This window comes from Hypanus sabinus, chromosome 11 (genome assembly GCF_030144855.1).
Source record: "Hypanus sabinus isolate sHypSab1 chromosome 11, sHypSab1.hap1, whole genome shotgun sequence".
NCBI classification, from domain to species: Eukaryota; Metazoa; Chordata; class Chondrichthyes; order Myliobatiformes; family Dasyatidae; genus Hypanus; species Hypanus sabinus.
Window position 1 is genome coordinate 13,530,561 of NC_082716.1, and position 426,630 is coordinate 13,957,190.

The 426,630-nt window shown below is 42.6% G+C and overlaps 2 protein-coding genes and 1 pseudogene across 4 annotated transcripts; 1 reads left to right on the forward strand and 2 right to left on the reverse strand.

The window, feature by feature from the left end:
* Positions 1-131,515: 131,515 nt before the first annotated feature.
* On the reverse strand, positions 131,516-389,378 carry st6galnac3 (ST6 (alpha-N-acetyl-neuraminyl-2,3-beta-galactosyl-1,3)-N-acetylgalactosaminide alpha-2,6-sialyltransferase 3). Of its 3 annotated transcripts, XM_059983813.1 has the most exons (5): positions 389,093-389,378; positions 365,040-365,246; positions 259,959-260,368; positions 156,796-156,903; positions 131,516-134,426 (listed from the first exon to the last, which is right to left on the reverse strand). In XM_059983813.1, the coding sequence occupies exons 1-5, from the start codon at positions 389,108-389,110 to the stop codon at positions 134,198-134,200; spliced, it is 972 nt and encodes a 323-aa protein (XP_059839796.1). In that variant the 5' UTR covers positions 389,111-389,378; the 3' UTR covers positions 131,516-134,197. The 3 variants fall into 3 exon arrangements, with proteins under 3 accessions (XP_059839796.1, XP_059839797.1, XP_059839798.1); XM_059983814.1 differs by lacking the exon at positions 156,796-156,903; XM_059983815.1 differs by lacking the exons at positions 365,040-365,246; positions 389,093-389,378 and adding an exon at positions 336,368-338,207.
* LOC132401537 (uncharacterized) lies at positions 152,280-156,280 on the forward strand. Its single transcript, XM_059983558.1, has 2 exons — positions 152,280-152,953; positions 153,059-156,280. The coding sequence occupies exon 2, from the start codon at positions 154,404-154,406 to the stop codon at positions 155,295-155,297; it is 894 nt and encodes a 297-aa protein (XP_059839541.1). The 5' UTR covers positions 152,280-152,953; positions 153,059-154,403; the 3' UTR covers positions 155,298-156,280.
* Positions 302,696-305,958, reverse strand: LOC132401538 (sin3 histone deacetylase corepressor complex component SDS3-like; annotated as a pseudogene).
* Positions 389,379-426,630: the final 37,252 nt, after the last annotated feature.

Genomic DNA, 426,630 nt, shown 5'->3' on the forward strand with positions numbered 1-426,630 from the left:
CTACCCATAAGTTATATCGCATGATTTGACATACTTGCGATAAACAAATGAATGTAAATCTGACAGTGCTACTCAAGAGGGAGATGCGGCAGACAGATTTGGTAGCATGGAGGTAGGGATTGGTGGATCCAAGATGGCGCTGAGCTACAACCTTCTTTGAGTTGTGGCTCATGTTATTTTTTTTCAGTTTGTAAAGATGTTTGGGGGGACAGAGAGGGGAGTTAGGTGTCAGATTAGGACTTAGTGACAGGGGTGTGGTGGATTTAGAGTTCAGACCTGAATCTAAGTTTCTCATTGAAAGATCGTGGACGTGGACGTGCGATATCAGTGGTCTGATGTTGGAAGTGGGACGAACAGAAAGCAGAGGTGGCCGCCCATCCCCTGCCCCCCCAGCAAGGTAAGCAAGTTGTCAATGGGTTCCAGAGTTGGAGTTCCAAGTGGGCAGGAGGAATGAGTTGCGATGAGCTGCTGGCTTCATGAGGCCTCATGTTCAGTATCCCATCACTGGCAAGTCTAGAGTTTGAGGCCGAGTACTCAGCGATTGGCTTGTCCTGGGATTGAATTGGAAGCCCAGAAGTCAAGACCCATTGGCTGGAGCCAAGTCTGCTAGAGGCTGGAGGCCTGTCCTTGAGTTAAAGAACTGTGTATGTGCATGGGTGGGGAGTAGGAATGGGGCTTGGTTGGCTATTGTTGTTTCGTTGCTTGTTGTGTTCTGTGTTGTTCTGTTTAGAATTGTGGGCATGCCATGTTGGCACCAGAATATGTGGCGACATTCATGAGCTGCCCCCAGCACTCCCTCAGAATGTTCCGGATTGTTAAAGCAAACAATGCATTTCACTGTATGTTTCGATGTACACGTGATAAATGAACTCAAATATTGAATCTTGAATCTAAGAATCTGAAGGATTACTTATGTCTGAAGAAAATTATAGAGACTGAATGTGCCTGAATTTGAAGAGACCGGAGATTCTGGAGAGAGGCAGTGCTGAGGGAGTTTACTGAATTCACGTTGGTTGTTGTTTTGAGGGGATTCACAATAAGAATGAGGACTTGTGTATTTGATACACAATGAACTGGGAACCAAAGAGGGTAATTGTGAAGGGAACATGAAATCACCACTACAGAGGACCAGTTGTCCTCTGTAGTGGTGATTTAAGTGTGCCTGAGGCCACACTTAACACACATTGGTTCCGAATGTTAAATCAGAAACAGTTGGCATGTAGCGGTGTGCTACACGCAGCGCTAAAATAACGACACGGAGTCGGTAAACTGCAGTCAAAGTTGAGTTTATTCGAACTTCACAACCTTGCTTTTAAAGCCTCCCTCAATCCGCCCTCCCCCACGCGGATGCTTCGAGAGTCATGTACTGACACCCCCTCAGGCTTTCTCCCTTTGTTGGGGACCTAGCCTTTGTGCCTGTACGCTGGCTAATTGTGAGCCAGTTCGAGTGTGCTAGTAAGTGGGTCGCCACAAGCACATAAAACCACCCACTACTGACCATGTTCAAAAGTTCAAAGTTCAAAGTACATATATGTCACCATACACAACCCTGGGATTTATTTTCTTGAGGGCACACACAGTAAATCCAAGCAACACAACAGAACCGATGAAGGACTGCACCCAACAGGACCGATAGCAACCAATACACAAAAGACAACAAACTGTGTAAACGCAAGAGAAATTTTTTTTAAAATAAGCAATAAATATTGAGAACATGAGATGAAGGGTATTTGAAAGTAGGTCCATAGGTTGTGGGAACTGTTCAGTGAAGGGGGTGAGTGAAGCTGAGTGAAATTATCCCCTCTGAGCCTAATGGTTGAGGGGTAATAACAGTTCCTGAACCTGGTGGTGTGGGCCCTGAGAATCCTGTACCTCCTTCCTGATGGCAGCAGTGAAGGCAAAGCATAGTGTGGGTGGTGGGGTGTCCTTGGTGATGGATACTGCTTTCCTGTGACAGCGCTCCATATAGATGAGCTCAAGGGTGGGGAGGGCTTTACCCGTGATGTACTTATATCCCACAGCCAAGAATGCTTACCAACACCTCGAATTCCTCAAGAGACTAAAGAAATTTGTCATTTCCCTGTTGACCCTCACCAGTTTTTATCAATGCACCAAAGAATGCGATTCTATCTGGATGGTATGGCAACTTCTCTACGTGTAACCTCAACAATCTACAGAGAGATGTGCACATCACTGAAGCCACTCTCCCTCTGTCTATGCTTCTTGCTGCCTCAGTAAGGCAGCTGACATAATCAAAGACTCCACCCATGCTTGACATTCTCTCTTCTCCCCTTTTCCACTGTGCAGAAGCCTGAACACATGTACCACGTAGCTCAGGGACAGGTTATGTCCCATTGTTATATAACTCTTAAGTGATTCCTTAGTGTGATAAGGTTCTCTAAGAGGACAACAACCTTATTGTCGTGTTTGGAGCTTTGTGTGTCTCAATGACTCAGAGAACTATGTTGGTTGAAGTCAGGGCCTTGTGCTTTGGCTCTTGGTAGGGTCACTCATGCCAAACAGGGCAAAGGGTAGAGGCCAGACTAAGAGGGGTCCACTGGTCCTCCAGGTTCTGGAGTTTAGGTCAGGGCTAACAACTCTGACTGGTAAAAAAATTGTTACAGAAACAGCAATAATGAATCATTCGATAAATGTGTTCGACTGTATGGACAGACAGAGACAGAGGGCTTGCATTGCAGCCCTAAGTACCAGCCGCATAATGAGCAGTGAGTAAAATAAGGAAGTACTATAAGATGGACTCTTGGCCTCACAGTTTTCCTTGCTATGATCTTGCACTTTTATTGTTTACCTGTACTGCACTCTCTCTGTTGCTGTCACACTTTATTCCGCATTCTGTTATTGTTTTATCTTGTTCTATCCCAAAGCACCGTGTAATGATCTATATGAATATTGTGCAAGGGAAGCTTTTTACTGCATCTCTGTACATATGACAATAATAAACCAATACCAATTCCATTGACCAGGGAAGTGTTTGCATGACCCTGACAATATAACACTTTAAATCAAGTCAAGTGCATTTTATCCAGCCCTTATGCTTAAAATATTCAGTTCTGTTACACATTATTGTATGTTTAGAATATGCATCATCACTTGACTCAGGGAAATTCTTTCAGAGTGCACTGGCTGTTATAAGTGAATTAGTCCAATGCAGAGTAAGAGCTGGACAGTAATTGTGTAGATACAGATAAATAACACAGATTACATATATGTGTGGTCTATCTGCAGTCTCTTTAATATCTCCAAACCTCCCACAGTTTGGAATTGAGTACATTTCAAAAGAGGAACTAATTACCTTTCTATTATTTATAATGAAATCATTGCCAGCAATTAAATCTGTGTGGCAGAATGACAAAGCCTTGCGGAAAGAAAGGCCAGGAGTATTTCACTAAAGAGTCCTTTCTGTTGGGTGGTAATGCAGATTAGAATTACACATGCAGTGTTCTGATCTTATTGGCAGTACTGCTGAGGTTCAGTCACACCAGAGCACAATGGAAGTTGGAGCCGACTCAAAATACTGTGAATATCAGAAATCTAGAATAAAAGTGGGTTTTTTTTGCAGAAATTCTGAATTTTGACCATCTTCTGCAAGCAGGACTATTTTCTATTTTAGATTGACTAAAAGCATTAACTGTGTTTCTCATTTAGTTTCAGACTCATATTTATTTATTACATGTTCTATGTCCTAGGCTTCTTTCTCATGTTTGCTAATCTCGGCTTTCTAAATACAGCAGTTGCCTCTTGTAAGATCAAATAGTTGTAAGTAAAATTACAATTTCTTTGGCTTCAGTTCTTAAAATGGAAATGGAAAGTCGTAATCAGCTTAAAGTTAAAAACACAGCTTTGCAAGCATCTCTGTTTATACCATAGAACCTCTGTCTGTGAGAAGTAAGATGTTAATTCATAATGTCTTCCCTTGCTGCTGGAGAGATACAGTATAAGACAATGGGTTGTTGAATTTGGGTTGCTTCAAACAGACAGACTGATTAAGTTCACACGAGTGAATCTGCAGATGCTGGAAATAAATAAAAACACAAAATGCTGACAGAACTCAGCAGGCCAGACAGCATCTATGGGAGGAGGTAGTGACGTTTCGAGCCAAAACCCTTCATCAGGAGTGATGAAGGGTTTCAGCCTGAAACATCGTCACTACCTCCTCCCATAGATGCTGTCTGGCCTGCTGAGTGCTGCCAGCATTTTGTGCTTTTAAACTGATTAAGTTGCTTAGTTCAAGGAAACTCGCTGAACAGATAGATAATATTTTTAGCGTAACAATAACCGATGTGTTTAGAGTTGTGAGTTTTATGTACTCAAGGAAGTTGGCTTCACAGCAATAATTGTGAACTGTGTACGTTAAGCTGAGGCTTAAAGGATGCTTTTAGATTGTGTTAAAAAGATATCTGAGGAAATATCACATGCTTGTGAAGTAGCACAAGTGGTAAAGAAGGGCAGAAATGTAGAGACCAACTTAGACTTTTAGAAATGCGGAGGAATCTCTTTAGCCAGAGAATGGTGAATTCAATGCCACAGATGGCTGCGGAGGCCAAGTCATTGGGTATATTTAAAATGTGGGTTGATAGGTTTTTGATTAGTAAGGGCATTAAAAGTTATGGAGAGAAGGCAGGAGAATGGGGTTGAGAGGGATAAAAAGTCAGACATGATGACTTATTATCATGGAGAGCTGAATTCTGCTCCTATGTCTTATGGTCTTAAAAAGTCAAGCATTTCTATTTTCAAAGGTGCTGCCTGACCTTCTGAGTTTTATGTTGGATTCCAGCATCTGGAATTTTTTAGAATTCAAATCTCTGTTTTATGCTGGATTATTGAATACTTTATGTTTAGGGTTGATCCCAGTACAGACCCAGTGCATTTTATGCAACCCCTTAGGAATAACTTACTTCAGTCCAGGCCTCAGAACACCTCCATTACAGCACACCTGGTGATGTGGTCTGATTATTAGAAATATTTTAGCATCCGGCAGTTGATAAAAGTTGCTGAACTGCAACGTGAACGGAAGCATGGTTGGTTGATGTGGTGAGGACTTAGCTTGAGAGCTGTGGACTTCATATTGCATCTCCCTGGGCACTGAGTTTGAAGGAATGGATGAGAAGCAAAGACATTACAGTGGGCAGCACAGTGGAGTGGCGTGCAGAGCACAGTTTCTAGCGCAGAGCACCAGAAACTCCAGTTCAGTCCTGACCTCTGCTACTGACTGTGTGGTGCTTGCATGTTCTCCCTGTGACTATGTGGGTTTTCTCTGCATACACCGTTTGTCCTCCCCCATTCTGGGTTGGTTTTTATTTAGAAGTATAGCGCGGGACAGGCCCTTCCAGCCCAATGAGCATGCACCCCAGCAACCCATTAATTTAACCTTAGCCTAATCACAGGACAATTTACAATGACTGATTAACCTACTAACCAGACCCTTCTCAGCCCGAGACGTCGACAGTGCTCTTTTCCATAGATGATGCCTGGCCTGCTGAGTTCCTCCACCATTTTGTGTGTGTCACTTGGATTTCCAGCATCTGCAGATTTTCTTTTCCTTGTGAACCTCCTAACCAGTATGTCTTTGGAATGTGGGAGGAAACTCATGCAGTCCTGAGGAGAACGTTCAAATACCTTACAGATGACAAGGGAATTGAACGCTGAACTCTGACGCTCTGAGCTGTAGTAGTGTCGTGCTAACTGCTATGTTACGGTGGTGCTCAGGTTGGTTTTGTAGCTGCTAGGTTTAGTTACTAGGTACTTTGGTTATTAGCTCCTAAGCCTGGCAGAAATGTTTCTACTGACAGGAGAAGGAGCAAAGTTAGGTTATTGGCACCTTCAAGCCAGTCCCTTCAGGCAGATGGGGATTGTCAAGCTGTGATTGCCAGCTCATCTAGGAGAAGGATAACTCTGACCTCAAACCTCTACTGCCTTATGGCTGTTACCACTCATGGAGAAAGCATCAGGAGTAAGGTCCAAGGATAAAATCTGGTGCTGGAGTCTCTACGGCAGTCCTATGTTGTGTTCGACATTGGCAACTCATGCGATGCTGCTGGTGTCGAACTGTATCGGTCTCTGCAGTTCTTTTGGGTTCATCAGATGTGTAGAGAGTCGAGGTTGCTACAATGGGCAACAGCTTGCTCTCCATATTGTACTACTTAGACTTTGTGTATCTAGAGAATTATGGTCAACAATGATCAACGGAGGCCTACATCAGGCTGGTGAGTGATGGAATCTGGAGGAATTCATGAAAATGTAGGGAGAATTATAAAACTTGGGAGTAACGTAAAGGCTGATGGTCAGTGCAGACTGCTGGTTCTGTGGGCTCAATGGTTTTGAAGAAGGTTAACTAGAAGCAGGGGTAGATATAAAAGATTGGACTAAGAGAAAGTGAAAAGAGACTGCAATTAAAAATAAAATTGATGTAAACAATTACTATTATTCAGTGGTCACTTTATTAGGTACATCTGCACACCTACTCTTTAATGCAAATATCTAATCAGCCATTCATCTGGCAGCAACTCATTGTAAAAAATGAAACAGACATGGTCAAGAGGTTCAGTTGTTGTTCAGATCAATCATCAGAATGGGGAAGAAATGTTACTTAAGTGATTCTGGCTTTGGTTGGTGCCAGAGAGGGTGGTTTGAGTATCTCAGAAACAGCTGATCACCTGGGATTTTCACATACAACATAAGAACATAGGACATAGGGACAGAATTAGGCCATTCAGCCCATTGAGTCTGCCCCACCATTCCATCATGGCTGATTCTGGATCCCACTCAACCCCATTCATCTGCCTTCTCGCCAAATCCTTTGATGCCCTGACTGATCAGGAGATGATCAACTTTTGCCTTAAATATACGCACGGACTTGGCCTCCACCGCAGTTTGTGGCAGAGCATTCCACCGATTTACTACACTCTGGCTAAAAAAAAAATCCTCCTTATCTGTGTTCTAAAAGGTCGCCCCTGAATTCTGAGGCTGTGTCCTGTAGTTCTGGACACCCCCACCATAGGAAATATCCTCTCCACATCCACCGGATATAGTTCTTTCACCATTCTCTGGAGCTTACAGAGAATGGCGCAAGAAACAAAAAAACATCCAGCGAGTGGCAGTTCTGTGGGTGAAAACACCTTGTTAATGAGAGAGATCAGGGGAGAAGGGCCAGACAGTTTTAAGCTGACAGGAAGTTGATAGTAACTCAAATACGGTGGTGTGCAGAAGAGCATCTCTGAACGCACAACATGACAAACCTTGAAGTGGTTGGGCTACAGCAAGAGAAGACCACAAGCTCACAGTCAGAGGCCACTTTATTAGGTACAGGAGGCGTTCCCCTGAGTGTATAAATACTTTAAGGTAAAATCGCTCACTTCTGGAAAGAGATTGAGCTACTTAAGACTCTCGACCAGTTTTGCACTGCTTTCTGGTTAAAGGAGGCACTTGTGAGGCTAATACCTGACTTAACATACTGCAGCATGCTTTAATGGGCAATCAATATGCAAATCCAGCAAGCTGTTAAGAATGACAGGAAAGCTGAGGGAACTATACTGTCAGTGCAAGGCAAGTGGCCGGGTGGCATAAATTGACCAGTAAATTCTGTGGCCATGCTCCTCTTGAAAAGAATCCCCTAATCCTTTCTGCTTGTTAGTTGGCTTGCACAGCATGTATCACTAACACCCTGTTACGTCTGCAGGAAGATTGAGTCCAACATGTTTCTGCAGATTCCTTTTCATTCCTGTAAAATATCAACTTCATAGCAAAAGTGAGGTGGTTTAATCCCTCTTGTTCAAAAATGAGTGCATTTTAAATTTATAGAATAAAAGACATCTCGTATTTCTGTGTGTTTTTAAGATAATTAATCATGAGAGTTATTAAGTATTTTTCTCTCTGTGTATAGTTTTATCTTCCACTGCTGTGCTCAGCCATAGGCCTGCCTTAGGTCATTCTTATTAATATGCAAAGCTATGCAAGTTAAATAAAACAGAAGTCAAATATTGTGGATATAGGGGAATCTGGGAAACAAGCAGAAACCACTGGGATGATTAAGTGGATTGGGCAATATCTCTGGAGACATAAATAGAATGTAATGTTTCAGTTTACAAGGGATTTGAAGATACACTCAGTGGTGACTTTATTAGGTTCCCCTGTACTTCTGCTGGTTAATGCAAATATCACCATTCGCGATGTGATTCTCTCCACTGTCTGTAAGGAGTTTGCACATGCTTCCTGTTAATGTCTGAGTTTCTTCCTGGTGCTCTGGTTTCTTCCCATGTTTCAAAAATGTATAGTTATGGCCAGTGAGTTGTGGGCATGTTACACTGATACTGGGAGCTTGCCCAGCACAATCCTGGCTGATTTAATTTGATTTGATTCAGACGACACATTTCACTGTATATTTTGATGTACATGTGACAAATAAAGCTAATCTTTCTTTCTATCCTTCTTTCATTCCTACTTTTCTAGCTGAAATTATCTCCTTGGTTGGGAGAGGATCTGACTGCTTGATTACTGATACCTAATCTCTTTTCAGAAAAGAATTTAAAGTTGTTAAATAAGTTAGTCTTTGAAATATAAATTGATATAGTATAATCTCTCTAAAGTGAGGGTTCTAGAGACACGTAATTGATAAGACTTAAGGTCTTGAGTTAAAATTAGGACTCTAGACCTGTGCTCACCAACTGGCTGGAGTGTTCACTGAGATCTTTACCCTTTTGTCTCAGCAGCCTGAGATACCTGCCTGCTTCAAGATTATATCAGTGCCTAAGAAGAACATGATAACTTGACACAATGACTGTCGTCCAGCAGCACTTATATCCACTGTGATGAAGTGTTTTGAGAGGTTGGTGATGAAATGTATCAACTCCTGTCTGAGAAGCAATTTGCTTCTGCTCCAATTTGCCTACCATTAACAGCAGATGCCATTTCATTGGCTCTTCACTCAATCCTGGAACGTCTGGACAGTGAAGGTGCATCGAAGTATGCACCTCGAAGTATGCATCTTTATTGACTATAGCTCAGCATTCAATACTATCATCCTCTTAAAGCAAATCAATTAGCTTCAAGATCTTGGCCTCAGTACCTCCTTGTGCAATTGAATCCTTGATTTCCTCATTTGTAGACCCCAGTCAGTTTGGATTGGCAACAATATCTTCTCCACAGTCACCGTGAGCATGTGCACCACAAGGATGTGTGCTTAGCCCTCTGCTCGACTTGCTTTACACTTGAGATTGTGAGGCTAAGTATAGCCTCAATGCCATATTCAAGTTTGCTGATGACACCACCGTCATTGGCGTAATCAAAGAAGGCATTGAATCAGCATATAGGCTGGAGACTGAAAATCTGGCTGAGTGGTGGCTCAACAACAACCTCTTAATGCCAGCAAGACCAATGGCTGCTTATTGACTGCAGGAGGAGGAAACCAGAGGTCCATGAGCCGGTCCTCATCGAGGGATCAGAGGTGGAGAGAGTCAGCAACTTTAAATTCCTCAGTGTTATCGTTTCAGAAGACATATCATGAGTCAAGTACGCAAGTGCCATTACAAAGAAAGAATGGCAGTGCCCTTACTTTCTTAGAAGTTTGTGAAGATCCAGCATGACATCTAACACTTTGATAAACCTCTATAGATGTGTGGTGGAGAGTATATTGACTGGTTGCAACACAGGCCAGTATGGAAATACCAATGCCCTTGAATGGAAAAGCCTACCAAAAGTAGTGGATACAGCCCAATCCATCAACAGTAAAGCCCTCCCCACTATTGAGCACATCTACAAGGAGACTTTCAGTGGAAAGCAGCATCCAGCGTCAAGACCCCCCACAATCCTGATCATGCTCACATCTTGCTGCTGCCACCAGGAAGAAGGTATAAGTGCTCAGGACTCACATCACCTGGTTCAGGAAAATTCATTACCTCTCAGCCATCAGGTTCTTGAGCCAGAGGGGATAACTTCACTCAGCTTCACTCATCCCAACCTATGGGCTCACTTTCATCTCATGTTTTCAGTACTTATTGCTTCTTTATCATTATTATTATTATTATTATTATTATTATTATTATTATATTTTTTGTACCTGCATGGTTCGTCATCCTTTGCACTTTGGTTGTTTGTCCATCCTGTTGAGAAGAGTATTTCATTGATTTGATTGGGTTTCTTTGCATTTACTGTCAATGCCCACAAGAAAATGAATCTCGGGGTTGCATACGGTGACGTACAGTTTCTGTACTTTGATAATGAATTTACTTTGAACATTGAATGGGCAATCGTGCGATCCCTGCGGTGGAGTACGATTTTTTCCTGAGGGGTTGTCCTCCGGTGGCTGGAAAGGACAATCATGGACAGGCCTCAAAATTCTGCCCCCTTCACCAGTTGATGATCACCATAGGACTTAATTTGGGATGACAGGATGGACTCCCTTAATGGAAAATGCCCATGCATGGTTTTGTTAATGAGGGGAAGCTGATGTACAGGCAGCCACCACATGGTCCTTGACAGGTCAGGGTCAGGGTCCAGTGGTATGGCATGCAAGATGACCCTTCACTGCTGCAGCCTTCTTCTAGCTTCACTACCTACAGTACGTGCCATCGTATTCTGCCAGTTCCAATGTTTCAGCACCCATCACTGAATTATTTGAGGTAATCGTTGAATACGAAATCACTGAAAGAAGCCTTATCCATCGTACTATGGACACATTGCTAGTGCTGGAATCTGGAACAACAGGCAAGCTGCAGGAGGAACTCAACGGGTCTACGGGATGAAAGGAATTGTCGAAGTTTTGGGTACAATCCTGATGCCGTGCTTTGACCCGCAAGGTCAACAATTCCTCCCCGCCCCCCCCCACCCCCCAACAAATTCCGCTTGATCCACTGAGTTCCTCCAGCAGATTGTTGCAGCACCTCCAGAATCAAAATATATTTTCAGTAAGCCTGTAACATGGAGGAGGGCAGGAGAGTGGTGATACTGATAATAAATGTAAATGGATGCTGAAGAGTTCTGAGTGGAGACAGACATTCCAATTGAGATACTGAGTGATGATTGTGATCCTAAATTGCTCTTACTGTTAAACCCAGGAGGCTGTAAAGTGCCTTCTGCAAATTCAGTTAAGTTACTAACCCAGCTGTGAACCTCTCAATCTACAAGTACAATAATATGTGGATATCATATTTCAGCTCTAAAACCACAGAGATACATGAACAAAAGGCTGGAGAGTATAGAAAAAGGAAGTATGGAAACTAAAGAATACGAGGGCATTGGTCAGATCGCACTTGGAGTATTGTGAGCAGTTTTGGGACCCATTATCTAAGAGAGGATGTGATGGCTTTAGAGAGTTTCCAGAGAAGGTTTATGAGAACAATTCTGAGAATTAAAGAGTGAACGTATGTGGAGCATTCGATGGCTCTGGGCCTGTGCTCACTGGAGTTTAAAAGAATGAGGGTGGATCTCATTGAAACCTATTGAATAGTGAAAGGTCTAGATAGAGTGGATGTGGAAAGGTTGTTTCCTACAGTGGGGGAGTCTAGGACCAGAAGACATAGCCTCAGAATACAGGGATGACCTTTTCGAACAGGAATGAGGAGGAATTTCATTAGTCAGAGGGTGGTAAACTAGTAGGATTCATTACTACAGATGACCGTGGAGTCCAAGTTATTGGGTATATTTAAAGCAGAAGTTCATAGGTCCTTGAGGCTTCAAATGTTACAGGGAGAAGGCACAGTAGTGAAATGGTTAGTACAACACTTTACAGTATCAGGAAGTTAAAGTCTGTCCTGAGCCTTATAGGCTCATCACACCGGTGCTGATGCCGGTTTCTGTGGTGTTAAGTGACTGAGAGTATGAGACTCTCCCCCTCCCCCTTGGATAGGATGCCAGTCTATTGCGAGGTTAACCCCCAGCATTTTTCTGGTACCCATTTTCAGCTGGTGGAGCAATGTGTAGTTAAGTGCCTTGCTCAAGGACACAACACGCTGCCTCGGCTGGGGCTTGAACTCATGACCTTCAGATCACTAGTCCAACGCCTTAACCACTTGGCCATGCACCACACACAGTATCAGGAACCTGGGTTCAATTCCTGCCACTGTCTGTAAGGAGTTTGTATGTTCTCCCTGTGACCACATGGGTTTCTTACAGGTGCTCTGGCTCTGGTTTCCACCCACAGTCCAAAGACCTACCGCTTGGTAGGTTAATTGGTCATTGTAAATTGTCCTGTGATTGGGCATTCAAGAACGCATTCAAAAATGTCTCCTAACTGAAGCACAACTTACATTTAAAAGAACAGTTGAAATGACTATTTCAATGGAAGCTGCAGACAGAGACAGTAATTGAGTTACAGTCCAGAACGAAAGTGAGCATGAGCAGAATTGCAACGTCTAAACAGAAATCGGTCTGGCTGAATAAATTGTGTTACCGTTGTGGCTCACATACACCAGATTGATGCAGAATTAAGGGCAAAACTTGCAGAAAATGCAACAAAATAGGTCACATACAAACAGCATATAGAGCAGACAAAAATAAATGGACTGCAAAGGGAAGAGAAAAAGCTAAAATGTCAGTTGCAGCTTCATAGAGAGTACCAATCTGCATGCTTTCAATGAAAAATCTGAGTATGATAAGACTAACACTGGACTGTGTAGCTGTGAGATTTACAATGTGAGAACTAACAATAAACAAGCCATATGGCTTAGACCAGAAGTGTATGCAAATTAATTAAACTGCAATTAGACACTGTGTAACACTTACCCAACAGGCTGGTATATGTCTAGGGGAAAAGGAGATCCAGCCACACACCAATCCCACCTCCCGTACACGCAGGTGCTGTGAGAATCGAGTTTATGCCTCGTGCCCACCCACAGTATCAAACCCACAACAAATACCGTTATGAAATACACTTTAAAGAGTTTACTAAAATTAACAGAGTATTAGGCAATACAATATATATGCAAGGGAAAAAAACAAAAAGGCGCCAACTTATCAAAGTTCAGTCAGTTTAGTGCACATCGTTGGAGCTCAACCATCAACCATCCGACCCCTCGTCGCTTGCCTCCGACCTCCACGTCTTCGCACCTAGGACCACGCCCAGTGGTCTTCCGAGCAGTGCAGCGCGCATCCACCTTCCTCGGCATCGTCCTCCCGGCTCTCCACCAAAAGCCTGCGAAAAACCCCTCCCCCGAGTTCCCAGCCTCACAAGACAAAATAACATTCCCCATTGGTTAACAAATGAATACAATTACCATATCAACAAGTATAAAGCAAAACAACTGTGAGCGAAACACTTATCAGACAAAGAAGTATTCCCACTCTTAACAAACCAAAAAAAAACATTTTGAGTAACATACACAGGACATGGTACAACTGCTTCACTTGTTTCAATCATTCCACAAAATGAGTTTGAGCAGCATTTCAAAGATACTAAACCGAAGCCAGCAGGTATCCAAATAAGAACTTGTACTGGAGAAAAGATATCTCCTATGGGAATGACATTCATAACAGTGAAATACAACGACCAAAGAGCATCAAGTGCTCTTCATATGTGGTAAAAACAGATGGAACAGCATTGCGGAGATCTGAATGGCTAAGACAAATACAACTTGATTGGAAATGAATACAATTGCTTGGCACATTCCCTGCAATGAAGTCATAAGAGCATAAGACCATAAGATCATAAGATACAGGAGCAGAATTAGGTCATTTGAACCATCGAGCCTGTTCTGCCATTCCAGCATGGTTAATTTATTTTCCAATCAGCCCAAGTCTCATGCCTTCTCCTCATATCCCTTCATGCCCTGACTAATCAAGAAACTGTAGCGGTGTGCTACACGCAGCGCTGCAATAATGACACAGAGTCGGTGAGCTGCAGTTACAAAAGAGATTTATTCAAACTTCGCGGCTTCGCTTTAAAGCCTTCCTGATTCCGCCCTCCCCGGGCGGGAATGCTATAAGGGGCGCGTAGTCACAGTCCCGTCCCACGCGTAGGCTTTTCCCCTTGCTGGTGAAGCAGGCTTGGCGCCCTCTTTGGGACCTGCCTCAATGCTGGTGCGTGCCACTTTGTGAGCCGGTTCGAGTGCTCTGGGAAGTGGGTTGCCACAAAACTGTCAAATTCAGTCTTAAATATACCCAGTGATTTGGGCACCAAAGTTGCCTGTGACAATGAATTCTACAGATTCACTACTCTGGCTAAAGAAATTCCTCTTCATCTCTGTTCTAGATGGATGTCCTTCTATTCAGAAGCTGTGTCCTCTGGTCTTAGACTAACCCTCCATAGGAAACATCTCCTCCACGTCCACGCTATAGAGCCCATTCAATATTCGATAGGTTTCAATGAGATCATCCATCATCTTCTGAATTCTGGTGAATATAGGCCAGAGCATTAAATGCTCCTCATATGATAAGCCTTTTAAGCCCGGAATTGTGAAACACGTTTGAATCCTCTCCAATGTCAACACATCCATTCTTAGATAAGGGGACCAAAACTACCCACAATACTCCAAATAAGGCCTCGCTAGTGTCTTATAACGGCTCAGCATTACATCCTTGTCTCTCAAAATGAATGCTAACATAGTATTTGCCTTCCTCACCACTGACACAACCTGCAAATGAACCTTTAGAGAATCCTGCACAAGTCCTTTTACACCTTATGGTGGCGGAGTTAAGATGGGCTAAACAGCGACTCCTTTGCTTACATCTTTGGAAACAGCTCTATTTCCATCTTTAATATCTTTATTTTTCCCTTTCAGAGTTCTTTTGAGGACCCTGACCTGGAGTTACACGCAGACTTCAGTTCTTTGTGGGAATGGGACTCGTTCTCGGGCTTTCAAGACCGGCCATTGTTGTTCAGCACGCCAAGGGTTCGGCCTGAGAGGCGGCCTAGTGTTTGGAAGTAAGACCTCGGGGCTCTGGAGATGGGTGGACTGAGGGTGATGCACCATCAATAACTCTCGGAGACATGAGGCGAGGGATAGGCTTTTAATAGCTGGAAGAAAGCACTGTCAGCAGCAAGAGACCATCACACAACATCCTGGAGACTGAGGGAGGAGCAGTGCCTCCAATCGCCTTTATACCGGGGTCTGTGGGAGGACCCACAGGAGCAGTCAGCAGGGGGCGTGTCCAGACAGGTATATGTAGTTCACCACAGAGGGTCAATGTAACAGCAGGAGACTCATGTGTCATCGAGGAGGTTGGAAAATCTTTTGCTGTGGGCCCAAAGACCCGAGATCTTTGCAATCTTTGAGCACAGAGCTCGTAAAAAGTGATGAAACAGACCTTTTATCATCATAAACCAATGGGTTGTTATGTCGCCTGTTCGCAGTGAAAAAGGGGATACCTCCCTCTCCTTTATTAGGGAGAGAGAGAACCTGTGGGTTGCTGAATGCTGGATGAATTGCAATAGTCTTTGGGGTAACTGCAAGGTCTGTGTCTTTGCACAGACCTTAGCTCACACTTAGCTCACACTTGTGCTCAGTAGCAGGTGCACTTTTTTGCCGGAGGTGGGGAAAGGGAGGTATCATTGCCTTGCTGCCGCTTACGCTTGGGAGGGGAGAGCTGGGGGGAGGCCTTTGGGGTTCTCACGTTTAACTGTCATTTATTCTTTGGGGCACTTCTCTGTTTTCATGGATGTTTTGCGAAGAAAAAGCATTTCAAGATGTATATCGTATTCATTTCTCTGACATTAAATTGGACCTTAAAACCTTAAATGTTTAAACTTTCTCTCCATTTCAAAAATACTCTATGGTATTATTTATTCTTCCAAAGTGCATGACCATACACTTCCCAACACTGTATTCCATCTGCCACTTCTTTGCCCATCTGTCTATGTGCTTTCTTGCCTTTCTACTTCCTCAACACAACCCGCCCTTTCACATATCTTTGTATCATCTGCAAACTTGACTAGAGAGCCATCAATTCCATCATATGAATCATTGACATAAAATGTAAAAAGAAGCAGTCCCAACATGGATCCACGTGGAAAACCACAAGTCACCGGCAGCCAACTAGAAGAGGTTATTCCAGCTCTTTGTCTCCTGCCAATCAGTCAAATTTCTATCCATGCCAATATCTTTCTTGTAATATCATGGGCTGTCAGCTTGTTAATCAGCTTCATGTGTGGTACCTTGTCAAAGGCCTTCTGAAATTTCAAACACACAACATCCACCAATTCTCCTTTGTCTATTAAGCACAATAAACAAAATTATTTCTTCAAAGGATTCCAACAGATTGTTCCTTGATGAAACCACGCTAACTTTGGCCTATTTTATCATGTGCTTCCAAGTACCCTGAAACCTCATCCTCAAGAATCGACTCCAACATCTTTCCAACCACTGAGGTCAGACTAACTGGCCTATAATTTCCTTTCTTTGCCTCTCTCCCTTCTTGAAGAGTGGAGAGACATTTGCAATTTTCCATTCTCCAGAACCATGCCAGAATCTAATGATTCTTAAAAATTATTACAAATGCCTTCACAATCTGTTCAGTTACCTCCTTCAGAACCCTGGGGTGTACACCATCCGGTCCAGGTGACTTATCTACCTTCAGACTTTTCAGCTTCCCAAGCACCTTCTCCTTAGTAATAGCAACAACATTCAATTATGCCCCTTGACACTCGGGCATTTCTGCACACCAGTTTTGTCTTCTACAGTGAAGTCTGATGCAAAATACTTTATAAATCCATCAACCATTTCTTTGAATCCATTACTACCTCCCTAGCATCACTTTCCAAATTCCCTTTCTTTCCCAATCTACTCGCACAAAGAAATCCCCCATATTTATCACAACATTGCCCTTTTGATGAGATTTTTCTCTTTCCCGTTGTACCCCACATCCTTGTTACTGTTTGGAGGCCTGTATATAACTCCCATCAGGATCTTTTTACTCTTGCAGCTTCTTAGCTCGATCTGTAAGGATTCTATATTCTCTGATCCTATGCACCTCTTTCTAAGGATTTAATTTACTACTTTACCAACAGACCAACCCCACCCCTACTGCCTACCCATTTGTCCTTTCGATACAATGTGTATCCTTGGATGTGAAGCTTCCAACAACGATCTTTTCTCAGCCATGATTCAGTGATGCCCACAATGTCGTAACCTGCCAATCTCTAACTGTGCCACAAGTTCATTTACCTTATTCCATATACTGTATGCATTCAAATATAACACCTTCTGTCCTGTATTCATCACCCTTTTTGATTTTGGCCCCTTGTTACATTCATCCCACTAACTGCAATTTTTCCCTATCATCTACCTGTCCTTCCTGACAGTCTCACGGCACACTGCCTCCAGCTGTATACCAACCACCCCATCTTCAGCCCTATCAAACCGCTGTCCATCCCCTTGCGAAGTTAGGTTAAACTCTTCCCAACAGTTTTGGCAAACTTGCCGACAAGAATATTGATCCCCCTTGGTTCAGGTGTAACCTGTCCCTTTTGTACAGGTTGTATCTTCCCCAGAAGTGATCCCAATGATCCATAAATCTGAAGCCCTGCACTCTGAAGCAGTTCGTCAGGCACCTTCAGCCATCAGCCAAATGATCCTATTCTTACCCTCACTCACACGTGGCACAGGCAGAAATCCAGAGATACTACCCTTGAAGTCCTGCTTTTCAGATTTCTACCTACCTCCCTAAATCTTCCCTTCAGGACCTTCCCCCTTTTCCAGCCTTCATTAATTGGTGCAAATATGTACCATGAGTTCTGGCTGTTCACCCTCCCCCTTTAGAATGTAATGGATATGATCTGAGCTGTCCCTGACCCTGACAGCAAGGGAGAATTGAACACTGATCACTGGCACTATAAAGAGATATGCTACCCGGTATGCTATCGTGCTGCCCCAGTAGTGCCTCTAGTATGACTTGTTCATCTCCTTTTGCTCAGTTTTCCCATTCCCCCTTCCCCAAACTAGATCTATCTTCCTATTATCCCCTCCCTCTATCCTATCCTCCCACCTACCTCTGTCTACTATCCAGCCACCTCATACTGTTGTATACTGGCAATCCTCCCACTTTCCTCTCAGTCCTGATGTAGAGTCTCGCCCCAAAATGTTGTTTCCATGGATGCTGACTGACGTACCCAGTACTTTCAGCATTCTGTATTTTGTCCCAAATTCCAGCCTCTGCAGTCTCTTTTGTGTTCATGCCTGAATATCATCTCCAGCGATAGACTGCTTTAGCTGGGAAGGATTTGCCAATGGAAGTGAACATTGTACAATGCTAGAACATGGAACATTTCAGCACAGTACAGGCCCTTTACCCTGCTATGTTGTGCTGAACTTTTAACTTACTCTAAGATCAATTTAACCCTTCCTTCCTACAGAGTCCTCCATTTTTCAATCATCCATATGCCTATCTAAGAGTTTCTTAAATGTCCCTAACATTGTCTATCACGCCCCCTGGTAGGGCATTCCACACTCCCACCACTCTGTGTAAAGAATTCACCTCTGACATCGCCCTTATATTTTCCTCCAGTCACCTTAAAATTATGCCCCCTTGTATTAGCTACTTCCACCTAAGGGAAAAAAGTCTCTGGTTCTCCACTCTTATCATTGACATCCCCACTTCTGGCCTTATCAATGGATTTCAGTTTTCTTGTGATTTCAGCTAATTACTGCTCCCACTATATCAGGAAATTGCAATGTCTCCACATTGCTTGAAACATCCACTGTGCAGTTACCATCTTTGCTCCAGTCTGCATTCATTCTCGTTGTCCTTGATCTCCAGCCTTTCATTCAGCCAGAGGCATGGCTCTGCACTCTCTCCTTAGCTTGCCACTTTCCTCAACTCTGAATCAGAATGCCATTGCAGCACAGGAGACCTTTCAGCCCATTGAGCCCATGTTCACCCCTGGTAGATGGACCCAGTCGTTTAAGCCTCAAAGTACTGAATTCTTTTTTCAAGGATCAAGGATCAACTTTATTCACCATATACATTTTCATGTACTAGGAATTTGCTGTGATGTGTTGGACTAGGTGGAACATGCAACAAAAACAATTCAACATTTATAAAGAATAAAGAATTATATAAAAATAAGTTAGAATTTAAACTACAGATATGGAATAACATGTGTATAAATACATAAATACCAGCATGTATTTACAATGCAAATAGCATTATAAAACATGGTTTAAAGTGTTCACTGTAACTGAGGTAATGGAAGGGGTGTGGGGATGGCTAACCAGAAGAAACTTTTAAAGACGGTGTGAACTTTTTGCCTTAGTAGCTCTGTTGCACTTTCAAGAATGGAGCTTTTGGAAAAGGCAGTTTGGAGGGTTGCAGTGACCAAAATGATTTGTCCTGCCTGTTTTTTGTCCCGGACACACACAAGCCCCATAGTGATGGTGCCTGCTGAAGGGTTTTGCCCCGAAACATTGACTGTACTCTTTTCCTAGATGCTGCCTGTCCCTCTGAGTTCCTCTAGAGTTTTGTGTGTGTTGCTCGGATTTCCAGCATCTGCAGATTTGCTCTTGTTTGTCAGTAGACTGCAGCCATTGACTTTTTTCTGCAGAGTGTGACAGTTCACTGTAGTTTTTATACATTGTGAGGGGCTACTGCACCAAGCCAGACAGTAATGGCGGATGTGAGGATGCTCTTGATGATAGCAGTGTAGAATTGCACCAGTTTCATCATTGCCTTGAGGCATTAATTTTCTTTCCCTTTCTTTAAGTGCTCCTTGAGTATTTCCAGTGTTCACTGATTATAACTTGCTGCACAGTCAGGGTCAATATCAGTCTTTGGAGATTACTTGGATTGGATTGTGAAGGGGGAATATGTGAAATTCTCGGCAAGGAGTGCTGTCCTTACATATCTGACAATTCTGAAGACATAGCTGACTTGGCTGATCACATTCATGCAGTAGCAGCTAAGCTACATCAGTCAGATGGATGGGATTTCTTTGAGTGGATTAAATCAAAGCTGGAAAGATGGAGTTATTCAATATTATGAGTTATAATATTTGCCCTGCTGTGCCTTATCACAACTTACATCATATTTACTTGTATAAGGACCATCATTAATAGAGCTGCTCAAATGTATGTGAGTGTACCTACTCTGGGAATACCTATTCATAGTGTACTTACTCATGAGATCATTAAACATAGGACAGAATTAGGCCACTTGGCCCATCAAGTCTGCTTTGCCTTTTTATCAGGGCTGATTTATTATCTCTTTCAACTGCTTTCTCCTGCCTTCTCCCCATTACTTTTGACGCCCTGACTAACAATGAACCTCTGCTTTAAATATACTCAATAACCTGCTTCCACTGCCATCTGTGGCAATGAATTTCACAGGTTCACCACCCTCTTGCTAAAGATATTCCTCCTCATCTCTGTTCTAAATGGGCGCCCTTCTGTTCTGAGGCTGTGCCCTCTGGTCCTCGAATCACCCACTATAGGAAACATCCTCTCTACATCCACTCTGACCAGTCCTTTCAATATGCAATAGATTTCATTGAGATCCCCCTCATTCTTCTAATCTTCAGTGAGGCACCAAGCGGTCCTCATATGTTAACCCTTTCAGTCCTGGAATCATTCTCTTGAACCTCCTCTGCTCCCTCTCCAATACCTGCACATCTTTTCTTAGATAAAGGACCCAAACCTGCTCACTACACTACAAGTGCAGTCTGACCAATGGTTTAATGCAATGTTAGCATTCATTTTGAGAGGACTAGAAAACAAAAGTAAGGATGTAATGCTGAGGCTTTATAGGGAATACCCTTTGAAGTTTTCATATCTCGGGATGAATTTTACTCAATACAGGTACAGCAAGTTTTTCTACCTCTGAAATTTCGGAAGTAATGATTCTAGATGTGGTGATATCGCAGGTCACGTGTAAGAACGTGATTGGACAGACTATGAGCATGCGCAGAACTGACAATGATCTAGAAGCTTGTATGTTAAACATGGTTGCTGTTTGCTGTTTTAAATAAAAGTTCTCATTAAGTTCTTCTAGAATATGGTTTGTTCTTAGTAATCAACAGTACGTATAAAGAACGCAACATGGTGTCAGAAGTCAGTCTAGAAGAATAATTCATTTCGCTAACATGGGAGAAGTGAAGATAATCGAAAAAAAGTGCAAACTTTTTTGTTGTTTGCAAACAGCTTTAAGAATGGAAGTTTTGCAACCTCCAAAAACACTTTAGCTGACTGGGAAAGTAGCTAAAAACTGGAAAAGATTTAAACAGTGTTTTGAAATTTATTTATCGGTGATCGGAGCAGAAAATAAATCGGAAAAAATGAGAGCTGCGATTCTCCTCCATGTGATTGGTGATGATGCAATTGAGGTATATAACCATTTACTTTTGAGCATGGAGATAATTTGAATCTAAAAGCAATAATTGACAAGTTTGACGCATTTTGTATACCAAATCGTAATATGATGTTAGGAATGGTACAAATTCTTTACATGCAAGCAGAAAACTGGTCAAACAATCAATCAGTTTGTTATGGAATTGAAAAACCACAGTAAAACATGCGAGATTGCAGAGCTGATGGACTCGCTCATGAAAGACTGAATTGTTTGCGGCATTCTGGATAATGCTCTGAGAACCAGACGTAAATTTGGAAAAAGCTTTGATTCTCTGCAAAGCTTTGAAGTCCGTAAAGTTGCAGGCAAAAGAGCTTTTTATGGAGAACTGCAGCGTACACGCTGTGAATAGCTGCGAACATGTTTGAAAAAATAATGAAACGGCAACAAAACCGACAGAGAGCGGGACGTCATCTGAAAGAAAAAACCTTTGTGATCACTGTGGGTGGAAGCACCGACCTAAAATGTGTCCAGCGTATTGGAAAGTGTGCGACAACTGTGGTAAGAGTAATCATTTTTCATGCTGCTGCAGAAGTAGAAAGGAAATAAACCACTTAAATGCAGTGCTTGAAAATGAATGTGAAGAGTTTTATATAGATGTGCTTTGTGAAAAACAAAGTAAGAATGACTGGACTATTCCATTGCAAGTGAACCACAATATTATTCTGTTTAAATTGGATACTGGAGTACAAGTAAATGTTCTTCCAGAATCTGAGTTTAATGGATTAAAGCCAAGACCAAAGTTACATCAGACAAATATAAAAGTGACTGGATATTCAGGTGCAGACATTCCAGTCAAAGAAACATGTATGGCAAAAGTATCACACGGAAATATTGAGCACATGCTTTCATTTGCGGCCGTGCCAAAGAATGTACAGTCAGTACTGGGTCTATCTGCCTGTGAGAGACTGAATTTGGTGAAAAGAGTCTTAGTCCTACACAGTGACACAGAGTCAGAATACAGTGACTTGATGAAAGAATGAGAGAGAACAGAATTTGATTCCAATGTGGCAAAAGTAAAAGAAGTCATAAAGAAAAATCCCGGACCCATCCATTTGTTACCAGCCTCTGACAAAGCATTGCCACCGAAACCAAACTTGCCAGTACAGTGCAATACGGATCTGAAGCCAAAGAGTGACAAGAATCAGGATCCAATTGAAGAAGTGAAGCACAAGTGAAGGAATTGAGGAGTTTTATTGAAATGATTGAAGTCTCAGCATAAAAAAGAGATTGCACAATTAATGAATGAACTGCAATTTCTTCACAAAGACCTCAAGAACAGCCAACGTCAGAGTTTCAGTTAACTGATGCAGACCTGACCAAACATTTGTTTTGATTAATGTTGCTAGTTGTTTTTCTTTTTAAGGAAAGGAAGATGTGGTGATATCACATGTCACATGTAAGAATGCGATTGGATAGAGCTATAAGCATGCGCAGAACTGACAGAATGATCTAGAAGCTTGCATGTTAAATGTGGTTGCTGTTTGCCGTTGTAAATAAAAGTTCTAGTTATGTTCTTTTCAGAATATGGTTTGTTCTTAGTAACACACAGTACGTATAAAGAGCACAACACTAGATGTGTGAGTTAAGGGATGGTGCAGTTGTATTAGAGTGTAAAATTGTTATTTTTCTCATAGTTTAACTTTTCCTATGCTTGCTTATGTTTTTATGTAATCACTTATATATGTGTAATTGTTCAGTGAATTTTCAGTAATTGTAGTATAGCTGATGCACTTGACTGGGAAATCCTATAAAAAGTCATGTGTATGGCCCAGTCCATCACAGGTAAAGTCCTCTCCACCACTGAGCACATCTACACGGAGTGTTGTCACAGGAAAACAGCATCTATCATCAGGGGCCCCCTCCATCCAGATCATTCTCTCCTCTCACTGCTGCCATCATGTAGAAGGTACAGGAGCCTTAGGACTCACTCCACCAGGTTCAGGAACAGTTGTTACCCCTCACCCATCAGGCTCTTTAACCAAAGGGGATAACATCAGTCAACTTCACTAGCCCTCGTCACTTAACCATTCCCACAACCTATGGACTCTTTATCTCAAGTTTATGATATTTATTGCTTATTTATTGTTATTCTTATTTCTTTCTTTTTGTACTTGCACAGATTGCTGTCATTTGCAGACTGGTTGAACATTTGAGTTGCTGCGGTCTTTCATTGATTCTATTATGATTATTATTATTATATTATGATTGTGGAATGAGCCTGTAGAAGTAGTTCAGTTGTGTCATTTAAGGTAAAATTGGATAGGTATATGGACAGGAAAGGAGTGGAGGGTTATGGGCTGAGTGCGGGTAGGTGGGACTAGGTGAGATTAAGAGTTCGGCACGGACTAGGAGGGCCGAGATGGCCTGTTTCTGTGCTGTGATTGTTATATGGTTATACTATTATGGATTTATAGACAATAGACAGTAGGTGCAGGAGTAGGCCCTTCCACCCTTCTAGCCAGCACCACCATTCACTGTGATCATGGCCGATCATACACAATCAGTACACCATTCCTACCCTCTCCCCATATCCCTTGACCCCGCTATCTATAAGAGCTCTATCTAACTCTCTCTTGAATGCATCCAGAGACTTGGCCTCCACTGCCTTCTGGGGCAGAGAATTTATTGAGAAACCCTGCAAGAAAATGGACTCAGAGATGTATATGGTGACATATATGTACTTTGATAATAAATTTACTTTCAACTTTGAACTTTGGTTCTCTTTTTTTCTCGAAGTTTCCTTACAGCCAGTATCAGGCTACTGAACCTGACTATTTCATGGGCTGCCTCTTATCACAGGGATGTGCTTTATTTCTCTAGACAGCAAATTTTTGGTATAGGATGACCTCAATTACTTGCTTCTTTGTCTTTGTACTCTTCCTTCACTTTCTGTCTCCCCCCTGACAGTAGAGTGTGTTGATTACCATTCTATTCTATTTAGGAGCAAAGCAATGCCTGTGATGGGGTGAAGGGCTGGAGACTGAAAACAAAAGAAATGAATGCAGGCCGGAACGAGAATGGTAATTGCAAGAGTATGCTGTAATTACAAGATCTGCACCTCGTTCCTGTTTTTTGAATAACCTCTGGATTGACATCACCAGATTCAACAACAGCTCATGCATACAGCGAACACAGAGTGTGTGATGGAGGGGTGGGTGAGTTGGGGGGGCCATTTGATCTCATTCATAGTGGGAAGTGGATCAAAAGGTGGACAAGAGAAGAAGAAAACCTTCTCAATTTAAAAGAAAGTGTTTTCACTTCCAACCAATTTGCTTATCATGTATGCAGGCTGATTGCCTGCTGTTTCTCATAAATGCTGGAACAAAAAGACACGATCACAATATGCGTCTTCTCTGACATGTCAATATTTTTCAAAAAGCTTGTTTTTCAATTGCAGCTTCAAACTGAGTCTATAAGCTTGCTGATGACGCCACTGTTGCTGGTAGAATCTCAGGTGGCAACAAGGAAGCGTACAGGCATAATTGTCTGGTTAAGAGGTGTCATAATTAAGTCAAAGGAACTTATTGTGGACTTCAGAAAGGGGAATTTGAGAGAATGCAAGCCAGTCACCATTGAGAGGTCAGCTGTGGAAAGGGTGAGTAGCTTCAAATTCCTGGGCATCAATATCTCAGAGGATTTGTCTGAGCTCAACAGAATGATGCAATCACAAAGAAGGCACTCCAGCGGTAGATCACCAAAGACTCTTGCAAATTTCTATAGATGGATGGAGGAGGGTATTCTGACTGCTTGCACCACAGCCTGGTATGGAATCTCCAATGCACAGGATCACAAGAGGCAGCAAAGGGCTATGGGATTAGCCAGGTCTATCACGGGCACTAACCTATCCATCATAGAGAACAAAGAGTCATAGAAAACCACAGCACAGAAACAGGCCCTTCAACCCATCTAGTCCATGCTGAACCATTTAAACAGTCTAATTCCATCAACATGCACCTGGACATAGACATCCTTACCCTTCCCATCCACGTATCTATCTAAACTTCCCTTAAGTGTTTAAGTTGAAATTGTATCCACCGCTTGTGCTGGCAGCTCATTCCACACTCTCACCACCTTCTGAGTGAAGAAGTTTCCCCTCATGTTCCCTTTAAACATTTCACCTTTCACCTTTAACCCATGACCTCTAGTTGTAGTCTCAGTGGAAAAAAACGGATTGCATTTACCTTATCTATACCCTTCATAATTTTCTATACCTCTATCACCTCTCCCCTCAATTTTCCACATTGTGGGGAATGAAGTTATAACCTTATCAGTCTTTCCTTATAACTCAGGTTCTCCAGTACCATCAATATCCTTATAAAGTTTCTCTCCACTCCTTCAATCTTATTTACATCTTTCCTGTAGATAGATGACCAAAACTGCACACAATTAGGCCTCACCAATGTCTTATACAACTTCAGCATAATACCCCAATAGTCAGTGCCTCAAGAAGTAAGCATCTATCATTAAGGACCTTCTGGGACATGCCCTCTTCTCATTATTACCATCAGGGAGGAGGTACAGGAGCCTAAATATCCACACTCACGATTTTAGCAACAGCTTCTTTCCCTCCGTTGTCAGATTTCTGAATGACTCCTGAACCCATGAACTCTACCTCTTCTTTTTTCTTTTTTTTGCACTTTTTGTAACTTGTAAGAGTTTTATACCTTTGCATTGTACTGCTGCCACCAAACGCAAATTTTACATCATGTAAGTCAATGGTAATGCATCTGATTCCGATCACCCAAACTAATGGAATGCTTCTTGTTTAGAGTACTCCATTATTGTAATTTATAGTGGACGTCTCAATCACAACAAGATCCTCAAAATGGCAGTGAGAGTGATCATTTTGTTGGTTGAGGAAGAAACCTGAGCTGGGACCTCAAGCAGATCTCTAATTTTTCAGATATAGTAAAGGAATCTTCTCAGAGAGCAGATGAGACTTTGGCTCGAAACTTCATCTCGAGGATGCAGTGGGATGCTCCCTAGGTACTTGATAGACTATTCTCCAGAATTTTGCCTTCAAGCCTCCAGAGTTGGGTTAATTACATTAGCTTCTGGTTTAGCAGCAAGTCTGCTCCCAATTAAACCACAGTTGACACCGAGATTGCAGGTTAATTAAATGATTACATTTACAGTTTTTTGATAGAGAACTTTTATCAGTGCTGATTGCTGGCTCATTGCATGCCTATTATCTCATTCTGCACAGCTTTAATATTCGCATCCTTGTTCTCAAATGACACATTTCATCTTTATAACATCTGTCCTACAAAAATATAGCCTTTTCTCCTTTCCAGTCTTCCTTTGCCCCATCAATGAAGCTCCTATCTTCAAAAGTCTTAGTTATATAGAGTCATAGAGCACTATAGCATAGAAACAGGTTTTTCAGCCCATCTAGTCCATTCCAAAGTATTATTCTGCCTAGTCCCATCAACCTATACCTAGAATGTACATATGTTATGTTATGGAATTACCTCCCTGAACCTCTCATCTCTAATTCCTTCTTTTATTCACATCTCTAAGTTTCAAGTTCATGTTTAATTGTCATTCAACCATACACGTTTAAAGCCAAACAAAACCATGTTCTTCCGGGACCATGTTGCAAAACGTAGTACCAGCAGTTGCACACAGCACATAGCACATAATGCATATAGCATGCATAGCTATGGTGCAGAAAAATATACAGTCACAGAAAAAATGTCGCCCAAGTCCCCAAGTGACATGGCCTGAAGACTGGCAGTGTATGGGATGCTATAATGGAGCCACGCTTCTCCAAGAACAAGCATGCAGCAGGTGTCCTTCATACACTAGTGCAGCTGCAGACAAACACAATTTAGCTTGATTTCTACTGAGCAAACTCTGGAGAGCAGCATTGAAGGGAAAGGCCAGTCCCCAGCCCGGCATGACTCCAGCGTGCCCACTGTGTCTCTGCTCTCTCGCACACAACCTCAGAGTATTTCCTCCTATACAGGGCTGCAACAGGGCCTGGTGTATGCAACAACTAGGATACGCAGGTAACCTGCCGTTGGACTTGCCAATGAAATGGACTTGCAGTATACCATATTACTTTTTTAACCAAGTCTTCAAATGTGCACTCTAATTCTCCCTGTTTTTTGAGTAGATGCCAAATATTGCCTGATTTAAGCGGCAATATAAATGCAAATACTTTTCATTTTTCTTTCGGTTCAAGCCTGACAAAAAAAAATCTGTGTATGGTATTTGAAATCGTCTAGAATGTTCAGCAGTGATCACACAGCTTCAGTCAATCTGTCTGCATCCATCTGAGTACGATCAGTACTCAGGTCTCAGCATTGAATTATTGTTGTCCTGAATTTATGTTTTCTTCTTTCAGAGTGATTTTTTACATATGCCGACGGCAGTCATGCATTTTTTGTTTGCTGCCATACAGTCCCTCAAAGTCAACGCTGCAAATACCAGCAACTAAAGGACTATTGATGAGCTGTGCTCTATCTGGGTAGGCTCCAATCTGATGGCAGGAGCTTTGATTTTTGTAACTTTTTAACTGGTGCATCCTCTTTCCGTTTTCCCATGGTCTGCTGCTTCTCTCCTATCAGATTCCTTCTTTTTCAGCCCTTTACTTCTTCTACCTATCACCTCCTAGCTTCTCACTTCAAACCTCTCTCCTCCACCCCACATCCCCCACCATACATTTTCTCCTTCACCTGGTTTCATCCATCATCTGCCGGCTTGTAGTCATTCCCCCCACCCCCACCTTGTCTTCTTCCCCTATCCTTTCCAGTCCTGATGAAGAAGGTTTGCCTAAAACATCAACTGTTCATTCCCCTCCATAAATACTGCTTGAGCTGATGAGTTCCTCCAGCACTTTGTGTGTGTTCCTCAAGATACCCAGCATCTGCAAACTCTTTCAGGCTTATGATTGGAGGCTTGTTGTGACTGTGCAGGTAGCTCTGCTTTCTGAAGGAGAAAGTCACGCAATCAAAAATCCAAGTTACAATTTGGGAAGAACTGTGCTTTTAAAATTAACATCAGATCCAAGTGAAAGATCCTGTAATAATACAAGAAGAAAGGGAAAAGAGATTTCAGTGTTAGACCATAAGACCATGCGACTTAGGAGCAGAATTAGGCCAGACAACCCATTGAATCTGCTCTGCTATTCCATCATGGCTGATTTATTAACCCACTCACCACCCTTCTCCTGACTTCTCCCTGTAACCTCTGACACCTGGATTAATCAAGAACCTGTCAACTTCTGCCTTAAAAATATCTAATGACCTGGCCTCCATAGCTGCCTGTGGCAATGATTCCACAGATTCACCATACTCTGACAAAATAAAATTTTCCTCTTCTCTGTTCTAAATGGATGTCCCTCAATTCTGAGGCTGTGCCCTCTGGTCTTAGACTCCCCTACCATAGGAAACATCTTCCCCACATCCACTCTATCCAGACCTTTCAATATTTGATAGGTTTCAATGAGATCCTTCCCTCATTCTTCTAAACTCTAATGAGTACAGGCCCAGACCCATCAAATGTTAACCCTTGCATACCTGGGATAATTCCCATGAGCCCTCTCTGAACTCTCTCCAAAGTCAGCACATCTTTTCTTAGATAAGGGGCCCAAAGCTGCTCACAATACTCTAAGTGTGGTCTGACTGATATCTTATAAAGCCTCAGCATTACATCCTTGCTTTGGCTGTCTAGTCCTCTTGAAATAAGTGCTAACATTGCATTTTCCTTCCTTATCACTGACTCAACCTGCAAGTTAACCTTCACGGAATCCTGCACAAGGACGCCTAAGTCCCTTTGCATCTCTGATTTCTGAATTTTCTCCTCATTTAGGAAATACTCCATATCTTTATTCCTTCTGCCAAAGTGAATGTCCACACACTTCCCTACATTATATTCCATCTGCCACTGCATTGCCCATTGACCCTGCTTCCTCAACACCACCTGCCCCTCCACCTATCTTCGTATTATCATGTGTTCCGGTCAATATTTATGCCTCAAGCATTAAAGCTAAAAAACAAATCTATCATATTGTTGATTGGGAAGAGCTTGCTTTGTATTATTTTAACTGTTGCGTTTCCTATATCACAATAGCGATTACATTTCAAATTCTAATCAATGGATTAGGATTTTCTGAAGTGATCTATAAATACAAAGTATTGAATAAAATAATAAACACAAGAGATTCTGCAAATGTTGAAAATTCACAGTAACACATACAAAATGTAGGAGGAACTCTGCAGATCAGGCTGCATCACAAGGGTGTTTGGGGGATATGAGGTCCTCAGTTATAAGGAAAGGTTTGAAAGGTTAGGACATTTTGCCTTGGAGCATCAGAGAAGGAGGGGAGATTTGAAAGCGATTTACAATGTCATCGGGGTATAAATACATGTAGGCTTTTCCACTGGGGTTGGATGGGACTAGAACTAAAGGGCATAGGTTATAGGTGAAAGGTGAAATAAACTCAGCATGTATCATGTATCTATATCTATAGACAGAGTCAAAAGGTTTGAATTGCTGAGCTGTATCCACAACTTTCTGTCTGTAGTTCCCGCTGCTACGGAAAAGCAGGCAGCGTAATCAAACATACCTTCCACCCTGGTCATTCTTTATTCTCCCCCTACCATCAGGCAGAAGATAAAAAGCTTGAGAACATGTGCCACTGGGCTCATTGTCAGCTGCTGTCCTGCTGTTATCAGAATCTTCAGACGACCTCTTATCTGCCAAAGTGAACACGACCTCTCAATCTATCTTGTCATGGCCCTTGCACTGAATTTGTCTATCTGGACTGTTCTTTTCCTGTACCTCTAACTCTATATTCTGCATTATGTTTTTCCTTTCTGCACTACTTAGATGTGCTAATGTATGGATGATCTGACAGGATGGTTTTTCTCTGCATCTTATTACATACGACAATAATAATCCAATATTTTAAGGAAAGATAAAGATTAAAGATTTTTGAAGACAGTGGACATCAATTTTTTCTGAAAGTGCTGCTTCCTCATAATTTTTTTTTGTTTATGATGGATTGCTTGAAGCTGAATACAAATATAATTTCAGACTACTTGTATCACAAAGGAATTCAGAGAAATAAGAAATTAAATTTTATTGAATATAATGGCTTTAATTGCATAACTATGCTGATGCTTTGCAACAGCTCAAATAAGCTAAAAATGTTCTGTGAATGATTTTCATTTGTATTCAGTGTCTGAGGCTTCTTGCTTAAGCCAGCGTTGATCATTTCTGGGAATAATGCAGAAGGTGCAGGATCGGTTCACTCCAAAGAGGAAGAAAGATCCTAAGGGGAGTAAAGGGTGGCCGTGGCTGAAGAGGGAAGTAAAGTGCTGTCTAAAAATAAAAGAGAAGAAGTATAACATAGCAAAGATGAGCAGGAAACCAGAGGACTGGGAAGCTTTTAACGAGCAACAGAAGATAACAAAAAAGGCAATATGCCAAGAAAAAATTAGGTACAAAGGTAAACTAGCCAAGAATATAAAGGAGGATAGTAAAAGCTTCTTTAGGTATGTGAATAGCAAAAAAATAGTTAAGACCAAAATTGGACCATTGAAGACAGAAACGGGTGAATTTATTATGGGGAACAAGGAAATGGCAGATGAGTTGAACAAGTACTTTGGATCTGTCTTCACTAGGGAAGACACAAACAATCTCCCAGATGTAATCGTGGTCAAAGGAACTAGGCTAAAGGATGAACTGAAGGAAGTTTATATCAGGCAAGAAATGGTGTTGGATAGGCTGTTGAGTCTGAAGGCTGATAAGTCCCCGGGACCTGATGGTCTGCATCCCAGAGTACTTAAAGAGATGGCTCTAGAAATCGTGGACACATTGGTAATAATTTTCCAATGTTCTATAGATTCAGGAACAGTTCCTGCTGACTGGAGGGTGGTTAATGTTGTCCCACTTTTCAAGAAAGGAGAGAGAGAGAAAACAGGGAATTATAGACTGGTTAGCCTGATGTCAGTGGTGGGAAAGATGCTGGAGTCAATTATAAAAAAGGAAATTACGACATATTTGGATAGCAGTAGAAGGATCAGTCTGAGTCAGCATGGATTTATGAAGGGAAAATCATCCTTGACTAATCTTCTGGAGTTTTTTGAGGATGTAACTATGAAAATGGACAAGGGAGAGCCAGTGGATGTAATGTACCTGGACTTCCAGAAATCTTTTGATAAAGTCCCACATAGGAGATTAGTGGGCAAAATTAGGGCACATGGTATTGGGGGCAGAGTACTGACATGGATTGAAAATTAGCTGGCTGACAGGAAACAAAGTGTAGCGATTAACGGGTCCCTTTCGGAATGGCAGGCTGTGAACAGTGGGGTACCGCAAGGTTCAGTGCTGGGACCGCAGCTGTTTACAATATACATTAATGATTTAGATGAAGGGATTAAAAGTAACATTAGCAAATTTACTGATGACAGAAAGCTGGGTGGCAGTGTGAAATGTCAGGAAGATGTTATGAGAATGCAGGGTGACTTGGACAGGCTGGGTGAATGGGCAAATGTATGGCAGATGCAGTTTAATATGGATAAATGTGAGGTTATCCACTTTGGTGGCAAGAACAGGAAGGCAGATTACTATCTAAATGGAGTCAAGTTAGGAAAAGGGGAAGTACAATGAGATCTAAGTGTTCTTGTACATCAGTCAATGAAAGCAAGCCTGCAGGTACAGCAGCCAGTGAAGAAAGCTAATGGCATGCTGGCCTTTATAACAAGAGGAATTGAGTATAGGAGTAAAGAGGTCCTTCTGCAGCTGTACAGGGCCCTGGTGAGACCATACCTGGAGTATTGTGTGCAGTTTTGGTCTCCAGATTTGAGGAAGGACATTCTTGCTATTGAGGGAGTGCAGCGTAGGTTCACAAGGTTAATTCCCGGAATGGCGGGACTGTCATATGTTGAAAGATTGGAGCGACTGGGCTTGTATACACTGGAATTTAGAAGGATGAGAGGGGATCTGACTGAGACATATAAGATTATTAAGGGATTGGACATGCTGGAGGCAGGAAGCACGTTCCCGCTGATGGGTGAGTCCAGAACTAGAGGCCACAGTTTAAGAATAAGGGGTAGGCCATTTAAAACTGAGATGCCAAAAATCTTTTTCATCCAGAGAGTGGTGGATATGTGGAATGCTCTGCCCCAGAAGGCAGTGGAGGTCAAGTCTCTGGATGCATTCAAGAGAGTGTTAGATAGAGCTCTTATAGATAGCGGGGTCAAGGGATATGAGGCGAGGGCAGGAACAGGGTACTGATTGTGTATGATCAGCCATGATCACAGTGAATGGTGGTGCTGGCTAGAAGGGCCGAATGGCCCACTCCTGCACCTATTGTCTATTGTCTATTGATGTATCGCAGTTGGCCTGATACTGTTTCTCTTTGACCACAATGTCCAGTGGAACATTTCACAAAACAACACATACACAATGCTGGACTCCGCAGAGCAGGCAGCATCTATGGAATAGAGTACAGGTGATGCTTTGTGCCGAGATCCGTCATCAGGACTGGAGTAAAGATGAGCTGTCAGAGTAAGAGGGTGGGGGGAGGGGAGGAAGAAACACCGAGTGATGGGTGAAACCAGGAGGCGGGGTGGGGTGAAGTAAAGAGCTGGAAAGTTGATTGGTGTGATACAGGGCTGGAGAAGGAGGAATCTGATAGGAGAGGACTGAAAGCCACGGAAGAAAGAAAAGGGAGTGGAGTACTGGGGGGAGGTATTGGGCAGATAAGGAGATAAAGTGAGGGAGGGATCCCTCCCTCACCATGGGAATGGGGAATGGTGAAGGAAGGGGGAATTACCAGAAGTTTGAGAAATAGATGTTCATGCATTGCTCTTCCAACCTGAGTGTGGCCTCATTGCAACAGTAGAGGAGGCCCTGGACTGACATGCTGGAATGGGAATGGGAGACAGAATTAAAATGGGTGGCCACTGGGAGTTCCATTTTTCCTGGTGAACAGAGCATAAGTGGTCAGGGAAGTTGTCTTCCAATCAATGTTGAGTCTCACCGATATACAGGAGGGAAGAAGGGGCTCTGTAATTGCCAAGAAATTTTTCAACACCATCCTAGAATGCCTTCCATGTGATTTTCTCCGTCCCACTAGAAGTTCTTCAAATTGCTTGTCATTGATGACCTGTTTGATTTGTGGACTAACAAAAATGCCTTCCTTAATCTTGGCATCTAATATTCTGACTTGGATTATGAATTCGAATAGCAAACATAGGTGATTTCAAAAAAATGGTTCATGATAGGGAAATTTCATGGTGAGTTTCATGACCAGCCACCCAAAATCCATAAGATACACTTGAAAATATTCAGGAAGCACAATCTTTGCTGTCCAGTGAGATTACCTTTATTAATCACATGTACATCAAAACGTTGAAAAAGCGGGTACTTCCCATCCCCATACAAGCAATTTTGGCTGATAACAACCTGCTAAGGTACATAAATACTATTGATAACCCATGGGTGAAATTGACACTTAAAATATGGAAAACTACTATAAAAGAATATAATCTAGAGGGAGATATTGCAATTCTTAAATGGTGTGCATATGACTCGGATTTTACACCAAATAAATTGGATGCTTGATTTAAGGACTGGACAGCTAAAGGAATAACAGTTCTTTGCAACATAATGAAAGAAAGAACACTGTTCAATTTTGAAATGCTTAAAGAGAAACACTTATTAGAAAAACAAGATTTTTATCGATATTTACAGATGAGACAATATGTTAAAAAGACGCTTAAAATGTAACCAAGGCAAGTACATGCTTGATAGAGCTATTTAGAAAAGCTTATAATTCAGATAACGGTAGTAGAATCATTTCAAGCATGTATAATAGGTTGTCAAATCTTAAAACACTTTCGACTTCATACATTAAAACAAAATGGGAGAAGGAAGGAGGGATAATTATATCTGAGGAAGAATGGACAATAATATGGAGGTATCAATGGAAGTGTACCAGTTCACAGAAATGGAGGGAGTTTGGATGGAAAAACTTGATAAGATATTTTATTACACCCTCTCAGAGATCCCATTATGATGGTAACCTCCCTGTTTGCTGGAGAAATTGTGGAAATCAAAATGCAAATCATTATCATATTTTTTGGGACTGCCCTGTTATCAAAGACTATTGGAGGGGGATACACAATGCCCTACAAGAAACCTTTAAATGTGAAATACCCTTGGAGAGTAAGACCATATATTTTGGATATATACCTCAAGAATGGTTGAAAAGAGATAAATATTTAATGAATATACTGTTGCTGGCTGGTAAAAAGACTCTTACTAGGAAATGGTTATCACAGGAGAGCCCAACTTTAAATACATGGATGGAAATTACAATGGATGTTTACAAAATGGAGAAGCTAACAGCATTTGTTAATCATAAGCTGGAACAATTTGATTCATACTGGGAAAATGGTTTAACTACATAATGCCTCATAGGCCTGATTTTATTCTCACAAATCAATGAATATGTTGTAAAAAAAGATCACTCCCTACTTGTACATCGTTTTTTCCTTTTGCTTGTTTTTTCTCTCCACTCTTTTCTATGAGTGTATACCCCAGATAAATACTTTGTGGAGATTTTGTGATATATATGATTATATGATATATATGTATCTTGTCTGAAATACATCTTATGGAAATGTTTGTTTGATGATGAACTTCAATAAAGAAAAATTATTAAAAAAGAAAAATATAATGAAAAGTATTGTTTACGTCAATGTCCACCACAAGTTAGTGGGGAGAGATGGAAAATAAACAGTGTCCTTGCCTGCAGGACCCACATGTAATGCAGGAATGAAAGAAAATTGGGACAGGGCACCAAAAGCAATCCACTTAAATCTTCAGATGGTGATTTGGCTTGGTAATTAGTATTTGCCATCTGAATGGATTTTGCCGGTCCTCTCTGGGCTTCCTCCAGGAGCCCCATTTCCCACCCATATCCACAAAGTTGATTGGTTAATTAGCTACTTTAAAGTGCTCTTAGAATATAGGTGAATGATCAGATCTGGGAGGGCTGAGCGGGGAGAATGAATTGGAATTAATTTAGCACTAACGCTAATAGGTAATTGATTGCCAGCATGGACTTGATGAATTAAATAGTCTGTTTCCATACTGTGTGGTCCTATGACTTACACTACTCACTTGATATTTCCATCCTGGTTCACTGCACAGTAATAGGTTTTAATATTTATTGGTACAGGGTGGAACGGATCCTACCAGATCAACGTGCCATGCTGTCCTGCAACTCGCCCATTTAACATGTCTAATCACAGGACAATTTACAACAGTCAATTAACCTTCTAACTGATACATCTTTAGACAGTGGGAGGAAACTGGAGCACCCAGAGGAAACCACGTGGTTCACAAGGAGAAGATACAAACTCCTTCCAGATGGCGCCGGAATTGAACTCTGAATTCTGGAATGCTTGACCTGTAATAGAGTTGCGCTAACTGACACCCATAATGGGTTTTTATTGCCAACTGTCCCAAGATACAGTGAAAATATTTTGTTTTGTGTGTCATCCAGACAGATCAATATCGTCATCATCATCATCATGTGCCATGTCATGTGACATGGATGATCATGGTCTATCCATGACTAAGATTGTTCTTGACAAATTTTTCTACTGAAGTGGTTTGCCATTACCTTCTTCTGGGCTGTGTCTTTATAAATACTCTTCAGAGTTTGTCTGCCTGGCATCGGTGGTTGCATAACCAGGACTTGTGATAATGTACCGGCTGCTCATACAATCATCCAGCACCTGCTCCCATGGCTTCACCTGACCCTGATCAAAGGGGGGGGGGGGGTGGTCTAAGCAGGCGCTTCACCTTGCCTAAGGCTGACCTCAGGCTAGCGGAGGGAAGGTGCACATTACACCTCCCTTGGTAGGGATGTATCTCCACCCTACCACCCAAAGATCATGCCATACCTAATTACATCAAGGTAGTAGAAAGAAAGCATAATGCAGTATATAATATTCCCGGTGCTGAGAAAGTGTAGTGCAGATAGACAAATAAAGTGCAAGGGCTATGGCAAAGTAGATTGGGAGATCAAGCGTTCAAGAGTTAACCTGTAGCATATGAGAGGTCTATTCAGGAGTTTAATGACAGTGGGTGGGATGGAAGCTATCCTTGAGTCATGCTTTCAGGCTTTTGCATGTTCTGCTCAATGGAATTTGGGGTGTGTAGGGTGGGGAAGAGAGAATATCTGGAATTGGAGGACTCCTTGATTAAACAGGCTGTTTTTCAGACAGAGTCAATGGGGGTGGGGGGGGGGGGGTTAGTCTGCGTGATGGACTGGGCTGTGATCACAAGTCTGCAACTTCTTCCAGATTTGGGGCAAAAAAAAGAAGAAACATCCAAACTTTCAACACATAAGATCTCAGCACATAAACAGAAGAGTTTTGTGTTCCTGTGGAGACTGGGAAATAACGGAAGTAAGGATAGAACTTATGTACCACAAATTTAAGAATTTTTTCAGAACCTGGAAATCCAAAGCAACACACAAAAGATGCTGGAGGAACTGAGCAGGTCAGGCAGCGTCCATGTAAAAGAGTAAATAGTTGACATTTTGGGTTACTCTTTTCTGCAGTAAATTCAGTATTTTTCAAGAGCTGCTCAATTGTACTGTAGGAGTAATAGAAGTGAGTTTGCACACAGCAGACTTCCAAAAATAGCTGACTAACAATATGTTTGACCATATGACATAGGAGCAGATCTAGGCCATTCTGCCCATCGAGTCTGCTCCACCATTTGATCATGGCTCTTTTATTTTCTCACTCATCACCATTCTCCTGCATTCTTCCTATAAACTTTGATATCCTCACTAATTCAAAAAATACCAATTTCTATTTTAAACATACCCAATGGCTTGGCCTTCACAGTTATCTGTGACAATGAATTCGACAGATTCACCACCCACTGACTAAAGAAGTTCCTCTGGATCTCGGTTCTGAAGAGGCTATACCATCTGGTCCTAGACTTCCCCACTATAGGAAAGATCCTCTCCACTTCCACTCTATCTAGGCCTTTTAATATTCAGTAAGTTTCAATGAGATTCCCCCCCCCCACCACCACTACCCCATTCTTCTAAACTCCAGTGTATTTAGGTCCTGAGCTGTCAAAGCCTCCTCATATATTAACCCTTTCATTCCCAGGATCATTCCCGTAAACCTCCTCTGGACTCTCTCCAACGCCAGCACATTCCCTCTAAGATGAAGGGTCTAAAATTGTTTAATATACTTGAAGTGCAACCAATACCTTGTTAAGCCTCAGCATTTTTTGAAGGGTAAAACAAAATGTCTTGGACAGCAGAATCATCACAGAGAAATGTCACGAAATTTGTATTTTTGCAGCAGTACTACAGAGCATTGGCCTTTCTCAAAGTGTACCCTGGCATCTCTTGTGAGCAGATTCTGTGTGGCATGTCCCACCCAGAAGGTGGCATTTCTAATATCACTGTAGTATCTATGTATCATACTGTGTGACAATCTTTTGTCACCGTAGGTGAGAACAGTACAATTTACAAAGTGTAGTTTTAAATTGTTTAAAATGCATTACAGTCTAGTCATGGTATTACTGAATGCAAGAACTCCTCACAGACTGCAGCCTCTGGAATCAAAGATTAAAATAGGCTGGAATGCACAGATATGACATTTTGTACTAACACAACAAATTAACTTCATTGCCAGTCTGTCCAGCTTAATACAATACGTCGAAGTATAATATTTTGCATGTTGGTCACAAATACAATCAGCAATGAAGCTTGTAATATTGCATCAGGGAAAGTAACAGATGAATGTGAAAAGGCTGATCACGCTCAAAGCTGTTAGAAGTTAAGGCTTCGTTAGTCGACCATGGAGTGTGTCTCCTTCACCCTCAGCAGTGCATTGCTAAGCAAATACACTGGGGCCAAGTTGGCAGCCATTCCGCTCAGTCGCTAATAAGGCCATTCTCATCGGAGAACCTTGTGCTTCCCAGTCCTAGCTTTAACATGTTGGCTGTGATGGGATGCTTTCCAGCAAGCCTTCAGGTGTGATCCTAGACTGCTCCAGGCTCGATGAATCTAGTTATGTGATAGTGTGGCTGGTGTGAGAGTTCCATCTCTGTCCCAAGAGAGATGGAACAGATATTGACTGGACCAAAGATCTGAACATTTGTCTCTTTAGAACTTACACATGCAGATAAGTGTGTTGTCTTGAAGTTTGGAGGACAAACCAGGGTAGGACTTACACAGTGAGTGAAAGAGCACTGAGGAGTGTGGTAGTCTTCCCAATACTGATCCATAATTCATTGTAAGTGGCGTTAGAGAGGGTTATAAAAAGAACTTCTTGCACTTTGCAAATTAAAGTACAGGAATTGGGATGCTATGTTGAAAAGACATTGGTGAGGCCTAATTTGGAGTATTGTGTTCAGTTTTGGAAGATCTTGTAGAGGTATATAAAATTATGACAGGTAGAAACAGGGTGAATGCAAATAGTCTCTTTCCCCTCAGGTTGGGTGAGACTAGAACAAGAGGTCATAGATTTAAGGGGGATGTGGTGAACTACATAGTCTGGACACGCCCCCTGCTGACTGCTCCTGTGGCTCCTCCCACAGACCCCGGTATAAAGGCGATTGGAGGCACTGCTCCTCCCTCAGTCTCCAGGATGTCATGTGGTGGTCTCTTGCAGCTAATTAAAGCCTATCGTTCGCCTCCCAACTCCCAGAGTTATTGCTGGTGCATCAGGGGAAAGGTGAAGTATTCAAGGGGAATCTGAGGGGGAGCTTCTTCACTCAAATGGTGGTGAGAATACGGAACAAGCTGCCAACAGAAGTGCTGGATGTTGGTGTAATTACAACATTTAAGAGAAGCCTGGATTGGTGGGGTATGGAAAACTATGGTCCAGGTTAGGGTTGATATAACCATATAACCATATAACAATTATAGCATGCAAACAGGCCACCTCAGCTCTTCTAGTCTATGCTGACCTCTTACTCTCACCTAGTCCCGCTGACCCTCACTCAGCCCATAACCCTCCACTCCTTTCCTGTCCATATACCTATCCAATTTTACTTTAAATGACAATATCGAACCTGCCTCTACCATTTCTACTGGAAGCTTGTTCCACACGGCTGCCACTCTCTGAGTAAAGAAATTCCCCCTCATGTCACCCTTAACATGATGGGACTAGAATAACAGTTCGGTATGGACAGATGGGGAAAAGGTCCTGTTTCTGTGCAGTGCTGATATAATGAAGCGATCTGTATCGATGGCACGCAAAACAAAGTTTTTCAGTGTACCTCAATATGTGTGATAATAATGAACCACTTTACTAATTTAATGGTCTTTGCTTCACACTCATGGGAATCTGTTCTATCTCATCCACGCTTGAGAAGTAACACTATAAGACGTAGGAGCAGAATTAATCTATTCGGCCCATCGAGTCTGATTTGCCATTTCATCATGGATGATTTATTAACCCTCTCAACCCCATTCTCCTGCCTTCTCCCAGTAAACTTTGACGTCCCGACTAATCAAGGAACTATTAAACTCCACTTGAAATATATTCAATAACTTAGCCACTACAGCATGTGTGCCAATGAATTCCACAGTTTCAGCATCCTCTGACTAAAGAAATCCAACCTCATCTCTGTTCTAAATGCACATCCCTCTCTTCTGAGGCTGTGCCCTCTGGTTCTAGACTTTCTCACTACAGGAAACATCCTCTCCACATCCCCACTCTCTAGGTCTTTCAATATTCAACAGGGTTTCAATGAGATCCCCCATTATTTTGCTAAAATCCAGCAAGTACAGGCCCAATGCTCCTCATATGTTAACTATTTCATTCCTATGAACCTCCAGTGAACCCTCTCGAATGCCAGCACATCCTTTCTTTGATAAGGGGCCCAAATCTGCTTACAATTCTCTAGGTGTAGTCTGACCAATGTCTTATAAAGACTCAGAAATACATCCTTGCTTGTTGCTCTAGTCCTCTCAAAATGACTGCTAACATAGTTTTTGCCTTCCTCACCACTTGACTCAACTTGCAAGTTAACCAGGCAGCAACCATAGGAGAAGCACAGTCCACGTTTCGGGCCGAGGCCCTTCGTTCTCCTATAGATGCTGCCTGGCCTGCTGTGTTCCACCAGCATTTTGTGTGTGTTGTTTGGATTTCCAGCATCTGCAAATCTCCTCGTGTTTGCAAGTTAACCTGTAGGGAATCTAGTACAGGGTCTCCTAAGTATGTTTGCATCTCTGATTTTTGAATTTTGAATTTTCTCCCCACTTACGTCCTTATTCCTTCTATCAAATTGCATGACCATCTGTCTAAGTCCTTCTGCAGACTCCCTGCTTCCTCAACACTACCTTCTCCTCCATCTATCTTTGTATCGACCACAAACTTGGCCACAAACCTATCAATTTCCTCATCTATGTCATTGACATACAATGTGAAAAGAAGTGATCCCAATACCGACTCCTGTGGAAAAACACTAGAAAATGGCAGCCAACCAGAATAAGCCCCCTTTATTCCCATTCTTTGCCTCCTGCCATTCAGCCAATCATCTATCCATGCTAGTATCTTTCCTGTGTTACCATGGGCTCTTATCTTGTGTTATGAATGCCCCACAGCTCTGAGGGGCCGAAGGGGCGGGGGAACCCCCTCCTTTGTGAGAATTGCTAGAGCATTATTGGGTTGGCTCAGAGGACACAGGAAATGAGAGCGACCTGGCCATTGTCTCTTGGAGACCACGTTTGTGGATTGGGGACTATGCTACGTGCAAGCCCTCAGGCAAAGGGGGCTGGTTGAGAGAGGGATTGCATCATCCCAACCTGATTGACATCTGAGACCCCATGAGGAAATATAAAAGAGGGTCTGGGGGAACAACCCCTTCAGACACACCAGAAGAAACGCTAACGATCCCGTAGTAGCGGGAAGCCATTTGAAGGAAGCCACATGCGTTGGATTCCGTGGCTGGAATCACGGAAAACTGCTTTTAGCTAACAACGGGGAAGCCCGCTCCCCTGATTCAACGGATTTGCTTCATAAAGACCCGGGCAAGTTTCTTTTCTCACCAATCTCTCTCTCTCTCCAACAAGTGAAAACCCAGCGGTCCCCCCCCCCGCCCCCCCCGAAGGCCAGAAGTCTGCAGGAATTGAGTGACTTTTATATTTCCATCGGACAATATATTATCCCCTAGACAAACGATCGAGTTGTTTCGTATTGATGGTTATTATTAGACCCGCGCTTTTAGATTGAGTAGTGACTACGTATATTATCTGAATGTTTGTATTAATCATATTTTTGTGCCCCTTTCATAAATAAAGACTTTTAAAAATAGTACCATCAGACTTCAACGGACCTCTCTATCTTTGCTGGTAAGTGATCCAGTTACGGGATTTCGTAACACTTGTTAAGCAGCCTCATGTGCAGCAACTAGTCAAAGGCCTTCGGAAAATATTAGTAAACAACATCCACTTTTTCTTCTTCTACCCTGTCTACTACTACCTTAAAGGATTCCAATAGATTTGTCAGGCAAGGTTTCCCCTGAAAGAAACCATGCTGACTTTGGCCTACTTTTACTGCCTCCAAGTACCATGATACGTCATTCTTAATAATGGACTGCAACATCTTCCAAACAACTTAGTTCAGACTAACTGGCCAATAATTTACTTTCTTTTGCTTCCCTCCCTTCTTGAAAGTGGATTGATGTGGTGAACTACATATACGCCCCCTGCTGACTGCTCCTGTGGTTCCTCCCACAGACCCCTGTATAAAGGCGATCAAGGCCTGAGCCCGGCCTCTCAGTCTCCAGGATGTAGTATGGTGGTCACTCACTGTTTGTTCCTTCTTCCAGTCAATAAAAGCCGATATCTCGCCTTATGTCTCAGAGTGAGTTATTGATGGTGTATCAAATGACATTTTCAATTTTCCAGTTCTAGAGAACCATTTCAGAATCAAATGATTCTTGAAAGATTGTTACTAATGACTTTGCAATCTCTTCAGCTACCTCTTTCAGAGCCCTGGGGTGTAGTCTACCTTATCCACATGACTATCTACATTCAGACCTCTCAGCTTTGCAAAGCACCTCCTCCTTAGTAATTGCAACAACACTACTTCTATCCCATCACTCTTAAATTTCTGGCATACTACTTGATGCACCATCAATAACTTTTGGAGACGTGAGGCGAGATATCGGCTTTTATTGGCTGGAAGAAAGAACAAGCAGCAATTGACCACCACACTGCATCCTGGAGACTGAGGCCGGGGCGGAGTCTCCAATCGCCTTTATACCGGGGTCCGTGGGAGGAACCACGGTCAGTGGGAGGAGCCACAGGAGCAGTCAGTTGGGGGGGGGGGGGGGGCGTGTCCAGACAAATATATGTAGTTTACCACACTGCTATAGTGTCTTCCACAGTGCAGACTAGTACTAAATACTTATAAAGTTCAACGGCATATCTTAGTACCCCATTGTTACCTCTCCAGCATCATTTTCTGATATCGACCCTCACCTCTCGTTTACTCTTTATATATCTGAAAAATCTTTTAGTATCCTCTTCTATTTTATTGGCTAGCTAACCTTCATATTTGACTATATGCTGTTGCAGCAACAACCTGGCACTCAAAGTCTGTAAGACAAAAGAGCTGATTGTGGGCTTCAGGAAGGGTAAGACCAGAGAACATGAACTAATCCTCATGGAGGGATCAGAAGTGGAGAGAGTGAGCAGTTTCAAGTTTCTGGGTATCAAGATCTCTGAGGATCCAACCTGGTTCCAACATATTGATGCAGCTCTAAAAAAGACAGAATGGCAGCTATATTTCATGAGGGGTTTGAAGAGATCTGGCTTCTCACCTATGACACTCGAAAACTTCTATAGATGTACTGTGGAGAGCATTCTGACAGGCTGCGTCACTGTCTGGTATGGAGGGGCTGGGGGCTACTGCACAGGACTGAAAGAAGCTAAAGAAAATCGTAAAATTTGTCAGCTCCATCTTGGGTACTAGTCTCCATAGTATCCAAGACATCTTCAAGGAGCGGTACCTCAGAAAGGTAGCATCCATTATTAAGGAACCCCAAAACCCAGGACATGCCCTCTTCTCATTGTTACTGTCAGGAAGGAGGTACAGAAGCCTGAAGGTACACACTCAGCGATTCAGAAACAGCTTCTTCCCCTCTGCCATCTGATTTCTGAATGGACATTGAATCCATGAACACTACTTCACTTTTTTAAAATATATATTATTTATGTTCTGCAATATTTTTAATCTAACTATTTAATATAGAATCTACTTATTAATTAATTTTTTCTTTCTACATTATGTATTGCATTGAACTGCTGCTGCTAAGTTAACAAATCTCACGACGCATGCTGATTCTGATTCCGATTTATTTATTTAGATACAGCACAGAATAGGCCCTTCTGGCCCTTTGAACAGCGTCACCCAGCAACACCTGATTTAACCCCTGTCAATCACAGAACAATTTACAATGACTAATTCCTCTCTTTGGACTGTGGTAGGAAGCCGTAGCACCAGAGAAAATCCACATATTCCACAGAGAGGACATAGAGCTTCTTTATTTGTAGCCCACGTCCTAGCTACTGTCCAGAGGCCTGTATATTACTCCCAACAGGGTCTTTTTATCTTTGCAATTTCTTCATTCTTTCCATAATCCCACGTCACCTCTTTCGAAAGACGATTTCATTTTAAACCAACCAAGCCACACCACTCCCTCTGCCTACCTGTCTGTCCTTTTGATGCAAAGTGATTCCCAGGATGTTTTCTCGTAGAGATACAACAGAGAACAGGCTTTTCCAGCCCAACAACCCACCAATTTAACACCAGCCTAATCACAGCACAATGTTCAATGACCAATTAGCCTACTAACCAGTATGTCTTTGGTCTGTGGAGGAAACTGGATCACCCAGATGAAACTCATGTGGTCACGGTGAGAACGTCCAAGCAGCGGTGGAACTGAACTGCAAACTCCAGAATGCCTCGAGTTGTAATAGTGTTGTACTGACCGCTACACTCCCATAGCTCCTGACTATGACCTTCTTTCAGCTTTGACTCAGTGATGCCCAGAGCATCATACCCGCCAATTTCTAACCGCACTTCATGATCATCTACCTTATTCCGTATACTGTGTGCATTCATATATAACACCTTCAGTACTGTATTCATCACCCTTTTTGATTTTTCGTCAGATGTTACATTCCTACTGACTACAATTTTGCCCTTTCATCTGCCTGTCCTTCCACACAGTGTCACTACACACTGCATCTAGTTGTATATTATCAGTCCCATCCTTACCCCTATGACTTTGCTTCCCATCCCCCTGCTAAATTCACTTAAATCCTCCCTAACAGCTCCAGAAAACCTGCCGGCAAGGTTATTGGTCCCCTCTGGCTCAGGTGCAACCTTTCCCAGAAGAGATCTCAATGGGTCATACCTTTCCCAGAAGAGATCTCAATGACCAGAAATCTGAAACCCTGCCCCCTGCACCCAGATCCTCAGCCACTCATTCATCTGTACTATCATCCCATTCCTGCCCTAACTGGCATGTGGAACTGGGAGTAATCTAGTGATGACTTCCTTGGAGGTCTTGCTCTTCATCTTCTTCCCTAAATCCCTATCCTCACTATACCGGACCACTTTCCCTTTTCCAGTGGGTACATTGGAACCACATTTCAATACTCCAAGCCTGAAGTTCTGAAATCTCCCTGCCACAATACCCCTCCTTCCACCAAAATTTTCTTTAAAAATTATTGCTTTGTATAAATTGTTGACCATCTGCATTACTATCGCCTTATGCAGCTTGGAACCAATTTTTTTTTCACATGGCTCCTGGACCTTGGACCAATCCTTTTTTGCTCTTCTTCAGAAGAATGTTGAAGAATGTCAGATAATATAGAAAACCATAACATTGGCGAGTGCCATTTAAATAATTCCACATTCCCCCTTCATGATCCGACTCCTCCAATTCTTTCACTTGGTTCTGCAATATTTTAGTTCTCTTTATGAATTAAAATCCCTTTCAATGAATATATTTCTACCATCCTTGCAAGAAATGTAGTCCAGATCAGGGAAGATTGGAAAAAACCCATAATTGCAGTGAGAAGCTCCATTAAACAAATCAGATTGTGATTATTTGTCTTATTTCACTTTAGCACCTGAGACCTGCCTCCATACATCACTGCACCTGAAGCTAGTTCAATGAACAAGACAAGCTTTGAAGTGTATGGGAGGCATGATAGATTATGCATCTGCTTGATGGGACGGGGAGAAGACAGAATGTCTGGAGTGAGTGGGATCTTTGATCATGCTGGCTGCTTCACTGAGGTGGTGAGAAGTGCGGACAGAGTGCATGGAAGAGAGGAATCACTCCTGAACTGACAAGTGAGGCTTTGGGTCTCCTCCGGGCGGCCCCAGGGTTCAGCTCTGAGAACTCAGCTTTGGTTCAGAATGCTGTTGCTTGCTTTAATTGTTTGCATTTTTTTCTTCTTTCTCTTGCACATCCAATGTTGGTCTTTTATTTTTATTTATATTCTTTTTTTTCTTCAATTGCATTCTTTTGGGTTTCTTGCTTTGTGGCTACCTGTGAGCAAGCAAATCTCAAGGTTGTATAATCTATGCATTCTTTGATAATAAATGCACTTAAATACACAACAATAGGTCCTCATTGACACAGCACGTGGAGTACTATGTACAAACCTGGTGGCACGGTAGTACAGTGGCTAGCAGAGTGCTTTACAGCACCTGGGTTCAATTGCCTCCACTACCCGTAAGGAGTTTGCACATTCTCCCCGTGACTGTATGGGTTTCCTCCTGCATTCCTAAAACCTACAGGTTAGTGTTAGTAAGTTGTGGTGCCGGAAGCATGGCGACCGCTGCCAGACTGCCCCACCCAGGACATCCTCAGATTATGTAAGTCATTGACACAGTTAATTTCATTGTATGCTTTGATGTAGTGTGACAAACAAAGCTGATCTTTGATCTCTCACCCTTAAAATGCAAAGTAAATGTAACCTAAAAACCCATTGCTGTCTCTATCGACACTTGAAGGTACTCTATCCACTTTTAATGGAGAGGAATAACGAGCCGATGTGTAGGGCCAAGACCCTTTGTTGGGACTTGTCCAGAACATTGACTTCTCCATAGATACTGCCTGACCTGCTGAGTTTCTCCAGCACTTTTTGTGTGTTACTGTGGATTTCCAGCATCTGCAGAACCTCTTGTGTTTATTGTATACTATTCACTAGGCATTCTCCAGAACTTCTCTTTCAATACAAATCTCACTTGCCCTTTTGACAGTGCAGTCAGAACTGTCCTCTGTCTTCTCCAACTGCCTTGCCAACATTCAATGAACCCTTCGTAGCTTCTCGGAAGAGATGTCACTGGTTGACAGTTTGAGGACGAGGATAAAGAGGTTAAAGTTAATTATTCATTGGACATGAAACTATTCAGCCCTTCAAGTCCCTTCTGACCCTTCAAAAAACATTGTAGGAGAAGGCAAGAAGTAATGGAGTAAGGATGGGTTAAGGTCAGGAGGTCTTTCAGAGAAGTTTAATTATTACTCTAATATGTTTAATAACTTTCCCTTTCCATCATTAAGCGTATCTACAAAGAGCACAGCCACAAGAAAGCAACACCCATCACCGTGGACTCTCACCATCCGGGCCATGCTCTTTTCTTGCTCCTGCCATCAAGAAGGAGGTACAGGAGTCTTAGGTACCACACCACTGGTTTCAGGAACAGTTACAGTATTACTCTTAAACCATCAGGCTTTTGAACCAGTGCAGATAATTTCACTCGCCTCAACTCCAAAGTGATTCCATAACCTGTGGACTCACTTTCAAGGACTCTACAACTCATGTTCTCAATATTATTTTTTTATATTTACACAGTTTGTCTTCTAAAGCAAATTGGTTGTTGTCAGTCTTTGTGTGTAGTTTTTCATTGAATCTGTTGTATTTCTTTGTTCTATTGTGAATGCCTGCAAGAAAATGAGCCTCAGGGTAGTACATTGGGGAGCATGCCTTATGAGAATAGGTTGAGTGAACTCGGCCTCTTCTCCTTGGAGCTGCGGAGGATGAGAGGTGACCTGTTAGAGGTGTATAGGATAATGAGAGGCATTGATCGTGTGGATAGTCAGAGGCTTTTTTCCCAGGGCTGAAATAGCTAACATGAGAGGGCACAGTTTTAAGGTACAGAGGAGATGTCGGTGGTAAGTTCTTTATGCAGGGAGTGCTGAGTGCATGGAATGGGCTGCTGGCGACGGTGGTGGAGGTGGATACGATAGGGTCTTTTAAGAGACTCCTGGACAGGTACATAGAGCTTAGAAAAATAGAGGGCTATGGGTAACCCTAGGTAATTTCTAAAGTAAGGACATGTTCAGCACATCATTGTGGGCCGAAGGGCCTGTATTATGCTGTAGGTTTTCTGTGTTTCTATGTTTCTATATGGTGACATATACGTACTTTGATAATAAATTTGCTTTGAAACTTTGATGCATTGACAATGTGGTCAAGACTTAAGACTCCAGTTTATTTATCCTACGTACATCAAAACATACAGTGAACAACCAACATACCTGAGGATGTGCTGGGGTCAGCCTGCAAATGTTGGCACACATTCCAGTGCCAACATATGATGCGTAAAATGTTTGGCAGAACAGCACATAACACAACAAGCAACAAACCAACAACAGGAAAACAAGCCCATTTCTTCCCTCCCAGCCATCTCACACACACACTCACACACACACACACACACACACACATATACACACACACACACACACACACACACACACACACACACACACACACACACACACACACGCACACACACACACACACACACACACACACACACACACACACACACACCCACCGCCCAAGACAGGCTGCTTTCTGCTGCCTCCAGCCTCCAGCAGACCTGCATTCACACAATTTTGACAGATGCATCACAGAAAGCATCCTTTCGAGATGCATCACAGCTTGGAACGTCAGTGGCTCTGCCCAAGATGGCAAGAAATTCCAGAAAGTTCAAAAGGCAGCCCAGTCCATCACGCAAGCCAGCCTCTCCTCCGGTGACTCCGTCTACACTTCCCACTGACTCAGGAAAGCAGCCAATCTAATCAAGTGCCCCCTCCCACTCTGCTCATTCTCTCATCTACCCTCTCCTATTGGGCAGATGATATAAAAGTTTAATATCACAAACCACCAGATTCAAGAACGGCTTCAATCCTGCTATTATCATACTCTTGAATGGACATCTCCTACGATAAAGAAGAACTCTTGTTTCTCCCAATCTACCTCATTACTGGCGTGTTGACAGTTCCTTTCCCACCACTGATGCTAATTGACCCACTGAGAATTGCTCCAGCAGTTTGCTTTCCACTTATTTTAGTACCTGTCTAAATGCCTTTTAATCATAGTAATTGCATCTGGCTCCACCACCTTCTCTGGCAACACGTTCCATGTCTGGGAAAAGCAGCAGAGTGTAGATTGCTGTTGCGTCAGACTTAACCCAATTGCTAACATGGTCATCACTAAATTCACGAATGCACGCACAAGCTCCTTCACGCTAACAACCACTGCTTGTCCCTTTTCCTACACCACCCCTTCTGATACTTGAATGCATCGTCCTAGAGCAGGAATTTCGAAACCTGGAATCCACAGACTCCTTCCTTGGTCCATGGCATAAAAAAATCTGGGAACCTAGATGCTTGAAGGTTGCAATGTTATTTGTCAATAGTTCGACTCCCTTGACTGAAGTTCTCATTATCATTTTCTATGGTTCCTGATGAGGCATGTTACAAGATTTTTTCTGAGTTATTCAGAATCCTTTGAAGTACTTGGTATCTGTCTCAGGAACACCCTTTGACCTGGAAGTACTTGGTGCTCATAACTGCTGCATTACCAGCCCAGTCTTTCACAAGCAAAGCCCTCCCCACCATACAGCACATCTACAAGGAGCACTGCCACAAGAAAGCAGCATCCATCGTCAAGGACCCCCACCATCCCGTCGAGAAGGTAGTACAGGAGCCTAAAGTCCCACACCACTAGCTTCAGGAACAGCTATTACCCTTCAACCATCAGGCTCCTGAATTATTGTGGATGACTTCACTCACCTCAACTCTGAACTGATTCCACAACCTATGCATTCAAGGACTCTATAGCTCTTGTCCTCAGTATTATTTATTTATTTATTTGTTTGTTTATTATTATTTGTATTTTTTTGTATTTGCTCAGTTTGTCAGCTGTTGTATATTGGTTTTTTATCTGACTTTGTGCGTTTAGATTCTATTGTAATTCTTAGTTCTACTCTGAGTGCCTGCAAGAAAATGAATCTCAGATAGTATATGGTGAAATATATGTACTTTGATAAATTTATTTTGAACTTTTGCAAGTTTCCAGTGAATGCCCATTTTCTGCCTAAATTTTTTACACTTTATCTTTTTTATTGATCTGATATTCTTCATTCTATATTGAACTAGAGGAAAAGCACCTTATATTCCACCTGGGCAATCTATACTATGGCAGTGCGAACACTGTATTCTCCACCTTTTGCAGTAGCTGCTCTCCCTCTGTCCCTTTCCTCTTTCCCGATCTGCCCAATTCCTCCTGCACCCAGCCACATCATGCCACCTCTTTCCCCTCCCCCATTCTCTCCACTTGCCTATCATCCATAAACCGCCCCCCACTGTGTCCCCACCACCCCCACTATTCCCACCTATCCCATCTCCCTCACTTTAATCCATGCTTCATATTCCTTCCCTATCAGATTCCATCATCCTCAGCCTTTTTTGTCACTTCCACCAATCACTTCCCAGATTCTGGCACTATTCCCACTCTCTTCTCTTCCATCTGCCTACAACTCCTTCCTCACTTCCACCTATCACTTGATAGCTCATGCTCCAACCCTTCACTCCACCATTTTGGCTCTCTCCCTCCATCTATCACTTTACACCTAGGGTCTCAAAAAGTCAGCTGTCCATTTCCCTCATTAGATGTTGCCTGAATTCCTCCAGCAGCTTGTGTGTTGCTCCAGATTCCAACATCTGCTGCCTCATGTCTCAATTCTACTGTCCTTGTCTTGCACGTTCACATAGTTTTGTAAAAGTTCATCCCAAACCTTTGTATTACAGTTACAAAATACAATTTGGATCCACGATGATTTCTTAATACAACTTTAGCTACTGTATAACCGTGACCTCGTTTCATAGCAACAAACTCTCTCCAATCTTCTGCTAATGAAGTTGACCTCTCAGTAATCCTTCCCTGCCCTGACATGCGGTGTGGTTAGGATTATATTTCTGCTGATGCTCTGCACTCAATTTCTGAACAAGATTTACATCATCATTTGCCCCTGCAGCCGTCAAGGAATAATTTGTTGCCTGATCCAAACTATTAAAATGTAATTTGTTCAAAATATGTCATCCAAGTGTGGTTGCTTTTGAGGACAATTTGAGAAAAATTGGATCAGTATTTTAAATGGTTTTGTGGAGATTTTTCCAAGATAATGCTCTCTTGTGTAAGTGTAACATTATGCAGTATTTTATAGAGCTTTTCCAACCTAATACCATTTTCTCCTCTTCTGCCTCTTCCTATTAATGGATCAAAAGCAATTGCAAGCAATCAGCTAAACCAAGTTGATTGCATATCCAGTCTGGCTTGACCCCAGGCTGACCCTTCATCCCTGTATTCCCTGTATGAGCCAGCGATAAATCACTCTGCAGTGGTAGAAATGTAGCTCATTTCTCCAGCTATAACATGCATGACTTAAAACATCAGTCTTTCTTTCAGTTAGAGATATATGGATAAAGTAAAAGGTTCAAAGGAACACTGGTAGGCAACCTTGTGTGTTTTCCAGACTGAGTCTTTAGGCTGCGATGGGATACCATGCACAGTCTATGAAAGCCAGATTCAAAGTCCAAAGAAAATGTATTATCAAAGTACACATACGTTCACATTTGCAACACTGAGATTAATTTTCCTGTGGGCATACTCAGCAAACCTATAAAATAGTGACTATAACAGGATCAATGAAAGATCAACCAGAGTGCAGAAGACAGCAAACTCTGCAAATGCAAGTATAACTAAATAGCAATAAATAACAAGAACATGAGATAATGAGATTCCTTAATGTGAGATTATCGGTTGTGGAAACATTTCAATGACGGGGCAAGTGAATGTAGTTATCCCCTTTTATTCAAGAGCCTGATTATTGAGGGGTAGTAACTGATCTTGAACCTGGTGGTGTGCAAGTCCTGAGGTTCTTGTACCCTCTACCTGATGGCAGCAGCGAGAAGAGACCACGAGGAGCGAGGTGGGGAATCTCCAATGATGGATGCTGCTTTCCTATGACAGTATTTCATGTTGATCAACGTTTGGGAGGGCCTTACTCATGATGTGCTGGGTTGAATCCACTACCTTTTGTAGGATTTTCCATTCAAAGGCATTAGTGTTTCCATACCAGGCTGTGATGCAGCCAGTCAAAATACTCTCCACCACAGATCTATAGAAGTTTATCAAAGTATTAGATGTCATGCCAAATCTCTGCGGACTCCTAAGCAAGTAGTGGCACTGCCGTGCTTCCTTCACAACTTAGGTCCCCTTTAATTTTTTCCCTTCTGACTTTCGACTCTCCTGGGGAAAAGCCTGATCAGTCACAAGGTATAAGATATGGGTTGGCAGGTTGGAGATATGGTCTCTACCAAAGGAGGTGTAAGGCTCTCCTTCCCTCTGTTCACCTGCAGGTCACTCTTGGTGTAGCACCTTCTTAGACTCCCAATCAGGGTCACGTGAAGCCATGGGTGCAGGTGGTGGATGGTCGAATGAGCAGCCAGTGCATTTCACAAGACCTGGTTATGCAACCATTGACGCCAGGCAGACAAGCTCTGAAGAGGCCACCTACCTTGTAAAGACACTGCCTAGAAGAAGGCAATGGCAAACCACCTCTGTAAAACAAAAATGCCAAGAGATTTGTCATGTGACCATGAAAGCCTACCTCATATGACACGGCACACAATGATGATGATAAGATCACCCCTAGATTTCAAGATGTCAATCCAGTGTCTTCTTATAATTCAAGCTTTCCAGTTTCCATAATATTCCATGGGCCCACATTGCTGACGAGCACTGGACATTGAACACAGAACGCTATAGCACAATACAGGCCCTTCAGCCCACAACATTGTGCCAACCTTTTAGCCTACTCCAAGATCAATTTAACCCTTCCCTCTTACATCATCCTCCATTTTCCTATCATCCATCTGTCTATCTGAGAACTTCTTAAATGTCCCTAATATATCTGGCTCTACCACCATCCCATGCTCTTACCACTCTGTGTTAAGAACCTATCTCTGACATTCACCTTGCACTTCCCTCCAATCACTTTCAAATCATGCCCTCTGGTAGAAGCCATTTCCGCTTTAGGAAACATTATTTGGCTATCCACTCGTTCAATGCCTCTTAATATCCTATAAACTTCTGCCAAATCACGCCTCATCCTCGCTCAACTTATCCTCATATGATAACTTGGTTGACCTTGGAATTATACTGCCCACGACTGTCATGAACCCCGCAGGCCTCTGCACTTGCCATAGAGCATTGGGCTTCCAGGTTTCTTGAGCGCCTGTATTTACTAATTGTTGTCTTAACTAGAGTTGTTAAACCCTTGAGCTTTCTGTTTAATCTTCTCAAGTTAATTGTTTACTGGTATGGATTTACTACTTTCTATGATTATTTAGTTCAGACTCTGGATTAGCACTGCTTGTAGAATCCTTGGGTGTTTAGAATGATTTGTCTCATGGTCGGTCGTGTCACGGATGCTCTGTTGGAATCCCAATGAATAACCTTTTGTTTCCTTCTCTGCATGAGGAGTCTGCTGTTCCTCCGCACCTGGTTTGAGTCCTTGTCAGTGCTCACCGTGACAGAGTGTACCATTCCTCCACAGCTGAGTTGAGTCGTAGCCGGTGCTCACTGTGACAGAGTCTACCGTTCCTGTGCACTTGGGTTCAGTTGTTGCCAGCAAGCACTGTGACAACAACGTCTATCATTTCTTTTGTGTTCCTATTTGCTGCAGCAAATAACAATAGGATTCAGCATATCTCTGATGACTCTTATTAATTTTCATGGATGTGCCATAACAGGCATCCTACCCACATGGGTCACAGATCTCAAGAAAGAAGAGTTGTAAATGCAGTCCAGTTACATCACAATGACTCCATCTATACTTCATGCTGCCTCGGGAAAGCGGCAAACACAATCAAGGACCTCCTCCAACCCCAGTCATTCTCTCTTCTCCCCACTTCTCTTGAGCAGAAGATACCAAAGCTTGAGACCATCTACCACCAGACTCATAGAACCTAGAATACTACAGCACAGTACAGGCCCTTCGGCCCACAATATTGTGCCAGTCTTGTAACCTACTCTAAGATCAATCCAACCTTTCTCTCCAACATAACCCTCCATTTTCCTATCATCCATATATCTATCTAAGAGTTCCTTCAATGCCCTTAACGAGTCTGCCTCTATCACCATCCCTGGCAAGGCGTTCCATGCACCCACCACTTTCTGCATGAAAAAGCTACTTCTGACATCCCCCCCCTATACTTTCCTCCAATCACTTTCAAATTATGCCCCTCATATTAGCCATTTCTGCACTGGGAAAAGTCGCCGGCTGTCCACTCGATCTAAGCTTTTATCATCTTGTACATCTTTATCAAGTCACCTCTCATCCTCCTTCTCTCAAAGGAGAAAAACCCTACCTTGCTCAACCTATCCTCACAAGACATGCTCTCTAATCCAGACAGCATCCTGGTAAATCTCCTCTGTGCCCTCCCTAAAGCTTCCACATTTTTCATCTAATAAGGGCCTCTATATCCCACTGTTATTAAATGTTTGAAGGGACCTCTCATATACAAAAAGATGAACTCTTTGGTGTTTTAATCTCTTGGTTTACATCAATGTAGCCCTTGTACCTTAGTTATCTACCTGCTCTGCACATCCTCTCAAACAGTAATATTATATTCTGCATTCTATTTTCTTCTACCACTGAAATATACTTGCGTTCTTATTTACTTTATTTAGAGATACAGCTCAGTAACAGGCCCTTACAGCCCATGACTCTGTGCTGCCCAATCACACCCATGTGACTAGTTAGCTACTAACCAGTACTTCTTTAGAATGTGGGAGGAAACTGGAAAAAAAGATCACTGAAATTCATATGCAGCCTATGTTACTGAGAGAGGTTTATTTGACGTAATAGCTATGTGAAAGTCAAAGCCGGCAGGATGGTTTCTGTACAGTACATGCACAACATATACTCACTGTGCCCTGGAGATTAGGCCTCTGTGTTCGAGCAGTGTCTCTCTTTTGATGATGTTGGAGGATGTTACCAAGGTCCTGCGTTTATGGATTTGGACTACGGACTATGGACTTTTTTAGTCTTATGGTTTTGATATTCTGTGTCTTTGCCTATTCTTTCTCAATTTTTTGTGCAGGGGGTGGGGCATTTTGGGGACGATGTGCTTGTCATATTTTTATGGGGGGAGGAGGGAAGAGGATTGGGGATTGTGTTGCTGTGTTTTTTGTGTGGGGTGATGCTGGGTTTGTTCTTTCTCTTTGAACTGACTTCCATGGTTTTCTATGTTTTGTGGCTACCTGATAACAAATGAACTTTTGAACCATATACACAACATAAAATATTATATATATAATTTTATGTTATTTAGAGATACAGCATAATAACAGGCTCTTCTGGCCCAATGAGCTCATGTAGCCCAATTACACCCATGTGACCAATTACCTACTAACTTTTCTGTCTTTGGAATGTGGGAGGAAACTGGAGCACCCAGAGGAAACCCATGTGGTCACAGAGAGAACATATAAACTTTTTCACAGACAGCGATGGGAAGTGAACCCAGGACCCTAGAGTTATAATAGCATTACACTAACCGCGACGCTATCATGTTATGTATGGCATGATCATGTAAAACAAAACCATTTCACTGTATCTTGGTACATGTGACAATAATAAACAATTAGGCAAACCTGCTTCAGAAGGGCTCCACTCGTACTCCAGTATCCAAGCCCAGGTGAAGCTGCCTCACATTCCTCAATATTGTTTCCACAGCAAAGGCATTTCTGAAGTCATTGGAACACCAGTCAAAATGGTCTTACAGTTGTACTTCCTTGCTAATGCCGTTAATCTGACCACATGCAATGCCTTTAAGTGGCACAGTCGCATCGCACAATGCTTTGGAGCACCAGAAATTCAGGTTGAGGTCTGCTACTGTCTGAAGGGAGTTTTGTACATTTTCCCTGTGAATGCATGTGTTTCCTCCGGATGATCCTGTTTCCTTCCACATTCCAAAGATGTACAGGTTAGGGTTAGTGAGTTTTGGCTGTGCTTTGTTGGTGCTGTAATATATTAGCATTGCTCTGCAGTTAGGTCTTGATTTCACTTCAGTCTAGACAAATTCGCTCCACTTGCCTGAATGAATTCAGTTCCAACAGCAGGACAACACAACCTATTAAATGGCATCTCATCAATCAAATTTTATTTACTTCATCCTCCACTGATGCATGATGGTTGCAGTATATATCATTAGCAAAGTACACAGTAGAACTCATTACCTACAGTATATTCTGACAGCATCTCCCAAACCCTTCCCAGAGGAAGGTGTCTGCGTGCGACTGTCTTGCCCTCCCCCTCGCTCGCTGCTGCGGAAGGAAGGTTCCTGCGTTTGAATGGTCTCTCCCTCTCCCTTGATGCTGTCGGAGAAAGGTGGTGGAGTTCTTGTGCAACGTTTAATCGCCACAATTTGTGCATTGGACTCTGTAGTTCATGTTATGATGTGTTTCTGGTTTCAGGTCACAACTTTTTTTTGTTGCTATTTTGGGCAACCTTGAATCAGATAGGCCCGCTGATAATGAGCACTGGGCTGAACTGAATATGCCAACACCCTCTTGGTATTGTGCTTCATATTCTGTGTTTCTCGCTCATTTTCTTTTGGTTGCTGGTTGTGTGGTTTTTTTTTTTTAGCGCGTGTGGAGTTGATGTTTCTCTTTTATCAGGTTTCATGGTTTTCTTTCATGGCTGTCTACAGGACGATGAATTTCAGGGTTGTGTACTTCATACGTACTATGATAATAAATGTTCTTGAATGTTTGAATCTTTGAACTCTCAACCTCCATCAACTACAATAACCAGGGCAGTAAGTGCATGGAATCCATCACGTTTGAGTTTTCATCCAAGTCAAAAGTTCCTCAAGGGACTCAATAGATTTGGATTCAGGTTCAGATTTATTAATCACACATATATCAAAACATACAGTGAAATTTATTATTTGCGTTAACAGCCAACACTTCCAATGATGTGCTGAGGGCAACCTTCAAGTGTCGCCACACATTCCTGCGCTAACATAACGTGCCACCATGCAACACACAGCACAACAAAACAGAACTCAACAAGCAACAGGACAACAACAGCAAAACAAGCCCCGTTCCTCCCTCCCACCCACACATCCATGCACATACAAGTCCTCTAATCCTACGACAGGCACCCTCCTTCAGCCTTCAGCGTCCCGCAGACTCATGGATTTACAGACATTGGGCCTTCAACTTCCCCAGACTTAGAGCCATCAGGTCTTGATTTCTGGACTTCTGATTGACCTTTGGGCTTTGGGTTTCGATCTTCATTATTGACCCAGTTCCTTTTGCACTTGGATCCTTGACTTTTGACCAATCAGTAAGGATAATCAGTAACAAATCTGCAACAAATATGCTAAACGCTGTTGTCCCACATGAGATTCACATTATCTACACATCTCAGCCCCCTACTCTACTCACGATATGCTCACAAGTATTTGGTCAGATCCTGCTGTACCTCCATCTATAAGTTTGCAGATCATACCACCGTAGTGGGTGATATCTCAAATAACAACAAGTTGGAGTACAGGAAAGAGATAGAGAACTTAGAGACATGCTGTCATGACAAAAACCTTTCCCTCAATGTTAACAAAACAAAAGCGCTGGTCATTGACTTCAGGAAGGGGTCAGTGCACCTGCTCCTGTCTTCATCAACAGTGCTGAAGTTGAGAGGGTGAAACTTCAAGCTCAGAGGAGTGAACATCACGAGTAGCCCGTCCTCATCCAATGATGTTAACACCCTGGCTAAGAAAGATCACCTCAGGAGGCGAAATAAGTTCAGCAGGTCCCCTTTGGGCTCCACCAGCTGTGTTGATACACCATAGAAATCACTGTGACTCGGAATGGCAACTGCTCTGCCTGTGATCGCAGGAAACACTGTGTACACAGCTCGGCACATCACAGAAACCGGACTCTGTGACATCGTGTAACTCCAAAACGCTAAACTAATTGGAAGCAAAATGATGGGAGCCCAGGAGAACTTGTCTTAGTTTTGTTTTTACTTTTAGTGAAATGCACAAATCTGATGTTGTGGTATGTCACTCATGTACTTCGTACATATAACCGCAATGAATTATGTAAGTAAACAAAGAATACTGAACCAAACAATCTATTTATAATATTACTCAAATATTACTGAAAAATTAAATACACAACATTCCTCCCTACTTAGTTATAAGCTCCAAAAATATACAGGGCATTGCAACTTATATACTGTTCACATACTATATAAACAGTGTACTATATAATGCAACTATTATATAGACATCCACAGCAAAGTAAATTTTAAAATGTCCCATTCAGGTCTAAAGATTTAATTGCTGTGGAAGATTTCTTACTCTCGTTGGATAATGTCTTTCCTGACGAGGGAAGTCATTCTGCTTGGCAGGTGGGGCTGTAGATACATGTTCAGGTTCTGGGGCCTCTGTGGTGGTTGTGGGAGTTGAGCCTGAGACCGCAGGAAGTGGTTCCGACAGCTCTGGACAGCTTTCTTCTTCTTTTCTCTCTCTCTCTGGATCTACTTTGATCCTTGCTTCTCTCCTGGTCCTAGCTTCTTTCTTTCTCTTAATCCCACTCTTTCTTTCTCACATTCCTTCTCTCTTTCTCACTCATGTTCTTTCTCTCTTTCTCTTCTCTTTCATTTTCCTGCCTTCCATTCTCTTCTTTCTAGTTTGTGCATCTTGATCTTGGGAGGGTGCATTTAGTTCACTGGAGTATTCTCTTATTAATCCTTCTATTGCTGCCTTTATGATCTTCTCTTGGTTTCCAAACACACAACATCATCTGATGAATCATCTATTTTTGTATCTCCATTGACTCCTTTCTTTTTGGCCTTCCATTCATCCATCTGGGCTTTGGTCTTTGCATCTACCCTCACAAGCAGTTTTTTGACACCCACCTGAAGTTCATGCAATAACCTTAATACATGCATAGTTATTCTGGTTCTTTATACTCACAAAAGATGAATTCTTGCAACTTTCCTGAAGCTCCTTGAATTCTCTTCCAGCTTAAAACCAAGCCACATTTTGCAAGTAATTGCCTGCTTAACATATCAGAAGCTTTCTCAGAAATGTTGCCTGCGAAAACTGTTGGAGTCAGACCACTGCTTTGATCACTTTCACAGTTCCTCTGAGCAGGTATGGTCCTTCCAGCAATAGTTCATGGTCTACAGCATGGAGATAGTTGTGGCATCACCCAGTATCTTTCTTAACTCATTTTCAGTTGATTAAATTGTAGATGATGTGGCATGCAAATTGAGGATGGATTTCCAATCAAGTTGTTGTTGTCTCAACTAATTATGCCCCCACAATGCTGGCCCTCCTGCTTTTACCACATACAAGCCTGATGTAGCTTGTTGGTTGATATATTTCACTGATACAAATGTCATTCTCACAGGAGTTTTTCTTTTCAGAATAAGTTCTTGGCTGGATATCTGCAGGCTTCAATTTAGTATCTTTGAAATGCCATTCAAACTCATTTTGTGGAATGACTAAAACACCCAAGCAGTGTCCAATTCTATTTTAATTAATTTACTGTACTGTTCTGCTGTAAGCTGTATTGCTTGTCTATTGTCAATTTTCACAGTGTAAGTCTCAAAATTCCACAATCCTGTGTCACTCTCATCATAATCAGATTTTTCACCAACAGCTTGCAGATTAGTGCTCTTTTAGAAACTGCAATTTGACGTTTTACCTTTTCCTCTTCCCTTTACTGTTAACTTACTTTTGTCTTCCTGACATACTCTTCATATGTGTCCTACTTTGTTGCCTTTTCTGCAAGTTTTACCTTTGAACCTGCATTTGTTTGATGTATGTGAGCCTCTGCCACAACGGTAACTCAGTTTGTTTGGCAAGGACAGTTTCGGTTTAGACTATGTAATTTTGTTCATGCTCACTGTCATTCCTGACTGCAACTCAATTGTGTTTCTGTTTGCTGTTTCCATTGATGCAGCTATTTCAACTGCTCTTTTAAATGTAAGCTGTGCTTCAGTTAGGAGTCGTATTTGAATGCTTTCTTGTAAAATTTCACAAACTAAATGATCTCTCAGTGTATCATTAAGCCCATCACTGACTGAGAATGCTCAATCTCTTCAATTCAGCCATGTACTCTGAATTGGACTTTTGATTCTGCTTATGAAACCTAAAGCGTTCTGCATACAGTAATAGTTTCATTTCTAGATGTTCCTGCATTACTTTCATATAACTAGCAAAGCTCAATTCAGCTGGTTTGGTTGGAGAGGTCAAACTTCTAAGCAAAGTGTATACCTTTAAATTCAATACACTTAGCAAAATTGGCACGCGCTTCCAATTGGCTATTTCATTTGCTTCAAAATACTGCTCAATTCGCTCAGTATACAAAATACTGTTATCTTTTGTACAATCAAATGCAGCAATCTTTCCAATGTAGCCAGCCATTACTACTCTTTTTTTAAATCTATGGTTATTACCACCCAGTACTCACTGTTCATGAACCCATGAACTTTTCCATTTTCTGCCTTTTTTTAAACTTGACGGTATCTACCCCTTTAGAAAAACGTGCCACACTGTTAGTTTTACTCAACCATTTCTCGCTACACTTTTTAACAACTGAAGCATCTCTCTGTGCTTCAGCAAATAGGTTGTCATCTCAGGTTTGCTGCGAACTTCCTTGAAGCCACTGTTGTGTTTTGTAACTCCAAAACTTTAAATGAACTGAAACCAATAAGACAGGAGCCCAGAAGAACTTCTTAGTTTCTTTTTAACTTGTTGCGAGACGCACATGTATGACACAGCGGTGTGACGACATATGCCATTCACTTACTTCGTGCATATAACCATAATGAATTACTTAAACAAAGAATCCTTAATCAAACAATATATTTGCAATATTACTCAAATATTACTGATATATTAAATATACAACAGACTGCCTACTTTTCATTTCCTTGATAAAGCTACCAGCATAATCTCATCCATCCCAAAGTTTCCCTTCTTCCCTCTTCTGTTGGGCAGATGATACAAAAGCCTGAAAGCATATACCACCAGGCTCAAGAACATCTCATTTCCTGCTGTTATAGGACTATTAAATATCTCCCTAATATGAAAAGATGGACTCTTGATCTCACAATCTACCCATTGTGACCTTGCGCCTTACTGTCAAACTTTACAGCACTTTCTCTGTAGCTGTTACACTTTATCCTGCACTCTGTCATTATTTTACCTTGTACTGCCTCGATACACTGTGTAATGAATCAATCTACATGGATGGCAAGCAAGACAAGTTTTTCACTGTACAAATTAATTAAGTAATTAAATTAAAAAGCATCTGATGGAAATGTAAAGCTGTTTCTCCATCTCCTTACAGTTGAAATCCTGGGATGTCCTACCAACAACAGTGTAGGTTCACCAACACCTGGAGGACAACACCTACATCATTTTCTGGAGTAGGAATACAAAGGAGGTGTGAGGTGGAGAAGTACATGCTCTGTGATCTCTGCTGCCAACTTGTACTCCTTCCTCTCCTCTCACCATTTCATTCTGGCTTCTGCCCTCCTCCTTTCCAGTCCCGTCTTCAGCCCACTCTTTATTTTCCTCCACAGATGCTGCCTGAGTTGCTGAGTGTGTGTGTGTGCTGCTCTGGATTTCCAGCATCTGCAGAATCTCTTGTGCGTCTGATAATTAAGGGCATCTGTAGAAGCAAAAACTGAATTAAAAACAGGTTAATGACTTTTCACTGGAATTATGTTACACGCTAGCAACTAGGGATGCTAATGTGGTAACAAAGAATTGCAGATAAAGCAACACACACAAAGTGCTGGAGGAACTCAACAGGTCAGGCCGCAACTATGAAAGTGAATAAACGAAAGGTCTCAGCCTGAAATGTCAACTGTTTATTCATTTCCATAGATGCTGCCTGACTTGCTGAGTCCCTCCAACATTTTGTATGTGAATCAGAATCGGAATCAGATTTAATATCACTGGCATATGTTGTGAAATTTGTCGACTTTGTGGTAGCAGTAAAATTCAATACATAACAATAGAGAAAGAAACTGCATATTGCAGGAAAACTGAATCTGAGGCCTCTGGGTCAGTCAGAGTCAACCATGGATATTGCATCCTAGCTGTCTAGGTAAGCAAGCCTGGACAGTATGATTACAGAGATCAAGCTGTTGCCCATGTAGCAGGCTCCCCCTCTCCACACAACTGATGAACCTAAAAGAACTGCAGAGGCTGATACAGTTTGGTAACAGCAGCATTGCAGGAGTTGCCAGTCAGAGTTGAACTCAACATAGGATAGCCTTTAGAACTCCAGCAGCAGTAAGTACAATGAAACAGCTAAATTAAGTAAGTAGTGCAACACTTTTTTTAAAAAAGTAGTGAAGTAGTGTTCAGGGGTTCAATGCCCATTCAGAAATCAGATGGCAGAGTGGAAGAAACTGTTTGTGAAACACTAAGTATGTGTCTTCAGACTCCTGTACCTCCTTCCTGATGGTAGCAATGAGAACAGGGCATGTCCTGGGAGATTGGGTCCTTAATGATGGATGATGCCTTTTTGAGACACCACTCCTTGAAGATGTCCTGGATACTATGTAGGCTAGTGCCCATGATGAAGCTGTCTAAATTTACAACTCTGCAGCTTGTTTCAATCCTGTGCAGGAGTCCCCAGACAGTGATACAGCAAGTTAGAATGCTCGCCACAGTATATCTGTAGAAATTTGCTTTAGCCTTTGGTGACAGATCTCCTCAAATTTCTAATGAAATATAACTGCTGCTATACATTCTTTGTAGCTGTACCAATAGGTTGGGCCCAGAGATAGATCCTCTAAGCTGTTGACATTCAGAACTTGAAATTACTCATTTCTGATCCCTCTGCGAGGATTCGTGTGTGTTCCCTCGTCTTACTCTTTCTGAAATCCACAATTAGCGTTTTGGTCTTACTCACATTGTGTGCAAGGTTGTTGCTGTGACACCACTCAACTAGCTGATAAATCTCACTCCTGTATGCCCTCTCATCACTGTTTGAAAGTCTGCCAATAATAGTTGTGCCATCAGCAAACTTGTAGATGGTGTTTGAATTGCGCCTAGCCGCACAGTCATGGGTATAGAGAGAGTAGAGCAGTGGGCTAAGCACACATCCCTGAGGTGCATCAGTGTTGATTGCCAGCAAGGTGGAGATGTTATTTTTGATCTGCACAGAATTCCAGCATTTGCAGAGTCTCTCATGTTTGTGATTAACTGCAGATAAAGCCTAGAAGTAGAGACACGGACTGCTGCAGTGAGGACAGTTAAGTTTCAGAAACTTCATTAATTATGTTATAGTGTGCACCCATTGTGGGAAATAGAAAATTGGATTGACTCTTAACTAAGTTAGATTTGTGGATAATCATTTTATTCTGTAATTAAAACCTAGTTACACTGTTAATCAAGTTTCTGTGTAATCTCATCAGGTGAGGATGTAAAAGCTGTACAAAATTCATGAACAGGTAGATCAGCAATGCCTGGTCTCCTGTTGCACACCAGTTTTAACAATACCGTAAGACCATAATTTCAAACTACAACTCCGCTGTTTCTTCTGACATATTCCAAACACAGGCCATGTTTAATAGAAAGGTGTTCAACGTTATGAGATATTTTGTACTGGTAAATAGTAGAAAGCTTTTCCCTTGGGCTGGTTATGGAAATCATGACTGGAAGGATGCATTAATGGTGATTTACAAATTAGTTTTTGTATCATTTGTGTTTCACAAGCAGTTGTTGATCTTGAATACTGATTAAATCTCAGATGGATTAGGCAATCACATAAAAAAATAAAGTTTTAAGTATACAGGGATAGGTTAGGTAGCATCTATGGAGAGGAATAAACATTCAATGTTTCAAGCCAACTCCATTCATTAGGACTTGAGTGACCCTGGCCCGAGATATTGACTGTTTATTCTTATATCCTTATAGATGCTGTCTGACCTGCTGAGTTCCTCCAGCTGTGCGTGCGACTCTGAATTTTGAGCACCTGCAGAATCTACTGGTTTATAATATATAGGGATGTGCCGGGGAAATAGCTCTAAGAATGTAATTGGCTTGCAGAGCCAACATCATCACGAAGAGCTGAATGGCCTCATTCCACTCTGATTATATGAAATCTGTTTAAATCGAACATTGCTGAACCCCTCTATTTCTCATAACAACATCAAGCCTTTTATAGATTTCAATGGACTAATTTTCCACCTGATATTTGGCAGTCTATCAGTATATTTTAATCATTGTTCGGCTAAAACTTATCTATATTTAATGGCAATAATTTTATTAATGATATAGCTAAAATGTGCTCATATTTGGAATCAAATTGTAAATTAGAATTTGGTCACTTGGGATATGTTTAAAGCACACTTCAGTTGCCTCATACCATCTTTGTTTAATGAACCCATGGGATCTGACTTAAATATTAAATGAACTGCTTTTGTGACCATTGGGTTCATTCAGTCTAAAGTCATTAATCTGAAATTGGAGAAGGCCATCAGCAGGCAGAGAACACTTTGAAAAAGTATCTTAGAAGAAATAAAAAAATGTAAACATAGTCTATGACTGCCTGAAATATTCATGTTTGTATTATGACTGACCTTCAATGTCAGCCAATGTGATATGACTCCCAAAAGGCTTCATTACAGAAACTGCACACAAAACAGGAAACTGAACCATTTCAGCAGATTCTTTGCAGAGCTACTAAAATCCTCCAAATTCTCGAAATTGAGATTCAGATTGACCAATCGCTGATCTGCATACTATTGTGGCCTGAAAATTGCACGCTTTTTAATAATGTGGACCCTGTTTAAATAACGTCACCAAAAATTAAGCAGAATGGGACTGATAGAAGCATAGGGGCAGGAGTTGGCTAACTAGCCCTTGAGTTCTTCCATTGTTTGAGGAGATCATGGTCGAACTTTGACCCCAACAGCCATTACTTCATTTGATTAATAAAAATCTTTTATTCTTGGACTTAAGCTAGCTAACAGGTGTATTGTCAATTGTTATTAATGGAAAGATTTCAAAGAAGTTTTATATGAAGGATGTAATTGTATGCAAAATTATGAGTGGAATATAGATAGGGTAAATGGGTGGCAGGGTGAAGATATACCTCTACCAAAGGAGGAGTAAGGCACTCCTTTCCTCCGCTAGCCCTTAGGCAAGATTTAGCATTTGCTTAGACCCCCCGATCAGGGTCACGTGAAGCCATGGGACAGGTGGTGGTTGGTCGTATGAGCAGCTGATGCGTATCACAGGTCCTGGTTATGTGACCACTGGCACCAAGCAGACAATCTCTGAAGAGTGTTGATCATGGGTGGAGTCACCTGACTTGTAAAGCCACTACCCTGAAGAAGGCAATGGCAAACCACTTACCCAGAAAAATTTGCAAAGAACAATCATCTTCTAGAGACCATGTCATACGACACAGCGCATAATGATGACATAGGGCTTTTTCCATTAAAGTTGGGTGAGACAAGAACTAGAGGTCATAGGTTAAGGGTGAAATTATTTAAGGAGAAACTTCACTCAGTGAGGAACGAGCTGGCGGCAGATGTGGTGGATGCAGGTTCAATTGAATTGTCATATAAGACACTAAGAGAAGTTTGGATAAGTACTTGATGGAAGTGTTATAGTGGGCTATGGTAGAGGTGTGACTGGTGTTCAGTAGAATAACAGTTTGGCATAGACTAGATGGGCCGATGGATCTATTTCTCTGTGGTTGTGCTCTATAACTCTATGATTGGATCCTAATTTCACTGTAGAAAAATCTGGCTGTACAGATCTGAAAGGCCTGTTCCTCTCTTCTGTGTTTTATTCCTAAGTACGCAAGGACAGCTGCTGTCCCACTGTTATAAGGCTCTTGAATGGACCTCTTATATGTAGTTATAGTCATACAGCGCACAAATAGGCCCTTCTGTGCTAACCACAGCATTCTCCCTAATAGTGCCATTCACTTCCCTCTATGTACATATCTAAATGTCTCTTTAATGTTGTAAACGTACTTGCCTCAACCACATCCTCTTGCAGCTCAGTCCAATTACTCACTATGTTCAATGTAATGAGGTTAGCTCTTAGATCTCCTCTCCTATCTCATAACTGTGTCTTCTAATTTTGGACTCTATGACTGACTACCATATCCATCTCCTCATAATTTTATAGACTTCTGTAAAGTCACCTCTCATTTTTCTACACTCCAAGGAATAAAGATCCAGTGTGGCCCTATAAATTAGACCTTCTACCCGTACAGCATCCTTGAAAAACTGTGCTCGCTCTCCAGCTTGACAATGTCTTCCCTATAAGAGGGTGTACACAATACTCCAAGTACAGTGTCAAAGATGACAAAGGTGAACCCTAAATCTACTTCATCATGGCTTTGCATTTCAGAGGTCTACCAGCACTGCACTTTCTCTGTAACTGCAGCTCAACGTCTTGTATTATGTTTTCACGGTTCCATTTGTACGACTTCAATGTTTAAAGTTCAAAGTAAATTTATTATCTACGTGCATACAGTGCCTAGAAAAAGTATTCACCCCCTTGTAAATTTTCTTGTTTTATTGTTTTGCAACATTGTATCACAATGGATTTAATTTGGCTTCTTTTTTAACATTAATCAACAGAAAAAGACTCTTTCATATCAAAGTGAAAACAGATCTCTACACAATGATATAAATTAATTACAAACATAAAGTACAAAATAATTGATTGCTTAAGTATTCACCCCTTTCAAGTCAATATTTTGTAGATACATCTTTGGCAGCAATTACAGCCTTGAGTCAGTGTGGTTAGGTCTCTATCAGCTTTGCACATCTGGACACTTCAATTTTTCCCCATTCTTCTTTACAAAACTGCTCAAGCTCTATCAGATTGCACGGGGATTGTGAGTGAACAGCCTTTTTCAAGTCCAGCCACAAATTTTCAATTGGATTGAGGTCTGGATTCTGACTTGGCCACTCCAGGACATTAACTTTGTTGCTTTTAAGCTATTCCTGTGTAGCTTTGGCTTTATGCTTGGGATCATTGTCTTGCTGGAAAACAAATCTTCTCCCAAGTCGCCAAGTTGCAGTTCTCTTGAAGACTGCATCAAGTTTTCCTCCAGGATTTCCCTGTATTTTGCTACAGTCATTTTACCCTCTACCTTCACAAGCCTTCCAGGGCCTGCCACAGTGAAGCATCTCCAAAGCATGATGTAGTCATCACCATGCTTCAGGGTAGGGATGGCGTGTTTTTGATGATGTGCTGTGTTTGGCTTATGCCAGTCACAGCATTTAGTCTGATGGCAAAAAAGCTCAATTTTGGTTTCATCAGACCATAGAATCTTTTCCCAGCTGACTTCAGTCTTTCACATGCCTTCTGGCAAACTCTATCTGAGATTTTATGTCAGTTTTTATCCAGCAGCGGTTTTCTCTTTCCACAATCCCTCAAAGCTGTGGCTGGTGAAGCACCCGGACAACAGTTGTTGTGTGCACAGTTTCTCTCATTTCAGCCAGTGAAGCTTGTAACCAGTCCAGAATTGTCATAGGTCTCTTAGTGGCCTTCCTCACTAGTTCCCTTCTTGCATGGTCACACAGTTTTTGAGAACAACCTGCTCTAGGCAGATTTACAGTTGTGTCATATTCTTTCCATTTCTTGATGATTGACTTAACTGTACTCTAAGGGATATTCAGTGACTTGGAAATTTTCTAGTATCCATCTCCTGACTTGTGTTTTTCAATAACCTTTTTCACAGAGATGCTTAGAGTGTTCTTTTGTCTTCATGGTGTAGTTTTTGCCAGGATCCTGACTCACCAGCAGCTGGATCATCTAGATACAGGTGTATTTTTACTGTAATCAATTGAAACACCTTGACTGCACACAGGTCTCCAAAAACAGATCTCCATTTACCCAATTAACTTATTTCTAAAACCAGTTGGCTGCACCAGTGATGATTTGGTGTGCCACGATAAAGGAGGTGAATACTTCTATTATCAATTATTTTGTGTTTTATATTTGTAATTAATTTAGATCACTTTGTACAGATCTGTTTTCACTTTGACACTAAAGAGTCTTTTTCTGTTGATCAGTGTCAAAAAAAGCCAAATTAAATCCACCGTGATTCAATGTTATAAAACAATAAAACATGAAAACTTCCGAGGGGGGTGAATACTTTTTATAGGCATTGTATACAGTATGTCACCATTTACAACCCTAAGATTCATTTTCTTGCGTGTACACTAGGTAAATCTATAATAGAATAATAACCATCACAGTATCAATGAAAGACCACATCAACTTGGATGTTCATCCAGTGTGCAAAAGACACAAACTGTACAAGCACAAAGAGAAAGAATTAACAATAATAACTAAATAGAATCATAGAACATTACAGCATGGAAACAGACCTTTTGGCCCTTCTTGGCTGTGCTGAACCATTTTTCTGCCTAGTCCCACTGACCTGCACCTGGCCCATATCCCTCCATACACCTCTCATCCATGTACCGGTCCAAGTTTTTCTTAAATGTTAAGAGTGAGCCTGCAATTACCACTTCATCTGGCAGCTCATTCCACACTCCCACCACTCTTTGTGTGAAGAAGCCCCCCCTAATGTTCCTTTTAAACTTTTCCCCCTTCACCCTTAATCCATGTCCTCTGGTTTTTTTTTTCTCCCCTAGCCTCAGTGGAAAAAACCTGCTTTCATTCATTCTATCTATATCCATCATAATTTTATTTACCTCTATCAAATCTCCCCTCATTCTTCTATGCTTCAGGGAATAAAGTCCTAACCTATTCAACCTTTCTCGGTAACTCAGTTTCTCAAGTCCCAGTAACATCCTTGTACACCTTCTCTGTACTCTTTCAACCTTATTAACATCCTTCCTGTAATTTGGTGACCAAAACTGCACACAATACTCCAAATTCAGCCTCACCAATGCCTTATGCAAACTCACCATAACATTCCAACTCTTATACTCTTGATTTATAAAGGCCAATATTCCAAAAGCTCTCTTTACTACCCTATCTACCTGTGACGCCACTTTTAGGGAAGTTTGTATCTGTATTCCCAGATCCCTCTGTTCTACTGCAGTCCTCAGTGCCATACCATTTATCTTGTATGTTCTACCTTGGTTTTTCCTACCAAAGAGCAATACCTCACACTTGTCTGTATTAAGCTCCATCTGCCATTTTTCAGCCCATTTTTCCAGCTGGTCCAGATCCCTCTTCAAACTTTGAAAACCTTCCTCACTATCCACTACACCTCCAATCTTTGTATCATCAGCAAATTTGCTGATCAATTTACCACATTATCATCCAGATCATTGATATAGATGACAAATAACAATGGACCCAGCACTGATCCCTGTGGTACACCACTAGTCACAGGCCTCCACTCAGAGAAGCAATCCTCCACTACCACTCTCTGTCTTCTCCCATTGAGACCAATAAGCAATAAATATTGAGAACATGAGATGAAGAGTCCTTGAAAGTGATTCCAAAGTTGATGAGGCAAGTGAGGATGCATGAAGTTATCCCCACTGGTTCAAAAGCCTGATTGTAGAGGGTTAGTAATTATTCCTGAACCTGGTGATGTGAGTCCTGAGGCTCCTGTGCTTTCTTCCCTGATGGCAGTTGTGAGAAGGGAGCATGGCCTGGTCAGTGGGTGTCCCTGATGATGGATGCAGCTTTCCTGAGACAGAGTTCTGTGTAGATGTGCTCAATGGTGGGGAGGGCTTTACTTGTGATAGACTGAGCTGTATCTACTACTTTTAGCAGAATTTTTCATTCAGTGTTTCCATCCCAGGCTGTAGCGTAGCCAGTCAATATATTCTCCATCACTCATCGATAGGTGTTTATCAAAGTTGTAGATGGCATGTGGAACCTTAGCAAACTCCTAAGGAAGTAGAGGCATGTCGTTATGCTTTCTTCATAATTGCACTTAAGTACTGGGCCCAGGGCTGGTCCTCCAAAATGGTAACACCAAGGAATTTAAAGTTGCTGACCCTCTCCACCTCTGATCCTTCGATGAGAACTGGCTCATGGACCTCTGGTTTCCTTCTCCTAGTCAGTAATGTTAGTCTTGTCGACATTGAGTAAGAGGCTGCTGTTGTGGCACCACTCAACCAGATTTTCAATCTCCCTCCTATGGGCTGATTCATTACTACTTTTGCTTCAGCTTATGACAGTGGTGTTGTCAGCAAATTTGAATATGGCCTTGGAGCTATGCTTAGCCACACAGTCATAAATGTAAAGCAAGTAGAGCAGGGGGCTAAGGCACAGCCTTGTGGTGCATCCGTGCTGGTGGAGATCGTGTCCTTATGTTCTGAATGATTTGTCTGGATGGCATGCAAAACAAAGTTTTTCTCTATACTTTGGTATGTGTGTGAATGATAAACCAATTACCAGATACCAGATGAGGCAGAATTTCTTTAGGAGATGGTGGTGAATCTCTGGAATTCATTGCCACAGATGACTGGGGAGACCAAGACTTTGGGTATACTTAAAATGGAGATTGATAGATTGTTGATTAGTAAGGGCATCAAAGGCTACAGGGAGAAGGCAGGGGGATGACACTAAGAGGGGAAATAATTCAGCTATGTTAAATAGCAGTGCAGACTCAATGGGCTGAATGGCCTAATTCTGCTCTTATGTTTTATGATCTTACCAATTGTTTTTTTGTCTACATCAACCAGATTTCCTTGACAGGTCTCGACCTGAAGGGTTGACTGTCCATTTCGTTCCAAAGACACTGCCTGACCTGCCGAAGCCCTCCAGCACCTTGTTTCTGTTTGGGCTGCAGATTCCAGAATCAGCAGTCTCTCAGGTCAGCAATTATAATTTGGTGATGTACTTCATTGGTTCCTCTTGACATATTAAAATCTTCAAAGAATAAAGAACGTCAGTTTCTACATGGCAGGGAAATGGCATTAGTTTCTGTAATCTTTTTGTTCTAATTTAATCCATGGAACCTGTGCATTATTCCACTAATCTGCACCTCCTTCAAGAATGGCCTTTCAGAATCTGAATCGCAATCAGAGTCAGATTTATTTATTTATTAGATGATGCAAAGGCTGCTGTTTTGCAGCTGCAGTGCATCACAAAGATTTAAAGCTACTGTTTATGTACAAGAATAAGTTCATTCGTTCATTATATGCCGTGTCCTATGATGCGGGCGATCATGGTCTTTCTATGACTATGATTGTCTGTGGCAAATTTTTCTACTGAAGTGGTTTGCCATTGCCTTCTTCTGGGCAGTGTGTTTACATGAATGGTGACCCCAGCCATTATCAATACTCTTCAGAGATTGTCTGCCTGGCGTCAGTGGTCGCATAGCCAGGACTTGTGATAGTTGCTTGTACGACCATCCACCACCTGCTCCCTTGGCTTCGCGTGACCCTGATCGGGGGCTAATTAGGTGCTACACCTTGTCCAAGAGTAAGCAGAGGGAAGGAGTTATTTACACTTCCTTTGGTAGAGACATACCTCCACCCTGGTACTGCACAAGAATAAGTGAAGAGTTTAAAAAAAGGAATAACAACGTTCATTAGTGTTCATGGATTCATAGATCCGATGGCGGAGGAGAAGAAGCTGTTTCTAAATCACTTAATGTGGGTGCTCAGGGTCCTTTAGCTCCTCCTCGATGGTGGGAATGAGAATAGAGTATGTCCTGGTTGGTGGGAGTCCTTAATGATAGACATCTTGTTCTTGAGGCACCACCTCTTGAAGAAGTCTTCGATGTTGGGGAGAGTTATGCCTGTATTGGAGCTGGCTGAGTCCACAACATTCTGCAGACTCTTATAATCTAAAGTTCAAAGTTCTAAGTACATATGTTATGATCGCAGCCCCCTCCTTCTTGAGACTCGCAAGATCGCTATTAACTCGGGTCTGGGACTCAGGAAATGAGAGAGAAGCCTCAAGGTTTAAGGAATGTGGCCTGGCCCCTCAGCAAGACAAAGCCATGGAAAACCGCCATTGTCTCTTGGAGACACCTTTGTGGAATGGGGACTGGACTACGTGCAAGCCCTCAGGGCAACGTGGGCTGAGTGACGGGGAGAGATTGTATCATCCCAACCTGACTGACATCTGAGACCCCGTGAGTAAGGATAAAAGGAGGGCTGCAGTGGGCAGTTCCCCAGCAACGCACCAGAAGGACACACCATCGCTCATTGCTCCCGTGCTAGCGGGAAGCCATTCAAAGCCACGTGCGTTCCGTTCTCCTTTGCCTGGGGAGCGGGTGGCTGATAACACCGTAAAGGACTTCGAACTAACAATGGGGAACCAACGTTCCCGATTTGCTTCATAAACGACTGGGCAAGTTTCTTTTCTCACAAATCTCTCTTTCCAACAAGTGAAACCCAGCGGTCCCCAAAAGGTTGAAGCCTGCAGACTTCTGAGTGACTTTTATATTTCCAGCGGACAATATATTATCCCCTAGACCGGGGGTCGGCAACCCGCGGCTCCGGAGCCACATGTGGCTCTTTTACGTCTGTGCTGCGGCTCCCTGTTGCTTTGGGAAATAATTGGTTGTGGCGACCCTTTTCCTGGCACATCCGAACCGACTCACTATTAGATAGCCTACGGGGGTTTGCGAGCACAGAGCTTTGGAGCCTCTGCGCCATGGGGGGCAGGTTGAGGGAGGCTTAAAAGTGAGGCTGAAGATTTCGAATAAAGTTTTTTCCTTCGACTGCAGTTACCGACTCCGTGTCATAATTTTAGCGCTGCGTGTAGCACACCGCTACATGGTCAGTATTTAATTAAAATGTATTTTATGTTAGTTTGTTAGTTTTTGAAATGTAATTCTAAATTTGAAGATTATGGTGATCTTGTACAATCTAAATAAGACGTTGTGGTGACCCATTTCCTGACACAACCGAACCGGCTCACAATTAGCCAGCGTTCAGGCTAAGGGAGATAGCCTACGGGGGTTTGTGAGTACGTGCCTTTTGCAGCATCCGCGCCCATGGGGGGCGGGTTGAGGGAGGCTTAAAAGCAAGGCTGTTTAGTTCGAATAAAGCTATCTTTGACTGCAGTTTACTGACTGCGTGTAGCAACCGCTACAACGTGTTTTTATCGCTGGCTGTCCAGAGGGGAGGTGCTGAAACGCTTTGTCGCGTGTCTGGAAGAAGAGAAAACTTTCCTGGGCAGCAAAGGGCTCACCTTTCCTGAGCTGGAACAGCCAGAGTGGCTGGAAAAGCTACACTTCATGGTAGACATGACAGCGCACCTGAACACGCTGAACACAGCTCTTCAACGGGGTAAGGACGTACAGCCCTGCACATGTTGGAGGATGTTTTGGCATTCGAGTCATTTGACGTTGCTTGCCAGAGATTTACAGAAAGGCACATTGTCTCACTTCCCCAATTTGAGAGAGTTCAAACAAGGTCACGACATGATAAATTCGGAGTATTTACATTCTGCAATCATTGCAATGCAAACATCTTTTGGGAAACGCTTCTGTGAGTTCAGAGAGGAAAAAAACACATTATCCTTCCCGGTCACTCCCCTAAGCATCGATCCATCCCTACTGAATGCGACTGCATTGTCAGGTTTGAGTCAACCTGACCAAGTATGATAAATGTTTTAATTGCCTATTATTTTACGTATATTCATATGTTTTCATTGTTCAGTGAAATAGTCCTTTTATTTTTCAGGTTGACAGCTGGCTGACGTTATTTTTGGTTTGCTGCTGGCGGCAAATTTAAGTTTGGCGTTTTTCATAAATACAAGAAGGACTCAAATAGACGTTGAGTATTTTACTTAAAAGTAACCTTCAACCCAACGTCTTTTTTTCGGAGTTCAAAATGTTTTTGTTGCATGCAGAAATGTAATTTCGTTTTCTCTGCAGGAGTTCATCAATTTCATAAATGCAACACATTATAGTTTGTTTATACATAGCATAAAGGCAAAACAAAACGTTGTATGCAGTGTTATTTCATTTTAAATGTCAAACGGGTTTTGCGGCTCCCAGTGTTTTCTTTTCTGTGGGAAACGGGTCCAAGTGGCTCTTTCAGTGGTAAAGGTTGCTGACCCCTGCGCCTAGACAAATGATAGAATGATTTCTTAATGATGATTATTACTATATCCGTGCTTTAGATTGAGTATTGACGATGTATATTATCTGAATGTTTGTATTAACCTTACTTTTGTGCCTCTTTATAAATAAAGACTTTTAAAAATAGTACCATCAGACTTCATCGGACCTCTCTATCTTTGCTGGTAAGTGATCCAGTTACGGGATACGTAACACATATATGTCACCATATACTACCCTAAGGTTCCTTAAGGCTGTTATATAGCTGGGGGAGTTGTAATGGGGACAAGCACCCACTACCTGTTAAATGCTTCCAATGGCATGCGCCTCAGATAGCCTCTGACAACCAAGTCCAGCTCTTGGCCTTCACATGTGCCTTAGCTAAGTTCAGTGGAACCATTTCTAATGATAGGAGAAGGGGCAAAGGCCGATTTTCGGCACCTTGAAACTAGTCGCTTCAGGCAGATGGGGCTCGTCAGCCATGGTTGGCAGCTAATTAAGGAGTAGGAAAATTCTGACCTAACACCTCCGCTGCCTTGCTCATACCCACTGATGAGGAAGGCTTCAGGAGTAAATCCTGAGGGAAAAGTCCTGAGCTGGAGTCCCTAAGGCAGTCCTACATTGAGTTGAAACCTGACTAACAACTCCTGCGATGCAGCTGGTGCCAAACTGTATCAGTCTCTGCCGTTCCTTTGGGTTCATTAGATGTGTGGAGAGGGGGAGCTTGTTAGAGGGTGAGATTATTAGATGGCAGCAGCTTGCTTTCCATATTGTACTGGCCAGGCTTGCATATCTAGATAGCCAGGACTCAACATCCATGGTTGACCCTGACCTACAGAGGCCTCATTGACTCATATGTCTCTGAGATTCATTTTCTTTCAGGTATTCACAGCTGAACAAAGAAATACAATAGATCCAACTCTATTCATGGATAGAGCCAATTCTGTGGAGGCTCCAATGATCCTGTGCAATTGGAACCTCCATGCCAAGTCAGAATGCTCTCCACTGAATATCTATAGAAATGTGATGGTACACTGAATTTCCTGAAACTTCTAACAAAGTTGACCCTTCCTAGGGTTCTGTGACTGGACTGTGCACATCATTCCTGTTGTGGTCTAATCAGGATTTCATATGTCTACCTTTTCTTTCTATCCCTTGAGGTCTCAAGATATATAAAATAATGTCGGTTCCCCTCCTTGTTTATTCTTTGCACAAAATCCGACTGATGGATGTATGTGAGCTCCTGAGTCTCTTTGAACTTGCCCACCAAAAGTCAGCTGACAACTTTTTGTCAGGACCTATGTTGATGAGAGGCTGCAAAATCTACATCAAAGGGAGAACAATCTTGTGTTTGTATAACATAGGGACATCCTTCCAGACAGTCAATTACATGTAAAGTGTTGTAATGCAGGGGATGTAGCAGCCAATTTGTGCACTGTTAATCTCCTCAAGTAAAAAGGAGGTAATTGGCAGGAGTTCAGAGCAGAGCCGCACTGTTCTTTAATGATCACTTCAGAGGATAGGACACTGCTTTGGTTAGCAACACGTTCAGAAGATGGCACCTCCAACTGAGATCACTCCACAGAGAAGCTGGACTAACTAGAATCACACTTAAATAAGCCCTTTGAAGGTAAGTACATTGAGACAGAGAAGCACATAAAGAAGACCCAGCCAATTAGGCCAGCAAGATATCCTAGCCCTTAGCATAATGCTATTATAATGTCAGTGACCTGGCTTCATTTCCATCGCTGCCTATAAGGAGTTTATACAATTTTGCACTATTTACTTTATATATATATATTTCTTATTGTAAGTTATAGTATATTTTCTGTATTGTACTGCTGCCCCACAACAAAAAATATCATGCTATATGTCAATGATAATAAACCTAATACTGATGCTCCCTGTGACTATGTGGCTTTCCTCTGGGTTTTCTGGTTTCCTCCCACATTCCCAAATGCACACAGGTTAGTAGTCTAATTGATGAACAGTTGTAATTGAGCGGCACAGGCTTGTTGTGCCAGAATGGCCTGTTATCGTGCTGTACCTGCAAGTAAAAAATAACAATAAATCAGTTCTGTCACACCTTAGCAAACCTTAGACCTGACTCCATAGAACAGCTCTGCTTTGTAAAAATCAATGAAAACCTCTTATCTTAGTAATGGACCTAGTGTTGAATGTCATTTATGACAGCAAGTTCCAAAGACTTTCATAGGAAAACCAAGTAGCTTGTCCTAATCTCAACCATGAAAGGCCTCACTCTCACTTTCTCTCGATGCTCTGGTCTCAGGTTTCTCCACCATTGAAGATAGTTTGTGTGTAGCAGAGTGGAGATACATTTCTACCAAAGGATGTATGAAACACTTCTTCCCTCTACTAGCCTGCAAGCCACCCCGGGCAAGGTAAAGCACCTGTTTAGCACCCCCCCCACCCCACAATCAGGTTCACATGAAGCCATGGGAGCAAGTGATGAGGTATATTACAAGTGCATAAGACTGTAAGACCTTAGGAGCAGAATTAGGCCATTCAGACCATTAAGTCTGCTCCATCATTTCATCATGGTTAATCCTGGATCCCACTGAACTTTATACACCTGGCTTCCCACTGTATCCTTTCACACCCTGCCCGATCAGGAAATAATCTCCTCCGCCTTAAATATACCCACGGACTTGGTGTCCACCGCAATCTGTGGTAGAACATTCCACAGATTCACTACTCTTTCGCTCAAAAAAATCCCTTTGTTACCTCTGTTCTAAAATGTTGCCTGTCAATTTTGATGCTGTACCCTCTAGTTTAGGATACATCCACCACAGGAAACATCCTTTCCATATCCACCCTATCTAGTTCTTTCAACATTCAGTAGGCTTCAATGAGATCCCCTGCATACTTATAAGTTCCAGTCAATACAGGCCCAAAACTGCTAAATGCTTCTCATACATTAACCCATTCATTCCTGGAATCATCCTCGTGAACCTCCTCTGGACTATTTCCAAGGACAGCACACCTTTTCTGAGCTATGGGGCTCAAAACTGTTAACAATACTCCAAGTGCAGCCTGACTGCTACCTGTGTTATCTCCTTGCTTTTATAGTCTATTCCCCTTGAAATAAAGGGCCACAGACTCAACCTGTAAATCAACCTTCTGGGAGTCTTGCACAAGGACTCCTAAGTTCCTCTGCATTGCTGATGTTTGAACCTTCTCCCCATTTCAATACTAGTCCACATTATTGTTCCTTTTACCAAAATGCATTATCATACATTTCCCAACACTGTATTCCATTAGTCTCCAATTATCCTGAAACCTCATCCTTAATAAAGGACTCCAAAACTTTCCCAACCACTGAGGTTAGGCTAACTGGCCTATGATTTCCTTTCCTTTGCCTTCCTCCCTTCTTAAAGAGTGGAGTGACATTTATAATCTTCCAGTCCTCCAGGACCATGTCAGAATCAAGTGATTCTTGAACAATCACGTCCAAAGTGTCCATTATCTCTTCACCAACCTCTCTCAGCACTCTGGGATATAATCCATCTGGTGCAAGTGACTTATCCATCCTAAGAACTTACAGTTTTCTAGCACTTTTTCCTTTGTAATAGCAATGGTATTCACTCTTGCTCCCTGACACTCACAGACCTCTAGCACATTGTTAATGTCTTCCACAGTGAAGACTGATGCAAAGTACCCATTAGGTTCATCTGCCATTTCTTTGTCCCCCATTACTAACTCACCAGCAGCATTTTCCAATGGTCCCATATGAGCTCTCATCTCACTCTTTAAATAACTGAAAAAACTTTTGGTATTCTGCTTTATATTATTGGCTAGTTTGCCCTCATATTTCATCTTTTCCTTTCTTATAGCTTTTTTTAATTAGCCACCATTGCCTACCCCTGCCATTTGAGAACTTCTTCTTCTGTGGGAGATATCTATCCTGCACATTATGAACTGTTCCCAGAAACTTCAGCCGTCTCTGCTTTGCCATCATCCCCACCTGTATCCTCCTCCAATCCTCCTGGGCAAGCTCCTCTCTCATTCCTCTGTAATTCCCTTTATTCCATTGCGATACTGATTGCTTCTTCCTCTGCAAATGCAGTATGAATTCAATCATATTATGATCACTGTCTCCTAAGGGTTCCTTTACATTAAGCTCCCTAATAAGATCTGGGTTATTATACAACAGACAATCTATGATTGCTGAAGGATCTTAGTCTGAATCTTCGACTGTACTCTTTTCCATAGATGCTGCCTGGTCTTCTGAGTTCCTCCAGCATTTTGTGTGTGTTATCCAATCTAAGATTGCTTTTTCCTGAGTAGGCTCAAGCACAAGCTGCTCTATAAAGCCACCTCGTAGGCACTCAACAAATTCCCTCTCTTGCGATTCAACACCAATCTGATTTTCCCAATCCCCTTGGATATTGAAGCCCCCATTACAGTTGTGTCATTGCCCTTATTACATGCTTTTTCTAGGTCCCTTTGCAATCTCAACCCCATATCTTGGCTATTTGAAGGTCTATATATGATTCCATAATGGATGTTTTACTCTTTCAGTTTCTTAACTCCATCCACAAAGATTCAACATTCTCTTTCTAAAGAAGTAACTCCATCTCTTACCACTAGAGCCACACCACCGCCTACGCCTTCCTGCCTATACTCTTGATACAAAGTATATCCTTTGATGTTAAGCTCCCAACTATGGCCTTCTTTCAGCCTCGACTCAGTGGATGCATGGCTATGCATCCATTGATGCCAGGCAGACAGTCTCTGAAGAGTGTTGATAATGGCTGGGGTCACCCATCTTGAAATGTCTGCCGAGAAGAAGGCAATAGCAAACGACTGCAAAAGAAAAATATGTTAAGTATAATCATGAATTCGTACTGCGTCAAATGAGGCAGCACATAGTCATGATGATGATGATGATGATGATGTCAATCCTCCCAGTTTCATTGACACAAAATGATGAACAGTTGTTTGTGCTCAGACCTCTGGATGGATCTTCAACCCACAATATTTTGATTCAGAGGCCAGTTTGCTATACTGATAAGGAACATTTTTTACCATAGATTTGATTGAACAGTACAGGCCCTTTGGCCTACGATGTTCTGCCGACCCTTAACCTACACAAGATCTCTCTAACTCTTCCCTCCCACATAGCCCTTCATTCTTTTTTCATTCATGTGCCTGTCTAGGAGTCCCTTAAATGTCTCCATTTTTTTCTGTCTCTATCACCACCCCTAGCAGTGCATTCCATGCACCTACAGTAGCACTCTGTGTAAAAAGTCTACCTATGATATCGTCCCTATACTTTCCTTCCAACCCCTTGAAGTTATGTTCCTTTGTATTAGCCATTTCCACCCTGGGGGAAAATCTCTGGCTTTTCCCTTGATCCATGTCTCTTATCGTGCTTCTAATCTTCCTTCTCTCAAAAGAGAAAAGCCCTAGCCTATACATCCAATCATCATAGGGCATCCTTTCTAATCTACGCATCATCATGGCAAATGCCTGCACTCTGTCTAAAGATTCCACATTCTGCCTGTAATAAAGTGACCAGAACTGAACCCTCTGAGTATCATTGAGGAAGGTCTGGCAAATCTAATAACAACGTCATGCAACTGACAAAGACGTGAGCACACACATCTCCTCTGGTCCTGACACGGTTCCATCTGTCACAGATTGCACCTTCCTTCAGGCCAGATCTTGACATGAAATCTGTGAGCAAATCTTATTACATTTCAAAGAGAGTAATGTCTCTCTTACAACCCGTTATTAACTTTGAGCCAATGCCTCCAATATAAGGGCACAGTAACTTAATTTCAGAAGTAACTTGTACTTCATTGCTAGATTAATTTGATTTTTAAGGAAAAATACTTGAGGAAGAAAAATGAATTACAGTGGCATCAATCATTTCTGAAATCAGTATTTGAATTCATTGAAAGGCAATGCCAGAAAGCACTCAGGGAAGAAAGTTGGCTGTCCAAAGCTTTAAAGTCATCTTCTCAGTGAACACCATCAGCTTCTTGATGGATCAAGAGAGTAAATGTCAAAGCAAGAAAAGAGAGGAGACGGCTTAATGTTTGATTGAAAAGTTAGGTTACAAAATTCAAAGTGCCAAGAGGACCACGACCTTGTCTTTGGGTTTGGAGGCCTGCATGCCTCAAAGACCTGGAGAGCTGTGCTGGCTGGAGTCAGGGCTTTATGCTTTGGCTCTTGGTAGGGTCCCCCATGTCAAACAGGGTTGAGGCTAGACCAGGAGTGGTTCTTTGGTGCTCCAGGTTTGGGGGTTCATCTCAGAGCTAACAATCCTGACTAGTAAAACAAAACTGTTACAGAAACAGCAATGAAGAATGCATCTACATCTGTGTGTGACAGTATGGGCAGACAGAGATGGAGGATATTCAGTGCTGCCCTAAACACCAGCAGTGTAACAGACAATAAGTAAGTTTCAAATATTCAAAAGTTCAAAGTAAATTTGTTATTGAAGTACATGTATGTCACTGCATCCTACCCTGAGATGCATTTCCAGCAGGCATTCACAGCGGGTCAAATAAATGTAATAGAGTTAGTGAAAAACTACACACAACAAGACTGATAAACAACCAATATGCAAAAGAAGACATAATCTGAAAATGTCTGTGTGTGTGTGAGAGAGAGAGAGATGTAAAGATAAAGCTACATCTCATATTATATTAACCATTGATGTTACAGGCTCCATGTTGTATAGGATGGCAACAGCATCAGATGTCCAATGTTATCATTGCAGAACGTAGTTAATACATGATGGAGGAATAACAACCATCACAGAATCGAGAATAATGAGAAATGGGAAGTTAAAGAGGGGAAGCTACTTATTTTCAATTTATCATGGTGCAATTGTCAAGCAATTCAGGATTGTTCAATGTCATTTCCTGTATACGAGTGTAAAGGAGAACAAAATAATTGTAACTTCAGATCTTTTGCAGCACAAAAAAGAACACAATAATAAATAAAAACACAAGAACTAGAGAGCAACCCCAGATCCATTGATGTCAATAGGGGTTAGCCCATCTCCATTCCTCTTGTAATCCACAACCAGTTCCTTTGTTTTTGTGACATTAAGGGAGAGGTTTTCTATCTCAAGGTTATGGCTGTGTGGGAGGGAGCTGTTAAATCATGGAGTAGATTTATATAGCCTACATGTCATGGACCAAAATGGCTGTACTGTGTTTTGCTGTTCTGTGTTCTATCCTATAATCCTGTCCCCGCGTTTACATTCCTGTGACCTCAGAAAAGTCCATTAACAACCTCTCCAATTTTCCCACCAGCTGCTGACACTGGGGATTATTTATTTCCAAATAAACTGGTAACCAGCACGTCTTTGAAAGTGGGATGAAATCGGAGCCAGAGGATCATGGGGAGACCATGTAGTTGCCATCGTCACCTTACTGTGGTAGAGAGGCTAGTGAGTTCCTGAGATCTTGGGAGTGATGCCGACTGGAGATTAAGCTATCTGACTCTTTGCTCCTGGTAAGGTCACCCATGGCAGTAAGGTCAAGAGGGAGGTTCCAAACAAAGAGAAGCCCATCTCAGACCTCAACAGTGGAGCTGGCAGAAGATGATGACATATCACAATGGCAGTGAAGGTGGAGGAAGGCTTCAGCAGTGAAGGATCATCTTGCATTCCATGCCACTGGACCCTGACCTCAATCTGTCAAGGACCATGTGGTGGCTGCCCATGTATCAGCCTCCCCACGTTAAGCAAAGTCACAAAACAGGCGTCCTTCATTAAGGGAATCCACCCTAAAATCCTGGTTATGTGGACTCCTAATTAGTCGAGGAGTCACCAATAGCCAACCCCTTTGGAGAACATCACACTCGAGTGTTTGCACTATTACTACCACTGAGAGTATCCCGCCATGAAAAATTCCCACTGTCTTTCTTATGCACCTGGCAGGGTCTCAAATCATGCATCAGCAAAAAGCCTCTGGCAGTGCAGCACCCCCAACGCACAACACTAGAGCCAACTCAGATTATGTGCTTGAGTCTCTCTCACCTTTGATCCCTCTCGTGTTTTACCTTCACCTTTCTGATAATCATTTATGTCATTTAGTTGCAAGCTATTAAGCAATTTGCAGGTCATACAACACATTAACTCTCTCTCTCTCTCCCTCTCTCTCTCTTTCTCCCAGTGCATTTTAAATCTTATCATGGCCATTTATAATTAATTTTCTCCAATCAACAATTTGGACGAAGCCTTCAGAAATGATGTGTTCTGCATATTGCAAGGATATGTAAATTTGTTGTAGACTGAACAAATATTCACGGGATGTTGAAGCAAAGACGAAACAATGCATTAGATGACATATATTTTTTTAAATATTTAATTCATTTTATGCATATATTACCTGAGGGCAAATACATTACAAATGTTCCAGTGCCTTATCTTGAAGTGAAGTGAAGTGATAAAAAAAGGTTAATGGAATGGTCGTAAGTAGAATACAAATCATGCTGTTAGTATTTAAAGCAGAAATTTTAGACAGAAATGAGCAGGCATTTGTATCGATTGTCCCTGCAGTGAACTAGGGCACCTCTTTCAGCTTGATTCATATGCTCTTCTCAGACTAATCTCTCTTCCTCTCCTTGTTTATGGCTTTGAGTGAATATCCCGGATCCCTTGTTATGACAGTGTTTCTATGCCTCCTGCTTCCCCTCTGTTAGTTGATGGTCAACATCAGATCATAACGTACTTTTGGATTAATCCTCTGGTGGATGAATTGATATTATCAATCAACCAATAGGCAGTTGGAATACAGTGCCCAACTCTTGGCATTGCATTTAAGGATATCAAAAGCTTGGAGAGGATGCAAGTGAGAGATGTTAATATTCATTAATGTGTTACTGGCAAGGCTAGACTTGGCAATTTCAATCATACTTGAATTCAGTAGAATGGGGGGGGATTGCTGTAACGTTCTCCTTCGGGTGTAACGAAACGCCGAATTTAACGTCCGGATAAACCACAGCCAATGCAAACCAGATCGCAGTAAGATTAACCATTTACTGTTCACTCTTCACATTAACATATGGTGAAAACTGTTGATAAAACAATACAAGATTGATACAGTATTTGTTCCTTCCTTAATATCACATTTCAAGTGTAAATACTTGCAAAGGTGACTATAACTACATTACACTAAGGTGCAGTATACAGGGAGAGTTTACCTGCTCCATTGACTACTTTAAATACACTTCCATGCAAACTATCCGCGACTCTTTAACTAACAAAAGCATAAACATTATCTACCGTCGTTACCTCTAACAGGATCAGCATTAACATCTTAGTTCAATATATCGATTATCTATTAACTTACAGCGTTGCTCTCACTGTGATTTCTCATGCCTGCAAAACTGCTTCTGCTCAGGTGAGCCTCGTGGAAAGCCCCCACCCTCGCGCTAATTTCAAACCGGTGTTTTCCCACAAGACGCGGCGAAACCGGATGTGACGTCATCGCATGCCGATATATTTTACATGCAATGAATATACTTTAAACACTTCTAATTCTAACTAGAAAATACTATTGAATGAATTACTAAGCGAAAATATTATAAACTAAATAACTGTCGTAAAGACAGCACACTCCCCGCTTGACCTTCGTAAGGTCACAATGAGCAGAGTACAAAACTTAGTCTCTTAATCAGTCATTGGGTAGAAGTAGAATAACTTCTGTAACTGGCCTTTGGTAAATTTTCACATCGCCTTGGTCGGTAGTCTTCAATTCGATCTTCCTGACATGTCCATCCCCGCTAGGGAATGTAGCAGTGATTCTGGCCGTCGGCCAGATTCCTGTGGGGTCCTGTCCACTTTTGTCTCTGTTGCAACAAAGGTAGATATTTTTGTCTCCAGCGAGGCCAGAACTGATTTGCCAGAGCCTGGACTTGTCTCCATTGCTTTGTGTACAAATCCTTGTCTGAGAAGTCTCCTGGTGGAGGAGGTGCTCCTGCCTTCTGTGTAAGGAGCGTTGATGGCGAAAGTATAAAGGGGTTTTCTGGGTCAGAAGACACAGGTAGGAATGATTGTGCGTTTATAATGGCTGTGACCTCTGCCATTAGGGTGCACAGTACCTCGTGAGCCAATCGGGTGTGTTGCTGCATCTCAGGTTTCCTTTTCTGGGTTTTCCGTAAGGACGTGAACCGTTTGACTGCCTGCTCTTTGTTATCTGGTGAGCGCTGGCGTGGTTCTCTGAAGGGTAATGGGGCAACCCCATTATTTGCTTCATCTCTGAAGACCTTGGTGTCTTTGGGTTTTAAAGAAATGGTATCTTGAGCTGATTGTGCAAGTTTGTTTCCGTCCTCGGTTTGAACGAAAACTGACTGACCTAGCGTCTCGTCGGTTACTTTACGCTTGGTAATGTCTTGTTGTGCTTCTTTAGGGTACACCTCAGTGAGGCAGATCTCGGAACAAGAACGGCTTGACTGAGTTTGACCGCAAACTTCTGTACAGTTCGAGCTGACAATTGTTGTCCTGGAGTGAACCTCTCCCTCCCCGCCGTCCTGTTGTGGGGGTGAAGGAGCGTTGTCGGTTCTTTCATTCTTGACTTCATCACGGAGCCGTGAGGGTAAATTTCCTTCCTCGTATGGATGTGATGCAATCGTGACTCTCTGAGGTTCCTCGTAGCTGGGGAAGTTATCGAATACGTATGGAGAGGGGAGACGAGCCTGCCTGTCTGTTTGATATTGTACATAGTCGCTCGTGCGTTCCAGTCTGGTCCTTTCTAAAGTAGATCTTACTTCGGTCAGATCACGTGACCCTTCAGCTTCTTCTATGTACTTTGCTTCTGCCATGGCAGCTTCTCCTTCTCTTTCTAGCTGCAGCACTTGCAACTCTGTCGATATTTTTGCCATTTCCAACTGGATTTCGGCTTCTCGGGCGGCCGCTTCGGCTTCTCTGGCAGCCTTTTCTTTCTGGATTTCGGCTTCTCGGGCGGCCTGTTTCATTTTCAAAACTGCTTCTTGTTTGGCGTAATGCAGTCGCACCTTGGCGGCTTCTGCCTTGGCTCTTGCCTGGGTGGACTTACTTGATGTCGGTTTACCGCCCTTGTCGCTGGGCGGCGTCGACTTGATGCTGGATTGAGCTGACATTGCAGCACTTGAAACACCTGATAATGCCGCTTTTTCACTGTAACGTTCTCCTTCGGGTGTAACGAAACGCCGAATTTAACATCCGGATAAACCACAGCCAATGCAAACCAGATCGCAGTAAGATTAACCATTTACTGTTCACTCTTCACATTAACATATGGTGAAAACTGTTGATAAAACAATACAAGATTGATACAGTATTTGTTCCTTCCTTAATATCACATTTCAAGTGTAAATACTTGCAAAGGTGACTATAACTACATTACACTAAGGTGCAGTATACAGGGAGAGTTTACCTGCTCCATTGACTACTTTAAATACACTTCCATGCAAACTATCCGCGACTCTTTAACTAACAAAAGCATAAACATTATCTACCGTCGTTACCTCTAACAGGATCAGCATTAACATCTTAGTTCAATATATCGATTATCTATTAACTTACAGCGTTGCTCTCACTGTGATTTCTCATGCCTGCAAAACTGCTTCTGCTCAGGTGAGCCTCGTGGAAAGCCCCCACCCTCGCGCTAATTTCAAACCGGTGTTTTCCCACAAGACGCGGCGAAACCGGATGTGACGTCATCGCATGCCGATATATTTTACATGCAATGAATATACTTTAAACACTTCTAATTCTAACTAGAAAATACTATTGAATGAATTACTAAGCGAAAATATTATAAACTAAATAACTGTCGTAAAGACAGCACAATTGCATTAAAACACATTGAATGTTGAAAGGCCTCAATAGAGTAGATTTGGAGAGGATGTTTCCTATGGTGGGGGAGTCTAACACCAGAGGGCACAGCCTCAGAATAGAGGGATGTCCATTTTGAATGGAGGTAGTATATGGTGACATATATGTATGTACTTCAGGAATTAAGTAGATCCTGAAAAGAGAATTTAGAGAGCTAAATGGAAAGCTGAGGAGCAGGACTTCCTGGGTAGTAATTTGTGGATTGCTGCCTGTGCCACACGTCAGTGAGGGTAGAAAGAGGATGCTTTGGTGATAAATGTGTGGCTGAGAAGTTGGTGCAGGGGGCAGGGCTTTAGGTTCTTGGATCATTTTGATCTTTTCTGTGGAAAGGTTGCCCTGTTCAAAAGTGATGGGTTGCACCTGAACCTGAGGGGGACCAATATTCTCGTGGGCAGGTTTGTTAGTGCTGTTAGGGAGGGTTTAAACTAACTTGGCAGGAGGGTGGGAACCGGATTGAAGGGACTCGGGAAAGGACAGATGGTAAAAAAGTAAAAATAGCGTGCAGTCAGATTGTCGGCGTGGGTTTGGCAGGTGATGGGACTTAGTTGCAGCCAACAGCTGAGTATCAAATCATTAGGGATGCAGAGTCAGAAAGGACAGCAAATACGGTATTCAAGGTGTTATATCTAAATGCACATAGCATACGAGATAAGGTGGATGATCTTGTTGCAATATTTCAGGTTGCCAGGTATGATGTTGTGACCATCACTGAATCGTGGCTGAAAGATGGTTGTAGTTGGGAGCTGAATGTCTAAGGTTACACATTATATTGGAGGGATAGGAAGGTATAATGTGTAACCTTAGACATTCAGCTCCCAACTGATGTGGCTCTACTGGTAAAGAATGGCTTCAAATCAGTAGAAAGATGTGACATAGGATCAGAAGATATTGAATCCTTGTGGGTTGAGTTAAGAAACTGCAAGGGTAAAAGGACATTGATGGTGGTTATATACATGCCTCCCAACAGGTGGACCACAGGTTACAACAGGAAATAGAAGAGGCGAGTCAAAAGGGTAATATTATGGTAGTTATGGGGGATTTTAATATGCAGGTCAGTGGAAAAAATGAGGTTCGTAGTGGATCTCAAGGAAGTGAGTTTGTTGAATGCCTAAGAGATACCTTTTTAGAGCAGTTTGTCGTTGAGCCTACTAGGGGATCAGATATACTGGCTTGTGTGCTAGGTAATGAACCAGAGGCAATAAGGGATCTTAAGGTAAAAGAACCCTTCAGAACCAGTGATCACAATATGATTGTGTTCAACTTGAAATGTGATAGGGAGAAAGTAAAGTCTGACGTAGCAGTATTTCAGTGGAGTAAGGGAAATTACAGTTGTATGTGAGAGGAGTTGGCCAAAGTAAATCAGAAGGAGCTACTGGCAGGAATGTCAGCAGAGCAGAAATGTTGTGTGTTTCTGGGGAAAATGAGGAAGGTCTAGGACATGTGAATGCCAAAAATGAAGAACTACTCAAATGGCAAAATAGTACAACAGAGGCCGACCAGGGAAGTCAAAGCTATTGTAAAAGCAAAAGAAAGGGCATACAACAAAACAAAAATTAGTGGGAAGATAGAGGATTGGGAAGTTTTTAAAAACCTACAGAGAACAACTAAAACATCATTAGAAAGGAAAAGATTAAATATAAAAACAAGCTAGCAAATAATATCAAAGTGGATAGTAAAAGTTTTTTCAAGTACTGTATGTTAAAAATAAAAGAGAAATGAGAGTGGTTATAGGACCGCTAGAAAATGAGGCAGGAGAAATAATAATGGGGGACAAGGAGATGGCAGATGAACTACATAAGTATTTTGTGTCAACCTTCACTGTAGAAGACACTAGCAGTAAGACTGATGTTGTAGCGTGTGAAGGAAGAGAAGTGGGTGTAGTTACTGTTCCAAGAGAGAAGGTGCTCAAAAAGCTGAAAGAACTAAAGGTACATAAGTCACCCAGACTAGATGAACTGCACCCTAGGTTTCTGAAAGAGGTAGCATTAGAGATTGTGGTGTCATTAGAAATGATCTTTCAAAAATCATTGGACTCCGGCATGGTGCCAGAGGACTAGAAAATTGCAAACATTACTCCACTCTTTAAGAAAGGAGGAAGGCAGCAGAAAGGAAATTATAGACCAGTTACCTTGACCTCAGTGGTTGAGAACTTGTTGGAGTCAATTGTTAAGGATGAGGTGATGGAGTACTTGGTGAAACAGGACAAGATAGTACAAAGTCAGCATGGTTTCCTTCAGGGAAAATCCTGCTTGATGAATTCTTTGGAAAACTTTGAGGAGATTACAAATAGGAAAGATAAAGGGGATGCAGTGGATGTTGTATATCCGGACTTTCAGAAGAGTTTTGACAAAGTGTCGCACATGAGGCTGCTTACCAAGTTAAGAGCCTATGGTATTATAAGAAAGTTACTAACATGGTTAGAGCATTGGCTGATTGGTAGAAGGTGGCAACTGGGAGTAAAAGGATGCTTTTCTGGTTGGCTTCCAGTGACTAGTGGTGTTTCGCAGGGGTCAGTGTTGGGACCGCTTCTTTTTATGCTGTATATAAATGATTTAGATGATGGAATAGATGGCTTTGTTGCCAAGATTGGTGGAAGGGCAGATAGTGTTGAGGAAACAACTAGGATGCAGAAGGGCTTATTAGGAGAATGGGCAAGAAAGTGTCAAATGAAATACAATGTTGTAAAATGCATGGTCATGCACTTTGGTAGTAGAAATAACCATGCAAACGATTTTTTTAAAGAGGGTGAAAATCCAGGAATTTGAGATGCAGAGGGACTTGGGAGTCCTTGTGCAGAACACTCTGAAGGTTAACTTGCAGGATGGGTCAGTGGTGAGAAAGGCAAATGCCATGTTAGCATTCATTTCAAGAGGTTGAGAATACAAGAGCAAGGATGTGATACTGAGGCTTTATAAGACACTGGTGAGGACTCATCTTGAGTATTGTGAACAGTTTTGGGCCCCTCATCTTAAAAATGATGTCCTGGCATTGGAGAGAGTTCAGAGGAGGTTCACAAGGACAATTCCAGGAATGAAAGGGTTATCATACGAAGTAGGTTTGATGGCTCTGGGCCTGTACTTGCTGGAATTCAGAAGGATGAGGGGGGATCTCATTGAAACCTTTTGAATGTTGAAAGGCCTAACAGATGTGGAAAGGATGTTTCCCATGGTGGGAGAGTCTAGGACAAGAGGGCACAACCTCAGGATTGAAGGGTTCCCTTTCAAAATAGAGATGCGGAAAAATTTCTTTAGCCAAAGGGTGGCGAATTTGTGGAATTTGTTGCCATGTGCAGCTGTGGAGGCCAGATCATTGGGTGCATTTAAGGCAGAGATTGATAGTTTCTTGATTGGACATGGTGTGGTGAACTACATATACCTGTCTGGACACGCCCCTCTGCTGACTGCTCCTGTGGCTTCTCCCACAGACCCCGGTATAAAGGCGATTGAGGCCTGAGCCCGGCCTCTCAGTCTCCAGGATGTAGCATGGTGGTCAATTGCTGCTTGTTCTTTCTTCCAGCCAATAAAAGCCGATATCTTGCCTCACGTCTCAGAGAGTTATTGATGGTGCATCACATGCCATCAAAGGTTACGGGGAGAAGGCCAGGAACTGGGATTGAGGAGGAGATAGAAGAAAGGATCAGCCATGATTGAATGGCAGAGCAGACTCAATGGGCCAGAGCAGACTCAATAATTCTGCTTCTATGTCTTATGGTCTACGATATAATAAATCTAATTTAAACTCCCTTCCAACTTGAAATTACGGCTATCCACAGGCAGCACTGTTGTTCAGCAGGTAGTGTAATACTTTGCAGCTCCAGCTGTAAGATTGGGATTCAGTTCCCACCACTGTCTGTAAGGAGTTTGTACGTTCTCTCCGTGACCTCCTGGATTTCCTTTGCATGCTGCTGTTTCCTCCACAGTCCAAAGATGTACTGGTTGGTAGGTTAATTGGTCACATGGCCACAATAGAGCAATGTAGGCTCATTGTGCCAGAAGGGCCTGTTACCATCCTGTATCTCTAAATAAATAAATAAGATTATGTGCTACAAGTGACTGTAGATGCTGGAATCTGGAACAACAGAAAGTCAGCTGGAGGAACTCGATGGGTTGAGCGGCATCTGTGGGAGGAAGGAAAGGAACTGTTGACGTTTCAAGTCAAAACCCTAAATCATAAGGAATACTCTATTTAATGAATTGTTGACATCAACAATTCTTTACCCGCTCCCCCACCCCAAATTGACGCTGCTTGACACATTTTAGCAAAATTTCTTTTTAATTCTATTTAGAAACAGAATGCAGTAACAAGCTCTTCCAACAATGAGCCCATTCCCATGTTCAAAGCTCAAAGTATATTTGTTTTCAAAGTATGTATACTCTATTCTGTTATGTTTTGTAACTTCAAAGCACTAAATTAATTCAGGTGAAATATGGGTGTAGTTCAAGTTTACTTTAAGCATATCACATCGTAGTGTGATGACGTCTATAATTAACATGTAACCCATAGTTAATTATTTAAACGAACTAAAACACTTATTCAAGCACAGACTTTAACGGCAGAGTTTTGCAGCAATTTATGAAAAAGAGCTTTGACCGATGATCAATTGGTGTTCAGGATTGATTAGTAACAACAAATTAAAGACAGGCAGTGGCAAGCACAGGGCCATCTTCTGAGTAACAGAGATAGAGTGGGCATCTTGAGGCTTTAGCTCTTCGAGGTTTCAATAAGGAGAAGCTTCAGTCAGAGAAAGCAAAAGAAAAGCTCGAGGTTAAGTTTTTTTCCTTCCCTTCTTTCTATCTGTTCCTCTAGTACAGTAGAGATAACAGACGGGATAGCTGAATGCTCCTCTTGCTGGATGTGGGAAGGCAGGGAGACCTCCAGCGTCCCTGACTATTACAACTGCAAGAAGTGCATCTAGCTGCAGCTTCTAACAACTTCTAACAAACCATGTTAAGGAGTTGGAGCTGGAACTGGATTAACTCCAGATCATTTGGGGGGTTGAAGGGATGTATAGAGAGGTAGTTACACCAAAGGTGGAGGACACAGGAAGCCAGGTGACAGTCAGGAAGGAGAAAAGGGTTAAGGAACCAGTGTAGAGTACCCCTGTGGCCATCCCTCTCACAACAGGTATATCACTTTGGATACCATTTAGGGGGGTGGGGGTTGACCTGAATGGAAAGTCACAGTGGTGAGACCTCTAGCACTGAATCCGTGTCTGTGACTCAAAAGGGAAAGGGGGAGAAGGGGCACATTGTAATGATAGGGGATACGTTAGTTAGTTAGGAGAATGGATAGGAGGTTCTGTGGGCAAGAACGAGATTCTTGGATGCTATGTTGTCTCCTGGGTGCTAGGGATTGGGATATCTCGGATCGGATCCTCAGCATTCTTAAGTGGGAGGGTGGAGAGCCAGAAGTCATGGTCCATGTAGGTACCAATGACATGGGTAAGATGAATGATGAGGTTCTTGATAAACAGTTCAGGGAATTAGGTGCTAAGTTAAAGGACAGGACCTCCAGGGTTGTGATCTCAGGATTGCTACCCATGCCATGTGCCAGAGAAGCCATAACTAGGAAGATTACACAGTTTAAATCATGGCTAAGGAGTCGGTGTAGAGGAGAGGGCATAAGATTTTTGGATCATTTGGCTTGCTTCCGGGTAAGTTGGGACCTGTACAAAATGGACAGTTTGCACCTAAACTAGAGAGGCACTAATATCCTAGTGGGAAGTCTTGTTAATGCTCAGTTATGGGGTTTAAACTAGAGTTGCAGGGGGATGGGAACCAGAGTGCCAGAGCAGTCAGAGGAGAGGTTGTGGGGACAAATGGTGGTAAGACCTCAGACAAAATTAGGAATCGAAAGGTTAAGCATGGTGTGACTACTGTCCTGAGATGCCTATATTTCAATGCAACAAGTGTCGTAGGAAAGGCGGATAATATTGCTGAAGGTGAGGTAGCTGGTTTACAGGCAGCAGAAATGTGTAATGAGGAGAGGCCATTACTAGGGCAAAATTGCAGTCAACAGGATGAGTTGGAATGCAAAAGTTGGACAAAATTGAAAAGGGTGAATATAGGACTGAAGGTGTTATATTTGAATGTGTGCAGCATATGGAATAAGTTGATGAACTTGCAACACATTTGCAGATTGGCAGGTATGATGTTGTAGGCATCATTGAATCATGGCTGAAAGAAGATTATAGCTGGGAGCTTAATGTCCAAGGATACACATTGTATCGAAAGGACAGGCAGGAAGTCAGTGGGGGCGGCATTGCAGTTTTAGTAAAAAATGAAATCAAAAAAGAGGTGATATAGGGTTGAAAGGTGTTGAATCATTGTGGATAAAGCAAAGAAACTGAAGGGTAAAAAGACCCTGATGGGAGTTGTATACAGACTCCTAAATAGTAGTAAGGATGTGTACTACAAATTACAATGCAAGACAGAAAATGCATGGCAAAAGGTTAATGTTATAATTAAGTCTTGGGGAAATTCAATATGCAGTTGGATTGGGAAAATCAGTTTGGTGCTGGTTCATAGGAGGGGGATTTCTAGAGTGCCGATGAGGTGGCTTTTTAGAGCAGCTTGTGGTTGAGCCCACCAAAGGTTCAGCTATTCTGGACTGGGTGTTGTGTAATGAACCAAAATTCATTAGGGAGCTTAAGGTAAAAGAACCCTTTGGGGAAAGTGATCATAATATGGTTGAATTTACCCCGAAATTTGAGAAGGAGAAGCAAAAATCAGATGTATCAGTATTACAGTGGAGTAAAGAGAATTACAGAACCATGAGAGAGGAGTTGATCAGAATTGATTGGAAAACAACACAGGAGCAATTTGGAAGACACAGGATATATATATATCCCAAAGAGGAAGAAGTATTCTAAAGAAACTATGACACAACTGTGGATAACAAGGGAAGTCAAAGCCAACATAAAAGCCAAAGAGAGAGCATGTAATAGAGCCAAGTGTGAAGTTACCATTACTAGGGAAACTGAAAGGTCTGAAGGTTGTTAAGTCACTTGGACCAGATAACGTGCACCCTAGGGTTCTGAAAGAGCTGGCTGAGGAGATTGTGGAGGCATTAGTAATGATCTTTCAAGAATCACTAGATTCTGGAATGGTTCCAGAAGACTGGAAAGGTGCATATGTCACTCCACTCATCAAGAACGGAGAGAGGCAGAAGAAAGGGGCCTATAGGCCAGTTAGTCTGACTTCAGCGGTTGGGAAGATGTTGGAGTTGATTGTCAAGGATGTGGTTTTGCGGTACTTGGAGGCACATAATAGAATAGGCTATAGTCAGCATGGTTTCCTCAAGGGAAAATCTTACCTGACAAATCTGTTGGAAATCTTTGAAGAAACAGCAAGCAGGATAGACAAAGGAGAATCGGTTGATGTTGATTACTTGGATTGTTAGAATGCCTTTGACAAGGTGCCATACATGAGGCTGCTTAACAAGCTATAAGCCTGTAGTCTTACAGGAAAGATTCTAGCATGGATAAAGCAGTAGTTGATTGGCAGGGGGACAAAGATTGTGAATAAAGGTTGGCTGCTGGAGACTAGTAGTGATCCACAAGGGTATAGGTTGGGATCAATTTTTTTATGTTATCTGTCAATGATTTGGATGATGGAATTGATGGCTTTGTTGCAAGGTTTGCAGAAGATATGAAAGTAGGTGGAGGGGCAAGTTGTTTTGAGGAAGCAGCTGAGGCTACAGAAGGACTGAGACAGATTAGGAGAACGGGCAAAGAAATGGCAGGTGGAAAACAGAGTAAAGAAGTGTATGAAAATGTACTTCGGTAGAAGAAATGAAATCGTTGTCTATTTTTTAAATGGCATACCTTTAGAACAAAAATCAGGAGGAATTTCTTTAGCCAGTGAGTAGTGAAGCTGAGGAATTCTCAGCTGTGAATACCAAGTCTTTTTGTCTTAAGGCAGATCTTGATTGGTCAAGGCATGAAGAGATACGGGGAGAAGGCAGGAGATAGGGACTGAGAGGACAATTGAGTGAGCCATGATGAAATGACGGAGCAGACTCAATGGGCCAAATGGCTTAATTCTGCTCCTATATCTTACAGTCTTATAGTCTTAAATTATCATGCTGCCCCATCCGGACATGCTATTGTCTCCAGTCTCAAAAGCAAACTCAACAATTCCAGGTAACTCACTTTTCCTGTTTGTGTCAGAACTGAGCATCTCTGGTGCATTTTATCCATCTGTTTCTCCCCCTGAACTAATATCTTCCAAAATGGGTGGCATGTTAGTATAACAGTTAGCGTGATGGACGTCCAGTTAAGATGGCGCTACCGAATGTGTGTGACAGCTTCTGGTGGTCTAAAATGTATGAAATCTGACTAAAAAATCACTAAAAATACCTTTTCTGGGGTAAATTGGGTTAAATTATTTCCACAAGCAGTGAAAGAGCAAGCGATGGTGATGCGAGCTTGAGGAACGAGCTGAGATAGTGTGTTGCAGAATTGCTGCAGGTGGAGTTCTGAAGCCTGTACAGTTGGCCTTTGGGCAAGCTTAGATTGCTCTGGGTGCTAAAAGGAGTATTTGGGGCCTTTTGCAGAGATGTTCCAATGCTTGTTCAACTGGCCTGGGTGTGGGGTTAGTTTGCTCTGGGTCCCGAAAGGAGAAGTCAGGGCAGAGGAGATTCGATGATTGTACAACTGGCCCAGGTGCGAAGAAGGATCGCTTTGGACGCCAAGCTAATTTGAAGAGCTTGAGATTGGCTTTGGGCTGGGCAATAGAATCTGGGCTCAGAGGAAGTCACTGGGTGGCGTGGTCAAGTCCTGAGTCCTTCACAATAGCTGGGTCCTTTTGCGAGGTACGGTACGCTGCTTAGGTAATTTAAATGCTGGCTCAGTTTGGAGGAGATAGCCAATTTCACTCACTCTTTGCAATGGTCATCTCCATGGTGTTGAAGCTATGAAGACTACCCCAGCTGCTGTGCTTCATGCCCACTAATACGATGAGCTGAAAAGTGAGGCTTTGGGCCTACTCTAGCTGCTCCAGGGGTCAGATATGAGAACTCAACTTTGTTTTAGAATGTTGTTGTTGTTTGCTTCAATTGCTTGCGTGGTTTGAAATTTTTTTCTTTCTCTTGTGCAGCTTTTATTTTATTTTCAATCTTTCTTTCTGTAACCAGATTCTTTAGGGATTCTGGCTTTGTGCCTACTGTGAGCAAGCCAATCTCAGGGTAGTATAATTTATACATTCTGTGATAATAAATGTATTTTGAATCTTGAATTTTACAGTGCTAGTGACCAACGTTCATTTCCTGTTGCTGTCGGTAAGAAGATTGTTTATTCTCCGCATGACCATTTTGGTTTCCTACAGGTGCTCTGGTCTCGCGCCACATTCCAAGGTCATATGGATTTGTAGGTTAATTGGTTCAATTATTATTAAATTAATTGCCTGCTGTACTGCTGATGTTTAGGGCAGCAATGAAGGTCCTCCATCTTTCTCTGTCCTTGGCCACATAGAAGCAAGTTTCCGTAGCAAGTTTTTTGACCATTCAGAGTTGTTAGCCCTGAGCTGAATTCCTGAACCTGGAAGGACAGTGGACCACTCTTTGGGTTCTATCCTTTGACTTGTTTAGCCTGTGTGACCCGACAAAGAGCCAAAAGTGCAAGGCCCTAACTCCAGCCAAAATAGCTCTCTGGATCTTGAGGCTTGCAAGCCTTCAAACCACAACACGGTTGTTGTCCTCTTGGAGGTGGATAATTGGTCATATGGGAGTAATTGGGGGGTGCAGGGTCCTTTGGCTGCTAGGGCCATTTTCAGAGCAGTACCTCCAAATCTATATCTAAAATCAAACTGATGACTATTTTCAATAGTGTATACATTATTTTTTTGCCTTCAGTAACCCAATAACAGCTAGCTCCATCAATAGCTTAACACCATGGAAATCCTACCAGAGATTTCACCTTTATACTACCTGTGCAAAGAACTGCAGAGTTGTGAACATAGATCAGCTCATCAAGAAAACCAGGCTCCCCTCCCTAGACTCTGTCTAGACTTCTCTCTGCCCAGGTAAAGTAGTCAACATAATTAAATACCCCACGCACCCGAGACATTTTCTCTTCTCCTCCTCCCTTCAGGCAGAAGATATAAAAGCCTGAAAGCACATACCACCAAGCTTAGGGGCAGCTCCTCTGCTACCATTATAAGATGGTTAAATGTCCTTTAGTGTGATAAGATGGACTCTTGACCTCACTATCTACCTCATTGTGGCCCTTGCCTTTTGTCTCCTGCACTGCATATTGTTTGTAACTGCAATGCTTTATTCTGCATTCTGAATTTGCTATAGCCTTCTACTGCCGCATTGTACTGATGTGGTGAAATGATCTCTGTGCATGGTACCCTAAGCAAAGCTTTCCACTGTACCTCAGCATATGTGGCAAATCATAAATCATTCTATTGTGACACCACCACACTCTCTGCAAGATAGACAAGTTTGCTTTCCTTCCTTCCCAGATTGTACCTGACCCGCTAAACTTTTCTTGATTTTCTATCAATCTTTCACTGAGGTTTCAGCAAACTTCCAGTTCTACCCCAATGTTTTTCATCATAATCTTTCTGATTATGATTCATAACTCTGCTGTCAAGAACTAGTTATCTGCCGAAATCTCCCAAGCTCCCTCTTTTTTTTAAAGTTGTGTTTCCTCCACTAGCCTGCTGGTCACCCTTGGGCAAAGTGCAGCATATGCTTAGCACCATTGCGCCCCCCTCCACCGATCAGGGCCACATGAAGCCATGGGAGCAGGTGCTGGACGATTGTATGAGCAGCCGGTGCATATCACAGTCCTGCTTATGCAACCACTGACGCCAGGCAGACCATCTCTGATAATGGCTTGGATCTTGTAAAAACACAGCGCAGAAGAAGGCAATGGTAAACTACTTCTGTGGAAAAATTTGCCAAGCACAATCACGGTCACAGAAAGACCATGATCATCCACGTCATATGACATGGCACATAATGAACTGACCTAAAAAAAGTGCTCGTTTTTTGTTGCGGCTTGTGCAATTTTAATTGCGCACGGGGGGGGGGGGGGTGGTGGAGGTTGGGGCTCAATGTTTGATGTTTTTCTTTGAACAGGTTAGCTCCATGGTTCTTCTATGTTTGGTAACTGGCTGTGGAGAAGACAAATTTCAAGGTTGCATACTGCATACATACTTGGATAATAAATGTACATTGAATCTTTAAATCAAGTTCTTTAACCAGTCTTCTCCCATTTCCCCTAAAATCTCTTTATTTAGCTTAGTGTGAAATTTTGGCCAGTTGTGAACTAACTTTGAATGTTTGACTCCTTGAGAGGGGTGGTTGCTCTTGCTTGAGGATCAGACACTGATAGGCATGCTTTGTAATCTTCACACTGTAAATGCTGCTTTAGCAACAAGGCTTCCGTGACTGGTAATATGGAAAAAGTAGATAAATAGAGGAGGCTTATAACATTTAGCTTAAAGAGTTACTGGATAATATCCTTCCATGATGATACAGTATTTCAATCAAAAATGAGATAGGAGGAAGAAATTTGTTCCTTGTGGCAATTGTGCTTAAGCCAGCCCATCTCAAAAGCGCTCCTTTGAATTATAGCCTGTCTGTTTACAGAACATCAACTCAAAGCCAAGCCATTCTCATTACTTTATGAAGTGACTATTGTACAGATATTGCAGATATAGCCAGGCACTGAGGTTCCAGTATGTTCACTCATCAAAGATCAGCAATGGCAGGCAACACACACAAAATAGTGGAACTTTTCCGCTTGTACTCTTACCCTTGCCTCTCACCATCTTCTTATTATGGCTTCTCTCCCCTTCTTTTCCAATCCTGATGAAGGGTCTTATTGTTTGTTCCTCTTCATAAATGCTGTCTGACCAGATGAGTTCCTTTAGCATTTTGTGTGTGTTGCTCTGGGTTTCCAAAGAACCTCTAGTGTCAACAATGGAAGATGTTGCAAATCTAATGTAACATCAGAAAATACTGGAAACACTCAGAATCTGGCAGACAGAAAAACAGAGTAAAAATTCAGGTCAAGGATCCTTGTTGGAATTAGAAGCAAATGTGCTTTAAAGAGAGGAGAGGGATGGAGAGGACAGCGATTGTGATTGGGTGATCGTGCTTTCCTCCCACTCCCCAAAGATGTGCTGTTTGTTATGTTCATTAACTGCTGTAATTTACCCACGCTGTGTAGGTGGTTGACAGGAGAACTGACGTAGGTTTTAATGGGTTTGTGAGAGCAAATGGTAAACATAGAAATAAGTGGAGGAAAGGGATTTATGTATTTATTAATTTGTTGATACGAAGCGCAGAGTAGGCTCTTTTGGCTGTACCGCCCATCAACCCCTGATTTAACCCTAACCTAATCACGGGACAATTTACAATGTCCAACTAACCTCCCAGCTGGTACATCTTTGGGCTGTGAGAGGAAACCGGAGCACGTGAAGGAGACCCATGTGGTCACGGGAAGAGCATACAAACTCCTTACTGACAACAGTGGGAATTGAACCTGGGTCGCTGTTACTATAAAGCATTGTGCTAATCACTACGCTACCTTACTGGGTCATGTAGGGGGAGTGGAATTGATGGTTGCTTCTCTGGTATGGTTTAAACAGGCTAAATATCCTCCTATATAGAACATAGAACAGTATAACACAGAATGGATCTTCAGCTTATGATGTTGAAATGACCTATATAAACCCACTCCACAATCAATTGAACCCTTCCCTCCTATGGGACCCATAAACCCCCTACAGTATATGGGCCTCTCTAAGAGTGTCTTAAATGTCCACAATATATTTGCCTCAACCACCACCCTTGGCAGTTTTCTCCACACACCAACCACACTTTGTGTAAAAATAAAACTAACTCTCACATTTCCCCTAATCATTCCTGCACTCATGTTAAAGGGATGTCCTCTGGTATTGGTTATTGCCACCCTGAGGAGAAAGGTGCTGGCTGTCCACTCTATCTATGCCTCTTACCATCTTATGCATCTCCATCAAGTTACTTCACATCCTCTAGATGAGAGAGTTTGAAGAAATCCTTTTGTGGTCGCCACTCCTAGACATACACTAAGTGACCAATTTATTAAGTGCATCTGCACACCTGTTCGTTAATGCAAGTACCTAAACAGCCAGCCAAGTGGCAGCACCTCAATGCATAAAAGCATGGTCCAGAGGTTCAGTTGTTATTCAGTCCAGACATCAGAATGGGGAATAATATATGATTCAATAACTGGTGCCAGTTGGGGTGATTTAAGTATTTTAGAAACTGCTGATCCCCTGGGATCTTCACACACAACAATCTCTAGAGGTTACGGGGTTATAGTGCAAAAAACAAAAAAAAAAGCATCCAGTGAGACACAGTTCTGTGGGTGAAAACGCCTTGTTAATGAGAGAAATCAGAGGAGAGTGGCTGGGCTGGTTCAAGCTGACAGGAAGGCAACAGCAACTCAAGTAATCACGTGTTACAGCAGTGATGTGAAGAGCATCTCTGAATGTGTAACATGTTGAACTTTGAAGTGGATGGGCTACAGCAGTCAAAGATCATGAAGAGGCACTTAGTGAACACTTTATTAGGTACAGGAGGTACCTAATAAAGTTACCACTGAGTGTAGCAAACACAACTAACACACAGAGGGTTCCCACAAATAGCATTCTGTCATCAACCTGTGAGTCAGGTTCAGAAAGATCATCTTCACCAAAGACTACTACATTTCTACAAATGTGTGGTGGAGAACGTTCTGACAGGTTGCATTGCGTCTTGTAATGGAGACTTCAATGTGGAGGATTGAAAAGGGCTGCAGAGGGTTGTAGACTCAGCCAACTCCATCACAGGAACAGCTCTCCCCAGTATTGAGGACATCTTCAAGAGATACTGCTTTAAGAAGGTGACATCCATCACTCAGGATTCTCACCATACAGGACATGCCCCTATCACTGCTATCACTGTGGAGCTGAAGACACACACTCAATGTTTTGAGAACATGCCTTCAGATTTCTGAATGATCAATTAACCCATGAACATGACTATCAAGTTAGTTATCATTCATATATTATCATACATGAATCAGAATCAGGTTTAATATCAGAATCAGATTCAGGTTTAATTGCAGCAAAATGTTGGGCCCAGGATAGATCCTCAGAGATGTTGACACCCAGAAACCTGAAACTGCTCACTCTTTCCACTGCTGATCCCTCAATGAGAACTGCTGTGTGTTCCCTCAATTTACCCCTTCCTGAAGTCCACAATCAATTCCTTGGTCTTACTGACATTGAGTGCAAGGATTTTGCTGTGACACCACTCAACCAGCTAATCTATTTCGCTCCTGTATGCCTCCTCATCACCATCTGAAATTCTGCCAACAATAGTTGTGTCATTGGCAAATTTATGGATGCTGTTTGGGCTGGTACTAGCCACACAGTCATAGGTGTAGAGAGAGTAGAGCAGTGAGCTAAGCACATATCCTTAAGATGTATCAATGTTAATTGTCAGTGAGGAGGAGATGGTATTTCTGATCTGCACAGACAGTGGTCTCCAGGTGAGGAAGTCAAGGATACAGTTGCAGAGTGAGGTACAGAGGCCAGGTTTTGGAAATTGTTGCTTGGAACTGTGGGTATGATTGTGTTGACTGCTGATCAACAGTCTGTATTGCTATTGTCTAGGTCATCCAAGGCCGAGTGGAGAGCCAGTGAGATTGCACCCACTGAAGACATAATGTGGTAAAAGGCAAATTGCAATGGGACCAGGTTCTTGCTTGGGCAGGAGTCGATTTTGGCTGTGACCAATCTCTCCAAATGTGAGTGCCACTGGTGATAGTCATTGAGGCAACTCACCTTTCTTTTCATGGGCACTGGTATGATTGTTGCCCTTTTGAAGTAGGTGGGAACCTCTGACAGCAACAGTGAGAGTTTCAGTATGTCTTTGTACACTCCTGCCAGTTGGTTTTCAGAGCCCTACCAGGCACACCATCAGGGCCTGACTTTTGCGAGAGTTCACTCCCTTGAAAGACGTTCTGATGAAACAACACTCCTCCAGGACAAAAGCGCAAATCACAAATACCAGCAGCACATAGCACAGATAGCACATGTGGTTCTGATTTCAGATTAAAAAAATGTATAGTCACAAAGAGAAAAAAATAATATAGCCCAAATCCCTGAGGTATACAAGATGATAAGATCATAAGACAGGAGCAGAATTAGGCCATTTGGACCATCGAGTTTGTTCTGTCATTCAATCATGACTGATCTTTTTTACCCCTCCTCAGCCCCATTCCTGGTCCTGCTTGTTCTTCCACTGAGCAAACACTGGAGGGCAGTACCGAGCAAGCACCAGAGGCTAGCACCGAGCAAACACTGGAGAGCAGCACCGCCGAGAGTTGTCAGTCCCCAGTCTACTATGAAATCCAGTGGCAGCCAGCTCTGGCATACCCTTCACCAGTGACCACCAGCAGGTGACTCTGAAGTATGTGGGCCTTATCTGCACAACAACCTTTGAAATTTTTGAACAGAGGCAACACAGCTCCCCTGTCATCAGTCTTTCCATAGAACCAGTGAACCGGGCTTGCAGTATTCCATATTACTAATGTCCAACAGGGTATTACGATCACAATAAAAACATCCAAGAGAATTGTTTTCCTTTTAAATTTGCACTATTTATTTAGTTCCGTAATTTAGAGTAAATTTTATGTCAATGATAACACGTAACAAATTATGCATCATATAAGTCAATGTAGTCTCTGTCCCTACACGCCCGTGATGCTGCTGTAAGCAATTTTTCCATTGTACCTGTACCTCACTGTACACACATGACAATAAACTCAGCATGACTTCACATGGCTACCACCTTGTTCAGTGAGCTAGATTGAAAAATATCGAAATGTATCAGTATTTCCCCGGAAAGATTGTTTGAGTCCCTGAACAGTGGAAGATGAGGCAAAAGTGCAGGAATCCCACATTTTCATATTTATTAGGGCTCGTTAAGAAGGCATATGAAAGGGCCTTTATTAGACGAGGATTGAGTTCAAGAACCATAACATAATGCTGCAGCTCTATAAAACACCTGGTTAGACCACATTTGGAATATTTTGCTCAGTTCTGGTCGATTCATTATAGGAAGGATGTAAATGCCTTAGAGAGATTTACCAGGATGCTACCTGGATTAGAGAGTATGTTTTATGAGGGAATATTGAGCGACCTAGGGCTTTTATCTTTGGAGCGAAGGAGATGAGAGGTGCCTTGATACAGGTGTACAAGATGATGAGATTATAAGACATAGGAGCAGAATTAGGCCATTTGGACCATTGGGTCTGCTCTGCCATTCATCAAGGCTGATCCTTTTTACCCCTCCTCAGCTCCATTCCTTGGCCTTCTCCCTGTAACCTTTGATTCCATGTCCAATCAGAACTTAACAAGCTCAGCCTTTAATACACCCAATTACCTGGCCTCCACAGCTGCCCATGGTAATAAATTCCACAATTTCACCACCCTCTGGCTAAAGAAATTTCTCTGCATCTTTGTTTTAAATTGACGTCCCTCTATCCTGAGATTATGCCCTGTTGTACTAGACTCCCCCACCATAGGAAGCATCCTTTCCACATCTCCTCTGTTTACGCTTTTCAATATTCAAAAGGTTTCAATGAGATTGCCCCTCATTCTTCTAAATTCCAGTGAATACAGATCCAGTTCCTCACATGATAACCCTTTCATTCCCGGAATCATCCTTGTGAACCTCCTTTGAACCCTCTCCAATGCAATCACATCTTTTCTAAGATGAGGAGCCCAAAACTATTCACAATACTCAAGGCGAGGCCTCAGTAATGCCTTATAAAGCACATCCCTGCTTTTGTATTGTAGACTTCTTGAAATGAATGCTAACATTACATTTGCCTTCCTCCCCACCGACTCTACCTGCAAGATAACCTTTAGGTTGTTCTGGACAAGGACTCTCAAGTCCCTTTTTGGATTTTCTCCCCCTTTAGAAAATATTCTGCACATTTATTTCTAATAACAAAGTGCATGACTATGCATTTTTCAACATTGTATTTGATTTGCCACTCCTTGGCCTACTCTCCTAATCTGTCAAAGTCCTTCTGCAGCTTACCTGTTTCCACAACACTGCCTGCCCCTCCACGAATCTTCGTATCATCTGCAAACTTGGCAACAAAAACAAGATAAGAGGCATTGATCAAGTGGACAGGCAGAAACTTTCTCCCAGCGTGGAAATGGCTAATACCAAGGGGCATAATTTGGAGGTAATTGGGAGAAAGTACAGGGAGATGTCCTCTGTGACACCAGAAATGCACGTGGCTAGAAAATGATGTTCATTGGCTCCAACTCAGTGTTTAACACAATGGCTCCTCAGAGGCTGGTGTGTAAGCCATCTTCATTGGGACTCAACACCCTTCTCTGTAACTAGATCTTGGACTTACTGATGGAAAGACCTCAGTCAGTCTGAGTTGGCAGCAACATTTTGAGCTCCATTGTGCTGAGCACATGTGCCCCTCAGAGCTGTGTGCTCAGCTTGCTATTGTTCATGCAGCTGACTCACGACTGCACCACCAGAACCAGCTCAAACTGCATCGAGTTCGCTGATGATACAACAGTAGTTGGCCTCATTAGCAACAATGATAAGTTGGCATACAGAGAGGAGATAGGCTTGTCAAATGCTGTGAGAACAACAACCTGACTCTCACATGGACAAGACAAGAGAGATGATTGTGGAATTCTGGAAGGTGCAGGTCGACCACTCTCCATTGCAGATCAAAGCTCCTTGGTGTGCATTTAACGAATGATTCAACCTGGACCCACAACACTTCCTTGTTAGTCAAGAAGCAACAGCAGCATATTCACTTTCTGAGGATATTGAGGCATGCAAGGCACCCCACCCCATTCAAACAACTTTCTACAGTAGCACCATCGAGAGTGTCCTGTCTGGCTGATCATTGCGTGCTGTAGATGCTGGAGGGCATTGGACCGCAGGGCCCTACAGAGGGTAGTAAAAACCACTGTTGTAGATAAAGGGCCTGAAACACTGTTCAAAGTAAATTTACTATCAAAGTACATTCTATATATGTCACCATATACAACTCTGAGAATCGTTTTCTTGCAGGCATTCACAGTAAGTACAAGGAAACACAATAGAATCAATGAAACACTATACCTAACACAAATTTGCAAAGGACAAAAAACTACATAAATACAAAAAAAGAAAAAAATGATAATAAATAAGCAATAAATATTAAGAACTTGAGATCAAGAGTCCTTGAAAGTGAGATCATAGGTTGTGGGAAGAGTTCAGTGATGGGGTGAATGAAGTTGAATGAACCCTCTGGTTCATGAGACTATTGAGAGGTAATAGCTGTTTCTGAACTTGCTGATGTGGGGCTTGAGGCTCCTGTACCTCCATCCTGATTGCGACAGCTAGAAGAGAGCATGGCCTGGATGGTGAGAGTCATTGATGATGGGTGCTACTTTCCTGTCAAAGTGCCCCACATAGATGTGCTTAATGGTGCGGAGGGCTTTACCCGTGATGCACTGGGCTGTATCCATTACTTGTTGTAGGCTTTTTCATTCAAAGGCAATGGTGCAAACAGTCAATATAGCCTCCACCGCACATCTATAGAAGTTGTCAAAGTTTTAGATAACATGCCGAATTTTCCCAAACTTCTAAGAAAGGAAGTGGTTTCTTTGTAATAGTAGTTATGCATCGGACCCAGGACAGGTCCTCTGAAATGAAAACACTGAAAAATCTAAACTTGATGACCTTCTCTGCCTCTGATCCTCCATGAGGACTGGGTCATGAAACTTCAGTTTCCTCCTCCTGCAGTCAACAATCAGCTTCCTGGTCTTGCTGACATTGATTAAGAGTTTGTTTTTGTGGCAGCACTCAGCCAGATTTTCAATCTCCCTCCCATATACTTATTCATCACCACCTTTGATTTGGCTGACAACAGCGGTGTTGTCAGAAAAGCTAAATATGGCATTGGAGCTGTGCTTATCCTCACAGTCACAAGAGAGTGTAGCAGGGGACTAAGCACACAGCCTTGTGGTTCACCTGTGCTAATGGACTGTGCAATTGACCAGGATCTGCAAGTGAGGAAATCAAGGATCCAGTAGCATAAGGAGCTACTGAGGCCTGCCTCTTTTAAATTTATTGATTAGGTTTGAGGGGATGATAGTATTGAATGACGAGCTGTAGTTAATGAAGAGCATCCTGATGTATGCATCTGCACTGTCTGGATGTTCCAGGGTTGAGTGAAGAGCCAATGAAATGGTATCTGCTGTTGACCCATGGTGACAGTAGGCAAATTGGAGTGGATCCATGTCACTTCTCAGGTAAGAGTTGATGTTTCACCACCAGCTTCTCAAAGAATTTCATCACAGTCGATGCTGAGGATCCCTGCCACCCATCCCACAATCTCATTTACACACTACTGTCAGGAAGGAGGTACTGGAGCATCAGGACTAGGACTGCCTGACTGGGTAACAGCTTTTTCCCTCAAGCCCTGCCACCATTGAGGTTTCGACACTAGGTCAGCAGGCTGTTTACTGTTTACCTGTGCTGTGCACTACATACATTATGAATTATATTTTATTAACTTATTTATGGTAATACTTTGTTTTATGTGCTGTGTGTGATATATGTTTTGTGGATGCACCATGGTCCAGAGAAACATTGTTTTATTTGGTTGTATATACAGTATATACAGTCAGATAACAATTAAGCTTGAACTTGAACTTTACACAGAAAGTGGTGGATGCATGGTATGCCCTGCCAAGGATGGTGGTAGAGGCAGATACATTAGGGAAATTTAAGAGACTCTTAGATAGGCACGTGGATGATAGAAATATGGAGGGCTATGTAGGAGGGAAGGGTTACATTGAACTTAGATTAATTTGGCACAAAACTGTGCACTGTAGGGCAAGTACTGCGCTGTACTGTTCTATATTCTATGTTCAACTCTGGCCTTGGCCACACATCTACTACTGATCTATCAGTGCACATCAGCACAAGACATCAAGATATGTCACAATATCTAGATAAGCCTACAAGAGGAAGGACTGTACTAGATTTGGTGTTAGGAAATGAACCTGGTCATGTGTCAAATCTCTCAGTGAGAGAGCATTTTGGAGATGGTGATCATAATTCTATCTCCTTTACAATAGCATTGGAGAGAGATAGGAACAGACAAGTTAGAAAAGCGTTTAATTGGAGTAAGAGGAATTATGATGCTATCAGGCAGGAAACTGGAAGCTTAAATTGGGAACAGATGTTCTCAGGAAAAAGTACGGAAGAAGTGCGGCAAATGTTCAAAGGATATTTGTGTGGAGTTCTGCATAGGTACATTCCAATGAGACAGGGAAGTTATGGTAGGGTACAGGAACTGTGGTGTACAAAGGCTTTAATAAATCTAGTCAAGAAGAAAAGAAAAGCTTACAAAAAGTTCAGTGAGTTAGGTAATGTTAGAGATCTAGAAGATTATAAGGCTAACAGAAAGGAGCTTTAAAAGGAAATTAGGAGAGCCAGAAGGGGCCATGAGAAGGCCTTGGCGGACAGAATTAAGGAAAACCCCAAGTATGTGAAGAACAAGAGGATAAGGCATGAAAGAATAGTGTGACACATTGATAAAGGAAGAGCAGTAGATGTAGTGTATATGGATTTCAGCAAGGCATTTGATAAGGTACCCCATGCAAGGCTTACTGAGAAAGTAAAGAGGCATGAGATGCAAGGGGACATTGCTTTGTGGACCGAGAACTGGCTTGACCACAGAAGGCAAAGATTGGTTGTAGATGGGTCATATTTTGCATGGAGCTTGGAGACCAGTGGTATGCCTCAGGGATCTGTTCTGGTACCCTTACTCTTCAGGATTTTTATAAATGACCTGGATGAGAATGTGGAGGGTTGGGTTAGTAAGTTTGCTAATGACACAAAGGTTGGAGGTGTTGTGGATAGTGTGGAGGGCTGTCAGAGGTTACAGAGGGACATTGATAGGATGCAAAAATGGGCAGAGAAGTGACAGATGGAGTTCAACCCAGATAAGTGTGAAGTGGTTCATTTTGCTAGGTCAAATATGATGGCAGAATATAGAATTAATGGTAAGGCTCTTGGCAATGTGAAGGATCAGAGGGATCTTGGGGTCTGAGTCCATAGGATGCTCAAAGGTTGACTCTGTGGTTAAGAAGGCATATGGTGTATTCAACAATTGTGGAATTGAATTTAGGAGCCGAGAGATAATGTTGCAGCTATATAGGACCCTGGTCAGACCCCACTTGGAGTACTGTGCTCAGTTCTGGTCGCCTCACTACAGGAAGGATGTGGAAGCCATAGAAAGGGTGCAGAGGAGATTTACAAGGATGTTGCCTGGATTGGGGAGCATGTGTTATGAAAACAGGTTGAGTGAACTCGGCCTTTTCTCCTTGGAGCGACAGAGGATGAGAGGTGACCTGATAGAGCTGTATAAGATGATGAGACGCATTGATCATGTGTATAGTCAGAGGCTTTTTCCCAGGGCTGAAATGGTTGCCACAAGAGGACAAAGGTTTAAGGTGCTGGGGAGTAGGTACAGTGGAGACGTCAAAGGTAAGTATTTACTCAGAGAGTGGTGAGTGCGTGGAATGGGCTGCTGGCAACCGTGACGGAGGCAGATATAATAGGGTCTTTTAAGAGATTTTGAATAGGTACATGGAGCTTAGAAAAACAGAGGGCTATGGGTAAGCCTAGTAATTTCTAAGGTAGGGACAAGTTTGACACAACTTTGTGGGTTGAAGGGCCTTTATTGTGGTGTAGGTTTTCTTTGTTTCTTTGTAAGAGTAATAACCTCCCATGGAACAAAGGATTCCCAGACACCACTGGAGGCAGTTCTAGAGAAATGGAGAACTCTCCAATTTATGCACAGCTGACCTCAGGTATTGACCATAAGAAAAAGGAGCAGAATAAGGGCATTTGGTCTATCAAGTCTGCTCCGCCATTTCATCATGGCTGATCCAATTTTCCTCTCAGCCTCAGTATCTTTCTACAGATGGTAAGTCAACCAACCACAAAGTCTAAGTGCACTGAAAAGCTGAAAGCATAGCTAGGTTCAGCAAACTTTGATATTTTCAACTCAAGGTGAATATGAAGTAACAGCAAGAATGCACGTGAGGAAATTATGTCTTTATGACTCATTTTATTAATTCAATGGAAATTGTCAAGTGCAGATTTTAGCACCCAGGTACAAAATAATGAACATGGATTAGAAGGGAATATATGGAGTGTGAAAACAGAATTCAATTATGTACAAAATTAAAGATATATCAACATGAATGTTATGTTAAAATTCAAACACTTATCTTTTGGTTACTCTGTAAAGGAAAGCTGCAGGTTTAAGGCAGCGGAGAATTGCCAAGCAGTGTAATGTAGATAATATATCAAAAGGTACAATGTGTAAAGTTTACATTAACAAAGTGCAGCTTATAATAGAATGTGAATTCCAGAAAAAGATATGATTTTATATGGGCCTTTCTGGAGACAACTATGGGGCTTGGTTATTGTTGTAAGGCAAAATTAAGCAAATGGACATTGATCCCAGGAACACTACCTCACTACTTTAATTTCTGTTTTTGCACTACTTATTTAATTTAACTATTATATATATATATAATTTTATTTTTAAAAATATATACTTACTGCAATTCACAGTTTTATTCTATATTATCATATGTTGCATTGCACTGCTGCCCCAGGGTTAACAAATTGAATGACGTATGTGCATGATATTAAACCTGATTCTGATTAATGGTATGTGATGTGATATCAGGTTCAGGCATAAGTGACGATTGCTACACTTCTTCAGTGTTGAAAGCTTCAACATACACACTGCAGGCAGAATGGTGTCCTTGGCAGTAACAGCTACTGTATGTCCTAAAAATTTGGTTTTATTAAAAGTAGGCTGTTCAGTCCTTGAAGGCTAGATCATTCTGATATTTGTAATAAGACATAGGAACAGAACAAAGTCATTCGGCCCATCGAGTCTGCTCTGTCATTCCATCATGGCTGATTTATTATCCTCCTTAACCCCATTCTCCTATCTCCTTCTTGCAACCTTTGATGACCTTGCTAATTAAGAATTTATCAAACTCTGCTTTATTATTATTATTATTATTTTATTTTGTGTTTTTTCTTCTATATAATATATTGCATTGAACTGCTGCTGCTAAGTTAACAAATTTCACGTCACTTGCCGGTGATAATAAACCTGATTCTGATTCTGACAATGTTGGCCTCCATTGCTGTCTGTGGTAATCCACAGATTCATCTCCCTCTGGCTAAAGAAATTCCTCTTCATTCCTGTTGTAAAGGAATGCTCTTGTATTCTGAGGCTGTGCCCTCTGGTCTGAGATATTCCCACTGTAGGAAACATACTTTCCATTTCCACTCTAGCTAGGCCTTTCAGTGTTTGATAGGTTTCAATGAGATTCCCTCTCATTCTTCTAAATTTCAGACAGTACAGGCCCAGAACCATCAAACAGTCCTCATATATTAACCCTTTTATTCCTGGGATAATTCCTGTGAACCTCTGGACACTCTCCAATGCCAGCACAATCTTTCTTAGAACAAGTGCCCAAAACTGCTCACCATCTTCCAATTGCTGTTGACCAATTATATTTTGGTATCCTGGCTCTGTGTTTTCCCCTTGCCTCCCCCAAAGCATTCACTGTTCTTAGTCATTTAACTGGTCACAAACTTCAAACTTCAATTAAGTACACTTTACCTTCATTTGCTTTTTCATTTCTCCTTACGTGGATTCCCCACAAGAAACAACATCCCCCACAGTGACTCACTTTGTATGTTAGACGTTAATCACAGCCCCAACCTCTTCCTCCCGAGAGAACAAAATGGTATTTATTGTGAGGCTGGGAAGCAGTAACGTCTTTGGCTGTCACATTGTTCAAATGTTGTACAACTGTAGCAGAGGGCAAGGTAACTAACCACCACCACCCTCACCATCCAGGACATGGCCTCTTCTCATTGTTATTATCAGGGGGGAGGTGCATAAATTCGAAGATGCACACTCGATGTTTTAGGAACATGCTGTATGACTCAATTCTGTTTATACTAAAAGGCTGTGGAAGCTAAGATGATCTGTACATTTAAAACAGAGACAGATAATTTTATTTTTTATTTTAATTTACTGAGATACAACGAGGAAAAGGCCCTTCCAGCTGTGCTGTCTAGAAACCCTTAATTTAACCCTAGCCTTAACACAGGATAATTTACAATGACCAATTAACCTACTAACTGGTACATCTTTGGATGGTGGGAAGAAACCGGAGCATCCGGAGGAAACCCACGTGGTTAAACTCGTTACAGGCAGCAGTGGGAAATGAACCCGGGATGCTGGTACTGTATAGCACTGTGGTAACCATTACACCATTGTGTTACCCTATTACACTTAAATGTTAAAATACTTTTATTATCTATCTGTCTTGGAATATACCAATCAACTGAATATATTTGACTGCTGTGTGCATACACCTACTGATGCTTCTGGGCACATCATCAGTGATGTTCCTGGAATCATCGGGTGTTTCAGGTCTTTCAACATCATACACCTTTCTCCAGGTGACCCGGCCGGGGCTGATCAGACCCCAGCTTGTGTCCAGATGGCTAGCTACACATGACTCCATGGCTCCCCTCTCTTGAGCCACAGCCACCTTGAGGCCCTCTCTGCCGCATTGGTGGTACTGCAGATGGCTGTCCTCTTCCTCTCTCCATCGATGCCCAAATTGCTGTAGGCTCTGGCTAAGGAACAGGCTGCAACCCCTACAACCAACTTCCACAGGGAGACACCTCGCTCTCCATCCAACCTGCTGGCAGTCGCTGACCAGTCCTGCATACTTAGATAGCTTCCTTCCAAAGGCCTCTTCCAAGTGATCTTCCCATGGGACTGTCAGCTCCAGCATCACCAAAATAAATAAACAATGGATTATATTGTTAACTTTAGAATCAGAATCAGGTTTATTGTCCCTGACAGGATTCGTTTGAATATCTCACAAACTGCTGATTTCCTGAGATTTTCACGTGTGACAGACTCTAGAGTTTACAGAGAATGGTACAAAAAGTAACCAACAACAAAAAAATCCAGTGAGCAGCAGTTCTGTGGGCAAAAACGCCTTGTTAATGAGACTACAGAGGAGAATGGCCAGACTGGTTCAAGCTGACAGGAAGGCGACAGTAGCTCAATAACCACTTGTAACAACAGTGGTATGCAGTAGAGCATCTCTGAAAGCATGACATGTTGAACCTTGAAGTGGATGGGCTACAGCGGCAGAAGACCAGACAGGGTTCCACACCGGTACCTAATAAAGTGGTCACTGAGTGTATGTTATGAATTATACATTCTATTATCTATTAAAATACCTTTTCGCATGCCCCATCGGATTTCTGAATAGTCCATGAACCTCTGAACAGTTACGCAGTGTATTTCTATATTGGTGTTGGGACTGGAAGTGAAGGACAGGTTGGTGGAGCTAGCTGCTCTGTGAGGTTTAATCATCTCTGTGCTGAACTGAGGCTGTGACCTGCAACCAACTTGCTCCTAGGTCAGCTGCAGTTGTTTCCACAAATTGTGTTTTTTTCCTGCACATTGGGTGTCTGACAGTCTTTTTTTTAATGGGTTTCTTAGCTTTGTGACTGCTTGTAGAGGAGATGAATCTCAAGGTTATATAATGTATACACGCTTTGATAATAAATGTACTTTGAAATTTCAATTCTTTTTGCACAACTTATTTGTTCATTTTCATATATCTTGTTTTAAACTGAATAATACATCTTGTGATGCACTCAGACACATCAGTGATGTAACACGTGGTCACATGGTACACTGGGCCTTTCAACATCAGACACCTTCACCTGGATGACACAATCGGGGTTGATCAGGCCCTGACTTGTGCCTGAGTAGCATTCTGCCACGGACCACCCCTCCCGATCCACAGCCATCTCGAAGCTCGCTCTGCTGCCTCTATGGCGTTCCTAATGGCTTTCCTTTTCTGGGCTCCTGAGATGCCTATCCGGCTGTAGCTTGGCAGAAAGATTGACCAGCAAAACCCCTGCAGCCCACCTTTGGGTGGCACAGTGTCCCTGCCAGCCCTTGCTGCAGCACTTCATCTTTTTCCTTTCATAGGCTTCTCCTATCTTGTCTTCCCAGGGAATGGTCAGCTCCAACATGACTGCTGTCACCTATCTTGTAATTATTCATGCCCTGCGCTAAAATGCTACTGCTAAAATAGTTTTTATGACTATGTTGGTTAATACAGACCTGACTCTGATTCTGATTTATATACAGCAAGATTCCACAAAGAGCCATGCCAATTTGTGTTGTATGGAGGTGTCGCAACAGTAGCATAACTGTTAGTAAAATACTTTACAGTGCCTGCAATCACTGATCAGGGCTCAGTTCCCACCACTGTCATTAAAGAGTTTGTGCATTCTCACCGTGATTTTCCTGTGGGGTTTCTCTAGATGCTCCAGTTTCCTCCTACGTTCCAAAGACAGTTAGGTTCATATAGTTAGAATGAGGGTTAGTGAGTTGCGGGCATTCTATTCTGGTGCTAGAAGAGTGGCGATGTGTGTGGGCTGTCCCCAGCGCAATCCTCAGACTGTGATGGTTGTAGAATCAAACGGTGCATTTCACTGTATGTTTCGATATTTTGATGCACAACGTTCAAAGTAAATTTATTATCTAAGTACATATATGTGATCATTTACAACCTTGAGATTCATTTTCTTGTGGGCAATTCTCAATAAATTTAATAACCATAATAAAATCAATGAGAGACTGCACCAACATGTGAAAAACAGAGGTAACATCCTTATCCCCCTCTCTCTATACGACAAGTTAGAATGTTAAAAATTTCCATTAATAATGTACAACTTACAATAGAACATGAATTTTTAAGTAGAGTGCAACAGCCTGGTCTGGATACAATTATTAGAAGCCAATTTAATGTTCAGTTTGGAATCTGGGTGGTTAATGTTTGCAAGGTGATTAACAGAATGAATTAGCTGTTCTTTTATTGATCTAAAAGAAAACTCCCCCAAAAGGACTACAACCTTGTCATTGGGTTTGGAGGCTAGTGTTCCTCAATGACCCAGAGAGCTGTGTTGGCTGTAATCACGGCTTTATGTTTCAGCTTGTGGTAGGTCACCCATGTCACACAGGTCATAGGGTAGAGACCAGACTAAGAGTGGTCCACTGGTCCTCCAGGTTCAGCGATTCACCTCAGGGCTAACCACCCTGACCAGTAAAACAAAATTGTTGCAGAAAGAGCAATGAAAAATCCTTCTACATCTGAGTGTGGCAGTATTCCCGAGTCTCCACCTGGGACTTGCATGACTGGCAGTAGTGAAAACCAAGAAGAAGCTACTGACATGACGACAGAATCCCTGAACACTGCCAGAGATGGAGGACCTCCATTGCTGATCTAAACACCAGCAGTGTATCTGGCAGTAAGTAAGTAAAAGAAAGCTGCTGAAGGTGTTCAGTGAGTCGGGATGCGTCAGTGGAGGCAGAGGGATGTTTGTTTCAGGTCGAGTTCGTCGCAGTTTGTCTTCGACTTCAAATTTCAGCATCTGCAGTCTTTGAAAGGAAAATCCTACAAAAGGTAGTGGATTCAACCTAGAATCTCATGGGTAAAGCCCTCCCAACCGTTGAACACGTCTACAAGAAAAGCCGCCATAAGAAAGCAACACCCATCATCAAAGATCCTCAGCACCCAGGCCATGCTCTCTTCTCACTGCTGCCATCAGGTAGAAGGTACAAGAGTCTCAGGACTTATGCCACCATGTTCAAGAACAGTTACTACCCTTTAACCATCAGGCTCTTGAACAAATCAGGTTAACTACACTCACTTACCCCATCTTGAAATGTTCCCACAACCAATGATTTCACTTTAAGGACTCTTTACCTTGTTATTTCATGTCCTCTTTATTTATGTTTGTATTTGCATAATTTGTTGTCTTCTACACTATAGTTTTCGTTGATCCTGTTATAGTTACTGTACTATAGATTTGCTGAGTTGCCTGCTGGAAAATGAACCTCAGAGTTGGATGTGGTGACATATGTGTACTTTGTTAATAAAATTCACTTTGAACATTGAGCTTTGAACTCCTGTGTCTCCAGTTTGTTTGTTGCTATTAGGTTGAATTAGGAGCGCAGATGGGATGTTACTGTAATTGGCTGGAAGTTCCATCACATAGAGTACCACTAGCAGAAGGAGGAGTGAGCAGGAGAAAACGTACGATATGATAAGATGGAAGGCCAAGGAAAATAAATGACAAAAGGAACTGTAGGAGCCATGATTCTGTTCTCTATCTGCCTTGTATTCTCTGTTGCACATTCATTATATTTATTATGGTAACTAGTCACTTGAGTGGGAGCATGGTAAAAGCGAAAGGAAATAAGTTACGTATTCTTGCTTATTTTGTAGCAGTTTGTTGCTTGGGACTGGCGGATGTTGTATATTTTGCTGACTGCTAAGTAGTGCTAATCTTACACTAGAGTATGCTTAAGTTTCATCGCCACAAGATTAGATGTTTGCTAATTGCTTAAGAGGATAGAAGAAAGGATTCGACCTTTGGAGCAACCTTTGGAAAAAAAACAAAATAAAATAATAATAAATAAGTAAGTAAATCAAATTACAGTATACGTATATTGACTAGATTAAAAATCATGCAAAAACAGAAATAATATATATTAAAAAAGTGAGGTAGTGTCCAAGAGCTCAATGTCCATTTAGGAATTGGATGGCAAAGGAGACGAAGCTGTTTCTGAACCACTGAGTGTGTGTCTTCAGGCTTCTGTACCCCGTACCTGATGGTAACAGTGAGAAAAGGGCATACCTTGGGTGCTGGAGGTCCTTAATAATGGATGCTGCCTTTCTGAGACACCGCTCCCTGAAGATGTCCTGGGTACTTTGTAGGCTAGTGCACAAGATGGAGCCGACTAAATTTACAACCCTCTGCAGCTTCTTTTGGTCCCATGTAGTTGGACTCCCCCCCACCCCACCCCCCCATACCAGACAGTGATGCAGCCTGTCAGAATGCTCTCTGTGGTACACCTATAGTTTTTGAGTGTATTTGTTGACATAGCAAATATCTTCAAACTGCTACTGAGTATAGTCGCTGTCTTGCCTTCTTTATAATTGCACGATATGTTGGGACCAGGTTAGATCCTCAGAGATCCTGATGCTTGGGAACTTGAAACTGCTCACTCTCTCTACTTCTATGGGGAATGGTGTGTGTTCCTTCGTCTTCCCCTTCCGGAAGTCCACAATCAGCTGTTTCGTCTTACTGACGTTGAGTGCCAGGTTGTCGCTGCGGCACCACTCCTCTAGTAGGTACGTCTCACTCCTGTATGCCCCCTCGTCACTATCTGGGATTCTACCAACAATGGTTGTATCATCAGCAAATTTATAGATGGTATTTGAGCTATGCCTAGCCATAGAGTCATGGGTATACAGAGAGAAGAGAAATGGGTCAAGCACACACCCCTGAGGTGCACCAGTGTTGATCGCTAGTGAGGAGGAGGTGCTATCACCAATCCGCACAGATTGTGGTTGAGGATCCAATTGCAGAGGAAGGTACAGAGGCCCAGGTTCTCAATCAGGATTGTGGGAATGACGACATTAAGTGCTGAGCTATAGTCGATGAATGGCATCCTGGCATAGGTGTTGGTGTTGTCCAGGTGGTCTAAAGCCGTGTGAAGAGCTATTGACCTATTGTCATACAGTATTGCCTTATTATTGTTCTATGTCCTGAGATACAGTAAAAAAAATTTTGCTTTGCATTGTAGGCAGCTGTCAATCCCAGGGGATCATGGGTGCCTCTAGTGGACTGTGTCCTCTCCAGGGCGCAAGCCTGGTTGGGAAGATTTGAAGAACCGGCTGTGGCCGATGTAGTGGGCTCCCCCTCAGCATGTCACTGATGTAGACCGAGGGAAGGGCAAGCGCCAATACAGCTTGGCACCCGTGTCATTGCAGAGGCTGCCAGAGTGAAATTGTAAACAACATCAAACTGCCTTAGGGACCCTGGCTCCAGATTTCTTCCTCGGGGTTTACTCCCGAAGCCTTTCCTGTGGCAGGGTATGGCCGCAGGGCAGTGGAGGTTTAAAATCAGAGTTTTCATTCTCCTAGGCAGGCTGCCGAACAAGGTTGATGAGCCCCACCTGACCAAAGCAGCTGGTTTTGAGGTGCCAGTGGTCGGCCCTTGCTCCTTCTCTTGTCAGTAGAAACAGTTCCGCCGGGCCTTGTAGCTAAGCCACACATGAAGGCCAAGAGTTGGATTTGGTTGTCAGAGACTGTTAGTGACGCACACAATTTGGAGCACTTTATAGGTGGTGGGTGATTATCGCCACTACCATCCCCATGACAACCTTAGACACCTTGTTTTGGATAAACACAAGAGATTCTACAGATGCTGAAAATCCAGAGCAACACCTACAAAATGCTGGAGGAGCTCAACAGGTCAGGGAGGATCTATGGAGGGGAATAAACAGTCAGTCTTATGAGCCGAGACCCTTCTTCAGGATGGTTCACAGACAATAAACTCCTGCAGTGATTCCCCTGGGGCTGAGATAACTGAATCACAACAAGTCTTGATGAATGATGTCAGCTTGAAACATTGACTATTTATTTCCCTCCATAGAAGCTGCTTAACTGCTGAGTTCCTCTAGCATTTTGCATGCATTGCTCAAGATTTCCAGCATTTTCAGAATCTCTTGTGTTAATGATATATTGTATTGCAGTTATGGAGAAAACATTGCAGACTTTCAGAGAATATCACTATTTCTGGTCCACAAAGGCAAAAAGAGCTGCAGGTGCTGGAATCTGGAATGAAAAGCATAATATTGTAAGAACTCAAAGGGTCTGATAGCATCTGCGCAGACAAAATACGTAAGTCAACATTTCGGGTCAAGACCTTTCATCAGGACTGATGCAGGGTCTCGGTTTGGAGCACCAACACACACCTTCTGCTTCCATTGAGGCTGCGTGAGCTGCTGAGTTCTTCCAGTGTTCAGTTTTTCAATGCTACTCATATGTACATCTGATAATAACTTGCTGGACAATGCAGCAACCTTGTAACTGAACTGACTGTTTCTTCACAGTGTGGACAGACCTGGGGTGGTGTGGGTAACACTAACATATTCTGTTTTTATTTTGGTTTTCAATCATCTGCAGGATTTTGATTTTGTTGGAGTTTAGTTATCCAGGAACCAGCAAGGGATTGGAGCATCTATGCAGGAGCTTATGTGCATCAGAGCAAATGAGTTTGTCAGGGGGAGAAGTGAACCTCATTAATTCCACCTACAGAGGCTTTTGTATCACACTAACTCACATTTGGCCAGGTCTAAGGTGGTGTTTATAGCCAGCCAAATGGTTCCAGTGACATTTACCCCTTTTATTCTGGAAATGATCTGCCAGAGGAGGCGGTGGAAATAGAAACAGGAACAACATTTAAGAGGTATCTTGACAGGCATGTGAATGAGCAAGACATGGAGGGATATGGAATTAATGCATGCAAATAGGATTGAAAAGGCAGGCAATACAGTCAGCATAGACGAAACAGACCAAAGTGCCAATTTCAGCGCTGTACAACTAGAGGAAGAAATTCAATATTGCATGTAAAAACTAGGAGGAACATTGCACACTTAACGGATACACCTGGAGGAATCTGTTCAAGAGGGCTCAGTGATACATGAGAACAACCTCTTCTGTGCCACAGAGTACAAGTGGCAGCTGAGAAAGGAAAGATCGGACAACCAAAAGATACAACCACTAACCACAGCCACGACTTGCTCTTGCCCACACTGAACCAGAATATGTGGGTCCTGGATCAGCCTCTACAGCCTCTTGAGGACCCACCAGTAGACAACTCCTTAGCAGAACATCATACTCGACTCAAGTGATCACACTACTACAACTCTATGATTTTAATCTAAATCTCTTTAAACCATTCTTGTTCTTCCACCACCAAAGTTCCCTCTAATTTTTCTTACAGCTGTGTGGACCAACCATTGAGCTGAGCAGGACATTTTTACATGGTCTTAAAACTTTAAATGCTTCCTTGTAATAGGCACTGTGAATATTTAGAATGAAAAGTTTAAAAAAAACAGATACTTTAGATTACTCATCAAAAAAAGAATATAGAATTTTTCTCATCAAACAAACACAAACCATAACTTATAACACAAATAAATGATGTCAGGCAGTCAAACACCCGACAGGCACAATGGCAAAAGTAAAATGTTTTGACTAGATGGCATCGGCGATCAGTGGCTGGGGATTTATTAGCAATGAGCTATCGTCTTCCATTCTGTGTCTATTGTTACAATTTGTAACAGTGCTGTAGCTTGAAATGCTGACAATATAGATATATTGAAGATCTAAAATATAAAGATTGGGGTATGTTTATTATTTAGAAAATTTATGCATTACTTTCTTTAACGCATAATTAATTATAGGGTGTTCACAATAATATTAACATAGATTTCAAAGTTATATTAACATTATACAAAATAAAATTCTAGCTGCATGGTAACAAAGGCTATGAGCACAAGAGCATTTTAGTTACTGCATGGCCACAAACCTACGCAACTGAGAAGGAACAGTATCCACCACTCACCTTACTCTCCAATGGCAATGGAGATATCCTTCCGTTATGAACATGAATTCCACAGCCATTTCACTGTGGAATTCCAATTCCAGTAAAGTGTTCCCCTCTCTGCCAATTCCTCCAACCATAGCATCACAGAGAGTCATAAAGCTTACAGCACAGAAATGGCTCCCCATGACCGTATTGACACTGTAACCATTTAACCAGTCCTATTGACATTTACTATTCAGTCACTTGTAAAATCTGGCTGAGTGAAGAAGGCATCATGGTGTACCTTGCAAAGAATCCTAGTTAATAAACATCTTTCATAATGGTTTTTATAGTTGGCATGTTAAGAAAGAAAGAAAGATTAGCTTATTTGTCGCTTGTGCTTCAACATCTTGAAACATACAGTGAAATGCATTGTTTTGCATCAATGGCCAACAGTGCAAGGATTGTGCTGGGCAGCCCATGAGTGTCACCTTGCTTCTAGCACCAACATAGCATGCCCACAGCTTACTCACCCTATCCCAAGCCATGCATCTTTGCAAAGTGGGAGGAAAGACAAATGGAAAGCAAAACAAATTGCAGACACTGGCCCCCAAACTTCCCTTCCCTTCAGACATCAACCGTCTCAACTTCATCACTCCTCTCTCCAATTCCAACCTCACTCCTTCCAAATGCTCTGCTCTCCACTCCCTCAGTACTAATCCTAACCTCACCATCAAACTCACAGATAAGGGGGGTGCTGTAGTAGTCTGGTGTACTGAACTCTATCTAGCTGAGGCCCAGCAACAACTGTCAGTCACCACCTTTTGCTTACCCCTTGAACAGGACCCCACTATGGATGACCAGGCCACTGTCTCCCATCCACTGCCACCAACTTCATAGTTCCTGCACCTCTCATTTCTACCTCCTACCCAAGATCCACAAACCCATTTGTCCAGGTAGACTTAACGTTTCAGCTTGTTCCTGCCCCACTGAACTCATATTTGCATACCTCGACTCTGTTTTATCCCCCCTAGTTCAGTCCCTTTCTACTTAACATCTGTGACACTTTATACACTCTAGATCTTTTCAATGATTTCAAGTTCCTTGGCCCCCATCATCTTATTTTTACTATGGATGTTGAGTCCCTATACACCTCCATCCCTTATCAGGAAGGCCTCAAAGCTCTCCATTTCTTTCTGGACACCGGATGAAACCAGTTCCCCTCCATCACCACTCTGCTCTGTCTAGCAGAACTTGTCTTCACTCTTAGAAATTTCTCCTTTGGCTCCTCCCACTTCCTTCGAACTAAAGGTGTCCTCACCTACCACCCCACCAGCCTCTGCATCCAATGCATAATTCTCTGCAACTTTCGCCATCTCTGACAGGTTCCCACTACCAAGCAGATCTTTCCCTCTCCCCTCCTCCCCCCACCACTTCCTGCTTTCCACAGGGATCTCTGTCTATGCAACTCCTTTGTCCATTCGTCCCTCCTGGCACTTTTCCTTGCAAGCGGAACAAGTCCTATACTTGATCCTACACCTCCTCCCTACTACCATTCAGGGCCCCAACAGTCCTTCCAGGAGAGGCGACAATTCATCTTTGAGTCTGTTGGGGTCATATACTTTGTAGGGTGCCCCAGTATGGCCTCCTGTATATTGATGAGACTTGACGTAGATCAGGAGACCATTTTGCTGATCACCTATGTTCCATCCAACAGAAAAAGCGGGATCTCCCAGTGGCCTTCCATTTTAATTCCACTTCCCATCCTCATTCCAATATGTCTATCCATGGCCTCCTCCACTGTCATAATGAGGCCACACTCAGGTTCAAGCTTATATTCCATCTGTGTAGCCTACAAACTGATGGCATGAATGCCAATTTCTCAAACTTCAGGTTCGTCCCCCCCCACCCCTCCTTCACCATTCCCCACTCTCACTTTATCTCCTTGACTGCCCATTGCCTCCCTCCGGTGCTTCTTCCTTCTTTTCCTTCTTTCATGGCCTTCTGTCCTCTCCTATCAGACTCCTCCCTTCTCCAGCCCTGCATCTTTTTTCACCAATCAACTTTCCAGCTCTTTACTTCATCCCTCCCCCTCCCAGTTTCACCTATAACCTTGTATTTCTCCCCCCCCACCCCCACATTTTAACTGTACTCCATATTTTTTTCCCCAGTCCTGCTGAAGGGTCTTGGCTTGAAATGTTGACTGTACTCTTTTCTATAGATGCTGCCTGGCCTGCTGAGTTCCTGCAGCATTCTGTGCGTGTTGCTTGGATTTCCAGCATCTGCAGATTTTCTCTTGTTTACAGACACTGGAAACAGCTTATAATTTGATTTCTGTTACCCATTGCTCTCCTACCCCCCCTCCCCCGCAACTTAAAGCCAATTTTTTTACTCTTTCCCAGTTCTGATGAAGAGAAACATCAACACTTTTTTTTTCTCACCACAGATGCTGCCTGACCCACTGAGTATATCCAGTACTTTGTTTACATATCACACCATATGTTGAGCAGCTTAAAATTAACTGGTAGAAAACAAAGCAGTTTTATTTAACAGCACTTTCTACAACATTCAATTCTGGCAAGACAGTAAAGGGTTTGTGTTATAAAAGACTTTGAGAATAATGAGAATATGATTTGGTCAACACAACATGAACTTCAAGAATTCATCTTGGGATATATTCGCAGGCCAGCATTTATTGCTAAACCCGAATTCAGGGGTTCCCAACCTTTTTTTGCCATAGACCCCTACCATTAACTGAGGGAACCCTTGCCCTAAGAGCTTTTGAAGTAGTGATTTGCCTTAAGCTGATCTAATGAACACAGTGAAAGTTCCCCCACAGTGCTACCAAAAAGACCCAGGTTTAATTCCTGCAGCTGCCTATAAGGAATGTTGTATGTTCTCCCCGTAACTGTGTGGGTTTCCTTTGGGTGCTATGGTTTTCTTCCACATGGGTTAATAGGTTAATTGGTCGCAGGGGTCATTGGGCTGGAAGGGTGTGTTACTGTGCTGTATCTCTAAATAAAATATAAACCATGGATTCTAAGATTTTAACCTGTAGCAATGAAGGACCAGAGAGAATTGGCCAAGCTGGGACAGTGCATGATTTCCCCAGTGCCTGCAGCTTTGAGAGAGTTGGTGATTGGCTGCTGTGTACTCAGCAGAAGATGCACATTATCATTATCACAGGCTGATGGAACGAAGAGTTCTTTAAAGTGCTGGAATGAGGTGTCAATCAAGTTGGCTTGCCTTATGCTGCAAGTTGCTGAGCTTGTTAGGAGTTGTCGGAACTTCATTTATCTAAAATGTGGTGTGAAGTGTATTCTTTCAGATGCTCCTGCATGTTAGATGGTGAAGAGGCTTTAGGGAGTCAGGAATTGAGACACTACAAGATAACCTATTCTAGACCACATTTCATCCAAACTCTTCTGTAACCAAATATGCTGTTAGAGTCAAGAGTTTATCATGGTGCATGTGAATATCCCCATTTAATAAATCAGCCATCGTGGTTGTGTGGAGTCAAATTGCAGGACATAGTGTATGGAAAAAGTACAAGGAGAGATTATCTGAATTCATGGATGCTTAAGATTCAGTTAGCTTTGCTGGAGGAATGTTTTGAGTTTAACTAAAAAAAAGAGAATAAACACATTAACATAGTCATAAGCCAAACATAAGTCAACTCAAATATCACAAAACTTATTGTTTAAAATATTCTCCATCATTCTGTTGGAGGTGTCCTGTCAAAATTTTAGATCTGGCTGATAGTGGTTTAGAATCCCGTGTTTAATGAGACCCGTCAATCAACAGCACTTACAAGGGAAATGACCAGCATATCAAAATGTTAAATGGGTTTAAAAAATTCACATGCTTGTCAAATTAATCCCTAAATCGGAATGTGTTCTGCAGTAAGGAGCTAACCTGAATTTCTATGATACCACACATAAGCTTCTCACGGTATCAGAAAGAAGCTTTTCACTAAATAAACCTAGTCACTGTGGAAACATGAGAGCAAATTTTTGTACTAGAATCCATGTGATAATGGTTTGACTTGTTTTGGCTGTCGATTCAGGTAATAATTTTGATCAGAAACCCTCATACTATTTATAGAGAGCACAGTAACAGGTTCTTTGGCATATCTAATCCATTCCAGTCTGGTCTTCTATCAGTCTCATCTACTTGTACCCAGACCATAAGACAGAGGAGCATTCAGCCCATCAAGACTGCTCTGCCATTCCATCATGTCTGATTCTGGATCCAACTCAACCCCTAACACCTGCCTTATTGCCATATCCTTTGATTCCCTGACTGATCAAGTAACTATCAACTTCTGCCTCAAATATACCCACGGACTTGGCCTCCACTGCAGTCTGTGGCAGAGCATTCCACAGATTCACTACTCTTTGGCTAAAAAAATTCCACCTTACCTCTGTTCTGAAAGGTTGCCCATCAGTTCTGAGGCTGTGCCCTCTTGCTCTGGATACCCCCACCATAATAAGCATCCCCTCCACATCCACCCTATCCAGTCCTTTCAACATTTGGTAGGTTTCACTGAGATTCCTCCCACATTCTTCTAAATTCCAGTGAGTAGAGATCCAAAGCTGCCAAATGGTCCTTATATGTTAACCCCTTCATTCCCAGAATAATCTTGTGAACCTCCTTTGGACTCTCTCCAATGACCATAGCTTTCCATACACCTCAGATCCACGTACATACCTATCAAAACTTCTCTTAAGTGTTGCAATTCAAACTGCACCTATCTGCTGGCAGCTTGATTCACACACGTTACCTTCTGACTCAGTGTCCCTATGCGCACGCACACACATGCACACACATCTATCCACTTCAATGTTTAACATGTTGTGTGCTCAGAGATGTCTTTCTGCACACCACCGTTGTAATGCATGGTTATTTGAATTACTGTTGCCTTCCGTCAGTGTGAACCTGTCATGCCATTCTCCTCTGACTCCCCCCCCCCCCATTAACAGGGTGTTTTCACCCACAGAACTACTGCTCACTGGGTGTTTTTTGTTTATCGCACCATTCTCTGTAAACTCTTGAGGCTGTTGTGCATAAAAATTCCAGGATATCAGCAGTTTCTGAGAAACTCAAACTACCACAACTGGCACCAACAATCATTCCACAGTGAAAGTCACTACGGTCACATTTCTCTCCTATTCTGACGTTTGGTTAAACAATGACGGAACCTCTTGACCATATCTGTATGCTTTTACGCATTGAGTTGGCTGATTACCCGTAGATAGGGACCTAGGCAGAAACTGGCGATGTCTTGTTTCCCCTGAACAGGTTGCTTTGCTAGGCTGTTTCAGAGTGCATTTAGGATTCCACCACCAGGGGTGGATCTGGAGTGGGTGAAAATGGCAGGTTTGCTTCTTTGAAAGACAGGTTGCTGGCAAAGTGGAGCAGCAGTTTTTGTTGCTGCCACACGGCTCCAGGTACCAGCTTTAATGCTGACCTTAGGTTTTGTCTCTGTGGAGTTTGCAAGTTATTATTCATGAGTTTTGCTTGGGTGCTCTGGGTTCTTACCACATGCCAAAATCACGTCGATAAGTTAAGTGACTACTGTAAGTCAGTTCTGGTGTAAGTGGGTAGCAGAGGAAACAGTGTGGAGTTCATGGACATGTGAGTGAGAATGGCTTATTGAAGGGTATTTGGACTGGTGGGAGTGTTTTGAGTGCTGGCAAAGATTTCATGGGACAAATGGACCCAGGAAATGGGGTGTGTACGAAAATCTGGTAGGTTTTTCATTTCTCACTGCTATTGGGTCTTTCACAACTGAGGCAGGGAAGGGAGATGGAGTCTCGGTTTAACTTCACATCAGAAAGATAAGCGCCTGGGATAGTGCAGCATTCCCTCTGCACTTATTCACATTCCCAGAGCCACAAAATGCTGGAGGAGCTCAGCAGCTTCAATATAGGGGAACAAAGAGTCCATGTTTTGGGTCTCAGTTGAAACATCAACTGTTCATTTCCCTCCATAAATGCTGAGTACCTCCAGCTGTTTGTGTGTGTGTGTGTGTGTGTGTGTGTGTGTGTGTGTGTGTGTGTGTGTGTGTGTGTGTGTGTGTGGGTGTTGCGTGAGATTTCCAGCATTTCAAGAATCTCTTGTGTTTATTGCATTCCCAACATGGATTTTATATCCAAATTTTTGCACTGCCATTGAATACCATAACCACCTGAGGCAGAGGTGAGAAAGACACCCCAGATTTAGATTCAGATTTAGTTATCACATGTATATTGAAACATACTGACCTGCTGAGTTCCTCCAGCATTCTGTGTGAGTTCCTCCAGTATCTGCAGAATTTCTTGTGTTTATGAAATGTGTTGTTTATTTTAATGGCCAACAAACCCAAAGATGTGGTGGGGGCATCCCACAAGTGCTGACACACATTCCAGCACCGAGATAGCACGCTCACAATGTTCAGTAGAACAACGAAAGCAACAACAGAACAACAATCGCAAATCAAGCCCCTTTATCATCCCCGTTCCACACACACACACACACATCCCCCTCCCTCCCCACCCCGCCCCAAGGACTGGCCACCTTCAGGCCTCCAGTCCTGGTCCCCAGACTCTCAGACTCAGAGACATTGGACCTCCAAATTTGGGACACACAGGTCATTTACTGGGACGACCTTATTTTGCATGCTTGGGAATTTTTGCTGCTTTGTTAAAGTGTGTATACTTTACAGAAGGTTGAAATTTGTCTCCTTACAGGGATGAACAAAGCAGCCCAATGGAATCGATTAAAACAAAAGTGAGACTGTCACAAACACCCAATGTGCGGAGCAAAAAATACAAATTGTGCAAGGAATGGAAGTGAGAAAATAGCATTCAGAACTGAAGTTCAGGAAAATGAGTCCACAGAAGCCCGTTAGTTGCAGGTCACAGCCTTAGTTCAGTGCAGAGAAAGCATTTTCAGAGAGGTTTAAATTGCTGATACAGCACTGGTTAAATGTTGATCTGACAGGCATGGATTCTTTAGCCGCCCCTCCACACCCCAAGACAGTGAACTATTTCAAATTCATTAACAGAAGTTGATAACTGTTAAATACAGCACACCCGTGGGAAGCCCCTAATCCTGAGTGTTTGGCAAGGGCAGTCTGGTATAATCCCTCTCACAGGAAGAGAAAAACATCAAGAATAAAAATACTGTTTGGCATTTAGATTCTGCTGTGAAAGCAGGTTTAGGAATACAGAATGCTGGAGAGTGCTTCAAAGTTATTTTGTTAAAGTCAAATGGTTTTGTATGATACCTGCCAGTCACGTTGAGCTGATTGGTCTCACTTCAGTCTCAGGTGCCTTCATTAGTACGTTGATTTGTGCATTAAGTTAGTTTTAACTGTTTATTCATGGCTTAAGTCTATTGCCTTCCTTTTGAAATGTTGAAAAGGTGATCTCCGCGGCACGTAGAGTTCCTACCATCGGAAGCATACTTGTTGCACTTACATATATGACTGTTTGGGTACATGATGATCATTTGATATTCAAACCTGTTACAGAGTGGATGCCACCAAGAGAGTACCTAAGGCAAAACCTAAATCAATGACACATTTGTAGAAGTATATGGGCCATCTTAAGACAAAGGAGTGGAGTTAGGCCATTCAGCCCATTGACTCTGCTGCGCCATTCCATCATGGCTGGTTCATTATCCCGCTTAATCTTATTCTCCTGCCTCTCCCCATAACCTTTGACATCCTGAGTTATCAAGAACCTATCACCTCAACTTTAAATATACCCAATTATCTGTCCTCCTCCACGGCCATCTGTGGCAATGAATTCCACAGATTTACCACCCTCTGGCAAAAGAAATTCCTCCTCATCTCTGTTCTAAAGGGACGTCCTTATAATCTATTCTATTCATTAAAAGTATCCTTTTATCACTGACAGAATTAATTATCTGATTATTCATCCTCACTAGCAAGTTAATTAGACTTTTTGAAAACTTCAGTGATTACATATAATGCAACAGATTAAGGAAGTGAGAGGTTCTGCTTCACTTAAGACATTAAATGGTTTTGTTAATTGCCATTTGATATTGATTGTAAACTTGGAGGATTGATTGAAGACATTACTTTCAGTATTTCTTAGTTTTGATTTTCCCCTTAATGAATTGTGGTGTTATGCTTATCAATTCAGGGACTGTCGATGCAGGAGAATGACACACTTTCCACTGAAGGCAGTCAATCCCAAAATAATGGTGCCTCTTCCCATAGCAAGGTTGAAGGAGAGGTAAAGATCCCTCCATTCTACCACCTGGTAAAGCAGTCTGTGCTTAACCTCAACACAAGAGATTCTCCAGATGAGGCAACAATTCACCCGTGAGTGTTGGGGTCATCTACTGTATCCCAACATCCTGATCTGGATCTCCGGCACATTGATGAGACCCAACGTTGATTGGGACACCACTTCGTCAAGCACCTACATTCCGTCTGCCACGAAAAGTGGGTTTTCCTGCTGGCCACCCATCTCAATTCTACTTCCTATTCCCGTTACAACATGTCAGTTCATGGCCTCCTCTCCTGCCTTGATGAGGCCACATTCAGGTTAGCAGAGCAACACCTTACATTTCGTCTGGGCAGCCTCCAACCTGACGGCATGAATGTCGCTTTCTTGAACTTCCAGTAATTACCCTCCCAATCCGCTCCGTCACCATTCCTGCTTCCCTCTCACATCTTCCCTCTGGTGTTCCACCCCTTTCCCTTTCTTCTATGGTCCTTTGTCCTCTCCCATCAGATTCCCATTTTTCCAGTCCTTTATCTCTTTCGCCAGTTAACTTCCCAGCACTTTACTTCACCCTCACCCGCCTCTCCTGGTTTCACCTATCACCTGCCACCTTGTACTTCTTCCTCTCCTCCCCACCTTCTTAGTCTGACTCCTTCCCCCTCCCTTTCCAGTCCTGATTGAAAGGTCTCAGCATGAAATGTCCACTGTTTACCCTTTGTTCATGGATGCTGCCAGGCCTGCAGAGTTCTTCCGGCATTTTGTATGTGTTGCTTTGGATTTCCAGCATCTGCTGATTTTCTCATGTTTGAGATTCTGCCGTTGCTGGAAATCTTGAGCAGCACACAGAAAATGTTAGAGAAACTCAGCAGGTCAGGCAGCATCTATCAAGCCAAAACCTTTCATCAGGACTCAGCACTTAACCTAAATCCTTTACACTTTGCTGGGATATTTCTCCATTTCCCATAGAGGTCTCTATTCAAAATTCACTACGGAATTAATTATGAGGGGTATAGATGGGGGTGGGTGGTGGAGGGGGATGCATCGCTACCAAAGTAGGTGTAAGGTGCACCTTCCCTCTGCTAACCTGCTGATCATCCTTGGGCAAGGTGTAGTACCTACTTATCCCCACCACCACCCATCAGGGTCACATGAAGCCATGAAATCAGGTGGTGGATGGTGGTACGAGCAGCTGGTGCATATCACAAGTCCACTGACACCAGGCAGACAATCTCTGAAGGGTATTGACAATGGCTGGGATCATCTGTCTTGTAAAGACACTGTCCAGAAAAAGCAATGGCAAACAACTTCTGTAGAAAAATTTTCCAAGAACTATCATGATGATGATGGTGAGGAGGTAGGGTAAATTTAAGCAGACTTTTCCATTGAGCTTGGGTGAGGCTGGAATTAGAGGTCATGAGTTAAGGGTGAAAGGTGAAATGTTTAAGGGGAACGTGAGAGGGACCGTCTTCACTCAGAGAGTGGTGAGAGTGTGGAATGAGTTGCCAGTGCAAGTAGTGGATCTGGGTTTGATTTCAACATTTAAGAGAAATTTAGATAGGTATGTGGGTATGGAGTGTTGTGGTTCAGGTGAAAGTTGAAGGGACTTGGCAGAATAATAGCTCGGCATGGACTAGATGGGCTGTGAGGCCTGTTTCTGTGCTGTCCATGGAGTCATTCTGTATAGGCTGAGAAATCTCCTGCAGACTGTTTTGTGCAGGGGTTGTCACGGTGCTGTTCTGAAGAGATCTCAAAGATTGGAACCAGGGATGACCAGGGATGAACCAAGGAATGATTTGGACTTACTTCGATAATGACCAATTATGCTGTAGTGATTTGCTGCATATTGCACCCACTGTGTGCCAGCTGAGGAGATTATAGAACATTGAACAGGCTCTTTGGCCCACAATGTTCTGCAACCTATATAAACCTGCTCTGCAATCAATCTAATCCTTCCCTCCTGCACAGTCCATAACCCTCCATTTTATATCTTCCATGTGCCTATCTAAGAGACCATTAAATGGCTCTGTTGTATCAGCTTCTACCACCAAACCTGCAAGTGGGCTCCAAGCACATATCACTGTCTGTGTAAATTCCTACCTCTGACATCTCCTTTAGACTCACCTTAAACTTAATGTCCTATGGTTGTGTCAAAGGTTGAGATGGCAGAGTTGTCTATAGGCCCCTTTACAGCAATATAGTACAGAGGACAGCATTAACTTAGAGACATGTGTTTCAAGAGTACTGCAGTAAATACCAGTGACTTCAATCTATAGATAGAACATAGAATATTGAACATAGTACAAGCCCTTTGGCCCACGAGGTGGTACTGACGTTTTAACCTACTCTAAGATTGATTGAACCTTTCCCTCCCACATAGCCTTCCATTTTTCTTTCAATGGTTACCACAATGTTTTACAGTACCAGAAACCTGGGCTCAATTCCCTCAGCTGCTTTAAAGAGTTTGTATGTTCTCCCCTGAAACTGTGTGGTTTTCCTCTGGCTTTCCTAGTCTCTTCCCACAGTCCTAAGATGTACATCCCTGTAGGTTAATTGGTCCCATGATTAGGCAAGGATTGCTGGGCAACATGGTTTGAAGGGCTGGAAGGGCCTATTCTGTGCTGTATCTCAATAAGTAATAAATAAAATCTACGTGCCTATTTAACAATCTCTTCAATGTTCCTAATCTATCTGCCTCCACCACTAGCCCTGGTAGCTCATTCAAATCAAAGAGGCAATGATACTGTGAAGAATGAACTCTTGTGGTGTGTATGAAAGTACATTTGTACATTGAGGAGCCAGCTGGGAACATGCTGTCCTAGAGTGGGTACTGAACAAGGAGAATGGGCAAGTTAATAATCTTATTATGCAAATCCTTTAGTTAAGAGATACTACAACATGATGGAAGTGAAAATGAGGTAGCTTAAACCTAAACAAAGGTCCTAGATGTAATCAAAAGAGTGTGTTGGCAATGACAGATAGGAAAATTTCATTAAAATACAAGATTGATCAAAATAGTTCTTACCTTTCAACCAGCTCCTGAACCAGCATGGATAACTTCACACGCCTCAACACTGAAGTGATCACTGATCACAACCTACGGACTGACATTCAAGGACTCCACAACTCGTTCTCAGTATACTTTATTTATTGCTTTGGTTTGTTTGTTTATTTATTTTTGTATTTGCACAATTTGTCTAGCACATTGGTTGTTTGCCAGTGTGTAGCTTTTCATAGATTCTGTTGTATTTCTTTGTTCTACTGAGAATGCTTCTGAGGAGATGAAACTCAGGGCAGTAAATGGTGACATATGCATACTTTGGTAATAAATTTACCTCTAACTTTCAGACAGCTTGGTCAGCATTGAGTTGGACAGGTGACGAAGGACATCTGGAATCCAAGCCTCTACTCTGTGCTGGAAGGCCAGCAATGTGTACGGATGACAAAGGACATTTGTCCCAGGAAAGGACATCTATGTGAGAAGGAGGCATTAGAGCTGGCGAGCCGGTGAGCCCGAGGTTTGGGGTCCAAACTTGCATGCTTCCCCCAGCACATCCTTGGTAGTGTTGGTTGTTAATGTAAATGGTGCATTTCACTTTGTGTTAACATGGACATATGATAAATAAATCTGAATCTGCGTGGGGCTGAGGGGCCATTTTCCAAGCTGTAGAATCAGAACACTCTGACACCAAAGAATAAACACCAGAACTGTAACATTTAAATATACTTTTCTGAAGCAAACATACAAAGGATGAAGCAAGGCAGTCATAGTTTCTAAAACTGTTGATTGTATTAGATATAAAGAGGCATCATACAAATGGGCCAGAAAACAGTAGCTGGCATTGAGCAAAAAGTAGCATTGAGATCAGTTTAAACTTCAATAAAAAAAAGTCCACGAGTTTGATTAAGTGAGGAGAAACTGAGCATGAAAGGAAACTTACAAGGCACATGAAAATGGATTGTCAAAGCTTCTACAAGGAAGTAAAAAGGAAAAGATTAGTGAAGACAAATGTCAGTCCCTTACAGTTATAAAAAGGGAAAGTTCCACTGGGGAACAAAGAAAGATCAGAGCAATTAAACACTTGTTCTGTCTTCAATGGAAGGGAACACAAATAGCATCTCAGATACGCGGGGAATGCTGGAATCTAATGAAAAGGAAGATTTAAAGGAAATTTGTATTAGTATAAAAATAGTGCTAAAAAAGTTAATGGCACTGAAAATTCCCAGGGCCTGATCATCTTTATCCTTGAGTACTACAAGAAGCAGCCATTGAAATCATGGAATAGTGAACCGTTGAAATAGTGAATGCATTCATCGTCATCTACTCCACAGAATATGGGATCATTCCTGCAAATTAGGTGGTGGAAAGTGTAAAAGGAGGGAAAGAGAAAACAGGGAACTATTTACCTAACAACAGCTGTAGGGAAAATGCTAGGTCTATTAAAAAAAGATGTGATAATAGGACACTTAGAAAATATCAGTCCTGATAAAGGGTCTTGGCCCAAAATGTTGGCAGTTTATTCCTCTTCATAGAGCTGCCTGATCTGCTGAGTTCTTCCAGCATGTTGTATGTGTTGCTCTGGAATTTCAGCATCTGTAGAATCACTTGTGTTTATGAAAGGAATATTATGTTTGATAAACCTGGTGGTGTTAAGAGGTAACTCATAGAATAGTTCTGGAAGGCTTTGGATAAAATTCCACAAAATGAGGTTAGTGCACAAAACTAAAACACGAAGTATTGGATGTAATATGGATTGAAAACAGCAGCATGGCATGAACAAGGTCATTCTTTGGTAACCAGTGCAGTAACACATGGATCAGTGTTTGGGAGCCAGCTGGAAAACAATATAAAAGACTAGAGACAAGGCAGGGATCATGAACAATTCCTTGAAGCTGCAAGGAAGATTGAAGCATTGAGATGAATGCCGATGGGGTCAGCAAAAGCTCTCAACAGAGGCAGTCAGCAGCTGGATTGGTGCATGTTGCCCTGGATCGGCAGCATTAGGAACTGAGTCAGCGATCACTCTTGATGGAAAGACTGAGTTCGTGCAGCTGCTCTCCTCATATGCAGACAAAAAGATGTTTCCCATATTCGAAGTTTTGTGTGATTGTTGGACTGTACAATCGCTTTTTTTGGTGTTTTCTTTCTTTTGAACAATTGGCGGGTGGGTGATGTGTTAATTTTTGTGTGTAAGGGGGGGGTTGGGAGTTTGGTGCTGCTGTTGCTTTTATCTGCTGCAAGTGGGGATTGTTTTGTGTAGGAGCTCGGTGATTGATGTTATGGATCTTTTTTTGCTGCAGGTGAGGGTGGGATTTTTGGGTCTGCAAGTTTTATTTCTTTTCGTTTTCCTGCCGGTTGGGGGGGAGTTGATGTCTTTTTTTTTCATCAGCATCCATGGTATTTCTGTATTTAATGGCTATCTGGAGAAGACAAATATCAGAGTTGTATTGTACGTGCATATTTTGACAATAAAATGAAACTATGAAATATACCTTAATGTTCTCAGTGAGGAACCAAATAAAACAATTCTAAAATAGATGACGGGCATAAATCTGGATGGGATTGCATGTGAGGAGAGGTTTCAAGATGAATGAGTTGCCAATTCTATGGCAGAAACAGTATAACACAGAGAAATGTGAAGTTCCACTTTGGTAGAAAAACACTGAAAGGCAGGCATATTATTTAAATAGTGAGAGATTGGGAAATGTTGATGTAAACAAAAGATTTTCTGGGTCTTCATATACCCATTATCAAAAGTAAATTTGACCAAAAGATCATAAGACACAGTGGCAGAATTGGGATATTCAGCCGATCAGGTACTCTCCACACTCAATCATGGCTGATTTATTATCCTTCTCAATCCATTCTTCTGCCTTGTCCCTGCAATCTTTGATGGTAAACGGCGTGTTGGATTTATTGCAAGCTCTGGGTACAGGAACAAGGATGTCTTTCTACATTTATAGAGGGTCATGGTGAGAATGTACTTGGAGTATTGTGTGCTGCTTTGGTCCAAGGAAAGGAGTGAATGGGGTCTCCAGGGAGGGGTAGCACCTCTGGTGAGGGGGCTTGTGTTCATTTTGGGGCAGTTCACTCACCTTTAGTTTCCACTGGACACTCAGCTCTCACCTATGGCTCCAAGAGGCCGCTTGCCTGCAACAGGGGCACCAGTACAGGCAGGCTAAAGCAGCTGAGGGTTGCCAGCAGGCCTCACACCCCAGTGAGATGGGGGCTGATCTGTGGCAGCATATGTAGTCACCTCTGGTGGACTGGGCAGGTAAGACCAAAAGATAGCTCCAATGTCCAGGAAGCCCGTTCTGCAATGCCTCATAGAGAGAAAAGGGCATGACAAGGCACATGGTCATCTACTGTAACCAAGTCAGACCCCAGTTATGGGGCCATTGGACCTAGACTGCCAAGGTCAAAAGAGTACAGCTGCCTCGGTGCAAAGGCTTTCCCACTTTATTTCTCCTGCGCTGTCACCAACATGACGGACATCCAACCAACCAGTTAATGAAGGTAAAGAGCCAAGTGCAGTTTCACCAGAGCGATTGCTGGAGGGATGATTGTATAAAGAGACATTGAGTTGACCAGAGTGTAACCTGATTAGACAGAGTGGATACAAGGAGAATGTTTCTCTGGCTGTGTAGAACAGTGGTGAATAGTGGTTCTGAAATGAGATATCAGAGTCTCAGGATAACTTGGATGGAGATGAGGAGAGATTCCTTCATTCAGCAGATGGTGAATCTGTGGTGCAGGATAAGACACAATATATTTAAGGAGTAGATCATAAGACCATAAAACATCAGAGAAGAATTAGGCCATTTGGCCCATCGAGTCTGCTCTGCCATTCGATCATGGCTGACGTAATGTCCGTCTCAACTCCATTCTCTTGCCTTCTCCCCATAATCATTGACACCCTTACTAATTAAGAACCTATCAACCTCTGCTTTAAATATACTTAATGACTTGACCTCTACAGCTGTCCATGGCAATGAATTTCAGAGTAGGTAGATTTCTCAACAAAAAGAGCATCAAGGGATACTGGGAAAGAGTGTGAGCACGTTATTGAGACAGCAGATTGGGCAATGATTGCTTTGAATTGCAGAGCAGACTGGATGGGCCAAATGGCTGATTGGCCTACTCCACTCTTATTTACTACATTTTAGACGGTAGATGGATTGTCAATCAAGCTTCTTCCTGAGAGCTTGGTTACTTCTCTCTAATGACACATACATTTTCCTAACTTGTGATTTGTCAGTGCTGGAGAGGGCTTAGCACGTCAGGAAGTGAGCAACTCTTCATTGACAACATTATCAATGGCCTGTTACATGAAGATATTGCCAGATTAACTGCTGTTTCTTTTCTGATTTTGATGCATGCTACTACTTTCTACGATTGAACTCCAACAAATCTTTTGGTATTTCTTGTCAGACCACCTGATCTTCCTGAATGAGCAGTGGATGAAGGGGTGGACTCACAAGGCCTGGTAATGCTCCACTTAAAATCCAGAACACTGGTTAAAAATTGTAGAGTCTTCCATTGTCAAAGAGTTAAAGTGCTGCTTTTCAGTACACAGTGCCAGATTAATTTGTACATTTGTGAAACACTTAATGCATTAAATACTTAACTATTTGCTCTTTCTTCCTTCCGGGATGGTGCAGAAGTTTGTGTTAAATCCATATGCATTCACTACACATTCAAAGAGTGGAGAAGCAACGTTTTCCACAGTAAACTTAGAGTAGTGGCAATGTCTTCCTTCTAAACGCGTCTTGGAACATTCAGTCCTCCCTCGGCGTTTGTGCGCCTGTGTCAGAGAATTCCCTAGATGGGTGCGAGAAGGTTATATTATGATGTTTGGCCCACTTGGCAAAGATGGCTTTCTCAGTAATGAATCTGTGACCTCCATGGTGGGCTTTTTCGTGCCTGACATACTCTGCGCATTCGTCTCGACTCCCAGGTTCATAGTAATGATAAGGAATTTTTTTGCGTTTTTCATTCCTGTGAAGACTGAAAGAAAAGCATCAATGACATTTTATCCTTGGCATATCCAGACTAAATACTACATCTAAAAAGTATCAAGGAACAAAAATTCTAAGGATGTTCTGTGTGTCCATTATCTGGATAGTTAATTATTTGTGATATCAATGTTCATAGGGAAATCAATAACAGGACAGCAATATCATGAAAGATCACATCCACACAGCTCATGGACTGTTTGTTCCTCTTCCTTCGGGAGAGAGGTAATGCAGCATCCACACCAGTACCATTAGACTCAAAAACAGTTCCTTCCCACAAGCCATCTGGCTGATCAACACCTCCACCCGTTAACCTACCCCACCACCATAAGAGATAGGAATAGAACTATGCCATTCAGCCCATCGACTCTTCTCCATCGTTCCATCATGGCTGATTTATTATCCCCCTCAACCCCATTCTCCAGCCTTCTTCTGTAACCTTTGACACCCTTACTAATCAAGATCCCATTAACCTCTACTTTAGATATACCTAATGATTTGGCCTTCACAGCCATCTGTGGCAACGAATTCCACAGATTCACCACCCACTGGCTAAACAAATTCCTCCTCAGCTCTGTCCTAAAGGGACATTCATCTATTCAGAGGGTGTGGCTTCTAATCCCAGACTCCCCCACTACATCAGAATCAGTATCAGGCTTAACATCACTGGCATCTGTCGTGAAATTTTTGTACTTTATTTGTTAATTATATGAAACATCCCCTCCGTGTTCACTCTATGCCTTTCAATGTTCAATAGGTTTCAATGAGATCCCCCCCCCCTTCTAAAATCCAGCAAGTACCATCAAATGCTCCTCAAATGTTAACCCTTTAATTCCTGGGATCCTCCTCGGACTGTTCAGTACCAGGACATCCTTTTCGAGATAAGGGGTTCAAAACTGCTCACAATTATCCAAGTGTGACGTGACCAATGCCTTATAAAGCTTCAGCCCTGAGAAACAACTCTCTAAGGTGGACTCAGGCTGTCCATTATCCAGGTGGAATGGTTAACTATTTGTGAGATCTATACTCACAGGGAAATCCACATTAATATTACATTTTTCTCAGCTTTAGGATACGTCTTTTCTGATAATGACGGCGTCATGGCAGTAACATGGAAATTGCACCAATCATTTGGTGTGCGACAAGATGGCACAACCAGCAACAGGGGACGTGATCAGATCATCTGTTTAGCTGAGACAAAAGAGACAGCAAATGAAAGAATCCAGAGCAACAGATAATCTGCTGGAGGAGCTTGGCTGGCCGAGGTGCATCTGTGGGGCTAAAGGAATAGCTGATGCCTTGCAACAGAACTGAAAGAATGATATGTGAAAATGGATTGATTTTTGCATAGGAGGGGAATTAAGGGTTATGGGGAAAGGCAGATCAGTGGAGATGATTCCATGGCCAGATCAGTCTAGGATTAGAAGCCACACCCTCTGAATAGATGAATGTCCCTTTAGGACAGAGCTGAGGAGGAATTTGTTTAGCCAGTGGGTGGTGATTCAATTCAGTCTTATTGAATGGCAGAGCAGGATCGATGGGCCGGAGATGGCTGACACCTGCTCCTATTTCTTATGTTCTTACGTAGATGTCAATCAAATATCCTGAAGTGCTCTGTATTAACAGCGCAAACCTGGTTAATGATGGGACCTTCACAGCCACGGTGTACACCACTTATTTTAGAAAGGTGTCGGGTTCAAAGTTCAACTCCAGTGATATCAGTATAAAATGTTAACCTGAAATGTTAAAGGCATTCTAATACAGCAGCTGCTCTGTCAAGGTAATACCTCATTGATAAAAATGTCACAGGGCAACAACCCATGAAATGGTGTTAGAAAGATAAACACAAAAATTCTCCAGATGCTGGAGATCAAGAACAACACACACAGAGGGTCTGACAAGGAGAAGAGAAGGGGTAAGAGGAGAACCGGAATGAGGAATGGAGAAAGAGGGAAAGAGGAGGGGAAGAAATTACCATAGGTTAGAGAAACTGAAGTTCATGCCACCAGGTTGGAGGCACCTGAACCTAATAAAATTTTAACAAAGCGGCAGGACTGCCTTTAGAGAAGCCTGTCTTCACATCTTTGGTTAATAATTTTGGAAAAATTTTCAGTATTGTGGCACCTTTCAACAATTAAATAGGCTGGGCATTGAATGATTGTTTAAATACTGATAATGGATGTGGAGAGGATGATTTCATTAGAGTCATAAAGCACTACAGCACAGAAACAAGCCCCTAGTCCATCTCACCAGGTTGATCTGTTTTCCTGCCTAGTCCCATCATTAGGAGTTTGAGGAGATCTTGTTTGTCACCAAAGACTCTAGCAATTTTTTAGAAAAGATACGTGGACAGCATTCTGACTGGTTGCATCACCATTTCATCTGGAAGCACGAATACACAGGATCAGAGAAAACTGCACAGGATTGCAAACCCAGCCAGTTCTATCATGGGCCTCCCACCAGCGAGGACATCTTCTAAAGGCAATTCCTTGAAAAGGTGGCATCCATCATTAATAACCCCCACCACCCAGAACATGCTCACTACTACCACCAGGGAGAAGATACTGGAGCCTAAAGACACAATGTTTTAGGAACAGCTTCTTCCCCTCCACCATCAGATTTCTGAATGAACCATGAACCCATGAACACTGTCTCACTTTTGATCTCTTTTTGCACTATTTATTTTTCATATTTGGGCAGAACTACGATAGCGCTTGACAGTGACCTCTTCGAGCTCATCTGTGGAAGCAACTTAATTTCTACCTTTAATGTCTCTCTTTTTCCTTTTCAAAGTGGATGGGGTTCTGTCGAAGATCCTGACCAAGAGCTACAGTTTAGTTCTTCGCGGCAATAAGATCCACTGCCGGGGCTGATTGACTGGTCATTTTTCAATATCCCAAGGACATGGCCTAGAAGGCAAGAGCGCCTTTGAGGTTTCGAGACTTCATGGCCCTAGGTTATGAGCTGATTCTATGCCGGTGACACCGAATGAAGAAAATGGAACATCGGGAACAGCTGATCAGCTGTCGGGTGCTCTATACTCGGCAAATCGCACGCTCTCTTTCTTTCTCTTGTTGGTGGGGGAAGAGTTTGTTGCTGGTTCTCAGGAAAAAAAAGTGACACAGCAGACTTTTAATCATCAGGTTGTTTGTTTTTGTTGGTCTCCCCTCTCGCTGTGAAAAGGTAACATCTCTCTGACCCTTTATTAGGGAAAGCGAGAGAGCCTGTGGCATGTGGAATTGTTGGGTGAACGATTAGTTTTTGTTGTACTGCAGATCAGGGTCTTTCTTGGGGGCTTGGCTATTGCTTGCTTGGTGGGTGGGGGGTGCTGACTTTTTTTTTGCTGAAGTAAGTGGGGAGGGGGAGCACTATTGCTTTGCTGCTGCTTGTGTGTAGGAGAGGGGAGTGGGGGGGCTTTGGGGCTGTAATGTTTTTACTGTCGCTCATGGTTTGGGGCACTCTTCTGTTTTTGTGGATGTCTGCAAGGAACAAGAATTTCAAGTTGTATATTCTATACATCCTCCGATATTTTATTAAACTATTGAACTATTTCTTATTGTAACTTATAGCATTTTTTATGTATTGCACTGTACTGCTGCCACAAAACAAGAAATTTTTCATAATGTATTAGTGATAATAACCTGATTCGGGTATCTTCTGCTGTTATGAATATGGTCCAAAGGTAGTAAAAGGAGATTGGCAAGGATCGGAGATAAAAGTCAGTTAGGACATGTAGATATAAAGGCGCTGTTTCTGTTCTGCACAACTCCATAACTCTAATTGAAAATGTTCATATTAATTCATATGGCCACAGGACCAAGCTCTGCTAGTGGCTTTTTGCTGATCTCAAGAACAAATAAGTGTGACAGATAGTTTCATTAAGTACTGTACATAATGTTCTTTAGAGTCAAGAGACTCTACAGTTAAAAGTAATATCCTAACCAATAATAAAATTGATTAGAATGAGCAGTTTAATTACAATTCACATCAAAGTGCAAAAATATATTTCTGAGGTTCATGAGCTGTTCTGTTTGTCTCTGCAATAATGCAGTTGACAATAACAACAGTTTGGATTCATATAGAGACTTTCAACCGGCTGGCGGCGTAATGGCATCAGCGCCAGACTTGTTTGCTCCGAAGTTCAAACCCAGCTGGTTCCCTTGCACGCTTTCCATCTGTGCTTGGCCTTGTAAACATAAGAAAGCCTGTTAAAAAAAAATGCCACCACGACGGCGTCCCGATGACTCCACTTGGAGTTAAGGGCCTTCTTCTTTCTTTATGTAGAGACTTTAACTTTGCAACTTCGCACAAAAGAATGATGAGACAAAATCTGGCGGTGAGCTAAATAAGAAGGTATCAGACAGTAAGCTAAGGTGTGAGTTTTCCATTAGAAATTAGAATTTCTAATGGAAAAACAAAAGAATACCTATATGTGGAAATCAGAAGTGAAAGCAAACCTGATGGAAATGCTCAGCAGGTCAGCCAGCATATGTGAAGGAATATCAGTTAAAGCTTTAGGCTGAGGATCTTTCAATGCTTAATGTATATCTTAAAAGTGAAATGAGAGTTATAAGAATAGCCTGTTATTTGGAATGTATTCCCAACCTTTGGACCCAATAGTGCAGAAATGGAGCCCAGCAGGCATTGTGAAGTGTGCTTAAAGTGCCGGAGCTGATTATAGAATAAACAAGAGCTCGGAAATAAAACAAAAACATGCATAGAAATGCTGAGTAGATCAGGCAGTAACTTTGGAGAGAACGGCATCAGCACAAAGTATTTTGGATGAGAATTATGAGATTAAAAAATGAGGAGGTCCATTTTAGGATTCATTTTCATTTTAGGTTCAATTAATATCAGAAAATGTGTACTGTGTACAACCTGAAATTCTTACTCTTCACAGATATCCGTGAAACAAGAGACCCCACAGAATGAATGACAGAACATCGAAGGCTCAAAACTGGCCCCACCCTTTGCAGAAGCAGCAGCAAAAGCATCAACCCCTCCACTCGTGTCAGCAGAAGCAGCAAGCCCACCCACACCCACCCACACCATCAAGCAATAACAAAAGCCCCCCCCCGAGAGAGACCTTGATCCAGAGTCCAGCAGAACTATAACCAGCACAGGCTCCCTTCTTCCAACAAGGGAGATAGAACTTGTGAGTCAAAATGGGTAAATGGGCAGTGGAACTCCAGAATCCAAATCAGAATCAGGTTTATCATCACCGACATGTGACATGAAATTTGTTAACTTAGCAGCAGCAGTTCAATGCAATACATAATATGGAAGAAAAGAAAAAAAAGTAAAAATAAATAAATAAGTAAACCAATTACAGTATGGGTATATTGAATAAATTAAGAATCGTGCAAAAACAGAAGTAATATATATTGAAAAAGTGAGCAGTGTTCATGGGTTCAATGTCAATTTAGGAATCGATGGCAGAGGGGAAGAAGCTGTTCCTGAATTGCAGAGTGTGTGCCTTCAGGCTTCTGTACCTCCTGCCTGACGATAACAGTGAGAAGAGGGCAGGCCCTGGGTGCTGGGGGTCCTTAATAATAGATGCTGCCTTTCTGAGACACCACTCCTTGAAGATGTCCTAGATACTTTGTAGGCTAGTACACAAGATGGAGCTGACTAAATTTACGAGCCTCTGCAGCTTCTTTCTGTCCTCTGCTGTAGCCTCCTCCCCCATACCAGACAGTGATGCAGCCTGTCAGAATGCTCTCCATGTCAAATCTATAGAATTTTTGAGTGTCAAACTCCTAATGAAGTATAGTTGCTGTCTTGCTTTATAGCTGCGTCAATTTGTTGGGACCAGGTTAGATCCTCAGAGATCTTGACATCCAGGAACTTAAAAGTTTGTGTGACTTGAAGCTTCTGAAGGAAGGCAAGTCAGTGAAAAATCAAGTCCAGAGATAACAAAAGTTTTAATGAGGTTTTCAGAAGATGATTTCGGTCAGAATCATTTAGTGCAGTAATATACCTCAGCTCATTACACAAAAGAGTAATCAGACAATTTCTGATTGAATTGCACAAGGTAACATTAAATCAAAAGCCCAGACAAAGAGCTAGATGAAAAGGAGTGTTTTAAAGAAGAGATGTGGAAATGGGGAAGCTTAGATTGTTGTGTCTGTGCACAATTACGTATCAATTAAATAAAAGCATGCGCATAGGAGATGGTATATTGACTGGCAGCAAGAGAGAGAGAGACAGACAGAGAGAGAGAACAATGCCCATGAACAGACAACAGGTTAATGCGTAGAGTGCTAAGGTGGGGGTCATTGCTCTAAAAGAAATAGATCCATACATTACACTTCCTCCTTCTTTAGATTAATGCAATATAAAATGGTATATGTACAAAACAATCAATTTCCCTTTCATAAACCCATATTCAAAATAAACCTGCTTTCACAACAACAGTCCATAACTAACTTCCCAGTTTTAAAGATTTAGTCTTTTGGGTGTCACTCTGTTTCTTTCAGGATAGGACCTCTGGACCTGCAGTGTGGCATCAGGTTTGGTAGGTGTCTTGTCAACAATAATGTTCTTATCGTGCCTCCTGACCTGTGGAGTGGCATCAGCTTTGGTAGGTGTCTTATCTAAGACAATGTTCTTGGTTTCCAATGGCATGTTGCCGTCAGTGACATCGTCATTGGTTGGTAAGTCCGGTGACTGTAACGTGTCCATCTTATTGGATGCAGTCAACTCAGGTGTGTTCTTCGGTTGAGCATCCAGTATCTGGTCCACATGACGTCTCCATGTATGATCTCCAACATCCACTGTGTACATCAGTGGTCCAGTTCTTGTAGCTCTCCTATAGGGTGTCCATTTGTCTTCTTGGTGATCACATGCTAGGACTTCCTGTTCAATCTTGAAGTTCCTTGCTGCTTCCCATGGTAACTGGCTGAACTGGTTATTCTGTATTTCCCTCCGTAGATCTACTTTCAGGAGGGCTATGTGAGATCTCAGATTCCTGTTCATGGACAGCATTGCATATATTTGATTGTTGTTGCATGAACAGAGTTCCGATACATAAAAAGGAAGTTGTTCACCTTATGCTTTAGAGAAATGTCCTCCTTGTCCATCACCTTAATAGACTTCTTGAATGTTGGGATAAACCTTTCAGGTAGCCCATTTGTTGATGAGGAGCTGACTTGAAATGTCTGATGCCATTTTTCTTCATGAAGAGTCGGAATCCTTCTGACACGTATTGTGGTCCATTGTCACTCACAATTTGTTCAGCTAAGCCATTTCTGGTGAAGATGGTCCTCAGAGGGGAGACAGTCTTTGCTAAAGTGGTTGACGTCTTTGGTCACCTTGAATGAGCATCCACAGAAATCAGAAACATGGAGTCCATGATAGCCTAGCAAAGTCAATACGTACTCTTTGCCACTGTGACGACGGCCACACCCGTAATGGTGCCTAAGGGGTGCATTTTGTATCTTTTGGCATCCTGAACAACTTTTGGCCAAGCCTGTCAACTATTCTCTTCTCAAACACCTTCTCTTGGTAATGCTACCATTTGGGCTGCTGTGCCTGTTGATGCCACACTGAGAGCTCTGATTGAGTGCCAGTCTAGTTGGAATTTTCGTAACCATTCATGTCCGAAAAGTGTTGGCCCTCCACTTTTCAACACATAATGGTCTAACTACTGTGTTTGGCCTCCATATGCCACATTCACTTTCAGTTTGCCCTTGGGAGACACTTTTCACCTGTGTAGGTCTTTAGCATCATTGATGGTAATCAATTCTCTAATCAATTCTTTAGCATCATTCTCTAACGGTATCTCAGAAAAGTCTATTATAGTCAGCCTCCAAAATTATAGTCAAAGTTGATCCATTTTCAGTTTTACACCAGACACATCTATTGTGATCCAGATTATTTTGTGATCTGCTTCAGTTATACTATGCAGTTCCAGGTATGACAGTTCACCTTTGTCAGACTCTATGTTGTCTGATTCTGTTTTACATTTGGTAACTATGTATTTGCTTTGTTTTGTGTTTGAGATTTCTCACTTTGTTATGCTTTTTGTCTGATTTCCACATTCTCTCTATGTGACCTTGTCTGTGACACTTCTGCAGATTTTTTCTGTGAACCAACTGCCATTTTCATCATGGGAGGATTTGCCACACCGATAATGTTTTTGGTTTTTTGTGCCATTCAGGGATAGTTTGTGCATTTCCCATTCTAACCTCTTTTTCTGTAGTTCTGCTGCATCCTTTGCTGTGGTCTCTAATGATATTGCAATGATCAATTCCTGTTCTAAGGTTAGGTCTCTTTCTGACAGTAGTGCATGCCTCATACAAGCTTGTCCCTTAGAAAGTTCACCTCTAAAGTCATAGTACTGGGAAAGTTTGTGCAGTTCTGTGAGGTATTCAGAAAAGCTTTCATTTTTGTCAGGTTCCTTTTGTAAAATCTAAACCTTTCAGCTATTGTCAGTGGTTTAAGACTCCAGTGATTTTGCTTGCTGGCCTTTCAGGAGTTACTAAGCTGCATAAGCGACTGTATGTTCTTAGGCCCATTAAGCTAAGAAGTGTAAGGGCTTTCTTTTGCTCTTCCACACTGTTCGCCTTAAAATACAGTTCAACCCTCTAGATATATGGCTTGCTATCAACTTTGTCAACATTCCCAACTGAAGCCATCGTCATGTTATTTTCACTTCAAGTTCAACACGTCTTTCACTGTTATGTATTTGTTGGCACCTGTGACTGCTGTCTCGTGCTGTTTCGTCTCGTAACTGTTGGTGCAGTTTGTGATATTCTCTAACATTCAGACGCCATCATCGTCACCAATTTGTTGTAACTGTGTACAACTACATATCAATTAAGTAAAAGCACTCACACTTTAACTGGTGCATACACATTGCAGAGGGAGAGAGAACAATGTGCATACGTAGTCCAACAGTGCATGCGCAAACAGATGAATATGCAGTGCTATGGGGCAGGGCGTAATTGCTCTAAAAGAGATAGGTCTAAACACGTTAATTGCAGAAATTGCTCTAAATACATTACAGAGAGAACCAACTACAGGGCTTGGCCACCAGGTGTGAAACAAATTAAATTGGGAGTGAACTGTCCCAGGAAGAAGTTATGGAGGTAGAGAGAGGTGAGAAAATGAAGTTAAAAATAATAAGCTGAAGCTCATTTATGACTAGAGTTGCATCTCTGTTCCTCAGTTGCCAAGGTAGGTTCAAAACTCCCCAACAACAGAAACTTGACTGAAATCCTTTCCTGCAATGAAACAACACTTCAAAAGTACTGGCAACTGATACTGGGAATCTCAGAATATGCAGATAATCCTCTCCCTGAGGCAAAATTTCCCACATTTCCTAGAACAGACCACATAATCAAAAGCGGTCTTTACTTAATTGGATATTGTTACAGATTCTGCTTTACTACCCATCAAAACTTTACACTTAGTTCCTCATTAAGGTTTTTATATCTTGAGGGGGGTGGGTGGCATGTAGCATAGTGGTTAGTGTCACAGCATTACAGTGCCAGTGATCGGAGTTCAAATTCACTGCTGACTGTAAAGAGTTTGCATGTTCTCCCTGTGACCATGTGGGTTTCCTCCGGGTTCCATTTTCCTCCTACATTCTAAAGGCATACAGGTTAGTAAAGATTAGCTTTATTTATCATGTGTACATCCAAGTACAGGAGTGAGATATGCCAACTAGTGGAGTGCTGCTGCAGCAACAACCTGGCACTCAACGTCAATAAGACGAAAGAGCTGATTGTGCACTTCAGGAAGGGTAAGACAAAGGGACACATACCAATCATCATAGAGGGATCAGAAGTGGAGAGAGTGAGCGGCTTCAAGTTTCTGGGTGTCAAGATCTCTGAGGATCTAATCTGTTCCCAACATATCAATGTATTTATAAAGAAGGCAAGACAGCGGCTATACTTTATTAGGAGTTTGAAGAGACTTGGCATGTCAACAAATACACTCAAAAACTTCTATAGTTTTACTGTGGGGAGCATTCTGACAGGCTGCATCACTGTCTGGTGTGTGTGGGCGGGGGGGGGGGGGGGGGCTACTGCACAGGACTGAAAGAAGCTGCAGAAGGTTGTAAATTTAGTCAGCTCCATCTTGGGTACTAGCCTACTAAGTACCCAGGAAATCCTCAAAGAGCGGTGTCTCAGAAAGGCAGTGTCCATTATTAAGGATCTCCAGCACCGAGGGTATGCCCTTTTCTCACTGTTACCATCAGGTAGGAGGTACAGAAGCCTGAAGGCACACATTCAGTGATTCAGGAACAGCTTCTTCCCCTCTGCCATCTGATTCCTAAATGGACATTGAATCTTTGGACACTACCTCACTTCTTTTTAATATACAGTATTTCTGTTTTTGCATGTTTTTTAAATCTATTCTATATACGTAATTGGTTTACTAGTTTGTTTATTATTTAATTTTATTTATTATTATTATTTTCTCTCTGCTGGATTACGTATTGCATTGAACCGCTGCTGCTCAGTTAACATATTTCACGTCACATGCTGGTGATAATAAACCTGATTCTGATTCTGCGATTGTGACGCCCGTCTCCCCTTCCCCCACCACCACTATGCAATCCCCTCTCCTTCAGATCCCATCGTCAGCTTCAGGGCCCTCAGAGGCTCCATCTTCCTCTCACCCCAACCCTTCCCTCTCCACTGACACTACCAGCCTTCCTCCCCCCTCTGATCCCATCTCTCATCTGTGCCAGGTCTTTACCATTCCCTCCGACCTTCAACTCTCTGAGACAGAGCGCTCTGTCCTCATTAAGGGCCTCACCTTTGTCCCCCTTCGCCCACACCTCAGTGAGTTCCGCGTACACCATGACACTGAACTCTTCTTCCGCTGGCTCCGTCTCCGAGCTTACTTCTTTGACAAGGATTCTCCTACCCCCACCGATGACACCTTCTCCCATCTTCAACCCTCCTCCTCTTTATGGACACCCCGCTCTGGTCTTCTGCCTGCTCTGGATCTCTTTATTGCTAATTGCCAACGGGACATCAACTGTCTTGACTTCACCACACCCTGTTCCAATTCCAACCTCACTCCTTCCGAACGCTCTGCTCTCCTCTCCCTCTGCACCAATCCCAACCTCACTATAAAACCCACAGATAGGGGGGAGCTGCTGTAGTCTGGCCAGGTAGTACCTCTACCTGGCTGAGGCACAGCAGCAACTCACTGATACCTCCTCTTATTTACCCTTGATCATGACCCCACTAAGGAGCACCAGGCCATTGTCTCCTATACCATCACCAACCTTATCAGCTCTGGGGATCTCCCATCCACTGCCACCAACCTCATAGTTCCCACACCCCGCACTTCCCGTTTCTACCTCCTACCCAAGATCCACAAACCTGCCTGTCCAGGTAGGCCTATTGTCTCAGCTTGCTCCTGCCCAACTGAACTCATTTCTGCATACCTCGACACTGTCTTATCCCCCCTAGTTCAATCTCTTCCCATTTATGTTCGTGACACTTCTCATGCTTTGAATTTTTTCGATGAATTTAAGTTCCCTGGCCCCCACCGTCTTATTTTCACCATGGACGTCCAGTCCCTATATACCTCCATCCCCCACCGAGATGGTCTCGAAGCTCTTCGCTTTTTTTTGGATCCCAGACCTAACCAATTCCCCTCTGCTACCACTCTCCTCTGTCCAGCGGAATTAGTTCTTACTCTCAATAATTTCTCCTTTGGCTCCTCCCACTTCCTCCAAACCAAGGGTGTAGCCATGGGCACCCGTTAGGGTCCCAGTTATGCCTGCCTTTTTGTTGGCTTTGTGGAACAGTCCATGTTCCAAGTCTATACAGGTATCCATCCCCCTCTTTTCCTTCGCTACATCGATGACTGCATTGGCGCTGCCTCTTGCACGTATGCTGAGCTCGTCGACTTCATTAACTTTGCCTCCAACTTTCACCCTGCCCTCAAGTTTACCTGGTCCATCTCCGACACCTCCCTCCCCTTTCTTGATCTTTCTGTCTCCATCTCTGGAGACGGCCTATCTACTGATATCTACTATAAGCCTACAGACTCTCTCACCCTGTCTCTTGCAAAAAGGCTATCGCCTTCTCACAATTCCTCCGTCTCCGCTGCATCTGCTCTCAGGATGAGGCTTTTCATTCCAGGATGAAGGAGATGTCTTCCTTTTTTAAACAAAGGGGCTTCCCTTCGTCCACCATCAATTTTGCTCTCAAACGCATCTCTCCCATTTCCCGCACATCTGCCCTCACCCCATCCACCCGCCACCCCACTCGGGAAAGCGTTTCCCTTGTCCTTACCTACCACCTCACCAGCCTCCAGGTCCAATGTATAATTCTCCGTAACTTCCGCCATCTCCAACGGGAACCCACTACCAAACACATTTTTGCCTCCCCCCCCTTTCTGCTTTCCGCAGGGATTGCTCCCTACGCGACACCCTTGTCCACTCGTCCCCCCCATCCCTTCCCACTGATCTCCCTCCTGGCACTTATCCTTGTAAATGGAACAAGTGCTACACCTGCCCTTACACTTCCTCCCTCACCATCATTCAGGGCCCCAGTCAGTCCTTCCAGGTGAGGCGACACTTCACCTGTGAGTCGGCTGGTGTGGTATACTGCGTCCGGTGCTCCCAGTGTGGCCTTTTATATATTGGTGAGACCCGACGCAGACTGGGAGACCGTTTCGCTGAACACTTACGCTCGGTCCGCCAAATAAAGCAGGATCTCCCAGTGGCCACATATTTTAATTCCACATCCCATTCCCATTCTGCTATGTCTATCCATGGTCTCCTCTATTGTCAAAATGAATCCAAACTCAGGTTGGAGGAACAACACCTTATATACCGGCTGGGTAGCCTCCAAACATTGACTTCTCTAACTTCCGTTAATGCCCCTCCTCCCCTTCTTACCCCATCCATGACATATTTAGTTGTTTGCCTGTTCTCCATCTCCCTCTGGTGCTCACCTCCCCCCCCCCACCTCCTTTCTTTCTCCCGAGGCCTCCCGTCCCATGATCCTTTCCCTTCTCTAGCTCTGTATCACTTTCACCAATCACCTTTCCAGCTCTTAGCTTCACCCCACCCCCTCCGGTCTTCTCCTATCATTTCGCAATTCCCACTCCCCCCACTACTTTCAAATCTTTTACTATCTTTCCTTTCGGTTAGTCCTGACGAAGGGTCTCGGCCCGAAACGTCAACAGCACTTCTCCCTGTAGATGCTGCCTGGCCTGCTGTGTTCCACCAGCATTTTGTGTGTGTTGTTGTTTGAATTTCCGGCATTGCAGATTTCCTCGTGTTTGCTCTGATTCTGATTTATTGGCTAGCTAACCTTCATATTTCATCATACTGTGTTGCAGCGACAACCTCGCACTCAATGTCAGTAAAACGAAAGAGCTGATTGTGAACTTCAGGAAGGGTAAAACAAGGGAACATGAACCAATCCTCATGGAGCGGTCAGAAGTGGAGAGAGTGAGCAGTTTCAGGTTTTTGGGTATCAAGATCTCTGAGGATCCAACCTGGTCCCAACATATTGATGTAGCTACAAAGAAGACAGAACGGCAGCTATATTTCATGAGGGGTTTGAAGGGATCTGGCTTCTCACCTAAGGTATTCTAAAACTTCTATAGACGTACCGTGGAGAGCATTCTGACAGGCTGGACCACTGTTTGGTGGCGGGGTGGGGGGGGGGGGGTCGCTACTGCACAGGACTGAAAGAAGCTACAGAAAGTTGTAAAATTAGTCAGCTCCATCTTGGGTACTAGTCTCCGTAGTATCCAAGATATCTTCATGGAGCAATACCTCTGAAAGGCTGCATCCTTTATTAAGGAACCCAAACACCCAATGCTCTCTGATGCCGCTCACAGGCCAAAAGTGCTCATTACACCTTTACATCACATAGATAGAAATTACAACAATGGTTGGTCAGCAAGTACTACATTTTATTGTACCTTCTGAGCATCAAGTGATACGTTGACATCCTAGGGAAAAATCAACACCTTAGTGAAAGGGGTAAATAGAGATTTTCTCTCTTTACAGAAGAGTAGGAAGTTCACACCTGTGGATGCTAAGCTTGATTGCCTGGGGCGTGTGAAAAACCAGATTTTGACTTGATTACCTAGGCCAGTATATATTGTGTTGGATGGCTCTGGGTCTGTACTTGCTGGAGTTTAGAAGAATTAAGGGGTATCTTATTGAAACCTTTTGAATACTGAAAGGCCTGGATAGAGTTCACATGGAGGGTATTTCCATGAGTAGGATCTGAGAGCACAGCCTCAAAATAAAGGGATGTCCCTTTAAAACTGAGTTGAGGAGCAATTTCTTCAGCCAGAGGGTGGTGAATCTTTGGAATTCATTGCCACAGAGGGCTGTGGAGGACAAGTCATTGGGTATACTTAAGCCAAAGCTTGATGGGTTCTTAATTGGTAAAGGTATTAAGGGTTATGGGGAAAAGGCAGGAGAATGGTGTTGATAAACTCAGCCATGATTGAATGGTGGAGCAGACACAAGGGGCGGAATGTCCAAATTCTTCTCTATATCTTATGGTTTTATGTTCATCCCTACTGCCCTTGAAAGTTACTGATAAGCTGCCTTCTTAAAACACTGCACTCCCACTGGGTTGCATTGGGCCCTGTGCTGAGGAAGGACCAGTGACATATTACCAAGTCAGGACAATGTGTGACTTGGGGAGGAACTGGCCAGTGCCGGTGGTCCCATGCACCTGCTGCCTTTGTCTTACTTGGTGTAAGCTTTTCGCTAAAAAAGAATACCCCCCGTTATGCCTTCCTCCCACTTGTGTCCAAAATATCACATGATGGTGCCATCGGAGAAGCCTAGGTGGGTAATTGCAGAGATATACACTGCGACCATCTTGCATCAGTTGCAGGGTACGGTGTATGGGTGTGCTCTGTCAATAAATTATACTGCTTAAGTAGTCTGTTGCGTAGGCCACACAACACAGTGAAAGATGAGAAGGTGTCCTTGGTGAGAAAGTAGCTCTAGTTCACTGCACAACAATAGAAATATTTAAAGGGAACATGAGGGGTAAGTTCTTCACTCAGAGGGTTGTGCAAGTGGTAGATGCAGATTCAATTTCAATATTTAAGAGAAGCCTGGTAAGTACATGGATAGGAAGGGTATGGAGGGCTGATGAGAGAAATGATTCTTAAGGAGTCCATTTAGAATGTGCTGACACAGAAAGAACGTGCAAAGCAACTTGCAGGGCAACGTATAAACCAATTTGCAAAATCAGGATGAAACAATAGCTTGCTGATTAAAGAAGCGATACGGGTAACGGGAAGACATGCTTAACGGTTGAACAATAACGGTGTTAATGCGCTGAGGCTGATAAGTGGGCCAAAGGGTTATCACATTTGTAATTTTGTAATGAGATTAAGGAAGAATGTCTGCACCTCACATGGGTGCAACTCACAAAGTCGTAAACAAGTAGGGTATAAAAAACTGTGCAAAGTGTAATTCGGCACTCAATCTAGCAGGAGCTGGTTGGGTCCGACTCTGCAGACTCGAAAAATAAAGTTTACCGTTCTGCAAATTGCTGAGACTCAGTGTGTTTCTGACAACGTGGGGGCTCGTCCGGGATCCACACTCTGGCCGCGGTGGACACGAGGAAGGACATCGGAGACGGTGCACCCCGCCGAGTTTGGCGGTCCCTGACTCCTTGCTCGTCGCTCCAACGCGGCTTGAGCGAGTGATATCCGGACAGCGCAGAGCGGTAAACGGGGAGAAGGGGACAGTACCTGGTACTGGAAGTCCCCAGGACGCACCGGGTAAGTGCCTACTATTATAGTAGAAGGGTGCGGGAATAAGTAAGGACGGAGAAGACCGGGATCGCTACCCGGGGGTCCTCCTGATAAAAGTCCTTGGGACGCACCGGGTAAAGTGCCTACTGTTGCAGTAGAAGGGTGCGGGATTAAGTAAGAGCGGAATAAGATGGGAGGGGGTGGCTCTAAAAAGAAAGAGGAAACGGAAAGACCGGGACCATACCCGGGAGTTCCTCCTGATAGCTCCCTCGGTAGAATGTTTGAGAATTGGGGATGTGGAAGACTAAAAGGGAAACAAAAGAAAAAAAATGATACAGTACTGTTTAATTTGGTCGAAACAGCCGATAGAAAAACCTGCGGTCTGGTGGCCGCGGCTTGGGTCTGAGGAGGATTGGGTACGACAAGCCTTAAACATTTACGTTAATTCAAAACCAAATGTAAAACCGGAAGAAATTGCTTATGCTTTTTGTTGGGCTCCATGGCCAGGAGTAACAACAAAGAGTTTTAAATTGGGCATTAAAGGGGAGCGGAAGTGGGACCCACTCGATCATTTACCCCCTCCCTATGTCCAGCCTTCTGCGCCCCTTGCGGGAGCAGAGGGAGGACGTGAAGAAAGTGAAAAAACAGAAGAAATAGACCCGGAGAGGGAAGAGAGGGATGTTAGGGAAAAAGCAAAAGCAAGGATCGAAACAAGGAGTGTGACAGGAGCAGATAAGAAAAAGAAAGACGAATTAAAAAAGGAAGAGGTACAGCTGTGTCCCCTTCGAGAGGTTCCAATGGGAGGAGAACGGGGAGGAACAGGATTTGTAAACGTCCCTCTGACAAGTACCGAAGTACGAGGATTTAAGAAAGATATGAAAACTTTATTAGAAGATCCAACTGGACTGGCAGAACAGTTGGATCAATTCTTAGGACCTAATGTTTACACTTGGGAAGAAATGCATGCGATTATAGGAACGCTATTTTCTGCACAAGAGAGGCAAATGATACGACAAGCTGCAATGTCAATTTGGGGAAGGGAACAGCCGAATGAGTTACCGGGGGACCAGAAATTTCCAGCAAACGACCCACAGTGGGACAAACAAGCAGAAGAGAGAAGACGGCAATATCCCATTGCCATGGAAGGGAGGAGGGGATTACAACCTGTAATTGAGACATTAGTATCAGATGGACTCCTGGAAGAATGTATGTTACCCTTTAATACCCCCATCCTACCGGTCCGAAAGCCCGACGGCACGTATCGAATGGTTCAAGATCTGAGAGGCTTAAATGCGGTAGTCCAAACACGATACCCGGTAGTGCCTAACCCCTATACATTAATGAGCAAAATACCTCCTGAACATGAATGGTTCAGAGTGATAGATCTAAAAGATGCCTTTTGGAGTTGCCCGTTGGAGGAAGGTAGCCGAGATATGTTCGCATTTGAATGGGAAAATCCCTTCACTGGGCGGAAGAAGCAACTCCGGTGGACCGTCTTGCCCCAAGGGTTCACGGAGTCCCCAAACCTATTCGAACAGGTACTGGAGCAAGTATTGGCTGGATTCCATTGTACCGAAAAGAACCAACTATTACAGTATGTCGATGACCTACTACTATCGGGACCAGCAGAGGAGGTAGTGCGAGACGATACTATAAGACTCCTGAATTACATAGGACGGGGGTCGGCAACCCGCGGCTCCGGAGCCACATGTGGCTCTTTTAGGTCTGTGCTGCGGCTCCCTGTTGCTTTGGGAAATAATTGGTTGTGGCGACCCTTTTCCTGGCACATCCGAACCGACTCACAATAAGATAGCCTACGGGGGTTTGCGAGCACAGAGCTTTGGAGCCTCTGCGCCATGGGGGGGGGGGGGCAGGTTGAGGGAGGCTTAAAAGTGAGGCTGAAGATTTCGAATAAAGTTTTTTTCCTTCGACTGCAGTTACCGACTCCGTGTCGTAATTTTAGCGCTGCGTGTAGCACACCGCTACATGGTCAGTATTTAATTAATATGTTTTTTATGTTAGTTTGTTAGTTTTTGAAATGTAAATCTAAATTTGAAGATTATGGTGATCTTGTACAATCTAAATAAGACGTTGTGGCGGGCGACCCATTTCCTGACACATCCGAACCGGCTCACAATTAGCCAGCGTTCAGGCTAAGGGAGATAGCCTACGGGGGGTTTGTGAGTACGTGTCTTTTGCAGCATCCGCGCCCATGGGGGGCGGGTTGAGGGAGGCTTAAAAGCAAGGCTGTTTAGTTCGAATAAAGCTATCTTTGACTGCAGTTTACTGACTGCGTGTAGCAACCGCTACAACGTGTTTTTATCGCTGGCTGTCCAGAGGGGAGGTGCTGAAACGCTTTGTCGCGCGTCTGGAAGAAGTGAAAACTTTCCTGGGCAGCAAAGGGCTCAACTTTCCTGAGCTGGAACAGCCAGAGTGGCTGGAAAAGCTACACTTCATGGTAGACATGACAGCGCACCTGAACACGCTGAACACAGCTCTTCAACGGGGTAAGGACGTACAGCCCTGCACATGTTGGGGGATGTTTTGCATTCGAGCGCAAGTTGACGTTGCTTGCCAGAGATTTACAGAAAGGCACATTGTCTCACTTCCCCAATTTGAGAGAGTTCAAACAATGTCACGACATGATAAATTCGGAGTATTTACATTCTGCAATCATCGCAATGCAAACATCGTTTGGGAAACGCTTCTGTGAGTTCAGAGAGGAAAAAAACACATTATCCTTCCCGGTCACTCCCCTAAGCATCGATCCATCCCTACTGAATACGACTGCATTGTCAGGTGTGAGTCAACCTGAAGAAGTATGATAAATATTTTAATTGCGTATTATTTTACGTATATTCATATGTTTTCATTGTTCAGTGAAATAGTCCTTTTATTTTTCAGGTTGACAGCTGGCTGACGTTATTTTTGGTTTGCTGCTGGCGGCAAATTTAAGTTTGGCGTTTTTCATAAATACAAGAAGGACTCAAATAGACGTTGAGTATTTTACTTAAAAGTAACCTTCAACCCAACGTCTTTTTTTCGGAGTTCAAAATGTTTTTGTTGCATGCAGAAATGTAATTTCGTTTTCTCTGCAGGAGTTCATCAATTTCATAAATGCAACACATTATAGTTTATTTATACATAGCATAAAGGCAAAACAAAACGTTGTATGCAGTGTTATTTCATTTTAAATGTCAAACGGGTTTTGCGGCTCCCAGTGTTTTCTTTTCTGTGGGAAACGGGTCCAAGTGGCTCTTTCAGTGGTAAAGGTTGCTGACCCCTGACCTAGGAGAAAAAGGATTGCGGGTGTCCAAGAAGAAACTGCAATTTGTCGAGAAGGAAATAACATATCTCGGACACAGAGTCAGTAAAGGGCACCGCCAAATAACCCCAGAAAGAATAGCGGGAATAACTAAAAATACCGCTTCCCAGGACAAAGAAGGAAATAAGACAATTTCTGGGCTTAGTGGGCTATTGCCGGATTTGGATAGAGAGTTATACCCCCCTGGTGAAGTTTATGTACGACAAATTGGCAAAGGAAGACCGGGGAATAATCAGCTGGACCGAAGAAGAAGAACAGAAGTTCAGGAAAATAAAAGGGCAACTAATTCGGGCCCCGGTATTAACACTGCCAGCACTGGAAAAGCCCTTTCAGCTGTATGCAACAAACAATGAAGGAACTGCGTTAGGAGTACTAACCCAAGAAAAAGGAGGAAAGCGGCAACCTGTGGCCTTTTTATCAAAAATGTTAGACCCGGTATCCCGGGGATGGCCGACGTGCATACAAGCCGTAGCGGCAGCAGCCGTACTAGTAGAAGAAGCACGGAAATTAACCTTTGGGGGAAGAATGACAGTGTATACCCAGCACTCCGTTAGCACCCTCTTAGCCCAAAAAGCTCAGCGGTGGTTGACGGACTCTCGCATACTGAAATACGAAACCATTCTGATGGTCGGGGATGATGTAAGCTTTGAAAGGAACAATAGTTGTAACCCGGCACAGTTCTTATACGGGGAATCAACAGGGGAGCCCGACAAACATCAGAAGGCGAGTGGAAGACCCCCGACGGACGGCAAGTACTGAATAAGGAAGTAACTCGTCATATACTGCAACAACTACACCAACAAAGCCATTGGGGAGTGCAAGCTATGTGCGACACTATCCTAAGGGACTATGTTTGTAAAGGGATATTCACACTAGCTCAACAGGAGGTGTGGGGCTGTTACCTGCCAAAAGGTAAACAAGAAAATGATGCGTGCCACCCATAAGGGGGGACAAACACTAGCCGTCCGACCGTTCCATCGGATCCAAATAGACTTTACGGAACTACCACAAGTTCAGAGATGGAAGTACCTGTTAGTAATTGTGGATCACTTCACTCGGTGGGTGGAAGCATTCCCAACCACTAAAGCGGACGCCCCTACAGTGGCACGGATCCTATTAGAAAATATAGTCCCGAGATATGGAATAATGGGGTCTATTGATTCAGATAGGGGAACACACTTTGCCTCAAAAACACACCAGCTAATCTATGACGCCTTAGGAATCCAGTGGAAGCTGCACACCCCCTGGCACCCTCAGAGCTCAGGAAGAGTTGAGAGGATGAACAGTACTTTGAAGACGCAATTGACAAAACTAATGATGGAAACCAAGCTACCCTGGACCAAGTGTCTACCCCTGGCCCTACTAAGAATCCGCACGGCTCCTCGAAAAGATATAGGAGTATCCCCTTATGAAATGTTGTTTGGCCTTCCATATTGGAACAAGGTGGAGGGCTATCCTTCCCTGCAAGGGAGAGATGTCTTTGTAAGGGACTATTTACAGGCACTGTCTCGTTCTTTTGCAGAATTGCGCAGGAAGGGGTTACTCGCACAAACCCCACCTCTGGACTTCGCACTCCACCGAACTCAGCCCGGTGACTGGGTCCTGATTAAGACTTGGAAGCCAGAGAAGTTACAGCCGCAGTGGGAAGGCCCATTCCAGGTGCTACTGACCACCGAAGCCGCAGTAAGGACAAAAGAAAAAGGGTGGACCCACGCCGCGAGAATCAAGGGACCCGTAAAGCCCGAAGAAGGTGCAGAATGGACTTGCGTCCAGGGAGAAGACCCGATGGTGCTAAAGCTCAAAAGACGGACAGAATGAACTTTGGGACTGTAATGTATATACTGCTATTGTTGAGAAGCGCTGAAGGGGGATGTGATAAGTGCAGGACGACGGTAAGGGTGGGCATGACGGTTTTTCCAGGGTCCTTTGTGTCACACTCGCATGTAAACGAGAAATGTTATGACTACAACAAAAAGGAGGAGTATGTGGAAAGTTTAATCTAACCAACTGCTGCTTAAAGATAGATGACAACGGAAAGGTGGTTCAAAAAAAATATCAGATAAAATAAGGAAACTGGCCCACGTGCCGGTACAGACCTGGAAGCCGCTGGGGTATTGGGACTGGCTGGACGGATGGTTGAAAGGAGGCTGGTGGCGAACCGCTTTAGGGGTTATAGGAGGGGGATTGATGGTCCTCCTTCTGCTACCATGTCTGATCCCCTGCTTGCGGGAGCTAGTAGCTCGGGTGGCAAGACAAGTCATGCAACCAGGGGCCCCAGCTGATCCTGTTCAGGTACTCCTACAAAGGGAAATAGAGCTAGAGGAAGAAGCCTATGTAAACCCGTGGCAAAAGCCCAACTGATAGCACATTCTAAAAAGAAAAAGGGTGGATTGAGAGAAATGATTCTTAAGGAGTCCATTTAGAATGTGCTGACACAGAAAGAACGTGCAAAGCAACTTGCAGGGCAACGTATAAACCAATTTGCAAAATCAGGATGAAACAATAGCTTGCTGATTAAAGAAGCGATACGGGTAACGGGAAGACATGCTTAACGGTTGAACAATAACGGTGTTAATGCGCTGAGGCTGATAAGTGGGCCAAAGGGTTATCACATTTGTAATTTTGTAATGAGATTAAGGAAGAATGTCTGCACCTCACATGGGTGCAACTCACAAAGTCGTAAACAAGTAGGGTATAAAAAACTGTGCAAAGTGTAATTCGGCACTCAATCTAGCAGGAGCTGGTTGGGTCCGACTCTGCAGACTCGAAAAATAAAGTTTACCGTTCTGCAAATTGCTGAGACTCAGTGTGTTTCTGACAGCTGAGGTCTAGTGTGGGTCAATAGGACTGGGCAGAATAACGGTACAGTAGAGTCCAGATGGAGCGAAGGACCACTGTAGTGCTTGATGATGCTATAACAGCTAATCCTTTTTTGAGTTTGTGTAATAAACTAGCAGTTGGACAAAAACCTGAACCATGAGAAACTACTTTATAATGTTAAAAGACAATATCTTAAAATTACATTGACAGTGATGCAGGCCTTCTAACATCTTGCACACCTCACCCTTTCATTATAATCTTCTAGTCCTTTCATCCTTCAATGCAGCTTTGAAATTTGCCTCAAATACTCCCTGTGGTAGTGAATTCTATATTCCAACCATCCTCTTGAAATTTCCTGTCCATTTATTTGTCACTATCCAATCAAAACATCCTCCTAGATTTAAGGAGGCACAGAGAAACATTGTCAATCCAACTGAACCCTTTCACATTTTCAGGGTTGCTCAGTGAAGAAAGAAAATCCCATCAGTGACCTTACCTACAATAAGCATCATTAACCATTCCAAAGATATGAATTTTAGGGCAGACTTCCATCGCAAGCACGAGTGTGAACCAGCCAGTACTTAGGTATGTACCTGACAATAACCTGCCAGAAAGAAAACAGAAAACATTGGAAAATGATCAAGTATTAGCACTTTGTCAAAACCGCATCACAAGGCAGGGAGACAAAAAATGCCACAGCTGGCGTCAGGCAGTGTGAATTATTTATCTCAAGCTTGTGATTCATGTCAGTTTGCAGCCTGCAGTATCTGTGGAAAGCAATTCACAAAGCAAGGTGCAAAATGCTGTTCAAACTAAATGACAAATGGGATATCTTGAGCTTGGAGCTGTGCAAGTTGTTTTTCAGCTGTTCACAGATCTGGCTATACTAGATCTGCAGTACTATCATTAGTCCTGTGCACTATATCTTGTGAAGGAGATATTGGCCCAAACTTTCCACAGAGGCGGCCTGGAGCTCAGAAGCCTGGGTAAAGCCAACAGCTCACAATGAAATACGCACACACACAGAAGTCCAAAATTTCCTTAGTATCCTAACCACTCCCCTTTGGATTTTATCAGTGGAGTGCAAATTTCCCCAGAATCCCAACCATTACTTTGGAAAATCTGTCTTCTAAACCTGCAGCAGTCTGACATGTGCCAACCTTGGCAACTCTATTCATTTTGGTGGAGAAGAAGAGGGGTAAGTTTCAGGTAATTTACATAAACCATACTTGCATCATACACCAGGGTGCTCTCTTTAGTTACCTGATGAGGTCACTTCGGCCAGGTGTGGATGTTGTCAGGTGGTGTCCAGCCTTCAGAGAGTGCTTCAACCCTTAACCACTACACTCTCCTCCAGCTGGGGGTGGGGGGGGGGGTCCAGCTCCAAGTCACTGCCCATCTGCTCCTGACTTCCAGCTCAACTCCTGCACCATTACTGCTGCACACATGGGGGCAAGAGAGGACCAGCAAGAGCGCATTCTGCTTCCTCTCCTATTCTGTGAGCTTCTTGGTTCTTGCTTTTGTTCATCAAGGCCCAGTGCAGACAGTAACCTCCACACAGACCTTTCCGGGAACCCTCTATAGCCGAGCTCCACGGGGAATAGCTTCATCTGCCATCCTTTGTCCCTGCACTCCTGGACTAAGGACTGGTACTTCAGGGCCTTCTTCTCGTGAGCCTCCTCACATCCTCCCTCCTGTGGTACTGTGAGCTCCACCAGGATGATTTTCTTGTCTTTGGTGGACCACAGTATGATGTCTGGTCGAAGTGTGGTTTGCACCACCTCCGGGAACTTCAGCTACCTCCCCCCATCGACCCTCATCTCCCACGATTTGGCAGTTTGCATCAGACTGGATTTAGGCCTCTTTGATATGACGGGCATGACCCTCTCCTTGATGAAAATGACTGCCCTGTACGTCTCTCTGCCAGCTGGTCTCTTTTTACACCTCTCCCGCTCCAGTGTGTCAGCAAGGGACAGCAGTATGCTGTCATGGCACCACTTATATCGTCCTTCTGTTAAAACGGTTTTGTATCCTAACAGTATGTGTTCCAGTGAACTTTGCTGACCACAAAGCTTGCAGTTAGGGTCCTCTCTTGCCCCCATGTGTGTACAGTCATGGTGTAGGGAGAATGTCATACTCAGAGCTGGAGGAAAGAAATGCAGAAGGGCTCCAGTCTTTAAAGCTCTGCCCAAGTGATTTTGTGCTTGGGAAGACCCCAGTTCATACAGGCACCCTGTGACTCTCACTGCCTTCGATACCTGCCTTTTATCCTCAGAGCTTCTGTACCTCTGTCAGTATAACATAGAACAATACAGCACTTCAGCCCATGTTGTTGTGCCAACATTTTAATCTGCTCTCACCATTCCCTCCTATACTATCCTCCATTTCCAATCATCCATGTATCTAGCTAAGAGTTTCTTAAATACCCTCTGTGTATCTGCCTCTGCTACCACTCCTGGTAGTGCATTCAACACACCACCACTCTCTGTGTAAAGGACTGAACTCTGACATCCCCACTATACTTTTCTCCAATCCCCTTAAAATTATGCCCCCTTGTATTAGCCATTTTTGTCCTGGAAAAAAGGCTTTGACAGACTATCTTTGTCCCCTTTCATCTTGTACACCTCTGTCAGGTCACTTCTCATCCTCCTTGCTCCAAAGAGAAAAGCCCAAGCTCATTCAACCTATCCTCACCTATCCAGTCGAGGCAATATCCTCTCCACTCTTTCTAAAGCTTCCATATTCTTCCTTTACTGAGGTGACCAGGGATGAACACAATATTCCTTGTGCTGTCTAACCAGAGTTATAAAGAGCTGCTTCACTACCTTGCAGTTCTTGAGCTCAATTCCGTAACTAATGAAGGCCAACATACCATACGCCTTCTTAACAACCCTATCAACTTGTTAAATATTAAACTTATTACATATTAAAATTTAATCAGAATCAAAGACAGGTTTAATAGCACTGACACATGTCATGAAATCTGTTGTTTTGCAGCAGCAGCGGTACATTGCATACAGAAAAAATTACTGTAAGTTACAATAAGAATTATTAAATAAATGCATAAAAAAAATTCCAAGAGGACCACAAACTTGCTGTGGCTTGGAGGCTTGTGTGCCTCAATGACCCAGAGGGCTATGCTGGCTGGAATCAGGACTTTATGCTTTGCCTCTTGATAGGGTCACTTGTGCCAACCAGGGTAGAGGCCAGACTAAGACTGATCCACCGGTCCTCCAGGTTTGGGGATTCAGCTCAGGACTAACAACCCTGACTGGTAAAACAAAATTGTTACGAAAACAGCAATGAAGGATCCTTCTGCATCTGAGTGTGACGGCATTCCCAGGACTTGCATGACTGACAGTAGTGAAAACTGAGAGGAAGCTACTGACATGATGAAGGAAGTTGTAACCACTGTCTGACATGGAGGACTTTCATTGGCGCCCTAGATGCCAGCGGCATAATGGACAAGAGAGAGATAAATACACAAACAAGTATATAAGTAACACAAAAAGAGAACAAAATAGTGAGGTATTGTTCAAAGATTGAACACTTTAAAACATTACCACTTTTAAAAATGATTTGAAGCGCATCAATTTTACTTTTGTTTGACAAGTAATGAACACAATATGTAAGTTTTATTCACGCCTGAATGTTGTTTTATGTGAGTGACGTTTAAGATATTTGACAATTTTGTCTGTCGGTTCAGCACAGTGACAAAAGTTTCACCAGGTGGTAATGCATCTCTAACTGTGTATTGGTTAGAATATTGCTGATCATCTTGGAGGAAGTTCATATAATCAAATCTGCATGGGAGAGGAGGGGGGATGACCATGGATATTATGACCTAGCTGTCTAGATACACAAGCCAGGGCAGTACCTTATGGAAGAGAAAGCTGTTGCCCATGTAGCAAGCTCTCCCTCTCCACACAACTGATGAACCCAAAGGAACAGCAGAGACCGATATAGTTTGGCACCAGCTGAGTTTCAGGAGTTGCCAGTCAGCATTGAACTCAATGTAGGATTGCCTTTGTGACTCCAGCTCCGGATTTTTCCCTTAGGGGTTTACTATCAAAGCTTTCCCCATGAGTGGTTAGAGCTGCAAGGCAGTAGAGATTTGAGATTGGAGTCATCCTTCTCTTAAATGAGCCGCCAACCGCAACTGATAAGCTCCATCTTATCCGAAGCTAAAGGTGGACCAAACAGTAAGGTTAATGGCGTGTGTGGTTACCCAAGTTCAATGTAGATAATTATGCGGTGATCCAGTTGCGGTATAAAAGATGTCCTTATATATTTATCCTTATACAGTGTCTGTGGTTCAATGTGTCTGCTGGAGGCCGAAGGAGATGACCTATCCTGGGGTTAGAGGAAAGTGTATGTGGGTGAGTGAGTTGATGGGAAGAGTGAGCAACTGGAGTTATTTTGCTCATGTTGCTTGGTATTTTCTAGTTTGTTGTGTTCAGTTTTGTTCTGCTGAACACTGTGGCACTGGAATGTGTAGTGACACCTGTGAGCATCCCCCTGCACATCTCGGTTGTGTTGGTGGTTAATGCAAATGACACATTTCACTGTGAGTTTCTATGTACACATGACAAATAAATCCAAATTTAAATCTGAATCTGAATCTGAGTAAGAGGATCAATAGGATAGATAGAGGAGAGAAAGGAAAGAGAGAGAAAGGGAGAGAGAGAGAGGATAGCTGATTTTCATGAGACTGTAAGATATAGGAGCAGAATTAGGCCATTTGGCCCTGTGAGTCTTCTCCACCATTCCATCATGGCTGATCCTTTTCCCTCTCAACCTCATTCTTCTGCCTTCTCCCTATAATCTTTGACATTCTTACTAATCAAGAACCTACCAACCTCACTTTGAATATACCCAATAACTTTGCCTCCACAGTCACCTGTGGCAATGAATTCCATAGATTCGTCATTCTCTGGCTAAAGAAATTCCTTCTCATCTCTGTTCCAAATGGACATCCCTCTATTCTGAGGCTGTGCCCTCTGGTCCTAGAATTCCCCACCAAAGGAAACACCTTCTCCACATCCACTCTACTGAGGCATTTCAACACTCAACATGTTGCAATGAGGTCCTCACACATTCTTCAAAATTCCATTGAGTATAGGCCCAGAGCCATTAAACGCTCCACATATGACAAGCCTTTCAATCCCAGAATGATTTTTGTGAATCTCCTTTGAACACTCTCCAATGCCAGCACATCCTTACTTAGATAAGGAACCCAAAACTGCTTGTAACACTCCAAGTGAGGCCTTAGCAGTGCCTTACAAAACCTCAACATTAAATTTTTGCTTTTATATTCTAGTCTTCTCAAAATGAATGCTAACATTGCATTTGCCTTCCTTACCACTGACTCAACTTGCAAATTAATCTTTAGGGAATCCTGCATGAGGACTCCCAAGTCCCTTTGTACCTCGGATTTTTGAATTTTCTCACCATTTAGGAAAATGTCTTGGCTTTATATGGGTAGTTATGGGAGATTTTAACATGCAGGTCGATTGGGAAAATCAGGTTGGTAATGGATCTCCAGAGAGTAAGTTTGTTGAATGTCTAAGAGATAGCTTTTTAGAGCAGTTTGTCGTTAAGCCTACTAGGGGATCAGCTATAATGGATTAGGTGTTATGTAATGAACCAGAGGTGATTAGGGAGCTTAAGGTAAAAGAACCCTTAGGAACCAGTGATCACAACTTGAAATTTGATAGGGAGAAAGTAAAATCTGATGTAGCAGTATTTTAGTGGAGTAAGGGAAATTACAGTGGCATGAGAGAGGATTTGGCCAAAGTAATTTGGAAGGAGCTGCTGGCGGGGATGTCAGCAGAGAAGCAATGGCATGGGTTTGTAGGAAAGATGAGGAAGGTGCAGGACATATGTATTCCAAAAATGAAGAAATACTCAAATGGTAAAATAGTGCAACTATGTTAGACAAGGGAAGTCAAAGCTATTGTAAAATCAAAAGAAAGGGCATACAACAAAGCAAAAATTAGTGGGAAGATAGGGGATTGGGTAGTATTTAAAATCCTACAGAGAGCACTAAAAAACTCTTTAGAAGGGAAAAGACGAAATATGAAAGCAAGCTAGCAAATAATACTAAAGTAGATAGTAAACGTTTTTTCAAGCATGTTAAAAATTAAAGAGAAACGAGAGTGGATACAGGACTGCTAGTTAATGAGTCAGGAGAAATTATAATTGGAGACAAGGAGATGGCTGAGGAACTAAATGAGTAATTTGCATCAGTCTTCACTGTGGAAGACACTAGCAGTATGCCTGATGTTGTAGTATGTGAAAGAAGTGAAGTGGATGCAGTTACTGCTACAAGAGAGAAGCGGAAAAACCTTTACCTTTACCTTTAGTACATAAGTTACCCAGACCAGAGGAACTACACCCTAGGGTTCTGAAAGAGGCAGCAATCGAGATTATGGTGGCATTAGAAATGATCTTTCAAAAATCAGTGGACTCTGGCATGGTGCCAGAGGACTGGAACATTGCAAATGTTACTCCAATCTTTAAGAAAGGAGGAAAGCAGCAGAAAGGAAATTATAGACCAGTTAGCCTGACCTCAGTGGTTGGGAAGATGTTAGAGTCAATTGTTAAGGATGAGATGATGGAGTACTTGGTGACACAGGACAAGATAGTACAAAGTCAGCATGGTTTCCTTCAGGGAAAATCCTGCTTGATGAATTCTTTGGAATACTTTGAGGAGATTACAAGTAGGATAGATAAAGGGGATGCAGTGGATGTTGTATACTTGGACTTTCATAAGAGCTTTGCCAGGGTGCCACACATGAGGCTGCTTACCAAGTTAACAGCCCATGGTATTACAGGAAAGTTACTAACATGGTTAGAGCATTGGCTGATTGGTAGGAGGCAGTGAGTGGGAATAAAAGGATCCCTTGCTGGTTGGCTGCCAGTGATTTCTTTTTATGCTGTATATAAATGATTTAGATGATGGAATAGATGGCTTTGTTGCCAAGTTTGCAGATGATACATAGATTGGTGGAGGAGCAGGTGGTGTTGAGGAAACAGGTAGGATGCAGAAGGACTTAGACAGATTAGGAGAATGGTCAAGAAAGTGGCAAATGAAATACAATGTTGTAGAATGCATGGTCATGCACTTTGGTAGTAGGAATAAATGTGTGGACTATTATCTAAACGGGGAGAAAATCCAAAAATCTGAGATGCAAAGGGACTTGGGAGTCCTTCTGCAAAACACCCTAAAATTAACTTGCAGGTTGAGTCAGTGGTGAGGAAGGCAAATGCCATGTTAACATCATTTCAAGAAGTCTAGAATACAAGAGTGAGGATGTGATGCTGAGGCTTTCTAAGGCATTGGTGAGGCCTCATCTTGAGTATTGTGAACAATTTTGGACCTCTCATCTTAGAAAAGATGTGCTGGCATTGGAGACAGTCCAGAGGAAGTTCACAAGGATGATTCCAGGAATGACAGGATTATCATATGAGGAATGTTTGATAGCTCTGGGCCTGTACTCACTGGAATTTCGAAGTATGGGGGGGGGGGGGGGTGGAGAACTCATTGAAACCTTTCGAATGTTGAAAGGCCTAGACAGAGTAGATGTGGAAAGGATGTTTCCCATGTTGGGCGAGCCTAGGACAAAAGGACACTGCCTCAGGATAGAGGGGCGCCCTTTCAAAATGGTTCTCTAGCCAAAGGGTGGTGACTTTGTGGAATTTGTTGCCACATGCAACTGTGGGGTCCAGGTTGTTGAATGTATTTAAGGCAGAGATTGACAGGTTCTTGATTGGACATGGCATCAAAGGATAAGGGGAGAATGCTGGGAACTGGGGTTGAGAAGGAGAAAAAAAAGATCACCCATGATTGAAAGGTAGAGCAGACTCAATGGCCAGATGGCCTAATTCTGTTCCTTTGTCTAATGGTCTTATAGTCTTTATTTCTTCTACCAAAGTGCACGGCCATACACTTCCCAACACTGTATTCCATCTGCCACTTTGCCCATTCTTCTAATATGTATAAGTCCTCCTGTAGCCTCCCTGCTTCCTCGACACTACCTGCCCCTCCACCTATCTTTGTATCATCCCTGACGATAAAAACAGGAAGCTTAAGTTCAGCTCAGCTTATTGCCATGTGCACAGTACAGTGAATTACAGGTACAGTGAAAAACTTATTTACAGCAGTATCTCAGATAGACCAATTCAGACAACACACAGAATATAAAATACACATAAATTATACAATACTGTAAACCAAAATTTAAAAAAAAGTTCTGGAAATACTCAGTGGGTCAAACACAATCTATGCAGACAGAAAAGAAGCCGTTCATCAACCTGTATCATTAACTCTGTATCTCTCTCTCTCTCTACAGAAACTGCCTGACCTGCTAAGAATTGCTGGTTCCTAGACCAACTGCACCAATCCCATTAGCCACATTCCCATAAAACCTCTCACATTCCACATATCCTCTTTATTCTCTATCACAAAGCTGAGGGGACACCTCATAGAAGTTTATTAAATGATGAGAGGCACAGATGGAGTTTGTTTGTAATGTGCTGTGTCATATGACATGTCTTATCCATGACTATGATTGTTCTTGGCAAATTGTTCTGCAGGAGTCGTTTGCTATTGCCTTCTTCTGGGTAGTGTCTTTATAAGACAAGTGACCCCCCCCCCCCCCCCACCATCATCAATACTCTTCAGAGATTGTCTGCCTGACGTCAGCGATCGCATAGCCAGGACTTGTGATGTGAGCAGCTCATATGACCATCCACCACCTGATCCCATGGCTTCACATGACACTGATCGGGGGGGGGGAGGGGAGGTGTTATGCAGTTGCTACACCTTGCCCAAGGGTGATCTGCAGGATAGCAGAGGGTAAAAGCACCATACTCTTCCTTTGGTAGAGACGTATCTCCACCCCACCACCCAAAGAGATAGTGTAGTTAGTAAGAATCTTCTTTTTCCCAGGTAGGTTATGAGGGGACAAAGATTTATGGTTTTAGATTTACTGAGTATGCCCAGAAGAAAATTAATCTCAGGGTGGAATGGTGACTTACAGGGTATATGTACTTTGGTAATAAATTTACTTTGAACTTTGAATCTGAGGAACAACCTCTTCCCCTCCACTATCAGATAGCTGAATGGACAATGAACCAACTCATAAACACTACCTCACTATTTTTGCTTTCTTTTGAACTATTTATTAAATTTTAAAAATATATATTTCATATTATAATTTATAGTATTTTGACATATTGCATTGTTTTGCTACCGCAAAACAGCACATTACGCAACATATGTCAGTGACAATAAACATGATTCTGATATCCAAAGGGTCAATTTGTCTTGATATTAGGTGGCCATTTGGTCTGGTCCCACTCTGTTGTCAAAGTACACAACCTGGACTCACTCCGGTGTGTGGGGGGAGTGCTGGACAGTTGGAAAAACCATCTTTAGAACAGAGGCTCTGCCTGCCATCTCAGATTCATCCAGAACATCCTGTATTGACAAAGAGCAGGGGTGTTTGCATGAAAGTTGATACTTACCTTTCCTGGTTTAAAAAAAAATCCAGTTGCTATCCCATTGTTTTTTGTGGATGCTTGTCATGAACAAATTAGCTGTCATGTCTTCTAATTTACTGCAGCTTGTTGTCTGTGAAATGTTTTAGGAAATCCTGAGGATGGACAAGGTGCTATTTAAATGCAAGTCACTTATTGCCTTTGAACTGAGCAACTTGTGCTGTCAGAGAAAATTGAGAGATTCTATGACATGAGGTCGAGTTTGTTGCATCGATCAGTGCTAACTGTCACCGCCCTTCTCAGTGCAAACCACCAGGGTTATTACAAGGGTCCCATTATCACACTCTGTGTCTCTCCACAGAACATCTGTCAGCACAAATGCAGCACATACCTTACACCAGGGAAGCAGGATTGAAAACATTTTTATAAATGCTTAATACATGCTGTCTCGCATTGCTTGATGTGTCACATTCACCGTGACACACTAATTGTGATTGAGTGGGAAATTCAATGTAAAATTTTGATTATATTTGAATCACTAAATCAACTGGAATTTTGCTCAGTGAATTGAGCATTGAACTCACCACTTCCAACAGTGGCTCATTTAACATGAACAAGGAGCAGCCATTCAATGGAAGGGGATGGTCCAAGTAAACAATTAATCTGTTGAAGGCTCTTCAAACTTTTGTTTTATGAGTTGAATGCCTGACAAAGTGTGGGATAGTATAGACTCAATTGCCCTTTGTTCTCTAACAATTCTGTGATTCATTCTAATTGCAAGCACAAACCCATTGTGCCATGAGCAAATATGAAGACAATTCTTTAGCACAAAGGTTAAAACCTACCCTATTCTCTCTGACATCTCCAAGACAGTTGAACTTCTTGTTTCCTTCAGGCTACATCCACACTACACCGGATAAATCCATAACAGAAGCTTTTTCTCTTTGTTTTTACCCTTTGTCCACACTAAAATGGGCATTTTCGTCCCCTAAAACTGGGACTTTTCAGAAACGTTCTCCAAAGGGTGTATTTTTGAAAACACCAGATTGGCCGGATCAGTGTGGACGGGGTAACCAGAGAAATCTGAAAATGCTGTCAGATGGCAGCGCGCTATTTCATTGTTTTCTTGAATGCAACCTGACAATTTCAGAACAGATGGCAATGAAACTGAAGCCAGAAGAGTTAGAAATGTAGTCACCAAATACTTTGACCCATAACTTACTGAATAAATAAGTATACTCACTTTGCCCTGTTTTCTGTCCTTGCTCGTATGAAGGTAATTTACCTATTTATGCAAGTACTCTAACAATAGATGTGTAACAGCTTAATGTAACATTGTATGGAAATACAAGATAACACTGATGCAGACATGTTTTATACATTTAATAAGGTGCTTTATTAATGCAACAGAATTAGTCAGTTTTTCAATGTTCGTCGTCAGCCAGGTCAATCTGTCTGTGAACTCCCTGTCGGTTGCCTCCGTACACTCCAGTATTTGTTTTTTTTTACTTTTAAGTTCCCCTGCGCGAAAGCCAACACCTGTCCATCGTTTTAAGTTTTTCTAGTCTGTAACTACACAAATGCGTACTTTTATGGCGAGATTCGACACCAAGCATGTCGTTTGTTTTCGGTAGATGTGTCCTGTGCATGCGCAGAAGGAGGAAATTCTCTGAAATCTCCGTTTCAATGTGGATAGAGATATTTTTAAAAACGCATAGTGTGGACGCCTATCGTTTTTACATGAAACTGGTGTTTTCAAAATTATCTGGTCTAGTGTGGACGTAACCTCAGTCTATCTGCTCTAGTTAGAATTATAGAACACTACAGACCTGTGTGTCAAACTGTTAATCTTCCTAGTCAGAGAGTCATAGAAAAGTAGATCACAGAAATAGGCCTTTTGGTCCCTCTAATCTGTGCCTAGCCATTCAAACTGCCTATTCCCATTAACCTGCACCAGAACCAGAGCCCTCCATATCCCTACCGTCGAGGTACCTATCTAAACTTCTCTTAAATATTAAAACTGAGCTTACATGCACCACTTATGCTGGCAGTTTATTCCACACTCTCACAAACCTCTGAGTGAAGAAGTTTCACCTTTCACCCTTAACCCATCTATACCCCTCACAATTGTACTTCTATCAAATCTCCTCTCAGTCTTCTACGGGCATACAATCCTAACCTTTCCATATAACTCAGGTTCCCCAGACCCGGCAACATCCTTGTAGGTTTTCTCTGTACTCTTTCAACCTTATTTACATCTTTCCTGTAGGTAGGTGACTAAAATTGCATACAATACTATGGCCTCACCCAGACCATAGCCCTTCATACCCCTCCCAACCCCTCCCATCCTTTCCAAATTTCTCTGGTATGTTGAAATCAAACAATATCAATAACTTGCTACAACAGTGTCTTTGAACATCCAAATATGCACCATAGAATTGTCACCTGCTGAAAATGCATCAACATCAAGTGACAGAAATACGGGACCAGACAATCAAAATAACTCATTTGTTAAAGACAAATTATCTTTGTTTAATGGGGTGGTTTTTGGATCGAGTGCTCCACATTGTGTGTGTTCTGTAGGACAATGGCTGCACATAATACCCAAAGGACATAAAAGCATGAATACAAAGGTAGCCAAAGGAAGCCAAAGGAAGTGGAGAGTTGGCAGATTGTCCCTAGCAATGAATAGGGTCCATTTTAAAGTTGGAAAATACACAAAAATCATTTGATATGCCACAGAGCTGCAGTAAGTATCATCAGAACTACAAAAGAACCATCACTAAAGGTGGAGAGAGAGCAAACTAGCTGTGCTGTTTGTAGAAATTCTTATGTTTTGTAACTTCAAAACATTAAAGTAATACAAAGGAAGATGTGGGGAGTCCAAATATACAGATGCAACTTCAAATTTATTAAGCAAGTCATGCATGTATCCCGTGGTAGTGTGATGACATATTTAATTTACGTATTTTTACCTACAACCCGTAATTAATTATTTAAATAAACAAGAATGATTAACCAATATTTATACAAGAATACGCAAAGGTAGCTTAAATATTAAATACAGAACAGAAATGATCATATGTCTGTTGGACTTTTGAATCAGAATCTGGTTTATTATCATAGAAACATAGAAAGCCTACAGCACAATACGGGCCCTTCAGCCCACAATGCTGTACCAAACATATACTTTCTTCAGATAATACTTACCCTTAGCCCTTTATTTTTCTAAGCTCTATGTACTATCCAAGAGTCTTTTACAAGACCCTATTAAATCCGCCTCCACCACCATCACTGGCAACCCATTCCATGCACTCACCACACTCTGCATAAAAAACTTATCCCTGACATCTCCTCTGTACCTACTTCCAAGCACCTTAAAACTGTGCCCTCTTGTGTTAGCCATTTCAGCCCTGGGAAAAAACCTCTGACTATCCACACAATCAATACCTTTCATTGTCTTTTACACCTCTATCAGGTCACCTCTCATCCTCTGTCATTCCAAGGAGAAAAGGCCAAGTTCACTCAACCTATTCCCAAGGTAACATCCTTGTAAATCTCCCCTGCACCCTTTCTATAGTTTCCACATCCTTCCTGTAGTGAGGTGACCAGAACTGAGCACAGTAATCCAAGTGGGGTCTGACCAGGGTCCTATATAGCTGTAACATTACCTATCAGCTCTTGAACTCAATCCCATGAAATATCACTGAAATATATCAGGAGCTTGTTTTTGGCAGCAGTACAGTACATGACATTAAAAAGTATTACAAGTCACATATAAATAAATACGTTTGTACATTGACTGATAGATAGATAGACAGACAGACAGATGGCTGGATAGATAGGTAGTCCAAAGGAGGAATAGTGAGGTAGTTTTCATGGGTTCATGGACCATTCAGGCATCTGATAGCCAAGGGGAAGAAATTATTCCTAAAGCATTAAGTATGAGTCTTCAGGCTCCTGTACCTCCTCACTGATGGTAGCAATGAGAACAGGACATGTCCCAGATTGTGAAGGTCCTTAATGATGGATACAGCCTTCTTGCTTATTAGTTTTTGAGGAACTATTGTTATCGTAGGAGCTCATATGTCTGTAAGTTGGATATTCTTAACTTGTAGTAAATAGCCTATAGTGGATGTTTCTCTTAAATAGGTAAGTTCATAAATTGGTTTATTATTGGGACATGTACCAATGTACAATGAAGAACATTGTTTTGCGTGCCACCCATATGGATCATTTCATCCTATCAGTTCACTGAGGTAGTATAAGGGAAAAGCAATCACTGAGTGCAGAATAAAGTGTTACAGTTACAGAGAGTATGCAGTGCTGGCAGAAAAAAAATGTAAGGCCAGAACGAGATAGATTGTGAGGTCCAGAGTAAATCCTATCATACTAGGGCTCTGTTCAGTGGTCCTCTAACAGCTGGAAGGAAGCTGTTCTTGAGCCTAGAGGTATGTGCTGTTTCAGCCTTTTGTATAATCCATTTGTACAAACAAATTAAAGGACAGCAAAGGGATGAGCAGTGGCCATAGTCAAAGTGGGCAGAGTTAGTGAAATTGAGGCTTTAGTTCGTCAAGGCTTCAGTCAGGGGAGGCAAAAAAGAAAAGTTCTAGGTTAAGTTTATTTTCCTTCCCTTCTTTATATCTGCTCAGCTAGGACAGTAGAGATACCAGGCAGGAAAGTTCGATGCTCCTCTTGCAGGATGCAGAAAGGCAGGGAGACCTCCAGTGCTATGGACAGGACAGGTGACAGAAGGTTGTATAGGGGAACAGTTTGCTGTACTTCTCCTTTAATCTATGACTCTAATCTGTTTGATAGGAACAGAAGAAAGAAACATCTGGGGTAGGATGACTGCTGAATCTGGGTGCTTCATTGAAGCAGTGGGAAGTTTAGGGAAGTCCATGGGAAGGAAGGTTGGTTTCTGCAGAATGCTGAGCTCTGTCCTCGACTCTCAACTTGAGAGAACAGAGAATGTTCAGGGTGCGTGGGATCTTTGATTATGTTACACTACCTCAATGCACTGATGCACTGAAATGATCTGGGTGGATCACATGCCCAACAAAGATTTTTACTGATGGCATGAACATCAATTCCTCTGACTCCCAGTAGTTTTCCCCTCCCCCCCCTTTTCTCTTCTTCCATCCCCTACTCTGGCTCACCTCTTATCTCTCCTCCTCTCCACAAATGCCTATCAATACCCTGTGCCCCTTCTCCTTCCCTTTCTCCCGTGATCCACTCCCCTCTTCTATCAAATTCCTTCTGTTCCAGCCCCTTTGCCTCTTCCAACTATCACCTCCCTGATTCTTATTCCTCCCCCACCCACCTAGCTTCACCTATCACCTTCTAACTTGTACTCCTTTCCCCCTTCACCCCACCTTCTAATTCTGGTTTCTTCTCTCTTCCTGTCCAGCCCTGATGATGGGTCTCGGCCTGAAACATTGAGCGCTGCCTGACCTGCTGAGTTTCTCCAACATTTTGTGCATATTTTGCTCTGGAGTTCCAGCATCTCTTGTATATTTTGTTTTTCATTGTACCACAGCATACACAATCATAATAAATGAATTTACCAGTATCTCTGAGCTCTCAAAATGGAGCATTGAGAATAACAAATCCTTTCTTCTGGAATTACACAAACCCCAGTGTAAACAGAAGGGGAGCATCACTTCTCAAACAACCTTCTGCCCCACCTGCGGCAGAATTTGTGGGTCTCATATTGGCCTCTTCAGCCACCCCAGGACACAAGAAGATGGACTGGAAGCAGGTTATCCTTGACACCAAGGGAAGTGCCTAAGAAAAGGCAGGAGGTTCCAAGACAAGGCACCCCAGGAGGGACCCAAGAGAGCGTCCAACACTGAACATCAAAGATCTAAGCAGTCAAAAACTTCAGCAAACATTTAAAAATAAACTGTTAATAACCATAGGAAGGAAGCTGTCTTCTTATAAAGCTGAAGATTAAATATTTACTTTAAATATTACCTTAAAAATCTCTCAGCTGCAAACATGGGTAGCGCATTAGAATGTGATGAATATTCACAATCCAGGGTTGGAAGGCATTTTGCTAAACTCAGCTTTTTCACTATAGAAGAAATTCTTCAAGCCTCAAGATTTTTATTATAAATTTTTAACTAGTATTATTTAGATGGTAAGACCATAAGACATAGGGATAAGTTAGGCCATTTGGCCCATCGAGCCTGCTGTGCTACTCCATCATGGCTGATATATTATTCCTCCATAAAACAGAGGAGCAGAAATTGGCTATTAGGCCCCCAGCTATCTTCTTGAGGAACAATACACTCCAGACTCAGAAAGCCTATTTTCGACTTAACTGAGAATAATCAGAAAGAACAATATTGTTTGTTAATTTAAGGATTCTGTCATCGGACTTGCCCAAAGCAGTCAGGAAAACATCACATGCTGGTTATGTCATCACTGGATGACTGGGTAATTAAAGATACAAGTATTAGAAGGCAATAAGGTGGGGAGGGGTTACATAGCCTTTACCACAGAAGGAAATCTTACTCCAGTCATCTTTTTGTCTTCATCTGCAACTCAGTGGTATCATTTTTCTGGTTGTAAGAATTGTACTTGTGTTTGAAAATCAGAATCAGATTTAATATCACCAGCATATGTTGTGAAATTGGTTAACTTTGCAGCAGCAGTACAAAAACAACATTACTATAAGTATATATGTACATTAAATAGTGAGATTAAGATAAGTAGTCCAAAAACAGAAATTTTAAAAAATGTGAGGTAGTATTCATGGGTTCAATGTCCATTTAGAAATCAGATGGCAGAGGAGAAGAAGCTGCTCCTGAATAATTCCTTTATAGATGTATAATCTCTGTTAGAATTATTCTTCAAAATAAATGTGTTCTACTTAAAGTAAAATAAATCTTTAATCCACCAGTCTCCATCAGGGGATTGGAGGTGGAGAGGGTCAGTAGCATTAATTTCCTTGGTGTTATCATATCAGAAGATCTATCCGGAACTTTTACAAAGATGTGACGAAGCCTCTACTTAGAGAGCATGCTAACTGGTTTCATCAGAGGCTGGCCTGGAAACACCAATGTCCAGGAACGGAAAAGGCTGTAGAATGCGGTGCACAAAATTCTCCCCACTGCTGAGCACGTTTACAAAGAGCATTGCCCTTATAAACAAGCATCCACCATCAAGTCATGCTCTCCTCTTATTACTACCATCAGGAAGGAGATACAGGAGCTCTTGCTCCCACATCACTAGATTCAGGAACAGTTATTACCCTACAACCATCAGGCTTCTGAACCAGTGTGGATAACTTCACTCACCTCAACTCTGAACTGACCCACAGATTCACTTCCAAGGACTCACTTGTTCTCAAAACTTTTTAAAATTTAGTCTGTCTCCTTTTGCACACTGGAGGTTTATATATAGTTTTTGCAATGTATGGATCTATTTCCTTCAGCGCAATGAGCACCCACCCCCACTTAGCACTATGTATTAATCTGTTGTCTGTGCATGCACAATGTTCACAGACACAACAAATTGGTGACAAGTACGAACTTGAATGTCAGAAATTATCACGAACTGCACCAACAGTTAGCAACGAAAGTTAAACAGCATGAGAAGGCCGAAGGACCCGTGAGTAACAGTGAAAGACACGCTGAATTTAAACTGAAATTACATGGTGATTGCTTCAGTTGGGAATGTTGAAGAATTTGATTATGCTAATGAAGGCTGGAAGCCGTATATTGGGAGGGTGGAACTGTATTGTAATGCAAACAACATAGAGGAGCAAAAAAAACCCATGCACTTCTTAGATTAATGGATGCAAGGGCATACAGTTTCTTATGCAACCCTGCAAAACCAGCAAGCAAAACAGTCAGCAAAATTGTTACAATTTAACAAAATCACTTGAGCCCTAAACCACTGGCAATAGCTGGATGATACAGGTTTTACAAAAGGAACCAGTCAAAAAATGAAAGCCTTTCTGAATATATTACAAAACTACGCAAACTTTCCCAGTACTGTGACTTTAGAGATGGACTTTCTGATGCATTAAGGGACAGGCGTGGATGTGGCATGCACAGTCAAAGCACTCAAAAGAGGCTACTGTTCGAAAGAGACCTAGCCTTAGAATGGGCATTGACCATTGCAATATCATTACTGCAGCAGATCTACAGAAGAAGGGGTTAGAATGTAAAATGCATGAAGTGTCCCTGAACTGTGCTAAAAGCCAAAAACATTATCGATGTGGCAAATCCTGCCATGATGCAAATGACTGTTAGTTCAAAGAAAAAATCTGCAGAAGTGTCACAGAAAAGGTCACATAGAGTGTGGAAAATAGACAAGATGCACAACCGAGTGAGAACCCTCAAACACAAAACTAAGCAAATGCATGAAGTTACCGAACGTAAAACAGGATCAGACGACATACAATCTGTCAAAGATGAACTGTCATGCCTGGAACTGCATTGTATAAATGAAGCAGACTGCAATTTAATATGGATTGTAATAGATGTGTCTTGTGTAAAAGTGAAAATCGGATCTGTTTTCTAAGATACCATTAGAGAAGACCTCACTGATGTTAAAAATCTACACAGGTGAAAAAGTGGCCCCCAAAGGCAAACTGAAAGAGAAGATGACTTATGAAGGCTAATTACAGCAGTTAGAGCTTTATGTATGGAAAAGTGGAGGGCCAGCACTTTTCGGATGTGAATGGTTGAGGAAAAATCCAACTGGCACTCAATCAAAGCTCTCAGTGTGGCATCAACAGGAAATGGCAGCCCAAATGGAAACACTAACCAGAGACTGGCACAGCTGCTTAATGCTAATGAGAAGGTGTTTGAGAAGAAACTCAAAGGCATGCAGGCCTGAATTGAATTGAATGAAGCAGCAACACCAAATTCCATAATGTGTGCCCGGTGCCTTACACACTATCTCCTAAAGTTGATGCTGAACTACAGAGTTTGGAGGCATCTAGAATTCTCCTCAAGGTTGAATGAGCAATTGGGCTGCACCCATTGTCCCTGTGATCACGAAAGGGAAGGCCGGAGTCATTCACATAAGTGGGGCTTTCAGGGTGAGCATTAACCCGGTGCTGCGTACCGTGCAGTATCCTCTGCCATGAATAGAAGACATTTTGCATCTTTGGCAGGCGGGGAGAGGTTTTCAAAGACTAACTTGTCACAAGCCTATCTGCAAGTGGAGATTGAGGAGTCTAGCAGGAAGTTCCTCATAATTAACACTCACAAGGGAATGGTCCGGTATAATCATCTCATATTTGACATTGCACCAGCAATTTGGCAAAGAGCAATGGACCAAGTGCTGGAACTTAATTTTAACTTGATGGCATCATCCTGACTGGAAAATGATGAAGAGCATCTTGAGAACCTTGGTAAAGTGCTTATCAGGCTGGGTGAATATAGTCCGCGTGCAAAGAGAGAGAAATGTGATTTTTTTCAAGAATGAAATCTCATATTGCGGAGATGTCATTGACAAGCATGGCTTCCATAAGTCACAAGTGAAGAATGAAGCAATGCTACAGGCACCCAAACCCGAAAAAGTGATACAACTCAGGCCATGCTTGAGCCTTGTAAACTAGTACCACCGACTTCTCCTAACCATTTCTACAGTGCTGCATCCATTGAATGGCACTGCTACAGACAGGAGCTGGTAACAAATTCTGAAATACAAAGGGAAACAAAGAATGACCCGATATTGCCAGAAATCTATGAAATCACCATGCAAGGATGGCCAGCTCATGGTAATCCTATGGTTCCAGAATTCTCAGGAAGACAAGACCAACTGTTGGTATGTAAAAGAATGCTGATGTGTGGATCTTGTGTTGTGGTTCCCTCTGAACTGCATACCGGAGTGTTAAAAACTCTGCACGAAGGACACATGGGTACAGTCAAGACGAAGAGTCTCACCTGGTGGCCGGAATAGAAAAATAGATTGAAAATTTGGCCAAAAGCTGGTCAGGATGCCAAGAAGTTCAAAATGCTTCCCCACAGGTACCGCTACACCCATGGGAGTGGCCATCTTCACCATGGCAGAGAGTAAATATTGACTTTGCTAGGCATTTAATGAACTCCATGTTTCTGATTGCTGTGGATGCTCATTCAAAGTAGCTGGAGGTTATACCAATGACCAGCTTGGCAACTACTGGTCTTTCATACAAAAAAAACCTTGCCCAGGCTTGCGCCCTGGAAACTTTCTAAGGTGCAAATCCATGGTCAATTGAGACTAACGGAGGCCTACAATACAAGTGCCTGCAGGAAAATGAATCCTATGGTAGTATATGGTAACATATATGTAGTGTGTCAGTACATTTAATTTGAACTTTGACTATCGAAATGGTGATTATTGACAGTTAAACATATTCAAGAAAGAGACTAAATTAGTCTTTCAATTATAGATTGATATAGAATAAACTCTCTAGAATGAGGCCATTTATGGATACCTATTACCATAGGACTTTAACCCTTGACTAAGGTATGGATCCAGTCAATATCATCTCAAAAAAATTGCAAGTACAGAGGATTCTGGTTAATTGGGCTATCAGTTGATTAGGGCAGCCAATTATTTGGGATAATGCTTAAAGAACAAAAACTAATTGAGAAAATAGCCAGGATTTCATTTGTTTATTTGGGACACAATGCAACTTAATTGGTTCAGAAGACTGTTGCAAAACAGCTTCTAACGAGCATCAGTCCTATACTTGTGTGTATAGGACACAAATAGCATCAGTTTCCTGTCTTGTGTTAAGTTGTTTATTTGGGCCGATGAACGCTGAGTTAAAAAGCAATGATTTTTGACAGTACTTCATGCAGGAAGGCAGTGAAGGTACTCTGCTATCTGCACTAGGTGACTGCTCTGATTTTCTTCATTTATTGTCAATCTAAAGAATATGGCAGCTTACATGGAATGGTCTTGAAAATTTCTCGATTATTATTTTGGTCAAACTGCTGAGTTGAAGCTGGATTCAGATGAATGTGTAAATTTAAACTGGGAGTTCTGCTGGTGTCCTGGCATCATGCGTGAAAATGCAGGAAATTAGGATGGAAGGCAAAGGAAGCAACTGATGTTGGAATCTGGAGAAACAGACAAAACACTGGAAGAATTCAGTAGGTCAAGAAATATCTATGGAGATTAAAGGAGTTAACAGCATTTTGTTTGTCAATATTTCTTTGTGTGTAGTTTTTCATTAATTCTATTCTATTTCTTTGTTCTACTGACAATGCCAGAAAGAAAAAGAATCTCAGGATATTTGGTGACATACATGTATATTGATAATAAATTTACTTCGAACTTTTGATCTTTGAGATATTGCTAATATGTACCAGTACAAGAGAGGTGGAATAGAAGCTGATAGGTGGTAGGTGCAGCGAGATGAGGAGAGCAACGTGTGTGGGAGAGAGAATGGTAAGTGCTGCATGGAACTAAATGAGATGATTGGCAGATGGAACCAGCTGGAGGAGGCAAGTATAGGACAGGGGCAGAGAAGTGATAAGTGGAACCAGATGAAGAGGGCATTATTAGCAGATGGAACCAGATGGAGAAGGGATGATTGGCAGATGGAACCAGATGGAGAAGGGATGATTGGCAGATGGAACCAGATGGAGAGGGGATGATTGGCAGATGGAACCAGATGGAGAAGGGATGATTGGCAGATGGAACCAGATGGAGAGAGGATGATTGGCAGATAGAGTCAGATGAGGGAGGACTGGATATATAGGACGGGGCATAGAGGTAATAGATGGAACTAAAAAGAGACTGAATAAATGGCAGGTGAAACCACATGGAGGATGGAGGGGGAGGGAAGGAAGGAGGAGGGGAGATGAAGGATGGATATCTTTTGGGGACAGAAACTGGATGCATCTCAAATGTACGCCAAGCTTATCAACGTAGGGGCCACATCGCAGGCTCTGAATGTATTACATCAAGTTGGTGGAGGAGCAAGTTAACTTCTTTCTCACCTGGAATGACTGTTTCGGCCCCTAGATGATGGTGAGGAAGGAGCTGGAGGTACAGCTGTTACACCCATTTCAGTTGGTATAAGGGGGAAGTTAATTGTAAATGCCAATAGGAGGAGGACTGATGTTAGGAATATTGATGTAGAAAGAAATCTTGGTGTGCAAGTTCTTATCTACCACCTGCCCATCTATCCACAACATGAGTGGGTGGGGTGGTAAAAAAGGCATATGGGTTCAATTCATCGATTTGGAATAAAAGTTGGAGAATTATGTTACAGCTGCATAAAATTTTGATTGGGCCATGTTTGGAATACTGTGTGCATTTCTGGTCCATTTCATTACAGGAAGGACGTGAGGGCTTTGAGAGGGCGAAGTAAAGAATCTTCAGGATGTTGTCTGGATTAGAGAGTAGAATTACCTATAAGTAGAATTTGAACAGACATTGTTTGTTTTCTCTGGAGCATTGGGGGCTGAGGAAAGACTTGAGAGAAATTTATAAAGTTATGAGAGACTCAGAAAGGTAGATAAAATCTTCTTCCCGACAGGCAAACACCTAATACTAGAGAACAAAGACTCAAGGTGAGGCTGGAATCTTCAAAAAAGTTTGAGGTAAGTTATTTTTAATACAGATAATGTTGGGGGTCTTGAAAGCAAGACCAGGGAAGGTAGTGAAAGCAGATTCAATAGTGATGTTTAAGAATCATTTAGGCAGATTTGTGACCAGGCAGAGAATGAAAGGATATGGATCACAGGCAGGTTGATATAATACCGTAAGACGACAAAGTATAGTATATTAGTTTAATTTGGCATTGTGGTTGACATTGACTTTGTGAGTTCCTGTGCAATACTGATCTATGTTATATATGACAGGAATTCCACTGCCTACTCCTGTGCAGTACTATGTGACAGGCATTCACAGAGTCCAGGTTGCAACTGGTTGGAGAGACTCGTGATCAGCATCTCGGTATACTCACACGTCAAGCAGCCCAGTTTAGAGGAGTTAGGGGTGGGCTGGGGAAGGAAATTAATGAGTGGTCGGGGCACTGACTCGATGTGATGTGCAGCCATTAAGCTGCCAGGAGCCAGCCAATGCAGCAGTTTGGGTGGTAACCAGTGGTGTGTCTGAATGCTGCCCGCAGCCACTCTGAGCAAGTCAATGGTCTGTAGCGCCACAGAATGGAGCTGAGTAAAGGCCCAAGACAACCATCAGAAGCAAGATTTATGGCCGAAAGAATAATTTAGAATTCATAAGGCATATCCTCGTCACTCTATGAAGATACTGTTACTGGAAGCAGAGGCAGTGCTGTGTTAATAACAAGGAATAGTGTTTTTGCAGAATCTAAAGGTTGAACGAAGGCTCGGCCGACTGTGACAACCTAGCTATCGCTTCTGCATTCATTTCATTCTCATTTCACTGTGCAGTGATTTACTCCACACTCGGCTGGCTTTATGATTCTGTTTTCCTTCATAAATGATTTAACTGGCCTGTCTAACAAAAAGGACGTGATCCATTGACAAAAAGGAACTTCCCAGCTTTCGCTGTTCAGCAGAGCTGGGGAGAAACTGAGCAGGTCTTGTAAACGGATTTGCTGACTCTGCCTTGCTTGTGGCATGGGACACTGTGCTTGCTCTTTATGGTCTCTCTTTCAACCAAAAAAGAGTGGCAGTGAGACCAGACATAGAGTAATTTATTTTACTAAATATGGTTTTGGCTTTTAGTTGCACCTAGGATGCCTCAAAGGAGGTTCACTACCTGATGAGGAAGGATTGAGGGGGTTGAGTTGGCTCTACCTCTACTTTCTTGGAAGCTTTACACAAGTGACCACTTTATTAGGTGCACCTGCTCACTAATACAAATATCTAATCAGCCAATCATGTGGCAGCAACTCAATGCATAAAAGCATGCAAACATGGTCAAGAGGTTCAGTTGTTGTTCAGACCAAACATCAGAATGAAGAACGCAAACACGAGGAAATCTGCAGATGCTGGAAATTCAAGCAACACATGCAAAATACTGGTGGAACACAGCAGGCCAAGCAGCAACTATAGGAAGAAGCACTGTCGACGTTTCGGGCTGAGACCCTTCATCAGGATGGAGGGTCTCGTCCCGAAATGTCGACAGTACTTCCTATAGATGCTGCCTGGCCTGCTGCGTTCCACTAGCATTTTGTGTGTGTTATCAGAATGAAGAAGATATGTGATTGAAGTGACTTTGACTGTGGAATGATTGTTGGTGCCAGATGGCGTGGTTTCAGTATTTCAGAAACTGCTGATTTCCTGTGATTTTCACACACTACTGTCTGTGGAGTTTACAAAGAATGGTGCAGAAAACATTTTTTTTTAAAATCCAGTGAGCAGCAGTTTTGTGGGCAAAAACGCCTTCTTAATGAGAAGCCAGAGGAAAGTGGCAGGACTGATTCAACCTGACAGGAAGGTGACAGTAGCTCAAATAACCATGCATTTGCAACCGTAGTTTGAGTAGAGCATCTCTAAACGCAAAACATGTCGAACCTTGAAATGCTTGGCCTACAGTAGTAGAGCACCATGAACATAAACTAAGTGACCACTTTACTAGGTACAGGACGCACCTAATAGCATGGCCACTGTGTGTGTAGCTCTATCATGACACAAAATGCTCTAACAAGCCCTGGTAAAAATATCCTGACCCACTGAATCACAGGCTGGTATGTACATGATTGCAAGAATAGTGGAAGAAAGGCATTTTATCATTGGCACAGTCCTCCCCACAACTGACAGCATCTACAGATGAGAGGTGAATTGGTAGACCTATTGCTGCCCGTGCCTTGTTTCTTCCTTTACAGTTGAATGGCTTGCAAGGCATTTTTAGAGAACAACTGCAATTCAGTCATGCTTAGGATGTGGCTGAGAGATTACGAGTAGCTTAGGGTGACTGGTTTCCTATCTAAACAGGATTTAAACTCATTTTTTAAAATCACAGGTTCATGGTAAATACAAAACTGTTGACAATTTAAAAATGTTGGCAATGGTAGTGTAGCAGTTGTTGTAATGCCTGACAGTGTCGGCAATTAGGGTTCAAATTCTACTGCTGTCTGTAAGGACACAAACACGAGAAAATCTGCAGAAGCTGGAAATCCAAAGCAATACATGTAAAATGGTGGAGGAACTCAGCAGGCTAAGCAGCATCAATGGAAAAGAGTAAATAGTCAAAATTTTGGACTGACCCTTCATCAGAACTGATCCGTTGGACCGGAGCTGTGACAGCGACTGCACAGTCCTGTTAAAGGATCTCGGCCCAAAATGTTGACTGTTTGCTTTTTTCCACAGATACTGCCTGGCCAGCTAAGTTCCTCCAGCATTATGTGTTTGCTGCGGTCTGTAAGGAGTTGGTACATTCACCCGGTGGGTTTCCTTGGGCTGCTGTGGTTTCTTACTACATTCCAAAGACATACAAGTTCGGGTTGGGGTAAGTAAGTAATGCACATGCTGTGTTGGCGCTGGAAGTATGCTGACACTTGCAGGCTGCCCCCAACACAATTCTCGGACTGTATTGCTTGTTGATACAAGCACTGCAGTTCACTGTAGATTATGATGTACATGTGACAAATAAAAGTAATATTTTTCCAGTTACTTTTATACTAGATTTAAGAAATTGAAATTCACAAATTGCGGCAGTGGGAGTAGAACTCATATTTTAAACAGATTACTGGTGCAGTCATCTGGATTACTAGCCTGGTGTCATAACACAGCAGTCACGTGGACATGTTCTTTCTGTTTTAACTGAAGTCATTAGACAATCAAAGCTGGACTTCAGCAAAATTTATAACTCAGCTCTCACCATCAGGAGAGCTGTAGTGCAACCATTAATAATACAATCACATCTTATTAAGGAAATGTACAACCTACTAATACATCAATCCATTACAATCCATCTCGCTTTCACTGCATAATTTTTGAAATGGAAATGTGACAAAAGCTTCCAATACAGTTTGTGTTCCAGGAAGAAATGATTAATTGCAAATAATGACCAGTAGTTAAAAACCTGCATTGGTGATTTCTGAGCCACATTAGCATTAACAAGACCAATGCATTCAAATAAATTAGATTGTCCCAGAAAGTCAATGGACCCAATTGTATGGGCAAGAATGACTTTGGGCAAAAATCCATGCTGATTTATTTGATTGAAGGAGATGAATGAGCCAATCTTTATTCAGCTTTGGGAGGAAACTAGCTTTCATTGCTGGCAAGTAATATTGATTGTGCAGTATTTAAATTATTAGTTACTTTTCTAAATATGTCTACAGTATTTCATAATTCATTTATTTATTGTGATACTGCATGGAAAAGGCCTTTCCAGCCTTTCGAGCCATGCCGCCCAGCAATCCCCTGATTTAATCCCAACCTAACCATGGGACAATTTACAATGACCAGTCAACCAACCAACCAGTATGTCTTTAGAATGCGTGAGGAAACCGGAAACCGGATCACCGGGAGGATACTCACGCGGTCACAGGGAGAATATACAAACTCCTCACAGGCAGCGAAGGGAATTGAACCCAGGTCGCCTGTAATGTAAAGCGCTACGTTAATCACTACGCTACTGTGCTGCCCCGATAAAATGAGTCAAAATATGAGTTCTAATCTCACTGCAGCAGTTTGAGAATAACACAGCTAATCCAAGGTGCAGGTTTGAACAGCGACTTGCTGAGCCAGAAGGTAGCGTTCAAACACCCCAAAAAAAGACTTGAGCCTAAACGTTCTAATTCACTGTACAGTGGAGACTTTTTGAGACATTAACCTGAATCCATATGTCTTCTATGGTGCTGTGGTGGATGTAAAGGATTCCACAATATTATTTGAAAGACAAGCAGTGGAGTGATCTTAGGCTTTCTGGTTTACATATAGGGCAGCACTGTAGTGGTCAACACAGTGCTTCACAGCGCCAGTGATCTGCAGTTGATTTCCTCCCACAGTCCAAAGACTCATGAGTTGGTAGATGAACTGGTCACTCTAAATTATCCCGTGATTAGGCTGGATGAAATCAGTGGTTGCTGGGTAGTGAAAGTCGAAGGCCCGGACGGGGCTATTCTGCAGTGTATCTCAATAAAATAATTAACAATTCCTGCTGCTGACTATAAGGAATTTGTACGTTCTCCCTCTGACAGTCTGCGTTTCCTACTGGTAATCTGGTTTAGACCCACATTTCAAAGATGCACGGATAGACTTAGTATTAATGAGTCGTGGGCAAGCTACGTTGGCACCTGAAGCACGACATTTGTGGGCTGCCTACAACGCAATCCTTGCAATGTGTTGGTATTGACACAAATGACACATGTTTCGATGTCTTCATGTACATGCAAGAAATGAAAAGATAACCTAATGTAATCCAACCTAACCTTTATATTTATCCCTCTACCACCAGATAATCCTATCCTAGACAATCTTGCAACTCCGTGCTCATAGTAGTTCAAGAAGGCAGATCACGGCCACCTTCTTGCACCGTATTGTTTACCTGCACTGCACTTTCTCTGTGGCTGTTACACTTTATCCTGCGCTGTTATTGTTTTACCTTGTTCTAGTTCAATGCACTGTGTAATGATCTGATCTGCATGAACAGTCTGCAAGACAAGATTTTCCCTGTATCACAGTGCATGTGACAATAAAAAACCAATTCCAATTCCAATTAGAGATGGGAAATTAAGTTAATTTAATTTTATTTAGAGATGCAGTGTGGAATAGGCCCTTCTGGCCCTTCAATCTGTATGGCCCAACAATCCCCGATTTAACCCAACAGTGAGTCAGTTTACAATGACCAATTAACCTACTAACCAATATGTCTTTGGACCACGGGGGGAACTGGAGGACCTGGAGAAAAACCATGCATTTCATGGGGAGAACGCACAAACTCCTTTAAGGTGATGTTGGAATAGTACTCCAAACTTTGACGCTGTGAGCTGCTGGAGTGTTGCACTACACGACGCTACCATGGTGCCCAGATTAATTTGGCCAGAGGCATCTAGATCTGGAAAATAAATTAAAGAAATACTGCCTAAGCTCTGGCTTTCCTTCTGCAGTTGTCTTTACTTTTCTTTAATCTTTTCTCAAAGCCAACCTCGAACCAATATTATGGTTAACTTTCCTCATAGCTTTTTACACAGCCAAGCATCAAATGGTGTCCCATTATGTTGTGCAAGCCATCCCATAAAAAAGATCTTGTTATTATTGTGCATCAGAGACAGACAGACATACTTTATTGATCCCGAGGGAAACTGGTCACATACAAAATGCTGGAGGAACTCAGCAGGGCAGGCAGCATCTATGGAAAAGAGTACAGTCGATGTTTCAGGCTGAGACCCTCCAGCATTTTGTGTGTGTTGCTTGGATTTTCAGCATCTGCAGATTTTCTCGCATTTGTTATTGTTGTGGGTTAGCTTGTGGAGTGATGTCACAGCAACAACCTGGCACTCGATGTCAGTAAAACAAAAGAGCTGACTTCAGGAAGGGTAAGACAAAGGAACACATACCAATCCTCATAGAGGGATCAGAAGTAGAGAGGGTGAGCAGTTTCAAGTCCCTGAGTGTCAAGTTCTCTGAGGATCTAATCTGGTCCCAACACGTCAATGAAAGAAGTCAAGACAGTGGTTATACTTCATTAGGAGTTTGAAGAGATTTGGTATGTCAACAAGTATACTCAAAACTTCTATAGATGTACAGTGGAGAGCATTCTGATAGGCTGCATCATTGTCTGGTATTGTGGAGGGGGGGGGGGGCTACTGCACAGGACTGAAAGAAGCTACATCTTGACACTCATCGGCGTGATTGATAAGTTTGTGGCCTAAGGTAGAAGGAGCTGAGTTATTAACTTCAAACTTTCTGCATAATCACTCAAAGAGTTGACCTGCATGTGCATGTAAGGAGAGCTGTATAACTCATCTCCTTTTGCCTTAGGCCACGAATTTATCAATCATCCCTCGTAAGCCTGATTATTGTATTATTATATACAACCTTGAGATTTATTTTCCTGTGGCCCCATTCAGCAAAATATAGAATAGTATCAAAAGCAAGACCAATAAAAGAGCAACCAGAGTGCAGAAGACAATAAACTCTGCAATAAATAATGAGTACATAATATAATGAGATAAAAGAGTCTTGAAAGTGAGTTCATTGGTTGTGGGGCTATTTCAGAACTTGAGGTTGGCTCCAGCTGCTCATGCCACCATATACCACCTGTTCCCATGGCTTCACATCACTCAGATCGGGGGGGGGGGGGGGTGCTAAGCAGGTGCTCCACCTTGCCCAAAGTGACCTGTAGGTGAGCAGAAGGAAGTAGCATCTTACACTTCCTTTGGTAGAGACCCTAAAAGGAGGTAAAATTAAAGAAGATATTTGACGTAAGTTTTTTTTACACAGTAAGTTGAATGTACCTGGAATCATGAGAAATGGAAGTAGGTACAATAGCAAAGTTTAAGAAGCATTTAGACAGACACATGAAAAGGGAGAGAATAGGGAGATGTAGACCATGTTCAGATAGATATGCAGTTTCAATTGTTGTAAAGGTCAGCAAAGTTATTGTGGGCTGAATGGCCTGCTCCTGATCTGCACTGTTTTGAGCATCAACAGCTCACAGTGAGTCAATTCTGGCCATGCTGGTGACACTGACATCTCCAGAAAGAATTAAAATAAACTGAAATATGAACTTTATTAAATCCTTCAATGGTCCGTTAACTTCTTTGGATTCCCAGAGGAGTAATTTTCCACTTGATTTACCAACATTTCCGTGCCAAATTTTTATTATTGGTGTTTTCATCACCTTTGACTTCACCAGATGTCCTTCAGATTCATGATAAGTCGAGGGGAGTTGTGTTCAGACCCCAAATAAAATACTGAGTACTTCACTGTGAATAATTAATCTCTTGAAATAGTTTCCTGAGGAGACTTTGAAAATACTTTTCAGAACCTTTTTTATTTTTAATCAGATTGGAACAAAATTATTCAATGTGCTTCTTTACTGATTGTGTGATTGTCCAAAGCTGAATCAAAGGCTGTTTCATGAAATTCTGAAGGAACAGGAAATCTGAAATAAATTGCTGTAAGTACTTTGTTAATGAGGCAGTGATTTTAGAGGGAGAAGCAAAGTCAGAGACTAGATCAGATGTAACTCAGCTTGCTGTCTGCTCCTCCCCCTCATACCAGACTTCCTGCTGTAGGCTTCTTTCGCTCTCCATGGCTATCTATGGAGCAGTATCAACATCTAAAGTCAATTTATAACCGAGTTTACTTTATTTGCTTAGTGATACAGCACAAAGTAGGCCCTTCTGGCCCTTCAAACCGCATCAGCCAGCAAACCCTGACGACCCCGAATTAACCCCAATCCAATCATGGGACAATTTAAAATGACCAATTAACCAACTGGCTTGTCTTTGGACTGTGGGAGGAAACTGGAGCACCCAGGGAAAACTAATGCATTCCACGGGAAGGATGCATAAACTGCTTACAGAGGACGCCAGATCGGACTCTGAACTCTGACTCCCAGTGCGTGGTAGTGTCGCACTAACTACCACACCACTGGGGCGCCCATGTATTACTATATACTACCCTGAGATTCTGCTTCTTGCAGGCATTCACAGTAGAACAAGAAAATCAATAAAAAAACTACACACAAAGACCGACAAGCAACCAATGTGCAAAAGAATCCAAACTGTGCAGATATCCCCCCCCAAAAAACACAAATAATACATAAATAAATAATGCTTTATTATTTATTTATAAATAATAAATATATTATTATAATTATATATATATATTATAAGTTGAGTTATAATATATATATTATAAGTGAGTTGTCGAATCCATAGGTTGCGGAGTCAGGCATTGTGGTGACTGAAGTTATCCACACTGGTTCAGGAGCCTGATGTTTGACAGATCCCTGAACCTGGTGGTTTGGGACCTGAGGCTCCCGTACCTCCTTCTGCAAGGCAGCAGTGAGAAAAGAGCTTGGCCTGGATGGTGGGGGTTCCTGATGATGGATGCTGCATTCTTGTACCAGCGCTCCTGCAGATGTGCTCAGTGGTGGTGAGACTGAGGCCAGTGAGGCCCCCATCTTTATTTTAACCAATTTTTACATCAGCAACATTGAGAATGTCCAAACTAGCTGCGTCGACATCTGGTAGGGGAATTGTAAGGCATTTGACAGCAAGTCCCTACAAAGGATTGCGAGTGCTGTTGAGAGAATTATCGGGGTCTCCCTTTCACCCATTGGAGATATTTCTCAGGGCCTTTAGAACTGTCAGTGATCTCCCCATCTTTCCAACAATCACTTTGATCCCCTACCATCAGGCAGGAGGTATTGAAGCATTAGGACAAAAATTACTAGGATGGGAAAGAACTTCTTCCCCGACTGTGAGGCTACTGAACTCCATGTTCAGACCGTTAGGCAACTGAACATCCACTGAAGAGTCGACATTTTGGGCTGAGGACCTTCATCAGGATGATGATGAAAGGTTTTGGACCAAAATGTTGACTCTTTATTCTTTTCCATAGATGCTGCCTGACCTGCTGAGTTCCTCCAGCATCTTGTGTGTGTTACTCAATTTAACAATTCCTCCAAAGCCCAACACCTCTGGTAGTGTGGCACTCTCACAGCTCTGGGCAAAGGAGCTTCAGTCTCCACCTGGCACTCTAGTGCCTGCAGTGTAACTTGGACCCAATACTTCCCAAATCAGATCCATATACAGCCACAGGCTACACCTGTAATAACTGGACCTCCATCCACAACCAGACTGAAGAATCAAGCTTGAGCAGTGTGCCTGGACAGCAGTGGAATTCCTCTCTCAGTATGTTCAGCCACTAAGAGCTGTCTGAGAAGACAAATTACCTGTAATTTATGGCTGGCTAAATCAATTTCTCTTCAGATGTCTAGCGAATTAGTTCTGAATTCTCCTCCTGATTGTTATGGTTTGCCCAGGGGTACAACAGTCTAGCTGCTTAGTGTATATTTGTTCCTTATTAGTCGCAATAACGAGTCAAGAAATCCAGGCCAAAATGCAGAGCTACTTGGTGTCACTCGCAATTCAGCGTCTGCATAAAATGAAGTATAAAAACTGCCTTGTTCCTTGTTTCGAGCAAAGCATTAGCAGGTGGAATACAGCATTGGGAAATATGTGTTCATGCACTTTGGTAGAAGGAATAAAAACACAGACTATTTTCTAAATAGAGAGAAAATTCAAAAAATCTGAGGTGCAAAAGGACTTGGGAGTCCTCATGTAGAATTCCCTGCAAGTTAATTTGCAGGTTGAGGTGCTGGTGAGGAATACAAATGCAATGTTAGCATTCATTTTGAGAAGACTAGAATATAAAGGTAAGGATGTAATGTTGAGGCTTTATGACTATTGTGAGCAGGGTGTGGGCCCCTTATCTAAGAAGGGATGTGCTGACACTGGAGAGGGCTCAAAGGAGGCTCACAAAAATGATTCCAGGAACGAAACATTGATTGTCTGAAGTGCATCTGATGGCTCTAGGGCAGTATTTATTGAAATTTCAAAGTATGAGTCGGGACCTCTTTGAAACATTTTGAATGTTGAAAGGCCTTGATAGAGTGGATGTAGAGAGATTACTTCCTAAGGCAGGGGAGTCTAAGACCAAAGGACACAGCCTCAGAATAGAGGGACATCCATTTAGAACGGGGATGAGGAGGAATTTCTTTAGCAAGAGAGTGGTGAATCTGTGGAATTCATTGCCACAGGCAGCTGTGGAGGTCAGGTCACTGGGTATATTTAAGGGAGAGTTGATAGATTCTTGATTGGTCAGGGAATAGGCAGGAGATTGGGGATGAGAGGGAAATAGATCATCCATGATGAAATGGCAGAGTAGACTCGATGGGCCAAAGGGCCTTATTCCACTCCTATAGCTTATGGTCTTATGAACTAAAATATACCTACATCGATAGAAGAAAATGGAGCGTACTTTTGCCCCTTTTCTCCTCTGTTTTAAATTGTTCCATAGTTTTTGATGGTAATGATTGATACAAGATACCAGAATACAGAAGGACAGCTAATGTTGTTCCTTTATTCAAGAAGGGCAGCAAGGATAAACCTGGTGACCTCAGGCCATTGATCCCCTTCCTCACTGTCAGGAAAATTATTGGAGAAAGATCTGAGCTACAGGATCTATTTTCATTTTGAAAGGCTGTGTCTGATTAGGGATTGTCAGTATGGCTTTTTGAGGGGAAAGTCCTGTCTCGCTAATTTATTGAAGGCATAGAGGGAAACACAGTCTATAAGATATTTGACAAACTCAAAATGGTAGGCTGGTCCAGAAGGTTAAAGCCAATAAAAAGCAATCAGATCCAAAACTGGTTTGGGGATAAGAGGCAGAGAGTAGTGGTGATAGGCTGATATCCTAATTAGCGTCAGTTTTAGCATGCTAGTATAGTGGCGAGCGTCACGCTTTACGGGGCTATTAAGGATGGCTGATAGCCTCCAGAGTCTGAAAAATGAAGAGATTAATTAAAAAACAAAACATGCACAAGATAAATACAGGAGATTCTGCAGATGCTGGAAATCTTGAGCAACAAACATAGAATGTTAGAGAAATTCAACAAGTCAGCAAGGAGGAGAATAAATAGTTGATGTTCAGGCCAAGACCCTTTATCAGGACACAGAATGCCTGAATGCACTTCACATTCAATGAAATGATTTCAAAATGCAATCATTGTTGAATTCTAGGGGAGGACAGCAGGCAGTTTGTTCACTGTATGCTCCCACAACCTGCAATGAGATATTAAGTTGACAAGCTATTGCTTTCCAATTCCCTTGTGGTAACTTAGTGCAGGAGCTAATTGCTTTTCATATTGCTTCAGGTTAGTGCACATCCAGAGATCCTGAGAGGCTTTATTTAAATTTGAGCACTTTCCTTAGTGCACCTTCTGTGCCTTACGGCAAAGTCACAACACAGTATTCCTGTTGTGGCTTGATGACACTACTGAATGTCATACCGGGGCGGTCAAACAAAGCAACATGAAGACAACAGAGAGGAAAACAAGTGTATTGATCTGGTTGTGAATCTTCATACATTCATCCCAAGCCTACCTTGATTTTTGTCAAATTACTGGCTTATTGAACTGTGTGGCATTTTAAAAAGAAATAAAGTTAAGGCCCTCATAAATAGCAAGCTATTATATGCTAGCCTCCAAGAAGTCCACAACCTTGGTCGCAGGGCTTGGAGGCTTGTGTGCTTCAAGGTCCCAGAGAGCTCTGTTGACTGGAGTCAGAGCCTTGGTAGGGTCTCATCATGCCAAACAGGTCAAAAGGTAGAGGCCAGACTCAGAGTGGTCCACTGGTCCTCCAGGTTCAGGGGTTCAGCTCTGGGCTAACAACACTGATGGGTCTAAAAACAATTATAGAAACAACAATGAAGAAGCTTTCTATACAAACAGAGATGAATGACCTTCATTGTTGCCCTAAACACCAGTGGCACAACGGACAGTAAGTAAGTAATATGCCAAGATCCCTCCTTCAGTTAAACCAACATAATACAGAATCTCACACATCCATAACTAACTCACTTTACTTCAAAAAGGGTGTGTTTTTAATCATATGCTATGATGAAGTAATTAATATAATTTTAATCAGTCAGAACAAATGCGTAAAAATTAGATTAATTAATTAGTTATAGAGTAATTCCGTTTTCAATGCCTTTGCTGTCACTTTACATTCAAATCCATCCAGAGTTTATATTCCATTGTGGAACCTTACTGCACAAGATGAGGTCATTTGGCTGTTTGAGAGGGCTCTCTATTTATTAGAAATTAAGAAAAAAAACAATGCAAATCTAAAATAAAAAATACTCAGTAGATTAGGCCACATCCATGGGAAGAGAATTAGCATTATCAAATCAGGACTGAGAAAACTGGGAACGTGGCACATTTCACACAAAATGCTAGAGGAACTTAGCAGGCCAAGCAGCATCCATGTGAAAGAGTAAACAGTCAACTTTTCAGGCCAAGACCCCTCATCTGTTTGGGGCCCTGAATGGTAGTCAGGGAGGAGACGTAGGGGGCAGGTGTGGCACTTGTTCCGCTTGCGAGGTTAAGTACCAGGAGAGTGATCACTGGGGAGGGATCAATGGACGGAAGAGTTCCAAGGGAACCCTGCGGAAAACAGAAAGTGGAGGAGGAGGGAAAGATGAGCTTGGTGGCGGGATCCAATTGGAGGTGGTGGAGGTTACAGAGAATTCTGTGCTGCAAGTGGAGGCAGGTGGGAGTGGTCCTTCTAGGTAAGGCGACACTGCAGCTGTGAGTCTGTTGGGGTTACCTACTGTATCCGGTGCTCCTGATGTGGTCTCCTGTATATCAGTAAGACTGCTTTGCTGAGCACCTACGCACCATCCACTAGAAAACACACGATAATCCAGCAGACACCCATTTCTATTCTACTTCCCATTTCCATTCCAACATGTCAGTCCATGACCTCCTCTACTGCCATAATGAGGTCACACTCAGGTTGGAGGAGCAACACCTTATATTCCATCTGGGTAGCCTCGAACCTGATGACATGCACATCAGTTTCTTGAACTTCTGGTAATTGCCGCTCCCCCTCCTCTCCTTCGCCATTCCCCATTCCCATTTCCCTCTCTCACCTTATCTCCTTACCAGCCTGTCACCTCCCACTGGAGCTCCTCCTCTTTCCCTTTCTTCCATGGTCTTCTGTCCTCCCCCATCAGATTCCCCCTTTAACTCTTTCACCAATCAACTTCTCAGGTTTTTTTCACCTCCTCCCACTCACCTGATTTCACCTATCACCTACCACCTTGTAATTCTTCTTCCCCTTCCATCCCCCACCTTCTTGCTCTGACTTCCCATATTTTTTCCAGTCCTGATGCAGGGTCTCGGCCCAAAACATCGACTGTTTACTCTTTTCCATAGATGCTGCCTGGCCTGCTGAGTTCCTCTAGCATTTTGTCTGTGTTGCTTTGGATTTCCAGCATCTGCAGATTTTCTCATGTTGGAGAACATGGAGCACTTTATTCATATCTTTTCTACAGGAAATATATCAATAAGATTGGAAGAGTGCAGAGAAAATTTACAAGAAAGTTGCTGAGACTTGAAGACCTGAATTCTTCAAGTTATAATGAAAGACTGAATAGGTCAGGAGTTTATTCCTAGTTGAATGAAGGGTGATTTGATTGAGCTATACATAATTATGAGGGATATAGACTGGGTTAATGCGAACAGGCTTTTTCCACTGAGGTTGGGTGAGACTAGAACTAGAAATCATGGGCTAAGGATGAAGTGTGACATGTTTAAAGGGAACCTGAGGGGGATGTTCTTCTTTCAGAGGGTGGTGAGAGTGTCAAGAGAGCTGCAATGGTAAGTGGTCGATGTAGGTTTGATTACAACATTTTACGGAAATATGGATAAGTACATAGATTGGAGGGGTATGGAGGGCTATGGTCCAGATGGAGGTCAATGGGACTAGGCAAAATAATAGTTTACCATGGGTTAGATGGGTCAAAGTGCCTGCTTCTGTGCTGTATTGCTCTTTGACTATGATTCTATCACATAGAACAGTACTGTGTAGTACAGGTCTTTTAGCCCATGATGTTGCGATGACCTCTTAATCTACACTAAGATCAATCTAACCCTTCCCCCCACATGACCATTTTACTTTTATTCACGTACTTATCTAAGAGTCTCATAAATGTGGGAGGGAGTGAAAAAAGAGCATTAGGTAAAGGGGTGTGGGTGTGTGGGAAAAGGTGATGGTGTTGGGGGATCGTTTCTACTAGGGCAACAGCAGGGTGAAGATGGAGATAGACTGTAAGCCTGTCTCCATGGTAACCCAGGTTTTACCCTGTCTTTTATCCTATCCTCACTGTCGCTTAACAGCCTTCTCTCCTACTTTGATGAAGGGTCTTCCAGCTGAAAAGTTAGCTCACTCTCTTTTCACAGAATCGGCCTGATCTGATGAGTATTTCCAGCACTTTCTAAAATTATTCTTTGTTTACTGGCTCTGCCCCTTCCTCAGGGCCCCAAATGGTTTCCCCTTTCAAGTGCTTGTCCAGTTTTCTTTTTGAAAGTTATGTTCAGCAATGCTCTTTCAGATAACTACAACTTCCTGGATTAAAAATAATTTCTCCACTTCTTGGCTCTGGCTCTCTCACTAATTATGTTAAACCTCTGTCCTTCAGCAGCAGACCTATCTATCCAAAGGAACAATTCTCTTCACTCAGATCCAACCTTTCATCACTCAGCATGCACAATCAAATCAGAGTCTATTTGATACCAGTTTCTTCTGAGGTTGTTGGTTGGGGTACAACCTTGGGATTATGTTAAATTTGTTTTCAAAGACAGAAGATGATGAGCAGAATCTCAGTGGATGGTTTCTGCGGTGATATGCCTGAAGATGAGATTTGTCTGATCCATTATGTTAGTCAAGCAGGCGAGCAAAGCTTGGAATTGGAATTGGTTTATTATTGTCACATATACCAAGATACAATGAAAAGCTTGTCTTACATCCTGTTCATATAGATCAGATCATTACACAATGCATCGAGCAGGAATAAGGTAAAACAATAACCATAAGACATAGGACGGGAATTAGGCCATTCAACCCATCAAGTCTGTTCTGCCATTCCATTATGGCTGATCCCGGATCCCACTCAGCCCCATACACCTGCCTTCTCGCCATATCCTTTGATGCTCTGACTGATCAGGAAATGATCAACTTCTGCCTTAAATATATGCACGGACTTAGCCTCCAACATAGTCTGCGGCAGAGCATTCTACAGATTTACTACTCTCTGGCTAAAAAAAACTTACTCCTTACCTCTGTTCTAAAGGGTCTCCCCTCAACTTTAAGGCTGTGCCTTCAGATTCTGGATGCCCCCACCATAGGGAACATCCTCTCCACATCCACCTTATCTAGTCCTTTCAACATTCGGTAGGTTTCAATGAGATCCCCCTACATTCTTCTAAATTCCAGTGAGTACAGGCTCAAAGCTGCCAAACGCTCCTCATATGTTAATCTCTTCATTCCTGGAATCATCCTCGTGAACCTCCTCTGAACTCCCTCCAATGACAACACATCCTTTCCAAGATCTGGGGCACAATTTCAGCACGGACTAGAAGGGCCGAGATGGCCTGTTTCCGTGCTGTAATTGTTATATGGTTATATGGTTAAAACTGTTGACAATACTCTAAGTATGGCCTGACTAGAGTCTTATAAAGGCTCAGCATTATCTCCTTGCTTTTATATTCTATTCCCTTTGAAATAAGTGCCTTCTTTACCACAGACCCAACCTGTAAAGTAACCTTCTGGGAGTCTTGCATGAGGACTCCTAAAACCCTCTGCCCCTCCGATGTTTGAACCTTGCAGAATAAAGTGTAAAGCCTACCACAAAGAGTACAATACAGATAAAGAATAAAATATAAGATAAAAACAATGTAGATTGTAAGGCCAAGAGACCATCTTACTGTAAAAGAGATCCATTCAAGAGTCTGATAAAAGTGGGATAGAAGCTGTCCTTGAGCCTTGTGATACATGCTTTCAGGATTTTATATCTTCTGCCCAATGGAGAAAGGGAGAAGAGAAAATGTCCAGGGTGGGTGGCATCTTTGATTAGGCTGGCATTGAGAAGTATAGACAGAGTCAATACAGGGAAGGCTGCTTTCCTTGATGTGCTAAGATGTGTCCATAACTCTCTCCACCCCATCTCCTGGTCAAGAAGCCTTTTGGTTGCTTAGCCATTTTTTCAACACAATTTGGACACGTCTGACAAAGCCAATCCTTCTTGTCCATTACTTAGTGCCATTGAACCATTGATGATGAACATCTGCAGACTGTGTTGAAAGTACTCATGATGTTCTGTTGGGTAGGAAGTTCTGAGACTTTAACAGTAGCAACAATGGAATGCAAACCTCAGAGTGGTGCCTAGCCTGGAGGGAAACATACATACTCCATTGTACCGGCTGCCCTTACCTTTACCGGTGGTACAGGTGGTGGGTTGCGAGGTGGTATCAAATTGAATATTAACACGTTGTCAGGAATTCAATCATGAAAAATGTGAGGAGATGCATTTTGGGAGTCAAATACGGAGAGGATATACATTATAAATAGTAGGGCACTAAAACATATTGATGAACAGAGACCTTGGCATCTAAGTCCATAGTTCCTTGGAAGTAGCAACATGGACCAAAAGGATTGTGAAGAAAGCATATGGCAATACCACCAATGTGCAGGATTGAAAGGCTGCAAAGGGTTCTTGGCCCTGCAAACTCAATCATGGACCATCAAGGACATGTTTAAAAGGTTGTGCTTTAAGAAGGTGGCAGTGAGATAAAACACATGGAGCTGGCTGAGTCTACAATGCTCTACAGCCTCTTTCAACCCTACGCAATAGAGCATCCATACCAGGTGGTGATGCAAACAGTTAGAGTGCTCACCTTCCTAGCAGTCTCTGCCTTCACCCTCCCTTCTTTTCTCCTAGTTCCAACAGATTGTTTCTTGGCTGCTTCCACCTATCATCCACTGCCTCTGTCTCCCAATTCTTGAATATCGGGGATATACCCTCTTCTCATTGCTATCATCAGGGAGGAGGTACAGAAGCCTGAAGACCCAAACTCTTAAGTTTTAGGAACAGCTTCTTCCCCCTTGCCACCAGATTTCCCATGAACAGTACCAGCTTATTCCTCTTTTACACTGTTTATTTATTTTTAACTTACAGTAATTTTTATTTATTGCACTATTTTGCTGCCAGAAACACCAGATTTCAGTGATAATAAACTTGATTCTGATTCTGATAAAGGATACCAGTGTTGAGATTTGCATATAGAGGGGAAGAAGCTAAGGATAGTGGTGAATATTGGTCGCTTGAGTTCAGGCGCTTGATGTTGAGGTGTTTGCCGAGCTTGGCAATTAGCTTTATATCGAAACAGACGCCATCTTCGAGCCCCCAAGGATCAAAGAAATGTGAGCCAATAGAATTAAAAGGTCAACTGAAGGGGTAGCCAGTCAGGGCTGAGGCAAGTGAGGCAAGGGGGGGCTATATAAACACAACTACTCCCAGAGAGAAACACCATCAACTGTGAACTGAGGATGTCACCTCGACTGGGGATGAAATGTCTGCAAGCTAATTGCTAAGCTCGGTGAACACTGCAACATCAAACAGAGAAGCCCTTGATACTGTATCATTCTGTCAGTCTGGATTACATGCTCATGAGTCTGGAATGTGTATAAAACTTGTAACTCTTTCATTCTCAGGGATATGTACCTAGCCCCATTTTTCTACTCAGTCTATACTCTCGAATCAGTGCCTAGACACAGCTGAACTGGCAACTATAAATTCATCAGTGACACATCTGTTGCTGACTGAATCTCAGATGGTGGCAAGGAATTGTACAGGTGTCAGATGAATTGGCTGCTTGAGTGGTGTTGCAACAACGACCTCGCACTCAACATTAATAAGACCAAAGGACTGATTGTGGATTTCAGGAAGGGGAAGTCCGGAGAACACACACCTTCCCTCATCGGGGGGGGGGGGTCAACAGTGGAAAGGGTAAGCAGCTTCAGGTTCCTGAGTGTCAATATCTCTAAAGATCTATCAGTGGTCCAACATATTGATGCACTTACGAAGAAGGTACACTAGTGGCTAGTTTGAGGAGATTTGGTATGTTACCGAGCAAATTTCTACAGATAGACCATATAGAGCGTTCTGACTGGTTGCATCACCATCTGGTTGGGAAGTGCAAATGCATCCATCATTAAGGACCCTCACCATCCAGGACATGCCCGCTTCTCATTACTACCAACAGGAAGAAGGTGAAGGAGCCTGAAGACTCACACTGAACATTTCAGGAACAGCTTCTTCCTCTACACCATCATATTTCTGAATAATACTTGAACCCATGAGCATTACCTGAATATTCACCTCTCTTTCTGTACTATTTATTTAGTTTTTTACATTTCTTATTGTAATTTATCGTAATTTTTATGTATTGCATGGCACTGCTGCATATGCCAGTGATACTAAGCTTTATTCTGATTGTAATTGTTGAGCGTGTCATAAGAGATCAATGCAACACTGAGGGAGTGAGACACTGTCAAGAAGCTCACTCAGCTGATGCACGTCTCAATGTATACTAGGTGGTGATGACATTATAATGACATTAGAAAAAGATCAAGGGGAGGCTTTGTAGAACACTCAGTTTAGCTTACTGTCAAAATGGGTTAACTCACCGTGCATTAATACGTAGGCACATGGATAACAGAAAAATTGAGGGCTATGTAAAAGGGAAGGGACAAATTGATCTTAAAGTAGGTATAAGGTCAGCACAACATTGTGAGCTGAACAGCCTGTTCTGTACTGTAACGTTCTATGTCTTACTGACCTCTTAACAGTTGCATTCTTTCCTTGATGTGAACAATTATTTGTCCATAAGTCACTGCTGTCTCCTTCTCGGGGTTTGAGAGGATGCTGTACAAATACAGATTATTCCTTCCTTTGGCAAGGTGCTGAGCTGATCAAAGACTTTTCAACATAAATAAAACTGACAGCTTAAAAAATAAGGTACTTAATGAAGTTGTTCTTGTTGTGAAATGTGTATAACTAGAACAGATTGCTTTGGAGAGGCTAAGTCTTATTTGGATTCGTGAATCACTTTTAGAATGGGGACAGTGGTGGGGGGGGAATGATTCTGTAAATGTCAAGGGGTGGTGTTGAAGTTCTCACTTGGTAAAGATGGTCATTTCTAGATATTGGCCTATATGTTGGCCAGGAATAGCTGTACTTCTCTAAAGGACATGACTGAACAGACTGAGTCTGGCACATCAGAACACCAGAAATGGAAAGAGGACGAAGCCAATCAGCTAGACTACTCAGCGCTTGCTGACTCAGCATCTGGGATCACTGACCTTTGACACATGGTCCGCACAGGGCGCTTCAATTTAGACTCTGAACATTGGCTCATGCAGTTGACTGTTCATTCTCCTTCACCCCGTCCCTAAATCCTAATCTGTCCTCTAAGTTTGAGCCATGACATCAATGGCCATTGCAGCTTGGCACCATGTTGATCTTAGTGTTTTTAAATTTTTATGCAGATTTTGTCAGCCATAAGACTATAAGATATAGGAGCAGAATTAAGCCATTTGACCCATAGAGTCTGCTCTGCCATTTCATCTTGACTTATTTGTTATCCCTCTCAACCCAGCAATCTCCCATAACCCTTTGACTTCCTTACTAATCAAGAACTTATCAACCTCTGTTTTAAACATACCCAATGACTTGGCCTCCTCGGCTGTCTGTGGCAATGAATATTACAGATTCATCATTTGGACATGCATTTAACTGGAGAGGAAGTAAATGCACACGAGTTGTGAGGGGTAGGTTTTTCACACATCCAATTGGTGCAAGGAATACACAGCCTGGAGTGGTGGTAGAAGCAGATAAATCAGTTAGGTTGCCAATTTGTATATTAATTTAATTGGATTAGCACAACATTGTGGCTGAAGGGCCTGTTCCTGTGCAGTACTGTACTGTTCTATGTCCAATCTACTTCCGGCTAACAAAACTCCTCATCTCTGTTCTAAGGTGAAGTCCTTCTATTCTGGAGCTGTGTCCTTAAGTCCTAGACTCCCCCAATATTAGAAACATGCTCTTAATGTCTACTCTACTGAGGCCTTTCAATACTTGATAGGTTTCAATAAGATTCCCCCCATCCCACTCTTGTAAACTCCAGTGAATACAGGCCCTGAGCGATTAAACTCTCCTCATATGTTAATCTTTTAATTCCTGTGATCATTCTTGTCAACCTCCTCTAACACATCAAGGCCAACACATCCTTTCTTTGATATGGTGCTCAAATCCTCCAAACAACTTATAAAGCCTCAGTATTAGATCCTTGCTTTTATATTCGTCTTTTCAAAATAAAAGCCAATGTTGCATTTGCCTTCCTTACCATTGACTCAACCTGCAAGTTAATCTTTAGGGAATCCTGGATGAGGACATCCAAGTCCCTTTGGACTTCTGATTTCTGAATTTTCTCTTCTTTTATTAAATGATCATCAGCTTTATACCTTCTAGCAAAGTGCATGACCATACACTTCCCAGCACTGTATTCTATCTGCCTTCTCTTTCCCCATTTTCTTAATCTAAGTCCTTCTGCAGACTCCCTGATTCCTCAAGACTACCTGGTCTTCCACCTATCTTTGTATTGTCTGCAAACCTGGTCCCAATGCCATCACTTTGATCATCAAAATCATTGACACAGAACATAGAACATTACAGCTCAGTCCGGGCTCTTCACCTCACAATGTTGTGCCACCTTTTAACCTACTCTGAGATCAATCTAACATATTAATCTTACATATAATGTGAAAAGAAGCAATCCCGATATCAACCTTTGCAGAACACCCTAGTCACTGGCTGCCAACCAGAAAAGGCTCCCTTTATTCCCACTCTTTGCCTCTTGGCAGTCAGCCAATTTCCTATCCATGCTGGTATCCTTCCTGTAATACCATACGCTCTTATCTTGTTAGGCGGCCTCATGTGCAGCAGCTTGTCAAAGGCCTTTTGAAAATCCAAGTAAACCACAGCTATTGACTCTCCTTTGTCTATCCTATCAGTTTTCCCTCAAAGATTTCCAACAGACTTGTCAAGTAAGATTTCCGCTTAAGGAAACCATGCTGACATTAGTCTACTTTATCATGAGTGTCCAGTTAACCAAAAACTTATCACTTGTGATTGTATTGGGTTTGCTGATAGTGAAATTCTAAACTCAAATGAAGAGCTTAAGTCCTATTGGACAGACAGACAGACATACTTTATTGATCTCGAGGGAAATTGGGTTTCATTACAGCCGCACCAACCAAAAATAGTGAAAAAATATAGCAATATAAAACCATAAATAATTAAATAATAAGTTAATCATGCCAAGTGGAAATAAGTCCAGGACCAGCCTATTGGCAAGGGTGTCTGACACTCCGAGGGAGGAATTGTAAAGTTTGATGGCCACAGGTAGGAATGACTTCCTATGACGCTCATTGTTACATCTCGGTGGAATGAGTGGATATATCCGATGTATATATCCACAAGTACTCTCGCTAAAGGGTGATTATTCTATAACTACCAAATCTTCAAAGGTTCATACACTTCCCTATTTATTCTCCATGGCGAGTTTACCTGCCAATACCCACTATTCAAGTAGAGTGATCCCTATCCCTACCAAGGAGAAGATTCTTCCAGCTAACAAAGCAGTTTGAAACACAGTTCATTTATTTTCAGTGATACACATTTAAATTCAAACAACACTCTTATTACATATATAAAACTCAGAGGATTTCTTTCTCACACATTTCCAAATTACAAAGCAATTCTAAAACACAAATGATTTCTAAAAAAAACAGGTATAATTCCTATAAACTAAAAAGCCATACCAAATATGCAGACTATTAAATCATCCATTGCTGAAGTCAAAGCCAGGGGATTGGATCTTGTTCAAGTCATTTCTTTCATGCCTCTTCATGTTCTTTACCCATTCCCAATAAGCATCAACTATATTATAATTTTTTTCTTTGACATTTGGGTGACTTCACACATATCCATTATTTATTCAGGCACACCTTTCACATAATTGGTCTAAAAGCTTTTTGAAGATGCAGACCTCAGCTATCCAGCACTAATGCTGTGAACCTAACTACCTTGAGTCAATAAAACTCTCAACACTAATAGATAACTTACTAATGTCGGGAGTGATTGTGCATGAATCACAGAAGGTTGGTTTGCTGGTGCAGCAGGCTATCAAGAAGGCAAATGGAATGTTTCCCTTCATTGCTAGAGGATTGAATTTAAGAGCAGGGAGGTTATGTTGCAACTACACAGGGTACTGGTGAGGCCGCACCAGGAGTACTGTGTGCATTTCTGGTCCCCTTACTTGAGGAAGGATACATTGACTTTGGAGGTGGTACATTCACCAGGCTGATTCCAGAGATGAGCGGGTTAAACAATGATGAGAGATTGAGTCGCCTGGGACTGCATTCACTGGAATTCAGAAGAATGAGAGGAGATCTTATAGAAACATATAAAATTATGAAAGGGATAGATAAGATAGAGGCAAGTAAGTTGTTTGTATTGATAAGTGAGATTAGAACTAGGGGACATAGCAAGATTTGAGCGAGTAGAGTTAGGATGGAGATGAGGAGGAACTGCTTTTCCCAGAGAGTGGTGAATCTGTGGAATTCTCTGCCCAATGAAGCAGTGGAGGCTACCTAAGTAAGTATAGTTAAGACAAGGTTGGATAGATTCTTGCATAGTAGGGGAATTAAGGGTAATGGAAAAAAGGCAGGTAGAGGTGAGTCCATAGTCAGATCAGTCATGATCTTATTGAATGGTGGAGCAAGCTTGATGGGCCAGGTGGCCTACTCCTGCTCCTATTTCTTATGCTCTTATATATAATAAATAATATTAACTATCTGGTGTGATGCCTTCCTTGAACTTAACAAATTATCCAAGATGCTAAGAGCCAGGAAGTCTGTGCTATTAACAAAATTTGTTTGTAAAGCTGTGCTTTTAACTTCAAGCAGATACTGCTTGCCATTTATATTTTAAGAACTGAAGACTGGCTCCCATTTACGGCCGGAGCTAAACAATGTTATTAGTTGGCAGTTTATTTATACTGTATCTATTTGATCTTACAAGAAGAAACTGCTGTGTTTAGAAAGCAAGCTTTGCAAAAAAACCAAAATGCCCACTGGCCCAGGAAGTGAATATCTATCACACTCTAATAATGGACTCCACTATACTTCCACCACTGAGTCAGGCTAACTGGTTTATAATTTCCTATCTTTTACCTCCTTCCCTTCTTAAAGAGTGGAGCGACACTTGCAATTTTCCAGTCTTCCAGAACCATCTCAGAATCTAGTGATTCTTGAAAGATCACTACTAATGCCTCCAAAATATCTTCAGCTACCTCTTTCAGAACCTAGTCTAGGTTCTACCTTCAAGTCTTTCAAGCACCTTCTGTTTAGCAATAGCAAGTACACTCACTTCGGCCCTCTGCCACTCTCGAATTTCTGGCAAACTGCTGCTGTCTTCTGACTGATGCAAAATAATTCTTAAGATTTTCTACCATTTCTTTGTCACCCATTACTACCTCTCCAGCGTCATCTCCCAGCATTCAGATATTCACCCTTACTTCTCTTTTACTCGGATGTTCCAAAGGCTTTCCAAGGCAAATTAATCAATTATGAGGAACCTCCCTATTGCATGGCCAGGTTACATGCACAGAAAACTGGGTAAATCACCAGTTAAGCTTAGTCAATCTAAGGTTTTAAGGTCTGGCCAACTGATTGGTTAGGAGGTTAAGGGAAACATGGTTGAGGAAAGAAAAATCAGCTATGATTGATACAGCAGCCAATGCCCTAATTCTACTTCCTGATGTCTCATAGTAACACTGTGCAGTCCCAACCCTGACAATCGGGTAGAAGATACAAAAGTATGTACTACCAGGCCGAGTGGTAGCTCCTACCCCACTGTCATAAGACTATTATACAGTTCTCTAGAACAATAATTGGACTCTTGACCTCACAAATCTATCTCATTATGGCACTGCACCTTATTGTTTACCTTAATTGCACCTTCTCTGTAACTGTTACACTTAATTTGTACTGTTACTGCTTTACCTTGTTCCACCTCAATGCACAGTGTAACGAATTGCATGAACAGTATGCAAGACAAGTTGTTCACTGAATCTCAGTACATGTGACAATAATATACTAATTCCACTTCCAATCCCAATCCTCTGTGCAGTTGGAATAACCTGGGAGTGAAAAGGTTGATGTAATAGGATAGTCGATTGCTCCGGGCCTGTACTTGCTGGAGTTTAAAAGAATGAGGAGGGAGTCTCATTGAAACCTACTGAATATTAAAAGGACTAGACAGAGCGGATGGGGAGAGGATGTTTCCAATAGTGAGAGAGTCTTGGACTAGAGAGCACAGCCTCAGAATAGAAGGAGGTCATGTTAGACAGAGATAGATGAGGAAGAATTTATTTAGGCAGAGGGTGATGAATCTGTAGAACACTTTGTCACAGACAGCTGTGGAGGCCAAGTCATTAGGAATATTTAAAAGTGAAAATCAATAGGCTCTTGATTAGTAAGGGTGTCCAAAATTATGGGGAGAGGGCAAGAGAATGGGGCAGAGAGGGAAAATAAATCAGCTATGATCAAATAGTGGCTGATGGGCTGAATTACCTAATTCTGCTCCTATACCTTAAGGACTTATGGTTTAAGACAGATCTTTTCCCTGGGACAACGGCAAATAAGTGGTGTTTTAGTGCTGTGCTTTCTGCCTTCCCATTCATCATTATTAGGCTTGGAAAAACATAGAAACATAGAAAACCTACAGACCACTATAGGCCCTTTGGCCCACAAAGCTCTGCCAAACATGTCCTTCCCGTAGAAATTATCTAGGGTTACCCATAGCCCTCTATTTTTCTGAGCTCTATATACCTGTCCAGGAGCTCATTCCACGCACTTACCACTCTCTGATTAAAAAACTTACCCCCTTACCTCTGTATCTACTTCCAAGCACTTGAAAACTGTGCCCTCTCATGTTAGCCATTTCAGCCCTGGGAAAAAGCCTCTGACTATCCACACAATCAATGCCTCTCATCATCTTATACACTTCTATCAGGTCACTCCAAGGAAAAAAGGCCGAGTTCACTCAACAAATCTAATCTTAAATCACTATGGTGAGCTTTGAACTCATGCGTCCAGATCATTCAGCAAGGACTGAAAGTTAACACATGTTGGTGATCATAAACCTGATTCTGAGGGCCAAGAATTATGTTCAAAAATACAACTACTATATCACAGAATAGAGAGCTGGGCCTACATGAAAATGGGCACCCGTACAACTCCTTTGTAGTGGTAGAATGTCTCAAGTTGATTCAAGTGAAATTTGACAATGAAACTTGTGTCAGGACAAACCTGGCTTTTAAAAAGCACCTAAAAAGACTGAGAAATGGAAAAAGAAGCAGAGCTTTAAGGAGAAAATTAAGGGTCTCAGGGACATGGCAGAGCAACAATGGAGCAATGGACAATGGGACTGCACAAGAGGTCGCAATCAAAAATGATGTGAGATATTGGAGAGTAGTGGGACTGCAGAAGGCACCTGAGTAAGAAAAGGGTGAACAAGGAAGAGAATTTAACCTGAAGACAGTGCCAGACCTGGAGTAAATGTGGCCTACCAATCACAGGTATGATGGCCTTTCCACAGTGTATCCGATTCAGAATCAGAATCTGGTTTATTATCACTGACATAGGCCAGAAAACATACTGTTTTGTGGCAGCAGTACAGTGCAAGGCATAAAAAATTACTATGTTGCAATAAGAAATAAAATATAATTAAATAGTGCAAAAAGTAATTGTGAGATAGTGATTTGAGAGAGGAGTACAAGATGATTAGAAGCATAGATAGAATGGATAGCAGAAGCTTTTCCCAAAGTGGAAATGGCTAACATAAGGGGCCATAATTTTACAGCGTTTGGTGGAAAGCATAGAGGGAAGGTCAGAGATAGGTTTTTTACAGTGCTAAGTGATGAATGCATGGAATGGTACTGCCAGGGATGATGGTAGAGGTAAATATATTAGGGGCATTTAAGAAACTCTTAGGTAGGCACATGGATGATAGAAAAATGGAGGGCTGTGTTGGAGGGAAGGGTCAGATTGATCTTAGAGTAGTTTAAAAGGTCAGCAAACATTGTGGGATGAACAGCCTGTATTGTGCTGTAATTTTCTATGATCTGGTGATTATGGGTTTATGGATTGTTCAGAAATCTGATCCTGGGGGGGTAAAAAGCTTTTCCTGAAAAAGTTCAGGCTCCTGAACATCCTACCCAATGGTACTAATGAGAAGAGGGCATGCTCCGGAATGTGAAGGTCCTTAGTGATGGATGCTACCTTCTAGAGGAACCGTCTTTGGATATTGTCCTCTGTGGTGGGAGGATTGTGTTCCTGATGGAGCTGGCTGAGTCTACAGCCCTCTACACACACTGTAAATCCCACAACTCAATTATTCAAGTCAGTATAAACCACAGTATATAGAGTGTGCCTCAGTGCATTACAATATATACTGCAGTAAGCCATAGTAAGCAACAGTCTAACACAATATGTAGTATACCAACCTCTCTATCTTATCATGCCTATACAGCACAGTGAATTACAACATATATCATAGTATGTACTATAAAATACCTCAGTACACATCATGGTATATCATATTATTCCAATATATACACTGCAGCATACCATCATATATATATGCAGCATTCAATATACTATATTATATACACAGTATACAAGAATATATTCTGCAGTGTACCTCAGTAAATACCACAAAATACTCTATGTGTACAATAGAATGCCTCAATATAATTCAGTAAATACTGGAGGATCTTGTAGTCTGTACGTTGTACCACAGCTTATGCAGCAGTATGGCGTAGCATAACACTCAGTATATCATAGTTTACCACAGGGGAATAGTGAGACCCTTCATCAGGTGAGACCAGGTAAGAGAGAAGGAAGGTGGGTGGGGAGGGGGAAATGAAGAAAGTAGCCAGTCAGAGACTGGGGGAGCACCTTTGCTCTGCCTGCTGTGAAAGGCAGGATTGCTTTGTGGCCACCCATCTCAATTAAACTTCCCATTCCCATTCTGTTGTGTCTGTCCACAGCCTGATGAGGCCAAGCTCAGGCTGGAGGAGCAGCACCTCATTTTCTGTCTGGGTAGCTTCCAATCTCATAGCATGACCATCGATTTCTCCAATTTCCAATTTCCAATTTCTTCTACCTCCCTCCTTCTCTCTATTTCCATTCCCCATTCTGCTAGCCCTCTCACTCCTTCACTTCTCAGCTGCCCATTACCTCCCTATGGTACTCCTCCTCCTTCTTTTCTTGCATTGTCCTCTCCTTGTAGAGCCTTTCTTCTCCAGCCCTTTGCCGCTTCCATCGATTCCCTCCCAGCTTCTCACTTCATCCCCCCTCTCCCATCCACCCACATTGCTTCTCACCTATCACCTGCCACCTTGCACTCCTCCCGACCCCCTGGCTTCTGGCCCCTTTCTTTCCAGTCCCGATGAAGGGTCTCGTCCGGAAACATCGACTATTTATTCTCCTCCATAGATGCTGCCTGACATACCACAGTATACCAGGGAAGACAGCAGGGAAATAATACATTCCCTGTGGTGTGTGACTGATACTGAAGAGGTCTCTAGTTATTTCAATGATACTTCATTGGGTGTGAAGCATTTTAGGGCATCACTGAGATTTGATCAGGCACTACTCTAGTATGCCTATTTCTCTTTAGTTGACTGAACCAGCTGTGCATTTCCAGCAGTTTCCATATTCAATTGCGTAATTATGTTGTTTGTATGATTTCCCTCCTGCTCATGTGAAGCAGGACTCAAAACACTTTAGAATATAACTGCAATATTGTTTCCTGGAGCCACTGATCTCTCAGCAATTGCAGAACTTATAGCACAGACACAAGCCATTTGGCTCAATGGAAACCTCATTGTTATTCACTGCATCTCATCCCATGATTGGATCCATTCATATCTCCCTCGGGTATTTACTCAGCCTTCCCTGAAGGACATCTACACTCGTTGCCTCAAACACTGAGAAGCTCCATATGCGATAAGGAATTCCTCTTTGGACTTTTAACTTTTAAGTTTTTTACTGAGATACAGTGTGGACGGAACAGGCCCTGATTTAATCCCAGCCTAGTCACGAGATGATTTACAATAACCAATTAACCTACCAACTGGTACACCTTTGGACTATGTGAGGAAACCAGAGCACCCAGAGGAAACCACGTAGTCACGGGGAGACTGTACAATCTCCTTACAGGCAACAGGGGGAATTGAATATGAGAAAATTGCTCTGTAAAGTGATGCGCTAACCGCTACGCTACTGTGCTTATCTGTGAATGGTTTAAATGTATGCAGCCTAATCTGGTCTTCTTTAGCAGTGGGGTCAAGGAAAAGGTTGAATAGGTTAAGGAGAAGTACAGGAGAACGAGGGGATATTTGATACAGGTATACAAAATTACAAGAGGCTTAGATAGGGTAACTGCAAGAGGCTTCTTCCACTGAGGTTGAGTGAGACTAGAACTGGAGGTCATCGGTTAAGGGTGCAAGGTGAAATATTTAAGTGGAACGTGAGAAGGAATTTCTTCACTCAATGGTCAGAGTGTGGAATGAGCTGCCAGAGGACTTGAAGACCCACATATTGACATTATTGTCCAGATGACCTCTGCCCATGCTGCATCACTCTGGGATGCTATGGTTCTCTGATTCCTCAATGATCACCTTCAAAGGGGTCCACACAATGACCTAATAGGAATCCGAATCACAGTCAGGTTTATTGTCATTGACAGGTATTGTGAAATTTGTTGTTTTGTTGCAGTAGCAGTAGAGTGCAAGACAAATAAATAATAAACGAATAAATAGTGCAAAAGAGGAATAGTGAGGTAATGTTATGGGTTCGCAGACCATTCAGAAATCTGATGGCGGAGGGGAAGAAGCTGTTCCTAAAATGTTAAGGGTGGGTCTTCAGGCTACTGTACCTCCTCATTGAAGGTAGTAATAGAGGGCATGTTGTAGGTGGTGAGAGTCCTTAATGATTGATGTCACCTTCTTAAGGCTCCACCTTACTCATTTATTTATTGATTTATTGCCTAATAGAGGTACAGCACAGAAAAAGCCCTTCTGGTCCTTTGAGCTGCACCACCAGCAAGCCCGCGATTTAATCCTAACCTATTCGCAGGAGAATTACAATGATCAATTAACCTACCAACCAGTATATCTTTGTACTGTGGGAGGAAACAGGAGCATCCTGGAGGAAATCCACACAGTCATGGGGAGAATGTACAAGCTTCTTACAGGCAGCAGCAGGAAATGTACCTGGTCGCCCGTACTGCAAAGCATTGTGCTGACCACTATGCTACCACACCACATCCTTTTGAAGATGTCTTTGAGGGTGGGGAGGCTAGTACCCATGTTGGAGCTGGCTGGGACTACAACCCTCCGCGCCCTCTTTTAATCCTGCAAGTTTGAGCCCCCATACCAGGCGGTGATGCAGCTCGTCGGAATGCTCTTGACAATACCTCTGTAGAAGTTTGCTGGAGTCTTTGTACTAAGTCTGCTCAAACTCCAAATGAAAAGAAAGCCCTGAGGGTCTTGGCTCAACCACACCACAAAGGGTTTCACTTCTGCTAGCCTACTCATGCAGAGCAAGATCAAAACAGAGGAATATGGGAAAAATCCATTTGCAGGTTGAAGGACAGACTTTTACCAGGCAGAGGACTGAGAGTTGAATTCACAACCTTCTGACTTCAAGGTGAGAGAGCTTCCAGCTGAGATACAGAACAAATATTGGCAAGTAGCCACACACTGTATTAATGCAATGAGATCATTCACGGACACGAGAGAGGGCAGACAAGCCTCAGTATAATACCTCATCTCAAAGACATTAAACTCTGTCAGTGCAGAACACTCTCCATTCTGCTCTGATGTGCTGGCCTAGATTTTTGAGCTCAAGGCTCAGGAGAGATGTTTGACATTAATAGCAATGATGTACTTTAGAGGCCGATGGATGCTCGTTTAGAGAGAAAATACGATCATGCCTGAAGGAAGTTGTTGGACTATGAGGAAGGGCCCTTAGATATAACATCTGGGCCACTTGGGCTGTTTCTGAAATATTCTACAATTGTTTCAGACTGCAAAGCAAAATAAATAGATAAACGATTTGGGACCCGTTGTCTGGTATCATTCCAAGGCCATTCATTGCCTGTGTTCCTTTGTTCATCTATTTCTGAATCAAATCACCTTACATCCAATTATCATCTCATTAATGTGACCCCATCAGTGGAAATGTAGAGCATATTATAAAGCCTCTGGACCTTCATATAATTTATAAACTGTCATAATTATTTAATGCCTTTCAAGAATTCTTGCCGTTTCTGTTTTTAAAGAAAGCATGTCTGCCAAGTATAATTGATGAGGTTGGTGCGATGTGTAATGGGGGTGGAGACAAGTTTGAGGTGGGCATCAGCTGCTCTGTCTGTCTGTCTCTCTCTTTCTAGTTCAATGTTGTTTGGAATATTGTGATTATCTTATTCATCATGCTGCAATGTCCCATTTTCTGTTCCGACCACAGAAAGGCAAACAATCACAATCGCCTCTGTGTTACATCCTGACTTAAAGTATCAGTAGATTAACCAACCTGTAATGTCTGTAAGTAAGACACCTGCATACATGCTCGTTAAAGCAAATATCTAATCAGCCAATCATGTAGCACCAACTCAATGTATAAAAGCATGCACACATGGTCAAGAGGTTCAGTTGTCGCTCAGACCAAATATGAGAATGGGGAAGTCTAAGTGACTTTGACTGTGGAATGATTGTTAGTGCCAGACTGGGTGGTTTGAGCATGTTAGAAACCATTAATGCCCTGGGATTTTCAGCCACAAGTCTCTAGAGTTTATAGAGACTGATGCAAAAAATAACATCCAGTGGGCAGTAGTTCTGTGAACAAAAATGCCTTGTTAATGAGAGAGATCAGTGAAGAATGGCCAGAGTGGTTCAAGCTGACAGGAAGGCGACAGTAACTCAATTAACCATCCGTTACAACAGCGGTGTGCAGAAGAGCATCTCTGAATGCACAACACGTTGAACCTTGAAGTGGATGGGCTACAGCGGCAGAAGACCATGAACATACACTCAGTGGCTACTTTGTAGGGTACAGGAGGTACCTACTAAAGTGGCTGCTGAGTGTGAATGTCAAATGTAATGCAAACCAAAAGAACAAGGAAAAGGCTGGAGTCTTTACCTGTGGTTCATTTTAATAAGTCACCTGGACCTGATGGACTACCCCCAGCATTCTGAAAGAGGTAACTGAAGAGATTGAAGGGGCATTAGTAATGATCTTTCACAAATCACTAGATTTGGAATGGTTCTGGAGGACTGGAAAATTGCAAATGTCACTCCACTCTTCAAGTAGTGAGGGAGGCAAAAGACAAGACATTATAGGCCAGTTAGTTTGACTTCAATGGTTAGGAAGATATTGATCCATTAAAAAGGATGAGGATTCAGGGTACTTAGAGTCACATGATAAAATAGGCCAAAGTAGCCTGGATTCCTCAAAGGGCAATCTTCCCTGACAAACCTGTTGGAATCCTTTGAGGAAATAACAAGCAGGATAGACAAAGGGGTCAGTAGGTTGTTTACTTGGATTTTCAGAAGGCTTTTGACAAGGTGCTGCACATCAGGCTGTTCAACAACAGGCAACGGTATTACAGGAAAGATGCTAACATGGAAGAAGATGGCTGACTGGCAGGAAGCAAGAGTGGGAATAAAGAGGGCCTTTTCTAGTTGGCTGCTGGTGACTACCACAGGAGTTAGTGTTGGGACCGTTTTTATTCCACATTGCATGCAAAGATTTGGATAGCGGAATTGATGGCTTTGTGGCCAAGCTTGTGGGCAATACAAGGATAGATGAAGGGGCAGGTAGCTTTGAGGAAGCAGAGAGTCTGCAGAAGGACTTGGACAGATTAGGAGAACGGGCAAAGAAGTGGCAGATGAAATGTAATGTAGGGAGGTGAATGGTCATGCACGTTGGTAAGAAGAATAAAGGCATAGATTATTTTCTAAATGGGAAGACATCTGAGGAGTCCCAGTCCAGTATTCACTAAAGGTTATCTTGCAGGTTGTGTTGCAGCAAGGAAGGCAAATGCAATTTTGTATTCATTTCAAAAGGACTAAAGTATAGGAGAAAGGATGTAACGCTGAGGCTTTATAAAGCATTGGGGAGGATAGTGTTATGATGTGGGGAGGAAATCTGTGCTGATTGTCTGTGTAGTGAACTTCGTGTATTGTGGTCTGGAATTTTGCCTGCATCGGCTCATAAATAGGATGCAGGTTGACGTGTTTGTAGACCTCGAAAGATTTCCTGCCACATCACAAAATGACAACAAATCAGTTGATTGAAAAGTATAGAAAGGCCAAGTATTCGGAGGACACACCACAATCAATGGTGCATTAATGATGTTTCCTTGCATGGTGACGAAACACTTGAAAGTAAATTGCCAAGATTGGCAAACAACTCAGCCCAACCATCAACCAACCAAGCTACACATCTTCCAAATTACTTCCATTAAGACACATTTTTGTCAAATCACTATTCTCATGAAGCAGTCTGCTGACTTGAGTTTAATCATTGTAATGAAAATTTTGGTTGTCAAATTATACTTTAAATGAGCTCTTGCACATTAATGGTTGCCGCTGTGACCTCCACCCTACCTTCTCTTCAGCATAAATCACATTAATTGAAATATATGTGAAACATTAAAAATAGGCTATAGAATTAACTGCAATCTCGGCACAGTTCCACACATTATCCCTTCATTCCTTGGTCCAAACTGGATGGGAAAAGCTTATGCATGCAATGTACTCTTGGACTGACATCATAATTAAGGCACAAACTGTTAGCAAGGCATATTGCTTTATCCAATTATGATGATGAATTACTGATGTGTCAGGGTTTTTTTTTTGCAGGTCACATTAAAATATAATCAATCCTGAAATCAATACAATCTCTGTCAATCAACAGAGTTTGTTCTGTAAGTCATTCAGGCTTCAAGACAGACCAGGCCCTAACCCTTTTAAGATTTCCAGACACATTTCACAAACCCAGCTTATACATTTTTTTAACCCACAGGAGGAAGCCACCAGGCCCATTGAGTTAAGTTCTGACTTCTGTAACAATTCTGTTAATTTTACCTCAAACACGATGTCCTCTGCACCTTTTTGAAATCGTGAAACAGGATCTTTTACGTTCACTTGTGCCCTGGTGCATGTTTCACCTGCAAAATGGCACCTTCAAATGTACATCCCCAGTACTGCATACTTATTAGTTCATGTAGAGAGTCACTTAATTCAAAGTTCAAAGTAAATTTATTATCAAATTACAGTATGTGTACAGCATGTTACCAGATATTACCATGAGATTCATTTTCCTGCAGGCATTTACAGAGGAAAATACAATAGAATTTAGGAAAAACGACACAGAAACAGACACAGCCAAACAAGCAATATGCAAAAGAAGAAAACCTGTGCAAATAAAAATAAATACGGAGAAGAATTTCTCAATGAATAATGCTCAGTGGACTGGTAACAGTTGCAAAAGGCAGCACTTCTCTTCCAAAGTCCAAAGTAAAATTATTATCAAGGTCTATACTGTATGTCAAGTCAAGTCAAGTCTATTGGCATTTTTTATATATATGTATACCAATAAACGAGATTATGTTTCTCCAGACCAGGGTATAAAGCACAGTAATACACATAACACACAATAACTTACGAAAGTAAGAATGAAACCTACAAATGAATTATGCATAAGTAAACAAAGTAAAGTGCATAAATTAAATATTGTAGGGTACAGAACAAATTAACCAGTGATACTTCGAAAGCGATGTGGCAGGGAGTTCAGAAGCCTAGAAAGTTAAAGAGGACGCTGGATGGATGGGTGGGATCCTTGATAATAGTAAGAACCCAGCTCAGGGTAGTACAAGAAACCATTTAATATCCTCAGATTCATGTTCTTGCAGGCATTCACAGTAAACAAAGAAATGCAATAGAATCACTGAAAACTGAAAATACAAACCTGCAAACATCTCTGTTCTAGGAAGATGGCAGCGTGGTCGGACATAGTGGCTTGTATGGGGTCAACAAATGATATTATTGTCCTTTATAAAATATTTTTGTTATGATCCCAATACTCTGCTGGTCATTAAGAACTTAAAGTACTGCAAGTCTACTCCATCAACCAGTTGCTTGTTGCTAGAGGAACTGAAGGAGACTTTTTCTCCAGTACTGATGAAGGGTCTTGGTCTGAAACATTGACTGTTTACTCTTTTCCATAGATGCTGCCTGGCCTGCTGAGTTCCTCCAGCATTTGGTGGGGGTTCCTATGCCTTATGGTCTTTTCAGCTCATATTGCTTACTGGGGTGCTAATGGGTCGTTCGAGTCATCGTTCTTGACATTTGTTCCAACCTGATCAAGCGAGAGTTTTACCAGCTCATTTCCCCATTCTCTCATTCCTCAAGTTCTGTCTCAACTTACCAAGCTAAGTAAAACCTATTGACCTAAATGATAATGACAGGAGATCCTGCAGATGCTGGAAATCCAGGGTAACACACACACACACAAAATGGATGAGGAACTCAGCAGGTCAGGCAGTGCCTATGGAAAAGCATATACAGTTAATGTTTCAGGCCAAGAGCACTGAAACTTTGATTATTTATTAGCCAGTCCAATGAAGGATCTCAGCCCGAAACATTGTCTGCCTATTTCTTTCTATAGATGCTGCCTGATCCATTGACCTCCTCCAAGATTTTGTGCGTATTGTCCTAAAAGACTCTTATCTGGAAAATAAGATACTATACTGTTGAAGGATACATCACACTTGTTAATACAATAACCTGACTGCATCAAAATACAAAGGTCCAATTCTGATCCAGTAAGCTATCAATCAAACACAGGCATGAGCTCATGTGAGAAAACCTATTTGTTGAATTTATTTTTGATGTCCCTGAAAGCTAATGTGTCAACTCTGTTGTCCATTATTAATGGCTGTGCCTCTAGGCTTCATTGCTGCATGGCTCAGGAACTCAGCACACAATGGGGATGTAAATCAAGGGCCCATGTTACCAGGTGGGTGTAAAATTTCCCATTACCATATTTCAAAAGCAGGGCAGGAGAATTCTGCCAAGAATTGTGTGCTATTTATTCCTCAAATAATGCTAAGTAGATAAACTTTCTGGTTGTTCACCACTTTCCTGTGCAGGAGACCGGCCTGAGTGCAAATGAGGATTGTATTTCCTATCTTACTGTGCCAATATGTTTACATGGGGAAGCACAGTAGCACAGTGGTGAGTGTGAAGCTTTATAGCATTGCTGGTAAAATTAGCTTTCTGCAGTAACAGCACAGTTCATTATAAAATATATTCAAATAATGTAAATGACTTGTGCACGAAAACAACCAAGAAAATAAATATGACACTAGTGTAATTGAGACCTCCAAGAGGACCGCATCCTTGTTGTGGTTTGGAGGCTTGTGTGCCTCAATGACCCGGAGAGCTATGTTGGCTGCAGTCAGGGCATTACGCTTTGGCCCTTGGTAGGGTCACCTATTCCAAACAGTTCAAAGGGGAGAGGCCAGACTAAGAGTGGTCCACTGGTTCTCTGGGTTCGGGGGAGGGGGGCTAACAACCCTGACTGGTAAACCAAAACTGTTGAGGAAACAGCAATGAAGAATCCTTCTATATCTGAGTGTGACGGCATTCCTGAGACTCCACCCGACAGACAGTAGTGAAAATCAAGCTACTGACATAATGAAGGAAGCCCTGAACACCGCCTGAGATGGAGGATCTTCATTGCTATCCTAAATGCCACAGGCATAGTGGGCAGTAGAATATAACTGAGAGAGAGAGAGAGAGAGAGAGAGAGAGAGAGAGAGAGAGAGAGAGAGAGAGAGAGAGAGAGAGAGAGAGAGAGAGAGAGAGAGAAAAATAGGGTCTGAGATAGTGGGTGGAAGAGCAGTAGTGGTTAGCACAGTGCTTTACAACACCAATTGTAAGATCGAGGCTTGATCCCATTGTTGTCTGTAAGGAGTTTGTACCTTCTCCCTGTGGGTTTCCTCCGGGTGCTCCAGTTTCCTCTCACAGTCCATAAACACGCAGGCTAGTGTTTGGCATACTATGTTAGCGCTGGACGCATGGCGACACTTGTGGGCTGTCCAGCACATTTCCCACTGATTGGATTAGAAGTAAACAATGCATTTCACTGTATGTCTTGATGTACATGTGACAAATAAAGTTTTTTTATCTTTATCTTTAACATTGATCAATAAAGCTGTTAGGAAATGTGTACTGGGAAAATCCTTGTGTCTATTGTACATGAGGAAGTATGATTAAATATTTATTAATAGCTTTATCAAGAAAGAAAACTAATATCAATCCATAAAAGATGTTAAGAAATGTGTATCTTGGAAGTCCCTCTGCTGGTGTGAGTCATAGCCTCACTCTAAAGAGATCGATCTTGCTGGGATTCAGTTATCCCAATGCCAGGGGTATCACTGGAACCACTGGACGAGTTTATCAGTGCATTATCTGTGATCCAAGCATCTTCATTACCGTGTTCTCACCATGAGGTGAGAGATGGGGGATGTTTGCTCTTGATGGCTTAATGCTCAGTTTCACACCCAGTTCCTCAAATTAGAAAGCCAGTCAATGTCTGTATGCAGCAACATTTGACAAGTTACGAGCCAGCCAACATTCAGGAAAGCAGCATCCATCATCAAGGACGCCCACCATCCAGGACATGTTCTGTCCTCACTGCTGCCATCAGGAAGAAGGTACAAGAGCCTCAGGCCTCACATCACCAGCTTCAGGGACACTTATTACCCCTCAACCATAAGGCTCTTGAACCAGAGGGGATAACTTCACTCAACTTCACTTGTTCCATCACTGAATTATTTCCACACCCTATGGACTCACTTCAAAGACTTTTCATCTCATGTCCTTGATATTTATTGCTTATTTATTATTATTATTTCATTTTTTATCCTTGTTGTACTTGCACAGTTTGGTGTCTTTTCCATATTGGTTGCGTGTCTCTCCCTGTTGGGTGGTGTTTTTTTTAAATTGAATCCATTATATTTACTGTGAATTCCCATAAGAAAATTAATCTTTGGTTTGCATATGGTAACATATATGATAATAAATTTACTTTGGACTGTGAATGTAAGCGGTGTTCCTGCCAATTGAATATCTTCGCCAAGAGGTCATCTATCATGATCTTAGCATGGAAGGAGGACTTGCAGACCATAAAGCAAATGCCAGCTCTATGCAAACGTCCAGCAAGTACAACTCCCTTGCCCTTTCCCTATAGCCAAACAGATTTTTGTTTCTTTAATCTCTTCTTGGCAATCAATGAATTCTCCATTTGATATTCTGATAGCCATTCTGCACCAGAAACAACAATGGTCCACGTGGAGTCAGCCTTTCTGGCCCTTTGAGCCCCGTTACCCAGCAACCCTCAGAAAAATCCGATTAACCCTAACCTAAAGATGGGACAATTTACAATGGCCAATTAACCTACCTGCTACATCTTTGGACTGTGGGAGGAAACCAGGGAACCCAGAGAAAACACACGCATTCCAAGGGAAGGACATCCAGAGACACCTTACAAAATGGTGCTGGAATTGAACTTTGAACTCCAGAATGCTCCAAGCTGTAATAATGTCACGCTACAGGAGTGGAATCCAGTGTGGTCTTCTGCCCCTGTAGCCCATCCACTTCAAGGGTCCATGCGTTGTGCATTCAGGCGTGAGTTAGTCATCTTCCTGTCAGTTGAATTAGTCTGGCCATTCTCCTCTGACCTCTCTCATTAACAAGAATCAGAATCAGATATAACATATACACTGAATATATAATTAAATGAAATAAGTGCAGAAAGATGGGAGAAATAGTGAGGTTGTAGCGCCTCATTTCCTAGCGTATCCGAACCGACTCACAATTAGATAGCCTACGGGGGTTTGCGAGCACAGAGCTTTGGAGCCTCTTCGCCATGGGGGGCCGGTTGACAGAGGCTTAAAAGTAAGGCTGAAGTTTTCGAAAAAAGCTTTTCCTTCGACTGCAGCTACCGACTCCGTGTCGTAATTTTAGCGCTGCTTGTAGCACACCGCTACAATTGGTGACCCCGACGGTCCAAACGATTTTTGGACCAGAAATGACCGACGCCGCCTCTGTTCATGCGGTTTCGTTGAAACTGCCGGGTTTCTGGACACAGCGCCCGGACCTATGGTTCCAGCAAGCCGAAGCCCAATTCCACGTTCGCCGGATCACCTCAGAAGACACCCGCTACTACTACGTGGTGGGCTCCCTCGACCAGGACACAGCTGCCCAGGTCGCGGAGTTCGTACAGTCGCCCCCGGCAGACGGCAAGTACACGGAATTCAAAGCCCTGCTCCTCAGGACTTTCGGACTCTCACGGCGCGAGCGGGCTGCCCGTTTACTGCACCTGGATGGCTTGGGCGACAGACCTCCATCGGCTTTAATGAATGAGATGTTGTCTCTGGCCGAGGGACACACAGGCCTCATGTTTGAGCAGGCATTCCTGGAGCAGCTGCCCGAGGACATACGCCTGCTGCTGTCCGACGCGGATTTCAGTGACCCCCGGAAGGTGGCAGCCCGGGCGGACTTGCTGTGGAACGCCAAAAAGGTGAGCGGGGCGTCCATCGCACAGATCTCCCAGCCACGCTCCCGGCAGCAAACCAGTCCAGGCCCGGCCGCAGAGCCCACTAACCCCCGGCCCAATGACCACTGGTGCTTCTACCACCGGCGGTGGGGCGCAGAAGCCCGCCGTTGCCGCCCGCCCTGCAAGTTCCCGGGAAACGCCAGGGCCAGCCGCCGCTGATGGCTACGGCGGCTGGCCATCGGGATAGCCTCCTGTATGTGTGGGATAGAAGGTCGGGACGCCGGTTTTTGGTCGATACTGGGGCTGAGATCAGCGTTTTACCTCCGACGAGTTACGACACCCGCAGCAGGGCACCGGGTCCCCCCCTGAGGGCCGTGAATGGCAGCACAGTAAGGACCTATGGCACCCGTCAGGTGCAGCTACTGTTCGGCCCCAGCCAGTTCACGTGGGACTTCACACTGGCCGCCGTAGCCCAACCGCTTCTGGGTGCGGATTTTTTGCGAGCTCACAGCCTGCTGGTTGACCTGCCCAGGAAGAGACTGGTACACGCCGAGACCTTTCAGACGTTCTCCCTGGGCGCGGCCCAGTTGCCAGCCCCTCACCTCGGCTCCATCACGCTGTCCGACAACGATTTCACCAGGGTCCTGGCGGAGTTCCCATCGGTTCTGGCACCGCAGTTCACAGCAGCCATGCCCAGGCACGGCGTACAGCACCACATCCCGACACAGGGACCACCCCTCCATGCCCGTGCTCGGCGGCTTCCCCCGGACAAGCTCCGACTGGCGAAGGAGGAGTTCCAGAGAATGGAGGAATTGGGGATCATCCGGCGGTCCAACAGCCCCTGGGCTTCCCCCCTGCACATGGTGCCCAAAGCGACGGGGGGCTGGAGACCGTGCGGCGACTACCGCAGGCTGAACGAGGCTACCACACCGGACCGCTACCCAGTGCCGCACATTCAGGACTTTGCGGCAAACCTGCACGGCGCCCGGATCTTCTCCAAGGTCGACCTTGTCCGAGGGTACCATCAAATCCCGATGCATCCTGACGACGTCCCCAAAACGGCTCTCATCACCCCGTTTGGCCTCTTCGAGTTCCTCCGCATGCCGTTCAGCCTGAAGAATGCCGCACAGACGTTCCAGCGGTTAATGGACGCGGTGGGACGGGACCTGGACTTCGCGTTCATCTATTTGGATGACATCCTCATAGCCAGCAGCAGTCGTCAGGAGCATCTGTCCCACCTCCGTCAACTCTGCGCCCGACTGAGTGAGTACGGTCTTACAATCAACCCTGCCAAATGCCAGTTCGGACTTGATACCATTGACTTCCTGGGCCACAGGATTACTAAAGACGGGGCAACCCCTCTGCCCGCTAAGGTAGATGCGGTCCGCCACTTCCCCCGACCCACCACGATCAAAGGCCTTCAGGAATTCGTAGGTATGGTCAATTTCTACCGCCGCTTCCTCCCTTCAGCTGCCCGGATCATGCGCCCCCTGTTCGCCCTGATGTCGGGTCCGAGCAAGAACATTACCTGGGACGAGGAGTCCGCCGCCACTTTCGTTCAAACGAAGGAAGCTTTGGCTGACGCCGCAATGCTAGTACATCCCAGAATGGACACCCCTACCGCCCTCACAGTGGACGCATCAAACACGGCAGTCGGTGGGGTGCTGGAGCAGCTCATCGCAGGTCGCTGGCAACCCCTGGCGTTTTTCAGCAAACACCTGCGGCCACCCGAGCTCAAGTACAGTGCTTTTGACCGGGAACTGTTGGCGCTCTACCTGGCAATCCGGCATTTCAGGTACTTCCTAGAAGGTCGGCCCTTCACCGCGTTCACGGACCACAAACCGCTTACCTTTGCGTTTACGAAAGCATCCGACCCCTGGTCATCCCGCCAGCAACGCCACCTGTCCTACATCTCTGAATACACAACGGATGTCCGGCACGTCTCGGGTAAGGACAATGTCGTGGCGGATGCGCTCTCTCGCCCTACCGTTCATGCCCTTTCCCAAGGGGTAGACTTTGAGGCACTGGCAGAGGCACAGCAGGTAGATGAGGAGATTCCGAGTTACAGGACTGCGGTCTCTGGTTTGCAGCTCCAGGACTTCCCCGTGGGCCCAGGTGAGAGGACCCTACTCTGTGACGTCGCCACCGGCCGGCCCCGTCCGGTCGTCCCCGCAGCCTGGCGGCGACGTGTTTTCGACTCCATTCATAACTTGGCGCATCCCTCCATCCGGACAACTGTCCGGCTGGTTTCCAGCAGGTTCGTTTGGCACGGTCTCCGCAAACAGGTCAGTGAATGGGCCAGAACGTGCATGCACTGCCAGACGGCCAAGGTTCAGCGGCACACCAAAGCCCCACCGCAGCAGTTCCATCCCGCCCACCGGCGTTTCGACCACATTCATGTGGATATCGTGGGCCCCCTGCCAGTGTCGCGCGGAGCGCGTTACCTCCTGACTATCGTGGACCGGTTCACAAGATGGCCAGAGGCGGTCCCGCTCACCGACACCACCTCCGAATCTTGCGCCCGAGCCCTGCTCGCCACCTGGATATCCCGCTTTGGTGTACCAGCCCACATTACCTCCGACAGAGGCGCCCAGTTCACCTCCAGCCTGTGGTCAGCTATGGCCAGCCTTTTGGGGACTCAGCTGCACCACACCACTGCCTACCACCCACAGTCGAACGGGCTAGTGGAGCGTTTCCACCGTCACCTGAAGTCGGCCCTCATGGCCCGCCTGCGGGGAGCCAACTGGGCGGACGAGCTTCCCTGGGTCCTTCTCGGCATCCGCACAGCGCCCAAGGACGACCTGCACGCCTCGTCGGCCGAGTTGGTATACGGCGCGCCCCTGGCCGTCCCCGGGGAGTTCCTACCAGCCCCGAGGGGGCAAGAGGAAGAACCCACTGCAGTCCTGGGCAGACTTCGCGAGAAGCTCGGTAACCTGGCCCCCATACCCACTTCACAGCATGGGCGGCACCCGACCTGCGTACCCAAAGACCTACGGAACTGTAAGTTTGTGTTTGTACGAAGGGGCGGGCATCGGCCACCGCTGCAGCGGCCATACGAGGGGCCGTTTACGGTGCTCCGGAACAACGGGTCCACGTTCGTGCTGGACGTTGGGGGGAAGGAGGAGGTTTTTACGGTGGACCGCCTCAAGCCGGCCCATGTGGACCTGGCGCAACCGGCCGAGTTTCCGGAGCCTCGGCGCAGAGGCCGACCTCCCAAGCAGGTTCTGGCCCAGGCTGTGGACATTGGGGGGTGTATCGCCGGTTCTGGGGGGGGGGGGTTATGTAGCGCCTCATTTCCTAGCGTATCCGAACCGACTCACAATTAGATAGCCTACGGGGGTTTGCGAGCACAGAGCTTTGGAGCCTCTTCGCCATGGGGGGCCGGTTGACAGAGGCTTAAAAGTGAGGCTGAAGTTTTCGAATAAAGCTTTTCCTTCGACTGCAGCTACCGACTCCGTGTCGTAATTTTAGCGCTGCTTGTAGCACACCGCTACAAGGTAGTATTTATTGGTTCATTGTCCATTCAGAAATCTGATGGCAGAGAGAGGAAGAAGTTGTTCCTGAAATGTGTCCCTGTGGCCCCTGTACCTCCTCTTTGAGAGTTTCAATGAGAAGAGGGCATATTCTAGGTGACAGGATCCTTTATGATGGACGCCACCTTTTTGAGGCATCGCTTTTGAAGGTGTTCTTGATGTTGAGGAGGTTCGTGTTCATGATGGAGCTGACTGAGCTTACTACTTTCTACAGCTTGTTCCGATCTTGTGCAATGGTGCCTCCATACAGATGGTCAAGTGACCAGTTAGAACGTTCTGGATGATACACTTGTACAATTTGAGATTGTTTTGGTGACGTACCAATTCTTCTTAAACTCCTAATGAAATTTAGCTACTCACTGGATGTTTTTGTTTTTTGCACCATTCTCTGTGCACCATTGCCTTACACTCATACACAGTGGTGTGTGAAAATCCCAAGAGATCAACAGTTTCCGAGATACTCAAACCACCCCGTCTGGCACCAACAATCATTCCACGGTCAAAGTCACATGGATCACATTTTTTCTCCATTCTGGTGTTTGGTCTGAACAGCAACTAAACCTCTTGATCATGTCTGCATGCTTTTATGCATTGAGTTGCTGCCACATAATTGGCTGATTAGATACTTGTAATAGTAAGCAGTGGTATAGGTCTATCTAATAAAGTGGCCACTATGTCTATACAGTGTGGTTACAAGAGCAGGAAGGAAGCTGGGGAAATTATTTATTTCTGGGCTCCCAATGTTCTGAAGCATCTGCAAGATAGAGGTGAGGTGTGATGGATACTCCACCATAATAATTGGCATCCAGTGTCATGTTTACCACCTTAATCATACTCTCATTCCATTGTTGATGCATCTCACACCAACCACTAATTATTCTGCAGAAACATTAAGAGACATCAACAACTGACCCTGCCAAACCTGCTTTCTCCATTGCCTGGCAGGACAAGGTATAAAAATGTAAAAGCATTAAGAAAAAATGCAAAACTATAAGACTGTAAGACCTTGCAGCAGAATTAAGCCATTCAGCCCATTGAGTCTACCCCACCATTTGATCATGGCTGATTCATTTTCCTTTTCAACACCATTCTCCTGCCTTCTTCCCACAATCTTTGACACCCATTTTAATTAACCTCCACTTTAAATATACCCAATGACCTGGCCACCACAGCTGTCTATGGCAATGAATTCCACAGACTCACAGTCCTCTGGCCAGAGAAATTCCTTCTCATCCCTGTTCTAAAGGAACGTCCTTCTATTCTGAGGCTGTGCCATCTGGTCCTAGACTCTCCCATATTTGTAAACATCTTCTCCATGTCCAATAGGCCTTTCAATATTTAGTAGGTTTCAATGAGATCCTTCTTCAATCTTCCAAACTCCTATGAATAGTCATCAAACGCTTCTCATGCATTAACCCTTTCATTCCAGGGATCATTCTCGTAAATCTCCTCTGGGCATTCCTCTAGATCAGGCTTTTCCAACCTGGAGGCCATTGTCCCCTTAGTTAATGGTAGGGGTCCATGGCATAAAAAAGGTTGAGAATCCCTGATCTAGACAAAGGCTGCCCTGCCATTGATTAAGATCATGGCTTGTTTGATCTTGGTTACGTTTTTGCTTCTTCCCCACACTATTTCACTTCCCTCAAGCCCAATAATTCATCTGTCACATTAGCGTAGTGGTTAGCGCTATCACTTTGAAGCACCAGCTATCACTGATTGGAGTTTGATTACCATCAGTGTCTGTGAGTTCATCCTGTGACTGTGTGGGTTTCCCCCAGAGAGCTCCACTTTTCCCCTAAATTCCAAATCTTTACTGTTAGGGTTGTGAAGCTGACAGCATGCTATGTTGGTGCTGGACATGTGGTCACACTTGCACATTGTTCCCTGTACGATCCTCGCTGATTTGATCTGACGCAAAATTACACACTTCACTGTATCTTCCAATGTTTCAACATACATGTGGCAAATAAGGTTAATCTCTCTCTCACACAATATCTCTCTGGGGTACAGAATTCCAATAATTAATTATTCTCTGCGAGAAGAAATTCCTTCTGATCGCCATGTTAAATGGACAACTTCATCATAAAGGAAAACATCCCCTCAGATTCTGTTGTGCTAAGTCTCTTCATCATCTTATAGAATTCGCTGACTTCACCTCTCATCTTCCGAATTCCAATGAGTGTGGGCCTTATCTTCTTCATGAGCCAGGCACAGTATCCTATGGACCAACTTTGTGAAGCTTCTCTGACCTGCTCCACTACAGGTAAATATTCCTTAAATAAGGATACCAATCCTGAACGCAGTACTCAGACATAGTTACCCCATTGAGGCAACCATCAGGGCAGGGTCCAGGCACCAGAGTGTATTGTAGTGACAGAACCTGATGCTTGGATGATGACTTAAGCACTGGGCCAGACTGAAAAGGTCAGGGTGTTACGACCCGAGGCAAGGGAGAGTCTGGTTCATCTTGCTGCTCTGTGCTGAACTGAGGATCTATGGCTTCATGTCTGGGAACAGTCTTTTTATCTTGGACTTCAGTTCTGAATGCTATTTGCTTGCACTAAATGTTTACACAGTCTGTTGTTTTCTCTCTCTGCGCATTGGGTGTTTGAAGGTCTTTCCTTTTTGAGTTATTTTGTTGTTTTTTAGCTGCCTGTTAGGAAGCGACCCTCAAGGTTGTATACTGTATACATACATGGTTAATAAATGTACTCTGGACTTTGACTTGTACAGATGTAGCAAGGCACAGGTTCCATCCTCTTTGTAATAAAGACAAACATAAGGAAAACACCTCAGTGGAGTGTATTTGTATAAGGTGCCTCATATATAGTTAGTGACAAGGTAAGAGTGCATGGGATTGGGAGTAATAAATTGGGATGAGTAGTGCAATGTGTAGTAAACAGAAACTACCTGGGATAAATGAGTCATTTTTGTGCTGGCTGACAGTGTTTGTGTCTCAACTATTTACAATCTATATTAATGATTTGGATGAAGGGAACCAACTATCCTACTGCCTGATTTAATGATGATAATGTTGAACATCTGGACATGCTATGTAGGCACCAGAATGTGTGGTAATGCTTGCGAGCCGTCACCACTCAGCACATAGAGTCATTGAGTTATCATCATAGAAAAGTACTTCACAGAAACAGGCTCTTCAGCTCATCCAGAACCATTGGATAGAAAATCCTGCAAAAGGTAGTGGATTCAGCCTAGTCCATCATGAGTAAAGCCCTCCCAACCATAGAGCACATCTACATGAAATGTAGATGAACTTCTTTACTCAGAGAGTGGTAGCTGTGTGGAATGAGCTTCCAGTTGAAATGGTAGAGGCAGGTTCAATTTTGTCATTTAAAAAAAATTGGATAGGTATATGAACAGGAAAGGAATGGAGGGTTATGGGCTGAGTGCAGGTAGGTGGGTCTAGGTGAGAGTAAGCGATCGGCATGGACTAGAAGGGCTGAGATGGCCTGTTTCCGTGCTGTAATTGTTATATGGTTATATGTCAAATCAGTGAGGATTGAGCATACCCAAAACACATTCATCCTAACCATACATCTTTGGATTGTGGGAGGAAACTGGAGCAACAGGAGGAAACTCACACAGTCATGGGATGAGCATAAAAACTCCATACCGACAGCAGTGGGAATCAAACCTGAATCTTACAGCTTGTGCTGTAAAGTGTAGTGCTAACCACTATGCCACTGAGCCAACCAACTAATCCCAGCTTAATAATGCATTTGGCACTTATCCCGCGAATATGGGACAACGGTGGGTAAATGGGATTAATAAATGGATCATGCGCAGACAGCTCCAAGGATTACATTGTCTACCACTGTGTTCCTCACTTTGCCTTTCTTTTTTCACATAATACCATTCAGTGATGATTCTGGGAATCAAGCCAAGGTTTGGAATAAATGAATAATTGTGTTTGATGACTATATCTGTAAATTATTACCCAATGACTTATAATAGAGGACAAGAGTTTATTATTTTTGTACAAATTAAGTTATAATGAGGAAATTACTGGAGGAGGACAAGTAAAACTCAAGAATTTTTCTTGGAATGAGGAAGAGGAATAGGGTTAAGGGGCCAATGATGAAGCTAGTCCGAGCAATGAAAGGTTCTGATGAGATAATTATTTCCAAAAACCTGTCAGCCAACAACTGTCAGATATGAAGACACACAAAGAGAAATTTCAATGGGTGAACAAAGGTTTTGTTAAAGAGCTTAGTTACAAGGATAATCTTAATGGAAGAGAGAGATGTGGAGGAAGCATTTAGTGTCATGAGCCTTGTGGGTCTCTGTGGCTTGCCATAGAGCATTGGGCTCTGGCTTTCTCGAGTACCTGTATTTACTAATTGTTGTCTTAACTAGAATTGTTAAACCCTTGTGCTTACTGTTTAACCATGCTCAAGTTAGTTGTGACTAACACAGATTTTCAGCCTACTGAAGGTTGAAAGGACTAGATAGGGTGGATGTGGAGAGGATGTTTCCTATGGGTGGGGTATCCAGAAATAAGGGGCACAGCATCAAAATTAAAGGGTGATCTTTTCGAACAGAGGTAAGGAGGAATTTTTTGAGCCCGCGAGTAGTGAATCTGTGGAATGCTCTGACACAGACTGCGGTGGAGGCCATGTCCGTGGGCATATTTAAGGCGGAAGTTGATCGTTTCCTGATCGGTCAGGGCATCAAAGGAAATGGTGAGAGGGCAGGCGTATGGGGTTGAGTGGGATCCGGGATCAGCCATGATGGAATGGCAGAGCAGACTTGATGATCTGAATGGCCTCATTCTGCTCTTTCTGTGATTATTTAGAGTGGGAGCACAATTAGAACATCGTTGTGTGTGTGTGTGTGTGTGTGTGTGTTTGAGAAGGATTCTGCTCGCAGTGATGCTCAGTCAAGGCACCAAAGTGCTTATAAAATTCCAATGAATAAACTCTTGTGTCTATCTCTTCAGGGGAGTTTGTTGTTCCTCTGCACCCAGATTCAGTTGCCAGTCAGCACTCACTGTGACAATTTAGCATTTTCAACTTCAAGTAGATTCTGGAAAGTTGGAAGTGATTTTGATGGAGAGGGGAGAGGCCTGAAAGGGATCTGAAAACAAGCACGTGGTAGAACAAGTGGGAGAAAAGGAGAATGAGGGTGTGTGATTCTTTCTCAGAGTGGGGGATAGTATAGTTCAGCAAATATAGGAGTCACTGGAATTCATCAAGGAGGTTCATTGATGAATATTTCCACTACTGATGCTTGTGGGGAATTCACGTATGCATCAAGGTGTTCCATAAATCCATGAATCTTGTTATTCATTTTTTTACACCTTTATTTATGTTTGCAATTTATGGTAAGATTTTTGTCTTTGCACTATCATCAGAATCCAAATTAGAATCAGGCTCAACCCGGTGTTTTCATGGGTGTGGTAAGTATGACTGCTGAGACCCAGAGGAGGGCTGAACCCATAACCATTTCCCACAGACAGCAAATGTGATGAGCCAGGCTGATCTGTCACTCTTTGTTGGCATATGTTCTTAATGAAGAAGAAGCATAAACTAATAGAGCAAAAGAAGGCCTCTCAGCCCATTGGCTTATCTTGGGCTCTCCTGGAATGCAATTCAGTTACTCCCCCTCCTTTCTGAAATCCCTAGTGTTTCAACTCCATCCCCTTTTAAACTCCATTCTTCAGTCTGTGACCATTCCTAAACTTAATGATTCTTTATAAAAATCTTATTCTCATGTTGTGTCTGCTTCTTTTGCCAATCACCCTCAATTCCACTTCTTGGTTCAAAGATACAGGATTCAAAGTACGTTTATTATCAAAGTATGTATAAGTTATACAACCTTGAAATTTGTCTGCTTACAGGCAGTTGCAAAGCAAGAAACCAGAAACCTAAAAGAACACAATTAAAAATAAAGACCAACACCCAACGCGCAGAGGAAGAGAAAGGTCTCCATTCGTCATATTAGCGGGACAAATCGAGGCAGAACTCACAGACACAAAGCGTGAAGCACTTTCTACTTATGGAAACAGATTTTCCTTTACTTTCTAGATTTAAAACCATCAGTGTTTTCAAACAGCTCTCTCGGTTTTTCCAGTCTGTCCACTGATCATAATCCCTCAGCTCTGGAATTGTTTGGCTGCATTTCCTTCACCCTCTCTCCAAAGTTTCCAGGATCTCTAATGCATCTGACCAGAAGTGGATTTAAACTCCTGCCAGAGCCAAGCAAAGGTTTTATACAGGATTAGCAAAACTCACAGCCTTTTGTACTCTCTGCCCTTATTTAGAAAGCTCAGCATCCCATATTTTTTTATTAATTACCTTGATAAGCAGTCATGCCATGTTCAAGGACTTATTACAAACAACCTGAGGTCTCTATGTTCATATACTCCCTTAAGTTCACATGAAATCAATTTTCTGCAAGCTAACAACAATTCATATGCACTAAGCAACACACAACAGAATACCGGAGGAATTTAGCAGGTCAGGCAACATCTATGGAAAGGAGTAAACAGTCAATATTTCTTCAGGCTGAGAAGGAAGGGGGGAAGATGCCTGAATAAAAAGGTCGGAGGAGGGAAAAGAGGCTAGCTGGAAGGTGATAGGTGAAGTCAGATGGGTGGGAAAGGTCAAGGGCTGGAGAAGAAAGAATCTGATAGGAGAGGAGAGTGGACAAAAGGAGAAAGGGAAAGAGGAGGGGACCCAGGGAGAAAGGATAGGCATGTGAAAAGAAGTGAAAGGTCAGAGTGGGGAATAGATGAGGTGGGGGGAGGGGAATTTTGTTCAACGTTAGTATTCATTTCAAGAGGTCTAGAATACAAGGGCAGGGATGTGGTGCTGAGGCTTTATAAGGCACTGGTGATGCCTCGCCTTGAGTATTGTGAACTCCTTGTGAACGTTTGATAGCTCTGGATCTGAACTCACTTGAATTTAAAAAGATAAGGGAGGATATCATTGAAACCTTCTGAATGTCAAAAGCCTAGACATGGTAGATATGGGCAGGATGTTTCCCATGCTGGGGGTGTCTAGGACAAGAGGGCATAACCTCAGGATAGAACGACGCCCATTTAAAACAGAGATGCAGAGAAATTTCTTTAGCTAGAGGGTGGTGAATATGTGGAATTTATTACCACAAGCAGCAGTGGAGGCTAGGTTGTTGGGTGTATTTAAGGCAGAGCATGATAGGTTCTTGATTGGACATGGCATCAAAAATTACATGGAGAAGGCCAAGGAGTGGGGCTGAGAAGGGGGTAAAAAGGATCAGCCATGATTGAATGACCTAGTTCTGCTCCTATGTCTTATGGTCTAATTATGTGGCAGCAACTCAACACATAAAGCATGCAGACGTGGTCAAGAGTTTCAGTTGTTGTTCAGACCAAACATCAGAACGGGGAAGAAATGCGTGCTAAGTGACTACGACTCTGGAATGATTGTTGGTGCCAGACGGAGTGGTTTGAGTATCTCAGAAACTGCCGATCTCCTGGAATTTTCACGTACAAGTCTCTACACAGAATGATGCAAAAAGCAAACAACATCAAGTGAGCAGTCATTCTGTGGGTGAAAACACTTTGTTAATAACAGAGGTCAGAGGAGAATGGCTAGACCGGTTCAAGCTGACGCGAAGGTGACAGTAACTCAAATAACCATGTGTTACAATAGTGGTGTGCAGAAGAGCACCTCTGAATGCACAACACATCAAATCTTGAAGTGGATAGGCTACAGCAGTAGAAGACCACAAACTTGCACGAGTGGACACTTGATCAGCTACAGCAGGTACCTAATAACGTGGCCACTGTGTAGATTTCCATGCATTAGGAATTTGCTGTGGTGTGTTGATCAAGGGAAGACATGTAACAACATTCAACAATTATAAATGACAACGAATTAATAAAAAGCTAAGATGGAGGTTAACGGATGAATATGGAATAAAATGTGCATAAATAAATAAATACCAGCATTTAAGGTGGTGGTGAATATCGGTAGCTTGGGTTGAAGCGCTCAATGTTGCAGTGTTTGCCAAGCCTGGCAATTAGCTTGACAACGAAAAACGAGCCAACAGAATTCAAAGGTTAACTGAAGGGGTAGTCAATCAGGACCAAGGCAAGTGAATGGGGGTGGGGGGTGGGGGGGGGGGTGCTATATAAATGCAAGTAGTCCCAGAGGGAAACACCAACAACTGCGCACTGAGGGTGTCACCTCGACTGGTGATGAAACATTTGCAAGCTAAATGCCAACTATGAGAACACTGCAGCAGCAAATACAAGCATTATATACAATGTAAACAGCTTTATAAATAGAGGTTTAAAGTGTTTATAATGCAGTGCAGTGAGGGGGTGATAGAAAGAGATGAGTGGGTGGGTGGGGGGGGGGGGTGGGTCACTGTGCCAAGGCCATGTTGTGGTGAATCTACCACAATATTAAGCCCAGCTCCTAAAACATTGCACATTTGTGTAGCATCTTTGAATTACCTCAGGATGTTTTAGTGGGACCGGAGTCAGCCTGTTGGGAAGATTGGGAAGATGTTAGAATGTTTAAGCAAAAAATGTGGTCAATAAGGAAAGCAGTTAGGTGCAGCTTTGAGGAGGAAAGGGAGAGATGGGGAAAGACAGAAAGGGAGAGATGGGGAAAGACAGAAAGAGAGAGATGGGGAGTGACAAAGGGAGGAAAGTCTGGAGTTTGCGGTCAGCATAATTAAAACCTGTTTGCCAGTGATGGAACAACTAAATCTGGAGATGGGCAAGATTTGGAAGAACTTGAGCTTATGGATGTCTGTGGGGTTGTCTTCACAGGGCAAGAAATGGTGTGCAAGTTGCAACAAAGCAAGGTTAAAATTGTGTGCTGACAGAACAGAGTGCAAGTCTGTCTAGCATTTTCTGAGTGTGGAAGTTCAGTAAGGCAAGAGTCAAAATGATAAAACGAGAGAGATAAGCTGCAGACATAGTGCAGTCACCCAGACTGAACAGGGCTCTTGAAAGCTTAACTCTCCTTTGTACAGCCTTTCTGTTCAAGCCTAGGAACCAAAACCAATTGGCATACCAGTACAAGATAAGGATACAAACGAAGGATGCAAGACAGACACTATTGGACAATTAGGTTACTAACAGTGGGGTTCTATTGTCCATTAAACTGTATTTGAATTGGTTATTAACACCTGGAGTATGCATTATAATTGGCACTTAAATATGCAAATTAAGAGATTCAAAAGTGCATAAAATTTCTATTGGATCAATATTTGAATTCAACTAATCAATTTCTGTATAATAATGGTATTTCTTTTTCCATCTTCAGAGCAGTTCAGTGGCAGGTTGAGCTGTTCTCCTTGTGCACAAGTAAATAATTGAGTGTGAATCGTCAGAATCTGCTTAATCAGTAAAGATAATGGAACAATAGAGATTTAAGCTGGAGGATGAACTACTGAAATTTAACGCACTGCGAAACTGGGTGGGTTATAAGACTAATAAATGGTCCTCTTGGATGATAAGATGGACTCTTGGCCTCTCAATTTACTTCACCATGGCTTTATGCCTTATTGTCTGACTGTACGCCATCTTTTTCTGCAACTGTAACACTTCACACTGCATTCTATTCTGCCATCAGGAAGAGGGTACAGGAGCCTGAAGACTCACACCTTCAGGTTCAGGACAATTATAACCCCTCAAACATTTGGCTCTTGAACCAAAGGGGATAACTTCAACGTGCCCTATCACTGAACTGTTTCCACAACCTATGGACTCACTTTCAAGGACTCTTCATCTCATGTTCTCAATATTTATTGCTTATTTAATATTATTATTATTATTATCTTTATGTATTTGCACAGTTTTTTGACTTTTACACACTGGTTGAATGCCCAGTTGGTGTGGTCTTCCTTTGATTCAATTAAGGTTATTATCCTTTTAAGGATTTATTAAGTATGCCCACTGGGAAATAAATCTCAGGGTTATATATGGTGACTTACATGCACTTTGATAATAAATTTACTTTGAACTTTGAACTGTTACTGTTTTTGCTTGTACTACCTCAATATCCATACTGCACTGCAATTTACTTTGTGTTTTAGGTTCTAAATGAATTCTTACTTGTAAAAAGTTTGTATGTTTTTATCGTGCCTGTTGAGTCTCCAATGCCACATGACTGTGATGCTGCAGCAAGTACGTTTTTCATTGCACGCGCATATGGCAATAACTTTGACAAAATAAAGCTTTGCATGCTATATGTACAGCTCATTTCATCTCATTAGTACATGTGACAATCACCGGACAACAATTTTTTCAAAAGTGTTGCTTCCTCAGAATTTTGTTTTCTTTATGATAGAACGCTTGAAGCTTAACACAAATATAATTTTAGACTTGGTGTATCACAGGAATTTGGAGGAACAAAAAATTAACATTTATTAAATATAATGCATTTAATTGCATAACAATGCTGATGCTTTGCACTAGTTCAATTAAGCTAAAAATGTTTTGTTGATAATTTTCATTTGTACTCAGTGTCTGAGGCTTCTCGTTTAATTGTTCAACACTAATCAGCCTATACTGACAGATTCCAGCTGCTTTGATATGACTGCAATATCCTGGTGAAAACTTTCACCATGATCGTCACTGACAGTGCCAAGATTTGCAGGGAAGAAGTCTAAATAGGAATGCAGGAAATGAATATTTAGTGACATGTTGCACCTCATGGTTTTGTATGCTCGAAACATGTTGTCAACCAGCTGCACTTGTGTCTCAAATATCAAAACCCTTCACAGAAATTTATAATCTTTCTACAACCTGTCCTGCAATGCTGCCTCCACCCTGCTTAAGGATGCACAGGCATGGCTGAATGTCATCTTCCAGCACATCTTTCCCTCCCCCCACTTTCTGCTTTCCGCAGGGATCACTCTCTACACGATTCCCTTGACCATTCATCCCTCCCCACTGATCTCCCTCCTGGCACTTAGCAGAACAACTGCTACACCTGCCTCTATACCTCCTCCCTCACTGCCATTCAGGGTCCTAAACAGTCCTTCCAGGTGATGTGACACTTCACCTTTGAGTCTGTTGGGGTTATATACTGTGCTCAGTGCTCCCAGTGTGGCCTCCTGTATATCGGTGAGACCTGATGGTGATTGAGAGACCATTTTGCCAAGCAACTACACTCTGTCTGCCAGAACAAGTGGGATATCCCCGTGGCCACCCATTTTAATCCCACTTCCCATTCCCATTCCGATATGTCCATTCATGGCCTCCTCCACTGTTGTGATGAGGGCATACTTATATTCTGCTTGGGTAGCCTCCAGCCTGATGGTATGAATATCGATTTCTCAAACTTCCAGTAATGTCCCCCATCCCCCTCTCCTTCAATTCCCATCCCTTTTTCCCTCCCTCACCTTATCTCCTTGCCCCCTCATTTCTCTCTATGGTGCTCCTCCCCCTTTTCTTTCTTCCACGGTCTTCTGTCTCTTTTACCAATCAACTTCCCAACACTATACTTCATCCCTCCCCCTCCCAGTTTCACCTATCATCTTGTGTTTCTCTCTTCCCTCCCCCCACCTTGCAAATCTACTCCACAGCCTTTCTTCTCCAGTCCTGCCAAAGGGTATCAGTCTGAAACATTGTCTATACTCTTTTCCATAGATGCTGCCTGACCTGTAGAGTTCCTCTAGAATTTGGTGTGTGTTGCTCAGATTCCCAGCACCTGCAGATTTTCTCTTGTTTGAAGATAGAAAACTCCTCAGCTTACACTGTGGACAACAATTTAATTGACTTGAATTATGAATTGAAATAACAAATATAGGCAATATCAAAAAATGGTGCATGATAGGAAAACGACATGGTAATTTTCATCAGATCATGATCAGAGCCAAAATCCATAAGATACTGCTAAAAGTATTCAGGAAGCATAATTTTTGTTGTCCAGTGTAATCAACCAAGTTACCAATTTATCAACAAGCAAAAATAATGGATAAATTTGAACTGGTATGAATAACAGACCCCAATCTGTTAAGTTAGAAAACCCCTCCTCCTCCACCCTGAACACCGGCGTGCCTCAAGGCTGTGTGCTGAGCCCTCTTCTGTACTCCCTTTTCACATACGACTGCGTTCCAGTACATGGCTCTAACTCCATAATCAAGTTCGCAGACAACACCATGATGGTTGGCCTGATCAGAGGGGATGATGAGACGGCCTACAGGGATGAGGTCCAGCACCTGGCAGCATGGTGTGCCAATAACAACCTGGCCCTTAATACCCAGAAGACCAAGGAGATTATTGTGGACCATGCATGCTAGGAGCCACACTCACAGCCCCATCTACATCAATGGAGCTGTAGTGGAGCATGTATCAAGTTTCAAATTCCTTGGTGTCCGAATTTCCAGTGATCTTACCTGGTCCCTGAACTCCTCCATCCTGATCAAAAAGGCACAACAGCACCTTTATTTCCTGCAGAGCATCAAGAAAGCTCTCCTCTGTCTCAGGATACTGACGGACTTTTACCGCTGTACCATTGAGAGCATAACTGCATCTCAGTGTGGTATGGCAATTGTCCCATATCGGACCGCAAAGCACTCCAGGGTGTGGTGAAAACTGCCCAGCAGATTATCAGCGCCCAATTGCCCACCATTGAGAACATCTACCATAAATGCTGCCTGGGCAGGTTTGGAAGCATTATCAAGGACACATCTCACCCTAACCATGGACTTTTTACTCTCCTCCCATCCAGTAGGTGCTACAGAAGCATCTATTCCTGTACCAGCAGGCACAGGAAGAGCTTCTTCCCTGAGGCTGTGACCCTGCTGAACCTCACATCACAACGCTAAGCAGTATTGCACCCATATCGTACTGTCTCAGTCCTTTTATATTCGTGTGCTGTAGCACTTACTTTTTATTCACAGTTATTTTATAAATAATACTATTCTTTTGCACTTCTGGTTAGATGATAACTGCATTTCACTGGCTTTGTATCTGTACTCAGCACAATGACAATAAAGTTGAATCTGATCTAATAAGGACACTAGCCAAAAGGCTTAAAACTAGCGGAAGAGAATAGAGCATGGAGCTCTGGTTTCTAGTACTGGCAGCTCTTTTAGATGCCTCCTGGGTGAGATGAGGGAAGAGTGTGGTTGGTTGGGGCATGGCAATCTTAGCCTCAGACAATCTGACAATCTGCACTGGACAGGTGAATAATCCAGTAGGCAAGATCTCCAACCATGTTCAGTACCTGTCTGTTAACCTTCCAACACGTATTTGAGGCCATGTGTGCCTCATTCGGTTGGAGTAAACCAGAGCACTGGAGAAAATGCACATGGTCACAGGGCAAATGTCCAACTTCCCCACAGAGGTCAGGAGGTCAGGATCAACCTTAGATCACTGGAGCCATGGGGCAGCAATGCTGTGCTACCCTTATTTATTCTATAAGGTGTGCACCACCAGGGTGTTACTGCAGAAACTTGTAATCACAAAAATACATCATTCCATCAAAAACTTATGCCAATGTGTAGAGGAAAATCCTGTTTATCCCTTGTTGCTTCCCCAGAGTTCTGCACATTATTCTGCCTCACATATCTATCTAGTTCCTTTCATAGAGCCCTGACTGACTGTTTCTATAATCTTTACAGGCAGCCAGCATGATGTCATAATCAATCTCTGGGTAAAAACCCTTAAGAGGTTTTCATTGGAGTTCTAAGGGCTAAATTATGAAGAGTGATTGCATACACTGAACTGATACTCCCTGCACAGAAAGGTATTCCAAGCAGCGTTTTTCCACTGAGGTGGGGTGAAGCTAAAACTAATGGTCATGGGTTAAGAATGAAAGGTGAAATATTTAAAGAGAACTTCTTCACTCAGAAGATGGTGCAAATGTGGAATGAGCTGCCAGCAGAAGAGGTGGAGCAGGTTCAATTGCAACATTTCAGGGAGGTTTGGACAAGTACACAGATGGGAGGGGTATGGTAGGCTATGGTCTAGGTGCAGGTCAATGGGGCTAGGCAGAATAATAGTTCAGCATGGGTGAGATGGGCTGAAGGGCCTGTTACTGTGCCATAGTGTTCTATGACTGAATGACTCTAAAAATAAATGGTAATTTAAATGATTGGTTTATTAGTGAGACCGATGCAGGGGAATTGTGTGGCCTTGGTTGCTCTGCAAACTAGACCCCCATGCCATGGTGTTGCCTGTTGCAGTTACAAAGGGAGGAGATGCTGGAGGTGATGTGGGAGAGAACAGAGACAAGATGGGCATTCTGGTGTCTGCACTAGGCTATGGGCTGGCTGCTCTCATCGGTGCTGCCCTCCAGTTTACACTCCATAGAAAACAAGATAGATTGTATTCATTTTCAACTGCATTAATACATCATGAGGACTGCTGTGTGCTTGTTCTTGCAGAAACGTGACTCCAAGACAATATGTGCCATCAATCTGTAGGCCATGACACTCAAAGACTTGGGCTATATTATTTTTGTTAGTAATCTTATATTTTCCTGCTGTCATAATTGCATGTGCTTTACATGCCTTGTGCTGTGTGTAACTGTTACTATTGTGGTTTGAACAGGACATTCTGCAGATGCTGGAAATCCAGGGCAACACATAGAAAATTCTGGAGGAACTCAGCAGCCCAGGCAGCATTTATGAGATTGAATAAACCGTTGACATTTTGGGCTGGGACTCATCATCAGAATTGGAAAAGAAGGGGGAAGGGATGGGATAGAGGACAAGCGATAGGTAAAGCCAGATGGGTGGGAAAGATATAGGGTTGGAGAAGATGGAATCTGATAGGAGAGGAGAGTGGACTATGGGAGAAAGGCAAGAAGGCGGGGCAAAAGAGGGAGGTGATAGGCAGGTGAAGACAAGAGTGAGGAACAGAAGGAAATGGAAGGGGAGGGAAAAAGAAAAGAAATTACAGGAAGGAGAAACTTAGGAGGCCAGGCAGCATCTATGGAAAAAGTACAGTCGACGTTTCGGGCCGGAACCCTCCGGCAAGCCCTAAGTATCAACTGTACTTTTTTCCATAGATGTTGCTTAGCCTGCTGAGTTCCTCCAGCATTTAGTGTGTGTTGCTCAGATTTCCAGAGTCCGCAGATTTCCTCTTGTTACGGGAAGGAGAAATCACTGAAAAACTTTGGCCACCAAGGAATACTGTTTCATTTGGCTCTATTCATATGTAAGGTTGAATGACAATTGAACTTGAATTTGATTTTTTTAATATCTTGAAAATAGTTTGGATAAATAACTAAGTCAACAGATAAATAAAAAGATAGGGTGTATAAAGGTAACAACTGATAGGAAATAATGGACATAAAACATAACAAAAGGTCAGACACAGGCCATTCAGGAAAGATACTGGGAAAAATCAAGGGTGGTCATATTTAATGGATGAAATGAAATAGATGTTGCATGAAGTAATAGTTTAAAACCTGAAGTCAGTAGGCTTTTATTGGCCTGGAAAGGTCAGAGGAGATTGGCCGCAGATTCACAAGATCCGCTTGAGAGACTAAATGGCCTTTCCTTTGCCCCAATTCCAAATGTCATGACACCTCAAGAGCAAATCAGATATATTGCTGGATAATCTACTTTGCTTGATGCAGGTTGAGGAATAAATGATGAACAGGGTGCTGGGGAGATCTGATTGTTGACTAGAAGATAGAACAGTTCAACACAGGAGCAGGCCCTTCAACCCACCATGGCTGTATGACCATGATGTCAAATTAAATTTGCATCTAGAAATTAGATCTATATCAAACAACAGTACAATTGTTCTATGTTCTATGGGGTATAAATAGGGTAAAAGGAAGCAAGCTTTTTCCTCTGAGGTGGCTGGGACTATAATTAGAGGTAATGGGTTAAGGGTGAAAGGTGAAAAGTTTAAGGGGAACATGAGCGGAAACTGCTTCACTCCGAGGGTTGTGAGAGTATGGAATGAGCTGCCTACGCAAGTGGTGCATACAAGCTCGATTTCAACATTACAGAGAAGTTTGGATAGGTACACAGACAGAAGGGGTACGGAGGGCTATGATTCCTGTGCAGGTCAATGGGAATAGTCAGTTTAAATGGTTTCAGCACAGGCTAGATGGGCCAAAGGGCCTGTTTCTGTGCTGCACGCAAGAACAGGTCCTTCAGCCCACTATTTCTGTGCTGACCATGATGCCAGATTAAACTAAAGCAAGAACTTAGACCACCAGTACAACACAGGAACAGGCCTGTTGGCATACAATATCTGCGCCTATCATGACACCAGGGAAAACTAAAGCTATCTGCCTGCTCATCATCCATATCCCTTCGTTCCCCGCTCATGCTCATGCACCTGTCTAAATACCACTTAAGCAGCACTATCATACAATGGAATTTAGATAGCAGTTTAAATTAATTGAAAATGGAACCATAAAGAGTGAAGTTAAACATAAGCCTCAAAGGACAAGATGGTTCAATGCAATATGTATTACAAGCAGAATTATTCATTTGATTCTGGGTTTCCTCTGTTTAAATAGCATGTTCACACCACAGTGTTACAGAAGCCACATCCCTTGATACAGGAGGTGGAAATGGGCTGAACTAAACATTATGAAATAGCAGCAAGCCATGAGGGATAGAATCACAGCCTGTGCAACTCACTCGCACCCCCCCAGCGCTTAACTCTACTGAAGTCCTCAGTACAGAAAACGAGGGAGGTGAGTATAATTTGCGACTGATACTCAGATTTAACATTATTGGTCACAAGTAAAGTTCTTCCCTCACCTCTGCCCCCACCCCCCACAGGATGGAGAATTTAATTTATTTACTAGATAAAGATGACAGCAAAATGATCAGTTGGTACCAAAGAGGTTGTACAGTTTACCAGTGAGTTCTAAGGATCCCTTAGTCTCTCTGCTGTAATAATATGATTTTCTGCTTTGGTTATACAGCCATTCATTCTGCATAAAAGCTTGATGACAACGTGCTTGGCAGATAGCAGCAGGATGAGTAATAAAAGAAGAAAGAAGGGACACTTGTGCCTAGTCTAGCTATCAAGCTGTCTCAAATCACTTCGCCCACGATGTGTTGCATGTTGCTGTCCCATTTAATGGTCTAGTAATATCTCACAAATTGTAGTCAGATGAATTACTTTTTTTTGCAATACTGCAGGGAGATATTGCTTCACGATAGCATAGTGGTTAGCATATCGCCTTCCAGTGGCAGGATCATTTCCCAGGTTCATTTCCTGCTGCTGCTTATGAGGGATTTGTACATTCTCCCGTGACAGTGTGGCTTTCCTCTGGGCGCTCTGTTTCCCTCCCACATTCCATAGATGTGCAGATGAACTACTCACATGAGTGAAATTGGGCCGCGTGGGGTGCTGGGATAGAACAGACAGACAGACATACTTTATTGATCCTGAGGGGAATTGGGTTTCGTTACAGCAGCACCAACCAAGAATAGTGAAGTAATATAGCAATATAAAACCATAAATAATTAACTAATAATAAGTTAATCACCAAGTGGAAATAAGTCCAGGACCAGCCTATTGGCTCAGGGTGTCTGACACTCCGAGGGAGGAGTTGTAAAGTTTGATGGCCACAGGTAGGAATGACGTCCTATGACGCTCAGTGTTACATCTTGGTGGAATGAGTCTCTGGCTGAATGTACTCCTATGCCTAACCAGTACATTATGGAGTGGATGGGAGTCATTGTCCAAGATGGCATGCAACTTGGACAGCATCCTCTTTTCAGACACCACCGTCAAAGAGTCCAGTTCCACCCCCACAACATCACTGGCCTGTTACTGTGTTGTATCTCTAAAAATACAGTAAAAATCTACAAACCAGTATCCTGAGGGAATGCTCCCTTTCTTTCATCAGTGTTGTACAGACAGGTCCATCTAAGAAAACCTTTTGACCTGATGTGGCAGGGCTAGTTTCTGGATAATCTGAATGTCTAGCACAGTGCACGTCCTTCGGCCCATGACATTAAGCTGATTGTTTTACCTACTCTAAGATCATTTTAATCCTTACCTCCCTAAAAATCCACCATTTTTCTTTCACTCAAGAGCTTATCTGAGATTCTCTTAAATGTCCCTAATGTATCTGTCCCTACCACCACCCCGGCAGTGCGTTCCACGCACTCACCACTCTCTGTGTAAAAAAACCTGCTTCTGACAACACCCCCCTCCCAACATACTGTCCTCAAAACAACTTAAAGTTATGCCCCCTTGTAATATCCATTTCTGCCCTGGCAACAACTCTCTGACTGAGAACTCAGTCTGTGCCTCTTATCATCTTATACACGTCTATCAAGTCACCTCTCATCTTCCTTCGCTCCAAAGAGAAAAGCTCTCGGTTGCTCAATATATCCAATTTACATAGAACATTACAGCACAGTACAGGCCCTTTGGCCCAGGATGTTCTGCTGATCTTTTAACCTTCTGTAAGATCAATCAAATCCTTCTCTCTTACAAAATCTCAACTTTTCTATTATCCACATACCTATCTAAGGGTGTCTTAAATGTATTTCAACTTAATATTTGTTACTTCCAAATGCAGAAGCCTATGATTGGCAACTCAACACTCTTGGCTTTAGCCCAGTGTAAGCTTACTCACTGTGGCCTGTTGGGGTTGGAATGCTGACCTGTGCCCGGACTGGCTGTCAAGTAGGTGGCGCTGGGGAAAGGTAGGCTTTTATCAGGTGATCCAACACTGCAAGGCTTTATCACAAAGTTCCCAAAACTGCATCATATTTAGGTTCCAAAAAGAGAAAGTCTGTAGGTAATGGAAATCCGAGCAACACTCACAAAATGCTGAAGGAACTCAGCAGGTCGGGCAGCATCTATGGAAAAGAGTACAGTCGATGTTTTGGGCCAAAACCTTTCGTCAGGCCCGAAAAGTCAACTGTACTCTTTTCCATAGGTGCTGCCCGACCTGCTGAGTTCCTTCAGCATTTTGTGTGTGTTGCTCATATGTAAGTTTGAATCGTTTCCAAGAAACTTGCAGATTGAGTTGATAGTAAGTGAGGAAAATGTAATGGTAGCTTTCACTTATTAGAACATAACAGCGAGGATGTACTGCTAAGGCTTCACAAGGTTTTGGCCAGACCACACTTGGAATATTGTAAGCAATTTTTGCCCTGTAGCTAAGGAAAGATGCGCTGGCCCAAAAAAAGGTCCGGCAGAGTTTCACAGGAATTATCCAGGAATGAAATGCATAATGTATGAGATGCATTTGAACACTCTTGGCCTGTACTTGCTGGAATCCAGAAATTTCAAAGCTGAAATGCCTGGTTAGAATGTACATGGACAGGATATTTGCATTAGTAGGAGAACAAAGGTTCTTAAAGCATAGTCTCAGTATAGCGGGATGTCTATTTAAAACTGAAATAAGGAAGAACTTTTTCAACTGAGAGGTCATAAATCTGCAGTATTCATAGGTCACAGAGGGTTGTGGAGGCTAAGTTATTAGGTGTATTTAAGGCAGAGATTGAAAGGTTCTTGAATGATAAATAGGGTTAAGGATTATGGGAAAAGATGGGAGAATAGGTTTGAAGATATAAACAGCCATGATTGAAAGGCAAAGTGAACTCGATGGGCCAAATGGCATAATTTTGCATATATCTCTCATGGACTTGTTGTTTTGAAAAAAAATGTTCATGCTGAAGGAATGCATCACTATGGGCAAGATGTTGTAGGCAATCATGAAGGTGTTTGATGAAGGTAGAGCTGTGGATATTGTCTACATGGATTTTAGCGAAGTGTTTGACAAAGTCCTTCATAATATGCTCATTTAGAAGATTAAGAAGCATGGGATCCTCAGTGGGTTGGCTGAATTCAGAAATGGCTTGCCAACAGAGGACAAAAGGGAGTGGTCAGTAGGACTTATTTTGGCTGGTGTTTCCCACCTACTAGTGTTCCGTAGGGATCCACACTAGGACCACTGCTGTTGTGATATATAGAAATGACCTGAATTAAAATGTGGATAGGTGGGTTAGGAAGTTCACAGATGCAAAGAGTGTAGAAGCCTGCCAAAGAATACAGTAGAATTGGTTGCAGATATGAGCACAGAAATGGTAGATGTAACGTAATCCACCCACGTACGAGGTATTGCACTTTGGGGCATCGAATATAAAGGGAAAGTACACTGTTAATGGCAAGACCTTTAACAGTGTTGATGGGGAGAGGGACTTTGGGCTCCAAGTCCATAGTTCTTTGAAAGTGGTTGCACAAGTTGATAGGGTGGTAAAGAAGGCATAAGGCATGTTGTCTTAGTTAATTGATGCATCTAGTGCAGGAGTCAAGAAGTTATAAGGCAGCTTTGCAAAACTTTAGTTAGGCCACATCTGGAGTACAGATCGAAATCCAGGTCACCCCACTATAGGAATGATTTGGAGGTTTTGGAGAAGATGCAGATGGGTTTGCCAGGATGCTGCTTGGATTGGAGTTATGAGGAGAATTTGGACAGACTTGTCTTTTCTGTAGTGACAGAGGTTCATGGGAGATTGGATAGAACTTTATAAGATTATGAAGGCCAGTGTCTATTTCAGGGTTGAAATAACTAATATTGGAAGGCATACAGTTAAGGTGAGAGGTGGTAAATTCAGAGGAAATGTACAGGGTAAAGATTTTACACAGAAAGTGGAGGGTGCCTAGAATGAGCTACCAAGGGTGGTGGTGGTGGAGGCCAGTATGATAGAGGTATTTAAGAGCCTCTTAGGTAGGCACATGAATATGCAGGAAATGGAAGGCTATCAACATAAGGATATAATAGAAATGATTACTTTAGTTAGGCATTTAATTAGTTCAGCATAACATTGTGGCCCAAAGGGAGGTTCCTATGCTGTATTGTTCTGTGTATGTTAAAGCAAAGTTTCATCTTCCATTTCAGATTGATGCAAAAGGTTCCATAGAGATTTTCCAAATAGATTTCACTGCCCTGACCAACACTACCTAACTGCAAAGTATATATTCTAGCCATTATCAAAGAAAGAATCTGCCAACATCAGAAATTGGAATAAATAGGCCTGATAGAATTCTTTTGCTCAGAGCAGTGTAGAACTAGAGGGAACAAGTTTAAGGTGAGAGAGGAGAAATTTAAATGTTAACAGCTTCTTGAGAGTGTCTGCAGAAGTCAATAGGATGGTAAAGAAGATGTATGGCATGTGTATGTTAAATTGTAAAAGCACTGAGTTCAAGAGTCAGGAAGTTATGCTGCAATTGTATAAAACTCTGGTTCGGCTGCTTCAGGAGTATTGCATTCAATTTTTGTTGCCCCAATTATAGGAAACACATGGAAGATATGGAGTAGGTGCAGAAGAGGTTTACCAAGATGAGATGCATTGACAAATTAGATAAGCAGTACCTTTTACCCAGGACTGAAATGCCTAATACTAGAAGGCCATGCATTTAAGATAAGAGGGAGAAAGTTTGAAGATTTAAGACCATGCATTTAAGGTGAGAGGGAGAAAGTTTTAAGGTGAGATATGTGGGGCAACTTTTTACTCAAAGAGTAGTGGATGCCTGGAGTACACTGGCAGGGGTGGCACTGGAGAGAGATATGATAGAAACATTTAAGAGGCTCTTAGATAGCCAAATGAATATACAGAGATGTGAGGGATATGGACCATTGCAGGCAGAAGGAATTAGGAGCAATTAGCTTAATTAGTTTGGTAGAACATCCTCAGTTGAAGAGCCTGTTTCTGTGCTGTACTGTTCTACACTGAATTGACCACTTTATTAGGTACATCTGCTCGTTAATGCAAATATCTAATCAGTCAATCATGTGGCAGCAATTCAGTGCATAAAAGCATGCAGACATGATCAAGAGGTTCACTTGTTTGTACCAAATATCAGATTGGGGAAGCAATGAGATCTAAGTGACTTTGACCTTGGAGCAATTGTTGGTGCCATATGGGATAGCTTGACTGTCTCAAAAAACTGCTAATCCCTGGGATTTTCATGTACAACAGTCTCTAGAGTTTACAGAGAATAGTGTGAAAAACAAAATACTTCCTCTGAGTGGCAGTTCTGTGGGTGAAAACACCTTACTAAGAAGAGGGAGGTCAGAGGAGAATGGCCAAACACGTTCAAGCTGACAGAAGGTGACAGTAACTCAAATAACCACGAGTTACAACAGTGTATACCCAGAGTTCTGAAAGAGCTGGCTGAAGAGATCATGGAGGCATTAGTAATGATCTTTCAAGAATCACTTCATTCTGGAATGGTTCTGGAAAATTGCAAATGTCACTCCACTCTTTAAGAAGGGAGGGAAGCAGAAGAAAGTAACCTATAGGCCAGTAGTCTGACCTCAGTGGTTGGGAAGATGTTGGAGTTGATTATTAATGATGAGGTCTCAGGTAACTGTCGCAGTCTGACGGATGCCATTAGATATTGCTAAGATTGTCACTTGCCTGTGGCAATAAAATGATGCAAAGCGAAGAGGCAAACTGTCTCTATTAAATGCCTTGACTGTGGCTTACTCTTGTCAGCTCTGATGATGGGATTAACTAAACAGCACTCATGTCAGTATTTTGAAGACATATACGTGGCATTGGATAACTGTAGCAAGGGGTATGAAAACAAAATGGTAATTTGAAGTCAGGTGCATTGTGGCTCAGTTCTGTTTGAAAGGCAATGTAAAAACAATTTGCACTTGGGAATACTTGCATTTTAACCATCTTCAGCACTGTGCCAATGTTCAAATGTGTATGCAGTACTGGACCATGTTCCAGTGATTTGGCTCAGGGCCAATACAATTAATAAGATTATTCAACATTCGTTGATTAGAACAGTGAACCAATTAATCATGAGTAACTCTCCCGACTCTCAAACAGCAGGGCCATGCTAACAGCTAAGGAGATGGAAGCTATCAGCTTTCTGGATGGATGTTCCCCTCATGCATTCGGGGGAAATAAAGAAAATAAAAGACAATGAAGTTTATTCTAAGCAAAAGAGATTCTGAAGATGCAGGAAATCTTCAGTAACACCGACAAAGTGCTGGAGGAATTCAGCAAGTCAAGCAGCATCTACGGAGGGGAGAAAAGTCGACATTTTGGGCCAAGACAATTAATCAGCTACTTAATTTCTCACTGAAAGTTCAAAGTTCAAAGTGAAATTTAATATCAGAGTACATACATGTCACCACACACAACCCTGAAATTCTTTTTCTGCAGGCATACTTAGCAAATTTATAGAACAGTAAACGTAAACAGGATCAATGGACAACAGAGTGTGCAAATGCAAATATAAATAAATAGCAATAAGTAATGAGCATGAAATAATAAGATAAAGAATCCTCAAAGTGAGACTATCGGTTGTGGGAACACCATAAGTACAATGAGTGTAGTTATCCCCTTTTGTTTAAGAGCCTGATGGTTGAGAGGTATTAACTGTTCTTGAATCTGGTGGTGTGAGTCCTGAGGTACTTGTACCTTCTACTAGATGGCAGCAGCGAGAAGAGAACACGGCCCGTGTGGTGAGGATTTTTGATGATGGATGCTGCTTTTCTATGGCAACGTCTTCTGTAGATGTGCCCAATAGTTGGGAGGGTTTAAACCCGTGATGTACTGGGTCAAATCCAGTACCTTTTGTACGATTTTCCACTCAAAGGCATTGGTGTTCAGGCAGCGCACTTTCCACCACACATCTATAGAGATTTGCCAAGTTTTTTGATGACATGCCAAATCTCTACAGACTCTTGAGGAAGCAGCGTCATTGTGCTTTCTTTGCAATTATATTTATTATATATATTATATATATATCTCAGAGGCCAGGTCCTCTGAGATAGTGACACCCTGGAATTTAAAGTTACTGATCCTCTCGACCTCTGATCCTCCAATGATCCTGATTGGGAAGTTGCTGAACCTGGGCCTCTGTACCTCCCTCTGAAATTGGATCCTTGACTTCCTAACCGGAAGACCACAATCTGTGCGGATTTGTGATAATATCTCCTCCTCACTGACGATCAACATTGGCGCACCTCAGGGGTGTGTGATTAGCTCACTGCTCTACTCTCTATCTACACATCACTGTGTGGCTAAGCATAGCTCAAATACCATCTATAAATTTGCTGATGACACAATCATTGTTGGTAGAATCTCAGGTGGTGATGAGAGGGTGTACAGAAGTGAGATATGCCAACTAGTGGAGTGTTGCCGCAGCAACAACCTGGCACTCAACAGAAGAAAGACAAAAGAGCTGGTTGTGGACTTCAGGAAGGGTAAGATGAAGGAACACATACCAATCCTCATAGAGGGATCAGAGGTGGAGAGAGTGAGCAGCTTCAAGTTCCTGGGTGTCAAGATCTCTGAGGATCTAACCTGGTCCCAACATATCGATGTAGTTATAAAGAAGGGAAACGGCTATTCTTCTTTAGGAATTTGAAGAGATTTGGCTTGTCAACAAGTACACTGAGAAACTTCTATAGATATACCACAGAGAGCATTCTGACAGGCTGCATCACTGTTTGGAATGGAGGGGCTACTGCACAGGACTGAAAGAAACTGCAGAGGGTTGTAAATCTAGTCAGCTCCATCTTGGGTACTAGCCTACAAAGTGCACAGGACATCTTCAGGGAGCAGTGCCTCAGAAAGGCAACATCCATTAGTAAGGGCCTCCAGCACCCAGGGCATGCCCTTTTCTCACTGTTACCATCAGGCAGGAAGTACAGAAGTCTGAAGGCACAAACTCAGTGATTCAGGAACAGCTTCTTCCCTTCTGCCATCCGACTCCTAAATGGACATTGAATCATTGGACACTACCTCAGCTTTTTTAATATACAGTATTTCTATTTTTTGCACATTTTTAGTCTATTCAATATACATATACAGTAATCTATCTATCTAACTATCCATTTATATATATATATATATTTATTATTTTAATTTTATTTATTATTATTTTTTATCTTCTGTATTTTGTATTGCATTGAGCTGCTGGTGCTAAGTTAACAAATTTCACGTCACATGCCAGTGATAATAAACCGGATTCTGATTATTCCAGCTTGCTATAGGGTGCCACGTGTGCCAAGAAAGGCTAGAATTTATACACTATGCCTCCTGTCTGAAAATGGACAGACAAATGTTAGAGTTCAGCCGTAGGATGGAAATTCAAAAAAGGAGAGCTCTTCCCCTCTGCCATCCGATTTCTGAAAGGACTTTGAACCCATGAAAACCACCTCACTAATTCTTTATTTCAATTTTGGCACTACATATATAATTTAACTATTTAATATATGTATTGTATATACATTATAATTCATAGTATTTTTCTCTATTATTATTTATTGCATTGTACTGCTATTTTACGACATGTGGCATTGATATAAAACCTGATTGTGATTCTGATTCTGAAATTAGGCCCACTGATTCACAAATGGTTTCCATCCTATACTTACACAAATAGATTTTAAGGCAATTTGACAACTTTGTGGTTACTTCTACATGGATCACAAATTTTTATCCACAGATTTCTATAAAATAAAAGTTTATGAGAACTATGCACTGACTGGAATAGTCTAGGTTTCTAGCTTATTGGTTGGGTACCACAGCAAATACTATTGTTAAAGATGGGCATGAAAATTACTGTAGTGTTGCCTTTCTGTAGACAAAGAATCACTCAAAACAGATCTCTCCTTTTATGGAAGACCTGTGTACAAAATTGCTGTTCTATTTTCCTACTGATTTCTGCATATACTGCAGCCAAAGTAAATAGTTGAACAGTGCATTAAGACATAAATGCAAAGCTTTTGATGAATATTAATAACTGCAATACCGATATTGGGTTGGACTGCAATTACAGAAGCTGTTCCATACTATTCAATGATCACATGTAATGTCACAGTTATTTTTATTCCCTAATCAACCAGGATATTTCACACTGATTGATGCTCTCCCACAGGTAAAGAATTCCATAAAGGTTATCAGCTCCAAATTTCAAACCAAGAAATGTTCCAACGATTTCTTATAACAGTATTGTCTAAAAATGGACATCTCCTAATAAAAGTTGACAAGACACTCCATCAAATACACTCAGTGACCTCCTGTACCCAACTGTCACAACCACGGATTCAGCAGTGCAGCAGATACAGCAATTGCGCTAGTGAATGTGCATGTGTCAGCTAATTATTATTTCATTGTGATGGTATTTAACTCCATTCTTTTCACCGCAGGTGCTTGTCGAGACTTGGACACAGAACAGCAATGTTTTGCTGCCTGCTTGTGTTCGGCCTTGCCTGATAAATTGGACTGTCGAGCCAACTGACTCTGAAAACTAGCGGTATTCGTTTAATACTTAGTTATTCCTTCCAGCCACAGTGTTGGCTGTGTTTTCCATTTGACAGTTTTAGTGAACGGCCCTGTTTGGTCCAGCGTTTATTGTTTTCTTTTCCCTCTAACCCCGTTCGCAATAAAGTCTATGAACTATCGACCCACTTTAGTGTCTCTTGCTCTGCACTTGGACCATATCTGAATGTCATGACACCAATAAAGTGACCACTGAGTGTATGTTCATGGTCTTCTGCTGCTGTAGCCCATCTATTTCAAAGTTCACTGTGCTGTGCTTTCAGACATGCTCTACTGCACACTGCTGCTATAATGTATACTTACTTGAGCTAGGGCGCATTTTTGTCAGGTTGAACCAGTCTGGCCATTCTCCTCTGATCTTTCTCATTAACAAGGCACTTTCGACAACAGAACTACCACTCACTAGACGATTTTTATTTTTTGTACTATTCATTATAAACTCAAGAGACTGCTATATGTAAAAATCCCAGTAGATCAGCAGTTTTTGAGATGCTCACACCCATACACAGTGTTGGTCTGGCACCAACAATCATTTCATAGTCTATTTCACTTAGATCACTTCTCTTCCCCATTCTGATGTTTGGTCTGAATAACAAAGGAACTTCTTGACCATGTCTGCATGCTTTTATGTATTGAGTTGCTGCCACATGATTGGCTGATTAGATATTTGCATTAATGAGCAGGTGTACAAGTTTACCTAATAAAATCACACTGAGTGTACAGGAAAATGTGCTTTGTAATCTGCCTGTGACCCACGATAAGAAAGCAAAGGAAAGTATTTTCAGAGAATCACAAAGTACGGATGAAAGACCTTCAGCCTATTGTGCCTCTTCTGGACATTTGGAAATTCTGTTCAGTTATGACAAAAAGTTACTGCCCTGCACAGTCACTCCCTAGGCATGTTCGAGGCTTAGTTTTCAGGGTCCTGTCATCAATTAGCCTGTTGTTTGTAGCCTGGAGTTTGGGCCTTCATCCAAGGTCCTCATTCATTGCTATCTGCAAGTCCTGGGACCATGCTAAAGATCAAAGCCTGAATTTTGTTTGGAAGTCCAGAAGTCAAGGTCCAATGTGTTGTGCGGTTAATATTTCAGTAATACCAGAATCAAAATTGGAATCAGGTTTACTGTTGTCAGCATATATTGTGAAATTTGTTAACTTTGCAGCAGCAGTACAATGCAATACATAATAATAAAGAAAAAACTGTGAATTACAGTAAATATATATATTAAATAAGTCGAGCAAAAAAAAGAAATAAAAAAAGTAGTGAGGTTCATGGGTTCAATATCCATTCAGAAATTGGATGTCTGAAGGGAAGAAGCTGTTCCTGAATCATTGAGTGCGTGCCTTCAGGCTACTGTACCTCCTTCCTGATGGTAGAAATGAGAAGAGGGCATGTCCTGGGTGATGTGGTGTCCTTAATGAAGGACGCTGCCACTTTTGAGGCTCCGCTTCTTGAAGTTGTTTAAGTAATATTGTAAATATATTGTTTGATTAAGCATTCTTTGTTGCTTACATAATGCATTGCAGGTTATATGTAAAAATACACTTTGTACATAAATGGCATATGTTCATCATGCCACCACACGATATATGAGTGTCGTGATTAAAATAAAACTGAATGTACACATGTTTATGATGGTTGGAGCCTGGGTCTGGGAATCCCTGTGAGTCCGCTGGGGAAGTCGGGACCCAGTATCTGTGAATTCGTGTGTCTGCTGGAGGCTGGAGGCTGGAGGGTGAAAGAGATAGCCTGTCCTAGGTTGGAGAACTGTATTTGAGCTGGAAAGAAGGTGCAACAGGGCCTGTTTCACTGTTGTTGCAATGTTGCATGGTGTGTTCTCCAGTATTCTGCTGAACATTGAGGCAATGCTATGTTGGCACTGGAATGTGTGACGATACTTGTGGGGCGCCCTTGGCACATTCTTGGGTGTGTTTTGTGTTAATGCAAATGGCAAATTTCATTCACAAAATGCTGGTGGAACACAGCAGGCCAGGCAGCATCTATAGGGAGAAGCGCTGTCGACATTTTGGGCCAAGACCCTTCGTCAGGATTTTCGTCAGGGTCTCGGCCCAAAATGTCGAAAGCGCTTCTCCCTATAGATGCTGCCTGGCCTGCTGCGTTCCACCAGCATTTTGTGTGTGTTGCTTGAATTTCCAGCATCTGCAGATTTCCTCATGTTTGGCGAATTTCATTGTATGTTTTGATGGATATGTGATAAATAAATCTGAATCTGAACCTAAATCTAACTCCTCCTCAGGTTAACACCGCTTCTCTCTGGCCACAGGCGCTGGCAGAACCACTGACTAGCTGCAGCATCTTCTTTTACTTTGGATTTCTGGAACCTGTCACGTTTTGTTCCTGATCAGTTCTGCTCTTTCTCCTTAGAAGGATTTGGACAGATTAGGATAATGGGCAAAAGAGTGGCAGATGGAATGCAGCGTAGAGAAGTGTATGGTTATGCAGCTTGGTAAGAGGAATAAAGGCATAGAACTAGTTTCTAAATGGGAAGTGAATTCAAAAATTGGAGGTGCAAAAGGACTTGGCAGTCCTAGTAGAGGAGTCCCTAAAGGTTAACTTGTGGGTTGAGTCAGGAATGGTAATGCAATGTGTGTATTCATTTCCGGAGTTTTAGAATATAAAAGCAAGAATGTAATGCTGAAGGCTTATAAAGCATTGCTCCCCAACCCCCAGGGCTGTGGACCGATACTGGGCCGCGGAGCATGCAGGGGTGCAGCAGTAGGCAGAACGCACCCCACGCATCTTTAAGAAAAAAGCCGAAATAAACAAGCTAGTTAATTAGGTGTTGCCCGGAACGTAAATGTCGGTGCAGATTTCACTTGCTCTACCCAATCAGCAATCGCCTCTGATCTGGGCTGAGATTTACGTGCCGGGCGGCACCTAATTAATTAGCTTGTTTATTTCATCTTTTTTCTGGGTGCGTTCTGGCTACCGCTGCGCCCCCGCATGTTATCAGTCCGTGGCCCGGTTGTTGGGGTCCACTGTTATAAAGCATTGATCATACCACATTTGGAGTATTCTGGGCACTTTTGGATCCTTATGTGTTGGCAGAACCATTTCTACTGACAGTAGAAGCGACAAAGGTGGGCTACTGGTGCCTTAAAACCAGTTGCCTCGGGCAGATGGGGCTTGTCAGCTGTGGCTGGCAGCTTATCTAGGAGAAGGAAAACTCTGATCTCAAATCTTCACTGCCTTGCGGCTATACCCACTCATGGGAAAGGCTTTGGGAGTAAACCCCAAGGGAAGATCTGGAGCTGGAGTCCTTAAGCAGTTCCAGATTGAGTTCAATGCAGTCTGGCAGCTCCTGCGACGCTGTATCAGAATCTGCCGTTCCTTTGGGTTCATCAGATGTGTTGAGAGGGGGCGCTTGCTACATGGGCAACAGCTTGCTCTCCTATCATATGCCCAGGCTTGCGTACCTAGACAGCTAGGATGCAATATCCATGGTCAACTCCGACTGACGGAGACCCTCACCTCAGATTAGGTGGACATAGAGACGATGCTTCCAATAGTGAGAGAGTCTAGAACCAGAGAGCACAGCCTCAGAATACAATGACGTCCCTTTAGAACACACATAAGGAGAAATTTCTACAGCTAGAGAGTGGTGAACCTGTGGAACTCATTGATATAGATGGCTGTAGAGGCCAAGTCATTGGATGTATTTAAAGTGGCAGTTGATAAATGCTTGATTAGTATAGGTGTCAAAGGTTTTGGGGAGAAGGCATAAGAATGGGGTTGAGAGGGAAAATAAATCAGCTATGATGGAATGGCGGAGCAGTCTCGATGGGTCGAATGACATAGTTCTGCGTATGATCTTACTGCTGCTACAGCTTAAGTCAAGCTGCAAGATTCAAGATTCAAATACTGTGTATTTATCATGTAAACATCGTAACATTCAGTGAAATGTGTCACTTGTGTTAACAACCAAAACACTTATGTTGCATGCGTCTGAATGACCTTTGAAAGCTTCCAATAAATCAGCTTCAGCAAACCACGCAGGTAATGCATTACAGATCAAAACAGCACACAGCTCACAAAATTTCTCATCTTCCCCTCCAGTTGTTTTTTAATATACAATGGTATTCTTTGGTCCTGACCCATGTACTAGTGAAAGAGTTTCCTATTTATTCTAATAAATCCTCTCTATTGACACCTTCATTTACCCCTATCCTAAGGTGATACTTCTCCAGCCTCTTTCCGCATTATTAATCCCCTAGAAAAAAACTTTGTAGCTTTTCAACAAAAATCCTCTCCAAATCTTAGATACTGCTCCTCCCCCTGCCAATGGCAGAGAACTTCTTTTAAAGTTGTAAAGATATAAAGGTGAAGAGGGTTAAAAGTTTAACCCTCCACCATGCAGCTATAGAAGATTGTCAAAGTTTTAGATGACATGCCGAATCTGTATAAGCTTCAAAGAAAGTAAAGGCACTGCTGTGCTTTCTTCATAATGGCACTTACGAGCCGGCCCCAAGACGTATCTTCCAAAATGACATCGCCAAGGAATTTTTAAGGCCAACAAAAGACAGAAAATAAAGTTGTTGCATGAGACATTTTTAAAATCTATAACTATGATTTTATTTTAATAACGTTATTAAGGGTGAATGGTAAAGTATTTAAGGAGAACCTGAGGAGAAACTTCCCTAAGAGGATGGTGGAAATACGGAATGAGCTGCCAGCAGAAGTGGCTCAATTTCAACATTTAAAGGAAATTTGGATCCATTCATGGATGAAAGAGAGAGTCACGCTCCATGTATGGGATCATAGTTGTAGGCAGACGAATAGTCAGCACAGACTGGAGGGATTGCTTCTGTGCTTCAGAGCTCTAGCAGAGGTGCGGGGATAGTGTGGGTTTTCGTAAGTAAAACGGTAATGTTTTAAGCTTAAGAAAAAGCATGACAACATTATTGCACTCTAAACACAGAACATAAAGCACGGTAAAAACCTTCATATAATTACATTATCATGTCAGACAAGCTTCTTATAGTGAACCCCAACTCAATATTGGTGGTTGTGAATTATACACTTCCACCCATTAGAACATAAAACATTACAGGCACTTCGGACTACAATGTTGTGCCAATCACGTAACCTATTCTAGAAACTGCCTAGAATTTCCCTAATGCATAGCCCTCTATTTTCTAAGCTCCATGTACCTATCTAAGAGGCTTTTAAAAGACCCTATTGTATCTGCCCCCACCACCACCAATGGCAGTGCATTCCATGCACCCACCACTCTGCACTATGCCCTCTCATGTTAGCCATTTCAGCCCTGGGAAAAGCTTCTGACTACCAACACGATCAATGTCTCTCATTGTCTTATACACCTCTAATGGGTCACCTCTGATCCTCTTGCTGCAAGGAGAAAAGGCCAGGTTCACTCATCCTATTCTCATAAGGCATGCTCCCCAATCCAGGCAACATCCTTGTAAATCTCCTCTGCACTCTCCCTATAGCATCCACATAGTCTGGTAGTGGGCTGACCAGAAATGCCATGATGTTCCGATTAAAGGAATCTCGATTCGTGTGAATGCTGTGTAAATACTGCCCATACACAGTTAATCCAGTCCAATGTGCACATGAAGTTGGAGCTCAACCTGGAGCTGTCTTCACTCACGTGCTGGGCCCACGGCCTGCATGAAAGCACACATTACATTACAAACTTTGCTCGAAATCCATCTCAAATGAACAGGTTTCTCTCTCAGGAGTACTGGCCCTTTCTCCTTGGAGCCATTTATCCCCACAAAGCACTTTGTGCAACGGGACTTGCCTTCCACTGGCATTCTGCAGCATCTTCCCTTCTTGCCACTCCCGCCAAATGCACTGAACCAGACTATTGTCCGTCACAAATCTCTCTCGGCCCTGCTCTTTCTCCTGATTCCACCAGCCTGACTGGCTGACATGACTTTCCCAAGTTGAGCAGCAGGGCTTCTTACCTTCAGCTGAAACCAAAACATTCTACCAGCAGGACACACTACTTTTGCAGAAACTGCTAAAACATAGTAGAAATCTTAACCAGGGCATTAAATAGGTTTTAAATATAAAATGCTACACACATAACAGAAGTAAAATATATGTTATAAATGTAAAATAGAGCAGATGTCAGACCATGCATCTATAATGTTGGAAATACTCAATGGGTTAGGCAGTGTCTATAGATGGAGAAATAGTTTTAGTGCTTCTGGCAAACAATTGACTGGTCATGTCTATTTAACCTTAATGTTTACAGAAGAGAATGACATCAAATTTAACAGGGCACACAAGGAATGAGTAGATAACACAAATCAATAGCAAGAAGGATCTACAACAGGTAGTCAAAACTGCCCAGTGCATCTCCAGCACCAGCCCACCCGCTATCAAAGACACATATAAACAGAAAGCAATCAGAATCAGGTTTATTATCACCGGCATGTGACGTGAAATTTGTTAACTTAGCAACAGCACTTCAATGCAATACATAATCTAGAAGAGAAAAAAATAATAAATAATAATAATAAGTAAATCAATTACAGTATATGTATTTTGAATAGATTTTTTAAAATGTGCAAAAAACAGAAATACTGTATATTAAAAAAGTAAGCTAGTGTCCAAGGGTTCAATGTCCATTTAGGAATCACATGGCAGAGGGGAAGAAGCTGTTCCTGAATCGCTGAGTGTGTGCCTTCAGGCTTCTGTACCTCCTACCTGATGGTAACAGTGAGAAAAGGGCATGCCCTGGGTGCTGGACGTCCTTAATAATGGATGCTGCCTTTCTGAGACACCACGCCCACAAGATGTCCTGGGTACTTTGTAGACTAGTAACCAAGATGGAGCTGTCTAGATTTACAACCCTCTGCAGCTTCTTTCGGTCCTGTTCAGTAGCACCACACCCCCCATACCAGACAGTGATGGAGCCTTGTCAGAATGCTCTCCATGGTACATCTATAGAATGTATTGAATTTTTGAATGTATTTGTTGACATGCCAAAGCTCTTCAAACACCTGATGAAGTATAACCACTGTCTTGCCTTCTTTATAACTAAATTGATATGTTGGGACCAGGTTAGATCCTCAGAGATCTTGACACCAGGAACTTGAAACTGCTCACTCTCTCTACTTCTGATCCCTCTATGAGTTCCTTCATCTTACCCTTCCTGAAGTCCACTATCAGCTCTTTCATCTTACTGAAGTTGAGTACCAGGTAGTTGTTGCGGCACCACTCCACTAGTTGGCATATCTCACTCCTGTATGCCCTCTCGTCACTACCTGAGATTCTATCAACAATGGTTGTATCGTCAGCAAATTTATAGATGGCATTTGAGCTATGCCTAGCCACATAGTCATGTGTATACAGAGAGTAGAGCAGTGGGCTAAGCACACACCCCTAAGATGCGCCAGTGTTGATCGTCAGCAAGGAAGATACGTTATCACCAATCTGCAGGGACTGTCATTTTCCGGTTAGGAAGTCGATGATCCAATTACAGAGGGAGGTACAGAGGCCCAGGGTCTGCAACTTCTCAATCAGGATAGTGGGACTGATGGTATTAAATGCTGAGCTATAGTCGATGAGCAGCATCCTGACGTAGGTGTTTGTATTGTACAGGTGGTCTAAAGCCATGTGGAGAGCCATTGAGATTGTGATAGGCAAATTGCAATGGGTTCAGGTCCTTGCTGAGGCAGGAGTTCAGTCTAGTCATGACCAACCTCTCAAAGCATTTCATCACTGTTGATGTGAGTGCTACCGAGCAATATTGATTAAGTCAGCCCACATTATTCTTCTTAGGCACTGGTATAATTGTTGCCTTTTTGAAGCAAGTGGGAACTTCCATCTTTAGGGTGGAAAAAAGCAAATAACATCACGAAGGATCCCACTCACCCTGCTCAAGGACTGTTTGACCCACTCCCATCAGGGAGGAGGCCATGCAGCATCCACAATGGGACCACCAGACACAAGAACAGAATCAGAATCAGGTTTAATATCACCGGCATATGTTGTAAAATTTGTTAACTTAGCAGCAGCAGTTCAATGCAACACATGATAATATAGGGGGAAAATAAGTTAGTCAATAACAGTAAGTATATATGTGCATATTAAATAGTTAAATTAAAAATAGTACAAAACAGAAATAATAAAAGTGAGGTAGTGTTCACGGGTTCAATGTCTTTAGGAATCGGATCGCAGAGGGGAAGAAACTGTTCCTGAATCACTGACAGTGTACCTTCAGGCTTCTGTATCTCTTCCTGACAGTACTAATGAGAAGAGGGCATATCCTGGGTGATGGGGGTCCTGAATGGTGGACACCACCTTTCTCAGACACAGCTCCTTGGAGGTGTCTTGGATACTATGGAGACTAGTACCCAAGATGGAGCTGGATAATTCTGTAGCTTCTTTTGATTCTGTGCATTAGCACCCCCCCCCCCCATACCAGACAGTGATGCAGCCTGTTAGTATGTTCTCCATCGTACACCTATAATAGTTTTCGACTGTGACAGGTGACAAACCAAATCTCCTCAAACTCCTGACAAAATATCGCTGCTGCCTTGCCTTCTTTATAGCTGCATCGATATGTTGGGGCCAATTTAGATCCTCAGAGATCGTGACACCCAGACACTTGAAATTGCTCATTCTCTCCACTTCTGATCCCTCCATGAGGATTCATTCTTGATCACTCATTTGACCCTTTCTGAAGTTCACAATCAACTCTTTGGTCTTACTGATGTTGAGTGCAAGGTTGTTGCTGCTATACCACTCAACTAGTTGCTATATCTCGCTCCTGTACGCCCTCTCATCTCCCTTTGAGATTCTGCCTACAATGGTTGTACCATCAGCAAATTTATAGATAGTATTTGGGCTTTGCTTAGCCACACAGTCATGGGTATAGAGAGAGGAGAGCAGTGGGCTGAGCACACACGGCTGAGGTGCACCAATGTTGATCATCAGCAAGGAGGATTTATTATCACCAAATCGCACAGATTGTGGTCTTCCAGTTAGGAAGTCGGGGATCCAATTACAGAAGCCCAGGTTCCGTAGCTTATCGATCAAGAGCAGTTACTTTAAAATAGTTACTTTCCTCAAGTAGAAAGGCAGATCAACACCTCCAGCCATTAACCCATTCTTCCACCACCCCACCCTCTGCCACCATTAATCATTTCCTGTCAGTCACCTTACATACAGACACTCCTGTGTCTACATCTTTTTATGGACATACAAACAGTCTATATCTCAAGTATTTATATTTATTGTGATTTTTTGTTGCTATGTTCTTTATTTTATTGTTTTTTTGTGCTGCATTGGAGCCAGAGTAACAATCACTTTATTCTCCTTCACACTTTTGTACTGGAAATGATATTAAACAATCTTGAATCTTTTAATAATTTTGAAACTGAAATAAAGAAAGGAAATAGTGTAAGTCAGATGGCAGAGATAGTCTTTGATGTATGGATCTGTGTTTGGCAACTCGAACTGGATGGGCACCTGAAAGTTCATCACCTTCGGCAACCCATTGACTCCATGACACCTCCATTTTTGAGATGATATTGGTTTTACACTGTAGGGTTGAGTAACACCTCGTCTGATTGACAGATTCTTCACCACCATTCAAACATCCCATTGCCCCTCTGTTTTGATGGCGTTACATGTTTCCGAAAACAAAACAGACGAAACAACACAACTTTGTTATGTAATTCCCGTATGTATTTGCTGCCAGAGTTGCTGCAGCAGTGTCCTGAAGATTAAGCTTTAATTCTAGGCAAGTCCTGACAATCTGAGTGGTTTGACAATATTGAAGAGATCAGGTAACAGAAATGCTGCACTGCTTGTGCCAACCCACAAAATATTCCTAGTATTGAACGACTCAGGCTTCTTCAGTCTATACAGATAATTGATTTTTTTTTTCAGTTCCCGCCCCCAACCCCTGAGTCATTCTAATAAATCAGCTTCCCCAAGGCTGGTATACAGCTAAATCAGCTGTATAAAAACATAAATATACTAGATTGCAAATAAAAGATAGGATAGGTGCCTTTTTATAGAAGGTGAAGGAATATTGTAGACTGCTTCATTACTTACAGGAGAAGAATAGCAGCATAGATTTAAGCAATGTCCTCAGAGAAGTCTGATAATTGAGTAGGTCCCCTGGTGTGCTACAGGAGCAGGTAATGGAAAACCTCCTTTACCCAAAGGAGAATAACTGCAGCAACTCCTTCTGTCCACATTTCCCAGCATGGTTTTCATTACAGGAAAAGCTCTCCTCATCAGTGAGCACATCTACAAGGACTGCTGCCACAAGAAAGGAGCATCCATCATCGAGGACTTCCACCATCCAGGTCCCATCTTTCCTTGCTGCTACCATTGGGAAGGAGGTACACAATGCTTGGCCCCATGCCACCAGGTTCAGGAACAGTTATTACTCTTCAAGCATCAGGACCCTGAACCAGAATGCATAACTTCACTAACTTCAACACTGAACTGATTCCACAATTTTCTAACTGGACTAACTTTAAAAGATTCTGCAACTCATGCAGTTAGTTTAATTTATCTTTCTTTCTTCCTTCCCTCCCTCCCTCCCTCCCTTCCTTCCTTCCTTCCTTCCTTCCTTCCTTCCTTTCTTCCTTCCTTCACAGTTTGGCTTCTTTTGCAAATTGGTTGTTTGTCAGTGCTGCTTCAAGCACTCATGCTGAGCTCATCAGTTTCATCAACTTTGCCTCCAACATCCACCCTGCCTTTAAATTCACTCAGTCCATTTCTGACATCTCTCTCTTTTCTTGATCTCTCTGTTTCCATCTCTAGAGACAAACTGTCTGCCGTCATCTTTCCAGGGGAATCTTGACTATACCTGTTTACACACTGTTTCCTACAGAAATATTATTCCCTTTCTTCAGTTCCTTTGTCCCCGATGCATCTATTCTCAACCTGAGGCTTTCCTACGTCCTCCTTCTGCAAAGAATGGGGTTTCCCTTCTTCCACTATTAATGCAGCCTTCACCTGGCACTTCCTCTACTTCCAGGACACCTGCGCTCACCCCATCTTCCCGCTGCTTTAACGGAGATAGAGTTCCATTTGTCCTCACCTACCAACCCATAAGCCTCCGTATCCAACAAATCATTCTCCACAACCTCCGCCATCTTCAATGAAATCCTATCTTTACTTCACCCCCCATTCTTCATTTTCCATAGGGATTGCACCCTCCATGGTTCCCTTGTCCATTCACCTCCTCCTTAATCTCCATTCAGTGCTCCAAATAGTCCTGTCAGGTGAGGCACCACTTCAAGTGTGAATCTACTGGGGTTGTCTATTGTATCTGTGGCCCCTGATGTGGCCTCCTCTACACTGGGGAGACCTGACGTAAACTGAGGGGACCATATTGTCAAGCACCTTCTCTCCATCTTCCAAAAGTGGAATTTCCTGGTGGCCAACCATTTAAATTCCTATCCCCATTCCCGGTCTGACATGCCGGTCCATGGCCTCCTCTTCTGCCATAATGAGGCTACTCTTAGCGTCGAGGAGCAACAACTCATATTCCGTCTAGGTAGCCTCCAACCTGATGGCTAGAACGTCAATTTTTCCTCTTTCCCTCTTCTTTTATTCCCCATTCTGGTCTCTTAACTCTTCTTCTCATCTACCTATCACCTCCTTAGTGGCCCCCCTTCTTCCCTTTACCCCCTACCAGATTCTTTCTTCTCCATCCCTTTACCTTTCCTACCCACCTGGCTTCACTGATCATCATTCAGCCAGTCCTCCTTCTCCTCCCCCCACTACTTTATTCGGGCTTCTTCCCCCTTCCTTCCCACTCCCAAGGAAGGGTCTCGGCCCAAAATGTCAACTGGTTATTAATTTCCATAGATCCTGCCTGATCTGTTGAGTTTCTATTGCTTTGGATTTCCAGCATCTGCAGAATCTCTTGTATTTTTGTTTGTGTGTAGTTTTTCATTGACTCTATTGTATTTCTTTGTTCTACTGTGAATGTCTGCAAGGAATTGAATCTCATGGTAGCATGCAGTTATATATATGTATTTTGATAATAAATTTAATTTGAACTTTGAATCTTTGTACCCATTCAGGAAGATGGGACTGAATCCTCTGCAATTAATCAAACCCTTTAACAATTAATCAAAGCTTTGCAAACCAGAGGTACAACTACAATAAAAACAAGAGGTTTTGCAGAGGCTGTAAAGACTACCATGCCATTTCCCTGATTAAACATGTATTGGCCATTATTGGTGGCAGTGCTGGCTATTTATGTTTGTTTGCTTACTTGTTTACTTATTGAGCTACAGTACGGAATAGGCCCTTCCGGCTCATTGAGCCATGCCACCTCACAATACTCTGATTTAATCCTAGCCTGATCACAGGACAATTCACAATGACCAACTAACCTACCAACCGAGCCTTTGGACTGTGGGAAGAAAGTAGAGCATCCAGAGGGAACACATGCAGTCACGGGGAGAACGTACAAACTCCTTACAGGCAGTGGTGGGAATTGAACCTGGGTTGCTAGTACTGTAAAGCATTGTGCAGCGAGAGGTAATGTGGCAGCTATATAGGACCCTGGTCAGACCCCACTTGGAGCACTGTGCTCATTTCTGGTTACCTCACTATGGCGAGGATGTGGAAACCATAGAAAGGGTGCAGAGGAGATTTACAAGGATGTTGCCTGGATTGGAGAGCATGCCTCATTGGAATAGGTTGAGTCCTTGGAGCAATGGAGGATGAGAGGTAGCCTGATAGAGGTGTATAAGATGATGAGAGGCATTGATCATGTGAATAGTCAGAGGCTTTTCCCCAGAGCTGAAATGGTTAGCAAGAGAGGGCATAGTTTTAAGGTGCTTGGAAGAAGGTAGAGAGGAGATGTCAGGGGTAAGTTTTTTTCACAGAGAGTGGTAAGTGCGTGGAATGGGTTGCCAGTGGCGGTGTTAGAGGCGGAAATGATAGGAAATGATAAGAGACTCCTGGATGGCTACATGGAGCTTCGAAAAATAGAGGGCTATGGGTAAAGCCTAGGTAGTTCTAAGGTAAGGACATGTTTAGCACAGCTTTGTGATCCGAGGGGCCTGTATTGTGCTATAGGTTTACTATGTTTCTATGTAACCCCTATACTCTAGTCTGCTCTAGCTATTTTACAAATAGACCTGGGGTTCTCTGGATGAAGCAGCAAGAATGCCTACCTGTCCCTTCCTGTTTCCTGCTTGAAGATGTTGTCGCAGTACTTCATTCGTTCCTGTGTGGTCATGTAGATCTTGGCGTGGGGGTACTTTCTGGCCAGCTTCTGTAATTCGTTGTATGTGGGCCCTTGACCGTCCTGCCGCATGTTCCGATAGGGACCCCAGATCACGTAGATGGTCTCATTGGCTTCTGCAAAGTAATTCTGTTGCTTCTGTAGTAGGAGTGGTAAGCTGGTGTGGGACACCACCCTGACAGTTGTCCTGGTGCCAACGTCGGACTCAAACCCCAGCGTGGGTGCATTGTTCATTCTCCATACGCAGGGTGACTGGTCAATCAGCTTGCCGGCCTGCTGGCCAAGCATCTGTCCAGAGCTGGACACGATGCTGCAAAGGTCACAGTGCAGGCGGAGAGGCTGTGAGTGGGAAAAAAAAAGACCTAAATTAATACAGCACATTTCACAATCTCACATTGCCCCAAAGTGCTTCACAACCAATAAAAGTACATTTTGTTCTCTGTTATAAAGCAGCAATCAATTTGTGCGCTGCAAGGTTTTGTAAAGAGTAATGTAATTAGAAGCAGATAAGCTATTTCTGAGCTTTTGATGAGATTGGATTAGCTTACTGTCATTTACACCAAGCTGCAATGAAATTCCCTGTTCACATGAAGCACAACGTAATAATAAATACACTAAATGAGCACAAAACTACAGAATGTTGCAAAGACTAGTGCAGATTGGCTTTGAGATAAATAATGGTGAGGAGAATTCTCCTGCTCTTCATCAAGAGTGCCATGGAATCCTTTATGTCCACCTTTGAGAATTCAGTTTAGCACCTCATCCGAAAGATGAACAATCTTTTCCCTTAACATCTGCCCCAAGGAGGACAATTCAAGCTTCTCTCATCTCTCTCAAAGCCTATCATAATTATACAACACAATGAACTGAAACAGAAACAGAAGCCGCCCACTTTGTCCCCTGTGCCTTCCCCACTATTCAGTAAGATTGACAGTTTAACACTATGCTTCTGTATTCACATCACATGATTCCCTTTGGAATCATACAGCATGGAAACAGATCTTCGGCCATACTTGTTTATGCTGATCATGAGCTAATCCCACTTGCCTTTGTTTGGCCAGTTAGGAATGATAGCAGGAATAACTTTTTTCACATAAAGTGAAATGAAAATTTGAAGCATTCTCACTTAAAAGCTGGGAGCCATTTTACCTGCAGTTAGACCCTCATGCAGCAATGAAGCCAATCATATAAATCACAGGCCACAACATATGGATTAGGAGCAGGATAGGCCACTGAGTCTATGCTGCCATACTAGAAGATAATGGGAGATCTGTAGCCCTGGATCTGATTTCTTGACCTGTGATTCTCTACTATCTAAGAAGCTATTGACTTCATTCCGTGGGTTTCTGGGGTAGAGAGCTCAGGAAAGGGGAAGAAGCCAAGATAAGGAGGGGGGAAGCTATACAAGCTGACAGATGATAGGTGAAACAAGATGAGGGGAAAGGTGGATGGGTCAGTGGGGGGGGGGGAGAAGTAAAAAGCTGGGAATTTATTGGTGGTGAAGGGCTGAAGATATGGGAGGAGAGTGGAGCAAGGGAGAAAGAGAAGGATCAGTGGAAGGTGATAGGAAGCTGAGGAGAAGGAGCAAGATGGGAGACAGAATAGGGAATGGAAAATGAGAGAGGAGGGATAGGGGAGAAGTTTATAATCATCATCATTATGTACCTTGCCATGTGATGTGGGCGATCATGGTCTACGGTTGTTCTTGGCAAATTCTACTCAAGGATTGTTCAATATAACAGTGGGATAGAAGCCGTTAGAAGCCCCCCTAGATAACAGGGAGCACTTTCCAGGACTTAGTGGTGATGAGGGACACACAGCATATTACTAAACTGGGTTGTTGTGAAAACTGGAGAATTGGTTTGCCATTGCCTTCTTCTGTAAGTGTCTTTACAAGATGGGTGACCCCAGCCATTATCAATACTCTTCAGAGATTGTCTGGCTGATGTCAGAGGTTGCATAACTAGGATTTTTGATAAGCACTAGCTGCTCATACGATCATCCAGAACCTGGTCTCATGTGACTGATATCCGGAGGGGTGGGGAGGATGGGTGTAAGCAGGTGTTACATCTTGCCCAAGGGTGATCTGCAGGCTGGCGGAGGGAAGACATATTTCCATACTGCCACCCATAATTAGATGTTAGGATCGGCGATATTCATGTTGTCAGGTTGGAAGCTACCCAGATGGGATATGAGGCATTGCTCCTCCACCTTAACCGTGGCCTCACTTCAAAGTTCGTGTAAACCTCCTCAACGGAAATGGTCGCTTTAATCTCAATCCCTCTCTCATAAACACTTTTCATTTTTTAAATCCTTATGTTTATTAGTTGGTGTTACAATCCAAGGCACTATTTGACAGCGCTTCCCAAACCTTCAGATTGTATCATCCAGAAGCTCAAGTGTTTGGGAGTACCACCACCAACTGGTTCCTGCACAACATCCCAATTTAGTAATATGCTGTGTGTCCCTCATCACCACTAAGTCCTGGAAAGTGCTCCCTGTTATCTAGAGGGGCTTCTAACAGCTTCTATCCCACTGTTATATTGAACAATCCTTGAGTATGATAAGAACAGATGCTTCGTCTCACTATTTACCAATCATTACCTTGCACTTTATTTTCTGCCTGCACTGCCCTTTCTCTGTAACGCTTTATATTTGAACTGTATGGATCAATTGCAAAAATATGGCAAGTGTGCATGCAGAAAACTGATCGTGTAGTAGATCAATTGAGTTTCCTACGCACAGAAGACTCTCTTTGCACAGGCTTTCAATTGTACGTGGTTCATCCATCATGAGGGACCCCCAGCACCCAGGATGTACTCTCTTCTCACTGCTGCCATCAGGAGGAAGGTATGGGAACCGCAGGACTCACTCCACCAGGTTCAGGAAGTTACTACCCCTCAACAATCAGGTTCTTGAACCAAAGGGGATAATTTCACTTATCTTCACTTGCCTCATTATTGAATTATTCCCACAATCTATGACTCATGTTCAAGGATTTTTCATGTCATGTTTTAATATTTATTGCTTATTTATTATTATTATTTCTTTCTTTTTGTATTTGCACAGTTTGTGTCTTTTGTCCATTGGGTGAATGTCCAAGTTGGTGTGGTCTTTCATTGATTCTATTATGGTTATTATCATTGGAACTCTGTTGGAATTCTTTGAAGAAGTAACATGCAGGATAGTCAAAGGAGAATCAGTTGATGTTGTGTACTTGGATTTTCAGAAGGTCTTTGACAAAGTGCAACACGAGGCGGCTGAACAAGCTACAAGCCCATGGTATTACGGAAAAGAATCTAACATGGATAAAGTGGCTGATTGGCAGGAGGCAAAGAGTGGGAATGAAGGGAGTCTTTTCTAGCTGGCTGCTTATGTTCCATAGGGGTTTGTGTTGGGACCGATTCTTCTTACCTTATGATGGAATTGATGGTTTTGTTGCAAAGTTTTCAGATTATATGAAGGTAGGTGGGAGGCAGGTAGTTTTGAGGAAGTAGAGAGGCTACAGTTGGACTTAGACAGATCAGGAGAATGGGCAAAGAAATGGCATTTGGAATACGGTGTTGGGAAGTGTATGGTCATGTACTTTGGTGGAGAAATGAAAGGGTTGACTATTTTCTAAATGGAGAGAAAATACAAAAAATCTGAAGTGCAAATGAACTTGGGTATCACAGGCTGAGCCTGTGATGAGAAAGGCAAATGCAATGTTAGCATTCACTTCAAGAGACTTCACTTCAAGAGTACTGTTGAGACTTCATAAAGCACTGGTGAGGCTTCACTTGTGAGCAGGATGTGGGCTCCTTTTCAGGTCCCACGGGATGTGCTGAAACTGGAGAGGGTTTAAAGGTTTCCAACAACAATTCCAGGATTGCAGGGCTTGTCATGTGAAGAGCATTTGATGACTTCAGGCTTGTATTTGCTGGAATTCAGAAAGAGAGTGGTGACCTCATTGAAACCTATTGAACGATGAATGGCCTTGATAGAGTGAATGTGGAGAGGATGTTTCCTGTGGTGGGAGAGTCTAAGACCAGAGGACACAGCCTCAGAATAGAGGGGTGTCCTTTTAGAACAGAAGTGAGGAGGAACCTCTTTAGCCAGAGAGTGGTGGATCCGTGGAATTCTATGCCATAGGCAGCTGTGGAGGCCACCTTTATGTATATTTAAGGCAGAGGCTGATAGACTCTTGATTGCTCAGAGCATGAAGGGATACGGGGAGAAAGCAGGAGATTGAGGCTGAGAGGAAAATTGGATCAGCCATGATGAAATGGCGGAGTAGGCTCAATGGGCCAAATGGCCTAATTCTGCTCCTATATCTCATGGTCTTATTCTATTATGGATTTACTGAGAATGCCCACAAGAAAATGAATCTCAGGGTTGTATATGGTACTTTGATAATAAGTTTACTTTGAATAGAACTCAGTGGGCCCAGTTTACCATTCCGCATGCATTTCGTGGCTAACATGACTCAGTAAAAGCATTTCATCTGACTTCTACCATTGTCATTCTTGCTCCCGCATACGTAACAATTTTATATTCTCTTATTGTTTTTTCTATGTACTAGCTCAATGCATTGCCATAATGAAATGATTATGATAGATGACATAAAAAACAAAGTTTTTCACCCTACCTTGATATGTGGGACAATAACTACCCAATTTACCAATTTACTATTAGCACTGTGAGAGGACTTTTCCCAGAAGAAATATGGAATTATGGAATTAGCGTGACTGATTGTCTCAGTTGCTTTTCTTGTGATCAGAAGACCGTGTTGGATATTGTTAGGGTGGTTTGCTACAAGTCTGATTCATTGGTTTATTGGTGAGGGGCAGGGGAGCTCGTGGCCACATTCTTCATGCGGACTTGGTCTCGAGCCATGGTGTCATGTGTTTACAGTCTCCCGGGAGAGAGGCGTCAAAAGTCAGTGCATTCCACTGGAGCGCCGGAGGTGTTGTGGTGCAGTGTTCAAGCTGGAGTCGGTGCTGCTCCCTAGTGCTAGCTTGTAGAAGATAAGTGTATTGTGTTCAACTATAGACTGCTGCAGCATTCATGGATTCAGGGTCTTGGCCTCTGTTTTTTTGTAAGTGTGCCTATATTTTACTGTTATCTTATATGTGCTTGCTATCTTATGTGCACAATATGTGCCTTATGCTGTGTGTGACTGGTATAGACAATAGACAATAGGTGCAGAAGTAGACCATTTGGTCCTTCGAGCCTGCACCGCCATTCTGAGATCTTGGCTGATCTGTGATCTGATCTGTTGGTACTGTGTTTTGAACCTTGGCCCTGGAGTAATGCTGTTTTGTTTGGTTTCATTTGCGGTATTCATGTATCATTGAATGACAATTGAACTTGAAGTTGAACCTGAATTTTAAGAAGGCAGCACACCACCACCTTCTCAATGGCAATTAAGGATGAAGAGCAGCCTTGTAGATTTAGAAAATTAATAAAGTTTTAAAAAATTTGCCACAGGAAATAAGTTCTTTCAACTTTTTTTCTTTGAACTATTTGAACACATTCCTCAGTCTGCACTCTCCTGCTCATATTTTAATGTACAATTAGAAGCAATCATTCACTTCTACCCTCATGAATTTATTTTAACAATTTCAGTCAAATGTACAATTTAAATACAGAAAGCTAGAGAAAAGGTTTGATGAAAGAGTAAAGATGGCAGGTAAGTATTTGAGGATGATACAATGTGCAGCTGCTGCCTTAGGCCTCCAGAGACCCAGGTTCAATTCTGCCCTTGGTGCTGTCTGCCCTTGGTGCTGCAAGTTCCTATCATAAATGTATGTTCTCTCTATGACCCTCTGGCTTTCCAAATGGTGTTCCAATGCCTTCCCACACCCAAAGATGTGCTGGTTACCAGTTTATTTGGAAATAAATAATCCCCAGTGTCAGCAAATGATGGGAGAATTGCAGAGGGTCTTAATGGACATTGTGAGATCACAGGATTTTAAGTGTGGGGACAGGGTTATAGAATAGAACATAGAGTAATACAACACAGTACAGGCTCTTTGGCCCATCAGAGTCAGATTTAATATCACTGGCATATATCGTGAAACTTATTAATTTTGGCAGCAGTACATAATAATCAAAAAAACCTTCTGAATTACAGTAAGCATATATACATTAGTGAAATTTAATAAGTAGTGCAAAAAATAGAAATAAAAGAAGTAGAAAGGCAGTGTACATGGGTTCATTGACCACTCAGAAATTGGGTGGCAGAGGAGAAAAAGCTGATCCTGAATCGTTGATTACCTTTGGACTCCTGTACCTCCCTGATGGTAGCAATGAGAAGAGGGCATGACCTGGGTGATGGGGGTCCTTAATGATAGATTCCGCCTTTTTGAGGCATTGCTCCTTGAAGATGTCCTGGATAGTACAGAAGCTAGTGCTCATGATGAAGCTGACTAAATTTACAAATCTCTGAAGCTTATTTGAATCCTGTGCAGCAGACCTGCCGAACATACCAGATGAGATTCAGCCACAAACAAGGGGGTTTATAGGTGAATTGGCCTTTATTATCCTTTGTGGTAGAATTGGGAGGGAGTTGATGGGAAATAAGGGGTAGAGTAAAATAGGTTAGGATAGGATTGGTGCTAAAATTGGTGTTCCTAAATCATTGAGTGTGTACATCTTCCCTGATCGGGGTAGCAAGAAGAGGGCACGTCCTAGATGGTGAGGATCCTTAATGATGGATGCCACCTCTTTGAGGCACTGCCTCTTGAAGATGTTCTCGAAGGTGGGGATGGTTGTGCCTGTAATGGAGCCGGCTACATCCCAAGAGTAGCCCTCTTGGGGTCCTGTGCATTGGAGTCTCAGTATTTCAGTCAACCAGTCAGAATGATGATAAGAAGGTATATTACAGGATGGAGATAGATGAGCTGGTTCAGTGGTGCCACTACAGCAACTTCACACTCAACATTAGCAAGACTAATTAAATGTGGACTTCAGGAAGGGGAAGTTAGGAGATCACAAATCAGTCCTCTTTGAGGGGTCAGTGGTGGATAGGATAAGCACCTTAAAGTACCTGGTTGTCAACATCTCACAGAATCTATTCTGGGCACGACTCATTGACGCAATCATGAAGGAATGGTTGGCTCTACTTGGCAACCGGCTTCAATGACTATTGTTCAGTAGTACTTACATCCACAGTGATGAAGTGCTTTGAGAGGTTGACAATGAAACACATCAACTCCTGCCTAAGGAGTGAGTTGGATCCACTGCAATTTGTCTACAGACACAATAGGTCAACAGCAGATGCCATTTTGTTGGATACTCATTCAACCCTGAAACATCTGTACAGCAAAGATGAATACATGAGGATGTTCTTCATTGAATACAGCTTGGCATTTTACACTATAACTTCCTCAAAACTAACACCTCCAAGTCTTAGGCCTCAATACCTCCTTGTGCACTGGATCCTCGATTTCCTCACTTGCAGACCCCAGATAGTTAGTATTGGCAACAACATCTCTTATATAGTCTCCATCAGCACAGGGATATGTGCTTAGCCTCCTGCTCTACTTGCTCTACACGTATGACTGTGAGGCTAAGCACAACTCCAATGGCCAATTTAAGTTTGCTGACAACACCACTGTTGCTGGCTGAATCAAAGATGGTGATTGTAAATCTGGCTGAGTGATCAGCAAGATCAAGGATCTGATTATTGATTAAGCTCTTCGGTATTGTCATTTCAGAGGATCAGTCCTAGGTCCAGGACTAGGTGTCATTATGAAGAAAGCATGGCAGTGCCTCTACCTCCTTAGAAATTTGTGAAGATTTAGCATGACATGTAAAACTTTGACAAAATTCTATTGATTTGTGTTGGAGAGTATACCAACTGCTTACATCATGGCCTGGAATGCAAACACCAATTCTCTTGAATAGAAAAGCTTACAAAAAGTAGTAAATATGGCCCAGTGCATCACGGGTGAAGCTCTTCCCACCAGTGCACACATCTACACAGAGCACTCGTGCAGGAAAACAGCATCCATCATCAAGGAATCCCACCCTCCAGGCCATGCTCTCTTCTCACTGCTGCCATCAGGAAGGAGTTATGGGAGCCTCAGGAAGCCCATCAGGTTCAGGAACAATTATTTCTCCTCAACCATCAGGTTCTTGAATCAAAGGAGATGACTCAATTTCACTTGCCCCAATCATTGCACTGTTCCCACAACTTATGGATTCACTTTGAAGGACTTTTCATCTCATTTTCTTGATATATATTGCTTATTTATTATTATTATTATTATTATTTATTTTTCTCTCTTTTTCTATTTGCACAGTTTGTTGTTTTTTGCCCAGTATTTACTATGAATGCCTGCAAGAAAATGAAGCTCTATGTGTCAATGTACATGTGATAAATCTGAATCTTTGAATTAAAGGTGGGTGACCTACTTCTTGTTTTTCTTTTAAATATGCTTCTTCTCCTGAATTGCAATCGATTGCAATCTGTAATTTCCATTTTGATGCATCTTTGGGCCAACTAAGTGATCTGGTGCTTTTGCTGTCTCCTGGGGAAATCAGCGAGGTGGAGAGTGGAGTGTGCGGCCATTTCTTCCTGATTGTGGAACACGTACCCATGGTCATCTCCATTACTTCTTGCCAATTAAAGTGTCATGTAAGGCTGAAATTAACGAAGACGAGACTGGAAGACGAATGGGTGCTCAGCACCTTCTGCCTCTGTTTGACTAGGTTCCCTCTCTCCCACTGCTGCTGGAGGCAGGCGCAGGTTTGATCATCCTGGCGCTGCTTGTGGCTGTGGGACTTGGAGTTTGGGGGACTCTGCAGTTTCAAGTTTGATGTCCCCAGTGCTGAACATGCTCTGTGGTTGTGGATTTGTTGTTAGAGGATGCTGTGGTTCATGTTCCATACATTTCTAGTTACTCTCCTTTTGCTATTTGCGTGATTTGATCGGGGTGGAACTGTGGAACTGGCTCTGTGGCTGAGGACTGCAGCCATCAACTCAGCACTGAAGTGAACTGCCTCGAATGCTGTGGCTTCTGGGCTGTCTTGGTGACTCTGTAGTTTTAATGTTTAATATTCTCGGTGTTATTTGCACAATTTCTACTGTTTTCACATGTTGGGTGTTCGATGTTTTCTTTAAATGGGTTCCATGGTGTTTCTTTGTTTCATAGCTGCCTGTGGGAGGATGAATCTCAGGGTTGTACACTATATAGATACTTTGAAACTTTGATACTGAGCACATTGACAGCTTATGACAGGGTAGCCTCCATCCTGATGGCACAAACAATTTCTTGAACTTCTGGTAATTACCTCCCTCCTCTACTTCGCCATTCCCCATTCTTGTTTCCCTCTCACACCTTCTCTTCTTACCAGCCCATCACCTCCCCCTGGTGCTCCATCCCCTTCCCTTTTTCCATGGACTTCTGTCCACTCCTATTAGATTCTCCCTTCTCCAGTCCTTCACCTCTTTCACCAATCAACTTCTCAGCTCTTCACTCTCCCGGTTTCACCTGTCACCTGCCACCTTGTACTTCTTCCTCTCCTTCCCCCACCTTCTTAGTCTGACTCCTTCCCCCTCCCTTTCCAGTCCTGATGAAAGGTCTCAGCCTGTAACATTGACTGTCTACTCTTTTTCATAAATGCTACCTGACCTGCTGAGTTCCTACATTTTGTTTGTGTTGCTTTGGATTTCCAGCATCTGCAGATTTTCTTGTGTTTGAGCTTATGACAGAAGTATATCATATGCTACACAAATAGGTCAAGTATTCTTCATTGTTATATCACAGTTGTATTATGTCTGGGTAAAGATACTTCATATTCAGGGCATTGAGTACAGGATTTGGGAAGCAATGCTGCATGTGGACATGCTGTTGACTTGGAATATTGTATACTGTACATTTTTGGTAGAAAGACATTATTAGTCTGGAAAGAGTGTAGAAGATTTATGAGGATGCTGCCAGGACTCGACAGCCTGAGTTATAGGGAGAGGTTACAGGCTATGGGGAGAGGTTGAAATGTAGGAGATCAAGGAGTCTCCTCTTAGAGTTAAAAATTCATGACAGGTTTAGATAGGAAGAATGTACACAGCCTTTTTCCCAGGGAAGGAGGAATTTAAAAAAAAACTAGAGAGCATAAGTTTAAGTTGATAGGTGAAAGATATTAAAAAGGGCCTGAGGTGGCAACTTCTTCACACAGAGGGTGGTGAGTATATGGAATGAACTGCCAGAGGAAGTGGCTGAGGTGGGTACAATAACAGCATTTCAAAGACACTTGGATGGTTATGGATAATAAGGGTTTAGAGCAGGTGTTCCCAACTGGGGGTCCATGGACTTCTTGCTAATGTTAGGGGTCTGTGGCATAAAAAAGATTGGGAACCCATGGTTTCGAGGAACATGGGACTAATGGGGGCCAATGGGACTATCTTGATAAGAACTACGTTTGGCATGGAAGAGTTGGGCCAAGAGAACCTGCTTCCATGCTGTATAACTCTATAACTCAAAATTAATATGGTCTGTCCCTAGGCTGCCTACTATTCTTTGCAGTTCAATTAGTATCCAAATACAGATTCAATGCTTTGTTCTCCATCCTTTGATCTCAGTTCACAGGTTTGAATTATTTCTGAAGTGTGTATAGCCGCTCTTCCTAACCAGACATCAATGTTCATTTGTTTGGAATGAAATGGATTCATTTCAGTATAACCTTAAACTGTTCATCCTCATCTTCAACCCCTTTTATTATGTTATTCTGCAGATGAAGCTATTTAGTTGCCAAGATTTTTCCAGGATATTGCCAGAACTGGAAAGCTTTTATCTCTGAAGAAACATCAGATAGGCTAAGGTTATTTTCTTTGCATTAGAAGAGGTTCAGAATGACTTAACTGATGTGTCTGATATTATAAAAAGACTAGATACAGTCAAAACAAACACAAGGGATTCTGCAGATGATTGATATCCAAAGCAACACACACAAAATGCTGGAGGAATTCAGCAGGTTAAGCAGTATCTATTGAGGGGTATAAATAGTTTACATTTTGGTCTGAGACTCTTCATCAAGCAGGCTTTTTCCACTGAGGTTGAGTAAGATTAGAACTAGAGGTCAAGGGTTAAGGGTGAAAGCTGAAATGTTTAAGGGGAACATGAGGAGGGTCTTCAGCACTCAGAGCGTGGAGAGAGTGTGCTTGAGTTGCCAGTGGAAGTGGTGGATGTGGGTTCAATTCCAACATCTGAGAGCAAATGGATAGGTACATGGAGGGAAGGGCTACAGTCCCAGTACAAGGTTTCTGCCCAGTGAAACTAGGCAGGATAATAGTTTGGCACAGTCTCGGTCTTATCATAAGAGCAGCCTTTGACAGTTCTGGGCCTTTACTCACTTAAGTTTAGGAGAATGAGTGGGAGATATCATTGGATCCTATTGAATGTTAAAAGGTCTCTATAGAGTGGATGTGGAGAGGATGTTTTTTATAGTGAGGGAGTCTAGGACTGGAGGAAATAGCCGCAGAATAGAAGAACATCCCTTTAGAACAGAGATGATGAGGAATTTCTTTATCCAGAAAGTGGTGAATCTGTGGAATTCGTTACCACAGGTGGTTGTGGAAGCCACATCTTTGGGTATATTTAAGACAGAGATCGATAGATACTTGATTAGTCAGGGCATGAAGGGTTACAGGGAGAAGGCAGGAGATTGGGGCTGAGAGAGAAAAGGGATCAGCCATGAAGAAATGGCACAGCAGATTTGATGGGCCAAATGGGCTAATTCTGCCTCTACATCTTATGGTCCTAGATGAGTTGAAGTGCCTGTTTCTGTGCTGTAGTGCTCTATGATTATATCAGGACAAAGAAGTCAAAAGGAAGGTCTAATTTTCTTCAGTACAGGGGGAGCTAACCAGAATCAGAATCAGGTTTATTATCCCTGTTCTGTGGCAGAATAACAGTGTAAAGCCATAATATTACTATAAATTACAAATAAGTAAATAGTACAAATAAAGAATAATGAAGTAGGATTCATGGGTTCATGAATCATTCAAACATCTGAAGTTGCTCAGGCTCCTGTATCTCCTCGCTGATGGATGCCAGCTTCTTGAGGTACTACCTCCTGAAAATGCACCCAACGGCAGAGAGGGTTGTGTCCGTGATGGAGCTGGCTGAGTCTACAACCCTCAGCAGCCTCTTGTGATCCTGCACATTAGAGCCTCCACACCAGGCTGTGATGCAAACTGTTAAAATGATCTCCACCATGCATATGTAGAGAGGAGGATGAGTCTTTGGTGGCATGCCAAATCTTTGCAAATGCCGAATGGAGTAGGGCCACTGGTATGCATTCTTCAGGACTGCATCAATGTGTTGGGCTCAGGATAGACCGTCCGGCATGCTGATGACCAGGAACTTGAAGCTGTTCACGTAGGGGACACGGCACGTATCCATAAGCATGTGAATGACTGGAGGTTAATTTAGGTTTCCAGTATCTCCCATGATGGCTTTCCGTAGGTTGTACCTGGACATCTTGTAGAATTCTGGATTGCCAGTCTTAAATGCCACAGATCCAGCCCTCAGCAGACTGTCAGTCTCCTAGCTTCTGGCTTGGTAAAATCTTGGTATCCTCTCAAAGGCATACTCTCATCCATGCAGGTTTAAATGAAGTCCAAAAGGTGGAGGTTTAAGGTAATTGATAGAAGAGTAAGAGGTAGATACTTTCACCCAACGATGATGGGTCTGGATCTCAGTATGGGAAGGTGAGAAACTATGATTTGACTGGCAAATGGTTCAAATGTACCATAAGTACTGAACAGATAGATCAGGAGTTGCAGGATTGACTTAGTGATGAAGGGAAGGTGTGGCAGAACGCAGAACACACAACTGAACATTAAAGAATAGCACATGCCCTTCAGCCTACAATATTGTGCTGACCTTTTAACCTACTCAATCTATCCCTTCCCTCCTGCATATTCTTCCATTTTTCTATCATCCATGTCATATCTAAGAAGATAGAACATAGAACAGTACAGAACAAGAACAGGCTCTTTGGCCCATAATGCGGTGCCAAACTAGTTTAAAAAAAATTAATTGTCGACTAAACTAAACCCCTCTGCCTTCACATTGTCCATATCTCTCCATTTTCCTCAGATTCATGTGTCTATCTGAACATCTCTGAAAAGTCCCTTATGCTTTTGCTTCCACCACCAGCCTACACAACATATTCCAGTCATCCACCACTTCCTGTGTAAAAAAAAACCTTCCCCTCACATCACCTTAGATATGACCTCCTCTCACCTTAAGTGCATGCCCTCCGGTCATTATCAGGATGGGAGGCTGTCACTGGTGGGTGGCCACAGGCTGGTCTCTACTCCAGATAATTTAAATTGGGAGTAGCTATTGATATAAAAACAGCTACCCCACCTTCAAGAGAATGCTGATTCCCAAAAATACTAACCTCATCTTCTCCAAGAGCCATTGATGACCAGCCCCATGAAATAATGATTAGCTTTATTTGTCACATATCTGCCAAAACACCGAAACATCTGGTCAAATGTGTTGTTTACAAAAATAACCAACATCGCCAGAGGAACACGTTGTTGTTTCGCTTCAAATCAGATCAGCCAGGATTGTGCTGATTTTGTAAGTGTTGTTCGGATTTCCAGCATTTTCAGGTTCTTTAGGATTGTGCTGAGCAACTCACGAGTGTTGTCACGCTTTTGGCGTCACGTAACGTGCACACAACTCACTAACTCTGACCCGTATGTCTTTGGAACGTGGGATAAAACCAAAGCTCTTGGAGGAAACCCAAAGCGAGAACATACAAATTCCTTATGGACACCGCCGGGAATCGAACCACAGTCTTACAGAGGGACCTGCAATGCTTTGCAATAACTACTGCACCACTGAGCCACCCGATCTGATCTCAACTTGACCTTGATATCACCCATAGCTGCGTCTACTTCCCCACTATGACCTCATCTAAATCTAATCCAAATCTCCCTGATCTCACTGCTTTTCAATCCCTCCACACTTCCGACCACCATTACTTTATCATTTCCTGTCAGTCACCTTACCTACAGACACTCCAGTGCCTAGCATCACTTCATGGACATGCCATCGATCTACGTATATAAGCTATCTTATGTATTTATATTTTATTGGCTTTTTTATTATTATTGTGTTCTTTATCTTATTTTGTGTTTTTTGTGCTATATAGCCGCAGACTAACAATGATTTTACACTGCGTACACTGTGGTCTCTCTCTTTCCATCTCACTCAATGCTTGCGGAGGGTGGTGCCAGAGTCTTGGGCCTTCGGCAAGGTTTAATTGATGCAGTTTGTGGATTGGACTTTGAAGTTCATGTTATATGTGTCTCTGGTTTCTGGTTCCTCCTTGTTCATTGCTATTTTGTGCGATTTTGACAAGGGCGGAATGACTGCAGCCTGCTGTAAACAAAGGACGCAACACTAAATTGAACTGAACTGAACTAAACTGAACATTCCTGGACTGTTTCAATGACTCTGTGGTTTGATGTTTTATATTTTCTGGTTTTTCATTTGCTTTTTGACTTTTGCGCAATTTGTTCTTTTCTTTTATGCTTTGGGTGTTTGTTGTTTTCTTTGAACGGATTCCACCGTGTTTCATTGTCCTGTGGCTGGCTGTGGAGAAGACAAATCTCAAAGTTGCATACTGCATACATACTTCGATAATAAATGTACTTTGACTTTAATTTTGTTTACTGGAAATAACATTAAATAACCTTGAATCTTGCATCTTGAATTATCTTTTCTGAAATGACTTGTTCCAGCTCTCACATTGAGCCTCAAGCTTCTTTCCCCTGTCTGTAGCTTGCAACCTTGTTTTTAACTGGTTGATGGGTAAGAGCCAACAAATAGTCTGGCAAGGATCACCAGTCCCAGTGAGAAAAGTTAAGGATGACTGGCTGTTAATTTCTGGGACTTCAGATCCAGAACTCCTCCTCGCCATCCCTGTTCCCTCTCTATCTGCCTAGAAACATTGCTGGCTTTCAATCAATGAGAACAACTTCTAACATTTGTGTGAAAATTGGTTTTAATTCCAAATCAATCAAGTATGAATGCACGGTCATTAATTTTCAAAGTGTGCAGAATTATTTGGTTTCCTCATTGAAGTGAAATGCCAAAGAAAAGCAGATGTTCGATATAAGCAGTTCAATAGAGTTGTGCAATTAAAGCATTTATACATTAATGACAGCTGTAAAAATTCCATTTGAGAAAGTTCAGACAACTTCAAGCAGGACAAGTGTTACACATGCCCCTTCAGCTACTGTCTCACCACCATTCAAGGCCCCAAACAGTCCTTCCTTGTGAGGCAATACATCGCCTACCAGTCCGTTGCAGTCATCTTCTGTACTTGTGCTCCCGGTGAGGACTCCGCTACATCAGTGAGATCTGATGTAGTTAGAGGGATTGCTTCATTGAGTATCGCTCCAGCCACTACAATGAGCAGGATTTCCTGGTGGCATCCACCAAATTCACTCTCTTGAGATCCATTACCAAACTGATTTCTCCAATCTATCTACATGTTAAAATCTCCCATAACATTGCCCTCTTGACACACCTTTTCTATTTCCCATTGTAATCTGCAGTCCATATCACAGCTACTGTTGGGATATCAGGATCCTTTAACCCTTGCAGTTCCTTTCCTCAACCCACAAAGATTCAACATCTTCCGATCCAATGTCACATCTTGCTAATGATTTGATGCCACTCTTTACCAGCAGAGCCCTGCCACCCCCCTCTGCCTACCTTCCTATCCCTCTGATATAATGTGTGTAAAGGGGGTTTCTTCTTTTTTCTTTGTTACTGTTGGGAAAGGGTTTCTTTTTGTTAACTAGCAGGAATGCTAATTTACTGATACCGAGAATGGTATTCCTTTGTAAACCAAATGGGGATTAATGTTCTTTCTTCTGAGTCTGTAAGCTTTTGTTGACGGGCTTTTGGGCAGATCGGCGCGAGGGGGTCGAGAGAGAGGACGCAATGCTCTAAGCTGGGCGAGGATCGGACCCCAAAGGGGGGTCCGAGGCCGGGAGATTCTCCGAGGGGGGGGGGGATGAAGCTAGATGTGCTTGGTTGACCACTCGGAGGGTCCTGAGCTGTTTGGAGAGTCCGAGGAATTTGGAGGGTCCTGAGCTGCGAGTCGAGGAGTTCGGAGGGGATCGAATGGTGGCCAGAAGACTTCAGAAATTGAGCTCCAACGGCTGTGCACGAAGTGGTTTGGACTTTGATAAGTTTGGCGCCTTTTCTTTAATTTTCTCTTCATATATACTGTATCGTTATTAATCACTTAGTTGTAGTAACCTTTATAAATTGTACTCATTTAATCGCATATGGTGTACTGTCTGTTTTTGGGTGAGGCGGGGACATCACACAGCATCCACACCAGCTGATTACCCAGTTTGGCGGGGCCGAAGGCTGCTCCCCCTAGACAAGAACGAGCTGAGCCAGCCTGAGGCGACCCAGGGGGTTACATGTGTAACCTTGGACATTCAGCTCCCAACTACAACCATCCTTCAACCATGATTCAGAGATGGCCACAACATCATACCCAACAATTTGTATTGGTGCAACAAGATCATCCACCTTATTTCTTATACATCATGCACCGATATAACACTTTGAGTACTGTATTTGATACCCTTTTTGATTCTACATTCACGTCAAGAACAACACCGCTGTCATAAACCAAATCAGAGATGATAACAAATCAGTACATAGGACGGAAATTGAAAATCTGGCTGAGTGGCGCCACAACTTCTTACTCAATCAGCAAGCCGAAGCAGCTAATTATTGACTTCAGGAGGAGGAAACTGGGGATCTGTCAGCCTGTCCTCAGTGGGAGATCAGAGCTGGAGAGGGCAATTCCACAGTGCTATCATTTCTGAGGACCCGTCCTGGGCCCAGCAGTTCAGTGCAATTACGAAGAAAATGTGCCACTGCTTCTACTTCCTTAAGGGTTTGTGAAGATTTAGCATGACATCTAAAACTTTGACAAACTTCTATACATTGTGCTGGAAAGTATATTGATTGCCTGGTATGGAAACAGCAATGTCTTTGAATGGAAAATCCTGCAGAAAGTAGGGGATACAGCCCAGTCCATCACAGGTAAAGCTCTCCTCATCATTGAGCATATCTAAATTGTCACAGGAAAGCAGCATCCATCATCCCAGACCCCTACCACCCAGGCATGCTCTCTTTTCATTGCTGCCATCAGAAAGGAGGTACAGGAGCCTCAGAACTCACAATACCAGTTTCAGGAACAGTTATTACCCTTCAACCATCAGGCTCTTGAACCAGAGGGGTTAACTCTACTTGCCCCATCACTGAGTTAGTCCCTATGGACTTACCTTCAAATTCTTTTCAACTTGTGTTCTGGATAATTATTGCTTATTTATTATTATTTTTTCTTTCTTTTTGTGCTTGTACAGTTTATTGCCTCTTGCCCACTGGTTGTCTATCCAGTTGGTGCAGTCTTTCATTGATTATATTATGGCTATTGGATTTGTGAGTATGCCCGCAAAAAATGAATCTCATTCAGGGTTGTATATGGTGACAAATGTATACTTTGATAACAAATTTACTTTGAACTTTGAATTAAATGATATTCCCCTTGCTCTGGATTCCCACACTGGAGCAAAACTTTCTCCTGTATCTCGCCTCTCAAATCCTTTCACTGTGTGATAATTTATTTTCCCTTCTGTTAACAGTCAGCTGTGTAAAAAGTGCAGAAACACAGAAGCTTCATCAGCATGGAGTGATTTTTCATGTAGGGTTCTTTGGCAGAAAAAGAAGTTTTAACCTGCCTTTCTCTGATTGACCAGAATTTTGGCAGGAATAAATATGAAATTTCCAAGGGTATGCTCTAAGCTCATTGCAAAGTACCGTTTGAAATTGTATTTTACAGTGAGATTTCTCTCCATCCCCAGACTAATACATGAAAAACTTCTCTCAGAGCACAGATCCACGCAGAATGTGACATGTCATACATCATTCCATTTACCTGCAGCTCTTCCATAGTCCCTGATGTGTGAGCGCAAATATCTCTATGCTTAATAAAAATCCTGATGGAAATAAGCATTACAGAACATCGCGTCCTCCCACAGCTGTGGGAAAGCTTAGTTCCTGTGTCCAATTATGATGAATGACTAACCAAAATTAGAACCCAATGCGATGAACTCTCTGACCTTGTTGTTACAGATGTACTGCATTGATTAACAATCTGGCTCAACTTTGAATATTGCTATGGCTGGAAATATATACACAACTCTGTGAAATACCGCTCCACAATTTCCTGCTCACATGAACGGGGCAAATCCAATCAGTCTACTTACCACTCAGTGTCCACGTTATTAGGCACCTCCTGTACCTAATAAAGTGGCCACTGAGAGTATATGTTTGTGATCTTTTGCTGTTGTAGACTATCCACTTCAAGGTTGGACGTGTTGTGCATTCAGAGATGCTCCTGTGCACACCACCGTTTTAACACATGATTATTTGAGTTACTGTTGCCTTCCTGTCAGCTTGAACCAGTCTGGCCATTCTCCTCAGACCCCTGTCATTAACAAGACATTTTTGCCACTCACACCATTCTCAGTGAGCTCTAGAGACTGCTGTGCGTGAAAGTATCAGGAAATCAACAGTTTCTAAGATACTCAAACCACCCCAACTTGCACTAATAATTATTCCATAGTTAAGATCACTTTGATCACATTTCTTTCCCATTCTGATATTTGCTCTGAACAACACCTGAACCTCTTGACCATGTCAGCATGCATTTATGCATTGAGTTGATCAGAAATTTACATTAATGAGCTGTTGTCATTATGAGGAACACTTCAGCAGTATACTGCTCTCACGAACAGGCCAAATTCCATCAGGCTAATGGGCCTACTTACAAACATTGGCAAAAGGAGCCCTTCCAGGTGAGGTAACGCTTTACCTAAAAGTGTTGGGGTCATCTACTGTATCTCTTCTAAGTCAGTGAGGCCCAGTACAATTAGAGGACTGCTTCATGAAGCAACTTTGCTCTGATGAGAGGCAAGTGCCTAGCTCACTGGGGCATGAGGCCGCTGGTTTAGCCCAGCTGTCGAAGCAGTGTATCGGGGGTGGCCACTGTCACGTGTATACAGCTACTTGGAGCCACAGGTGAGAACTGAGTGCCCAGTGGGGACCAAAGGTGAGTGAGCTGCCCCAGAATAAACACAACAAGCTCCTTCACCAGAGATGCTACCACTCCCTGGACACTAATTGTAATAATACAAAAAATTATGCTGATGTAGGGATTGGAATTGGCTATGCTGACCGCACATGTTACTATCCACAAGGATCAAGGATCAAGGATCAAGGATCAAGGAACAACTTTATTCCCTGTGTACATTTACTTGTATTAGGAATTATTAGGAACAGCATTATAAAAAGTGGTTTAAAGTATTTACAGTGCAGTGACTGAGGCAACAGATAGCGGGGGTGGGTGGTAAATAGAATGGGCGGTAAATAGCTTCTTTGTTGTGGACCCATACAAGTCCTGTAGTGATGCAGACTGCAGCCAATGATCTTTCCTGCTGACCTGACAGTTTGCTGTAGCTTTCTTCTTTGAGAAAATGGTGTAAAAGTTTACTAGCAGAATGAGGAGTCAACTGCAGTGGTGTGTGACTGGAGTCCCTAAATCAACAAGTTGATAAGGGCATGGCTGGGTTCTATTTCCGGGTGCAGAAATTCTTTGTCACTTTAGTTCAGAATGACTGACATCTTATTCTGAGGCTGTGACACTGACTCTAGGCATTACAGCCTTTAGAACCTTCATCCCTTGTATTTACCCTGTCAAGTCCAGTAAAAATTTTGAATGTATTAATGGATTATCTTGAACCTGATGGTGAGGGACTTCAAGTTCCTGTACCTGCTGCCCAGTCATAGCTATGGGAAGATGGCAAAGGAATTGCATCTGCTGTTGACCCATTGTGGTGCTAGGCGAACCAAAGCAGATCCAGGTCATCCCTGAGCCAAGAGTTGAGTTGTGCCACCACCAACCTTTCGAAGCACTTCATTATGGCTGATGTAAGTGCTAACTGACGGTAATCATTGAGGCAGGTTACCATATTCTTCCTGGGCATGTAAAATAGATACCTTTCTGAATTATTCCTGATCTCTCCTTCACTTACGTGACGCCATTTCTCCCCTAAATGGTCATGCTCCACAATGGAGCTTTGTTCTTAATTCCCTTGTCAAAGGAAATAGTTCTGTTGTATCTAAAGTCGAGTCTTTTTACCAGCTTAAATACCTTGATCAGACTATTCAATCGTCAATACTCACAACTGCAGCAGTGTGAATTTCAAAGTACATATCACATCTTTGCTTGTAGGTTTATTGAAAGCTTTGTCAAGATGTGTTTGCTTTCATGCTTTTAAAATAATGCAAGTGATTGCTTTGATGGGACACCAATACTACTGCAGGGAAAAGCCAGGGTGGTTGAAAACTGGGAGCTATAGACTGGGTGTATGTTAATGGGTGATCATCGAGAATGGCCCATTACGTCCACTTATCCAAACACTGAACAGACACTATAAAGTGGTATTGAGGGTGCACTGCATTCCTTCAGCTCTCTGGTGGCTTCAAATGCACCAGTGATCACAGTAAATCAGCAAGATGAAAAGTGGATTGCTAGATGGGAAAGTCACCTATAAAATAAAGTTTTGAAGGATCACAGATGATTTCTGTAGAATGAAGTATGCCAATACTGCTGTCATCTTTGGCTGAGGAATACATTAAGCTGGATGGTAAAACAAATCACATGCTTTGGAACGACAAGCTACAGAACTTCCCTGCAAAGAAGAGGCCATTTAGCCTAAAAGATTCATGCCAGCATATGTACATCATCACTAACTCTGTAACCTGACCCTGCCACACCCGAACAGACTCTATGAAAGACCTTTCCACTCAATCCCATTACCTGTTCTGTTAAATATTTCAAGTGGTATTTTCCTTTCAAGAGCATCTAGTGGGTTCTGTTTTCAATGAAGGAGTCAGGAAAGAGCAGGAGAACAGGCCCTATGGCAGGCATGGGCAAACTCCGGCCCAGGGGCCATATGCGACCCGTTAAGCTTTTTAATCCGGCCCGCAGAACTTGATGAAATTATATTAATAAATCTTGTTAACGTTTTTTCCCCGCAATTCTGGCGTTTTCCCAATAGATGACACACTCTATATACATTGACCTTTGTTGAGGTGCAGCGTATTACTCCACATTTGCACTTTACTCTTTGTTCGGCTCGACCTATTTGTGTGAACAGGCGTTCAGCGTCATGAACATCAACAAAGCCAGCCACAGATCCAAGTTAACTGACCAACACCTCAGATCCATCTTGAGAATCGCCACAACAAAACTAAATCCAGACTTTGATGCGCTGGCTAAAAAGGGAGACCAACAACACTGTTCCCACTGAAATTAAAAATAAGTTTCTTCATTGTGTTATGTAAAAAATGCATTTGAAAATATTTTTTTCAATAAGCCTTACATGTTACATGTCATTTCTGTTAAGTGATGGGCATGAGTAGTGCGCAGGTGCACGTACGATCTCAAAATAAAAAACGCACTCCAGATCAAATAACGCGCTCCGCATACTGGCGCGCTGTCACTGTTCTGTCCTTGTGCTGGTCGTTGTTGAGTTTTGGCACAGGGGACAATTGAATAAGAAGGAGCAGGACAAGTAGACCTGCATCTCCTACCGTTTTTGAAATAAAGACAGTCAGGAGGAGAGTGATGATGATAATATCTTGAAGGATAACAGAATTTTCAGTGCTTTAAAATAATAACTGTTACTATTAAAAAAAGCTGTATTTTATTCATTTAATTTTCAGTGTTTTAAAAGTCATTTCAATAAATAGCTAAATACCATGGGACTTCAAAGACAGATATTTTGTTGTAATGCATTTGTTCATTTTCAATTGAAATTAAAGCACATGTTTTCTACATATCCCATGATATTTTATTTTCTCTTATGAGGTGTATTACCAAAACACTCCATCCATCTGCTCCTGGTCCGGCCCCCCCTGTCAAATTTTAGAACCCTTTGTGGCCCACAAGTCAAAAAGTTTGCCCACCCCTTCCCTATGGGGTAGTTCTACAAGATGCCAGCAGATGTTTGATGGACTGATGGTCCCCTTCTGGCCACAGAATTAACTCTGTGATTCAGCTGCATCTAAGTGTGTCATGACAACAGCATGCTGTCACTGAAGTTCAATTTCATTGGCTTCAATTAAACTGAATTTCAGTGTAGAAGAAGAAAGATTAGCTTGGTCACATGTACATCAAAATATTGAAACATACAGTGAAATGTGTCATTTATGTCAAATCAAATCATTGGGGATTGTGCTAGGCAGCTCAAAAGTATCACTACGTTTCTGGCACCAACGTAGCAGGTCAACAGCTTCCTAAGCCTAACCTTACGTCTTTGGACTGCGGGAGGAAACCCAGGCGATCATGGGGAGAATGTACAAACTCCTCACAGGCAACAGTGGGAACAGAAGCAGGATCGGCGATCGCTGGCTCCAGAGTATAATGCACCATCCCTGCTAAATGCAGCAAACTGTTTATCTGGTATTTATGTATACGGAATTCTCATGCATGCAAATAACAAAAAAAATCTAAGAATATTACGCAAATTCATAAGATTTTCGTCCCAAAAACACTCACTTGAATTTGTCATGCCTGGTTCAAGTGATTTTTTTGGGTATCAAGTCCCGTCACCCTACAGCCAGCAGCCCAGACTCTGCCTCTCCTGGTAGCTGGTTCCATTGTATTTCATGAAACAATTGTATTTCTTCCATCTATCCAAAACATTGGATAAGAATATTTCTGGTAATGGTACAAGGGCAGTGTGTTGTTATAAAGTTGAAACAGAAAGTGGAAAAATTTGAAAACTGGAAATGATGAAATTTATAATATTCTTATTAAATAATTCAACATAGGTTCCTTAATGATTTATTACATTAAGTTACAAAGCTTAAAGAGCTTTTAAAAGCATCATACAACAGACAGTGAAGCTTGACGATCTTAACTCTGCTTTATACATTTGGTTTACTTAAGATCAGGACATGTAAGTATTTCAGGGCCAATGCTAGTGGAGAAAGCTAAGGAAATTTATTTCAAGTGCTCTGCAAATTAAGTGTAAAAAGACATTTTTAGTTAATTTACGTTTATACATTAAGATCAGTGCAACATGCTTGGTGAAGATCTAGAATTTCATGTGATGAATACAATTGCTCATTTGATTAATTTCAGTGTATATTACATTAATACCATTTAGCCTTAAATATAGAATTGCAGATAAAATGTTATTTAAAATGAGATGGCATATAGTTCAGCAATTATTTAAAGGCCTATACATGGGATGCTACTGTGCAATGTACAATAATATTTTTATGAGCAATTCTCATGCAACTGGAGCCTCATTCCCCAAGGATGCTAGATGACTGGATGTGTACTGTACTGTGTTTAGTGTTATTCTCTGCAGTGAATTTATTGGCACCTGTGTCTTGAGGAGTCTGCTTTAAAACAAAAACACCTAACTTCCCTGGCTGTTGGTTTTAAATCTGTGGCTGACATTTTGAAAAATTTTGTCTTCATTAAAGCCATTTGTAATTTGGAAGAATTCAATGAGATAATCTTTTAATCCTGTTATGTGTAATGTTGCTGAAAAACCTGCAAAATCATTATTCATGTTCATTCTAAAGGGACATCCTTCTATTCTGAGGCAATGTCCTCTGGTCTTAGGGTCCCCCACTATCAGAAACTTCCTATCAACGCCCACTCGATCTAGGCCTTTCGATATTCGATAGGCTTGAATGAGATCCTCTCTCATTCTTCTAAACTTCAGTGAGTACAGGCCCAAAGCCATCAAACACTCATCATACATTAACCCTTTCATGCTTGGGATCATTCTTGTAAACCACTTCTGGACCTCTCCAATGGCAGTGTATCCCTTTGTTAGATAAGCAGCCCAAAAGTGCTCAAGTGTGGTCTGACTGAGGCCTTACAAAGTCTTAGCATTATATCCATGTTTTTATATTCTAGTCCTCTTGAAATGAATCTTAGCATTGCATTTGACTTCCTTACCACTGACTCAACTTGCAAGTGAACCTTTAGGGAATCCTGCACAAGGACTCCCAAGTCCCTTTGCACCCCAATTTCTGAGTTTGCTACCCATTTAGAAAACAGTTATATGTGATGTTGCTGAAAGATATTTATAATCATTACTCTCATTCATTTTCTCTTCTCCCACCCTGCATCTTCATTGGGCTTTCTTATCATCTCCATGAATTTTCTTCCCTTCCTTATTCCTTCTTCAAGCTTTTGAAAATCTGTAGTTAGTGGCATCCTACCAATACTCCCTTATTGACATTGTATTATGCTTTATTACTTGCTGTGCTTGTAATTGAGAATGCACCCTGACATCCTTCCCATCATAGCTCAACTGGTTTCTAACTTTGCCTCCAGTTCAGGAGTTTTGCCTCTTTAAGTCTTCCTCGATAAAATGGAGCATAAAACCTCCTAGATTAACATTCATTAACACATGCACCCACATCCCAACTCAGAGCAGATTAGATAAAGGTATACAAAATTATGAAGGGTTTAAATACAGTAAATACAAGCAGGCTTTTTCTACTGAGTTTGGCTGGGACTACAAGCAGAGGTCATGGTTTAATGGTGAAAAGTGAAAAGTTTATGGCAAACATTAGGGGGAAACTTCTCTCATTAAGAGAAGTTTGGATAGGTACATAGATAGTAGGGGTATGGACAGCGATGATTCTAGTGTAGGTTGATAGGGGTAGACAATTTAAAAGGTTTCGCACAGACTGGATGGGCTGAAGGGCTGTTTCTGTGCTGGACTTTTCTATGACTCTATAACGTAAGCACACAAGTATGGAGCAAGCAAGGAGCCACTGGAGGAATTGGAGTAACATCGAACATTGAACAGAATGACAAGAAAGTGTTCTATGTTCTCTGCCTTTGGCCTGCAATGTTGTGCCAACCTTTTAACCTACTCTAAGGTCAATCTAACACTTCCCTCCTACATACCTTTCCACCTTTCTATCATCCATGTGGCTAACAAAAAGTGTGGCAGGGCATTCCATGCACTCACCATTCTGTGTACAAAACCTACCTTGGCAATCCCAGCCCACTATACTTTCTTCCAATCACTTTAAAATTATGTCCCCTCAATGTTAGCCATTTCTGCCCTGGGAAAAAAAATCTCTGGCTCTCCACTCAATCTATGCCTCTTAACATCTTATTCACCGCTATGAAGTCGCCTCTCATCCTCCTTTGCTCCAAACGGAAAAGCCCTAGCTCTCTCAACCTATCCTCATAACACTATTCTCTCTAGTCCAGGCAGCATCCTGGTAAATCTCCTCTACACCCTCTCAGTAGCTTCCACATCCTTTTTGTAATGAGGTGACCTGAAATTAATACAATATAACAAGGGTTTTATAGAGCAGCATGGGTAAGAGAAGGGAGCCAGAATGGGGAATAGAAAAAAAAGAGAAGGGGTAGGGAGATAAATTGCAGAAAGTTAGAGATAACGATGTTCATGCTGTCAGGTTCGAGGCTACCCAGACGGAATCAGATATTGATAAGCTTTTTCTCATCGTACTGGTATCTAAGGGGATAGTTAAAGGCAGAGAGCAATAAACTTGTATCAATTTCCAAAACTGACACTTTAGAACATCATTAACAACTGGCTGCAGCTTCAGATCCCAGTTACAAGTGAATGGGATTTCAGTGACTGGAAAGTCAGGAGAGGAGGAAGATGAGCGGGTGGGGAGGGGGGCAAATGAAGTGATAAGCTGGAAGGTGATAAGTGGAAAAGGGCTGAAGAAGAAGGAACCTGATAGGAGAGCAGAATGAACCAAGGGAGAAAGGGACACGTCCATTCACAGCTGGTGTGGCTGCGCAACAGGACTGCAGTCTGTGGAGGCACAGAGATTGTCGAAATGTTGGATTGCAACCTTGGATTAGAGCTGAGAGTGTAGAGGGGAGAAAGCCAGTATAAAAAGTGAAAGAGATCAGTGGGACAGGGGCTGGAAGGCTCACCCTTTTCTTAACTTTTTATACTCAGTCCTGATGCAGGATCACAGCCCGAAACGTTGACCATTCCCCCTGCCTCCACAGATGCTGTCTGACCTGCTGAGTTCCTGCTTTTTGCTCAGGGTTCCAGCACTCACAGTCCCTTGTAGCTCCAGAGGTTTAACTGAAAAGGTTGCAGCCGAAAACATTGTCATTTTATTGCTCTCTACAAATGCTGCTTGACCTGCTGAGTTCCTCAGGCATTTTATGTGTGCTACTCTGGATCTCCAGCATCTTCAGAATCACCTGTGTTAGGGATTTAAGATTCAATGGTTCATCTTATTGTCAAAGTAGGTATGTACGATACATCTGATATTTGTCTTTTAACTTGAACTGCTGGGTATGGAGTCATTTACCTTAGTCAATGGAATGCTGTTTTCATGTTAAAGCTCATTGACCATTGTTTTCTAGCTTAAGAACTATAAAATTAGAACTCATGACAAAATATGCAATCTGGGCAGCACAGTAACAGGACTGTGATGGAGATCACTCAGTAACCCACTTATTACTTACACACACACACACCTGTCATTCTGTTGTCGTTGCACTGAGTATACATACTTCAAACATCTTCCACAGCGTATTCTCATAATGGGCCCCAAACTGAGCTGGTGTGCTCAGGTTGGCTTTACCGTGCCTTTCCCACCATACACGGTGAATATTCCATTTCATTAGTAATGGGGATGTGTAAATGTATATATGTTGTTTGAATCTTGCATTTAATGTAGATACTTCTGTTTATTTTTAAATTTAATTGTAGCTACATTGTGGGGTGCATCATATTCTGATTCACATGTAGTCTTAAGTTCAGTTTGTGGGTAATTAAAGATAATATGCTCTGTTGCCTAATAAACAGGAGTCTTCGCTCTCAGTGGAAGGGAGAGAGAACAGGGCTGCCAGGAATTCACACTGGTCAAATGTAAGTACATCACTATTATTGTGCTGTCTGATAGATATATTTTTGTAATTATTGGCAGTTTTTTTTTAGCATTTTTGCTAACTTTTTGTAAATTTGATTTTTGCTCATTTTCTCTTTCCTTTGGTCATAACCCACATATCTAACACTAACAGTTCACGTAATCACTTTACAGTGCCCAACTGTAACATTGCAATTCAGTTCCAACCCCCCCCACTATCTCTAAGGAGCTTGTATGGTCTCAATGTAACCTTGAGGATTTCCTCCAGATTCTCCGCTTTCCTTCCAATACCAAACATGTACAGGTTGAGGATGGTGAATTGTGGACATATCAATTAGTGACAAAGCTTGGTGACATTTGTGGGCTATCCCCAGCATATTTTCAGTGCAGATGATGCATTTCACTGTATTTTTCAATGTAAGCGTGACAAATAAAGCTAATCTTTAACTCCTTTCATCCTTAATCCAGCAACATCTGTGAATGCACCGGGAGGTAAATTGGCATCTGCTTCTACTAATATTCTGCTTCTCTGATATTCAATTTCATTGAAATCAGTTGGCTTGATGACAGATTTTCATTTCTGAGTCAGAAGATTGTGGGTTTCAACCCACCTCAACTCTTTGATGTAATTTTCATATCTCCCTGTTCAAAAAGAACATAGAACAGTGCAAGACAGGAAAAGGGCCTTTGGCCCACAATGTCTATCCTACCACGATGCTAAATTAAACCAAATAAGAAAGGCAAATGCAATGTTAGCATTCATTTTGAGAGGACTAGAATATATAAGCAAGGATGTAATACTGAGGTTTTAAGGGCGGCATGGTAATGTAATGGCTAGCACGGTGCTTTACACTACGGGTGAGAAAGGTTCAATTCCCACTGCTGCCTGTAAGGCGTTTGTACATCCTCCCCATGACCATGTGGGTTTCCTCCAGGTGCTCCAGTTTCCTCCCACAGTCAAAAGATGTACCAGTTGGCAGGTTAATTGGTCATTGTAAATTGTCCCAGGATTGGGCTAGGATTAAATCGAGGAATTGCCTGGTGGTGGGGCTTGAAGGGCCAGTAGGGCCTGTTCCACACTGTATCTCAATAAATAAAGAAGTAAGGCATTGGTTAGATTGCACTGGATTTTTGGGCCCCTTATCTAATAAAGGATGTGCTGGCATTGGAGAGAGCCAGATGAGATTCACGAGAATGATTCCAGGAATGGAAGGATTTACGGATGAGAAGATCATATTGAAACCTATCAAATATTGAAAGGCCTGAGGGCACAGACTCAAAATAGGGGGATGTCCATTTATAACAGAGATGACGAGGATTTTCTTTAATTGGAGGCTCAAAAATCTGTTGAACTCATTGCCACAGATGGCTTTAGAGGTCCAGTTGTTGGGTATATTTAAAGTGGAGGTTGATAGCTTTTTGATTTGTCGGGGCATCAAAGGTTATGGGGAGATGAAAGGAGAATGGAGTTGGGAGGAATAATAAATCAGCCAGGATAGAATGGGGAAGCAGACTCAATGGGTCAAATGGCCTAATTCTGCTCCGATGTCTTATGGTCTAAATCTTTTCTGCCTGTACATGATTCATATCCCTCCATTCTCTGCATAGTCATGTGTCTATTTAACCGTTTCTGAGGTTCCACCTTCAGATCTGCTTTCACTAGTACTTGCGGTCTGTTCCCCACATCCACCTCTCTTTGTGTAAAAGATTGTCCCACTCTTCTCCTTCAACTGTGGTGTATATTCTGCCCTCTCAGGAAGATCACCTGACACCATTTAATGGAAGATGAGCTATAACAAACAAAATTCTGGAGGAACACAGTGAGCCAGGAGGTATCACAGTAATGTAGTGGTTAGCGCAATGCTCTACAGTACCAGCCATCAGGGATTGGAGTTCACTTCTTGCCACTCTCCGTAAGGAATCTGTACATTCTCACTGTGACCACAAGTGTTTCCTCTCACAGGGTAGAAGCCTGTCTGTGTTTGTGACAGTTGGTGGGAGGGTGAAAAAGAGATTTGTTTTGCTATTGTTGTCTTGTTTTGTTCTGTTGTGATGGCTGCTTGAGTTCCTCTGCTGAACACCACGGGCATGCTTTGTTGGCACCAGAATGGGTGATGATAATTACAGGCTGCCCTCAGCACATCCTGGTTGTGTTGGTTATTGATGCCAACAACATATTAAACTTTGTTTCGATAAACATGTGATAAATAAATTGGAATCTGAGGGCAACTCTTCAACCTCCGTTACTTCAGACTCCAGTTTCAATGATCGAGCTACAATATGCTCAGAGGGCTTATCCCTGGTTTCGATCTCCAAACCAGCTAAATCAGTAAAGCTTTGGAGAGAAAGGGCATCAATAGCAACCTGCTCCCCTGGTGCTCAACTTCACCCCTGAAGACCCATGATGAGACCCTGGCCAACATCTTGGGAGATTCATCATAGGTGAAGGCACATATCGATGGCAAGATTCACTGCCAACACTCCCATCAGTTCTGACGTAAGGTCCTTGACTCGAAACATTAACTGTGCTGGTGTGGCAAGTCCTGCTGAGTATTTCCAGCGTTTCTGTCAGCTCACGAGTTTATTGTCAACTGCCACATTGTCAATCAGATGTCGTTAATAACGCTGGCAATATTTTTTCCGAATGTTTCAAATAAATGCCGAGTTTACAGTGTTTCAATTTGCATATTAAGACAGTGTTGATTTCCATTGGGTTCAGATTTCTGATGTTACTATGTTCCAAGCTCGCATTATGTATATTTTATTAGAAGTCTCCGAATCCCAAAGAAACTGGAAGGTTTCCAGCTAAGCTTTTTGAAATAACTAGAACAATGTGAAAGAGAGTCACAGGATCACTGAAGTGAAGAAGGCCATTCTGCCCCCTGAGTCTATCCAGAGTTTTATACTCCAATCCAGTCATTTCTTCTTGCTGATCCCCCTTGGGTTCTGCAAATATTTTACCTTCAAATACTTACAAAATTTCTTTTTGAAAGTCACAATGGAATCTACTTTCGGTGTCATTCTTTCCAGATCATTACTCCTTGTTATGTGAAAAACTGTTTTCCTTTCATCCATCGCTTGCTTATTACTTTGAATCAGTGTCCTCTGGTTCTTGGCCCTGCTGCGAATGGAAATGGTTTCTCCCTGTTTATCCTACCTTACCTGCAAGCTCCATATTGTAATTCCTCTCACCCTTCTCTGCTGAAAAGAAAGCTGGCCCAGTTTCTCCATTCAATCTTCATAACTAAAATTCCTCTTGGAGCCATTCTAGTAATCAGGCTTTCCTCAGGCTGCACACCACAAAATTAATTTATTCATCCACAGTGCATTGCTTAGTATTTCAGTAGAATGCAACACGCAAGCATCTGATTGAATTACACAATTCTTGAGGCTGTTCTGCCCATCCCAATGCTGTACTGTACTGTGTTTTTATGTACTCTCCCATGTGTTTGTGGTGACCCTACAAATGTTCCATCCTTCATGTTTGTCTGATTTTCCTTTGGAAAATTGTGATTGATTTTCCTTCCACTCTTTCTTCAGACACTACATTTTACATCATGGCAATTTACTGTTAAATAAATTTCATCTTTCCTTCAATTCAATTATCAATTCTCTAGTTGCCAGTGCTTTTGCCAGTGGAAACAATCTCTCTCTATCTGCTCATTTAAAGTGCTTTCATTATTTGGAGCAGCTCCTTGAGATTGTTCTTTAACCTCTCTCATATGGAAAACAATCCCAGTCTCTCACCTCCATTTTCTGTCTTTCTAATTACTTGTACGTGAATGCCAACCCTTTGTCTTTTAAACATGAAGCCCTCCAGATCATTTAGTACCTCATTATTTTGTAATTTCACTCCATTGAAATAGCAATTTGCTTTTTCATTCTTCCTTCCAGAGTAGATAGCCTCACATATCAGATAATTTAGACCATAAAACATAGGAGCAGAGTTGGAACATTTGGCGCATTTAATCTGTTCCACTGTTACATTGTGGCTGAGTTATTATTCCACTCAACTCCATTCTCCTGCCTTCTCCCTATATCCGTTGACATCCTGACTAATCAAGAACCTATCAACTCATTGACTTGGTCTCCATAGCTAGCTGTGAGAATGAATTCTACAGATTCATTACCCCCTGCCTAAAGAAATTCCTTCCTATCTCTGTTGTAAAGGGATGTCCCCGTATTCCGAGGCTGTGTCCTTTGGTCCTAGATTATCCCACTATTGGAAACATCTGCTTCACATCCATTCTAAATATTCAGTAAATTTCAATGAGACATATATTCAGTAACTTTCAATGAGACATTCCTCATGTGTTAACCCTTTCATTCTTGTAAACCTCCTCTGGACCATCTCCTTCCTTTCTTGGATATAGGGTCTAAACTACTCATCATACACCAAATACTGTCTTGTTGGCATGTCAGTTAGAGAAGCATGGCATTAACTACAGATATACTGCACTTCAGTGGTAAATACTCAATAACTCACCAGTTTCTCATCAGCAGAGCAGCAATATCTCACTATGTCAGCTGGACTTTTGATGGCACTCTCACCTTAGATCTGGAGCATAAAGTTCAGCAAGGACTAATAAACAGGTATGGGGGGGGGGCACTGAACAGGAACAAAATAAGCTGCAGTAAGTTGTAAACTCAGTCAGCTCCACCATGGGCACTAGCCTCCCCAGCATCTAGGATATCATCGAGGAGCAATGCCTCAGAAAGGCAACATCCATCATTAAAGATCCCCGTTGCCCAGGACATACCCTCTTCTCATTACTACCTACCAACAGGAAGGAGGTTACAAGACTCTGATGGCACACATTCAGCAATTCAGGAACAGCTTCTTCCCCTCTGCCATCCGATTTCTGAATGGACATTCAAACCCATGAACACTACCTCACATACATATATGTGTATATATATGTATGTGTGTAGCAATGTACTGCTGACGCATAACAACAAATTTCACAACATATGCTGGTGATATAAAACTTGATTCTGATTCAGATTCAGATACAGCCTGGCATTGTGTGGAAAGAAAATTCTTTAGGTGAGACTTTGAGGATCCATTTCCCTTTCTCAAGTGAAAGTAAGAGACTCCCTGCCACACACCTGAGCGCAAAGCGCAGAAACAAATATCACTGTGATGATTGTACGCTCTAGTATCAATTGTTTGGCGACAATAAAGTAGTTGTATTTGTATTTCAAAGCAACATCACTCTGTGCTCAGGTCAACATTCATCTTTCGACTAACACAACTGAAAAAAAAAATTCATAATGATTTTTTATTTAATTCTGTGTGTGAGAAACCCATGTAGTCTCCTAAGATTAGAAAAAAAATAAGATAGTCAAGAGTTTAGGTGATTGACAACTGATCCATTACAATGTTTAACCTACATGAATTCTAATCCCAGCTCATTGTGAAAGCCCTTTTTCCCCAGGGTGGCAATGTTTAATACTGGAGGACATCCTTTTAAGATGAGTGGAGGATAATTTAGCAGAGATAGCAGAGTAATTTTTTTAAACAGCAAATAATAAGTACCTGGAAGGCATTGCTGGGATAGCAGTCGAGGCAGATATATTAAGAAACTCTTAGATAGGCATATGGATGAAAGAGGAACAGAGGGGTATGGTCTATGTAGAAGGGAGGCAGGGTGTAGATACATCTCTACTAAAGGAGGTATAAGACAATCCTTCCCTCCACTAGCCTGCAGGTCACCATTGGGAAAGGTTTAGCACCTGCTTAGCTCCACCCCACCCCCCGAGCAGTATCACGTGAATCCATGGGAGTGGGTGGTGGATGGTCGTATGAGCAGCTGGTGCACATCACAAGACTTGTATATGTGACCACTGACACCAGACAGTCAATCTCTGAAGAGTATTGATAATGGCTGGGGCGGGGGGGGGGGGGGGGGAAGGAGGACTCATCTTGTAAAGACACCGCCCAGAAGAAGGCAATGGCAAACCACTTTGGTTGAAAAATTTGCCCCGAACAATCATGGTCATGGAAAGACCATGATCACCCATGTCATACGATGCGACACATAATGAACGAATGAGAAGGGAGGAGTCCAAATGATAATGGAATAGGTTTAAATGGATTGGCATGACAACATGGACCAAAGGGACTGTACTGCATTGTTATGTTCTATGTTTTATGATAGAGGGACTAGGCTTGCACCTACTGGTGATTAGAAGAGTGTACTTGACTGAAACACATGCAGTATAATCCCATAGGTTGGACATGATTCCTCTTGTTCAAGAATCTAGAAATTACTGATTAAAAATAAGAGGGTGCCCATTTAATAGCAAGGTGAGGTGAACTTTTCTCTCTCATGAGTATTTGGAACTCTCTTAACAAAGAACTGTACAGAACAGGAGCTGGCCCTTCATCCCATGATGTTGTGTCAAACTAACTGAGCCAATGGCACCTCATTACAATAATCCCTTCTGTCTGCACAATCATTTGCCTATCTAAGAGCGTTTTGAACAGCTCCATCATATACTGTATGCCTTTGCCACCATCTTTGGCTGTCCATTCTAGCCACCCACCACTCTCTACAAAAAATGCCCTGTACATCTCTTCTGAACCTATCCCCTCACATCTTAACTGCTTGCTCTCTAATATTACTGTATACATAAAGAAACCAGCTATGTACTCTGTCTCATAATTTTATAAACTTCTAAAATTAAAGATTAAAGATCAGCTTTAATTGTCACATATGCAGCACATAAAAACATGCAATAAAGAGCACTGTTTGTGTCAAATCATATCAGTGAGGATTGTGCTAGGCAGCCCGTAAGTGTTACACGATTTTGGTGCCAACATAGCATGCCCAAAACTCACTAATCCTAACCCGCTTGCCTTTGGAACATGGGAGGAAAACACCTAGAAACCTGTGAAATCACAGGAAGGATGTTCAAACTCTTTACAGACAATGGTGGGAATTGAACCAGTGATTGCTGGCACTAAAATAGTGTTATGCTAACCACGGCACTACCGTGCCCACCCTATCAAGTTTTCCTATGCCCTTGCTCCAGAGAAAATGAACCCTAATTTCTCTAACCTCTCCTTAGAGCAATGCCCTCCAATTCAAGCAGCATCCTAGTAAGCCCCCACTGCACCCTCTCCAGTGCCCCCAAGTCCTTCCTATAATTGGGGTGATCAGAATAGAATGCCGTACTCTAGATGTGGCCTAACTAGTGTTTTATTAAGCAGCGACATATCTTCCTGACTCTTGAACTCAGTGGTTCAGTTAATAAGGACAAGTATGCAATACACCTTCTTTACCGCTTTGTCAACCTGTGTGGCCTCTACCATGGAGCCCAAGATCTCTCTGTACATCCCTCTTCTTCAAAAAGGACTGAACCAGAGTCTTCAGATATTTTTAAGGTAAGGACCAATACTTAATCAATAAGACAGTGAAGACTTATCAGAAGCAGATGGCAAGGCACAATTAAGGTTATGACCAGATTGATCACAATCTTATAAAATGGTGGAGCATGCTTAAAGGGCCACGTGTCATACTTTTGCATTTTCTGTGGGGCTTTTACTTATTCCTCACTTTTCAAGAACAATGCCTTGCATAACTACTTAATTAGATATAATGTGCTTTGGGACATCCACTATACTTCATTTGGAGGATGTCACCAAAGACTCAGGCAATTTTCTACTGATGTTCGGTGGAGAGCATTCCGACCTTTTGCATCACCAACCAGCGAAGGCTTCAATGCACAGACTGACAGAGCCTGTAGATATCTTTAAAGCCTGGTGCATCCTCACCAACCAGAACATGCCTTCGTTTCATTATTACAATTGGCGAGAGAGGTCAGGAAGACCCATAATACTTCAGGAACAGCTTCTTCCCCTCCACCATCAAATTCCTGAATGGTGCATGAACCCATAAAACAATACTTCACTATTCTCCTTTTGCACTATTTATTCATTTATTTCTGTAACTTACAGAAATTTATTATGTATTGAACTGTACTACTGCCACAGAACAACAAATTTCATGATATATGAAAGTGGTAATAAACCTGGTTCTGATTCTGAGGTTATGAAAGGTAGGGCAGCACAGTAATGTGGTGGTTATCACAATGCATTACAGTCGCAGCGACCCAGGTTCAATTCCCGGCACTGCCTGTAATGAGTTTGCACGTTTTCCCTGTTACCGTGTGTGTTTCCTCCGGATGCTCAGGTTTCCTCCCACAGTCCAAAGATGTACCGGCTGGTTAGTTAACTGGGCATCGTTGATTGTCCTGTGATTGGACTCAGATTAAATATGGGGATTGCTGGGATGCATGGCTCAAAGGCTTGGAAGAGCCTATATCACACTGATCTCAATAAATATATTTAAAATATATAAATATAAGACTCTCTTTCTTCTTTGCTCTCAGTCCTGATGCAGGGTTTTGGCCTGAAACATTAACATTCCTTTCCCCTTGCAGCTACTGCTCAGCCCTGAGTCCCTCCAGCAGATTGTGAGTTGCTCCAGATTCTAACAAATGCAGTCTCTTGTGTCTCCATTTAAATGCAAGTCCTTCTTTCATGCAAAGTACTGACTATCTTGTGAAAGTTAAAGTGGAAAAGTGGAGGAATTTAAATAATAAAGCTGTCCTGCTGTGTGGTACAGTATGAGTTATTTTAACTACATCCAGAATCGCTCATATGCACGTCCATATATAATGATATCCATAAAGTGTCAAACATCTTGACTTAGCGATATGTCTGTAATTATGGTATCACAAGCTGTCCCTCCTCACCGCCACTGAACTGCGGCTGCACGTTCCCTGGTCAGTAACAGCACTCCGGGTAATTGCCAGCATTTAGTGGCTGTGAATGCTTGCATCAAACTATCATTCAGAATCTTTACTGGAGTGATCAGATCAGCGTTAATTATTTCTGTGCATCAGGCAATGCAGTTTTGAGAAGGCGCGTTTTTATTTCATAATATGGAATTTCTCCTCAAATGAATGGAACTGCTCCAAATGGATCATTAGTGTTCTGAGCTGTATAACTGATTTCTTTCAGTGTTGCAGTTTTCATAACTATAAAATTTTAAATGACACTATCCATCAGCATGGTTAATTATATTTCGCATGCCGTGCTGGCGATGAAGGTACCCTGTAGGCTCTCCACACCAATGTCATTTAGAAATGAATGTTGAGAAGGGTGGTGTCATGTTCTCAGCAAGCAATGTGCCCTCACAATCCTCTCACTGCTGGTGGTCCATTATGAGTTGACACACGCTACGGGTCTGTGCACAGGGTTCGGATCAATGCCCTGGCAGGGAATGTAGTTCAGCTCATCAGTAGCAACTCGATAACCAGAGAGCGATCCCACAAGGCAAAATGAAGAATTGAGACAGTTTCTACGGCCACTGGGTACCCACAATGCAACCTTATCATTTGGGCTGGGCATTGTTATTATCACTTTGGCACCTAAAACAGTTCTGCGCAAACTGTGAGCGTCACGCACACAAAACGCTGAGGGAATTCAGGCAGGTCAGGCAGCATCTATGGAGAGGAACAAACAGTCAATCTTTCATCAGGACAAGTAAGGGAGGGAGAAGAAGCTATAAATATGCTGATGATACAACTATTATGGACTTATTCTCAAATGGTGATGAGAGGGAGTACAAGAGTGAGATATCAGCTAGTTGAGTGGTGCTGCAGCAACAAACTTGCACTCAATGTTAGTAGAACTTAAGAACTAATTGTGGACTTTAGAAAGGTGAAGACGAGGGAACATGCATCAGTCTTTTAGGAAGGATACTTTGGCTTTGAAGGTGGTGCAGAGGAGGTTCACCAGGTTGATTCTAGGGATGGGGGGTCAGACTATGGGAAGAGATTGAGTCGGACTGTACTCGCTGGAATTCAGAAGAATGTCAGGAGATCTTACAGAAACATATAAAATTATGAAAGGGATAGATAAAATAGAGGGAGGAAAGTTGTTTCCACTGGTAGGTGAAACTAGAACTAGGGGACATAGCCTCGATGGAGGGGGGGAGGAACAGGCTTTCCAAGAGGGTGGTGAATCTGTGGAATTCTCTGCCCAATGAAGCAGCAGAGACAATCTCAGTAAATATATTTAAGACAATGCTGGAAGATTTTTGCATAGTAGGGGAATTAAGGGTTATGGGGAAAAGACAGGCAGGTGGAGATGAGTCCATGGCCTGATCAGCCATGATCTTATTGAATGGCAGAGCAGGCTCGATGGGCCAGATGGCCTACTCTTGCTCCTATTTCTTATATTCTTATGTAAAGGGATCAGATGTGGAAAAGGTGAGCAGTTTCAGGTTCCTGGGTGCCAATATCTCTGAGGATCTAACCTGAATCCACATCGATGCAGCTACAAAGAAGGCATAACAGTGGCTATATTTCATCAGGTGTTTTAGGAAATTTGGTATGTCACCGAACACATTCACAAATTTCTACAGATGTACTGTGGAGAGCATTCTAACTGGCTGTATCACTGTTTGGTATGGGGGGGGGGGGTGGTTCCTACTGCACAGGATTGAAATAAGCTGCAGAGACTTGCAAACTTCCATCCATCATAAGCACTAGCTTGCATACTATCCAGGAATCTTCGAGAAGCAATGTATCAAAAAGTCAGCATCCATCATTAATGACCCCCATCATGCCTTGTTCTCTTTGCTACACCAGTAAGGAGGTACAGAAGCCTGAAGGCACACACTCAATGATTCGAGAACAGTTTCTTCCTCTCTATCATCTGATTTCTAATTGAACATTGAACCCATGAACACTACCTCATCACTTATTTTATTTCCATTTTTGCACTAATTTAGTTATTTAATTGATTCTTTTTATGTAATTCACTTTTTTCTCTTTTATTATGTATTGCATTGTACTGTTGTCACAAGGACAACAAATTTCATGACATATGCCATTAACATTAAACCCTATTCTGATTCTGAATAAGTAGGATCTCAGCCCAAAACTGAGATGAATGTTCGTTCCTCTTCATAAATGCTGCCTGATCTGCTGAGTTCTTCCAGCATGTTGTGTGTGTTGCTCTGGATTTCCAGCATCTGCAGGACCTCTTGTATTTATGATCTACACAAATGGACATTCTCTGCCCAATCCTTGCATTTCAAAATTGCTTTCTTGTCTGCAAAGCACTTTGGAAAGTCCCGTGGTTGAGAGACACAAAATCAGTGCTTTCAATGCTTTCCAGGGATTCATAACCTGAAGAAGTTTAAATCTTTCTCTTCTAGGAATGCTTTCTTTTGTCTGGCAGGGGGAACCATCACCATTTTTCCCTTCAGAAGGCAACACAAATGGTCTTTGGGCATCTCCCCCAGCCCCCAACTTCCATCAACTCCCCAGTCATCATGTACTCACCTTCACTACTGAGCAGGTGAGAAGGGCTCTGGAGAAACTCAAACACGGCACAGCAATGACGCTGGATGGTGTGAACCCCAGGGTCCTGAAGGAGTGTGCTGAGCAGCTGTGTGGCATTCTCCAGCACATTTTCAATCTGAGTCTCAGCCTGGAAAGGGTCCCGACTGTGTGGAAAACATCAGGTGTGGTTCCAGAATCCAAGATGGCCCAACCGAAAGTCTTGAATGACTACTGTCTAGCGGTCCTGACCTCACCTCCGACCCCTAGTCAGATCAGCCCTTGATTCTCCGCCGTTTGCCTGCCAGGAGCATATCGGAGTTGATGATGCTGTCATCTAGCTGCTGAACAGAGCCGACTCCCATTTGGATAAGCAGGGCTGCACTGTGATGGTCATTTTTTAAATTTCTCAAGTGCCTTCAATACCACACAGCCCTCATTGCTTGGGGGGGGGGAAAGCCCCATTCAATGCAGATTGGCATTTCCATTGTATCCTGGATAAGGGACTTCCTGACTGGCAAACGACAGTTGTGCAACTTCAGAGCTGTGTCAGACATGGCTATGAGCAATACCAGGGCCCAAAGGTAACTGTACTGGCTCCCTTCCTGCTTACCCTGTATAACTCAGACCTTATACAGGGTGAACAGGAAGGGAGCCAGTACAGTCAACACTGAGTCATGCCAACTGCAGAAATTCTCTGATGACTCAGCAATAGTTGGGTGTATAAAGGGAGAACAGGAGGATGAATACAGGGTCTTTGATGAGGATTTTGTCAAGTGCTGCAGGCTGAATCATCTGCAGTTCAACATCAGGAAGACAAATGAGATGGTGATGGACCTTAGGAAGACCAAGTCTGCAGTACCCCCTGTTACTATTGATGGTGAGGACCTTCACGTACCTGGAGGTGTACCTGGATGTGAGTGCAGCACCAACACAGAGGCTGTGTACAAGAACAGCCCGAGTTGCCTCTACTTCCTGAGGAGACTGAGGTTCTTTGGAGTGTGCCGGCTTCTCCTTCACATGTCAGTTGTTGCTAGTACAATCTTCTATGCGGTGGTGTGCTGGGTCAATGGCATCAACATGGGTGATGCCAACAGGCTCAATAAACTGATTAGAAAAGCTGGTTCTGTTATAGGAGTCAAACTGGACACACTGGAGGCTGGTAAATTGAAGCATCCCATGGAAAATCCCGGTAATTCTGTACAATATTCCTCACCCTCTGCATGCCACCTTGGATGAGTAGAGAAGCACTTTTAGTAATAGACTAAGACAACTGCACTGCTCCAAAGAGCACTTAATGAGGTCATTCCTACCCTCTGCCGTTAGGCTCTATAATGAGTCAACCTATAGCTAGGGAAGTGATGATCCCCTCCTGTTAGACTGTTCATGGAAATTTATTTTTTATTCTTTCTGCTTCTATTCTAATATTTATGTCTGTGCACTTGTAATGGCATTGTAACACTGTAACTTCCTTTGGGATCAATAAAGTATCTATCTATTTATCTAATTGTGACCCTAACAGACATTAGATATGGCTTTCATTGCTACAAGGCTGAATTTAAGAGCGGGGGGAGGTGTTAAGTTGCAAATATAAGGTACTAGTGAGGTTGCACCTGAAGTACTGTATGCATTTCTGGTCTCCTTACTTGAGGAAAGACATAATAGTGTTGGAAGTGGTCCAGATGATGTTCACGAGGTTGATTCTGGAGCTGGTGTGGTTAATTCGTGAGTAGAGAGAGAATGGCCTGGAATTATACTCACTGGAATTCAGAACAATGAGAGGGGGTCACATAGAAACATATAACATTATGAAAGTGTTAGATAATTTACAGACAGGAAAGTTATTTCCACTGGTAAGGGAGACTAAAGCTTGGAGGCATAGCCTCAAGTTTGTGGGAAGAGATTCAGAATGAAGATGAGAGGAGAAACTGCTTTTCCAGAGTAGTGAATTCTCTGCCCAGGGAAATATCTCATTAATTATTTTTAAGACACAGTGAGATATATTTTTACATAGCAGGGGAATTAAGAGCTATGGGGAAAAGGCAGTTAGGTGGAGTGAATCCATGGCCTGATCAGCCATGATCTTACTGAATGGCAGAGCAGGCTCGACGGGCCAGACAGCCTACTCCTGCTCCTATTTCTTATGTTCTTATGTAAGAGATTCATCCACAATGGTGAAAAATATCTAAGCACTACATGCTTCTTTCTCCTGGCTAACATCGGGGATACACTCAGTGGCCACTTCATTAGGTACTCATGTAAATTTGTGGTCTGCGGCTGTAGCCCATTCACTTCAAGTTACAAACAAGAGAAAGTCTTGAGGTGCTGGAAATCCAAGCAACACACTTGTTGACAGTATGTTTTTCCATGGAGCTGTCTGGCTTGCTGAGCTCCCCCAGCATTTTGTGTGTGTCACTTCAAGCTTTGATGTGTTGTGCATTCAGAGATAATTTTCTGCACACCACTGTTACGTATGGTTATTTGAGTAACATTGCATTCCTGCCAAATTGAACCAGCTTGACCATTCTCTTCCCTCATTAACAAGGCATTTTTGCTCATAGAATTGCTGGACACTTGATGTTTTTGGCTTTTTTTGCACCATACTCTGTAAATTCTAAAAAATATTTTGCATGAAAAGCCCAGTAGATCAGCAGTTTCTGAGATACTCAAACCATCCCACCTGCAATCAACAATCATTCCACACTCAAAGTCGTTTAGATCACATTTCTTCCCCATTGTGATGGTTGGTCTGTACAACTGAACTTCTTGACCATATCAGCATGCTCTTATGCGTTGTGTTGCTACCACATGCTGATATTTGTATTAAAGAGCATGTTTACAGCTGTACCTAATAAAGTGGCCACTGAGTGAATGATGTGTGGAATCAGTCGGATTTGACACAGAACAGGAATGAACTGTTTTTGATTTCTGGTGAACATTTCTGTTGAAGTGCATTTCAGATTCTATCTCCTCCTGTCCTCTCTATATCGTGTTGTTGAGATAGAAACAACTCTTTAGTATGAATTTCTTCAGCCTGATGTCTCATCACTTTTTTGTTCCCCCCGGTGTTATCTCATCATTGTCCTCTCCCTCTGTTTCTTTTATTGGTGTGCAATCCCAGTAGTAAGGCATTTTCTTTTGTTCTTACAAAATTCAATAACAATGCAGTAAAAATCACAGAAGTCCTAGCCCCAGGACACCACAGCAGCAGCTCTCCAGGATACTTCATTAATGACCTTCCTTCCATCAGAAGTAGGGATGTTATTTGATGATTGAACCATGTTCAACTTTTTATTTATTTCTTTATAATGTGATACAGCAAGGAGTAGGCCAATTCTGGCCCTTCAATCCGTGTCACCAAAGTAATCTGAGCTCCCAGATGAAACCCTCATGGTCATGGGGAGAACATACAAACTCTACAGGCAGAAGTGGGAATTGAACCCTGATTGCTGGTGCTGTAAAGCATTTTTCCACCACTAACTTAACCGTGCCACCAGATGAAGAGAGTACTAAAACGAGAAACATGCTGACATACTGTGCAATTTGTTGGGCACTGCTCTCAAGGAAAGAAATCAAGGTTCTTAAGAAAGTGTCAAGAAAATTTACTAGATTGCTTCCAAGGGGGAGAAACTTTTGTTACATAAAGAGTCCAGGGAAACTGAGTTTAATTTTAATTTTAATTAGCCACTTAACACGGAGTAGGTCCCTCCAGGTCTTCGAGCCCCAACGCCTGCCCCAGCAACCACACAATCCCGATTAAAACTAATCTAATCACAGGACAATTTACAATGACCAACTCACCTGCCTGGTATGTCTTTGGACTGTGGGGGGTGTTGTGTATGTGGCCTGGTTACACAACAATGCTATTAATAAATACGTTGGAGACAGCAGCTAAGTTTCATGGTTCTTTACTGGCATAATCCAAACTCAGCACACACCTTCAGATCAATACATGCCTAATAGCGCATGGTACGACGTGTTACTAAAGCATAAAGTATTACCTTATTATAATGTAGGCTACATGGTACACTCCTTCCCTTTTATTTTAATAGCGTATCAACTGTTTTTTTTAAACTGGGGCATTTTGCTTAACAAATATGTTTACCCTTAACATACAAACGCATACCATTTGCTTACTTAGCAACTTAAAAATATCAAATTATAACTGAGTAATGTAATAATATAGGATTATAACAAGCCTTTTTTTCTAATTTTGCTCTAAGACCCATTTGTAACAAGTCTCTGGGTGGTTGGGGGGGGGGGGGGTCTTCTCTAGATTGGCCAGCACTGAAGCAAATAGATCTTCACTCTACTGTCTGGAATAAATTAAAGGATCCACAAATTGGCAGATTCCGGCCATAAAGATGACGAAAGCAAGTGAAATCCGTGGAAAGGTCAATGTTATTCTTAAAAATATGTACAATTATCAAAACTGAGATGGCATTGGAAAGTGTCTTCAAATGGTGTGTTCTTCAGTCTGTCAATAAACTGGTTTGTTTTAATACAGATTTGCATATAAATGCATGAAAAGTTGACCTCTGAGCATAGGGAGTTAAGAAGATGTGCGCCTCCAACTTGCTAAGGTTTCTAGGCAGCAGATCGCCTCCGTATAATGAAGACTCCTCTGTGTAGCTGTCCTAGATATATACTCATCTTTGTACTATCACTTTGTCTTCTTTACCCATATCTCATTTGTTCCAACTGAGCTAATTACACAGCCAATCTTCGTATTCTCCTTAGATTCCAAATAGATAGCCTGACCTTTATGATACCATCTCTAATCATAATATAACTTCCCATCTTCTATTTGTGCGTGATATCTTTGTGCTGGTGATTCAGCAGGAGTGCTGGGAAGATGCTCAGTTAAAGACAGAGACGCTGGTCTTTTCGGAGATTTAAAGTTATTGAGAGTTCGTAGATCTTCCATTATTTGTTCATCTGTTAACAAGTAATTTAATTGCGCAGGTGCAGGTTTTCTTCTTTTGTCTGTAATTGGAACAGGGTCATTAGGTCTCCTCCTTAGTTTCCTAGTCATTATTGGCTTCACCCCCATAGAATCACCTGTGAGTTCCATGGTTAGCCTCACATTCCCAATCATCTTTTTCTTTTCTTCTAACTCAATCTTTTTAATCTTCAAGTTGCTTCACTGCTATTTCTTCTCATTGATACAATTCCTTTCCACATGTTCTGTCTCCAGTTGCAGACAAAGCTCTGCATTTTGTATTCTTTCCTTGTATTGTTGATCTAGTTTCTTCATCCTTTTCTGATACTCCTGCAAAGTGCCTTCCTGTAACTGCTGTAGCTGTCTTTTGAGAGATGTCAATTTCTCCTGGTACATCTGCTCCTTTACTTCCAGGTAGTTTTCATCATCCTGCTTATTGGCAATATCCGTCTCCCTTGCATCCTCTGTATTTTCATCCAAGTTGCGGCCACGAATACTGTGTTCGTCCTTGTCCTCAAGGCTGTTTACCTCCTTGTTATTGTACTAGTTGACAATGGGTGAGAGGAGAGCTGCTGACATCTTCCCCGCCAAGCTGCCCTTCTTTGTTGACACATCTAGTGCCTTAATGGTGTGCCAATCCAGCTGGATTTTTCTGTGCCTTTAACATCCCAGCAATGGTGGTCCTCCATTTTTTAGTACATAGATGTTCGGTTGCTGTGTTTTATCTCTGTAGGTCACTGTCACTTTAATTTTGCCTTCAGAACGCACTTTCTGTCCTGTGTAAGGCTTTAGTAGTAGTTTAGATTGTTTCAGAGGTATGTGAGAAAACAGTCACTTGTAGTCGAGTGCAGAGATCACTGTTAAAGCTGAGCCTGTGTCCAACTCCATTTTCAGTCTCATGCCTGCCACTTGTGGAGTGATCATATTACTTTTTGATTAGCTCCCTCATTCATGCCGTGAAGTTGTAGACAAGACAATTCACTTTTGTCTGAGTTGTTTTCATCAAAACTGCTTTCTTCCATTTTGTGTACATTGTTGTGATTTCCTTTCTGGGATTTCTTGTTTCTCTGTATTTTGTCCTTTTTCTGCTGTTTACTAGATTTGAATACTCTGCCAATGTGGCCCTGTTTGCTACAGTTTTTGCATTCTATGTCTTTAAAGCAACAATCATCAGGGTTATGTGACATACTCCCACAATGGGAATATTGTATACTAGCTTTGCATACTCTACCAATGTGGTCATGTTTACAACAATTTTTGCATTCTTTGTCTTTAAACCAACAGTCAACAGGGTTATGTGACATGTTCCCACAACGGTAACATTTCTTCCTTCATTTCTGCTCAGAGACATTTTATTTGTAGCATATTCCAGAGATTTTGTTGTATCTCTGAAGCACCCCATGCTGCTGTTTCCATTGATACTGCAACGTTCAGCGCCTTCTCCAATGTAAGGTCTTTTTTACCCAGGAGCTTCTTCCGTGTGGTTTCCTAGTGCATGCCACACATTAACTTGCCCCTCAATGTGTCTGATAGACCCGCTCCAAATTGACAATGTTCAGATAAATCAGCATAATTGAGCACAATATTCAGAAATGCTTTCATTTTTGCTCTGATTCCGACTGTGAAACTTAAATCTTTCAGCAATGACCAGTGGTTTGGGGAGGTTTAAATGCTGTTGGAGAGTGTCTACTATTTCCTTGAACATTTTGTCAGCTGGCTTTTCAGGGGTTAACAAGCTCTGTATCAGCCCATATGTTTTTGCTCCCATAACACTGAGTAAGACGCTGGCTTTCTTTTCATCATTAACATCATTAGCATCACAATTTAACTCCACTCTTTCGATGTAAGTTCCCCAGTCTTCAATGCCACCATCAAATGCTGTATTGGTTCCAATCATTGCCATCTTTGTGATGTTAATTAAGCCCTGTTCTCCCCCTTTTCTTTGACTCACATGTCCTTTTTGCTAGCGCCACAAGAGCACTCTGTCTAGATGTGTGTGTATGTCACTTCTTTTTATCTCCCTTCTGGGGCAGGCAGACGCTCAGTCCCTGGGGGTCAGCGCCGGCCGTGGTCTTGCCTGGACATGCTGCAGCGCCAACTGTGTCTCCTGGTCTCCTGACGTTCCCAACCACGTCTGTGATCCCGCTTCCTTTCAGACTCATGGCATCACTCTGCCTCCTTCACCCGCTCCTTGGCTCCTTGCGGTCTTCTTCCGAGTGTCGTTATCAATTAAAACACAGCGTTCCGATATAATGTACGTTCGTTAACCTCGTCGCCAATTTGTTGTGTATGTGGCCTGGTTACACAACAATGCTATTGATAAAAATGCTGGAGATGGCAGCTAAGTTTCATGGTTCTTTACTGGCATAATCTGAACTCAGCACACACCTACAGATCAATACGCGCCTAATAGCGCATGGAACAACGTGTTACTAAAACATAAAGTAGTCCTTCATTATCCGGTATATAGTACACTCCTCCCCTTTTATTTTAATATTATATCAACTGTTTTTTTTAAACTGGGGCATTTTGCTAAACAAATATGTTTACCCTTAGCATACAAATGCCTACCATTTGCTTACTTAGCAACTTAATAATATCAAATTATAACTGAGTAACGTAATAATATAGGATTATAACAAGCCTTTTTTTCCTAATTTTGTTCTAAGACCCATTTGTAACTCAAGTCTCTGGGTGGGGGGGGGGGGGTCTTCTCTAGATTGGCCAGCACTGAAGCAAATAGATCTTCACTCTACTGTCTGGAATAAATTAAACGATCCACAAATTGGCAGATTCCGGCCATAAAGATGACGAAAGCAAGTGAAATCTGTGAAAAGGTCAATGTTATTCTTAAAAATATGTACAATTATCAAAACTGAGATGGCATTGGTGTCTTCAAATGGTGTGTTCTTCAGTCTGTCAATAAATTGATTTGTTTTAATATAGATTTGCACAAAAATGCATGAAAAATTTACCTCTGAGCATAGGGAGTTAAGAAGATTAGGGCCTCCAACTTGCTAAGGTTTCTAGGCAGTAGATCGCCTCTGTATAATGAAGACTCCTCTGTGCAGCTGTCCTAGTTATATACTCATCTTTGTACTATCACTTGTCTTCTTTACCCATATCTCATTTGTTCCAACTGAGCTAATTACACAGCCAATCTTCGTATTCTCCTTAGATTCCAAATAGATAGCCTGACCTTTATGATACCATCTCTGATCATTATATAACTTTCCATCTTCTATTTGTGCATGATATCTTTGTGCTGGTGATTCAGCAGGAGCGTTGGAAGATGGTCATTAGTTTTCCTCCTTAGTTTCCTCGTCATTATTGGCTTCACCTCCATAGAATCGCCTGTAAGTTCCATGGTTAGCCTCACATTCCAAATCATCTTTTTCTTTTCTTCTAACTTAATCTTTTTAATCTTCAAGTTGCTTCACTGCTACTTCTTCTCTTTAATACAATTCCTTTCCACAAGTTCTGTCTCCAGTTGCAGACAAAGCTCTGCATTTCGTATTCTTTCCTTGTATTGTTGATCTAGTTTCTTCATCCTTTTCGGATACTCCTGCAAAGCGCCTTCCAGTAATTGCTGTAGCTGTCTTTTGAGAGATGTCAATTTCTCCTGGTACTTTTACTTCCAGGTAATATTCATCATCCTGCTTACTGGCAATATCTGTCTCCCTTGCATCCTTTGTATCTTCATCTGAGTCGCGGCCACGGATACTGAGTTCGTCCTCATCGTTGACGCTGTCTAGCTCCTCCTCATCATTGTAATGGTCGACAATGGGTGAGAGGAGAGCTGTGGACATCTTCCCTGCCATGCTGCCCTCCTTTGTTGACACATCTAGTGCCTTAATGATGTGCCAATCCAGCTGGATTTTTCTGTGCCTTTACCATCCCAGCAATGGGATTTCTGCATTCTTTGTCTTTAAACTAAGTCATTAGGGTCATGTGGCATGGGCATGTTCCCACAAATGTAACGTTATTTAATAGCTTTGCATACTCTGCCAATGTGGCTGTTTGCCACAATTTTTGCTTTCTTTGTCTTTAAACCAACAGTCATCAGGGTTATGTGATACATCCTCACAATGGTAACATTTCTTCCTTCATTTCTGTCAGTGACATTTTATTTGTAGCATATTCCAGAGATTTTTGTTGTATCTCTGAAGCACTCCGTGCTGCTGTTTCCATTGATATTGCAACGTTCAGCGCCCTCTCTTTTTTACCCAGGTGCTTCTTCTGTGTGGTTTCACAGTGCATGCCACACACTAATCTGTCTCTCAACCTGTCTGTTAGACCCCCTCCAAATTGACAATGTTCAGATAAGTTGTGCAATTCAGCACAATTTTCAGAAATGCTTTCATTTTTGCTCTGATTCCAATTGTGAAATTTAAATCTTTCAGCAATGACCAGTGGTTTGGGGTTTAAATGCTGTTGGAGAGTGTCTACTATTCACTTGAACACTTTGTCAACTGGCTTTTCAGGGGTTAACAAGCTCTGTATCAGCCCATATGTTTTTGCTCCCATAACCCTGAGTAAGACGCTGGCTTTCTTTTCATCATTAGCATTGTTAGCATCACAATATAACTCTACTCTTTCCATGTAAGGCTACATCCACACTAGACAGGATAATTTTGAAAACACCAGTTTCGCATAAAAACGATAGGCATCCACACTATGCGTTTTTGAAAATATCTCTATCCACACTGAAACGGAGATTTTGGCGAATCTCCTCCTACTGGGCATGTGCAGGACACATTTATCGAAAACAAGCGACATGTTTGGTATCAAATCTCACCGTAAAAGTGCCCGTTTGTGTATTTACAGACTAGAAAAACTTTAGACTACTGTCAGCTGTTGGCTCTCACGCAGGAGAACTTAAAACTAAAAAGAACAAATACTGGAGCGTACGGAGGCAACTGACAGGGAGTTCACGGACAGATTGACCCGGCTGATGACGAACATTGAAAAACTGCCTAACTCTGTTGCATTAATAAATGTATAAAATGTTAAATGTATAAAACATGTCTGCATCAGTGTTATCTTGTATTTCCATACAATGTTACATTAAGCTGCTACACATCTATTGTCAGAGATGTACTTGCATAAATAGGTAAACCACCTTCATACGAGCAAGGACAGAAAACAGGGCAAAGTGAGTACAGTATACTTATTTATTCAGTAAGTTATGGGTCAAAGTATTTGGTAAGTACATTTCTAACTCTTCTGGCTTCAGTCTCTTTGCCGTCTGTTCTGAAATTGTAAGAAAACAATGAAATAGTGTGCTGCTGTCTGACAGCGTTTTCAGAAGTCTCTGGTTACCCCGTGCACACTGATCTGCCCGAGCAGCATTTTCAAAAATACACACCCTGGAAAGTGTTCCTGAAAAGCTCCGGTTTCGGGGGACGAAAATGCCGTTTTAGTGTGGACAGGGTAAAAACGGAGAAAAAGCTTCGGTTACGGATTTATCCGGCGTAGTGTGGATGTAGCCTAAGTTCCACAGTCTTCAATGCCACTATCAAATGCTGTAATGGTTCCAATCATCACCATCTTTGCGATGTTAATTAAGTTCTGTTCTCCCTTTTTTTTGACTCACTTGCCCTTTTTGCTAGTACCACAAGCGTACTCCATCTAAGTGTGTGTGTGTGTGTGTGTGTGAGTGTGAGTGTGTGTAGCTCCTTTTTATCTCCTTTCTGGGGCAGGCAGACCCTCAGTCCCTGGATGTCAGCGCTGGCTGTGTCTCCTGGTCTCCCGACGTTCCCGACCACGTCTGTGCTCCCGCTCCCTTTCAGACTCGCGGCATCACTCTGCCTCGTTCACCCGCGCCTTGGCTCGTTCCTTGCACTCTTCCTCAGAGTGTTGTTATCAATTTAAACATGGCGTTCCGCTATGATGTAGGTTCATGATACTCATTGCCAATTTGTTGTGTATGTGGCCTGGTTACACAGCAATGCTATTGAACTAATAGTGGAAGTGGCAGATGCCAGTTCGATTGAAGCATTTAAGAGAAGTTTGAATAAATTCATGGATGGGAAGGATATGAAGTGTGACGGTCCAGGGAATGGGTTGATGGGATTAGTTAGAATACTATTTTGGCGAGACTAGTTGGGCCAAAGACATTGTTTCTGTGCTGAAGTTCTTTGTGACTATGTATTTTCACAGCACTATTCTGGCCATTCCTAAGATATGATTTGAAAGTGAAGTCAGTATTGTAAAGCAGCACAGGCAGCAATCATTTTACACCAGGATCCTCCTAAAAGCAGCATAAGACCATAAGATGCAGAAGGAGAATTAAGCCATTTGACCCATCAAAAGTGCTCCACATTTCAATCGTGGTTAATTTTCTTTATATCCGTTCTCCTGCCTTCTCCCCATAAATGTTAACTCACTTGCTAATTAAGAACCGATCTCTGCTATAAATTCACCCAATTACTGGCCTCTACAACTCTCTGTGGCAACAGTTCCACAGATCCGCCACCTGCTAGCTGAAGTAATTCTTCCTTATTCCACCTTTAAAGGAATGTCCCTTTATTTTGAGGCTGCACTCTAGGGCCCTGGACCCTGCAACTAAGGGAAACAATCAGAGTGGAACAGTCAGTTTCTTTCTCCTTTACACCCGTATACTCAGGAATGACAAAAAACAATCTTGAATCTTTTCCATGCCCACTCCATCCAGATTTTTCAATATCCAATAGTCTGTAAGGAGGTCTCTCCTCTCGTTCTGAACTCCACTGAGCACAGGCCGAGAGTCACCAAATATAATATACTAGCAACATTCAAGCTCAACTTTATACATGAATATAGCCAAATGAAACAGAGTTCCTCCAGATCTAAAGTGCAAAATGCGCTACCAACAGCACATAAAGAGCACATATTCATTTATTGAGATACAGTGCAGAACAGGTCCTTTGAGCTGCACCGCCCAGCAACATCCAATTTAACTCTTGCCTAATCATGGGTCAACTTACAATGACTAATTTACCTATCAACCAGTACGCCTTTGGGAGAAACCCAGAGCACCCGGAGGAAATCCACATGGTCACGGGGAGAACATACAAACTCCTTACAGGTAGCAGTGGTAATTGAACCTGGGTAGCTGGTACCGTATAGCGTTGTGCTAACCACTACACTACTGTGCTGCCATGGTTACAATCTGAGAAAAACAGAGTCACAAAGGGAAAGGAAACAGCCCAGGTCCGGGTCCAGCTTGTTGTTTCACTGAATGAACACCAGAGGGCAGCACTGATGAGAGGAGCCAGCCTCCAGCCCCGGTATGGATTCCAGCATCCCCCACAGAAGCTTTCTCACACCATGTCAACATCTACTCTCCAGGCCGACTGCAAAAGGCAACTCTGCCATTATGCCACAACCAAAGCAATGAAGCTCCCCCCGCCGCTGGTCTCACCACTGAACCAGTAAACCAAACTTGTAGTATTCCGTGTAACCAATGTCCAATAGGGTCTTGCAAACTCAAGAAAAAAGTCCAAGATAATCACTTGCACAGCGCACCTCGGCACAGTGGTACGCCACAAATCCAGGTGACTACACAACAATAAGTCCTACTCCAACATTATCGAACAACTCACCAATGAGATGGTTCTGTGGTACTTGATGTTCTTAGTATCCAGCAGTAACTTGCAATCATAAAAGAGGCAAACAGGATGAACAAATACTCTTTTGACTGGACCCAGAGAGGCTGATGCATCCAAGCATGCTGCCATCTTACCTCCTAGCAACCAAACTTTCTTACAGAAAATGCTGGTATTGAACACCAAACTTCAATGCCCCGAGCAGTAATGGTATCACACTAATGCAATGCTCCCAGGGCAGTGAGATAGTGATGGGATAATTTGATTCAGAGATAGACTGATATTGATCAGGACAATTGAGTTCAAAGTTCAAACTACAAGTCAGAGTGTAAAAAAAGAACTCTTATACACTTTGACTTGTACTATAGGATCTTTTATATTCATATGATGGGACAGGAAAGGTCTCAGTTTAACATTTCATCTGAATGACAGTACATCAGCCATTCCCCCAGAGTGTCAGATTAGATTATGTACTCTCTTTCAGATGGGTCTCCTGACTCAGAAACCAGTGTGCCTGCACTCACACACAACAGTGTCTCTAAATTTCCATCTTAAACTCAGACTGAAGCACTTCCAAGTGCATCATCCAAAAAGGAAGACCTAATATATCTTTCACCTGAAGTGGAGGTTGGGGAGGGAATAAACAGCAGGTTTGCTGCAGTAATTGAGAATCATGGGAGAAAGCTTGTAGAGTATAAATACCAGCAATGATTAGCTGGGCTGGAAATCTATTCCCATACTATATTGTACGCTCTGAATCTAGATTCAGCGGGCACTTTATTATGTACCTCCTATACCTAATGAAGTGACCCCTGAGCGTATGTCTGTGGTCTTCTGCTGCTGTAGTCCATCCACTTCAATGTTTGACATGCTGTGTGTTCACTGATGCTCCTCTGCACACCACTGTTGTAACATATGATTGTGTGTTACTGTTGCCTTCCTGTCAGCTTGAACCAGTCTGGCCATTCTCCTCTGACCTCTCTCATTAACAAGGTGCTTTCACTCACAGATCTGTTGCTCAGTGTGTGCTTTCCATTATCTCTAGAGACATGAAGATCCCAGGAGATCAGCAGTTTCAAAACACAGTTTGGCACCGACAATCATTCCATGGTCAAGGTCACTTAGACCACACTTCTTCTCCATTCTGATGTACAACAGCTGAATCTCTTGACCGTGTCTGCATGCCTTTATGCATTGAGTTGCTGCCACATGATTGGTTGATTAGATACTTGCATTAACGAGCAGGTGTACAGATATACATCATAAAGTGGCCACTGAGTGTATATGAAACTGCTTAGCAAAATAGAGTTAGCATTGTGCCAATTGTCTTGTGCAATATCACTGCATAATGCAAAAGAAGGAACAAACTTGTTTACCCACACACAACATGCACAGGTCTCACATGAACAAATATACACAAAATGCACAGCTCTCACGCTCTCTACTTGCACTGAGCTGGTTCAGTAGTCCAAACTAATTCCCAATTATCTGCTTGGAGGTGCGACGGTCTCTGAACTGTGAATTGGAACATTGCCTGAGACTCTCCCCCTCTCTCACTTCCTTCTCATTATTTCCACACAGATTACATCAGCTCTCAAACTAAAGCGTTTTTGTCTTTGCAGAATAGTGATGTGCAGTTGACAGAGACTACACAACATCAGGAAAAAGGAGCAGATGATAACAAAATACATATAACTTCTCCCTTTTCACATAATTGAAATTTGCTGCCTGTTATCAGGAACTGTGGCAGATCTTCATGAAGGAACAAGAATGAGAACGACATTACCAGCTGAATGAGTACAGCGGTGCTAGAAATTTTGTGAACTCTGCAGAATTTTCTCTATTTCTGCATAAGTATGTCCAAAAATGTGATCAGATCTTCACACAAGTCCTAAAACTAAACAATGAGAACCCAATTAAATAAATAACACAACAAATTATACTTGTTAATTTATTTATGGAGAAAACTGATCCAATATGCATTTGTTGGAAAAAGTATATAAACCGTTGATTTCAGTAACTGGCATGAAGCCCTCGTACAGCAATAACTTCAACCAAACGTTTCCGGTAACTGTTGATCAGTCCTGCACATCAGCTTTGAGGAAATTTATGCCATTCCTCCTTACAAAACTGCTTCAACTCTGAGATGTTGGTGTGTTTCCTTGCACAAACTACTTGCCTCAGGTCTTCCACAACATTTCTGTAGGATTAAGGTAGGACTTTGACTTGGCCATTCCAAAACATGACTGTTCTTCTTTTAAACCTTTCTGTTGTTGATTTATTCTTGACTTTTGGATCATTGTCTTAGTTGCATTATCCAACTTCTATCAAGCTTCAGGTGACAGACTGCTACCCTGACATTCTCCTGTAAAATGCTTTGAAACAATTTTGAATTCATTGTTCCCCCGACAATTGCAAGATGTCCAGGCCCTGAGGCAGCAAAGCAGCCCCAAACCATGATGCTCTTTCCACCGTGCTTCACAGTTGGGATGAGGTTTTGGTGTTGGTGTGCAGTGCCCTTTTACTTCCAAACATAGGATTGTGCACTTCTGCCAAAAAGTTCAACTTCTGTCTCATCTATCCACAGAACATTGTCCCAGAAACATTGTAGAACATCCAGGTGGTCTTTTATAAACTTGAGACATGCAGCAATGTTTTTTTTTGGAGAGCAGCGGTTGCTTCCATGGTGTCCTTCCATGAATACCATTCTTGTTCAGTGTTTTTCTTATAGTGGACACATGAACAGAGACTTTAGCGAGTTCTAGAGATTTCTGCAGGTCTTTTGCTGTTACCCTTGGGTTCTTTTTCCACTTCCTTCAGCATTGCACATTGTGCTCTTGGAGTAATCTTTGCAGGATGCTCATTCCTAGGAGAATAGCAACAGTACTGAGTTTCCTCCATTTGTAGACAATTTCCCTTACTGTGGACTGATTAACCCGGGTCCTTGGAAATGCTTCTGAAGCCTTTTCCAGCTTCATGCATTTTTACAATTCTTCTTCTAAGGTCCTTGAAAGTTGTTTTGATCAAGGCATGGTGCATATAAACAGATCATTCTTGAGAAAAGCAGGCTCTGTCAGTAACCTGACTTTGTGTGTCTTTTTCATAGGGCAGGGCACCTCTACAACCAACACCTCCAATCTCAGCTCATTGATTGGAACACTTGACTCCAAATAGTACCTCTGGTATTATCCCAGAGATTCACATACTTTTTCCAACAAATACATGCAATATTGGATCATTTTTCTCAATAAATAAATGAACAGGTATAATGTTTTTGTTTAATTTATTTCATTGGGTTCTCTTTATCTAGTTTTAGGGACGACTTGACGAGCTGATCACACTTTAGGTCATATTTATGCAGAAATAGAGAAAATTCTACAGGGTTCACAAACTTTCTAGCACCACTATACTAACAGTTCAATGCAAATGTCAAGTTCAGAGGAACTAAAAACAAACAGGTGTGGAGCGTTGAACCTTCTAAAGCGATTAGTATAATGCATTTTAGTAGAATGTATGCCTTACAGTTTGGACTTTCTGCCTTCTGACCTAGTAGCTATGGTTAATAATAAGCCCAGAGGAAATACATCTGTGTGCTGCTGCTCACCACAGTGACTGTACTTGGGATTCCTACCTTAAAGCAGCATTACAGTAATTTCTAATCCCTCTATCTGACGCTTAAAGGGAAAGCATTGGCTCTCAGCTCAATTGGTCTGCCAGCACATTGAGATCTCTGTGGAAATGTGCATTCCAAGCTACAAGGGTAGTAGTAGTGAGATCACTCGAGTTGAGTATGATGTTCTCCTAAGGGATTGTCTCAGGTGGGTGGTGAGGCCGATCCGAGAACCACTTATTCTGGTGCAGCGTGAGCTGTGGTCAGTGGTTGGGTCTTTTGGTCGTTCTTGTTTCGCAGCTGCCATTTGGTCTCTGCTGCACAGCAGAGGTTTTTCTCATGTAGCACACCCCCCTCTTCAACAGAGTTCCTCCAGGACCATGTATTGAGTGTAATGCTGAATTTCTTCAGGCTGTTTTGATATATCTTTGAAGCATTTCCTCTGCCCACTGACCTTCCTTCAACTGGGAGTGAAGGATCTGTTTGGGGAGCCAAGAGTTAGGCATCCAGATGACATGACCTATCTACTGGAGTTGGTGTTGATTTAACATGGCAGAGATGCTATTCATGTTGGCCTCCTCTCGTACGCTGGAGTTAGTGCGTCTGAGCTTCCAGCTAATCCTCAAAATCTTTCAAAAAGGATCTTTGGTGGTATCGTTGGAGAGAGGGACGCACTGTAGCTTGGTGCAACCACCGGAAGGGCTCAGTGGGGAAGGACCTCAGTAAAGGGTTCTTGCACTGCTGGAGACTGAGTGGCCAGCTTGGGGGAGGGAGTTCCTCAATTACTGTAGTAGTGTACCACTGTAATAGTGTGGCAACAATCCTATAGGAATGTAATAGATTAATACTGAAAGCATTGACATGAATGTAAGAATGGAAAGGCATGGTATGGTTTATTCTTGTAAATATTTATTATAAATAATATTTATTTTTATATTTTAAAAAGCCATAGTGCTTTACTCACTTTTACTGCTAAACACATACTTTCTCTCTTGCATTCTTTGTCCTCATGCTCTACATAAATAGGAAAGGAGGTGCACTTATACAGCAGAGAATGACAAGAAACGTCACTGCCATTGGTGTAACATCCACAACCCTACAACCCTCTGAGATCAGAATCAGAATTATGTTCGTCATCACTGACATATGTCGTGAAATTGGCTGTTTTGTGGCACCAGTACAGTGCAATACATAAAGGCTATTATGAGTTACAAAGTAAATACATAGTGCAAAAGACGAATAAGGAGGAAGCTTTCATGGGTTCATAGACTGTTCAGAAATCAGAAAGCAGAGGGGAAGAACCTGTTCTTAAAATGCCAACTATGGTCTTCAGGCTCCCGCACTTTCTTCCTGATGATAGTAATGAGAAGAGGGCATGTCCCAGATGGTGTGGGTCTTTAATGATGGATGCTGCCTTTTTGAAACTCCACACCTTGAAGATGTCCTTGACAGCAGGGAGTATTATACCCATGATGAAGCTTACTGAGTGTAAAACCCTCTTAGTTACTTGCAATCCTGTGCAGTGGGGGCTCCATGACAACTAGTCAGAATGCTCTGCATGTCCATAGCAATTTGAAAGTCTGTGGTGACATATCAAATCTCCACAAACTCCTAACAAACTGGAGGCGCTGGCGTGCCTTCGTCAAGGAGACGGTATCCATCATTAAGCATGCTCACCATCTGGTACATGCCCTCTTCTCATTACAGCCACTGAGGACGAGGTACAGGATCCTGAAGACCCATGTTCCCTCTAATTTTTAGTAGTCAGTGCATGCAAAAAATTTACATTGTGCAAATTTTTTCCTATGACAAAAGTATGTGCGCACTGAATGCACACATGGCACAGTTTATATAGGTTTACAAAATAGTTGACATAAAACTGCACAGAATAACATATATATTTAAGGTCTTTTACACATCCTCTTCCGATGACAGATGATGCATAAGTTCACATCAGACCAGAAATACAACAATCCATTCTGATGATTGTCTTCTGTACACAATTACTTTGTAAAGTGTTAAGTAGACAAGATGATAAGTTAGTGAGAACAGAGGAACAGATAAGATCTACCACCAGGTGATTTACATATAGGTTCAGGGCAGGGTGATTTACACATAGGTTCAGGGCAGGTAGTAACATAAGACATTGGAACTAATTCAATTCAGACCTGTCATTGTATCCTTAAACAGGCCTGCAGGTGGGTCCAGTACAGGCAGTAACCGGGCTCTCACCAGGTACAGTGCACACAGTAACAGGCTTGTCATTTGTTTCAGCACAGATGGTAATCAGGTTGTCAGTGACTTCAGTAAAGGAATTAACTGGCCTAAAATGAAAAGGATTGGGATTGCTAAATGTATGTTCAACTGTTTGAGCAATATTCTAAACAAATAACATAATCTCTACAGGTGCAAAACTCCTGCGGTGCTACTTTCATTGCATCCTAACACATGGAAGTGAATGTTGGACATTATCAAAGTAAAATGAGGGAAGACTTGAAGCTGCAGGAAAGTGGTTTCTAAATATTGAACGATGATGAAAATATCGTAAACAGATTAGCAAATGAAGAAGTGTTGTGAAAAGCTGGAATAAGAAGGCATTACAGATCCAAGCCCACCCAAGCTCTTCCAAATAAATTAGCCTCTCTTATTAATTCCTTTATGACTGATCCAGCAATTTTTGAAATTTGGCGTTTTTTACACCCCAATGACAAAAGAGTTTTCATACTTTTCTCATGTTTATCATAATTATTCAAGAATTGATTACTTTTTCATTGATCACCGTTTACTTACAGATGTTATCGATTGTAAATATGACTCTATTACCATTTCTGATCATGCACCTTTGAAGTTATCTATTAAGATAATGGATTTATCTATTAATGCTAAATCTTGGAGATTCAACTCTATTTTATTGCAGGACTTAGACTTTGTTAATTTTATCAAACAACAAATTGATTTGTTTTTCTCAACAAATTCTATAGCAGAGAACTCTAGTGGAATTTTATGGGACACTTTTAAAGCATTTATTTGTGGACAGATTATTTCACACTCTGCTGGAGTTAGGAAATGAACTAATTCTAAAATATTAACATTGGTTGATAAAATCAAAGCAATTGATAAGATTTATTCAGTGACCCCCAGCAAAGAACTTTATAAAGAAAGAGTGGAACTCCAAATGGAGCATAGTTTGTTATTATCCTCATCGATTGAAAATCAGTTAATTAAATCTAGAACCCAGTTTTATGTATATGGAGATAAGTCTGGTAAATTATTGGCTAATCAATTGAAAACTGCTTCGGTTAAACGACAGATTACTAGGATTCGTAAACAAGATGGCATTCTGACGATTGACCATAAAGAGATAAATAAAGCCTTTCAAGATTTTTATAATTCCTTATATCAATCAGAATTTGCTGAGGATTCTTCTATAATAGATGAATTTTTAAGGAAATTGAATATTCCAAAATTAACAGTAGAGGATAGTGTATTCTTAGATACACCAATCATGGAAACTGAAATAAAAAAGGCTATTTTTTCAATGAATTCCGGTAAAGTTTCTGGTCCAGATGGTTATTCTGCAGAATTTTTTAAATCTTTTTCCTCTATACTTTCTCCTTGGCTTTGTAAAATTTTTAAAGATGCTTTAATTATAGGCAAATTGCCACAATCTTTTTATGAAGCTTCTATTTCTTTAATTCTTAAAAAAGATAAAGACCCTATTGAATGTGCATCCTATCGGCCTATATCCTTGCTGAATATGGATTTTAAGATTTTTAGTAAAATTTTGGCTACTAGATTAGAAAATATATTACCTCGAATCATTTCTGAAGATCAGACTGGATTTATTAAAAATCGCTATTCATCTTTTAACATTAGAAAATTAATTAATATTATTTATATTTCTTCACCCAAAATACCAGAATGTGTCATTTCTTTAGATGCTGAAAAAGCATTTGATAGAGTTGAATGGCCATATTTATTTAATACGTTGCAGCATTCTAATTTTCGTTCAAAATTTATATCATGAATTAAATTAATATACTATAAACCTTTGGCTTCGGTTTTTACCAATAATCAAAGATCTCCTTTTTTTCAGTTATTCCGTGGTACAAGGCAAGGTTGTCCTTTAAGTCCTTTACTATTTGACATTGCTTTGGAACCTTTGGCTATAGCCATTCGTGAATCACCTAATACTTTGGGTATTACTCAAGAGGAGAGGACGTATAAGTTATCATTATATGCTGATGATTTGTTACTAAACATATCCGACCCTGAGAGATCTATTCCTGCTATTTCGTCCTTGCTTGCTCAGTTTAGTAACTTTTCTGGTTATAAATTGAATTTTAATAAGAGCGAATTATTTCCATTAAATATGCAAGTTCCAATTTATAAACATTTACCATTTAAAGTTGTTACAGATTATTTTAATTATTTAGGTATTAAAATTACTAAAAAACATAAAGATTTATTTAAAGTTAATTTCTTACCGTTAATTGACCAAATTAAGCAACTTGCTACCAGGTGGTCTCCATTATCTTTGTCATTGGTTGGTCGAATTAATGCTATTAAGATGATGGTATTACCCAAATTCTTATATTTATTTCAAGCATTACCAATTTTTATTCCTAAATCTTTTTTTGATATTATTGACTCCAAAATAACTTCTTATCTGTGGCAGAATAAAAATCCTATACTAGGCAAAAAATATTTACAGAAGCCTAAGAAGGAGGGCGGTTTGGCTTTGCCAAACTTGAGATTTTACTATTGGGCAGTTAATATATGATATTTTATATTTTGGACACAAGAATCGACTACAGCTGCTTGCCCACAATGGGTAACTTTGGAATGTAAATCGGTACAAGACTTTTCAGTGTTTTCAATTTTAGGATTTTCACTTCCTTTTTCTTTATCTAAATTGAATAAGCAAATAACTAATCCTATAGTCAAATATACATTGCGAATTTGGTTTCAATTTCGTAAATTTTTTGGTTTGAATAAGTTTATTTTATCATGCCCTATAATATCTAACTATTTTTTTCGGCCCTCTTTTATGGAACAAGCTTTTCTTTTATGGAAAACAAAAGGTATAACATGTTTTCGTGATTTGTTTTTGGATGATAGCGTTATGTCCTTTGAAAAGCTATCTAATAAATATAATTTACCTAAAACCCATTATTTTAGATATTTGCAAGTTAGGAATTTTTTGTATAATGAGTTACAGTCTTTTCCGAAACTATGTTCATTGGACATTACGGAAAGAATTTTAGCTCCGAATCCTTGTTAAAAGGGTTTAGTAGCTGTCATTTATAATATGATCATGAAAATACAGCTAGAAGTATCAGAAAAAATTAAGAAGGAATGGGAAGAAGAACTTCATTGTCTTTTATCCACTGAGCAGTGGGAGAAAATTTTACTATTAGTCAATTCATCCTCTATTTGTGCTAAACATGTCCAAATACAATTTAAGGTTGTACATAGAGCTCATATGTCTAAGGATAAACTGGCTCGATTTTATTCTCATGTTAATCCAACCTGTGACAGATGTCATTCTGATATTGCTTCATTGACCCATACGTTTTGGTCTTGCCTTTGTTTACAAAATTACTGGAAAGATATTTTCAGTATTATTTCAAGAGTTCTGAATATCAATTTCCAACCACATCCTATTACTGCAATTTTTGGTTTACCAATGGTGGATAATCTTCATCTCGACGAATGATTGCATTTGTTACATTAGTGGCTAGAAGATCTATTTTATTGAATTGGAAAGAAATTAATCCTCCAACTATATTTCAGTGGTTTTCTCAAACTATCTCTTGTTTGAGCTTAGAAAAAATTAGAAGTGTTGTTTTTGATCCTTCAGTTAAATTTGAAGAAACTTGAAGACCATTTATTCAACATTTTCATATGAGTTAAATTGTCTTTTCCTAAACCTCACTTTTATTATCCTTAATTATTTGGATGGAGGTTCGGAGTTATTGGCACTACTGTATGTATCTAACATTATGCAATGACCCATGTTGGTTAGTGATTTTTTTTCTTCTCTTTTTTGTTTTTTTTTTCTTTTTGTTTCTTTTGTTCATAAATACTATGAGTTTGGGAGGCTATATATATTGATTATTATATATTTGAATGTCTACTTAAACAATCAACTATGTACTCTCAAACACTTTGTATTCATGTTTCATTTATGTTTGCTTAAAAATTATTAAAAAAGATTTAAAAAGAAAAGAAAGAAGGCAGTACAGGAAAGATTCCAGAATTGATAAAGCCGTGGCTGATTGGCAGGAGGCAAAGAGTGGGAATACAAATAACCTTTTCTGGCAGGCGGCCAGTGGATAGTGGTGTTCCCAGGGGTCTGTGTTAGCACCAATTCTTTTCACATTTCTGTCAATGATTTGAATATGGAATTGATGGCTTTGTTGCAAAGTTTGCAGGTAATATGAAGATAGGTGGAGGGGCAGGTAGATTTGACAAGTAGAGAAGCTACAGAAGGACTTAGACAGATTAGAGGAATAGGGAAAGAAATGGCAGATAAAGCGCAAAAGATGGAATATAAATGTAAGAAAGTAACGTTGACATTTTATAAAGCACTAGTAGGGCCTCACTTGGAGTACTGTGAGCAGGTTTGCGCCCTTTATCTTAGAAAGGATGTACTGAAACTGGAGAGGGTTAAAGGAGGTTCACGAAAGTGACTCCAGGATTGAATGGCTTGTCATATTAAGAGCGTTAGGTGCCGCTGGGCCTCTATTTACTAGAATTCAGAAGAATGAGGGGTGACCTCATTGAAATCAATCGAATAGTGAAAAGCCTTGATAGAGTGGATGTAGAGAGGATGTTTCCTATGGTGGGAGAGTCTAAGAACAGAGGACACAGCTTCAGAATAGAGGGCATCCTTTTAGAACAGAGATGTGGAGAAATTTCTTTAGCCAGAGAGTGCTGATGCTTTGTAATTCTTTGTCACAGACAAATGTGGAGGCCAAGTCTTTTTGTATATTTAAGGCAGAGGTTGATAGATTCTTGACTGGCCAGGGCATGAAGGGATACGGGGAGAAGGCAGGAGATAGGGGCAGAGAGGAAAATTGGATCAGCCATGATGACATGGCATAGCAGACTCGATGGGCCAAATGGCCTACTTCTGCTTCTATATCTTATGGTCTTTATTCCTTCTACCAAAAGGACATGACCATACACTTCTTTACACTGCATTCCATCTGCCATTTCTTTACCCGTTCTCCTAATCTGTCCAAATCCTTCTGTGGACTAAGGAGAAAGAAAGAACTAATCAAGAACAAAACACAACAGGTTCCAGAAATATAAAATAAAAGAAGATGCTGGAGATATTCAATGGTCCTGCCAGCCTCTGTGGCTAGTGATAAGCAGTTTTAACCTTTAGAGGAAATGACCTTTCATTATCGCTGGACATAACTTTCAAATGGCCAGAAGAAGCACATTTGGCCAAAGGTCTTCCTTCTGTGCTGTGTGTTTCCTTGGCACTCACCTTCCAAAGTACTCCCAGAAACTCCAGCCATTGCTGCTCTACCAGCCCAGCTGGTGTCCCCTTCCAAACAACTTTGGCCTGTTTTATTTCTCTGGTCTCTTTGGTTACCTCTGGTGAATTATATCAAGTAATGATCTCTGCTTTCTAAGGGTTCCTTTACCTTAGGGTCCCTGATAAAATCTGGTTTATTACACAATACCCTATCCAGAATTGCCTTTCCTCTAGTGCAGGGGTCAGCAACCTTTACCACTGAAAGAGCCACTTGGACCCGTTTCCCACAGAAAAGAAAACACTGGGAGCCGCAAAACCCGTTTGACATTTAAAATGAAATAACACTGCATACAATGTTTTGTTTTGCCTTTATGCTATGTATAAACAAACTATAATGTGTTGCATTTATGAAATTGATGAACTCCTGCAGAGAAAACGAAATTACATTTCTGCATGCAACAAAAACATTTTGAACTCCGAAAAAAAGACGTTGGGTTGAAGGTTACTTTTAAATAAAATACTCAACGTCTATTTGAGTCCTTCTTGTATTTATGAAAAACGCCAAACTTAAATTTGCCGCCAGCAGCAAACCAAAAATAACGTCAGCCAGCTGTCAACCTGAAAAATAAAAGGACTATTTCACTGAACAATGAAAACATATGAATATACGTAAAATAATAGGCAATTAAAATATTTATCATACTTGTTCAGGTTGACTCACACCTGACAATGCAGTCGTATTCAGTAGGGATGGATCGATGCTTAGGGGAGTGACCGAGAAGGATAATGTGTTTTTTTCCTCTCTGAACTCACAGAAGCGTTTCCCAAACGATGTTTGCATTGCGATGATTGCAGAATGTAAATACTCCGAATTTATCATGTCGTGACCTTGTTTGAACTCTCTCAAATTGGGGAAGTGAGACAATGTGCCTTTCTGTAAATCTCTGGCAAGCAACGTCAACTTGCGCTCGAATGCCAAAACATCCTCCAACATGTGCAGGGCTGTACGTCCTTACCCCGTTGAAGAGCTGTGTTCAGCGTGTTCAGGTGCGCTGTCATGTCTACCATGAAGTGTAGCTTTTCCAGCCACTCTGGCTGTTCCAGCTCAGGAAAGTTGAGCCCTTTGCTGCCCAGGAAAGTTTTCACTTCTTCCAGACACGCGACAAAGCGTTTCAGCACCTCCCCTCTGGACAGCCAGCGATAAAAACACGTTGTAGCGGTGTACTACACGCAGTCAGTAAACTGCAGTCAAAGATAGCTTTATTCGAACTAAACAGCCTTGCTTTTAAGCCTCCCTCAACCCGCCCCCCATGGGCGCGGATGCTGCAAAAGACACGTACTCACAAACCCCCGTAGGCTATCTCCCTTAGCCTGAACGCTGGCTAATTGTGAGCCGGTTCGGATGTGTCAGGAAATGGGTCGCCACAACGTCTTATTTAGATTGTACAAGATCACCATAATCTTCAAATTTAGATTTACATTTCAAAAACTAACTAACATAAAATACATTTTAATTAAATACTGACCATGTAGCGGTGTGCTACACGCAGCGCTAAAATTACGACACGGAGTCGGTAACTGCAGTCAAAGGAAAAAACTTCATTCGAAAACTTCAGCCTCACTTTTAAGCCTCCCTCAACCTGCCCCCCATGGCGCAGAGGCTCCAAAGCTCTGTGCTCGCAAACCCCCGTAGGCTATCTAATTGTGAGTCGGTTTGGATGTGCCAGGAAAAGGGTCGCCACAACCAATTATTTCCCAAAGCAACAGGGAGCCGCAGCACAGACGTAAAAGAACCACATGTGGCTCCGGAGCCGCGGGTTGCCGACCCCCGCTCTAGTGGGTTCAGCCAAAGGCTGGTTTAAAAGCTATTTCATGTGCATTCTACAAACTTCTTCTCTTGGGATCAAACACCAACCTGATTTTCCTAATCTGCCACAATATTGAAATACCCTAAGGTCATCATAACATCACTCGTTTCACACGGCTTTTCAATCTCCCACTGTAATCTATACGCCACATCCTGCCACTGTTCGGAGGCCTGTCTATATCTCCAGTCATGGCCTTTTTACTCTTGCAGCTTCATAACTTGGATTCTACATCTTCTGATCTTACATTGCTTCTTTCTAAGGATCATCTGTCTGCAAGATGATCTACTTTATTTTGTATAGTTTGTTTATTCAAATATAACACCTTCAGTCCTGTATTCACCACCTTTCTGTTCAATTCCGTCTCCATTTTGTTGAATTTAAATGTTTTATCCTATTCTTTATCTTGCAGACTTCAGTAAAATATCCTGCACTCCCCTTTACTTTATCCATACTTTTCCAAACTGTTGAACCCACCTCCCTAGTATTTAGTTTAAAATCCTATCCACAGCACTAGTTATGCAATTTGACAAGACTCTGGTCCCAGCATTGTTCAGGTGGAACCCATCGTGGCCCATCAGAACAGGCCCCTCCTGCCCCAATACTGGTGCCAATGTCCTACAAATTCAGACCCATTTCTCCCACACCAAACTTGAGCCACACAGTTAGCTCTCTGGTCATAATAGCACTGTTCCAGTCTGCATGTGGCTGAGGTGTCAATCCAGAGATTATTACTTCCTGACTTCCGTATTTCAATTTAGTCCCCAGCTACTGAAAGTCCCTCAGCTAAACCACTTTCCTTGTTCTTCATACAACATTGTGACCCACGTGGACCATGACAACTGAATCTTAGGTAAATTATATTTATTAGATAGCTGTTCAAAGGACATAAAACTATTATCTAAAAATAGATCACGAAAACATGTTATACCTTTTGTTTTCCATAAAACAAAGGCTTGATCCATAAAAGAGGGCTGAAAAAAAAAGTTAGATATTATAGGGCTTGATAAGGAAAACTTAGTCAAGCCAAAAAATTTACGAAATTAAAACCATATTCACAATGTATGTTTAACTATAGGATTAGTTATTTGTTTATTCAATTTAGATAAAGAAAAAGGAAGTGAAAATCCTAAAATTGAAAGCAATGAAAAGTCTTGAACAGATTTACATTCCAAATTTACCCATTGTGGGCAAGCAGCTGTAGTCGATTGTTGTGTCCAAAATATTAAATATCGTATATTAACTGCCCAATAGTAAAATCTCAGGTTTGGCAAAGCCAAACCACCCTCCTTTTTAGGCTTCTGTAAATATTTTTTGTTTAGTCTAGGATTTTTATTCTGCCACAGATAGGAAGATATTTTGGAGTCAATAATATCAAAAAAAGATTTAGGAATAAAAATTGGTAATGCTTGAAATAAATATAAGAATTTGGGTAATACCATCATCTTACTAGCATTAATTTGACCAACCAATGACAAAGATAGTGGAGACCACCTGGTAGCAAGTTGCTTAATTTGGGTAAAAAGGGTAATTAAGGGTAAAAAATTAGCTTTAAATAAATCTTTATGTTTTTTAGTAATTTTAATATCCAAATAAGTAAAATAATCTGTGACAACTTTAAATGGTAAATGTTTATAAATTGGAACTTGCATATTTAATGGAAATAATTCACTCTTATTAAAATTCAATTTGTAACCAGAAAAGTTACTAAACTGAGCAAGCAAGGACGAAATAGCAGGAATAGATCTCTCAGGGTTGGTTACGTATAGTAACAAATCATCAGCATATAATGATAACTTATACGTCCCTTCCCCACGAGTAATACCCAAAATATTAGGTGATTCACGAATGGCTATAGCCAAAGGTTCCAAAACAATGTCAAATAGTAAAGGACTTAAAGGACAGCCTTGCCTTGTACCACGGAATAACTGAAAAAAAGGAGATCTTTGATTATTGGTAAAGACCGAAGCCAAGGGTTTATAATATATTAATTTAATCCATGATATAAATTTTGAATTAAAATTAAAATGCTGCAACGTAGTAAATAAATATGGCCATTCAATTCAATCAAATGCTTTTTCAGCATCTAAGGAAATGACACATTCTGGTATTTTGGGTGAAGGAGTATAAATAATATTAATTAATTTTCTAATGTTAAAAGATGAGTAGCGGTATTTAATAAATAAAGTCTAATTTTCAGAAATAATTCGAGGTAATATATTTTCTAATCTAGTGGCCAAAATTTTACTAAAAATCTTAAAATCCGTATTCAGCAAGGATTTGGGCCGATAGGATGCACATTCAGTGGGGTCTTTATCTTTTTTAAGAATTAAAGAAATACAGGCTTCATAAAAAGATTGTGGCAATTTACCAATAGTTAACGCATCTTTAAAAATTTTACAAAGCCAAGGAGAGAGTATAGAGGAAAAGGATTTAAAAAATTCTACAGTATAACCATCTGGACCAGGAGCTTTACCGGAACTCATTGAAAAAGAAGCCTCTTTTATTTCAGTTTCCGTAATAGGTGCATCTAGGAATACACTATCCTCTGTTGTTAATTTTGGGATATTCAATTTTCTTAAAAATTCATCTATTATAGAAGAATCCTCAACAAATTCTGATTGATATAAAGAATTATAAAAATCTTGAAAGGCTTTATTTATCTCTTTATGGTCGATCGTCAGAGTGCCATCTCTTTTACGAATCCTAGTAATTTGTCGTTAAACTGAAACAGTTTTCAATTGATTAGCCAATAATTTGCCAGACTTATCTCCATGTACATAAAACTGGGTTCTAGATTTAATTAACTAATTTTCAATCGAAGAGGATAATAACAAACTATGCTCCGTTTGAAGTTCAACTCCCTCTGTATAAAGTTCTTTGCTGGGGGTCACTGAATAAATCTTATCAATTGCTTTGATTTTATCAACCAATGTTAATATTTTAGAATTAATTTGTTTCCTAACTCCAGCAGAGTATGAAATAATATGTCCACGAATAAATGCTTTAAAAGTGTCCCATAAAATTCCACTAGAGATCTCTGCTCCAGAATTTGTTGAGAAAAACAAATCAATTTGTTGTTTAATAAAATTAAGAAGGTCTAAGTCCTGCAATAAAATAGAGTTGAACCTCCAAGATTTAGCATTAGTAGATGAGTCCATTGTCTTAATAGATAGCTTCAAAGGTGCATGGTCAGAAATGGTAATAGAGTCATATTTACAATCGATAACATCTGTAAGTAAACAGTGATCAATGAAAAAGTAATCAATTCTTGAATAATTATGATAAACATGAGAAAAGTATGAAAACTCTGTGTCATTGGGGTGTAAAAAACGCCAAATTTCAGAAATTCCAGAATCAATCATAAAGGAATTAATAAGAGAGGCCGATTTATTTGGAAGAGTTTGGGTGGGCTTAGATCTATCCATCGAAGGGTTTAAACAACAGTTAAAATCCCCACACATTATCAGAATGTACTGATTCAAATTAGGAAAGGATGTAAATAGACATTTAAAAAATTCAGGACAATCAGTGTTTGGAGCATAAACATTAACTAAAACAACCAATGCCTGGGTTTGGGGCATCTCATCTGACAAGCAGGAACTTGGAGTGGAGTGGGGGCAAGATTCAGTTGTCTGCTTTTCTTTCTTTTTAAATCTTTTTATTAGTTTTTAAACAAACATAAATGGAACATGAATACAAAGAGTTTGAGAGTACATAGTTAATAGTTTAAATAAACATTCAAGTAGATAATAATCAATATATAATAACCTCCCAAACTCATGGTAATTATGAACAAAAGTAAAAAAAAAACCCAAAAAAAGAGGGGGGAAAACTAACCAACATGGGCCATTGCATTATGTCAAGTATATACAGTAGTGCCAATAACTCTGTACCTCCATCCAAATAATTAAGGATAATAAAAGTGAGGTTCAGGAAAAGACAATTTAACTTATGAAAATGTTGAATAAATGGTCACCAAGTTTCTTCAAATTTAACTAAAGACGGAGGTTCCCACTTGCTTCAAAAGGCAACAATTATATCAGTGCCAAAGAAAAATAATGTGGGCTGCCTTAATGACTATCACCTGGTGGCACTCACATCTACAGTGATGAAATGCTTTGAGAGGTTGGTCCTGACTAGACTGAACTCCTGCCTCAGCAAGGACCTGGACCCATTGCAATTTGCCTATTACCACAATAGGTCAACGGCAGACTCAATCTCAATGGCTCTTCACACAGCTTTAGACCACCTGGACAACACAAACACCCACGTCAGGATGTTGTTCATGGACTATAGCTCAGCATTTAATACCATCATTCTCACTATCCTGATTGAGAAGTCGCAGAACCTGGGCCTCTGTACCTCCCTCTGCAATTGGATCCTCAACTTCCTAACCAGAAGACAACAATCTGTGCAGATCGGAGATAACATATCCTCCTCACTGTCGATCAACACTGGTGCACCTCAGGGGTGTGTGTTTAGCCCACTGCTCTACTTTCTATATACACATGACTGTACGGCTAGGCATAGCTCAAATACCATTTGTAAATTTGTTGACAATACAACCATTGTTGGTAGAGTCTCTGGTGGTGACGAGAGGGCGTACAGGAGTGAGATATGCCAACTAGTGGAGTGGTGTCACAGCAACAACCTGGCACTCAATGTCAGTAAGATGAAAGAGCTAATTGTGGACTTCAGGAAGGGTAAGACAAAGGACTACATACCAAGCCTCATAGAGGGATCAGAAGTGGAGAGAGCGAGTTCCTGGGTGTCATGATCTCTGAGGATCTAACCTGGACCCAACATATTGATGTAGTTATAAAAAAGGCAAGACAGTGACTATACCTCATTAGGAGTTTGAAGAGATTTGGTATGTCAACAAGTACACTCAAAAACTTCTATAAATGTACCAAGAAGAGCATTCTGACAGGCTGCATCATTGTCTGGTATGCTACTGCACAGGACCAAAAGAAGCTGCAGAAGGTTGTAAATCTAGTCAGCTCCAGCTTGGGCACTAGCCTACAAAGTACCCGGGACATCTTCAGGGAGTGGTGTCTCAGAAAGGCAGCATCCATTATTAAGGACCCCCAACACCCAGGTCAGGTAGGAGGTATAGGAGCCTGAAGGCACACACACAGCAATTCAGGGACAGCTTCTTCCCCTCTGCCATCCAATTCCTAAATGGACATTGAATCTTTGGACATTACCTCACTTTTTTAAACTTACAGTATTCTTGTTTTTGCACATTTTTTAAAATCGATTTAACATATGTAATTGATTTACTTGTCTATTATTATTTTGATTTTATTTATTATTATTTATTTTTCTGTTATATTGTGTATTGCATTGTACTACTGCTGCTAAGTTAACAAATTTCACGTCACATGCCAGTGATAATAAACCTGATTCTGATCACCAGGCGAGGAGATATTGTCAATGCACTGTTGATTGTGGTGTGTCCTCTGAATGTCTGGCTTGTATATTCTTTTCTATCAGCTGATCGGACATCACTTCAGTTGTGATGTGGGGAGTAAATCTCATCGCTGTTTGGCTGTGTGGCAAACTTCATGCATTATGGTCTGGAATTGTGTCTATTCTCCTGACTAAACTATTCCCTGATTACAACTACTCTTCTCTATCCTTTCTTGAATGGATCCCTGAACCAGAGTCCTGTTCAGTTCTGCATCCTTCCGAAAGCCCTCACACCTATCCTCAAAGAAACCTGATGGGCAAATTCAAGTGTGGAGGGTCCTCCAGCACTACCTCGGAGTTCCTGACTGTCATTAGGTCCAATACAAGCTGTCATAAGACACTCATTGGATTCAGTTCGCCAGGTAAAGGAATCGTAACTGTGCCCTGTTAGTAACAGGCCTTCATGGAAAAAGCGCAGTTGCTTACAATCCTATTATAGAATGTAGATAAAGACCACAAGTTTACCAGTTGGTTGATGTCTGATGCTTGAAAACTATTGATTAGCAAAGTACTGGCAAAGGAACAACGTGAGATCATGGGGTAAAAATCAATTGAAGTTATAGTAGAAGAAACAACCTCACTGGTTGCTTTTGCATGCTCTAGAGAGTTCAGCACTTACATGTCAAGATCTCACACAATTAACCCAATGCTTACATGTCAAGATCTCCTCACACAATTAACCCAATGAAACTGAAGGGAAAATTATGCTCTGAGGAGTTAGATGACTATCACAATATAAAATTTTAATGAAAAATCAAAACCAAATTCTTTAACTGCAGCAGGAAATCAATAACAAAAGCAGAACTCTTTTTTTTTGCTGAACTCTCACATGCAATTTGATGTAATCACTAAGAAGGCACACTACACACCAGCAACGTTACTTTGTGGAGTTGGAGGATATACTCAAACTCTCCTTTGAGGAGAATATACACCAATCTTCACTGAGGGGTCAGTGGTGGAAATGGAGACCAGCGTCAAGTTCAACGGTTTCAACGTCTCCAAAGATCTGTTCAGGACTCAACACACTGATGCAATCAAGGATTTTGAGGAGATTTGGTGTCACCAAAAACTCCAGCAAATTCCTACAGATGTACCTTGGAGAGCATTATGATTGGTTGCATTACAGTCTGGCATGGAGGCACCAATACTCAGGATTGCAAGAGGCTGCAGAGGGTTTTAGATTGAGCCAGCTCTATCACTGGCACAACCCTCCCCACTATCGAGGACATCTTCAAGAGGCGTCATCCATCACTAAGGACAATCACCAAACAGGACATGCCCTCTTTCCATTTCTACTATCAGGAAAGAGGTACAGGAGCCTGAAGACCCACACTCAGCGATTTAGAAACAACTTCTTCAGAACAAATTTTTCAACGGTTCATGGAGCCATGAATAACACATTGTTACTCTTTGATTTTTTTTTAAAACAGAAAAATTAGTTCCATTTCCCTGATGCACATCTGGCATTGGGTGGCGGGGTGGAGGTATGCCTCTACCAAAGGAGGTGTAAGGTGGAGCACCTGCTTAGCTCCCCTCAGAGTCACATGAAGCCATGGGAGTAGGTGGTGGATGCTGGTGCATATCGCAGGTCCTGGTTATGCCAGGCAGACACTCTGTGACGAAGTTTGATGATGGATGGGGTCAGCCACCTTTAAAGTTACAGCCTAGAAGAAAGCAACGGCAAATCACTTCTGTAGAAAAATTTTCCAAGAACAATCATGGTCACGGGACTATGATCACCTACGTCATACAACACAGCACAAAATGATGATGACGATGATATATATTGAAACATCTGGTGAAATGCATTGTCTGCGTCAATTCAAATCAGCAAGGGTTATGCTGGGTGTAGCCCACAAGTGTCACTATTCTTCGGGCACCAACATAGCATGCCCACAACTCACTAACGCTAACCTGAATGCCTTTGGACTGGGGGAGGAAACCAGAGCATCTGGAGGAAACCCAAGCAGTCATAGGTAAAACAAACAAACTCCTTATAGAGAGTAGAGGGAATCAAACCTCTTGTAGTGATTGCTGGTGCAGTGTAGTGATCCACTAACCACTGCGTTTCTGTGTTGCCTATTTAGTTGCACTATTCACTTCTTGTTGTTCATTTATAGAATTATGTCTTTGAACTGTACTGTTGCTGCAAAAAATTCATGATATATAAGCCAGTGATAATAAACATAATTCTGCTTCAAGATCAGTTGATAATTGCAAGTAAATCTGGAAGGCGCACGTCAAAAAGGGACAACGTCTTGGCCCCTAATTCTCTGCAGTAAGAGCATCTGAGCCCATAGTGTCATTGCAGTCTTGAATATTAAGATTCTTTGCAGGCAAAATCATTTCCAGTTTGGTCATATAGGTCCTTGTGCACCTCCATCCAGCACTGACACCAGATGTAATGAGGAGAAAGTACAAGAGGAGGGACAATCAGTTAATGCACTGTGCAGTCATCTTTGGACAAGGCTGGCTAATGGGCCATTCTTGTCAGCTCCCAGACAGCTGTCCGAAGCTCCACGTGGAGAATGAGTTCAGACAGATCTTAATGGATGTCAGCCTGCAGAAGGAAGAATCCTACAATTTAGCATCAATTAGTGCTAATTGGTCAGTCTCCCAGGGCGAGCCTGTCACGGCAAAGGAAGACAGGATTTAGATTGAAGTGGTCAGTGTCTCACTGAGGTTAATGCATGCTGCCAGGCAGGATGGAAAAAGACCTGTCCTGTGTCTGATGTGTGCTTTACCTAATACCCACTTGCAGAACTGGAAGCAGAAAAAAAACCTTCATTTCCCCAGCTTCAGAGCTTGAGGGCAGCACAGCAGTGCAGTGCTTAGTGCCAGCTGTAAGATTGGGGTGTAATTCCTGCCGCTGTCTGTAAAGAGTTTGTACTTTCTCCATGTGACCATGTGGGTTTCTTCTGGGTGCTCCAGTTTTAGAATCTGAATCAGGATCAGAACCAGGTTTAATATTACTGGCATATGTCATGAAATTTGTTGTCTGTGCAGCAGTAGTACATTGAAATATGTAATAGAGAAATATGTTAATTATGGTAAGTAATTACATTAAGTACTGTAAGTTATTACATTCATCCCATGAACACAACCTCACTACTTTTTTTTATTTTTATACTACATATTTAATTCAACTAATAGTTAAATACGTAGTGGAAAAATAAAAAAGAAGTGAGGTTGTGTTCATGGGTTCAATTTCTATTCAAAAATTGGGTGGCAGAGGGGAAGATGCTGTTCCTGAAACACTGAGTGTGTGTCTTCAGGCTCCTGTCCCTCCTTCCTGAAGGTAGCAGTGAGAAGAGGGCATGTCCTGGATGATGGGGTCCTTAATGAGGGATGCCACCTTTCTGAAGCATCACTCCTTCAAGACGTCCTGGATACTACAGAGGCTAGTGCCCATGATGGAGATGACAACACGTCTCTGCAGCTTAGTTCGATCCTGTGCAGTAGCCCTCCCAAACCAGACAGCGACGTGGCCAGTGAGAATGCTGTCTATGATACATCTGTAGAAATTAGCAAGTACCTTTAGTGACATCCCAAATGAAATATAGCTGCTGTCATGTCTTCTTTGCAGCTGCATTGGTATATTGGGCCCAGGATAGATCAAAGGTTTTAAAGGTTCATTTTGTTGTCAAGGTACAGTAGAACTCTGATATTTGTCCTCTCCAGATAGTTATGAAATACAGAAAGACCATGGGTGTTGTTGAAAGAAGATGTCAGCTTCCCCCACTCCGGCACAAAAAGAAACAAAACTCGCAAACCCCAAAATCTCCTACCCCACAGAAAAAAAACCAGTGACAATAGCACAAATCCCAACCTCAGGGGATTTGTCAACAAATCATCAACTCCACCCCCGCAGAAAAAACTGCAACAATAACGATTCCCGACCTCGTCACTTGCAGAAAAAGCAATGACAACAGCAACAAATCCTCAACTCCTCACCTACAGAAAAAAACAGCGACAATAACAATACCCTGTGGCAACCCATTTCCTGGCACATTGGAACCGGCTCACAATTAGCCAGCGTTCCGGCTAAGGGAAATAGCCTAACGGGGGTTTGTGAGTATGTGTCTTTTGGAGCATCCGCGCCCACGGGGGGCGGGTTGAGTGAGGCTTTAAAGCAAGGCTGTTGAGTTCGAATAAAGTTATCTTTGACTGCAGTTTACCGACTCCCGTGTCGTTATTTTAGCGCTGCGTGTAGCACACCACTACAACCCGACATTCACAGAGAAGAACAGCCACAGTACCGTCAAAACTTCCAACTCCACCCCACACACACAAAAAGCTAACAGATCACCACCCTCCGGCCAATCGGCCACAAGAAAGAAAATGATGAAAACCTGAAGCAGACCAATATAAAGGACAGTCCAATAATCACACAAATCTCAGAATATCAAAAACATCTTTCTGTCAGCATTCGAGGAGAGCCGCCAAAGGAACTCATCTGTTCCATGAAGAGTGACCGCCACACTGATTCCGAGTGCTGCCAGCCTGGCTGCTGACTGTCGTCACCCTAATCACCTCTGTTGGGAGCGATTGCTGACCCCTCCACGTACACCTGGATGATTCAATCTTCCTCGCCGCTTCGAGATATTGACACTCCAAGAACTTGAACACTTCTGATCCCTCCATGAAGACTGGTGTGCATTCTCTTTCTTTCTGAAGTCCACAATCAGTTCTTCGTTCATTCTGACACTGAGTGCAAGGTTGTTGTGACACCTCTGAACTAGCTGATATATCTCACTCTTACACGCCCTCTCGTCACCATCTGAAATTCTGCCAACATCAGTTGTGCCTTCAGTAAATTTATAGATGGCATTCATCCCACATTTCAAAAGACAGTCAGGATAGAGTTAGTGAGTTGTCCTGGAAGTATGGCAACACTTGCAGTCTGCCCCAGCACAATCCTTGCCGACTTGATTTGATGCAAACAATGCATTGCACTGCTTTGGTGTACATGTAACAAATAAAGCTAATCTCTCTTTCTTCAACTCAGCCTCAATTCTACAATTACAGGACTGCACCATGCAGGAGGAGGACATTCAGCCCTGTCTCCTCATGCTGGCTCAGTGTAGGACTGGCCCAATTGGTACCATTTCCTTGCTCTTTCTTTATACCTGGCAAATACAATTCAATTCAACTCAAATTTAATTGCCATTCAACCTTTCATGAATACAGGGTTCCCCTGCTAACTGAAGGCAGAGCGGTCCTATGAAACGGTTCGTAAGCCAGAATGTCATAAAGCGAAGAAGAAATTACCAATAATTTATATGAGAAAAATTTGTGAGCGCTCCCAGACCCAAAAAATAACCTACTTAATCATACCAAATAACACATAAAACCTAAAATAATTCTAACATATAGTAAAAGCAGGAATGATATGATAAATACACAGCCTATATAAAGTAGAAATACTTTTCTGCAATCATTTCAGCACTGTCGAGCATAGTGAAGATCTCACGCAAGCGCTCTTGGTGGAAGCACTCTCAGCAGAAACACTCTCTCCAGTGACCTTTAAACTATGAAGCTGCTGTCGCCTCAAAACCTGATGAAACCACCCTTGACTACCTTTAAATTCCATTTTCACAAAAATGTCTATAATTCACATGGGAAAATTCTTTTCCAATAAGTTGCAGTTTCATCACAGTTAAACACTTGCTTATACGAATAACCACCTTCTGTAATTATTTTCTCCAGTTCTGCTGGGAACTTTTCGGCAGCTTCAGTATCAGCCGAAGCACTCTCTCCAGTAAACTTTAAGCTATGAAGCTGCCCTTGCCTCAGAAACCGATCAAACCACCCATGACTGCCTTTAAATTCCACTTTCACAACAGATTCATCACCATTGTCCAGTGCTTTCTGTTTCCGCTTATTAAAAAGACTGACTGATTTCTCCTTAAGTATAAGATAACGGAACACCACGCTTTGTACACCCATCAATCCACTCGAGCAATAGACTTTCCATTTTATCCATTATTGGATGCCGACTAAAAGAGACCACGTTGCTATGAGCAGAACTAATAGTAACATCAGCAGCTTTCAAGATTTTTTCTCTCTGCGTGTAAATAGTGCAAATGGTGGATGTAGGCAAGTTCAATCCACGGACAATGTCCTTACTTCGTTGACCATGATCGAAACGCTTAACTATGTCCAGTTTTACGCTAAGCATAACACCCTTACGAGCTCTCTTTGGCTTTTCCAATACCTTAGAACCCGTCTTGCTAACGGATGCACAAAATAAATCAAGATAAAGCACAAATGCTCACAGATGCGTGTTTAAGCTATGGTGGCTAGAAAGCAGTTCCGGGGATGGAGCTTGGCTGCTTGGGGTGAGCGCTGCCTTTTTTCATAAAAGCAAAAAACTCTTCAGCTAGCAAAAACAGATAACTAATGTAGGTCATTCGTAACAGCGAGCTGTCATAAAGCAAACGTTCTGAAAATGGGGGCCATCTGTACCCATGAATACAATGAAATGAGACACCATTACTCCAGGGCCAAGGTGCAATACACAGTACCAACAAGTCACACACAGCACAAAGCACACATACAACAGTATGGCTTGAGGCTTATTCCTTGCTACGATGGAGGCTAGGCAGCCCTCCCGCTGTCCATCAAAAAAATAATGAACTAGACTTGCAAAGAATCGGAAGAGGAAATATTTCCTCTTCATTTAGTACTATACTGAGTGTTACAATTGAAATCACTTCTACTATCCTTTCAGATAATGTATTCCAGGCAACAACTTGGTGAATAAAAATTTTCTTGCTTATCCCTCCCAAACTCTGCTGTCAATAATCTTGAATTCTGTGTGTTCTCTATTCACAAGGCGTGGGCATCATTGGCAAGCCCAACATTTATATTGCAGGCAAAATTCCCCACAAACTGAATTGACACCTCAACAGTTAGTCAAGGGATGATCAGAGTGGTGAATGGGGAATCAGAGACTAGATAAGGGATTGACGGCAGATTGCTCACCCTGATGTTCTTCCATAGAGTCATTGTGTCTTAGAGTACTGTCGAGTTGGGTTTCTTGTTCTTCTTTGGACATGTGCAGCTTCCCCACTTGAAAGAGATTGAATGCGTCTACCCGAAAGTTTTTAACCGGATTCCACTCAATGACCAAACATCTTTTCCTTTTTCTTCCTTTTATTTTTCACAAGTGAGGCAGTTTGATAGTTCCATCAGTCATTAGTCATTAGTCACTAGTCAATCATTAGTCCTTAGTCATTAGGTGAAAAAACTGGCTGCCTCTCCGGACTTTGTAGACGGATTCCGACCTGCACAGTCTCCGTTTCTCTAATAGACCGTTATGTTTTTAAACTGGGCGAACCCTCCCCGAAGATTCTGGAGCTCTTCTTAAACCTCACGCCATTTCCCAGTAGCACCTGCGCATGATGATCCCCGTGACGAAGCTAGCGCTAACCCAAACGCAGTGACAGCAGGGCTCTTTTCCATGAAACAGTCTCTCAGGTTATTTAAAGTTCAGCATCTTACCTCAGATTCCAAAACTGCTCCCGGACTGCCACTGTGATGCTGCGGGGTCCCCTCCCAATGTTCTGGGCAGAAGCACCACTCAGGCAGTGGGTTCCATCTGGTCTATTAGTGGATTCTTGCTATTACTTTTAAATTTTATTTTCTTTTGCCTCTAGGTCCCAATACTTTCTAGAAACTCTAGTTTGTCTTGACAGCACCGTAGAATAGAAACAGGCCCTCTGGCCCAACTTGTCCATGCTTACTTAGATGCCCATTGAAGCTGGTCCCATTTCCCTGAACTTAGAAACATAGAAAACATACAGCACAATACAGGCTCTTCAGCCCACAAAGCTGTGCCGAACAAGTCCCTACTTTAGAATTACCTAGGCTTTACCCATAGCCCTCTATTTTTTTAAGCTCCACGTAGCCACTCGGGAGTCTCTTAAAAGAACCTATGGTTTCCGCCTCCACCACTGCCACCGGCAGCCCATTCCACGCACTCACCACTGTGTGAAAAACTTACCCCTGACATCTCTTCTGTACCTACTTCAAAGCACCTTAAAACTATGCCCTCTTGTGCTAGCCAATTCAGCCCTGGGGAAAAGCCTCTGACTATCCACACAATCAATGCCTCTCATCAACCTCTATCAGGTCACCTCTCATCCTCCGTCACTCCAAGGAGAAAAGGCAACCTATTCTCATAAGGCATGCTCCCCAATCCAGACAACATCCTGAAGGGCCTGTATTGTGCTGTATGTTTCCTATGTTTCTAAGTAAATCTCCTCTGCACCCTTTCTATGGCTTCTATGTGCTTCCTGTAGTGAGGCGACCAGAATTGAGCACAGTACTCCAAGTGCGGTCTGACCAGGGTCCTATATAACTGCAACATTACCTCTCAGCTCCTAAATTCAACTCCATGAATGATGAAGGTCAATACACAGTACAACCACAGAGTCAACCCGTGTTGTAGCTTTGTGTGTCCTATGGACTCGGACCTCAAGATACCTCTGATCCTCCACACTGCCAAGAGTCCTATTCTGTCTTATACTACATTCTGCCATCATATTTCACCTACCAAAATGAACCACCTCACATTTATCTGGGTTGAACTCCATCTGCCACTTCTCAGCCCAGTTTTACTTCCTATCAATGTCAACTTGATCCACATCCCTCTAAATCTTTCCGATCCATCTACCTGTAAAAGTGTCTTTTTAATTTTTTTAATGTGCCTGCCACAATTACTTCCTTTGGCAGCCAATTCAATATACACACCCCCTCTGCATGAAGAAGAATTCCCCCCCCACCAAATTCCATTTAAATCTTTCTTTCCCTTCTAAACCTTCCTTTCAAAATATTGTTCTTACTGCATTACAACTAGGGTACATAGCTTCACAAAACTAGAATCAGAAGACAGAGCCTCAAGATTCGGCGGATTTGATTTAGGTCTGAGATGAGGTGAAACTACTTATTCCAGAGAGTAGTGAATCTGTGGAATACTCCACCCAGAGAAGCAGTGGAGGCTCCTTCATTAAATATGTTTAAGACACAATTAGGTACGTTACACGCTCACGGGTTCATTTACTGTGAGTGTCACTTTAAGAGACGCCTGGATGAGGTGGGATTTTGACATCAGTATAACAAGCTGCGACGGACCACTGGGATAGAGCGAGAGCAAAATGCTTTGTACTGCAAGCTGCCAGTGGGGGTTTGCTGTAAAGAAATGGATAAAGTCTGCTACTTTCCTGTGCCCAAAAGATTGGATTGTTTAAAGGACTGAATGTGTGACTGTCACTTCGTATAATCCATATGTGGATTTTTGTTGGAGTATCCTGTGGAACCACTTTTGTTAACCCTTACCTGGATGCGGGTGTGTGTTGTGGTAACCACTTGGAAGAAGGGATATTCCATGACTGTCACCTCTGGGATATTTCTACATGGATTTCGGAACGACTTGACAGATAAGATTTTCGGCAACTGTTACTTTGTTTATCCAGTGTGGAACTGGTAGAATTTCTTCATAATTGCCTTCTCTCTACATTTTTAACGTGGATTTATAGGCCTCTCCCATTGTTTATTCCATGGATTACTGGACCTTTCTAGGTTGCCTTCTTAATCTTAAGACTTTAAGAACTGTTCCTAAGCTTGATAGTTTAGGAGCCACACACATGCATAACACTGTTAACTTCTGTTTATTTGGTTTAATTTTTTATATATTGAGTAGATACTAATAAAGATAGTGGTTTTAACATTAAACCTGACTCAATTTGTGATCTATTGCTTCTGGTACGTAACAGGTAGGTTTTTTCATAGCATGGTAATTAAGGGTTATGGGTCAAGATAGGCAGGTGGAACTGAGTCCACAGCCAGATAACAAGAACATAAGTTATAGGAGCAGAATTGGGCCTTTTAGTGCATCAAGTTTGCTCTGCCATTTCATCACGGCTGATCCATTTTCCCTTTCAGCCCAATCTCCTGCCTTTTCCCATATCTCTTCATGCCCTGACCAATCAAGAATCTATAAACCTCTCCCTTAAATGTACCCAATGACTTGGTATCCACAGTTACCTGTATCAACGAATTCCACAGATTCAGCCATGATCTTGTTGAATGGTGAAGAAGGCCCGACAGACCTGCTCCTACTTCCTATGTTCTTTTTCCTCTCACCTTTAACCTATGCACTCTAGTTGTTGATTTCTTTTCCCCTGTTAAAAACTCTGAGTGCATACCCCCTATCTGTGCCCCTAATGATCTTATGCTTCTCTATAACTAGGGCTCGATATCAAGGATCCAAACCATTAATCAAGAGGTAAGCAGACCCAAAGCTGGGAACCCTTGTTCTAAAAGGTCTCCTGTACTCTGTGGCAATATTAAACTAATTTACCGAGGAATAAAGTCCTAGTTTGCCCAACTCCTGTCTATAACTCAGCTCCCAGTGTCTAGACAACATTCCCTTAAATCTGCTTTGTGGATTTAATGTACCAGAAAACCCAACAGCTTCAAGGCTACCATTACTGAGCCTAGAATTTTAATTCCAAATTTTATTACATTACTTGAATTTAAATTACTCAGCCATTGTGTTGGAATTCAAAAATATTCCCATTGATTAAGCCCAGCCAGGCCTCTGAATATTGATCTAGAAAATTAACAACTATGTCAGCACATCTCATTGTCCTCTCAGTACAAGCAGTGTTTTGTGCCATCATGGGCACCAGCCTCCCCACCATTGAGAACATCTTCATTGCAAATGTACTGCTGTTGCAAAAAAGAACAATTTCTCAGGATTATTTTTATTTGCACAGTTTGCCTTTTTTTTGCACATTGGTGTTTGTCAGTCTTTGTCCATATATGCACAGTTTTTATAAAATTCTATTGTATTTCTTTTTTCCTTGTAAATGCCTACAAGAAAATTGAATCTCAAGGTGTGAGGCCTCCGTCCAGGTGTGTTGGCCATGGGTGTTGCATCCTAGCTATCTAGATACACAAGCCTGAGCAGTACAACATGGAGAGCAAGCTGTTGCCCATGTAGCAAGCTCCCCCTCCACACATCTGATGAACCCAAAGGAATGGCAGAGGCTGACACAGTTTGGTACCAGCAGCGTCGCAGAAGTTGCCAGTCAACATTGAACTCAATGTAGGTCTGCCTTAGGGACTCTAGCTCTGGATTTTTCCCTCAGGGCTTACTCCCGAAGCCTTCCCAATGAGTAGGTATAGCTGCAAGGCAGTGAAGATATGAGATCAGAGTTTTCCTTCTCCTAGATGAACAGCCAACCACAGTTGACGAGCCCATTTGCCCGAAGTGACTGGTTTTGAGGTACTAGTAACTTGTCTTTGCCTTTTCTCCTGTCAGTAGAAAGAGTTCTTGTGGGCTTAGTAGCTAAGCCACATGTGAAGGCCAGGTGCTGGACTTGGTTGCTAGAGGCTATTTGAGGCGCACACCATCAGGAGCATCTGATAGGTAGTGGGAGCTTGTCCTCATTACCACCCCCAGCTATAACAACCTATAAGAACCTTAAGGTCACTTTCCTCAGATAGGCCGCTCATTCAAATTGAAATTCTGAGATTTATGGATTGGACTGCAGTTCAAATTGACTATAGTTCATATTGACCTCTTTCAGTTTTTTGTGTTCTCTCACCCATTCTGCACGTAGGCTGGCTGGGGGTTTGGGTGATCTGTTAGTCTGTGTGCGAGGGATAGGTCAGGGGCATTTGGGATTTGCAAGTTGTTATTTCTGTTTCTTTTTGAGTGGGGGTATTGATGTCTTTCTTTAAACTACTTATAGATTTCTGTATTCTATGGCTATCTGGAGAAGAGACCAACTTCAGAGTTGTACGTCGCATACATACTTTGATAATAAAATGAATCTTTGAACCTTTAGTATATCGTAATATATAAGTACTGGGATAACAAATTTACTTGGAACTTTGAAACACCACAAATATTCACAAAAACTGAATTTGTCTTGTCTATATAGAATGGTTGCAACCCCTCTGCTTAAAATGAAATCCCACAAGTAACAACTGAGATAAAGTGTATTTTATCAATATAGTAGTAGTACACCTTTTGAATAAATTCACTAGTCCATCTCCCACCTCGCCATCCTCAACACATTCTACAGAGGATGTATCGAGAGCATCTTGAGCAGCTGCATCACTGCCTGGTTCAGGAATTGCAGCATCTCGAATCGCAAGACCCTGCAGCAAGTAGTGAGGTCAGCTGAGAAGATCACCGGGGTCTCTCATCCCGCTATTACAGACATTTACACCACACGCTGCACCTGCAAAACTAACAGTATTGTGAAGGACCCCACGCACCCCTCACACAAACTCTTCTCCCTCCTGCTATCTGGCAAAAGGTACCGAAGCATTCGGGCTCTCACGACCAGACTGTGCAACAGTTTCTTCCCCCAGGCTATCAGATTCCTCAATACTCAGAGTCTAGACTGACATCTACATCATTTATTATTATATTGTATTTTGTCCTCTACTGTGCCTATTGTCTTGTTTATTAATTATTGTACTGCCCTGCACTGTTTTGTGCACTTTATGTAGTCCTGTGTAGGTCTGTAGTCTAGTGCAGTTTTTGTGTTGTTCTATGTAGTCTAGTGTAGCCTTGTGCAGTCTCACATAGTCTAGTGTAGTTGTTTTATGTAGCACCGGGGTCTTGGAGGAATGTTGTTTCATTTTTACTGTGTACTGTACTAGCAGTTTATGGTCAAAATGACAATAAACTTGACGACTTGATTTGACTTGCCTAGTAACCCAGATCATAAACACAAGAGAGTCTACAGATCTGGAATTCTGCATTCTGGCTCCCCTCTTACCTCTTCTCACCTGCCATTCACCTCCTTGTGGTACCCCTCCTCCTCCTTTTTCTTCCATGGTCCACTCTCCTGTCCAATCAGATTCCTTCTGCTTCAGTCCTTTACCTTTTCCACCTATCACCTCCCAGCTTCTTACTTCACCCATGCACCTCCCTGCCCGCCTAATTTCCACCTCACCTGGTTTCTCCTATCACCTGCCAGGTTACACTCCTCCCTCCCTCTTATTCTGGCTTCTTCCTCCTTCCGTTCCAGTCTTGATGAAGGGACTTGGCCTGAAACCTCTCTATAAATGCTACCTGACCTGCTGAGTTCCACTAGTTACCCAGAGACTGGCTTAATATTCAAATCCCACTAAGAAATTAAATTCAGTTAATTGCCTGGAAATTAAAAATGGTAAAAATATCATCTAGTTTTTAGTCGCGACAATGAAACTGCCAGATTATCATAAAAATCCATCTGGTTCACTAATGTTGTTCAAGTCTGCCATCCTTACATCTGGTCTGTATCTGATTCTGTCATGCCACTTGACAAAAACATGCAGATTGGTAGGCTAATTATCCACTGTAATTTGTCATTAGTGAGTAGATGAGTGGGGCATTTATGAGAATGTGGGGAATGGGATTAATGCAAGGTAAATTGGTGTTTCAAAGTTCATAGTAAATTTATTATCAAAGTACGTATACGTCACCATATACTACCCTGAGATTCATTTCCTTGTAGGAAAAGGAAGTACAATAGAATCAACGAAAAACTTTCAAAAGAAGTTTGGATAGGTACATGGATCGGAGGGCAATAGTCCGGTTGCAGGTTGCTGCAACCAGGCAGTTTAAAAGGTTTGGTATGGATTAGATGGGCTGAATGGCCTGTTGCTGTGCTGTAGCTTTCTATGATTCAAGAACTACACACAAAGATTGACATTGACCCCATGTGCAAAAGAAGTCAAAGTGTCCAAGTACAAATAGACTAAATAAATAAATCTGAAAACATGAGTTGTAGAGTCCTTGAAAGTGATTCCATAGGTGTGGAATCAGTTCAGTGTTGAGGGGAGTGAAGTTATCCACGCTGGTTCAGGAGGCTGATAGTTGAGTGGTATTAACTGTTCCTGAAACTGGTAGCGTGGGACCTCAGGCTCTTTTACCTCCTTCCTGATGGCAGCAGTGAGAAGACAGCATGGTGTGGATGATAGGGGTTCTTGATGGATGCTGCTTCCTTTGATGGTTGGTATGGACTCACTGGACCAAAGGGCCCGTTTCCATGCTGTATCTGGCTCTATGAATGGAACTAACAGAACTGTGTTTCCAACAATGAACCACACAGTTTCAGTGACCTGCACTCTAACCGGTGCAGGTTGCTGGGAATAGCCATTGAATTGAATTAACTTTATTTCTCACATCCTTCACATACATGAGGAGTTAAAAATCTTTATGTTAGGTCTCCATTTAAATATGCCATGTGCAATCATAGTAATTTATAATAAATGGAACAGCCAGTGTAATACAGAGTACACTCAAATCAGCATGAGTTAATCAGTCTGATGGCCAGGTGGAAGGAACTGTCCCATTGCTTGGACTATTTGAGCCAAAGGGCCTTTTGCCGTGCTATACTGTTCTATGATTCCTCTATAACTCTCTCTCAGTACTGATCCAGGTTGTGGTACCTTCATATCCTATGTCTGAATATAAAAGCTTGTTTGACTTCTTGGGAATTTCTGTAGTGTGTCATTAACTAGTGAAGCCATTGTTCAACAAAACTCAAAGCAATGGAAGGTGAAAAAGATTTAATACACAGCTCATCACTTGGGTGAGAACCAGTTTTCTTACTGATTGAATAGTCAGTACAGCTTTGATCATCGCACACACCTTCTGACATTTCAATCCAGTCAATCTTCTAGACAAAAGAGTCACAAAAAGAAATAAAGCTGTATAAAAAGAAGGCTGAAAGGACCAGACTATGTTGGTTTTAATACAGTGTGCTCCGAATTGCTTTTTTTCCTGTAGCTTAATGAAACAGTGAACACTCAAAGTGTGTAGGTTGATGCGATTTCCAGTTTTGAACCTTAATCCGCTACACCTGGGTAGTCTCAGTTACAAGGCTGATCATTTCTGGCTATCTAATAAAGATAAAAGAAATTGTGTTTAAAGCACATCCTCCCTGCTTTTCCTTTCTGTGTCTAGTTCCTCATCTCTAATTTCGGTTCTTTTTTCCGTCTGTATATACCCCTTTCTGTAGCCAGTATGACTTTAAATACTTCGTTGAGATGGACCACTGGTCCTGTCACTCACCAGGGTCCCAGATGTCTTGTTATCAAGTTAGACTCCTGGCAATTCATGGTGCAAAAGAGTTTTGAGCCTTGAAGTGCAGGAAAGTAATAGGGTGTGCTGCCAGTTATTTCCCCTCCAGCAAGATCTGGCCTATTTATCTTCACACTTTGTTCAGTGAGTACAGCACTAATGATGCCGAGCTGTCTGCCAGGCTTGGCGAAGTTATAATATGAACAGGACTGGACAGCTAAAAAGGAAGTTGGAATTTGAAACCTTTGTACCAAAGCTAAAACAATTAAGCTTGCTGCTTGCCTAGAGTCAATGCTTCTTTCAATTCACTGTGCTGCTCAGCATTGTCAAATACAGCATTGCTTTTTGCACTAGACTGACCTGGCTGCAAAAAAAAAGCAACACAAGAGTTATTAAATTCCATTTTAGAAGCAGTTTTCTCTCTATCAAATGACTGTGTAGGGCAGGAACCTCTGCTGAGCCTTTTTGTTAATGAAGGAGATAAATTGTAATTAACTGCAAACTGGAACTGACCCAAGGGCCAAATGGCCTACTCCCAGCAGCATACAATTTTTCCTTCCCTGTAATATGTGGGATTGGAAGGAAAATCCGAGACATCTTCAAGGAACGGTGCCGCAGAAAGGCAACATCTATTATGAAGAACCCACATTCCCCAGGACATGTCCTCTTCTCATTGTTACCATCAGGTAGGAGGTACAGACGCCTGAAGGCACACACTCAGCGGTTCAGGAGCAGCTTCCACCCCTCTGCCATCTGATTCCTAAATGGACATTGAACTCGTGAACACAACCCCACTTTTTAAAAAATTTCTGTTTATGTATATGTGTGTGTACATATTAAATAGTTAAATTAAGAATAGTAGTTCAAAACCGGATTCTGAAAAGTGAAAGTAGCCAACATTAAGGAATCAGAGGGCACCACTTTCTGTCACAGACAGAAGTTGCCTAATCCAGGACGACTGTGGGCCCTCAGCCACCTGCCCAAAACAGATTGGACCAACCCACAGAGCACAATTCATAAAGCTGACATCATGGGTTGTTGGGTTATATACGGAGGGTGGGGAAAGGAAGCCTGGAAATAATTTCAGCTGTTTCTGTGTCAAAGGAACTGCAGTGATTTTGCAGCAGCGATAGTGATGATTTAATACACTGTGAGATCACTTTGCGTCCGAATGTATTGCTGGGTTTCTTACATTGCAACAGTAAAATGCTGTAAAGTACTTCAATGATTACAAAGTGATTGTTGATGTCCCATGGTGGGCACTATATAAATGCACATCTTTCTTTCTTGAACAGGTTCATCACTATTTCCAATTTTCATTATAGTAACTCATCCCTTTCTCTAATCAGTGGACAGTTCAAAGCAATATCTAATTTCCTCAGACTGGTTTTTGAAAAATAAATGCAAATTTCCCCCAGTGCTTTCTTTGTGAATATAAATATTAATATGTATAAAGGGCCATTAAGTGTTTCATTCACACCATTTGGCTTCAGTGAAAATAGGAGCTTATCATTTTCTGCTCAATCAATGAACATTAATGAACACACACATCCTATGCTGGCAAAGCAGGAATATATCACTTAGATTCAAGTCCCACCAGCAAAGACTGACTCCCATCTATCACTTCAAACATGTCAGATAATCAATTCATGCCAAGGCTCTTCATGGGAAAATAAGCCAGTATTTACTACACCATGAGATAGTACAAAGAACATAATGATGACCCTTTCAGAGACTTTATAACACATGTTCCAGAGACCCATTTTTCCTCACTTAATACCTGCCAATATACTTGATGTTGATTATCTCAGTCACCCTGGCGATGAATCCTGAATGTTACTGGGATTGTTTATTTTAAAGAATCAAAACTCAGCTTTACATCAATTCAAACTAGTTAATTGGACATGTTAGCTTCAAATTGTTTTGATAAAAACACAATCCATGGGATATAATCTATAAATCACAATGCAGCTTCAGATGAAGAAGGCTTTCGTTTATTTGTTCACATCTACACAGCACTTCAAACCATTTTGTTAAGATGCTGAATGAATTGCCTTTGTCTCTGTGTGGCCTGGCTCTTCTTATTCTTGCTTTCACCCTGTCCAACCTCTCTATTAATGATTTAATAACTACTTAATGACTTTTAGTAACTATTTAATAACTATTAACTATTTAATAGACATATATAGACACACACACTTCTTGCAATTCAATTTTGTTTTCTCTTTACTTATTTAACATGTATTTCATTGTACTGCTGCTGTAAAGATAAAAGTTTAATTATGTTGATGATTTTAAACCCTGATTCTGATTCTTTTGCCCTCATCACTCACATTTTCTGCCCTCAGCAAATCCCACCACCTATCTTGCCCCTCTCACCCACCACTCTCCAAGACATAGCTACCCTTCTTTGACTCAATCGCTTTAGGATCTAATCAGAAACCGTACAGGAAAGCTTTTTAGAATTGGGTTTAATATCACAGGCATATGTTGTGAAATTGGTTAACTTTGTGGCACCAGTACAATGCAATATACAATAATAGAGATAAAAAATTAATTACAGTAAATACATACATATGTAGTTAAATAAGCAGCGCAAAAAAAAAGTTAAAAAGTGGTGAGGTAGCATTCATGGGCACCACTTTTATGCTCTAACACTGAGCCCCTGAGGAGTGCTGCCAAAGAGACCTGAACCTTGGTCATCTCGGAGGCTGAAGTACGCAGGTGTTTCCAACGAGTGGACAGTCACAAGGCTGCAGGACCGGACGGCATCCCAGGGCGGATACTCAGGATGTGCACGGCACAGCTGGCTGGTGTGTTTACAGACATTTTAAATCCCTCCCTCTCCCATTGTAGAGTGCCCCCCTGCTTCAAAACATCCACCATTGTTCCTGTACCTAAAAGACCAAGGTAACATGCCTTAACAATTGGCATCCTGTCGCACTCACCTCAATAACAAGCAAATGCTTGAGAGGCTGGGTAGGGATTACATCTGCAGCTTGTTACTGTCCAATTTGGACCCCTTACAATTTGCCTACTGATACAACCGATCGACAGGTGACGGAATAACCACAGCTCTACACACCGTCCTCATGCATCTGGAGAAGCAACATGCTTAGGTGAGACTACAGTTCGGCATTCAACACCATAATTCCCTCCAGGCTCGACAAGAAGCTTAGAGACCTTGGCCTTGACCCTACCTTGTGTAGCTGGATCCCAGACTTCCTGTTAGATTGCCAGCAGGTGGTACGAGTAGGCTCCCTCAACTCTGCCCCTCTGACCCTCAACACTTTTATGTTGTGGTACTGTTTCCCAGATTGTAGCAGCTGGAACAGTTTGTGGTTGGGGTGACTCGGGTCCCCAATGATCCTTTTTACACACCTGTCTTTGTAAGTGTCCTGAATAGTGGTAAGTTCATAAATGCTAGGACTAATAGGCTCCAGGACAGCTTCTTCCACCAGGCCATCAGACTGATTAATTCACACTGATACAATTGTATTTCTAAGTTATATTGACTGTCTTACTGTACATACTATTTATTATAAATTGCTATAAATGGCACATTGCACATTTAGACAGATATGTAACGTAAAGATTTTTACTCCTCATGTATATGGTTGTTAGTAATAAAATCAATTCAATTTAGATGATGAAATAGATGGCTTTGCTGCCAACTTTGCAGATAATACAAAGATTGGTGGAGGGGCAGGTAGTGTTGAGGAAACTGATAGGCTGCAGAAGGACTTAAGACAGTTTAGGAGAATGGGCAAGAAAGTGGCAAATGAAATACAATATTGGAAAATGCATGGTCATGCACTTTGGGAGTAGAAATAAATGTGCAGACTATTTCCTAAATGAGGAGAAAATCTAAAAATCTGAGATGCAAAAGGACTTGGGATCCTTGTGCAGAACAAGCTAAAAGTTAATTTGCAGGTAAAGTCGGTGGTAAGGAAGGCAAATGCAATGTTGGCATTTATTTCAAGAGGTCTAGAATATAAGAACAGGGATGTGATGCTGAGGCTTTATAAGGCACTGGTGAGGCCTCACCTTGAGTATTGTGAACAGTTTTGGGCTCCTCATCTAAGAAAATACGTGCTGACATTGGAGAGGGTTCAGAGGAGGTTCACAAGGATGATTCCGGGAATGAAAGGTTTATCGAATTAGGAACATTTGATGGATCTGGGTCTGTACTCGCTGGAATTTAGAAAGATAGGGCAGGGATCTCATTGAAATCTTACTAATGTTGAAAGGACAAGACAGAGTAGATGAGGCAAGGATGATTCCCATGATAGGAGAGTCTAGGACAAGAGGGCACAGCCTCAGGATAGAGGAGTGTCCATTTAAAACAGAGATTGGAGAAATTTCTTTAGCCAGAGGGTGGTGAATTTGTGGAATTTGTTACCACAGGCAGCTGTGAAAGCCAAGTCGTTGGGTGTACTTAAGGCAGAGCTTGATAGGTTCTTGATTGGATGCGGCATCAAAGGTTACAGGGGGAAGGCTGGGGAGTATACTGAGGAGGAGACAAAAGGATCAGCCATGATTGAATAGTGGAGCAGACTTGATGGGCCAAATAGCCTAATTCTGCTGCTATGTCTTATGGTCTTATGATTTACTATGGATGCTCATCTTTCATCCCATGACATATGGTCAGAATTAATGAATTGTGGGCATGCTGTGTTGGTGCTGGAAATATTGTAGGCTGCCCCCAGCACAATCACCAGGCTGTATTGGCCACTGGTGCAAACAACATTTTTTACTGTACCTCTCAGTGTTTCAATGTACACGTGACAAATAAAGCTCATCTCTGTCACTTTCATCTTCATTGCCATCAGTAATGTTGAGTGAGGACATTTTAAGATTCCTGATGGAGAGCTTGACTTTCTGGGAAGATACATAACTTTCTGTGATGCAAGCAGATTTTATTTTTAACACTAAAATACTAGGTCACTTAATCTACTCAGTTTTCAAGAGTTGACACAAAGGTAAAAAAGAAAATCATAGTTATGCAAAAACTTTTCCACACTATTTGGGCAAAAATCAAATTTATTGGCCATTCTTTATAATTCTTGCATTTGTGAATTTCTGCAGAGGACACTAAACACCAGCAGATGAAAATAACATTGGCCAGACTGTTAATGGAGGCAGGTTTGTATGACGTGGAAGGATGTTGGGTTTCCTTTAGTGAACCACATCTTCATTTTCACCATGATTCAGTGAATTTAGTTCAATAACTCACTGTTGTTGAGAGGGGTTCAAATTCAGGATAATATGGCTGCTTATCCACACCATCAGCTCTGCTCAAGCACGATTATAAGATACACACACAAAATGCTGGAGGGCTCAGCAAGTCTGGCAGCAGTTATGGAAATGAACAAGTAATTGTCATTTTGGGTCCGAAATGACGACTGTTCATTCACTTCCACAGATGTTGGCCTGCTGGGTTCCTCCAGCATTTCTGTGCATTCCTCTGGATTTCCAAAATCAGCAAACTTTCTCATGCAAGATTTCCACATGTCTAATTAACTGCAAAATCAGGCCTTCGACTGTTCAGTTACTCTGATGTCCTTCGTAAATCTGCAATGTAACCTTGGTGTCGTGAGTGCAAGTTGAGACAAAAGATGCTGGAATCTGGAGCAAAACACAAAGTGCTGGAGAAACTCGTGGAGTTGCCTAGCATCTGTTTAGGGGAAGGAATTGTTAATGTTTTGGGCTGAAAGCTTAGTCCATAAGATATAGGAGCAGAATTAGGCCATTCAGCCCATTAAGTCTGCTCCTCTATTCCATTCCACTCAACCCCATACACCTGCCTTATTGCCATCTACTTTGATGCCCTAACTGATCAGAAAACTATCAACCTGCGCCTTCAATATACCCACAGACTTGGCCTCTACTGCAGTTTGTGGTAGAGCATTCCACAAATTCACTCATCTGCCCTTTACCTCTATTCTAAAAGGTTGCCCCTCAATTTTGAGGCTGTGCCCTTTAGTTCTGAATATCCCACCATAGAAAACATCCTTTCCATAACCACCCTACCTAGTCCTTTCAACTTTTGGTAGGTTTCAATGAGATTCCTCCACATTCTTCTAAATTCCAAGGAGTGCAGGCCCAAAGCTGCCAAATGCCCCTCATATGTTAACCCCATTCAGTCCCAGAATCATCCTTCTGAAGCTCATCTGGACTCTCTCCAATGACAGTACATCTTTTGAGATATGGGACCCAAAACTGTTGGTAATACTCCAAGTGAGGTCCGAATAGTGTCCTATAAAGCCTCAGCGTTATCTCCTATCACTTTTAATCTATTTTCCCTGAAATAAATGTCAACATTGCATTTGCCTTCTTTACTACAGACTCAACCTGTGAGTTAACCTTCAGGAGTCCTGCACTAGGACCTTTAAGTCCCTCTGCACCTCTGATGCTTGAACCTTCTCCCTGTACTATTCTTCCTTTTACCAAAATGCATTATCATATATTTCCCAACATTGTATACAATCTGCCATTCTTTTATACCCATTCTTCCAATTTTTCTAAATCCTGCTGCAATCGCCTCGCTTCCTCAGCACTACCTACCCCTCCACCTATCTTCATATCATCTGCAAACTTTCCCACAAAGCCATCAATTCCATTATCCAAATCATTGACAAACAATCTGAAAAGTAGCAGTCCCTATACTGACCCCTGAGGAAGACCACCAGTCAGAGGCAGCAAACCAGAAAAGGCCCTTTTTATTCCCACTCACTGCCTCCTATCTGTCAGCTATTCCACAGTATAAATTCAATTAAGAGATGGGATTACTTGTTTAGAAAGAGGTGATATAGGGTCAGAGAATATTGAATTTTTCTGGGTGGAGTTAAGAATCTGCCAGGGGAAAAAAAAATTATGGGAATCATATATAGGCCTTCAAATAGTAGCCAAGATATGGGGTTGAGATTACAAAGGGAACTGGAAAAAGCAGGCTATTGCGGTAATGTCACAATTGTAATGGGGGATTTAAATATGCAAGGGGATTGGGAAAATTAGGTTGGTGTTGGATTGCAAGAGAGGGAATTTCTCGAATGCTATGAGATGGCCTTTTAGAGCAACTTGGACTTGAGCCTACTCGGGGAAAGGCTATCTTAGATTGGGTGTTGTGTCAAATTAAGGAGCTTGATGTAAAGAAACCCTTATGAGGCAGCGATCATAACATGATTGAATTCAAAATGCAACTTGAGAGAGAAGCATAACACACATGCATCACTACTGCAATGGAATAAAGGGAATTAGAGGCATGAGAAAGAAGGTAGTTGGATTGGAGGAGGGTACTGGCAGGGATGACAGCAGAGCAGATGTGGCTGAAGTTTCTGGGAATAGTTCACAAAGTGCAGGATAGATATATCCCACAGAAGTTCTCAAATGGCAGAAGAAAGCCACTGTGGCTGACAAGAGAATTTAAGGACTGCATAAAAGCCAGGAAAAATTTAATGTTTCTGAAACAGAGACATTATGAAAGTGGATCTAAGTCTATGAAAATATTGGCGAGGAAACAAAAAAAATAGTAGAAAATACAATTCATAGAATTAGGAATCCAAGAACAAAAATGATAAAAAATAAACTAAGTGAAATTCAAGAAGCTTTTGAAAACTCTATATTCCAAAATTCCAGGGGGAAGCATAACCCAAATTGACACCTTCCTGAATTCTCTAGAGTTACCCACTTTAAGCGAAGAATAAAATAGAAAGATGACTGCTGACATAACTGAAGTTGAACTAAAAGCTGCAATTACTAGGCTTAAATTAAGCAAGTCAACAGGATCAGATGAGTATATGGCAGAGTGGTACAAAGAAATTAAAAATGAGTTCATTCCTGTCTTACTCCCCACACTGAACCGGTCTCTACAAAAGGCACAAATGCCACCCAGCGGGAAGGAAGCAATAATCTCAGCTATACTGAAAGAAGGCAAGGATAAACTGGAAAGTGGGTCATTTAGACCAATATCCATTCTTAATGTAGATTACAGAATATTTACCTCCATCATGGCTAAACGATTAGAAGAGTTTCTACCCATAATGATACATAACGATCAGACAGGTTTTATACAACAATGCTAAACACAAGACAATATATGAAGGACACTTCACATTATGGATCATATACAAAAAAATAAAATTGAAGCAATTGTGATAAGCGTGGATACTGAAAAGGCATTTGATTTGGTTAATTGGAATTTTCTTTACAGAGTTTTTCATAGATTTGGTTTCCATAACACAATTATTAAAACTATACAGGCACTATATGACAACACTACTACTAGGATTAATATCAATGGATATTTATCAAATAGTTTTACCCTAGAAAGGGGCACGAGACAGGGTTGTGCATGGTCACCACTACTCTTCGCATTATATCTGGAACCATTAGCTCAATACATCAGACAAAATGAAGATATCAGGGGAATTACTATTAAAGGGACAGAGCATAAATTGGCTTGTTATGCGGATGACATTGTCATCTATCTAGGGCAACCAACATACTCTTTACCTAAATTGATGCAATTCTTTGAACAATATTATCAGTTATCAGGATGCAAGATCAACATAGATAAAACCCAAGTACTTTCCTAAAACTATAGCCCACCAAGAGAAATTGAAAGTAGATATCTCTGGGCATGGCAAACAGAGCCTTTCAAATATTTGGGCATCATCATGTCAAAAGATTTGGCAAAATTATCAGAATGCAATTATCAGCCTATATATAAAAAAATTAAGGAAGATATAACAAGGTGGAACCTATTTCCTTTTTTTTAGTCTCAGTTCAAGGACTGAATCTATTAAAATGAATTTACTCCCCAGACTATTATATCTCTTTCAGACCCTACCAATAGAGATTAATCAAAATCAATTCAATGAATGGAACAAAATGTTATCAAGATATTTTTGGCAAGGTAAAAGGCCTAGAGTTTGTCTCAAAACTTTGCAATTAGCCAAGGAAAAGGGGGGAATGGGGCCACCTTCTCTCAGAGATTATTATTTTGCAGCACAATTGAGAGCTGTGATATGTTGGTGCAACCCATCATATGACGCTCAATGGAAAAACATTGAGGAGAGGATACTTCCCATCCCCATACAGGCAGTTTTGGCTGATAACAACCTACAAAGGTACATAAATACTACTGAACCCATGGGTGAAATGGACTCTTAAAATTTGGAAAACTATTATAAAAGAATATAAACTGGAAGGAGATATTGCAATTCTTAAATGATGTGCATATGACTTGGATTTTACACCAAATAAACTGGATGCTAGATTTAAGGACTAGACAGCTAAAGGATTAACAGTTCTTTGCAATATAATGAAAGAAGGAACACTGTTCAGTTTTGAAATGTTTTAAGAGAAACACTTATTAGAAAAACAAGACTTTTATCAGTATTTACGGATGTGACAATATGTTAATAGTATGGTTAAAGGTGTAACCAAGGCAAGAACATGTTTGATAGAGCTATTCAGAAAAGCATATAATTCAGATAATGGTAGTAGTATGGCGACCCATTTCCTGGCGCATCCGAACCGACTCACAATTAGATAGCCTACGGGGGTTTGCGAGCACAGAGCTTTGGAGCCTTTGCGCCATGGGGGGGCCGGTTGAGGGAGGCTTAAAAGTGAGGCTGAAGTTTTCGAATAAAGTTTTTTCCTTCGACTGCAATTACCGACTCCGTGTCGTAATTTTTAGCGCTGCGTGTAGCACACCGCTACAATTGGTGACCCCGACGGTCCAAACGATTTTTGGACCAGAAATGACCGACGCCGCCTCTGTTCATGCGGTTTCGTTGAAACTGCCGGGTTTCTGGACACAGCGCCCGGACCTATGGTTCCAGCAAGCCGAAGTCCAATTCCACTTTCGCCAGATCACCTCAGAAGACACCTGCTACTACTACGTGGTGAGCTCCCTCGACCAGGACACAGCGGCCCAGGTCGCGGAGTTCGTACAGTCGCCCCCGGCAGACGGCAAGTACACGGAATTCAAAGCCCTGCTCCTCAGGACTTTCGGACTCTCACGGCGCGAGCGGGCTGCCGGTTTACTGCACCTGGATGGCTTGGGCGACAGACCTCCATCGGCTTTAATGAATGAGATGTTGCTCTGGCTGACGGACACACATGCCTCATGTTTGAGCAGGCATTCCTGGAGCAGCTGCCGGAGGACATATGCCTGTTGCTATCCGACGCGGATTTCAGTGACCCCCGGAAGGTGGCAGCCCGGGCGGACTTGCTGTGGAACGCCAAAAAGGTGAGCGGGGCGTCCATCACACAGATCTCCCAGCCACGCTCCCGGCAGCAAACCAGTCCAGGCCCGGCCGCAGAGCCCGCCAACCCCCGGCCCAATGAACACTGGTGCTTCTACCACCAGCGGTGGGGCGCAGAAGCCCGCCGTTGTCGCCCGCCCTGCAAGTTCCCGGGAGACGCCAGGGCCAGCCGCCGCTGATGGCTATGGCAGCTGGCCACCGGGATAGCCTCCTGTATGTGTGGGATAGAAGGTCGGGACGCCGGTTTTTGGTCGATACTGGGGCTGAGATCAGCGTTTTACCTCCGACGAGTTACGACACCCGCAGCAGGGCACCGGGTCCCCCCCTGAGGGCCGTGAATGGCAGCACAGTAAGGACCTATGGCACCCGTCAGGTGCAGCTACAGTTCGGCTCCAGCCAGTTCACGTGGGACTTCACACTGGCCGCCGTAGCCCAACCGCTTCTGGGTGCGGATTTTTTGCGGGCTCACAGCCTACTGGTCGACCTGCCCAGGAAGAGACTGGTACACGCCGAGACCTTTCAGACGTTCTCCCTGGGTGCAGCCCAATTGCCAGCCCCCCACCTCGGCTCCATCACGCTGTCCGACAACGACTTCACCAGGGTCCTGGCAGAGTTCCCATCGGTTCTGGCACCGCAGTTCACAGCGGCCATGCCCAGGCACGGCGTACAGCACCACATCCCAACCCAGGGACCACCCCTCCACACCCGCGCTCGGCGGCTTCCCCCGGACAAGCTCCGACTGGTGAAGGAGGAGTTCCAGAGGATGGAGGAATTGGGGATCATCCGGCGGTCTGACAGCCCATGGGCCTCCCCCCTGCACATGGTGCCCAAGGCGACGGGGGGCTGGAGACCGTGCGGCGACTACCGCAGGCTGAACGAGGCTACCACACCGGACCGCTACCCTGTGCCGCACATTCAGGACTTTGCAGCAAACCTGCACGGCGCACGGATCTTCTCCAAGGTAGACCTCGTCCGAGGGTACCATCAAATCCCGATGCATCCTGACGACATCCCCAAAACGGCTCTCATCACCCCTTTCGGCCTTTTCGAGTTCCTCCGCATGCCGTTCGGCCTGAAGAATGCCGCAAAGACGTTCCAGCGGTTAATGGACGCGGTGGGACGGGACCTGGACTTCGCGTTCATCTATTTGGTTGACATCCTCATAGCCAGCGGCAGTCGTCAGGTGCATCTGTCCCACCCCCGTCAACTCTGCGCCCGACTGAGTGAGTACGGTCTTACAATCAACCCCGCCAAATGCCAGTTCGGACTCGATACCATTGACTTCCTGGGCCACAGGATTACTAAAGATGGGGCAACCCCTCTGCCCGCTAAGGTAGATGCGGTCCGCCTCTTTCCCCGACCCAACACGATCAAAGGCCTTCAGGAATTCGTAGGTATGGTCAATTTCTACCGCCGCTTCCTCCCTTCAGCTGCCCGGATCATGTGCCCCCTGTTCGCCCTGATGTCGAGTCCGAGCAAGGACATTACCTGGGACGAGGAGTCCGCCGCTGCTTTCATTCAAACGAAGGAAGCTTTGGCAAACGCCGCAATGCTAGTACATCCCAGAATGGACGCCCCTACCGCCCTCACAGTGGACGCATCAAACACGGCAGTCGGTGGGGTGCTGGAGCAGCTCATCGCAGGTCGCTGGCAACCCCTGGCGTTTTTCAGCAAACACCTGCGCCCACCCGAGCTTAAGTACAGTGCTTTCGACCGGGAACTGTTGGCGCTCTACCTGGCAATCCGGCATTTCAGGTACTTCCTAGAAGGTCGGCCCTTCACCGCGTTCACGGACCACAAACTGCTTACCTTTGCGTTTACGAAAGCATCCGACCCCTGGTCGTCCCGCCAGCAACGCCACCTGTCCTACATCTCTGAATACACGACGGATGTCCGGCACGTCTCGGGTAAGGACAATGTTGTGGCGGATGCGCTCTCTCGCCCTACCGTTCATGCCCTTTCCCAAGGGGTAGACTTTGAGGCACTGGCAGAGGCGCAGCAGGCGGATGAGGAGATTCCGAGTTACAGAACCGCAGTCTCCGGTTTGCAGCTCCAGGACCTCCCCGTAGGCCCAGGTGAGAGGACCCTACTCTGTGACGTCGCCACCGGCCAGTCCCGTCCAGTCGTCCCGGCAGCATGGCGGTGCCGCGTTTTCGACTCCATTCATAACTTGGCGCATCCCTCCATCTGGACAACTGTCTGGATGGTTTCCAGCAGGTTCGTTTGGCACGGACTCCGCAAACAGGTCAGTGAATGGGCCAAAACGTGCATGCACTGCCAGACAGCCAAGGTGCAGCGGCACACCAAAGCCCCACCGCAGCAGTTCCATCCCGCCCACCGGCGTTTCGACCACATTCATGTGGATATCGTGGGCCCCCTGCCAGTGTCGCGCGGAGCGCGGCACCTCCTGACTATCGTGGACCGGTTCACAAGATGGCCAGAGGCGGTCCCGCTCACCGACACCACCTCCGAATCTTGCGCCCGAGCCCTGATCGCCACCTGGATATCTCGCTTTGGTGTACCAGCCCACATTACCTCCGACAGCGGCGCCCAGTTCACCTCCAGCCTGTGGTCAGCTATGGCCAGCCTTTTGGGGACTCAGCTGCACCACACAACTGCCTACCACCCACAGTCGAACGGGCTAGTGGAGCGTTTCCACCGTCACCTGAAGTCAGCCCTCATGGCCTGCCTGCGAGGAGCCAACTGGGCGGACGAGCTTCCCTGGGTCCTACTCGGCATCCGCACAGTGCCCAAGGATGACCTGCACGCCTCGTCGGCCGAGTTGGTATACGGCGCGCCCCTGGTCGTCCCCGGGGAGTTCCTACCAGCCCCAAGGGGGCAAGAAGAAGAACCCGCAGCAGTCCTGGGCAGACTACGCGAGAAGCTCGGTAACCTGGCCCCCATACCCACTTCACAGCACGGGCGGCAACCGACCTGCGTACCCAAAGACCTACAGAACTGTAAGTTTGTGTTTGTACGAAGGGGCGGGCAGCGGCCATTCGAGGGGCCGTTTATGGTGCTCCGGAACAACGGGTCCACGTTCGTGCTGGACGTTGGGGGGAAAGAGGAGGTTTTCACGGTGGACCGCCTCAAACCGGCCCATGTGGACCTGGCACAACTGGCCGAGTTTCCGGCGCCTCGGCGCAGAGGCCGACCTCCCAAGCAGGTTCTGGCCCAGACTGTGGACATTGGGGGGTGTATCGCCGGTTCTGGGGGGGGGGTTATGTGGCGACCCATTTCCTGGCGCATCCGAACCGACTCACAATTAGATAGCCTACGGGGGTTTGCGAGCATAGAGCTTTGGAGCCTCTGTGCCATGGGGGGGCCGGTTGAGGGAGGCTTAAAAGTGAGGCTGAAGTTTTCGAATAAAGTTTTTTCCTTCGACTGCAGTTACCGACTCCGTGTCGTAATTTTAGCGCTGCGTGTAGCACACCGCTACAGTAGAATCATTTCAAGCGTTTATAAGGGTTTGTCAAATCTTAAAACACATTTGACTTCATGCATTAAAACAAAATGGGAGAATGAAGGAGGGATAATTATATCTGAGGAAGAATGGACAATAGCATGTAGGTATCAATGGAAGTGTAACAGTTCATAGAAATAGAAGGAGTTCAGATGGAAAAACTTGATAAGATTTTATTACATCCTCTCAGAAATTGCAGTATGATTGTAGCCTCCCTGTTTGCTGGAGAAATTATGGAAATCAAAATGCAAATCCTTATCATATTTTCTGCGAATGCCCTATTATCAAAGAATATTGGAGTGGGTTACACAATGCCCTGCAGGACATCTTTAAATGTGAAATACCATTAGAAAGTAAGACCATATATTTTGGGTGTATACCTCAAGAATGGTTGACAAGAGATAAATATTTAATGAATATACTGCTGGTGGCTGGTAAAAAGACTCTTACCAGGAAACGGTTATCACAGGAGAGCCCAACTTTAAATACATGGATGGAAATTACAATGCACATTGACAAAATGGAGAGGATAACAGCATCTGTTAATCATAAGTTGGAACAATTTGAATCATACTGGGAAAAATGGTTTAACTACAAAACACCTCATAGGCCTGATTTTATGCTCAGAAATCAATGAATATGTTGTAAAAAAAATCACTCCCTTCTTGTACATAGTTTTCTCCTTTCAATTGTTCTTTCTTTCCCCTCTTCTATAAGTGTATACCTCAGATAAGTATTATGCAGAGATTTGTGACAAATATGATTATATGATATATATGTACAATATCTGAAATACATCTTATGGAAATGTTTGTTTGATGATGAACAATAAAAAGTAAATTACAAAAAAAAGTGGCAGATGGAATACAGTGTTGGAAAATATATGATAATGCTTTTTTGTAGAACAATGATGAGGAATAGTATTGAAGTAGGGAGAAGGTTCAAACATCAGAGGTGCAGAGGGACTTAGGAGTCCTCATGCAAGACTCCAATAAGGTTGATTTACAGGTTGAGTCTGTGGTAAAGAAGGCAAATACAATGTTGCCATTTATTTTAAAGGGAATAGAATATAAGAACAAGGGGATAATGCTGAGCCTTTATAAGGCAGTAGTCAGGTCGCACTTGGAGTATTGTCAACAGTTTTTCAGAAAAGATCAGCTGTCATTGGAAATAGTCCAGAGGAGGATCATGAGGATGATTCCAGGAATGAAGGGGCTAACATAAGAGGAGCATTTGTCAGCTTTGGGCCTGTACTCACTGGAATTTAGAAGTATGCAGGGGATCTCATTGAAGCCTACTATGTTGAAAGGACTAGATAGGGTGGATATGGAAAGGATAGTTCCAGTGGTGGTGGTACCCAGAACTAGAGGGTACAGCCTCAGAATTGAGGGGCGACCTCTTAGGACAGAGGTAATGAAGAATTTTTTTATCAAGAGGGTAGTGAATCTGTGGAATGCTCTGCCACAGACTGCGATGGAGGCCAAGTCCATGGGTATATTTAAGGTGGAAGGTGATTGTTTCCTGATCAGACAGGTCATAAAAGTTTATGGCAAGAAGGCAGGTGCATAGAGTTGAGTGGGATCTAGGATCAGCCATGATGGAATGTCGACGTAGAATTAATGGACTGAATGGCCCAATTCTGCTCGTATGTCCTATGACCTTGTGGTCTCTTACCAACAGAGCCACACCACCACCTATACCTTCCTGCCTGTCTTTCCGATACAAAGCATATCCTTTGATGTTAAGCTCCCAAATATGGTCTTCTTTCAGCCAGGACTCAGTGATACCTACAACATCATACCAACCAATCTCTAATTGTGCCATGTTAGTCCACCTTATCCTGAATGCTAATATATTTAAATACAGCACCTTCAGTCCTGCATTCTTCACCCTTTTGAATTTTGCCTCTGTGGAACTCTCTGTTCCAGGCAATCCAGGCAGCTTCTTGAATATATCCGCAAAAAAAAATGCGAAAAGTTGCTGTAAGTGCGCTATTTCTTTTTTTTCTTTTTCTCTGCAATGTCCACTTTGTTAGCTTCTTCAATTACTAATGGCCTTGCAAGTGAAGGGTCTCAGATTCAGATTATCATACATTCATTGAAAAATACAGTGAAATTTGTCATTTGTATGAACAACCAACAACCCAAGGATCTAAGGATGGTCCGGGGTTACCACACATTCCAGTTTCAACATGCCATGCCCCTATGTTCAGCAGAGTACACAAGCAAAAACAACAACAGCAAAATGTGCCCCTTTATCTCCTTTGGTAACGACTCTGGAATTGTCAATAGCAACCAATGAAGACCCTAAACTCCAAGCCTCATACTCCAGACTTGCCAATGACCAGGACCCCGAACTTTAGGCCTCAAACTCCAGTCTCACCATCTAGAGTATCTAGGGGGTCGCTTGTCCTCATGCCTCCTGCCCTCACAGAATTCCTTTCCCAGAATACTCTTCACTGTCGACTCACTGACCTGGTTGGTGGGTGGAATGGTAGATCATCAGCCCTCATTGTAATTGATCAACTGGCCCCATCCAACCACAAATGCCCTTTACCACATATCCACATCGTTGGCCTCTGAATATGGAAGTGCAGAGCAGAGGACTGGTCTCCGGCCTGATTTCTAACTTCCCACAATCCCTGTCCCTAAACCCTAACCTGACCCATAATCCACTCTCTGTCCCCAAACTCATCCTCCTGCAACTAAAAGAGAAACTAAATCTGAGACACAATTTCGATGGAGACTGTAGCTCAGCACCATCTTGATTTCAAAACATCAACTGCTTATTTCTCTCCATAGATGCTGCCTGACCCTCTGAGTTTCTCCAGCACTTTTGTGCATAGCACTAAGGCTGGGGTGGTTGCATTTACTGATCCATGTTCAGCTCTTTATGATTTGATTTGATTGAGATGAAAGCCTCCTTGTTTCTTTGATGCAATAATACCCTTTGAGAAGCATACAGTATGTGTCTCTAAATAAACTATAATAAACCATCACAAAATGCAGGAGGAACTCAGCAGGTCAGGCAGCATCTGTGGAGGGAAATAAATAGCTGACAAAAAGCAGACTATATATTCCTCTCCATAGATGCTGCCTGACCTGCTGAGTTCCTCCTGCATTTTGTGTGGTATGTGTTCTGCTCTGGATTTCCAGCACCTGCAGAATCTCTCAAGTCTATAAATATCTATCGTCCTCTGATTTCCAGATTGGGCCAATGAACAATAAACTGTTCCCTCCCCTTCCCCTTCCTTTTCAGTCATGAAGAAGCATCTTGGTCCTAAACATTGACTGTTTATTCATTTCCCTAGATGCTGTCTGACCTGCTGAGTTCCTCCAGCGTTTTATGTGTGTTTCATTAATAAAGTGCCTAATTTCCACTTTAAATATTAATCAAGGTTAATTTATCCTGTTTTGTCTTTAAATTGTAGAAGTCACCTGAATGGACACTGTAAGCTTCTTTTGTCAGTGAACGGCTTCTATTCTGTGCATTGTGGAGCTTGACTGAATTTATAGCAAATCGATAGTAAGGGGGAGGTAATCAGGAGAATAGCAAAGAATAGATCACAAGTCAATGCTATCACCTTTTATATCTCATTCTATTCAATACAAAAATGCATTATAGACCATAGCGCTATTGGAAAAGAGCTTCAGGAGTTTGTATTGTGACAAAGCCAATAACAATTTAGCTTCCTTTAATTTTTCAGTCATACCAGGAACTCAAGCACAAAGATCCAGGCTGTTACTTTGGTACAGTACTGAGGCAATGTCAGGGGGTGGGAGGAGGGGAAAGGAGAAGTTCAATTGCATCTGAGTGAGCCCATGGTCACCCCTTTCATTCCTCCTTCCTGTCCAGCCCTGATAAAGGGGCTCGGCCTGAAATGACAACTGTTTAATCCTTTCTATAGATCGGGAACCCTTGCTTAATGGTATTGGTCCATGGCATAAGAAAGGCTTGGAATCCTTGCCACACATGCTGTCTGACCTGCTGAGTTCCTCTAACATTTTGTATGTGCTACCCTGGATGTCCGGCATCTGCAGAATCTCTTGTGTTTATTGTTAAACTGAATCAGTGAGTAAGCTTTTCCAAGAAACATTTAATTAAGGTGCTGCCTGCTTTCTACACGATCTTTTGGAAATACTTTAACAAAGAGAAAGGAAGTTCCCCAGGTGCCCTGCCAAAACAATACCCAAACACAAATTATCTGCTTTGTGCGAGTTCATTACAGATCATTTATAACATAAATTATATTGCAGAGATGCCTGACTGAGCTGGTAAATGTACTCTGTTATTACAAGGCTTTCCTCTTATGAAAGGAGGCATCTGAGATAATAACCTGGTTTCATATGTCAGAGGTAAACGTGGAAAATTAAACTGTGAGTGGGGAAAAGAGACAGAGGTTTAATGTAAAAATGGATCAATTTAAGACTGATCATCACAAAGTTATTTATATAATGAACTGAGTCACATGGCACAGAAACAGGCTCTATAGTTCATCAAGTCCCAGAAAGGTGGACAAAAGGCTGGAATTGCCTGAGATATTATAAACTAGGAAATGCAAACATGGCATGGAATAAAATGTGTGATTTCAATATATATATCTGGCATGTTTTTGTTGTCAAAACACAAATCCTTAGAATTGCATAACAACGTGATACAATGAAGGATACACTGCATGCCAAGACAAGAAAAACAGAGAAATCTCGTAAGAGGCTTGTGGTTAGGTTTTAATTCAAATTCTGTGCACATTTCTGGGCCACAAGAAAGATATAAGGGCCTGAAAATGGTTGAAGGACATGGACCAAGATGTTACCAGAAGTGAGGGGCTGTTATGAAGAGTATGTGATAACGGTGGGTCGGTTCTTCTTGGAACAGAGGAGGAGAACACTTAATACAAGAGGTTTTATTAACAAAAGGGAAATTCTTTAGTAATAAATGTACTTTGTTAGTTCAAATTCAAAGGGGAAAAGCTGCTCCTCTTGTTGAGTGAATTAATAATCATAGGCTATACAACATCATTAGAATGTGATCTTTAATGGGATATATCATTCACCCAGAGACTTATTGGGATCTAGATCACTCAGGCCCAAGAGGTCTTGGAGGAAACACACACACACACACACACACACGCAATATCAATCTCTTCGGTGGTCCTATAAATAGAGTCAGGTGAAGGGATAAGGATGAAATATTAGCTTTATTTGTCACGTGCATATCAAAACATTGAAATATACAGTGAAATGCATTGTTTTTGCTTCAATGATCACCACAGTCTAAGATGTGCTGGAGGCAAGTGTTGCCATGGTTCCAGCACATAACTAGCATGCCCACAACTTACTAACTGTAACTTGATGTCTCTGGAATGTAGGAGGGAACCAGAGCACACAGAGGAAACCCAAGCGGCCATGGTGGAAATGTACAATCCTCAGTTTACAGCTGGTGCTACAGAATTTTACACTAACCACTATGCTGCCCTATGGACTGTTTTATGCACTGAGCATCCCTCCGGACACTGAGAACATCCTGCCTCTCCATTCAAACATTGCTGTCATATGGTGGTTTACACTCTCCTCCAAAGGTACCAACTTTCTAGTACTGCTTTGGAGCCTCAGCCTACATCTGTTGCTCAAATCGCTGCACTGGGATGTCGTGACCACCCCTACCCTCCCAGAAAGGCAGCTGACATTGAGACATGATGCACAGTAGAAAAGTAAAAAAAAACTTTTATTCTTTGGTTTTTGAACTTGGAATGTGGCATTGTCACCCTAGTAATTGTGTGGTAAAGTTATAAATAAGAATACTTTATCATTAGTGTGGAGATTAAGAGAGAAGGAGAAAAAAAATATTTAAAATGCAGGTGGGAAAACTGGTTCAGGAACCTCTGCTTTGAGGATAAATTGGATGAATGAAGATGAGTCAAGGGACTGCAGTGTCCATGTTCTGAATTTCCTCCATATTAACAAATATCACAACATATGCTAGTGATAATAAACCGGATTCTAATCAGTGACTCTATATTCTTAATTCTGCTTCTTTTCCTCTTTTGTGCTACCTCGTTGTACTTATGTGTGGGACGATCTGTCTGGTTGGCATGCAAACAAATGCTTTTCACTTTATCATAAACCATGTGACAGTAATAAACCAATTACCATGAGACCAAAAAGAGATAGGAGCAAAATTAGACCATTCAGCTCATTGAGTCTGCCTCACCATTCAGTCATGGCTGAACTTTTTAAACTTCATTCGCCTATCTATCCTTGTAAAGCTTAACCTGTTACCAATCAAGAGCCTTAAAGAGACACAGTGACTTAGCCTCCACAAAGCTCCATGGCAAGAAATTCCACAGATTCACCACCCTCTGGCTAAAGAAATTTCATTTCATTGTTAATTGCCCCTCCTCATCTCAGTTTTAATGGAACATCCTTTGTCCTGAGGCTGCACCCACAAATCTTAGACTCTCCTACCAACGGAAACATCTTCTCAATATTGAAACCTTTCTGTATCTGGTAGGTTTCAATGAGATTCCCCCTCATCCTTCTGAATTCCATCGAGTACAGACCCAGAGCCATCAAACACTTCTCATATGTTAAGCTGTTCGTTCCTTAGATCGTTCTTGTGAATGTCGTCTGGACATTCTCCAGGGCCAGCATATCTTTCCTTAGATAAGGACCCAGAAGATATTGTACTTGTTAGAAGCAGTTCTTATGGCTAAACAGATGATCAATTACCAACCTTGTGTCCAAGCACAAACTAAAGGTAAATATGATATCCAAGTTCCCTCCAAGTTGATATGAAAGGATTGTGTTGCCATATCGATACAGTTACCTGCTGCGTTGTGACACTGATGTAGCCAAGGAGATCTCGGGGCTGCTGGCTGATAGTGGCTTGTGTGAATGCTCTTGCTGTGCTTAAAATCCCATCCTGGTCGGGGTAAGGCTGAAGAAGCAGCGATGAGATGTTGTCTGTGTACCGGATCACGGCCCCAAAGAGCGAGGCCACCAATATTGAACTTAGCACAAAAATCGATTTCTTCTGTAAGGTTGAATTGGTAGAAAAAAGGGAAAAAATTGTTAGCCCGGCAAAAGAAACAAGTTTCACAGAGTGAAATAACTCATCCCTAATATCAGATGTAGACAACAGAAGGGTCCATTTAAACCTTAATCTGTTTCTGGTCTTCAATTAAATCTTACTAATCTACCCTTCAAGTCCATTAACTACCATGCTCCAGTGACTAATACCCTGAGGTAACAAACATCATTAACTAATTAAAACAAAACTGCAGGTGCTGGAAATCTAAAATATAGAAAAAACATTGGCAACAACAGGCCTCATACATGGAAAGAGGAAAAAAGCTAATGTAAAGGGGGTTTCTTCTTTTTCTTTGTTACTGTGTATGTAATCAAAATGGCGTCTTTGTTTTGTTAAAAGTAGGAATGCTTCTTTGTTATGATAAGTGCTGGAAGTTTGTTTGGGTTAAAATTACTGATATCGTGAATTATATTTGTTTGTTAACCAATTGGGATTAATGTTATTCTTTCTTGTGGGTCTGTAAACTGATTGTTGGCGGGCATTTTGGGCAGTCAGCGTGAGGGGGAGAGAGAGAGAGAGAGGACGTGATGCTGGAAGCTGGGCGACAGAACAGACCCCGAGCGGGGGTCTGAGGCCCAAGGTTTTCGGTGAGGAGAGGAGACGAAGACAGATTTGTGTAGAGCGTCTGGTCGACCACCGTGGTTGGTCCCAGGCGGCGGGTTGAGGAGTTTGGAGGGGATCGAATGGTGGCCAGAAGATTTCAGTAATTGAGCTCCAACGGTTGTGCACGAAGTGATGTGGACTTTGATAAGTTTGGCACCTTTTCTTTATTTTTTTCCTTCATATACACTGTATCGTTATTAATCACTTAGTTATAGTAACCTTTATAAATTGTACTCATTTAATCGCATATGGTGTACTGTCTGTTTTTGGGCGAGGCGAGGGCATCACACAGTTGATTACCCAGTTTGGCGGGGCCGAAGGCTGCTCCCTCTAGATGAGAACAAGCTGAGCGATCCTGAGGCAACCCAGGGCGATACACTTACTTTGCAAGTCTGAATGGTTTCCTTTGTTCGTTGTGTGAATTGGTTTTACCTGAACAGCCAAAAAGTTACACCCTTTTGTTCTTGCATATCTAATTACCTATCTTGCTTTTCAGTCATATCAAATTCAACAATGGAGTCAGAGAGCACTACAGCAGAGAAAATGGCCCTTCGGCCCAACTAGTCCATACTGCCTCAGTTTCCGCCTAGATCATTCTACCTGCACCTGGATTATAGACCGTCATATATGTACCTATGAAAACTGCTGATCAGCAGTTTCTCAGATATGCAAACCACCCCATCTGGCACCAACAATCATTCTACAATCAAAGTCACTTAGATCACAATTTTTCTCCATTCTGATGTTCGGTCTGAACAACAACTGAACCTCTTGACAATGCCTTTATGTATTTTATGCAGCCACATGATTGGCTGTTTGGATATTTGCATTAATGAGGTGTGCATAATAAAGTGGCCACTAAGTGTACGTTACTATGTCACAATGAAGACTCTAGCATTCCATCGAATAACTCAGTCCCTGCATCTGGCTGACCTGGTGCTGAATCCTCAACTATGTCTTTGTCATCACTAACTATGATGTGCACCATCCACCCTTGCTTGACACCCCTGAACCCAAGACCCTCCAAAGTTCTCCTGTCTGTGTTATAACTGACACTGATTACTGTTCACCCATTGTCACCGTGCTCACTGATCCACATCGGCCCAGTATAAACCCTAAGCATTCATTTCAGATCGTTCCATGGTCTTATAGTCATACACCAGGCCCTTTAACACAACCCACTCATGCTGACCAAGATGTCTATCCAAGCTGTCCTATTTGCCTCTATTTGGCCTAGATCTCTTTAAACCTTTTCTCTTTGACCTACAGCAGGAAGGAGGAACAGAAGCATCAGGACTTGGACTGCAAAACTGGTTAACAGCTTCTTTCCTCAGGCTGTGAAGCTAATGAATACACTGCTACCACTCAGGTCTTATCACTTCGACAGTGAGCTGCTTACCTATGCTGTGCACTACATGCATTTTGAATTATACATTATTATACAGAATCAGGTTTAATATCACTGGCATATGTTATGAAATCTGTTATCTTTGCAGTACAATACATAATAGTGTTATGAATGCACCACAGCTCTGAGGGGCCGAAGGGTGCGGGGGAGCCCCCTCCTTTGTGAGAATCGCAAGAGCATTATTGGGTTGTGTCAGAGGACCCAGGAAATGAGAGAGAGAGAGACATGGCCATTGTCTCCTGGAGACCACGTTTGTGGATTGGGGACTATGCTACGAGCAAGCCCTCGGGCCAAGTGGGCTGATTGAGAGAGAGATTGCATCATCCCAACCTGATTGACATCTGAGACCCCATGAGGAAGTATAAAAGAGGGTCTGGGGGAACAACCCCTTTCAGACGCACCAGAAGAAACACTAGCGATCCCGTAATAGCTGGGAGCCATTTGAAGGAAGCCACGTGCGTTCGGTTCCCTTGCCTGGGAGCTGGTGGCTGGTACCACGGAAAACGACTTGGAACTAACAACGGGGAACCCACTCCCCCGACGCAACAGATTGGCCTCATAAAAGTCCCGGGCAAGTTTAAAACCATCTCTCTTAAACCCAAAAGCTGCAGCTTGAAAGGACAGTGACTTTTATCTTTCCATCGGACAATACAATATCTCCTAGACCAAGGGTCGGCAACCCGCGGCTCCAGAGCCGCATACGACTCTTTGATCTCTGTGCTGCGGCTCTTCGTAGTTTGTTAGTTTTTGAAATGTAATTCGAAATTTGAAGGTTATGGTGATCTTGTACAATCTGAAAATGTTGTGGAGAACGCATTTCCTGGCACATCCGAACCGGCTCACAATTAGCCACCGTTCCGGCTAAGGGAGATAGCCTACGGGGGTTTGTGAGTACGTGTCTTTTGGAGCATCCGCGCCCACGGGGACGGGTTGAGGGAGGCTTTAAATCAAGGCTGTTTAGTTCGAATAAAGTTACCTTTGACTGCAGTGTCTTTATTTTAGCACTGCGTGTAGCACACCGCCACAACGTGCTTTTTATCGCTATTAATATACCTCACCACTGCCAATGCCTGACACACGCCAATGTGCACTTTCTTTTAATTCTTCGATCCAAGGTAGGCTAACTATGGAGTAACCTTTAACCCATCGTCTTTTTTTCGGAGTTTAATATGTTTTTGTTGCATGCAGAAATGTAATTTCGTTTTCTCTGCAGGAGTTCATCAATTTCATAAATGCAACACATTATAGTTTGTTTATACATAGCATAAAGGCAAAAAAAACGTTGTATGCAGTGTTATTTCATTTTAAATGTCAAACGGGTTTTGTGGCTCCCAGTGTTTTCTTTTCTGTGGGAAATGGGTCCATATTGGCTCTTTCAGTGGTAAAGGTTGCCAACCCCTGTCCTAGACAAACAATAGAGCTATTGCTTAATTGATGATTATCATACCCGTGTTTTACGATTGAGTATTGACGACGTATTTTATCTGAATGTCTGTATTAATCTTATTTTTGTGCCCCTTTATAAATAAAGACTTTTAAAAATAGTACCATCAGACTTCAATGGTCCTCAGTATCTTTGCTGCTAAGTGACCCAGTTACGGGGTTTGTAACAATAGAATAAGAATGTGAATTACAGTAGGTATATAAAATAGTTAAATTAAATAAGTAGGGCAAAAATAGAAATAAAAAGTAGCGTAGTGTTTATGGGTTCAACATGTTTATGGTAATATTTTGTTTTATGTGATATAGGTTTTGTGAGTGCACCGTGGTCCGGAGATACAATGTTTCATTTGATTGTATGTGAGTACAGTCAGATGACAATAAATTTGAACTATTCTATCCACAAACCTGTCTAACTGCCTTTTAAACATGTATTTGTAACTTCCTCCTCTGGCAGCTTGTTCCAAGTTAGCTACCACCCTTTGTCTGAAAAGGTTCCCCTTTAGGACCCTTTTAACTCTTTCCATTCTCACCTAAAATCCCTACTTTTAGACTCCCCTACTCCTGGGAAGAAGAGATTAAAGATTAGCTTTATTTGCCGCATGTACATCAAAACATCCAGTGATATCTGTCATTTGTGTGCAATCAAATCAGTGAGGATTGGGCAGAGCAGGCTGCAAGTATTGCCACACTTCCAGCACAAACAACACACGAGCCCTATCTATACATCTTTGGAATGAGAGCGGAAACCCACGCATTCATGGGGAGAATGTAGAAACTCCTTACAGGTAACAGCAGGAATTGAACCAATCTTATAGCTAGTGCAGTAAATCGTTGTGCTACCATGCCACTCAAAAAAGACTGCTTTTCCACCTTATCTATACCCCTTCTGTCTATTATAGATGTGAAAAGCAAGATCTCCTTTGGGTGCCATGATAGCAGAGTGGCTTGCATGACGCTACTGCAGCTCAGGGTGTTCCGGAGTTCGCAGTTCAATTCCAGTGCCATCTGTATGGAGCTTGTACATTCTCCCCGTGACCATGTGGGTTTCCTCCCGATGCTGTGGTTTCCACCCACAATCCAAAGATGAACCCGTAAATTGGTTAATTGGCCGTCATAAATTGTCCTGTGATTAGGTTAGAGTTAAACAGGTGTGTTGCTGGGGGGGGTGCAGCTAGTTGGTGTTGTGTACTTAATATTTCAGTAATATTTGAGTAAAAATATTGTTTGATTAAGCATCTTTGTTATTTATGTAATTCCTTATGGTTATATGTAAAAAATACATGAATTACATATGTCATCACACTACCATATGATATGTACACGACTTACTTAAAGTAAACATGAAGTTAGACCTGCATTTGTAGAATTTGTTGCCACATGCAGCTGTGGAGGCCAGGTCATTGGGTGTATTTAGGGCAGAGATTGATAGGTTCTTGATTTGACATGGCATCAAAGGTTACGGGGCGAATGCTGGGAAATGGGGTTGAGGAGGAGGAAAAGAAAAGGATCAGCTATGATTGAATGGCAGAGCAGACTCGATGGACCAGATGGCCTAATTCTGCTCCTATGTCTTATGACCATTTCAGCCTCCCACTCTTCTTTTGAATTAGGTTAATGTTTTGAAGTTACAAAACAAAACAGTAGGACGAGGGTGGCTCATTCTGCGCTGTATCTCAAAATAAATAAAAATAAATAAAAAGTACCAAGGTACAGTGGAAAGCTTTTCTATCTCTGTTCATGCAGATCAGATCATCACAAAGCAGGTGGCAAAGGATCTTTTGCCCGATTCATAGATTTGCATTGAATGCAAACGAGCTCTTCAGCCCAACTGGTCCATGCCATTCAAGGTGCCCATCTAAGCTAGTCCCTTTAGCCTGCATTTGCACCATATCCCTCTAAACTTTTCCTATCCATTCTCAAATGCAGACAAGAGCTAAAGGCAAGGATAGGAAACTGCTGTGTGATTGAGAGGGAGAATCAATGGGGTTGACAAAGATCTAAGGAGTGAATTTAGAATAGAATTGAACTGGGAGTGGGAATGACATGGCATAAGGAAAGGAAAATGAAAGAGGTGAGGGCAGAGTTGATTGCACCATGGTTTAATCAGGGAAGCAATCTGGGAATGGTTTCTTGCTGATATCATATTGCTTTGAGAGCCATGCCTCAGTCTGGTACCCCAGTGACCGTTTGTTGATGCTCTGATTTGATGCTGAGTTATTTTCAGATCAGTAGAGAACACCGATGGTTATGTTTGCTTATCATTGCTCTTGATATCCCAGTGTATTTTTAACCACAAAGAATGATGGCCTCATCTATAAGAAGAAGCAACAGAACATTTATTTTAGTGACTATTATCAAGACAGTGCAATGCATCTTGTGAACAGTTGAAATTGCAGCTTCAATTCATTCTTGCTGCACGTCATTTGTGAAGTACAAGTTAAGTGGAACATAGAACCTAGAAAGGACAGCACCATAAGCAGGTCCTTCAGACCACGATGCTGTGCTGAACTAGTAATCTAATAATTGTATCAGCCAGCATAACGCTTTACAGTGCCAGTGACTGGGTGCAATTCCTACCGCTGACTGTAAGGAGTTTGTAGATTCCCCTCAGGACCCTGTGGGTTTCCTCCAGGTGCTCTGGTTTCTGGTTTCCTCTCATATTCCGTTGGTGTATGATTTACGTTAGCAAGTTGTGGGCATGCTGTACCAAAAGCATGGCAACACATGCAGACTGCCCCCAGCACACCCTCAGACTGAATTGGTGTTGATGCAAGGGAGAGCATTGATAGTTGAATAAATTATAAATCGGACTCTTATTTGGATATTAATAGTTGTACAGCCTTTATTTTCATCTGTATGGATTAGTCTTAATTTATGTCTAATCGGGAAAAGTATATGATACACTTTTGAAGGTCAAACATGAAGGTGGAGTATAAGGTTAATGACAATACTCTTGGTTGCGTGGAGGAATAGAAGGATCTTGGGGTCCACATCCACCGATCCATCAAAATTGCTGCCCAAGTTGATTGGGTGGATAAGAAGGCACATGGAGTACTGGCCTTCATTAGTTAGGGGATTGAGTTCAAGAGCTAGGAGATAATATTGCAGCACAGGAGTACATTCAGCCAGAGACTCATTCCACTGAGATGTAACACTGAGCGGCATAGGAGGTCATTCCTACCTGTGGCCATCAAACTTTACAACTCCTCCCTTGGAGTGTCAGACACCATGAGCCAATTGGCTGGTCCTGGACTTATTTCTACTTGGCATGATTAACTTTAATTACTTATGGTTTTATACTGCTATATTTCTTCACTATTCTTGGTGCGGCTGTAATGAAACCTAATCTTGCTTGGGATCAATAAAATATGTCTGTCTGTCTGTATACAAGACTGGTTAGACCACACTTAGAACATTATGTTCAGTTCTGGTTGCCTCATTACAGGAAGGATATGGAGGCTGTAGAGAGGGTGTAGAAGAGATTTACCAGGATGTTACCTGGATTAGAGAGTATGTCTTAAGATGATAGTTTGAGTGAGCTGGAACTTTTTAAATTGAAAGAGGATGAGAGATTATGTGATAGAGGTGTACAAGATGATGAGAGGCATTGATAGAGAAATAGCTACAGACTTTTCCCCAGAGCAGAAATTGCTAATACAAGAGGGCATAATTTTAAGTTGTTTAGAGGAAAGTTTAGCAGTAGTGTTAGGGGTAGATTTTGAGAATTTATTTATTTTTACACAGAGTGGCAGGTGCATGGAACACACTGCCAGAGGTAGTGGTGGAGGCAGAGATATTGGGGACATTTAAGAGACTCTTAGATAGGCACATGGATAAAAGAAAAATGGAAGACTATATGTGATGGAAGAGTTAGGTTTATCTGACAAGCCAGCACAATAACATGTGCCGAAGGCCCTGTACTGTGCTGTAGTGTTCCATGTTCTTTTACCTATCAGACTTCCCAAATTTTAATTCATATCAAGGGAATCAAAGCAATTGACCCTCAGAGGTAGTGAGTCTATCAATGAATTACCAGCATAGACCACTGGGGACCACCAGTCCTGAACCATTTCCAGCTTTTTGCAAGTAGATCCCGTGAAAATGAGATTTGGGATTCCTTTGTATTTGTGATTAATGCTCAAACTGAGGAAAATGAAATACTTTGAAAGCCTCTGAGTACCTGTACTTATACAAGATCTTCAGATAAATACTTCTTTATTTTAAAAAAATACCAATGTAAGTAAGATTTACTCACATCTAAATTTTAAACTGCAGCAAGATGACTACCTGCCTTTCAGTGAAGGAAATACATTTCAGAAGCTACAGGGCCTTTACCCTTTGAGAATACTATTCATCCATTTCACCTTTCCACTCTAATTGTGTAGCTGTGTTTCCCTGACGACTGAGCTTATGCAGCCTCAGGTAATTCCCTTGACTTGCTGCAAGCATTGTATTAGTTCCCCTCCTAACAATGAAGTCTTTACTTGTATCCCTGAGTTGAATTTCTTCTTTCTAAACTGTAGCTTTCCCTCTACCCGTCGACAGAGCCCTCTAAGAAGCCGCAGAGAGTTCTGGACCCTCGACAGGCACATCCCTCCCCACCATTGTACTATTTGTAGGAAGTGCTGCCTGATGAAGGTAACATCCATCATCAGAAGAAGAAGAACGCCCTTAATTCCGAGTGGAGTCAACAGGACACAGTTTTTGTTAGCAGGCTTGATTGTTTTTAGGAGGCTGAGTTGCTAGCTCGACGCTCAACCCAGAATGGATGGAAAGCGTGCAAGGGAACTGGCTGGATTTGAACTTGTGAGCCTTCACTCCGAAGTCCGGCGCTGATGCCACTACGCCACCAGCCGGCAAAGACCATCATCAGACCCCCATTATCTTGGCCATCATTTCACAGCTACTATCAGTCCAGGGCCAAGGACAGAAGGCCTGGGGTTGTAGGCCTGTGTGTGTCAGGGGGAGGGACGGTGGGAAAAGAGCTGGTTTTGTTGGTGTTGTCCTGTTGTTGTTTGGTTGCTGTTGCTGCTGCTGTGTGTGTTGTTCTCTGTTGAAAATCATGGACATGCTAATGTTGGCGGTGAAATATGTGGCAACACTTGCAGACTACCTCTATCACATCCTAGTCTGTTTACACAAACAATGCATTCTCCACACCACTGGGTTCAAGAACGGTTATGTCCCTTCAACCATTCTGTTCCAGCAAAACCCTAATGGCTTACAGTTCCCCACATGTTCTCGCAGCTGCGATTTGCCCACAGCCGTCAGGTTCATGAAAAGACCTGTCCAACCTAACCCTCTCTAGCACTACGTCTTTGCACTAAGGTCTTGCATTGGCAGTTCTGTTTTCACTGTATAGTATAATTTTATATATAATTTCTATTCTGCGTGATGTCCATATGACTGTAATGCTACTGCAGGCAAGATTTTCATTGTACCTGTCCATCACCATACTTCAGGAGAATGAAACCAGAGGTCCAGGAGCCACAGGTGGAGAGGGTTTGCAGCTTTAAATTCCTCAGTGTTATTATTTTGAAGGACATGTCGTGAGCCCAGCATGTAAATGCAATTATGAAGAAAGCCCGGCAGTGCCTTTACCTCCGTGGAAATTTTTGGAGATTCAGCATGACATCTAAAATTTTGACAGACTTCTGCAGTATACAGACTGGCTGCATCACAGCCTGGTATGGAAAAACCAATGCCCTTGAACAGAAAATCATATAAAAACTAGTGGATACGGGCCAGTCCATCATGGGTAAAGCAGGGTAAAGCACTCCCAACTATTGAACACATGCTTTTGCAGGAAAGCAACATCCAACATTGGGGACCCCCATTACCTAGGACAGGTTCTCTTTTCACTGCTGCCATCAGGAAGAAGGTACAGAAGCCTCAGGATTCACACCACCAGGTTCAGGAACAGTTACTACCCCTCAACCATCAAGCTATTGAACCAAAGGGGATAACTTCATTTGCCCCATCAACAAAAAGTTCCCATAACTTATGGAATCACTTTCAAGGAATTGATATCTCATATTCTTGGTATTTATTGCTTATTTATTATTATTGTTCCTTCTTTTTGTATTTGCACAGTTTGTTTCCTTCTGCGCTCTGGTTAAACGCCCTAGTTGGGCAGTGTTTCATTGATTCTGTTATGTTTATTATTTTATAGATTTATTGAGTATGCCTACATGAAAATGAATCTCAGGATTGTATATGGTGACATATATGTACTTAGATAATAAAATTTACTTTCAATTTTTACTGTGCACATGGCAATAAAGTCAAATTGACTTACTCCTCATGAGCTCAACCTGATTTGCTGCAGTTTATGTTAAACGCACTTCCACAGCAAGAAAGGCCACATAGGGTCAGAATCAAAGAGTCGACAGCATTACAGCATAGAAGCAGGCCCTCTGACCCATTTAGTTCAGGCTAAACTATCATTCTACCTAGTCCCATCGACCTGCACCTGGACCAAAGCTCTTCTTACTCCTCCCAGTCTTTTTCAGAGTTATAACAATTCTATGATCTACACTCTGATTGAATACGGCCTAGTGTTTTCAGGAACTGTCAAAGAACATGGCAGTACAGTACAGACCCTTCAGCACACAATGTTGTGCCAGCCTTTTAACATGCTCCACCATCAATCTAACCCTTCCCCCTACATTGCCCTCCATTTCTTTCATCCATGTGCTTATCTAAAAGTCTCCTAAATGGGAGAAGTGTCCCTCCTGGAAAGGGACACTAGCAGGAAGGAGAGCAGAGCAGCTTTGGCTGGAGTTTCTATGAAAAATGAGGGAAGTACAAGACAGATAGATTCCAAATAAGAAGAAATTTTCAAAAGGAAGAAGGACACTACCATGGCTGACAAGTAAAGTTGGTGCCAAAGTAAAAGCAAAAGAGAGGGCATACAAGGAAGCCAGAGCTAGTGGGAAGATAGAGAATTGGGAAGCTTTTAAAAACTTGCAGAAAGAAACTAAGAAGGTCATTAGCAAGGAAAAGAATTATGAAAGGAAGCTGGCAACAAATATCAAAGAAGATACTAAAAGCTTTTTTAAGTATATAAAGGGTAAAAGAGAGCCGAAGGTAGATATAGGACCAATACAAAATGACGCTGGAGATATTATAATGAGAGATGCAGGGATGGCAGAGGAACTGAATGCATATTTTGCATCAGTCTTCACAGTGGAAGACGTCTGCAGTATATCAGACATTCAAGAGTGTGAGGGAAGTGAAGTATGTGCAGTGAAAATTACGACCGAGATGGTGCTCAGGAAGCACAATAGTCTGAGGGGAGCTAAATCCCTGGACCTGATGGAATACATCCTTGGGTTCTGAAGAAAGTAGCTGGAGAGATAGCAGAGGCATTAACAATGATCTTTCAAGAATCGATGGATTCTGGCATTGTACCAGATGACAGGGAAATTGCAAATGTTACTCCGCTATTTAAGAAGGGTGGGAGGCAGCAGAAAGGAAACTATAGAACTGTTAGGCTGACATCAGTGGTTGGGAAGTTGTTGAAATCAATTGTTAAGGATGAAATTATGGAATATCTGATGGCACATGACAAGGTAGGCCAAAGCCAGCATGGTTTCCTGAAAGGAAAATCCTGCCCGATAAACCTACTGCAATTCTTTGAGGAAATTACAAACAGAGTAGACAAAAGGAGATGCAGAGAATGTGGTATGCTTGGATTTTCAGAAAGCCTTTGACAAGGTGCCGCACATGAGACTGCTCAACAAGGTAAGAGCCCATCGAATTGCAGGGAAGTTACTAGCATGGGTGGAGCATTGGCTGGTTGGCAGAAAACAGAGAGTGGGAGGCTGGCTGCATGTTACCAGCAAATTTTTCCAGGGGTTGGTGTTGGGACCTCTGCTTTTTACGATGTATGTCAATGATTTGGACTAAAGTATTAATGGATTTGTGGCTAAATTTGCTGATGATACAAAGATAGATGGAGGAGCAGGTAGTGTTGAGGAAACAGAAAGCCTACAGAGAGATTTAGATAGTTTAGGGGAATGGGCAAAGAAGTGACAAATGAAATACAATGTTAGAAAGTGTATGGTCATGCACTTTGTTGAAAGAAATAAATGGACAGACTATTATTTAGATGGGGAGAGAATTCAAAATGCAGAGATGCAAAGGGACTTAGGAGTTCTTGTTCAGGATACCTCCAGGTGGAGTTGGTTGTGAAGAAGGCAAATGCAATGTTGGCATTCATTTTGAGAGGTATAAAATAAAAGAGCAGGGATGTGATGTTGAGGCTCTGTAAGGCACTTGTGAGATCACACTTGGAGTATTGTGTGCAGTTTTGGGCTCCTTATTTTAGAAAGGATATACTAATATTGGAAAGAGTTCAAGAGAAGATTCACAAGAACAATTCCAGGAATGAAAGAGTTACTGTATGAGGAACGTCTGACAGCTCTTGGGCTGCATTCCCTGGAGTTCAGAAGAATGAGGGGGGATCTCATAGAAACACTGCAAATGTTAAAAGGCATGAACAGATTAGATATGGCAAAGTTATTTCCCATGGTAGGGGATTCTAGAACAAGAGGGCATGACTTCAGGATTCAAGGACATCCATTTAGAACTGAGATGCGGAGAAATTACTTTAGTCAGAGGGTGGTAAATCTGTGTAATTTGTTGCCAGAAGTGGCCGTCGAGGCCAATTCATTGGGTGTACTTAAGGCAGAGATAGATAGGTTCTTGATTAGCCAGGACATCAAAGGGTATGGGGTGAAGGCAGGGGAGTGGGGATGATTGTAAGAATTGGATCAGCCCATGATTGAATGGCAGAGAAGACTTGATGGCCTGAATGGCCTACTTTTGCTTCTATATCTTATGGTCTAAACGTTCCTAATGTATCTGCCTGTACCACCACCCTTGCAGCGTGTTCCAAGGACTTTGCATTCTCAAAGTTCAAAGTTCATTCGCTGGTTGAAAAAAACAACCTCTGACATTTACATCAGGACTGACGAAGGGTCTCGGCCCAAAACGTCGACAGTGTTTCTTCTTATAGATGCTGCCTGGCCTGCTGCGTTCCACCAGCATTTTGTGTGTGTTGCTTGAATTTCTAGCATCTACAGATTTCCTCATGTTTGCGTCTCGGACATTTTCTATACTTCTCTCCAATCACTTTAAACTTAAGCCCTGTATTAGTCATTGCCTCCTTGGAAAAATGGCACTAGCTGTCCTCTCTGTCAATACCTCTTATCAGCTTGTATACCTCTAACATGTCACATCTCATCCTTCTTCACTCCAAGGATAACAGCCCTAGCTCACTCAACCTTTCCTCTTAAGACATGCTCTCTAATCCAGGCTGCATCCTGTTAAATCTCTTCTGCATCCTCTCTGAAGCCTCCACATCCTTCATGTAATGAAGCAACCAGAAATGAACACAACGTCCAAGAATGGTCTAGAGGTAGAACATTATTACCTCACGGCTCTTGAACTCAATCTCCCAACTAATGAAGGGCAAAACACCACTGGATTTCTTAACCACCTTGATATCTACCGCTTTATTTAACTGCCTGAGATGAAGCCAAACAGAGTTTCATTGTATCTATGTATAATGACAATAAAGATCATTCATCTTCATAACTTAAGCTTTCAGTCCATCAGCGTACTGAGGTATTGCAGGGATATATTTGAGAAGGCACTTCAGATAGTGGAGCTGCTGGCTGTACCTCCAGTTCACACATATTGACAATCATCAAGTGGCAGTCTGTGATATCTTATTCAAAAATAACAATAGTTTTATCACGAACAATTGCCATCCACAGCAACTATGGGGAAGAGACCCTAATCTCCGTCCCTACAACCAGTCTCCTAAAGGAACTCAACAGACTTCAGCAGCATCTGTGGGAGCAACAGTACTGTTGATGCTTTGGGTTGTTTCTTTTTCTCTGAAATGTGAATAGTTCCATTAGCTCCATAGATGCTGCTTGACCCACTGAGTTCCTCCAGCAGATTCTTTGTTGTTCCAGCTTTCAGCATCTGCAGTCTCGTGCCTCATGGAACTCAGTCCCATTGGGTTGGGTGGAGACAGTTCAAGCTGACCTGCTTTACACAGTGGCCGGAGGGGATTTATACACTATCTCAAACCTATAATGCAGAGGCGTCACTTAAGGATTCAAGATTGTTTAACACTATTTCCTGTACAGAAGTGTAAAAGGGAACAAAATAATTCTTGCTCCAGATCAGATGCAGCAGAAAAAAAATACAAAAGATAAAGAACACAATAATAAAAAACAAAATAAATATAAATACGTAAGATAGCTTATGTACATCAAATGATTGTATGTTCATAAAGTGACACTAGGCCGTACATAAGATGACTGCCAGGAAATAATAAAGTAGTGGTGGAGTTAGTGGATGAAGGTATTCATCAGCCTTACTGCTAGGGGAAATTAGCTGTTTTTGAGGCTGGTGGTCCTGATGTGAATGCTGCGTAGCTTCCTCCCTGATGGGAGTGGGACAAACAGTCCATTAGCTGGGCAGGAGGGAACCTTCATGGTGTCACTGGCCCTTTTTCAGCACCATTCTGTATACATGTCCTTGATGGCAGATAGGCTGGTGCTGTTTTGACGACTCATTGAAGTTTCTGTACCAAGCAGTGATGCAGCCTGTCAGGATGCTCTGTACTGCACATCTATAGAATGATATGAGTATGCACGTGCAAAGTCCAGTTCTCTTCAACCTCCTCAGAAAGTAGGGATATTGACAAGCTACAGAAACTGTGGGAGCAAATTAAAACTCTAGCTCTTTTCCACAGATATACGGTGGAGAACATTCTGACGGGTTGCATCACAGCCTGGTATGGAGGCTCCAATGCACAGGATTCAACGAGGCTGCAGAGGGTTGTAGGATCAGCCAGTTCGTATATGGGCATAAACCTCCCCACCATCAATGACAGCTTCAAGAAGGCAGTGCTAAGGACCCTCACCACCCAGAACATACCCTTTTCTCACTACTACCATCAAACAGAGAGGAGGTACAGGTGCCTGAAGAAGCACACTCAATGTTTTAGGAATAGGTTTTTCCCTTCTGCCATCAGATTTCTGAATTACCTCACTCATTCTCTAGTAATTTGTATGCCTTACATAGTACCGATGCCACAAAACAACAAATTTCATGACATACAGTACACCAGTGATAATAAACCAGATTTTGATTCAGTTCAGCTGTAATATTAGTGATTAAATGCCCACAGTGCTCCACAAAATAGAGGAGACTAGCCAAATCTTTACTGTCCTACAATCTACCATACGTACTCAACTACACACTGTTTTTCAATAGGGAAGCACTCATTGTGTTTCCATAAACAGAAAATTCTACAAAAAATGGTGTTCACAGCCCAGTCCATCACAGGCAAAGCTCTTGCCACAGATGAGAATATCTCCAGGTAACAAGGAGCACTGACACAAGAAAGCAGCCTGCATCTCAAGGACCATCACCATCCAGGCCATGCTCACTTCTCATTGCTGCCATGGGCAATGAGGTACAGGAGCTTTATGTTCCACACCACCGGATTCAGGAAGAGATATCAACCATCATGCTCCTGATGGTGGTTAGCTCAACGTTTTACAGTACCAGCAACCCAGGTTCAATTCCCACTGCTGCCTGTAAGGAGTTTGTATGTTTTCCCTGTGATCGTGTGGATTTTCTCCCATAGTCCAAAGAAATACCGGTTGGTAGGTCAAATGGTCATTGTAAATTGTCCTAGGATTAAATTACAAGATTGCTGGGTCGCTCGGCTCAGAGAGTTGGAAAGGCAATCCCACACGGTATCTCAATAAATAAATAAATTGATTCTCAGGGTAGTACACAGTAATAACTACTTAGTTTGATAAATTTTCTTTGAACTTTGATAAAATAACAACTCAACTTGACTTGAACCTGATATTCATGCTAAGTGCTCCCTTCAATATCTTATAGCTTAACTCACTACTGCAAATTGCCCTTTGTGTGGGTGGGTGATCTGCGAATCAGGGTTGAGTTAATGAGCATGTTAAGGAATAAATGCTTGAAATTCAGAAAAATCGGCTGGGTTTCAGAGGAAGGCAAATACATTCACAGCAGTAACTGTAATTGGAATTACTCTGAACAAAATTAATCTCTGTATATTGGAATCTGTAAGTGCATCAATGTTGGAGGTTAGATTGCAGAGTTGGTGAAACAAGAACAGGATGGATAAACGAGTTGACTGTGTAGAATGTTTACGACAAAATTGTGTCTTGGGTAGCAATCAATCAATAGGCAGCTCACTTCAACAGAAAACTTCTCTCATAGAACTATGAAGCTTTGGAACTCTCATATCGCCATTGGGCATGGAAGGATCCATTCAGAACATCAGGTGAGTCCATGCTGGCTCTCAGAGCAATCCCAGCAGTCCCAATCCCCTACTTACATGTGACAAGTAAAGCTAATCTTTTAAGTAATGGCTGAAGAGGACATTTACAAGGCATCTAGATATGTACATGGATAGGAAAGGCTTAGAGGGCTGGGTCCCTAATGGTTATTATAACAACCGTGGTGGTAATGAGGATAAGCTCACTCTACCTATTAAATGCTCCCAATGTCGTGTAAGTCCAGCTCCTGAACTTCAGATGTGGCTTAGCTTCTAAGCCTGGCAGAACTGTTTCTACTGACAGGAGAAGGGGCAGCTTATGCAGAAGGAAGGATCTCAAACATCCACTGCCTTGCAGCCATATCCACATATTAGGAAGGCTTCAGGAGTAAACCCCGAGGGGGAAATCCAGTGCTGGAGTCCCAAAGGCAGTCCCATGTTGAGTTCAATACTGACTGGCAACTCCTGCGACACTGCTGGAGCCAAACTGTATCGGTCTCTGCCGTTCCTTTGGGTTCATCAGATGCGTGGAGAGTGGGAGCTTTCTGGACGGGCAACAGCTTGCTCTTCATATTGTACTGCTCGGGCTTGCGTATCTAGACAGCTAGGCCGAAATATCCATGGTTGACCCTGACCAATGGAGGCCTCAGTTCAGTTCAGAGGGCTATAGGCCAAATATGGGCAAGTGGGACTAGCTCACTGGGCAATAGAGTCAACATGGACAAGTTAGACCAAAGGGCCAATTTTGGTGATGTATGACTCTGTTTCTCTAGATCAGAGGTCAACAGATTTTTAGGTATTAAGAGAATCAAAAATTATAGGGTTAGTCCAGGTAATCAGAGTAAGAATCAGGTTTATTATCATTAACATAGATGGTAGAACTTGTTGTTCTGTGGCAGCAGTATAGTGCAATACATTAAGAAAATTAAGGAATATAAAAAAAGATAAATAAGAAGTTCAAAAAGAGAACAAAATATTGAGGCAGTGTTCATGGACCATCCAGAAATCTGATGGTGGAGGGGAAGAAGCCGTTCCTAGGTCATTCAGTGTGTGTCTTCGGGCCTCTGGACCTCCTCCCTGGTGGTAGTAATGAGAAGAGGTCATGTCCAGAATGGTGAGGGTCCTTCATTATGGATGCTGCCTTCTTGAGTAATCGCCTTTTGAATATGTTCTCTTCAAGTGAATAAAAGATTAGCCATGAGCATACTGAAAGGTGGGCAGGTACAATGGACTTCCTCGTGTGTTATGATGAGGACACCCCTGGGGCAGAGGAGCAACACTTTATATTATCTGGGTATCTTCCAACCTGATGGCATGAATATTGATTTCTTTTGGTAAAAAAAAATACCCTCCCTCTCCCCTCTTTTTCTATTCCCCACTCTAGCCTCTTACCTCTTCTCAGCTGCCTATCACTTTCTCTGGGTACTGTATCCCCCTCTTCTTCCCTTTTTCCTTTGGTGCACTCTCCTCTCCTATCAGATTCCTTCCACTGAAGCCCTTTACCTTTCTCACCCACTTGGCTCACCTATCATCTTCAAGCTAGCCTCCATTTCTTCCCTCCACCTTTTTATTCTGGTGTCTTCCCCCTTCCCTTTCAGTCCTGAAGAAGGGTCTCTGTCTGACACGCGATTCTTTATTCATTTCCATAGACGCTGTCTGACCTGCTAAGTTCCTCCACCATTTTGTGTGTGGTATAATTGACCAATTGTTACCCACTGCTTCTACAACTTACAGAAGGGGGAAATGATGGGCCAAGCAGAAGTGTAATGGATCAGCAGACTGATTATCTGGAATAGTTGAATTAATAGATGAGCTTGGAGGGTTGTAGCGTGCCTGTTCAGAGTTCCTTGAGTTTATGATGAGCTCCAGTACAAGAGTGTGGGAGACTGGGGAAGAGGTTAGACTGAGAGCAAGGTGGTAACAAGCCACTGGAAACTCAGGACTGTGCCTATAGCTTGAACTGGAATCTACTATAAAGCAGTCACCTGATCTGTTTAGTCAGTGACTGAAGAAAAAAAAAACACAGCATAATGTGTAACTTGAAGTGAAAGTTATTGACCATTACTTCTTTGGAGAGCATTCTAATGGGCTGCGTCACCGTCTGATATGGGGGCTGGGGGGGGGGGGGGGTGGGGGAGGCTACTGCACAGGATCGAAGTAAGATGCAGAGATTTGTAAACTTCGTCAGCTCCATCATGGGCACTAGCATCCGTAGTATCCAGGACATCTTTAAGGAGTTACATCTTTCATTAAGGATCCCCAACACCCAGGACATGCCTTGTTCTCATTGCTACCATCAGAAAAGAAGTACAGAAGCCTAAAGGCACACACTCAACAATTTAGGAACAGCTTCTTTCTCTCTGCCATCCAATATCTGAAAGGACATTGAATCCATGAACAGTACCTCACTACTTTTCTTCATTTCTATTTTTTCATACTGCTTAATTAATTTAATTATTTAATACAAATATATGTACAGTAATTCCGTTTTTTTGCTCTATTATGTATTGCATTGTTCTGCTGCCACAGACTCAAGGACAGCTTCTGTTGTCAGCCACTGTTAAGATTGACTCCTGATCTCACAATTTATTTACTTGCTGAGATACAACACAGAGTAGGCACTTCTGGCACCTTCAAGCTGTGCCACTCACCAACACCTGATTTAACCCTAGCCTAATCACACAACAACTTACAAAGACCAACCAACCTACCAACTTTACATCTTTGGACTGGGGGAGGAAGCTGGAGCACTCGGAGAAAACCCACACGGTCAAGGGAAGAACGTACAAACTCCTTACAGACAGCTGCGGGAATTGAACCTGGGTCACTGGTGCTGTAAAGCGTTGTGCTAACCACTACTATACCAAGCCATCCCAATCTACATCATTAGGATCTTGCCCCTTATAGTCTTCCTGCACTGCACTTTCTCTGTGGCTGCTACACTTTATTCAGCATTGTTATTGTCTTACCTTGTTCTAGCTCAATGCACTGTGTAATGATCGATCTGTATGAACAATATGTAAGACAAGCTCTTCACTGTATCTTATGACAATAAAAAAAATACCAATAATAAACCAATACCAATATCAATACCTAACATTCCCTACTATAACGATCAATCTGAAAATGACCAATTTATTCCCATAGAAACACCAATACTCTTGAATGGAACTGACTACAAAATGTAGTGGATACAGCCCAGTCCATTACGGGTAAAGCCCTCCCCACCATTGAATACATCAAAACAGAGTGCTTCTGCTGCAGGAAAGCAGCATCCACCATCAGCTAGCTGCACCATCCAAGTTATGGTTTCTTCTCGCTGCTGTCATCATGAAGGAGCTACAGAAGCCTCAGGATCCATACCACCATGTTCAGGAACTGTTGCTACTCTTCCACATCTGGCTCATGAACAAAGCGGATAACTTCACTTACCCCAACACTGAACTGTTCCCGCAATCTATGGACCCATTTTTAAGGACTCTATCTCATATTCTTGACATTTATTGCTTAGTTTTACATATATTATATATAATGTACTTTGATAACAAATTCACTTTTAACACTTTTGCTTGTAATCAACCTTGGCGGGAGAGGAAAATCTTCTCCAGATAACACACAGCATGACCTTCTTTACCTGCTCCCTTGAACAATGTTTAAGGGGGTGCCAGTCAAACCTTATCTTGGAATCTCACACAGTCTGGATGGCACCCTTATGATTGCCAGTGGTGCAGACAGGCATGAAACTGAGAGAGAGGCTTGTTAGTTTAAAGCAAGTCTCTGCTGAGCTGGCAGTCCACTCCCACACATCCTAGATACACATCCTTGAGCTTCACCTTGTCTACTACTGTGACAAACACAAGAGATTCTGCAGATACTGGAAATCAAAGTTCTTATAGTTCAAAGTAAATTTATTATCAAGGTACATATATGTCACCATGTACAACCCTAAGATTCATTTTCTTGCAGGCATACTCCGTAAATCCAGAAACCTTAGAAGAATCAATGAAAGACCACACCCAACAGGGTGGATAACCAGTGTGCAAATGACATCAAACTGCAACTCCAGAATGCATAAATAATTATAAATAAACAAACAATAAAGTATCGAGAACTAGAGATGAAGAGGACTTGAAAGTGAGACCATAGGTTGTAGGAACATATCAGTGATGGGGCATGTGAAGTTGAATGAAATGATCCTCTCTGGCTCAAGAGCTTAATGGCTGAGGGGTTATAACTGCTCCAGAACCAAGTGATGCAAGTCCTGAGGCACCAGAGATAGGTTTTGGTTCAAAGAACATAGAACAGTATATCATGGTATGGGCCCTTCAGCCCACAATGTAGTGTTGATCTTTTAGCCTACTCCAAGATCAGTCTAACACTTCCTTCCTAAATAGCCCTCCTTTTGTCATGGTCCAGTCCGTGAAGTCCGCGTTCTGGTTCACGGTTCGGTCCGTGGACTCCGGACCCTGGGCCTTCTTGGCTGTCCGTTGTTTCAGTTGGACTTAATCACAGGCACTTGATTCTCATATTGGGGCTGGAATATAAGTGGCCCTGGGTTTGAGTGTGGCTGCTGGGTTGTCTTATTGGTATCCTGACCTCACCTCTGTGGGGTAAGTCAGGCTGTTCTCACCATTATCCTTTGATGGGATCTGTCCCTTCCTGTCTTTGCCTCTGTGGGGTAAGTCAGGCTGTCCTTGCCATTACCCTATGGTGGGATCTGTCCCTTCCTGTCCTTGCCTCTGTTGGGTAAGTCAGGCTGTCCTTGCCATTACCCTATGGTGGGATCTGTCCCTTCCTGTCCTTGCCTCTGTTGGGTAAGTCAGGCTGTCTTTACCATTACCCTGAGGCTGGACTGTTCCCTTCCTTCCCTCTGAAGCCTGGCCCGAAGCCCTGCCAGCAGCCTTGCCTGTGTCCTTGCCTGTATCGCTGTCAAGTTCAGCCGCCGGAGTGAGAATGGAGCCTTGCCATGCCAACAGAAGGAACTACCTATTGTTGAGCTTGGAACTGTCTCTTTCTGTCCCTGTGTTTAGTGTCTGTGTATGAGTCCTGGCCCTATGTCCTGTCCCTAAGGAGGGGTCCTGGCTCTGTGTTCTGTGTTCCTGTGCTCGTCCAAGGCTCCAAGGAGATTCCAGTCTGTTTCCAAGGCTCCGAGGAGGTTCCAGTCCGTGTCCAAGCCTCCGAGGAGGTTCCAGTCCGTGTCCAAGCCTCCGAGGAGGTTCCAGTCCGTGTCCAAGCCTCCGAGGAGGTTCCAGTCCGTGTCCAAGCCTCCGAGGAGGTTCCAGTCCGTGTCCAAGCCTCCGAGGAGGTTCCAGTCCGTGTCCAAGCCTCCGAGGAGGTTCCAGTCCGTGTCCAAGCCTCCGAGGAGGTTCCAGTCCATGTCCAAGCCTCTGAGGAGGTTCCAGTCCGTGTCCAAGCCTCCGAGGAGGTTCCAGTCCGTGTCCAAGTCCAAATTGTAGCTTAGGCCCTGAGTCCTGGTCTTGTCCTGAGCTAATGTCTGTGTCCAGCTATGCCTCTCCCCACTTCTGCTTTGCTCTCCCTCGACCTAGGCTCTGCGTTTCTGCTCTCCCTCGATCAAGACCGAGTCTGTGCTTCATGTCCTCATCCAGACCTGGCGTCCTGCCCCCACGTCCAGTCCCGTTGCCTTGCCACATCCAGCGCTTGCCTGGATCCGGGGTCCAAGCCCGAGTAAAGACCCAAGATATGGGTCCCTGTCCCTTCTCTGATTCAGAGCCCTTGTCCAGGTTCCTAGATCCTAGTTCCTCGTCCAGGTCTCACTTTCCTACTCTAGTCCTAGCCCATGCCCTGTCTCCTAGTCTTGTCCAGTGTCATTTCTTCCCCACTTGCCTTGCTTTCTTGATACACCTAGTCCTCTCCCTAGTACTTCAGTGCCTGTGTCTTGCTTTTGGGTCCGTTCCAATGCCCACCTTATGACACCTTTATCTTTCATTCATGTGCTTATCTAAAGATGTTCCTAATGTATCTGCACCCCTAGCAGTGAGTTTCACACGTCCACCACCCTCTATGCAAAAAAAAACCTGCCTCTGACACCTCCCTATATTTTCCTCCAAACACCTTAAAATTATGCCCCCTTGTATTAGCCTGGGGAAACGTCTCTGGCTGTCCACTTGATCTACACCATAGGTGTCAAACTCAAGGCCCGCGGGCCATATTCGGCCCGGCGTACAACTATATCCGGCCCGCGAGGTCATTTTAGATAGATCTATTATTTTAATTATTAATGACCCGGCGATATGAAGCCTATGATTGTAAGTTAATACCAATCATAAAAATAATGCTTGCTCAGCAGTCTTCTTCATAAGAAACGGAATTTGTGAAGTGAAACACTTTGTAGTTATAGCAGAGACTGAGACACATGAGAACAGGCTGAAAAAACGGAGGCAATGAAAGCTGCGTTCGCACGCGCCCAACTGATCCGGGCTCGCATGAAGCTGCATTTTGCCCAATCTGGCCCGTGACCTAAAATGAGTTTGACACCCCTGATCTACACTTATCATCTTGCACACCTCTTATCAAGTCACCTCTCATACTCTTTGCACCAGAGAGAAGAGCCCTTGTTTCCTCGACCTATCCTCATAAGAGATGCTCTCCAATCCAAGCAGCATCCCGGTAATCCTCTTCTGCACCCTCTCTAAAGCTTCCACATTGGTCTTATGAGGCAAGCAGAGTAGAACATAATACTCTTAAGTTTGTTGCATGGATAGGGCATTATTCACTCCAGGGAGAAAATGGAAAAAGTTGGAATGAATCCTTTAGGGTGTCCATGGTTGAGGGACCAGCCGATTAAAGTCAAAATAATTAATAATAATAATTTTATTTGTTAACTTTTCATACCAATGATGTAGTTCAGGGTGCTTTACAATTGAATAAAAGCACAGACATGAAAATAAAAGACCAAAAATTGTTAATTAAAAGCAAGGTTAAATAAATAGGTTTTGAGCTGGTGTTTAAAAGCGTCAACTGAGTCTGCAACATAGTTTGAGTTGTTGAGTTCCACAGTTGAGGTGCATAGTTCAATGAAGCTAACATGCTAATTATCCTTTGAGGGTATATACAATTATGAGGTGCAGATAGGGTAGATGGACAATTTTTTTTTCCTCAGGGCGGAAATGTCAAGTAATAGAGGTCACTTGTTTAAGGAGAGCGGGATAAGTTTAAAGGCATTTTTTAACACATAAGAATGGTCGGCGCCTGTTGAAATAGTGAAAGCAGGTACGACAAGAACATAAAGAGCATTTAGAACGGGTGCACGAACAGACAAGGAACGGAAAGATCTGGATCATGGGCAGATGGGGTTAGTTTGGATTGGCATCACGGTCAGTACAGACACGGTGGGTCAAAGGGCCTGCTGTGTTGTGTGGAGACCCGTTACACGGCAGCTCCACGAACAATCCGTCGGAACTTCTGACTTCGGCACGAAGAGGGAAGAAAAGTTAGAGAGCGGACGATTGAGCAGAAAAGTTAACTACTACCAGATGTTGACATATATTTAAAAAAACTTCAGCAAGCGTCACAGCACCGTCTCCTTCCCCCCATCCTCCCCTCCTCTTCAAACATTCCAGCCACCCCAGCCCCCTTCTTTCTCTCTCACACACACACGCTCACAGCATCCCCATTACAGAACTATTCTCTCTCTTTCACACACACATACAACCATTCCCATGCAGAACTAAACCACCCCCCGCCCCACCGCCTCTCTCGCTCTCACACACACACAAACACACGATTCTTTGAAAAAAAATTCAACGGGGCAGTATAGGTCCAGGCCTCTCGTCTCCCGGTGCCCTCTTTTCCCGATCTCTCTCGTGTTGCTGGCTCTGACAACAGCGAGAAGACCTAGCAACAGGCATCGGAGCAGCTGCCGGGGAGCCGAGGCGAGCGCAAAGCGGAGTCAAGCAGCGGAGAGAAACTGAGCGCTGCGCCCCCGCTTCTTGCCAAGTGTGAGCGGTTCACGAGCTGGGTTACCTTGCCAAAGCAGGACATTTCTTCTCTCCCTTGCACAGCACTGGGGGCCAGAAGGTTCTTTTCTCTCCCTCCGTAATGGCACAGTGGCAGCGAGATTTCGACCGAGCGGTCACGGGAATAGCGGATATTGGAGAGCCAGAGTACTTAAAGTGTTTTGCCTTGCTTTCTTTCTCTCCACTCGATCTCTTTCTCTGTTTGTGTGTGTGTGTTCCCCTCTCTCTCTCTCTTTCTGCCCTACCACTCCTCTCTCAGATCCCTCCCTTCCCATTAAAGGCTGGTTACCCACTCTCGCTGCCAGTCGGATCAAATTCCGACTCCCATCACATGACTCACTAAGTTATTCTGAGGACATACGGCACATCCCCCACTGCCTCCGAGTCAGACGAGCTAATTCCTTCTCAATGCTTCCTTATTTTCTTTCTGGAAGGTATCACTCGGATTTGCACCAAGTTCAGGCCTTTTCCAGTCCGGGACAAGGGAAGAGAAACCGCGCGCAACAAGGGGAACATTGGCTTTGCTGTCCTCACCTAGTGTCTCGCTACTCTCACCAAGACCCCGCCGTTGCTTCTTGGTTTGCTTAATAAGATAAAATCCAATGGCGTTTCTGGAGACACACTGGCATGGGTCGAGGCCGACAGGCAGGACGGAGCGATTGGGAACAAAGGGGGGCTTTGCTGTTTCGCTGCCGGTGACTAGTGGTGTTCCTCAGGGGTCAGTAATGAGACTGCTACTTTTCACATTGTTTGTCATTGATTTGGATAATGGAATTGATGACTTGGTGGCAAAGTTTGCGATTGATACGGAGGTAGGTGGAGGGCTACGTTATGACAGGCCGGGCATCACTGTCGGGTATGGGGGGGGGGGGTACTGCACAGGACCGAAAGAAGCTGCAGAGCGCTGTAAAATTCTGACGACGATGAAGGTGTTGACATATGAAGAACGTTTGGCAGCTTTGAGCATGTACTCCCTGGAATTTAGAAGAATGCCGGGGGGGGGGGGGGTTGGGGGAATCTCATTGAAACCTACCGAATATTGAAAGGACTAGATAAGGTGGAAGTGGAGAGGATGTTTCCTCTGGCGGGAGTATCCAGAAAGAGAGTGCATAGCCTCAAAATTGAAGGGCGACCTTTAAGAACCAAGGTAAGGAGGAATTCTTTTAGCCAGAGAGTATTGAATCTGTGGAATGCTCTGCCACTGACTATGTTGGAAGCTAAGACCCTGTGCTTATGTAAGGCGGAAGTTAATCATTTCCTGATGGGTCAGGGGATCAAACGGTATGGTGAGAGGGCAGGTGGGTGGGGTTGAGTGGGATCCGGGATCAGCCATGATGGAATGGCGGAGCAGACTTGATTGGCTATATTTTGTGGTCTCTTATAGTGCAACCTCCAGACCTGACTTGCTGGGTTCAGCTCTATATATTTAGCGATACCACAGGTAGAAAGCACTTCTGGCCCTTTGAGACACCACACCCCAACAAGCCCTCAACCTGGATTAACCCTAACCTAATCATGGGACAATTTACACCAATGATCAATTTATAATGGGTTGGAATACAAGTTGATGTGTCAGTCCGTTGCCTTCTCTAAGGTCACCAAGATAAAAGTTTTGAGTTCTGATGTGCCCTCATTAGAAATGGGCTGCTGAGATGATTCACTGGGATTCCCGTTACGTACGTTGAGTGCCAGTCACATCTCCACTCAGTTTCAGAGTCAATGGCCGCTTCCCGGGTATGACAGAGACGAGTCTACTAGTTGAACAGTTTGTGTTCCTCACATCAGCCTTATCAGTCACTTTGGAACCCACTGAATCAGAGTGTCCTCTGTCCTGAAGGAGTTATTTCAAAAAGAAACTTGATTCATAAAGAAAATATAAGAAATGCAAAACAGTAGAGGCTGTCCCCAGATTAAGAATGCCTGAATTACAGACAACCAACCATACGTACAATTGAGCTTCCAAAATATTATTAAATTCATAAGATCAGAATCAGGTTTAATATCACCAGCATTTGTTGTGAAATTTGTTCTTTATGTGGCAGCAGTACAATGCAATACTAGATAATAAAAACTGTGAATTACTTAAGTATATATATCATAGTTCAATTAGGTAAGTGGTGCAAACGGAGATTCAAAAAGTAGTGAGGTGGTGTTCATGGGTTCAATGTCCATTCAGAAATCTGATGGCAGAGGGGAGGAAGCTGCTCCTGAATCATTGAGTGAGTGCCTTCAAGCTCCTGCTCCTCCTTCCTGGTGGTAACAATGAGAAGAGGGCACGGTCCTGAATGCTGGATGCCGCCATTTTTAGGCATTGCTCCTTGAAGATGTTTTCAGAGCAACATATCTACGTACATACGTTTGTTCCTAGAAATGGCAGAGCTAAGTTCCTGCCTCTGTCCTCTTCTATAGTCATTGTTCTTTCGTATCAGTGTCAAGCCATTTTGTCTACTTTCTGACTGATGGACAAACTCAACTCACGGACACGTGTACAGAACAGAACTCATCTGTTACTAGGGATGGTCTGAACGAGGCTTGCTCCACATTCCCAGCGTGGTTGACTTTGGATGCCCACTGGTCAGCATGGATGAGTTGGGCTGAATGGCCTGTTTTGCCACTGTATAAGTCAAATTAGTACATTGTAAATATAAAGCACTCATGTGGTCTCTGAACAATATCCCTGCCTAAGAAATACCCCATTCAGCAATCTCCTGTAGTATCAATGTCCCTAAACCAAGTAGTATTAGTCCAGGAATTCACCTTCTACTGTGAGACGACTGTAAGTCTACTGAAAGACTTTTACAACATGGGACCATTTATTTATATTTGGGGGGGGGGTAATGAGCTTCTCACTTACAGGATTTTGAAACATAGAAAAAACATAGAAAACCTGCAGCACAATACAGGCCCTTCAGCCCACAAGGTTGTGCCAAACTTGTCCCTATCTTAGAAGTTACTAGGCTTACCTACAGCCCTCTAATTTTACTAACCTCCATGTACCTATCTAACACTCTCTTAGAAGACCCTATCGATCCATCTCCACCACTGTTCCTGGCAGCCCATTCCACACACTCACACACTTGTAGAATGCCTTGGGGTTTTCCTTAATCCTGCTCGCCAAGGTCTTCTCATGGCCCCTTCTGGCTCTCCTAATTTCCTTCTGAAGCTCCTTCCTATTAGCCTTATAATCTTCTAGATCTCTATCATTACCTAGATCTCTGAACCTTTTGTAACCTTTTCTTTTCTTCTTGACTTGATTTATTACAGCCTTTGTACACCACAGTTCCTGTACCCTACCATAACTTCCCTGTCTCACTGGAACGTACTTATACAGAACTCCATAAAAATATCCCCTGAATATTTGCTACACTTCATCTGTACTTTTCCCTGAGAACATCTGTTTGCAATTTAAGCCTCCAATTTCCTGCCTGATAGCCTCATAATTCCTCTTACTCCAATTAAATGCTTTTCTAACTTGTCTGTTCCTATCTCTCTCCAATGATAATGGACAATAGACAATAGGTACAGGAGTAAGCCATTCGGCCCTTCTAGCCAGCACCACCATTCACTGTGATCATGGCTGATCATACACAATCAGTACCCCAGTTCCTGCCCTCTCCCCATATCCCTTGACCTCACTATCTATAAGAGCTCTATCTAACTCTCTCTTGAATGCATCCAGAGACTTGGCCTCCACTGCCTTCTGGGGCAGAGCATTATACATATCCATCACTTTCTGCGTGAAAATTTTTTTCCGCATCTCAGTTCTAAATGGCCTACCCCTTATTCTTAAACTGTGGCCTTTAGTTCTGGACTCACCCATCAGCGGGAACATGCTTCCTGCCTCCAGCATGTCCAATCCCTTAATAATCTTCTATGTCTCAATCAGATCCCCTCTCATCCTTCTAAATTCCAGTGTATACAAGCCCAGTCGCTCCAATCTTTCAACATATGAGAGTCCCGCCATTCCGGGAATTAACCTTGTGAAACTATGCTGTACTCCCTCAATAGCAAGAATGTCCTTCCTCAAATTTGGAGACCAAAACTGCACACAATACTCCAGGTGGGGTCTCACCAGGGCCCTATACGGCTGCAGAAGGACCTCTTTACTCCTATACTCAATTCTTCTTATAAAGGCCAGCATGCCATTAGCTTTCTTCACTGCCTGCTGTACCTGCATGCTTGCTTTCATTGACTGATGTACAAGAACATCTAGATCTCGTTGCGCTTCCCCTTTTCCTAACTTGACTCCATTTAGATAGTAATCTGCCTTCCTGTTCTTGCCACCAAAGTGGATAACCTCACAGTTATCCACATTAAACTGCATCTGCCATACATTTGCCCACTCACCCAACCTGTCCAAGTCACCCTGCATTCTCATATCATCTTCCTGACATTTCACACTGCCACCCAGCTTTGTGTCATCAGCAAATTTGCTAATGTTACTTTTAATCCCTTCATCTAAATCATTAATGTATATTGTAAACAGCTGTGGTCCCAGCACCGAACCTTGCAGTACCCCACTGGTCACAGCCTGCCATTCCGAAAGGGACTTGTTAATCTTTGTTGCCTGTCAGCCAGCCAATTTTCAATCCATGTCAGTACTCTGCCCCCAATATCATGTTCCCTAATTTTGCCCACTAATCTCCTATGTGGGACTTTATCAAAAGCTTTCTGGACGTCCAGGTACACTACAATCACTGGCTCTCCCTTGTCCATTTTCAATAGTTACAATGCTATTCAATGCTTTGAATGTTATTGTAAGAGAGACAGAATTCTGATCGCTATCTCTAAAATGCTCTCCCACTGAGAGATCTGACACCTGAACAGGTTCATTTCCCAATACCAAATCAAGTACAGCCTCTCCTCTTGTAGGATTATCTACATATTGTGTCATGAAACCTTCCTGAACACACCTAACAAACTCCACCCCATCTAAACTATTTGCTTCAGGGAGAGGCCAATGGATATTTGGTAAATTTAAATCTCCTATCACGCCAACTCTGTTATTATTACACATTTCCAGGATCTGTTTCCCTATCTGCTCCTCGATATCCCTGTTACTACTGGGTAGCCTATGAAAAACACCTAGTAAAGTTATTGACCCCTTCCTGTTCCTCAGCTCCACCCACAGAGACTCCGTAGACAATCCCTCCATGGTGTCCACCTTTTCTGCAACTGTGACACTATCTCTGATCAATAGTGCCAAGCCTCCACCTCTTTTGCCTCCCTCCCTGTCTTTTCTGAAACATCTAAAACCTGGCACTTGAAGTAACCATTCCTGTCACTGAGCCATCCAAGTCTCTGTAATGGCCACAACATCATAGCTCTAAGTACTGATCCATGCTCTAAGCTTATCCGCTTTGTTCACAACAGTCCTTGCGTTAAAATAGACACATCACAGACCTCCGTCCCTTCTCTAACACCTGTCTATCCTCCCTCTCGCAGTCTACAAGCTTTCTCTATTTGTGAGCCAACCTCCTCTTCCCCAGTCTCTTCAGTTCAGTTCCCACCCCCCAACAATTCTAGTTTAAACTCTCCCCAGTAGTCTTAGCAAACCTCTCCGCCTGGATATTGGTCCCCTGGGATTCAAGTGCAACTCGTCCTTTTTGTACAGGTCACACGTGCCCCAAAAGAGGTCCTAATGATCCAGCAATATGAATCCCTGCCCCTTGCTCCAATCCCTCAGCCACACATTTATCCTCCACCTCATCCTATTCCTGTTCTCACTGTGGCATGGCACAGGCAGTAATCCTGAGATTATATCCTTTGTGGTCCTGCTTCTCAACTTCCTTCCTAACTCCCTGTAGTCTTTTTTCAGGACCTCTTCCCATTCCCTACTTATGCCATTTGTACTAATATTTACCATGACCTCTGGCTGTTCTCCCTCCCACTATAGGATACCTTGGACACGATCCAAAGCATCCCGGACCCTGGCACCTGGGAGGCAAACTACTTTCTTCCCTGCATCCAAAGAATCGCCTGTCTGACCCGGTAACTGTAGAGTCCCCTATCACTACTGCCTTCCTCTTACTTTCCCTACCCTTCTGAGCCACAGGGCCAGACTCTGTGCCAGAGGCACGGCCATTGTTGCTTCCCCTAGGAAGGCTGTCCCCCCCCAACAGTAGTCAAACAGGAGTACTCTCCAGTACCAGACTCTTCCCCTTCCCGCTCCTGACTGTGACCCACTTGTCTGTCTCCCATGGCCCTGGTGTGACCACCTGCCTATAACTCCTTCCTATCACCTCCTCGCTCTCCTTGATTAGGCAAAGGTCATCGAGCTGCATCTCCAGTTCCCTAACTCAGTCCCTCAGGAGCTGCAGCTTGACATACCGGGTGCAGATATGGCCGTCCATCAGGCTGGGAGAACCCAGGACCCCCCCCCCCCCCGCCCCACACTTGACACCGAGCACAGAAAACTGGCCTGGATTTGAAAGAGAAAGTATTCAGGAAGCTTGATACTTTCATGTATGATGGTCTAATCTGGTCCCACAACACCTCCACATTAGTCAACAAGGCTCACTTTCTGAGGAGATTGTAATGTGTACAACTCCCGCCCTCATTCCAACAACTTTCTACCGGAGCACCATGGAGAGTGTCCTGTCTGGCTGCATCACCGTGTGGTACAGAAGCTGCAGGGCATCAGACCGCAGGACCCTACAGAGGGATGTAAAAACTACCGAGAGGATCACCGGGGTCTCCTGCCTCCCTACTTGTGACATTTACCTACCACCCATCCTGCAATCTCGATATCATCAGGAGGAGGCACAGGATCAGCAGGACTGGGACAGCTGGACTGGGTAATAGAGGACCGGAGGAACATCGTTTCATTTGCTTGTATGCATGTACAATCAGATGACAATGAATTTGAATTTGAATGAGAGAACTAAACAACCTTCTCTGTACCTGGATAGGTAAATCCTGTGATGCATCATGAAGGAATCCAAAAAGCAGAGGTGGAGGAGTATGCCTCATGATCAACTCCTCTTGGTGCACAAATATATCAGTGCTGTCCCAATTCTGCTCACCAGGCCTGGAATATCTCGCAGCTTAGTGCCGTCCATTTCACCTACTGCTGGAGCTTTCCAGGATCATTTTGGTAATGGTATACATTCCACCTCAGACCAATGTCAATCAGCTTTAGATGATCTGAGCAATGGGCTCAACACGTACGAAACAGCGCACCCTAACATTTTCAACATCGTTTTGGGGGATTTTAACCAGACCAATCTGTTAAAAAGTCACTAAGCAATCACCATCAACAGTTCACTTGCAATACCAGAAGAAACAACACACTGGACCATTGTTACACCACCATCAAGAATGTCCACCGTGCTATTCCACACCCTCACTTCAGGAAGTCTGATCATCTGGCTGTACTTCTACTCCCTGAGTATAGGCAAAGACTGAAAACTGCAGCACCAGTAGTGAGGACCTAGAAGGTATGGACAAGGGAAGCACAGGAGTGTCTACAGGACTGCTTTGAATCGGTGGACTGGACTATATTCAGGGATTCATCTTCAAATTGGGATGAATAAGCTGCAGTTGTTACTGACTTCATTAAAACCTGTGTGGATGAGTGTGTGCCTACAAAGACTTGCTGTACATTCCCAAACCAAAAGCCATCAATGAACCAGGAGGTACATCGTCTACTGAAGGTGAGATCTGTGGCATTCAAGTCTGGCAACCCAGGTATGACTTGCACAGGGCAATTTCAAGGATGCAGAGACAATTTTGAATGAGGTTGGAGGCAACATCTGGAAGACATGTCCTCTTTTCATTGTTACCATCAAGTATGTGCTACAGGAGCTGAAGACGCACAGTCAACATTTCAGGAACTCCTTCTTCCCCACTGCCATCAGATTTCTGAATGGATATTGAACCAATGAACATTACCTCAGTATTTTTTGCTTTCTTTTTGCACTATATATTTAATTACATTTCCTTTGTTATATATACTTCTTATCTAAATTTACAAATTTTATTACTATGAAATGCACCATACCTCTGCCTTAAAACAACAAATTTAATGATGTATGCCAATGACAACAAAGCAGATTGTGATTCCAATTCTGATTCACGCATTTAAGCTGAAAAGGGAAAAGTTTTTCCACTCAGGGAGTAGCGAGTGCCTGGAATCCACTGCCTGGGATCTGGTGTTGGTGGAGGCAAATCTGCCCGAGGTGATCAAACTTTGACAGGGGTGTTTTAGAGGCTCTTACATAAGCACATGAATATACATTGAATGGTAGCATATGGTAGTATAATACAGTTATATTAAAAGCAAGAGGATAGTGAGGGATAAAATTGGTCCCTTAGAGAATCAGGGTGGTCAGCTATGTGTGGAGCCGAGGGAGATGGGAGAGATTTTGAATGATTTCTTTTCTTCGGTATTCACTAAGGAGAAGGATATTAAATTGTGTAAGGTGTGGGAAACAAGTAGGGAAGTTATGGAACCTATGACAATTAAAGAGGTGGAAGTAATGGCGCTTTTAAGAAATTTAAAAGTGGATAAATCTCCGGGTCCTGACAGGATATTCCCCAGGACCTTGAGGGAAGTTTGTGCAGAGATAGCAGGAGCTCTGACGGAGATCTTTCAGATGTCATTAGATACGGGGATTGTGCCGGAGGATTGGTGTATTGCTCATGTGGTTCCATTGTTTAAAAAGGGTTCTAGAAGTAAGCCTAGCAATTATAGACCTGTCAGTTTGACATCAGTGGTGGGTAAATTAATGGAAAGTATTCTTAGAGATAGTATATATAATTATCTGGATAGACAGGATCTGATTAGGAGTAGCCAGCATGGATTTGTGCGTGAAAGGTCATGTTTGACAAACCTTATTGAATTTTTTGAAGAAGTTACGAGGAATGTTGATGAGGGTAAGGCAGCGGATATAGTCTATATGGACTTCAGCAAGGCCTTTGACAAAGTTCCACATGGAAGGTTAGTTAAGAAGGTTCAGTCGTTAGGTATTAATGCTGGAATAATAAAATGGATTCAACAGTGGCTAGATGGGAGATGCCAGAGAGTAGTGGTGGATAATTGTTTATCGGGATGGAGGCCGGTGACTAGCGGGGTGACTCAGGGATCTGTTTTGGGCCCAATGTTGTTTGTAATATACATAAATGATCTGGATGATGGGGTGGTAAATTGGATTAGTAAGTATGTCGATGATACTAAGGTAGGAGGTGTTGTGGATAATGAGGTGGGTTTTCAAAGCTTGCAGGGAGATTTATGCTGGTTAGAAGAATGGGCTGAACATTGGCAGATGGAGTTTAATGCTGAGAAGTGTGAGGTTCTATATTTTGGCAGGAATAATCCAAACAGAACATACAAGGTAAATGGTAGGGCATTGAGGAATGCAGTGGAACAGGGAGATCTAGGAATAACAGTGCATAATTCCCTGAAAGTGGAGTCTCATGTAGATAGGGTGGTGAAGAAGGCTTTTGTAATGCTGGCCTTTATAAATCAGAGCATTGAGTACAGAAGTTGGGATGTAATGTTAAAATTGTACAAGGCATTGGTAAGGCCAAATTTGGAATATCGTGTACAGTTCTGGTCACCGAATTATAGGAAAGATATCAATAAATTAGAGAGAGTGCAGAGACGATTTACTAGGATGTTACCTGGGTTTCAGCACTTAAGTTACAGAGAAAGATTGGACAAGTTAGATCTCTATTCATTGGAGCGTAGAAGGTTGAGGGGGGATTTGATCGAGGTATTTAAAATTTTGAGAGGGATAGATAGAGTTGACGTGAATAGGCTGTTTCCATTGAGAATAGGGGAGATTCAAACGAGAGGACATGATTTAAGAGTTAGGGGGCAGAAGTTTAAGGGAAACACGAGGGGGTATTTCTTTACTCAGAGAGTGATAGCTGTGTGGAATGAGCTTCCTGCAGAAGTAGTAGAGGCCAGTTCAGTTGTGTCATTTAAGGTAAAATTGGATAGGTATATGGATAGGAAAGGAGTGGAGGGTTATGGGCTGAGTGCGGGTAGGTGGGACTAGGTGAGATTAAGAGTTCGGCACGGACTAGGAGGGCCGAGATGGCCTGTTTCTGTGCTGTGATTGTTATATGGTTATATGGTTATATGGAACTCGTGGGCAAAAAGGAGTAGTTTATGTACATTTAATTACTTGTTTAATTACAATATAATGGCCTGGAAGTTCATGCCATTGCAGCCCAACCACCCAGAAACTACCTATTTAACCCTAGCAATATTACAGGCCCATTTACACTAACATGGTGACTGGTTGCATCATGGTCTGGCACAGTAATATAAATTTACATATACAGTGGTAATTAGAGAACTATATATATCTAAATTTTGTTAAATGTGTGTGGTGAAGATATATCTCCACCAAAGGAGGTGCAAGGTGTTCCTTCCCTCCGCTAGCCTGCAGGTCACCCTTGGGTAAGGTGTAGCACAGGCTTAGCCACCCCCCAATCAGGGTCATGTAAAGCCATGGGTGCAGATGGTGGATGGACAAATGAGCAGCTGGTGCATATCACAAGCCCTAATTATGCGACCACTGACACCATGCAGATAATTTCCGAAGGGTATTGATAATGGCTGGGGTCAGCTGTTGTGTAAAGACACTGCCCAGAAGAAGGCAATGGCAAACCACTTCTGCAGAAAAATTTTGCCAAGGACAATCATGGTAATGCAAACACCATGGCATCATATGACTTGGCACATAATGAATGAATGATCACTAATAAATTGAATAGCTGAGGCCATAGAACAAATTTTAAATAAGTCATATACTGCCAATGTGAAGAGGCTTTTTTATTCCTACTTTCTGCCAATTTCAAACCAATCTCCCATGCCAAACAATCAGATCGTGCAGCATCTATGGAGAGAGACACAGTTAATATTTCTAATCAATAACTTTTTATCATTTTTTTTGGTCCAGAGATGCAATTTGACCTACTGGCCATCTCAAAATTTTCCCTTTTGATTTCAGATTTCCAGCATCTGCAGCATTTTATTTTTCGGTCCCTTCATTCAAGCCAAATGTTTGCCTCAAATTCTATGCACCACATTTTGTTAACATTCACTTGCATGGGAATGTCTAACATGGTCCATAGAATCCCAGATAAATAATGTCCATAGATATTTCTTTGTCAGTTGCATGTTATCCCCTCAAAGACTGCTGTTAAAACTTGGAGAGAAAGATTAAATTATTTGTGGCTAATGTTACACAATGTGATTTTAACATTATTGTCTTTTCACCTAGAGATTAAATGCCTCACACTTCATATTTTTTGAGAATATCTTTTGAGGAAACAGTATATAGTAACATTCCTTGAGCTCATTGACGCAGATGGCTCACACCTTAAGTCAACACCCTTTTTAGTCATCTCCACCTCAGATAATGTAGAACTTATCCACAGAACATTGTTTAGTAGATGCTGGTAGGCACCCAGTTTCCTGCTGCTTCTGTAACTACAGTATTTACATGAATGGAAGGTAATGGTCCAGCCTAGTGTAACTCAGGGGGATGTTAGGAGTCATAGAATTGTACAGCATAGAAACGGGCTCTTCAACACAACTTGTCAATGCCAACCAAAAAAATCCTAGTCTAATTTTCTTTCATCTGGATCATATCCCTCTAATTCTCTCTTATCTGTGTACCTGTCCAGATATCTTGTAAATGTTGTAATAGTTCCCATGGGGAACTCAATTCCCAAGAGGAGGTCAAGTGTTGCCCCCTTCTCGAGAAGGACCATCTACATATTGCTTGAAAATAACTTTCCTGGATTTTGAGAAATTCTGCCTTATTGAATCTTTCAGCTCTATAGTAGTCCCCGCTCAGATATTCTTTAACTTGCTTGTTATTGAATGAAAAGATGTCATCAGATTCTCTCCTACCTCAGATGATCAGTACCTGTTGATGCCATTATTAAATGATCAATGAGGTGACTAATCTTGAGAGTCTTGCCTGTATAGCAGCCTTGAAATTTGGGTAAAGAAAATATGCATTTGTATGTATGTGACCAACCATGTCACATACATAATGGCTTACATACCTACACCTCCGTTCTTTCTAAAAATATCATTTTGGCACTATCATACCATAGCAGGAATGTCACTAATTATAAACAATGCATTCTTGATACATGATGTATTCATTTTACTTGGGGCAACTCATAAAGAACAAAACCTAAACGAGAAAACTGTTGAGATTTCCTTCGTCAGTCCTGACGAAGAGTCTCGGCCCGAAACGTCAACAGTGCTTCTCCCTACAGACGCTGCCTGGTCTGCTACATTCCACCAGCATTTTGTGTGTATTGCTTGAGATTCCCATTGTTTATTTGGGACACTAAAGTTTGCAATGGATACGGAGGTAGGTCGAGGGCTACATTCTGACAGGCTGCATCACGGTCTGGTATGGGATGAGGGAGGTATTTCACGGGACTGAAAGAAGCTGCAGAGCATTGGAAAATTCTGGCAACGATGAAGGTGTTGACATATGAGGAGCGTTTGGCAGCTTTGAGCTTGTACTCATTGGAATTTAGAAGGATGCAGGGGTGGGATCTCATTGAAAGCTACTGAATAGACTTATTTGATTCAAGAAACATAGAAAAGCTCCAGCACAATACAGGCCCTTTGGCCCACAAGGTTGTGCCGAACATGTCCCTACCCTAGAAATTGCTAGGCTTACCTACAGCCCTCTATTTAACTAAGCTCCATGCACCTATCCAAAAGTCTCTTAAAAGATCCTATCATATCCGCCTCTACCACCTTTGCCGGCAGACCATCCACGCACTCACCATGCTCTAAGTAAAAAACTTACCCCTGACATCTCCCCTGTTCCTACTCCCCAGCACCTTAAACTTGTGTCCTCTTGCGGCAACCATTTCAGGCCTGGGAAAAAGCCTCTGACTATCCACACGATCAATGCCTCTCAACATCTAAAACACCTCTATCAGGTCACCTCTCATCCTCCGTTGCTCTAAGGAGAAAAGACATAGTTCACTCAATCTATCCTCATAAGACATGCTCTCCAATCCAGACAACATCCTTGTAAATCTCCTGTGTCCCCTTTCTATGGCTTCCACATCCTTCCTGTAGTGAGGCGACCAAATCTGAGCACAGTACTCCAAGTGGGGTCTGACCAGGGTTCTATATAGCTGCAACATTACCTCTTGTCTCCTAAATTCAATTCCACGATTGATGAAGGCCAATACACCGTATGCCTTTTTAACCACTGAATCAAACTGTGCAGCTGCTTTGAGCATCCTATGGACTTGGACGCCAAGATCCCTCTGATCCTCCACACTGCCAAGAGTCTTACCATTAATACTATATTCTGCCATATTTGACCTACCAAAATGAACCACTTCACACTTATCTGGGGTGAGCTCCATCTGCCACTTCTCAGCCCAGTTTTGCACCCTATCAATGCCCTGCTGTAAGCTCTGACATCCCTTCCACACTATCCGAAACTCCTCCAACATTTAGTGTCATCAGAAAACTTACTAACCCATCCCTCCACTTCCTCATCCAGGTCAGTTATAAAAATCACGAAGAGTAAGGGTCCCAGAACAGATCCCTGAGGAACTCCACTGGTCACCAATCTACATGCAGAATATGACCCGTCTACAACCACTCTTTGCCTTCTGTGGACAAGCCAGTTCTCGGTCCACAAAGCAATGTCCCCTTGGATCCCATGCCTCATTACTTTCTCAATAAGCCTTGCATGTGATACCTTATCAAATACCTTGCTGAAATCCATATACACTACATCTACTGCTCTTCCTTCATCAATAGGTTTAGCTACATCCTCAAAAAATTCAATTAGGCTCATAAGGCACGACCAGCCCTTGACAAAGCCATGCTGACTATTCCTAATTATATTATACCTCTCCAAATGTTCATAAATCCTGTCTCTCAGGATCTTCTCCATTTACCTACCAACCACTGAGTTAAGACTCACTGGTCTATAATTTCCTGGTCTATCCCTACTCCCTTTTTTGAATAAAGGAACAACATTTGCAACCCTCTAATCGTCTGGAACCTCTCCTGTCTGCATTGATGACGCAAAGATCATCGCCAGAGGCTCAGCAATCTCCTCCCTCACCTCTCACAGTAGCCTGGGGTATATCTCATCTGGGTCCGGTGACTTATCCAACTTGATGCTGTTGAAAGAATTAGATAAGGTGGAAGTGGAGAGGATGTTTCCTCTGGCGGGGGTATCCTGAAAGAGAGTGGATAGCCTCAAAATTGAAGGGCAACCTTTTAGTGCAGAGGTAAGGAGGAATTCTTTTAGCCAGGGAGTGGTGAATCTGTGGAATGCTCTGCCACAGACTATGTTGGAAGCTAAGACCCTGTGCTTATTTAAGGTGTAAGTTAATCATTTCCTGATGGGTCAGGGCATCAAAGGGTATGGTGAGAGGGCAGGCGTATGGGGTTGAGTGGGATCCGGGATCAGCCATGATGGAATGGCGGAGCAGACTTGATGGGCTGAATGGCCTAACACTGCTATGTTTTGTGGTCTCTTATGGCGCCCACTCCAGACCTGACTTGCTGGGTTCAGCTCTATATATTTAGCGATACCACAGGTAGAAATCAATTCTGGCCCTTTGAGACACCACTCCCCAACAAGCCCTCAACCTGGGTTAACCCTAACCTAATCATGGGACAATTTACACCAAGATCAATTTATAATGGGTTGGAATACAAGTTGACATGTCAGTCCATTGCCTTCTCTAAGGTCACCAAGATAAAAGTTTTGAGTTCTGATGTGCCCTCATTAGAAATGGGCTGCTGAGATGATTCACTGGGATTCCCGTTACGTACGTTGAGTGCCAGTCACATCTCCACTCAGTTTCAGAGTCAGTGGCCGCTTCCCGGGTATGACAAAGACGAGTCTACTAGTTGGAACAGTTTGCGTTCCTCACATCAGCCTTATCAGTCACTTTGGAACCCACTGAATCAGAGTGTCCTCAGTCCTGAAGGAGTTATTTCAAAAAGAAACTTGATTCATAAAGAAAATATAAGAAATGCAAAACAGTAGAGGCTGTCCCCAGATTAAGAATGCCTGAATTACAGACAACCAACCGTACGTACAATTGAGCTTCCAAAATATTATTAAATTCATAAGATCAGAAACAGGTTTAATATCACTAGCAATTGTTGTGAAATTTTTTCTTTATGTGGCAGCAATACAATGCAATACTAGATAATAAAAACTGTGAATTACTTAAGTATATATATCATAGTTCAATTAGGTAAATGGTGCAAACAGAGATTTAAAAAGTAGTGAGGTGGTGTTCATGGGTTCAATGTCCATTCAGAAATCTGATGGCAGAGGGGAGGAAGCTGCTCCTGAATCATTGAGTGAGTGCCTTCAAGCTCCTGCTCCTCCTTCCTGGTGGTAACAATGAGAAGAGGGCACGGTCCTGAATGCTGGATGCCGCCTTTTTTAGGCATTGCTCCTTGAAGATGTTTTCAGAGCAACGTATCTACGTACATACATTTGTTCCTAGAAATGGCAGAACTAAGTTCCTCCCTCTGTCCACTTCTATAGTCATTGTTCTTTCGTATCAGTGTCAAGCCATTTTGTCTACTTTCTGACTGATGGACAAACTCAACTCACGGACACGTGTACAGAACAGAACTCATCTGTTACTCGGGACAGTCTGTACAAGGCTTGCTCCACATTCCCAGCGTGGTTGACACTGGGTGCCCAGTGGTCAGCATTGATGAGTTGGGCTGAATGGCCTTTTTTGCTGCTGTACAAGTCAAATTAGTACATTGTACATATGAAGCACTCATGTGGTCTCTGAACAATACCCCTGCCTAAGAAATACCCCATTCACCCTGTAGTATCAATGTCTCTAAAACTGTTAGTGTTAGTCCAGGAATTCACCTTCTACTGTGTGTGACAATACAGCACCATTTATTTATATTTGTGCGGGGGGGTGGTGGGGTGCCAAAGAGCTTCTCACTCACAGGATTTGAAAGTTAATGTATTCAAGAATCTTGATACCTTCATGTACGATGGACTAATCTGGACCCACAACACCTCCACATTAGTCAACAAGGCTCACTTTCTGAGGAGATTGTAATGTGTACAACTCCCGCCCTCATTCCAACAACTTTCTACCGGTGCACCATGGAGAGTGTCCTGTCCGGCTGCATCACCGTGTGGTACAGAAGCTGCAGGGCATCAGACCGCAGGACCCTACAGAGGGATGTAAAAACTACCGAGAGGATCACCGGGGTCTCCTGCCTCCCTACTTGTGACATTTACCTACCACCCACCCTACAATCTCGATATCATCAGGAGGAGGCACAGGATCAGCAGTTCTGGGACAGCTGGACTGCTGAAGTCTCGTCACTAGGACAGTGAATTGTTTACTGTTTACTGAACTGTTTACTATTCACCATTTACTGTTTACCTGTGCTGTGAACCACGTGCATTTTGAATGATTTTATTAACTTCTTGATGGTAATATTTTGTCTTATGTGATATATGTCTTGTAGTTGCACAGTGGTCCGGAGGAACTCTGTACTTCAATTTCAAACGAGGTTGGAGGCAAAATCTGATGGATGTCAACTCTGACAGGGTTTGCAAGACAGTACTTCCTACAAAACAGGACAGTAAGTAGTCAGGGGTAAGATTTTTTACACAGAGAGTGGTGATTGTGTGGAATGGGCTGCCGGCGACGGTGGTGGAGGCAGATACGATAGGGTCTTTTAAGAGATTCCTGGTTAGGTACATGGAGCTTAGAAAAATAGAGGGCTATGGGTAACCCTAAGTAATTTCTAAAGTAAGGACATGTTTGGCACAGCTTTGTGGGCCAAAGGGCCAGTATTGTGCTGTAGGTTTTCTATGTTTCAAAGCAAAACACAAGAGCATGAATGGCAGTAATGCTTCACTACCAGGTGAACTCAATGCTTTCTACACCTGCTTTGAAAGGGAGAATATAACTACAGCTGTGAAGATCCCTGCTGCACCCAGTGACCCTGTGACCTCTGTCTCAGAGGCTGATGTTAGGCTGTCTTTAAAGAGAGTGGACCTTCGAAAGGCAGAAGGTCCCAATGGAGTAAGGCTCAGAAATCCTGTGCCAACCACCTGGCGGGAGTATTCAAGGACGTTTACAACCTCTCACTGCTATGGGTGGAATTTCCCACTTGCTTCAAAAATGCAAAAATTATACAGTGCCAAAGAAGAATAATGTGAGTGCTACTGGGCAATAATGACTATTGTCCGGTAGCACTCACATCGACAGTGATGAAGTGCTTTGAGAAGTTGGTCATGAGTAGACTGAACTCCTGCCTCAGTAAGGACCTGGACACATTGCAATTTGCCTATCACCATAATAGGTCAATGGCAGGTGCAATCTCAATGGTTTTTCACATGACCTTAGACCACCTGGACAACACAAACACCTATGTCAGGACGCTGTTCATCGACTATAGATCAGAATTTTTAACACCTTCATTCCCACAATCTTGGTTGATAAATTACAGAACCTGGGCCTCTGTACCTCTCTGTGCATTGGATCCTCAACTTCCTAACCGGAAGACTACAATCTGTGCGTATTGGTGATAGTATCTCCTCCTTGCTGATGATCAACACTGGTGCTTCTCAGGTATGCGTGCTTAGCCCACTGCTTTACTCTATATACCCATGACTGTGTAGCTAGGCATAGCTCAAATACCATCTGAAAATTTGGTAATGATAAAACCATTGTTGGTAGCATCTCAGATGGGGACAAGAGGGCGTACAGGAGCAAGATATACCAACTAGTGGAGTGGCGTCACAGCAACAACCTGGCACTCAACAGAAGAAAGACAAAAGAGCTGGTTGTGGACTTCAGGAAGGGTAAGACGAAGGAACACATACCAATCCTCATAGAGGGATCAGAACTGGGAGAGAGTGAGCAGTTACAAGTTCCTGGGTGTCAAGATCTCTGAGGATCTAACCTGGTCCCAACATATTTATGCAGCTTTAAAGAAGGCAAAACGGCAACTATACCTCATTAGGAGTTTGAAGAGATTGGGTATGTCAACAAAAGCACTCAAAAACATCTACAGATGTACATTCTGACAGGCTGCATCACTGTCTGGTATGGGAGGGTGGGGGCTACTACACAGGACTGAAAGAAGCTGCAGAGGGTTGTAAATTTAGTTGGCTCCATCTTAGGCACTGGCCTACAAAGTACCCAGGACATCTTCAAGGAGCAGTGTCTGTGAAAGGTAGCATCCATTATTAAGGACCCCCAGCACCCAGGGCATGCCCTTTTCTCGCTGTTACCATCAGGTAGGAGATACAGAAGCCTGAAGGCACACACTCAGCGATTCAGGAACAGCTTCTTCCCTTCTGCCATCTGACTCCTAAATGGACATTGAGCCCGTGAACACTCCCTCATTTTTTTAATATACAGTTTTTCTATTTGTGGATGATTTTTAATCTATTCAACATATGTATACTGTGATCGATTGATTTCTTCTATTTTATGGTTTGCATGGAGCTGCTGCTGCTAAGTTAACATATTTCACAACACATGCTGGTGATAATGAACCTGATTCTGATTCCGTTCAGTGCCTATGAATTGCAGGGCGAAGATTAGCATAAAGATTTAAAGAAATCTGGTTCGGCTGCATCTGGAGTATTGCATTTCGTTCTGGTCACCCCATTACAGGAAGGATGTGGAGGCTTTGGAAAGAGTGCAGAGAGGTTTGCTGGGATATTGCCTGGATTAGAGCAAATATACTATGAGGAAAGGTTGGATAAAGTTAAGTTATTTTCTCTGGAGTGGTGGAGGCTGAGGGGAGATCTGATTGAAGTTTATAGGACTATGAGAGACAGTTTATCAGCTGATATCATTTTTTTTCCCAGAGTTAAAATGTCTAATACTAGAGAGCTACAGATACCCCATGGAAAGCATTCTAACTGGTTGCATCACTGTCTGGCATGGAGGGGCGACTGCACAGGATTGAAATAAGCTGTAAACTCAGCCAGCTCTATCATGGGTACTAGTCTCCCCAGCATCCAGGTCATCTTCAAAATGTGATGCCTTAAGAATGTGGCATCCATTATTAAAGACCCCCATAATCCAAGACATGCCCTCTTTTCGTTGCTACCATCAAGGATGTGTACAGGAGCCGAAGATGCAGAGTCAATATTTCAGGAACACCTTCGCACCCTCTGCCATCAGGTTTCTGAATGGATATTGAACCAATGAACACAACCTCAGTATACTTTCCTCTCGTTTTGCACTATGTATTTAATTTAATTTTCTTTGTTTTATATACTTCTTATTCAAATTTACAGTTTTGTTACTATGAACATACCTTTGTCACAAAACAACAGATCTGCCTGAGGTAATCAGTCCGCTGCCTGGGATCCGGTGTTGGTGGAGGCAAATCTGGTTGAGGTGATCAAACTTTGACAGGGCTGTTTTAGAGGCTCTTACATAAGCACATGAATATACATTGAATGGTAGCATATGGACCTCATGTGGGCAAAAGGGTTTAGTTTATTTTCATGTTTAATTACCGGTTTAATTACAATATAACTGGCTGAAAGCTCTGTTCATGTGATGTGTGTTATTTTATTTAAACGTGCCATTGCAGCCCAAACACCCAGCAACTACCTATTTAACCCTAGCCTAATCGCAGGATCATTTAGAATAACATTGTTTTAAACTCAACTGTACGCATTAAAAGGTGCGTCCAAAACTGTGGCCAACCCCACAGTGCTTCAAAAGCTTCAGAAAAAAATCCGCGGGAGGAAACTGGAGAAAACCCACCTGGAGAGAACGTGCAAACTCCTTGCAGACAGAGCAAGACCCCAGTGATCCTCTCGGTAGTTTTTACAACCCTCTGTAGGGTCCTGTGGTCTGATGACCTGCAGCTTCTGTACCACACGGTGATGCAGCCAGACAGGACACTCTCCATGGTGCTCCTGTAGAAAGTTGTTGGAATGAGGATGGAGTTGTGCTCGTTACAATCTCCTCAGACAGTGTGGACCCTGTAAGCATTGTTGACTAATATGGAGGTGTTGTGGGTCCAGATTAGACCATCATACATGAAAGTATCAAGATTCTTGAGTATATTAACTTTCAAATCCCATGAGTGAGTGAGAAGGCCTTTGACTCCCCCCCCCCCAACAAGAATATAAATAATTGGTCCTGTGTTGTTAAAAATCTTTCATTATTGTCACAAACAGTAGAAGGTGAACTCCTGGAATAATCCTAACAGTTTTAGAGACATAGATGCTACAAGGGACTCATGAATGGGGTACTTCTCAGGCAGGGGACTTACACAGCATCAAAACAGGCCATTCAGCCCAACTCATCAATGCTGACCAGTGGGCATCCAAAGTCAACCACGCTGGGAATGTGGAGCAAGCCTCGTTCAGACCATCCCTAGTAACAGATGAGTTCTGTTCTGTACACGTGTCCGTGAATTGAGTTTGTCCATCAGTCAGAAAGTAGACAAAATGGCTTGACACTGATATGAAAGAACAATGACTATAGAGGTGGACAGAGGGAGGAACTTAGCTCTGCCAAAAAATTCTTCAAAAAATTCAATAAGGTTTGTCAAACATGACCTTCCACGCACAAATCCATGCTGGCTACTCCTAATCAGATCCTGTCTATCCAGATAATTATATATACTATCTCTAAGAATACTTTCCATTAATTTACCCACCACTGATGTCAAACTGACAGGTCTATAATTGCTAGGCTTACTTCTAGAACCCCTTTTAAACAATGGAACCACATGAGCAATACGCCAATCCTCCGGCACAATCCCCGTTTCTAATGACATCTGAAAGATCTCCGTCAGAGCTCCTGCTATCTCTACACAAACTTCCCTCAAGGTCCTGGGGAATATCCTGTCAGGACCTGGAGATTTATCCACTTTTAAATGTCTTAAAAGCGCCAGTACTTCCACCTCTTTAATTGTCATAGGTTCCATAACTTCCCTACTTGTTTCCCACACCTTACACAATTTAATATCCTTCTCCTTAGTGAATACCGAAGAGAAGAAATCATTCAAAATCTCTCCCATCTCACTCGGCTCCACACATAGCTGACCACCCTGATTGTCTAAGGGACCAATTTTATCCCTCACTATCCTCTTAATAACTGTATTATACTGGGCAGATTTGCCTCCACCAACACTGGATCCCAGGCAGTGGATTCCAGGCACTCACTACTCCCTGAATGAAAAAACTTTTCCCTTTTCAGCTTAAATGCGTGAATCAGAATTGGAATCACAATCAGGTTTGTTGTCACTGGCATACATCGTTAAATTTGTTGTTTTAAGGCAGAGGTATGGTGCATTTCATAGTAATAAAATTTGTAAATTTAGGTAAGAAGTATATATAACAAAGGAAACGTAATTAAATATATAGTGCAAAAAGAAAGCAAAAAATACTGAGGTAATGTTCATTGGTTCAATATCCATTCAGAAATCTGATGGCAGCGGGGAAGAAGGAGTTCCTGAAATGTTGACTGTGCGTCTTCAGCTCCTGTAGCACATACTTGATGGTAACAATGAAAAGAGGACATGTCTTCCAGATGTTGCCTCCAACCTCATTCAAAATTGTCTCTGCATCCTTGAAATTGCCCTGTGCAAGTCATACCTGGGTTGCCAGACTTGAATGCCACAGATCTCACCTTCAGTAGACGATGTACCTCCTGGTTCATTGATGGCTTTTGGTTTGGGAATGTACAGCAAGTCTTTGTAGGCACACACTCATCCACACAGGTTTTAATGAAGTCAGTAACAATTGCAGCTTACTCATCCCAATTTGAAGATGAATCCCTGAATATAGTTCAGTCCACCGATTCAAAGCAGTCCTGTAGACACTCCTTTGCTTCCCTTGTCCATACCTTCTAGGTCCTCACTACTGGTGCTGCAGTTTTCAGTCTTTGCCTATACTCAGGGAGTAGAAGTACAGCCAGATGATCAGACTTCCCGAAGTGAGGGTGTGGAATAGCACGGTGGACATTCTTGATGGTGGTGTAACAATGGTCCAGTGTGTTGTTTCCTCTGGTATTGCAAGTGAACTGTTGATGGTGATTGCTTAGTGACTTTTTAACAGATTGGTCTGGTTAAAATCCCCCAAAACGATGTTGAAAATGTTAGGGTGCGCTGTTTCGTACGTGTTGAGCCCATTGCTCAGATCATCTAAAGCTGATTGACATTGGTCTGAGGTGGAATGTATACCATTACCAAAATGATCCTGGAAAGCTCCAACAGTAGGTGAAATGGACGGCACTTAGCTGCGAGATATTCCAGGCCTGGTGAGCAGAATTGGGACAGCACTGATATATTTGTGCACCAAGAGGAGTTGATCATGAGGCATACTCCTCCACCTCTGCTTTTTGGATTCCTTCATGATGCATCACAGGATTTACCTATCCAGGTACAGAGAAGGTTGTTTAGTTCTCTCATTCAAATTCAAATTCATTGTCATCTGATTGTACATGCATACAAGCAAATGAAACGATGTTCCTCCGGTCCTCTATTACCCAGTCCAGCTGTCCCAGTCCTGCTGATCCTGTGCCTCCTCCTGATGATATCGAGATTGTAGGATGGGTGGTAGGTAAATGTCACAAATAGGGAGGCAGGAGACCCCGGTGATCCTCTCGGTAGTTTTTACATCCCTCTGTAGGGTCCTGCGGTCTGATGCCCTGCAGCTTCTGTACCACACGGTGATGCAGCCAGACAGGACACTCTCCATGGTGCTCCGGTAGAAAGTTGTTGGAATGAGGGCGGGAGTTGTACACATTACAATCTCCTCAGAAAGTGAGCCTTGTTGACTAATGTGGAGGTGTTGTGGGACCAGATTAGACCATCATACATGAAAGTATCAAGCTTCTTGAATACTTTCTCTTTCAAATCCAGGCCAGTTTTCTGTGCTCGGTGTCAAATGTAGGGGGGTCCTGGGTTCTCCCAGCCTGACGGACGGCCATATCTGCACCCGGTATGTCAAGCTGCAGCTCCTGAGGGACTGAGTTAGGGAACTGGAGATGCAGCTCGATGACCTTTGCCTAATCAAGGAGAGCGAGGAGGTGATAGGAAGGAGTTATAGGCAGGTGGTCACACCAGGGCCATGGGAGACAGACAAGTGGGTCACAGTCAGGAGCGGGAAGGGGAAGAGTCTGGTACTGGAGAGTACTCCTGTTTGACTACTGTTGGGGGGGGACAGCCTTCCTAGGGGAAGCAACAATGGCCGTGCCTCTGGCACAGAGTCTGGTCCTGTGGCTCAGAAGGGTAGGGAAAGTAAGAGGAAGGCAGTAGTGATAGGGGACTCTACAGTTACCGGGTCAGACAGGCGATTCTTTGGACGCAGGGAAGAAACTCAGATAGTAGTTTGCCTCCCAGGTGCCAGGGTCCGGGATGCTTTGGATCGCGTCCAAGGTATCCTATAGTGGGAGGGAGAACAGCCAGAGGTCATGGTAAATATTAGTACAAATGGCATAAGTAGGGAATGGGAAGAGGTCCTGAAAAAAGACTACGGGGAGTTAGGAAGGAAGTTGAGAAGCAGGACCACAAAGGATATAATCTCAGGATTACTGCCTGTGCCATGCCACAGTGAGAACAGGAATAGGATGAGGTGGAGGATAAATGTGTGGCTGAGCAGGGGGCAGGGATTCATATTGCTGGATCATTGGGACCTCTTTTGGGGCGCGTGTGACCTGTACAAAAAGGACGAGTTGCACTTGAATCCCAGGGGACCAATATCCTGGCGGAGAGGTTTGCTAAGACTACTGGGGAGAGTTTAAACTAGAATTGTTGGGGGGTTGGAACTGAACTGAAGAGACTGGGGAAGAGGAGGTTGGCTCACAAATAGAGAAAGCTTGTAGACTGCGAGAGGGAGGATAGACAGGTGTTAGAGAAGGGACGCACTCTGACCGGAGGTTTGTGATGTGTCTATTTTAACGCAAGGACTGTTGTGAACAAAGCGGATAAGCTTAGAGCATGGATCAGTACTTAGAGCTATGATGTTGTGGCCATTACAGAGACTTGGATGGCTCAGTGACAGGAATGGTTACTTCAAGTGCCAGGTTTTAGATGTTTCAGAAAAGACAGGGAGGGAGGCAAAAGAGGTGGAGGCTTGGCACTATTGATCAGAGATAGTGTCACGGCTGCAGAATAGGTGGACACCATGGAGGGATTGTCTATGGAGTCTCTGTGGGTGGAGCTGAGGAACAGGAAGGGGTCAATAACTTTACTAGGTGTTTTTCATAGGCTACCCAGTAGTAACAGGGATATCGAGGAGCAGATAGGGAAACAGATCCCGGAAATGTGTAATAATAACAGAGTTGGCGTGATAGGAGATTTAAATTTACCAAATATCCATTGGCCTCTCCCTGGAGCAAATAGTTTAGATGGGGTGGAGTTTGTTAGGTGTGTTCAGGAAGGTTTCTTGACACATTATGTGGATAATCCTACAAGAGGAGAGGCTGTACTTGATTTGGTATTGGGAAATGAACCTGGTTAGGTGTCAGATCTCTCAGTGGGAGAGCATTTTAGAGATAGTGATCAGAATTCTGTCTCCTTTACAATAGCATTGGAGAGAGATAGGAACAGAAGTTAGAAAAGCATTTAATTGGAGGAAGAGGAATTATGAGGCTATCAGGCAGGAAATTGGATGCTTAAATTGCAAACAGTAGTTCTCAGGGAAAAGTACGGATGAAGTGTGGCAAATATTCAGGGGATATTTTTATGGAGTTCTGTACAAGTACTTTCCAGTGAGACAGGGAAGTTATGGTAGGGTACAGGAACTGTGGTGTACAAAGGCTGTAATAAATCAAGTCAAGAAGAAAAGAAAAGGTTACAAAAGGTTCAGAGATCTAGGTAATGTTAGAGATCTAGAAGATTATAAGGCTAACAGGAAGGAGCTTCAGAAGGAAATTAGGAGAGCCAGAAGGGGACATGAGTAGACCTTGGTGAGCAGGATTAAGGAAAACCCCAAGGCATTCTACAAGTATGTGAAGAGAATGAGGATAAGACGTGAAAGAATAGGATCTATCAAGTGTGACAGTGGGAAAGTGTGTATGGAACCGGAGGAAATAGCAGAGGTACTTAATGAATTCTTTACTTCAGTATTCACTATGGAAAAGGACCTTGGTGATTGTGGTGATGACTTCCATCAGACTGAAAAGTTTGAGCATGTAGCTATTAAGAAAGAGGATGTGCTGGGGCTTTTGGAAAGCATCAAGGTGGATAAGTCACTGGGACTGGATGAGATGTACCCCAGGCTACCGTGGGAGGCAAGGGTGGAGATTGCTGAGACTCTGGCGATGATCTTTGCATCCTCAATGGGGACAGGAGAGGCTCTGGAGGATTGGAGGGTTGTGGATGTTTTTCCTTTATTCAAGAAAGAGAGTAGAGATAGCCTAGGACACTATAGACCAGTGAATCTTACCTCAGTGGTTGGTAAGGTGATGGAGAAGATCCTGAGAGGCAGGATTTATGAACACTTGGAGAGGTGTAATATGATTAGGAGTAGTCAGCATGGCTCTGTCAAAGGCAGGTCATGCCTTACGAGCCTGATTGAATTTTTTGAGGATGTGACTAAACACATTGATGAAGGAAGAGCAGTAGGTGTAGTGTATATGGATTTCAGCAAGGCACTTGATAAGGCACCCCATGGAAGGCTGATTGTGAAAGTAAAGAGGGATGGGATCCAAAGGGTCATTGATTTGTGGATCCAGAACTGGCTTGCCCACAGAAGCCAAACAGTGGTTGTTGACTGATGATATTCTGCATGGAGGTCAGTCACCAATGATGTGCCTCAGGGATCTATTCTGTGACCTTTATTCTTCATGATTTTTATAAATGACCTGGATGAGGAAGTGAAGGGATGTGTTAGGAAGATTTCTGATGACACAAAGGTTGGGGGTGTTGTGGATAGTGTGGTGGGCTGTCAGAGGTTACAGCGGGATATTGATTGTCATACGGTGGGTGCTTGGAGTGGACCCAAATGCAAGACACAGACAATGAAGTACCAGGAACAAGACTAGGCGTGAGAAGGAAGCAAGGAAAATGGGGAAGAAAGGACGAGACAAGGATTCCGGGCCTGAGCTAAGACTTGACAAGGACAGCGGAACCAAGACATGGAACTGGGAACTAGATGCCTGGGCTTGGACTCCCAGCCAGAGACTGGACAAGGACCCAGAACCTTGACCCAGGCTCGGACCTACTTGAACCAGGCTCGGACCTACTTGACCCAGGCTCGGACAAAACGAGGCTACAGGACAGGATGAGAGACTCCTGGATAGGACAAGGGAACCTCAGCACAGGACGAGGGAATCCCAGCACCGGGCTGGGCAAGGTACTCCTGGGCTGGGCGAGGCACAAGACAAGAACACAAAGCTGTGGCTTGGACAGGACAAGGACCTTGGACATGACTAGGACTGGACGAGACCCTGAAGCCTCGACTTGGTCGAGGAAGACACAGGGACGCAAAACCCACGGTTGAAGAAGAGACAGGAACATAGAACACTGAGCCGAGACCCCTCCTTGGGTACAGGACGTAGGGCCGTGACTCATTACACAGAACAGTGAGCCGAGACCCCTACTTGGGTACAGGATGTAGGGCCGGGACTCATAACACAGTAACCAGAGCCAGGACCCCTCTTTGGGTACAGGACGTAAGGCTGGAATTCATTACACAGAACGCCGAACACGATGAGACAATTCCTGATGCTAGGTACCAGCAAAACAGCTGGACCTATCTAGAAAAGGCGTGGACACAGAGAGGCAGTTCCCAACACTAGGTAGCAGCAAACCAGCCGGACCTACCTAGTGAAGGCACGGACACAGACAGTTCCAAACAGGGCGAGGCTCCAGACACAGCCAGGGCAACGCAATTCTCCAGGCAGGGGCTCCAGGGAGAGGCAGAGGTGAGGGGAGGTGCTGCAAGGCTCCAGGAAGAAGGTGAAGGGAAGGGATACAGACAGGGGGTTTGGACAGGAACAATCCAACAGCCAGAGGCTGAATCCTGAAGCTATTTATGAAGCCAGCCCAAATGAGAATCAGCTGCCTCAACAGAAACTGGGGAAAACTGGGAAACCTGAAATAAGGAGCTTGGACCAGACCGTGAACTGGAATGTGGATTTCATAGACCGGACCATGACATTGATAGGATGCAAAACTGGGCTGAAAAGTGGCAGATGGCGTTCAACCGAGATAAGTGTGAAAATTTTGGTAGATCAAATATCGCAGAATATAATATTAATGGTAAGACTCTTGACAGTGTGGAGGATCAGAGGGATCTTGGGGTCCAAGTCCAGAGGACGCTCAAAGCAGCTGCGCAGTTTGACTCTGTGTTTAAGAAAGCGTATGGTGTATTGGCCTTCATCAATCCTGGAATTGAATTTAGGACCCGTGAGGTAATGCTGCAGCTATATAGGACCCTGGTCAGAACCACTTGGAGTACTGTGCTCAGTTCTAGCCACCTCACTACAGGAAGGATGTGAAAGCCATAGAAAGGATGCACAGGAGATTTACAAGGATGTTGCCTGGATTGAGGAGCATGCCTTATGAGAATAGGTCGAATGAACTCGGCGTTTTCTAATTGGAGCGAAGGGGGATGAGAGGTGACCTGATAGAGGTGTACAAGATGATGAGAGGCATTGATCGTGTGGATAGTCAGAGGCTTTTTTCCAAGGCTGAAATGGTTGCCACAAGAGGACATAAGTTTAAGGTGCTGGGGAGTAGTTACAGAGGAGATGTCAGGGGTAAGTTTTTTACTCAGAGAGTGGTGAGTGTGTGGAATGGGCTGCCAGGAACAGTGGTGGAGGTGGATCGATAGGGTCTTCTAAGAGAGTGTTAGATAGGTACATGGAGGTTAGTAAAATTAGAGGGCTGTAGGTAAGCCTAGTAACTTCTAAGATAGGGACAAGTTCGGCATAAACTTGTGGGCTGAAGGGCCTGTATTGTGCTGCAGGTTTTCTATGTTTTTTCTATGTTTCAAAATCCTGTAAGTGAGAAGCTCATTACCCCCCCCCCCCATCCAAATATAAATAAATGGTCCCATGTTGTTAAAAGTCTTTCATTATTGTCACACAGTAGAAGGTGAATTCCTGGACTAATACTACTTGGTTTAGGGACATTGATACTACAGGAGATTGCTGAATGGGGTATTTCTTAGGCAGGGGTATTGTTCAGAGACCACATGAGTGCTTTATATTTACAATGTACTAATTTGACTTCTACAGCGGCAACACAGGCCATTCAGCCCAACTCATCCATGCTGACCAGTGGGCATCCAAAGTCAACCACGCTGGGAATGTGGAGCAAGCCTCGTTCAGAGCATCCCTAGTAACAGATGAGTTCTGTTTTGTACACGTGTCCGTGAGTTGAGTTTGTCCATCAGTCAGAAAGTAGACAAAATGGCTTGACACTGATATGAAAGAACAATGACTATAGAAGAGGACAGAGGCAGGAACTTAGCTCTGCCATTTCTAGGAACAAACATATGTACGTAGATACGTTGCTCTGAAAACATCTTCAAGGAGCAATGCCTAAAAAAGGCGGCATCCAGCATTCAGGACCGTGCCCTCTTCTCATTGTTACCACCAGGAAGGAGGAGCAGGAGCTTGAAGGCACTCACTCAATGATTCAGGAGCAGCTTCCTCCCCTCTGCCATCAGATCTCTGAATGGACATTGAACCCATGAACACCACCTCACTACTTTTTAAATCTCTTTTTGCACCACTTACCTAATTGAATTATGATATATATACTTAAGTAATTCGCAGTTTTTATTATCTAGTATTGCATTGTACTGCTGCTACATAAAGAACAAATTTCACAACAAATGCTGGTGATATTAAACCTGATTCTGATCTTATGAATTTAATAATATTTTGGAAGCTCAATTGTACGTACGGTTGGTTGTCTGTAATTCAGGCATTCTTAATCTGGGGACAGCCTCTACTGTTTTGCATTTCTTATATTTTCTTTATGAATCAAGTTTCTTTTTGAAATAACTCTATCAGAACAGAGGACACTCTGATTCAGTGGGTTCCAAAGTGACTGATAAGGCTGATGTGAGGAACGCAAACTGTTCAACTAGTAGACTCGTCTCTGTCATACCCGGGAAGCGGCCACTGACTCTGAAACTGAGTGGAGATGTGACTGGCACTCAACGTATGTAACGGGAATCCCAGTGAATCATCTCAGCAGCCCATTTCTAACGAGGGCACATCAGAACTCAAAACTTCTATCTTGGTGACCTTAGAGGAGACCACGAATTGACATATCAACATGTCCTCCTTCCCCTCCCTCCACCTTCTTATTCTGGCATCTTCCCCCTTCTTTTCCAAAGTTCAAATCAAAGTACATTTATCAAAGTCTGTACACTATACAATATACAACCTTGAAATTCGTGTCTTGCAAGAGTTATCGCTGATGGCACAATCGAAGTGTTCACTTTTATATCATTCCTTATCAATGCAAATGTGGCATTGCAGTGTCATTGAACACACATCTCCTGGTTGACTCTTACCACTGTTTTATTGACTCTGGGTCAGGGTTACAACCCACGTAGTTCCCTGGTTTCTGCCCCCAACCCCAGCCTTTTGTATTTTGTTCCTTTCAAATCAGACTGGTTGAAACCAGTTATAAGTGACCCAGACACGGAGACTAACGAGATTACAGATTGCTTCTTCGATTGCGCTATCAGGAATAACTCTGGCACTCGCCAGTAGCTGGGAAAAGGGAGGATCAATTGTCTGTCCAACAGAGATCCCCTTTCTCGTTGTTACAAATTGGAAAAAGTGGTGTGAGTGTGTATTGGTACAGTGGGAACAGAAGAATTCACGATCTAAGCTGATGGTCTGAGGTCAACATAGTTACTTCATTCTTTGTGCAGAGATAATCAAGTACCAGCTTTGATTAATTACAAATTGCGTGGTGAGTCTCCTAACCTCATTCTGTTGACGAATGGTCAACAACAACTGTACAAGACGTTGTTGAGACCACACTTAGAGTATAGTGTCAGTTTCTGGTCCGCAGACCTCGACTCTGTCTTATCCCCCCTAGTTCAATCCCTTCCTACCTACATCCAAGGCCTTTCACCACTCTGGATCTTTTCAATGATTTCAAGTTCCCTGGCCCCCATCATCTTATTTTCACGATGGCTGTCCAGTCCCAATACACCCCCATCCCCAACCAGGAAGGCCTCAGAGCTCTCCATTTCGTTCTGGACACCAAACCCAACCAGTTCCCCTCCACCACCTCTCTCCTCTGTCTAGTGCAACTCGTTCGCACTCTTAATAATTTCTCCTTTGACCCCTCCCACTTCTTTCAAGGGACAAAAGGGAGGGCTATGGGCACTCGCAGGGGTCCCAGCTAGGCCTGCCTTTTTGTCGGCTGCGTGGAATAGTTTATGTTTCAAGCAACACTTCTCCTACCCTACACTGGTGATGCTTCCTGCACCCATGCCGAGCACGTCAACTTAATCAAATTTGCCTCCAATTTCCAGTCTGCCCTCAAATTTCAAATTTCAAAGAGGCTTTTCTTCCTTCACCATCATCACTGCCCTCAGTCGCATCTCTTCCACTACTCGAACATTTGCTCTTACCCCATCCTCTCACCACGCTACCAGGGGTAGGGTTGCTCTTGTCCTCACCTACCAGCCCACCAGCCTCCGCGTCCAGCACATAGTTCTCTGAAACTTCCGCTACCTCCAACAGGATCCCACCACCAAGCACATCTTTCCCTCCCCCCGCTCCGCCTTCTGCTTTCTACAGGGATCGCTCCCTATGCGACTCCCTTGTCAATTTGTCCCTTGACACTGATCTCCCTCCAGGCGCTTATCCTTGCAAGCGAAACAAGTGCTACAACTGTCCTTACACCTCCTCCCTCACTACCATTCAGGGCCCCAAAACCAGGTGAGGCGACACTTCACCTGTGAGTCTGTTGGGGTCATATACTGCATCTAGCACTCTCGGCGTGGCCTCCTGTATATCAGTGAGACCGACGTAGATTGGAAGATAATTTTGCCGAGCATGGTGCGTATGCCAGAAGAGGCAGGATCCCCCGTGGCCGCTCATTTTAATTCCACGTCCCATTCTGTTCCAAAATGTCCCAAAAGGGAGAGAGGGAGAGAGGGAGAGAGGGGGAGGGAGAGAGAGAGAGGGAGAGGGGGAGAGAGAGAGAGGGGGAGAGAGAGGGAGAGGGAGAGAGAGAGAGAGAGAAAGAGAGAGAGAGAGAGAGAGAGAGAGAGAGAGAGAGAGAGAGAGAGCAAATCTTGAAAAATCTGTCAGTGGTCAATACAGAGAGCCAAGATGAGGTGAATGCAGAGAAGATTTTGACTTTGGCGGAGAGATTTCCAAATGTGATCAAGTCAGATGCAAGAGAACAGCTCCACTTGGAAGTCCTGGATTGTGTCTCAACTAACCTTGAAGGACTGGTGCCAAACTACAAAAGTTTGCCAGTTGATGAGTTCTGGGCGAAGCTGTCCAAAGTAAAATCTGTGAGCACAGGGCAATTGAGATTCAAAGAGCTCTGCCAGTTGATGAAGCTGCTTTTGGTGCTGCCAACTTCTAATTGTGATGTAGAAAGGGCATTCAGCATGGTGCATCACATCAAGACAGAATTCAGAAGTCAGCTGTCTCACAAAACACTTGTGAATCTGATGTCTTGCAAAGTTAACAAATCCATTGACACAGACTGCTATGAGGTTGCGACTTCCGGCAAAATGCTCAAATCTGCCAAGCAAGTCACGTCACAGTACAAGGAAAGTTTGAAAAGGAAATAAAAAAGCTATTTGTATTAGCATTTAGCTATTAGCATTGAGACTGCCAACAAAATACTCAACAAGGAATATATATATATATATATGTGTGTGTGTAAGTAGTTTCAATATGTGACCAAGTAGATTGTGTTCTTTCATTATCAAGTGTCCTGTATACATACACCCTTGGAGGTCGACTTGGGGAGGGGGAGATATGGGGTTGCGGGGGCAGTGGTGGTGGTGCTACCTCCCTGAAGTGAGCTTTTGCAGTGTGGGATGTCTGATAATGTTGCACTAACTGGTACACTACCATGGCGCCCATGGTATAGGTTTGTATAAAATCATGAGGAGCACGGATCGGGCAGAAAATCACAGTCTTTCTCCCTAGGTAGCAGGCAAAGATTGTGAGAAGGAAAGATTTAAAGGGGACCTGTGGGGGAAGTTTTCGCACATTGTCACAAACCAGAGAAAATCTGCAGATGCTGGAAATCCGAGCAACACACACAAAATGCGAAGGAACTCAGCAGGCCAGGCAGCATCTCTGGAAAAGTGACTGTTTGATCTTTTCCATTGATGTTGCCTGGCCTGCTGAGTTCCTCCAGCATTTTGTGTGTGTTTCACACTCTGCCGTGGGTACGTGAAACGAGCTGCCAGAGGAAGTAGTAACGCTGTGTAAAGTTAATAAATTTAAAACAGATAAATGTTTCAGAAATAATCAGAGGGATAGGGGCATCCGCAGGCATATGGGACTAACTTAGGTGGTCAATTTGGTCAGCATGAACAAGTTGATGTGAAACGCCTCTTTCTGTAGCTCTATCTGACTGTGAGGATATACTGTAGTGAGACAACAGGAGGTCGACATGATGAGCTCTGACTGGCAATACAGAGAGATACCAGCAGAGGGCAGCAAAGAACAGTGTTTCTTTAACCAACTAATACAACCCCAATCACTAGAGTTTAGGAACACTATGTCCACTTTGATAACTTGGCACTTAAATTGACTTATTTTTTATTTGAATCGTACATTTCTTGTAAAGTTGTGCAGAATTTAAAATTTATGCTTTTCCTGTGAACGTCGCTTGTATAACACTGTGTCTGTGATACTGCTGTGGTTAAGTTTCTCATTGTACCTCTGCCTACACATTCTTGTGTATACGACAATAAATTCGACTTTGACTTTGAGTGTTTGTCTTCTGGTGATACAGGGAGACACCAGCCGAGGGAAACAGACATTTAGGAAGAACATTTTTGTAGATGTTCAGTGGAGAGCATTCATATGACCAACAACACACGCAGCTTATGGCGAGGTCTGCACACCATTGCAGACTTTAAAGCTAAGTGCAGTGGAGTCTCTAACATCACTGGCTTTCTCTCAGAGGAGCTAAATATTTTTTAAGCTTGATTTGATATTGCCAACACTGAGCCCCTGAGGAGAGCTACAGCTGATCCCAGGGCAGGTACTCAGGATGTGCATGGCACAACTGGCAGGTGTGTTTACAGACAGTTTTAATCTCTCCCTCTCCCAGCGTAGAGTGCCCTCCTGCATCAAAACATCCACCATTGTCCCTGTACCTAAAAAGACCAAGGTAACATGTCTGAACAACTGGTGTCCTGTCGCACTCACCTCAATAATAAGCAAATGCTTTGAGAGGCTGGTCAAGGATTACACCTGCAGCATGCTGCCACCCACACTTGACCCCCTACGATTCGTCAACTGACACAACCGATCGACAGATGATACAATAGCCACAGCTCTACACACCGTTCTTACACATCTGGAGAAGAAGGATGCTTATGTGTGAATTCTGTTCTTGGACTACAGTTCAGCATTCATCACCATAATTCTCTCCAGGCTCGACAAGAAGTCCAGAAACCTCGGCCTTCACCCTGCCTTGTGCAGCTGGATCCTGGACTTCCTGTCAGTTCTCCAGCAGGTGGTAAGAGTGGGCTCCCTCATCTCTGCCCCTCTGACCCTCCACACAGTTGCCCAGCAGGGCTGTGTACTAAGCCCCCTCCTTTACTATCTGTATGCCCATGACTGTGTCGTTATCCACAGCTCCAAGCTGCTAATTAAATTTGCTGATGACATTACAATGATTGGTTTAAAAATAATGAGGCAGCTCACAGAGACACAGTGGTGTCAAGAAAACAATCTCTTCCTCAATGTTGCAAAAACAAAGGAGCTGGTTGTGGATTACAGGAAGAATGGAGACAGGCTATCCCCTATTGATATCATTCGATCTGGGGTTGAGAGTGTGAACAGCTTTAAGTTCCTCAGCATAAACATCACTGAGGATCTCACGTGGTCTGTACATACCGGCTGTGTGGTGAAAAGGCACAACAGCGCCTCTTTCACATTAGATGGTTGAAGAAGATTGGTATAGGTCATCAAATCCTAAGAGCTTTATATACTGGGGCACAATTGAGAGCATCCTGACTGGCTGACATACTGCCTGTTATGGGAACTGTCCTTCCCTCAATTCCAGGTCTCTGCAGAGAGTGGTGCAGACAGCCCAGTGCATCTGTACATGTGAACTTCCCACTAATCAGGACATTTACAAAGACAGGTGTGTAAAAAGGGCCTGAAGGATCATGGGGGATCGAAGTCACCCCAAACAGTAACTGTTCATGGTGCTACCCACTTCAGCATAAAAGCCTGGACCAGCATATCTGGGACAGCTTCTTCCACCAGGTCACTAGCTGACACAACTTTACTTCTGTGTTATATTGACTATCCTGTTGTACGTAATATTTATTATAAATTTCTATAAATTACTTATTGCACACTTAGATGGAGATGTAAAGATGTTTACTCCTCATGTATATGAAGGGTGTTAGTAATAAAGTCAATTCAATTCAATTCAGTATTTGTAACTGTCCCAGAGACATGTTTCATTGAGATGTTTATCTTTTATGTTTGTCATAAATTCATGATTATTGTTCATACAGCCATAAAAAAGATTAAAAATGTAATAAGTAAGACATTAAAAGGTAACATTGATAAAAAAATTATTAAATCATATCAGCTTAAAATATTGTTTAAGAATTTTGTGCTCTTTATGTAAGGTTTATTTAATGTCGAGTGTAACGGGTCACATGACCAGAGTTTAGTAAAAGCATGAATGTGGCATTATGGGTCAGAACCAACATGGAAGCACAGAAAGACATATGGCCTTAAAATAACCTTATTCTGCATGTGGTCCAAGAGGCGCACACTGTAATTGTTTTTATTTGTTTTATATTGTGTATAATGTTGTTGATGTGCCTTTACATGGACAGTGTGATATGTTTTTCATGATTTTATTTGATTTCAGCAACTTCTGTTGTGCTAACGTGTTTTGGGTCTGTTTGTTGGAGGACACTTGCTTGAGAGACTTTAAAAGACTGAGAGATGTATACTTCAAACCTTTCATGTCCTTTATTTTCTTGTATTTTTCATGGTGTCTGCTGAAGAAAGAGAGAGAGAGAGAGAGAGAGAGAAATAAATCTTCAAGGACGTCTGTATGATGCGTGGTCATTATTTCATTGGACCAGTGTAGTTATAGTGAAAACGTGCAGCCAACATGGCCGAGAGTCCAAAGTAGGAAGCGCTACGTGTCTGGGAAGAAGAGAGGAGGAAGCCTGTTTGCTGGGGCAACGTGTGGCCGGAGAAGTTGATGGAGAAAAGGCTTGTTGATTTACGGGAGAAAACGGGAGTGTCGGCTCCTGACACAGTCGGGTTGAGAATATTTCACCGAGAGAGGGCAACGTTTACCGGCGTAGGCTACAGCTTTGCAAATACCCTCTCTACGGGCTTCAGAGTGCCGTGTCTGTTTCATTCCCTTGCTGTCTTCAGGTTGGAAAATGCAGCCTCTGCCAACGCCGTCAGGAGAGTCGAATCCAGGAAACCTTCATTTGAATGAAAGTTAACCCCAAAAATGCTGGAGCTTAAGCATCAAGAGGCTTCTCAGAGGGAGAGTAAATTCATCAAGCTATATGAAAGCTGGAAAGAACAAGTTAGAGCTACACGTACCAAACTTAAGTGTGAGTGCTCCAACCAAGACTTGGGTGACATGATGGATGCTGTTGAAGGGCTGGAGACACAAGTGAGAGATGTGCATGAAAATATATGATCTCAATCGGCACCTTCCACTGAGGTTAGAAGAAAGATGGATTCCTGCGCGGCCGTAACAGTAGATTTAATGGGGCTAATGAAAACACGTGTGAGTGAAGTGGGGCAAGAGGAGTTTGATGCCAAGGCAGAAATCGCAAGATTTTGTATGGTGCTCGATAAAGAGTATGACCAGTCGATGTTTGGGTCTACAATCTCCAAATCCACCATTCAAGCTGTTTATCAGAACAGCAAAGCATCACAGCAAAAAGAGCTGCACAACTTGCTGCAAAGCTAGCCGAAATGGAGATAGAGGAGGCTGTCATTGTACAAAGGCAAGAACTTAAAAGACTGGAAAATCAAAGAGATCTTCAAGTAATAACTGCAAAGCTTAAGGCTTACTCTGAAGCTGACTCAGGTGGGGCCTTGGAGGAAAGTGGAACGCAAGCAGTGAGTCGGCTAATTATCCTCCAATTCCTTATAAAGAAATTAAAGTGGAACAAACATTAAGAACAACAACATTGAACGAACAAACAGTACTAACAATGAAGCATCGTTAGTACCAGCCCGACATGACAATGGTTCTTACCAGACTTCCTACATCCGAGCCCTCAGTCTTCTCAGGGAACCAACTCTGGTCCTTAGAGTGGAGCATGTTTTAAGGCATTGAAAGAACGGTGATGCACAAATCCAGCTGACAGGTTGTTCTATCTACAAAAATACATCAGTGGTGAGGCACGACTTGTATTGGAAGGAAGCTTCTACAGAAAGGACGATGAAGCCTATAACCAGGCATGGGAGACTTCGACTGCTCGGTATGGTCACCCCTTTATAATCGAGTGTGCACTTAGAGAAAGAAAGAGCCAAAGGTTGGCTCAAGGGAGTCAGTTAAACTGAGACAATTCAGTGATTTTCTGACAGCCTGCAGCAATGCCATGCCATACATCGAAGGGCTTCAGGTGTTAAATGACTGCGAAGAGAATCGAGAGGTACTCCAAAAACTCCCTGATTGGGTGACCTCTCACTGGAATCGTTGCGTCACAAAGCAGTTGCGACAAACAGAGGAATTCCCTGATTTCAAGCAGTTTGTTGACTTTTGTGGCACAAGAAGCAGAAATCGCGTGCTATCCTGTAACATCCCTTCATGGCTTGAAGCCGACTGAAGAAAAGCCATCTAGAGACACGGAGCGCACAAGGGCTAACGCGTTCATTAAAAATGTGAAAGCGTCAGATAAAATCAAGTACAGTGATGGAAACATACAGTGCCGTGAAGAACAGATCAGAGGAGTCAGACAGATGAAAGAAGGTAGACACTTCATTCTCATCTTCAAACCCTGTCACATGCATGTTCTGTGGGGAAAGATACTCCATCCACAAATGCCAGAAGCTCGCCAATAAGACTGTGGGGGACAAGAGAAGGTCCATATTGGACAATAACCTGTGCTTTGGCTGTCTTGAGAGAGGAAACTATTCGAAGGATTGTAAGAGCAAAGCTACTTGTAGCCTATGTAAGAAACATCATCCAACACCACTTCCTGAAGACTAACCTTCTGCTGCAGCAGACACATCTTCTCATGTTATGCAAGCGGAAGAAAACTCATCTTCCCTTTCTTGCTGTGCAGACAGAAGCGATGGTGGGAGCACATCCATGACAGTGCCTGTATGGATTTCTTCAATCACCACCCCTAAAACAGAGACCCTAGTGTATGTCCTTCTGGATACACAGAG

What these genes read in the sequence shown, in the direction of transcription:
- st6galnac3 (XM_059983813.1), bottom strand. An exon ending in CAGGAAACAGGAAGGGACAG is followed by an intron (nt 156,904 to 259,958) that starts GTAGGCATTCTT and finishes TCTTTCTGGCAG; the next exon opens with GTTATTGTCAGGTACATACC. An exon ending in GTTAATGATGCTTATTGTAG is followed by an intron (nt 134,427 to 156,795) that starts GTAAGGTCACTG and finishes CTTTTCTTTCAG; the next exon opens with TCTTCACAGGAATGAAAAAC.
- LOC132401537 (XM_059983558.1), top strand. Translation starts at nt 154,404, where the DNA reads ATGATGCGTGCCACCCATAAGGGGGGACAAACACTAGCCGTCCGACCG.